Source organism: Lasiosphaeria miniovina (genome assembly GCF_030549165.1).
Source record: "Lasiosphaeria miniovina strain SMH2392-1A chromosome Unknown B0T26scaffold_7, whole genome shotgun sequence".
NCBI classification, from domain to species: domain Eukaryota; kingdom Fungi; phylum Ascomycota; class Sordariomycetes; order Sordariales; family Lasiosphaeriaceae; genus Lasiosphaeria; species Lasiosphaeria miniovina.
The window spans coordinates 2,914,222-3,411,699 of NW_026848226.1; the positions used below are offsets into that span (position 1 = coordinate 2,914,222).

The 497,478-nt window shown below is 55.4% G+C and overlaps 145 protein-coding genes and 4 non-coding genes across 149 annotated transcripts; 64 read left to right on the forward strand and 85 right to left on the reverse strand.

Moving 5' to 3' along the window:
• Positions 1–6,964: 6,964 nt before the first annotated feature.
• Positions 6,965–9,126, reverse strand: B0T26DRAFT_654716 (uncharacterized protein; the record flags this gene model as incomplete). The annotated part of the gene is made up of 2 exons (XM_060438569.1): positions 6,965–7,602; positions 7,659–9,126. 2 exons carry the CDS (start codon positions 9,124–9,126, stop codon positions 6,965–6,967), a joined length of 2,106 nt encoding a protein of 701 aa, XP_060291833.1.
• Positions 9,127–13,263: 4,137 nt separating this feature from the next.
• B0T26DRAFT_790068 (endoribonuclease YSH1) lies at positions 13,264–16,825 on the forward strand (the record flags this gene model as incomplete). The annotated part of the gene is made up of 5 exons (XM_060446841.1): positions 13,264–13,410; positions 13,529–13,626; positions 14,064–15,195; positions 15,262–15,916; positions 16,000–16,825. 5 exons carry the CDS (start codon positions 13,264–13,266, stop codon positions 16,545–16,547), a joined length of 2,580 nt encoding a protein of 859 aa, XP_060291834.1. The 3' UTR covers positions 16,548–16,825.
• An 853-nt stretch (positions 16,826–17,678) lies between these two features.
• On the reverse strand, positions 17,679–18,579 carry B0T26DRAFT_756204 (uncharacterized protein; the record flags this gene model as incomplete). The annotated part of the gene is made up of 5 exons (XM_060446060.1): positions 17,679–17,792; positions 17,996–18,109; positions 18,187–18,309; positions 18,383–18,433; positions 18,493–18,579. 5 exons carry the CDS (start codon positions 18,577–18,579, stop codon positions 17,679–17,681), a joined length of 489 nt encoding a protein of 162 aa, XP_060291835.1.
• Positions 18,580–23,598: 5,019 nt separating this feature from the next.
• On the forward strand, positions 23,599–25,410 carry B0T26DRAFT_655608 (trehalose-6-phosphate hydrolase; the record flags this gene model as incomplete). Its single annotated transcript, XM_060438639.1, has 1 exon — positions 23,599–25,410. The coding sequence occupies one exon, from the start codon at positions 23,599–23,601 to the stop codon at positions 25,408–25,410; it is 1,812 nt and encodes a 603-aa protein (XP_060291836.1).
• Positions 25,411–26,675: 1,265 nt separating this feature from the next.
• On the forward strand, positions 26,676–29,005 carry B0T26DRAFT_470367 (nucleoside phosphorylase domain-containing protein). The gene is made up of 2 exons (XM_060435212.1): positions 26,676–27,784; positions 27,859–29,005. The coding sequence occupies exons 1-2, from the start codon at positions 26,815–26,817 to the stop codon at positions 28,734–28,736; spliced, it is 1,848 nt and encodes a 615-aa protein (XP_060291837.1). The 5' UTR covers positions 26,676–26,814; the 3' UTR covers positions 28,737–29,005.
• Positions 29,006–29,390: 385 nt separating this feature from the next.
• Positions 29,391–30,023, forward strand: B0T26DRAFT_655690 (ankyrin repeat-containing domain protein; the record flags this gene model as incomplete). The annotated part of the gene is made up of 1 exon (XM_060438644.1): positions 29,391–30,023. A coding segment is annotated over one exon (633 nt), but the record flags the coding sequence as incomplete, so codon positions are not given.
• A 1,055-nt stretch (positions 30,024–31,078) lies between these two features.
• Positions 31,079–31,647, reverse strand: B0T26DRAFT_470415 (uncharacterized protein). The gene has a single exon (XM_060435214.1). It carries the CDS (start codon positions 31,483–31,485, stop codon positions 31,171–31,173), a length of 315 nt encoding a protein of 104 aa, XP_060291839.1. The 5' UTR covers positions 31,486–31,647; the 3' UTR covers positions 31,079–31,170.
• On the reverse strand, positions 31,648–34,948 carry B0T26DRAFT_470414 (Up-regulated during septation-domain-containing protein). Its single transcript, XM_060435213.1, has 3 exons — positions 34,644–34,948; positions 32,003–34,564; positions 31,648–31,923 (listed from the first exon to the last, which is right to left on the reverse strand). The coding sequence occupies exons 1-3, from the start codon at positions 34,815–34,817 to the stop codon at positions 31,810–31,812; spliced, it is 2,850 nt and encodes a 949-aa protein (XP_060291840.1). The 5' UTR covers positions 34,818–34,948; the 3' UTR covers positions 31,648–31,809.
• A 1,144-nt stretch (positions 34,949–36,092) lies between these two features.
• B0T26DRAFT_727897 (uncharacterized protein) lies at positions 36,093–37,713 on the reverse strand. The gene is made up of 2 exons (XM_060442876.1): positions 37,158–37,713; positions 36,093–37,065 (listed from the first exon to the last, which is right to left on the reverse strand). The coding sequence occupies exons 1-2, from the start codon at positions 37,410–37,412 to the stop codon at positions 36,490–36,492; spliced, it is 831 nt and encodes a 276-aa protein (XP_060291841.1). The 5' UTR covers positions 37,413–37,713; the 3' UTR covers positions 36,093–36,489.
• Positions 37,708–38,742, reverse strand: B0T26DRAFT_470437 (uncharacterized protein). The gene has a single exon (XM_060435215.1). It carries the CDS (start codon positions 38,645–38,647, stop codon positions 38,099–38,101), a length of 549 nt encoding a protein of 182 aa, XP_060291842.1. The 5' UTR covers positions 38,648–38,742; the 3' UTR covers positions 37,708–38,098.
• A 3-nt stretch (positions 38,743–38,745) lies between these two features.
• On the reverse strand, positions 38,746–41,705 carry B0T26DRAFT_680389 (ribonucleotide reductase; the record flags this gene model as incomplete). The annotated part of the gene is made up of 4 exons (XM_060440485.1): positions 38,746–38,789; positions 38,846–41,375; positions 41,455–41,612; positions 41,687–41,705. 4 exons carry the CDS (start codon positions 41,703–41,705, stop codon positions 38,746–38,748), a joined length of 2,751 nt encoding a protein of 916 aa, XP_060291843.1.
• A 515-nt stretch (positions 41,706–42,220) lies between these two features.
• B0T26DRAFT_727900 (uncharacterized protein) lies at positions 42,221–42,525 on the reverse strand. The gene has a single exon (XM_060442877.1). It carries the CDS (start codon positions 42,495–42,497, stop codon positions 42,336–42,338), a length of 162 nt encoding a protein of 53 aa, XP_060291844.1. The 5' UTR covers positions 42,498–42,525; the 3' UTR covers positions 42,221–42,335.
• Positions 42,438–44,373, forward strand: B0T26DRAFT_727901 (uncharacterized protein). The gene is made up of 3 exons (XM_060442878.1): positions 42,438–42,869; positions 42,950–43,127; positions 43,249–44,373. Exons 1-3 carry the CDS (start codon positions 42,660–42,662, stop codon positions 44,277–44,279), a joined length of 1,419 nt encoding a protein of 472 aa, XP_060291845.1. The 5' UTR covers positions 42,438–42,659; the 3' UTR covers positions 44,280–44,373.
• Positions 44,374–44,642: 269 nt separating this feature from the next.
• Positions 44,643–46,268, reverse strand: B0T26DRAFT_656207 (trfA protein; the record flags this gene model as incomplete). The annotated part of the gene is made up of 2 exons (XM_060438692.1): positions 44,643–44,830; positions 44,972–46,268. 2 exons carry the CDS (start codon positions 46,266–46,268, stop codon positions 44,643–44,645), a joined length of 1,485 nt encoding a protein of 494 aa, XP_060291846.1.
• A 1,993-nt stretch (positions 46,269–48,261) lies between these two features.
• B0T26DRAFT_743910 (uncharacterized protein) lies at positions 48,262–49,819 on the forward strand (the record flags this gene model as incomplete). Its single annotated transcript, XM_060444323.1, has 2 exons — positions 48,262–48,556; positions 49,218–49,819. 2 exons carry the CDS (start codon positions 48,262–48,264, stop codon positions 49,817–49,819), a joined length of 897 nt encoding a protein of 298 aa, XP_060291847.1.
• A 640-nt stretch (positions 49,820–50,459) lies between these two features.
• B0T26DRAFT_629123 (uncharacterized protein) lies at positions 50,460–50,633 on the reverse strand (the record flags this gene model as incomplete). Its single annotated transcript, XM_060436242.1, has 1 exon — positions 50,460–50,633. A coding segment is annotated over one exon (174 nt), but the record flags the coding sequence as incomplete, so codon positions are not given.
• Positions 50,634–54,421: 3,788 nt separating this feature from the next.
• On the reverse strand, positions 54,422–55,549 carry B0T26DRAFT_680393 (uncharacterized protein; the record flags this gene model as incomplete). The annotated part of the gene is made up of 1 exon (XM_060440486.1): positions 54,422–55,549. One exon carries the CDS (start codon positions 55,547–55,549, stop codon positions 54,422–54,424), a length of 1,128 nt encoding a protein of 375 aa, XP_060291849.1.
• A 2,558-nt stretch (positions 55,550–58,107) lies between these two features.
• Positions 58,108–60,053, forward strand: B0T26DRAFT_654700 (pyridoxal phosphate-dependent transferase; the record flags this gene model as incomplete). Its single annotated transcript, XM_060438567.1, has 9 exons — positions 58,108–58,219; positions 58,287–58,332; positions 58,392–58,510; positions 58,562–58,575; positions 58,640–58,908; positions 58,954–58,993; positions 59,061–59,318; positions 59,410–59,528; positions 59,606–60,053. 9 exons carry the CDS (start codon positions 58,108–58,110, stop codon positions 60,051–60,053), a joined length of 1,425 nt encoding a protein of 474 aa, XP_060291850.1.
• A 2,603-nt stretch (positions 60,054–62,656) lies between these two features.
• B0T26DRAFT_756217 (uncharacterized protein) lies at positions 62,657–64,254 on the forward strand (the record flags this gene model as incomplete). The annotated part of the gene is made up of 3 exons (XM_060446061.1): positions 62,657–62,899; positions 63,046–63,723; positions 64,141–64,254. 3 exons carry the CDS (start codon positions 62,657–62,659, stop codon positions 64,252–64,254), a joined length of 1,035 nt encoding a protein of 344 aa, XP_060291851.1.
• Positions 64,255–65,013: 759 nt separating this feature from the next.
• B0T26DRAFT_790111 (uncharacterized protein) lies at positions 65,014–67,939 on the reverse strand (the record flags this gene model as incomplete). The annotated part of the gene is made up of 4 exons (XM_060446842.1): positions 67,872–67,939; positions 66,948–67,557; positions 66,489–66,845; positions 65,014–66,411 (listed from the first exon to the last, which is right to left on the reverse strand). The coding sequence occupies exons 1-4, from the start codon at positions 67,922–67,924 to the stop codon at positions 65,014–65,016; spliced, it is 2,418 nt and encodes an 805-aa protein (XP_060291852.1). The 5' UTR covers positions 67,925–67,939.
• Positions 67,940–71,164: 3,225 nt separating this feature from the next.
• B0T26DRAFT_656300 (CC1-like family splicing factor) lies at positions 71,165–72,954 on the reverse strand (the record flags this gene model as incomplete). The annotated part of the gene is made up of 4 exons (XM_060438701.1): positions 71,165–71,426; positions 71,494–71,961; positions 72,018–72,326; positions 72,395–72,954. The coding sequence occupies 4 exons, from the start codon at positions 72,952–72,954 to the stop codon at positions 71,165–71,167; spliced, it is 1,599 nt and encodes a 532-aa protein (XP_060291853.1).
• A 1,119-nt stretch (positions 72,955–74,073) lies between these two features.
• Positions 74,074–74,189, forward strand: B0T26DRAFT_t225. Its single transcript has one exon. It is a non-coding gene; the product is annotated as a tRNA-Leu (tRNA).
• Positions 74,190–75,107: 918 nt separating this feature from the next.
• B0T26DRAFT_727941 (uncharacterized protein) lies at positions 75,108–75,508 on the forward strand. Its single transcript, XM_060442879.1, has one exon. The coding sequence runs from the start codon at positions 75,224–75,226 to the stop codon at positions 75,413–75,415; it is 192 nt and encodes a 63-aa protein (XP_060291854.1). The 5' UTR covers positions 75,108–75,223; the 3' UTR covers positions 75,416–75,508.
• Positions 75,509–76,207: 699 nt separating this feature from the next.
• B0T26DRAFT_790119 (uncharacterized protein) lies at positions 76,208–79,219 on the reverse strand (the record flags this gene model as incomplete). The annotated part of the gene is made up of 2 exons (XM_060446843.1): positions 76,208–78,948; positions 79,029–79,219. 2 exons carry the CDS (start codon positions 79,217–79,219, stop codon positions 76,590–76,592), a joined length of 2,550 nt encoding a protein of 849 aa, XP_060291855.1. The 3' UTR covers positions 76,208–76,589.
• Positions 79,220–81,683: 2,464 nt separating this feature from the next.
• On the reverse strand, positions 81,684–82,818 carry B0T26DRAFT_655907 (uncharacterized protein; the record flags this gene model as incomplete). Its single annotated transcript, XM_060438668.1, has 2 exons — positions 81,684–81,900; positions 81,959–82,818. 2 exons carry the CDS (start codon positions 82,816–82,818, stop codon positions 81,684–81,686), a joined length of 1,077 nt encoding a protein of 358 aa, XP_060291856.1.
• Positions 82,819–87,772: 4,954 nt separating this feature from the next.
• Positions 87,773–89,555, reverse strand: B0T26DRAFT_743937 (nucleotide-diphospho-sugar transferase; the record flags this gene model as incomplete). Its single annotated transcript, XM_060444327.1, has 3 exons — positions 87,773–87,882; positions 87,963–89,297; positions 89,375–89,555. 3 exons carry the CDS (start codon positions 89,553–89,555, stop codon positions 87,773–87,775), a joined length of 1,626 nt encoding a protein of 541 aa, XP_060291857.1.
• Positions 89,556–90,189: 634 nt separating this feature from the next.
• B0T26DRAFT_471769 (peroxin 22-like protein) lies at positions 90,190–91,913 on the forward strand. The gene is made up of 3 exons (XM_060435217.1): positions 90,190–91,011; positions 91,071–91,267; positions 91,356–91,913. The coding sequence occupies exons 1-3, from the start codon at positions 90,349–90,351 to the stop codon at positions 91,765–91,767; spliced, it is 1,272 nt and encodes a 423-aa protein (XP_060291858.1). The 5' UTR covers positions 90,190–90,348; the 3' UTR covers positions 91,768–91,913.
• Positions 91,914–92,996: 1,083 nt separating this feature from the next.
• On the forward strand, positions 92,997–96,254 carry B0T26DRAFT_656144 (Spt20 family-domain-containing protein; the record flags this gene model as incomplete). Its single annotated transcript, XM_060438689.1, has 2 exons — positions 92,997–93,330; positions 93,385–96,254. The coding sequence occupies 2 exons, from the start codon at positions 92,997–92,999 to the stop codon at positions 96,252–96,254; spliced, it is 3,204 nt and encodes a 1,067-aa protein (XP_060291859.1).
• A 980-nt stretch (positions 96,255–97,234) lies between these two features.
• Positions 97,235–98,608, forward strand: B0T26DRAFT_727957 (autophagy-related protein 27). Its single transcript, XM_060442880.1, has 2 exons — positions 97,235–97,904; positions 97,986–98,608. The coding sequence occupies exons 1-2, from the start codon at positions 97,589–97,591 to the stop codon at positions 98,525–98,527; spliced, it is 858 nt and encodes a 285-aa protein (XP_060291860.1). The 5' UTR covers positions 97,235–97,588; the 3' UTR covers positions 98,528–98,608.
• Positions 98,609–100,023: 1,415 nt separating this feature from the next.
• On the forward strand, positions 100,024–101,536 carry B0T26DRAFT_727961 (ClpP/crotonase-like domain-containing protein). Its single transcript, XM_060442881.1, has 2 exons — positions 100,024–100,780; positions 100,834–101,536. The coding sequence occupies exons 1-2, from the start codon at positions 100,434–100,436 to the stop codon at positions 101,351–101,353; spliced, it is 867 nt and encodes a 288-aa protein (XP_060291861.1). The 5' UTR covers positions 100,024–100,433; the 3' UTR covers positions 101,354–101,536.
• Positions 101,537–102,258: 722 nt separating this feature from the next.
• B0T26DRAFT_727964 (uncharacterized protein) lies at positions 102,259–107,113 on the reverse strand. Its single transcript, XM_060442882.1, has 2 exons — positions 104,528–107,113; positions 102,259–104,445 (listed from the first exon to the last, which is right to left on the reverse strand). The coding sequence occupies exons 1-2, from the start codon at positions 106,684–106,686 to the stop codon at positions 102,504–102,506; spliced, it is 4,101 nt and encodes a 1,366-aa protein (XP_060291862.1). The 5' UTR covers positions 106,687–107,113; the 3' UTR covers positions 102,259–102,503.
• A 3,736-nt stretch (positions 107,114–110,849) lies between these two features.
• On the reverse strand, positions 110,850–114,020 carry B0T26DRAFT_756228 (uncharacterized protein; the record flags this gene model as incomplete). The annotated part of the gene is made up of 2 exons (XM_060446062.1): positions 110,850–111,897; positions 113,452–114,020. The coding sequence occupies 2 exons, from the start codon at positions 114,018–114,020 to the stop codon at positions 110,850–110,852; spliced, it is 1,617 nt and encodes a 538-aa protein (XP_060291863.1).
• A 2,566-nt stretch (positions 114,021–116,586) lies between these two features.
• Positions 116,587–120,828, forward strand: B0T26DRAFT_727974 (uncharacterized protein; the record flags this gene model as incomplete). Its single annotated transcript, XM_060442883.1, has 1 exon — positions 116,587–120,828. A coding segment is annotated over one exon (4,242 nt), but the record flags the coding sequence as incomplete, so codon positions are not given.
• Positions 120,829–129,017: 8,189 nt separating this feature from the next.
• B0T26DRAFT_472168 (uncharacterized protein) lies at positions 129,018–130,081 on the reverse strand. The gene has a single exon (XM_060435218.1). It carries the CDS (start codon positions 129,860–129,862, stop codon positions 129,107–129,109), a length of 756 nt encoding a protein of 251 aa, XP_060291865.1. The 5' UTR covers positions 129,863–130,081; the 3' UTR covers positions 129,018–129,106.
• Positions 130,082–133,634: 3,553 nt separating this feature from the next.
• On the forward strand, positions 133,635–137,654 carry B0T26DRAFT_790139 (uncharacterized protein; the record flags this gene model as incomplete). Its single annotated transcript, XM_060446844.1, has 3 exons — positions 133,635–133,891; positions 134,076–136,791; positions 136,828–137,654. 3 exons carry the CDS (start codon positions 133,635–133,637, stop codon positions 137,542–137,544), a joined length of 3,690 nt encoding a protein of 1,229 aa, XP_060291866.1. The 3' UTR covers positions 137,545–137,654.
• On the forward strand, positions 137,652–138,340 carry B0T26DRAFT_472230 (uncharacterized protein). Its single transcript, XM_060435219.1, has one exon. It carries the CDS (start codon positions 137,759–137,761, stop codon positions 138,278–138,280), a length of 522 nt encoding a protein of 173 aa, XP_060291867.1. The 5' UTR covers positions 137,652–137,758; the 3' UTR covers positions 138,281–138,340.
• A 690-nt stretch (positions 138,341–139,030) lies between these two features.
• Positions 139,031–140,680, forward strand: B0T26DRAFT_680409 (uncharacterized protein; the record flags this gene model as incomplete). The annotated part of the gene is made up of 2 exons (XM_060440487.1): positions 139,031–139,072; positions 139,124–140,680. 2 exons carry the CDS (start codon positions 139,031–139,033, stop codon positions 140,678–140,680), a joined length of 1,599 nt encoding a protein of 532 aa, XP_060291868.1.
• Positions 140,681–142,086: 1,406 nt separating this feature from the next.
• On the reverse strand, positions 142,087–143,207 carry B0T26DRAFT_756233 (uncharacterized protein; the record flags this gene model as incomplete). The annotated part of the gene is made up of 4 exons (XM_060446063.1): positions 142,087–142,158; positions 142,218–142,763; positions 142,828–143,049; positions 143,118–143,207. 4 exons carry the CDS (start codon positions 143,205–143,207, stop codon positions 142,087–142,089), a joined length of 930 nt encoding a protein of 309 aa, XP_060291869.1.
• Positions 143,208–148,276: 5,069 nt separating this feature from the next.
• Positions 148,277–149,415, reverse strand: B0T26DRAFT_655511 (Allantoicase; the record flags this gene model as incomplete). The annotated part of the gene is made up of 2 exons (XM_060438633.1): positions 148,277–149,250; positions 149,319–149,415. 2 exons carry the CDS (start codon positions 149,413–149,415, stop codon positions 148,277–148,279), a joined length of 1,071 nt encoding a protein of 356 aa, XP_060291870.1.
• A 1,386-nt stretch (positions 149,416–150,801) lies between these two features.
• Positions 150,802–151,638, forward strand: B0T26DRAFT_743927 (eukaryotic cytochrome b561-domain-containing protein; the record flags this gene model as incomplete). The annotated part of the gene is made up of 2 exons (XM_060444325.1): positions 150,802–150,946; positions 151,022–151,638. The coding sequence occupies 2 exons, from the start codon at positions 150,802–150,804 to the stop codon at positions 151,636–151,638; spliced, it is 762 nt and encodes a 253-aa protein (XP_060291871.1).
• Positions 151,639–152,835: 1,197 nt separating this feature from the next.
• On the reverse strand, positions 152,836–154,076 carry B0T26DRAFT_756236 (chitin synthase export chaperone; the record flags this gene model as incomplete). The annotated part of the gene is made up of 6 exons (XM_060446064.1): positions 152,836–153,381; positions 153,440–153,533; positions 153,589–153,676; positions 153,746–153,839; positions 153,922–153,957; positions 154,047–154,076. The coding sequence occupies 6 exons, from the start codon at positions 154,074–154,076 to the stop codon at positions 152,836–152,838; spliced, it is 888 nt and encodes a 295-aa protein (XP_060291872.1).
• Positions 154,077–157,853: 3,777 nt separating this feature from the next.
• B0T26DRAFT_756237 (uncharacterized protein) lies at positions 157,854–160,494 on the forward strand (the record flags this gene model as incomplete). The annotated part of the gene is made up of 6 exons (XM_060446065.1): positions 157,854–158,014; positions 158,064–158,531; positions 158,593–158,670; positions 158,763–159,245; positions 159,310–160,022; positions 160,088–160,494. 6 exons carry the CDS (start codon positions 157,854–157,856, stop codon positions 160,492–160,494), a joined length of 2,310 nt encoding a protein of 769 aa, XP_060291873.1.
• Positions 160,495–160,778: 284 nt separating this feature from the next.
• Positions 160,779–161,906, forward strand: B0T26DRAFT_472481 (uncharacterized protein). Its single transcript, XM_060435220.1, has 2 exons — positions 160,779–161,353; positions 161,664–161,906. The coding sequence occupies exons 1-2, from the start codon at positions 161,046–161,048 to the stop codon at positions 161,761–161,763; spliced, it is 408 nt and encodes a 135-aa protein (XP_060291874.1). The 5' UTR covers positions 160,779–161,045; the 3' UTR covers positions 161,764–161,906.
• A 1,577-nt stretch (positions 161,907–163,483) lies between these two features.
• Positions 163,484–164,951, forward strand: B0T26DRAFT_756239 (mitochondrial carrier domain-containing protein; the record flags this gene model as incomplete). Its single annotated transcript, XM_060446066.1, has 5 exons — positions 163,484–163,850; positions 163,976–164,194; positions 164,265–164,453; positions 164,518–164,640; positions 164,743–164,951. 5 exons carry the CDS (start codon positions 163,484–163,486, stop codon positions 164,949–164,951), a joined length of 1,107 nt encoding a protein of 368 aa, XP_060291875.1.
• A 1,304-nt stretch (positions 164,952–166,255) lies between these two features.
• Positions 166,256–167,140, reverse strand: B0T26DRAFT_609693 (uncharacterized protein; the record flags this gene model as incomplete). Its single annotated transcript, XM_060435881.1, has 2 exons — positions 166,256–166,357; positions 166,427–167,140. Coding segments are annotated over 2 exons (816 nt in total), but the record flags the coding sequence as incomplete, so codon positions are not given.
• An 860-nt stretch (positions 167,141–168,000) lies between these two features.
• On the forward strand, positions 168,001–169,357 carry B0T26DRAFT_472627 (putative proteasome component Pre8). The gene is made up of 5 exons (XM_060435221.1): positions 168,001–168,137; positions 168,236–168,255; positions 168,355–168,405; positions 168,491–169,105; positions 169,171–169,357. The coding sequence occupies exons 1-5, from the start codon at positions 168,094–168,096 to the stop codon at positions 169,287–169,289; spliced, it is 849 nt and encodes a 282-aa protein (XP_060291877.1). The 5' UTR covers positions 168,001–168,093; the 3' UTR covers positions 169,290–169,357.
• A 68-nt stretch (positions 169,358–169,425) lies between these two features.
• On the reverse strand, positions 169,426–170,418 carry B0T26DRAFT_743933 (regulator of chromosome condensation 1/beta-lactamase-inhibitor protein II; the record flags this gene model as incomplete). The annotated part of the gene is made up of 2 exons (XM_060444326.1): positions 169,426–170,017; positions 170,327–170,418. The coding sequence occupies 2 exons, from the start codon at positions 170,416–170,418 to the stop codon at positions 169,426–169,428; spliced, it is 684 nt and encodes a 227-aa protein (XP_060291878.1).
• A 279-nt stretch (positions 170,419–170,697) lies between these two features.
• On the reverse strand, positions 170,698–171,456 carry B0T26DRAFT_472630 (uncharacterized protein). The gene has a single exon (XM_060435222.1). The coding sequence runs from the start codon at positions 171,252–171,254 to the stop codon at positions 170,832–170,834; it is 423 nt and encodes a 140-aa protein (XP_060291879.1). The 5' UTR covers positions 171,255–171,456; the 3' UTR covers positions 170,698–170,831.
• An 883-nt stretch (positions 171,457–172,339) lies between these two features.
• B0T26DRAFT_472686 (uncharacterized protein) lies at positions 172,340–177,029 on the forward strand. Its single transcript, XM_060435223.1, has 5 exons — positions 172,340–172,419; positions 172,487–172,529; positions 172,603–172,855; positions 172,911–175,406; positions 175,471–177,029. Exons 1-5 carry the CDS (start codon positions 172,391–172,393, stop codon positions 176,793–176,795), a joined length of 4,146 nt encoding a protein of 1,381 aa, XP_060291880.1. The 5' UTR covers positions 172,340–172,390; the 3' UTR covers positions 176,796–177,029.
• A 62-nt stretch (positions 177,030–177,091) lies between these two features.
• B0T26DRAFT_863190 (uncharacterized protein) lies at positions 177,092–177,471 on the forward strand (the record flags this gene model as incomplete). The annotated part of the gene is made up of 2 exons (XM_060447773.1): positions 177,092–177,159; positions 177,238–177,471. Exons 1-2 carry the CDS (start codon positions 177,097–177,099, stop codon positions 177,469–177,471), a joined length of 297 nt encoding a protein of 98 aa, XP_060291881.1. The 5' UTR covers positions 177,092–177,096.
• A 722-nt stretch (positions 177,472–178,193) lies between these two features.
• B0T26DRAFT_680421 (uncharacterized protein) lies at positions 178,194–179,476 on the reverse strand (the record flags this gene model as incomplete). The annotated part of the gene is made up of 2 exons (XM_060440488.1): positions 178,194–178,931; positions 179,021–179,476. The coding sequence occupies 2 exons, from the start codon at positions 179,474–179,476 to the stop codon at positions 178,194–178,196; spliced, it is 1,194 nt and encodes a 397-aa protein (XP_060291882.1).
• Positions 179,477–182,710: 3,234 nt separating this feature from the next.
• B0T26DRAFT_654999 (GTP-binding protein RHO-1 protein) lies at positions 182,711–183,823 on the forward strand (the record flags this gene model as incomplete). The annotated part of the gene is made up of 5 exons (XM_060438598.1): positions 182,711–182,781; positions 182,904–182,931; positions 183,157–183,354; positions 183,449–183,583; positions 183,674–183,823. 5 exons carry the CDS (start codon positions 182,711–182,713, stop codon positions 183,821–183,823), a joined length of 582 nt encoding a protein of 193 aa, XP_060291883.1.
• Positions 183,824–188,349: 4,526 nt separating this feature from the next.
• On the forward strand, positions 188,350–190,263 carry B0T26DRAFT_756246 (uncharacterized protein; the record flags this gene model as incomplete). The annotated part of the gene is made up of 2 exons (XM_060446067.1): positions 188,350–188,913; positions 188,941–190,263. 2 exons carry the CDS (start codon positions 188,350–188,352, stop codon positions 190,261–190,263), a joined length of 1,887 nt encoding a protein of 628 aa, XP_060291884.1.
• Positions 190,264–190,813: 550 nt separating this feature from the next.
• B0T26DRAFT_728067 (uncharacterized protein) lies at positions 190,814–191,399 on the reverse strand. The gene is made up of 2 exons (XM_060442884.1): positions 190,985–191,399; positions 190,814–190,904 (listed from the first exon to the last, which is right to left on the reverse strand). Exon 1 carries the CDS (start codon positions 191,343–191,345, stop codon positions 190,998–191,000), a length of 348 nt encoding a protein of 115 aa, XP_060291885.1. The 5' UTR covers positions 191,346–191,399; the 3' UTR covers positions 190,814–190,904; positions 190,985–190,997.
• A 774-nt stretch (positions 191,400–192,173) lies between these two features.
• B0T26DRAFT_473175 (uncharacterized protein) lies at positions 192,174–192,916 on the forward strand. Its single transcript, XM_060435224.1, has one exon. The coding sequence runs from the start codon at positions 192,283–192,285 to the stop codon at positions 192,682–192,684; it is 402 nt and encodes a 133-aa protein (XP_060291886.1). The 5' UTR covers positions 192,174–192,282; the 3' UTR covers positions 192,685–192,916.
• B0T26DRAFT_473217 (uncharacterized protein) lies at positions 192,891–194,079 on the forward strand. The gene has a single exon (XM_060435225.1). The coding sequence runs from the start codon at positions 193,097–193,099 to the stop codon at positions 193,988–193,990; it is 894 nt and encodes a 297-aa protein (XP_060291887.1). The 5' UTR covers positions 192,891–193,096; the 3' UTR covers positions 193,991–194,079.
• An 89-nt stretch (positions 194,080–194,168) lies between these two features.
• B0T26DRAFT_756247 (aspartic peptidase domain-containing protein) lies at positions 194,169–195,908 on the forward strand (the record flags this gene model as incomplete). Its single annotated transcript, XM_060446068.1, has 2 exons — positions 194,169–194,375; positions 194,472–195,908. The coding sequence occupies 2 exons, from the start codon at positions 194,169–194,171 to the stop codon at positions 195,906–195,908; spliced, it is 1,644 nt and encodes a 547-aa protein (XP_060291888.1).
• A 1,332-nt stretch (positions 195,909–197,240) lies between these two features.
• On the forward strand, positions 197,241–199,069 carry B0T26DRAFT_596533 (transmembrane amino acid transporter; the record flags this gene model as incomplete). Its single annotated transcript, XM_060435614.1, has 4 exons — positions 197,241–198,065; positions 198,182–198,347; positions 198,402–198,974; positions 199,041–199,069. Coding segments are annotated over 4 exons (1,593 nt in total), but the record flags the coding sequence as incomplete, so codon positions are not given.
• Positions 199,070–199,988: 919 nt separating this feature from the next.
• On the forward strand, positions 199,989–200,435 carry B0T26DRAFT_599036 (uncharacterized protein; the record flags this gene model as incomplete). The annotated part of the gene is made up of 1 exon (XM_060435681.1): positions 199,989–200,435. A coding segment is annotated over one exon (447 nt), but the record flags the coding sequence as incomplete, so codon positions are not given.
• A 744-nt stretch (positions 200,436–201,179) lies between these two features.
• Positions 201,180–201,979, reverse strand: B0T26DRAFT_655685 (uncharacterized protein; the record flags this gene model as incomplete). The annotated part of the gene is made up of 2 exons (XM_060438643.1): positions 201,180–201,580; positions 201,853–201,979. The coding sequence occupies 2 exons, from the start codon at positions 201,977–201,979 to the stop codon at positions 201,180–201,182; spliced, it is 528 nt and encodes a 175-aa protein (XP_060291891.1).
• A 1,072-nt stretch (positions 201,980–203,051) lies between these two features.
• On the reverse strand, positions 203,052–203,524 carry B0T26DRAFT_756251 (uncharacterized protein; the record flags this gene model as incomplete). The annotated part of the gene is made up of 3 exons (XM_060446069.1): positions 203,052–203,136; positions 203,196–203,379; positions 203,413–203,524. 3 exons carry the CDS (start codon positions 203,522–203,524, stop codon positions 203,052–203,054), a joined length of 381 nt encoding a protein of 126 aa, XP_060291892.1.
• On the reverse strand, positions 203,511–204,659 carry B0T26DRAFT_473238 (uncharacterized protein). The gene is made up of 4 exons (XM_060435226.1): positions 204,217–204,659; positions 204,020–204,130; positions 203,740–203,930; positions 203,511–203,660 (listed from the first exon to the last, which is right to left on the reverse strand). Exons 1-3 carry the CDS (start codon positions 204,507–204,509, stop codon positions 203,789–203,791), a joined length of 546 nt encoding a protein of 181 aa, XP_060291893.1. The 5' UTR covers positions 204,510–204,659; the 3' UTR covers positions 203,511–203,660; positions 203,740–203,788.
• Positions 204,660–205,132: 473 nt separating this feature from the next.
• Positions 205,133–206,128, reverse strand: B0T26DRAFT_654770 (uncharacterized protein; the record flags this gene model as incomplete). Its single annotated transcript, XM_060438574.1, has 1 exon — positions 205,133–206,128. One exon carries the CDS (start codon positions 206,126–206,128, stop codon positions 205,133–205,135), a length of 996 nt encoding a protein of 331 aa, XP_060291894.1.
• A 235-nt stretch (positions 206,129–206,363) lies between these two features.
• On the forward strand, positions 206,364–210,561 carry B0T26DRAFT_815086 (CHD5-like protein-domain-containing protein; the record flags this gene model as incomplete). Its single annotated transcript, XM_060447359.1, has 6 exons — positions 206,364–206,661; positions 206,758–206,944; positions 207,029–207,369; positions 207,459–207,463; positions 208,733–209,754; positions 210,494–210,561. Exons 1-6 carry the CDS (start codon positions 206,575–206,577, stop codon positions 210,559–210,561), a joined length of 1,710 nt encoding a protein of 569 aa, XP_060291895.1. The 5' UTR covers positions 206,364–206,574.
• Positions 210,562–211,009: 448 nt separating this feature from the next.
• On the reverse strand, positions 211,010–212,446 carry B0T26DRAFT_655586 (uncharacterized protein; the record flags this gene model as incomplete). The annotated part of the gene is made up of 2 exons (XM_060438636.1): positions 211,010–211,415; positions 211,470–212,446. The coding sequence occupies 2 exons, from the start codon at positions 212,444–212,446 to the stop codon at positions 211,010–211,012; spliced, it is 1,383 nt and encodes a 460-aa protein (XP_060291896.1).
• Positions 212,447–215,182: 2,736 nt separating this feature from the next.
• B0T26DRAFT_595466 (uncharacterized protein) lies at positions 215,183–215,827 on the reverse strand (the record flags this gene model as incomplete). The annotated part of the gene is made up of 1 exon (XM_060435598.1): positions 215,183–215,827. A coding segment is annotated over one exon (645 nt), but the record flags the coding sequence as incomplete, so codon positions are not given.
• A 1,156-nt stretch (positions 215,828–216,983) lies between these two features.
• Positions 216,984–217,056, forward strand: B0T26DRAFT_t226. The gene has a single exon. It is a non-coding gene; the product is annotated as a tRNA-Lys (tRNA).
• Positions 217,057–217,698: 642 nt separating this feature from the next.
• B0T26DRAFT_473905 (uncharacterized protein) lies at positions 217,699–220,530 on the reverse strand. The gene is made up of 3 exons (XM_060435227.1): positions 220,340–220,530; positions 217,904–220,254; positions 217,699–217,821 (listed from the first exon to the last, which is right to left on the reverse strand). The coding sequence occupies exons 1-3, from the start codon at positions 220,418–220,420 to the stop codon at positions 217,731–217,733; spliced, it is 2,523 nt and encodes an 840-aa protein (XP_060291898.1). The 5' UTR covers positions 220,421–220,530; the 3' UTR covers positions 217,699–217,730.
• Positions 220,531–221,782: 1,252 nt separating this feature from the next.
• Positions 221,783–224,235, reverse strand: B0T26DRAFT_743951 (VTC domain-containing protein; the record flags this gene model as incomplete). The annotated part of the gene is made up of 2 exons (XM_060444328.1): positions 221,783–221,884; positions 221,968–224,235. 2 exons carry the CDS (start codon positions 224,233–224,235, stop codon positions 221,783–221,785), a joined length of 2,370 nt encoding a protein of 789 aa, XP_060291899.1.
• A 1,377-nt stretch (positions 224,236–225,612) lies between these two features.
• On the reverse strand, positions 225,613–232,302 carry B0T26DRAFT_743952 (uncharacterized protein; the record flags this gene model as incomplete). Its single annotated transcript, XM_060444329.1, has 8 exons — positions 225,613–225,751; positions 225,807–228,272; positions 228,337–230,309; positions 230,342–231,183; positions 231,242–231,913; positions 231,972–232,012; positions 232,065–232,118; positions 232,178–232,302. 8 exons carry the CDS (start codon positions 232,300–232,302, stop codon positions 225,613–225,615), a joined length of 6,312 nt encoding a protein of 2,103 aa, XP_060291900.1.
• A 1,279-nt stretch (positions 232,303–233,581) lies between these two features.
• On the reverse strand, positions 233,582–235,092 carry B0T26DRAFT_680436 (uncharacterized protein; the record flags this gene model as incomplete). The annotated part of the gene is made up of 7 exons (XM_060440489.1): positions 233,582–233,837; positions 233,899–233,938; positions 234,441–234,459; positions 234,500–234,520; positions 234,550–234,652; positions 234,819–234,843; positions 235,035–235,092. The coding sequence occupies 7 exons, from the start codon at positions 235,090–235,092 to the stop codon at positions 233,582–233,584; spliced, it is 522 nt and encodes a 173-aa protein (XP_060291901.1).
• A 3,576-nt stretch (positions 235,093–238,668) lies between these two features.
• On the forward strand, positions 238,669–239,987 carry B0T26DRAFT_474014 (uncharacterized protein). The gene has a single exon (XM_060435228.1). The coding sequence runs from the start codon at positions 238,894–238,896 to the stop codon at positions 239,866–239,868; it is 975 nt and encodes a 324-aa protein (XP_060291902.1). The 5' UTR covers positions 238,669–238,893; the 3' UTR covers positions 239,869–239,987.
• A 471-nt stretch (positions 239,988–240,458) lies between these two features.
• B0T26DRAFT_743955 (uncharacterized protein) lies at positions 240,459–241,336 on the reverse strand (the record flags this gene model as incomplete). Its single annotated transcript, XM_060444330.1, has 4 exons — positions 240,459–240,665; positions 240,760–240,853; positions 240,965–241,258; positions 241,305–241,336. 4 exons carry the CDS (start codon positions 241,334–241,336, stop codon positions 240,459–240,461), a joined length of 627 nt encoding a protein of 208 aa, XP_060291903.1.
• Positions 241,337–242,905: 1,569 nt separating this feature from the next.
• On the reverse strand, positions 242,906–243,961 carry B0T26DRAFT_474121 (histone chaperone domain CHZ-domain-containing protein). The gene is made up of 5 exons (XM_060435229.1): positions 243,672–243,961; positions 243,512–243,524; positions 243,283–243,386; positions 243,053–243,173; positions 242,906–242,983 (listed from the first exon to the last, which is right to left on the reverse strand). Exons 1-4 carry the CDS (start codon positions 243,837–243,839, stop codon positions 243,114–243,116), a joined length of 345 nt encoding a protein of 114 aa, XP_060291904.1. The 5' UTR covers positions 243,840–243,961; the 3' UTR covers positions 242,906–242,983; positions 243,053–243,113.
• Positions 243,962–244,564: 603 nt separating this feature from the next.
• On the reverse strand, positions 244,565–245,240 carry B0T26DRAFT_728140 (uncharacterized protein). The gene has a single exon (XM_060442885.1). It carries the CDS (start codon positions 245,207–245,209, stop codon positions 244,571–244,573), a length of 639 nt encoding a protein of 212 aa, XP_060291905.1. The 5' UTR covers positions 245,210–245,240; the 3' UTR covers positions 244,565–244,570.
• Positions 245,241–245,968: 728 nt separating this feature from the next.
• B0T26DRAFT_655375 (cyclin-domain-containing protein) lies at positions 245,969–247,373 on the reverse strand (the record flags this gene model as incomplete). The annotated part of the gene is made up of 2 exons (XM_060438621.1): positions 245,969–246,485; positions 246,565–247,373. 2 exons carry the CDS (start codon positions 247,371–247,373, stop codon positions 245,969–245,971), a joined length of 1,326 nt encoding a protein of 441 aa, XP_060291906.1.
• Positions 247,374–249,124: 1,751 nt separating this feature from the next.
• On the reverse strand, positions 249,125–250,936 carry B0T26DRAFT_806505 (kinase-like domain-containing protein; the record flags this gene model as incomplete). Its single annotated transcript, XM_060447190.1, has 5 exons — positions 250,325–250,936; positions 250,081–250,248; positions 249,887–250,028; positions 249,700–249,844; positions 249,125–249,616 (listed from the first exon to the last, which is right to left on the reverse strand). Exons 1-5 carry the CDS (start codon positions 250,515–250,517, stop codon positions 249,125–249,127), a joined length of 1,140 nt encoding a protein of 379 aa, XP_060291907.1. The 5' UTR covers positions 250,518–250,936.
• A 1,837-nt stretch (positions 250,937–252,773) lies between these two features.
• On the forward strand, positions 252,774–256,688 carry B0T26DRAFT_474980 (armadillo repeat protein). The gene is made up of 3 exons (XM_060435230.1): positions 252,774–253,441; positions 253,524–255,313; positions 255,369–256,688. The coding sequence occupies exons 1-3, from the start codon at positions 253,138–253,140 to the stop codon at positions 256,395–256,397; spliced, it is 3,123 nt and encodes a 1,040-aa protein (XP_060291908.1). The 5' UTR covers positions 252,774–253,137; the 3' UTR covers positions 256,398–256,688.
• A 2,983-nt stretch (positions 256,689–259,671) lies between these two features.
• On the forward strand, positions 259,672–260,621 carry B0T26DRAFT_756267 (uncharacterized protein; the record flags this gene model as incomplete). The annotated part of the gene is made up of 2 exons (XM_060446070.1): positions 259,672–259,803; positions 259,863–260,621. The coding sequence occupies 2 exons, from the start codon at positions 259,672–259,674 to the stop codon at positions 260,619–260,621; spliced, it is 891 nt and encodes a 296-aa protein (XP_060291909.1).
• A 1,806-nt stretch (positions 260,622–262,427) lies between these two features.
• On the reverse strand, positions 262,428–264,767 carry B0T26DRAFT_790271 (uncharacterized protein). Its single transcript, XM_060446845.1, has one exon. The coding sequence runs from the start codon at positions 264,411–264,413 to the stop codon at positions 262,587–262,589; it is 1,827 nt and encodes a 608-aa protein (XP_060291910.1). The 5' UTR covers positions 264,414–264,767; the 3' UTR covers positions 262,428–262,586.
• A 655-nt stretch (positions 264,768–265,422) lies between these two features.
• B0T26DRAFT_656996 (velvet factor-domain-containing protein) lies at positions 265,423–267,080 on the reverse strand (the record flags this gene model as incomplete). The annotated part of the gene is made up of 2 exons (XM_060438748.1): positions 265,423–266,846; positions 266,897–267,080. The coding sequence occupies 2 exons, from the start codon at positions 267,078–267,080 to the stop codon at positions 265,423–265,425; spliced, it is 1,608 nt and encodes a 535-aa protein (XP_060291911.1).
• Positions 267,081–267,182: 102 nt separating this feature from the next.
• On the reverse strand, positions 267,183–268,194 carry B0T26DRAFT_475064 (uncharacterized protein). The gene has a single exon (XM_060435231.1). The coding sequence runs from the start codon at positions 268,091–268,093 to the stop codon at positions 267,494–267,496; it is 600 nt and encodes a 199-aa protein (XP_060291912.1). The 5' UTR covers positions 268,094–268,194; the 3' UTR covers positions 267,183–267,493.
• Positions 268,195–272,744: 4,550 nt separating this feature from the next.
• On the reverse strand, positions 272,745–274,910 carry B0T26DRAFT_728165 (uncharacterized protein). The gene has a single exon (XM_060442886.1). It carries the CDS (start codon positions 273,617–273,619, stop codon positions 272,939–272,941), a length of 681 nt encoding a protein of 226 aa, XP_060291913.1. The 5' UTR covers positions 273,620–274,910; the 3' UTR covers positions 272,745–272,938.
• A 252-nt stretch (positions 274,911–275,162) lies between these two features.
• Positions 275,163–275,508, reverse strand: B0T26DRAFT_728166 (uncharacterized protein). Its single transcript, XM_060442887.1, has one exon. The coding sequence runs from the start codon at positions 275,435–275,437 to the stop codon at positions 275,183–275,185; it is 255 nt and encodes an 84-aa protein (XP_060291914.1). The 5' UTR covers positions 275,438–275,508; the 3' UTR covers positions 275,163–275,182.
• A 527-nt stretch (positions 275,509–276,035) lies between these two features.
• On the reverse strand, positions 276,036–280,510 carry B0T26DRAFT_875911 (uncharacterized protein; the record flags this gene model as incomplete). Its single annotated transcript, XM_060448075.1, has 5 exons — positions 276,036–276,053; positions 276,138–276,203; positions 276,272–279,787; positions 279,954–280,215; positions 280,272–280,510. 5 exons carry the CDS (start codon positions 280,508–280,510, stop codon positions 276,036–276,038), a joined length of 4,101 nt encoding a protein of 1,366 aa, XP_060291915.1.
• A 3,407-nt stretch (positions 280,511–283,917) lies between these two features.
• Positions 283,918–285,883, reverse strand: B0T26DRAFT_475096 (Na/H antiporter). The gene is made up of 2 exons (XM_060435232.1): positions 285,463–285,883; positions 283,918–285,396 (listed from the first exon to the last, which is right to left on the reverse strand). The coding sequence occupies exons 1-2, from the start codon at positions 285,578–285,580 to the stop codon at positions 284,201–284,203; spliced, it is 1,314 nt and encodes a 437-aa protein (XP_060291916.1). The 5' UTR covers positions 285,581–285,883; the 3' UTR covers positions 283,918–284,200.
• A 5,947-nt stretch (positions 285,884–291,830) lies between these two features.
• Positions 291,831–292,424, reverse strand: B0T26DRAFT_756272 (uncharacterized protein; the record flags this gene model as incomplete). The annotated part of the gene is made up of 2 exons (XM_060446071.1): positions 291,831–292,202; positions 292,395–292,424. 2 exons carry the CDS (start codon positions 292,422–292,424, stop codon positions 291,831–291,833), a joined length of 402 nt encoding a protein of 133 aa, XP_060291917.1.
• Positions 292,425–294,734: 2,310 nt separating this feature from the next.
• Positions 294,735–296,672, reverse strand: B0T26DRAFT_743962 (cytidine deaminase-like protein; the record flags this gene model as incomplete). Its single annotated transcript, XM_060444331.1, has 3 exons — positions 294,735–295,797; positions 295,857–296,022; positions 296,639–296,672. 3 exons carry the CDS (start codon positions 296,670–296,672, stop codon positions 294,735–294,737), a joined length of 1,263 nt encoding a protein of 420 aa, XP_060291918.1.
• Positions 296,673–299,338: 2,666 nt separating this feature from the next.
• On the forward strand, positions 299,339–301,562 carry B0T26DRAFT_743963 (6-phosphofructo-2-kinase-domain-containing protein; the record flags this gene model as incomplete). Its single annotated transcript, XM_060444332.1, has 4 exons — positions 299,339–299,586; positions 299,733–300,423; positions 300,480–300,641; positions 300,705–301,562. 4 exons carry the CDS (start codon positions 299,339–299,341, stop codon positions 301,560–301,562), a joined length of 1,959 nt encoding a protein of 652 aa, XP_060291919.1.
• Positions 301,563–302,844: 1,282 nt separating this feature from the next.
• On the forward strand, positions 302,845–303,843 carry B0T26DRAFT_475322 (uncharacterized protein). The gene is made up of 2 exons (XM_060435233.1): positions 302,845–303,334; positions 303,431–303,843. Exons 1-2 carry the CDS (start codon positions 303,038–303,040, stop codon positions 303,674–303,676), a joined length of 543 nt encoding a protein of 180 aa, XP_060291920.1. The 5' UTR covers positions 302,845–303,037; the 3' UTR covers positions 303,677–303,843.
• B0T26DRAFT_728225 (uncharacterized protein) lies at positions 303,702–305,730 on the forward strand. The gene is made up of 3 exons (XM_060442888.1): positions 303,702–303,866; positions 303,927–304,826; positions 304,899–305,730. The coding sequence occupies exons 1-3, from the start codon at positions 303,833–303,835 to the stop codon at positions 305,471–305,473; spliced, it is 1,509 nt and encodes a 502-aa protein (XP_060291921.1). The 5' UTR covers positions 303,702–303,832; the 3' UTR covers positions 305,474–305,730.
• On the reverse strand, positions 305,582–307,358 carry B0T26DRAFT_475338 (uncharacterized protein). The gene is made up of 3 exons (XM_060435234.1): positions 306,790–307,358; positions 305,801–306,585; positions 305,582–305,620 (listed from the first exon to the last, which is right to left on the reverse strand). The coding sequence occupies exons 1-2, from the start codon at positions 307,083–307,085 to the stop codon at positions 305,871–305,873; spliced, it is 1,011 nt and encodes a 336-aa protein (XP_060291922.1). The 5' UTR covers positions 307,086–307,358; the 3' UTR covers positions 305,582–305,620; positions 305,801–305,870.
• An 836-nt stretch (positions 307,359–308,194) lies between these two features.
• B0T26DRAFT_655867 (uncharacterized protein) lies at positions 308,195–309,973 on the reverse strand (the record flags this gene model as incomplete). The annotated part of the gene is made up of 5 exons (XM_060438662.1): positions 308,195–308,523; positions 308,606–308,973; positions 309,046–309,386; positions 309,590–309,676; positions 309,887–309,973. The coding sequence occupies 5 exons, from the start codon at positions 309,971–309,973 to the stop codon at positions 308,195–308,197; spliced, it is 1,212 nt and encodes a 403-aa protein (XP_060291923.1).
• A 1,691-nt stretch (positions 309,974–311,664) lies between these two features.
• B0T26DRAFT_475521 (uncharacterized protein) lies at positions 311,665–312,747 on the reverse strand. The gene has a single exon (XM_060435235.1). The coding sequence runs from the start codon at positions 312,662–312,664 to the stop codon at positions 311,960–311,962; it is 705 nt and encodes a 234-aa protein (XP_060291924.1). The 5' UTR covers positions 312,665–312,747; the 3' UTR covers positions 311,665–311,959.
• Positions 312,748–315,911: 3,164 nt separating this feature from the next.
• On the forward strand, positions 315,912–318,070 carry B0T26DRAFT_728239 (glycosyl hydrolase catalytic core-domain-containing protein). Its single transcript, XM_060442889.1, has one exon. The coding sequence runs from the start codon at positions 316,397–316,399 to the stop codon at positions 317,600–317,602; it is 1,206 nt and encodes a 401-aa protein (XP_060291925.1). The 5' UTR covers positions 315,912–316,396; the 3' UTR covers positions 317,603–318,070.
• Positions 318,071–320,612: 2,542 nt separating this feature from the next.
• On the reverse strand, positions 320,613–321,391 carry B0T26DRAFT_680457 (uncharacterized protein; the record flags this gene model as incomplete). The annotated part of the gene is made up of 5 exons (XM_060440490.1): positions 320,613–320,630; positions 320,702–320,754; positions 320,955–321,100; positions 321,131–321,190; positions 321,300–321,391. 5 exons carry the CDS (start codon positions 321,389–321,391, stop codon positions 320,613–320,615), a joined length of 369 nt encoding a protein of 122 aa, XP_060291926.1.
• Positions 321,392–321,625: 234 nt separating this feature from the next.
• Positions 321,626–324,894, reverse strand: B0T26DRAFT_680458 (uncharacterized protein; the record flags this gene model as incomplete). The annotated part of the gene is made up of 4 exons (XM_060440491.1): positions 321,626–321,945; positions 322,273–323,913; positions 324,405–324,482; positions 324,846–324,894. 4 exons carry the CDS (start codon positions 324,892–324,894, stop codon positions 321,626–321,628), a joined length of 2,088 nt encoding a protein of 695 aa, XP_060291927.1.
• Positions 324,895–327,243: 2,349 nt separating this feature from the next.
• B0T26DRAFT_t227 lies at positions 327,244–327,314 on the forward strand. The gene has a single exon. It is a non-coding gene; the product is annotated as a tRNA-Glu (tRNA).
• Positions 327,315–330,602: 3,288 nt separating this feature from the next.
• Positions 330,603–331,838, forward strand: B0T26DRAFT_655310 (S-adenosyl-L-methionine-dependent methyltransferase; the record flags this gene model as incomplete). The annotated part of the gene is made up of 3 exons (XM_060438615.1): positions 330,603–331,005; positions 331,171–331,540; positions 331,601–331,838. 3 exons carry the CDS (start codon positions 330,603–330,605, stop codon positions 331,836–331,838), a joined length of 1,011 nt encoding a protein of 336 aa, XP_060291928.1.
• A 345-nt stretch (positions 331,839–332,183) lies between these two features.
• On the reverse strand, positions 332,184–333,398 carry B0T26DRAFT_475813 (uncharacterized protein). Its single transcript, XM_060435236.1, has one exon. The coding sequence runs from the start codon at positions 333,138–333,140 to the stop codon at positions 332,529–332,531; it is 612 nt and encodes a 203-aa protein (XP_060291929.1). The 5' UTR covers positions 333,141–333,398; the 3' UTR covers positions 332,184–332,528.
• Positions 333,399–333,655: 257 nt separating this feature from the next.
• B0T26DRAFT_680460 (uncharacterized protein) lies at positions 333,656–334,794 on the reverse strand (the record flags this gene model as incomplete). The annotated part of the gene is made up of 2 exons (XM_060440492.1): positions 333,656–334,400; positions 334,565–334,794. 2 exons carry the CDS (start codon positions 334,792–334,794, stop codon positions 333,656–333,658), a joined length of 975 nt encoding a protein of 324 aa, XP_060291930.1.
• Positions 334,795–343,059: 8,265 nt separating this feature from the next.
• Positions 343,060–344,236, forward strand: B0T26DRAFT_680461 (CAP Gly-rich domain-containing protein; the record flags this gene model as incomplete). The annotated part of the gene is made up of 2 exons (XM_060440493.1): positions 343,060–343,296; positions 343,748–344,236. 2 exons carry the CDS (start codon positions 343,060–343,062, stop codon positions 344,234–344,236), a joined length of 726 nt encoding a protein of 241 aa, XP_060291931.1.
• Positions 344,237–347,298: 3,062 nt separating this feature from the next.
• Positions 347,299–350,445, forward strand: B0T26DRAFT_743973 (uncharacterized protein; the record flags this gene model as incomplete). Its single annotated transcript, XM_060444333.1, has 4 exons — positions 347,299–347,552; positions 347,662–348,573; positions 348,637–349,011; positions 350,388–350,445. 4 exons carry the CDS (start codon positions 347,299–347,301, stop codon positions 350,443–350,445), a joined length of 1,599 nt encoding a protein of 532 aa, XP_060291932.1.
• Positions 350,446–353,005: 2,560 nt separating this feature from the next.
• B0T26DRAFT_655751 (uncharacterized protein) lies at positions 353,006–354,725 on the forward strand (the record flags this gene model as incomplete). Its single annotated transcript, XM_060438647.1, has 11 exons — positions 353,006–353,102; positions 353,249–353,302; positions 353,396–353,535; positions 353,703–353,732; positions 353,806–353,881; positions 353,952–353,988; positions 354,069–354,159; positions 354,217–354,253; positions 354,329–354,437; positions 354,501–354,571; positions 354,652–354,725. Coding segments are annotated over 11 exons (816 nt in total), but the record flags the coding sequence as incomplete, so codon positions are not given.
• A 1,356-nt stretch (positions 354,726–356,081) lies between these two features.
• On the reverse strand, positions 356,082–357,398 carry B0T26DRAFT_743974 (uncharacterized protein; the record flags this gene model as incomplete). Its single annotated transcript, XM_060444334.1, has 3 exons — positions 356,082–356,761; positions 356,823–357,260; positions 357,326–357,398. The coding sequence occupies 3 exons, from the start codon at positions 357,396–357,398 to the stop codon at positions 356,082–356,084; spliced, it is 1,191 nt and encodes a 396-aa protein (XP_060291934.1).
• Positions 357,399–358,342: 944 nt separating this feature from the next.
• B0T26DRAFT_743975 (NADP-dependent oxidoreductase domain-containing protein) lies at positions 358,343–359,275 on the forward strand (the record flags this gene model as incomplete). Its single annotated transcript, XM_060444335.1, has 2 exons — positions 358,343–358,531; positions 358,595–359,275. 2 exons carry the CDS (start codon positions 358,343–358,345, stop codon positions 359,273–359,275), a joined length of 870 nt encoding a protein of 289 aa, XP_060291935.1.
• Positions 359,276–360,338: 1,063 nt separating this feature from the next.
• On the reverse strand, positions 360,339–363,151 carry B0T26DRAFT_680467 (uncharacterized protein; the record flags this gene model as incomplete). Its single annotated transcript, XM_060440494.1, has 7 exons — positions 360,339–360,389; positions 360,535–361,005; positions 361,074–361,269; positions 361,343–361,602; positions 361,701–362,246; positions 362,314–362,811; positions 362,990–363,151. The coding sequence occupies 7 exons, from the start codon at positions 363,149–363,151 to the stop codon at positions 360,339–360,341; spliced, it is 2,184 nt and encodes a 727-aa protein (XP_060291936.1).
• A 1,240-nt stretch (positions 363,152–364,391) lies between these two features.
• On the reverse strand, positions 364,392–365,807 carry B0T26DRAFT_476330 (uncharacterized protein). Its single transcript, XM_060435239.1, has 2 exons — positions 365,505–365,807; positions 364,392–365,445 (listed from the first exon to the last, which is right to left on the reverse strand). The coding sequence occupies exon 2, from the start codon at positions 365,396–365,398 to the stop codon at positions 364,553–364,555; it is 846 nt and encodes a 281-aa protein (XP_060291937.1). The 5' UTR covers positions 365,399–365,445; positions 365,505–365,807; the 3' UTR covers positions 364,392–364,552.
• A 1,053-nt stretch (positions 365,808–366,860) lies between these two features.
• Positions 366,861–367,097, reverse strand: B0T26DRAFT_596607 (uncharacterized protein; the record flags this gene model as incomplete). The annotated part of the gene is made up of 1 exon (XM_060435617.1): positions 366,861–367,097. A coding segment is annotated over one exon (237 nt), but the record flags the coding sequence as incomplete, so codon positions are not given.
• Positions 367,098–369,072: 1,975 nt separating this feature from the next.
• B0T26DRAFT_756291 (uncharacterized protein) lies at positions 369,073–369,630 on the forward strand (the record flags this gene model as incomplete). Its single annotated transcript, XM_060446072.1, has 3 exons — positions 369,073–369,135; positions 369,368–369,452; positions 369,557–369,630. The coding sequence occupies 3 exons, from the start codon at positions 369,073–369,075 to the stop codon at positions 369,628–369,630; spliced, it is 222 nt and encodes a 73-aa protein (XP_060291939.1).
• Positions 369,631–371,254: 1,624 nt separating this feature from the next.
• Positions 371,255–372,482, reverse strand: B0T26DRAFT_743978 (uncharacterized protein; the record flags this gene model as incomplete). Its single annotated transcript, XM_060444336.1, has 3 exons — positions 371,255–371,289; positions 371,353–371,745; positions 371,810–372,482. The coding sequence occupies 3 exons, from the start codon at positions 372,480–372,482 to the stop codon at positions 371,255–371,257; spliced, it is 1,101 nt and encodes a 366-aa protein (XP_060291940.1).
• A 2,521-nt stretch (positions 372,483–375,003) lies between these two features.
• Positions 375,004–376,604, reverse strand: B0T26DRAFT_476368 (uncharacterized protein). The gene is made up of 6 exons (XM_060435240.1): positions 376,303–376,604; positions 376,151–376,218; positions 375,844–376,030; positions 375,505–375,613; positions 375,363–375,410; positions 375,004–375,276 (listed from the first exon to the last, which is right to left on the reverse strand). Exons 1-6 carry the CDS (start codon positions 376,393–376,395, stop codon positions 375,227–375,229), a joined length of 555 nt encoding a protein of 184 aa, XP_060291941.1. The 5' UTR covers positions 376,396–376,604; the 3' UTR covers positions 375,004–375,226.
• Positions 376,605–377,904: 1,300 nt separating this feature from the next.
• On the forward strand, positions 377,905–379,831 carry B0T26DRAFT_756293 (FGGY family of carbohydrate kinase; the record flags this gene model as incomplete). Its single annotated transcript, XM_060446073.1, has 3 exons — positions 377,905–378,027; positions 378,120–378,689; positions 378,755–379,831. The coding sequence occupies 3 exons, from the start codon at positions 377,905–377,907 to the stop codon at positions 379,829–379,831; spliced, it is 1,770 nt and encodes a 589-aa protein (XP_060291942.1).
• A 1,530-nt stretch (positions 379,832–381,361) lies between these two features.
• B0T26DRAFT_656812 (Nup93/Nic96-domain-containing protein) lies at positions 381,362–384,406 on the forward strand (the record flags this gene model as incomplete). The annotated part of the gene is made up of 2 exons (XM_060438735.1): positions 381,362–384,004; positions 384,086–384,406. 2 exons carry the CDS (start codon positions 381,362–381,364, stop codon positions 384,404–384,406), a joined length of 2,964 nt encoding a protein of 987 aa, XP_060291943.1.
• A 971-nt stretch (positions 384,407–385,377) lies between these two features.
• On the forward strand, positions 385,378–388,842 carry B0T26DRAFT_728325 (uncharacterized protein; the record flags this gene model as incomplete). The annotated part of the gene is made up of 3 exons (XM_060442890.1): positions 385,378–386,291; positions 386,462–386,680; positions 386,922–388,842. Coding segments are annotated over 3 exons (2,593 nt in total), but the record flags the coding sequence as incomplete, so codon positions are not given.
• A 391-nt stretch (positions 388,843–389,233) lies between these two features.
• Positions 389,234–392,111, reverse strand: B0T26DRAFT_728331 (uncharacterized protein). Its single transcript, XM_060442891.1, has 5 exons — positions 391,688–392,111; positions 391,246–391,617; positions 391,117–391,183; positions 390,825–391,045; positions 389,234–390,762 (listed from the first exon to the last, which is right to left on the reverse strand). Exons 1-5 carry the CDS (start codon positions 391,716–391,718, stop codon positions 389,648–389,650), a joined length of 1,806 nt encoding a protein of 601 aa, XP_060291945.1. The 5' UTR covers positions 391,719–392,111; the 3' UTR covers positions 389,234–389,647.
• Positions 392,112–392,713: 602 nt separating this feature from the next.
• On the reverse strand, positions 392,714–394,053 carry B0T26DRAFT_476699 (uncharacterized protein). The gene is made up of 2 exons (XM_060435241.1): positions 393,402–394,053; positions 392,714–393,303 (listed from the first exon to the last, which is right to left on the reverse strand). Exons 1-2 carry the CDS (start codon positions 393,786–393,788, stop codon positions 392,770–392,772), a joined length of 921 nt encoding a protein of 306 aa, XP_060291946.1. The 5' UTR covers positions 393,789–394,053; the 3' UTR covers positions 392,714–392,769.
• Positions 394,054–395,157, reverse strand: B0T26DRAFT_476844 (uncharacterized protein). The gene is made up of 2 exons (XM_060435242.1): positions 395,110–395,157; positions 394,054–394,957 (listed from the first exon to the last, which is right to left on the reverse strand). The coding sequence occupies exon 2, from the start codon at positions 394,809–394,811 to the stop codon at positions 394,320–394,322; it is 492 nt and encodes a 163-aa protein (XP_060291947.1). The 5' UTR covers positions 394,812–394,957; positions 395,110–395,157; the 3' UTR covers positions 394,054–394,319.
• A 424-nt stretch (positions 395,158–395,581) lies between these two features.
• B0T26DRAFT_657010 (uncharacterized protein) lies at positions 395,582–398,943 on the reverse strand (the record flags this gene model as incomplete). The annotated part of the gene is made up of 8 exons (XM_060438751.1): positions 395,582–395,628; positions 395,688–395,965; positions 396,022–398,062; positions 398,185–398,197; positions 398,309–398,378; positions 398,460–398,538; positions 398,604–398,661; positions 398,755–398,943. 8 exons carry the CDS (start codon positions 398,941–398,943, stop codon positions 395,582–395,584), a joined length of 2,775 nt encoding a protein of 924 aa, XP_060291948.1.
• A 5,522-nt stretch (positions 398,944–404,465) lies between these two features.
• B0T26DRAFT_728341 (uncharacterized protein) lies at positions 404,466–405,168 on the forward strand. Its single transcript, XM_060442892.1, has one exon. The coding sequence runs from the start codon at positions 404,528–404,530 to the stop codon at positions 404,714–404,716; it is 189 nt and encodes a 62-aa protein (XP_060291949.1). The 5' UTR covers positions 404,466–404,527; the 3' UTR covers positions 404,717–405,168.
• A 386-nt stretch (positions 405,169–405,554) lies between these two features.
• B0T26DRAFT_t228 lies at positions 405,555–405,639 on the forward strand. The gene has a single exon. It is a non-coding gene; the product is annotated as a tRNA-Gly (tRNA).
• Positions 405,640–408,552: 2,913 nt separating this feature from the next.
• Positions 408,553–410,094, reverse strand: B0T26DRAFT_477004 (mitochondrial carrier domain-containing protein). Its single transcript, XM_060435243.1, has 3 exons — positions 409,483–410,094; positions 408,748–409,420; positions 408,553–408,660 (listed from the first exon to the last, which is right to left on the reverse strand). Exons 1-3 carry the CDS (start codon positions 409,712–409,714, stop codon positions 408,606–408,608), a joined length of 960 nt encoding a protein of 319 aa, XP_060291950.1. The 5' UTR covers positions 409,715–410,094; the 3' UTR covers positions 408,553–408,605.
• Positions 410,095–411,654: 1,560 nt separating this feature from the next.
• B0T26DRAFT_743984 (citrate synthase-like protein) lies at positions 411,655–413,403 on the reverse strand (the record flags this gene model as incomplete). Its single annotated transcript, XM_060444337.1, has 6 exons — positions 411,655–411,706; positions 411,774–412,020; positions 412,082–412,825; positions 412,885–413,078; positions 413,158–413,222; positions 413,287–413,403. The coding sequence occupies 6 exons, from the start codon at positions 413,401–413,403 to the stop codon at positions 411,655–411,657; spliced, it is 1,419 nt and encodes a 472-aa protein (XP_060291951.1).
• A 1,732-nt stretch (positions 413,404–415,135) lies between these two features.
• B0T26DRAFT_655373 (uncharacterized protein) lies at positions 415,136–418,101 on the forward strand (the record flags this gene model as incomplete). Its single annotated transcript, XM_060438620.1, has 6 exons — positions 415,136–415,255; positions 415,338–415,583; positions 415,980–416,082; positions 416,212–417,244; positions 417,305–417,473; positions 417,535–418,101. 6 exons carry the CDS (start codon positions 415,136–415,138, stop codon positions 418,099–418,101), a joined length of 2,238 nt encoding a protein of 745 aa, XP_060291952.1.
• Positions 418,102–419,525: 1,424 nt separating this feature from the next.
• B0T26DRAFT_655413 (WD40-repeat-containing domain protein) lies at positions 419,526–422,545 on the reverse strand (the record flags this gene model as incomplete). Its single annotated transcript, XM_060438624.1, has 2 exons — positions 419,526–420,474; positions 420,534–422,545. 2 exons carry the CDS (start codon positions 422,543–422,545, stop codon positions 419,526–419,528), a joined length of 2,961 nt encoding a protein of 986 aa, XP_060291953.1.
• Positions 422,546–427,391: 4,846 nt separating this feature from the next.
• Positions 427,392–429,644, reverse strand: B0T26DRAFT_680480 (uncharacterized protein; the record flags this gene model as incomplete). The annotated part of the gene is made up of 3 exons (XM_060440495.1): positions 427,392–427,494; positions 427,561–429,148; positions 429,215–429,644. The coding sequence occupies 3 exons, from the start codon at positions 429,642–429,644 to the stop codon at positions 427,392–427,394; spliced, it is 2,121 nt and encodes a 706-aa protein (XP_060291954.1).
• Positions 429,645–432,826: 3,182 nt separating this feature from the next.
• B0T26DRAFT_654748 (membrane-associating domain-containing protein) lies at positions 432,827–433,448 on the forward strand (the record flags this gene model as incomplete). The annotated part of the gene is made up of 3 exons (XM_060438571.1): positions 432,827–432,908; positions 432,982–433,110; positions 433,174–433,448. The coding sequence occupies 3 exons, from the start codon at positions 432,827–432,829 to the stop codon at positions 433,446–433,448; spliced, it is 486 nt and encodes a 161-aa protein (XP_060291955.1).
• Positions 433,449–436,076: 2,628 nt separating this feature from the next.
• B0T26DRAFT_743989 (Cys/Met metabolism PLP-dependent enzyme-domain-containing protein) lies at positions 436,077–439,434 on the forward strand (the record flags this gene model as incomplete). Its single annotated transcript, XM_060444338.1, has 10 exons — positions 436,077–436,123; positions 436,209–436,263; positions 436,353–436,435; positions 436,515–436,875; positions 436,925–437,587; positions 437,666–437,749; positions 438,289–438,334; positions 438,495–438,938; positions 439,011–439,103; positions 439,184–439,434. 10 exons carry the CDS (start codon positions 436,077–436,079, stop codon positions 439,432–439,434), a joined length of 2,127 nt encoding a protein of 708 aa, XP_060291956.1.
• An 834-nt stretch (positions 439,435–440,268) lies between these two features.
• On the reverse strand, positions 440,269–441,591 carry B0T26DRAFT_743990 (uncharacterized protein; the record flags this gene model as incomplete). The annotated part of the gene is made up of 3 exons (XM_060444339.1): positions 440,269–441,157; positions 441,306–441,338; positions 441,536–441,591. 3 exons carry the CDS (start codon positions 441,589–441,591, stop codon positions 440,269–440,271), a joined length of 978 nt encoding a protein of 325 aa, XP_060291957.1.
• Positions 441,592–443,061: 1,470 nt separating this feature from the next.
• Positions 443,062–445,363, reverse strand: B0T26DRAFT_756307 (uncharacterized protein; the record flags this gene model as incomplete). Its single annotated transcript, XM_060446074.1, has 2 exons — positions 443,062–445,277; positions 445,351–445,363. The coding sequence occupies 2 exons, from the start codon at positions 445,361–445,363 to the stop codon at positions 443,062–443,064; spliced, it is 2,229 nt and encodes a 742-aa protein (XP_060291958.1).
• Positions 445,364–446,923: 1,560 nt separating this feature from the next.
• B0T26DRAFT_756308 (P-loop containing nucleoside triphosphate hydrolase protein) lies at positions 446,924–447,808 on the forward strand (the record flags this gene model as incomplete). Its single annotated transcript, XM_060446075.1, has 1 exon — positions 446,924–447,808. The coding sequence occupies one exon, from the start codon at positions 446,924–446,926 to the stop codon at positions 447,806–447,808; it is 885 nt and encodes a 294-aa protein (XP_060291959.1).
• Positions 447,809–448,915: 1,107 nt separating this feature from the next.
• Positions 448,916–451,576, reverse strand: B0T26DRAFT_655902 (glycosyltransferase family 39 protein; the record flags this gene model as incomplete). Its single annotated transcript, XM_060438665.1, has 7 exons — positions 448,916–449,503; positions 449,566–449,624; positions 449,676–450,435; positions 450,491–451,018; positions 451,051–451,099; positions 451,180–451,310; positions 451,445–451,576. 7 exons carry the CDS (start codon positions 451,574–451,576, stop codon positions 448,916–448,918), a joined length of 2,247 nt encoding a protein of 748 aa, XP_060291960.1.
• Positions 451,577–452,818: 1,242 nt separating this feature from the next.
• On the reverse strand, positions 452,819–453,485 carry B0T26DRAFT_743994 (CI-B8 domain-containing protein; the record flags this gene model as incomplete). Its single annotated transcript, XM_060444340.1, has 2 exons — positions 452,819–453,299; positions 453,361–453,485. 2 exons carry the CDS (start codon positions 453,483–453,485, stop codon positions 452,819–452,821), a joined length of 606 nt encoding a protein of 201 aa, XP_060291961.1.
• A 482-nt stretch (positions 453,486–453,967) lies between these two features.
• B0T26DRAFT_728411 (uncharacterized protein) lies at positions 453,968–456,523 on the forward strand. Its single transcript, XM_060442893.1, has one exon. The coding sequence runs from the start codon at positions 454,110–454,112 to the stop codon at positions 456,318–456,320; it is 2,211 nt and encodes a 736-aa protein (XP_060291962.1). The 5' UTR covers positions 453,968–454,109; the 3' UTR covers positions 456,321–456,523.
• Positions 456,524–456,556: 33 nt separating this feature from the next.
• B0T26DRAFT_728413 (uncharacterized protein) lies at positions 456,557–460,144 on the reverse strand. The gene is made up of 3 exons (XM_060442894.1): positions 459,015–460,144; positions 457,923–458,885; positions 456,557–457,802 (listed from the first exon to the last, which is right to left on the reverse strand). Exons 1-3 carry the CDS (start codon positions 459,805–459,807, stop codon positions 456,922–456,924), a joined length of 2,637 nt encoding a protein of 878 aa, XP_060291963.1. The 5' UTR covers positions 459,808–460,144; the 3' UTR covers positions 456,557–456,921.
• Positions 460,145–461,037: 893 nt separating this feature from the next.
• On the reverse strand, positions 461,038–463,489 carry B0T26DRAFT_863348 (Ima1 N-terminal domain-containing protein). The gene is made up of 3 exons (XM_060447774.1): positions 463,160–463,489; positions 462,276–463,097; positions 461,038–462,213 (listed from the first exon to the last, which is right to left on the reverse strand). Exons 1-3 carry the CDS (start codon positions 463,286–463,288, stop codon positions 461,290–461,292), a joined length of 1,875 nt encoding a protein of 624 aa, XP_060291964.1. The 5' UTR covers positions 463,289–463,489; the 3' UTR covers positions 461,038–461,289.
• A 795-nt stretch (positions 463,490–464,284) lies between these two features.
• B0T26DRAFT_744005 (oligosaccharide biosynthesis protein Alg14 like-domain-containing protein) lies at positions 464,285–465,447 on the forward strand (the record flags this gene model as incomplete). Its single annotated transcript, XM_060444341.1, has 3 exons — positions 464,285–464,435; positions 464,493–464,629; positions 464,719–465,447. The coding sequence occupies 3 exons, from the start codon at positions 464,285–464,287 to the stop codon at positions 465,445–465,447; spliced, it is 1,017 nt and encodes a 338-aa protein (XP_060291965.1).
• A 70-nt stretch (positions 465,448–465,517) lies between these two features.
• Positions 465,518–465,890, reverse strand: B0T26DRAFT_478111 (uncharacterized protein). The gene has a single exon (XM_060435244.1). It carries the CDS (start codon positions 465,789–465,791, stop codon positions 465,588–465,590), a length of 204 nt encoding a protein of 67 aa, XP_060291966.1. The 5' UTR covers positions 465,792–465,890; the 3' UTR covers positions 465,518–465,587.
• A 21-nt stretch (positions 465,891–465,911) lies between these two features.
• Positions 465,912–467,126, reverse strand: B0T26DRAFT_728423 (mitochondrial ribosomal protein S25). The gene is made up of 2 exons (XM_060442895.1): positions 466,503–467,126; positions 465,912–466,432 (listed from the first exon to the last, which is right to left on the reverse strand). The coding sequence occupies exons 1-2, from the start codon at positions 466,889–466,891 to the stop codon at positions 466,063–466,065; spliced, it is 759 nt and encodes a 252-aa protein (XP_060291967.1). The 5' UTR covers positions 466,892–467,126; the 3' UTR covers positions 465,912–466,062.
• On the forward strand, positions 467,127–469,701 carry B0T26DRAFT_728425 (uncharacterized protein). Its single transcript, XM_060442896.1, has one exon. The coding sequence runs from the start codon at positions 467,457–467,459 to the stop codon at positions 469,323–469,325; it is 1,869 nt and encodes a 622-aa protein (XP_060291968.1). The 5' UTR covers positions 467,127–467,456; the 3' UTR covers positions 469,326–469,701.
• A 942-nt stretch (positions 469,702–470,643) lies between these two features.
• On the reverse strand, positions 470,644–472,134 carry B0T26DRAFT_756317 (uncharacterized protein; the record flags this gene model as incomplete). The annotated part of the gene is made up of 5 exons (XM_060446076.1): positions 470,644–471,169; positions 471,225–471,323; positions 471,380–471,497; positions 471,548–471,887; positions 471,973–472,134. The coding sequence occupies 5 exons, from the start codon at positions 472,132–472,134 to the stop codon at positions 470,644–470,646; spliced, it is 1,245 nt and encodes a 414-aa protein (XP_060291969.1).
• Positions 472,135–474,451: 2,317 nt separating this feature from the next.
• Positions 474,452–475,882, reverse strand: B0T26DRAFT_655348 (thiolase-like protein; the record flags this gene model as incomplete). The annotated part of the gene is made up of 2 exons (XM_060438618.1): positions 474,452–475,334; positions 475,389–475,882. 2 exons carry the CDS (start codon positions 475,880–475,882, stop codon positions 474,452–474,454), a joined length of 1,377 nt encoding a protein of 458 aa, XP_060291970.1.
• Positions 475,883–477,268: 1,386 nt separating this feature from the next.
• On the forward strand, positions 477,269–479,810 carry B0T26DRAFT_875960 (uncharacterized protein; the record flags this gene model as incomplete). The annotated part of the gene is made up of 6 exons (XM_060448076.1): positions 477,269–477,539; positions 477,775–477,830; positions 477,950–478,138; positions 478,196–479,082; positions 479,167–479,241; positions 479,314–479,810. Coding segments are annotated over 6 exons (1,974 nt in total), but the record flags the coding sequence as incomplete, so codon positions are not given.
• A 771-nt stretch (positions 479,811–480,581) lies between these two features.
• B0T26DRAFT_654785 (WD40-repeat-containing domain protein) lies at positions 480,582–481,124 on the forward strand (the record flags this gene model as incomplete). The annotated part of the gene is made up of 1 exon (XM_060438575.1): positions 480,582–481,124. A coding segment is annotated over one exon (543 nt), but the record flags the coding sequence as incomplete, so codon positions are not given.
• Positions 481,125–486,384: 5,260 nt separating this feature from the next.
• Positions 486,385–487,953, forward strand: B0T26DRAFT_744006 (argininosuccinate synthase; the record flags this gene model as incomplete). The annotated part of the gene is made up of 3 exons (XM_060444342.1): positions 486,385–487,336; positions 487,367–487,568; positions 487,902–487,953. The coding sequence occupies 3 exons, from the start codon at positions 486,385–486,387 to the stop codon at positions 487,951–487,953; spliced, it is 1,206 nt and encodes a 401-aa protein (XP_060291973.1).
• A 3,398-nt stretch (positions 487,954–491,351) lies between these two features.
• B0T26DRAFT_744007 (nucleoside phosphorylase domain-containing protein) lies at positions 491,352–492,680 on the reverse strand (the record flags this gene model as incomplete). Its single annotated transcript, XM_060444343.1, has 4 exons — positions 491,352–491,441; positions 491,572–491,835; positions 491,869–492,561; positions 492,657–492,680. 4 exons carry the CDS (start codon positions 492,678–492,680, stop codon positions 491,352–491,354), a joined length of 1,071 nt encoding a protein of 356 aa, XP_060291974.1.
• Positions 492,681–493,781: 1,101 nt separating this feature from the next.
• B0T26DRAFT_728449 (uncharacterized protein) lies at positions 493,782–494,004 on the reverse strand (the record flags this gene model as incomplete). Its single annotated transcript, XM_060442897.1, has 1 exon — positions 493,782–494,004. A coding segment is annotated over one exon (223 nt), but the record flags the coding sequence as incomplete, so codon positions are not given.
• Positions 494,005–494,766: 762 nt separating this feature from the next.
• On the forward strand, positions 494,767–496,151 carry B0T26DRAFT_478525 (uncharacterized protein). The gene is made up of 5 exons (XM_060435245.1): positions 494,767–494,941; positions 495,033–495,116; positions 495,354–495,396; positions 495,629–495,999; positions 496,120–496,151. Exons 2-4 carry the CDS (start codon positions 495,034–495,036, stop codon positions 495,881–495,883), a joined length of 381 nt encoding a protein of 126 aa, XP_060291976.1. The 5' UTR covers positions 494,767–494,941; position 495,033; the 3' UTR covers positions 495,884–495,999; positions 496,120–496,151.
• Positions 496,085–497,230, reverse strand: B0T26DRAFT_744008 (ketopantoate reductase; the record flags this gene model as incomplete). Its single annotated transcript, XM_060444344.1, has 4 exons — positions 496,085–496,405; positions 496,486–496,812; positions 496,916–496,917; positions 496,996–497,230. The coding sequence occupies 4 exons, from the start codon at positions 497,228–497,230 to the stop codon at positions 496,085–496,087; spliced, it is 885 nt and encodes a 294-aa protein (XP_060291977.1).
• Positions 497,231–497,478: the final 248 nt, after the last annotated feature.

Genomic DNA, 497,478 nt, shown 5'->3' on the forward strand with positions numbered 1-497,478 from the left:
TCCACCGCCAAGGCTGAGAAAAATATTAACAATCCAAGAATAGGTAAGTAGGCAGCTTACCGGTCAACTTGCATTGCATGAATCCGTGGAACAGTGAGGTTTGTACGACCCGAAGGGACCGTTTCCAGCCCCGACTTGTGTGAATGCGTGGGCCTTTTTCGTCCTCCCACAATCGCCTTATTGCTTACCGTCGTCGATAGGCATCATGAGAACCGGCACAGGACTCGCAGCGGGCTGTCGCGGGAGTTTGACGGTCAGCTATGGCATTGTCGCACCAATCCCTCGGCAGAACGGAGCAGCACCACCCACCCGGCGATGGATTTTCATTCACAACGAGACCTTCTTTTTCGGGGTTTGGTTTGATATTGATGGATCCCGGCCTATTAAGGGCGATCCAGCCTGAGAGGAAAACGGTTGTTCTTGGAGCAACGACCGCAGAGCCGTCCATCCGCCCGCACACCTCAGCAAGGTGACAGCAATACTAAGAGACAGCCTGAAGGTACCTTAAGCACCTCACAGCACGTGTAGGTGAACGTATTGTATGGAGTACCATACTTGGCATACAGTGCTGACGGCCCGTCTCGCACACTCGTGAGATGACCCCTTTTGGGTTCTGCCCCCCCATTTTTGGGACTGGCTGGCTGGGCAGATGTATGTACTCGGTACTTGATGCCTAGCCCAGGTCTCGGATACCTCCGCCCGTCGTACCTTACCTGATGGGGCGAGGACTCAGCTTCACTTTCTGTTCCTTGCAGGTCCCACACGCCCAAACGGGACGCTAACCTTTTTTCTCTCTTTCAAGGGTTGGTGGTTCCTGCATTTAGCCCCCAGCAAACCACCACGCAGGCGACAGGGGTCCCACAAGAGGGAAAACGGACAAGAGACCAGCGATGGGGGCTCGTTGACAAACGTGGAAGAAAAAATAAAAGAGCTATCTGCGGGATCAGCTTCCTTCATTGATCATCCCGCCCGCCCTTGTTTTACACGAGAAGATATCGTCATTGTGTGGATGTCGCCGTGGCAATTCCGGGAGACCTTATCTTGAAACAGGAGAAGCTTTGCAAATCCCACTTTTTTCCCTCCCCCATTCGTTGCGCTCAAGTCCAAGAAAAGCTGAGAGGGCAGCAATTCGCAACCATTGGGTCCCGAGGTTTACCAGACACGAGGCCTGTATCCCCTCTTCCTCCTGCACTGTGAGGCTGTCGCGTGATTTCTCAGGCAGCGGTTCAGGAGAGGTTCCCATTCATCCGCGGCACAGCCAGTCAGAGTCCGGCATTTGGGTCTAGGACCAGCGGAGCTGAAGATCTCCCATGGAACGCGATGCATTCGTGCCTCATCATGTGATGGGTACCTTGCACACCTAACTTGAGAGCCTGGCGTGGGAGGCTTTTCTCCCTCTGCAGCCCCGGATTTGAGAATCGCAGTCGCAACGCAAACGCAAGCATGTGAGACGAAGGCACGAATACATACCTTATCAAGATGCCCAAGGGCCAAATGTATTGCACAGTATCCGTACCTACCAAGGTACTCGGTAAGGCAGAGAATGGGCTTTTTGGTATCGGGGAAATGTGCCTCGGTCGCCAGTCACGTCACGCCTGGGCAGTTGTAAGGCAAGGTAGCTGCCCAACCTTTCTCTTGCCTGGCCTCGCCTCGCCTCATCGCGTCGTCGTCATCTCCGTCTAGTCGCGCTGTTCCTGAGTTGTCATTCCGGCCGCAATCACGCGTCAGTCAAGACTCGGGCGCCCTGCTGAGTACCTGCCTACCTTGCACAATTCAGGTTCGCGCAACACACCAACGGGGAGAACAACAGGCTGCTCGGTTAAGCTGTCTCACTCTTGACAAAGCCATGTCTTGAGCATGATATGTATGTCTCTCTCGTCTCTCTCCCATGTTCATGTCCGCGTCCATGTCCGTGTCCATGTCCATGTCCATGTCCATGTCCATGTCCATGTCCATGTCCATGTCTTCCAGCAACGTCGGCACAGATTTATATTTCATTCCGGCTTGAACATGCTGGTGCGGCATATCACTTTTGACCAGACAAGTCATTAATCCTCATTGCGATTTTTCAAGATTCGCGGACAGCCATAAGAACCGCGCCAGTCATCCGGCCGGCCCCCCTCGTCGTCCCCAGCAAACGAAACGCACCTGGGACTGTTCTCTGGACACAGTGCAGTACCAACAACCCAAGCCGCCCACCGAGGATGTCACCGGTCACCCAGTAAGCCAGGCCTACCCCCGGCCCGCGAGTTTAAAGGTATGTGCAGTTACGGATACCTTGTCTTGCCTGCACTGTCAACGGCCGTTTGAAAGCCCAAATCCCCGGGGACGAGCCCTGGGAAACGGTGTTGGGAAGGAAGGTGGGGCGTTTATTCCTAACAAGGTGCACAGTCAGGCCCACAACTCTGCTTGATCTGGCGGGAGGTCAGATCCAAATTTCCAGCAGGGCCCAACAGAACGATTGGGATTTCGCTTTCTCGGGTCTCCTTCCATGACCCATGGCGAATCTCCCTGGGGCCCTAGAGGCTAGGAGGGATTCGAGAGCGAGCGAGCGCGATACTAGGCGTGGATGGTGCCCGGCCGCCCGCACGCGTCTAGGCTCGATTTAGAGAAGCGCGGCACGAAAGTTGCCAGGTTCAACTTTTTCAGGCCCTTTGAGGTTTGAAGGAGTTTGCGATTGCTCGCTAAACAACACCACCCTTGCCATTGAGATTGAGATGCTTTTTTTTCTTCTTTCTCATTCAAGTAGCTCTAGGTGTTCCTCGGGCTCTTCAGCTCAACCCCAAATGTGTACTGACTGTTTTCTACGCCGCGATGCGCATGACAAGCATGTTACGACGCCTCGTGAGAACGAGAGAGGTTGGCAAACAGGCCAAGATCTTCTTACTGGGGCTTCCTCAGAAGTTCAGGCTTCGAAATAGCCACTTGGTGGCGCGCGCGCGCGACTACTAGTTCCAAGCAAGGCGTTTTGGGGGCTGGTTGGCTTCTTTTCCTCCCACGGAACGGAATTCTTCCAGAAGCTTTTTCGAAGCTTACGTGGAAGAAGATCCTCTTCTTCGCCGGGTCCCGTCTCCCCGGCCAGGCTCCACCTGTGGCTTCTGTAACACAAGCGCGGGCGCGGATGTTGGGACGCCTGGGCGGGTAAGCGAGCCCACAAATCAGCGCCATGCATCGCGCCCCAGGCTAGGCCAACCTAGGGAGAAAGAGGACAGAAGAAAATGCAAGATAAAAACGTAAGAAGCTGAAAGATAGAAAAAGCAGGCCAGGCCAGAGCGGGCAGACAGAGTTTCGAAAGAAATGGGTTTAAACCCCTTCCCCCCCCAAAAAAAATATCCACCTACCTTAGTTAGGTAGTTACAACCTAGGTAGTAGTTTGCCGGTTTCCAGAAGCCGGTTCCCGCCCTAGTGTAGTAGACCCAGTCAAGTTTGGACGACGCCCATGCACCTGGACGGAGCAATCTCATGGATTGCTCCTCGGGTCAAGCAAGCCCCTACCTGGGCAACTGCCTGCAAAAATCAGGTGTGCAGGTCAAGGCCCCTGTTGCGGCTTGTTCACGGCTTGCTTGCACGCCCCATTTTTGTAGGCAGTTGCTAGGTGTATGTACATGGGGCATGGCATAGAACCGTCAACCGTCGCTCTCCAAAACGGGGCCCGCAGTGGAAAGGTCTCTATATCCCCCTCCTGGTTTTGCTGCAAGGCGGAAAGCTTCCCCGAGGATGCCCTGTGCGCCCGTCTTGGCCATGCGCTCCTTCCTCTGCCAATTAAAATAAAACAAAGAAAAGAAAAGAGAAGATAAAAACGGAACCTCTTGTGACTCTTTTTTTCTTCTTTTCTTTGGGGTTTTCTTCAATCCTATGATGGCCCCTGGGGGATGGGAATGGGGATACCGTACCGGGGGCATGGTTGAGGATGTGCGTGCGTGCTTGCGCCGTGCATTTGGGCGCTCGCTCTCTTCTATCGTGGTGGAGCTTTCCCTCCTCTCTCTCTCTCGGCCACTGAGGTTTGGATGCGGAGTGTACTCCGTCCTCGGTGCAATTGGGCGACGACGGCTTTTCTTTTTTTCTTTTTCTGTCTATTCCCCCGCGGCGCAACTCGATACAGATTACAGACAGACAGAGAAAAGAAAGATCGTCTGTGTCCCATTTTACTAGCCGGTAGCGCTATGGAGCAGACGGACACTACGGCATTATTACTCGGGACCCGGCCAGACTACGTATATACAAGAGAAACTTGAATCGAAGCGAAAAAGAGGATTTATTTTCTATTTGCTTGATGTTGTGGGGTTCGGCTCATTGTCGATGTTCGACCCGTGGTTCCGCATTCCGCATTCCGCATTCTGCCTCCTCCTATTTCGTGCTCCCCAGCTTTTCCCGCTATTGTGTGTTGTGGTATTAAATGATAGTTGGGAAGGCGGGATGGAAAAGCCGCATTGGGAACTACGGAGGCGGGTTGAAGAAAAGCTGGGGAAAGGAAACCTGAAGGTGAGTGAGTTGGATTGGAGAAAAATTGAAAGGGAGGGAAGAGAGAAAGAAAAACACGGGTCGCAAATTTGGCCGGACCGTTTGGGGAGGGAGAAGGGACCCGCTAGCCCGATCTGACCGTTACATTACCTTCGCGGTTGTAATGTCGCAGTCAAGCTTGCAGCCGTTATATGTGCAGCGCAGTGCAGTGCAGTGCAGTGGACGTTTACGAAGTTGGTCTAGTGTATGGTACATCACTACGCAGTTGCTGGATTAAGGCTCTTAGAGATCTCTCTTCCCTGCCTATCTATATCTTAGACGCGGCAGCTGGGCCGTCTCTCGCGTCGTGCGTGTGACTCTGCGAGTGAGTGAGAATCTGGAAGAAGAAAAAGAAGAAGAATGGAAGGAGGCAGGCAAGAACTGCGGGAAAAAAAGGCGCTGCTGCTGTTCCTGGTCGTTGTCAAAGCCATGATCTGATTTCCGAAATCTCGCCCCGGCTTCCTTGTCCGGCACTGGCCCAGACTCGGACAACTAACACACAGACACACACCGGTTTTGTCCTGTCTTGTCTCTTTTTTCTCTCTCCATCTGCCCAATCTTCTCTTCCCTGTATGCGCGTATTGTGTGAGTGAGGAGAGCGTGTACTATGTATTGCGTAAGCTTCATGTACCTGCACGTCAACACCAATTATTCTTTCTGCCTTTTTTGACCCCAACGACAGGCCAGACGGCACGAAGGGGAAGGGAAGGCAAACGAGGGAAAAAAAAAGCCAAGGCGCAAATGGCGCTCGGACTGGTTTCTGACGTTCTCTGCCATATCTGCCGGAGATACGGGTAACCAAGGTGTCTAATAACGAGAGAGAAAAACCGCGCATTCTCTAGGTACGTTCGTATTTTTACCTGAATAAGTAATCCCCGTACATGGACACGGACAAAATGGTTTCTTATCGACAGCAGCTCCTTGCTATAGAACTTTTTTCCCTCCGCGATGGCACTAAGAACGGAAAGAAGGAAAAAAGCCCGTTTGGTGGTGGTGGCTCGTGGGGTCACATCGAGAGAATCCGCCCGTGAGAATCCAACATGAGCCCATTTTTCCTCGTTTTTTTTCTGTGCCGGTGAGCGCGAGGGTGGTGGTCGCGGTCGGGGTCGCTGGGGGTTTGGAGGGATGGATGGTCGGTGAGCAAGGTCAAGGTCTGACCGACACCATCCCATACCCATCCCGATCGAATGCCCATCGAATGAATGAATGAATGAATGCCCACCCCCGGAATATCAGAGCCCTCGGACCCAACCAGAACCAGCCAACCCGTCTGACTTTTAACGGAACCTCCCCCCTGCTGTTGCGTTGCCCGACGCCCTGGTGCCGGCGGCATGAAACTGGTCTGACATCGATTGTCGAGGAGCACCTAACCTGGACAACGAACTGCCCTCGCCCAACCGGAGCTTGCTCCGGTCTGAGCCTGGCCACTTCGGGCCGCGCCTAGTACTTACTGTACCTGCATGCTATGTACCGTCATACTGGTCGTTAGGTGGCTGAAGGAATGGACGGCGATGGAAAGCACGGGAGGAACGAGTTGGACACAAAAAAAAACAAGATTTCTTAATTTTTCCCCCCCTCCATGCTTGCTGAGCTGCAGATAGAAGAACATGCTTTGGTGGTTGGTGTTTGACGGCATCGCCGTCGTTTCTCTCTCTAAGCAACGATCGAACCATGTTGACGGGAATCGGTCCGTCTGGGTGCATCGCAGGTGCCTAGAGAGGGAGTAGCTATACAGCTAGAGGACCTAATGTCTAGATTAGGTAGGTCACCGTTTATCGACGGCGACGGCGACGGCGACGGCGACGGCGATGACGGCCTATGTCGCCGCCGTCCAGGGCCTCTGTTTCAAACTCCCTTGTTCCTTGCCTTGATCACTGCCTGCCTGAGTAAAGGACACACATACACACATGCACGAGCGCGCAAGTCAGAGGCAGTCAGCTATTCGGGTGCTTCATCATCTCCAGAGACGTAAAATCAAATCACTCTAATTCAAAATTTTTTTATTTAAAAAAATATTTCGTGCCGACGTTATCGTGCGTGTTCAACTCTTAGCCACCTGCCGTGTTCGACCACATGTTTCCGTGGTTGCTTCGTCATCGCCTCACATCTCATCAAAAGTGTCGACGAGAGGGGAGGGAGGAGTCGAGAGGTCCATGGAATTGTCTGTTGCTTTATCATCGCTAGCGGTGGGTTGAAACAGGGAGGCATGCCGCTGCTTCTGTCTCCCTGGTTTAATAATATTTATTCCAAATCCCCGAACTACCCAAATTGCCGAACGGTGAGGGGTGAAGAGGTTAATAAGCACAGAAAAGACAGCTGCGCCGGTTTGATGACTAGTACATGTTGAAGGCTAGCAGTTTTAGCGTGCTTACATGCTCCCGTCGCTCCAGGCGTGAGGGTACGACGACGGCATCACAGCGGAGGCATTGCCGTACGTACGGCATCTTTCTGTGGTCTCCCAGATTCACTTAGGCGTTGAGTCATCCAGCTTCAGATAAGCACTCTGAATCGCCCGCGTGTCCATGCCGTCCTGTTCCAGGACCGTGACCCAATCTCGGAGCTGTATGTTTTTGCCTTTTTGTTTGTCTTCTCGCCAGACGCCAAGCCGCGTTCTCCCATCTATCGTGAGGGCTGTACTCTCGGGCGCTTTCAAGCCAGGTGTCGTGGCCGCCGATGTCCCGTCTAGCGCACTGGATCTAGGAGTGGCTGGGCCGCTATTCCCGGCCTTCATCCAGGAATACTGCTTGATCTTCTTTTTACCTCCGAAGCCGCCCATGAGGGTGCTGAGGGTCTGATTGGCGCTTGCGGTGCTGGAGGCCTCCGACATCCTTGCCGCCGCGGCTCCCTTTTTGAGCTCCTTCTTGGAAGGTGCTTTTTCGGTTTCGAGAGCAGTCGAGCCAGGAGTTCCAGGAACCGTGGAGCCTGGTCGCGAGCCGCCGGGCGCCGCTTCTGGGTTCAAGCGCTTCTGACGCTTCTTCATCCTTGCCTCCTCGATATCACGGTCGAGCTTGGCCGCGGCGTTGACGGCTTCCTTCAGGTTCTTGGGCAATGCTTTATCGCCTGTGGGTGGTGGGTTATCAGCATTAGCGGCATCAAAGGAGCCTGCGAGAACGAGTTAGCACGAGCAAAACAAAAACACAGGACCAACATCGGCGTACGCTTGAGGGGGTTTGTTTGCGGGGCCACACCGCCCACTAAATCGTCCGGGAGTGACTCGAGTCCGGTCTTCAGAGGCTGCGATACATCCGCCCACTCCTCAGGCACTTCTCCATGTGACGTTGTCTGGCGAATAATGGCCACGCTGTTGGCCTCCTCAAGCATTTCCCTAATACGATGTCGTGTTGCAATCGACAAAAGCGCCAGCTGGTCTGCCAAGTAGGAGTCATGGGGTATCCACGAGCCCGAAGTCATTACCATGGCGCCATCCGGGCCGACTTTGGTGCTCACCGTGACTTTGGGTTGTGGAAAGTCTTGGGGAAGCCTCATCTTGCCCATTTGATTTTGAGTCTTGAAGTCTACATTGAGACCGATGCCATGTTCCTTGGCAATCTTGTCGGCCCTGTAGTGTGCAATGCTGACTTGTAGGAAGGGGTTTTTAATCTCGACGATGCGTTGGGTAGCCAGCCTGTTGGCCGCGTCTTCCCAAGACTTCTTGGCTGCCTCGGCAGCGAATTCTTCCTGGGAGGCGTCGGTCGCCTGGGCGGGCTGATTGGCCCAGCCTGCGCCATAGAACGACCCCTTGCCTCCAGGCGCATTGGACGGTGCGCCGGTCTTTGCCTCCTGAGCAAAAGAGCCGGCGTAGTAGTCGGCCAGAGCCTGTTCTTCGGCGCGCAGATCGATGCCGGTACCAGCCAAGGAGTCGCTCACATCGTACTCGTATTCCCTAGTCGGACGCTCTGCGGGTTTCGAAGGAGGACCCATGGTGCCTGGCGTGGGGGGTGGCAGGTTCAGCTGCTGGTGAATAGGCGCCATGGTCGCCGTGGTGTACTGTTGTTGGCTTGGTAAGGGAGCCGGAGGAGCTGAAGTCGGCGTGTAAACTGGGCGCGACTCGGGCAAAGTGAGAGTGGGTGTTGCCACAGGGCTCGATGCCGAGTTGCCATTGCCATTAGCATTGCCGTTAGTGTTGCCATTCGCGCTACCGTTTCCGTTGGCGTACGACGGAGGGAGGTAAAGTTGCTGGTGAGGCTGAGGCTGAATCGGCGCTGGTATATTCGGGGAGCCGAGGGCTGGTGAGGGCGCTGGCGCCGGTGCGGGTGCTGGCAAGGGGCGCGCTGCCGCTTGGGGATGTGCCGGCGCCTGGGGATGTGCCGGCGCCTGGGGGTGTGCTGGCGCCTGGGGGCTCATAGCATATGGTGAAGCTGTGTAAGGAGACGGAGGTTGAGCGAGAGGCCCAGGCGAATTGCGCGGACGTTTGTTAGGGGGCATCGCGAATCCTGGCTGAGGCGTCGGCGCGGGTGATGGCGGGTTCTGGGGTGGTGAGTAGGAAGGCCGCGGGGCCATCTGAGGCAGCTGCCCCATCTGAGGAGACATCTGGGGGAGCTGGCCCATCTGGATTTGAGGCGACATTTGTGGCAGAGGCGACATCTGGGGAGACATCTGTGGCAGCTGCGGCGACATTTGGGGCATCTGCGACACCTGCATGTGCGGCGGAATCTGGGGTTGTGGTTGCGCCATGGTGGACGATGTGCAGTCGTCGCGCCAAAGGAGCGGCGAGTTGTTGGTCGGTCGCGCGCAGATCAGGAAGAATCTAAGGCGAGGTCGAGTTGCGGTGAATGCGAGAGGTGGAGGTCGGGAGGGGCAAAAAGCCGGGCGAGCAGAAGGTGAGGACTAGGCCCAAACAGCGCGATGGGTTGATAAACGCCAGTGGCCTTGCCGACCCCGTTGAAGATGCCTCAGTAGTGCCTTCTTCCTTCGTCCTAGGAGGAAGACAAGGCAGGCGAACCTGCGTTGCCGGTCAAACCGCCCTTCACGGTGCCCATCCGACGCCGAGGGTTTTGACGGCGCAAAGTCGAGTCCGAGGTTCTCGAGGTGCTGAAAAAGCTGCGATTCATGCGGGTTCCGTAGCAGGCAGGCGCGGGCGATGACGCTGGCGATAGTCGAATGGAGCTCGAAATGCGGTTTGGTATTTGAAATGAGAAAAGGCACCTGCCATTGAGTCTGTCGCGTCCTGGGCCGGTCACGTGCGAGGCTTAGTATAGTTGCAGCGTGAGACAGGCGGTTTTGGCGCTCAGATCCTTCAGAGGCTCGTGCCCGTTCATGTACCCGATTTCAAGGTGCCAGTGTTTCCTGCCTGGCACCTGCCTGCGCCTGCGGGACGCTTGCCTTGCCTGGGTACTGTAATCCATGTGTTGCCGTCGAGGCTTCCGTTGGTCGACCGCGCTCCGCCTGGCCGCGGCATCCGCCAATCACAGTTCAGCGTACGGACCTAGATTTTGTCCTCATTCCTAGTGCCCCTTGCTGGATCGCGAGGTTAACTTTGACGATAATATGCCCTCGTCCCTCGCCCCTTGCTACGATTCTACCTTTCCTCGTACTCTTTTCGTTTCCTCTGGCTTCGTGTCCTAACTAATGGTAAAAATGCCGCACTCAAGCTCAGACGCCCAACCTAATGTAACGTAATATACGACCCGCTACCTCGATACCGGTATTGAAGGGATGGATTAAACTCGTCGGTACGAGTCTCGTAAGTCTTTCGAATTTGATCCCTAACTCTCCCCGATCGCCTACGTCAAGTGTACGCTTGACTTAGTTTGAGATTCGCGGATTGAGAGTAGAATGCTGGCGTCTTAGCGAGTAGCAAGTACCTCCCATGACGCTCGCGATCGAGGTCGGGTCTGGCGAACCACCGCCCAGTAGAGCTGCGTAGTTAGTGAATGCCTGAGCATGACGCATGCCAATTGCATAGCAGGAGCGCTGATGCCTGGCCTCGAGGCCATGCCGGCTAGTCTAGGATAAGGGGCAGAACCTAAGCTGCCAATGCCACGTTGGGAAGTTTGAGGCCCTATCGGAAACTAAGGACAAAGGTATCCATGCAAAGCATGACATTGAGCGGAGCGTGACAAATTGAATACCCCCTTTCCGAGGATCTCCGCTGCCCAAATTAACCAGATTATAGATATATACTTCTTGGAGCCGGAGCCGGGGCCGGAGCCGGCACAACCGCCGTGGTGCCCTCAACTTTAACTGTTATCAACCAGTTGGCAGATAACTTAGATATTTATCTATTGAACATACGGGTTAGATTGGGGAACGAGACAGAATAGGTTACGTGAGCAAGGCTACGGAGTGTGGCTCTGTTCCTCGGCGTTGATGTGGTGGTTGATAAGCGGCCGGTCTCTAATTGGAAACAGACAAGGATCAACAACTGATAGGGTGGCCGGTTGGTTCCTTCCCGATGACAAAAACATGACTCTTGCAGATCACCATCGGTACGAGGGCGCGGCACCGGTCAGTAGAATACTATCTCTAGGACGGAACGGCGTGCCTTAGCCGTGCCAGGTTTAGGCACCGAGGAGTTACCGTGGGGAGAGTCTTAGCAGGTTGCCGACCTTGAGCGACGATGTGTCTGTTGGCGCCTTTGGTTACCTGCTTCCGGCTGGGTAGATGTGGGTGTTAGGTAACGGGCTTTTAGCGGGCATAGGGGAGATGATCAGGAGCCTGAGGTCAGCGGCTGGACGAACGATAAATCAGCGGGTATCTCCTTAAGTTCAAAAGGCTGCTCGCTCGCGTCCTATAGTCACTCCCAACTTGACGCCTTACCCCTTACCTATATACCTATATCTTTATAACTATCTTACCAAAATACTCTCTTCGTATTTATCGTTTTCTTAGGGGATATTTGCTTCGCCAGAGGTACCTGGATTCATTATTAAAGCGGCGGAGACGATTCTAGTATGTTTCAGACTACTAGCCCCGCCGACACTAAACCACACCCCCCTGATACCCTTAGTGACGTTGAGGACGAGTTATCGGTAGAGATAGCTAGTGGAATGTCTCTTAGCAATCTCTACCTAAGCGACTTATTGAAGTTGGCGGAGATGCTCCGTGGAAGAGCCATCCTCGCCCTCACCATCGACTCAAGACAGTGTCCTGCAAACTGAGGTACCTACCTGATTTACCTCCTGACTGCCTGCCTGTAACATACGCAATGTGGTTGGGCTCAGTGGAAACGGCTGACAAGTGACTCAGCAGAAGAACGACGAGGCTCCCCTCCGTAAACGGCCACTTCCCTCTACCATGGGGTGGGTTCGACATTCCAAAAGAATTTGCCTCCCAAAGTCATTTAGTAAGAGCCTGGAGGTAAAGGAACGAGCTCCCCGACTAGTTGCACCCTTGGGTTTGTTTCCTCTAAGTTGACGTACGAATTTAAGAACCATGACCGCTCGGAACTCAGTCTCTTCTAGGTATTTACAGAATGATACCACAAAATAACCTCTGAGGGCCTAACGAGTCCGCTTTAGAATATATATCCTCTGTCCCACATGCGACAAGACCTGTCAGAACCGTTTGATAGTGGCGGATATCCTACGAGGGAGGGATTCGCAAAGTCTTCCAACTGTACCAAATTGCTTCCTCGCCCTCCAGATACCTTAATGAAACTCAGTTTGTAACTCGGCATCTTGTCATCCGTAACTTGGCTGCCCGTTCAGGGGCATCATCAACCGGAGTTAGGAAGAGTGACGAGACGGTCAATATGACAAACTGGAGTGAAGAAACAGTATTCTGTATGGCAGTGTCATTCGGCGTCCGGCCATATAGTGACTTTTTGGTGCGGGGTGTTGCCTGAGTTGCCGTCTTGGTATATCCCCGTACGGTTCTGATTTTTACTTTGCCCCTGCTTCGACGACTAAAGGTATGTATAACCATAATCATAATGAGTGCCTCTCCTACTACAGTTAAAACGTCCCCATGTACTGTAATCCACCACATATAACCCTAACCCTGATTACATACCACGCCCACCAGAACATCCAAGATTCTGCCGCGATAATTTACCACTTTTCACCACAACGTAACCTGGCCTATACCTTTCCACTACAACTAACCTTCAACACTAAAAGACATCGTTGGCGCCATTGATAGGGCCGTTGACGACTTCGTCAACGACGTGGAATACAGTCTGTTGCCCGCGAAGCCTTTGCTCAAAGGTCCTCGCGGTTGCGTACTATGGTGTGAACTGTAAATCGAGTGCACCTTTGGAGTTCCTAAGCTGTGAAGTGACTTTGGTAGGTACTCGGTGGCTCGAGGTCTGGGTACCTCTAGAGGGGTGGTTGAGGGTGCCGAAAAGGGCGGGCCGGGGCTAGCCAGAATTGGCACCCAGGACGGTAAAACATAACTTTTCCCTGTAATGCACTACAGTCCATACATCAACCCACCTTCACCCATTTTAGGGATCCGGCCGTTCTTTGAAGCCCGCCTTGTTTCTTCCTGTCCTCATTATTGCCCTGCGTCCCTTTGCCAGCGTATCCCCGCATCCGACGACGTTAATTCGCGTTAATCTCTTCGCTCCACTCCTTCTACACGTCGCGCAGGCAAGCATGCCTTAGGTTGATCAGAAGCACGCGGCATCTGGAAAGAGCAAGATCTGAGCTGAGCTGAGCAGACTGACAGACAATTGAGGTGGTCATTGGAGAGAAAGCGACTGGGCGAAAGACGAGAGCGACCAGCTGCCTTCCGACAAGGTAGGTGCACGAGTCGCACCCCGCCGATCGACTGCACCGAACGACTTGTCATCACAAGAAAGAGAGAGACACCGCGCCCGCCATGGCATCCAAGCGCAAAGCCTCAGCCATGGCATCCGCCGTGCCCGACGAGCCTGTCGACCCGGCTGACGAGCTCATGTTTCTTTGCTTGGGCGGTGGCAACGAGGTTGGCCGATCATGCCATATTATTCAGTACAAGGGGAAGACAGTCATGGCAAGTCTCCCTGCCCTCCCCCAATCCTGCATCTGCCCTGTGTCGCGTGCTTGCCTGTCCCAGCTACGCCACTTTGGTTATACCCCGCTAAAATGTCTCTGAGGGGAAATAGCTTGACGCCGGCCAGCATCCTGCCTACGACGGGCTTGCTGCCCTCCCCTTCTTTGACGACTTCGACCTGAGCACGGTAGATGTGCTACTCATCAGCCAGTAAGTTCCCCCTTCCCATCGTTTGCGTCCTTCTGTACCGGGCGCGAGTCGCGCTGTGTTTGGCTTGGGGCAGGCAACATTGGTAGAGGCGGCTGGCTCTGGCCCAGTCGCCGTGGCATCGTCATGGTCCTCTGACTGTGGTACATGCTCGCATGCTGCTTCGTTACCACGGCCTCGCGTAGCGACGCGACGGCCGCCTTGCCATGTCATGTACCATCCGTCCACACCATATATGTACTCAGATATCAAATATAATATCTCGTCACCATGTCCAAAGCTGCCCCAAGCTTGACCGGCCTCTGCCGCTGCCTCTGCCTCTGCCTTTGCCTCTGCCTTCCCATGCGCTCTGTAAAGCATCTCAGCCATTTTGCTTCTGCTTTTCTTCTTTCCCATCTCCCTCTCCCTCAGCCGCCCGCATAGTACTAACTCGGTTGCAGTTTCCACATAGACCATGCCGCCTCGCTGCCATATGTTCTGGCAAAGACCAACTTCCGCGGCCGCGTCTTCATGACGCATCCCACCAAGGCCATCTACAAGTGGCTTATCCAGGACAGTGTGCGCGTCGGCAACACGTCTTCAAACCCAACCACGTCGCTTGTCTACACAGAGCAGGACCACCTGAACACGTTCCCCCAGATTGAGGCTATCGACTACCATACCACCCATACCATCTCGTCGATCCGCATTACCCCTTATCCTGCAGGACACGTCCTGGGCGCGGCCATGTTTCTGATCGAGATTGCGGGCCTCAACATCTTCTTCACCGGCGACTACTCGAGGGAGCAAGACCGTCATCTGGTGTCTGCCGAAGTACCCAAAGGCGTCAAGATCGACGTGCTCATCACGGAATCGACCTACGGCATTGCCTCGCACGTGCCGCGCGTTGAGAGGGAGCAGGCTCTGATGAAGTCTATCACCGGGGTCCTCAATAAGGGCGGCCGAGTTCTCATGCCTGTCTTCGCCCTAGGCCGAGCGCAGGAGCTCCTTCTGATCCTCGACGAGTACTGGGGCAAGCATGCAGAGTTCCAAAAGTACCCCATCTACTATGCCAGCAATCTCGCCAGGAAGTGCATGCTGGTCTATCAGACTTATGTCGGCGCCATGAATGATAATATCAAACGTCTCTTCCGGGAGCGCATGGCTGATGCCGAGGCGTCTGGAGACTCGGCTGGGAAAGGCGGGCCCTGGGACTTCAAGTTCATCCGGTCGCTGAAGAATATCGACCGCTTCGACGACGTGGGCGGCTGCGTCATGCTAGCCAGCCCGGGTATGCTCCAGAACGGTGTCAGCCGTGAACTGCTAGAACGCTGGGCGCCGAGTGAAAAGAACGGCGTCATTATCACCGGTTACAGCGTTGAAGGGACTATGGCCAAGCAGATCATGCAGGAGCCCGAGCAGATTCAGGCCGTCATGTCTAGAAATGTTGGCGGCGGGCGCCGGAACCCAGGCGGCGATACTGATAAGGTCATGATCCCTCGCCGTTGCACGGTCCAAGAGTACTCGTTTGCGGCCCATGTCGACGGAACAGAGAACCGGGAGTTCATTGAGGAGGTTAGCGCCCCCGTTGTGGTAAGTAAATCCGATCTCCTTGTGTACCTGCTAGCCACGGCCCAGCTGACAGCTTGGATTTAACAGATTCTCGTGCACGGCGAAGTGCACAACATGATGCGGCTCAAGTCCAAGCTGCTATCTCTCAATGCGTCCAAGACCAACAAGGTGAAAGTCTACAGCCCCCGCAACTGCGAAGAGCTGCGCATTCCGTTCAAAGCGGACAAGACGGCCAAGGTTGTGGGCAAGCTTGCGTCAATCCCGCCGCCCAGGGGTGGCAGCGGGGCCCAGGAGCCAAAGGTGTTCACGGGCGTGCTAGTACAGAATGACTTTAAGATGTCGCTTATGGCGCCCGAGGACCTGCGCGAGTACGCCGGACTGACCACGACGACGATTGCCTGCAAGCAGCGCCTCCGGCTCAGCGCCGCCAGCATTGATTTGATCAAATGGGGCCTTGAGGGCACCTTTGGCGGCGTCGAGGAGCTCCCTCAGCCTAAGCCCCAGCATTCTTCTGCCAACGCTAATGGCAACGGCCACGCAAGCGAGGCTGGGGCTCAAGCGGAGGCCGACGAGGACAGCGATGTTGTCGCTACTTACCTAGTGATGGGCTGTGTTACGGTCCGCTACCACAGCACCGGCGAGATCGAACTGGAATGGGAGGGCAATGTCCTCAACGATGGTATTGCCGACGCCGTTATGGCCGTGCTTGTCAGCATTGAGAGCAGCCCTGCGGCAGTAAAGCGTAAGCGCCTCCCCCTTTTCCCCCTCAACTTCAGAGATGGGACTTGGAGCTGAGCCCTATTCACTAACATGACTCTGTTCTAGGCTCTGCAAGCAAGAACCCGCACTCACACTCTCACGACGAGGCGCTGTCATTCGAGCTACCCACGCGGAACCTCCATGCCAACCTCTCTCCCGATGAGCGCCTTGAGCGCTTGATGATGTTCCTCGAGGCGCAGTTCGGCGCCGAAAACGTGAATCCCGTCACGGAGCCCAAGCTGCCGCCCTCGCCACCGGCATCGGCCGCATCAGCAAAGAAGAAGCTCCTGCCCCCCAAAGGCGAGAGCGTGGACCCAGACGCCGGCGCAGACTCGGAGGGTGGTGCCTCGATGGATGTGTCGGAAGACGACGACAACATAAAGGAGGAACAAGAGACGCAGCTCAAGGCGCGCCAGCAAGCCGAGCTCGCACGCTTGCACCGCCTCGGCATCCCGGTCCCGGGCGTTGAGATCAGGGTCGACAAGATGGTCGCCACCGTCTGGCTCGAGGACCTCGAGGTCGAGTGCAAGACCAAGGTGTTTGCCGACCGCGTGCGCGCCGTCGTCGAGCGTGCCGTCGAGGTCACGGCGCCCATGGCCGGCGGCCAGTTCTAGTCTGTGCTAACTTGTTTTTTGTATCAACCAAAAGGAAAGAACTGTATGAAAAGAATCCTAATCTGGGGGACACGGGATGGATAAGGAGTTGTTTGTTTGCTAACCTCTCAAGCCAGTTCAGTTCGGCTTCAATGTGGAAATGGGACGTGGAAAGGGGAGAGCGGCGGAACAAATCTTCTATATCACTTGTATGTCAAGCTACCTAGGCTAGTGGGTGTTTTTATATCAGTGAAAATTTGGCTGTTCGGTAACCTACTATGTAAAGCGAACATGGTGACCTTCTACTATCCCCGCGACTCTGCGTCCTTGCGTCTGAACATGGATAAGAAACCCTTCATCCTCAAGTTCTCGGTGTCCCCAAATACTTATCGAGGTGAGCGAGCGCCTACCTATTGGTTCGTAGACCCCATAAAGCTTAACTCTGGGTTGAGGTCCCCCCCCCCCCCGAGCCTCCTACATAGTACATCTTGGGCTAGGATCGTGACAATTACCTAACTTTATAGGTAAGTAGGTAAGGTACCTAGGTATCGCTAACTGTTTTTGTGGTGTGTAAACGCTATATACCTACCATGAAGCTGTTAGTAGACCGAAAATCCTACACGCTAGTCCGCAAGTTCATCTAATTAACTAGTACACTGACTGAAAACTCGGCCGAGCGCTCGCTCGTCTGATATGATGAGGTATTAGAGAACGAAAGAGAGAATCAACGACCCATTTCACTAGCTTGCTCCATTAAGAGCAGTTCAAAGAATATCCGAGCAGCGCTCAAACAGGTTCGGTAATTAATTAATCACCGACACGCGGAACAGATGCTTGAAAGACGAACAACTCAGTAATTTGATGATTTAGTCATACACAATAATAAATTACCCAGGTAATTGCTTGGCAGAGTCGTTATCATTTCAAACTAACCTAACCTAGGTGCTAATCAAAAACCTTTCAGAGATAATAAAGTCAAGTCACGACTGACTGACATTTAGTTCGCAGCTGCCTAATATCTCGGGCTATATATGAATGATATGGGAGAAAAAGTTTCCAACAATGTTGAGAAAGCGAGGTGAGATCCAACCAGCCCCCCCCCCGTCTTTTCCCATGCCCAAAGTGCGTCAGCACCCATTGCACTACATTTAATCAAGCAGAGAAGTTGCGCGCATGATCGCGCTTAACAATGGGGCCGGTAAGGCCGCTGTAGGCCATGATGGCCGTCTGGATCGACGACGACAGCGAGTCGTGGTCGTCGGTGATCTGCGTCGCTCAGACTGGACCGTGTTAATGAGGCTGAATGCGATAGTCTGAATGGAGATATAATGGCGAGTCAGTCAGTCAGTCAGTCAGTCAGTCAGGTAGGTAGGTAGGCAGGCAGGCAGGCAGGCAGGCAGGCAGGCAGGTTTCTTGGGGAGTGTGATGGATGGGTGGGCAGGGGGAGGGGGTTTGGTTCCATCGATGACGCCCTCGATCCTGCGGAGCGCGGCAGCAACCGGCGAGCCAATGAGGGGCACTGTCGGGAACGAGCCAGCCTTGCCGATCAAGATGTTGAGCAGCTGCTGGTGGATGCGGACAAACTGGCAGAGGGGGAGGAACCGGTTAGGTTAGCTCGCTGTACAGAACGGCAAAAGGGATGGGGGGGGGGTTCGCTTACGTCTCTGAAAGCATCCGCAATGGCCGTGGCGTCAGCTCCGGCCGGGACCGGGAGATCACCCTGCACCTGGGCAATGGCGGTAGTTGCTGTCGTAACAATGTCAGCGAGCCCCTTGATAATGGTCTAATTATGAGCGCGGCGCGGCGCTACAGGTTAAGAGTTTATGGGGGGTGCGCCACCACCCGTAAACACTCACCGGGAATGGTCCCACGCCGATGATAGTCAGGGGCCCGTTGATGAGGTGATGCTGTTGGCAGGAGCGTGGAGGACTTGCGACTTCCGTGTCACCGTTTTAATGTTGTTCACCACGTCTGCTGGCAGGATGGCCGCGAGAGCTGGCACGGCGAAGAGGGCAACGACGGCCGAGGCCAAGATTCCGCGGATGGAAACCATGACAACATGATTGGCGCAAGACGAGGGATCCGTGATTGAATATTATGATAGTGAAAAGGGGAATGTAGACGAAGGAAGGGATGGTAAGCGGGTGGATTTTCTTTTTTCTTTTTTTGCTTTGGTAAAACGTCTTATTTTCCTCTTCAAGTTTTTAAATCTGATGCGTTGCGTTAATTACTACTCTAACGAAAATCTAGCTGGAATTTAATGATCAACTCCTTCCTTGCTCGATGCCAACCAACTAATAATAACACGAAAGGGTGATTGTTTCTTTCAGTTCGGCGAGATCGGGCAGCAGACTCACCGTACCAGGCTAATGCACTAAATATGGTATTCGAGCCCTCGCTGAGCTCTCGCTGAGCTGGCTGACTATGGCCCGTGCCCCCCCCCCCCCCTGTGCTCGCCGGCCTATCGTATTTTCACACCGGGCCGCCACACAAATGCGGCCTAGATCCCGGTCTCTTCATCCACTCGCTGATTGCGCAGCTGAGTTGGGTCTAGTACGCTAGCGCTACAGCGCTTCCCAGTTAGACAGGCCGCTGTAACTAGCCTAGCTTGGCTGATCGAGCCGCTGTGGCCCCCTATTGACCGGCCTGCTCGCGGGGCGTGCCAGCGAGTTAGCTGCTCAAATGCGTGTAAGGCCTCTCGCTCCCTCCCGCTTTACGTCCGGCCGGCCAGCCGTAGAGCTAGCCAGTCTCCCGCGCATCCTATCGATCAATTGACCTGTTTTTAACTATGGCCCGCAAGCGAAAGAGGGCGCCGGCGGCGCAGCCGGCTCCGGCTCCGGCTCCGGCTCCGGCTACGGCTACGGCTACGGCTACGGCTCCGGCTGGCGGCCAGAGTGGGATGTGATTACGGTTAGCGGCCTACCCCCTGTCCTGGGCTTGGGACGCGTGCAACGCGACGCACTCAACAACGCAGAACTACGCGCCAAGGCGCAGAGCATCCTCTCCGTAATTCACACCATGCGGCCAAAGAATACGACCTCTACGTACGAGCCAAAGCAGCGGGAATTCCAGGAGTTCTGTAGGCTGCAGCAGTATTACGATGGGGACACCGTCACAGAAGACAAGCTCCTTTACTTCCTCACTAAGAGCGTCACCAGCCGGCCGTTACGAGCCAAAAGCCGGAAGGCGGCCGCGGATACTCCACAAGAAGAGACACGGCTAGCCTGGCGATCGGTCCGCAGCTATATCACGGCAATTACGGACCTCTACCGCACGCAAAAGGCACGCGGTATGAACATCCACCCATCTCCACGCGAAGACAATGTCCGGGATTACCTCAAGTCCTTACAGCGGCGCGATGCCGAGCAGGCCAAGACCAGCTGTGCGGATAAAGGCTCTGATACTCTGCTGGATGGCTATACAGAGCTGGAGTTTGAGACGATATGCTACGAGCTGTGGGCGCATACAGCTACCGGCTCAGCTGAGAGCCACCTGCGGACCCTTGTCGACCTGCTTCTTGGCCACTATATGCTCACACGTGGAGGCGACCGGAGGGCTTTAGAGCTATCCGATCTATTTACCTTTGAGTTCCCGGACGAAGGCCCTACTCCTTGTATGCCGTTGATCATGACGACGCGGGCCGGGAAGACCAACCAGCACGGCCGGCTCGAGACAGCCGGGGCTCTACGGAACCGTAAGCCACTAATTTGTATGTTGAGCGGCCTCGCATTTTATCTCCTTTTCCGCTAGGACCTCACAGAAGAGCCGTTCCCAGACTTCAGCCGGCGTCCGGCGTGGTACGACATCCGCCTGATCACGAGTAGTAGTACGGGGCGAACGGCAGGTCTATCCTACAACTCGCAACGGGAGTGGGCGGCCAGGGCCCTCTCGTATGCCGGGATCAGCTCCCAAAAGAAGACACATATCGGCCGCAGCTCGGGAGCGAAGGTAGCCGAATTGAAGGGTGTTAGCGAGGATCAAATCCGCCGGGCCGGCCGTTGGAACCAAGAGCAGATAATCGGCTGTTACCTCAACTCCCTACCCCGTACGTTTATGCGTACTATGGCCGGCCACCCTCCGCAGATGGGATGCTTTGAGGTCCGGAGGGCCGGCGTGGCGCCGCCAGCCGACGTCCTTTCGATGATCTGGCCGCAGTTAGACCAGTGGCAAGACCGGTTTGGTCCAGGGCCTGGCCAAATTAACAATCTAGCCGCCATGGGCTTTACCAACCTCCTTTTCTACCTACGTGGGGTAGTTCTGCAAGACTCGGCTATCCTGATGGATAGGTTCCCGAATAGCCCAGTTTGGAGCCACCCAGTATTCCAACACCCAGCATATCAGCTATTCGCCAAGCAGGTGGCTGCTTTCGTACAGGAAGAAGAGCGGCCCAGCCAGCTAGCTATATTAACCCAAGCGCTTCCAGTCTTATGAGACTACTTGAAGTCGATCGATGCTCGCAATGAGGCCCTGGTCCGAGAGCTCACAGCAAATCTCCAAGCCACCGAGATGCGGCTTATCGAGGCCCAGTCGCAGCAGACATTTAAGCTCCACAATATCCTTTCTGCCGGCCTTACAGTCCATATACAAGCAACCGCTCCACAGCCGGTCCTGGCCGAAGCGGGCCGACGAACTAGCCCTATAACTAGGCCGGCAGCTGGCCCTGTGGCTGGGCCGGGAGCTGGCCCCGACGAACAAAGCCAGTATGGTTCTGCTGCTAGCCGCCTTTGTAGCCCGGCTCCCACAATCAGCTGGCTACCAGCCGAAGAAAATGAGGAACAGCCGCCACAGTACCGCATGAGCCGTACTGTCAGAACGGTGACAGACCTTTGGCGTGAGTGGACTGTTGGCCTCCAGGGCGGGCCGGCCGTAGCTACTCTTGATCGGAGATGGGGGAACCGGTGGCGGGCCGGCCGGCAGACTGAACTGCAGTGGTATTCTTTACGGTCCGAAGTTGTTAAGGGGTCCAGCGGATCGTACGAGCCCTGCGTACGAGCGAGGAAGCCGCCGTCCGCATAGTTCATCTCCAACAGCAGCAAATAGGCTGCTCCATTGACAAGTTCTGTAAGCAGCTGCGGGCCAGCCGGAAGGCAAGACTTGCGGGCCATAAGCCAAAATAGCTCGCAAATAAAACCACCTTTTGACTTGCTTTTCGAGCTATTTTTAGGGCCTCGATTAAAACCTTTGATATGCACGTGTTCAACTGACAGACGAAATCAACCTAGCTTAGTCGAAACGTTGATCACTGCCGTTCCTTTGCCGCTGCGGCTAAAGCCTAGACCGGCCGTCGGCTCCCGGGGCCGGCATTGCAGGGGCGCCGGACTTATCATGACCGGAAAACACGATTGCCGCGCCTTTTTCCGTCTGGGGAAGGGGTTTTAGCTGCCAGTCGCCGCTTCCTGCGGGAACCCCGCAATGGCATCCAAAGAACCGAGTGCTGCAAGCAAGCTGTCAAGTGTCAACAACCCGAAACAGGGGACTTAACCGGCACAACCCATTTTTGGAGGTACGTACCTTAGTTGCCTCGTTAGTTGTTGGTACGGTACTGCACTAGCCTCTAAACACTGGCGTTGTAAGTGTCTCGGATGAGGACAAGAGGAAACAGAAGAAAGAAAGAATGAAAGGGCGGGTTCGCGGGAAATGACACGCTAGGCATGGAAAGGACGAATCAACGGAACGGTGAGCATGTTCCCTTTGACATGACACAGCTATCAAGGTAGTTGGAGGGATACTTGTAAGACTTGTGCGCTCCGTGTTGAAGCCGCCGAAAATGGTACCTATAGGGGTGAGCATCCGCCAGCCAAAATTCGGCGGCCGAAACACTCCCCCCAAAGCGGGACCAGATGCACATGCACGCCATGATGCCGTAACATGGACAACGTTTTCAGCCGCCTTTTCTAGAACTACCTATCTTACCTTACATGCTTTCGGTCCAAGAGAGCGTGCCTTCAGGCAAATCTGTGGCGCACATACGGACAGACAAGACAGACAGACAGACAGGCAGACGTCTATAAATATCATGGCCGGATTCAGCTGCAGCCAGATGGTGGCAATTTGGCCCATCTTTGCCAATTCTCGTTGAAGCGGTGTAAAGGCAAAGGCACCAATGGTAAAAAAAGACGTGATTTCTAAAGAAAGACTAGGAAAAAGGACATCCTTGAAGGAGCGATGCCGACGACCTCTCATCAGGGGGAGGGCCCACCTTATATGATGAGGTGGGTGGGCCAAGAAAAAAAGGAAAATAATTGGATCCGTACTACGAAGTAGATTTTTAGTGGGTAAGGGTGATGTAAATAAACCCCTTGTTGCCCGGCCCCTGAACCCCCTGATTAGCGTTGCCGTCGTTGGACTTATATAACCATATGGGAGGAGGAACCTTGCCTACCGACCAATTCTTTGGAGCCAAGTAGAATACTCAATTGCTAGAATCGACGAAGGAAAACGCCAACTACCTAGGCAGGCGTACCCGTACGGCCTGCACCTAAACTAACCTAGATGGTGTCGTGGTATGGGGCCGCGCTGCACTTCCTCACCTTTACCCATGAATAGGTGATATTATCTACACGTACAATCAAGTCCCCTTTTTAAGCAACTTCCATTTATTGCAACTTGCATAGTATGAGCAACCGGTTTGGCCTGTCTGAATTCCCTGTTCTCACCAAAAGACCGCACCCTAGTATGTGCAGCCTATTTGGTCTGTCTGAATTGGTTGCTTAAGCAGGGGGCCTGAATGTAGGTTGCACATATTATGCAAGTTGCAGAAAAGGATGCGGTCCTTTGGTGAGAACAGGGAATTTAGACAGGCCAAACTGGTTGCTCATGCTATGCAAGTTGCAATAAATGGGGGTGGCTTAAACAGGGGACCTGACTGAGCCTGGCCATTTGACAGCCTCTACTATGTTCTAACTCACAATTCTCGGAGACCTGCGCGGAGACAAACGCGGGGTAACTCAGGTCCTCACTCTCCAAAAGGCACCCTTCATACATACTCTGTCTCTTTGGTCACACAGACACACAGACACACAGATACACACACACACACACACGCACCGTCGGGATAAACCGAACCAGGACCATGGCATCCCCAGACTCGACCTACGCCTCCCCAAAATGGTGGAAGGAAGCCATCGTATACCAAGTGTACCCGTCGTCCTTCCAGTCCCACCCCGGCAACGCGACAGGCTGGGGATCGGTCAAGGGCATCACGTCGAGGCTCGACTACCTCAAAGAGCTCGGCATCGACGTGCTGTGGACATCGCCAATCTACAAGTCGCCCCAGGCCGACATGGGCTACGACATCGCCGACTACAAGGACATTGACCCCTGCTACGGGACGCTGGCCGACGTGGACGACCTCATCCGCGAGCTGAAGCGGCGAGACATGCGCCTGGTGATGGATCTGGTTGTGAACCACACCAGCAACCAGCATGCTTGGTTTCTCGAGAGCAAGAGCAGCAAGACGAACCCCAAACGCGACTGGTACATCTGGAAGGCGCCCAAGAGCATCAACCCCGACGGCAGCCCCGAGCCGCCAAACAACTGGGCTCAGATTCTCGGCGAAGCGAACTCGGCTTGGAACTATGACCAAGTCACGGGCGAGTATTACCTTGGCCTGTTCACTCCCGAACAGCCCGACCTGAACTGGGAGAATCCCGAGGTGCGAGAGGCCGTCTGGGACGTCATGCACTTCTGGCTGAAGCGCGGCGTCTCCGGGTTCCGCATGGACGTCATCAACCTGATCTCCAAAGTGCCCTCGTACCCCGACGCACCGCTCATCCTAGGCCCCGAGCACAAGTACCAGCCTGGCCAGAAGTTTTTCGTCAACGGGCCCAAGCTGCACGACTACCTCACCGAGATGAACCGACGGGTACTGAGCAAGTACGAAGCCCTTGCGCTGGGCGAAATGCCCTTTGTGTATGACGAGGACGAGATCCTAAAGGCCGTCGGCGCCCGGTCCGGAGAGCTCAACATGATCTTCATCTTTGGCCTCGTCGACATCGACAATCCGAACGTGCGCATGGCGCTCAAGCCGTGGACGGTGCGCGAGATGAAGGCCATCATCACGCGCTGGCAGCGCACCATGATTGAGAAAGACGGCTGGAACACCGTCTTCATCGAGAACCACGACCAACCGCGCTCCGTGTCGCGGTATGCCGACGACAGCGATGAATGGAGAGACAAAGGGGCAAAGCTGCTCGCGCTGATGCAGACCACGCTGGGCGGCACCCTGTTTGTGTATCAGGGAGAGGAGATTGGGATGCGTAATGCGAGGTCGGGCGAGTGGCCACCGGAGGCCTTTCGAGACGTTGAGACCATCAACTACTGGAAGAAGGTCCAGACACTGTATGCCAACGACCCCGACATGCTGTCGCTGGGCCGGAAGGTGATGGACATGAAGGCGCGGGACCACTCGAGAACCCCGATGCAGTGGAGTGCAGCGCCGAATGCGGGATTCTGCGACCCGGAGGTCACGCCATGGATGAGAGTCATGAGCGACTACAAGACGGTCAACGTCGAATCGCAAATGCAGCAGCAGTCGGGCGAAGGCAGTGGTGGTGAGCTGACCACCTGGCAGTTCTGGCAGCGTTGCTTGAAGAACCGCGCAGAGCACAAGGAGGTGTTTGTCTATGGCGATTTCCACGACCAGAATCCTGCCGACCCGAATGTTTACGCCTATATTCGGACGAGCAGCGTGGACAGTGGAGACCGGTGGTTGGTGGTGCTGAACTTTTCCGGGCAGAAGCAGAGCTTTGTGCTTCCTAAGGCGCTGAAATTGGAGTCCTGGGCGTGGGGCAATTACGCCCCCGAGAAGACGCAACGGAAACCACCTGGGAGGGCTGTGGATCTGCAAGAGTGGGAAGGTCTGATTGGAAAAATCAGGAGTTAGGCTCTAGACAACTTTTGAATCGACTTGGCCTGTAATGCGGTCGGCTCGGAGTTCGCAATCTTTTCCGCCCGCCCTTGCAGCCGCAGTCAAATGGCAGGCATCATAGACGAGGGGCAGAATCTGCCTTGGCGAGCTGGCGGACGTTGTAGCGCGCGAATGTGCATCCTATACAGTATGTATTCTTATACACACACAGTGAGCGAGGTGGCCCGAATTGGGCGGGCCGCGCCTTCCTTGCGGGAAAGCCCCTACTGAAGAAATTGCGATCGAGATATGTCGCACGTCTGGTCATCGGATCATGGGCCTATGACGACGACAAAAGTTTCTAGCAACTTTACGTAGGCGCGATGGAGTGGAAGCTCAAGTTCGGCTTGCAGATTCTGTAGTGTCAATTATTATGTCGGTAGACTTGGCCATAAGCCATCCCAATCGCCGAGTCTCATGCCTTCGATCGTTCAGACTTCCTTCCACACAGTGCAAACAGCCACTGCGCCTTCAATTTCAGAGCCGCCTATCGACAACTCCAGTAACGCCGATATGATTTGTGACGGGGTTGCACTACCGCACCCGTCAGTTACCCCATTAACACGCCGGAGACCTGACGACAGTACGAAGTACTCCGTAACTAGGAGCACATAGATCATGATCTTGTTGACATGTAGCCGTCGCCATCGGATAATAACAGCACAAAGTCAACCTTGGACACCACCACAAGCTGAAATCTCTTTCAGATGTACTCCTACCACTAGACTTTGACTGGCCTCTCCTACTTCTTAAACTCCCTGTTCTTAGCCGGGTGCGACAGATCACAGAGGCCATCTCGCTCGCATGGGTATGTCTTGGCCTGCCCGTCGCCATTGCGCTTCTCACCTTCAGTAAACTAATCACCATCGTCCTCCACAATATCACCAAAAAAGTCCTGGCCTAGAAGAGCTCCAGCCTAGCGCCGCTGTTTAACGAGCTGGACAGCTGGAGCAGTGGCACTGGTAACACCCAAATGTCCGGGCTGCATCGGAAACAGCTGGGCCAGGGGTGGGGGCCGGGGCTGGGCGCAGATGGTGTGAACCGATGCACATTGTGCCGCCTCAACGTAGCCACCTATCTCGGTGACTACATTCTGACCAGTCAATTATTGGCAGCCTAGAATTCTGCACGCCAAATGCGACGAGATGCGGCGGCTCAAAAGGACTGGAAATCCCGAAGCAGGGCCTCACATACATGTACGGCGTTTCGCATTTTCCTTAAGTCGAGAGCTGGCGAGTTGAGTCCTGTCAGTTGTCAGTCCTCCTATTGTTAACAAGTTGTAGCCATCGAGCTTTCACCGAAACCTGCCAAACGACCTAGACCTACGTGTATCGGCGGTGTTGGACGACCGAGTCCTTTGATACAACAGCTGTTCCTACCATGTCGGAACCGTCCATCGAAGACTACGGAATCAGTTGGATATGTGCCCTGCAAGAGGAATACGAAGCCGCATGCCGGATGCTCGATGATGAATTCGACTGCCATGATATGGACGAAGTTAACGACAACAACACGTACGCCTTTGGCCGTATTAATGGGCACAATGTGGTCATTGGATGCCTGCCAGATGGTCGATACGGGACCACCTCGGCTGCCTGCGTCGCTAGAGACATGGTCCGCTCGTTCCCAAACTTGAAGTTTGCCTTGATGGTGGGCATTGGCGGAGGCGCGCCGATAGGGGAAAGAGATATTCGACTCGGCGACGTCGTGGTTAGCGTACCAGAGGGAGTTCTCGGTGGCGTGGTGCAATACGATTTCGGGAAACGCTTGTCAAACGGCCAGTTCCAGCGGACAGGCCAGCTGAACGCTCCTCCCGAGGCGCTTCTAGGAGCTCTGCCCGAGATCAGACGGCGCCACAACGACCCCAAGAAGCCGGACACCATCGCCGAAAACTTGAAGCTCATGGAGGATATGCCCGACTACCGACGGCCAGCCAAAGATCAGCTGTTTCGCACCGACTATGGCCACAAGGACGGAAAGAACTGTGACGCCTGCAAGGCTGACGGCTTGGAGAAGCGTCCGCCGCGTTCTACCCACCGTGAAGTATCTGTCCACTATGGCATCATTGCATCTGCCAACTCGGTTATGAAAGACGCCGTCGAGAGAGACCGAATTGCCAAAGATCCAGAGCTGAAAGTGCTGTGCTTCGAGATGGAAGCCGGGGGCTTGATGAACAACTTCCCGTGTCTGGTAATTCGAGGCATCTGCGATTATTCCGACTCCCACAAGAACGACGAGTGGCACAACTACGCAGCGCTCACAGCTGCAGCGTATGCGAGAGAGCTTCTCCATGTGCTCAAACCTAAAAGGGTGTCTGCGTTGCCGTCATGGGCTGGCAAGATAGAAAGCTGTGAGTTGAAGTTATATGAAATGGGGCTACATTGGATGTCTCTGGCTGGCTAACTAATCATTCTACATATGTAGTGCTGTCAAACGTTCAAACTGGACTCTCGGACATAGGAAGGAGGACAGACGACATTCTACGTCATCGTCATAATGAGGAAGAGCAGAAGATTTTGGATTGGCTCACGCCAATTGACTACGGTCTGCAACAGAGTGACTACTTCAAGCTACAGCAGCCGGGAACTGGCCAGTGGCTTCTAGATTCGAACGAGTACCAGACTTGGCTAGTCACACGCAAGCAGACGCTCTTCTGCCCAGGCATCCCGGGAGCCGGGAAGACGATACTCACATCCATTGTGGTTGACGATCTCTGCAAAAGATTCCAAGGCGACCCAACAATATGTCTCGCATATATATACTGCAATTTCAGGCGAAAAGAGGAGCAAAAGGTTGACGACCTGCTGGCAAGTCTCCTCAAACAGCTAAGCCAGAAGAGGGCTTCTCTGCCGAACGAAGTGAAAACCCTCCATGACAAGCACAAGTCTACCCGCACTCGGCCGTCGGTAGAGGAAATCTTGAAAACACTAAACCATGTCGTTACTGATTACTCTCGAGTTTTCATCATCATTGATGCGCTTGACGAGTGCGAAGCTTTCGATGGCTGTCGAGCGAGACTTTTGACAGAGATCTTCAACCTCCAGGCTGGGTCGGATGCCAACGTCTTTGCAACTTCAAGGTTTATTCCGGAGGTCAATGAAAAGTTCAAAGGGAGTAGTATTTCACTAGAAATCCGCGCTAGCGACGAAGACGTGGGCGCATATCTCCATAGCCATATGTCCCGACTTCCAGCCTTCGTTGGCCGCAGCCCCGAACTCCAGGAGGAGGTCAGGAGCGGGATCATCCAGTCAGTCCAAGGAATGTATGTAGCCGCTTTTTCCAAAGACGATGTACGGCGTTAATATATCCTCAGGTTCCTCCTTGCAAAGCTGCACCTTGATTCCTTGATTGGAAAGAGATCCCCCCTGGCCGTGCGAGAGGCTCTTGCAAAACTGCCGACCGGGTCGGACGCATACGACCGTGCATATCAGGACGCGATGGAACGCATTGAAGGTCAGGCAAAAGACCAAGAGGGCCTCGCCAAGCAGACCTTGTCATGGATCACATGCGCAAATCGACCTCTCACCACGTTAGAGCTTCAGCATGCTCTCGCTGTAGAATTAGGCAGGCGAGAGCTCAGGCGAGACAATATATCGGATGCTGAAGATATTATTTCGGCATGCGCTGGGCTGGTCACGGTCGACGATCAAAGCAGCGTCATACGGTTAGTCCACTATACAACACAGGAATATTTTGAACGAACCCAAGGTGATTGGTTTCGGGAACCAGAGTCTGATATCACGGCAGCCTGCCTTACCTACCTTCTATTCGACGCCTTTGAGGATGGCATCTGTCACACGAACTCCGAATTTGACAAAAGACTGCAGCTAAATCCGCTTTATGAATATGCGGCACGCAGCTGGGGTCACCATGCTCGGAAGTCTTCGAAATTATGTCACTTGTTTGAAGAATTCGCGGGGTCCCAAGCCAAGGTGGAGGCGGCGAGCCAAGCGCTCATGGTCGTCAAGGACTACCCCGAAGGATCATACAATAGCGAGGTGTTTCCAAAGCAGATTACGGTCCTCCATTTAGCAGCATTCTTTGGAGCTAAAGAAGCAGCAAACTTCCTTATTCAACATTACGAATCTTTTGATTTGCGCGATAGTGAGGGCCGGACACCGCTGAGCTGGGCCGCTGAAAAAGGGCACGAGGCCGTCGTCAAGCTATTGCTTGCCACAGGCCAGGTCGACGCCAACCTAGAGGATACTTTTTATCACAGAACACCGCTAACATGGGCCGCTGAAAAGGGGCACGATGCCGTCGTCCAGCTACTACTTTCCACAGGCCAGGTCGAAGCCAACTTGTGGGATACGTTTCTTGGCATAACGCCACTATGCTACGCTGCTCAGCACGGGCACGAGGCTGTCGTCCGGGTGTTGCTCGCCTCAGGACAGGTAGACGCTGATATGAAGGATAATGCCTATGGCCAAACACCGCTGAGCCATGCCGCCCAAAACGGGCACGTAGCTGTTGTCAAGTTATTACTCGCCACAGGCCAGGTCGAAATCAACTCGAGGGATAAAAAGGGCCGAACTCCGCTAAGCCAGGCCGCTGGGACAGGGCACGAGGCCGTCGTCCAGCTATTGATCGCCACAGGCCAGGCTGATATCGACTCCAAGGATAGTTATGGTGAAACACCGCTGAGCTGGGCCGCTGGGGACGGGAGCGAGAGCGTCGTCCGGGTATTGCTCGCCACGGGTCAGGCCGAGGCCGATTCCAAAGATAGATTTAACAAGACACCGCTAAGCAACGCTGCTCAGCACGGGAGCGAAGCTGTCGTCCGGCTATTGCTCTCCACAGGCCAGGTTGAAGCCGACGCGAAGGATTCAATCGGCCGGACACCACTGATACACGCCGCCACGGGCGGGTCTGTGGCCGTCGTCCGACTATTACTTGGTATAAGCCATGTTAAGGCTAACTCGAAGGATAAAAAGGGCCGGACACCAATGAGCCATGCCGCTGGGAAAGGGCGCGAGGCCGTCGTCCGGGTATTACTCGCCACAGCTCAGGTCGAGGCCGACTCGAAGGATAACGAAGGCCAAACACCCCTGAGCTGGGCCGCTTGGAACGGGCACAAGACCGTCGTCCGGGTATTACTCGCCTCAGGCCAGGTCCAGGCCAACTCGAAGGATATACGGGGCCGGACACCGCGAGGATACGCCGCCCTGAAAAGCTACAAGGACATTGTTTGGCTGCTATATAATTTTGAAAAAACTAATACGCTTATCGATTTTCCTTAGTTTGCTGATCGTCGCTTGCCAGAGCAGCTCAGGGGGCCCGAACGTCAATGGTTTCCACATTTGTACTTTGTAGTACCTATCTATCTTGCGTTGTTTGTTTCCTAACCCAATCGCATAGCAAAGTTCCACAACAGACCATAATATATATATGTCTTCTTAATTGCGTTCATTTTAGTTTGTGTACGGTGGTGGGTATAAGCCATTTCACTTTGTTGGCCCCTAGATCTAACCGTGGAAGTCGCTCCTAGAGTAGACGAAAGAAGACGAAGCGTCAGTAAAAACGCTATAAAGGACTGCATAGACGAGCACTAGTAAATAAATAAGAAGCCCAGAAGAAAGCGAAAGGAGTTAAGCATGTATTGTTTCGTCTGCTTCAATGAGGCTTTCCTCAAGGAGCAATTAGATTTATCACAAAAATGAAATAGCTCATACCCATCCATCACCGCGTACACATTAAAAGGTTAACACGGGCATTTGCCGCGGAACAGCAAAAAAGTCAAACAATTGAACAAAATAAAAGTAAGTATTTTGCTTCAGCGCCAACCAGACCCCTTCCCCTATCAATCCAATGCAGGAGACGTGCGAGGGTCGGTATGAGTGTGTATATATTATATTTATGTGTGAAGAAAGCTTTCCAATTAAAAGAAAGAAAAAAGAATCCATCCAATCCACAAACCGACGATGATGATGATTCTAGCAAACCCCGAACCTTTCTTCGGCTTTCCCCATAATGCAGAGACCACACGGAGCCCAGGATGATAAAAAAGGTAGTCAAAAAAGAACACAAGGAAGAAAAGGTATACAAGTACATCCGTCAAGTTTGCCAATCCAAGGTGCAATACAACCCAATGCTTCCTCCCCTCGTTATCCCCTCCCAAAAAGATCATTCAAGCAGTAAGGAGAGATACTGTTACAGAGCATGCTCCTGGAAAATTTTCCCGCCTCCATTCTGTAGACCGATTGAGTCTAAAGAAGAGGGAATGAAAACAAAAAGCCAAAAGCGGAAGCATTAGTTACTACGTTCGGGTCTTTTCTCGGGCACGCCACGTGCTCTCAATAGTACAAGGGCCCTTTCGTCAGTTTCATCAAATCATCCGGCATGGCGCATTGGTTATGTCTTGCGTGTGTGCTGGTGTCACCTCGGGCTGAGCGAGCTCCCCAGGTTCGTGGTACTGCGACTGCTGAGGCCCTGGCTCTTGCGCAGGGCGCGGAGTTCGTCTTCGATCTTGCGGCGTCTGGCTTGCTCCTCCTGGACATAGTTTAGTTAGGTTAGCTTTATGTCTCGTATGTGCGGATAGCACAGAAAGGGGTTTAGGTGTAAAACCAACCCTGAGCTCTTCCTGGAATTTCTTCCTTTCCTCTTTCATCGTCGCCCTGAACTGCTCACTGAGCATGGAGGCTCCGGCTCTGGAAGAGCCGGCACCGCCGGCACTACCACCCGCGGAACTAGTGGGAGCCTTAAGACGCTCAGCATCAAGCTGCTCCTGGAGCCTGGAGACTTCGGCGTCGAGCTTGTCGCGCAGCGTCTTGATCTCCGACTCGAGCGACGCCTTTGAGCTGAGGGCGTCGTCCAGCTTGGACTCGAGGTCGAGTTTCTCCTTCTCGGCGGCAATGGACTCCTTGGTGATGTCTTCGAGGTCTTTGAGCGTGTTCTCGAGCTCGGAGCGGAGGTTCTGCACCTGCGTGTTGAGCTCTGATGTCTCGGACGTCTTGGAGAGTGCCGCCACCTCGGCTGCGCGCTGTTTGCGGGACCCATAGGCGCCATCAAGCTCGGCTTTAGCAAAGGCCACCTCCGTCTTAAGTTCAATGACCATCATGTTTAGCCGGTCGAGCTCTTCGTCCTTGTCCTTGACCGCCTTAGCGAGCTTGCCTGCCTCTGCTTGGGTTGCCGTCTGCGATTCGCTAGCCTGGCTGAGCTGCGCCTTGACGCTGGCCAGATTCGTCTCGGCGTCGGCGAGCTTGGCCTGCACATTCTGGTTGCTCGACTCGAGGGCCGCAATTTTAGTGTTGCGATCCTTGAGCTGGTCCTGGATGGTCTTGGACGACGAGAATGATGCTGATTCGTTTGCCGCATTTGTCTTTTGGAGCGTCTCCATGTTGCGGAGTGTCAGTCCAAGCCTATCCATTGCGTCTTGCGCAGTTCTCTCGCTCTCGTCGAGCATTGCTCGGGTCGTTTCTAGCTCGTCTTCCATAGCCCTCATGTCCTCATCTTTTTCGGATCCGCTCTTATTATTCAGCTCTCGCTGTTGTTTGATCTGCCTCTTGAGCACAGATTTCTGTTCTCTCAGACTTGTCGCTTGCGCATAAAGCCATTGGACTTTGGTCGAGAATGCCTGCAGGGAATACTTCTCGTTCATGTCTCCAATCTCGTCGCCCGACACATCGTCGTCGTCGTCATCCACCACACCCTTTTCTGACCGCAGCTTCTTGCGCTCTATCCTTTGCTGCTGAATTTCGGAGTAGCCGGTCTGGATAATATCCCACAGGCCCATAAGGACTGCGTCCACCTGTGCGATGTTCTTCTTGCCGGAAGATGCAAGTTCTGTCTGGAATACGCTAAGAGCATTTTCAATGTAGTTGAGCTGTCCAACTAGGGTTGCCTCTGACTCAGCTGGCGGTTGGGTAATCTTGGCCTTCTGAAGCACGTCCTGGGTCTGTCGGGAAAGGGCTTTGATCCGTGACTCGGCCTTTGCGAGGGATGCTGTTGCTGCGGCTGCGGCGGCGCTGACCTCCTCAGACTCCCTCGATGTCTTTGTCGCATGTAACCTCTGCTCCTCCATGGCAGTGGCGATTCCTCTTTCTAAATACTCTAGCTGGCTTTTGAGCGTCGAGCCCGAGCCCACTGCCACTTCAGGGTAACCAAAGTCATTGTTCTTCGCTGGACTAAACGTGACGACCACTTCCCTTAACTTGTTGTTCATGGCCTCCAATTTCTGCTCGGCGTTAGATATCGAACTCCTCTGATCCCCAGTTTGTGCTCGCAGTTCGTCGGCTTCTGATTTAAGTTGCTGCTGGGCTTCTTTGAGGCGTGTGTTTTCGTCCTTGAGCTTCTTTTCCAGAGCCCCAGACTGAATTTTCTCAGTAGTAGATTCCTCCTCAGCCTTTTTGAGCTTCCAATTCTCCTCCTTCAGTTGCCGCTCCACAGCCTGAAGTCGCGAGATCTCGTCTTTTGCGCGGTCCATCTCCTCCCTGAGCTGATTCTGCTGTTCTCGTACAGGCGACTTAGTGGGTATTTCGATCGTATTTTTGCGCGGGCGACCAGGTTGCCCATCCATCTGGTCTAGTGGAAGGTAGAGACTCCTATCGTCAAAGTCGGCATCTTCGCTAGTAGCTTCCAGGCTGTTGCGAGCGTTGGAGTATGTGTACAGGCTCTCCGGGCTGCCGGGGATTCCATTCATCATCGGCTGTCCAGCGGCCGGCTGGCCAAATTTCCTCGCGGCGGCTCGGTGCGTCATCTGTAGGATTCCCGCCGTGTGCTGAAGCAGACGCCTCTGGGGTTCGACCAAGCGCTTTTCTAGCGTGAACAGCTCGGTGGCAAGTTCCTCGCAGCGGCGCTCACTTGCTTGCTTTTCCATCTCGGCTTCCTTGACAGAGTCGCTCATGCGATTGCCGAGAAGACTTCGCCTTTTACCCTCGGACTTGGCCGGCGAGTAGAGGCGGGCCATGGAGATGGCGGCGTCGCGATATTTAGACTGTATGGCCAAGTTTGTCCGGGCCTGCTCGACGCGCATCGTAAGCGATTGGATCTGCTTCTTGAGACCGTCCACTTCCTCCTGCGACAAGATCTCGAACTTCTTGCTGTCTAAAAGGGCTGTCTCGGTCAGTAGGTGGACCTGTATCGGATCCTTGAGATCGACGAGAGCGGAGCTTTGTGGCCGTTCAGGGTTCAACTAGAGAGTCGCAAGGGTTAGCTAAGGGGTCCCTAACCAGGGAGCGCATGGCACAAGGCCTGGATGTCCTATCTCGTACCGGATTGTAGCGCGGCTTTTCTTGGTCGAATCCGATGAGGATATCTTTTCTGTAGCCCTCGACGAGCGCCTTCGCGCTGGGCCCAGTTGAAGGGGGCGGCTGGACGGCCGGGGGAGGTAGCCTCGACCCTTGGGTGAAGCCATCTCCCCCTCTTCGGGTGTTGGCCCCGTTCATTATGTGAGGGGTCGGAATAGAACGATGGTGTTGCTAATAATCGTCCAAGACATTATACCAAGAAGGAGCGAAAATCCAAGATGTGGCCTCACACAATCTCCCTCTTGCTCTCCCAGTCACTATGGGCAGACCGGAACACCGTCTCCCAATTATCGAATTTCGTGCGCAGTCGTGAGCCTATCGGGACATGCAACCTAGCTGGGGTCGGGGTAGACTTTGCGCGCGTGTCCCACAATCGCGGGAAAGGAGGCAAACGGGGAGGCCTATCGGTTGCTGGGTTCGAATTCGGCGAATCGATCGTCGTCGGCAGCCCTCCAAAAAACAGGAGAGGAAGAAACCAGTCGAGGAATGACGGATCCAGGGGGCGAGCGGATGCAGGGAGCAAATCCAAAAAGGCGGTAGTATAGAGACGGCGCGAGTTGGTGCCGTTTGATTAGGACGTCAAGGTTTGGGTTATGGACGGGGACTCGGGACGGTTGAAGGAAAGAAACCCTTCCAGTGCAGAGCAGCCTGCGCGCTTTGGCAGCTGGCGGCTGGCGGGCTGCTACGTTGGGCAGGCAAGGCAGGGCAGGAGCCGTGCCAAGGCCAGAGGCCCCAGGGTTGGCCGCTGCATGACGGCTTCGTTCTTCAGCGCAATCAAGCTGGATACCAGCCCCCAAAAACAGGGGGCGGTGCTTTGGCGAAATCGGTTCCGCACTACATTGGCGTCCCCTCCCGCACATCCTTGAGCGTTGGAGCACCCACGCTTCCATCTTCCCCCTTTGGGTAGGCGGTTGCCCGGTTTAAGGCCAAGCCGATCTGGGGGCGCTGCGCTGCCCCGTGCTGCACGCCTTGGGGAGCAGCAGCGGGTCGCCACGCTGGGTTTTAGTGGCAGCCTCGTCCCCCTGTTCGCCCTTGGCGACTAACGATGCGGGCGGCGCGTATTTTTGGAGTGAAGCACACTCAACCTAATAAGACGACGATGCCTGAGCTGTTGCCAGCTCTGTTCAGCCGTCCGACATGCCGCATGATACGAGATAATGAGCTGAGTTTGAAAGCAACGTGGGATGCAACTGTACTACCGTAGTCTGCTACGCCGAATACCTGCCCTAAGTATTTAGTAGCATGCAAAGAGACACTGGGTAACTTCAATTCGTAGACATCCTAGTCTAGGAAGCGCACCGTCATCGTGCCCGGACTTGATGGCGGACCTCGAGTCAGCGGGCCGGCGTCTCATGAAGTTTGACTGTTAAACTCTCGGCGTGTTTCGTGTCTATACTAAACATCGTGTTTTGTGATTGAACGACCTCGGATTGAATTTACGATTTCCTAGCCGGGCTGTGCACGCGACACATGTCCGAATATTCCGTACTGTATGTACGTATTCATGCTCGCCATTCAATACGGGCTTGGTCCTTGTTCGTATCTATCTACTAAAGGTGGCTCTGCTTTCCTCTCCATGTTCCTTCTCCTTCTTCTCACTCCCTTTCGGACTTTGGGCTGAAATTCAATAAAACCGAATAGGATGAGTACACGTGTAGGAACAAAGCGTGTGTGGATACTCGAGTCCAGAGCGCTTCAAAGGCGGCCGCTATACAGGAAACACGTGCTGCCGAATAAAACGCAAACAAGGTAATTTGTACCATAAAAATGCAAACCAGTTTGCCTCCTGCCATCCAATGGAGGCTCACATCTAGAACGCCCCCCGGACCTCGTCCATGAGCTGCTGCCCCATGGTCCTTCTCCTATTGTCACTATCGGCAGGCTGCTGGAGTCCGGAGGCTGCGCCCGTAGACGAGCCCGAGCCCGACCCTTCTCCCTCGAGCCTGCGCCGCATCTCTTCAAAGCCCCTGTTCCTCTTCTGGCTCCGGAGCCCCACCACCCACCCGGGGACTCGCCACCGTGTCAACCTCGCTGGTATGAGCTCGTTACGCCACGAATATCCCACGACCCAGCCAACCGCTGCGCCCAGGAGAGATCCGGGCAGCTGGAAGAGTGCCAACTGCAGCGCAATGAGATAGCGCGTAGACTTGTCCGAAAAGGTCAGCCCCATCGAGTCGTCGTTGCCGGGCGCCGCCGTGGACAGCGCGATCCTGTACTTGTAGACGTGGGGGATCATGGCGTGGTACTGGGCCAGTATGGCGAAGATGATGGGCGTCGGGCCGGCCGGTAGGTATTCGAACCTCCCCAGGGACAACGGTCGGAGAACTGCTGTCAGAAGGAACGGCGGGATGATCGCCGTGAATAGGGCTGTCACTGCGATGAATGACTAGATCGAGGTTAGAGAGCGCAAGCCAGCCAACCCAGACCAGGCCGAATGCCACAGGATAATGCTCGTGGGAGGAGAGAACATCAACTCACGGCGTATTTCCTCGAGCCCCACAGCTGTTCGATAGCCCTCATGTTATATAGAGACATGGCGGCAAAGAGTACCTCAGACGAGTTGGTGTAGCACAGCTGGTATATCAGGAAGCGCCACACTTGGTGGTATCGCAGGATGTGGGTGCCGACGGATATGTAAAAGTAGTGTTTGACGTCAAACAGACTGGCCGCAACAGAGGATGCGACCAACCCCAGCACCAAGGTGCGCGTCACCGGCGTGCTTGCGAAAGACATCGTTGAGGCGAGAGGGTTCGTCCTGGCGTGCTCTCCAGCTGCTGCTACCTTGACATCTTCCTCCCCTTTTCCTTGTCGCTGTTCGTCGGGCCGCCCTATACTTGCCTGCCCGGTCGTCTGGCCTGGGCCCTGCAAAACGCAGCAGTAGTGGGAACAGCAATGAGGAGTTCGAAATATTGCTGGACTGTGGCGTTATTGCTGCTTGGTGATGATGACTTGAAGGCCGCGTTGTTCGAAACCCACGCTGAAGATCCAGAGCTACTTAGCTATCATGCAGTGGGGGCTTGAGCTTGGCGCAGATCTGCTGCCGATGACATGTGTTATCAAATTGCTTGGGGAGAATAAAAGCGGGGCGCTGCACGCCTTGACTCCACCAATTACATGCACAACTCGAGAGCTTCCTTTGCGGGAAATACCCTAGACTATCTGTACCTCAGTACGGAGAAACACCGTCTTACTTTCCAACATTACTCGCCCGAACGGGGGTGGTTAGAGGAGTCAGCTCTCAGGTCCCCGTTTCAGCCTCCCCGCGGTCTTCCACGGCGATATAGGGGTACTCTTCTTCAGTTTTCATGTTATGTGGTTGTACATGTACATGTACATCCAAATAAAAACTCACAAGGCTATTTCAGGTTCCTTGCATAACAACAGCCGCCCCAAACAATACACTGAGCAACACCGTCAGCCTACATCGCAAGTATCTGTAACCACTGCACACCAAACACTCCAAGAGCAACGCAAACAGCCAGTGCAAAGGGATAGGAACAGACAATAATATATGGGCTAGTAGGACAACCCAATAACAAGATAAACAATATATAAATGCAGCAGCTACAGCAGCGAGCAAGCGCTCCGGGTAGTAGTAAAAGTACATCTAGTTTATGAGAGAGAGATGAGAAGGCGGCGGGCAAGGTAGTCGATGGACACAGCGACTTGAGCTGTTCCGGTTGACCTATAGACACATATGAGGAAAAGTAAAAAGAAAATCCGTATTCCGTATCCAAGGCTGATTCAGAAGAAGAGAAGCAGACAAGAAAAACAAAACTAAATAGGGTATCAGGTGGCAGTGTGACAGGTAGCACGACACCCCTTGCTTTCCGTTTCTCTTGCGTCCCTTCCTTTACTGTCTCCCCGCTCCATGCAATGCCATGCAATGAACGAGCCTGCACAAAACGTGATCCTTCAGATGATATACATGTCGTCCGCCCACGAAAACAAAAGAAATGCCACGCCATGAATAGAAAGTAGATATTAGTCCCATCGTAATTAAGAAACAGTATGTCCCTCGTCGTCGCACTACGGGGCAACCAGACTCGTGAGAGAGCTCGATTGCTTAGCCGCTGCACATAACGCAGGACTCGGGGTTCTCAATGCTGCCTGTAAGGGTATACAGTTAGCACCGCCGGGGGATCAGGGCGAACAGGATCACTTACAAGCAAGAACCGCCTCGGAGTAAATATCAAGCTCCCGGACTTTGCTCTCGTCCTCTTTGTCCTCTGTCTGGCCATCTTTCTTCGCGCCGAGCGCCGGCGAGCCAATCTCCTCGAGCTTAATCTTCTCAGCAGGCTCAGTTGGCAGCGTCTTGGGGCTGTCGCCCTCTTCGACGTCCGCCTTGAAAACGGGCGGCTTCGCTGGCGAAGGCAGAGGACGAGACTTGATCTCGCCATTGGTAGGTACCTTGATCGGCGGGGGTGTGGTGCTGGGAGTCGGGATCCCGTTGTGAGTGAGGCTGTTGGGTGTGCTCTCTTTGTAGGCGTACATGGGCCGGGGCATCGCGCTGGGCGACGACATGTAAGAACCAGGGGGAGGGCTGCGCTTCTTGAGGCCTGACGACGCCTTGTTGACAATGTTGGTGTCTCGTACCAGAAGCGCCTCCTGGTCGACGGTAAACTGAATGGGCTGCGCAGCGGCCTGGGTGCGGAGGTAGTACATGCCCGTCTTGAGACCGAGCTTCCAGCCGGCGAAGTGCATGCTGGTGATCTTGCCCATGGTTGGTTCACGCATGTGGATGTTCAGAGACTGGGACTGATCGATGAAGGCGCCACGGTCGGCAGCCATCTGTACAATAGTGCGCTGAGAGATCTCCCAGACGGTCTTGTACAAGGCCTTGACATCATTCGGGATGTTGGGAATGTTCTGAATCGAACCGCCCTCGGCAATGATGCGGTTCTTCATGTTGTCCGACCAAAGACCCATGTCGACGAGGTCCTTCAGCAGCCAAGGGTTGACGACCTGGAACTCGCCAGCAAGCACACGGCGCTGGTAGATGTTGGACGTGTAGGGCTCGAAGCACTCATTGTTGCCCAAAATCTGCGAGGTCGACGCAGTAGGCATTGGGGCAAGGAGCAAGCTGTTCCGCACGCCATGCTCCTTGATCTTGGCCTTCAGTGAATCCCAGTCCCACAGGCTGCTGGGCTTTACATTCCACATATCGTACTGGAGGATACCCTGGGACACGGGGGAGCCTTCATAGGTTGAGTATGGGCCCTCTTCCTTGGCAATATCGCACGAGGCAGTCAAGGCCGCATGATAAATCGTCTCGAAAACCTGCTTGTTGAGCTCACGGGCCTCGGGGGACTCGAAGGGCATGCGCAGTGCCAGGAAGGCATCTGCCAGACCCTGAACGCCGACGCCGATGGGGCGGTGACGCATGTTGCTGTTGTATGCCTCCTTAACTGGGTAGTGGTTGACGTCAATGATCTTGTTCAGATTGCGGACGACAACCTGAGTCACATCGTGCAGCTTCTGGAAGTCATAGGTGCTCTGATTGTAGTTGATGAACTGAGGCAGCGCCAAAGATGCCAAGTTGCAGACAGCAACCTCATCGGGAGCAGAGTACTCAATGATCTCGGTGCACAGGTTGGAGCTGCGAATTGTGCCGAGATTCTTCTGGTTGCTCTTGCGGTTGCACGCATCCTTGTAGAGCATGAAGGGATTGCCGGTCTCGGTCTGGGCCTCGAGAACGGCATACCACAGCTTCTGAGCCTTGATGGTCTTGCGACCACGGCCCTCCCTCTCGTACTTCTCGTACAGAGCCTCGAACTCGTCGCCATAGCAATCGGCAAGACCAGGGCACTCGTTGGGGCACATAAGCGTCCAGTCGCCGTTCTTCTCGACACGCTTCATGAAAAGGTCGGGGATCCACAAGGCGAGGAATAGATCGCGAGCACGGATCTCTTCCTTTCCGTGATTCTTGCGGAGGTCGAGGAACTCGAAAACATCCGCGTGCCAAGGCTCAAGGTAGATGGCAAACGCACCAGGGCGCTTGTTGCCGCCCTGGTCGACATAGCGGGCCGTGTTGTTAAAAACACGAAGCATGGGAATAATGCCGTTGGAGGTGCCGTTGGTGCCGGCAATGTATGAGCCAGTGGCGCGGATGCGGTGGATGTTGAGACCGATGCCACCCGCCATCTTGGAGATCATAGCGCAAGTCTTGAGTGTGTCGTAGATACCCTCAATGCTATCATCCTTCATATCAACCAGGAAACAGGATGACAATTGGGCCTGCGGGGTGCCGGCGTTGAAAAGAGTGGGCGAGGCATGTGTAAAGAACTTGCTCGACATGAGGTTGTATGTCTCAAGGACCTTCTCGATGTTGTCTCCCCAGATACCGACAGCGACACGCATAATCATGTGCTGGGGGCGTTCGACAATCTTGCCATTGAGCTTCAAGAGGTAGGACCGCTCCAGTGTTTTGAAGCCAAAGTACTGGTAGTTGAAGTCACGGTCGTAGACAATTGCTGAGTCGAAGTCCTCCTTGTGGCGCATGACGCAGTCGTACGTCTCCTGAGCAATCATGGGGGAGGGGGTGCGGTTCTTGGGGTTCACATAGTGGTACAGATCACTGACAACTTGCGACCATTGCTTCTTGGTCTGCTTGTGGAGGTTGGAGACAGCGATGCGAGCAGCTAGGATGGCGTAGTCGGGATGCGTGACAGTCATGTACGCGGCAGTTTCGGCGGCCTAGACGGGTGGAGCGATTAGAAACAGCAAAACCGAGCTTTACTTTTTTACAGCCTAAGCGACTTGGAAGGCCACTCACCAGATCGTCGAGCTGGGCCGTTGTGACACCACCATAAACACCCGAGATAACTTTCTGGGTGATGGCGACGGGGTCGACATGATCCATGTCGAGGCCATAACAAAGTCGCGACACACGGGCCGTGATCTTGTCGAACTGGACGCGTTCCTGGCGCCCATCTGCAGCGGAATCAGTATCAGGTCTCGCACTGCTCGCCGCCGTGCTTGTTCTCGGGGATCAGAGGTATACGTACCGCGCTTCTTGACGTACATGGCGCCTAGAATGTGTGGGGAAGATGAAGCGGGAAGGCGGTAAGGTGGGAGGGCGGGCAGACAAAGACAGGTCTCGAGGCGAGGCGAGTTGCAACAGGCCGGCAAAGGAAGACGGAGAGAGGATCCCTCAGTAGACCAATGCTGTTAGCATGCGCGTCAATGTCTGTCTGTGAGGCAGCGGGGAGAGAGTGCTGAGTGCTGTAGCCAGACAGTTCTTGGTGCAGAAGCGTGGTGTTTGTGTGTGTTGTGGAGGATGGAGGAAAGAGGATGAGCGTCGAGGGGCCTTTTCGCGTGCCACTCTTTTAAGAAGCTGCGGACCGTGTCGAGACGCGTCCCACCGTTTTTTGGCGCGTCTGCCCCACTCCATTAAACAAACAGCGAGGTGGCACGGTAAATGGAAGGCTGTAACATCAGGAAGGCACGCCCCACTGTAGATCCCTGCGTCAGGCACTCACTGGTGTTGGTGAGACAAGAGCCAGCGCCAGGAAATATGACTTCTTCAACATCGTTTGCCGGGCAAAGGGCTAATCAGAGAACCCGAGACATGATCACTGTTATCGTAGCTTAATTGGATTTTTTTTCTTTAATATTGCAATCGTTCGAAGCCTATTTCTTCGTGCTTTCCTTGAGTTAGGTTGCATTGTTCCTGGTCCAATGCTCAGGTCCACAGGTGGCAGCCTCGGTGAGGTAAGCAGGGCAGTTCCCTAATGGGCAGGCACGCCAATACGTACAAAGTACTCTGTATTCCGTACATACATACATTACAATTACAGTGGTAAACGGATACCGCATTCCCGCTATGGTTACAGGTGCCTTGCAGCGAGCGAGCCAACGGCGCGCCGGAATGACTCAGGCTGAGGGACTGGTGCCTGGAGTTTCAAGGTCTCTGTTGTTGTCATTTCAGGGGAGGAAGAAAAGGATCAGATCAGAACAGCCGGCAAAGACGGGCGAATAATGATACCAAGAGCCCCTCAGTGGATTCCGCGTCTTCTTACAAATCAATTGATTATTCAGAGAAGAATTTCCGTGCTTAGCGGCTCGTCAGCGGCAGCTATCAAGACCGATTCGAAGATGGCGACGGCAACCCCAAACTCAACGAGTAACCCGACTCAGACAGAAGCAACCCTGTCACCAGCAGCAGACTACAAGCCTAGATATATCGATGTAAGCCGCCCTGGTGCGTTCACCAGCAACTTCAAACTTTTTAAAAGACTAATGGTTTTTTACCCTTTCAATGCGATAAGATTGGTATCAACTTGGCAGATCCCATCTTCCGAGGCCGTTACCATGGCAAGTCCAGGCATCCCGATGACTTGAAGGGCGTCATCAAGAGAGCCGACGAGGTCGGATGCACAAAACTCATCGTAACGGGCTCCAGCTTCAAAAGCTCGAGGGACGCCCTGAAACTCGCCCGTGCATTCCGTATGTCTTGTCTTATCAGTCACACCACCACCTAACAGAGGATGCGGATGCTCTGGAGAAATATTCCGATGCGCAAGCCCCAAGTAATCAGCTAACCACATGCCTTCATCACAAACCCTAGCCGGTACTGTCTACACAACCGCTGGCATCCATCCCTGCAGCAGCTCCATCTTCAGCTCCTCCCACCACAGGCACCACGATGAGAGCCAGAGTGAGGGCGAAGGGGCAGAGGACGAGCACACGCCTGCCTGCGACCCGGACCCGTCCAAGCCGATCGCCGACGGCGGTGGCATCGACCATATTCGAACCAAGGTTATCATTTCCGACCTAAAGACTCTAGTCGAGCAGGCCCAGCTACCATCACCATCGGCAGCGCCAGCAGCCCTCGTCGCCTTTGGCGAGTTCGGGCTCGACTACGACCGGCTGCACTACTGCTCCAAGGAGGTGCAGCTGCACTCGTTCGCGGCGCAGCTAGAGCTAGCAGCATCACTGCAGCCCCAGTTACCGCTGTTCCTGCACTCACGGGCAGCGCACAGCGATTTCGTGTGGCTACTGCAGGGCGCCTTCGGCAGCCGGCTGGAGCGGCTGGAGCGCGGCGGGGTGGTGCACAGCTTCACGGGTACTATCGACGAGCTGCGCGAGCTTATGGGCCTGGGGCTGTACATTGGCATCAACGGGTGCAGCTTCAAGACGGCCGAAAATTGCGACGTCGTTGCCGAGATTGAGCTCGACCGCCTCATGCTCGAGACGGACGGGCCCTGGTGCGAGGTCCGCCCCAGCCACTACGGCTGGAAGTACCTCGTTGAGAAGCCCGCCGAGTCAGCTCCGAGTCCTGCTACCCTCGAGGTCGGTAACGGGGAGGCGGACGAGGCTGCTGCTGGCACCTCACAGCAACAACCGAAGAATAAGCAGCAACAACAGCAGCAGGGGAAGAAAAACAAAAAGAACCAGAAAAAGGAGCCCGAGGTCCCCGAGCGGTTCAAGGTGGTGAAGAAGGAGAAATGGGAGGAGGGCGCCATGGTCAAAGGGCGCAACGAGCCGTGCACCGTTGAGCGCGTTGCCAAGATTGTGGCTGGGATAAAAGGCGTCTCGGTCGAGGAGGTGTGCGAGGCGGCGTGGGCCAACACTGTCAAGGTATTTGGCGTAGAGTAGTAGAGTAAGGTTGGTTTCTTGATGGTAGCTACCGTTACTTTGACTCTACCTCCGACTAGAACCAATCCCCTGGCTCGAGGTAAGGAAAGGGGGAATGAAAATAAATCATGAAGATTTCCCATGCTCTATATAAAAAGAAGCTGCCTAGGTATATGTATACACAGTGATCTCCACTCCCTCGCGCCTAGAACTGCACCGCTCAGACCTGAACCGACCGACTAGCCACATCCCAATTATCAAAACGCCGCATAGGATCACGTTCCAAGCGTGGGTATTGCTGCCCTGCTGCCCCCATAATTTGTACAAATCCAATATTTTCTCCCCAAAGCCACAGAGCTAGCTAGTAATCTTTTTGTCCTTCCTTCATACCCCTGACCCTTTGTGACCTCGTATTCTTCCATGCTTCACGGCGCCAACAGTGACACCCTCCTCACCCGTCATCCAGCCGGGCATACGCTCGCCATCAATAATGCCGCACTCGACGAGCTGGCGCACTCCCGCGAATACGTGCGGGCCGTGGAACGTCAGCCGCACATTCGGCCGCCATCCACCTGTCGTGTCGGCGTCGGTTATGGTGGCCACGCCGTGCTCGTCCTCTCCAGCTTTCTCCTCTCCGCCGTCCTGGATTGCTGGTTCCTGGGCGTTCTTGGTTGATCGCTTCCGCTGCGCCGGAGGTGAGGGCCTATCGCCACTTGCCGCTCCGTGTGGTGATTGTTCGTGAGTTCCCGAGGGAGAAAATGGATCCTCAATAACAATATCAACCCTCTCGACACCCTTGCCGTCATCCGGACGCGCCGTGTCAGCGAACCGGGCCTGCGCCACAACCTTGGCGCGCTTGACGGCCCGCTCCTCGCCCCGTGACGCAGGGGAGAGATCCCGCTTCTTGTGCGGCCGCTGCTGTGTCTTGGGCAGGTTGCTGTTCTCCTCGTCGCTGCCCCTGTCGGATAGCGGAGGTGTCGGCAGAGCCACTATGTCCAGAGGCGTATCCTTGGCCTTTTCGTCGGCGTAAATGCTCCACCCCCCGCCGGCGCAGTTAGTCCGCGCCGCGCCGCGCCGGTCGAGAATCTCGGTAAGGTTGCGCGTTGACAGGTTGGTCGACTTGAGCGTGACACGCTGCCGTGGCCGAGAAAGCGCTTTGGGGATGCCCTCAAAAATCAAATTTCGAAGGCTCTTGGACTCGCCGCCTCCGCCTCCGCCAACACCGAAGCCAGCCGTCCCGAATGTTTGCGGTTTGGAGATATAAATGTGTGGTGAGGCGTCCGGAAAGGCGATGTAGATGGTTCGTGACGTGTCGAAACTGGCGCCAGCGGTGCTTTGGCCGCTGCCATTCGCCAGCCCGAGACTGGTGCTGTAGGGAGAATCAAGGACGAAGATGCGCAGTAGTAGCAACGGCAGGTCTTTGTGCCTGTCGAAGTTGTAGTGTGCTTTGACATCGGGCAGAACTTGTGCTTGGAGAGCCTTAAGAAAGGTGGATGGGTGGAAGCGCGGGATAGTTAGGGACTCCTTGTCGACGGCGGTCTGCGCGCCGTCCTGGTCCAGATCCGCCGACTGAGTCTTCAGTGGGACGATGCGATATGCCGACCATTTCTGTGATGTTGGATGGTCATGGAGGTACTGGAGATCGGCCATGGCCAGCTGGTACAAGCTCAGCCCCTCTCGCCAGTCACCTTCGATGATGCGGTCCATTACGTCTCTCTTGGAGCCCTTCCGCGCCTGAAGCCGGGAATATAACCGCTGCAGCTCTGCGGGCGAGCGGGCTGGAGGGTTGAGATCGTCGTCTTCGTCATCATCGGCGCCGTCTTGGTCGCTGCTACGACGCAGATAAGGAGCGGCTAGAGGCAGGTTCTTCTCGTCGAGCCAGTCGAGAGCAACAGAAAGGAGAGACGCCCTAGAGAGGTGACCGAGGATCTTGGCGACAGCCGGGTGGGAGGCGTCGACGCGAAGCGACGAGGGCAGACGTGCAGACGTCGGGATAGAAATGCGCGCCATGTTCAAGACAGAGCCATATATGTAGTACGAGGCAATATCACGACGAGATGGCTGAGGTAGGCACGGTTAGGAAGGCACTGCAGCTATCGCACCCTTCAGGACCCCATTGCCGTCGTCAGTCGGATGATTTGCTGCTTGGAAATAAATGGAATAAAAATTCCGGGATATCGGCCCACTACCGACGCGGCCCGACTATTTGTATATACTATGCTGCTCCTTACTCGGCTGTCTTGTCGTTGAATTCCGCCGGATCAGGCTTTCAGTCACGCTTGAGGCCGTCACGTCACGTTCCGGGATTCAAGACAACAGCATCCTTCACCCAAATCTACCACCCCGCTTTGGCAAGTGGTTGCACCTATGGGCAGAAACACGTGCGTCCGTCGCGTCAGGTTTTCGCGTCGCCGAGTGGCCCGTGCCCTTCTAAGGCGGCGCTTGCCGGGGTTGTGAAGGTCCCCCGCGCCCAGACTGAGGGAGTACGAACGTGCTCGCTCCTGCACGAAAGCACCCCGCATTTTGTAGCACCCTGTCCGGCTTGTGGGAGGGATTTGGAACCGAGTCTTATCGTATGGAAGTCATGGCATCACACCTGGGGGTATTCGCCAAAGCTCAGACCGACATTCTTTTACTTCCTCTCGTACGGGACGAAAAGCAATGAACATGTTTCTTCGGGACGGGCGAGGGGCGTCCTTTATCGGAAATCACTGTGCCTATACGACCGGTCCGATGGAACCCGACAAGAGCCGAGCTGCCGAAAGCCAAAATGACCCAGCCGAGCTCGGAGAGGTTCGTCGCAGCCGTCTTACCCAAACGGGCAGTTCCGGACCACGCAGTACTTTTAAAAGTCAGGGTTTTCACGAGTCAGGTGTTCCCACTCGTCAATCCACCTACCTGCAGGCGAGAGCGGCGATTTCTTGGGCCAGAACAGCTCCAAGAATTTCCTAGGTGCGGGCTCATCGTTCTATCTCCTCTCCTATTGTAGTGAGAGATATCTTGAGATGGGGCCGCGATGAGCTTCCTGGTAACTTGTTGGTGTTCAATCCTATTCACAGGTGAAATACGATGTGAATGCGGTACGAGGCACTATAACCCCCTTGGGATACCAATTGTTGGACGCCAAAGACATATATAATAAGAGCATCATCTGAACGGCTGGAGAAACAAAGCTCCTGCAGCGGTGGCGTAATTCTTCGGAACGGCGAAAGCGTGAGGGAGAACTCGCCAATTGCTAACGCGGCTTGGTGATGGAAATCTGTTAGCGGTTCGTTCTTTGATTCCATTGGAGCCTTCGACCAGATTGGCGGGGGTCGAGAAGAGAAGGAGGGGCAATTTTTTTAGATTCTACCGAGGGCGTGGGATTGAAGACGCTCTGACTAATTGGAGGGCTCAGAAGTGGACCTGAGGTATCCGATGCTCGCCCCGGCCCACTCCACAAGCCTCGACTTCCACCGATCGGCTATTACCTTCTCAAACTCTTTGTTCAAAGAGCCGTCCAGATTCTGACTCTACCAACTTCACATCCTGACGTCTGTCTACCTCATTGAACTCGGTCAATCGTACCTACTCAGCATAATCGAGACCTCGTCACCGCGGGATTCCGCTCTTTGTGTCGCTTCTTCTGCCGCGAGTCGCACGGTATACGCACACTTTCCCCACTGCAGCCAGGCCCTGGGGGCGCTATCCGACAGCACATGCCGTCTTGATCGCGGTCCCTGAAAAAGACACCCCGCCCCCCAGCCCAGCTCTTTGTCAACACTTGGATCGTTGCCAACCTGCGCCAAACACTATACAACACCGGCAAGAGAAAGGAACCGCGAAACATATATCGTGTGTGTCTGGCGTCAAGCAGCACAGTCAAACCCAAACCTCGATCAGCATTAGTTCGGGCCGCCGGCGCGCGTCACACAGACCTTCCGGGCCCTTGCCCTTACTCATCGACTCGCGCGCCAACTTTGGCATCAAGAGACTCTAGGTCTAAAAAAGGCATCCAGACAGCATGTCGTTCAACGGCGGCCGACGGGACGTCAATGTCTCTCGGTATCTACGCAATCTCAATGTGCAGGAGCCAGCCGTGGAAGAGACATTCATCACTGATGACGACCTCGCAAAGGACCTTGCGCTCTTCACCAACACCCAGTTTTACGACTTTGAAACGGGCCAGAATACCGACTACCAGGCCCCGCCCCTCAAGCCAAAGTCCGTTGCTCAGACACAGTCATCCCCTACCGAGGATGTGACGCCAACCGATTCCATCATGAGCGACTTTTCGACCGGGCTTGATTTTATATCAGGTGAGTCTTGTGATGTTGTTTATTTCCCAGTTATTTATATTTCATTTTCTTCACCTTTATACTTGTTACTGCCCATTGCCCTCGCCATAATCATCCATGGTTCTCTTTCACGTCATTGTTCCTTGGATGTTCAAGCACCAGTCAAAGGTCACCCTCCGGACCCCAAACCAAACGTTACAGACGAGGCAAGTTGCCTCAAAGGGAACACAAGAACTGGGATCGACACCGTGGACATCATCGCTTGAGGGGTTGGCCGCCAAGTCCACCAAAGAGATCCTGTTTCCTTATCATCGAATCGGGGATGCTATTGCTACCCCACTCTTCTCTGCTGCCCCCATGTTCTGGGCTGTCACTTGATTGGAAGCAAGCCGCTGAGGTGCATGCACCTAGAAGCACGAGTCCCAGAGACGTGGCTAAATGGAGCTGACAAATGATCGTCGGCGCCGGCGATGGTGCCATTCCCCGTGACTTTTGAGCTATTGCACCATCGAGGATGCTGCATCAACAGTGGCTATTCCGGGCTGCCTTACCTCTGCCTCAATACTCCCCTAGTCTCCGCCCTCTTCTCGTCGGCGGCGCCACACCGTCCAAATCGTCTACGCTATGGTTCAAACAAGCTCGCTGTAATTCTCGTCCGCTGACCATGGCACAATGTCTTCAGGCGACTTCAGTTTTGGGGACTTTAGCAGCTCTTACACCTCTCCCACAGTCCCAGCCTTCCCAGACAGTCTAGGGAACCTGCAGCCCATCCAGCCAAACCCTCAATCGGCCTACTCCGCGTCCGTCCCTACGCACCAGTCAGGGTATGTACCAACTCCCCCCCGTGTGGGGGGTGGAAAACGTAAAGCTGAGACAATTAGCACCAACCGGATGCTAAGCTTCGAGGACGCGTCCCGCCTGGCCGCCGAGGAGGACAAGCGGAAACGCAACACGGCAGCCAGCGCGCGGTTCCGCATCAAGAAGAAGCAACGAGAACAGGCCCTCGAGAAGTCAGCCAAGGAGATGACGGACAAGGTGACGATGCTAGAGAGTCGCATTTCAGCTCTCGAAACAGAAAACAAGTGGCTGAAGAGCTTGGTGACGGAAAAGCACGGCGGGAAAGACGACATCCTGAAAAAGCTCCTGAAGGAGTTCTCGTCCCAGGAGATATCAAAGTCGGACGGTAGTGACGCCCAAGGCAGCAGCGGCAGCAGTAGAGGCTCGGTCTCTTCGACAGCCACCGACGAGTCGGAACCCCGAAAGCCCAACAAGAAAAAGGATTAAGGGTTTCAAAGGGTCTGGATTTGGGTTGCGCATATACCATCATTGATTGGGCGTTTTCGCGTGCTTTTTTTGTAGCGGTGAATCTGATTTTATCTTCCTTTTTCATGGCGAACGGTGTCGTTCCCGGCCGAGGAAAGATATATTCACCGTGGGTTTGGTGGAACTGGAGAGGGGGGACCCGAGGGACTAGGACAGGGACGGCGTGCTGCCCACAATCCGGCATCACTTATGAACATGACGGGAAAATGTGGACATGGGGAGCCTTTGGCAATCCTCCACCTCATGGACTTCACGTCTTCAAATTTTCTATCTATTTACTGTCTATATTATGTCAACAGGGAAATATGGGAGCTTTAGGGGGTCAACTCCTGAGGGCTCTCTCAATGACAAAGCCAAATTTATTCATCTCAGGGAGTGCATGGATGTCAGGTCCCATGAGGCGCAATTAGGGGAAGCAGGCGGTCCCAGGAAGGGAAAGAGAGCCGTCTTTTTTTGAGCATTCAGGGGCGTTCTAAGACGTGAATATCTTGGGCAACTGTGGTAGAGATATCCTAAGGTAAGGTAACTATGTGCGCAGAACAGGCTCCTAGGCCTTGTCTTCCATATCCTGTTCTCTCTCCTCTGCCTCTTGCTGTCGTCCTTGGCGGAGCGTGGCCATCCTCAGCTGGTTCCGCTTCCCCAGAACACGAACGGTGTTCTCCCGCTCTCGATCACTCATGTCCAGCCAGTTTGCGATGCGTGACACCGTCCCGTCCCGCCCGATCACCATGGGCCCCAGGCGGTCTAGCACGACGGCGCCACCGTTGACCTCCACAACCGTCGTGGCGCCATCAGGACCTTCTTTGTCTCCTTCTCCTTGTGGGGCGGGCAGAGCGGGCAGGGCAGGTAGGGCAGGCAGGGCAGGGAACGGGTGCGGTTGCGGTGCTGCCTGTTGCTGCTGGCTTCCGCTGCTTTCTGTGGTGCAACTACTACTTTTAGTATTGCTGCTGCTGTCGTTGCTAGTATTGGCCGTGCTGGCAACTGCAGGTGCAAGGGCAGGTGCAGATCGAAGAGCCGCGGCTGGTGGTGGTGATGATGCTTTCCCGGGGACCGGTGACGTGCTCGCCTCAACTTGCGACACGGCCGGTGAGGGGGAGGAAGAAGACGACATGCCGGCGGACGGACCTATAAAAATTTTGGAGATTGTTTGCGAGAGAGATGGATCCGGATTGCGTGCTGTCGATATTAAAAAAGGAATCGGGAACAATGGAACGTCGCTTGCCGTCCGCTGTCTTCTACGGCACGAACAAGATATCCAATGCCCTCCTCCCGCCGGGGAATAGAGCTCTGTAGTTGGTTTGGTTGGTCGGTTGGCTGAGGCGGTGGGATTTGCGTGGTGGGGGTCAGGTCCAAAACTCCCGTCTGTCTGTGCGACTGACTATACACGCGGAGGTCACTGTTGTGTGCTGTTTGCGTGTATAGCTAGGTCCGGAGTAGAGTAGAGAGCCCTGTTCTGCTCAAGATTTGCTTTGCCACTTTGGGGATATATGGTGTCATGCGCTGGTGCAGTGATTCGTGCGGAACCCTCCCGGCTGCTGCTTTGGGTCTCGCTAGGCTGCTGGGGGCTATCTGTGTCTTGATGTCTTCTTCCCCAGGTTGGTTCAGGTCCGTCAGAGTCTGGATGCGCTTTCGACGTCTTTTCCCCAGGTTTACGTACACGTCTCCACGGTGGGGAAAGACAGGTTTGAAGATCGATCGGCTGTGCCGCCCACCGTTCCCACACGTGTTTCTTGACAATCAAGAGTCAGGTCTTGGAGCTAAAGCGGTGATCCTTTATTGGCAGCAGTGGATTCCGAAGAAGCGAAATGGGAGATCTTGGCTAAATTTCCACTTCCTCTGCTTCGGTGGTCGAGGTGTCAGTCACAGTTAATGTTTTTCGGGTTCTGCCATGTCGTTGTTGGGAAGCATCTAGAACCCTCCAAGCTGTGTTGTTTCTGTGGGGTATTCGGTGAGCAGAGGCCTCGGTGAGGAGAGGCGCTTGGCTCCAAGTCAACAAGGAAGCCCCCTACTTGGAGCCATCTGCAAACGCCGTACTAGATGAAATAAAACTGAAAAGGGACCTGCAAACAACCATAGCTAGACAATATACACGATGTGCACTTGAGTCTAATACGGTAGATGTGGAGAATTACTCACCTGGAGACCTCAGGAGTTGGCTGCGTAGAGGGTGCGTGTCTGACGAGGTATTGATGGACCCCAGCCCCCGTTAAGATTATCACGTCAAAATTATGGCCCCGGCTGACAGCCGAAGGCGTGATCGAGGTCCTGTAGGCAACATGGCGCCATTAGTCCTACCCAACCTCTCGTGTCGGACTCTCCTTCCTCCCTCGTCTCGACAAGAAAACCCAGGCGTTCCTTCACTTGTATTGACACACTGGCACCGATACTCAACATCCGTGGTTAGGCTCCTCTTTCCGAAGACATGAACATGAAATCATGCATACAAGGTAGCACCTTCCTAATTCTCTTCAACCCCAGGTAAGATACTCTCCGTCTTTCCATCACCCGGCCAGACGCGGCGCGGCGATCTCCTCGGCCTTCCATATTTGCAGTCCATTCAGGCAAAGGATACCGCCTTCTTAACACCAACCCCCCCCCCCCACCCACGGAGTCTCCGTGACCAGTCTCGCCACTCTATGCAGGTTTGAAGCTATCCCAGTCCGCATCATGCAACCATTGCTCCTCTGAGCTCTCTGCAGCAAGCCGAAATTGTTCGCCCGATCGAGGCTTCCCTTTCAGCTGTCAGCACGCACATTACAGAAGAGAGTGGGGGACGCGGAAAAGGGACCACTGAGCGGATATCCCGTCACCTACGGTATGCCCGCGTGGTCTTGGCCGGCTACCAGTGACCTGCACCTTGTCTTGTCGGGATGGGTGAGACGCTATTTTCCCACGAGCCTTCGAGGCCATACCCGACCCCCACCCCCAAATTTTCTCTTACATAACCTAACCGCCACTATAGCGAGGCCAAGGGGGTTGTTGCTCTTGCCCCTTGGTGGGTATATCAGAGGTTTTCATTAGGTGGACTGTAGGTACTCAGCATGCAAGTGGACAACACGCGAGTTCTCGTGACCTCCCAGCTGCTCAGCTGCCTTTGTTGACGAAGCCAATCCAACAAACCCCCTTCTTGTATCATTGCTATCGATGCTAACACAGACAACAACCCATTGATTTCTTAGCTTCTCCTGCCTCAACCCGACTCGACGATTCTACGATCCGCGTATCTTTTCTTAAAGCCAAAAACGAGGGCTCTTCGAGATCAAAATACCGTTACCATCCATAACAGCGCTGCAAATCTTGCCCCAATTAGCTCGTGAACTTTCTCCGATGCGTTTTACAACTACACAAGTATCCTCCAGTGAGATAGAGGCGGATCTTTTTCGAGATACGGTACGGGAGATAACAAAATACATGCTTGCAGAGTCGTGATACCCGGCCCGGTTGTCAGTGCAACAAGTAAAGGGGGGACTCTCGAAACATGGTGATCATATTCCAATATAAGGTCGGCGGAGTTGGGGGAGCCGAGCGAATATCGACATCGTCAACATAACCCAACAACGTTTCCCCTTGACCCGTTCTTCGCCGTCCTCCAAGATAGAATACCAACGTTTCTATCCTGCTGAAATTCGGTTCATAAGTGCCCCATGGATATATCTCCGTCCTTGACGGCGAGCAACTCTTCTCCTTTCTTCCCGTCATCGAGTTCATGTAACGAACGGAGCCTTGGCTTATTCATCTTGCGCTCCCGCCTCCTTTCGTCTTCAGGGCGTGAACCAAGCTGTAATGGTGTGACGTCACGCCAGTAGACAAAATAGATACCTGTTGCCTGGCACTTTGGGCAACAGCAGTTATATGGTCACAACCCCCACAACGCAAGTCATGTCCCTGATCGTTCGTTCTGGTCTCATGGTTTCAAGTTAGTGCTTTAGCGAAAGTGTTTCCAAACATCTACAGCCGAACGGCGGACTAGAGTCTACGAAAATATCCAACAAATTCCATGAAATTTAACGTCTAACCATCCTGGCGAAGCAGTTACGCGGGTCAAAGACTCTTGTGGAAGAGTGCACGGGACGAAGGCAGGCTGTCCTGGCTTGGGAACATGGCCCTTCAAAAAGCATCCATTCGTGGGGCCTTTGAGCCGGATACGATACACGTGAACCGTCTGGGGCAGGAAGCATATAAAGTATGTATGCAGGCAACGATGCCAGAGCCAACTGTATCATTTCCTACCCCGGCCTGATAAGCTGAGGATTAATCTCGCTTTCCCTTTGTCTACGCGATTGATGGATCAGATCCATATCCCCTTCTGAGGCGAAAACGAGGATGCCATGAGACATACTGTACAAGAAATAAACCCTCCCGACCCATCATGATAATGATGTCCATCCCTAACATCGCCGTATGCCGGCGAAGAAAAAAAAACCAAGGCCAGGCTCCTCTGCCCCCAAAACTCCTTGCTAAAACTTGAAAACTAATGCAAAGTGGGGAATCAAGAAAATGGCAAATCAAAGAAATGTCGAAGAAAGCCAGTGTATCCTGCTTCCGACTGTTGTGCTGCCTATTTTATCGCCGTCGCGGGGAGAGCATCTCTGGACGGCTAGACTCGCCGCGCGTTGGTCTGTCGTCATAGCGCTTGTTGACTGCACCCAGGACTACTTTGAGAATGCTTTCGGCCGTCAGAACGTGAGGGCCGGAGTCATGGTCCCAGGTGACGGTGTCGACGATGTCGCGGACATCGTACTTCTTTCCCAGGTTGTCGTCGAGCTCCTTGAGAGCCGTGGCGGCAGTTTCCTCGTTGCCGACCTGGAAGAATTGGATGCCGACCTGGTAGGGTGGGGCTTCGAGGACGTCGAGCTTCTTGGCAACGCTAACGATGACGCTCCGGGGATCGTCTTGCGGCGCGCCATCCGTGATGACGATCATGTTGACGGGCTTGACGGGCTTGACGGGCTTGATATTATTGCTGTTGCGAGTGTCGCCGTTGCGCTGGTCACGCTCCTTGACCAATGATTCTGCGTATTCCCGCATCCACGGCTTAAGGATGTCGTTGATGCGCGTGCCTGTTAGCGTGTGTCCGCCGGGGTGGACCCTACGGAACAGCTCCTCGACTTCCTCGGGCCGCTTGATGTTTTTGAAGCCGCCGGTGCCGTCATCGCATCGACGGTTGCGCGCGTTGAGGAAGTACACGTCGATGCCGTCTGAGTCACGCTCCGTGCAGATAGATGTGATGGTCCGGAGCACTTCCTTGACCTCGCGCCACGGGGCCCCCGCCATCGACCCGCTATCGTCGATCAGGAATTTGGTGTCGAATATGCTCAGGAACCCGTACTTGTCATCGGGCGACGAGATACTCGCCATCGAGATGCCCGAGCCGGCCGACGGCGCTGGCGATACTCCGCGCTGCGATCGCGGGCTACTCAGGACGATGGCCGGCGTGTTCGGGGCAGTGCGCCGCGTGCTCTCTGTGTACGGGGGAGGCGGGACTTCATTTTCGCCCTGCAGTTCAGCTGGAGGGGGGAATACGGGGCTGGCGTGGGACTGATACGGCGACACGGGTGACGGGGGCTGTATCTGCTCTGGGCTGGCAAAAGGATTCGGGCTGGGCGATCTCGATTTCTTGCCACTGCCTAGGAACTTGTCCTTGACAGAGCCGAAGATGGAGCGCCGCACATTGGTGACTGGGCTCGTCATGTTGTGCGATGGTGGAGTTTGTGGGGTGAGGTTTTTTCTTGTCTGAATAGGTATTCACTGATCGAGACAAAGTCGGGCACCACTGCTTTGCTTTTCGTGGAGATTGTGAACTTGTAAAGCTGTGAACGCGAAGTGGGAAGGGGTGAGGGGGTGTTTTTGGGTCGATGTTGCCAAGCAACAGCTGCCTCAGGTAGCACTGCTTGCGCTTTCCTCTGAAATGTGTCGCTCTGCAGTTGGTAGTTCAGGTAGATCAAGTAGGTAGTCTGTGGCTTGCCAGTCTGACCAGTCGTGGTAGAGTGCTTTGGACAAGACACTTGAAATGTATGGTATTTTGATATCGATCTGAGAGTACTGTCTAGACCGTTGTAGGGGGTTGAGTTTAGTGCACGAACTAAAAGCAACTTTGCTTTTTAGATAGAAGTCTTATATGAAATCCACTAGATCCACTCTCTGGTAATCTTGGGCCGTGGATGAGCATGTACAGCCTTGCTGTACGCCTCAACGCCTAGGTCACGGCCTTGCGGGCGGCTTGCCACCACCTCCTCACCTGTGGAAAGCCGCAGTTGCGTGTTTAGTTGCCATCACCAAATGACGAAAAGCGGGTTGCCAGGGGGCGAAGCGTCCCAGCCACTGCACTGGTCAGTGCGTCCTTGGGGGTTCCAGGTTAGGCACAGCCGCACTGGGGGCGCCTTGCCCAACGAGGTAAGCCTGGGTCTGTTAAGCTTTTGTGCACGTGAGAGCAGCGTGTGCTAACAGATACTAGGCGCAGCTCATTCTGCCTTGAGGTTAGTAGTGGTCGCCCCGCCACCATCTTCGTCTCAGGAGAATAGGCGGCATTCGTGACAAGATAGAACCGGCCGAATGGGCCGGCTTATATCTGGTATTCGATGAGGCTCAAGAATTCCATGGTTTCCATTTCATGCAAGTCATCCGCGAACGGGCGCCCAACATCGGAAGTCTCCCGCTATGCGATGGATGGGGAGACAAGGTCGACATGTGTGGGATTCAGTCTCAATGTGCCTCTTGATAAGCCACCAAGCGTAGGTGGCTGGCGTTGGTGAGGCGATTCGGCCAACTTGGATTTTTTTAATTCCCTTTCTAGTTCGTTTGATGGGCTTTGGATTGTGCCAACGTCCGTCCGCACGGGGTGCTGTTTAAATTTCTGACCGTTAGGTTCCTTTCCTTTGACCACCTCACCGGCCCTTGCCAAGCGGTGAGGCCTGATACCTACGGCCGCTCTCACTGCCTCGCAAGACGATTGGGCCAACTGATCATGTCACGTCGTTTCATGCGCCTCTTATTGCTCGGAGACATCTGACATTGAAGTCTTGGATTTGGAAATCCGATGGGCAGGCGGCTCGTTGTAGAACCAGAGACTCGGGAGCGAGCTGTTGAAGATGGTGTATGTCCGTGGCTTTTCTCGCAACAACCCCTAGTACTTAAAGGTAACAACTTAACAAGGGTGCGTGATAGTGGGGACTTTGCTCCTTCCATCGCTTCAGTTGTACTAAACTGCACAATTACTGCAATAAATCATGCCATTACGAAGCAGAGTAGCTAAGGTATGGACATAGTGCTTGCTACCAAGGCAAGAGCCATCCATGGATGCCGTCTTTGGTGTTGTAGCTGTGCTGTGCTCGTATCGTTTCCTGTATTCTGTTGGTCTTGCGGGGTTCAATCTGTTTTACGCACCCCGCGGTGGCAGTTCTTGGCAGGGGGCTGTCTTGGCGCCATGATGGTGGGGTAGCTGATCAACTTAGGTCGAAAATCGCGAGCTGAGAAGGAACGAGGCAATAAATGCCCTCATCACAGCATCAAAATACACGCCAAGAAAGAATATACGCATATATGTTATCAAGTCCCTCACGCATTATTGATTCCTCAAGTGGCGCGCCGCGGCAACGAGAGATAAGGTTCGAGTGGCAAGAAGAAGGCGTCGAATCAGGCCAAACGAAAGGCGCCTCGTTGATTTGTGCGGTGCGCGATGCGCGCATTCCTATACCAGCTGCTGGCCAGTCAGAGAGCCACGTTTTTGGAGGTGCATACAGAGCTTGTCGTCTCTGCTGTAATCCCAGCTCCAAGACGCAGAAAACTACTGTACAGTACCAGGCGCGGCGGGGTGCGCGATGGGCAAGCCATCGAATCGTTTTCTGGCAGACAGTTGCGGTGAGGCAGCCGTCCCACCAAAAGACTGGAAATAACTTCGGCGCAAGGTGCCTTGTTGTTATATAACTCCGACAGATGATTAAGATGTGCCGCCCGGTTTCTTTGCTCTGCCATTCGATCTGAGGAGCCAAATTCTGGCTGCTGCTGTTGCTCGTGTTACCTTCCTCACCGTCCTGCCGATGATGTCGTCGCTGTCATCGTCGCAGTCGGAATAAAAGAAGCAAAAAACCCCCCCCCGTCACCCGCTGCCCTTCTGTTACGTTCTTTCATCACCTAGGCCTGGTCTCTTGCTCCTATTAGACAATTCTTCCCCGCGTCCTCTTTTTTTTGACACTGCAATTAATTGCTACGTCTCCCTAGGAAATCGGTATTGTGTCGCCATCATGTCCTCCATGGCATCGGCCATCTCTGGCGCATTCGCGGCCCGCAAGTTCAGTATTAATCGTAACACTGGCGTCCCTCGACCTGCGCGTCGTTTCTCGAGTGTCGAGCCTGGTTTGAACGGTGGGAGCCAATCCTTCCACGCCTCGGCAGTGCTTGCTTGGCTGACCCGTGTCTTGTTGGCAACTAGAGGCTAGCAGCAAGATACATAGGCAGTTCCGAGCTGCCCATGAAGGGTACGCACACTGCGATTAATTGACTTGGTGGTCGACAGCACTGACAGGCCGTGTCTCAGACATCTTCCCCATGCCGGCCTAGACGCCACCCGCTCCTCAACCGGTGTAGTGTGGTGTACCGAGCGTGCTGGAGAGCATGGCTTCTTTGAGGAGCCCGAAAAGTGGGCAAACCTTGGCCGTACGTATCAAATAGCTTCTGCTGCGTATAATAGCTAACCGAGTGAACCAGAGGGCGCCCCTGAGGTACTCCCAACCAAACCACACCACTTCAGCCCGCCAAGCTGTGCTCTAACAAACCACGTGCCAGGTCGAAGATGACATCGAGGGCTGCTTCGCCCGGCCAAAGACCATCGATGTCAGCATGAGCGGTCGCGAGTACGGCCCGACTGCCGGAATCAAGCCCCTGAGAGAGGCCGTTGCCCATCTATACAACGAAATGCATCGCCAGGGCAAGTCCAGCAAGTACACGTGGGAGAATGTCGCGATTGTGCCGGGAGGCCGCGCCGGCCTGATCCGCATCGCCGCTGTCCTGAACAACGCCTATGTGGGCTTCTTTATCCCCGACTATACAGGCATGTTTTTCTTCCTTCGTCGTCATAATACCCGAATATAGGTTAACAGCCGGCTAGCGTACAATGAAATGCTCTCGCTGTTCAAAAACGTAAACCCACATCCGACCAAGCTCGCGTCTGAGCACATGCGCTAACGAGACGGCGAATCACATCTAGTTTGCAGCCATTCCCGTCCCCCTGTCTGAAGAAGACGGATACCACATTCACCCGGAAAAGATTGCCGAGGAGATCGCCCGAGGCACCGGCGTCATCATCACGTCGAACCCGCGCAACCCTACCGGCCGCGTCGTCGCCAACCCGGAACTGGCCGAGATTCAGGACATATGCCGCGAGCGAGCCACCCTCGTGAGCGACGAGTTCTACTCGGGCTACAACTACACCAGCAATTGCAACGGTTCGACCATTAGCGCCGCCGTGAGTACTTGTTGCCTTTGTTGCCTAGTGTTACAACCCGGGGCTTTACACAGAGATGGAGGGACTAGGGCTGATTCTTCTCTATATCTAGGAGAACATCATTGATGTCGACGAGGACGACGTCCTCATCATCGACGGCTTGACCAAGCGCTTTAGATTGCCCGGCTGGCGTGTGGCTTGGATTATTGGACCAAAGGAGTTTATCAAGGCGTATGTATTCGTTTCCGTTATTCCTTTCTCCATTCCTGTGTCTGTTGCGCATGAGTACTAACCGCCGGCTAATACAGCATCGGATCTTGCGGCTCCTACCTCGACGGCGGCACCAACGTGCCCTTCCAGGAGGCTGCTGTTCCGATGCTCGAGCCCTCGCTCGTCCAGAAGGAGATGGTGGCGCTGCAGACGCATTTCCGCGAAAAGCGCGACTACGTGGTCGAGCGCCTGCGCAAGATGGGCTTCGTCATCCGCTTCGTGCCCGACTCGACCTTCTACCTGTGGCTCAACCTCGAGGGCCTGCCGGGTCCCATTTCCGACGGCCTCAACTTCTTCCAGGCCTGCCTCGAGGAGAAGGTCATTGTCGTCCCCGGCATCTTCTTCGACCTCAACCCCGCCCGCCGCCGCGACCTCTTCGACAGCCCCTGCCACCACTTTGTCCGCTTCTCGTACGGCCCGCGCATGGACACGCTCAAGATGGGCTGCGACGGCATTGAGCGCGTCCTCAACAAGTGGGTCCTCTAGGCGGGCAAACTACGTACACTAGACTGACTTTGCGTGCTTTCAGGTTCAAAACTCTGGCTTAGGGGGCCAGCCTTGAGGTGGAAGCTGGCGGCGATGGGGATCATACGGGGTGAAGTGTGCTGGCAAGCTTTTCTTCGGCGGTGACGGGGTTGCTCTTGGCGATGGCGAGCAGAGCGCTGGCATGGCTGTCGGATTCGCTCATCACCTCGTCTCTTGCACGCAGGAACGACTCGGCGTATCTTTTGACCAATACATGCATTTCTAAAGGGAACAAGGGGGACTACTCCGACGCGGCAAGCAATTGGCTTTGTGCTTTTGGAGAACAGCACCCTGGATTTGGGAGCGGTGGGAAGCAACAAGCGGTATTTGAGGAAGCCTTAGCGTTAGGAAGAATCTAGTTTTCAAACACTTGGCTTTCCTGTCTAATCCAGACATCTCACTTCTGGGGACTGGCGGCTGGCATTGAAATGTGGCCACTAGCTTTGATAATTGGTTGCATGATGCGAAACCTAGCCGAGGAACAGAACAGAGATTCCAACCCCGCCGCCGTAGATGGGCCGAACGTCATATAAAATCCAGAAAGGCACACGGAACGAAGTCTAAAACGCAGTAAAAATTGTAGGTTTGCCAACCTCGAGATGAGCTTCTTGGGTACTTCAATATGTCAAGGCTGCAGGCTGCTCACTCGACAAACCCGATTGAGCGCTTTACTGAAGATTCAAATAAAAAGACATCACAAAACACAACGATACACACACAATATGCAGAGAAGGTGGCCTTAGTGAGCCAAGCAAGTAATGGGTCCACTGCAACTGTCAATTGCAATTACTATAATAATACCCGTACAAATCCTCACAGAATGAGCTGAGGAGAAAGAAAGCATCCACCCAGCCATCCATGGTAAATCCCGCCTTAAATATATTTATGTACGTCCGTCTCGTCCACCTGCCTGTCTGCCCGCGTGCCTGTCTCTGGAAATGGAAAACCCTCTCGTCCTACTTACATAGCCTATCTAGGCGATACTGAGAGACCAAGCTTGTCGTGTCGTGTCGTGTGATTGATTGATATCGCATGGGCCATATCAATAGGCCTGCCCTCGTCAAACATGACCTTGGGCAAACATCTCGTATTTCAGGCATGACCGAACATCGACATAACGACCTACCCTACAGACCTCGCTATGGCTTCTTTTTCAGGCCGCTTAACCTCATTCCAAGGCTGGATTCATAGCTATAAGTAGGACCAACAGGACCTTCATTTTTCGTCCTACTTCTGCAGACTTTTTCAGACAATTTAAGCTTTACCTTCCTGCATCAAATGCTGTTGGATTACTGCACTTCAGGATTTTTTACTGGCTTCAATTGATTGTCTTCTCTATCTTCCTGGCTTTCTGGCAGTGCCAGAAAGCCTCCTTCTTATACTACTATTGTGGTGGCAAAATAGGTGGCAAAATGAGTGGCGAAGTAGGCCGCGAATCCTTTGCCTAGCTCCTTCACAGCCCACATTCCAGCATGTTCCATCTGACAAATGCCCTATTTTCCATTGCCCTGTGAATGCGCGTGAAAATTGACTATGTCAGTGCAAATGCAAAAGCCCTGCTATGCGACGTCGACTCGGCTCTCGGCAGAAGAGCTTGCGATAGATCGTGACGATACCATGAGACGTGAGCCAGAAACTAACTAACTGATCCGCCGACCGTGAACTCGCCAACTCCGAAACGCCCGAATCCCGAAACCGCAAACGATGGGAAACCCGAATAAGAAATGGGTATCAACCGGCCGGGAAAATGGACAAGGGAAAGGACTCCGCGATGACTCCAAGCGATGAATGACTGAATGAATGAACGACCGAATAAAGCCAAGCCAACCAAGACTAGCCTCCGAAAAGAGAGAAAGAAAGAGGAAAAAAAAGAAGAGAAACAAGAACAACAGAAAAAAGTCCGTTCCAAGCTTCTAAAATTTTAAATTCCAACCGTGAAAACACGCGCGCGCGCACGTACACACAACTGTCCGCTATGTCGTGTCGTGTCGTGTCGTTCGTTCATTCATTCATTCGTAGTTATTCATCTGTCGCCTAGATCTAAGCCACTATTGAAGCCACTTTGAGCCACATCCGAGTTGAACCTTAAGAAGGCCCTCTATGACGCTCACTTCCTACAGGCAATTTGTCGCCCAGATTTGAGCCACTTTGAGCCACCCTTCAAGCCATAGTCGGCTTATTCCGTCGTCGGCTTATTCCGTCGTCGGCTTATTCCGTCGTCGGCTTATACCGTTATCTTACGTTTTTGACCTTTGAAGATGTGTGTTGGTTGAACCAACAAGACAATAAGCGGCGGAGGCGGCGGTAGGAGGCATAGGGCTACAGGGTCTATATAAGGAAGCTTACAGCTTCGTCCTTGGAACCTTTCTTCTAGCCTAGACAGACAATTCAATGCGTTGTCAACTTCGATCACGTGCAATAGTTATGAGCCCGGCCTAATCAAAAATCGCTTCCGCAACAGCATTTCGGCACCTCATTTCCAAGCTCGTGTTCTTAGCCAACAGACCACTCTCAATGCCTTTAAATCCTTCCTTCTTTCCTTCTTTTGATCAGTCAAACCGACAATGGCTTCGTCAGCTGCAGCAACTACCGCTACTACTCTCTACAAGCCCGTTCTGACGCGCCTGTCAGAATGGCTCGCATGGTACGCTGCCCTGAAAAAGGTCGATGGCGACAGGAAGCTCGGTGAAGCCGTTGACATCAACAACACCACCTGGCTCCCGCTCCCCGAACTCATCTTCTACGACTTGAACACTTCCTCGATCATCGCTAACCTCAAGCCACACCTCGCATCGCTGAAGAAAAGCGTGACCTAGCCGATAACGCTACCGCTCAGCAAATGCAGTCCTGGTAGAAGCAGGAAGCCCTGATTCGAGAGATCAAGGAATGGATTCACTCCAGCACAGCCACTACGTACGCTGACCTCACTGAGCCTGAAAATACGACCCTGAAGGACATCGTCAGGAAGCTACATACCCTGGTTTCAATGTCTAAAGGAGAAGAGGTTGAAAGAGCCCGGGAGGCATATACATGCCCTTACCGGCCTGATGCCGCCTTCCACAAGCCTGAGAAGTGCTGGGCCCTACAGGAGGTCATTACGGGCAAGAAAGGCCGGCATAACGTCCCGAAGAAAAGGCTGGACTACGCCCGTGAGGAACTAAAGAAGCCTAAGTGGAAAGAACTGGCCCAGAAGATTAGAAAGGTTTCTACGACCGAAGAAGGAGAAGGCTGGCCGAAGAACTTCGTAGCTGCGATCTTTACGGTCAACGCAGTCAACTACGGCCCTCACCCTCTCTCACAATCTATCATCTTCGATATAGGCGCTTCAATCTACGTCGTCAACTCCAAGGCTCTACTGAAGCCCGGCACGTTCACGCCCTCTACAGACGAAGACTTTATACAAGTCGGCGATAGCTACCTAGCTATTGAAGGCAGAGGCACCTGGTTCATTAAGAACGCCCTCAACGGTCCGAACGGAATGAACACGGTTGATCTAACCCTCGAAGATATGGCCGTTATTGCAGGCTTCCACGTCAACATCGTCTCAGACACTGTTCTCTATAACAAGGCCAAATTCTGGCTTGCAGGCTTCGATAATACGATTAGGTTCGGGACTCTGAAGAAGAATAAGGTTATTATTACACTCATGACTATATATAATCTCCCTATTATCCAATATAACGCTATTTCCTCGTGCTTTTCAGTGCTCAATAAAGTGCCTAGAAGTGATATAGATATATTCGTGCTTCTAGTAAGACGGAGTTATTAACAACACCGGCCTTCCAGGGACCCTCCGCCCCTAAGGGAGGATCCGGGGCATCTCTGGCACCTACGGTCGGGGCATCTATGGGAGGAAGCCATTAATAGGCTGGTTGATAACATAGGAGGACAAATAGCGGCAAGGGACTTCAAGGACTGTGAGGCCTGCAGGCTAGGCAAAGCGTACGAAATTATCTCCCGACGAGTATCGGAAAATCGCTCAAAACAACCGTTTTGGAGGGTCTCGATGGATCTCTTTGAGTATGAGGAGGGCTTCAACGGCCGCTAGCACCTCATAGCTATTAAGGACGAATATAGCGGCGGTATCTGTGTCTTCTCGATGGCCAAGAAGAACCACTCGGTAGAAATAATCATTGACTTTGAAGCCTGGGTCAAAAGGTAGTACGGTCTAGCGATCTGTAAGATTAGGATTGATAATGAGAGGTCGCTAGTTAACCTAGATAACCAGAAGCTATCCCGCTTCGAGAACTGGGCCAAAGACGAAGGCATCGATATCGAAAGGACCCCAGCAAGCACACCAGAGCCGAATGGAGGCGCTGAGAGGGCAGGGAGAACGATCAAGACGAAAATTAGGACCATGATTATAGCCTTACGGCTACACGGAACTCTCTGGCCTGAGGCCTCGAAAACGGCTGCCCGCCTACATAATATATCGCCCTCACGAACCCACGGTTAGAAAACGCCGTACGAAACAGCAGAGCAAAAGGAAGCCAAAGGACTTGATCAACGCCCTGAGCCTACCTCTCAACTTCAACGAAGAGGAAGAAATACAGGGCCTACATCGTCAGCCATTATCCAACCCTAGACCTGGTTGGTATTCCTGAACGCCCCAAGAGATGCTAAAGACCTAAGGAATGAAGAGCAAAAACGGAAGCGGGATATGATAGAGTCGACTTCTTTTTTTTTTGGTGTCTAGCCCTCTGTCGAGACATTTTCTTTTTGGTTTTCTGTGTGTGGTTATATGAATATGTTCGAAGCCGACCTGCGAAAAGCAGAAGGGCGCCCATACCGAGAGAGAGAGAGAGAGAGAGAGCCCATCGCGACGTGAATGCCCGAGAAGAAGAGAAGAGAGATGATGATTCGAAACTTCAATCAACCCCTCCTCCTCCCCAGTCCCCAGTCCCCAGTCCCCAGTCCCCAATCACGACATGATCAGGACCTCGGACTTGCTCAGGCACTTGGGCATAACCGCCAGCCCGCGGTCGTCGCGCATGGTGATGATGGGCGTCACGGCGAGCTTGATGCGCGCCTGCTTGATCTGCAGGATCACGGGATCCTCCCTGTGCTCGATGGCGACGTGGCTCTCGTCAGAATACTTGGCGCCCGTGTCGTTCCACACATAGCTGAAGGTCAGGCGTGACAGCACGAGCTTGGCCGACAGGTCCCAGGCGGACGTGGTGACGTTGTGCAGATCATAGAAGGCCTCCTGGTGCATGTTGTGGCCGGGGCGCGCGCAGACGAGCGGGCCCATCATCTTCTTGAGCTTCTGGAAGTGGTCGTTGACCTTGTACTGGCGGAACGACGCCCACTTGTCGTGCACCGTCATGCTCTGCACGAGCTCGGCCTGGCGGTCGACAAGGGCTTGCCGCTCGTGCGGCTTGACAACGGCCTTGCTGCTTAGCTGTGAGGTGAGCTGCTTCATGACGGCGTCGTGCTCCGTGTCGAACTCGAGCCAGCCGTCGGCCGAGAACATGAACAGCACCATGTGCTGCGCGATCAGCCGCTGCACGAGGTGCGGCCGCGTCTTGGCGTCCTTGAGGAGGGCCGTCGCCTGCGCTTCGCCGGCGGCCTCGTCGGCCGGGCTGATGACGCGGCACATGTACTTCCACAGCGGAGGCGAGCTCGCCTTGATGTGCTGCACTATGTCGCGCGCCGCGGGGGTCTGCATGTACGAGTTGCAGAAGCCGAGGACCAGGTTGAACATCCTGGAGAACTCCTTCGCCCACTGCACTGCCTCGGCGTCGGGGGCTTCGGACACGGGCTCGTCCGGGATGGTCGTCAAGGCTAGCTGCTTCATCCGCGGCACGGGGCTGCCAAGCTCGTCCGCGCCAGAGTGTCCAGATCGGCGGTCTGCGCTAGTCCACGTGTCGTCGAATCTGGCTAGGCTTGGCTGGCGGCGAATGTACATGGCTGAGACGGCGCGGTGCAGGCTGGCCTTGGACGCTCGCTGTCCGGAGTCTTGTGTCTCAGCAGCCGCGACCGAGGGAGGCACCCTGCTCTCGTATCCCTGAAGGATGCTGTTTGGGATTTGCTGGTAGACAATTCTAGTTGCAGGGTTGTAGATGCTGGCCGGAGCTGCTTGGTAGACACTGGCGGGCACTGCCTGGCTTGTGACACGCGAAGGTTTCCGCCACGACTCTTGAAGGTAGCGGGGAACCTCCGGTGCCCCCATGGCCGGTCCGTACGTCAAGTTGAGGGTCGGTTCAGCGGGCGGCGGCGAGCTCCGCTTGATGGCCCCCAGTGCGTGTGCCTTCTCGGCAGGGTCGGCGTGGTGCTCCAGCCACAGGTTTCTCTTGCCGGCGAGCTGCTCTCGGAGGTGCTGTGAGAAGCGTTAGCGGGATAGTTTGCAAGATTCAGATGAGATGTGTGGTGATTTGAATGTCAATGTAAGCTTACCTGGATGGTCTTCTCGTCTTCAAGCCGGAGCGTCCGCATGCTCTCCAATATGGCGTCCAGGTTCTCCAGGCGCTCTTTCTCGTTCTGCAGCTGGGCCTGCAGCTCGTGGATGGCCGACTCGTGCTCGGCCCGCATCCTCTCGTCCCTCATCACCATGTTGGCGATGGTGATCTTGGTTCGATCGACGACATTGCCGCGTCGATTCGCATCCTCGTCGAGAGCGTCCACGAGGTTTATAACCTGGTAGAGATCCTGCTGCAGCAGATCCTTCAGCTCGGCTGGCCACTGCTGGGCCGCCACCACGTTGTGGACTCTCACTGTCCGAGCCTTGAGATCTGCTGTCAGTTTGTGGGCGTCCTGTAATGCGGGGTGGGACTAGTTAGCATTTGATTTTTGCTCCTCGGTGTTGGTGTTAGTGTTGGGGGCGGTGATGAGAAGGGAGAGGGCGTAGAAACATACCGCCGGCTCCAGGAGGCCCTGCTCCATCTGCTCGTTCTCCTTCTCCTCCCTCTCCTGGTGGAGCTCCTTGACAACTTTCTTTACGACGTCCATGCTTAGCTTCTGGTACTTCATGAGGATTCTGATAGCTGGCACGCTGTAGAAGCTTACATCGGCACCAATCATGTCGATCCTCTCGGCAAACCGCCGGACCTGTTCTGCGAGGCTCTGCCCGGCACTCGCTGTGTCTGCCGCCGTCAGGAAGAAAGGCGGAGGAGGGGCCGGCGGCTGGCCTCTGGGCCCGCGCAGCTTCGAGTTTGGCGGTAGCAGGTCACTGCCCGTGCTCGGCTTGGCCGTGCGGCGATGACGCTGCCCTAGGCCCTCTGGCGTCTTGGGGTCGACAAAGGGGTCTGAAACTGGCACGTTACGAACCTCCGACTTTGCTGGCTTGGCGGCCTCTCTCGCGAGAGGCGCGCCAGCCTTCTCCGACTTCTTCGCCGTAGAAGGCACCGGCGAGTGCCCGTAGAGGAGCACTCCGCCTGCTCCCGGCGGCGACATGAACAGGCGGACGCCGCCTTCTTGCGAGCCGTCGCTGCTCGCCGACGACGGACTCTTCTCCATTTTCTTTTCCCTAATTATCGCGAGAAACACGACGTCAAGGTTAGTGGGGCACGAGGCGAGAATGAAAATCAAATGAGATGGATGATGCTGCTCGCAGCGGATTAATGAAGGAAGATGAAGAGAGTTGCGCCCGGGAGAGCTTGATGAGGAGGATTTATTGAGGAAGCGTGTTTGTGCTCGAGGCGGTGACGCTCGAGGTTTGATGGCGGGAGAGGGTTGTGTGCTCGGGCGAGGGCGAGCTAGGGAAGAAGAGGAGGCAACAAGGTCGGGATTTGAGGAGGGGAAGAGCTTCACGATGGAGAGAGGGTAAGTGTAGCAACGAACCTTTTGGAAAAAAATCTAGGCCGGATTGAGGTTATCGTTAGTTTTGTGTGCATAAGAGCAAAACCGAGAATAAGGCGGGAGATGATAAAGGTCGGTCGTTGAAAGAAGGAGGAAGAGAGGTAAGCCGGCAGAGGGCAGGCGAGTTTATGCAGGTCCGGTGTGGCAACTACAAGCCGGGTCAAGAGGGCGGGGGCTGGCAGGTAGGGTGCTTTCCGCCCAAGCTGTAGTGTATGGAACCAAGGAAATGAGAGGAATATGAAAGGGACGGGGATGTTGCCCGGTGAGCAAGACGTGTGCCTAGGACCGATCATTGACAGCGGCATGGGGTGAAGGCCAGAGAGAGGGGAGGACGAAGAAAGAGCCGAGTCTTAAGGTTGGAGGCAATGTCAGCTTTTGATTTTGAAAACGCGATATTCATCAGAAATCTGCCCGACGCGAATCTTCCAGGGCCGAGCGGCCAAAGTGTAATCCGCTGGATTGCTATGCGACGAAGGTGCTCCCACAAAACTAGACCTAGTAGAAATAGATGGAGCAGAATAAGCAGCCCGACTATGCATACCTAAAAACCACCAGCGCTCAAAATCACCCTAAAGGGGGTTCCTAGAGGGGATAAAGAATCTCTTTCGCAAAAAAAGTCGCCGGCGCGTGCCCGTTGTCGATTTGTCTTGAACATCAACGGCCTAAATAGCCAGGGAGGCAAAAAAAAAAATTCAGTCTCGAGACCGCCCCGCCCCGCCCCCATCGGTCTGATCCGAAAGCTGTGATGGAAACATGTCAACGCGTCGGTCAGGAGAGTCGAGGGCCAACAGAAGCGAGCAACACGACACCCCTTTTCAACTTATCCGTTAAATATGCGTAGAGCTTAGCCCCGAGGGCGGCGCGGATGAAAGAGGTGAGGTTGTTGTTTGGCTGAAGCCGGGAAAAAGAGACTGGAGGTGGTGAGGAAAGGAAAAGGAATATGTACCTGAGGCGGGCAAGGCCAGAGAAGGACGAGGAAGCCGGCTGACCAGAGGCCCGGAGAGGGAGACTGTGCACGCGACTGAGGACCCTGACGGCCGCGAGGGGGCGTGACGCGAAGGCGAGAGTGAGTTGCTTCGGTAACTACCTACCTACCTCACCTACGTCCCTCAGTAACCGTGCCCCTTTAAGAACCACACCCCCTCCCCTGAAGAGCCGCCCGCCCACCTTGGCGCTCAGGGGCGGGTGAGGTCATGAAGGGCGAGACGAGCCGCGTGACCGCCTACCTTGTCGAGAGATAGGAAGCTTGTGAGAAAAACAGTCGCGTCGTTGGGACTTTGTCACGCGTTGGCCTCTTTCTAGTCACGTCTGGGTCTGGCAGCAGAGGGTCTACATGAAAAAAAACCAAACTACGTAGCGAGACTAGCAAACCCAACAAAACAGTAGGACCAGTTAGACAGAAAGAGCAGTGAGTGATATACGTACGTAGCAAGATGGCAAGGCCAGCAAGACCCTTTCAGCCAAAACATTCCTCCTTAGTCCTTGATTCTCACGTGGGCTTCCTCCTGATCACTTACACCATTTCACAGCATGGGACTGCTCCTCTATCTCACTAGGGGACTTCTGTAGATGCGACGAGAGTGACGCTCTATCCTATCCGTAACTGGCACATCATCCCACAGCCACCACGCACTTGCTTGCGCCTGAAGACTGAGGGGCGCCACAGCCTGCCGCACCATATGCCAGTCTCCGGAGCAACCCAGCGCCAGTCAAAGGCAGGCAACCAGGCGGCAGCGCGAAAGGATATGCGGCTTCCTACCTATTGGCTGGCATTGTCCATCATGGGAAGGAGGTGTTCAAATGTCTTCGGAAAGTCTTTATTTTGTGGGCTGTTCATATCCCATTTATGCACGGCGTGCCATCTGTAAAGGGATTGCCTTGCTGTACACGAGATGGGATAAGGGCAAGGTGCCTGGGGGATCACTGTCACATTCAAAGCCAACCATATACTACTTGTCTGGACAAGGTTTCATAGCAGATAGCGACGAGGGCAAACGCAGGGGGGGATCTTCCAACAGTCTTGTGCACGTCAAACAGCTGTCTATGCCCACAACGTAACCAACAACAATCACCACGCCGGCATCATTGCTCACATCATCATTATTGACCACACCACCATAAATTTTGCCCAACAACAGCAGTCCACATCGATAGCCCCATGCAAGTATCAACGGTATCACCTACATCAAGACATCCGTTTAGCGCGGCGACGGAAACAGATTCGGGCGTTTACCCTGACAGCACATGGAAAGTAAGCGCTCTAAAGGTCAAGTCTGGGAAAGGGAAATCCAAGACATCACGATCACGTCCCTTGGCAGGCATTAGGGTGCATAGAGTTGTACCCGTCTCCCCCTAGGGCTTTTCTGCTGGCGCAGACGGTCACTTTCTGTCTATCCCGAAGATATGAGGAAAGACATGGCTTCTGGTTGATCTGATTGGACCATCTTGGTACCCACCTTATAGTATTAGACGAGAGGAAAGCAAGATATTGGCCAGAAAACAATGGATCACCAATGGCATTGAAGGCCAAAGGGATTTCCGGAGAAAAGGCTGATAGGACTATACCCGGAGCAAAAGGAAAACCGAGACTAGAACACGTCAACTAGGAGGTAGCCAGGTCTCGAGGTAGATCTGCTGAGCATCAGTGCACCATCGACAATGACAAGGAAAAGAAAAGGAAAACCACAGCGTTGACCAGGTCCGCCACATTGACCAGTTTCGTAACATCTCACTCGCCGCATCATTCAGGAGCCTATGAGACACTGTGGTAGTTTGTATTCAGACAAGGGCAGTTAAGTAGTTAGGGGAAGAACCAGGAACCAGGTTATTGAGGTTGCCCGATACTGTGGGAGCGTTCTCTGCAAAGGCGAATGGTCTGCCTAAGTACAAAGATCAGCAACGCCTAACGCCGAAAATGTAGGCAGTGACTGCCTCCGTCCATGCCGAAACGAACAAGAGAAAATGGTTGGCAGTTTCTGTTTGAGAAGATCAGTGATATCGAAAAGAAACTCGAGACTTCGTGATCTTAAGGGAATTAGGGGAGACCAGGAAGTATGTCGAAACCGCCGGGAATTTTCCGTGACTCGGATAGAGAGTGAGAGTAATCTGTACAGGTGAGAGTTACGACCACGATCGATCTGCAGTCGAAGGTACTGTCACTAGTGTCAGCAAGCGCATCGAGTGAGGGGACAGGAAGGCCAGGTAGGGACCGGGGAGACCAACGGTTGAGAGTCCTAGATGTAGTAGTCAAGCAGGCGATAGCCGCAATTAGCGTCCTAAATCGCTTTGGTGCGAGAGAACAAACTGCTGTAAACAGCGTCGACAACAGGCGCCGCTGTGATCATTCGGCCGTCGAAGTAGCGGCCATTCAGGCCTTTGATGGCGTTCTCACCCCCGGCCAGCTTCTCAAACTTGAGGTAGATATCACCATCCGAGTTGGGATCGATGGCAATGTGAAGTACGTGGCCGTATTTCTCCTCCGCCTCCTCGCGGACTTCGCCCTCGAGGGTCTTGATCCACTCATCACCCTCGGGCACACTACAAGAGAAGCAAAGTTAGTAACTTAACCCACAGCTCGACGAAAGGAAGGTAGAGGATAACATACGTCGAGGGGTCAAACATGTTGTGAAGTACAACACAGCGGCTGGCCATGTTGACATTCAAAGGCAGGGGGGCTTTAACTTCCGCTTTCGGCTTGATCACCTGCCGCTCGGTTGGAGCAGCTGGCTCATCAGTCCGCGCGAGCTTTCGCATGAGCGCATCGCGGCTGTAATTATTGAAATTTACGCCGGCGACATCCGTATCGTCGAGGGCACTGGCACCAGTCCCTTTCTCGCTCTCACGTGCACCGGCGCGATCAAAGTTTGCGGACTGGCCGCCGCGTCCTCCAGCACCCGAAAAAGCTGAGCCCTGGAACTGAGAGTGGTTCTGGCCTTGGAACTTTTGCAGGAGGTTTGCAGTTGACTCGGGCGTGAATTTGTCATTGCCGAGTCCCACGCGGATCGGGCGGCCGGCAAGATCGAATCCGTTCATCTTTTCAAGAGCATCGCGAGCCTGGGCGGCATCACGGAACCTGCACCATGTTAGCACGCATTCAACGATGATGACTCGTGAGCCGAAAGAACTTACTGAACAAAGCCATAACCGCGGCTGCGGGCGTTGTCATCCTTCTGGAGTTGCACGAACTCAAGCTCACCAAACGGCTCGAAGACAGTTTGCAAATCCTGCTCAGTGATACTAAAATGGATATTACCCACATAGAGGCGGTGAAATGGGATTGAATTTGGATGGTTATTGGTCGGCTCCGTGGTGCGGACTTGGCGGTTCTTCTCCGCCTCGGTCATCTGGACGATGACTGGGATGCCGAGGAGCTTTTGACCGGTAAGCTGCAGAGCAGCAACCACGGACTCCTCGCTCTTGAATTCCACGTAACCAACACTAGAATTTTATGAGCTAAATGTAACGCCAAAAGAATGCAAGAGGGAGTAAACAGAATAGAAACATACCCTTTAGACCGGTTGCTCACACGGTCTTTAACGATTTGGGCCTCAGCGACCGGGCCGGCTTTCTCGAAGAACTCCTTGAGTTCCTTAGTTCGCAGACGCGCTGCAAGCTGCTGGACAAAAACAGTACGACGATCACGCTCGTCCTCAGTCGGTTGAGGCGGGGACGGGTCGCGGTCGCGGGGCACACTATGACGGCCGCTTCCACGATAAGCACGATCGTCGTCACGACGACGGTAGTCGCGGTCGCGTCGGTCGCCTCGATAGTCGCGGCGATCATTGCGGTCTCCGCGGGGACGGTAGTGGCGGTTGGGAGAACGCGAACGCGAGCGGTCTGAGCGACGATAGGAATCACCTCCACGATAGCGGCGGACGCTGCGGCCGGAATCCCTGCTACGGCTTCTACGACGGCTCATAGCGCTGCCCGTCTCGCTACGAGGGCTACTTCCATGGCGATTGCTGTGATGACCATTGGGCGACTCGCCTCCTCCGTTGGTGGTCTTTGGCTGCTCCTTCGACGAAGCCGTCGAGTCTAGCAAAGCCTCGACGTCCAAACCCGACATTTTGGGAGATGGTACGACGTAGGCCCGCGCGGTCGGTCAAATGAAAGATTGGGGTAAGACTCGTTTGATTCGTGCGAAATGCAGGTGATTTGAAGATGGATGCCTCTGTTCGCGAAGTTTGGAGATGCGGGAGTGGGAAAGGTGGGAATCGTGACGCGGTGTGCAAGGAAGAAATGCGTGGCGAGTGATGGTGTTGAGTGAGGAAGGAAGGTGCTTAAAGTCAAGTTGACAGGTAAATTGTGGAGGCCTGTAAAGTCCCGCCTGCGGGGTTTTTTGCTGCACGTGGTAAGACTTGATAAGGAGATTTTGAAGGTGAGAGAAGGTTACGCACGGACCATCGCCGACCCGCTGAAGGTTGGTTGCTGGCAGAACCTGAAGCGCCGGAAGCTGGGCGTGACCACTGACCACCCAACTGACGAGAACCTTTTGTTGGCAATGCAAAAAACAGGCAAGTCTGTCGACACGGTCAAGCTCTGGCGGGAGGACACAGGAGTGTATGTACATACCATGCCGGCGGACTGCCTCGGCCTAGGTCATCACCCCAGCGCAGTGACAGTCAGAAAATCCCCGAGACGTCAAGAATTGTGGTGCCTTGTAATTATAAGCCTGGAATGGATATGTAAACCGAAGCTATCAGGCTGGCTGCTGCCGCTTGCAACACTGCTGCAAGTAGCCTGCAAGCTGCGTCAAGCCAAACACAACTCAGTTCTAGGTATCCGTAGCTTGAAGTTAACGCCCAACCTCTTCGAGAGAAGACAACCTTTATCATGCCCCTCTCTGTCCTGTATTTCTGCCTCTCTCACTTGGATTCGCCCTTCAGCAGGCAGAAGGATCTCACCCGCCTAAATCACATCACGCACACTTGATAGAGCTCATCCCCAGCAATACTCCACCGTCGTCACTTCCCACGACAGTGGAGAGCCGCCTGGAAGCACAGCGTCAAATCGCGCCAAAGCCCCACCTCATAAACCTTCTCCCCGCTCCACTAAGAGTCCACTCCCACAATCAGCGGCGCCCCCAGAACAGTCAGCCAGCCAGTCAGCGGGGAGGCCAGGCGGGCGGGCCAACTAAGGAACATAGCCCACAACAGTGGACCAAAGTAGCACCCCCTAAAGTAAGGGCAAAGTGGCCGAGTGGTTAAGGCGTTGTGTTTAGGAGATCTGCCTTCTCTAGAGAAAGCAGACGCCCACATTCCGCAATGGGAAACCGCGCGAGTTCGAATCTCGTCTTTGTCATTAATTTTTTGTTCCATCATCCCCATCTAAGTTGATGGCTCTTCATGTTTTTGTCCTCTTCCTCTTTTTTTCCTTTTTTTTCCTCCGCTCTTTTATTGAGTTCCTTGAGGAGGCCAACCAACTAATATTTAGATCTCCATATCTACTTAAAGAAAGTCTCGCGCGCGCACATTCTTTGTTCGTGGTATTCCGGAATGGTTCGTAGTAGTACTACTGTGGGAGGGGGGGTAATGATTTGTTCATTGATTGTCTACAGAAGTAACTAAGGTTTCTGGGTGGGCTTGGTTTTGGTGGATCGGCACGCAGGCTCCTGTGCGCTCACGTACCACGTGAGCCGGCACGTGCCTGGCGCTACCTCCCTCCTGCACCCAAAAGTACGGTCATGAATGCCGCTGTTCCAACATTCTTAATCGTGAATACTTATTATATTATTTAAAAAAACGTATCCACTTTCTTTTCTTTTCTTCTTTTCTTTTTTAAAAAAAAAACATTAATTCGATATGCTACATTTTGGATTTCCACTTTCTACTGCTATCCCCGTCTCTCAACTTGAATATTCTCCTGTTCTTATTTGTCTCTGTGGATTGGTTCGGGAGGGCGCAGGAACTGGTTGGGCCCTTTATCGTAGGCGTTCATAACAGGGGCGACGGGCGGTGACGAGGATACCTGCAATTCCCTCCGCTACGGGCGACTTGGTGCCCAGCTTGCTTCCCAGTTTTGGGATAACATCAGTGGTGCTCTACGTGCGTAATTGTGTTCCGTTGCACGCGATCGAAGTTGACAGCGCATTGAATTGTCTGCTCAGTAGGTCTAAAAGTACAGAAAAGAACGCTTCCTTATACTCATGGAGAGAGGGCAAGGGAGGCGCAGCCCGAAAGAGGGCATTCCGAATGAAATGAGGACATTCCGAGTCAAGAATGAAGGAAATAACAAAGAGTGAAGGAAGCTCAGAGGCATGTCAACCAGGGCCTGTCCAATTCCATGAAAAGTGGGTCAATTCCAGACGACATGTTCCTTGAGCTTGAAGCGGTGAAATGGCACCATACGACAACGACAACAACAATGCCATAAGACGAGCCTTACAGGGTACTGTTGCAGGGGACTGGCCAGGAATTCAAATGCAACAAAGAAAGAAACACTACCACGTGCAATGGTCTGGTGACCTTGATTCAAGGAAAAAGAACGTGATTTCTAAAGAGTGGTTAGGAAAAGGTGGGAGAGAGTAGTGCCGGTCCTCTGATCATGAGCAGAGCAGGCCAGCTAACATATATGAGGTGGATTGGCCAAAAGAAACCAAGAAAAGATCGCACTGGGCTAAGTCACCAAGGGCGCAAATGCACTTTTTGTTGCTCTGGGCCCCTTAATACGTACATTGATGGTAATGATGGTTTATTTCATCTGTTCAAGGAGCGACTTCCACAGTTAGATCTATCACCAAGTGAAACAGCTTATACCCATCACCACGCAGACACTTAAAAGTACTACGGTGGTGATGAGTCCAAAGTTATGGAAGCCACTCCTCAATAGACACGACGGAAAGATAAACCTTATACACATACAAACATACGTAAATCCCAGCATATCATAGCACAGCACGTTCCTGCTGCCCTGTGTTCTTCACAAATAGATAGGTCAAGACTTCGAACCACCAGAACTCCAGATGGAACAACCACAATCCGCTCCAACCGCACTTAGACGTGGAAACACAAGAATATACATTATTGCTCGAACTCATATAGTAAGCAAGCAAGCAAGCAAGGAAGGAAGGAAGGAAGGAAGGGAGTAAGCAAGCAAGGACGTAAGAAAATAGTTGCTCGTATCAAGCCCGACTCAGCTTCAGCGAATGATGAAAGACGAGCCCGTACGACAGTCACCAAACTGTCTCGATCCGGTCTCAGGGATTATATTTATACATCAGGGCAGTCAAACACTGTGCTTAGAAAACAGTTTGACAAATAAGGGTGACCCAGGACCTCGTAAACAACAGGACCGCTGTCAACGACTGTATTACTGGACGTCAGGAAGTCAGATGCTGGGGAGACATTCTACTTGTAGGCGAAGACACAAGTGATAACTAGACCAAAGCAAATTCTGGAAGAATGTTTGTCTGCGAGCCGTAGAACCTAGATTGAACACTATAGCGCAAATTAGTACAATAAACGAAACACATCCGGTGGTTAATAAATATGAACCACCCGTAGACAAACACCCCGCACCAGCCATCACTAGAACCCATCGTGGATTGGAGACTATGCCGCAGCATACGACACCAACCGCCTCACATTACCTATATATCTACATTATTGCCACATTTCTCATCTACGAACCATCCACCATGGTTGGAGTTCACAGTACGTCGCCATAACATTATAACCCCTACAATAGACAGAGAAGCAGCCATCATCGCCAGTACTTGGATGAATGGTAGTGCGCCGCTGGGTCCTTCATAGACACCTCGAGCTTGCCGCCCCAGTGGAAATGCGGATCGCCCAGTAGCGGCCGCAGTGGAATGCCGTCCCGCGATGCCCGTTGGCGCGCCGCGTCGTACGCTCTGCGGGTCTGGACGCGATAGGCCTTGATGGCGGCAACAACGTCTCGCATTCCTTTGAGTTCTCGCTGCGTTGGTTTGCGCATGCTCTCGCCGTTGCTGTGGCTGCGAGCTTTTGCGCTGTTGGACGCCGAAGGCGGGGCCAACATAGCATCCCAGGCCGCCAAGAAGATGTAGGAACCAGGTGGAACGCCGGCGGCGACGTGACAGGGAGAGGCCGGTACGGGGTTGGCGCGCAAGGCGGGATGATTCGCCAGGAGCCGCATATACTCGCCAACGGCGTCAAGCTTCTCCATTTGGTGGCCGTAGACATTCGGGCCAGTGCCTACCCAGACGGGCACGGTAAAGGCAGCTCCATTCCATATGCCCGCGCCGGTGGCGTCGAGGTATTCCAGCCCAGACAGATATGTCTCGGGTTGCGGGTATCGTTCTAGCCGGGCCGATTCTTGGTTCTTAGGCTCAGATGCACTGCGAGGACTGCTAGCACTAGCGACAGACTGTCTCTCTACATACATCAGTGACTTGGTGCCAGCGTCGGTAGCGTCTGCTGTGCTTGGCGAAGATTCCCAACCGCCAGAATCTCCAAAGAAGCTAAATTCCTCCGTGGTCATTCTCATCAGAGCCTCGGAATCGAGGCCCTCGATATCAGAAAGCTCGGGCCCGAGCTCTTCGCTAAGGTCAGGCTCGAATTCAAGGCGGATATGCCTGAGGCCTAACAAAACGGTTGGTGCGTGCCTGGCTGATGTAGGCTGTGCATCCTGGATCGCCCGCTCTTGCAGGGAGACAAGTTCTAAGAACCTAACCAACTTGTCAATAAGAGGCCCCGTAGAATATCTAGGAATCCGTGTTAGGGTGAGCGATCGGAGTCTGGGGTTCATATCTGGGAGAAAGGCTTCAGGATAGGCCAGCTCTGCTCTCGGTAGGAGAAAGGTCTCAGCGAGCCATAAACTTGACATAGTGGGTAAGTCGTCCGTCTCCAGAGATGGAAGTTGCGTTACGAGAGAGTGGTGGATTCGTAATACCTGTAGATTCGACGAGAACACAGGGCGGAACAGGTGCGCAACTCCAAGGATACCTGACAACCTCGCTGTTGGCGAGATCCACTTGGGAAGACAGCCGTCGGGGAAGCTGAGAGACATGGAATCACACTCGAAACGATGCAAATTCCCGGGAGAAGACCGGATCAGCTTCGCAATGCCCTGAGCGGAGATATTGTTCTCATTCAGGTACAGGTGCGTGATGCCCCCGTGGCCGCAACATACGTCCAGATCCTGAACTGGGTCATCTAGCGAGTGAAAGGGTGATCCCGGACTGTCGCCACAGAGTAAATTCTTGACGGAAGTTGCCGAGTCGTCCCTGATTCCCCGTCGGCCGTCTAATCTAGCACCGGCTATCCCTTGCGGTACCGGTCCGTGGGCGTCTCTAGTGTAGACGGGAGCATCGGCCAGGTATCTCTGTGGGTGGGTGAAAGAGGCACTCGATTGCGACTCTTGAACAAAGCAAAAGGGGCCATAAAAATCGCTGCCCTGTCCTTGGGGTAAGAGCAACGTGCCTTCAACGTCGGAGCAGGAGCTTCCACGGCCTCTCAACGTCACGGCCGGGAAGGTGAATTGATACATGTCATAGAGTACATTGTCTGAGAGCTTGTTCCGGCTCAAGTCCAGACTCCAGAGCTGGTCCTTAAAAGTTTGGAAGAGAAGTGACGCCTCTGAGTCGTCCACCTCGCGCCCTTGCGCTTTCAATATCCGGAGACGCGGCAGATTGTCAGGGCTCATCATGCGCTGCATCAAGGGCGTTTTGAGTGAACCAGGCACATCAGACACATCAAGGTACACAAGGCTTTTCAGAAAACTACACCCAAAGAAAGCTGTCGGCAGAGGAGTGCGGCAATGCGCCATGCTCAGGAGTAAAGGGGGTTGGAAGTGTGGCGGCGCAGCGAGGGTGCCAGAAGCCCACGCCGTTACCAGGACGTCCGTGTCGACATCCGAGTGTCCATCGAGCAGGATACAGCGGAGCCGGGGCAAGGTGAACGGCAGGTGGCGGAGAGTGCCGGTGAGGGTAGGGCCGCTGGAGTCTAGCGAGAAGACAGAGCCCGGACGCGTCAAGCGGCGCAGATCAAGACAGGTGACGAGCGAGCGAGTAACAGGCCGGACATCCTTGAGGTGCCTCAGCATGAAGTGTTGATAGCGCTCGAAATCTGCCCAGTGTCGGCTGGTTAGCGGGCAAGACAAGCAGCGGGGCGAAGATCAGAGCCAGGTCCGGCTGGGTACTTACCGCTGTCTCGGTCCAACGAGAGCCGGGTGGCGACGGCGAGGGGGTCATTCCAAAGGCGAGGAGCGAAGTGGTGATAGAAGCGGCGCGACACAAGGCACAGTCGCGCGTACTCTCGAGCGGGAATGAAGGGCGCGGCGAGCTCCAGCCAATCCAGGAGCCGGGTGGCATCTTGGTAGGATGGCGGGTTTGGGTTATGGCTGTCGGCCATACCTGCCACCTCCCATGTGCTCAAGTGTTTAGGAGACGTGGTGGTGCATGGCAGCAGGCAACCCGAGCGTTGTGATCTGCTGCATCTTATGCCCGAAGCGTAGAAAGGTAGACAACGACGGCCGAATCAGACATTCTGCATGTTTTGCGTGCTGTGTGTTGCAAGCCAGCAATAAATTGCCGTGAAAACCGGTGGCATTGGAAGATGGGAGCTCCACGAGTTTGAGGTTGCTAGTGCTAGATCCGGATTGTTGCCTTGGCTTGAAGAGGGGGAGTTGAACACCAAGGTGCTTAAAGCACCCAGCCAATCACAGCACCAAGTATTAAAGTTGACCGGGCTTATCTAAGGTAATTCCTGGGACATTTTCGCAAATCTCCAACTTGACCTGCGCCTTCCGAATTGGACTGGACAAGGAAATACGCCATTCCACAGAAACTGTATTATTCCGGTGGGTGGGTTGAATCGGGAATTTGCCGCCTTGTTGCCACCAGGTAGGCGGCCCGGCATTCAGGGTTATCTCAAGCGCCCCAACCCCTTTACCAGTTGTGTTTTAAGAGACCTCAAAAGTTGCCGACAAGACTTGCGGGGGTTCTATTAAATTGGAAGAAATTGGGTATCATCGCCAGTCATTTTTCTTCTCCAATTTCGCACACGCTTTCCTTCTTTTTCTTTCACTTCCATTTTGCGCGTGTTCTTTCTCTGTCAGACATGGAGAACCGAAAGAGGGTTCAAGAATCGAGACATTGCAACGATCTTTGCCGTCTCAAGTAGGTCTAGGTGGGAACAAGTAATAAGAAAGGACGAGAGGGGACAGGAAAAACTAACCAACCAAGCCGCGAGTTTCCATCTAACAGAGGAAGGAAATAAAGGAAAAAGAAAAGGAAAACGGCGGTCTCGAACCAGCTTGCCACATGGCGGACACGGGGGGGTGAAACGAGGATCTCACAAATTGTCATAGATCAAAAAATGTAACAGAAAAAGCAAAGAGGCGCCTCGAGCACATAAATGCGTATTTGACAAGCAAGCGGGGAGGGGAGATCTACAGATGCCCACGCCCCTCTCCGGCTTCTCACTCGCACGCGGAGGCCGGGGGCCGAGGGGTTGGGGCTGAGGATAGGTGGCTGTTTTGTTTTCGTGTGTCTCTTCCCCGCCTGCCTACCTGAGCGGAGAGGGGAATTGGCGGCCTGCATCCCAGGACCCTCGGATCCTCGTCCATAGGTTAAGTTGTGCTTTGCAAGCAACGTCGCCGCCAGCCTTCGAGGACCCTCGTTTGCTCGGCTCGTGTCGAGGATGGAGTAGCCTGAGGAGCAGCCTGAGGAGGTGCCCAATCTCGTTTCACAACATTCCCCTCCCCCTAACACAAGGACCTAGTCTAACGCGATGATCTGCGGAGCTCGCACATATTCTGTCTCTCTGTATGCATTCTCGTCTTGGGCTTCTCGAGACTATCTCTAGCAAGGATGGCTAGCAAGGTGTCGTGCGGAGCCGGAGTCCTGTCCGGCTCGGTCTCTTTCCGACAGGCGAGGCATTCATTTTGTAAAGGCAAAGTGGACTGGAATTTTTTTTTTGGGGGGGGGGGGGGGGGCTGAGACGGATTCGCCATCTCTCTCCCGGAGGCGTAACAATTTACTGGTTACCGAGAAAGGCCCATTAGCGTGTCTCTGTCTGGATCGGCATTTCGGGTAGTTATTTGTTGGCGTGCCGTCGGAGGATAGCGAACAGAAGTCTTGGCTTCGCAAGTCGGTGTGTTTGCATCTTGCGAAGCCAAGGTTCCTTTTGGTCACGTCTTGTTCTGGAGACAAGTCCACTGTTTCCTGGCAGGCCTGCATTCTGGATGTTCAACCAAGTCTCGGAAAGAAAAGGCTCTGAGAGAGTCTCACTGGAGAACGACGTGTTCTGATCTGAGTCAAGGGGATTCAGATCATTTACGGCCCACAAATGTGAAAGGGAGGACATAGTGTACTCGGATGCACGAGGAACCGTACGCACGCCACGATTCCCAGGCTTTCTGCTCCTCGGCAAGGTGGCCAAAGTGCTCGCAAAGATTGTCAAAAGATGTTTCGTAATATCCAATGTCATCGCCGCAGTAGTAGCTAATGATAATAAGTTTTACTTTTATTTTTTATCCTATTTTGCAAACGTGTTTTGACCTTGATACAGAGATTACCACACCTGATCCTAAAATCCGAGCCACCATAATCGTATGTTGCCCAATAATATTCTCTGCCTTATGAAGAGCAGACTCTCTTGTTCATGTCCAGTGACATGGTATCCTGATTGTCCAATGACGTGATATCTTGATCGAGCCATCCTCAAGGCTTGCCCTAAGCGCCTGTAAGCAACATTGCTACACATGTAAATTAATTGTTGCAATGTGGTTCGGGGAATTAGATTAGTCGTTGACTTCATGTCGCGAAAACCTCCCGAAAAGATTCCGCTCCGCCTCCTCCAACCCGAACCATGTTCAGATCGTGGTGCGCTTCTTGTTGGTCGTCACTCGTCGACGAGTCTTGATCCGCTTGAGCTCCTCCTCCAATGCTTGCTCAGCCCCGTCAGCCCATTTCACCCTTGGGGCTCTTCGGTCCTTCAATGTGTGGAGGTGTTGGTGCTGTCTTCTGTTGTCGTTGCGGTTGAACGTCTTGAGACAGAACTCGCACCTGTATTCTTCCTCGCCATGTTTCCTGCCAGGAATTAGTTCACTGGGCTTCCGTTAGATATATGAAGTAGACAGGTACTCACGATTTCATGTGTCGCTTCAGGTGCTCCATTCTCTTGTATTGCTTGGACGAGCATTGGGGATGGTCACACCTGAACCTTCCCGAGGGAATCTTCTGGATAGCGAAACCTTCCTCACTGACAAAGCTATCAATGACCTTTGCGGGTTTTGGTCGCGTTCGGATACCTTGTACTCTCTGTAACGCCGTCGACTTTTGCCTGGCATCGTCTATGAAGAGTCGGCGTCTTGGAACCCCCAAAGTGAAAGGCGGTGTCATATCCTCCTCTTGGTTTTGGATTGTTGCTGCCATGGACTGGTGAGCACTGTTCTCCGGGGAAGGCTGAGGCTTGAAGGTGATGGGGCTGTCTGATTGTGCCCAGGCGGTCCAGGACTCCTCCCAGGTCTCACCAACTTGGCCTGTCTGTGTAGGTGTGGGCACGAATGGCGAGGGTCCAATGTCATTGGGGAAAGAGTAGAGACCCGGGGCTTGGGAGGAAGGCAGCTGGCATACGAAATCATGGTAGGGGAGGCCGGAAAAGTCTAACTGGTTCCGCGACGGTGTGACGGGAAGGCTGGGTGGAAAGAAGTTGGAAGCATCGTCTGTTTTCAAGCCCATGGGGAAGTAAGTCGACACGGCTGATGATGGCGGAGTGGGCTCAAAGGAATACGAGTCGCCGAACGAATGAGCAAAGTCCATTGAGCCCGGGCCAGGGGGCGTTGACCGTCCAGAAGTTGGCGTGTACGGTCCTAAGCTCGAGGCATACGAGGAGCTCTTGGTCCTGGACGGAAGGCAGGTAACCGTTTGGCTGTTGCCAAAGTTGAAGCCATCGCCATCATCGAAGCCTAGTCCTAGGTCACACATGAGGTATCCACCGAGCTCCATGTTGCTCCAACCCGACAATGGGCATATGCTGTCTACAGAGGGGAATGGAGAATAAAGGGTTGAGGACAGGATCGGAACTTCACCTGAAGAGGGGGGAGGAGGCTCGCCGATAGATATACAGGAGCCGGTGGGAGGATCGTTAACAGCAACGCTTGACCCTTAGATAAGGTGGACTAAATCGGGCATCAGAATGGGAATAGCGTTGCCAAGATAAGAAGGCTGACCAGAAGTCAGAGATGGAATATATGTACCTGACAGCGGTCAAGCGCTCGGACCGGGGTGGACACTAGGGAAATGACCGATGTTTAAGGAGTTGTCCATTTGGGATCGACCTTCCCCCCTCCGCCCCTCCGCCCCACCGCCCACATTATATACGGCTCCAAGTGTCTGTCTCAAAACCCCGGTGGTGCAGATGAAGCCATGACAGTCAACGCAGCAACCTCTGCCCGATTACAGATAGCCCGTGCAAGAAACGCCAATATGGAAAAGCACAGGCCAAATGAGGCCGCTGCAGTGATAGAATCACTGGCTCTGAAGCGGTCTCTTCACTTAGGAATCCCGTCATGCATGGGGTACGGTGCCTTGGCTGCTACTTGTTACCCAAGGTCAGCAACGCAGGGTATCTTTGACGTACTCACCGTTCGACGGATGCCGTCTAAGATGGCGCCTGACGTTAGTCTAACGGAACAAAGCGGAATTGCCCAACCAAACTAAGCTGGGGCCTGCATGAACCGTCGGGCAAAAGCAGTTGTGTAGATCAGCCGAGAATCTGGGGATTCTTGCCACAGACCAGACTAAAACTATAGTCTAGCACGGCAGCTTGGAATGGTGATAGCACACAGAGGAATGGGCAAGGGCCCGCATTTTGCCCCGGGCCAAGACAAATGAGACACGCCGGCGACGGAGACGTGCTGGATCGACGAGCAAGCCGCGAGGGAGCGAGAGTCTGGTTAGAAACCCTCATATGGCGGACGCTGGTCGCCTAGGAAGGAGCAGATGCGATGATCTGCCTGTAGACGGAGCAAATTGAGCCAAGACCTTCAGGGCTCATCCGGCAGGGCAGAGAGGGGTGGCCAGTCAGAGGCCGAGATGCCCCAAACTTTGCGGCGCCAACCCGTAGGTGGCACCTACATGGGGACCCTGCAACCCTCCCTATACGGCTAGCTGTCCCTGTATGCAGCCTGCGGCCCACTGATCCACTTCATGCGGGAATCCGGTAGTCATTGTAGGTCCAGAGCAACAATAACAGGACGAGGGAGGAGGATGGAGTATTTTGGAAGAGAAGAAGGAGGGGAGACAATCACGGCAGTGCAGGTCGGTCGGGAAGTCCAACCAGGCATTGGAGAAACAGGCGACGGATGGAAAGCCAAAACGAGACGGCGGCGATCGGCTTGGCATTTCCAGCTGCCGGGGCAGCTCGGTAATAGTCACCGGTCCACGCTAAGAAAAACAAAGCGTCGCCGCCGTGCAGTGACGGTCGATGCAATCGCAGCACGACATGAGAGAAAACTCCGACGATGGCGGTCAAGCACCCAAGCTGCTTGTCATCGACCAAACAAAACCTACAGGGAAGTCACAGGCTCGCGACAGGGTATCAGCTAGCCTGTCACGCTTGTCCAACGGCAGGGGAGGGGGGTAGAGGGGGGCCTGCCAAGCAATTAAACCTTATTTCAACCTTATTTGCACTGTCCGCGCTGTGCCTCGTGAGCAAGGATCCTTGTTGGGATGGATGGGATGGCACCACACCTCCATCTCACTTGGCCAAAGTTAGTACGTAGTCGTACTTGCCCGGGTTAGAAATGGGTGGCTACATGCACTAGCGTTATGTGGGCCGCTAGTTATGTGAGCTGCTAGTGCCTAATAGTAGAAGTAGGAGGAGGGCAAGAGCCTAGGGCGGGAAGAGCTGCCCACCCCAACTTGGAGCAAACATGGCTCTTTCCGCCCATTGTTCTGCGAGTTCGAGTAGTTGGCTCTCTGATAGCCCGCCGCCCGCCCATGCATGCTGTTTGACTGTACGACTTGAGCTGTCTTGAATTCTCACATGTAATATTTCCGACACGCCAACGGTTCCTTTACGTCAGTAACGGTCAGGCCAGCCACAAGTTGTTTTTCCCTTTTTCTTTTATTTTCTTGCCCGGAGTTTAAGATCTTTTGCCTTGGATTGATGGGTCCTCGGACTGTTGCGGCTATCGCGATTATGTCTGTTTTAGAAAGAGGCTCCCTAGACGAGCACTCGGCCCTTTAAGGTCGCGGACTCTGGAGATGTACTGCCACAGGATAACCCGGAAGCCGGTAAGGTAAGGTATCGGCGTAAGTGCCACGACTGTACTCTGAACGTGTACTAGACCTTGACTAGACCTAGTACTGCTCATGTTTGAGCACACACACACACCAGGAAAGCCATTTTCCCGCACTCCAGAGCGACGCGTAGCCAGCTTTCGCCCAGACTTGGAGATGGCGTTTTGTCGCAGGCGATGGACATGTTGGCCCTGGCTATCTGACACACACACACGCCAACCCAGAAGGCGGCTGAACCACTTTCGAAGTGTGATTCGGCTACGGCAGTCGTCAATACTACCCAACTCCTGTCGGACATACCCCTCCTCGGTCGCCGTAACCCTGAAATGGTGTTTCCCTACACAGACATGGGAGATGCCCCGGGCGTCTGCAAGGCGTCGATCGCACTCGCAGGCCCTCGACCACACTCAACCGCCCTCGCCGACTGACAAAAATCGACCCTGGTTGCAAGTGCATTCTCTCCAAGCTTCTTCGAAATAGCTTGGTGACCGAGAAGTACAGAGCCTAGATGATCTCACCGCATCTCGTTGATGATGGTTCCCACTTTGGAAGGAAATATTATTTCCAACCATCTTTCTGAGTGTTGAGGTTGACACAAACAGAACAGGAGGTGATGGGATGGAGGGAGATACCTTTGCGCCATCTAGAGGCTCCCTTTCGCATTGACCATCTTGGCTTCCCTGAATCGACAAAGAGATTTCACTACACTTTCTCTCGCTAAGACAATAGCGATATCCATCTTGAATTGGAGTACTCGTCAAGGAACGATCTTTCATTGCATTATCGGCCACTCAGCTGTGTAGAACCCGAGTTCTCCGGACAGGGAAAAAATAACAGATGTCGATTGACACAATCGGGCGAGGCTGTCTCGAAGTAACCCTCCCTGAAAAACAGCGAATCATCGAACAACATGTGCAAACTTTGTCCCGTCGAGCCACCGCAGCTTTCTTATCAACCAGCCTCAGCTCAACTCATGCTGTGCGAGGCCCAAGAGGTTACCTAATAGAAAAAGAGGATTCATGATTGCTTCACTTACATAAAAACCGCATCGCCCGATTCGTCAACTACACGACGACCGCACCACTCGCAGTAGCGTGTGCATTCGAGAGGAGGCCGTAAAGGGAAGGGAGAGCTACCGGCAAACTACTCGTCTATTTCCTCTGCCGTGTTGGTACCTTACATGCCGCTCTACCAGATAATGGTACCCCATCCTTCCGCTTGCCTTTGCATGGGACGCACATGTGGTAACGCGGAGAAGAAGATTTGTTCCGTCTTCCATCCGCTCTGCAGGTCCATAGAAATATCTCCATGCATACACATCTACGCACACATACATGTACAGAATCCTGCAATATCGTATAGCATTCATTGCACCAGGCCAACTAAAAAGGAAACAATCTGCCAGCCATCTACGTACCCTCAACGGCGTGGCTTGCTTGGTAAGCCTGTCTGTCTGCTTTTCGAGGCCGCTTACACCCGGCTTTGATGATGCTGCTATCACACACTTCTCTGTGTGTCTGTTTGTTTGTCTGTCTGTCTGTGCCTTCCAGCCCTCCGTGCATCATCCCAGCCCAGCCCATCTCATCACATCATCGATCCTTACCACCTCCCCGCATCTGAAGCACCTGCTGCTGGGGAAAGCTGAATACGTATCCCTTCCACACCATGCATTTTGTGTGTGTGTGTGTGTGTGTGTGTGTGTGTGTGTGTGTGTGCCAAGAGTTGAAGGGAAGGAGGAGAACCACATGGCCAGCCAGGGATTACCCCGATTAATAGTACGTATTGCAGTTCAAGTTCAATCAAACTATTTTGGCGCGAAGCCAACTTCCTCTCTTTTTCTTCGTGGCCCTCTCTTACTCTCTGCAGACTATCGATTCATCTCCTGCGTTTGATTCTGGATGCCCCTGGCATGGCCATGGTTGTAGAAAAGGACGAATATGTGATATTGGGAAAAAAGCAATTTCCTCATCCTCTTCGTCAGCTGCTGTCGACCCGCCCTGGGGACGGCTTTGACATGTTGACTGGCTACCCCATACGCCACTTTCGTCGACAGCTCCTTGCGTCGGTAGTGTGTCTATATACCTTACGATATATATGTGTGTTTGCTGGAAAAATGTCGAGTTGCATGGCATATATCGCATACGCATGCTCAGGATGAGGGGACAATAAGAAAACAACAATGCAAAGTCAATTAGTCAGGCACACATGGAAGGCAAAGAAGGCGGCAAGATTTTGGTCTACAGAATCGACGCAGCAAGCAGCCCCGGAGAAGGATACGATTTTATCTGTCTGTCTGTCTGCAAGCTACCTACCTACCTTACTCTCCTACAACGTGCTTGTCATTGAAGGCCGCAGCAGCCACCCACCTCGTGGCCAGGGCGAACAGACGCTAGGGAGGAGGGTAAAGCAGCCAAGTTGCTTCCAGGCGCTCAGCTCCAGGTAGACCCTACAGCCAACAAGAGGCAACGCTTCGCGAGGAAGGAGAAAAGTGATGTGTGACAAATACAGGGCAAATGGTTTTATTCTTACAGCCCTTCGCTCGGGCCTGCTCTATCTCTGAGAAAGCCATTGTCGCTGATGGAAGGGGCACGGCCTCCTGCAAAAGCCTTCCTGGACCGGGACCCCCCAGATAATCTGGACGACCGTGGTCGAGACTTCAGGACGAATCGTCGCTGTCTGTTCCGTCTTCGTCTGCAAAGTTGTCCAGCTCTTGCTCGGTTGCCTCGAGGCCGGACGATGACATGAACTTTTCCTCCTTGGCCTCGGCTGAAGAGGGGCAAAAAAGAACAACTCGTGTTAGTCCCTCCCTGTCTAGGGATATTGGTGTGAGAGAGGGGAGGACTTACTTTTTGGCTCGACGAGCATGTTCTCCTGGATCTCGCAGTCGGTCAGGACACAGCCCTCGCCGATCTCGCTGCGCTTGCCGAGGATGCACTTGGTGAGTCTGCAGTTCTTGCCCACGACAACGCCGTCCATCAGCAGGCACTGTGAGATCCGCGCGCCCTCGTTAATCTGGCAGTTGGCTCCCACGACGCACTCCTTGATGGACGTCTTCTCCTGCACCGTCACATTGTCCGCCACTAAGCTGTCGGCCTTTGTGATTGTGGTGCGAGGTTTGACGCCTTCAGGGTAGGCCACCTTGCGAGAGTGCGCAAAGGGCGAGGCCGCGTCGGCGCCGACCTCCTCCACCGACGGCAGCTTGGCGAGCTGCAGCGAGATCTGAAGCAGCAGCTGAGAGGTGTCGACGCGGCGAATCAGCTGCGACGACGCCTCCGAGGGATGGATGTAGGCCAGCATGGGGGGGATTGTGGGCTCTTCCTGACCCTGCGCGCCGTTGTCGCCCTCGTCTTTGACAGATGACGAGGTAGTCTGGCTCTGGCCGCTCTTGGGGCTTAGAATCCCGCTGTCCTTAAGGTCGGGTTTCTGTTTCTCCCCTGTGCTAGGTCCGTTTTTTGCGAGAATCTGGTCAAGGTGCAACTTGTGTAGAAGTCCCTTCTGCCAGCCCGCTTTCACCCACCACCCAATGATATCCTCACCGATAGTTTCGAGGAGCTCGTTGTCCCTGACGAGCTCCATGACCCAGCGCGGGAATATGTAGATGTGGGCATCACGGTGTGTGGTCAGCACTCGAGCGCGCGGGTGGCTTCGGAAGAGGCCATGGCGAACTGGGAACCCTTTTTTCTCTTCTATCAGATCCTTGAGGGAGTCTGTGGGTATCGAGTATACGACTTTTGAGAGATGGGGAAACAGCGAGCCCTTGGGGGGCAACACGGTAGAGGATGGCAGTGGGACCGTCGCCACGAAGTCTGTCTCCTCACCCTTGATGGGGGTGGCAGTCTTGGTCTGGTACCAGACACCGAGACCGCCGCTGCGCTGGGTGTTGGGCGAGCGAGTGTCCCCAACGAGATCACCCAGGCTGGCCGACTTGACCATCCATGCCTGCAGCAGCTTGTCTGGACCCAACTCGCAGACCAGGTCGCAGGGGAGCACCACGAAATCCGTCTTCACAACGGCTTGCAGCTCGGGAAGCCGGAGGATCTCAGCGGTGCCTGTGTTTTGGTCCAGATCCTTTGGCGACAGCAGATCGGGCCTAGGATAGGGCAAGCTGGTTAAGAAGGGGTTTGTGTTGAGCGCAGTGCTGATAGCATTGGCAGCTGAAGGGGGACAGACAAGCGTGATATCTACAAAGCGTCAGTCGCGTCACATCACATCAGGTCGTCTCGCATCAGATATCATAGTGAAGTATCACAATACGTGCCTATGATGCCGGCTCGGTAACAGAACTCGAGGGGGTACCAGACCATAGGCCGGTTGGCAATTGGGAGGAGCGCCTTTGGGTTTTCGTCAGGGTTGGCCGTGAAAGTGGGAAAAGAGCTGCCGGGGCCACACAAGATCAGGGCTTGCAGGCCGGGCGACGCAATTGTGACAGCGTGGGGCATCGTGAGAAAGAGCAAGCGGGAGCCTGAGCCCCGCGATTGGCAATTTGGTTGGGTGCCGACTCGGGCTCTCTATCCTTGACGATGTCTAGATTGTGTTTTACTCTTAGATAGGTAAGAAGAGTGCTGTTGAGTTGGCTAAATGCTGATTAATGGGCTTTCGGCATTTGTTTTTCATTGAATTTTTCCTCGACAGGACTGACTCACATTGACAACCAAACTTACTTCCCTTTGGACTTTAAGCTCTTAGCACTCAAGGTGGGACATACATGTCCCCGCACCAAGAACTTGGCTGGCTCGTGCGCCGTCTTCAGGTTGAACGGAAAGCGTTGGGCTAACGGAATTGGGTTTAGTCTGATTTGGCCAGTCGAGCATTTGCGCTGCAGGGTCCCAATTCTTGGCATCAGCTCTGGCTCCTGTCCGGCCAACCACCTACCTCGGCCAAGGCCTGTTCTTTTGGCCTGGAAATGGAGCTGAGCTTGTGAGAGCTTGGGGCATCAACAATCGATCGATCATTCATTCAATCCCAACCCCCTCCTACCACCACCGCTGCCACCACCAACACCACCTCCTCCTCGCGGTAAACAATAGGACGCGATCAATATCCTCGTAAATCTGGACGAGACCTGAGCCGGCCGCTAACTTCCATCGAGGCGCGCGCATGCGCCAAGCAGTAACCTGGAAGCCGCTCCTATTTTTGCCGCCCCCTGAGCCGAGGCACTCCCGAGACTCGCGTCGTTGCTACGTCTAGCGCTGCCCGCAACCGACGGCGAAAGCGATGATCGTCCTGCCGTAAATGTCGTCGCCGTATGATCGCTATGACCGCGGGTCGTCCCGCCGCCGCGGCGTGTGGGGTCACTGGGTGCCGCTGGTGTTGACCGTGACGGTCGCCACCGTCGGCGTAGCCGCCTGGATCTGGAGCCAGCGCAAGGACGAGAACCTCGAGGACCCGGAAGCCGATACTGCCTATCAGGACCTGGATTATGATAATGCCGACTATGGAGACAACCCTGCTTATGGAGCATCGGACGGGCCCAGTGCCGGCCAGAAGCCCCCCTCATTTGCTGGCACCGACCCTCTCGTGCGCGACGTGAGCCACGGCGTGACACCGGCGCAAGGAGAGCATGCGGGGTCGGGCTGGGGGGCACAGGTGTCGGGTGCATTGCGCCGAACCCCAAGTCCCCAGCAGTTTCTGGACAGCGCGCGCAAGACGGTTGCCGCCGGAGTGACGGCCGCAGGCGCAGTCGTGGGCGGCGCCTTGGCGGCCATCCGAGAGGAGGACAAGATCGCGTACGCCGACCATGAGACGTGGTCAGAAGAGGCTGATGCCAAAAAGGACAGGGTCCCTGCGCCGTCCCATGCCAAAGACGCCGGCAAGCGCCGCAAGAAGATCGTCATCGTCGTGTCGGCCGAAAACTTCTCGGAGGACGCCGACGGAGACGGATTCCACGAACATGCCGTAAGTGGCCCGGCCCACCCGTTCACGTCCATGCGCGCGCTTGCTAACCTGAAACTAAGTCCCTCCTCTCCCACATCCCGCGCCAAACCGACTTCTCTAAAAATAAGATATATGTTCTTATCTACGCCCCTAACTTGAAGGACAACACCGTAGATACAACGGCCACCACCCTCCCGCCCGCGTCGCTGAGCTCGTCCTTTTCTAATATCGATCACGCCCAGGCGCAGACGCCAGGCGACGAGACGAAGAGCCCCCTGTAAGCCCTTCCTCTGATTCTGCTCTGCTTCTGGCGCAGAACAGCGCACCTTGCGTTTAGTCTTGGAGACTTACTGACCGTATTATAGACTTACGGGCACGAATGTGGACCCTGCATACGCCGCAGTCTACGCGCAGGCGCAGGCGCTCGTTGAGAAGGACAGCATGGTGCTGACATTCACGACGCCCAACGGCCACGCGCACATCCTACGTCACATCCAGCCCGACGTGATCTACCTGCAGGAATCGCTTGCCGGCGACAACGGCAGCGTGATCACGAACCTCCAGACGTGGCTGCGGCACGACGTGATCCTCGTGGTCGGGGCAGAGGGCGGGCACGGCGGGCTCGCAGACAGCGATTCCGAGGCCGAAAAGCCCGGCGCCAAGGCCGAAGTGTGGTGGCAGAAGGAGGAACGCGTCGGGCGGGGCCGGGGTGTTGTCGTGGTCGACGGCATGAGGGTCCACGACGACTGGCAGCGCCGCGTCTTGGGCAAGGACTAGCCTAGGAGGAAGAGGAGGATTGCGCGTATTTGCGGCTTGTTTGCAATGCTTTACTTTGCGATGCGACGCGACAGCGCTATGCCATGTTATGTTATTTGTCCCCTTTTTCCTCATGTTTCTTCCAAACTACTAGTATAGTTGCCGCGGTTAGGGTCCTGTCATTGTTCTGTTGTAGGGCAAGTCTAGATAGGTTCATAGGGTAAACACTCTGGGTGGTTTTGGATGAAGGAATGCTTATGCAGTTCAAATATCTAAATATTCAAACAATGAAGTGATGCTTGAGTGTCTTTGATGCACGATATCCGTACGCAAGGTACCATACCGACCTGTATGTACCGTAATTTTCAATACCACTCAATGCAGGCCTCTTCAGTGATGGAAGAAAAGGGGCTAACTCGCCTTCACTTTGCTGTTTTCTCAATCTGCCGAAATATTGTAGAGTTCCCAGTGGCTCGACGTGCCCATAGTTAGGTGGCTATTTTTATGTAAACTTGAGGGCTACCAACCTAAGGTTATAGTATGTAGGGCAATTACCGACTGAGATACAGCGGTGCATTGTTTCGCTGACGTATTCAAAGCGCCATGTCACGTGATGCGGCTCCTTGATTCCGTGCAGCAGCCACAGACGCCCACCGGCCTTGTCGCTTCGCCAAGCAGGGATCTGACGGTCAGTCAAAGAAACCCCCACAAAGAGCTGTCCATCATCAGCATCGGCTCCGCGACGGCCTTCATCATCTCGTTGGTGGATTTTATCGCCATAATTGCGCGCATCCCACGTAACACGCGCGCCAAAGCATTGGACCCGTCACGTCGCCGTGTCCGAGCACATTGCCGATTGCAATCGACCGCTGGCCGACGCCGTTCTTCGGTTGGTTGGGCGCGCGAACTGTCGCCTGCTATCACGACTTCGAGGCACGCACGCACTGCCGCTAACCGCCGCAGACTCAGCTGTTGCTTGTGACACCCAACCCATCAATTTCAGACCCGCCCTTCTCCATCTGCATCCCCTCCCGCGGCTCTGTCTTATTTCGACGGCCCGCCAGTACGCGTCCGCCGTCCCGTCCTATGTTATTCGACCGCATCTCTTCGAATCCCCCCTGAGGTCGGAGGTAGACAGAGAGAGAAGGGGGATAGTCACCTTAGGTACGGAGAGGGAGAGGGAAGAGGGACGTGCGAGGGGAGCATACCGCTGAGCACCCGGCTGCCGTCGGGCGGCACCACACCCGAGCATGGCGCCCACCGTCACCGCAGTGCCGGTCCCGTCTGTCGCGTCCAAGATCAAGCGCCCTATTCCGCCGGGCATCCAAACCAATGGCGTCTCGTCGTCCCGCTCGTCGCCGTCCCCATCCATGTCCGCAAAGCGCGCCCCTTCGGCCGTCCGCCAGCCCTCCAACCCCCCCACTACCAACGGAACGGCTGCTACGCCTGTCCGACCTCCCCCTAGCCGTGCGCGTAGGGAATCGTCACAGGTGCTGGGCCGCGGTCAGAGAAGTGCCGGTCTTAGGTCGACCAGCATTGTTCCTGACTTTGCCGTCTCGCCGGTGATCGAGCCACCCCCCTATGGTTCGTCTCCGTCTTCACAGGCTGCATCGCGGCATCTGCTAACAGACACCACAGTTATTACCGATGATTACATCTTGAAGAAGTACGCGGGCAACCCGCCGTCGCTAATTGTTCACATGCACCCAACACATTTCCGCTTCGACCAGCAGGAGGGCATGTTCCAGTACAAATCACCCATGAGGATATTTCTGGAACACTTGAAGGCCCGAACTGTCCCGCACGACATGGTCGAGTACTTTACGCAGTGGGGCGTGCCCTTCTACGAGGGCTGCCTGATCGTCCAGGTGCACGACCATAAGTCTGTTGCACAGTCCAAGGATGTTGCGAAGCCAGCATCTTCGGCGACCAAAACGACCCCATTTTCCATCCATAATTATAATCCCTACCTAACGCCTTCGCCTTATGTTCCGTACCCAAAGGAGAACCAGACCTCCAACGGAGAGACACCCCACGCCGCTGATACCGACGCGACGGAGAAGACGGCCGAGGAGAAAGATAAAGAAAACATGCCGGCCCCCAGCGCTCTCACGGACGGTCAGAAGAGCAAGGGCGCGTCCAAGGCTAAGGTGTATACTGTTGTACTACACCCTACCCAGCAGAGTTTGCATATGGATTTGGCCATCAAAGCAAGCACGCCGCGCGGAGCATCAGACGGCCGCGATGGAAATGCCCCCCCTCCAACCCCCCATGGTGTACCGCCAACACCTACTGCCGCGAGCATGCCACCACCGGCCAAGAAGCAGAAGCGAGAACGAATGGAGCTGGATGCTAGCAACATATATGCGGCGGAAGCGCAGATATTGCTAGCAACAACTGCGCCGCTGGATCTAGAGCCCACCAAGAACGCTGAAGAGACCATCACGAAACTTGAGAAGCTCTCACACCCTGACTATTCACACAAGCCGCCTCAGCCCAAAATCCGGAAGAGAACTGTTGCAGAGGTTGCGGCCGACGAGGCACTGGCTGCCGAGCAAGAGCGGTACATGCTGGCACTTGACGAGCGCCTATCCTCCAAGTTCGTCCGGTCCCAGGCAGGGGGCAATGGCGCTGACGGGGATGGCCAGTCTGGAGGATCCACTTGGGAGCCCCGGTTTGAGCGATTCAAGCTCATTGCAGACATCAAGAGAGAACATGCAGAGAAGAAGGAGCAAGAGAAGATTAAACAGCAAGAAAACGAACGGCGGGTGGCGCTACAGAAGCAGCAGTCCGAACAGCAAGCAGCAGCTCAAGCAGCAGCGCAGGCAGCAGCGCAGCAGCAGAGACAGGCGGAGCAAGAGCGCCAGAGACGAGAGATGGCCCTCCGCGAGCAGCAGCGCTTGGCGGCTAGTGCGCGAGCAGCACAAGCTCAGCAAGCTCAGCAGGCTCAAGTTCAGGCCCAAGCACAACAGCAGGCTCAGGCTCAGGCTCAGGCACAAGCACAGCAGCAGGCTCAGGCCCAGGCCCAGCAACACGCTCAGGCTCAAGCTCAAATCCACCAAGCACAGGCACAGGCACAACAGCAGGCCCAGGCCCAGCAAGCCCACCAGGCTCAGGTACAGGCACAGGCTCAGGCCCAGGCTCAGGCACACCAAAATGCGAATGGATCGAATATGGGCCAGACTCACCATGTCAATGGTGCGCAAAACAGCCCGCTGGCCAACGGAATGCCCAATGGATTGCCCACAAGCATGGCGCCTCAAGCACAGGGGCGATTCTCTCAAGTTTCCCAGGCGCAGGTCTCATCGCCAATCGTACGGCAGAACACGCCTCAGACGGCGTCGTCTCCCATGGTGCACGGCGTTCCCATGCAGCATTCGAATTCAAACATGGGTGGAAGCCCTCCGAGACCTTCATCCGTCGTCCAAGCCCACGGCATGTCTGTGCCTATGGCTGCTAGCATGTCGGCTCGAGGAAGCCAGCAGAGCCATCCGGGCGGGACCCCCAGGGTCCGCAACGCGACCCCTAACACGGCAGTCGGAGCGCAAGTTGGAACCCCAATTACACGTCCGCAGCTGGTGGCTACACCGCGCATGACGCAGGCAAGCCCACCACCTGGCGCCATGACACAAGCCCAACAAGTAGGACAGGCCATGTTGTTGCACAACCAAGGCATGCCTCAGATCGCCAGCCAGAACTTCTCAAACGCGCAGTTGATCGCGCATCAGCAGCGTATGATGCAGCAGCGGATACAGTTGCAATCCATGCAAGCAAACGGGCTTATGAACAACCCGGCTGGTAATATGGCTCTCCAACAGCAGCAATTGATGCAGCAACGGCTCCTGCAGCAGCAGATGCAGCATCACCAGCAACAACAGCAGGCGCAGCAGCAGCAGCACCACCAGGCGCAACAGCAACAGCAGCAGCAGCAGCAGCAGCAGCAGCAGCAGCGCGGCCAAATGATGAACGCTCAGCTGGCACAGCAGTATTCGCAACAGCTCAGCACCATGCAGAATAACATGCAGCAACAGGCGCACGTAGGTCAGCTGCAGAATCTCCAGCGACAGCTTGCTGCTCAGGGGCAGACCATGATAGGCGGCGCTATGAGCCCGTCGCAAATGGCGGCCATGCAGCTGCAGCTGCAGCAAGTTCAGCAGCAGCAGCAGGCGCAGCAGCACCAAGTGCAACAGCAAGCACAGCAGCAACACCAACAGCAGCAGATGCAGCAGCAGATGCTGATGAACCCTGTCATACAACAGCAAATCCGGAACCAGTTTAGCGCCATCTACACCAAGAGCCTTCCCAACTTTGCTGAACGGTATAACGGAGCCCACAATATCCCGCCGGACATGCTGGAGACTTTTAGAAAAAGTTGCCAGGTGCAAGCGAGAACTGTGGTGCTGAACGCGATCTCAGCTAGAAATAATCAGGCCCTTCAGATGCAGCAGCAGCAGCAGGCGCAGCAGCAGCAAGCAGCGATGCAAGGGATGATGCCCCAGGGCATGTAAAGGGTGCCCTGCTGGAAGGGGAGTGCGTGTCTTGCCAAGCCGCCTGGTGTTTTGGGTGTGGCATTGTCGGGAGTTGAATGCTCGTGGCAAACCATCGAGTACATTCAGAGTGTCAGATTATGTTCATCCTTTCTTCCTTTCCCCCCCCTTTCTTTTCCTGTGTTTTCATCTTTATCTTTCATCATTCATCTTTTCTTGGAAAGGCGTTGATTTGGGGAGGCATCATTCGGCTTATTATGGGACTGTTCTGTCATCAAACGGGCCGTGGGTTCTTGAAGCTTTTTTTATATACCCCGGGCAAATTGGTGTCCAAAACACTGGGAGGGAGTCGGCCACTTTATTTGCTTAGGAATCGGTAATGACGCTACGGGATGGTTGGGGCTTTTGCGTCGTGAGTTTAACTGAACCCGCAGTCGAGCTGTTTGGCGAGGTGGGGAGGGGGGCATGCATATGGATGATAGGAGCGCGGAAGGTATGTCTATCATGGGGTGTAGAGAGCTACGTAGGGCCAGGGCAGCACTCCGTACTTCATGTATCAAATGATAATAATGTTATTTATATTTCCCCCCTCTGGTAAATATGAGTCGCCTCCTGTAGGCCATGGGGGGCTGGTGTTGTATTGTTGTGGCCTGTTGTGAAAAGGGGGGGAAGTGGCCGAGGTCACATGACTCTTCACGTGGATGACGCTATTCCCGCCAAGACTGCCAGGGGGCGGCAGGTTGAGTCAAATGACGGAATAGCCTGATCCTGTGGTTCACTTGTTAAGCAGCAACGCCAGCGAAGCCACACCTTGGTCCCGGAGCTTCAGAGCAGATCCATCACGTCTAACACGGTGCACGTGTGTCGCCAGTAGCTCACCAAATTCTTTCTTGCGTATCCAGCTATCTATCATATTCTGCAGTCCTCCTTTTATTTTTGGGGCCTTCTTTTCTCCCGGTCGGACGAAGTACCGGCTGCTTGTTTCAGCCACGTCAGTTAGCTGCTGCTGCTGCTGCTGCTGCTGCGGACCTTTGGCCGCCACGAGCCAACCAACATTCGGCCATTTTATTTCGTCCACCCCATCCAGCCGTCGCCCTCGCCGTCGCAGTCACCCTCCACGTCCTAGCTCGAGCTTCTCTTCTTCGCCGCCGCATCCAGCTGTTGCGCAAGCGTGAAGACGGTTTGGGGGCATCCTATACACGCCAGCCATCCGCACTTGCAGTTAGCCTAGCTGTCTGGGGCGAATCCCTTCTTCCTCGTCTCTTGGGACCTTGCTGCCCGTCAGCTTTCGTCGGCCTCGCCCGTCCCATCCCTACATCTAAATACCTAACACATACACACGCAGGCACAGCACAATGTCGGCACCGACAAGGAGAAGAGAGCAGCTGCGCCGGCAGCCTGGCTCGCGCACGTCGCTGCGTAACCTGCTGTGGGCTGTTGCGGCAGCTGCCACAGCGCCCGTCGCCTCGGCCACGGCGCTCGACTGCAAAAAGGTCGTTGTCGACGGCCAAACATTCGACTTTGGCAAGTTAGCGGGGCCGCACACAGTCGTTACCACGGAATCAAAGCCGCCGAGCTATTATAATACAACGTACACGCTCGACATTTGCGCGCCGCTAAAGCGCAAGGACAAGGCCGAGAAGGACTTTGAGTGCCCCGAGGGGTCGCGGGGTGGGTGTTTCCCATTTATGCTGTGCTGTGCCGAATTATAGACAGAAAGTGTCTGTTGGCTAATCGGCAATGATTTCCTAGTCTGCGCCATCATACATCACTGGAACGCGGACAAGAAGGCAGACGAGATCGAGCAGGTGATACCCATAGCCGGCGGTAGCGCGGGCGGCGACTACGAGAGCTGGGAGGCGAAGCGGCTGCAGCCGACAGGGGGTGAGGGAGGGAGCAGCGACAGCCAGGACAAGGACAAGGGCGTGCAGATCACGCTCAAGGGCGCCGCCCTGTACCAGCAGCGCGAGCAGCTGGCCGTCGTCGATTTCCGGTGCAACCCCAAGCTCGACGGCACCGAGGGCGAGTGGGAGTCGGAGGACGAGTACGTCAAGCCCAGCGCAGACGAGGGCGGCGACGACAAGAAGCCCCCCGCTGGCGGCGGCGAGCCCGAGAAGCAGCGCAAAAAGGACGGCGCCGCCCTCATCTGGGATGGCTACAAGCGCTCGGCCGACGACAAGACGGACACGCTGTACCTGACGTGGTACTCCAAATACGCGTGCGAAGCCAAGGTGGAGGGGCCGGGCCAGGAGAGCAGCCACTGGGGCCTGTTTACGTGGCTGGTCGTGCTGTGAGTTTTTTCTCGTCCCTCCCGAGAGTGAATACCTGCTGACCGTGTTTTCAATGCCCTAGTGTCTTTCTCGCTATTGCGACATACCTCATCTTCGGCTCGTGGCTCAACTACAACCGCTACGGCGCGCGCGGGTGGGATCTGCTCCCGCACGGCGACGCCATCCGCGACATTCCCTGGCTGCTCAAGGACTGGACGCGCCGCGTGCTCAACACGGTGCAGAGCAGCGGGAGCAGGGGCGGCTACTCGGCCGTCTAGGAAGAGGTCTACGCCCCCGCCGCGGCCGGCAGCGAGCTGAGCCACCGCCCTTGGGGGCTGGACGGGGAGGCGGCCGGACGGTCTGACCCTGGTCGTGACTCCCTGCTCGAGTTTTGGGCTGTGAGGGGCTAGGGAAAGACAGGCAGGCAGGCAGGCAGAAATAAAGAGGAAGGAAAAGAAGAGAAGAGCATTGCATGCGTGCGTTCATTATCATCCATACCATAGACAGTTTCAATTTGTTTTTTTTTCCTTATTTCTCAAAGGGGGTGCGTGTGGGTGTGTGAGAGCAGAGAGTGGGTAGGATGGGGTGGATGGTTGTGAAGCAAGGCGCTTTTAATTCCCTTATTGTCGCTAAACTTGCTGTCTTGCGCATGTGTGTTTCCTTGTATTGTTGCCCTTGGTTGAGCGGTTGAGTGGTTGAGTGGTGTCTCTTGCGTGGTGTTCTCATTAATCAGGATGGGACGGCCGGGGTGGGATGGGATGGGATGGATGGATGGATGGCGTGCTGCAGAATGGCGTTTTCAGGTTATTTTTTTGTTGTCTCAATAATTGTTTTGCTTTTGGCTGTTTTGGCTCTTGCTTTGTCGTTGTTACCACTGCTATTGCTGGTACTGTTGTGGTTAGTACCCTCCTTTTTCGTCGCATTGAAAAACACACTCCGTGACCCAGTGTTTTTGATTGGCTTGTAATCCGTATGTTCTTTTGTAGTTGTTCAGTTACGTTGCGTCGCATTGTACCATGGTAGCCTACTTGTTTACCTAATACTACAAATAAGTGACCAAGGTACCTAGGTAGGTATCTTGAGATGTTGTACTGTACTATTGCGTCTTTGACTACGTCGACTACAGACCTTGTTATTGCCGCCTTGGCCTGGCCTGGCTATTGAGTTGTCTATTGAGTAGCCCTTCCTGATAGTTGGGGTTTGTTTTGGGAGGGTTACTGCTTCGAGATGCGCTAGTCGCTGAACCTCATCCCTACGTGGGTTCATGTGAGTTTGAGCTCTTGACGGATTAGATGGGGAATAAATAGCAAGGGTTGTTTCCTATTTTCTCGTTCTCTTGTATTTCAAGAGTGATCAGTTCTTGGATATTGTTTTGTGTTTCAATTGATTCTCCGGATCTGTTGATTCTCTAACCTGGCCCTGACTCTGTTGCGGCTCGGACTGTGTCTGGTGCCGACGCTATCACATGTCAAGCCAGCCCGGAGGGACAGGGGAATGCTTGGCAAGGTTCTCTCACTCACCACCTACTTCAGTATTCAATTTCTGAATGCGAGGTCCATTAGCATATGCTGAAATGTATGCGCATAGCCGCGTTTCAGCATTTCAGCATCTCTAATTGCGATTAAAGTAAACATAACCCAAAATCCGTTCGCTGAAAGTGCCCCCAAGGTGGGCCGAGGTAGTCCGTCCCCGGCTCGGCCAAGGCTGCCTCCCTTGCCACTACTGCCGCCGCACTTATACATCGACCGCTGACCTGAGACCTGGCCTCGCCTCACCCCCAACACAACACAACACATCGCATTCATTCTCACTGCAAAACGGCTGCAGAATTAACTTGAATAATTACCAACACCGACACAGGCCAGCAGCCGAGGTCTGTCTGTCTGAGGTGCGCAGAGTGAAAGAGACAAGACACACACAAACACACAACATGTCGCAACAACCACCCCCCTCCTCGCCTCCGGCGCTCTTCACCATCCCCATCGAGCCGCTGGGCGACCGCTACCCGGCGGGGACGGTCGTGTGCACGGAGCCGGCGCCGGCTGTGTACGTGCTGACCATCACAGTCGGCGCCGACAACCGGCTAACAACGCCAACGTGCCGTGCGCTGCTGGCGGCCCTCGACACGCTCGAGTTCGGCGGCTTCGCCCCGGGCGTCGTCGTTACGACCAGCGGGATCGCAAAGTTCTACTCCAACGGCCTCGACCTGGAGCACGCCCTGTCCACCGAGGGCTTTACTCCTGACGTGCTCTACCGCCTGTTTGCCCGGTTTCTGACGTGAGTTTTTTCTTGTCTATTAATACCTAGTCAAATTTACCTAACATGAACAGCTACCCCATGCCAACGGTCGCGCTGCTCAACGGCCACGCCTTCGCGGGCGGGCTGATGCTGGCCATGCACCACGACTACCGCGTGATGAACCCGACGCGGGGGTACTGCTGCATCAACGAGCTCGAGTTCGGGGTGCCGCTGAAAGCCGGCATGAGCGCCATCTTCCGGCTCAAGACGAGCGCGGCGACCTACCGGACGCTGGTGCTCGAGGCGCGGCGCTTCGGCGGGCCGGCGGCGCTCGACGCCGGGCTCGTCGACGCGCTGGGCGGGCTCGACGCCGTGCTGGCGTTTGTCGCCGCGAGGGGGTTGACCACTAAGGCTAAGACGGGCGTCTACGGCCTGCTTAAGGCCGAAATGTACCGCGAGAGCGTCGACCTGCTCGGCGCCGCGGCCCACGCCCGCGACGAGCTGCGCGAGAAGGAAGCTGCCAAGGCCTACGACGCCCGCCGCGACCAAGGCGAGCGCACCGCCCGCGACGTCTTGAGGAAGGGCGGCAGGGCGTCGGCGGCTAAGCTGTGATGGGATGCTGTTTTACTGCTGCTGTAGGATAGTTTTCTCTTTTTGTAGCATTCTTACATAAATTTTGTTTACGCAAGCACCCTGCTGCGTAGGTAGCATTGATGCCGTGTTTTTCGTTTATTTTTGTTACAGAACCGGAGTGAGAATGATATACATCACGCAAGGCCATTCCTTGAATAATAAATAAAAAACATATCACCGTTTACTTGCTCGTTTTGTCTACTTGCCTACCTACCTGCTCACCCTACACCCCTTCCGTCTCCATCTCGCAAACACTCCAGTTCTCATCCATGAGAGAATACCCATACATGCGTAACCTGGGATTTAGTAGCAGAATGAATGAAATACCCCGTAGCTACAGTCTTGGGCTCGTCTCACCAAGCATCCTGACGACGCCCTCCTCTCCCCACCTCATTCTCACCTCATTCAATTTTGAAAAAAAGGCCTGGTTGGTGAATCGTCATGAATTTCATCAAGCCTAGATAGGTAGGCGCACTCCTCTTCCTCTCCTATCCCGTCCGTCCTTATTTCCGCCATTCTTCAAGGACACCTATCTCCCCTCCCGCACACACATGACTGCCTCTGCCTCCGCCTGCCTCTGCTTCACAAGCTGGGAAATAAACAAGTCCCGTCGACACCACCCCACCCCCGAATTCGCATCACAGCACATAACGAAACACGGCCAAGTCCCAACACCAAAGAAGAAAAACATCACCAAAAACAAAGAAAACAACACCCGAAGAAAGAAAAAAGAAATGGAAGAAGAAATTGGCTGGGTATGTCACTAAATAGCTATAACCGAGTTCCTGCAAAACACTGCCTGCTTTCCGCAAAAGCCCCCAATTCCTTCCAGAATGGCAGGAGTTCCATAACGTCATAACGCCCCTTAAACCCAAACCGCCCCCACCCCGACCCCCTGGCATACTCTGACAAAAACAAACATGGTGAATTTAACCAGAAGCGCAAAAGAGTTCCGCATGACTTTTCGCCCCTACAGGTGGGTAACGTGGACAAGCAGAGCAAGGGAAATTTCGTGAAAAATAAAATCATCGCCGAAGCACAAACAGTTGCCTAGACCCAAACTTTGGTCCATAACCGTGACCGCACATCACGCAGTTCCGCCTATATTCATCATCGTCGAGCAAGTCCGTCAGTCGCTCACAGAATCGTCATCCTCCGGCTCGTCCACGCTGGCGCCATCAAACGCTCCAGCTCCGCTGCGCGACTGGGCGCCGACCATGCCCATCTCGGCCCTCGTGTCGCGCTGGATCTTGAGAAAGTACTTGCGCAGGCTGCGGAGGCCGCGCAGGAAGCCGCGGTCGGGCTCGTTAGGGTGCTTGGGCGGGCACGAGCGGTGGTCGCCGAGGTCGCCGGCCGTGACGCAGTTTGCAAAGTCGGCTATTTTGAAGTCGATCTCGCGGGGGTTGTTGCGCGTGCGGCGCGGCGTCTCCTCCGTGTCCGTCGCAAAGTCGGTCGTCGAGTCGTCCACGGCCGTGTCGTAGTCCTCGGACGTGTCGCCGTTATAGAACATCAGCAGGCTCGCCGCGTAGAAGCGGTAGCCGCGCAGGCGGCCGATGATAACCTCGAGGAGATCGAGCTTGTGCAGTACGGTAGGGATATGACGGAGGATGCTGGACCAGTCGGCGCCATCGTACAGGAACCTCGTGAGCGCCTCCTGGAATTCCCGACCCTTCTTGAGATCTCGCCCGTAGTACTTGTCTCTGAACTCGTAGCTTTGCGTCTTCACGTCCCAAACCTGGAGACCGCAGACGCGAACACCTAATTCGCGCGATGTCGTCTTGGCACACTTGCCTTGCTGCGATTTCTGCTTCTTCGGGCTCGCATCCACACCGTACTGTCTGGTGCCCATCTTCAGGTCCATGATGCACGGCCGCTTCATGCCGGCGGTAAGATCCTCGAGAAGTAGGAAATACTCGACGCGCGAGTCTCGCTGTGTCTGAGCCTCTTTGGGGTTGACAGGGCGTGGAATCCTCTTGAACTCTGACGTCGGGCTCGGAAGGCCCGAAGTGGCGGCCGAAGACATCACCGACAAGTTTGCATCGGGGAGCAAATTGCCATTTCCCTCGTTCTGTGCCGGCTCGAGCTCAGGCTCGGAGCCAACCGGGAGTGCGTCCTGTAGAGCCTTGAGTTTGTTCTCTTCCCTCTTTCCCTTGTAGCCAGCATCGTCTGCTTCAGCGTAGTATCTAAGGTCGCCACGGGCGTCTCTGACGTCCTTTGGCTTCCTGCGGAGGCCAGTCCCGGAATACCGACGCTTCTTCTTCTGCGCGGGAGATGCGTCTCCGAGGATCTCGGGTTCGGGCGCGCTAGTCCCCGTCACATCCGCAGGTGTCGGTTCATCATCATCCTCGCAAAAAACGCTTACTTGGCCAAGATCGCTCGCGCTTTGCGCCATGGAGCTGACTTTGAGGGAGCTGGGCGGCTCACCCACGGTGCCAAAGGCTCGAGCTTGCTTGTCGTGCGAGTCCATCAAGCTCGGATCCGATCCAGTCGACCGGAGTGCCTGCTGAAGAGTTCGAGGCAAGGGACGCTGGTGCCCCCTTTTATGCCGATGGATCGCGATAGGCTGCTTTAGGAACGCATCGTTGAAGACTTCGTTCCGGAGTCTCTTGTTCACCGTGGTTGCTCCCCAGCTGTTGGCATGGCGGTCCTGGAGGGCAGGGCGTGCTAAGTCGGCTCGTCCACTAGCGCTAGAGCCGTTATGCCCTCCCGTGCCAAGCTCTTGGGCAAATGCAGACGGGCTTCTGAAGCGACCGGACGGGCTGGATCCGCCCGGCGACGGCTGCAGGAGGTTCCGGGGCAGGATGTGCTGGTTATCCACAAAGGTAACCGTCGGGATCTGGCCTGGAGACGGCTGGAGCGACTGGCTTACGACTCTTTGATGAGTGCTTGAGGCCTGGGCGCCCTGCGATTTCTGCGCGGCTTCATCCCGCGCAGTCTCGTTGCGCTTTGCATCGACGCCGGACTCGGGCTGGCCGACCTGGTGCCGCTCCAACGCCGCGACATCGTTTTGCTTTAGGGTAGACTTGCGCCGCGGCTGCTTCTGGAAGGTGACATTCAAAACCCCAATATATCTGGCGGAGGGCGGGGCCTTGTTAGCAATGTTCGCGCTGGCCGAAAGAAAGGCGAAGAGAGGCCAGGCTAGCATGAACATACCTTGGCAAAAAAGCCAACAGGTCGCGATGGTATTTTTCCACCTTTTCATAGAACTCATTTTCTCGATTGTTCAGTTGTTTACAGACAGCGCGCCGAGAAAATCGCCACAGGGTCGTATGTCCCCCCACTTGATGCTTGTAGGGGATCAGCTCGATCGCCTCCAGCGGCTGCTTCGGCGCCCACTGATGCTCGTGGACGTTATCCTCATGATATTGAGGAAGCGGACGCGTGGGCTTGGGAGGATAAGCGGTAGGGTCACTTTCATCGGCAATTGCAGAACCATCGACTTGGCTGGAGTCTACTTTTGGAGATACATGGGAGCTGTCGGCGGGCTCCGGCCGAGGCAGCCTCTCATAGTCGGCATTCTGGACTTGATCAACCTCAGGCTCACCAGCTTTAACAAGCCAATCATCCGCTCGCGAAACCGTCCTCGGTGCGGGGGTTGATCTCGGGGGCACGCCAGGGATTGCGGCATGGTCTTGCGATTGCTCGAGGCCCTGATGCGGCAAGAAAACCGCAGACGAGATCTTCTCCTCGCCAGATTCATCGCCTTCCTCAGCACACTCTCCAAGCCCAACGCTGTCATCCGAATTCCGCCGTGCCTCCAACCCCAAGTCCGCATCATCCTCACCAAACTCGGTCGCTTGACGATCTAGACAAGGGGGCTCGGCATCCGGCGCAGCGTGGTGAGCAGTGACGTCTCGGGCCGGAGCTGGGCCGCGATTGGAAGAAATATAATCTTGCTGCGAGTCACTGGCGGAACACGCCTCGGGGCTACGCACAGTGAATGCGCGCACTTGGCTATGACTATTAGCGGCCAAAGACCTGTCTTCGTGAGCCGCCAAGGTGCGCGTATTGGCTCCTTCGCCGCCCCCGGGTTGCCGTTGGGCATCAGTAGTAGTAGTAGTAGTAGTAGTCTCAACAATCGGTAGCGGTTTATCTCGGACATGTGGCCCAGGACGCGATTCCTTTCTCTTGCCCTTTTCTTCGGGAAGCCCTTCTTTGAAGAAGCCAAGTCTGTGACTTGCTTTCCGGCTGCGCACGTTTGCCTCGCCGCCAGAGATGACCTCGGCGATTGACTTCTCAACCCGGCCATCCTCCTGACCCGTGGCGAGATCTCCAGTGCTAATTGACCAAGCCTTCTCGGGACCCATAGACACGCGATGCTCCGGCTTCCACGTCACAGCGCGGGCGAGGCCATCCGACGACAAGGCGCCCTCGTCGGCGCTGACGTCCTGCGCGCCAAGAGGTGAGTCTGTCAAGAGCGGCGAAGTGTGGGAGCTGCCGGTGGCAGAGTCGTGGGGGAAGGTGCTTGATCGACTTAGGCGGTCCTGGAGCCTCCATTCCCGGTCTGTACGTTCCAGCGGAGAACTTCGTCCCTTGGTCTTGGAGAGAAAATCGCGGTGGCCGTTAAGCATCGAATTCACCTCGCCAAGGTTCAGCATGCTGCAGGCAGTAGGCGCGGGAGTCTCGCTCGCGCCGGCGCTGGCGCTGCGAGATTCGACAGTTGCAGAGACAGCAGCGGTCGACGGTGGGTGCATCGCAGTCGGCGGGGAAGAAGCTCGTGGCGTCAGAACACCGCCAGAGACCTGAAGGAGGGAGTCATGGCGAGCATCTTGACCACCACCGACTTCTTCGGTCGAGGGCTGGGGAGAATCAAGTGACGCCAGGCGGGCAGCTTGGTCTGGTGGTGATCGTGTAGATTGGGGCTTGGTGTGCGACGGCTCTGCCTGGCTGTGGATAGGGATGCCACGAGCTGTTGCGAGAGCCTGTGTCAGCAGCGAGGGGCCATGGCTATGGGGCCTCTGCGGGAGGACAGGGCCACGAGGATATTTAATCTGATCTGCATAAGGTGCGGCAACAGAGGCGGTGGCCGTGGCCGCGGGCAACGGGGGCTGGGGTGTGACGGGAGGAGGGATGGGGAGAGGCCCAAGGTGGTGCGGCGCGGCTCCAGCCTGGTCTAGCTGCTGGGCGTGGGCATGGGCGTGGGCGTGGGCGGGTGGCGCATCGTCAGGTTGGGGGGTCGCTGTGACGGCAGCACCAGCACCAGCTATGGTGGTGGTGGTTGTGGCAGCAGCAGCAACAGCAGCAGCAGCACGGTCAGGGCTCACCGGTGCAGCGGTTGCGGCATTTCCGGGCTCAGAAGGCGGGCTGGACATGAGGTGGACATCTGGCGGCGACTGCGAGAATGCGTGGATCGGTATCGTTTGCCGCTGTGCGTTGAGGTTGGGTTTCTGCAGAACCTTGGCCTTGCTCTTTTTCGGGGATATTTTCTTGTGTCCGCTCAGTTTGCCTTTTTCCCCCTCTGTTGTGCCTTTTCTAGTTTAGGTGGATAGTGTGAGAACGTGCTGGCAACGAGCCGGAGGCATGCATAGTACACTGGCAACTTGGTGCAGGTCGGTCTGCAATCTATGGCATCGGAACTGCACTCTTTACCTTACCTTGGTACTTAGGGTATGACACAAGCCTGGTGCGGCGGTTGCCAAACAAAGACGCGGGCACTGTACCTGACTAAAGTATCGAGATAAGAAAAAGGTGGGAATGACGGGGTGTTGAAAATGCAATAGAAATGCAAACGCGGGAAGGGTGGCTATTTTGTTAGGCCAGTAGCGGGTCTTTTAGGGAAAATTCGAGCTTGGGGAAGGGACGTCCTAGCACACCGTGCACCTGAGCAAGCATTTCTCCACTGAATAACGAACCCCACTTGGACAGCAAACCCCAGGGCTAGAAGCTAAATTCTAGGGTAGTAACTCAGTTCTAAACCAATTCGAGGCCAATCACGATGACGTCGCCAGCGCCGCCGACAGATATCTTCTCTCGTCTGGCTGAATTTTATTTAGCTCCCAGCAACATGCGACCGCCAGGCTGGCAACGACGCAATTCTTATCAGCACGGTACCACTCCTGTCGCCATCTCACCTTCCCATTGGGCTGGCCTCCGTGGTCGGCCTGAAACGCAGATTCGGACTGATCGTAGGAGGCCGGGGTCGGAAGCCCGTCGACGATGGGATGTGGGGCCCACTTGATCACTGCAGCTCGAACCACGGATTCTCCCTACACACGTATCAGCTGTAGATCCAAACCCCCAAGGATGCAGCTTGGAAGTGTATGTACAGACATATTAATCTGCAGCACTGTTGCTTTGCGTATCTTGACCTCCAGATTCAAGGTTCGGAGCCAGCGTCGCCAGCCGAGAGATGCCGTTTGAATCCGGAGGGTCCTCGTGTCATTACGCAATAGAATTCGCGGCCAGGCTAAGTCAGCTCCTCGAGCTTGCTCCGGCCCCGAGTGTCGAATCCCTTCTATGCATGTAAGTAATGTATGTACAGACATTCGGTATAGCAGAGTTTACTGGAAGCGTCCCTATTGGAGGACGACGCGAATTGACATGTCAAATACCATCAATATTTCTTTCACACGCAGTCCAAACCAAGTTTTGTCGGCGTTCGACGGCATCGGACGGCATTCCTATCCGGAACCTTGAATGATCGCGGTCTATTCGTACTTTACATTGCGCCGTCGTATGCCTCCCGCCTCCTACCTCCTACTCCTTGTTCCCCTCCTTTACGGCCGGAACTCGGAAACATGTCGCGCAATCAGGCAACAAGCTGCCATCAGCCCCCTACTGCTGATACCACGCTCGACCAGCCGGGCTCACGACCAAGCGAGCCTTGAAGGGTGCAGACACGCGATACTCGCGCCGATGGACGAATCCCTCCCAGTCGTGGCCCCTCCCCCTCCCCTCCTCCTCGGCTTCGTCTTGGACAGTCCCAACCGCTCCTTAGTTTGGCTTCGACGCGACGAGCAAGTGCCGCCTGCCCTGAACCAAGGGTGGTGGTGCCCGACCGAGTTTCTGCACGAGTTTGCGCAGCCCGAGTAGCCCACCACCAATCAAGCAGAAACGTGCTCCTCACAGACCACCCGTCAACTTCTTGGATCCCAGCACGCACCGCTCCCCCAGGTCTCTCTTCTCGACCGACATTACCGCATCAAGCGAGTGCTTGGTTCCCTGCGAGGGCATAGTCAGCCTGCCATTTTGACTACTGCTAATGATCAGGTCTCGAAGTGGCTATGCCGCGTGTTGCTTTGGCTTGAGGTGGGTAGATTTGGGCTTAGTGCCTATCTGACTCTGTTCCGAGTTGAGCCACCAAAGGACAACGGAAGAACCGATGAAGACCGGGATAGGGCATTATTATGGCATTATGAAGCCTGATAAGGAGTTCAATATCTCAATCGGCACCCCTTCTGCTTTCTTTCATGCCTACTATAGGACTGCCTAGTTAGTTCCACGGAGTGGACTGAGCACGACCAAAAATCTCGGGAACATTCTGACCTGATGCAGAAAAAAGGATGAAAATGGACTGAGCCGCTTCTCCCATCCTGTATTTCCACGGGGCTACTAATAATCTGGCTTTTCTCTCCAAAATATCGAAGCCGCCGTCTCAACACCCCAGCTTGCTGAAAGGTCAGTGAACAGAGACTTCCCGAGGTTCATGCTCGACAGGTTGGCCTGGACTACATCTCCCGCCCGCCACGACCTATTTTTGAGTTAGGATCCTCGCTGCTTTCCTCACTAGGTTGCGTCTCCGACATGCATTGGGAGTACTGAAAGCTTTCCGTTTTTTTCGATCCAGATATTTGAGAGTTCCAATTGCCCTTGACGTTTGAAACCCTGCAGCATATTTGACAGGGGTTGTGGCAGTTGATGAGGCTCTTTGCTTGATACCTACCCAGGTACTCACGCCACCTGCTCATATTTAGCCTGTCTGGGCTGACAGAGGATCAGCTTCCATACCACTTGACATGTAGGGGTTTTTGTTATCAGAAGTCGTTCTTTTTCACAAACAATCATCCCAGTGCCTCCTCCTACTCCACAGTCCCGGCACGTTTCCGCTGCTCCCCTGTTGCACAGCAGCTCAGATTTGCAGAGTTTGTCAGACCGCCCCAATCTCCCTCCTTCTCCCTGGGTCAAAGGATATCCAATGGTTCAACCCATGTGGGTAGCACGCTCCTAGAAGCTCAAGGGCTGAACGCTAAGGGGAATATTGTCCTCCTCTAGCCAGTCTACTCCGCCCGGTTGCTCGTGCGGCTGCGTCGTATCTTGCGCAACGCGAAAAGTGAACTGCCGGATTGTCGCGGCGCTCACTCGTCGACCGTCCCGATGAGTATTGACCAATATATCGCTGGTGGTGGTGGTGGACGGGTAGGTGGTGCGACACGGGCTTGGCCGCTGGCCGTATATTGTGCCCGCAGTTCGTAGCACCGAGATGCTGAGACTTGGTGTAAAGGAAACAGAACTATAGCGAGAGATCGAGGGGTCACAACTATAACGTCAGCTGGAGTAGGATGTGACTAGTAAACCGGCTGTTGCAATCTGGCTATCTGACTTTCACAAAGCAAACCGGAACTCTCTTCTCATGTTGTCCAATACACCCTCCTGCGTAAAGGAATCACATTGTATCGCGCCACCGTATCACCACTCTCATGTCACCTAAACAAAGTAAGAAACTTAAGTGTCTAAGTACAAACCCCTCTCCCTTTCCGAACAAGAAACCTTGCCAGAACCTCGGCCCGTGTCGTGAGCCAAGGAGAGCTGCTTGTCTAGGTAGATAGGTAAAGTAGTTTCGCAAGTAAACAAAATCCAGATGTCATTGAATATATCTTCAATGTACGCTGCCCGTAACAGGGCGTGTACATGCACAAACACGGTGACAGCGCCGAGAAGTGAAACAGAACCACCATCCATCATCACCTCCTTGCCAAACTCACCAGGTACTTCGTAGATAGGTAGGTATTACCGGGACAACAATAACAACAAGAGCAACAAGACCAATAACGACACATGTAAAAGACCACTGTAGTGCGCCAAAGGACAGGACAAACAAATCCGCCTTTCAGCCCCTTTACTCCCTAGGGACCCTGCCTTGTCTGCCAGTCTTCCCCAAACACGAGTGCCCGTCCCCACGCCCCACAAAATGTAAACACATACACATATAACGCACCACCCAGTGCCTAGGTTTGCCATTCCATACTTAAGTAAGTACAGCGACATACCTCGTCGTCAATTGAAGCTAAATAAAGCACCTATCTAAACCACAACTCCACTACGCCAGCCGCCACAGACCAAAAGAAAACGAGGAAGAAAAAAAACCGATAGAGAGAAAAGACCCCCCCCACCCCCTCTTTTGGGTATACGTTTAGAATAGAATGGTCCCGTATACTCCCCTTGAAAGAAACACTCACTCGCTCCGAATCCCACCCAAAATAAGAAACCAGCAAATACACGCCGATATGTGACCTCTGCTCGTCACATATATTGCACCTTAGTCCCAGACACCGTCGTCCATCAGGCCCGGAAGATCCACAGCAATAGAAGACCCCACTAGTACAGACCGGGGCATCCTCGTCGGGGTATCATTGTCGCGGCCGCTACGGCTGTTGTCCGCCCTAGCTGCCTTGGCGAGCTCAGCGTCGATATCCCAGCTCTCGAGGAAGTCACTAATGTTTTCCAGGACAGCGTTGACATCATCGGTGGCGTCAGACTCTTCCCCGTCCTGCACTAGCCGGTCGCCTCCCTGTGCCCCGTCTTCCTCCATACGCGTGTTGCCGCGCAGGTCCAAGGGCAGCAGTGGGCTATCTCCCTGCACCGCTGCGGTGCCATCCGTCGCCTGCTCGTCAGCCTGGATGAAGGCATTGGCCATGGCGTCAACGGCGGGGCTGGCACAAAACTGCTGCGAGGCGCTTGGGAGGAGACTTGTTCGGGGGATCGGGGTTCGAAGGCGGCGGCCTGCCATGGCAGCAAAGTGTTTTGCGAACTTCTCATCACGGGCGGGGATTTCAGCTGCGACAATGAGAGGAGGCGGCGAGGCGGCGCGAGGCAGTCTCGGTGCCGGGTTGCCCAGAGTGGTGATATATGGCGGCTCGGCGCCGTGCAGGGAGTTCTGGCTGACTTCGTCGCCATCCCTGGGGCTGGCACCTTCTTCCCCAGGAAGTGGCGCCCATGTTACATGTTTCTTTATCCTGTTGTGACTCCTCTTTTTCGTCGACGGCATGGCCCAAGGGTTAGAGATCGCAGCGTCCACGAGGATTTGTGTGCTTGGCAAATACCCGCCATCTGCCGTGGAGATGCGACGTATCTTTGTAGGGCGTTGAGGGGACGGAGTCATAAACTCTCTAAAGGATTTGATCGACAAGGTGAAGTCAGGGGTCGGCAGACTAGAGCGTTTGGTCTCGGGTGTAGATGGCTGGTTGGTATGCGGCAGAGAATTGGCCATGTCAACATCTTCGTCACGGTAGGATGCTTGTCGGAGCGTGGGGTAGGAATCTGTGGCGTTTGGCAGATCGTATTCAACGGGAGGTAGCGATATAGGACTGAAAGGTCCGGTGTCAGAAACCGGGATTTGCGAGCCACCAGGTCTCCGTGGGCTTTGGTAGCCAGTCCCCCTGAGTGCTTCAGTGGCAATGACTAGTAAACTCTCAACATTTGCAGTTGGGATTTGAGGTGCCACATGTGCATTTGCGGCCCATGGACTCTGGGATTGGGATAGATTTTGGCTGATACGTCTATGCAACCCCTGGGATTGGCGGGGCTCGAGCTTACTGGCCTCGGTAGCTTCCCCAAGCGCCTTGGAGCGGACTTCATCTGTATACCAGGGACTCTGATTAATGGGCATGGGAGAGATTGAGCTGGGTTCGGCAATTTCGTCCTTCTCCGTACTGGTTTCGGGCTCTGGCTCCGTTTTCAAGTTTTTGTCGCTAGCGTTGGGCTGACTATTCTGCTCAACTATTTCCACGAGCGTTTCCTCTCCCCGAGCTGTTAACGTGACCATAGGCTGCGTACTAACTTGGGGCGAATGCCCTTTCACCAGTCTGGCACTCGCTGGCAGGAGGTCTGGTAGGGTTGCGTTTTTAGATACGTTATATCTTATCTCTGGAAGAGGTTGTGACGAGGCCGCGGCTGGAAGGGACGACAACGACAAACTGCTTTTGACGGGCTGTTGTGAACTGGGCCAAAGAAGCTTTCTAGACATTTTTGGCTTCTCGCCAACAAATGGTTTGAGAAACTTCTCAGTTGACAAAAACACGCTCGGGTCGGTACGTAGCGGTGACTTTAGCAATGATGCTGAGGACTCAGGGGGGACCAGCGTCGGCCCGTCGATTAGCGGAGTTGTCTCTCCAGTACCGTCCTCTCTAATGGGATCTAAATCATCAGTGTGCCTCTCCGATTCTGAAGTACTCTCGGAGGAGTCCGTAGAGCTATCAGAGGATTCCGACCCGCCCTCGTCCTCGAATTCCACAGGCAAGTTTCCGGCAATAATAATTGACTCCCCAACGAGATCGGGTTTATGGGTTTCGGGGATATCCATAACTATGACCCCCTCGCAGTCTTCTCTGGAGAGCTGGGATGCGTGTTTGCCCGTAGATTCCGGCCTTTGTGAAGCTACAGTCTTCTTAGAGTTCTTTCTGTTACTAGTTTGCGATGATGCCTGCTGAGTCACGAGCTTGGTAGATGATTTGGTGGTTGGAATGGCAGTCGTGACTTTGTCTCGAGAACCCCAGCGCCGGAAGCAAAAACTGCGGTCCGAAGCACTCTGGAAGCCGCTTTTGGCCTCCTTTGCGCGAGGAGTAAGTATCGTCTCCATTGCTGCCCGGGCAATATTGACTGGCTTTTTCGTCGGCAACAGCACTTTTGCTTGTGGTACAATGTGCCCCATCTTTGCCGGCTGAACGGCCTGTCCATTAAGAGAGACGGAAGAAGGCTCAGGTTTTTTCGTCGGTAGTGAGCTCAAGCTACTCGATACTGAGGGCCTTCTCCGAAACTGAAACGAGCCATGTCTTTCTGATGGAGGCCTCACAGAGGCGCCTTTCTTAACGACAACTGGGGGTTGTGATAAATTCTTCAGAGGCGTAGTATCTTCAACAAACACCTCTAGTGTTCTCGAAGTGCCATTGCCTCTAGCCGATTGGGTGCCTGGTAAAATGGAGTCTTCAGATTCAGTAATGGAAGCGCCCTGAGATGACGACGCTTGGTTGGTGCAGATGTCCGTCGTGATGCCCTGCCGCCAACTGTCGACGCGGCACAGCGATTCATTGTTGAGGAATCGATGTGCGCGTGCGGGAGACTTGGGTCGGACGGTCTCGGGGGGAGGCATGGAGGAAGTGGCGGTGCCCAGGATCTGGCTGGATTCGACGTGGTGGTGATGCAGAGCCGATGCCGAAGTAGAGCGCCAGGGATTGGTCCAGCCATGCTTCCCCCCGAAAGGGCCGCGCAGTGATGCCGAGAGCAGGACGGGCTCGTGGCCATTCAGGAAGCGCTGGGCTTGGGTTTCGTAGCGAGCACGGCGGTCGTCGGAATTGTCATAGGCCTCGTCTTCGGATCCCGAGTAGAGCACGTCGTCGGCCGACTTGGGCACGGCCTCGCAATAGACAAGCTCGTCGGCAAAGTTGTCTGGTAGAAGCCATGTGCGGCTGGGGCTTAGGCAGTGACGTTTCATCGTGGGTATGTCGTCCTTTGCAAGGGAAAGTGTAATTGTTACATGAAGGTCGGCGCTGTTTGCATTTGTGGCAGTTGCTGTCGTTGTTGCTGTCCCTGGACGCAGCTGCGATGCCGACGCAGATGCAGTGGGTCGGTGTCGACAATTAGACTTACTGGAACATTACGTAACTGACAAGTCGAGTAGAGGGCTGAGTGAGATACGCCGTCAAGTCAGAGGCCATTTTACGCCGCGTTGGCCCAGTGCCTAGAAATTGTTAGCGCGCGGCGCGCGCGTCAAGACGCGTTCCAACGTCAATTAAAGAGGCCCGCGTGGTCACCTGCTGCTGCACGCACTTGAACAAAAGGTACGTACCTTCTGTCTCTTTGCGGTTGAAACGGATGCAACGCCGTTGCTACGGCAAAGGCACAGGGCTGCCATCCAATGGGCTTGGCGCTGTTTACCAAAAACGCGAAAATCAATTAACCCCAACCCAACTGAGCCCCTGCAGTTGATACCGGATTGGGAGCTGTATACGTGCAATCAGGATCCATATGCTCAATTACCCATAGCACCTAAGCATTATTTCCATTAGGTATTCCGGATCGATTTACGCACAGGTACAGCAATACTGTCCACCACTGCGCGACACGGCAGCTTTGGTCGATTGCCAGAGCCGAAGCGCGTCGGGCCGCCTCCAAAACAGCACTGGACTGAACTGCCTGTACTGTACATAGTACATACACGATACCATAACAGTAGCAAAAATCACAGCACGACCTACCTTACTTTACACATCATAGCGCAGCATAGCCAAAGCATCGCACAACCCTTTCAATACCACTACCACCACCAGCTACCCGCTACCCCAACCTAGAACCATCGCCGGACCCCACCAAACCGACGGCATCTAACTGTCCCTGTCACGGAAACCGACGGACTCAAACTGGGAGGCGGCATGCCTGATGGCAGCTACTAGCTGACAGATTCATCGCGCCCCCGTGTCGACGACATCGAGCGACGCCACCCACGACCATCACGGCCCACCACGTCCTCCACAACACACATCACAATTGCGCCGTGGCCACGGCTCGACCGGACCACGATGGGCGGCAATGCCTGGCTTGACTCCCTGTCCGAGGACTGGGTGTCGCAGCACGGCTCCGATACGTCGTTCCAAGACCCGAATCCAAACCCGACATCGAAAGCAAACGCAAAGACCGGCCACGACGCGACAACACAATCTCCCCCAAAGACGGCTGTCAGTCGGATCCCGCGTCTGAACAATGGCGCTAAGAAACCACAGGCTGCTGGCGCCATCGACGACTTCAACAGCAGCAACGTCTTGAGCGAGCGGAGCGTGAACGAGCTCGTTGGCGCTGGTTCTCGCCGCACGCCCTCCAAGCTCTCACAAGAGATCAAGTTCCACGACCGCCGCTATTCGAGCCGCTCCGTCTCGGCTGCCTCGACATCAGGCTCGGTCGTCCATAACATAGTCCACCACAAGTCGCTGAGCACGTCGCCCACAAAGGGGCAACGGGACACGCCCGAGTGGAAGAGGCGCTTAGTCGACGGCGACCTATCGTTCGGGGAACAGCGCGACCTGTTCACCTCGGCAGGCGCAGTGCTTGAAAACATATTCAAGCCCCCACCGCCACAGCCGTCAGCTGCCCACCGGGGCCATGGCTCAGCTCAGGAAGAGTCATACGAGCACCACGAGGCGGCCAGGCCTTCTCAATACGACGTTACCTTACCCTCCAGCCCGCCGCCCTATCTCCGGGATCCTTCGACGGTAGAGATACACGTTGACGAGTCGGGGCACGAGCTGCCTCAGCAGGCCGAGAGGAGGGCCCCGACATCAATGCGATACAGACGGACAGACGAGTCCTTTGAGGCCAGCGGTGATTCGGATCTGAGCGCGCCGCCCCCCGAAAGCTACTCCCAGGATGTCTCACCGACGGAACAGACTGCTCCGTCGCCTCCGCGCCACGACGCACTCGAGACGGAGTCGCGCAAGGCCAGTGGCCGCAGCGTCGTTCGCAACGAGGACTTCAGTCCAATCCTGATTGAGAGACGCCAGGCCAGCAACGGCAAGGAGATGTTTGGTGCTGCGGACCTGCGCCCCGACGAGCTGCGCAAGCGCCTCGAGAAGCTCCGTCGGAACCAGATGCTCCTCACAACAGACCCCGACGCCCTAGACGGTCCGTCTGGGGCTGGGAATAATGTCGAGACTACAGAAGACTTTGAGAGGTTGGGGGGGTTCATCAACTTTCGGAGAGGCGGGCGGTCGGCTGACGGGTCCTTTCGCAACCATGGCCTTAGTTCAGCCATGAACGACACGTCAGAACTGCTCCCAGAAGAGTCGCTCCAGGCCAGCACGCCAAAGCAGTTTCCCTCTGTTAGGACGCAGCGTTGGGAAGAGACCGAGGCGCTGCCAGCCGACAGTCCAGACATCCCCCGCGTGCCGAATCCAAGCCCGGAAAAGAAGACTGTTACTCAGACCCAGGGCACCTCTGGAAGCCCCTTGAAGCTTTTTCAGCCCTATGACACATTCACCAACCAGACCCTCCTAAGGCGACTGAGCCAATTTCAGGAGGGCGCCGAGGACGACACGCCTTCGTTTCCCAAACAGGAAGAGCTCGAGCGACCGCTAAGCTTGGGTCAAGGCCAAGCATCACGACGAGCAGCTGACCAAACATGGATAGATGGGCAAGGGGACGAGGTGCGCACGTCCTCTGCATCCCTAAACCAGTTTGGTGCTGGAAGACTCGATGGCTATGAATTCAGCGACGAGTTTTCGTACGTGTCCAACGGTGTCTCGGCCCTGGACGGGGACAAGGAGAATCGCCACCCCGATGGAGACTCGGAGCAAATGGCGGCGCATGCCCCTATTTTCGACGTCAGTCACGACTCTTCGCCGTCCGAGATAGACGACTTGGTAGTGCGCAAACTGCGTCAGAAATCAACATCTGTCTCGTCGCGGTATTCCATGCGAGGCATTTCCGTCGACGAGGCGAGGAGGTCCGTCAAGGACTCGTGTTCAAACGGCGCCGAGGTCCAGTCGACGCCCAAGCAGAGAGACTCGGGGTCGGATATCAAGCGGCCTCGCACATCACCTTCCAAAGATCCAACACCAAAGCGCCGTAGGACACTGCACAAATCAGACGTTGCGTACGAGGCCATGGTTGATGCCCGGGCGGTAGATTCTGTCCAGCTCTCGCACCAGCAGATGCAGTCTATCATTGGGAGAAAGCGCAAAGACGCACGCCACGGCGACCAGCTGGAGTTTGCGGATGCTGACGTTCTTGCGGTGCGACAGCTGCTCAGGCCACGAACTCCCACGCCCGGCCAGAGGCCTTCTCTCCAGTGGGATCGGCCGCCTCTCGCCGACATAGAGAAGTCTCCGGGCCGCTCTGCCAGACATGCCCAGCCTTCTGCTCCAATGCCGCTCGGTTCCGTCCTAGATGCGGACCGGAAGCCGTCGATCAAGACCGAAGACTTTATCAACGAGGCGAACAAGATCATGGCCATGATCCGCAGCAAGGCTGGCCTGGCGAGTGGTCTGGCCAGCGTGGAGGAGTCGGACGCAGAGAATGGGCAGCCGCAGCTGTCGCCCGACTCGGACACGTCTTATCAAGAATCAACACAGGAGCCCTTCTCGCGCCCGCCCAGCCGCGAAGGGCGTGCTCCGGTCGCGCGCATGTCTGCGAGGCAGGAAGATCCAGAACTCGCCGAGCGCTTGAAGAAGTACGAGGAAGCCAGCGACATGGGAGACATAATCAGCTCGTCGATGCGCTCTGTGGCACTTGGCCAGGGCACACTGGACAGCATTTCCACCCGGCCATCCATCTTTGACGACGACGTGATCAGCGACCCCCCCAACATCCGCATCTCCCAGAACCCCGATTTGCAGGAGCGCCAGTTCGCGAACGACGGCAATGGCTTGCCCTCGCACGTCTCGAGCGGTTCGTCAAGCCAGTCTACCGGGCGGTCCATCCCAACCGGATCGTCACGGGGATCCGACACGAGAAAGACAATTGCGCCGGAAACTGTACAGCACTTGATTCCAGACCAGGTCGGGAATATGGTTCTGGACAAGCAGCGTAACATATGGATCAAGCGGAAGCCGCCAAAGCCAGCGGTTTCAACAGCTTCAAGCGGGAACAGGAGGACTAACTTTCTTCCATCCGAGGCCAGCGAGGACGACCCGTTTGCCGACATACCCGATTTGACCGTCGACATGACAATCGAGATGCAGAACCTGAGGCTCGCGACGGCGAAGAAGCAACAAGCTTCCCACGATGATCCGGCAGAGGCCGCCAGTCCGACCAGCCCCTCGAGGCCATCCAACTCGGCCCCCATGTCAAAGTCGGCGCTGCTAGAAGCGTATGCCAGCTCACCGCCGAGCCCGCCTCGCCCAGGCCCGAGCAGGGTCGCCAACCAACCTGTCACTAATGCGAATGCGAAGATAGACGACGACTCTGTCGAGCACGAGATCAAGATCGACGAAGGGCGGGCGAGCATTCCCAAGCGACGGAACATGACCATAAGCTTCTCGTCTCCAGTCGCTTCCTTTATTCAAGATGCTCAAGAAGAGGGCGAGGCGGCTGCCGACGAGCCAAGCGTACTGGAGCAGGCCGATGATGCCTCAAAGGATTTTACGTGGGACTCGATGAAACGGGGCCGGCGGGTCGTGTCGGTTCACACTTCGGCCAGAAATAGCTCTTCGCGGTCGCGCAGCACTTCGCGGGGTCCTGCACGACATCTCTCAGTTAGGGGTCACACCTTTGTGCCCCGCCCCATCTCCAGGATCGACGAGCTAGAAGAGGAGTCGGTCCTCGATCGGGTATGGAACCGGACCCCGGCTCCCAATATGGAGCTTAGCATCGTCGCCGACAGTAGTGTCGTCAGCCACGACGCCGATGGCGGACATCAGGCGAGTCTCAGCTTCGTCGTCACAACCCCGGCACGCCGCCGGGATTGCTCTCTTGCCGGGGTCGACGCAGCCCCCATCATCAGCCAATACGTCGGCACGCTGTCCCTGAGCCCCATTTCGGAGTTTACGATGCACCAAGGTGAGGAGACAATGCCGCTCGAAGCCAGCTACATTGTTGGCAACCATCACCTCGTAACGGGCGACCAGTCGAGGCGCGTCATGTCGATGAACACGCGAGACCTGGTGGACAAGCTGGCCGAGGTGGAGCCCTTTGAGCCGTATTGGGACGACATGCGCGAGCTGGATCTTCGAGATAAACGGCTGGGGAGCCTGCATGCCCTCGACGAATTCTGCGACCATCTAGAGAGCCTCGACGTCTCTAATAACGACATCCGGAATCTCGTCGGCGTCCCGTCGACAGTGCGACACCTGAAGATGGTCCACAATCAGCTGTCGAGCCTGACGTCCTGGGGCCACCTGATGAACCTCCAGTATGTCGACATTTCGAACAATGGACTCACCAGCCTCTCGGCTTTCCGGGATCTCGTTCATCTACGAAGCCTAAAGGTGGACAACAACCTCATCACCAGCCTCGAGGGCATCAAGTTCCACAGCGGCCTCCAGACGCTCCGGGCCAGGGGAAATGCTATTGAGGAGCTGGATCTGGATGGCAACAAGCTGCATCAGCTGATGGAACTCGATTTGAAAAACAATGCCATCAAGCGCATCGCCAACCTCGAGCAGCTGCCCGGGCTCAGCTCGCTCAACCTTGAGGGGAACCTGCTTGAGAGCTTTGCAATCGAGTCGGAGAAGCCACTCGTCTCGCTCAGGCACCTGCGGCTGGACGACAACAGGATCTCGGTGCTAGACATCAAGCTGCTTCCCCATCTACGGCTCCTGCACGCTGATCGCAATTTTATCAGCCGCATTGCGGGCTTCTCGCGCGCCCGTCGCATCGACAGCCTGTCGCTACGCGAGCAGCAGGGCGGTGCAGACGAGTCGACGCCCGCTCTCGACGTTGCGTACCTACTCTCGCGAGCTTATGAAGTCCGCAAGCTTTACCTGTCGGGGAATTTCCTCGGAGCCGAAGACGGGCCGTCATCGTTTGCGCCTGCCGTCGACTTCCTCAATCTGCAGCTCCTCGAGCTCGCCAACTGCGGCCTACAAACGCTGCCCGCCGACTTAGGCCTCATGATGCCCAACCTGCGCGTGCTCAACCTCAACCTCAACGCCCTCGCCGACCTCGCCCCGCTGCGTTGCATCCCCCGTCTCAAGCGCCTCTTTACCTCAGGCAACCGCCTTGCCGACGCCGCCGCCCTCGTCGACACGCTGGCCGCGTTCCCGCACCTGGTCGCCGTCGACGTCCGCGACAATCCTGTCACGCAGGGCTTCTATGTCCCCGCGCAGATGATGGCCGTGGCTCGCCGTGCCGCCGAGGAGTCTGGCAGCAGCGACGGTGCTGCGTCTGCGTCTGCTTCTGCTTCTGCTTCTACTACTTCTGCAGTTGCCGCCGAAGACGACCCCAGCGGCGGCCGCTTCGCGCTGCCCGACCAGGATCCCGCGCGCGACCGCGCCTATGCCAGCCGTCTCGACCTCGCAACGCGCATACGCCGCCGTCTCTACGAGCACCTGTTCTGCGCTGCGTGCCGCCGCGTCAAGCGCCTTGACGGCCTCGACCTGCGCAGGGGCGATGTGGCCGGCTGTAGGGACGCCGTGTGGGCTGCCCTCGCCGAACAGGGGCTGGTACGTGCTGGCGCACAGGAGGGTGAGGCTGAGGCCGAGGGCAAGGACGGAGCTGTGCTGTGCGGTGAACATCGAGGGAGCATCAAGAAGAATGATGCCGTCTTGCCTGACGAGAGCGCGAGGTGGCAGGCCGAGGACAGCTTTGCTTGATTCTCTTCTTTTCTCTGTTATGGTTGTTTTGTTTCACGAGTGGCTGAGAGAGTTAAAAGTACAAAGTCTGGGAAACCCGGCTTGACATGAGCACGCCATGTCATGCCATCCGGCCGGGATGGAATGGGAATGGGAAAATGAGAACGGGGATAGGGTATGAAGGGGTTACATGACGAATCAATGCGTGCAACATGTGTGTGTGTGTTCAGGGATGGGGCGGATATCCCCGAAGGATTATTACTGACGGACGTACGGACGGATGGATGAATGGGTGGGAGTGCGGGCGTGTGTGCGTGTGTGTGGCGGTATAGCATATTTTTTTTCATTGATTTCTTTGTTTTCTTCTTTTCTTTTCTCTTCTTGTTAATACTTGGGTTCTGTTCCAGGAGCGGAAGCAGGTAGGTGGGTAGGCAGGGAGGGGTTAATGTGTGTGTTTGGTTGTAGTTGAGTTGGGCCGGGCGTTTTTACTTCTCTTTTTTTTTGCTTTCTGGTATCGGCATGCATGCAGATGATAGTTATGGGATCAATTAATGACGACTGTCACGGGTGTGGCCTACTTGGTATTGCTTGTTGTTATGATTGCCCTGTTTCTTGGACCCAGAAATTACTGAACGGTTGTAGACGTACCTATATTTGTTTGCTCTAGTTTCTACTCTTGTCCCTTTCCTTTTTCTCTGTTGTTGTGGGTGAAGTGAGTGACGCTCAGGAGAGTGCTGCCATACTCTCTACGGGATGTATGAATGACAGTATAAGCAAATATACCCAACGTGCTGGCCTCTAATGAAAAGGAAATATAGGTTGAGTGATGGATTTTGTGAAAAAAACATGTCCTATGATATCTCTCTTCTTTTGTATTACTCGTCCCGGTGTTTCTCCATGTCGCACTCCTGATCGATAGCCGTCTACTTTCCAACCGTCACTGTCTTCTCTTGTCCCTAGCTCCCTCGGGAGAGCGTATAAATATAAAGGACTTTTGCCTCCCAAGTCGGGTTTGGCATATTCTAACTAGCTCGTATTCGCGAGAATATACAAAGAACACAGGAAGAACTCGGCGCCAGTTGTGTACCTATTCACTGCGAAAGATAGGATGGAGTGCCGTTTGTTCTTCTTCTCTTCGCCGGTCTCCATGGTGTCTTGTTGCTGTGGCGACAGGAAAGGGTTGTCATGGCATGCTTCATCGCGGACGAGTAAGTGACTTACATGGTCGCTGACTGACGGCAACATAGTCGGGGCTCGTTTGGAGACTCTGGCAAGTGTCAATAGATTAAGGTGCAGTCCCCCCTGTCATCTGCTGGCCACTTTCGTCTTTCCCCCTCCCTAACTCTCTCCTCTTTTCACCCCCTATCATGGTAGTTAAAGATGTGCCTTCCTCGAACACAGCCCAAGAGTATACTTCCCAGCGCGGATAACAGCGAAGGCTTCAATACACACACTATAATTACCATATAGATTCTGGTCCAGTACACGAGATGTCTTGTCAGAAATCTTGACCAGTCGCGACTCACCTCATCAAGTTGCCGCAGTACCTACCTAGGCCACGCCCGCCCGAGACGAGATCCGAAGCCGTAGGCTGTGGTTGTCGTTACTACCAGGGGTATAAAGGGCCATGTCACGGGCGTCAGAACTGCGAGAACCAACCCACCCGTGATTTGCCCCCAATATCGCGGCTCGCTCTTCAGGGGCGGCATCAACAAATCGACGGCACTAGAGTGTGCAACGCACCTCCTTCCACCCACCACATTTCATCAAGTTACTGCGGCAAGTTGGCAGCTGTGAACCCACAGAAGCCGCATGCTTCACACATCTATGTCTATCTCTCTCTCTCAATATTAGCTAATTCATCAGCACTGCTCTGATAGCTGCTCTCCGCTCAGCTCACAGCAACATAACACAACAGCCAAACAGTCCACAAGCCCCTGCAAAATAAAGGGGGGTGGTCTACACGGGGCACGCACTAGTAGAATCGAAAAAGGGGGGGACGGGAGCTACGGGACCAACGGCGCCGGGGCTAGCTTGACATGGGAGAACAGGCAGACGCAGAGAGAGGGAGAGAAGAGGCTCGTGCGTGGGGACGGGCCGGGCAGCGAGCGAGAAACCCGCTGCTGCGGAGGTGGGAAGCCGACGTCAAAGGACCCCGAGCGCCGGATTAGGGGATTAGGAAGGGGGGAGCGTCAGTCCACTCAGCCCATCTTTGGAGAACAAAGGATGGCGGATTAATCGGCAGAGAGCGGGGGGGAGAGGGACGCACAGAAGCTTGGAAAACGTCTGTTTCTCGTTTCTTGCTTTTCATTGCTATTTTCCATTACTCGCTGCTAACTATCTATTCTAGTTGCAACGGACGGGGGGGTGGTGTAGAGGGCACATGGACAAAACAAGACACGACTTGAGTGAGAGCTTGGTAGTGTAGCACTGGAGTAGACGGCAGCAACCTTGACTACCTTACCTACGTAGGCTGCGTGTTCATTCCTTTCCCGTCCACCTACGTACATATCGACGCACAGACAGCATGCTCGTTGCGTTCCGTTGCGTCCGCGCAGTAGTACCTACGTAGCAGTGTACACGCAGCATATAGCGTAGTTTCTGTCCGGGAGGAGGGTAGGTAGGGTAGCGGGGAGGCAAGATATGCATCACGCTATTCTTCCTACCTGCATACCTGTGTATGGATCTCCTTGTCCAGGGTCTTGTCCCCTCCGAGTTTTGCTTCGGGGGTTGAGAGAAACAGCAGACGAGAGAGACGCGAGACGCGAGAGCCCGAAGCCCGAAGCAGCCGGTGAGACTGGAGAGACAGCTGCAGGCAATGAGACGAGACAAAAGATTGACTTTTTTTTTTTTGCCCTGTCGTGCGATGGTGGATGGCTCGAACAAAAGGAAAAGTGGGAAGACGGGAACATGGGTTGGGGAGCAGGAGGAGGAGAAGGTGACGGGAGAGAGGGAAAGGGAAGGGAGATCGACGCTGTCGCTCTGGTTGGGTGGACCGACCGGAACAAGCTCCCCGCACAGCCTTGTGGTGTGAGTCCTTGGCCGGGATTGGAGGGACATTGCAGCACTTGCATCATCATCAGGAGAGCGTCGGTGGCGACTCGTTGGGAGGGGGGCAATATCTTGGTAGGCAATAAGCAAGCAGGCGGGTATGCAATGTGCGCCTTTTTTTTTTGGTTTTTGGTCTTTTTGGTTACGTATGTACGTGCTAGCTAGCCGTCGGTAGGCTTCGAGTCTAGTCTGTTCTCAATACAGTTTGTGTGTCGAGGTGTGACTGGGTGTCTTGGGTGTGGTGGTGGTTTGGTTTTCCCCTATTTTTTGGGGAAGAGAGAGGAGGGCCGCTAGGTCGACGCAGCGTTGCCAAGAATATTGAGACAGGGTTCCTTCCCAGCGCCAAGGCCGCGTCCTGCACGTCTGCTTGGCTGGTTCAGGCTGGGGAAGGGCCCTGTCGCTGAAACCAAAACCGTCCATCTGTCTGCACGACCATTTTGTTTCCTTTAGCCTTGACCATCAAAACTACATGTAGACTACTGCACTTGGCGATGTCGAGTGTAAGATTCCCTTATCACTGCCAATGTCTTGGTTACCCATGTCCGTGCTATGTTGGTTAACGGCATATACTTCAGGAAGACATCGCGGGTCGCCTGCTAGCTCGAAGCCGGTATAGTGAACTTGTACTGTAGTGTACAAACATCATGGGGGGCTTCATATGTATGCACAGTACAATGCAATATTGATGGGCTGACACCAGGACCGCGACCCCCTATTTGTTATCTCTAATAGCTCGATGCAAATTGCAAAGGCGAGGCTCGCTTCAGCATTCATCATTTGGGACAATGAAGGTGCTTCTCCAAAAAAAAGGAGGCTCCGAGGGGAACGAACAACCAAACCTTATCTGCACGATATTATCACACCACCCCCTTCCAACAAAAAAACCACAGGGCACAGACTGGAAATAGAATAAGAAACCAGATACGTCGATAGTGCGGCCGAGTTCCGAGACCAAATCTGGCCTATCTCTTGGCGTGCCGAGATATGCACCGGACAAACCACCAACACAAAGTCCCAGCAAAGCGGGCGCGAGACAGAGAGCCGGATCCCCAAAAACGCCAAACGTACCCCCATACCTCAGATAGTTCAGAGTGATCGGCGCGGCAGCTGAAAGGGGCTGGGGGGGCTAGGCCTTGGAAGAGCCGTCTGTGTGTTCCGCCGTTGTGGGATCTTGCCCGGGCAAGGGGAAAAAAACGAACTAAAAAAGAAACATGCATATAGAGAAGGCTGACGCGGTGGCAAAGAGACCAATAGTCCAGAGCACACCCAATCGAGTCGCTGCACTTGCCATGGGCGGGGGTGGTTATTTTTCAGCTCTCAAACTGTTTCTCTTTCTTGAGAAAGAGAGAGAGGAGGCTTGGGATGGACATCGCGTTATCGGCGTTTCACTATCGCCCAATCATCCATCCATCCATCAACCTCTTCCAGCTAACTCACTGACTCGGCCGGATGGGTGATCAGACGCGCAGTTGGGGTTTTGCTTCTTGTCTTGGTCTGAGAGAGAGAGAGAGAGAGACCATACCATCCATCACACACATGTGCGAACGCACGCACGCATAGATAGGTAGATGTGCACACCCACGCCATGTCTCGCTTTTTTTCTTTTTTTCGTTTCTATTTAGCGGGCGGGCGGGCGTAATAAGTCCGAGATACGGAGTAAGTTGACAGGACAGAAAACAAGGCTGGCATGTTGCAGGTCGGGTGATCTCCGCTCTCCTGTCACCCCTTTTAACAGTATACGAGCAAGACAGGATATTGAGACATCCGCGGGAGAAGAGGTTGTAGCTGATACGAACACGACGTTCGAGATGATGATCCCCGGCGAGGAAAGGGGGGGGAGGGGAAAGGAGGTTGTTGAAAGGGGTTGAGTTTATCTTGCGTAATGTAGCTAGCTAGCTTGAGCTTGCAAGAGGGTGAGGAGGGCCTGTGGGGAGATGTGACCGAGACTCCCGTGATAGAAGGTGTGGGTGTGGCTGGCTCACTTTGTTGGTGTCCTCCTTTCTCTCTTTCTCTCGTGTGTAGACATGCATTCTATACAACTAGTCCACGAATATCCAATGACCTGACCTTCAAACGTGCTGTTAGTCTCGTACCCAGACCTGGCTAGCTAGCTAGCAGCTCTTTACAGCCTAGAGCAAACTGGTTCAAGGCCATTTATGTACCGAGTCCCCTTCTAACCGAGAATGACTTCCAAGGCCAAGCCAAGGGACAGGACCAGGGAAGCTTCCCCTCTTTTTTTTTTTTTTTTTTTTTTTTTTATTAAAAAAAAAGATGGCGTGAGAGCAAGGATGATGGAAACCATCCGAGGATATATTAACACAATAAGCTTTCCAACTACGTAGGTAGCAAGCCGTACAGAAATAACGACGTCAAAAGATAGCGAGCGCACACAACCACCCCCTCACGTCTTATCGCCACAAACACAACCGCGGAGAGCTTATCGACGAACACTCTACTGTACACCGGAAGGTGTGGGTTTCGTTTCGCGACGAGTGTGAGGATTGCGTGTATGTGTGTGTGTGTGTTTCAATGTATCCCGTGGTGTGTGATTGGTGTGGGTGGTATTTTGGCCAGGTGGGAAATAGAAGTTGGTTGCTATCTCAGCAACAAACAGAAAAGTTGGCGATCACATGTTGAAACATGTGGTCAGAGGGGTGATCTCGAACGACGAGGGTTGGGTGGGTGGGTGTGGGACTCGATAAGGGGGGGACGGGGGGCTGTGTCCGAAGGATAGCCGGACAGACAGGCACACACACTTTTTTCGGTCAAAAACACTCGATATGCTTGGGACAGCCTCGCATGAGGCCAGCCGGGCCAGCTGCCCACTAGGCGTCGGGTATTGTGAGATGACGTGCATGTGGCACTGGAGCCCGAGCAAATGAGCGAGCACCCCGTCCCCTTGGTGCTGGGCATTTCACTCTTGCCCATTATCCGTCCACTTACTTGGTGTTCCTTGCCAGCAGTCCTCGGCTCTGATTGGCAGCTACAGGACGGAACAGAGGGAGCCCGGATTTTTAAGCACCCAAAAGACGGAAGAAGGCCTTGGAAAAAAAGCCACTTTTCCCAAGTTCGACGGGGAACGAGGTTGCATCGTGTCGAGTGATTCCGTCTGTGTGAACGAAAGGAGAGAGGGTACGGTGCGCGGGAGGCACCAAGGCCAATCAGTTGAGGGCTGGCCGTGATGGTTTGGCTCCTTTGGGCAAGCTGGAAGGCCGCGAAAGCCCAGCTGCATGGACATGGCACCACCAAATCGGTGTGATTCCCTTGGACAGAGGTGCCCACACATCCTTCTCGCCTTGCCGCCTTGACTTTGTCGATTGTTGATCTTACTATTATTCTTATTGCGAACGAGTGTCTGCGAAGTAAGTAGACTCTACCTTGGAGCCTTGGCCTTTCCCTGAGCTTAGATGTCCAACTACCCGAAGTAAGTCAAGTACGTACTGGGTGAGCAGGTGAGTGAGGTGGCCAGGTGGCTTAGGCCGGCCGACCTGACCGAGGAAGAAAAGAACAAGGCGCTGCCGTTCCGGCTCGCGCACTTCGGAGTCCGTGAAAGGACTCGCGAGACATGATGGCTGCTGTGGCCCCATGCTCCCGGCTCCCGAGCGAGTTTCGGCGGCTAATAGAATCATGGCAGCAGAAGCAACAGCCATCCCATTCCATCCTTCCTCGGACAGTGAAGGCAAGACACGGCTCAAGATTACTGAAGGGATTGGTGTAACGACATGGAAAGAACCGGAACGCTGGACGACGCAGGACCCCTGAGTCGTCACAGGCCGCTTCTCTGGGCCTTCCATTCTCTGTATTCCGCTAGGTAGGCCGTGTATATATATACCTTACTGCGGGTAACCTTTCTCCCCGGGGACTGTCTCTTGCTCGGTAGTGTAGATATCGCTTTACTAAGGTGGAGGAGAGGACAAGTCTTTGAAGGCCCCTGGTCAAAGTCGTCGCATTTGGCTTGGCTGGGTTATTGTCGACGTGCATGACAAGGGCACAAGGTGTTTAAACTTTCCTAACACCACCATACCCGTCCCACCGAGGGAAAAAAAACAAAAAAAACAACAACAGACGTTCGCGTATGCACGTATGCCCCAAGGGGAAAGGCGGGCATCCGAGTCGCGATATCAAACCGAGATGAGAAAAGCGGGAGAAGAACATTGTTGCCCCACGTGCCCCAATAATCGGATGCCAATGTGGCGCCGAGTGGTTCGCACCTCCTCGAGCTGGAGTTGGATTCGGAGTTGACAGAGTGTCTTCTGTCGTTTCTTACTCCGTACGCTACTTACCGCAACATGACCTGTCACTTTTCTCATTGCATCCGTCCATGTGGGCCAAGGAGACGAGACCTGAGACCCCGCGGGCGCAAGAGCCACCTCCAATAAGACCGCCCTAGCTGTGGTGCTGGGTCGCCGGTCTGATTGGACGCGGCGCTGCTCGAGCTTGGCATTTGAGCTGGGGCGGGGTCTGAGCGCGCTCTTGCGTCCCACACTCGCCGTCGTCTCCAAGGCCAAGGAGGGGTAGCCATGGTGGATTCCACCCGCTCGAGAGTCGGACAATAGTAATTTCATGATCTCGTTGGTTGGTTCCGGCTTTGCTGATCCTCGCGCTGCACTGCGCTGCGAATACTGTACCCATCTCTTTTAGATAAATAAATAACTGCACTGTACCGAGTACGTACTGCGCAAAGCACTGCGCTGATGCATCGTGTAACCTCGATGCATGTTGGATATTGCATCGCCGAGAGCGAATCACCTGTCGAGGAGGTTGGCGACGACATGCACGGAGACGAAGCAGACCGGTCAAGGCACAGGTCCGCCGACTTCACAGTCGCGAGGCCGGTGTCAGACCAGAACCTCGAGGGTCCAGTCGGAAGGGGCGCGGCCAATCTGGTAAAGATCCCACTAAACCATGATAGGGCGGCCAGCTGTCGATCCTGGGGTAGCGATATCCGTAGGTAGGTAGGAGAAAACATCCCGTCAGCCAGTTCGCCGTCCGTGGGAGCACCACTGGACGGTTTGATCCACGAGGGCCACAAGGATTGGGTTGGGTGCACTGGGGACCGGCCACGCTGCATTCCCGCTGCGATTCTAGTCGCCTTGCCCGTCAGCTGATCACCAGACAGGCTAGGAGTCAAAACGATGTCGGCGGGAGATCGGGGGACGAAACAGGCGCGCAGTCAGTCACCCAGCCCCAGTGACCACACCACAACCACAACCACAGGCAGCGAGGGGCGGGCGACAGGGGGACAAGATTATCCTGCACCTTCTTTTCTCATCTTCTCTCTGGCTTGCGCCCGGCTCTCGACCCGTGACGCACCGCCATCTCGGGTTGTCGCGGCTTCCATGACCTCATAAACTTCCCGGCCCAAAATTCGGACTGACATGGGCTTCATGTGGGTGCGTGTGTGCCTGTGCCTGTGCCCGTGTGACCCATGGACAGGCAAGCTAGGACAGCCAATCTCCACAGCGCTCGAGTGCGAGTGTGCTAAAAGTCCAACGTCTGACCAACGGGAATGGACATTCCCGAAATCTTCCCCCTGGGCGAGCAAGTAAAGATGACGATGGCGGCAACAACAGTGAGAGAAAGCGGCGACAACGCGACGGCGTCGGCGCGACGACGACGACGGCGGCGAGGGTGGTGGGTATCCGCCCGCTCTCTGTAGTTCGCTTGCTCCACAGGAAACGATCCACTGAGCAGATCTCGATTCTCTCCACAAATGCTTAAGTAAACTAATGCACCTAGGACGGATAGTGTACAGACTATTATTCCGTATGGAACTAACCAGCTTCGGAGTGCTGGCCCACGCTAGGAGGTGCCTTACGTGTTGTGGTTGGGTCTTGGCTCGTATCGGATAGTTGCATGAATGCGGAGTTGGGGAGCTGGTGTCCAGACTCTGAGTAGTATGCGCATTACGGGATTCCTTGGGCAGCAATGCCTGGTGCGCAACTTGGAGCCGACTCCGACGGCCACTCGCATCCAACTGCAGGTGCCATGTCCAGTGTCGCATGCCTTAGTCACCCTTACCGACCATTCTGGACCTCGCATTTTGGCTCGAGCAAGACAGAACTATCACCGGTGGCTTCTCTGGGCCTGGCCATCCGAGAAAGCTGTCAAGGCAGGTCTCAGGTAGTAGACCCGGAGGTCTCTGTCTCTGCTCAGCCGAAGGCAGGCGTCCAGTACATCCAATACCTTCCTTGGCCCGACAGCCTGCAGCCCGCCCAGATCTTTTGTCGCCGCAAACCGTGCCGTCAAAAAGACCCTCTAAGAGACAATAAAGCGAAAGTGCAGGCACATGCAGCCCACCTCAACAGCGATAGAAGCGATCAGCGAAGCGTTGGTGAAGTCTCTTACCTGGCTGCATAGTTTTCCGTTCGTGCATGGTAATCTCAGCCAGCGAATGGTAGCCCACCGGGTTAATTAATTCGCTTCTGTCGCACACGTTCGACTACGTATCGAGTGGAGAACCAAAGGGCCTTTTTTGTTTGGCAGGGCCTGCCGTCCATGGCCTGCCATGTCTTGGGCGAGTCGTGATGGGGAGCCGTCCTGCATCCTCGTCTCGGCAAGCCGAGATAGGCAAATCGAGAGAAGCCGAGGCGGCCTTGCAGCGACGCCAGATGGACCGGCCAGCGTCCAGCCCGAACATGAACGGACCCGCGGACGTACTCCGTGCCTGCCTTCTTGCGTCTTCTTCTGAATGCCTAACCTTGGGAACATGGTGCCTCGGAACCCTGAACTCGCGTTTCCGTTCCCCGTTCCCCGTTCCCCGTTCCCCGTTCCCCGCCTCCACTCCCCGCCCCCCGTCAACGGGATGATGCCTAACTGGATCTTGGTTTCTCAAGAGCAGCCTGTTGGCCTGCCTTAACACTACCAAGCGTGCAGACGCGGCCGGACGAGCCAGCACGGCCGGCACTGCAGGTACTTGGGGCTCTGGTGGGAGAAAACGACAAACGGGCCTACCCTTAGTCTCGTCTCGCTGAACAACACGCGATGGACACCAGCCGGCCGGTGTCCGCCTAGAGGACATTCCCGTATACTACACCGGGTAACACAGCAGCCCAGCTAAGCATGTCCAAAGTCAAACCTGGCGGAGATATTCCCCTAGTATTTGCATTAGCATGCCTAATAAGGCAGATGGCGGGACGCCAGACTCCTCAGCTAGATGGAGCCGGGCACCTCCTACCACCCCTGCCAGTATCACCTCCGGTTTACGCCACGTCTGATGATGTACTGTATATACAGACACAGACAAAGGAGACTGTGACGTGTGGCCTGTGCTCGGCGCTCACAACGGTCCCGGTGAGGGATGGGAGGAGAAATCCAATTCTCCAAACAAACAAAAAAAGGACGCTCGATCCCCGTGGTCACGGCACTATAATGATTGTTCTGACAACCTCGGTCGCCATTAGCTGAGGTGGTCCAAAGCATAAGCGGTGCATACATACATTGGAGTGCATCTCGCCTACACGAATAAATCGTTCTTTGTGTGTTGTTAATGGGCGGCTGCATGCAGTCCCGGATACTCATTGGCACTGAAAGGAGCGGCGGGGTCAAAGCCAGAGGGTTTACTCCGTAGTGTCCAGAGGCAGTCTTATTAGGGTAGCCCCTCCGTGGTGGTGCTAAGCCAAGTGCACGCCAGCACGCCGCCGTGGGCCGCCTCTACCAGCTGAGACTGGCTGCCGTTAATGAAATGTCTTCTGTGTCGACAAGGCAGACGCTTCTACCACGCCTGGGCCAAGCCAGCTCTCGGGATGGACCGGCTCGCGAAGATGCCATAGTGTTGCAGTGCACTGCATATACAGTACACACATGCCCTGAGGTGGAATAAATGACGAACTGGTAGTTCCCTGAAAAGGTTATACAGCATGCAGGTGGAACAAAAGCCGACAAAGTCGGCACCCTGGCCAAAGTCCTCGATACATGGCGTACCGAGTCCCGCCCGTGGAATGCAATTGGAGGCAGAATCAAACTCAAAAAGAGCAAGAAGTGGGAGACGTGGCGGGGACAGTGAGTGGCTTTGCGCCCGCAATCGACATCTCCGTATCTTCGAGCGTACGTGTACATACGTACTATGCCCAACAGCAAAGCCGCTCGCTGGACTGACTGACTTCATTGTCTTGGGCTACCCTGGCTCGATTCGTTCGCTGTTGGAGCCAAAGTGGTTTCTTTCTCTCTCACTCGACATCCCCAGGACTGCGGGGCACACACACGACAGATGTGCAGGGGTCGGTCGCTCTGCTTTGCCCCGCCAATCACTGCCGCCATCGATGAGATCCCTGTCCTCGTAAACCCACTGTTCTGCCACTCGCTCAGGCAACCTTTTTTTTCTTTTCTTTTTTTTCCCTCGCCAGACCCCACTTGGTTCTTGGCGATTTGGCTGCTGCGCTAGCTGCACTACGTCAAGCCGCCTGGCCTGTGCGTCTCCAACCAGGCCCCCCTGTGCTCCAAGTGTCTTGTGAACCACACACACACAAACGACGACGGCTCCTTGCTCAAAGGCTGCCGCGCCGATATGGAGGTCCTGCTCGCCCCGTCCATCGCCCGGGCTCGTCGACGAGCCGTGTGCGACTTTCCTAGTCCGTCCGTATGAGAGCGGGCTGGGACGGGCAAGAGCCTCGACATACAAAGCGTGTCGTGTGGCCCCAGCCTTGCCCTCGCCGTAGTCTAGAGTGATACCTTGGGTTGTTCTAAGGTTATTAGTAGGGGCCAGTTTAACCTTCTACAGCTTCACTCGTCCCATCTTCCTGTTGTATATCCAGTACCTTATCCATGCTCTGCGCCCCAGCAACCCCCGGCCATCCAACAGCGAGATGATGTCGGTGCGGGCACCCGTCACCAAGCAGCAGCAGCCTGTGCTTTGAGGCCCCGGCCTTGCCTCGATTGACTGGTAAAAACTGGCGAGGGGTGCAGCAACAGCAACACACTGCAGTGCAGCAGCAGAAACAACGCAGAATAGCGTTGGGCCGAGACCTGACCTGGGCAAGCGACTGTTGTCCTCTTGACCAATTCTAGTGCTGCCCGCCCGCCACCGTCCATACAAGTCGAATTGCGCTGGGATCTTGGTATCATTTAAACTTTTTTTTCTTTGGCCTTTTTTGTCATCCTTGGAAGGCCGCCCGGTCTGCAAAGGGGAAGGGTGTGTGCATGAGGGAGCTGCTCCTCTCCTTGCCTTCTTCCGCACTGGGACCGTCAGGCCGTTTTGGGAGCCCGCCACAGACACGCAGCCGGTAACCCTCCTGGCGTGTCGCTAGGTTGTTCGACCCCCCGACGCCGCCGCACAAAAGCGCAACAGGCCACCAATCTCAGCCACTCCGGTGCTGGAGTTGCGGTCCACCCCAGTCAGCAAAAAAGCTAGCCCAGCCAGCCAGCAGCCAGCAGCCAGCCCGCCAGCCCAAAAAGCACCTGCGCGCTGTAGTGCTTTTTACCTACCTTACCTCTCTCTCTGTGCCTCTTTTCTCCACCTTAGGCGCACACTACCCACCTTTTTCTTCAAACACACCACACACCACTCCCCATTATCGCCCTCAACCTGGCTGGCAGTTCCGACACCTCAGTCGACTAGCCGTTGGACAATTCAAAATCCGTGGCCTCGTCTTGTTTGCCTGCGTTTCCCTGCCGCCGCCATGGCAGTCTAATTAATTGCGAAGTCTATCTGGCCCGACGCCCCTCCCCGCAACCTTGCACGCCGCCCGCAACTCAATTCTCGCCCGCCCGCAATCGCGATACGACATCGCCATCCAGCATGAAGGCGACCCCAAGCGACACCCGATCAATTCCTCATCATGGAGCCGCAACACCCCCAGCCACGCTCGCGACCCTCGTTTCCGCATCTCCAAAACATCACCCTGCCGCCGGCGCCGTCCCAGCCCGGCCAGCGCACCGCCAATAGCACGCCCATGTCGTCGCCGGGCCTCTTCAGCCCGAGCCTCTCACGCTCCAACATGTCCTTCCCCGCTTCGCAGCCCGCCTCGGAGAGTACGACGCCCGCCGTGCTCAACAGCCCGTTTCTGCACCCGCTGCAGACTCACAAGGTCCGAGAGTAGGTCCCCTCCCGTCCCTGTCGTTAGATTGAATTTCTGTATATCTCCTTGTGTTCCCGTCGTCGTGCAAAATAAATCCGAGTCGTGTGTGTGCACCCTCGGCTATTGGGGCGGCTCCTTAGTGGGGCCCGCACGCATGTACGGCCCATCTACGCCTCTCAGGTAGCTGATATGCGGCTGCAGGACACACAAAGCCAACGTCGAGCACGACTACACAACCGGGCGGAAGCTCATCAACCACTATGAGATCATTGAGGAGCTTGGCCGAGGCATGCATGGCAAGGTCAAGCTCGCCCGAAACCTCGAGACAGGGGAAAATGTCGCCATCAAGATCATCCCGCGCTTCTCAAAGAGGCGGCGGCTCGGGAAAGTCACGGCCATGGACACACAGGACAAAAGCAAGAGGGAGATTGCCATCCTCAAGAAGATCCGGCACCCCAACGTTGTCGCGCTGCTAGAAATCATCGACGATCCCGAGTTGAAGAAGATATACATCGCCCTGGAGCACGTCGAACTCGGCGAGATCATATGGAGGAAGAAAGGCCTCCCCCATATCTGCTCGTACGAGCGACGCCGTGTCGAGCGGGAGATGCGTGGAGAAAAGGCCACTCCTGAAGAAGAACGATATGATCGCATCCTCGAGCAACGGCAGCAAGTAAAGGAAGCCAAGCGGGCAAAAATTTCCCAGGGTCAAGTTGGCTCAACCAACGATTATTGGAGCCTCGAATACGGCGGAACCGACGACGACGATTACGAATCTCAGTCCCGGTCGCTAGGAAGGGACGAGGCCGATGCACTGTCCGCGTCGATGGAGCCGACTACCGACACCGCAACGGGCCCTAAGGTCGCTTCGCGAGCACCCTCACGTACGCACTCGACTAGGTCAATCTCGAGAGCCGCATTTTCGCACACACCTGACTCCGATTTCGGGTTCGTGCCCAATGAAGATGACTTGGAGACGCCGAGCGCTCTCCGCTCCAATCCTAACTCGTCGAGCGCGCTGGATGGGACCATGTATGGCGCCTACGTTGACGATCCCACGCTCCGGGGCAGGTCGCCGAGCATGGCCGACTCGATCATCTCCCACATGTCTTCGCTCGACTTTAGCAGAGTCCACGACCCATATGTCGATGACTTTTCCTACGTTCCATGCTTTACGCTTGAAAAGGCAAGGCAAACCTTCCGCGATACAGTGTCGGGCCTGGAGTACCTTCACTACGAGGGAGTTGTGCACCGAGATATCAAGCCAGCGAACCTTCTTTGGACTAAGGACCACCGCGTTAAGATCTCCGACTTCGGAGTGTCTTATTTCGGACGCCCTGTCCGCGACGGAGAACCCGACGACACCGTCTCCGAGTCTGAGGCAAAGGACTTTGATAATGATCTCGAACTTGCCAAGACGGTCGGCACACCGGCCTTTTTTGCCCCCGAACTCTGCTACACCGACGCGTACGACGACCAGCCGGGCCAGCAGCCTAAGATCACCGAGCAGATTGATGTTTGGTCGCTGGGAGTTACCCTTTATTGCCTCATCTTTGCCCGCATACCCTTCCTGGCGGAAGATGAGTGGCAGATGTTCAGAAAGATCGCTACTGAGGACGTTTACATCCCGACCAAAAGGCTGCGGCCTGTCGACCCCTCTACGAAGCCAGACGAGAAGTCGCTGTACCAGCGTGTGAACAGCGCACCATACCGGGATGACGATGAGCTGGCATACGAGGACATCGACAAAGACCTCCGGGATCTTCTTTTCAAGATGCTCACCAAGAATCCGGAGAAAAGGATACGGCTACGCGATGTCAAACGCCACGCGTGGGTTACCAAGGGAATTAGTAATGTCGTTGCGTGGCTCGATGAGACAGATCCCTCGCGGCGAACATCCGGCAGGAAAATCCAGGTCGATGAACGCGAGGTTGCTCGTGCTGTTGTGCCCCTCACCCTTCTCGAGCGGGCCAGGTCCGCTGTCAAGAAGGTTGTGGGCAAGGTGATACACCCGCGTGGCGATCGGGCTGAGAGCGTCTCTTCGCGGAGGCGCGCTGGAAGCAGTGCCGCCAGTTCCGCGGGAGACAGCCCAATCCACGGCCCGTCCACACCACACCCACGAGACGCAAGACGCAGAAGCATTCGGCCCGATGATATTTTTTCTGGCTTATCACAGGCGTCCAGCGAGCACCCGCTGACGCAGAGCGTGGTGGCAAGCCCGCTTGACTCGTCCTTTGAAGAGGTTTCGGCTTCGTCATCTACCCAGCCTCTATCGACATCGTCGACAGGGGGCCCATCCTCTCGCCAGCTTCTCGACCTAGTCACTAGCCTTAATACGAAAGAAGAGTCGCCGAATCGGTCGCCACATGGATTCCAAAGGAGGTCTCCTCGCCACGGTCATACTCGCTCCGTCACAAATGCCTTCCTAAGCCTCACTCCCAACCCGAGCGAACCCCAGACGATGCCGGTAACCCCTTTGTTCGATGGCCCGGCAGATGATCCGAGCACGGCATTGAGAAAGGGCCGCGACATGAGGCCGCCTAGTGCATATGATTCGACACGATCACGGTCCGTTGATCGCGGCTTGTTCGCTAGCAACGACAAGCGCGCCGAGCCCAAAGTCTCGTTGAGCACGGCTGTCGCCCCGGGCAATGTCCACTTCTCGCCACGGCCCCGCCCTCTACGATCGAGCGAAATCATGAAAGAGTTTGAGAATTCTGCCCTCGCCATGTCTTCCAAGTCGTTACCTGGATATCAGTACGAGCAACGCGCTGCTACCGATCGGGAAGAGAGGCCCGTGACGGCCCACCGTGTCAAGGAGCAGGAGCAGGCTCGTCCTCCGACTCCGCAACAGTCTTGGCCCAACCCGTCAAGGCCGTCGTCGTTCCTGCGGAGACAAGCCCCAGAGGGCCTTTCCGTTGAAGTAGAGAAGAAAGAATCGGCCATGCACCAGCAGCGTGCCGATACACCGTCTGATGTTGACCCGGCGCAGATACCGTGTCCGCCATCGCCTAGCGATGATGTGTTTGTGGCGCGGCCGTCGCTTCCGTCCCGAGAGGAGACAATGGTCACGGCTGTGTCTTCGAGCTCGACGTCGATGGGCGGGCTCACGACGCCCTTGACTAGCTCAAGCGAGTCTACCAGTCCTATATACGTCATTAACCCAATTACCTCGAAAGACGCCGACCATATTCTAGCTTTTCAGTCTGATCCCTCCCTGCCGGCTCTTCTTAGTAGTACTAGCTCGGTCTCTGCAGATCTTGAGGGAGAGTTTCTCGGCAACCCAGGAATCGTGGGACGGTCTTCGGTCATCGACACAACGGACTCGCTCACCCCGCCAGCCTTTGCAAAGGAGCCCGTCGCCGGGTTTCCGCTCGAGGATGAACCGGGGCTAGATGACGTGGTTACCGTGGAGCTGGACCACCGTGCTGGAGCGAAGAGCGCGCCATCTCTGGCAACGTCACACTCGGCTGCCCCACGGAGCCAAGCGGACGGCGATGACGAGAGCGACAGCGACGAGGGGCTTCTCATGGCGAAATCGAAGAAGCACGCATTGTCCAGAGAACGCCACTCGATGGGGAGACTAGCCGGCAGCACAAGGCGGAGAGACACGAATGCAAGTGTCGGCAGCACCGAGACAGCCAAGAAGCTCGTCGTAGATAGCGACTGAGTCATTTTTGGGCATCGTTTCCAATCAGATATATCGACGGGCGGGTGCAAATAGACAGACGCATTGCCTTTATTTCTTGTCGCCTTGCATTTCGCTCCCGCCCCTCGTGGCTGGAATCTGTTTATATTCTTCTTTTACTACAGCGACTGGACTGTTCAGCCCGCCTCGAAATTATGCACGCGGAGGCAACTCCCATGTGGCGGCTTTTGGCGTTATGTTGGGACAAGACGACGATTGGATGAAAGACACGAGGGAAATGAGAGAGATTGGACGAGTCTGCGAAAAGAAGAGAAGCCTTCCGATGACGACCGGAGGCAGGAGCGAGCTGGGCGGCGGGTCCACGAGAGGCCTTTTGCAACAAAACTTGAATATGCTCAGGCGCGACACGGCAGCACGGCAACGGCACGGCACTCAAGGGCAGGCAGGCAGGCACTGTGACTCTCGCGCAAAAATCATCTCGGTACGCAGGAAAACGAGTACGGGACGGCTCTTATTTTCTTCTTTCGACACGATGGTTCAACATGATGGGCTTTGGGAGTTTTCCTTTTTTTCATTTGTCTATTTTTTGATTGGCAGGATGTCGTCACATGGACTGGGGCGTTTCCATTTTTCTTCACTTCACTTCTTAACTTCTTTTTCTCTTGTTTTTCTTTTGGGCGTATGTCCTTTTTTATTTTTACACTTCACTTCTGAACTATTTCTTGATATCCGCACTCGATCGAGCGTGCGGATATGATCTTTTTATTTCAATTTCTCGTTATTTTATTTTATCTATTTTTGTTTATTTCACCTGTTACTCTATTGACTCACAATATCTATTTTTCTTCGTCTACTATTCTCTTGGGCTGGGTACTGTTATCGAAATATTTTTTTGGGCCGAGAGAGGGCGCTTGGTGTTTTCGGCTCTTTTCGATCTCGTTTTCCCCAAGACTTTAGAAGGACGGAAGACGGAAGCACAGAGACGAAAAGAAATGGGTGCGCAGACCAGACGCACATGGCAGGCAGGTATACTTGCATCGCATTGGGAGGTTGCTTCAGGGAAACACTAGGCTCGCCTCCTTCCTGAGAATGGGAAGTGGCGGACGGGAGGGATTGGATGACTTGAAACCCGTGGGACGCACACATAATGGTTTGGCTATTTGCCGGGTTGGGGGGTGTGTGAATGACATGATGAGCGGCGGTGGGGGTTTGGCTGTGGTTGTGGGTGTGGGGGAGTGTTCGTGTACACAGAGAGAGACTGGACCAACTTTACCTTAGGTAGAAAGCCTTGGGGAGGAAGACATTGGTTTTGGATCATGCGTACCATACCTATTTACCTTCACTCTTGTTTTTCTGTGAAGGCGACTGTTGCGTCCGCAGTGTAGATGTGTAGAAACGAGTATTCAAGGCAGTCAATCAACATCAATCGCCGAAATCGGACAGGAGGGGAACTTTGAATCGGACTCAATGCTGCGCCGGGTCCCTGCCTGAGTGGGCCAATGAATGGATGGATGCCGAGCAGGGGTATTTTAGCGTGTGCTATCTGCGGGTAGGTAGGTTGTGACGTTGTTAGTATGCATGCACTGTAACTGAAGTCTAGGCCACGTTGAGCCGAGACACGAGACGCCTCAGTTCCAGAACAGAACAGCATCACTTCGCCCACGCCGACGCCGTCGAGATGGCGCCCGCTCTGAGGCGAAAGAGGACGATAGTGTTTCTGCACCCGGACCTGGGGATCGGCGGGGCAGAGCGGCTGGTGGTGGACGCGGCGGTGGGGCTGCAGAAGCGCGGGCACCGCGTCGTCGTGTTCACGAGCCACTGCGACCCGCGCCACTGCTTCGACGAGGCCCGCGACGGCACCCTCGACGTGCGCGTGCGCGGCCACTGGCTCGTCCCGCCCTCGCTGCTTGGCCGCTTCGCCATCCTATGCGCCATCGCCCGCCAGCTGCACCTGATCCTGTCCATCGCCCTGCTGACGCGCGAGCTGCGCGAGCTCGGCCCCGACGTCGCCTTCTTCGCCGACCAGCTCAGCGCCGGCCTGCCCCTGCTCAAGACCCTGCCCGCCGCCCACTGCGCCCCCGTCTTCTTCTACTGCCACTTCCCCGACCTGCTGCTGGCCACCGGCCGCGCCCGCTGGTGGAAGCGCGCCTACCGCCTGCCCTTTGACTGCCTCGAGCAGTGGAGCATGGCCTGGGCCGACGCCATCGCCGTCAACTCGGCCTTTACCCGAGGAGTCGTCGCCCGCACCTGGCCCGCTCTCGCCCGCCGGCGCGACCTCAAGGTCGTCTACCCGTGTATTGACATCACGACCGCTACCAAGAGCGACGACGACGACGACGAGTCTCCAGACGTCCTCCCCTGGGAAGAGTCGGGCGTTATTCTTAGTATCAACCGCTTCGAGCGCAAGAAGAACATTGCCCTGGCCATCCGGGCCTTTGCAGGACTATCGCCCGAGCAGCGGCGCGGGCGCGGCCGCGAGGGGGGGCAGCAGAAGAAGACGGCGGGCGGGGTCGACGGGGCGCGGCTGCTGATCGCGGGGGGGTACGACCCGCGGGTCGGGGAGAACGTGGCGTACCACGCGGAGCTGTGCGCGCTGGCGGGTTCGCTAGGGCTGTCGCACGCGACGGCGACGACGGTGGTCGGGGCGCTCGGGGTGCCGGACGACGTGCAGGTGGTGTTCCTGCTGTCGGTGCCCAACGCGCTTAAGGAGATGCTGCTGCGGTCGGCGCGGCTGCTCGTCTACACGCCGGCCAACGAGCACTTTGGCATCGTACCACTCGAGGCCATGCTGCGCGGCGTGCCCGTGCTCGCCGCCGACTCGGGCGGCCCCGTCGAGACCGTCGTCGACGGCCGCACCGGCTGGCTGCGCGACCCCGCCGACGTCTCCGCCTGGACAGAGGTCATGGACCGCGCCCTCAACCGCCTGTCCCCCGCCGAGCTCGCCGACATGGGCCGCGCCGGCGAAAGCCGCGTCAGGGACAACTTTGCCGACGTCCAGATGGCTGAGCGCCTCGACGCCATCTTCGACGGCATGGCCGCTGCCAAGACGGACGGGCCGGCCGCTCTGTCTCATGCTGTCGTGGCCCTGTGTCTGGCGGCGCTCGCGGCGCTGGTGGTGTTTGTGGCTTCGCGGCTGGGTCCTCGCATATGGCCGTAGCTGTTCTGTGGCCGGGAGTTCTATGTACAGTATTATATTCACTGTTCTTTTATGTGACTACCTGAGTTTACGTGGTAAAATACCCAACTATATATATTGTCTTGAAGCAATGCCCTGGCGTCTTTCTAGGGTAGGACTACGCGCTGGTGATAGATTGAGTGCCAGTCTCTCTCTGTAGGGTTCGGTCATATTAGGAGGGGCGTCCACTCCCCCAGTTTAGTCTAAAGGGCGTTCCGGTGTTCGCCGTGTTAAGCGGCGATGCGGTCTTACTAATTACATACAAACATACCCACGCCATACATACATATTCTTGCTATACGGGGGCTGAACTCTTTGCGTAAACCACGACTGAACCAAGATTAAGCCAAGGCTAAACCAGGGACTATACAGTGAGTGACCATACTCGCGTTATACTCATACCATGCTCATACCATACTCGTGCCATACCCCTGCCACACGGAGAGGGACTAAACGACGAAACGAATACTACGAGTAGTCGAACGACCATGCCATTCTGCCGGGTTTCAGTTCTCGTTATCAACAATATGACAACAAGATAAAGCCAACCAGTTACTTGGTTACTAGGTACCTACCTAGCCAAGCAGCGAATCAAGACAGATGATTAAAAAGCGAATACGTTTTTTTGTTTTCTTTTTTGTTTTTATAGCAAGGCGTCCCGTTTTGGATAGGTAGGGGTGACCGATCGAGAGCGGCGAGACAGCGCGACGGTCGAAACACAAGGAAGACGGCTGCCGTCCTTTCTCTGCCGAGATTGTGGTTTGTTTCAGCCCGTCAGGAAGCAAGCTCTCTCGTCTGTGTAGAGCCCTCAAGAATGATTTATAATGTTGGTGCGAATAGCAACTCGTACGCTGGCGTCCGGACCATGTTCGCCGTAGCGTTGGCGTTGGCGTTGGTGTTGGCGTTGGCGTTGGCGTTGGCATTGGCGTGTCCGTTAAATGTCAACCGTTTGGTATTTAGTGACAAAACTCAAACAGAGTGTGGCGCTTGGACATCGACCGGCGAGAAAGAGACGGATGTTATCAGTGCTTTTCTTCATTGTCTCTAGACTGAAAAGATAGATACGGGCTTTTCTCTAGAGCCTAGTATTAAGCAGCCCCATTCGCCCAACAAGAGGTAAGCTCATCGCGGGTATCTCATATCCGCCAATGTCCCAATCATAAGTTACATATGTACAAGAATCAATGTCCAGGATCGAAACACCAGGACATTATCCACAGGATATGGGAGAACACCTTCCATTAAATTAGGTCTTGCACCCCTCGCCACCGCGGTCATTAAGATTCGGAATACCGTGCCATTGCTTTTCCCATGTTGTTGTGCATTCATTAAGCATCGTTCAAAGCCAAACCATCAAATATCTCACCAAGAATCATGAGATATCGTCATTATAGAAGAAACGCGGCAAGGCCAGCGGCGGCGAACAAGCCAGCAACAGGAGCAGCCGTCTTCTGGGAGCCCTATTGTTCAGTGTTAGTCGGGTCTCGGTTATGAATGTGGCTCGGACTAGAGTGCGTACCTGTCCACCACTGGATCTGCTGGTGGTGACAGCAGTCGTAGTGCTCGAACCACCGCTCGAGCCGGAGCCGGAGCCGGAGCCGCTACCGCCGCTGCTGATAGCACTGGTGGTGAATGTCGTAGCTCCCGTGGTAATCTCTGTCGTGAGGGTGCCGCTAGTACTAGTAGTGACAAGAGCCGACGTGACGGTGGTAGGGGTGGCATAGATGGTCGTCTCGCCCGTGACGGTGGATGTCTCCGTGCCGCTCGTGATGACCGAGGTGAAGCCGCTCGTGGTGATGGCACTAAGGCTGGAGCTGCCCTCGTGGCCGACACCGGTGATGGTAGTCGAGCCCGTGGTCGTGTAGGTCGTGGAGCCGCTGGTGATGGTTGCGACGACATCGGCCGTAGTAATCGCTGAGTTGGTCACGGTTGACTCTCCGGAGCCACCTGCCGCGGTGGTGGTAGTCGCTCCAGCGCTGCCTGATGCACCGGAACCACTGCCGGAGCCACCAGTGGTGGAAGAAGCCGAAGTACCCGTGGAGCCACCCGATCCAGAGCCCGATCCCTAAGACAACTGTTAGCGACCTAGTCATTGCCCTATAGAAATGCCGAGCTAGAAAAATACTTACAGCACCGCCGGCAAGAGGAAGACCGATGGGGACACCGGCATTCGCACACAGAGTGTTGCCCCAGCTGATGGTGATATCGGCCGCAGTGGCGTTCTGGCATGCCTGGATGGAGCAGTCATGGATACCGTATCCGAACTCCCGGACCTTGCATAGACAGGCGATGTCGTCGGCTCCGCACTTGAACTCGCCCGCCTTAGCGAGCATGTTGTCACCACAGGTTTTCTGCAGGGCACAACGTCAGTATCTCCGAGGGAGCAGAAGACGGCAAGAAGGGTCAGAGTGCTACTTACGCCACAAGCGGGAATGTCGGCGGGATAGTTAGCCTGAGCCGACACAGCAACAGTGCCGACAAGGGCGCAGATCAGAGTAGTCGTCTTCATGATGTCGAGGCTAGTGATATATCGGGTCCAAGAGGAGTAAGGGTGGTTTGCGTCGGGTTGACGTGAAGGTCCAAGACTCCAAAGTGGCTGTCAAGAAAGGTGAGGATGTCTGAGAAGGAGAGACGGGCGCGGATTAGCCAAGGTGTCTTAGGTAGGTATGTGGGCGGTAGATAAGGTTGACGAGGACAGAGTTAGAGGAGTAAAGAGGTCGGGGATGTAGGGAGGGTAGGTGCGGCAGGCGGGTGGGTGCTTGCGAGGTGGTGGGGATTTAAATGGATGCGGGTGGCGGACGGAGACGGGTAGTTACCTTACCACAGGCCTGGGTAACGAGGGAGGCAGGTAGCTGTGACCGTTACGGGATAGAGGGAAAGGACGATTGATTGGGCTGGTATTATCCCCTACGGTACTGGCAGGTGATGGACAATTAGAGGTACGGTACTTGGTAGGGCAGGTGAGGTAGGGAGAAGAGAGGCCGTACAGTACTGGCGAGGAAGGTGCGTGCCTTATATTACGAGGAAGGAGGAAGGAGCACGGCAGCAAAGCAGGAACACCTGTGTTAGGTAGCAGGCTTTCCACTTCAGTTCTCGGGTGTAATTCAGATCGTGGAGACGGAATACAAGTCAAGTGGAGTGGGTCCCTCACCTTGATCAGGTATAATTTGTTTCATCAGACGGAAGTGCAAAGGACTCGGGCAGCGCAGAAGGACGACTAGACAGGGACTTCCCTTGGAGCCCATCTGCCACCAAATTTCCCAGTCACCGGAGCGTGGTGTTGCTGTAGGTACTAACTAGCATCCTAGCTCTCGGTAGGGAGTGCCCGGCTCGGCCATCGTGGACGTGAGCGGCTCCCGTGGACCCTGCTCGATAATCGATTGCATATTGCCTAGCGTAGTCATGGTTGCCGCGGCAGGGTCCTGTGCGGTCCAGCTTCTTGATACCCTGCCTTGGCCACGGGCACCCCACGACCACTGCGATGGAGGCCGTCCTTCTGCACGAGGGGGAGAGAAAGAGAGAAGAGGCGTCGCCACCAAAGGCAAAGCCACATGCTAGTGACGGGGAAACGCAACACTTGCACTTGCTCTCACCGCATGCATGGACTGTGGCAAGAAATCCATCCGGTTTCCCAGCTCGTCGTGTGGTCTTGACGTTGCCATCCGACATGCCTCCCCACGAGGCGCCTGCAGCCACACGGGCCCGAACAGCGTGGAGAGGAGGTTGGGCCGCCTCAACTTCCCAATGCACTTCTGTAATTTGTGCAATGCGCTGGCGCTCTTCTGGGCATTGAATGTACAGAGCAAAGCCCATTGGGATCGGTCACGGTGGTAGCTGGCGAGTGATGGCTTGCGAAATCACGGACCATTTCTGCCGGGACGAAACCAGGGATCAACGCCAGAAGCTCCCTCTTTGTCAATCTACGCCGTTCGCAGAAATACACGCCAGTTGTCCGAGTTTCCAGGGCGGGGAGCCTCCCGTGTTTCGAAGACCAGTCAGTCCCGGCGGCACACAGTTTACATTTCGTTTTGCGTTTTGGTGTTGGACAAAGCAACCATGATGCCTACATGCCATGTTTGCTTGACCCCGCAGGATTGCAACTCTTGTCTGTGGCCATGGAACGATGACGGAACTGAGTACAGCAGAACCTGGAACCTGGAAGGGCATGGACGTGGGCTGATGGGGCTGCCAGGGCAACCGAAAGGAAACTACCGAACCCGGAAGATCCAAGATCGGGGCCAAGACCCAGCAAGCTGCAAGCATGGCACAGAGCGAGATCTGGAGCGGGCACCTCGCTTCCACCACACCAGAGCAGGGCACCTTTGATGAACTTTTTCAGGGCTCCCTGATTCCGAGCTACTGCAGGTTTTCGTAAGCCTTTTGTTTTCTTTCGGCGACAGTAGGCACCCTGCCCTGCATTCCCTGCTTGACGAGCTTCCAGCGCCCTGGATGGTTGAAGTCAAAAGTGGTCTGGGGGTGGGTGCTGGCAGCCTCCTATTGGCCAATTAGCTGATTTCCTGCACACATCATCTTGGCACGGCAGGGGTACGCCTGCAAGCCACAACCCCGGAACAGCTGGATGACCGCGCCGGACTAGCAGACGCAGCTGAAGGGTCATCCTACTCGAACCCTTCCAAGGCTAGAGACCACAGCAGCGAGCCTGACCTGCTGGTTAGTGTCACGCTTGATCTCTTTGCGAAATAGCCCAGCAATGACCCACAGTCCGAGGCTCGACGGTGACGTAGACTAATGTTAGGCATTTGAACGTGGGAAGGTCAAGGTGAGGTGGTCTTCCGAACGTGCCCTGCAGCGCCCATCAGGTCCCGGACCAGGCCTTTTCTGAGCCTCCTCATTGCAGGCAGCATGGGGCGGGGGGTGCCGAAAGCTCGCCCCGTCATCACTTTAAACGTGACCCCTGTCGCTTTTCCCCAACCACACTTGCCTTGCCCTCCGCTTGCCTTGCCTGATGGAAGGAAGCACTTCTTGCACAGGTGAGCATTGATGTCACTGCGTGTGCGTCATTCCCGTCGCTTGTTGGGAAGAAAACTGGCGACCCGACAATCAAGATTTCTCCACACTTTACGGAATTCGCATATTACGGATGGTATAATTTCGTTTCAGGCCCCATCCTGTTCACCGCATTGGGTGCGAAGAAGATGAGATTGCTAAATTTGACCCCGAAGGAGGATCTTCTGTGATCACGATGGGGATTGGGGGGAAAAACAAGAAAACGAGGCTAGTAGCGCAAAGGGAAGACGATTGACATCGTTAGCGCCAGCCGCCCTCTTTTTTATTTTATTTACTCACTCATTGTGAGACATTGTTCGCGTCCATTGCTCAATTGCATGCGCTAGACCACAGATCCCTGCCGACAGAAGCCCCGAGCTGCTAGCAATCAGTCCGAGTCCCACCAGCCACAGGTGGCCGTCAAGGTGGCCGGCAATGCATTTGGGCTCTCCACGTCACTCGCTACTGCCAATTTCTTCCCGCCCACCGCTGCCCTGCTGCTGCTGTTGACGGCTTGATGCCCAGCAACGACGGCCCAGAGAGGGAAAGATAACGAAGATACTAAGAAACGGAGCTCTACGCTAGACAGTTTGCAGTTTTGGGCTGCGATCTGGATGGTTTTTAGTCCTGATCCCCCAATGCTGGTCGTGAGATTTGCATCGTGAACTTCTCCCAACCCCCGACTTCCGCCCTCACGATCGCCCATCACGCTGCGTTGGGAGACGGTGAAATGAGAAAGGCACCGAGTGTGTATGGGAAGCATCGCACAAGGGCAACCCCATTTTCGTGTTCACCATCGTGTTACGCTAGGCTAATGCTCTTTTCCCCTTCCCATTTCCCACTTCCCAGTTCTCGAGTCCTATAGGCAGTCCTGGCGGTGCCAATTCCCCCAGTGCTCCCTCACCGCTGATTACTGCATTGACGGAGTCGTCTGTACTGTATTCTGCAGGCAGGAAAACCGGCTTGAGGAGAAACACCAAACCTGCCATGTTTGCTCCCATTGCAGTGCCCTGAGCTCTTTCAGCCATCACCGCCTAGTAATATGCTCGAGGTCTACGAGTCGTTGGACAGGGTGTGCAGACGGGTGTAGGCTCGGCTCGTGGTTATGGGTTGCGAAGCGACGATCTTGACGATGCTTTAGAGTCCAGCCTTCGCTAGACTCTTTAGCAAGGACCGAAAAGGAGCAATTCGTCATACGGGTAGTTGCTTGTTTCTACCCCTAAACTATATCGGCACCCAATATCCCTCTGTCGACAGCAAACCTACACAGGGTGGGGGGATATTCAGTGAGGTGCCCTGGCATTCGTAACAGCTCGCCACCGACGAGAGCTCCCTCAATTTCGTCCAACCAATGCAAACGAACGACTGACAAGATTGCCGAAGGCCAAAAGGTCTATGACAGCGTTGTTCTTGGTGATGTCCGTTTCTATGTTATGCCTAACGGCGTAAACAGCGCCATGGTCGTGCTATGTGTTCAAATAAATAGCCGCCGACCAGACCTCCATCTCACCCCCTGATCATACATACACCAAGCACACAGAACGATAGCTCCTCTTCGCATCCTACTCTGTCCCGGCCTTTGCCAGTATTCGTGTGCGTGGGCTTGTTTGCCAACCTACGGAGTATCTCGTCCCAACCACCGCTGTGTCAAGGAGCAGCAAGGAGCAGCAAACCCCGAGTCAATCCATCCTCGGGCCCTGCCAGCATGAAGCAACCGCTTTGTTCGTTTATGCTGGTGCTACTCATGGGCCCAGAGAGGCACGCCGTCTGCTTTACGATACTGACGTCGAGAAATAAAAAGTGGCTTGCTTGAATATCTACCTGTCGCCATTCTCCCTGTTCCCGTGGTGCACGGCAGCAGAGTCGACGATATGTCGTGACATAGATAGGGGGTTCGAGGTTCCTCCCGCTTAAATGCCCAAGCCGTGTTTCTCGGCGTGAGGAGGTCAATCCATGAAGAAAGTAGGTACACAGCCTAACTAAATACGTATCGTATTCCTTGCTTGGAGAACTTGATAACCCCCTCAAAAATCCACTCTAGTACCATCATCACAGAACGCAGATCGGAGAGGGAGGGTTTTCCTCTCTGCACGTACGTATTGTAATTGTATGCAGCACGTCTCCGCGCTGGGACAGACGGACGGACAGACAGACAGACATACAACAGCTTTAGAACTCGGCCACGCTACCTACCTACCTCCACCCGCATCGAACAACCGAACCGAACCGAACCGAACCGCAGCATCTCTCGCTTCGAGGCTGTTTACTCTACCACGTCTCGAGGTTAAGCGTAGTCGGCAGCCGCATCTTGACAGCTGCTGCATGTTGCGCGGCAAGGCACGTATCTATAACATACGAGGATATTTCCAACGCGCAGCAAGTCATGGCCACCACATATTCACCAGCCACGGGGAACGGGGAATATCGCCATCGTGGGGATCATGCATCGTCTTGTTGCTTGCCAATACACTGCTACACTACACTGACTACACATCAAATAGCACGGTATGCCCCACATCCTTTTTTCTTTCTTTAGTCGGTCTTCCTAGACATGCACCCGTCCGTCCGTTTTCAGACGGCCCTCTTGGCAAAGACGCGCAGCCGCTTGACGCCGCCGTCGGGCACGATGGTGAGCTTGACGTGGGTAAACTGCCTGTCGCTCACCAAGCTGTCGGCCGGGTGCTCGTGGTCGGGCTTGCACTTGATGGGCTCGGCGACGGCGGTCCAGCCGGGGGCGTCTGGCCCGGGCCCGCCGCCGCCCCTCCACTCGACGGCCTCGAGCCTGACCTGCTGCGGGAAGTTGCCGCGGAAGTGGGCCGTGTCGACGACGAAGTTCTGCAGGTAGCCCGGGGCGCCCAGGCGCACGATGGCCCAGTCGACGTGGGCTTTGCCGCGCGACCGCGCCGTCTCCCAGCCGTCGCCCATGTCCTTGCCGCGGCCCGGCAGCAGCAGGTTGTCCTTGGTGCCAAAGTGCTGGTCGCTGCACGAGACGGCGACGCCGCCGTTCTGCGCAGCGGCTAGGTCGAACACGGCGCCGGCGTCGTCGGGGAACACGGGCACGGCGTGGCCGAAGAGGCGGAACCGCGCGATGCCGCCGTCGGGGTACATGTTGAGGCGGACGTGCGTGTAATGCTTCTTCTCAGTAGCAGCGAGCTTCCAGGCGAAGCGCTGCGAGGGCCCGCACTCCCTGATGTCCAGCACGGGCTCCCAGCCACCGCGGCCGCCCTGCCACGAGAGCACCTCGCCGTCGTTCTGGCTGAAGCAGCCCTCGACCGAGATGGCGGGCGCGTGGTTGCCCGAGAAGAAGGCCGTGTCGACCTCGACGCCATCGACGGTGCCCGAGGCCACGCCGAGCCGCACCACGACCCAGTCGAACGGGGCCGTGTTGTGCCGCCGCGTCTCCCAGCCATCGTACCACGCGCCCGTGTAGACCATCTTGCCGGGCTGCCGGATGGGCGCGGCAGGGTTGAGGAGGTTTGCGGCCTCGGCGAACCACTCGTCCGAGAAGCCGAGAATCTTGCCACCAAGCGCCGCAGAGACCAAGTCTGTGCTCGGAGAGATGCCGTAAGTATAGTTTCATGCCTGTGGGCATGCTACCGAGGGAACAACGTACCGATGCAGCTCGAGCGGAAGGTCTTGTCAATGTCCGCCGAGGCGACTGGAGTTGCCTCGACGGCCTCCAGAGCGTAGCCGTAGTCGATTTCAGCCATGATGGTTGAGCAAGTTGAGTCACTAGGCCTAAGGGTGGAATGTATATCCCGGGATGATCACTGGCACTTGATGGGTTGCAGGTGTGGGATGAGAAGCCGAAAGAGAAGCCGTCACGAACTTAAATTTTTCTTTTCAAGCGACGAGGGAATGATGACATGGGAGGCACAGCAAACGGGCTGGGAGAGTGTCTCTTAACATGCACAGCATTAGCATTCCATCATCCGCGACACCCTCACTCGCCAGACGTCGGGCAGGTCCGACGTCGCTCGTCTTGCTCCATGGGTGGAGGTAGGCCAATCATGCACGCCAATGGGCAAGAGAGCATGTTTGCATCTGGGGGCTCGACGGGGTGTCCACTGCCAACGTGCAAGATGCCACTAAGTGTGAGATGAGAGCGCCGCATTGGCAGGCAGCTGTTGGTTGGTGGGGCGAAGTTGTGCTCTTCCATCTGACTGAATGTGGGCAACCAACTAAGATAGAGGGGCTGCTCAAACTGATAAGATGGGGGGATGATGGCCTGTGAGTGGCTGCCTCGGCTGCTATAAGTTAAGGATTGGTAGCATGCCTTAGCTAAGCAAGCCTCCTGTCCTTGGCGGGCTGGTGATTCGGGACGAGCTGGCCCGCAAAACCGGGGAATGGTAATTCGAGAGACTCTATTCGCTGGAGCGGGGCTTCAGTTCAGACGAAGAAGCTTTCTTGGCGCGGCCGTTCTAGCTTCCGTCATCGACTGGCTGGGCTACGCAATTCCCGAATCGCCTGGGGCTGGCGAGGACGCGTGCATGCATACGAGTTCGGGCTTGTCTGGCATCATGATGTACAGTACGGATATGACCGCAGCGAACTCTGTAGGTGTTTAATGCAGTGCAGTGCAGCGCAAGAGGAGTTGCGTTGCACCGTGCCTAGAAAGCGAAACCTCCACGCAAGCGAGACGGGTACCTACCGGACTTAGCCCGAATGAACATTCGATAGTGTTGCGTTCAAGTTGCCTTCTTTACATACTACTATAGCAACGACCTTAACTACATCCCGACCGATTTAGTCGTGTTCGGCCATCCTGCCGATAGTTCGAATACCCCGTGACGCTGTTCGGCACCCGAAACCCGGCAGCTGCCCGCATCCCGATCGACCTTGGCTCTCAGATCCTGGAGTTGACATCAACACCCGGCCTTCCGCTCTCTTTCCCCCCACCTCCTCACCTCCAGAGTAGGCTCATTCCAGACCTTATTTCTAACTTCATACTTTAAATAGTTAGGGTTCTCTTCGAGAATCTAAAAGAGCGAAGAACCAGCCTCCCCTTAATTGAACTATCGAGGCCTAAGGAAACCGTTAACCTTGACAACAGCCCCAAAAAGCTTGACCCGAGAGGCTTGAGACTAAAAAAAACTATGGCTTCCGTGGCAGCAGTAGAACCGGCGCCTACGTCAGATGGCCTCGATGCTATTCCTCCCACCGAGAGTGAACCGCTACTTGGAGGCCCAGGCGACGCTATTCAGAAGCCCAACGCACCAATGATTAACAATCTCTGGCTCGGTAAGAGTCTTTCTCTATCATCATCCCAAACCCGTGTGTGTGTGTATGTGTAACTAACCGCTTCCCCATCGAAAGGAACCGGCTGGATTGCCCAGATCGGCAACGTGCTGCTGCTGGTGGTGATCTGGGCGGGCGTGTTCACGCACCCGACCATGAAGCTGGTGTCGCCGCACCCGCTGCTGCAGTCGCTGGGCGTGTTCACGCTTTCGCAGGCGATCCTGCTCCTCCAACCAACGGACCAGCCCGAAACAAAACTTCTGGGCCAGCGCGGCCACGCCGTGCTGCAGCTGCTGTCGTTCCTGCTGTTCGCGGCCGGCATCAGCGTCATCGAGACCAACAAGGTCGTCAGCCACGGCGCGCACCTGCACAGCGCGCACGGCTGGCTGGGCGCCGTCACGGCCGCGCTGCTGCTGGCCCAGTACGTCTTCGGCCTGCTCATGTGGGCGTTCCCGGCGGTCCTCGGCGGCGTCGACGCCGCCAAGGCCCTGTGGAAATACCACCGCTACACGGGCTACACGCTCTTCCTGCTCGTGCTCGCCACCGTCGCCGCCGCCGCCGCCACCCCCTACAACGAGGGCATCCTCAAGATCAAGCTGTGGTCCATCCTCCTAGCTGTCGCCCTCATCCTCGTCGGCACCTTCCCGAGGATCCAGCTCAAGAAGCTCGGCATCCAGCGCCATCATACCCAATAGGCAGCAGCCTAAGAGGGGACAGTCTAGACTGGGCTGGTTACTCCCCTCCAACGTTACCACTGCTGTATCTGTCTGGTCATCTATCTCCTGTCATTTCGTGTCTACAATCTGTTGCTGGCCTCGTCGGGGCAACCGATTGCTCTTGGTCTTTTTGGGAGGGCCATGCGGGAGAGTTTGGTCTATTGGCTATATCTCCGTCGTTGTTGTTGCAGTACGGAAGCAAGAACGGGGAGAGAAACGGGGATATGTAATGAAAATGAAGTGCATGGCACCGGTAGTGCCGGCTGGAAAGGAAAGCACAGGGGAAAAAATACTAGCGAAAACGAGGCTTGGAGGAAAAACAGGAAACCCCTTTTCTTATCCGTGAATGCTTTGGTTTAGTTAGCTGTTGGGTCGCTTTCAGCCAAGCCTAGCACTCCCTTCTTGAAAACCGAGTGCTGGCATGTATACATAGGTAAACGGGAACCAATGATAATTCGTGTTGCTTGCGCTCTCAGTCATGTTGTGCTGTCTCTCCATTCAACGAAACAGGAAAGATCATCACTTCAGAATCACAGTTGCCCTAGTGATATATAGACCTAGTCGAGGGCCTATAAGCCTGACAATTATTTCTCTCATTACTGTCGCACATCCACTGCCTGTCGATGGGTATACTCGAAGCCATATTCTCTAAAACAAATCACACACGGTACCGCCCAACATGCGCAGCCGCCATGGCCCGCATAGTAGGGGGGCCGGCCGCAATTCCAAAGGCTGTGGTATTTGTCACATCCACTCGCCTCCCCTCTTGCGCAAACGCGTAATCGCTTTGCTCTCCATCACCCCTTCTCCATACATTCCCCATGTCAAAACCCAATTCCGTTTCGTTTCGATCAGAATTGTCCAAAAAAAAGCTCCTCCAAAGATCTGAGTCTCTCTCCGGGCTTGTACAAGTTGGATTGATGTATCTCAGACAACCCAACCGTGCTCGTTGCAACCGCGAATTAGAAAGACTAATTCCGTATATCGTGTTTCGTTATCAATGTTGATTCCATTGTTTTTTTGTTTGTTTCTGTCGCTTAGGTTCTGGAGCTGAGTGTGTGTGGCTCTGCGCCACGAACTAAATTTGAATGTCGTTTGTGTGAATATGATGGTATAAAGCAAGCACCTGAACTCCGGTTTTTATTGACAACGTGTTAAATGAGGGTATCATAAGGTTCATGGGAACGTGTTGCCGACTGGCATCGGCCAATCGTCCTCGGTAATGCTGGACCAAAAGAACCAGATTGTCACGACTGACAATAGCGTGAATAGCGTCTCAAATAGCGAACCGTCAATCTTTCCCACCGTGCCGGTGCAGATGTGGGGGCTGACGACGTAGGTGAAGATCTGGCCTAGCGCGAAAAGGACGGCAGCTCCAGCCAGGTAAACCATGGGCATCGTCTCTCTGAGGACCCTGAGAACCAGAATCGTCTCAAGCACGAAGAAGCCGACGATGAATACCAGTGGCGCAAGCTGGTACAGCACATAGAGCGCTATGTTCCGGTTCGGCAGCTGGTAGCTGGAATTCCAGTATCCTGTCCATTGAAACCCCGTGTCCAGAGCGATGTAGCCAGTTCCGATGAGTAGCGCAGCTGCCGTGGCGAGCAAGATCCCCATAGAGAGTGGCGTTCCGTCGTCGACTAGTTGATATCCTATCACTGCGTTGAGCAACAGGATCCATGTTGTCGCAATGATGAATCCAATATGGATGCCGGAGAAAGCCTGCCAACCAGGTCAGCACATATCCGATTTTCTGCGCCACGTCCTGCCATATACTCACAATTCGCACCCGGTTGCTCAAGGGGAATTCTCCGATGGTAAAGATTTCACATATCGAGATTACGATGTAGCCAGCGAGAAATGCTTGCATCTCCCTTTTGCGCTTGTTAGCCCGCCAATCATCAGACGAGGATTTTAGAGTTTGCTCACCTCCGTCCGACAGCTGCCCTTTTTCTCTCGGACCGCAAAAGCAGGAAGATGCTAGCAGCAATTGCAATGCCCGACAACAAGATGGAGCCTGCAGCTGGTCAGTAAACCCTTGCCTAGGGCGTGCGGGCATGCCGCCAGCGTTGAGGTGGTCACCCACCTAGATTTCCCAGGAACCTTCCGTCTGATAGTGGGATTCCAGTCAACTCGCAGCCCCCCCATGGCCCCGTCTGGTTATGGAAGTCCGATAGCACCTGCAGAAGAGTCAGTAACTGCAAGGTACCAAAAATACGGTGCGACAGAGGCTTGCTCCGCTTAGGGACGTGGTGCACGTACATTGCAGACTGGAAGCGTCGAATCTCGACAGAAGTTCTGTTGTAGCGCGACTGGTTAGCGTCCAAACCCCCCAATTCGCGCAAAACCTAATTGCCAAACTTCGGATCGAGGCGCGCTTTGCTCACATCGAAATTCCCAAACTGTGTTGACCCCATTGTGATTTTGTGACGTGGCGCCTGAGCGCTGTGGGTCGATTTTGTCGATCGAGGGATAGCCCGAGGCGACGAGACGGCGTGGTCTTGTGTAAAACTCTCTCCAATCGGCGTCGCCTAACACCTCGAATTTCCAATTTTCGCCCCCCTGCCTTCTCTCGTCGGCTACAACCTCTTTCTTTTAATTCTCCTGTGACTTGTGCGCGACATCCGCGTTGCGCGGCGTATGCAGAGGATGGATTGTGTTGCGACTCGGCCGGAAACTTTTTACGCGTGACGGCCGAAATAGCCCCCCTAAGCTCCCTTTTGCGGATTCGATCAATTGATTTCGTTTCCTTCGCACCAATTTCCTCCAGTGTTGCTCAATTGGTGCTTTCGGATGTAGCGAGGCACATGCGATCGAGTTTTGCGTTGGCGAGAGACGAGGCTGGTGCCTTTTTGCGGTGGGGAGTGTGCTGCTTAGGTATTGCTATGGTGACCGAGAGATGGGAAGACAGAATGGGTCGGCTGGGACTCTGTAATATAAAACTCGATGCTTGGGATTGCAGGCTGGGGTGAACTGCCACACTAGCGCAAGTCTACACCAAGCAAGGAACAGGAAACCGCCCCAGCGAGAGGGCCCCGTTTTGCTGGCAGGCTGCGGGACCCACACACCCCTCCCAGCCTCGCGATTGGCCGATGCTGTGGACAAGTCCAGCCCTTTCCGAAATGACGAGAATGGGGTTCTGATGAGACTGGACTCTCGCGATCGATTTCGGCCCGGAGATGCTCGTCGGTTCACTCAAGTTGTGTTGTATTCGCGCCAGAAACAGTGAAGGCGGCGCATGGACTTCGGCAATCATACAGAACCACAGGCCGGATAACGTATGTGCCAGTGGTGTCCTAGTGTCTAATTCCAAAGGTGTTGGGCGACGGGCACAGCGCGGCGTGATGGGTGTCAGACGTGGCTTCGAATTCCACGCCCTCTGGGGTGCGACGTTGGTTGCCGGCAACTATAAAGTCAAATCGAAGCAGAAAGCACAACAATCGGCAACATGCTCGCGGGGTAGCCAGACCGATCCTCTGAAAAACACTGGATGGGAAGCTCGGGGTATCTTGGTACCTAATTAAGAAGGCAATCTGCGACGTTCATGCATGATGAGCTGGACGCCCAGAGCTCACTCTCTCCTCTCACACCTCCATTGATTGCCTCTGGCCCCAAATAAAGAGTGCAGCACTGGTGCTTCTCCAACCCGACCCCGGACACCGACCGCACAGTACATTCAAGCCACCTGTAGTCGACCGTTCCCCTTCCAAGCCGCAGCTCAGGTGTGGCCGGAGCTAAAGCTGTGACTTGCATGCAAGGCGAAGAATCCTGCATCGCATCACTGCATCAGGCCGTCAGAAGCGGGAGACAGACAGAACGCCGCCCGCCCGCTCGTCCCCGCCTAGCTAGCCCGCCTAGCCCCCGCAGAACGTGCCAAGCGAGATCTGAATCCCAAACACTCTTCCATTTGATCTCCTCGTCTTGGTCCGCGCTTAGAATACAGCGATCGGTCCAAAAGACAATAATGACTTTTTTAGACCTGTAACGTGGCGTAACCATGGATTCGCTTCGTCTACCTTTGCAAGTTATGGAGTGAGATTAATAGCTTTACCGTGGTGGCCCCTTGATTGGCCTCCATGGATTGTTGGTCCTGAGGCACCAGCTTCTGCGGCCACTACAACCTCCTTCAATTCTACCCAGTCCATAGCACAATGTACTGTACGTGATAGGCAAGTCAGTTCGCGGGCGAATCAAGCGTGCTACCTAGGCCGAAGGTAAGGTGAATACGATACTTCGCACTTGTCGTGCTTTGGCAAGGAATAAATAAACACTGTCGAGAGTCGGAGTGATTATTCCGGTCCGGGTCCGCGCATGCAATCCGTCCCCATTTCAACCTGGTTGCCGTTCGTGAAGCGGTCGAGAAATGTAACCAACGCCCGACCCAAGCCTGGGATCCTGCGGCCAGTGTCAAGGCCTTTCTAGCACGCGTGTCTTGCTGCTCCGCGTATAGAAAGTAGCTGATTCACAGCGGCACGCGGCCGAAAGCCTCTCGGCCCTCTAGGGATTGATTCATGCTTAGTATTGTTCCGCCGGGATGTTCCACGTTACCCAGCGCAGAGCGGCACTTGTGCATGAATCTACCATAGTGGGCGGGTTGATGGCTGATGCAAGGGAGAGCGGCACAACGGACACGGTTGCTCAACCCATGGTATTGAGTTGAAACAAATTGTTTGCGAATGATGAGAGAAAGAGCCGTTTCAATGCTCGGAAAGCTAACGAGCCAAGACAGCCTGTGGCAGTGCGTGGGAAGATGGTGTGCGTCCAGATTGTGGCGGCTCCCGGACAGCAACGGTTCCGCTTTGATCAATGGCGCATCTGCTTTGTTATTTATACGCATGCACACGTGTACTGAGTAAACCTAGAGACTGAGCCATGCGAGTGCTGGTTTGATGGATGTTAACGACAGTGCCCGGCGTTGGCTCAGAAGCTGATGGCGGCGCAGTCGGAGCTATCCGTATCTTCCGTCTGCCGTAAGATTTCAGGTTTGGCAAGCCATCCAACGGTTCACAGTTGCGGAAACAATGGGTAGTTAAGTACTAAGGGAGTTAGTGCGTTTTAGATGCTACCTGAAGTATTCCGCAATGAGATGCCCAGATACTTCCCTTCTGAAAACTCCGTATGTAATCGGTTGGGGGATGGGGTGGGATGACGTGAGACGACCTCGACCTCGACCTCGACCCAACATTGATAATTGAAACATGCGAAGAAAGACGCAGAAAAGATGCCTTCGCTATTTCGGGTTTTGTAAACATGTCTTGGCTACCGAGATGATGGTCGAGGAGTGCTCTCGCATCCTAAAGCCGCTCTCGAGCAATACACCAAGACGCCACGTGAGCGGGGTTTCGTGGGGGAGGCAATCGGAGCACCGAATCGATCGGGACTTGACATGTCGGCCGTGCCACAGCCGAATTTTATGCACCCCGATGCATGTCCCTGACAGCCTCGCGCCGCATTCATCGTGAACGCCACAGACCCCAAAGACCATCCCGTTGTCGGTTATAGTAGATATTTTTACTCGCAAGACTCAAAGAACAGAACTTGTTGTGGTCGCCGTTCTCACCCCTTGAAAGGAGGGACTCTTTCGCATCTATACCTTGCAGTGTACGGTGTTGATTTCGACATGTTTATGATAGTAGTATCTGTATTCTGTGGAGGTCTGGTAGCCGTCAACTCGGCTGTCGACTCAGTCATGATGGATCCGAGGCTGAAAAGAACCCGCTTTCCCAGCCTTGTGATGGCTGGTAGCAGTACCCTCAACAACACAAGCAGCCAACCGATACAAGCCCTGAAAGAAAGCGAACCCCTATTTTCGTGCGTGTGATATCAGTGCCGTCTTGCCAAGTTCAGTAGTGATTTGCAGTGATTTTCATAGTTTAGCAGCGAGCTAGGAAACAAGCAGCTAGCTTGGTAGGCTGTTGTGGCTTGTGCTGGCTGAATAAAATGGGGCTCCAGTTTGAAACGTCAGCGCGCAGGGCGGGGTGGCACCTTTTCGGGACAGGGGCCCCCTAGCCGTGACTGCCAGTTGGCGCGGCTTGGGGGTCGTTAAGGTGCCGCCGCTACTACGTTCGCATCCTTGATGTGAATGGAAGCTGCCAACTGAGCCTTCTTTGACCGACGCCGCAAACTCAAGTGGACACGCGAAGCTTGACTGCGCTGAGAGTTTACAAACCATCCGAGCTGTTCCCACCTGACCAATGTTCTTCGCCGTGGCACCAGTCGAATCGGGCCAGACTCGCCCAACTCCCGCTATTATTACCCCAGACTCGGACTCGGCGCATTCGCCGCTGCAGAACGGGGTCGCTGCTCAACAGCCCCGATTCTTTCAAGATTTCTTCTCCAACACCACCCCCGGCCCGTTTTCCTTCCAACATCCCTCTCCGCACCCTACGAGACCACCGGCACAGTCACGGCCACGATTACGACCCCGACCACGGGCAGTCAGCCTCGTTGCTTGCCTCGCATCAGCCTAGTCATCTGAACGAAGACCTGCGCTTCTCCCTATCCGACGACGGCCGTTCATCCGACTCATCGTGGACCGACACGGGCGATATTTCCGAGCAGCTCGCCAGCGAGGATCCACTGCGCCAAAGGCTCACCGAAACTCTCGACGACGAGCTTCTTGCTGGCGTCGTCAAGCGCCATCCGAGGCATCGCAATCACCACCAAACCAGTACAAAGCGGGTTCGCTACCGCCAGCTGCTCTCCCCCTCACGCAGCAGGTCCGCGTCTCGCCACATTGGCGTCGTTACTAAAGAGGGCATTCATATTCCTGACGTACCCCCTCGAAACGTCCCTGCAGCTGAGCGCCTCCTCGCCGCCATCATGACGGGCGGCACGAGCTCCATCCACGGCTTGACCGGGAAACCGTTAATGTTAGACACCCTTCAGCTGCGTCCCGCCTGCTGACCTTGTATATACTAACAGGAATTACAGTTATTTCACATCTATATTCGTGTCCCTCGGCGTCTTCCTCTTCGGCTATGACCAAGGCGTCATGTCGGGCATCATTACGTGCGTCCTACCCCCGCTTTTGCTGCCTCCATTGTTGCAGATACCTGCTCCAGTATCTAGTTATGGATATAGCTGACCTGGCACTTGTGCAGTGGTGGCTATTTCAAAGAATACTTCCACGAGCCATCAAACTTCCAGATTGGGACCATGGTCGCCATCCTTGAAGTCGGGGCTTTCGTCTCATCTTTGATGGTTGGCCATATAGGTGACATTATCGGACGAAGAAAAACCATTCTCTACGGGTCCTGTATCTTCTTCGTAGGCGGCGCTCTACAAACATTTGCCCTCAGTATGCCCATGATGATGCTGGGCAGAATCACGGCCGGTCTAGGAGTCGGCATGCTCTCGACCATCGTTCCCGTCTATCAATCCGAGATCTCCCCGCCGCACAACAGGGGCAAACTCGCGTGTATCGAATTCTCGGGGAACATCATTGGGTATACAACCTCGGTGTGGGTGGACTACTTCTGCGGTTATATCGAGAGCAATCTCTCCTGGCGTCTCCCTCTGCTCATGCAGTGCGTGATGGGCGCTTTGCTGGGCCTGGGGAGCCTAATCATTGTCGAATCACCCAGGTATGTACAGCCCACACCTTGCTAGTTTTTGCTCTGTGGCAAAAGCTAACACGCAATTCCACAGGTGGCTGCTTGACAACGATCATGACGAAGAGGGCATTGTCGTCATTGCTAACCTTTACGGTGGCGGCGATATTCATGATCCGCGCGCCCGCGACGAGTTCCGCGACATTAAAATGAACGTACTTATGCATCGACAAGAAGGTGAGAGGACTTATACCGACATGTTTCAACGCTACGGCAGGCGCGTCTTCATTGCCATGTCGGCCCAGGCCCTTGCCCAGTTGAATGGCATCAACGTCATCTCGTACTATGCACCACTGGTATTCGAGGCAGCCGGATGGAAGGGTCATGCGGCCGTCTTGATGGCGGGCATCAACGGCATCACGTATTTCCTATCCACCATCCCGCCTTGGTACATTGTCGACCGCTGGGGCCGGCGGCCGATCCTCCTGTCGGGCGCCGTGGCCATGGCCATATCCTTGTCTCTAATCTCATACTTCTTGTACTTGAACATTAAGGCCACACCGACTCTGGTTGTCATCATGGTTATGACTTACAACGCCGCGTTTGGCTACTCGTGGGGCCCTATCCCGTGGCTCTACCCGCCCGAGATCCTGCCGCTCAAAATTCGCTCCAAGGGCGCTAGTCTTTCCACAGCGACGAACTGGGCCTTCAACTGGCTAGTGGGCGAAATGACACCGGTTTTGCAAGAGCTGATCACATGGCGCCTCTACCTTATACACGCATTCTTTTGCGCTGTTAGCTTTGTAGTTGGTGAGTTTCATTTCTCCCCCTTTCTTCTCGCCCCGCCTTTCCGCGACGAAAGCTGACCCGTGTAGTGTATTTTCTATACCCCGAAACCTGCGGAGTGCGCCTTGAGGACATGGATGCTCTCTTTGGCGACTCGACCAAAGCTCTGGGAACACCAGCTGGTGCAGGAACGCCATCGGTGGCCGCAGAATCTGACGCGCTGGTACGGTCTGGTTCCCCTGTGCCGCCGCTCGATCTCAGAGCCCGTCGGTTCGGTGCCGGTAGTGCCATCCCTGGCCTAAATATTGACCCCCCCGATGACGTCGATGCTGATGCCGATGACGACCGCAAGTCGCGGTCTGCGGCCGGAGCAACCTATCGTACAGGCGGCGGGATCGGCGGCTGGCTCTCTAGAATTATGGGCCGTGGTAGTTCAGCAGGTGCGTCGAGCGGCGGTTCTGGGGAGTATGCGCCTCTAGACCAGCGAGAGGAGTAAGGTTTGTTTTTGTTGGATATTGTTCCACTGGTAGGTGTATGATTGTGCCTGTCAGGGCAAAGTATATGGTCATTTCCTGCTTTCTTTTGCATATAGAACCCCACGAGACGACTGCTTCTCATGTTTATGTTTGTGTTAACAAGGACCCGGTTGAGGGTTTGTTCATAAGATGTCCGGTGTCGGTAGAAGGGCTGGTAGATATTCATGTAGCCGATGGGCTAGACTGGGTTACGTAGATAGATGAAAATAGAGCATTCCGCAGCCAAGCAGAGGCAAAGAAACTGCCTGTGATCCAGTTTCACTTTGTCTCTTCTATCTAAATCTGGCCATATTTTAATTATCGCAATGCAAGGTTGAGGCTGGCTAATATTAATATGGCCCGTGCGCCGGTTTCCGGGGTAGTGAGACCGAAAGAAAACGAGAAGCCCAAAAGTGTAATTACCGAATCACATCAACAGTCCAACACACTCACTCTCAATAAAATCTGGACTCATCGCCCAATACCCACACAACCAGAGCTTGCCTGCTACTCGTAAGCGCACGCGCGCATAATGGCCGACCTAGAACTCATCCACGCGTACCGGCACCTGCTGCGGGCGGGGCTGCGGGCGGTGCAGTTCTCCAAACCTGGGCGGTTCGTAATCCGCGACAAGCTGCGCGCGGGATTCCGCGACCCGGACGGCATCCTCGACGCCGACCGCGTCCGCCGCACCACCTGGTTCCTCAACGGCGCCGCCCAGGCCAGGCAGATCGAGCACCGGATCGTCAAGAATATTGTGATGGTCAGCTTCGCGCGCAAGAGGGAGGCGAATCGCATGGCCTGGGGCCTGCAGGTTAAGATGGATGCTCAGGGTCAGAGGTGAGTTTTTTTATTACTCTTTTTTCGTTTATTTTGTTCATTTTTTCTCTCTGGGAATCTCCACTTGCCCTTTGAACTCTAAGAGAGAAACGCTGAGATGCAGCGTTGGGCAGCTGTCCTCAGTTTTTATGACGAGTGTGATCAGTCATGAGCAACAGGAACATTAGAGACGATTTTGCTCTGCTTTAGCTCTTATCGTCTCTGCCTTGCTCAGAGGCAGCCAAAACTAGCAGTATCAAAACGCCAATATTCTTTTCAATACCTCCAAAATCAAAGCTGCGAACAGCCTGTTAAATGAGATTCTGATTAGGAAACCCTACCCACCTGAGTCCGTCACGGGACACGAGTTTGAGGCGTACGAGCGGACGATCGCCTTGTTGAACGACTCCATGGGCCTGTGTCTGAGATAAAGTCAAGCGGGTGGCAGTCCTGAGGTCCCGGTAGCTGCCCGGACCAGCTGCTGCGAGGCCCGAGAAGCTTTCCAAAGCGTGCAACAGCGGTCCGGAGAAGCCACTGCACCCCAGAACGCCTCCCCCCCGAAAGCCCACCCCCGCAATTCGAGTTGCCTCAAGCCTGGCTACGACTGAAAAAGGCCTGTTGGCGGTTTCAAAAAGCCAACGCGTCGACGGCAACGCGCCACGTCGTCTACCAATGTCAAGTGAAATCTCATGTTGAATACGCCGTCGCGTATCACAAATGGCCACCCGACTCCTTCACCAAGCAAGATGCGGCAACTCATCAACTATTTCGGAAACTCTAAACATCCACGAAACCCACCGATTCCGATTGATCCCTTACCAACACCTGACAGCCTCTCTCCGGTCCTCGGCACATGTCCGCTATGAGATCTGGGATCTTCGGCCGTATGTACTTCCAGGGTTTTAAAGTTCATGCCGACGTTAGCCAGCGGGACGACAGATGAGGGGGTGTGGAGGCTTTCCGTTCTCAGTGGCGTTGTGAAATATTTGTAAATGGCGTTTAGGGCAAATCAACAAGCATTGGCAACGTAAAACCCGGAAATATCGCTGGTAGTTTGTAAATTGGGCCGTATATGTCGTATATAGCATTCATTCCCGTCTTTTGTAGGCTGAGCCGAGAGCCGAGCAGCTTGTGAGCTGGGTGAGGTGGTCTTAGATGCAGACGACCGCCGTCGCAGCCAGCTCACGACAAGGCCCGGTACTAGTGTCTTGAGAGCTTACTCAGTGAAGGTCGTCGGTAACCGGCCGAAAGAAAGCGACCGTGCAGCTTGTAAAACAACCGTGTCTAAGCTCAACTAGGGATTAAACATGTGCACGATCAACCCGCTATCTACCTATCTTTGCACATCAAGAAGCCATCCACGTGCCTTCTCTATCCTTGTCTCTAGCTTCTATTTTTATGACATGTTTCTTAGTTGAGACGGCAGTATTCCAGGTCGTTTTTGTTTCAGCCTCATACTTGTATACGGGTTCCTCTTTCACGTTCATTCAGAGGTGTCCCAGGAGCATTCAAAAGTTGAGATTTGAGCGCCTGGGAGCTACACTATATAGGTAGGTAGCCCGATTAAGTTTAGACGCGGTTGGTTTGCACGCTGCACAGTCCAGTCGATGACGTTTGGTTCATCTACCCCAAGCCCCCCAATAACAGCCCGTCAAACGACCATGCATCGGGCGTGAGCTTGAGATGCGCCTTCCCCATCACACCCAAAGCTAGACATGATCATTGTGCCTTTCCTCACAGCACTCGCTTTGCATGTTGGCAAAGTACAATTACTGGTGCCGACCTGGCCCACAGTCGCCTGAGGTAGTGGAGACAACTGAGTGGCAGTGGAGAACAGAGGTCCTTAGACGTGGGAGGGGAACCCCGCCCCCGCCTTTGAGTGAAGCTACCCTCAACCTACCTTACTTTACCTTACACCTACCTGCCTCACTGAGGGCCCGGTCACGGTCACTCGATCCCCAAAATACCACCACCCTCACCTAAATTCCAGCGGCGACAGCACAGCGACACGGAAAAAGAGAGACGACGCGAGGGCCTCCCCTGGGTAGTCAGCCAGGGCAGAGAGCTATGCCTGCTGCGCTCCTGACCAACCATCACCTGTATTTTTTGCTACTACAAGATGATCCGGCCTTTCGACTGCCGCTTTCCATCATGCCTCAGAACGGCAGCCCGCGGACCGAAGGCGGCCGCGACAGCATCACCTCCTCCTCCCCCACCCCCACTAAACTCACACCTACCACCATTACCACGAAGCAAGACCAGGGTCCTAACGGCAACAGAGGACAAGGCGGCGGCGGCGGCGGCGGAAATGGCGGCGGCACCAATTGGCCCGTCACTCAGTACTGGATCAAGCGCTATCGCATCGAAGTGGCCGCGTCCGCCTCGAGCGTCCTTTCTACCCTGACCACCTTCCCTCTCGACAGCGTCAAGACCCGCATGCAGACGTACCGCTATGATGGGTTCCGGGACTGCGTGCGCCACACGTACCAAGCGGAGAAGCTTAGAGGGTTTTTTCGGGGTACGGGCTCAAATGTTTTCGTTATATCCCTTTCGTCTCGCCTGCTGCTTCTCATATCCTTCTCATATTCTTCTCAGCCCTGCTCCCTCAGATCCGCGGATGTCTTGTTGACTGTTTCTCTCTAGGCGTGACGGCCCCGATGGCTAGTATCACTCTCGTGCGAACCGTGTCCTTCTCCCTCTACCAGCGCTCTAAATACATCTACAGCGACTGGGTCAAGACGAATTTTGGCTTCGATGTCATGGGCCATGTGAGCGCTAAGGGCTCTTACCCCAACCTATGGTCCGTTGCCACGTTTGGAGCTGCCGGCGCAACAGCAGGCTCATGCATAACAGTTATAGCCTGTAAGTCTACGTCTACCATACCTATGACAATTTGAGGTACTCGAGTCTTGGACGCTAACTGTAATTATAGGCCCGTTTGAGTTGACGAAGCTGAGCGCTCAGGTTTCGGTGCTAATGGCAGATAAGAAGAATTGCCCCAGACCCGAGAGCCACGCGATTGCTGCAAGCTACCAGAATAAGGGAACCCTGAAAACACTGGGAAACATCGTCAAGCACCGCGGCTTTGGAGGCCTGTACACAGGCTTCAGACTGCACTTAAGTAAGTTGCCCCGCCAACATACAGCACACCGGCATGTTGCGCAACTAACTGAACCTCGCTACAGTGCGTGACACCCTGGGAACCGGCACCTACTTCATGACGTACGAAAGCAGCAAGCAACTCCTGACGACCATTGGCGGCGATAACGCCAACTCTAACAACCCGTTGGCGGTCGTTGTTGCCGGAGGTCTGTGTGGAATCGTTTCCTGGGCCTTGATATGTGAGTCTCGTCCGACCCCCTATTCCAGGCATAAAAGTTGTGAAACTGACCAGGAACCTGCTGCTCTAGATCCTGTCGACTCGGCAAAGAGCATTTACCAGCGTAACTCGCTGATGTACTCGAAGGGCGAAAAGGTAAAGCCTGTGAAGATTGAGTTCTTCAAGCGGAACATGTACCGCGGCCTCGGCGTGTCCATGGGCCGGTCTTGCGCCGTCAACGCCGTCTTTTTCTCCTCGTTCGAGTTTCTGAAGAAGCGCATCAAGGCCATGGACGACTAGTGAGCGTCTGTCGTCTAGTCTCATAGAAAGAGACACACAGTCAGACAAACCCCGTTACTGGGGTGGTCATTGTTGTTAAGATTAATTCGCCTTTCCCCTCGTCCGAAACTTCCCATGCAAACAAAGCAAGGTTGTTAAGTTTGGCAGCGGCGGCGAGGAAGGCCGGGAACAAGGGTACCGCATCAAATCAAAGGCGGCAAAAATCATGCATATTTTCCGGGACCTTGTCTTGGGTGACAGGGAGCGACGGCGTTCTATCTCATCAAGTCTGGCGGGAGAGCGCGAGACGGAGCATCACATGGTTAAGCATCGAGTTTTTGTTTTTATATGGGACTGCTCGGCTTTCTAGCCGCTTCTTTGTGGCAAGGAGGGAAGGGAAAGGAAACGAGGGCAGCGCAGACGGAGGGGACAAGCTTTCGCGCTGTCTCCATTGCGCGCCCTCTTGGGGTTGTTTTAAACCAATCACTGTAGGTAGCATATCTTATTATTTTTGTAATTATACAACAGCCGCTTGGGATATCTGTTATTCCCAAGGCTAATGGATGTTTTATTATTGAGCTACGGTTAGTGTGGTTTGCTATTAAAGATTTAGCTGGTTAGATGGTGACGGTGAAGTTGCCATGGGACTGAGGAGTAAACCAAATGGGACGGAAAGAAACAACCAAAGCCACGTGTGATGTGGAGAATCAGAGCGTCGTCCTTTACATTCGTCGGAAAACTTAATTCTCAACGGTTAAACGGGACCAGTAGTTTTTGTATTGTTGGGCACTATATCAACATCAAGATCAAGTAGGTACCTAGGTATATATCAGTCCAAGCCCTTCAGCAACCCCCGCCTCGAAAGTCGAGACTACCCAAAAAGGGGTTGGTCTCGGGGGAAACAGTCGTGGCCACGCCGGATTCCCCTCCAAAAAAAGGAAGGAACCCGACATGACCAAGAGGGCTCGGGACTGACGCGTTCACGCCGGCCTTGTACGAGAACGGGACAAGACGCCCCATTCCCAAGGTAGCGATGAAGCTTGATCTCTGCACGCAGACTAGTTGCCAAGGCATAGTAGCAAAGCTATAGCAACTTAAGAGTGTGCAATTGGGGGGTTTAGTTTTGGGCATTGGGGTTCAGGGCTCAGGGGTGGCAGAAACAGGACGGAGAAAGAAGAATGGGTTCATAAAAATCTGGATGGGGGGGCCGGGCCAGAGTGGTATAGTTAGAAGAAGCTGTTAATATCCAATTTCGAAATATACAAAGTCTAGTGACGCTAATAATCGGTATCTCTCTGCTCGGCTTCTTTGTCGCTCCTTTATTCGTCATCGTCTTCGTCCGGCTCATCGCCTTGGACATCGATGACGCGGTCGCCCGCTCTTTCTAGAGCTTGCGCACTAAAGTGGCTAACTAATTTCCAAGTTGCCTGGACGGTTGAAAGTTGGTCAGACTAGCTCAAGCTCGGAAGGATGTATACGGTAGGTTTTGTACTCACTCCCAAAAATGTAATGACTCCGACAATAACAAGAGCCCAGTTGATGGACTCGATCCTGTCCCGTCCCGTGCCTCGCCGGCGACCACCTACCCCGGCCCGAAGGTTGAACCAATGCCAAGGAGACATGGCCAAGAACGTCTTCAAGAACCCGAGCAGGCCAAGCGAGAGGAACCCCTTGAGGAAGTGGAACGACCACGTGGCCGGCTCGTCGTTATCCAAGGGGCGCATAGCCTCCACATCGGCAACGACTTCGGCAAAGGTGTCGGCAATGCTGCCCAGCGGGTCGACCCAGAGACTGATGATGGGGTCGGCGACGAAGCCGAGGAAGAAGACGGTCACCACCATGATGGACAAGGTCAAGCCTGCCCGGGCCAGCTTGCTCGTCATCCAGCGGCCCCAGCGAAGCCTCTGCATGCGGTACTGGAAGTGACACGTCGGGCACCGCCAGAAGTTCCTGTCCGACATGGGCGCGGCCCGTCGCCATTGCTGCAGGCAGCCTTCGTGGACGTATTTCTGGGAGCCTTTGCATTTGCAGGGGCTGATCAGACGGCCAAGCTCCGGGTCATCCGACACGTAGCGCACCCGAGTCCTCGACGGGAAGAGACCGCCGGCGACGGACTCGTCGATGTCGGCGCTAGGCTGAACGACATCCAAGCAGATGCGACATGTGCGGGGCTTGTAGTGCCGTTGCTTCTGCTGCTGCTGCGTCTGCGGCGGCGGCGGTCCCGGGGTGGTGGGCGGCGAGCCTTGCGGAAAGACACCATCGGGGCGAGACTGATGAGCATGGGCATGGGCATCCGCATGAGCCGACGACGCGTCTGCTCTCCTCTGACGGGGCCCAGCTAGGTCGTCCGGCCATGACCACTGCGAACCCGAAGCACTGAAAGCCATGACTGAGACAAAAAATACAAAACTCCCGGACCTGCGGGTATTGGGTTTGTAACTGGTTCGAGCTGATGTATATCGAGACTATGGGGGGTACTCTGTTCGGAGTGCCACGGAGTAGCTCAAAGGGAATTGGGTGACGAGGCGCGGTAAAAGTGCCAGGTGGTCAAAGACAGCTGAGCAGCTTTGCCCAGGCAGCTACTGCCAGCAGGGTTCGAGACTCCCCATGTGTATGGGTAACCAGGCGTTTTCACATCTCAGCCTGCCCGCATTGGCCCCAAGAACGGAGTTGCCGTCTTTGGCGCTCCTTGAACTCGGGGGAAAAGAGTAGAGAGCAAGAGGCAGGTCAAGAGAATTAGGTTTAGCAGAAAATGCAGCACAGCAAAAGAAAACAGCCAGGTCAGCCCGATATTTAAGGGCCAGGCCAGCTTTAAATCGTGCCCAGCTCAACCCTGAAGACCATGATTAATAATGGGGCGGCCAAGCTTTAGAGCTCCGCTCTAGCCTGGAAGGAAGCATGGACCACCTCACAAGGCAAGGCAAGGCTTCTAAGTTCTCGGCGAATCATCGGCTCCGCCCACCGTTGTTGGTCTGAGCTCGCTCAGGCTGAGAGCTCAGGCTGTCGACGCGCAACTTCCCCGTGCCTGGACAGGACGGAGCTCGTGAACAACCGACCAGAAACACCAGAAACAGCTCCCTTCGCACCACCACCCCCCAGACCAAAACTCCAAACACACTCGTACCTGCAACGCCATCTCTGGAGATTATCGCACATCACCATCATGGCTGACAGATACTCATTCTCCCTCACAACCTTCTCGCCCAGGTAAGTCCCGACCACCGATGCTTACTAGAGCTATCAATCCATTAATACATCTTGTACTATCCATCCCACCTTAAACCTCGCTAACACTATTTGCGCAGCGGCAAGCTGGTCCAGATCGGTCAGTCGCTCCATCCAAGCCCATATCCTCTCTGCAGCTCGACTAAATACCGGTTCACATGCAACCGTCGTCGGTGATTCCGTGCTGACCGCCTCGCAGAATATGCCCTGAATGCCGTCAACCAAGGTGTAACAGCCCTTGGCATTAAAGGCAAGCAAGCGTTCCAAACCCACCGTTTTTGCAGCATACCCCTCACTGCAGCCCTGAGCACCCCATCTAACAGAAGTAATTGCAGCTACCAATGGCATCGTTCTTGCGACCGAGAAGAAGTCGTCGTCGCCACTCGCCGACCCGTCGTCGCTGTCCAAGATCAGCCTGATCACGCCCAACATCGGCATGGTGTATTCGGGCATGGGGCCTGACTACAGAGTGCTGGTGGACAAGGCGCGCAAGGTGTCGCACACTGGCTACAAGCGCATCTACAATGAATACCCGCCGACGAGAATATTAGTGCAGGACGTAGCGCGCGTGATGCAGGAGGCGACGCAATCGGGAGGTGTGCGCCCGTACGGCGTCAGCCTGCTAATCGCCGGCTGGGACGAGGGCATCCTGCCCGAGGGAGACGAGGAGAAGGAGGCGGAGGAGGCGGCCGGCGGCGACGAGAAGAAGAAGCCCAGCGGCAAGACGGGCGGCATCCTCAAGGGCGGCCCTATGCTCTACCAGGTCGACCCCTCGGGGAGCTACTTCCCGTGGAAGGCCACTGCCATCGGCAAGAGCGCCACGACGGCCAAGACTTTCCTGGAGAAGAGATATACCGAGGGACTGGAGCTCGAGGACGCCGTGCACATTGCCCTGTTGACCCTCAAAGAGACAATCGAGGGCGAGATGAATGGGGAGACGATCGAGATCGGTGAGTTTGCTTCACTTTTTCTTGATTATATTTTTGAATTCTCTGTTCGCTAACATCCTGACTAGGCATTGTTGGGCCCCCAGCGGACCATCTGCTGGGTGTTGAGGGCGTGGAAGGGGCAAGAGGCCCGCGCTTCCGCAAGCTCACTCCGCAGGAAATTGAGGACTACCTTACGAATCTATGATGAGGATGGCATTTTTTCTGCGATTGATAGCAACTGTACACAATACCGGATAGAGAGACAGATGGTCGGCGAATAAGCGGGAATCGTTGTCTACCTACTTCCGTGTCGTGCCATTTCCCCCTCATGGTTAATCTGCTTAACTACGGACCATCAAGAAGGAGTTTTGCGGACCAGCTGCGACTCCAACCACGGACTGCCCTGTGCCCCCCCCCGGCACACTACTGACCGCCCTCCAGCTATCTACAGCCTTGACCGGCAGCCCCAGCTGCCCGTTGCTGTTGTCGCCAATCACAAAGACCTGCCCCTCGGTCGTCAGAGCGACAAGATGCGCGTCCCCTACGGCGACGTCGACAATGTCGTTGTCCTGAATATCCACCGGCGCAGGCCGATCCGTGAGCCCCTCGAGGACAGGCAACGGCCGGCCCCCCGGATGGCCCTGGCCCCACACGTATAGGTCGTTCCCGGCCGTCAGCGCCGCAACCACGTACCCGCCGGCCGCGAGCCGGACGATGCGGCCCGTCGGCAGGTCCAAGACGTCCTCGACTGCCCCCGGCATCTCTGCCGGGCTGTGGTGAGGGGAAGTGCTGGTCTCGCGCCCAAGGCACGCACCGAACCGCGCGTCACCCCACGTCCACACGCGCCCGCTTGCGGAGAGTGCGGCGAAGCCCGTCGCGAAGGATACGAGTTGGGTTATGTTGTGGAAGCCGGAGAAGGTGGTTGTTGTTGTGCTAGTGGTGTTGTTAGTGGTGAGGAGATCGTGGAGGGATGCGTACTGTCGGAAGGTGTCTACGCCGTCGTGCACTAGTGTTGTTGTTGAACGAAGCTGTCAGGCTAGGGGAAGATCAGGTGTAGTATGGCATCGCATGGCATGACTTGGGGTGTGGTTCATGGTGTATGGTGTGATATGCTAACGGTACGTATATGTGAGGATGAGACGTGTGGATATGAGACGTGCGTGTGCGTGTGCGTGTGTGTGTGTGTATGTGTCGGTGCGTCATCAAACCACCCTTTGAACCCTCGTAGTTGTGTGTATGTACATACCTACGACAACGCCGTTGCAGGCCTCAGCCAGGTGGGGCCAGTTATTTGCCCAACACAGCGACACGGCTTGCGCGCGCTCTTGGGGCATCAGGCCTGCGCATAGCTGCCCGGCAGACTTCGTGTGGACTTTTTTATATAAATTTTTTTTACATCTCAGTTACTGCTTAGTCTCAAGACGTGCTTGTGCTCCACTCAGGCCGGCGAAGGGAGGAAAGGGGGGCAGATGTGGATGAAGCTTCAATCTGTTTGTTGCTAGGGCAGTGGAGCTATGAGGGGCTGTTTCGTTGGCTGGCTCGGTCTCGCTGAATACATGGATGTCGGATTTACCCCCTACCTTGGCCCTCGACCAGAGCAGCTAGAGGTAGAGCAAAGCAAGGCAGTAGAAGTGACAGAGCAAGGCAGATGGAGCAGAGCCGCGACCACCCCTGCGTGCAGCGATAGTGTGCCGACCGAGGCAGTTGTTGAGGTGTGGTTGTTACACTGAGAATACACCAGCATGACTCACTCACCGAGCGTGTAGGAGAGAAAGGGCTCGACGTCGTCGATCCCGTCCTTGTCGCGCAGTACGCAAGTGAAGGAAGACAAGTCGTCAGGCTCGTCGTCCACTTCTTCTTTTTCTTTTTCTTGTTGACCGGCGTGGCTCTGAGGGGGGAAGCGCAATTGGTTCCAGGCGTTGAAGCCGGCTGCGTATAGCTCCATGGCCGGTGACGTTTGCCATGTGTCGCCGGGGAGCTTGCGAGATTGGTTATAGAGGTGGGTGCTTTGTAATTCTAGACTCGGGGCGTCACCTTGCTTCTGCTGACCGACTTTGGGGGTTTGAGATGGAACCCTGATCTGGGAGGAAGGAGCAAGAGAGGTTACGAAGCCAGTTGCTATTGTGTAGGTGCATGACGAGGAACCTGGGGGCCCCGCATCTGCTTGCATTTAGGTTCTAATTCGCTGTGCACAACATGGAGAACCAAAGCTAATAGTAAAGCTTTTTCTAATTGACTGAGAAATTGAAAGACAGACACCGACTGCAGTGCGCGGCACCCTCCATGCGTTCCACTCCAATGACAGCCGCTGCAGCCCAATTCGGACGGGACGTCTCCCACAAGTACTGTATGTGCAGTAAGGTGCAGTAGGTTGTCGAAGAGCAAAGTGGTTGTCGAACACTCGAGTCACTCGAGTACGTCAGCCAGCCCCTCGGCAAGCAAGCTGTTGGTTTCAATCCCATTACAGAGTAATTTTATTTGATTTACGGGGTATTGCAGGCCATCGCGGGCAGTTTCTTCAAACTTTTCAGAGACCTTTAGTGTCATCTCTGTTCTCATGCTCTGCTATCCGCATGTGCCCACGTTTTATCCATCATGACTCTTTACGTGCACCCATATTCTGCAACGCATGGCCAACATGGCTCGAATTAACTTTAGGCCTCTCAATTGTTCCCAGGCCAGGCATTGTTTCGTCTCCCCGCTGTGTCTACCCACCGAATTGGCAATCCCTGCTCTTGAACATAACACCCAAAGCAGCAAGAGGGTCTCAGTTCTGCATGCGGCTCCTGGCCACTACACCACACCGCCGCGTAACACGCCATCGCTACCTGTCGGCACCTTTAGAGGTTGCCCTCTGGACCAGGAATTGCATCGTGCAGCAGCCGCGCCATCCTCGGACTGCTGGCCGGCTGACTGTTGACTGGGCCGCGGACCGTGGACTGGCAACTACTAGCGGCAAGATGGACTACTACCCCGACCAAGACGACGACGATGACGGCTGGGTCTTGTCCGACTCGTGCAGCGAGACCTTCGTGTCATGTCTTAATGAAGACCTCTCCCCCCTCTCCGTCTCTACCGCCGACCAAGATGAAGACGACGACGTCTTCGCCACCCCTGGAGCCGGCTCCGGCACAAGCACTCCCCACGAGACACCCCCCAGCTATGTCACCATGGCCGCCAGGGCATACCAGTTTGAGATGCTCGAGAAGAGCCTCCGAGAGAACATCATTGTTGCGGTATGGCCACAGCCAATTCTCACCACCGCCAACTTAACCACCGACTAACCCACCCACCTCTGCCATACAGATGGACACGGGTAGCGGCAAGACTCGGGTGTAAGCTCTGTCCGGCAAACGCCTGCTCTACCGTCTTCTCTGTGGTCTGTGCTAAAGTCTGCTCCAGTGCCGTGCTTCGAATCATGGTCGAACTCGAACGGAGTGAAAAGGTTCGTCAGAACTCTCGCGCCAAAGGCCTTGTCCTTGTTTGTCCCGGGCTAGCTGACAGTCTGCCTGATCAAGAGAGTCTGGTTCTTGACCCCAACAGTGCCGCTAGCCTTACAGCAGTTCGAGGTTCTCCAGGCCGAGATCCCCGCTGTCCAGTGTAGGCTCATCTGCGGCCTTGACAATGTCGAAGCATGGTCTGAGCAGCGCGTGTGGGATGCTGTTCTCTACAACGTCCGCGTCGTCGTCTCCACCTTCAAGATCCTGTTCGACGCGGTGAGCCATGCCTTTGTCAGGCTCAGTTCTCTCAGTCTCATCGTGATCGACGAAGGTAGGTGCATGTATCCAGGGACCTTATCTTGTGCTCGCTGGCTTACGGTGTGAAGCACACAACTGTATCAAGAAGAACCCCGTTGCCAGGCTCATGAATGAGTTCTACTGGCCAGCAAAGCAAATCGGCCATGAGGTACCCCATATCCTGGGGCTAACGGCCAGCCCCTTGGTGACATCTAAAGCTGAAGAACTCGAAGTTCTTGAGACGACATTGGACGCCATCTGCCGGAGGCCCAACAAGCATCGGGACGAGCTGATTGCCCAGGTGAATCGGCCTGATATGATCGCCACGCCGTACGGAAGCCTCTTAGATGTGGCCGCCTACGGCGGCCCAACTTCGAGCATGTCCAGTCTGAAGAAGGCCTACCTCGAGTTGGACATCAAAAAGGACCCGTATATTGTACCCCTGCTTGCAACCAACACGCTGCAAAGTCGAGCAAAACTCCGAGAAGCTCTCATCAAGCGCAATACTTACGCACAGAGACAGATGAAAGCGTTTTGTGCTAGGGCCTGGGAGATGTGCGTCCACCTTGGCCCCTGGGCCGCCGACTATTATATACACCGGACCATCTCGGGATTTCTTACAGGCTCCGGCACGTCGGACAAGCCTCTCGAAGGATGGACGGATGAGGAGAAGAAGTATCTGGCCACAGCTTTTCGGAGTGTAGACGCCCCGCAGTCTTCTGAGGAGCCCACCAGATTATCCGCAAAGGTGGATGCTCTGCTCGACATACTCGATTCGCATTCGGGAAGCCCGGTAGGTATTGTGTTTGTCAAGGAAAGGGCGACCGCTGCCGTCTTGTCTCATATTCTCTCCGTCCACCCTCGAACCAAAGACCGCTACCGAGTCGGCTCCATGGTGGGAACCTCCAACTCCCCGGGCCAGAAACAAGACTTTCTAGACCCGAGCCAGAAGGATTACTCGCTTTCTCTCCAGCGCTTCCGCAAAGGCAAGACCAATCTTTTGGTAGCGACAAGCGTGATCGAGGAAGGCATTGACATCCCCGCCTGCAACCTCGTCATCTGCTTTGACAAGCCCGAAAACCTGAAGGCCTTCATCCAGCGCCGTGGACGAGCCAGGATGTCGACCTCGCAGCTGTACCTCATGCTCCAAGACACGACAGACCAGTCGGCGACAGAATGGCAACGCCTCGAGGAGGAAATGAAGCGCATGTACGAGGACGAGATGCGTCAGAAGAAGATGCTCGAAGAGCTCGAGTCGTCGGAAATACCAGAATACCCCGTCTTGGAAGACGAAGTTACCGGGGCGCGTCTCACGATAGACGACGCCAAACAACATCTCGAGCACTTCTGCGCCACCATATCCACGCGCGAGTTTGTCAACTGGAGCCCCTTCTACGTTGTCCACAGTCTGGACGGGTCGCCCATCGACAACTCAAGGCCGTCTCTCCTGAAAGCAACCGTCCACTTGCCAGTATCCCTAGCCCCCGAAGTGCGCCGCGCCGAGAGCCTTCGTGCCTGGAACTCCGAGGCCAATGCCTGCAAGGATGCCGCATTTCAAGCTTATGTTAACCTCTACCGTGCCAGCCTGGTGAATCATAACCTCCTGCCCCTCACCCATTCCAAGCTGCTAAAGGGGGCTGAGGCGCGCCTCGGCTTGGCTATTGTCAAGGCCCAAATGAATCCCTGGCCCGAGGTCGCGAATGCCTGGCGCAACAACGGAGAGCTCTTTAAGCGTCGGCTGACCGTCTCGAGCCTGGAGAGCTCAGCTCGTGTTGAGTTTGAGATGGCGCTCCCTATCCCGATTCCCCATGTGCCTGATTTCACGCTGCACTGGGACTACCGTTCCTCGTGGCTTATTTCAATGGTACCGGGTGGCGTGGCCAGCAGCCCAGCGGTGGGCGGCGGTAGAGCAGGGCAATCAACCGCTCTGCTTGAAATGGCATTTGGCCATCGCTGGCTAGTCGAAAACAAGCAGTATCCCATCCAGCTCGTCTCGTTGGAACGCGACTTGAGCGTCGAGGACGTCGGAGCGAAGGACTTCGACGTCGGGCTGGCCGAGAACCTCCTTGCAACCAACCTGCTCCGGGGCCGTCACCGCCCGTTCTTCTTCCTCGGCCACTTACCTGCCAAACCTCCGGCGGCTCTAGTAAAACGGCTGCAGACGGACTTCGACTCATTGCCAGAGGACGTGCCCTATGTCGTTGTCAAGGACTGGCCCAAGAAAGCCGGTTTGTTCCACCTCAACAACAACCCCGTTCTTCATCCAAACCCAAACCCCCAGCCGCCCAGCACCAAGCCCTATCACCAGGTGCTTCCTGCGGACCGAGTCAAGGTGGATGATGTCCCGGCTGTGTACTCGCAGGTAGGGATGATGATTCCCGCAATCACTCATGCGCTCGAGGTCTACTTGGTCGCGGCAGATCTGCTCGAGTCACGTCTAGAAAAGACGGGTATCACAGACTTGTCTCTCGTGGCAACAGCCATCACCGCCAGCGCTTCTCGGGGTCTAGGCGACTACGAGCGCATAGAATTCCTCGGAGACTCGATCCTTAAGCTCTGTGCCACGATCGACTGCACTGCTGAGAGTAAGACCCACCCCATTTCCTAGAGTTCTGGCTCGGGTTTTGCTGAACATTCGGTGGGTTCTAGATTTGCACTTCCCAGAAGGCTACCTCTCGCTCTTGAAGGAGAAGATTGTCTCCAACTCAAGACTCTTTCGGGCCGCCACCCAATTTGGCCTCGACAAGTACATTATCTTGAAGTGTTTCACGCATCAGAAGTGGCGGCCGACATACGTCGAGGACCTTCTCGAACAACCCCCATCCATCACTGGAACGAGGAAAATTTCTACCAAGACAGTCGCAGACGTCGTCGAAGCCCTCATCGGCGCCTCCTTCATCAGCGGAGGAATTTCGAAGGCGCTGGCGTGCATGTCTCTCTTCCTGCCCGAGCGGAAGTGGCAAAGCATCGAAGCCGGGCGCGAAGCCCTATACAAAAATGCCCCTGCAAATGACCCCCTGCCCATCACGATACAGCCAGTCGAGCAGCTCATAGGCTACACATTTTCCAAAAAGTCGCTGCTCACCGAGGCTCTCACCCATCCCTCGTACAAGCCCCCCGTCCTCCAGCGCCAAGACCTCTCCGGCGCCATCATCTCCCTCGACCGCGCCGAGTTTCTCGGCGACGCCATCCTCGACCACATCGTGGTGACGAAGATCTTTGCCGTCAACGACCCAAGGCCCCTGACGCAGTCCGAGATGCACCTGCTGCGCACGGCGCTCGTCAACGCCGACATCCTCGCCTTCCTAGCCATGGAGTGGAGCATCACCCAGAACCGCTTCGACATCACAGCCGGCCCTGGGCCCAGCGGCAGCGAGGCTGAGGGTGGGTCAGAGCCGCCGCTGTCTCTCATGCCCTTCACGGTCGAGCTACCGTTGTGGAGCTTCATGCGTCACGGCTCGAGCGAAATAGCGCTCATCCAGCGCGCGACCAAGCAGCGCTACGCTGAGCTGCGCGGCGACATCCGCGCTGCTATGCGCACGGGCTCCCACTACCCCTGGGCGCTGCTCGCGCGCCTGCAGGCGCAGAAGTTCTTCTCGAACATGTTCGAGGCCGTCCTCGGCGCCGTGTGGGTCGACTCAGGCTCGCTCGCCGAGTGCGAGAAGCTCGTCGAGCGCGCCGGCATCCTGCCGTACCTGCGCCGCATGCTCGCCGACAAGGTCCACGTCCTCCACCCCAAGGAGGAGCTCGGCCACCTCGCCATCAGCGAAAAGGTCGACTACGTCATCGCCACCTCGCCCTCGCCCTCGCCCTCCGACAGCGGCGACGTGGTCTTCTCGTGCAGGGTCCTCGTCGGCGGCCGCTGCGTCGCCGACGTCGCCGGCGGCATGAGCAGGGAGGAGGTCCGCGTGCGTGCGGCCGAGGAGGCGTGTCGGTTTTTGAAGAGTCGGGGAGCCGCTGCTGGTGGTGTCTAACTGATATGGTTGTTTTCTGGGGGAGCACGTCTAAATTCGTGCGTTAAACTTTTGAGATTTAAGGGGTCTTGTTTCGCAGAGCGTTCTTTGCCGATCTGGCCAATATATCCATTTTCAGTAGTTACAAAGCCGTATGTCAGTGGTATATGTAGACATTTTGCCAGCCACCGACATTCATTCCAGTGTCCAAAGTCAATAATACTGTGTTAATTTCTGAAATGACTTACAACTAGCTTTCTGCAAATTTTCGAGACCGCAGATGTCTTTTAAGGGGTTGCTGTATGTAGGTAGGTATTCTGAGATGAAAAACAAGGGCCAAAATGGGGGAGGAGAACCGACTCTCCTCCTTTGCCGGCCCCAAAAGGTAAAATAAAGAAATAAAACACAACTCAATACAACCAACTACCCTGCCTAGCTAACAAACATAACCTTACCATGGTAGCAGATAACCACGACACGCAGAATCGACATGCAGAACACAGGAAGCCACACAGCAGCAACACTGGCCATCCTAGGAACAAGGACAAGGGCAACGACGGGGAAGGAGAGGAAAGCAGAAAGGAGCAAAAAAACATACAACACCAGGGATTCGCTGGTCGTCACCGACCCAACTACTAGTCTGGCCCTCGGCTGTTTATCGAACGGAGAGCGAACGGGATCCCGAGTTTTCAGCTAGGTATGGCCGTATGTAACAATAGGAGTCGTAGGGGAGGGTTATCAGGGGGGTTGCGGTTTAGGGAAGGGGGTGGGGAGTTTGGATGTTGTGTTGTATTTCTAGGTGGGTAGATAATTCCAAGCCGTTGCGAAGTAAAGAGGTGGGTAGATTTGGCGTTTGTTGTTGTAGGCTTTGAATAATAACAAAACTTGGGGGTAATGACTAGAAGGCGGTTTTTATGTTTGTTTACTTCTCGATTCCGTGTTGGGGAGCGAACTTTGAGTGTGATTTACGGCGGTAAAAATATGGCTTATACCGGCCACCAGATATATAGCATATACACACTAACACAAACACAGTTAAGGAGGGTGTCATATACAGTTATAGATACATAGTCACGTATAAACCAAACACCACGCATACTTAGTCGTGTACTCAGCTAGCCCCTTTTCGTCTTCTAGACAGACCCAAAGATAGGAGTGATGACTTCTAGCCGCTAGCTACAGAGACCACCAGCGAGACAGATGCTTGTTTTTTCCCGCCCATGCTATAGATAGATATCCACACTAATCGTTACAACCGAGTAGGGCACACACATACAAAATGTTACAAAGCCCTCCCGCTTCCCGCCACCCAGCGGACCCTACGGGTGTCTCGACATGAGAAAAGGGCTACGACCGAAGCCATAGAACCCGAACGTTATACTTCCACGTAGTAGTTATATTTGTAATGTACAGAGAGCCTTATGAGGGCGGGGGGTGGTCCGTAGCAGTCGGCCCCTGTGCTGGTTCCAGCGATATTTGCTCCACGGCAGCCTGAAGCGCGCTTAACCGCTTGTCGCTGCGGACAACGCCCGCCGCCCGCGCTGCGGCAAATGTTGTTGGCCTCTCTAAGTTCCTGGCCATAACCTGGCCAATCTTCTCGAGCATCTCGTCCGTCAGCTGGGGCTGGCCGCGCTCGCGCCGCTGGGCACGCAGCTGTCGGTTGAGCTCCTGCACGGGCGTCAGCATCGAGTCGGGGCTCTTCTTGCGGGCCTTCTTCTCGGCCTCCTCGGCCTCCTTCTTTGCGATGTACTCGGGGGTATGGCGGGTGCGGAAGATGCTGTAGCGGTTGCGGAGCTCGTCGATGACTGTCTCGGGAATGGGCGGCCGCAGCAGGGTAGGCACAAACGTGCGCTCCTCGACGTCGATGCGCAGGGTATCGACCGGGTGGTCCTCGAATGTCGGGCGCACCACTTTCGGCCACGGTATGCGCACGTTCAGGCCGGGCACAAGCCGGGCAAACGATGTGCTGCGCGTCGGCCTGTCATGTTTGATGCTAACGGGCTTGAGCTCCCGTATCACCACGTCGCGCCACTTGCCCGTCGCCGGGTCTTTGAGCGGGTGTACGAGCCGCACCGCCGAGATGGGTATCACGCCCTGCATGACCTGGACCGGCGTCTCGCCTTTGCTGACCATGAAGTCGGGGATTTGGGTGTTGACCTGGTCGGGAGGCAGGAGGGATAAGTAAGTGCGGCGTCTGTGTATGAGGATATGGACAACAAGCACGGCGTTTAGAGGACTGGGCCTACCTGGAGGGCATTGACGAGCTCGAGGGCCATAATGTCCCGCTTAATCTTGTCGATATCAGCAATCTTGCCCTTGTAGGGACCCTCAATGACGACGACACGGTCGCCGGGTGCCAGACATAGGTTCGTGGCGCCGCCGGCCCAGGCAGCGCGGGCCTCGCGCTGCTCGTCGGTGATGTCGAGCTGCAGGAGGGCCTGCTGGGCACTGATGGTGCCCCAGTAGTTGCCAAATTTGTCGACCTTGCCCACGTCGCGGTTGGGGCGGAGGGACCCCATCTCCCAGTCCTCGTGGCGGGTCTTGATGGCGGCTCCGAGCTGTTCGCTGGCATTCCTGCGCGCCACGACCTTCTCCTTGCGGTTCTTTGCCAGTTCGATGCGGTGCGAGATGTGCTCCTCGCGCTTTTTCCGGCGCGCGACCTGGCCCTCGGCCATGCGCACCCGCCGCAGAAGCTTATCCATCGCGCTTCGCTTCTCTTCTCTTCTCACGTACCTTGCCCTCCTGAGCTCGGTCGGCTAGGTGGACGGTCGGGGAGGTGGTCAGGTGGTGTTTTCTCGGCTCGACTATCACTCAATCGTCCATTTCGAGCTTCAATGGATGATGGCCTCGAGATTTGAGGTCGAAAGCTACCATGACCAATTGGATCTTCAGACTGCCCAAAATTTTTGCGGCTGTCCGGTTGCGGTCGGCAGCTGGCAAGCTGGTCGGGGCCCGAGCTGCTGTGCTGGTGCTACGTACCTGGGGTTGGGGTTAGCCCCACCATTTTTGAGCTGCAGCTGACGTGCCGCCCGAGCTCGCTCTGGCCTGGCTCTCTGGGAGACTCGGAGCTCGGCTGGTCGGCCTGCCTGGTCCTTCAACCCGTTCCGAATATGTGACATGACAGATGCAAGACGGAAGCCATGCGATGGATTTGTTTTGTGCGCAAACAACATCCGGTAGCCATTAGCACACAGTCATGCGCTCACCTGAATGCTGGTTGCATGCAAACGAGAACAACAACAGCATCATGTCACTCTGCGTCGTCCATCATCTCCACCTGCAGCAGCAGTCTCCAGCGAGTTGATAACAGACACGCCGTGCTGCAAAGGGGTGGGTCTGGACTCTGAACACCTGCAGGTCTTGGGTCCGCGAAACGCAATAATGAAAGCCACATCTCGTTCGTGCATCCAATGATGCCAATCGCCTGACTGCATCCATCTGTATGAGGCTGACAACCAGCAGACGAGCCAGGCTCTGGTCCCATCGTTTGCTCGCTGCGGCTGCGGCTCTTCCTTTGCGCAAGGCAAGCCCTAAAAGTCCTAGAAATCGTAGGACTTCCTCTGCGGCCCACTCCGGCTTTACAACACGAGCGAGGCCCAGCCGGTTTGGCATGTGGGGGTTGCCATCTGTCAGCCAGCTGCGACCACAGTGCAACAGCCTGACTCTTTCGAGCAGATGCCACTGCCAGAGTGGGACGTGAACAAGCCCCGCCAGGGAGGTCTCAAATGCAGCTGACGCCACCTGGACGGTCTCTTGTCCTCGCCTGCTTGTGGTCGGCCACCTGCACAGACATCCAGCACCGCGATTTAACATCCTTTCTACTATAGTAATAACCTATGGACAAGTATGATACAAGTCCTGACCGCCTTCACAATCCGTACGGTGCACTGTACTCGCTATGTAAGCGACCCAGTCAACGGGGTACAGTATGTAAGTACTGGTAGGTAATGTATCTGCAGTTACGGATACAGTTCAATTGTGTTTAATTGTTAGTGCTATACCTTATTGTTTTCAACCTCTTCATCTTTACACCACAACATCGTATGGTCTCCTCTGATTGAAAAGGCATGGACAAGGTTATTGCAGGATTCTCTAGGAATTCCTCTCCTGTCCCACCGTTCAAGACCACTCTTCTGGCTATAAAACCGTGGAGTTCCACAACTTTGGACAAGAACCCCTATTCGCAGAGCCAATCTAGCTAGCAAACAACCCGGCCGGATTGTAACGTGTGTACGTAGGCCGGCAGCACCCCGGACCCGCCCATTTCGATTGCCCACCAGGTGACCGCGTCGTCTTCGTCTCCGTCTCCAGGAGGACCCCGCCACGAGGCAGGAACGGTCCCTTGGGTTGATGTGGCATGCATGTCAGCACTTAACTTTAGGGTACTGTACGAGACGCCCAAGGGCAAGGACTGCGACGCGAGTTAGAGTCAGGACGTTTCGGAGTGGCAGGTATTTGCCTGTTTCCGTCCAGGAACGACACAGGCAAACTCGCCCCCGCGTCTCGCTTTCAATGTCATTCACTCAAATGCAGCAACTCGCCTTGGCAACTACGCAGGAGACGGAAGGGAACGACTCCCTCTCACATGCAGCCGCCGCTACGTAGGTATGTAGATTACAGATCAGCAAATGTCTTGATCTGCTGCGTGGGTGTCCGTATCTCGGCACCACCTCAGGCCTTGCGTGGCGGGGACCCGACCGCAGCTCATCAAGAGATCGCTGAAGACACCACTTTCCAGGGGTGGCAGTCGCCTGCAGATTCGGGCCTAGACTGCCAGTCTACCCAGCCTCTTGAGTCCAACCGCCGATCGACAGCGAGCCAGCAGCCTCTGCAACCATCACCGTGCTTGGTGGCCAGCACGCACGGGAACGTCCTATAATGCTAGCAGCCTCACTACTGCGTAGAGAAAGCCACAAGCCGTAACATACATAACTTGCCTTATCAATTCCTGCGCAGCTCTCCGCCTGGTTGCTCGAGGTACGGAGTACCTAACCCTGCACAAAACTGTCCACGAGTTATCCGTACATCCAATTAGTAATTGTGTCTATCATCCCACTGTCCTAGACAGGTAACTGCCTATCAGGTAGCCTGAGTGAGTGTCTGAAGTACCAAAGGTCTGGGGATTTTCATTGTGGGAAAGCCTTGTCGGAAGGACGGATACGGTGCAGCCGGCAGAGAGCCGCTAGACTAGGCGTAGGACGATTCAAATCAAGAAGTCGTGAAAAGCTACCTTGGGTACTCCGTCAAGGCACGCGACAGTGTGTCCATTCCCTGTGCAAGGCCACCAGAAACAGAAGCTGGGTTGGCTAGGCGCAGTGTAGGTGAGGTAGTTCCAGGTCCCATTCCGTGTTGGCACTGCACTGACGCTCGAATGGATGCTGCGAACTGGAAGGTCCCGTCAGGAAGGCGAGCAGGGCAGGTCTAGGTTCATTGTTGATGCTTGACGCTGGACGGGCACTGAGACTGAGGTGGACCTTGACGCTTGACGGGACGCCTGGGGCGACCTGCCCTGCCTGGCCCAGCAGCAGCAGGCCCCTCCCCCAATCTTTTGGCCACTCAGAAGGCCCCGACCGCAACGCGCCATCTGTCTTCCATCTTCTTTCCCGACCTCCCCCCAAACGCACAGTTGCCCTGTCTCTGTCGTCAATTGCTTCGGCTTGCCTTCTTCTCCTCTCCCATTTCCTGCACGCTCACCCTGCACCTCGCACCCGTCCATCTCTCTCCATTTCCGTTTCTGCCTCCGCCAGCCTCCCAGGACTTAAGCAGGCGATTAGACCACGCAGTAACGCCTTCCGCCTTTTCCTGCGTCGCCTGCGACCTTCCGACAGCCGCGTCCTCAAAATTCTGCTGCCCGGCTCGTCAACTCGATCCTCCGCCGACCACCACCACCACCAGCTCTCCTAGCTAGCTCCCCATTCCGGGTCTAGCCAGCAACCATGTCGGCCGAACTTCGTCGGAAGCTAGTCATCGTCGGCGATGGCGCCTGCGGAAAGACGTGTCTTTTGATGTACGTGATTCCCTCCTTTTTTCCCCCACTCCGCGTCTTAAATCTCCCGTGCCGCTCGCTCACTTGGTGCCGCTTTACCCCGTATCGTCATCGCCGCCCTGCTAACTCTGCTCTCACTACAGTGTGTTCTCCAAGGGAACTTTCCCCGAGGTTAGTTCTAGCTGTCCCGTCGATTGCCCTTCGTGATATTTTTTTCGCGGCTATGTGTAGACAATTTCCCTCGCTTCAGCCTCGGCCTCGGAGCCTATCGCTTTCGTTACATCCCCAATGTTCGACAAAGACAGCAGCACCTCGGATCTGTCCGGCCGCATCAGCCCTCGCTCGGTCGGGTTTCCTGTCAGCCAGAATAAATAATACTAACGCCTCTGCGTGCAGGTTTATGTCCCTACTGTCTTTGAGAACTACGTTGCCGATGTCGAGGTGGACGGCAGACAGGTCGAGCTTGCGCTATGGGATACGGCCGGTCAGGAGGATTACGACCGTCTTCGGCCTCTGTCCTACCCGGACTCCCACGTTGTCCTGATTTGCTTTGCCATCGATTCCCCCGACTCGCTCGACAATGTGGAAGAGAAGGTCAGCGCTTGCCCCCCTTTGCTGCAGCGGCCGATGGCATATCCTACTTTCCCGCGCTGGTTCGAAATATGCTAACTTATCTGATAAAATACAGTGGTACGCTGAAGTGCAGCACTTCTGCCGTGACGTGCCGATAATCCTTGTCGGATGCAAGATGGATCTGCGTTACGACCCCAAGACTGTCGAGGAGCTCCGCAAAATCAACCAGGCCCCCGTTACGCCCGAAAGGGTAAGTGAGGCGTTGGGTTCCCCGTGTTGTGTGTTGTGTGAATTTCTAGGCGTCCAAGCGCAGTCTGCTGACAAAATGACACGACTACAGGGACAGAAGATCTCGGACAAGATTGGCGCCCACAAGTATCTCGAGTGCTCGGCCAAGACCAACACCAACGTCCGTGATGTCTTTGAGCATGCCACACGGGCCGCGCTTTGCAAGAAGACCAAGTCCAAAAAGGGTTGCAAGGTCTTCTAAATCCAGCATGGATCAACTCCCTCTATCGTCCCTCCCTTTGAGAAACCGCCTTGTCGTCAATTCCGCCACTGTCAGCACTGTCGCCGTGGGGAGTGATGTGGTGGGAGGGGAGGGTTGGAATGAAACCGCTCGGGACCGCAATATCTCTCCATGGATGAAGGCAGGTAATGCGGAAGGATCTGGGCCACATTTGTCAACAGCCCTGGTTGGGATTTTGACCACTATCGTCTTCGGGTCCATGTGTCTGCCTGCCGATGCCTCTCCCCGTCGCGGTGCACTACATTCGGATCTCTATTTCCACCCCCATTATTTCCCCCCTTTCCTCAATTTTCTCCCACTGTACGGACGGTGTGTCTCCTTGGCAGGTTTGGGTTTGTGGTTTGGGCTTCTCATGGTGGGCAAATCAGTCAACTTTTTTCTCTTTCCCCTCCACCTCCCCGTCTGGGGTCCTTTGGGGGGCCAGGAATTCCGACTTGGGGGGTTCTTATCTATGTGTGTTGGTCGTCGGCTCGACTGGTATTGGCGGTTGATTTTCCTCTCGTTTTCTTGATCGCAAACCTCAGGTACTGATAAGACGAGAAACACGCGAATTATTTATCTGTGTTTTTTTCCTTTCTACTATTTTCTTGCCATCCTTTTTTATCCTCTCTCATATGGACCCAGATATATTAGTGAAGCGTGTGTGCGGGGGGTGTAGCTGTAGCAGTAGTGAGTGGAATTGGACTATTTTGAGGGAGTTGTCGGTAGCGTTACTTGGAAGAATTGAAGAGAGACACTTAGGAGAGAATGGAAGTTGCTGGTGCTCTTGATTCTTGGGTGGGAAGCGAGTTGTGTGTGATATGTCTGCCCTATTTGTGCGTGTCTCGGCTTGTGTTTGGTCCTTGTTGATGTTGGTCCTAGTTGCCAAGGTCGCCCTTTTATACATGTCCTCTTATTCTCCTATATATTGTTTTGCAGAGGTCTGCTGGTCCGCACGCTGCGGTTATTGGGATGACGGGCGAGATGGACTTGGCTTTGCAGTGGTTTAGGCTCGGCCAAATCCCTCTCGCTGTGTCGAGAACAGGGGGGATCCTAGCTGCTCTGCTACCTGTTTGTCTATCTTTAGATACTCACTGTGCCCTTGCGTGGCCGAGAGGGGTTCAATACGAGGGAATAGTCACGGCGATTCTCTGGGAATAGGATACCCATATAGGTGGCTCCCTACTACGCAAACCCGGACCACGCGTGGAATGCATACCAGCCGTTGTTATTGTATTCGTTTAACTTCCTAGAGGCTCTAGACCTGTGAGGACGTGCTATGCAATGATTTACGTACAATAGGCCCGAGGCCATTCTCAACCCAGAAAGCAAACTAAGGCAATAACTTAGCCAGTCAGTAGAGTAGGACTACCTTCAAACCATGACCCCTAGAGCGCATACCAGCGGTGCAACAACAAGCACAACAACATGCTGGTTATATCGTACCTTACGAACACAAGCCGTGCAGAAAGACAGGGGGAAGCAGACGAGAGCAAATGATAATCATGGCTCGCACAGTTCTCACCGACCTCACCCCATAATCGGGGAAGACGACTAGCTAGCTGCCTGGCTTAAATAGATAGGTAAGTACCTGGACCAAAAAAAGATGCAATTCCCCCATGGTAAGACTTGATGAAAAACCGCCGCACTAATTATCCCATCCACGCCGAGCGACGTTGGCCCGTCCTTCCTACCGCTCCCTCCCGCGAACTTGCAGCTCTACATCCCGCCCCCGCCGCCTACAGATGGACACGACGGCGGAGAGAGAACGAGTGAGTGAGTGGGTAGAGGGAAGGAGAGAGAGGGAGACGGCGGTGGCTTGCTGGGCTCTCAGTTGGGGCACGACTGTTTCCAGGGGTTGTTAGTCTTGATTTTCTCGCCTCTGGGAGGTGGGTAGTAGATGGTTGGGGAGGGGGGAATAAAATAAAATAAAGAGGGGAAAGAGGAAAGGGAGGGCGATCGCTAGGGAGAAGAAAGCGAGGCAGGGTAGGGTAATCAACAAGGCAGATAGGTGGTGATTATCCTTGTTATTTCAACACTCTCCGATCCTGGCTAAGCAGCAAGCAGCCATATGCCGAGACTACGAGAGTTTGGAGGAAGGAACCGGGGACTGAGGAGGTTGTGGTGGTGATGATTGACTTACAGCTCCGCAAGAACCGCACGTCTTGCTAGACGCACCGTCGGCTCCGCACTTGGGGCAGGCGCTTCCGTGCATGATGACGATGATGGCTCCTTGTTCTTACTGGAGAGTTCCGCAGGGATGTATGATGGATGGACAATCCGAAGCTTTTTTTTTCTTTCTGGATACGAAGTGCTTTGGTGGGAAGTGTAGATCTCGGGGCGTTGAGCTGAGAACGAGGTAGACGAAGAAGAGGGGTAGCCGATCGAGGAAGCGGGGAAGCGACGAAGAGGAGGAGGCTCTCACATATATACACCTATACACCCACCCACCTGTCTACATACCTTACTTGTAGTAGCATATAATATCCCGATTTATATATATATATATACGTGTATACCAGGTAGGTAGTAGGGAACCGGACCCCACGCACCTGTTCCCTCAGAGGCAGAGCGAGAGGTGTCCCGTCTGCGGAGCGTATCCCTAGCTCTCTACTACCTTACCTTGCTTTGCTAGATCACGCGAGGGGCCATTCATTACCTATCCACCACCACCTATCTTCTACGTCCACTGTTGGCATTAGCAGTTATTTCCAGCTGCACATTCGTCTGAAACATGCATGCATGAATGCACCGCACCTATTCAGACGCGCGCAGATATCCCGCAGGACTAACGAAGGGAAGGGGCGAGAAGCCGCCATAGCCATGGAAAGCGCGTGTTCCCTCCCACTTCCACCGCTCATCCACTCACTTACACCCGCACCCTACCGGCCTACCACACGGGCAACCACAAAGCACCCACACACTCACACTCACACAACCCACCCCGCCTGCCCGCCCGCCTCCACACACCACCCGACAAGGCAAGTGACCACCAGGCGGGCAGTGATAAGACGAAGCCAAGCGCACTCGCCGTGCGTGCTCCACAGCAAGCAAGCGAGCACGAGTTGCCTTGTTCATCTGCATTGCACGGCAGCCGCTCGGCAGATGTGCGAGAGGCCTAGCCTCTCGTATGTGTGTACTCATCCCGTTTCTGTAGGTTAAGGTAGGTAGTGTACTTGTCGAACTTGTTGTCGGGTTGGTTGTGTGGTTTGCTCTCAAAATCCCCTACGCGGAAAATGACAGCATGCGACTCGGAAGTGGGACTGGTGAACTCGTATTATCATAGAGAAACATCAATACCTAGGTGTATGTTGCCTACCCAACGAGCTATTCTATCTGATTACATGGGAAGTTCCATCTCCCTGGTTCAAAACATATGACTACCTGTTGCTATAGATGCTACAAATCCCCACATTTATCCGGATACCAGGTATATTTCACTAACAAGCGTCCAAGAACACAACTCGGCCCAGACAAAGAAATGGTCGTGCTGCCCACACACCACAAAAAGATGGAAGAAAAAAAATCAACATGCCGCCACAAGCGCGCTTTGTCGATCAGTCGGGGCATATTTGAGGCAGGCGTGATTTGGAGGGAGAAGTTGACGATACATTCTGAATATATTTCAGCCGAGGTAGGCGGGTCGAGTGATGGAGTGATGGAGATAGTTGGGCTATACCTCGAGATGAATGATCCTCGGGGCGACTTTTGCATCTTTTCTAGAACACTGCCACCTTCATAGAGTCCCAATAACTCCGCCATGAGGAAGCGGTACCGGGGTACCAGTCAAAGGCGAGACTTGTTGGCCTACAACCGGAGCCTAAGTTGCCATGGGGATATGGCGGCTATCCGAAACAGGGAAGACCTCCCTCAAGTTGGTTCGTTGAATTATAGGGATATAATTTGGGTCTCCTCTGCTCAAGTGCCTTTGGAATCTCAAGGCAACACCCCGTGCCAGCCCACCAGCAACTTCCTTGCCCAGGCAGGCGTTCTACACTGGATATATCTTGTCCATGTGGCGCGGCGAGCGACCTTTGGCTGGCCAAGCAGGCTGGAACCCTATCAGGTTCGAACGCTGTCAAACTAGACTCTACCTCGAGACAGTCACTCAAGCGCTTCACGGCTAGCTATCTGGCTAGGTTCTGAAGAGAAGGGACACGCTTGAAAGGTAAGGTACGGTAGGAAGTGCCGACTGACGTCTTCCAGCATCCAGGCCGCCCTGGTCTGCCAGCTCCGTGTCTGACCCAATCAAAACATGGCGTCAAATCCCGACAGACTGGTACCCGTCCATGTTCCTCGAAACAGTATTGGCTCAAACCGGCATCGCCTAGTCGAGCTCTACATCGAGACGAGGCGGTCAACAAACACAACAACTCTCCCCAAAAGGAATAACTACCAACTTCATAGAATTCGAGTGGTGCGACCAAGTTGCTCTGCCCATAACCACTTTGTTTATCCTTGCCTCTGCGTAACGCTGTCAAACTTACTCTGCAACCCCCCTTCGTAAAATGGGAGAAACGGTAGAGGCAGGCAGTCATTTACTCCCACACTATTTCGAGACCGACGTCGACGACATTCTCGACGACGTTTTCAACGACATCGGCGGCTACATCCACAGTCCCGTCGACAGATTTATGGTCAAATACTTTGCTAGGTTCGACTCGATCCTCCAGGACACCGTGACTGGAATAATAGCTCGTGACCGCTACCCGTTTTCACTATCACCCCGTCCATCTGTCCAGGACATTCTTGCCTGGTTTTCTGCCCTGTCGCTGGAGGGAGTAAACGGCGCCCGGGGCACCTGGCATGCATGCTGCCACGCACCGGCAGCAGCAGCAGCATCCGAGCCCGAAGGTTCTAGCGGCGGCGGTGCTCACCTGCTCCTGACGCGCTCGGCAGCATTCGACCCAAACATCGAGGCCTCGTGGCGTGACGTCGAGGTCATCGGGCAGTTCTGCCAAGACGATAACAGCAGTGGAGGTACCTATCTAGACGGGCTGCTGGCTCTCGGCGGGCACGCCCGGGCCGTCTTCGCCGCCCAGCCGACCCGCCTCTTCCTCCACGGCTTCTACGTGCGCGGGCCGCTAGCCGAGCTCTAGGTCTTCGACAGGTCCGGGCTCTACAGCAGCGGCGCGCTCGACCTCCGCCGCGACAGCCGCCTCACGCCGTTCCTCTCCGCCGTGCTCGGCTACCGTCTGATGCGGGACGGCGAGCTCGGGAGGAGCGGTATCATCCGAACCGACGAGGTTGGCAGTTTTATTACATTCGAGCTAGAGCCTGAGCCCGGGCACGCCGCGGCGCTGGGCGAGAAGCTCTACCTCGAAGACCAGCCGATCGCGCTCTCCCGGACCCTCGTCGGGCAGGGCACCGCGTGCTACCGGGGCAGGCGGCCGACCTCGAGCAGGTGGCACTGCGTGGTCAAGTTCACGTGGCGCTGGGCCCGCACGCGCCCGGAGGAAGAGCTGCTGAGGCTGGCCGGGGAGAAGGGCGTACGCGGCTTGGTGTCGCTCGACTACGACAAGCGGTATACCAGCACGGCAGACCTGCGCTCAGGTCTCCGCTGGGGCCCGCACAGGCGGCTTGTCTCGCAGCAGCAGCAGCAGCAGCAGCAGCAGCACCAGGCCGACAACCTCATACCCCGCGGAACAGCAGCAGCAGCAGCCGGCGCCGGCGCCGGCATACTCGACGTGACGGAGGCCACCAGCCGCTTCCTGCAGAACCGCATCCTGACGTGCCTGGTCGTGTCGCCGGCTGGGCGGCCGCTGTGGACGTTCCAGACGGCGCTGGAGCTGCTGCGCGTGCTCTGCGACGCCGTCAGCGCCCACTGGTCGCTGCTGCAGCGCGCTGGCATCCTGCACCGCGACGTGTCGCCGCAGAATATTGTCATTGCCGACGGGGACTCTGGCTCGGTAGGCATCCTGATCGACCTCGACGTGGCCCTGGACGTAGCCAGCGGCGGCCCCGCGTCGCCTCCGGGCGAGGTCGTCGGCACGCGCATGTTCATGGCCGTCGAGCTGCTGCTGCTGGGAAAAGAGGGAGGGAGGCACACTCACCGGCACGACCTCGAGTCGTTCCTCTACGTTCTGCTGTGGGCCGCCATCGCCAACGGCTCCGACAGCTTGCTGGGCGGGAGCCGGCTGCGGCTGTGGGGGATAGAGAAGACCTGGGACGACTCGGCGGCGCACAAGGCGCGGGATATGTCTGCGGACAGCTTCTCAGTCGTGTTGGCAGAGATACCGCCCAGGCTCGCCGCTGTGAGACCGCTCGCCAAGAACCTGCGGAGGGTCCTGTTCCCTGAGGTAGTTGGGACGGGGACGGGGACGGGGACGGGGACTGATGATGTCGACGCCGTGTACGACGCCGTGCTGGGCGCGTTTGAGGAGGCTGTTGCTCTCGAGGCTGGAAGTGGAAGGGGGTTGTAGACAGACATGTTCACAACTACTCTGTTAATGCTCAGGAGGACCATTGCAACCTTCCCCCCCTCCGTTTTTCGGAGTCCGAATGGACGACCAACAGTCCGAGCAGACATCTTCCTTGTAAAGCATAACACCATCATGTCACACCATATAACCTAGACCGGCGGAGAGAGAGATTGGCCCGTAGTCCCAAGACATGAGAGTGAACGTTCGCACGTCGTTTTCCCGCCAACACATAATATCCCTAATGTGCCAAGGGCTGTCCCCGGAAGGGTGTTTGGTGCCGTTGGTAGGAAGTCCTAATTCCGTTGGACGAACAAGAGAGGAAAAAGAAAAAAACGACCAAGAGCCGCTTGCATATGATGAGGACCTAAAAACCCCTGCATATCATCCGATGCTCTCTCTCTCTCCCTCTCTCCCTCCCTCCCTCCCTCCCTCTCTCTTCTTCCGTCTTTCTCACAAAAGCCGGCCGGCGCGGACTTTGTCAGGCGAGGCGGGACGGGAGGAGGGAGACCTGTCACCTACACCCCCCGTACCTGCGTGCCTGCGTGCGTGCCTGCGTGCCTGCGTGCCTGCGTGCCTGCGTGCCTGCGTGCCTGCGTGCCTGCGGTAATCCGAATAGGGCATATCTGTCTACCTTACCTCGCCTACAAGTTGTAAGCTTCCTTCGCTCCGTATGTATGTATTAGGGCTAGAAATAAAACTAAAAAGAAAAAAAAATACAAACCTCTTTCCCGTCGTCATGCGTGTGTTTCTTTGACGCCCGGGAAACACAGGTCCTGCATCTGATAAAATCCCCGGGTAGGCATGTTGGATGCAGATCCACGCCGCGCATTCAGCCGGGAAAAAGGAAACCAAACCAAACCAAACAAACCTCCACGGGGGAAGAAACAGGAACAAGAACCAAAAAAAAACGCTCCTGCATATTCCAAACCACAGACCGATCCGTAAGCTAGCCGAGCATAGCATAGCACGTATAATATGCATCTCACGACACACACACACAAACGCCGGGCTATTGTCAAGCTACCCGGTGCGTGTATGCGCGGATGTGTAGGTAGTGCTGACGTGGGTTCTCCTTTCTCCATCCCTTCCCTTCAGCCTTGGCCAAGATCTGGCGCAGCATTGGGCGTGCCGGCAAGCTACATATCTTTCGTCAGCCCAACATCGTCATCTGCTTGTTCGTAGTCAGACATTCTCGTTCTCTTAGCTCTCTGATAGGGAGAGGGTAAGTATTTTTGTTGCTGGTAGTGATAGTGATGGTGATGGCGGGGGATGATGGCGGGCGCAGGATCACGGCGACAAAAAAAGAAACATGTCGTCAGTCTCTCATCAGACGACAAGCAGGCAGGCACTTGGCGAAGGGTTGATTGCAAAAGACACAAACTGGCCGATTGGAGCCGCAGCTCGTGGTGTTGAGAGGTTGTTTCGTATTCATTCGAGAGAATGAAATAGAGAACCACTCGAGCCCTCTCTTTCCAAATAAATATGCAAGTAAGTAGTGTCGATATATCCGAATCCCCGGCCGGCCCAGCCCCTTTTTTTCTCCGGCGTTGGATGTCGAAGACTCGAGAGCATGAACTTGGACCAACTCTAAGATATATGTATATAACACACCGTGAAGATATAAAGAGCCATCTTCGTCAATAGACGAGGCAAGAATGCACAAAGTATACCGTAATAGCCACTTTCGTATCCGTACTCGAGAGAAGCGAAAACAAGTGATTAAAAGACAGGAAAGGCAGTAGTGGTTTCCTATTCCGTATAGAATAAGCAGCCTGAGGCCGAGCCTTCGCTCTTGGCAGGCGGTCGAGAACAAGAAGACCACAGGTGCAGGCTGGCCTGGCTCGGACCAGGCTAATCAATCTGGGCGCTGGCCTTCCTTCCCCCGGGGGTGCCCCATGCCCATGTCGCGCCGTTCTGGTACCCACCTTTACCAAATCCCTGCGCCCTCAATTTTGGCCGCTCAGGAGACCCCGGGAAACGACGCCGCAAAAGACGATGGCCCGGCAAGGACCATGAAGGATGCTCATTATTGCTTTTAGAGAGAAACGAAGCTCATTTCGCATTTTGCGCCGCAGCGGAACCCCATTGTGCTACTTGCTCGCACCTCTGTTCTTGACTGAGGTCTGGCCCCCGACCACCATCCCCATTTATGTCTCGACATGTTTTGGATCGAATGAGAAACGGGCCCGGCAAAAACGACAACTCGAAGAGCGAGCTCGTGGGAAGAAGAAAGGTGGCCCGCACCTGCACAGACGCTGGCCGCCTGCAGAGAGCTTGTTCGGGACACTGGTCCAATCAGGGAAGGGGGGGGCGCTGATTGCCCGGACAGGGGGGCGTCGACATGGCTGCAGCCAAAATGAGCAGATCGCCAAATGCTGGGTATCCTTCTTTCTATCTGGCGAGGCAAGCAAAACTTCCTGATGTTTGAACTCTGAAGCAGTTTCCTGATGGTTGTGCTGCTTGCGAGTTACTGGGAGTTTGCCGTCAGTCAATAGGTCAATGAATTGATTCATCTGTTCTCGAAGGATTAAACGTTTCGAGGTCATCTGAACTTTGCTCCACAAGGCAGTGACGGCCGGGACCAGCGGGAATTGGGGTCGAGGGCAGTTGAAGAGCTGGCATTGGACGAAAAGAAACAATTGAGCTACTCGCTCGACAATGTTACCGTGGCTCCGCGGTTACTCGTCCCCAGCTCTCTCCACATCGCGCGCCTCGCATCCCACACACCACCTGAGCTGCGAGCATCGTGACCCTGGAGAGAGGGAGAGTCAATTCCTCAGTTGCCTGGTTCTCCTGGCCTTTGCCTTGCCCTCATGCGGCAAAACTTCCACAGATGCAGACATCGTGCCTACCCGCCGATATTACGGTAGCACTCACCCTACGCCATGTCTGTCAGAGGGTGGTTACCTACCTTGTCAACTGCTTCTCGTCAACCGCAGCCAGCTGCCTGGCCCCCTGGGGCATCTTGGGGCCTGGGGCCTGGGGGGTGGCCCCCTCGAGTCCACATTGCCGCACTGGGCAAGGCTTGCATGCACATCGTATCCACGCATCTTTTTTTCTTTCCTGCTTGGTCGCTTTGCTTTGCTTGCATCGGGATCCATATCTCTTGTCCTTCCCCTTCTCTACCGCCGTTCCCCCCCCCTTCTCCGCCCGACGCCGACCTCTCCGACCTCCTCCTCCGCCTCCACCACCTCCTCTTGGCCACCTGCACCTGCAGTGTTTCGAGCGGTGCATACTGTCGTTTTTTCCCATCTGGCACCAGGGCCCTTTCGTTTTTTTGCCTGTGTCGATCCCTTACCATACTAGTAGTACTTTGTGTCTTGTTTCTCGCCTCTGCGGCTCCTCGGCTCCTCGTTTTGCCTTGCTTCGTCTTTCCTCGGTCCTCCGGATTTTTCTTACTCTCGCTCTCCGCCTTTGTGTCGTCCGTCTTAGGAGTCTTTTCCAGCAAAACACCATTCTTATTCGGCCGATCAGCTCTCGCCCCCCCGGGTTATCGCCAACGGGTCCCGCCGTATATAGTATCAGCATCGCCCAACTTTCCCGTTTTATCTCGTGTTTGCTATTGTTTGTTGTTTCTCAATCGTCTTCGTCCGGCTCGCGGTCTCTGTCGTTTACTGCGACAGTTTCCACCAATGCGGCCTATTTAATCATTAATCGTCTTAATATCCCCTCGGTGCCAGAGTCCGGTACTCTTGGTCGGTCAATTGGCAGTGCAGCCGGGACTTAATTCGCCCCAAAGGACTCCGTGGCTCTCATGCTCGTGTCTTGCTACAAGACGCCAATTTCCGACCCGAAGCTGCCGTAACTCGAACCGTATACGGAGCACCTGGGATTTGTTGCTGCCTCCTCAGCTCCTACCGCGGTCGGTGCTGGAGCGGTGAGGCTGCTGTTGTGGTTGTTTCAATATGCAGAGAGTCGCTCTCCTGCTGCTGACGCTATGGGCTACCGCCGTCCATGGCTTCTTCCCGTGGCTCGCCTGCGAAGCCGACAATACTTGTATCGAGCCGAAGAGCCCAAAACCGAGGCGGGATGGGCAAGGCGAGAAGGCAGAGCGTGCGGCTCTGCCAGAAGGCGGGAGCGTCAGCTTTGAGCTTTTCCAGCGAGCTCCCAATGTACGTGTAACCGCCGAGAGAGTCGTTTCCCGTCTGCAGTTGAAATTTCTTTCTGTTTGGCATCTTTCAGATTGTTGCTGACAAGGTATTCCTCAGTCGCCCGAAGATCCAGTAGCGAAGGCAGCTCGTGCGGCTCGAACTGCAACTCGGCTTGCACACAAATACGCGCCCGTAACGGCTCCGCGGGGGTCCCGACGACAAGCCGACTTGGCTGCGCGAGAAAACAAGTATTCGGTGGTGAAGCCTGCTGACCCCACGGCAACACGCAGCGAGGGTGTCTACCAGGACGGGACAGACTTTTCTTACTTCATCCAGGCCCAGTTCGGCTCTTCACAGACGGCTCTATACATGCTGTTAGATTCGGGGGCGTCGACGACATGGGTGTACGGTTCGGCATGCAAATCCACGGCGTGCGCCATGCATGATGCTTTTGACCCCACAGGTTCGACAACGTTCAAGGCGGATACCAAGACGATCAATATCCAGTACGGCACGGGGTTTGTCAAGGGGTCGCTTGGCCACGACAGCATTTCGGTTGCTGGCCTGACGGTTGACATGGCATTTGGGGTAGCCAACGAGACATCGGACGATTTCACGCATTTCCCCTTTGATGGCATTCTGGGCCTTTCGATGAGTACAGGTGCCTCGGACAATTTCATGCAGGTCCTCGAAGACAAAAAGCTTCTCGACTCTCACATGTTTAGCGTTTCGCTCAGCCGGAACTCAGACGGGCCGAACACGGGCGAGGTCTCGTTTGGCGCCATCGACAAGGCTAAATACACGGGGGACATTACGTACACGTCGACTTCGACCAATGCGAAAGGGGACTGGGCTATTCCATTGGACGATATCGAGTACGACGGCAAGTCGATTGGTGATGGGATCAAGGGGAGGTTGGCCTATATTGACACGGGCACGTCTTTCGTGTTTGGGCCGCCGGCTGACGTGGCTGCCTTGCACAAGCTTATTCCCGGAGCTTCGTCGGACGACGGAGTCAACTACAAGGTGCCATGCGACACGAACCTCTCCATCCCCGTCACCTTCTCTGGTGTCACGTACGGCATCTCCTCCAAAGACTGGATATCAAGCAGCGGTGGCGCTTGCACCAGCAATATCTATGGCCATGAGGTGGTCAGGAACACCTGGCTGCTGGGCGACGTGTTTCTCAAAAACGTGTTTGCGGTTTTCGACGCGGACCAAAGCCGGATTGGCTTCGCCACCAAGCCCGAGCCTCCCAAACAAACCAGCACATCAACTGTGTCTTCGTCGTCGTCGACGACGACCACAAGCTCAGGACAGTCGACTCTTTCTACCGGCGCCATTACACCGTCTCCATCCAGCTCCTCGCCTGGTCATCCCGTCGCTGGTCTTAGTGGGCAAGAGACGGGAGCGACCGCGGCAGGGTCGCTGGTGGCCGAGACAGCGTCGAGCCCGTCGGCCACGCCAACGCTAGCGTCGCCTGGCGAGCAGCTCGAGAGCAGGACCTACGTGTCCATTCTGTGTATTGTCGCAGTCATGGCCATGGTGGCCTAGAGCGACGGCATCTTATTTATACCCTTTTTTCCCACGTACATAGTGTGCTCGGCAGCTTGTCGGTTGGCAGGCGGCGGGCATTCGGGAAGCAAACCTACGGTTCCCTTCGGCTTGGGATATAGCCGCAACGGGGTTCTTCTAGTCACGAGAACGATTGCATCTGTCCTTTCTTTAATTCGCATTTGCATCTAAAGAGCCAGCGTAGTCGAGTTGGAAACAAAAATACATGATACCCCTAGGGAGGGAGTGGGAATGAAAGCAAAAACACGTCGGAGCTCAGGGAGCAAATTGTGGGGGGATGTTGGCTGTCGGCCACGCTCCCCACGCTTTTGGAAATGTAGAATTATGTAATTCAGGATTCGATAGCGATGACTTCATCTGAATGGAATGAAGCCAAGTATATATTAGCTTTGGTTGAGTTTGTTTGTACTATGTGTTCTATGGGCGTATGTCTTCCGTCTTTGTGCTGGTGTTTGGGGAAGACGAGACGAGATGTTGGGATCGGAAATAGGAGGCGTGCTGAGCATTAACGCCATTGGCTAAAAATCTCCGATGCGATAATCCACACGAGGATGCTAACCCCAAAAGGGCCGGGTACCGTCGGATTCGGCTTTGTTGGTGAGACAAGGCGCCAAGCGAAAGCCAGCCGCATCAGCTCGCCTCCAGCTGGCGCCCCGGTTTCCCCAATCTTTAGCAGCTCTCTCTGCCTCTTGGCAGTGCCCTGGCAGCGCCGCAGCGGACACACCCCCTGTATCACATGATGGGGAGCTTGCCAGCCCGTTATTGCTGGGCTCTTCCTGGGCCTGTCTTCAGGGCCGATTTGATGCAACATGCGCCAAGACGACATCGACCTAGGCATTCTTTTTGGGCCTTACCTACGCAATAGATTTCGACATTCAGCCAATCCGTTTAAACAGCATCTACCGCTTTCCGCCACCTACATACTTACTTGTATAACCGTTGAGAAGGCAGGGGCAACCAGGGCAGAAACAAAGAGTGAATGCCTAGGTGGCTGGCATAGTAGACAGCACCAAGTGGGCGAGGGAGAGAGACAGAGTTTGCGGGACTGGGCGGTTGGTCTCCAGCTAAAAGATGCCCCGGGGTGCCCTTTAAAGCCGACGGGAGAGCATGGCAAGGGCCAGATCGAATGGCGCCGCCGCTGCAGCTGCCGCCGCTGCTGCCCGTCAGGGCCGCACCGCCGACCGCCGCGAACCCTCGCTGCCCGCCGACGAGGAAGACATTGGCCTGCTGTCGGCGGCGCTGGGCCCAGACGACGACGGCGACGGTGGCGACCACAATGGCGACCAGGAGCGGCCGCCCGTCCACACTCCACGCACCCCGCGCACCCCGCGGACGCCAAATCGAGTGCGCTTCGACCTGACCCCAACCATTGTCATCGATGGCGTCGCTCGGAACAGCAGCAGCAATCACAATAATGGCAGTTACAGGGAGCGGGGGCCAGGAGGAGGGGGAGTGGGCCAGGAAGGCGAGGACTACGCCGCGCGCGAGAGCTTCGACGTCGACGACGAAGACCCCCTCAACCCCGGCAGCACGACGGCCTCGGGGCGACGGCGCAACCAGCGGCAGCAGCGCGTGCCGCTGCTCACCGACATCGAGGCGCCGTCGGTATCGGTGGCCAACAGCCCGTGGAGCGGCGACGGCGACGGCGAGCTGCACGCGTGGGCGGCGGCGGAGCGGGCGCGGCCCAAGAGCGGGCTGCGCATGGCGTTCATGAACATGGCCAACAGCATCATCGGCGCGGGTATCATCGGGCAGCCGTACGCGTTCCGGCAGGCGGGCCTGCTGGCGGGCGTGGTGCTGCTGGTGGCGCTGACGGTGGTGGTCGACTGGACCATCCGCCTCATCGTCGTCAACAGCAAGCTCAGCGGCGCCACCAGCTTCCAGGGCACCGTCGAGAAGTGCTTCGGCCGCACCGGCCTCATCGCCATCTCGGTCGCCCAGTGGGCGTTTGCCTTTGGCGGCATGGTCGCCTTCGGCGTCATCGTCGGCGACTCCATCCCCCACGTCCTCATGGCCATCTGGCCCGGCCTGCGGAGCATGCCCGTCCTGGGCCTGCTAGCCGATAGGAGGGCCGTTATTGTGCTGTTTACGCTAAGCATCAGCTACCCTCTAGCCCTGTACAGGGATATTGCCAAGGTGGGTTTACTTGTCTCTAACCGTCTTTCTGGTGTTCGTGGGGGCGTGGAATATAGCACTGCCTAGACTTTTTGTGTCTTGTATTAACGAGATGCTTTTGCGAGGTGTTGTTGTAGTTGGCCAAGGCGAGTACCCTCGCCCTCGTCAGCATGGGCATCATCGTTGTCACCGTCGTTGTCCAGGGCATCCTGACGCCCAGCGAAGCAAGAGGGTCGCTCAATACGTTCAACCTTCTGGTGATCAACGGCGGCATCTTCCAGGCCATTGGTGTGATTTCATTTGGTATGAGCCCCCTCCCGAAGTAACCAGGCCGTCGCTGACACGACGGCAAAAAAGCGTTTGTGTGCCACCACAACTCGCTCCTTATCTACGGGTCCCTCGAGACGCCGACCATCAACCGCTTCTCCAAGGTGACGCACTACTCGACGGCCATCTCCATGGTGGCGTGCCTGCTGATGGCGCTGGCGGGGTTCCTGACGTTTGGCGACAAGACGCTGGGCAACGTGCTCAACAACTTTCCGGCCGACAACACCATGGTCAACGTGGCGCGGCTCTGCTTTGGGCTCAACATGCTGACGACGCTGCCGCTCGAGGCGTTTGTGTGCCGCGAGGTCATGCTCAACTACTACTTCCCCGGCGAGCCCTTCAACATGAACCTGCACCTCATCTTCACCACCAGCCTGGTCGTCAGCGCCATGACGCTCAGCCTCTTCACCTGCGACCTCGGCACCGTCTTCGAGCTCGTCGGCGCCACTAGCGCTGCCGCCATGGCCTACATCCTGCCCCCGCTCTGCTACATCAAGCTGACGACGCGCTCGTGGAAGACGTACGTCGCCTGGGCCGTCGCCGCGTTTGGCACCGCCGTCATGACCATCAGCATTCTGCAGGCGGTGGGCAAGATGATCCGAGGTGAGCTTTTCTCTCAGTTGTGCAGTTGTCACGCTGTTCCAAAAGGCTAACCACTCTTCGTCATAGGTGAGGGAGGTATGGCACAGTGCATGTAATAGACCTTGTATTTCTTTCTCTTCCCCCTCTGTGTCAATACCAGGTTACAAGCAGTGAAGCCAAAATAAGGATCCTATCTGCCATCAAGGGAGCGTGGGCGTGTGGCGTACCGGGGCCCCTTGTTATCCATTGCTGCGTGGGAATCGGAAACTCTGTATATATCTAGATTAAAAAAGGGAGGGAACTGGGAGGAGTTTTCACTGCTACAGAGAGAAAGAAGCCGGTGGCTTGCCCCGGCCGTGTTTGCCTGCCTGGTTTGCCCCTTATGTTTCGGCGAGGGGTTTCGCTGTCATGACCTTGCAAACGCCTGAGCCTCTTTGGTGTAAGTAGGAGGGATCATGAAGTCCTGAAACATGAATATTTGCTCGATCTAATGTTGCTAACCTGGACATATATTGGCGACAGCGACCTCGACTATTCTATCTTCCGAGGTATATATATATATACGCTTGTATGTAATATACTGCTGGCGCCGCCGGAGTTCTGGACGCGCATGGAAAACAGCATCTAGACCTTGACTAAAGGGTTCACCCATTTAGTCAACTGGCGTTTTGGGCCTTGACGAGTAGAACATGGTTAGTATTCCTAGGATGGCAAACAACGGTGCCAACTTGTCACAGTGTCATTCATCTGTAACTCGCACATGACTTGCTGTCGGCCAGGCAGGGAGACAGACCACCAAGGGATGTGATGTTATGTTTTGGTGCAGTTAGGGCATGTCTCAAGATGTTTTTGCTTCGTCTGCTCAAGGAGGCTCTGATCAAGGAGGGAAATCAACCCGCAATTCCATCAGAAACTCCTGCCTCCTCAATTCCCGCCGCCACCACCACCATGGACTCGGACTCGGAATCTAGCCTGTGGAAGTACCTGCCCTTCGAGCTCGGCGAGAGCGAGAACCTCGAGAACTATGAGCCGAGCGGCTTCTACGCAGTGCACCTCAGCGACGTGTACGACGACGACGAGGGGGGGGGGCGGTACCGCGTCGCGCACAAGCTCGGCTTCGGCGGCTTCTCCACTGTGCGACTCGCCCGCGACGCGCTCGCGAGCTGCTGGGTCGCCTTGAAGATTGTCGCTGCGCGAGAGTCGCCTACGTACAATTACGGAGGGGATGCCCGCGCTGCTGCGGCGATCGCCGACTCGCGTCTGTTCGCCACGGTCGAAAGGGAGTTCTGGTTCGACGGGCCAAACGGAAGGCATCTTTGTCTAGTGTCCCCGGTCCTGGGCCCCGACCTGGCCAGGCTGTCGAACGGCATCTACGCGAGAATCACCCCGCAGTTTTCTAGAGAGGTGACTCTGCTGTCCGCGCGAGCTCTGGCGCACATGCATGCAAACGGGTGTCACGGCGGTAAGTCGAGTTGCCTCTCTCCCCCCGGCAATCCAGGACTGACTGGGCATGGGTGCTGGTCTGGTCTCTCTCTGACACAGACTTCACCGTGAACAGCATGGCGGTGCGCCTCGCCGACGACGCGCTGTTCGATTCGTGCGACGAGGACCAGCTGCTGCTCAGCCTCGTCGGCGGAGGACGGCCCCAGACGGCGCCGCTGCGCACCTACTCCGGCAAGCCCCCGGGACCACACGGCCCGAGCTACATTGTCGCCCCGCTGGACTTTTGCTGGTCCTCCAACACCGCCACGGCCGGCGTGCTGAGCTGAGAGATCTGCGTCATGGACTTTGACCACTCGTTTCCTGCTATGTGCTCGCCAACGACGAGATCTGGCATCCCGGCCAGGTACCGGGCACGAAAAGCACGGCGTGGAACTGCCTCAGCTGGCGCGTCAGGAAAGCGAGGTAGTCGTCCCTGTGCGCTGCGACGTTGCCGATGTCGCCGAGCAGAGCGAGACAGGGCGCTTTTGGCTCAAGCTCGAACGCGTCGTAAGCTTTGGGGAACTCCAAGTGCAGTTCGGAAACGATTTGGACGGCTGTAGTGGGCAATTTCAAAATGAAGTAGCTCGCGCCGTCTATGTGTTTTGGTGTTTCCAGCCTCTCAGGTATGCATGGGACTGGGAATCATTGGCGTTCCCCCGCCCCGTGCTGTTTGTGTGTCATAACGTTTCGGGGAGCTCAGTGTGGGCGTTCAAGGCACCTGCTGGCTGCGCATTTCAACACTTTTCAATTTGAAAAACGGTTCAGCTCGGGAAGTGCCAGCGCGTCTCTCAGCTCGATGGTCCACTGACGACCCGGTTTCCGGCCATCGCGTAGCTCCACATACAAAGTCTTGAGCGGCGCGGGGAGCTGTTGGATGTCCAACAGCCCGTCCGAGTCAACGTACCCTTCCAGGCAACAGATCATGGCCATGCCGAAATTGCCCACAGGCTTCCCAAAATCCCGGGCATACAGCCGCATGTAGGCTTCCAACAATATGTGGGATTTTGGGACCACGATCAAGTCTCTGCTAGATTTGAACAAGCCTGTTCCCCGGCCGGGTCTCCAAGGCGGCAGCACCGCTTGGTCCGAAGCAAGAATGAAATGCGGCGGAAGTTCAAGTTTCGTCGGGTGCAGAAGCGAGTGGTCTAAGTGTGGTAGAAACATCAGAGTATCCGACTGAAGGTACAGGCCTGCTTCAAGCTCCGAGTCCTCGCAATGAACATGGAACGGGGGAGGCGGCGTCGGCCGGGTTGGTGAACTGGAAGGGCAAGTGGCCGGGTCGGGGCAAGGCGCAACGCCCTTGACATGCCCAATAGCCTCTGCGCCGGCATTTAGACGATCATCCCGAACGACAAAGTCAACCGACTGGCAAAAAAAATGTTATTGCTGTGGTCTCTTTCTTGCCAAGAATCTAGACTCGCCATGATGACAGATAGAACGCCATAGACATTGAAGAGGCAGTAGCCCCAAAGCACATTGAGAACCTGCGTCGTGCGGAGAGCTTGCGCAATACATGCCACAAAGGCTTCTGGAAATTCCGGCATGATGTGTGTGTGTGTGTGTGTGTCACATTCTCTGTTGGCCAAAATGGAACGAGTGAAATAAATGGGCAGCGTGAGTGAAGAGTCGATGATGCTCACTCGGGCAGGTACGAATACTAAAGGTACCTGGTAAATACATGTTTCTGGCGGCGCAAGACCGTGCGTCAGGTGGATACCGATACCAACGATGAAACCCCTAGCAGTTAACTTCCTTTGGGTGTACGGAGTATAGTATCCGTACTCTAGCTCAATACGGATACTACTAGTAGATAGCCCAGTTTAGTCATCAGGCGGCAACCATCTGGAGGCCCTCACTGTACGAAATACTGAGTTGATACCTAGTACTGTACTAGCTGCGGTTCCGTCGCATAGCGGTTACTCAGCACTGGACTGAACAGCCGCCGCAGCATTCATGTCATGTCATGTCATTGTCGAGAGCCTCGCGTCCTCTAGTCTAGAGCCTCCACATTCACCTCTATGCTCTGACGGTTCGCCAACAGAACTAACCTAGCTCTAAGGCTTCAGATCTGGGACTAAGCGCCCTCCACGTCACGCGTGCTGTCTACCTCACCTATTAGGTAGGTAGGTAAAGTGGCCAATCACTCAAGACATGAGGATGGCCATCTCAACCCCACACCTTCTCCCATTCCGGAGGCGGGCTTTGTCGCCGGAGCGCCTTCCCCGGCGGGTCTGTCCTGCACAGAGGCCTGATTCTAGCAGCCTGTTAGCCCCATTCAGACAACGGATCGAGCTTAAGCACGTCGCGGTAACATGGGACCGCTTTCCCGGGCTGGCGAGAGCTTGCTAGCAGCATCAATGGGCAAGGCAGTGTGGCCTTGATACCACTCACTCACCCATTCTCTCCTACGCCGTCCCCGACCCGAGCTAACATGTGTCCCGGGGAGAGGCACTCGCCGATGTAGTATCCCTGCTCGCCTTCGAAGAGAGATCCGACTGTGGGAAGGCGTAGATGGAAGAGCTGGCGAGCGTGGCATCCAAGCTGTTGCATGATTTTCTTCTTCTCTTCGTCGGTTCAGGGTGGCGCCTTCACAGAAGTACGTTCATGGCCATGGGTTCACCAGCTGTATTCGGCAAGGGAATGGCTGGCAGCCTTGCTCATCAGGATGTACGGGATCCCGATGTCATTTTCGTACGTGGGGCTCGTACTTGTCAGCTCAAGGCACTGACTGGCTGGCATTGGACTGGAAGCAGTACCTACCTATAGTGAAAGACCTCCGGTACGGGAATTCCAGTGTGCTGTCGAACGTATTTGAGGGTAGCGGCCTCGCTAGATACGAGGCGGCTGGTGACGACTTTATCGACACTACGGTCTGAGCAGGTAGCGCGAAACACCCACTCGACGCCATCGTCGAACTCGAGGAATATAGCCCAGTTGAAGGCGCCTGATTTAGGCGTTTAAGACTCGTTGCAAGTACACGAGCAGCCCCGGAGACGTTCGGCTAGCTCGAGGATTTGCCCGAGATCGAAGTCGGCGTAGAAGATGCCCCTCGTTCCCAGCCGGCGCGTAGAGGGCACCTCACCTTGCATTTTTGGATCTGGAATAAGTTAAGCAGCCAATCACATTCTAAGCTAACAGAATTTATGTACAGTGTATATACTGCATTACATAACTTTTCTGCCTTCCTCAGTCCACAACCTGCCAGGTTGCTTCACAACCAATGGCCTACAGGTAGACGGATTAGACGCCAAGTGAGACATGGAAATGGAAAGAAAGCAAAGGCGGCAATCGGCTTGGTGCTCACAAAAAAAACCGAACAGAGCGAGTAAACAATTGAGTGAGGGCATCGCGACTCAAGCCCCAAGCAGAGGCGTCTGCTCGTTGGATCCCTCCCCTCGTTCACTGCCGCCATCCGCCACCCGAGCACTCCCAGGGAGCTCGCCTGCCTTCCTAGCAAGGTAGGTGGTGTAGATAGCAGTAGGGTAGAAAATGACACTGGGCATGCGTGTCAGCTTTCTTGTTTCCATCCTGTCAAGCGGCGACCAAGACTTGAGAGAAACCAGAAGGGGAGGGGTTTCTCTTACATGGGGATAACCAACGCAATGACACTAAAGACAATCTTGCGCTTCTGGTACTCCTTTTCGACGTCGGGAGGGTAGTAGGAATAATGGCGCGGGTGGTAAACGGCATCGCATCTGTTTGTCGGTTGGGAACGGATAATTCAGCGGCAGCTCATACCCTGACGATCACGAGGAACACATTAGGGGGGAAAGGTGCATACAGTAGCCAGATCCACATGGCCGTCGCTAGCACCGACTTGCCAATCTCAAAGTACGACGTCAACGACTTGCTGGCGCCGGGAAGCTGGCGCTGGACGAGGATGATGAAGACGATCCCGCCCGCAAACAGGCAGTTGAATAGGGCTGAACAAAGCGTGTAGATGCTGCTCCACGACCAGAAGAAGCTGTCAAACACCCACCATCCCAGAGCGAGGAAGATTGGCACGGCGGCGACAAGCTGGAACAGCCATGCTCGCGTGAGGAGTACCTGGCCCGTGAGGTCCCCGTCTGGCATTTTGGCGGATGAGCTGCCTGGGTGGATGATTGGGTTGTGTGATGAGAAGGTCCAAGTAGTTGACAATGCAGCGCGGCCTTGTTTTGTTTTCCTGCTCTTTTCTTTAATGGTATTCAGGAAAATGTCAACATATGGCCGGAGCTCCCACGGTAAGCCAGCCTCGTTTCGTGTCTCATTACCCCTCCATTTTTAGGGGAAGGAGGGGCTGAATTCCCTGTCCCAACGCCTCCCAACTGCTGCCTAGCGCGCTGGACGGTAGGATTGGAGTCATACAGGACGCGTCAGTGTACACCTCCTTGATATGCATTGCTTGCGTATGTTTTGCTCAAATGTGGTCAAAGGAGATGTGTTTTTTCTCCAAGTTCTTTCAAACTGTATGGGCACGGGATATTTTCAGCATGTAGCCCCAAAAGCCATACGGTTCTGGCGGCTCTTGAAACAAAGTATTCGCAATGGGGCTGTCGTAGAGACACCGGCGGACACCAGCGGACACCGTCTCAGAGGTTTGAAGAGCGGCACTCTGGCAGAGACAGACCGTCTCCATCTTCTCCCATTACGGGCGACGATCCAGCACAGTTAAATACGTACAGCCCGTGAAGCTGAAACTTTGGAGTGTTGCTCGCCTACCGGCCGAGCCGATATGTGTCGCACCATTCCATGGCCGAGCGTAGCACGCGCTGGTCCGTAGGTGCCGCCGCGGCGCCCGAGAGGCCGTGGCCGACAGTGACTAACTCGGCGTACTCCTTCTCGCCCACGAGGCCCGAGGCGGCTAGGGTGCGCAAGAACACCCAGACCGACTCGTTGGCCAGTCGCAGAGAGCGGACGCGCTCCAGGACCTGTGAGAATGTCGCGGAGCTGGCGGCCGAGCCGGGGGATCCTCTGGCGCTGAGCAGGTAGTAGAGGAACGACCACCCGGATATGTCGGTGTGGTGTTTCCAGCACCAGTCCTTGACGGCGGCGAGCAGCTTCCCGCCCTGGTCTTCCGGGTCCAGGTCGCTGAGGAAGCGTGCGTGGCACCAGGCGTAGTAATTTCGGGGGTGTCTCTCTCCAGCGACAGAGACGACATGGACGACGTCTGACGCCACGTCCACGGACACGTCGAGCGACCTGCAGAGGCGGACCAGCCAGCGGCGGTGGCTCCACAGCGTTGGGGATTTTGTGTGCCTGTGCAGCCTGCTGGTCAGGAGGCTGTCGACGAAGTGCTTCTCGTTCTCGAGCACGGCGGCACAGGTGCTGTCGCGGCGGGACGTGAGCTTTTGTAACAGGCGCTTGCGGGTGTTGGCAGCAGTGAGGTACTCTGGGTCCATCAGCAGGATGACGGCGGTGGTGGAGAAGAGCTCGCCGTCGTCCAGGGCGGCCGTCTTGTGCAGGTGGGCGGCGAGCTTCTGGCGGGCAACGAGGAAGGCCTGGACGAGCCCGACCTTGGAAACGCCAGCGGCACGCCCGTCTTGCAGCACGTAGAGTCCGTCGGGCATGGGGAAGCTCTTGCCCAGTATCTCGAGTTCCAGCAGCCCGCCGCCCGGCCGAGACAGCAGCAGCGCAGATATGGCCTCGTAAGCATCCAGCCGGTTGCCCTCCTCGAGCGATTCCGCGACATCTTGGTCCAGTGCCCGGGACATGGCTGAGGCTCTGTGGTCAGGGGGCCAATGTCATGGATATACGAATATTATGCCCGTGTGTACAGCAAGCTGCACGTGTTTAAACCTCGATTTAGAGTTGGCTACACGATGAACCATCAAATTGCTCAAGCTGAAGCGTTGAACCGGCTCCACGCTTCAACCCTAACCCTCCTCTGCATGCAAAAAGAAAAAACGGCCGCCAATAACGAGAGCGCTGAGATGTGGTGTGGGGGGGAGTCTGCTTCGGGCCACCTGGTACTCTGAGCTGGCAGCTCCGTCATCGTTTGCGCTCTGGATTCTCTCCTCAAACTAAATAAGCTGCTTTGAGTATTTTGTCGAGACCAAGGTCGCGCAAAGCCGTTTCTGACTTTACCGCCGACGGGCGCATTCTCCAACGCGGGCCCCCAACCAAAACGAGACACACGAGACACGAAACACGAGCAACCATGGCCAGCCTGCTAGTCGTCATATTCTGCGTCGAGCTGGCCGTCCAGCTCGTCAACACCATCGGCGCAGCGACCATCAACGGCCTGGTGCGTATTTTCTTCTTCTCCCGCTGCAACGAACCGATACACACTTCGGCGGCGCTGTTTTTTTAAACTGACACTCTTGAGTTGCGAATGAAATAGATATGGGATCTGGTCGTTCGCCTCCCGATACCGCTGTCCAGGGAATTCGCCGTGCAGCGCCAGAAGCAGAAGGAATACCTCGAGGTGCGGCGCGAATTGACGGGCACGAGCAGCCAGGACGAGTTTGCCAAGTGGGCCAAGCTGCGCCGGAAGCACGACAAGCTGCTCGAGGATCTCGAGAAGAAGAGTATGGTTTACCTCTATAGCACTTCCGTCTGCCTCTCCGAGAGAGCGAACCGCTGACTATTCTTGCGTTACCCCTCGCCCACAGAAGCCGCTCTCGACGGCTCGCGCACAAAGTTCGACCGCTACCTCACGACGGCGCGCTTCATCTCCACGCGCGGCCTGCAGTGGTTCCTGCCGTTCTGGTACGGCCGAACGCCCATGTTCTGGCTGCCCTACGGGTCGTTCCCGTACTACGTGGAATGGTTTGCGTCGTTCCCGCGCGCGCCGCTGGGCAGCGTCAGCATCGTCGTCTGGCAGGGCGCGTGCACAGGCATGCTGACGCTGCTCGTGGAGACGGTGACGGCGATTTTGGGACTGGCGGTCGCTGCCAGACAGCAGCCCGCCCAGAAAGAAAAGCCCAATAAGCAAGCCGCTCCTGCTGGCGGAGTAGAGACGAGAGCAGATGGTGCCCAGGGCACAGGGCGGCAGCAGACCGGAGCTGCTTCTACTGCTACGAAGAGGAGAGCATGATGCAGGGCAAGTAGGTTGTCGGCCGGAGAATAGACAAAAAATTATCACAAAAAGTGACACACAAATTATAAAAATCGCACACGCAATTATGCTTCTCGAACATGGAAAAAATGTCTCTCACAGTTTGACGCAGGATTCTTCATGGCCTCGATCTCGGAAAAGAGAGGCTGGAAAGCTGCAACACTAGTGAGATGACTCTTGGCAGAGTACTTGGGCTTGCTCTAGGCAGCTTTTTGACTCTGGCAACCACTGAGATATGTCCCGAGGGACACGGTTGCCAAAGCTTCGAAAGTGCCAACATCAAAAATGGAAATAAATAATTCTTGCGGCGGCGGTGTGGTGGGTGCGCAACATGTTGGCTTGTTCACTCGGCAGAAAACCCAAGAATTGGCTGTATGGCGACAAGAGAGAAGCAGGCAAGCAAGGAGAATACAAACCTCGTCTTCTGCTCGCGGTAATGAATTTGAGCCCCATCGTTAGTGACGGCGGCAGAGACAGAAGATTGAGACGGTGTTGTTGCCATTGCTTGGGCCTTGCTGGACTGCGAGAGAGACCAAGCTGTGGTTGGGTGTGGTGCAAACGAGAGAAAGTGAAAAGGGAACCAGATTTATACTGTCTGCTGAGGCTGCTTTTTTCTTTCCGTTCCTTAGTGGGCAGCTGGCGCCTGCAGGTTGCCCACTTCTGGCGGCCCGGCCAGCTCAGGGCTTCCATTCCCAGTGGGGTGGCAGGCTGGGTTAGCCACAGCCTGGCTTTGCCGCCCTGGATCGAGGCTTGATTGAACGTACCCATGTCCCTGAGGCTTGGCCTGGCCTGGCGTGCCCAATGAATGCCCGCAGTCAATCAAAGCGCTTTGTATCAGCCTCGTTGTCCGAACGGCCAGCGGCGTGTGTGACGACACCTGTGCATTTTATGAGTGACATTGACCTCGCTTTGTTTTTGACAAGTGTTTTTTTTTCTTTTTATTCTTTTCTTTTCACTGTTTTTATGCTGGCTGGTGACTCTTACCGGCTCGATAGCGCAAATGACAAGTACCTAATCAACGTTGACACGTTTTAGGCAATCATCTCTTTGGAACGGCACGACACGACACAGGCGATCTGGGAAGCCTGGATCCCAAACCCCCTTAACCGGGGCTATCAGCAACTATTAAGGAGGTTGCCTAACCAAGACCTAGGACCAAGACCAAGGCCAAAGCCAAGATGGAGGCTTTATCTTGGGCAAAGTAGGCACCGCTCACGCAACCGTGATTCGAAACACTGTGGCTGACCTGACTCGACAGCGTCAAGTCGCTGCTCGTCTTCTTCGGGCCCATCCTCGTGCCCAAGGCCCTCGGCTGGTACCGGTCGCTGCAGGCCTCGCGCGCGCAGCAGCAGCACATCCCCATCCGGCCGCTCCCGCCGGGCGTGGCCGTGGCCTTGACGCTGCTCCTGTCGGTGGCCGCGTGCTTCCTGCTGCGCACGCTGCCCGTGCTGTCGCCCGAGAACGTCTTCGCCGTCACGCAGTCGCGCCTACAGATCCCCGTCGACGTGCTGTTTACGCGCCTATCCACGCTACGGCCGCTCTCCGCCGCCGACGACGCCCTACGCCATAAGTTCGTCAACCTCGAGAGCCGCCTGCTGTACCTGCAGTTCGGCCCCGACGTGCTCGCCGCCTGCCCCTTCTGCGCCGCCGACGACCCCCGCTCCTACCTGTGGTACGCCCTGCCGGCCCTGGCCGCCCCGCACCTGCTGAACCTGGTCGCCATCGCCCTCGCCACCGCCCCGGCCATGACCGGCCACGCCTCGCGCGCCGCCACCTGGCGCACCCCCGCCACCCTGGCCGCCGTCGCCCTGGCCGCCGCCGACGTCTACCTCTTCAGCGCCTACAACTACCAGCGCAACGCGCGCGCCACGCGCCTGCAGGACCTCGACTTCTTCTTCTGGACGGCGCGCGTGTGGCGCGCGGCAGCCCTCGCGGGCCTCGACGCGCTGCTCGGCTGGGCCGTCTACGCGACGGCGACGAACCGCGCGTTCACGGCGCCGCCGGCGCCGGCCGAGCGCGTCGAGGCGGCCGCGCGCGTGCTCGCGTCCGCAAAGGCCAAGCTCAACGCCGCCGGGGTCGTCAAGAACACGGCCATCCGCGACGACGACCTGCGCCGCCGCAGCACCGACTACTGGGGCCACGAGGTGCGCCTGATGCGCGACGTCATGGAGGACCGCGACGTCATCGAGGGCGTCAACGACGCCCTGCTGAACCGCATCGACATTGCGTCCATCACGCGCGACGCGGAGGTCTATGCCAGGAACGTGCTCCAGCCGGGGAGTTAGCGGGGTTTGTTGTCGGGTGTATGGGATCGGGATTTGCATGTCTGTCTGCCAATCTAGCGCCGGAGCTTTCTTTTAGGTCTGGCATAGACGGGGGTGTTTTGATGATAAGGAAATAGAAAATAGACACGCAATGTGGACTGCCTTGTATCATTTGCTTCGCTTGTGAAACAGGGATCTGTGTAGAGTCCCTCGGTGATCCAGCCTTTATCCGTATCTCGGTTTGTTTATACGTGCCTGTCTCTCAAACTTGAAAGTTCCCTACCTCGCAATTTGCAGCCATCAAAAAAACAAGCTAGTATAGGTAGCCACTCCTACGGTTTATGCGCCTGCCTTACCTACCTTTCAGGAACGTGTGTCTGTCTGTCTGTATTCCATCTGCCTTCCCCCCCCATTTTTTTTTTTTGCACAGCACAGCACCACCCACTTATGCTATGATTTTATCCCACTTCCATGCTATGATAGGTAGGTAAGGTAGGTATCCTTAGGTAGGTAGCCTCTTCCATACATAGGTACTCCATACATACCCACCAGTCTACGCATCTCTCCAAAAAGCCCTTCCAATTCCAAGGCGCGACCCAAAAAATAGACACACACACACAAGAAAGAAAATGACATAAGACACCAACACCCCAGCGGGAATAGAATTTACCTATGCATGTAAATACGTACAGTACATAACATACCTCCCATACTCTGCACCATACGACACGGCAACAGTGAAATAACGACGACAGCATGGAATGGCCATGCCCCGCTGACCTACGACGACCGTGACAAGCAGCAGTACACGCAAGTAAAGTAGGTAGACCAACCAACCGCATAGCATAGCATCTAGACCATGGTTTTATTTTTTCTTCCTCTCCCCCCCTTTTCCCTCCATGTCAAGATACCTAGGTACGTGCCTACTTACCTAGCCATGAGTACTCTTTTGAGCTGCACAGCACAGCACAGCCCAAACAAGACTGACCAAGCCCAGCCGGTTTCCTTTCTTTCTTTTGTCTTCTTTCTTTTCCCCCTCCTTTACTCTTTCCCTCCCTCTAGTCAAAATATCCTGATTTCCGAATTTGTAAGAAAGAGAAAGAACAAAAAAGATATTAAATTTATTCCACAGCACTCTCCTCTAACCCTGCTGCAGCTATCGCTAACAAACCTCCGCTCGGCTCTTGAATCTTTTTGTCCCCCTCTAGTTCTGACTCCGCGTCTGCCTCCGCCACCGACGACGTCGCCCTCCACGAGAAGCCACGAAGGCCCTAGATGTGGCCCCTGGTCTCGGGCCGAGTCGCCGTGGTAGTGGTGGTGGCCACGCTGGACACGCTGTCCTTTCGCGAGGGAGGGGCCCCTGCGGCGCCCGCCTCCTCGACGCTGCGTTCGAGGAACCCGGCCCAGAGGTCGGCGAGCGACTCCTTGCCGCCGGGCGCGGCTGACGCGTCGCTGAAGAAGTCGTTGTTGAGCGCGGGCGAGCTGGGCGTGCGGTGGAAGGGCGACGACGGCAGCCGCAGCATGTTGCCCGCGGCGCCGGGCCGGGCCAGCCCGGCCTGCTCCCGCTGCTCGTCCGTCCAGTTGAGCAGCCCGGCGATGACCTGCAGGATCTGGAACTTCCGGGGGTCCGAGCGGTCGAGCGCGAGGAAGTGTAGAAAGTGGTTGGTGACGATTTGTCTAGACACGAATATTAGCGTCTGGGCCTAGTGACAAGAATAGAAATAAGCTCACCTGTCGATTGTCTCCTCGGGCTTCGTCTTTTTGATGTACTTGAGGGCTTTCGTGAGGTGGTCGTTGAGGACGATTGCCTCGTGCCGGAGCTTGCCGATCAAGAGGTTCTTTTCCTTGACCTCCTTCTCGAACGGCGCCGTCCGTTCGAGCTCTTTGGAGAGCGACCCCCTAGCGGCTTCGGCGTCGGCGGCTCGCGCGTCGGCGTCTTGGGCGCGCTTCTTCATGGCCTGCAGCTGCTCCTCCGAGGACTCGACCATCTCGCGCAGCTCCCGCTTGCGCGCTTCCTGGATCTCTTGCAGCGCCCGCTGCAGGCCGTCGACGGCCTGCGACTGCGTGTCGCGCTCGAGGGCGGCCCGCTCGTACGCCTCGCGCGTGCCGGCCAGCTGTTCCTCCAGGTCGGCTACCTTCTCGCCCAGGCTCTCGCGCATCGACCGCTCCTCCATGGCGATGACCTCCCACTCGCCCATGGCGCCGCTGGTCGACTCGAGCTCACCCCGGAGCTGCTGCACCTGCCGCGCCAGGTCTTCCTTCTCCTTGAGCCAGTTTTGCTGCGACAGGTTGTTCCGGCTGCGCAGGCTGGCTAGCTCGCGCCCCTGCTCCTGCATCTCGTCGCGCAGGCGGGCCGCCTCGTCCTCGCCGGCGCGCGCTGCCCGCGTCAGGTCTTCGTTCTGCGTCTCGAGCTCCTCCACGCGGTCCTTGGCCTCCTCCAGCTCGGCCTTGTCCCGCTTTAACCGGTCGCCCAGCGTCTCCTTGATCCTCTCGAGGCGCCCCATCAAGGCCTGGTACTGTGCCTCGGCATGTTCCTTGGCTTGCTCGCTCTCGCCGAGGTCTGTCTTGAGCTGTGCCACTTCCTGGTCGTGCGTCTCCTGTATGCTCTCGAGCTGCCGCCGCAGTTGCTCGACCTCGGCCCGCAGGGCCTCGCGGTCTTGCGACATGGCTTCTAGCTTGGCACTTGTGTCTGATATTTCGGGCCCCATGCTTGCCCCTATTTCGGCCGTCTGGCTGCGAGGTCTGGCTGTAGTGGTTGTTGTCGTCGTCGGATAACCGTTGGCATGTCCGTTTGTCGTCGAGTCTGTAGAACCGGGCTTTTCTCGCCGTTGAGCCCTGCCCACTGCCAACCCCCCTTCCTCGGCTTCCTTCTCCTGCTCTTGCTGTTGCCCTCCTTGGTGCTGTGTTTGTCGCTGGCGGTCGAGTTGTTCTTCTGGCGGCTGCTCCCTTGGCGCACTCTGCAGAGAGACGTGTTAGTCAAATACGTGCGTTACGCGGATAGAGACAGGTAGGACGACGACGGGGTGAGAGAATCTGCGTTTAAAAAAGACAGAGCAGCATGTGGGGTCGCATCGTACTAGGCTGGGGATGTCTTGCTCGGCTGCGGGCACGTCGTCGCCGTCGGCGCCGTCTGCGCCATCCTTTGCGGCGGCGTCGAGCGCTGGCTGCGGTTTTGGTTTGTTGGCGCCGGCTTGGGCGTTCTTCTTCTTCTTGCTGTTTTTCTTCTTGGTGCTGTTATTACTAGATGCTGGAGCTGTTTCGCCAGCGTCGGGCCCCATTAGCGCATGCACAGCAGACTAGACTCAGGGCAGCTGCAGAGCGGCGCCAGACGAGAAAAAAAAGACTGGACGGCGAGGGGATAGGTGGCTCGATTAGCCTCGTTGCGTCGGTTGGCCCTCCACTCTGCAATGGGGGATGGACCAGTGATGCACAGTACAGCACATACCGTGTGCAGCTGATTGGATAGAAGCTGTTGCTTGCGCGGCAGATGCAGGAACGTTAACAACGGGCGACGGAGACGACATGGCTGGCTCCTGGACTCAATGGCTTGCCAAAGACATGAAAACAACGAAGCGACGACGGGGCGGGCGACAGAGTGCCGACGGAAGGCAAGCGCGGCCGCAAAACGCTCTACGGTGTCCCTCGGTAGGGTAGCTCCTTGGTCGGTGTCTTACTCTCGACGGTGCTAGTCAGCCATCAATAGGGCGGTAGGCGGGTGTGTGTCGTGGCCAATACCTGTTATGGATGGCGATTCGGATTTTGGGCCCAGGTCCGGGACGGGGACGTGGGAGCACCTTGTTAAGCTACTGCACTTTGCCATGCGTTTCAACAACGGCAGAGCAGAGCACCTTGATTATTTTTACCAACAACCAAGCGACACTTGCTCGTATTCGACAGCGCCCCACGTTCGTCCAAAGTTGGCATTGGTAATTAATAGTTTGAACAAGTATTATCTACATTCGTGAATTTGTTTGTCCCTCGAATGTCTGTCATCGTTGAAACCACAATACGGGGTATGTATTCGTACAAACGTATAAGAACTAGAAGCCTCTAGAGTCCAATGGGCCTCACTCCCGTCGTTTGACATGCACAAGATGCCAATGCCGCTCCATTCCTCTGCCAGAGCCAATCTACCCAACACAGCAAAGCAAGAACCCGGTTTCGAGTTCTAAACCCACGTGGCCAAAACGGCGCTCTGCTCTGCTCTGTTCCGTACCTTACCAGGTAGCCCGGAACCTGCAGGAGAGCCGGGAAACTCAAGGTATCCTGGGGTTACCTATCTCTGCAAGGTCAGACCTCCTGTCATTTTTTGCATCGTGATTCAATGGAAACCTTTGGGCGCATATTTCTCTTTTCCACAACGACAACAACAACAATGACAACAACGACAACGACAAATCACACCAATTGGTATAAACCTTACAGGCCTACCTTGAATGGATTCCCTCCCCCAACTCCCAAGCGAAGGTTCGCATGTGTTTTGCGGTAACCAGTCACCAATCCTTGCTAGTAATTCCGGCTTTTCTTCCCCTCAAACCTCCGGGCCCTAGCGCGTAGCGCCACCCCGGAATAGAGGCTGTGCTTGCAGAGATACGTAATCTTCGGGGCCCTCCCCTCCAGTGGCTGGTTCACTGCAGTGCTTGGTTGCAGTGGTGGGCACCTCAGTAGTACACAGTAGTGTAAAAACGGACACCCACCCAGTGAACCATCCACCCATAGAACGCACGAGCCAACCAGCCCGCCGACTATTTAGCGGCACCGATGTCCTCTCAGCCCAGATTTTAAATCTTTCTTCTTCTCTCGCTACATATTAACTCTTCACCTCACTAATCATGCTGAATCCGCCCGTTTTAAAGCCTCCGGCCCACCAAGCGTACAATGGCCTATTCGCAATCAGGGTGAAGTAGAGAGATGACGACGCGCTTTATAATCCTGTCAGTTCGTTGGGGCTTCGCAAGGAGCTCTCGTCCATGGTCCTGTCGGGTTCGCTTGGTGCGCACATACCCCAACACTCTGTTCATAAGAATATTCATTCATTCGCCGTTTTGCACACAAACTAGATATGACGAACAATCACATGTATGAATCTAAAAGAGCGGGATTTCGAGATATTTTGCACGCATTACTCTGATGGGAAACTGGAAAGACAGAATCCATAGTAGAGGATATCCATGCTCGTTTCGTCCTATACTAGTTTCCTTGAATTTTGGGGTATCAAGTGACCATTTACAAAGATATGTTTCTCGCACTCAAGCCTTCACCTTCTTCGCCTTGGTGCCCTTCTTCTTCTTTTGTATGCTCGTCTCCTCCACCGCCGCCTCGGGCTCTGTGACCGCCAGGGCCTCGACCTTCTCGACCGCCTTGGACTCCGCCTCGGCTTCCGCGGCCGGGGCAGCCTCAACCGGCTTTGCGGGCTCCTCGGCCTCCACAACCGCCACCTCCTTGGCCTCGGCGGCCTTGAGCTTGGGGCTCTCAAACTCGTAGCCAATCGCCTTCAGCTTCTCTGCCCTCGCCGCCCGCCTCTTCTCCTCCTTGGTGACCTTGGCCGCCCACTTGGACTCGGGGAGTGCCCGCTCCAGCTGCTTGCCCGCCATCTTGTTCCACGGAATCACCTTGAAGCGGCGATTGCTGCCCTTGAACAGGTTGGGGTGGACCTGCGCGGGCGCTACGAACTTGGCCGCGAGGATGTGGCCGAACAGGAGGTACTTGTCCATGGTCCGGGCCGCGATGTCAGCAACTTCGGCGTCGTCGAACTCGATGAAGGCACGGTGACGGCTGGCGCCCGTCTTCTTGTTCCGGACGACTCTGAGCTTCGAAATGGCGCCAAACTGGCTGAAGTACTCGCGGAGCTCATGCTCGTAGAAGCCGTGCGGAAGGCGGCCCAGATACATGACGCCGGGCTTTCCGCTCTTGGACTTTGACTCTGCTGACTTTTTGGACTTGGGGATCTTGCCGACAGACTGGCCCGTTTTGAAGGCATCGCTTGATGCTGGCTCCTCACTGTCTGAATCGTCGTCGCCATCGAGGGTGTCGACAAGGGCCTGGGTCTCGTCGTCCATCTCCTCGTCCTCGTCCTTTTCTGCGTCTAAAGGAGCTACTTGGTCTTGCTGTTCTTCCTCAGGCTCTGCGGTGACAACCTCCTTCTCCTTCTTCTCTTTCTTGTCGGAGGTTCCCTTCGACTTCTTTGCCTTCTTGGCGGCGGGCTTGTCGCCAGCAGCCGCGGCCTCTCCAGTGGCAGCCCTCTTGGACTTCTTCTCAGCGACAGGCGCCTCCTCCTCGGCGATAGCCTTGACCTTCTTAGCCTTGGCCGACTTCTCGGCTACAGGTGCCTCCTCCTCGGCAGCAACAGCCTTTGTCCTCTTTAGACCCGACTTGGGAAGGGGAGCGACATCCTTGCTGGGCTTCTGCTTCTTGACTGGGATGGGGGAAGCTTCCTGTTCAGGCGCTGCACAATGTGGAAACGAGCCGTTAGCTGCCGAGAGCAATCACGTTGTGAGGGTGCACGCCCGCTCACCCTTTCGCTTCTCCATCTTGGACTTGGCCAGGGGCTTCTTCGCAGCTGCCGGGGCAGGCTCTTCGACAGCAGCAACAGCTTTAAAAAAAAAACCAATTAGCGCCCGGCTTTGTTGCGCGTCGATTGGAGAGACAAACCCTGTTTGGACTTCTTCTTGCGGAGTTCGGGCGCCATGTTTTCTGTAGTTTTTTTGAGGAGGCGCGTGGTCAACGAGATTGGCGGCGGCCCAGTGTATTTTTTCGAGGGGGTGCGGTGGACAGCGGCGGGCATTTGTGGTGGTGGCCCGCACGCAATTCGGTCCTTAAGAAAATTTCTAGATTCTGCCAGCGCCGGAAAGCTCAAGGCTGGGGCGGTGAGGCGGGCCCCACCATGAAGTTGAAGACTGTATGTACATACATAGCAGGGTTAGGGTCCTCCTAACAGCCCCTGAACACCACCCCGGGCATCAACACCGCGGACTTGCTCCTCAATATTCCGTTCACAACATTATCGCAGCAAAACTAATATCATAAAAAATCTTGTTCTCATAAACTTCAAACCATGATTTCTCAACTGAATTTCACAATTATGCCTAAACTCAAAAGTTGAATCAAAATACCCACCTCGAGCCCCAAAACACACTTTTACACTTCGAGAGAAACCAAGCAAGGGACACCCCTCCCCCCTTGTTGGATATATATACCTCAACACACACAACCTAAAACAACAAGAACCTCGGATCTCCAAGTCTCGCCCGGCTAGCTCAATCGGTAGAGCGTGAGACTCTTAATCTCAAGGTTGTGGGTTCGACCCCCACGTCGGGCTCAATTCCCGTCCTCTGACGACCGTATTCTTTTTTTAGTTTTTCTTTCCATTTCCGTTGTTTCTCCTTCAGTTTCTTGTTCTTCTACTTTTTGGGAGCCACGGGGGTCTTGATGAGTAGGGGATGAACATTTATTTACGTACATGTAGAGTTTGTTGACCTGAAGTTATATCTAGTTTGACTCCGAAGAAACCCAGCTAAATGCAGGCAGATACATGGAAGAAGACTAACACGTAAATCAAAAACCCCGAAACAAATAATGTATACAACTTTCAAAAACTAGATACGACAAATCAATTGCAATTGTGAAAAGGAAAAAAAAGAATAATGTCTGGGTATTTGAATATCTTTCCGTCCTTGTCCACAAAATATCACCTCGCAAACGCCGTCCGTTTCCCACCCACCCATACGAAACCCCAACCCCCGAGGACTCCCGCTATCCTTTCATGTCCATCCCAATTCAGCCCAGCCCAGCCAGTCCCGCCCATTTCTCATCTTCGCCATCATCTCTCATACAATACCATACCATGCCATAGCACAAACACCATCATGCCGCCCAGTCGACAGACTGTCGTATCTCATCTCATCCGTAGTCACCAAGCCTGTCCGTAGTCCATAGCCCATAGCACATAGCCCATAACCCCGTACCATACCCATCCGACCAGATCTGCACCGTTCAGTTATCGCGTTCCCCGTTCTGGTCGTCGTCGACCAAGATGACAACGTTCAGGGTCGCGGCAAAGGTCTCGCGAATGGCGCACGCCATGCTACGTCGCCGCCAACGTTAGCAATTTGCGTTTCCAATGTACCAAGGGAAGAAAGAGAAAAAAAGAGAGAGAACAAACTAACCAAGTCTTGCCGATATCCGCAACGACGGCGCTGAGGCCCCAGTGCGAGCACCACGCGCGGGCGAGGACCTCGTTGTCGGCGACGCCAAACGCCTCGACGACCAAGACCTTTTCCTCGTCTTCGGACGCGAGCGAGTCGCGGTCACGGCCGTCTTTCTGCTGCTGCTGTTGGTTCTTAGAGTGCGAATGCGAGTGCGCCGTGGTGTTTATCGACGACGCCGCCGTCAGGCTGCTGCTCTTGCTGGTAGCGGTCGAAGATCCCAGTTTTGCCGCGGCGCCTCCTACAGCAGCGTCCGCAGAAGCCGTCTTCTTTGCCGTCGAGAGAGAAGTCCCCCCGGCAGCGGCAGCAGCAGCAGCAGCAGCAGGCGATAGCGATCGGGCGCTGCGGTCGTGCGGGTGCCCGCCGTACTGGCCGTTCCAGTCGCGGATGGAGACGAGCTCGTCGGCCTTGACGCACGTGTAGACGTAGTCGAAGAAGAGCGGGTGGGGCCCGTCGGTGCAGGGCCACGCGTTGACGAAGTTGACGTCAAAAGTCAGGCGCAGAGGCCACGAGACGCCGTCGATGGCGAACTGGAGGCTCGCGTCGAACAGGCGCGGGCCGGCGCCGCTGGCAGGAGTGGCGGCGGCAGCAGCAGCAGCAGCAGCAACAGGAGATGCGGTAGCAGCCACAGGGGCAGCGGGCACGGGGCGCAGGCTCAGCACCTCGATGCGAACAAGGTTGGCGAGGTAGCCGTCGTCGTCGCGGTCGGGGCTGACTAGGACGTACTCGTTGACGGGGAAGACCTGGGCCATGGGGCCGAGGGGGTCTGAGCGCTCCGTCGCGGTGTTGATGTCGCCGTCGGTAACGCGCTGGAGGGGCCGGCGGGAGCGGATGCGGGCGATCTGCGAGCGGCCGAGGTCGGCGGTCGGTCGGGCGGGGCCGACCCAGCCGGCGATGGCATGGCACGTGGGCGCGAGCACCTTGCCGACGACCGAGGTGGCGGTCCAGTACGTATAGCTACTGCGGTACTGGAAGCCGCAGCTCGGGAACGTGTGCATCAGCATGGCCAGCTCGTCCGTGGCCGGGTCCGGGTCCATGTCGATGAGCGTGTTCATCATGAGGAAGGGAAAGGTCGGGCCCGGCAGCACGAGCCCGCTGAAGAAGGCCATGGTGTGCGAGCTGACCACGTCGAGCGTCGACCGCGCGTCGCGGTCCCGCAGGCTTTCGAGCGTCTCGCCCAGGTTGGGCCACTTCATGATCTGGGCGAAGCGCTTGAGCACCTTGACCTGGCGTTTCTTGAGCTTGAAGCGCAGCCGCACCTCGGCGGGCGTGGAGCCGTAGTCGTCGACGCGCACGTTGTCGCGCCACCGCCTGGCCAGGGCGAGGTTCCACTGTATCGTGGGGGGTATTTGGTGCAGCAGCTTCTCCTTAGCCTCTGTGAGGTGGAGGCGCGAGTTGATGCGGGCGTCGAGCTCGACGCTGAGCAGCAGCTGGTGGAAGAAGCTGCGGTACGTCTGGCTCTTGGACATGTCTGTGTCGAAGATGAAGGTGGTGGGGATCTGATTTTTGGGGTTCGTAAAGTCGATCCAGTCGGCGCGCGACAGCACCATGATCAGGTCCGTGATCTGCTTGTCGAGCGTCTTGTGCGGGCTGCGGTACTTGTCCGGGTCCCGGAGCAGCTTGCGGTAGAGGTTCCTGTACATGAGGTCGTCGTCGTCATCCTCCAGCCCCCTCCTCTCCAGATCCTGCAGTCGCTCGAAGATGAGGTCGAGCCCGATGTCGCGGGGGACGATGCCGGGGTCACGGAGGGCAATAACGGGCGGGAGCTGGCTCGCGATCGAGGCCCAGTGGTTGAGGGTGATGGTGCCAGGGCGCCTGCCGTAGCAGAAGGAGAAGCTAGGCTGTTCGAGCGTCTCCCAGGGGTCGAGGGCGGGGCCCGAGCCCAGGAGGCGCAGGGTCATGAGCTGCGTCATTGCGTCGTGGGGGTTCGCGGCGTCGGTCTCGTCGCCTCCGTTGCCGGCAGCGGTGGCAAAGAGGGCGTAGTAGTGGTCCGAGGCGTGGGGGATGAACCTCTTGTGGCCCTTGAAGCGGGGGACGCCTGTCGCGATGAGCTGCATGGCGGCGCCGAGGGTCAGCTCCTTGGTGCTCGACATGCCGGCCGGGGGCCACTCAGTCAGGGGGCCGACATGGTAGGCGGAGCCGTTGGGCTCCTCGCGGCCCTTGCCCTTGCCCTTGGCGGCGCCCGTGTCGGGCCGTCTGGGGCGGCGGCGGTCCGAGGAAGACGCAGACGCCTTGGCGCTGGAGAGGTTCTCCGACTTCCTATGGCGGGCGAGTACGTCTCCCTCGCTGGCGCGTCTCGGGTATGTTTTTTCCTGTTATTGTGCGCATTAGGCCATCTGAGTCTCTCTCTCCTCGTTCTGCGCATCAGGGTGTAAGGGCAGGGCAGGGTAGGCGAACCAGCTTCCCGCTCCCGGTGGCCGAGCTCTTGGTGCGGAACAGGCCCCCCCAGAAGCCCTTCTTTCTAGAGTCGTCGCTCATGCTGGGCGCCGTCGACTGCGAGTCGCAGGCGAGTCTCGTTTGGTCGTGGGGTTGCGAATGCGGGTTGCGACAAGCATTCTCCAGATGGCCGTCTCCACCTACAACCAGACCTACTAGTCCTCCAGGGCCGAGTCACCAATATTCTCGAGAATTCTTGTTTCGTCTTGTCTAGAAGAGAAATCCCAGGCACGAAAAGGGCGGGCGCTTTTTGTCGTCGAAAATGCGGAGAGGGAGAGCTCGTGGGCGGGCGGCCCCCCGCGATGTGAGGCTGAGCGACGGGTGCGTGGTGCCTTGCAAGTACTTGAGGGTGCAGGACAACTCGAGCTTCAACGTGGGCGCGCGTGCGTCATGGAGGTGTGGCTATGCCAGGGCCAGGGACGGGCGTCTCGAACCCAAGCCAAGCCAAAGCTTCCGTAACACAACACTGTCAAGGCAAACTAGGTAGATTCCTTTTCAACAAAAACCGGGGAGCAGTCGGAAGAAGGCACGAAGTGATGGACAAGGGCGAAAAAGTCAAGAAGATGATCCCTGTTTCGTTTCGTCTGAACTTGGGTGTTCAAGACTGGACGGCGAGACGCGGAATGGAAACCTAAGGCTAAAAAAATATTTCGGACCAAAAAGAGAGGGAAAATCGAGCGGCCGGCGGCAGGGCTCGATGAAACAAGCATCAGTTGGCATGGCATATGCCAGGCCGAGCTTCGCATCGTCGGTGCAGCTGCAGCAGAAGCAGTAGCAGTCGCGAATGCAAGGTGGTGGGTTGGGTGGTGTGCAGCAGCGCATCGCTACATTGCTGCACCTGGGCTGCCCTGGGCTGTCTCTTGACACAATCCCGAGGCCCAATCGCTTGGTGTGACGATGGGGTTTGTGTGTCGTGTCCAGCTCCAGTTCCAGCTCCATTAACAGCTGTCCTGTCCTCTTGGCGGGGGAGGGGTAGGTTGGGCTTTCGTTCTCCCAAGTAACAGATTAGAGGCAGTTGCATCGATTACCTTATTAACCGGCCATCGTCTTTGATTCCAATCCTCACAGCGTCTTTCTTATCGTAAGCCAAGTTGTCAATTTACTGTTGGCCACCTAGAATAAGCACCTAAGTAGACTCGAGGCTCCCAAAACTCAGACCGATGCTCAAGGAGACAAGCCTTACGGAATACCCAAAATCATCCTATCCTATCCTATCCAATTAATCACTATGCCATATCAATCTGGACGGTACGGTAGCATGCCCCATGCCACCAATTAAAACCCCCATCGCATCTTTGAGCTGGTCCCCTGTATGTACACGGTATCCTATATACCACACTTTCCTCCCATGTTGGGACCAAAGCATGAAATCAATGAATGTCGATGCCAGTCGAATCAAGCAGGTCACCACAAGTCGCCGTGTGCCATGATCGGGAGAGTGTTGTTGCCGCCCTGCTGCTGGACAAGCTGCTCGCCGAATCCCTCCCGAGCAAATGCCGCGCGGTACTACATCGTTTGTTAGCATACCTCAGAGTAGCGAGCACCTCTCCTGCCGCAGGAATAAGAGAAAAGGGAGAGGACAAACTCACGGCAAACACAAAGTTCAAAACCAACGAGACCATCAGCGCGGCACTAATTACGAGCGGGCCGATAATATTATCAAAGTCCCTGCCGCTGCGCTGGACAATCATGGTGCGGCGCGTGTGGAGGATGTAGTAGCTCCAGCAGCCGGCGAAGACGGCCACCAGGATGTACCCGATGCCCATAAACTCGGCGAGCGAGTTCTTGCCCGCCGCCGTGTATAGGCTGATGGCGAGGGTGCCCAGAAGCACGCAGATGTGCTGCCACTTAAGGAACGTGCGCTCGTTGGCGAGCCACACCTTAGGCTCAATGCGCAGCGGGCCCGAGTTCTTAATCCACTCCGTCGGCTCGACTACGCCCTCGGGCAGCACTACCTCGCGAGCCGCCCGCTTGGCCCGGGCGTACTTGCTCAGCGAGAAGCCAGGAAAGATGCCCGACAGCGTCCCGTAGTCTCTGTCCGCATCCGCTGCTCCTCCTGCGCCTGTGGCAGCCCCCTGGCGGCCGCTGCTGCCGCCCTCCTCGTCTGCAGCTGCCGCCGGCAACGTGAAGCCCCCAGACCGGGGCGTCGCCGCCGCCGCCGCCGCATCGGCCGCCGCCCGCTCCGCCAGGTACGATTTGCTCATTGGCGAGCTCTTCGACGGCTTGTACGAGCTGAGCTTGGTGCCGAGGGTACCGAGGAAGCTGCCCACGGCCAGCTCGTTCTCGGCCCGCTCGGCCCGCCGCCCCTCCTCCTCCTCGAATGCTTCCTGTGGGTCTTTGCGGATGTCGGTGCCCAGGTCGCTGAGCCAAAACGGCAGCTGGTTCACGTAGTCCTCAAAGAGCGAGGCCACGCCGTGCAGGAACTTGGAGAAGCGCGGAGCCGGGTACACCAGGTGCGACCCAATCAGCTCCTGGATCCACGTCGGCCGCTTCCTGTTGCTGTCCCCCTTGAGCTTGATCTCGAGGACGGCGTAGGGGAAGCGCGACACCTCGCTCTGGTTGATGTTCTTGAAGGGGTACGTCATGTTGCTTTCGTCGATGTCGTGTCGGTGCCACTCGCGGGGGTCGCGGCACGGCCTGTCCCGGTCCAGGGTGTCCTCGCGAATAAAGGCAATGTCCGTGTCGATGGAGATGCGGACGCGGTCGTCGACGGGATTCTGGAACGCCGTCCGCACGTAGTTGGCCCGCACGACGGGCGCGAGCTTGTTGTCTCGCACAAACTCCTGGATGGCGTCGGCCGTCGACCGGAACTCGTCCACGTCCTCGGCGCCCCGACCCTGGCGCTCCATCTTCTGCACCGACTTCTCCATCTTGTACTCGCCGTCAAGGAAGGGCTTCACGTACTTCTCCTTTACCGAGAACTTGCGCTCCTCACTACTCCCGTTGGGGTGCACAATCTTTTGCTCGAGGAAAATGTCGGGCTTGTCGCCCAGCTGGCCGTACCAGCGGATGCGCAGCGACGGGGCGTCCGACTCGCGTTCCACCTTCTTCGAGTAGAGCTCAAACTTTGGGTTGTCGAAGTAGAGCGACGTGATGGTCGGGTCTGGGTTGCCGTCGACTTCCTTCGCCGACTGCTCGCTGTATACCAGCGTGGGGAGGCGTCGCAGGATGTACGTCTTGACCTCGAGAAGATTGTCGGGATGGACCCAGAACTTGTGGGCCGTGTACTTTTCGCCGTTGTGCGTCTCGGGCTGGCTGTCGGGGTCGAGGAGGTACTGCTCTGCGTGGCCGTCGTCGCCCTCGAGTTGTTGGCGGATGGCAAAGTACATCAGAGAGAGCTTGTTGAGCAAGGGGGCGTATCCCTTTTCCGAGTTGAAGGGCCTCTTGGACAGGCTGACCTGCATGATGGGCCGGATCTTGTATCTGTCACCACGCTTGCGGTCGTGCTTCTTGACAATCTTGAGGAAGCCCGTGTAGTTGAGATTGCTGAACTTGCGGAGCTCCTTGACTTCGTTGGTGATGCCGTCGAGGTCGGCCTCGAGCTCCCTGAGCCGCTCGGCCGTGGAGTCGGGAAGGGGTTTGCCCTCCTCGGCGGGGGGGAGCTCCTTGAGCTTGTCGAAGACGGCGTCGACACGCTGGCGCAGGTCGGCCATCTTCTCTTCCTGGAACTGAGCGACCTTCTCGAGCTGCGTGTTGAAGATCTCATCGCAGAATCGGTTCTCGTCGTCCTCGGTCCATGGCTCATCTTCGTCCTCGGGCTTATCCTCGCGCAGGATGCTCTTGAGCCTCCCATAGTCGATGTACTTGTCCTTCCATGGCGCGTAGAAGGCCTGCCGCAGCGTCTTGCCGAACCGCATGGCCGAGCTCGACGATGGGGCCGTGCGCTATGGTTTATCCGGGAGCGCCTCGGTAAGATGGAGAGTAGCTTGCACGCGGCGAGGTAATCCCCTGCAAAATAAAATACAATACTTTGACACTTGAAAGAGCCAACGCTCATGGGTTGCGCAATTGAAGGGCGATTCAATTACTGGGCACGCAAGGGGGAGAGGGGGCCTTCCTCATGGGCAAAGGCGTCAGAGGCGCAGAAGAGGAAGAAAAACGGACGCAATTCAAGCTCCCGCACCAGCAGGCGAGGGAGGGCCTCAGCTGCAGTAATTCCCCGCTATGTAGCTGTCGCCCCGCCAAAACAGCCCCAGTGCTACGGGATAGCTGCTAGTATTAAACTTCGAGCCCCAGCTCAACCCAAATATATAATAGGACAATTTGCCCTCAAAATCGTGTATTTCTACACAAAATGCATAGTTATTAGTAATTTTCGCTACTTCAGTCCTAGATTAGAATTATCCATGCTCGCGGGGCCCTCCAGGCCGAGACTTTCTACATGAAAGCATTTGAACAGACGTTTTAAGCGAAGTCACTCGATAACATGTAATCGAAGTTATCTAGACTAACAAACCTTGAAGCTTAGGATGGAAACACTTTAGCGTGAAGTCCAGACTCTTTCGCCCGTTGATCAATTACCATTGTCCAATCGTTATCCCACGTGCGCGCCTGACCGTTTCCACCTTCAAAGGAGAGTTGGAGAATCCACCGCTTGGAATTAGACTGTTTGGAGTTATTCCCAAAATGCCTCCATGTTTGCGGGACAAACATCCGGCGACGGTTTGAAAGCTTAACACCCTACCCTTTCGCCTTAGTGTTGTATATATGTATGTTTTGTACCCCGTACTTCATTGGGTAGACGCTCATAACAGCCCAAACAGACTTGTCTTGCTGGTTTTCGTAGCATGTACCAATCACGGCGACCAGGCTTATTTAAAGGTAATATATATAATATATATATATATAAAAGTGAGAAAACCACCTTGTTGAAAGCAGTCGTAGCTCACCTAATGTGTCTAGGTTCGTCCTATGTACAAGTTCATATTGCTAGGGGTGCTCGTGCCCTATGCAGAGACGCTAGACAACAACAGAGATGCAAAGACGAGATCTGTTGGAGAGGAGAACAACCCCCAGCCTGCACCTCGATTCGCCCATCCATGCCGCCAAATCCCAAGAGCAAAATGTAAAATTCCGTCCGCAGATGTCAACCCACAACGATTGCTGATGCTTTTGCTTTCATGGTATCAAATTAGGAAAAAAAAATAGACTGAGACCTTGGCGCTAGAAACGGACCCGACTCCCAAATACTGCCCATCTGATTCACCTGCCAAGCTTCCCATCGCCCCCCGGCTTCAAGCAGCGGCGCTGGCTGCTGCCGCAAACACCTCTTGGGCGGTGCGCTTGACAATGCCACCAGTCACGGGCAGGCCGGTACTGCTCTCTAGGTACAGATCAACCTCGCGCGCAGCCTGGCGACCCTCGTTGATTCCCCTGCGAGTTCATTAGTATCTTGTTCATGCAGGTTTAGACTCAGAAGTCAACTTACCAAACGATTAGAGACTGTCCACGACGGCAGTCACCAGCAGCGAAGATTCCTGGAACATTCGTGCTGTAGGTTCCCGGTGCCGTCTTCACGTTCTTGCGTGCGTCCTTCTCAATCTCGTCGCCGAGGACGCGGGCCTCTGGCCCAAGGAATCCCATCGACAGGAGGACGAGATCAGCCGGGAAGAACTGTTGAGAGCCGTCGACCTTCTTCATGTCCCAGCCCCCGCTGGGAGACTTGGTCCACTCGACGCGCATCGTGTTGATGCCCTTCACCTTTCCGTTGCCATCGTCGACAAACTCCTCAGACATGATGCAGAACTCACGAGGGTCCTTACCCATGTGCTGCCGTACTTCGGTATGGCCGTAGTCGACGCGATAGATACGAGGCCACTGGGGCCACGGGTTGTCTCGCGCCCGCTCCGGCGGCGGCTGGGGCAGCAGCTCAAAGTTGATCACCGACTTGGCACCGTGGCGGACCGAAGTGCCAATGCAGTCGTTTCCGGTATCGCCACCACCAATGACAACCACATGCTTATCCTTGGCCGAAATGTAAGAGCCATCGGCGAGTTCGGAATCGAGGAGCGACTTGGTGTTCTTGTGAAGGAACTCCATAGCGAAGTGGATGCCCTGGAGGTTGCGGCCCTTGATGGGAAGGTCACGAGCGACGGTCGCGCCAGTGGCGATAACCACGGCGTCATTCTGCGCCTTGAGATCCAGCAGCTGGACATCCTCGCCCACGGCGACGCCCGTCTTGAACTGGATTCCCTCAGCAGCCATGAAATCGGTGCGGCGCTTCACGATGCGCTTGTCAAGCTTCATATTGGGGATGCCATACATAAGCAGACCTCCGAGACGGTCGGCCCGCTCGTAGATGGTGACAAGGTGGCCGGCCTTGTTCAACTGGTCGGCACAGGCAAGGCCGGCAGGTCCAGACCCAATAACCGCAATCGTCTTGCCGGTGCGCACCTTCGGGGGCTCTGGGATCATCCAGCCCTTCTCGAATCCTCGATCAATGATGGCGCATTCGATGGACTTGATACCGACTGGGTCCTCGTTAATTCCCAGAACGCAGGCACCTTCACAAGGGGCGGGGCAAACACGACCAGTGAATTCGGGGAAGTTGTTTGTCATGAGGAGGCGATTCAAGGCGTCGCGCCATTGGTCCTGGAACACCAATTCGTTCCACTTCGGGATGATGTTGGAGATGGGGCATCCAGTATCCGACTGGCAGAACGGAACACCGCAGTCCATGCAGCGAGCGGACTGGTATTTGAGCTCATCCTCGTCGAGTCTCTGGGAGAGCTCGGCCCAATCCTTGGTTCTGGTCTTTGCGTTGCGGTACTTTTCTGATCGCCGCTGGTACTTCATGAAGCCCTTCGTCTTGTCCAGGACAAGAGCCTTCTTCTTCTCGGCAGCGTTGTCGCCCACGCTCTCCTCGATATCCTGAAGCTTGGCGCCCTTTTCGTGGCTCTTTGTCTTGACGCCCGAGACGATGGGAAGGTTATATTCGGCACGCTTGGCCTCGGCGGCCTTGGCCGCTTCCTCTAGCAGAACACGCTTGTAGTCGACAGGCAACACCTTGACGAACCGGGGCAGCGCACGATTAAAGTCAACCAGGATGCGGGCCGCGAGTTCCGAGCCCGTGTAATGGTGGTGGTCCTCGATGAGACCACGCAGGAAGGCAATCTCTTCAGGATCATCAACGGTACTGGCCTCAACCATCTCCATGTTCAGCTTCTGCATGAAGTCCCGGTGGAGGTCCAGGACGTATGCAATACCGCCAGACATGCCAGCCGCAAAGTTGCGTCCGGTGCTGCCGAGAATGACGATGCGGCCGCCAGTCATATACTCGCATCCGTGGTCACCAACGCCCTCGACAACAGCGGTGGCACCCGAGTTGCGTACCGCAAATCTCTCTGCGGCAACACCGCGGAAGAAGCAAGTGCCGCTGGTGGCACCGTACAAGCAAACATTGCCAATCAGAACGTTCTCCTCCGCCTTGAAGACGGCGGAGCGAGGCGGGTAGATGATAAGTCGGCCACCAGACAAGCCCTTGCCGACATAATCGTTGGAATCGCCCTCTAGCTCCAGTGTCACGCCAGGGGCAAGGAAAGCGCCAAAGGACTGGCCAGCAGACCCCTTGATGTTGACGTGGACAGTGTCCATGGGCAATCCGGCTTCGCCATAACGCTTTGAAATGTGGTATGACAGCGAAGTGCCCATGGCGCGATCAGTGTTGACAATGTCGCATTCGATGCGAGACGGGAGGCCTTTGTCGAGGGTCAACTCGGCCTCTGAAATCAGCTTGTTGTCAAGGCGGACATATAGGCGGTGGTCCTGCTTGCGGACGTTGAAGGTAGCGACGCCAGGTCGCAGCTTGTGAGCTGGGGTAAGAATGAGGGACAAGTCGATGTTAGCCGTCTTGCCGGTCCTCAGATCATCACGAACCCGGAGGACATCAACATGCCTGTTAACGCATCTGGTTAGCAAATTCCACAGGAATCATAGTTTGGGAGTCTAGGTGGCATTACCCTATCATCTCATTGACCGTTCGGAATCCGAGCTTGGCCATGATTGCGCGGAGTTCATTGGCAACATAGTAGAAGAAGTTGATGACCTGCTCGGGCGTTCCCTTAAACTTCTTCCGGAGTTCCGGATCCTGGGTAGCGATACCAACCGGGCAACTATTGAGATGGCACTTCCGCATAAAGATGCAGCCCATGGCAATCAAGGGCGTAGTTGCGAAGCCCCACTCCTCTGCGCCAAGGAGGCAGGCAATGGCGACATCGCGACCTGTTCGCAGCTGACCATCGGTCTGGACGACAACACGGCCTCTGAGGTCGTTGAGGACTAGAGTCTGGTGAGTCTCCGCGAGACCAAGCTCCCACGGGAGACCGGCGTACTTGATGCCAGTCCACCGCGAGGCGCCAGTGCCGCCGTCGTGTCCGGAAATCAGAATGTGGTCCGCCTTAGCTTTGGCAACCCCTGACGCAACGATACCCACACCCGTCTCGGACACCAACTTTACAGATACGCGGGATCGAGGGCTCGAACACTTGAGGTCGTAAATGAGCTGCTTCAAGTCCTCAATGGAGTAAATGTCGTGGTGGGGAGGGGGGGAAATAAGGCCGACGCCGGGCGTCGAGTGACGAGTGCGAGCAATCGACTTGGAAACCTTGTGGCCGGGCAGCTCGCCGCCCTCGCCTGGCTTGGCACCCTGGGCCATCTTGATCTGGAGCTCGTCCGAATCTGCCAAGTAGGCAGAAGTGACACCAAAACGGCCAGAGGCAACCTGCTTGATGGCGGATCGCATCGTGTCCCCGTTGGGCAGCCTCTCGGATCGCTCAGGGTCCTCGCCACCTTCGCCGGTGTTGGATTTACCGCCCAGACGGTTCATGGCAACAGCCAGAGTAGAGTGGGCTTCCATGGAAATCGAGCCGTACGACATGGCGCCGGTGCAGAAGCGACGCACAATCTCGGTCCATGGCTCGACCTGGTCAATAGGGACAGGTGTGCACTCCTCAAACTTGAAGTCGAGCATACCACGGAGCGTACAGGCCTTGATCTGCTCATACTCGGAACGCGAGTACGCCTCGTACGACTTGTCATTTTTGGTACGAACAGCATCCTGGATGTTGGCGATCGACGTGGGGTCGTTGATGTGTGCCTCGCCGCCGTCGCGCCAGTGGTATTCGCCAGATTCTGGCAGTCCAGGGATCCCAGCGGTATACCGAGACGGGAAACCCCGCTCGTGGAAACGGAAGGCGTCCTCTGCAATGAGCTCAAAAGTGACGCCCTTAATGCGAGTAGCGGTGCCCTTGAAGCAGCGGTCAACAACGGCGTCATCTACACCAAGAGCCTCGAAGATCTGTGCGCCCTTGTAACTAGCCAGAGTTGAGATTCCCATCTTGCTCATGACCTTCAAGATGCCACCATCGCACGAGTGCTTGTAGTTTTGGATCAAGGCCTCGTCCGACAGCTTCTTCTTGATCAGCTTCTCCTTGTTGAGCTTCAGGATGCACTCCATCGCAAGATAAGGATTGACAGCATCAGCGCCATAGCCAAGGAGAACACACATGTGGTGAACCTCGCGAGCCTCGGCCGTCTCGACAACAATAGCGGCCATTGCGCGCCACTTGTTGCTGACGAGGTGGTGGTGAACCATGGATGAGGCGAGAAGAGCCGACACGGCAACGCGATCCTTGGACGTGTTCCGATCGGAGAGAACGATGATTCGGTCCCGGGCCTCAACGGCGGCTGTGGCCTCGTTGCAGATATAGTCAAGGTGTTTGACATAGCCCTCGACGCCGTCCTTCTTGGGAAACGTGATGTCAATGGTCTTGACTGTCCAGTTGGGGTGAAGAGTAGACATCTTCTGGAGCACATTGAACTCTGGAATAGAGAGGATGGGGCTGGGCAAGTGAAGCCTTCCGCACTGTGAAGGATCCATCTCTAGAAGGTTTCCCTGAGGTCCAACGTAGCACTCCAAGGACATGACAATTGACTCTCTGATGGGGTCAATGGGGGGTTGGTAACCTGCGCAAAAAGTTGGCGGAAGTACTCGTAGAGCAGCTTTGGGGCCTGTGAAAGACAGGCCAGGGGAGCATCATTGCCCATGGAGCCAAGGGCCTCCTTCTCGTCGGAAGCCATAGGAGCAAGAAGCAAGCTGATCTGCTCGAAAGTGTAACCATACGCCAGAAGGAGGGGGTCTTCTTGTAGTTTCGTGGCGTCTGGCTTCGCAGAGAGATCGAACTTCTTTTCTTGAGTGAGTTGGTCCAGAACCTGAGGCATTGAAATCAACTCCTGGTCGAGCCACGCCCTGAAGTCGTGCCGGCTAGAAACGGCGGCCTTGAGCTCGCTGTCATCGATGATGCGACCGGCATGCGTGTCAACAAGAAGCATGCGCCCGGGCTGCAGACGGCCCTTCAGGATAACCTTCTCGGGCTCAACAGCGATAGTCCCAACCTCGGAGGCGCAAATGATACGGTCATCGTCCATAACGTAGTACCGGCAGGGTCTGAGACCGTTACGGTCAAGGTTGGCGCCACAGTACCGCCCATCGGCGAAGGTGAACAAGGCAGGACCGTCCCATGGTTCCATCTGGCAGGCGGCCCATTCGTAGAATGCAGCTTTCTTGGGGTCCATCAACGCGTTACCTTGCCAGGCCTCGGGGACCATAAGCATGACGGCCTCGGGGAGAGAGAGAACTCCATTGATGGTGAGAAGCTCTAGAACGTTGTCGAAAGCAGCCGAATCAGAACCGCCATCCTCGACAATGGGGTAAAGCCCTTCAAGCTCGTCACCGAAAATGTCAGACTGCATGACACCCTCGCGGGCGCGCATCCAGTTCTTGTTGCCACGGAGAGTGTTGATCTCGCCTATACAGTGTCGAATTAGCAATCTCGCTTCAGCAGGAGCAGATATTCTACCGCTTACCGTTGTGTGCTGCCCACCGAAGAGGCTGGGCACGATCCCAGGAAGGGAAAGTGTTGGTCGAGAAGCGCGAGTGCACAAGGGCAAAGTGCGCTTCATAATCGGCATTCACCAAATCATGGTAGTATTGGTATACCTGAACTGGAGCCAACTGTCCCTTGTAGATAATGTTTCTGTTGGAAAGGGAGCAGAGGTAGAACCAGTTCTGGAGCCCAATAGTATGGGTGGCCCGCTTCCGAAGGATATAAAGCTGTCTCTCAAACAGCCTATCGTCAAATTTCTCTGCATCTGTCATCTCTGGAGCATTGCCGGGACCATAGGTAGACTGCAAGACGACGAAGGGCTGCAAGATAGTGGGCTCCCGGGAGGCAGCAGCAGGACCCAGCAAAGACGAGTCCGTAGGGGGCTCTCGCCACCCCAGAACTCTCAAGCCCAAGGACTCGGCAATATCTTCCAACTGCCGCTTAGACTCGTGTATGGTCTCTGGATCAGGCTTGAAAAAAAGATTCCCCACAGCATACTGGCCCGGAGGAGGGAGCTTGATCCCCTCCTCCCGCTCAAAGTTCTTGACAAAAAACTTGTGCGGGATTGAGGTCATGACGCCAGCACCGTCACCATCCCGCGCGTCGGATCCCACAGCACCACGGTGGGTCATGTTGCAGAGGAGATTGCGTGCTATAAAAGTTAGTGTCCCGCAGTGTCCAACATCTCGACGGCCAAAGCTAGAACTCACCATCGCTAACGATTTTGTGGCTTGCTTTGCCCTTGATATGGCTGGAAGTTGTCAGCACAAGGCTTCTAGCACCCGTCCGGCCGTCTAACTTACCAAGCGAAGCCTACACCGCAGGCATCTTTCTCGAGGCTCGGGTCATAGAGCCCTCTAAACATCGATCAATCAGCGGTTGCGCAACTTGGAACATAAAGGCATGTGGTACATACTGTTTCACCGGAAGGGCTCCCGCCCATGAGGTGTTGTTTTCTGTTTGGTATTCATAGGGATAGTATTTCTCTGATTCAGCCTCGGTCTGTGTTTGTCGATCATCGAACTCCTCGTTCAAGCCCATGCTAGGCAAGCTTTGCTTATCAGATGCCTTTGCTGAGGGATATCGCCGGGGAAGAATATCGGGGAGCAGCAGGGGCCGCTCAGACGACACACCAGTCTGAGGTAACGGAGAGTCAAATTAGCAACTAGCAGGCTCTACTTGAAAGGCAGAGCGAGGGGAAAGCGAGGAATGGCAGCAGATGGCGTTAGACAAGACAAATGCGGTATTCCAAAGGCCGACTCGCGAGTCAAGTCTCGAACAATGCTCCGTCCTAGTTGGACTGTCGGAAGCGGGATGGAGGGCGCGCTGGCGTGGGCGAGCAGCGATAGATAGCGTGGTTACGTCGAATGCAAGGGCATGCGAAGCGGCCGTAGGGAAGAGGAGGAGGATGGTGTGCAGATAGTTACCGAGCCCGAACTCTGGCAAAAGGGCAACCAAACACCAAAAGCCAAAAAGAGCCACCCAAGGTGTAGTAGGCGACTGGGTCCATATCCGACTCCGGAACGATGGTGCGGAGGTAGACAAGCACGGCGCCGCTGGGAATTGAAGAGAATAGGCAGACATGCTATCGCCAGTTCCGGCACCGCATGCAGAGAGAGCGACGGAGATGCAGCCACAGATAAACAGGCCTCGACGGTTTCTGTATTCCGTCTGGGGGTATTGGCTCGGCGTGGGTGCATGACCATGTAAGTCGCAGTGGTTTTGGCTAGCGCAATGCACAGAGGGCGAGGACAAGCTTCGCAGCTGCATGAGTTGCTCTCGCGATAGAAGCTCCTGATAACCTTGCGGGCCACCCCAAAAGCTTTTGACTGCAATCGAAGCGGTCCAGCCAGCCAATTCTGGGCTTGCCCACTTACAACCTCTCCAACTGCCCCGCGGGATGCGATATGACGACAGGCCAATTGCACTGTCCCTTATCGACCCCATGCGGCTGTATTTCCCGCCATCTGATAGGATGGAGGACGGCAGATCAAAGGCGGGCCTGGGAGACATGCGAAACCGTAAGGACTAGCATGATTTTCTTGTCGGTACGTCGAAATCGGTGCTTGCCGTCATCGCCTGACAGCGCAATCCTCGCAGCGTCGCTAATGGCTAATGGATGGATGGTGAAGCGGGGACCAAATCCGCAATTGCAGAACGATTGATCCCAGCTTTGTCCAAAATGGCGGGGTCGGGGGGCACCAGCAAAGCGAACCACCACCGCGGCCTTCACACACGGCTAACAATTCATCTTTGTTGACTTTGGAGGGCTCGAGGGAAGATGGGCTCGCCTTTTCGACGCTATTGCTGCTCGCACCACCTATCTTTCGCGGAGGTTGAAACCCCGAGAGCGTATCGCTACCCGCACTTGTCCCTCGGCGCCTTTTTTCTTCGCCGTCATCGGCGTGCCATACTCGTGGTGATCATGGACAAGGATTGGGCAATCTCCCGTTTTGTCCTTGCCCTGGGCGACGGATGGCAATGTGTTTGACGAGTCTTTGGTCGGGAGGTCTTTCCAGATCGGACGCCCGGCCATTGGGATACGGAGCACGTGTCTTGTCTTCTGCGGGGCACAGCTGGGGAAGGAGGGAAGACGAGAGAGGGCAGTAATAGGTGAATAGGTATCGCAAGACTTACCAATTGGCTTGGTTGGACCTCCGACGGAGGATGTGACACTCTGTTCGCTTTTAAGATCCCAGGGGGGAGCTCGAGGCGGGCAGCAGGATCGGGAATTCGTGAAAGAAAGAGAGGAAGAGGGGAACCGGGCCTGGAAAGGGGTGGCGAGCCTGCTTTTATGATAGAGTTGGCTGTGGACGGAGAACAGCGAGGGGTCAGCTGCGGGTGGGTTCATACGTTGGATCTAGGATTTCCGTAGCTTGACTGAGACTGAGCGGTCGGAGCGGAGCAAGCCAGGCCAAGGTAAACCGGAGTGACAAGTGCAAGCACAAGGGTATGGAAGAGGAACGACGACAAGAAGCTCGGTCCCAAGCGGCATGCATGTGCGCAGCCAGTGTTGAAGGTGGCCGCACCTGGAGTGGGTGGGGGGAGGGTGGGGAGCTGGCTAGGCTGGAGCTGGTTTTCGGTCCACGGGCCAGCACCATCCCTGTGGGTTATTGCTACCTGGGCTGGTATTCATTCAGTACTCCGATGTATTCAGGTCGGCTCCATTCCGCGCCTACCTTCCATACCGTCCACCGCCTACTAACGTGGTCCGGTAGTCGCATCTTTTCGTGCTTACAAACACAGAGGCCAGGACAAACTGTCGAAGGCAACGCTTAATTCCATTACCTTCAATCGCTGCTCTGGGCTGACCTGGACGAGTGCCGGTTTGCCGTGCTTCTCGTGGCGCTTGCCTTTCGGTGCCAGAGCATTGAGGCAGACATAAGTATTACTAGAAGTAGAAAGTGGCATAGAAAGTGTGGGCCAGGTCAGGGTTAGCATCACTTTTTCTCTACTTCCCCAAAGCTCGCATCATCCAAGGCTTGCAGAACGGGGTTTCAAATTACTACCTCTTTGCTAATTACATGGCAATCAACATTTGCTGTCAGCCGACTAACCACACGATGCAGTTCGCGAATATAGCTCAATAGGTATATTAGTAACATATTCGTGTGCATTTAGGTTCGGTCTTTACTCTTCTGCGAACGCACCGAACGCACCGAATAACGTAGCACTCCTCCGTCCTCGCACCAGACTTGTAACCTCCTACGAGTAACCTGTTTCTAATCCCAACCAAGACAGCCGACAATGAAAGGTACAGAGAGAACACTAACAGGGCTGAGATGGGCCAAATTGGAGTCTTTGTCGTATGGCGCCAGCTAGCGGAACCATCTTGAGGCTTTGGAGCCCATCCCACCTCTCCAAAGTCTTAGTGTGGCTGCACACAGTCAAAAGCTGGGCGATGGGGACAATGTTGGAGAAGACGTTGGCCGCTGTGCATGGCCATTTGGCGCCAATCCCATCCCGCACGTTTAATCTCAATCGTCAAGAATAGCATCTTCGCCCATGGTCACCCGGGGCGGCCTTCCAACAGAGCACAAAGAACGCGAGCCAGCCCGTTGAGGATAAGCTGGATCTTAACTCATCTGGGCTGACGAGGGGGCTTGCAAGCCAGATTTACCCGGCGGCTCTGCTTGCGAGTGCCAAGGGCCTTCCCTGAGGCTGTTGCAAAAATGCGGACGTACAGCAAGATCCCTAGTCAGCAGCACGCTGTTGCTGTTGCTTGTAAAATCGCTTGTGTAAGAGAAATTCGCCATCGAAACTGAATGAGAGCAACGGGCCTTGATGGACGCACCCCACACCGGGCTGCATCGTGCAGAGCCAATCCAGGTTAGCCCGAGATCCACAAGCATAGCCTGCATGAAATCCGTGCTGAAGCATCCTTGTTCGGTGCTGGGGGGTCACGTCAAGTTCCGCCACTGCGCGCCAATCAACGGCTGCGTTTTTCAAAGACGGCTTGCCGATGTCGCCAGCAACGCGGCACCTTAGGAACTGGAACTTGGATGAGAGCCGGGACCGTTTACCATATGGTTTAGGTAGATATGTAGTATCCGGGCAGGCCAGGCTCAGATATCCTACCAATCGATAAGTATCATACATACGTAGATATCCATGCCCGGCCGTCAGTTGCCAACTGACACATAGTTTAAGAAGGTTTTGGGCCTGTTTCTGCTTTTGTCCGTTCCGAGCTCAAAAAATCCCGCTTCCCCTCTCCCAAGATTCGGGCCTCGGGGAAAAGGGCAGAAAGTGGAGGGACGGCTAGATGGTGAGAAGGCTGACCAATCGCATGTCATGGGTAACCAACAAACAGGCTTAGAGGGCACGCACAGAAAAGCAAAAGAGAGCTGTACTATAAACCAAATAGAGAGGGGAACAAGTTGCAATGGGCATTTGCCTGCCGACAGGGAGGGGGAAACAGAGTTTTCAGCACAAATTGCAGCTGCATCCAAGGTCGGCCCCGTGATGGACGGAACTGGGCGAGTTGCAGAGTAGGGTGCTGTAAAAGAATTATCAGCAGAAAACAGCCGCGTCCGGCCAATCACAGCACGCGCTTCCGGCAGCCTCGCATCCGATGTGCTGCTTCCCTTATCTTCCATGCAGCCCATCTTGAACCGAACCAGTCATGAGGGAAGACGAAAACCAACATAAGTCCCTCCCCGTCCCCAGAGATTGAGCTAATACATGAGATGAGGACTTGGCTCACGTTCGGGCAGGACCGACGACGAATCTCCGCTTGGCATCTCATCCCAGCATGAGCCACATTCCAGAATCCATAGAAACCCCCAAAGATTGACCCGGCGTCTCATCGTGATCCAATGTCTTACCAAGGTGAGTTTAGCAAGAGAGTTGAAGCAGCCCCCAGCGAGCCAGTCTTTGTGAAGGCGGGGTAGCAGCCTGGAAATGAATGTGTTGCAGTGACACCTGTCTGATAGGCACTAAACGTGATGCAGAATACCTACTACACTCCACCACCAGATGTGTGGGGGCAGGGAGGGTAGAGGTAGACGAGACGATGTCGTTGTCGGGGGTGCATGAATACCACGTTGTTTTAGCTTTCTTTCGACATCTGATCTGGCATCCGCAACTCGGCGTTAAACATCCCGCCCCACTCGGGTTTGGGAAAAGTTAAAAGGGGTCATTAAGTTGGCAGCGGTCCAGGAACCCACCGATGTCGGCGCCTTGTCGCTCTCCACTGGCCGTTCGACTGCCTGGGAAAAGTCGCGCCACGCCGACAGCCAGCCCAGGCTCAGGCCCGCTGACCCTGAGTTGAAGTACGGACGGAGAGGTACGGATAGTACGTAAAGAAAATTTGGCCCTGCCGTGGCATCCCATAAAACCATCACCCTAGGCGCTGAGCATCACCACGCGACTGACAGATGAGGTTCCTCTCAATGGACTCCTCACTCACCACGCGTCCACCCAGCCGGACCCAGGCTTCACTCTCTGCTTCCGTATAATCCCGACCTGGCGGGTATTAGCATGGAAGGCGAGAACCGTCGCTAGTCGCCAGGTACCTGCTCTAGCTCAAGATAGTCTGAGTTGGAGAACCAAATAAAAAAAAACGCTTTTCTCACCAGGCGGTGCGCAAGAATAGAGACTCGCACTACTATCCCGTATTCCGCCCGTACTACATATTGCGTAAAGCCTGCCTACATATCCGCGCCTAGGAACGAAGTACTGGTAATGTAGGGAGCCAGCTAAGCTACGCGAGCTAGCCTCCGATGCAGGCAAGGGACGAGGCAGAATTTCTCGACACCGCATCCAGGCACTCTGCGTTCAGCGTTGCAGATGAGGTTACCTGATTACCTCACAGAAACTCTCAGACAGCAAAAAAAGGAGGAAAGTGCTAAGGTAGGCTGCCCTCTCCTGCCGAGCAGTCTGGATTCGGAAGGGCGACGCGGAGAGGCGGACGGGGATATCGTGCCTCTTGAGAAAAAGATGGGACTTCTCTACGGAGTAAGGCCCAAAGACAAACCTTGCCTGGGACCCTCGCCTGAGGACGATGGCTTTAGACCTGCATGACTAAGGTCTATTGGCCACCCTCTTCCGTTCAATTGGGAATATTTGTATGTCCGCCGATGCGGAGGAGAGTCGGGACACTTGGAGTCGGAGATGTTCGAGTCGGTCTGGAGGCGGGGTTCCTCCAGCGAGACTCATGGCCGACGGGGGGCTCTGCCTTTCCCTCGGCCGGGAATCTTGAAACGGGTGATCTCATCGAGTAGCCACTAAACAGCGCGCTATTGCAATTGAGATGTGGCAAATGCTACGGCGGGGTTGGGCGGTCTCCATCGGCCACCGTGGTCTTTCTCAGGTTTTGGAGAAAGAAAAAAACTAGACGAGGCTAGGAAATCCCGGCTCCCTTGATAATTTTCAGGTGGGCGGACGGATCTAGGATTAGGAAGTTGAACCTGGTGTCCATCCTTGTCCCCGCTTTGCTAGTGTGAAGCCCCCAAAGCGCACAGACCCGTGGTCGGTAGCCGCATCGTGGGGTAGACAACCGGAACCCCTGTAAGTAGGCCGTACGAAGTGCGCTCGCACGCGGTGTCCGCACTGGCAGATTGTTTACTCAATCGAACCTACCCAGCGCTCTGCGCGATGACATCGGAATCAGAATAATCGCTGAATAGATTCAGTAAAACCACTCACCTCGCTGACGCCCGTAGCTGTATCATCGTTCTCGGGATAACAGCGATGGTAGAATTCTGATATAGCAAGGCCGCGAACCAGGGCCTGTTTGGCAGATCCGGAGTTCAGCATCGTCTGCTCGTCGAAAATCTGCAATCACCAACCACATAACATCGCACCCTCCCAATGTCGCCATGTTTTCCATTCTTCCAGATCTGACGCCAAGAGATGTACGTTGTTTCTCGATTGCCCGTAGAACAAGTGGCGTACTGTGCTAAACTCGTGCCTTCATTGTTTTTCTAGTCGCATTCTCTGTGGTACACATCTTCGCGCAACCCCAACGCATCACCGTCGTACCTCGACACCGCCGGCGCCCTCGGCTTCGGCGATAATAGAGGCCATAGTGCGAGCGACGGAAACAACAACAACAATAGCAACGGCGGCGGCCAACATCACCACAGCCAGCACCACAGCCAGCACCACAGCCAGGCCATCATTGAACGCTCCATGCTTGGCCGCCTGCGCGCCGACGAGATCTACATGGAGCGGTGCCGGGCCAACGTCAGTAACCTAGGTAGTACGTGGCTGAAGCCGCCCGGAGTGACCAAGACGCTGTTCCAGCTGCGCGAGGAGCGGCGCGAGGCCGAGGAGCACGCCGAGGCGGTGCGCCGGGAGATGCTGGCGGCCGAGCTAGCCGAGGCGGCGGAGGCTGAGGCTGGCGGTGGGGCTGGCGGCCTTCCAGGTGACGAAGCCATGGATGGCGGCGAGCCGGGAATGGACGACGACGACGAGGATGGCGGGAGGGATCTCGACGAAGACATACCGGACGCGGACGAAGGCGGGTTCGGCTTTGATGGAGCTAGCGACGACGAGGATGAAGATGACGATCTGGATGCAGAGGACGACGAAAACGACGACGCTGACAATGACCATGCGATGCAGGTGGAAGGGTCTAGCGCAGGCGATGCTCTCCGGCAACAGCGGCGCATCCAGCAGCGCGAGTTTGCCAGCCGGATGGCGACCATGCGCGCAACCGAGGACCGCATGCGGGAGCGGATGGCCCGCGGCGGGCCGGGTGACGGCGCCGGGGACCTCTACGGCGCCGACGAGGAGATTGACGAGGAGGACCTGGCGCACATGCTCGAGGAGGAGGATCTCGTGGGTGCCGTGTACCGGGACGAGGTAGAGCCTGGACCAGACATGGACATGGAGGCAGATCTGGACGACGAGATCCCCGAGGCAGAGAGCGGCGGCGGCTATGAACACACCGACTCCGAGGCCTCGCTCAGCAGCAGCGAGGACGGCGACCACAACGTCAGCTACCTCGCCCCTCGCGCTCGCCTGCCGCCAGCCCATCCCCAGAGGAGCAGCATCGGGCGCGGCGACGGCGGGCCGAGATCAAGCCTAGACATCAGCAGTATCCTTTCCAGGGACGGGAGCAGCATTACGGGCAGCAGCCCGCAGATGCAGAGGAGGACCTAGAGTTGGAGGTGATAGAGAAGAGAGTGCAAAGAGAAGAGAAGAGAAGGTCATTTGGGCCCAAACAGCAGGAGATACCCAAAGTCAAAACTTCAGTTACCTGCCGTCCATGGTTTCGGTATGGCAAGAGTTCGGGCACCACCACACAGTACTATTATTATTGTTATTGTTATTATCATTATTATCAAGAGTGTAAAAGTAGACACATGCGGCATGAAGCATTAAGCCGTTTCTTTAATAATCAAAATAGGCCTTCTGCATGCATGCGAGTTGGTTTGTACAGTACAGTATAAGGTATGTTGCATGATCCCAGTTGGAGAAAAGAAAAAGAGAGAAACAAAATCCGCCAAGTAGCAGACAGGCAGACAGACAGACATGCACACTTCTTCCCATGAAAACTCCATATGCGCCGCGTGCCCTGAGAAGCCCAGTCCCTCCAAGGAATGGCGGGACCGAGCCGGGGGAGGGAGGTTGGGAACTCGTTTTTGTGTTTATTTCCATAGATTGATTCCATCCCCCCCCCTCCACCCCACCTATCGGGCTATTGATCAATCCATTCTTTTCCCCTCTGACCACAGCCAGTAGCCGAAATATCAAAAGAGCCAGACGTAAGAAAACAGAAAGATGACGGCCAGGAAGAAGCCCAGCCACACCTTCCAGCCGACGCCGGTGCGCTCTGCCATCAGCAGCATGCGGTTCATGGTGCCGCGCAGCCGCAGCCGCGTCTTGTCGAAGCTGTCGTTCATCTTCTCCGCCAGCGCCGACGACTCGCGGATCTCGTCGCCGATCGCTATCGTCATCTGTTGCCCGGGGGGGAAGGGTTAGCTGGGTGGCGTGGCAGAGAGAGAGAGAGAGAGAGAGAGAGAGAGAGAGAGAGGTTGGGGGTGAACTCACGTCCTTGAGCACCTTGACCTTGCCTAGGATCCCCTCGACCTGATGGTCGTTCTGGCTCTCGAGCTCGTTGAGCACCGCATCGCTGTATTGGCCCCTGCGACAGCGACAAAAACTGTCAGCCTTTGCGATCGATGGATCGATCCCCTAGCATCTCAGGGGGAGCCGTATATGTATGCCAGGGGAGGCTCGAATTATCAACACGCACCTCGAGTTCGGCGTCGCCGGCCGAAACCCAGCTCTGTTCTCCACGCCGAGATGTTGCCCGCCGCCGCCTATCCCTATCCCTCCTCCTATCGCCGAGCCGTTGCCACTACTGCTCCCGCTTCCGCCGGAATATTGCTGCTGCTGCTGCTGGTATCCTCCGTAGCCGTAACCGCCGCCGACCCGGTTCGGGCTCGCGCTCACCGGCCGCCGCGCCCCCGACTCAGCCCCCGAGCCTGTATAGCCCTTGAACAGGTCGCTGCGCGAGTCGCGTTGGTGCAGAGACGATGCACCAAATCTAAAAGGTTACCCCAGACAAAACTATCGTCAGCCGTCTGTCACACTGTGAAGTTTTTGCAGTGAAATGATTCCCCATGTCGTTTGGTCCTCGGCTGCGAAAAGGCTGTAGGCTTGCGATGAAAAGAGAAAGGGAGTCGGCCGTTGTAGCCGGAAATCGGATCTGCTGAAGGCGGAGCGGACATGGCGCGTGGTTCGTCGTGTGCTCGGCTGCGTTCTGGATTGCCGGGGTGGAATCATCGAGTATTCGACAGTCTCCGTCGCCGTCGCCATCGTCATGTAATGTAGTATAGCAGCGCCGCGATTGCCGACCGCCCTAACTCCCCCGATCGCGACGACAATCGCGTGAGCATCGTGGCCTTGGCCGCAGACTTGCTTCGGGTAGCGTTCGTAGGCGTGTGCGCAACGCCTGTGTCCGGTTTCGTTTGCAGAGGCGCATAGAAGGGGAACAAGAAAGAGAAAAGTAGGGGATAGCTCACCGCGACGCCATCTTTTATTTTGTTTTATTCTTTTGCTCCTCCCTGGTGCCTTTTTTTTGTTCGTTGCGGTTGGTTGCGTTTATTGCACGGGCGATCTGCCTTCCATGACGATGACGACGCCAAAGGAGACCTGGTCAGACAGGTAGGGACGGGAGGTTGTGTTTGGAGCGAACGGCGCCCCAAAAAATTAGGGGATCTGATCTAGAAAGAAACCCGCGGGATAATTTAAAAAGGGGGGTCAAACCGACGAATGTGACTCTCTTGTAGCTTTTCAATATTTGGTTGTTTGTTGGGCCAGGATTTCTCTTCCGCCCTTTCTTACTCTAGGCCTCCTCAAAGGAGGCTTCTGTCCAGCCTGGCCTCTACGGATACGTCTTCTAGTTTTTGATAGGTTGTTCTATTACAGGCCTTTGAACTAAGTAAAATGCGAGTCCCATGTCACCTCAGCTTAAATTTTTGGCGTTCATTGGCCAATTGCCGGCCGGCACTTGCCCTAGTAGCCTCCCGGTTTCTGGCAGCAAGGTCACAGCACCTGTCAGAGCCGTGATTGATGCATTCCAAATCTCAAAGCAAATGTCACAGGTAGACTCAAATTATATTGTCGCCCAGGACTGGCGCAGCTAGGGATCCTTTCTCGGAGGGCGATGCGGCTAGGTAGCAGCTTACGGCCAAGCCTTCGCCTGCGTATACAGTCCGGGCTATTCCGACTCATGCAACAACTTACAATAGACAGCTGTTGTTGTGTAAAGAAGCGCTTTACCAGCAGCTTATAGCATTACAGCCGTACAGCTTTCTTTGTAGTAGTATATATCTTTACTTACTTTACCGTAAACCGGCCAAAGCAGCAAGTCAGCCAAGGTTCAAAACATAGAATAGCACATATCACGCGCCCCAGGAAGACGAGGTGGAATGGAATCTATCGTCCAACAGATAAAGCCACCCCCAACACCTAATCCTAGTTCCTCCACACAAATGTCTCTCGCTACTTTCATAATGCACTCAGCGGGGAGAAGTGCGCGAAGACGATACATGCTCTCCCCATCCAATGGCCATACGGTGACTTGAGATAGCGGACACTACCGCTGTCTTCCCGCCGCCTTAAAAGACAATTGCCATCCGTGTCATCAAAACCCTTCATAACAAGACAAAAAGGTCGCCCGCCCAGAAGAAGAGTAAGGTCGCATCCGATCCAGAAAGAGGCTGAAGGAGAATTTAAGAGCTGGGGAGAGGGTTTTGGGGAGATTATGGTTTCTCTGTTTTGTTTATTCCCATTCCTACCTAGTGCCAAACCATGAAAAACCATAGATTCTTTTTATCGTAACCGTCCCGTCGTCATGATCATCATCATCCCTTCAACAGCCACCCCGACCCGTACAGTTATGCAGGGACGAGAGGGCAATCGACGGAAAATGCTGTTGTTGCGGTCGTGCTGTTGGGCCGAACAAAGACGAGAACGTTTGAAGAAGGGAGAGGGAATCTAGTCTTCCATCTTCTCGTCCTCGGCCTCAAAGTCTTCATCGTCCTCCTCATCTTCGTCGGCATCGGCCGGGTTCTCCTCGGCCGCCTTGGCGAAGTCGATGACCTTTCCGCGGGTGCGGCGGCCAATCACGTTGTCGAGATCAATCTCCTCCAGGCCATCCTCCTCGTCGGCTACATGCGCGCACAATGGTTAGAAGCTGGTATTAAGAAAGGGTGACACGCAGTCGCATTTTCCTGCATTTGTTCTCCGAAGAGAGCGGGAGGGGGCAAGGGAAGTTGGGATTCCAATGACATACCAGCTTCAGTCTCCTATTAGCATCATGTTAGCGCTGGACGTTTGACAACAATGAATCAAAAAGAGTAAAAGTAATGCGACGCGAGTGCAGCATGCGTATTCACGGCGCGCACACCAAGGCGCGTGCGCGCAAGACTAATTCAAAGTTGGGCGGCATATACCTCATCAGCGTCTTCCTCTTCGTCCTCGTCATCTTCATCCTCGCCCATGGAGACGTCCTTCATGGTGTCGTCCTCGGTCGCCGCGGCAGCCTTGCCCTTTCCCTTGGAGTCGCCAAAGGTGGCGGGGTCCTGGACCCCAGAGGTGGTGGTGCCGTTCTCGGTAGCCATGGCTGTGGTTTATGGAGAGGTTTGGATGTTTGGGTTCAAGTAAACAGAGGAGAGCTCTAGATACGTGTAGAGAGCCTGCGGTTTGATTGCGGAGGCGGTGGACAGAGAAGCAGAGGGAGTAGAGTGTAGCCTTGCGTCGCGAGAAAGAGGGAAAAGACTGGGTCTTGGGGGGGTGTGGTGTGCGAAGGTCTAAGATCTGGAGGTTGTCCGAATTTCAGAGCCGGCGCACCTTGCCTCCCGCCATTATGGGGCATTTTTGTGGGGCGCTGTTGCGCAGCGAGGCCCGCCCTAAACTCTGTTCGTCGCACACCACTTGGCGCCAGCTGACGGGGCAACAGCGTGGGTTGCGCGGCACACTGTGCAAGTTAGGCAAGAGCCGGGGATTTGCGACCAGAGAAACATGTCAAGGCCCACTGGGGGATGGGGAACTCCGCCAAATTTACCAGAGCATGATAAGGAACTTTAGAAACAGCGATAAAAATGCTGCAGAAAGGCTGGAGCCAACCAGGCTAGAGATTCATGAAAGACGGGTCGGGAGTAAAAGACAATAAAAAGAGCGTCCCTACCTAGTCTAGTGACCACTCCAGGTCTTTGAGCCCCTAGACTGCAAAGACATATAAGAACATGATGGAAGGACCTAGAGCATAGAACACGGCGCTGGAAGTAATTTTTAGATGTATTAATTCACTTTGAGTCTCCCCCGCCCGACACCAGGACGAAGACGCCAATAGCTAACACCCACCAATACCTATCATTGTTAAAACGTCAGCAGTTGCGCGTACTACACCAAACACATAACCATAACAGATGGAAAGGGGGAGGGGGGGCTGGCTCTGCACATACTTCTGCAACAGCGTCTTCTCCTCGGGGACGACATTCTTGCCCTCGGGCGAGAGCACGACGGGCCTGTTGAGGTCGGGCTGCTTGCCGCGCGCCGTCGGGACCACGACGACCTGCGGGCCAAAGTCGCGCGTCTGTCCGGCGTCGATCCGCACCCCCTTGCACAGTACGCCCAGGATCTGGCCTTTGCTATTGTCGACCGAGAGCACCAGGTGCGGCGACAGCCCCTTGCCAAAGTTGTCGGCCGACGCCACCGAGGTCGACGACACCCAGCGCGCCGCGGCCGCGTCGTAGACGCCGACGCGCAACAGCGCCGCCGCACCGCCCTCGGGGAGATCTGGCGCTTCGTACGACAGGACCTCGCCTGTTGCTGTTGTCTCCGGCTGGGCTTCGTAGCTGACGTCGGCGAGGAGGCTAGGCGGTGTTTCGGGCGTCGTGATGGGTTGGATGAAGATGGAGGCGACGACACTTTCTGCGCTCGCGACGGCCGCGACTGCTAGAAGCGTCGAGAAAAGCGCGGAATACCTCATCGTTCCGTCTTGGGGTCGCAATTGATATCGCTTGTTTGTCTGTCTGTTTGTCTGTCTGTCCTCTTCAGCTCCGAGCTTTTGATAAGGCGGGTTGTTGGCGAGCTTGAATGTCGGCGGCGGCAATCCAATGGGAGGGGGTGGATCGACAGACCCAGCAGTTGGGGCGTGTCTTGGCGAGCCGGAAATTTAGAGCCTCCCCAGCCTCGCTGCCAGCTGGCACTGTGCTGCTGCTTGCCGACGAGGGTCTGAATCCCATCCACAATTTTTTGTCACACGCTCCCAGTTCATCTCACTGTCTCACAACACAAGGAGCGAGCACGCTTGGAACAACTCTCAGAGGGTGTTTGATATCCGTGTTTGTGAGGGAACGGTTTCCTCTACGACGTGAGAGACTGTTCCGTGCACGCCCAAGAACAGTTAGGTTAGCATAAAAAACATTCCAACGGAAATCCCGCACGCGGTACCTAGTTGAAAGACCTATTTACAGACACAAGCCTGAATGCATACATCGCTCCGCATCAATCCATGACTCAGCCTATTCACACTTGAAGGTGTGTCGAGTTTAGATACGCCGGCTACCCAAAACGAAACCGCCGAAGACACTGCGAGCCGAGATTCAAACTCGGCTTCCCCCATCTCCTGATCCTAATGCCTGCATATACAAAATGGAACGACGCCGCCCTAATCGCAGGCCCCAGAACCCAGAACCCAAAAGGGGGAGGATTCAAAGCGCAGGTTTCGCGGGGTGAGCAGCGACTATTAGCTGCTGCTTGCCGTTTGCCCGTGGTTCGTGATCGCGGCTTTGCCCTTGCTCGTCCCCCCTTCTATTTCCTCTTCGTCGTCAAGTTCGTCGTCATCCTCGTCGTCAATGACCTCGCTATCGTCGTCTTCATTATCGTCTTCCTCTAGCTGAAATCCAGGGCACCGTTCAACCAGGCCTCGGTAGTAGGCAACCAAGACCTCGGGGTTGGGCACGATTTTCCAATCAACCCTGTAGAGAAATTCGAGCTCCAGCAGTTTCAGCTCAGCGACCCTGACCCCGCCGACTCTCGCGTAGGTCGAATTGTTCCAAAAGGCGTCGGAAAGACCCTTGGCCGCGACTGTAGCTGCTGTGATTAAGAAACGGTGCACGGTAAGCGTGTTGATGGTGAATTCGGGATAAAGCGCGCATAGTCGGTCGATGTAGTAGACCATGGATAAGAGCAGAGGGGGGCTAAGTGTGGCGTGCTTTGCCAGCCTGTGAAGATAGTCTAGAACTGAGATCCCCGGTGCGGTCCTGGGGGGGCAAAGAAGAAATGTCAGTTCGGCGGTAACCACAAAAGCCAGTCGGCGATTGCATAGCTGGGAGCTCTCACCGAGAGTGAAATCTGGTCAAATGGCCAGACTTCAGGGCCAGCGCATCGTTGGTCTCAATGAGCTCTCCCAGCATGTGGGCGATAAGCACCACGACGTCTTCGACCGCGCATAACTCGTATCGCTCGGGCAAAATTTTGGGGAGGGCCGTCTCGGGCTTCGGGCGCTTAGCGAGCGCTGAAGGATTTTGCACGGCATCGGCCGGCGTCGCAACGCTGGAGCTGCCCGGCCCCTGCGAATTTCTTCTCTTAGCCGTGGGAGAAGATGCCGGCGCGGGCACTGCGGCTGCGGGAACGGCGACGGCAGCGGCAAGTTGCGATTGGGACCCCGACGGCTGCTGCTGCTGCTTAGGCGCGGCTGGCGGTATAGACTTTGCGGGCTTCGCCGGAATGGGATGAGAGGCCACTGTCGCAGGCGGGTCGTCGGGGAGAGCCATGGGCTTCGGTCCTGGCATTGGCGGGGGCTCGAGCCGATCAATGTCGGCTGGCGACGGCGCGGGTGCAGGGCGACAGAGAGGGGCGCCGGTAGCGTAGTCCACTAGCTCCATAGGCGAGTACTGGGTGGCAGCGTCGACGCCTACATATCGCTTGGGGCGTGCGAAAGAAGGCGAGGCGATTGTAGTTGTGGTGGTGGTAGTTGAGATGAGAGGCGACGAGGCGGCGGATTGCCGGCGGGACAGGGCAGCCGGGAGCCGGGCTGGAGACTGTCGCGGCGAAGGCGCGACTGCGGATGTGGATGCAGGTGCATAGTGGAAGCTATGGAGGCCACTTCTGGGAGAGGCATTGACTGGGGTCGAGACAGCCTCCAACATCATCCCAAACTCATTCTTCTGCTAGGCGCAGACACAGCGCGGGCGGGCGACGAGGTTAAAGAGGCCGCGGATCAGTTATCGACGGCGGGGGAGGGGTGGGGCAGGGTTGTCTTGGTAAAGTTATGGATTAGGTAGGTTAGCCTGAGACTTTGCAACCCCACAGTCAGGGAGTTGGAGGCGACGAGGTCGACGGCACGTCCTGGCCAGTCACTAAGACACGGGACTTTGCGCTGTCAGACTGCGGAGCAAATCGCCCAAAACCCACAACCCGAAGTCCACAGTGGAATGCCTAAGATGGCCACAAAACTGTCGCCTCTCGCTTGGACGCTAGTGCTGGCGCCGATGCTGGATGATGGCGCTGGGATCCTGGGGCAGGTGCGGGTGCTTTGCGCGGTTTGTGCAATTCGGGTTTAGACTCTGGATCTAGATACGGAGTAGTTTGTTATCACACGACGTGGAAGGGCGGGCGTCCAGGTGACTGTTAAGAAGAATGGGCGCAAGGTATGGCGGTCAGATAGGTAACAGGTAACCTGGAATATAAGATTGCCGTTGTAGGTGAAGAAGAGTAGTAAGTTGGGTGCTTTGTCAATGGCGGGATGTGAATTGGAACCCAAGACCCGACAAGCGACGGCGGAGTGAGGACCCACGATGGATCTCTACGCTGTACTTATTTTATTGCCGCCTCGCCACGCCCAAACAGACCGTATTTTCTCCCTCCATAGCATCGAGGTGGGTAAAAGTGTAGGTGGCACGTTGTCAACTGGACGTCTCGGGCTGTCCAGGTCGGGTTGCTTTTAGTGTAACCCGTGGGCCCTAACGTTCTCTTCGCTTCACCGAGCAGCGGGCTAGCGCACTAGAATGGCAGCGACGGGCCAAAGGGGTGCGCCGCCTTTCCAATGCATGTCTTTATCGCCAAACCCACAAAAGCGCCACTGCCGTACCAGTCACGTATGCTCGCTTGGATGGCCTGGCCTCGCCTGGCCCCGCGACGTGATTGGAGAGAGGCGAAAATTGTACTGGCGGCTGCTTGGATCCGATCAGGTTTGGCACCGAGACCAACTGACAACAGGGCAGAGACGCCTGCATCAAGGCCATGTGGCCCGGTTCGTGCATCCAATGCAATGACCTCAATGTCTTGTCTTGGGGCCAGAGCCGAGCTCCGTACGACCTCAGGAACGTCTGGCCTGGGATGGGCCGTGGTCGGATCCATGGCGTCGGAAGAGACACATGGGAGCTGCCCCTCCCTGCGGATACGGTAAAGAAACTGTGCTGGTATTCAGTAGCTCGACCCGCATCACAGCTGTCTCGAGCGAATTCTTAGTGATGCTTAGGATGAGCACAATGCTATAGGGCTACACGACCTGGGACACGTAGTAATGGCATTCACATTTTCGGGTTTTTTCGATTTTTAGAAAGCGAATCCCCACAATAAGATGCAGCCCTTAATTTTCCGGATGGCGCTGTTTAGGGTATGAGAATTAGAAAGTCTCTCCTCCCTCTATTATTCTAGGATTACTTCCCATCACAACGGAGTACGCAGCCTGGTACTCAGGAGATGCAACACGCCTCCACTGCCAACTGGAAAGAGTCTGCTGGGGTTGGTGTTTTTACAACTTGCAAATACAAAAGTGCAACTCACGAGTTTCTAGAGATTTTAGCAGCTACCTAGCTTAGTACAAGGGGCTATCGGCCCTCGTCCAATGGCCAAAAAACCTTTGGCCCAACGCTGATGCCCTGTTTAAATATATGTATCAACGCCCGTCAATATGGAACCACGGGTGACTGAGCACCTCCTGTGCAGTGGGCCGTTTTTCCGGATCGTAGACAAAGATCTTTGACAAGAGGTCGAAGAGCAGGTCGGCTTCATGCTCTGGGATCTTGGGCATTGCCTCCAACAACGGCTTCCATTCCCTATTAAAGCCCTTTAGGTAGACATTATTCACCTGCACAGCCGTAGGCTTCCACACCATGTCCGAGAAACAAGGGGGAAACGGTTTCCTTCTTTCCTCCTCGTACTTGTCGCAGTCCCCGTTCTTCCCCCTAGGCGTGCCAGTCTGGACGACACGGCCATCGGGCTCATCCCATATCTGATAAACCAGATTCTTCAGAGGTCGCTTGCCCTCCAACTTCTCAAGCGACTCTCCTTTACTAGAATCCTTTGTCGGCTGTCCATCGTCGTCCCAAAGGATTTCCTCCCAGTCTTGGGGCATGTCCCCCAGGGTCTGAACGATATACTTCATTAGCTCCGACACGTGGCTTGGTAAGGGTTATCGAAAGGGCCTTGCCCCGACCTGAGCCGAAAGAAGCAGTAGCCGAGAGCCCATACATCGCTTGCTGGACTAGCCGGTAAGCCAGCTGCAAACTCGGGTGCCAGAAACTCAAGTGGCGTGCCCAGCATTTTCTGGGGCGGCGAAGAAGCCAGGAAACACTGGTCGAAGTCGACGAGTTTGATCTGGTCGGTAATAGAATTTCTGGTCGTCGAGGAGAGGAAATTGAAGGTTTTCACAACATACCGCGGCGCTTCTGGGCCAGGTATATCGCCGGCCTCGGTCTCAAGCTCTCCCGTCACAGGCGGCTCGAACAAGTTGTAGATGTCGGCTTCATCCAAACTGTCGAAACCCGACAAGCCAAAGAAAATGTTGCTAGTTGTCACGTCTAATATTCGATTAGCAAGTTTTCGTAGAGATGTTGACATGGGATCACTAACCTCCATGGCACAGGCCTTGGGAGTGGAGATCAGCGACGGCTTTCGTGGCTTCATGGCCAGCCTTCCGGGTGAGCCAAGGTCTAAGTCGAATAGTGAACCCATAACATAGGTCAGACGCGGACGGGCCAAGAACGGGTAGAACTAGACATAGATGGTGACCATTTGGTCCTTCAAAGGTGAAGCGTTAAAGGGATTTCTCGCCAACTAAGGGTTGAGTGTGGCAACAATTTTCAGCGCCACCTACTTCTTCTCATGTCCGTCTCGCGTAAGCCAAACCGTGGAGAACCCGCCAGCACCGAGTCTGTGCAAAATCTTTTACTGTCCGCCGTCGTACATGTCGTCCAAGTGAACAGGTTAGTACCACCCCAGCCGGTATTTTTCGACATCTTCCGTTTAAACGCCAACGCCCTGGAGAGAGAGGAAACGCAGGTCTTCATAGTCGGGACTCTTGAGACTATGTCATTTTGGTACGCGCGTATACTAAAGAGAACAGCGGCGGTGCGCAGGCAGAGGCAGCGCGAGACGTGAACCAAAGGACTGATGAATAGCAGCCAGACGACTGATGCCGTTGTCGCAACTGGCAGCGTTTTGGGTGGCTGCGCGTCCACAGGCAATTATGGGCCTGGGACACCGTTAATACCTTCTAGCCCTGGCGACTAGGTGCTAAATCTTTCCGAAAAATTCACGAATTGTTGAGTGACGAATGGTCCAAGACGAGTCTTTGTGTGCATCGATGGGCATCCGATACAGTGTGGCGGGCCTTGCGCGCGCAGCGCTTTTACTGTGAGCGGTCAAGCCTAGCCGACCCGCACCGTCTCACAAAAGCCAACTATTGTTAGCCGCCCCCCCCCCCCCCGTTTCTGGCGCCTGTGGTGAGCGCCCCGAGTCCGGGTAGTAGAAGCTAGTATTACAGGTTTTCGATATTTTTATTTTCAATGAAAGTGACGAAACAAATAAGGATGGGATTATATGTAGGTACGGATAATGTAATCATGAATTGATGCTACAGTACATAGTAACGCGCTCGATGCGGTACCCCACATTCTTTATGGCAAACGCTATTATCGAATATAGAGAAGGAACTTGAACCGCTTTGGTTTATTACTTAAGGCACGAGCTAGAATCTCAAGTACGGTCCTGCTACCTTAGGTATCCGTACCTACCTTGGGTGACTTTGACGACAGAATGACACTTTTCCCAACTTCGCACCGGAAGTCCAAACCCGGAAACTGCCAAGGCGACGACGGTACCTGAGTGTAAACTAATATTTTTATTATTACAGTTCCCTTGTTGAGGAAACCAATTCTCATCCTCATTTCAAGATCCTACTGACTGGAAATGACAACGGCCATCTCGTTTATCACGAGCATAATATCAAGCTTGTGCACCGAGAACTCGCATAGGAATGAACGGCGCTTTCTGCTGGTCAAAAAGGATAAAACCTACAAATTTCCAAGACTGGTTCGAAAGAACAAGGGAGCAAGTGCGAGTCCCAGAAATCGCCATGTTCAGAGAGAGGCTGCTGCCGGCCTATGCCCCTCCCCCAAATACAATTACACCACAGCAACCGCGGTGTCTAGCAGCTCAAGCTATGACGGGGGAGCGTTGCCGACAGGGGATGCCCAGTCATGGCCGGACGGCTGGTACCCTGATCCGTGGGCTACGCAGACGGAGCCTCAACGAGGTGGTTTGAGAATGGAGAATAGACAAGCCATGTCCAGTGAACAAAACGACTTGGTACGCCAACCGCCTGGCGAGTACAGTCTGGTTCCTCCATTTTTCATTTGTGCTATCTGTTGGAATGAGCTAGGCCTTGGCACTAGGGAGCAGATTGAACACGAATTGATATCAAATACTGTTCATTCTTTACTATCGGCATTAGTTTACGATATAATCCCCCATTGTTTATTGGTGTGAAACCTTCCAAAACATGAAGAACCTAATAACCTTGAGGCTCGCCTTAATTTTTTCCCTCTGAGGGATATGACAGTTCCTAATATATGATCTCAGAGCCCTAGACCTCTTCTCCCCCTACAAACCCATGGCCTCCGGTCTACGCTATCAAAGTACGGATATCAAACTAAAATTTATAGGATTGGATTATAGCTGTTTATTTCCCTTGAAGAGTGAGCTTTCACTATATTAAATCATAGCAGGAATGTCGGTCATGGTGCGGAGGGCGTTTACACTGCAGAACCATGAGCAGATTTGGGACAAAGAGCGTTTGTTTACTTTCGACGTTTCAGGGGCTGTAACGCTCTTCCCCATTTGTAGCCTAGGTCTGTTGAATAAGGGGGGCATGTACTGTGCAGACAGTGGAGGCTGGTAATAAAACCTTCAAGGTTCTGTCTTAAGTATACGCATGGTTTTTAGGCGGCGTCCGGGGCCCTCGCTGACCTGACAGCTGATCCTATCCTTCTCGTGCTGTCTGATTGGCTGCATGTCTACTCTAGGGACCCGGTGGGGCTCGGCGGGTTCACGAATCGACAAGGCCAAGCCTTCCTAGCCCGCTGGTGCTGGGGACTGCAATCCCATGCCTGCCACCAAGCTTCACGGCTAGAATGACGATGCGACAAAGTGTCGAAGCCACCTCGCATCAATCATCCATCGGCGAATAATTGCAACGTAATCTTCTACCTCTGCCCAGCGTGCGATCTCTTTTTTATCGCTGCTCTATCGACTGCTGCTAGCACGCTAGCACACCAACTAGTACAGCCCCGAGTGCCCCTTCCCGCTCTCCTTCCACCCCGGGAACCTAGTCGCGTATCAATTGCTCCCGAGGTCCCTTCGGCATCTGCATCCATTTCAGGGCCTGTAGGCGACGTCGTCCGTTTTCTTTCCACATCTCGACACAGCGCCCGCGCAACCTGCAACAGAGTGAACCGCACGCGGCCAGCCGGGGGAAGCGTTGGGTACCACCGTTCTCCAAACTAGGCGACAGCGGCAGCGACGCTCGTTCGGTGTCGTCGAGCGACTGCAAGACAAGACCGGGCCCTCCCGACTACTGGGCCCGTGTGCCTGTGTGCCGGTGTGCCGGTGTGCCGGTGCATCGTTGCCATGGCCCGCATACAGACGCCGCCTGGTTTCGCGCAGATCAGAGGAGCGAGAAGCTATTCGGATCAGGCTGCCGCCCTTCGCGGCCTGAAAGACGACACAGTCGGCCACGCCCAGCGCAAGGAGAAGTGGGTGGAATATGGCATTTTAGAACCCCTCGTCAAAATACTGCAGGCCAGCCACTCCCCGGTGAGCCTGAACGGCAAGGAGTCGCCCACTCACCCCGGGCCCGGGCTGCCGAGGGGCTTAGCAGATAATGAACTCGTCCGGCTGCTGTGCCTACAGCTCATTGCCAGCTTCGCAAGTGGTAAGTTCGCTGACAGACATTTCCATCCAAAGTGAGATTGAAGCCCTCGCAGGGTGGAGCTCAATATTGACATTACTCCCAGGCGGCCCTGCATTTCTGGGACCTATCTATGCTGCCAACGCCGTGCCTGTAATCCTACAGAACCTCTCCCCCCTCGAGAACCCGCCGCTGGTCACCCTGAACGCTCTGCGCGCCCTGACCAACATCGCCGATGCGACCCGCCTTGCCTCGCCGGGTTTGGATGATTCAGGCGCGCTGTCGGAAGCCTTGTTCGTGTCTCGTTACCTCGACGTCTTGTGCGCCATCTTGGACTCGGAGTCGACCGACGTGGTAGTGCAAGAGCAGAAATGTCTGGTCGCAAGCCTGATCAGCCGGTTGTGCAGGGACACGCGTCACCAGAACCTGTTGGCCAATGCCGGCATTCTGGACGCTCTTGCCACCGTGCTGGCCAGCTTCGTTGTGGCACGTGGGGAAGTCATCCCGGGGGCCGAGATCATAGGCCAGGCCGATGGCCTCGCCGACATGATACCGGCTGCTGCACCTCGAGGGGCGAGCTTGGCTCTGGTTCTAGAAGCCATATCGTGCATCATAGAAGGCTCCCGCTTCCGGGCCTGCATGCTTATCTCTTCACCGGCCATCATGGCGGTGTTCCCCGCCGCCGAGTTCTCGCCGTCGGCGAAGGAGACTAAGGCTGCGTGGAACAGTCTCGAGATGAGCGGACTCAGCAGCCCTCGTGCCCGAAGCCCCGGCGCTGCCGACTACCTGCTGCCGATTGTGCCTATTATGCAATCCAGGTCTTTGTCGTCACAGTTCGCCCACTTTCCCCCGTTGGGCTTCAGCCTATCTCGGGAGAACCTAGCTTCTAATGGCCGGTCGACTGGTAGCAAATTCTCGGCTTGGGACTCTGGTCGGTTCGACCCTTCTAACCCCGGCAGCGACCCCGAGGCTGAGGATCCGGAGAGTCCTCTCATACCGTGGCTCATAAACTTCGCCAGGTGGTCTAGCGGGCTCGACAGAGTCATGGCGGCCTCTGTGCTTACGTCGTTATACAAATCCGGGCTTGCCAGCCCCGAAAGGGAGGCCGTGCTTGGTCATCTCATCGTTCCAATCCTCTGCCAGCTAATGAAGGACTACGACAAAGATAGCGTGGCTGCTGCACAGCTTTCCACCTTCCTCGAGCCCGACGTGGCTGCGGATTGGGTCGTCTCGGAGCGGACTCCAGGCGTCCTAGCGCGACTCATTGGGGACAGCAATGTGCTTCAGGAGGCCGCCTATAGCTGCGGCGCTGTTAAGATGGCCTGCCAGCTACTCAAAGACTCGTATGAGCCTCTACCAGCTCAGACCGCTCCGAGGCCTTGGTCGCCGAATCCGGATCGTGGTGTCGAGAGCGGCGAGGGCTTGTCAACTAACCGGGTTGGGCTCCCAGGCAAGCTCCCAATAAACGCCCACAAGATCAGGATAAGAGAGGGCAGCCTGAAGCTCCTCACTGCTCTGGGCACGTCGAAAGAGGAATATCGGAAAGCTATTGTCGAGCAAGACGTGGTGCCGTTCATAGTCGAGTCACTTTCCCAGTCGCCTGGCAAGCCCAATATCGCGAAAGAAAAGACAAAGTCCGGTAGCGCAGACGAAGGCATGGACATTTCGTCAGGTGGAAGCTCGCCCTATGGGACAAATCTCAACTCGGTCATCATCGCGGCGTGCCATGCGATCCGGACGCTGAGCCGATCGGTCAGCAACCTTCGGACAGCGCTCGACGACCATGATGTCGCAATGCCAATCTTTAGGCTTCTGAGGCATCCCGATGCGGAGGTCCAAACCGCAGCTGGCAGCGTCGTCTGCAACCTGGTGACGAACAGCAGCCCTATGCGGACAGTACGTATTCGTTCTCATTTCGACTTCTCTCGTTGATAGACGCTGACTCTCGCAGCCACTCTTTGAAGCGGGTATCCTCAAGGTGCTCTGTGAGCAGGCCCACTCGTTGAATCCCGGAATAAGACTGAACGCAGTGTGGGCTTTGAAGCACCTGGTGGACGGAGCCGACGAGGATCTGAGGAAGCTAGCGCTGGAAGAACTTGAAGCCGGCTGGCTTGTCCAGCTGATACGCGACGATACGGAAGACGAGGCTCTACACGCGCGTCTAAGGCTCGAGCGAGGGAGCGGGAGTCTAGATATTGACGATGACGACGACGAGGACATGGATACCGATGCGTCGTACGGGCATGACAGTCGGTCTTGTGTTTGGCCAGGAATCTACAGAGACAGCATTTCTGGTCGATTCCCGGCACTTCGGAATCCATCGCCACGATTACGGCGAGTGGAAATGAAGCTGGCAATGCTTCGCGAGACGGAATTGAATCCCACGCGCAAGGCGCGGAACGATGACCTTCTTATTCAAGAGCAAGGGCTGAACTTTATCCGGAATCTCATGGGGCTGCCGAGTTTGAGATTGCCCGAGATGGTGGACTACGTACTGAGCGAGCTCGGCGTCCGGCTCTTTGATATCCTGGCGTCGAAACTGAAGACGAGGAGGGTGCTCCACCCGCTCACACGGCGGGCGGCGGCTGCTGCGGGGGGCGGCAGCCGCATTGGCGAGTCTCGGGTGCTCTATCCGCAATCCAAGATCATGGAAGCGGCCATCTACATCCTCGTACACATCAGCTCGAGCCACCCACGACACCGGCAGCTAGTAATAGCGCAGACGGAGCTCCTCAATTTGCTGGGCACCCATATCGACCACAAGGATATCGGCGTGCGGAAAGCGCTCTGCCACTTATTTGGGAATCTTAGCTGTCAGGACGACAAGACGGACATGGAGGCGTGCGGTCAGCGGGCCCTGGAGATAAAAAATCTCGGCTTCCTGAGCAAGCTCGAGAGGCTAGAGCGGACGGACAGCGACCTCGACGTCCGTGAGCGTGCCAAGACGGCCATCTGGCAAATCAAGAACCATAGCAGCTGAGTCTAGAAGTTTGACTAATCTAGGGTCTGCAGCGTTGACGGCGTATAAACCTGGGGTTCTTAGCTGGGCTAGCTGACACATGCGCGTGCCCTGCTGGACGGAGTGCCGAGAGCTTGGCAAGAGGAAGGCGATGGTGATTTTCTGTTTTTTTTTTTTGGCTAGGACATTCTTTTAACATAGCACGTTTTTCATGTCAGAGCAAGCACGTGTCGAGGGGGCACACATAACGTAATCGTCGCATTTACGAGCATAAGCAGCGGAGCGAGCAAAGAAAGGGCTTGGAAGTGGCAGTTTGGAGCCGTAACTGGCACGGGTTAATATGTACGCATGCTACATACATACATACGCATAGCTATTACGAAGGATGTGCTGTACAGTAGTAGGAGGCAATTGGCCATCCTCGCCCTGCCCAGAGGGACGGCAGGGAAAAGGGAACAAACAAGCCAGGGCCGAGTCGGATATCCGCGGCTGAGTCATGGACTGGCGGGTTTTTTCGGCGTTGAGAAAGGCGTGGTATCTAATAAATGGACATGGCATAGCATTGCCGTCTACACACTACTAAGGTACCAAAAAAGCCCCCCATGTGGCAAATGCATCCGGGGGGAAGAGGAGGTTGGGAGGGGAGGATGGGAGGGTGTCTCCCGTGTCTCGGGGGCCCGGCCGGTCGACCCAGACCCGCGCCGCGGAAGGCGCGGAGTCTGGGAGTCTGGGGAAGAGATGATGAGGTGAGAGCGCGTGTGTGGGTGAGCGAGCACGTCGCTTACTGCACCTTTTTTGAAGGAAAGTGACGGACAGGTGCGGTCTGGAATGGCAGCTAATTGGCGAATGGCATAACCCTACCTTACCTACCCAAGTGCATGGGTAGGTAGGTAAGGTAAGGTAGTTGTCTTCTGGCCTTGCTACACAGACCTACTCGGGAATCGGGTCATTCCTCAGAAGGTTTTGGAAATATGTATAGGTGAAATCATGACTTAGGTTACCTAGTTTATGCCTATAATTAATTACATGCACGCCTGTCAAAAGGGCGCAAGGGGTTTGTTTCTTACACTAGAGCGTGCTATGACTTTAACCCTATACCTAATGATGCTCCAACTGGAGAGTAAAGAAGGTGTCGTTGAGGCGGCGAGGCGTCGTTAATTCCATTTGCATTTCCTCTTTCCACCCCCTTGTCGGTTCCATTGTCAGCTGTTTCACGGCTGCCGGCTTGCGGGGGGGAGGGCGGAGCTGCTGCGGGACTGGCTAGCGGGAGAGCGACAGAGCCGCTGGGGTTGCTGGCCGCCTTTTTTCTGTGGAGAGTGACCAGCCAATTGGCACCAAAAGCTCTGGCGGGGTGGGTGGCATGACCTCTCAAAGTCAATGGCGTCACATAGCAGCTCCCCCGAACCGTCCGACGACATGCTTACACAGTACAGCGTCCTGCACAGTTAGTTGTAAGCCAGCCAAAAAAGTGCCAAGTGAAACAGACCACGGCTGCTGGCGCTTGTTACTACTCGTCTACTCGGTTTTTATACCACTACTGTATTGAAGATGCATGTATGCAATGCGCAAAGCCGCAGCCTCGAGCAGGCGTTCCTACCCGATTTGGACCCCAGAGGGGACACTCTCGAGCAAGTGCCGGCATCAAGCAAGTGCTACCTCTATGTAAGGTAACCTCGGTGAGGTGAGTGAGGTACTGTAGGGTAGCTGTTACGAGACAGAAGACGAAGACAGACACACCTGAGGGAAGCGGCGCGAAAGGGATACGCCATCATTCCCAAATCCATTCTGAGGTACTACTGTGTATCATTCGCTTGCTCGCTCACTCGCTCTCCCGCCCGCGAAGGAAAAAGCCAATGGTGGTCGCCTTTCGGCGCACGGTGTGGCCCCATCCCATCCATCAATTTGTGTGGTTCTATCCCGATTGCAGAAAACCGCGAATAGTGAGAGTGAGTCTGTGAGGTTGACTGGGGCCCGGCCATCATGTGACGGCCGGTTTTCGATCTGTCTGCCTGTCTGCTTGCTTGCTTACTTGTTCTCTGTTGGCAGAGTGTTTCTCTTCGCCGTCTCGGAGTTCCCAACGCCCAGCGCCCATCGCGTAAGCAAATCATGTGCCCTTTTTATTTTTGAGGGGTCAGAGGGTTTTTTATTGTTCCTGACTCTCTCCCCACCATGCGATATGCCATCTGTCCATGGATGCATTACCCCATACCTACCTACCGCATGCACAATAGCTTTCCATCCGAAGATTCCGGGGGTGCTTGTGTGTGTGTGTGTGTGTTTGTTCAACCTTTTTAGGGTTGTGTCTGGATGTATATGTTTTCTGCGATCAATCACCGATCCCATTCGCCATCCACATCACATCATATCAAATCAGATCAGACAACAGCTGCCATGTTTGGCGTTGCTGAGAAATAACCCATCCGAGGAATTATCGCCATCTGCCCACACCCCTTGCCTCTTGCCTCCTGCTCGGTAGTTTTCCTTGTTTTTTTTCTTTTGGTCTTCTCACTCATCATGCATTTATTCCTTTGTGGCACCTATTAGGTGAGAAGTGTGGAGGTGAGGTCCGGATACGGCCCCGGGCGGCGAGGGACAGAAATGACATAACCCATCCATTCCTCCCACGAGGCTGGCAAGGCTAGCCGAGGGTGGCTAGATACAATGCATGGGCTCGTTCGGCTTTGTGCGGGCATGGTTCCGGCATGGCAGATAATACAGATACGTCGTGTTGACCAACAGCAGGCCGGCCATGATGAGGAAGCAGAACCATAGCTCGATATAGGTCTCGAAAAGAGGAGCAGAAGGTCGTGTGACGGTTGAAGAGGGACATGGCCAAGAGAGGCTTTCACGGGAGCCGAGCTGAGTGGCCAGCTTCTCCCTCAGACTGCGGGTTGACCAATGATAGCAGAGGCTGTTAGTGACCAGCGTCTCCTTGTTCCGGCGTCTTGCATGCCCTCGGAGTGAGTCCTTGTTACCCGATCTGCGATGGCATGGCATGCTTTGGATACCAACGCCCCCTCGGAGGACTCGGCGTTCGAGAAGTTTCCCCTCCCCAGAACCGACTGTGCCCTTACTACGCCGTCCGATAGGTACGCGACCGTCCCCATATGGCAATGGCATCCATGACGCGACGAGTCCCTGTCGGTCGGGATATAAGACGCCTCTGCTCGTCAGTCTCTGGCCCGAACTCTCTCACCAGCATCAACACAGTCGTCCCGTACTACGCCTGCCTTTCTACCAGCCACGCACGGAACAACCCCCTACCTACCCCTAGGTCTAGCCAAAGCTACCCGCAATGGCCGTCATCTCCATCTCCACCCGGGAGAACGATGCGTTGGACATCAACCCTCCCGCCGGAGACCAGTTCCTCAACGTCAACGGCTCCGACTGGCTATGGACCGTCACTGCCCTGTTCATCGTCTCCTTTGTGAGTTTGCCCGCCCCGGCACCCGTCCATCCGGACCCGCATGCTAACACGAGAGGCAGCTCACTCTGTACGGCTTGACTCTGAAGGCTAGAGCCGGCGAGCGCTTCTTCCACTTCATCTTCATCATCACCACCTTTGTCGGCTCCATCGCCTATTTCGCCATGGCGTCGGACCTGGGCTGGTCGCTCATCCCGCAGGCCAACAGCGTCGCCAGCCACGGCCTGCTCCGCCAGATCTTCTTCGCCAAGTACATCTACTGGGTCGTCAGCTTCCCGGCCGCCGTCATCGCCCTCGGCGTGCTGTCGGGCGTCTCCTGGGCCAGCATCGTCTTCAACGTCTTCCTGTCGTGGATCTGGGTGCTGTCGTACCTCGTCGGCGCCTACACCACCACCAACTACAAGTGGGGCTTCTTCGCCTTCGGCACCGTAGCCTATTTGTTTCTAGCCGTCAACACGCTGCTCCTAGGCCGCCGCTCGGCCGCCCGCGTCGGCGTCGCCGGTCACTACACGGGGCTGACCGCCTGGCTCAACCTGCTGTGGCTGCTGTACCCAATCGCGTACGGGCTCAGCGACGGCGGCAACCGCATCGGCGTCGTGGGCGGCTTCGTCTTTTTCGGCGTGCTCGACCTGCTCATGATTCCCGTCCTCGCCTTCTCCGTCGTCTTCCTGTCGGCCAAGTGGGACTACAGCAGCCTCAACATCGCCTTCACCCAGTACGGGCGTGTCCACGCCACCCCCGGCACCTTCCCCGAGAAGCACCCCGTCGCCGCCGCTCCCGCCGCCGCGCCTGCTGCTCCCGCGCCTGTCGCCGCTGTCTAGGCCTCCTTTCCGCCGAACCGCGTGAGAGCCCACGAGTATGCCTGAGCTTAGCTGGCATGCTTAATATATTATATATACCCACAGCGGTAACGGAATAATCAACGAACGAAGACGAAGCTGGGATAATGAATAAATAATTAAGATACGGCACCTTCCAGACGCGCATCATCTCGACTATACCCGCTGTTCCGTTTTGGCTTTTTGTGTTGTCGGAGATACCCCCCACGTTCGCTTTTAGGTGTTTGATATTTGGTCTACGGTCTATAGTCTATGGTGTTTGAATCCGAGTGAGTGGTGGAATTAATTGGTAAAGAAAGGGAGGGGGGATTTACTGTAGTGTGTGTGTGTGGTGTGTGAGAGGGACCCCTAAGAATGTTTATGTGTGGAGTTGCTACCTAATACTACAGACTAGGTACTAATCAATCTACGAGACTAATGAAGAAATCTTTTGATGTGTACTCGTGTTCTGTTGTGGTTACCATTGTGTATGTTGCTTGGTGTAGTCTACTCCTCTCTGGTCAGGGCAGTTGATTGCTGCCAAGAGCTGTCAGCCGATTAGGAAACTAATCGGGACAAGTCGATTCCTATCGGGAGAGTCGATTAAATAAGAATCGGGACTGCCGATTACGATTAGTACTCGATTTATATCGTGAACCGCGGTCAATTCATAAAAGAACCGGGATCGCTGAAGTTATCCTGTGGTTGCTGAGAGCTAGTGTCGTGGTGATGATGAGCTAGGGGGTGGCACATACAATACGTGACCCGGTCCTCGCAAACCGTGTGCCGGCCATGCCAAGTGGTGTGGCGCATGCCAACATTCTGGGTCCGTCGTCTGACAGTATGGGCGGTTCTGCTTCCGTTTCACCTCGTAGCGAAACTGTACCTACGCCAAAGAAGAGATTTGCTTATCCAGACAAAACGACCCGACGGTCAAACACACGTATACAATTCCCAGCGTTGTCCTGTATGTACCTTCCTGCCACACGCTTCGTCAAAATCTCTGCCATATACACTGCAAGCCGTCAGGGGGGCGTTGTGCACTTTCCACGGCAGCATCGCCCGCCCCTTTCCTGGGATCCCTGCAGCCGGAGAGAGAGCAAAAAGAAGAAGAAGAAGAGGAGAAGAAGAGCAATAGCCGTTCGAAATATTCGTTTGATACATCCATACACAACCACACTCATACCTGTCTCCAATGCCGACTCTAGTCCATCCATGTCTGACAGTGACACGAAGAAAACCGAGCTCAATACACACACACATTGAGATCTGAATCTTCATGACCGGCCTGGCCAGAAATACCCAACACCAAGCCTAGATTGTGGCCTTCGTTTTCGTGTCCGCCACACCTAGCACCCGCCACTCATAAATCAAATGAAATAGGGTGAATAGAAAAGACACTAAGCCGTATGTATGTCTATATAGCCATGTCACCTCGTCAGAGATGGCTGGCCATCATCGAAACCCCGGACATGAAAAGGCCTCCTAGCCCAGCGGCTATCTCATACCATATATACAAAACACATACACATGTAAATATATACTCGGACACCAAGCAGGGCAGGTTGGGATGGCACCCCCAGCCCCAAGCCCAAAGCCTCATAAATACGTAGACATGAGAGGACCACACAAGATAATACATCCCTATCATAGATTCCTCGCCCTCGTGCTCATGCTCATTATGCTCATCTCACCCACATGCTCCTTTTCGTCGCCAGTCAGTCATATAACCCATAGCAGCAGCCATAACCGTACGTAACCATAGCCATAGCCATAACCATAACCATAGCCGTGGCCGTGGCCGTAACCATAACCGTAACAACATATCATATCATATCATCATCTCGGTCCGCCAGTTCGTCCGTCTCCTTCCCGAGAAAAAGGGAAAAAAACACCGAACCGAAACAAGCCCAAACCGAAAACCAGCCCATAGCCAACCAACCACCCAGGAGAAGAAAAAAGAACCAGCTACCAACACGGCCTCGGATAACCATTCCCATTCTCAACATCCTCGCCAAGCCCCGAGTCACGATTCCCACTCCCACCACGATTCCCATGCCCATTCCCGCCAACCATGACCATCTTCGCCTTACCCGGCGCGACCGCAATAGTCGCCACAGCCTGCTGATGCACGCGGGCACCACCGCCACTGGGACGGCGGCGAGGACGAGAATAGAACCCGGCGGGGATCTGCGGCACGGCGGGGATGCCGCGGTTGGGGTCCGGGACGACGGACAGCGGCTCGGGCGGCGGGGCGTCGTGGCGCGTGCGCAGGCGCTGCGGGTAGTGGAAGCTTGCTGCTGGCGGGATTGGGAGTACTGGTGGGGGGCGCTCGGGTGAGTCGATGACCATGGCGTCGATGTCGAGCTCGTCATCAGTCGCGATCTCGTAAGTCTGTTGCGAAGGCGGAATGGGTGGAGGTGGCCGGGTCGGCGAGCGGCTTATGCTAGCCTGTCGACTCCGGCTGCCGAGGCCTAGAATATGCCGCCGGGCGGGCTTAGGCTTGGTCAGCTTGGTCGGGGTGCGCACTAGCCTGATGCCCTCGATGTTGGTGTTGTCGAGGGCGTAGAAGGACGACGCCGTGGCCAGCGCTGGCGCTGGCGCGGAAGGGGCAGTAGGGGCGACGCCGCGGAACACAGACGACGAGGGCGCGGGCGCGTCGGACGACGTCGACGGGCGCGACGACGACGACGGGCGCGACGACGATGACGGGCGTGACGACGATGACGATACCGCATTGCTGCCGCTGTATGCGGTCGACAGGTCGGCCGACACGCGCGACGCGGACCGGCGCAGCTTCTTGACGAGCTTGCGGGCCGTCGTGTCGGCGGGCTCGTCCTCGCCGGTGGCGGCGTCGACGGGCACGCCGCGCTTGGTGCCGCGCTGCGGGGACGGCATCTCGGCGGCGGCGGCGGGTGCGCGCGCGCGCGCGTACGGGATCGGCGGCGGCGGCATCAGTGTCGTCGACGGCGCGTCGCCCGGGCCGGGCTGCTTGGTCGAGCCGTACGGGACCGACGAGAAGGCGAGTGGCGTAGAGTTGTGCTGGTTTGTCGCCACGTGCTGCGCGAACGATCGCGAAGCGGCGCCCCGAGGAGGAAGCGCTGTTGCGGCGGCGCCCGGGGGACCGCCACTGCCGCCGTTGCTGTTGCCCGTCCTGAGAGGGTGGCGCGTGCCGACGGTGACGTGGTCCTTAAAGAAGCCCGAGGCCACCAGGCTCTTGTAGCTCTCCATGACTTCCTCTCGGCTCGGATATATAGGAGCCGCGCCCGGAGCGGCGGGTGCTGGGGGTTCGTCCCTGCCGTGCGCTTGTTGGAGGGGCAGTGGCGCGGGAGCTTGGGCGGCCTTGTTTTCCTTGCCCGACACGCGGCGGATGCTGCTGGACGACTTGGATCTTGTGAGGTGCAGCTTCTCCCGCACGCCGTCCCACAGCGGCGTGAGGAAGTTGCCTTTGCGCGGCGGCACGGACTGGCCGATGGTGCTTAGCGGCCGGCGCAACGGCGGGCGCGCGTCGCTGGTATGTTGGTAAAACTGTCGCTCAAACGCGGCGGCGTCGCCGAGGAAGTCTGGCGGAGGCACCGCCGACACGCGGTCGTTCATGGAGCCCTCGACGAAGCGGCTGTGGGCTGCGCGCGCAGCCGCCGCCGCCGCCGCCTGCTGCTGCTGGGACTGCTGGTGGTATTGGTATTGGTGTTGGTACTGGTATTGGTCATGCCGGTTCTGCGCGACGACGCCGCCGCCGCCCGGCCATGGCACCGGCACTGTTGCTTTCATGGTGCTGGCTTTGCTTAGTGGCATGCGCTAGGAGCTGAGCCGGCACATGTAGTGTTGGGTCTGACGAAACTGCCCAAGTCCAAGGTGGACCGAGATCGTCGCCGTCGATGCGCCACTCGTCTTGTCGGGAAAAGGTGCAGCGTCGCGCCCTTGGCTGCTTCGTGGACGATTACTGTTTACCAATTGCCAGGTAATCTTGTGCTCCGAAATATCGAAAACCGTGAGCCGTAAATCCCAAATAGTAATACGCAATGCAGTTAGGTCTTCCAAAGGAAGTAAAATGGGGTATGGACTGAGTTGAGCGCGTGCCAAAATTCCCGTCTTGTTTGGATTGCGAACAGGAACGCTGTGCTGTACGCGTGTGGGGGGCTGCCCACGACGCGACCCAGCAACCAGATGCAACGGTTGTGCCCCGCTTTTATTACCTGGACACTGAGAGACGCCCATTTACCCGTCAACTCCAGAGCCGGGAAAGGTCGCCATTACAGGTCCTCGGGCGAAACCCAATGAGCTTGCAATACAATATTCGTAACTCAATCCATCATCATTCCACAAGCTATATGAACATGATGGCTATTTAAATCAAGGCTTGTGAAGCCAGGGCATTGGTACAGCATCGCGTGTCTTAAAATCGTTCCTTCCACCAACTCGCGTTTGCTCCCATAGTCCTCCCGAGCTCTTTCGTCTGTCCTAATATGTCCAGCCAGAATTGTATTTTCGGTAAGTATTGCCTCCAACAAAATGAAACGCGTCGTGCAGTAGCGGTAATAGTAGTAAACTCGCCAAGGAAATATCGAGAATGAAATGATGTCGTCCAAAAGAAGGTTCGGCGGCACCCGCCTCAAACCATGAGCGCGAGGCCGAGTGAGTCTGAGAGTGTGACCGGGTTCGAGGTTGAGCGGCCCTCTCCGTATATACAACAGATTCGAAAATAAATAGCACAGAGTCGAAACTGAATCCCCTGTCGATTCAATGCAGACCACAACTCCCCAACACCCAGCAATACAAGCACCAAGACTCAGCCACCTCGCAATTACACGTCGCCCACCCGCTCGGCCCGTCGTCCATCGGCACGCTTGTACACCAACGGCGCTCCGTCAATGTCTTCAGATAAGCCACGGTCGCGAGCACCGTCGTAACGCGGTTCGGCGTCTTGTCTGAAAGATTGATCGTGAGCCCGCTTGGTTCCTGCGTAATGCGCAGGCGAAGGACGCGAAAAGCTGGCACTTGACGACCCGCTGAGTGACCCAGGACGATGCCCACTTAGCGTTGGGCTCGGCATTGGCAGCCGGCTCAAAAGGGCTCCATCGATTTGCAACGGAGGCAGAGGTATGGCTTGGGGTTTCTGTGGAAGCATATGTTGTGGATTTGCGGAATAAGGAGGGAGACTCAGGGGCGGGAGTGTTGCGCTTCCTACCGAGCTTCGGTACTCGTGCTGGACGCTGTCACGACGCGGAGACGGTGTAATCGGCGTGATCGGGGCATACGACTGTGATGGCGTCCGCTCGGCAGTGTACGACAGCGGCGGCGGTGGAGGGTACGACGAAGCCGACGGATACGACGCTCCTTGACTCGGGGGGTACACGGGCGAGGCGGGGACTGAGGGGGGCTGAGCAAAGTTTTGCGGCTGAGACGGATATTGCGAGCTGGAATTTCCACCGAGGAATTGGAGATGACCGCCCTGCGGTGGGTTTTGCGCTACGAACTGAGGCGGATAGTCGGCAATCGACGGCCTCCGCTGCGAATCGGCCGAGTACGGGGTCCGTTCCACGCTACCACTCAACGACCGGGCTCTATACGGGTCGGGTCGCGTATCCGGTGTAGCGGTCCTCCGAGCTCTCCGAGCATATTCGTCTTCTCCATTGTCGAAATCTCCACCACCCTTTACGTCGCGGCGTCTCATCCGGACATCACGACGAATCCGGACACGGCAGCCCTGTTCTGCCACCACGCGGCTCAGTGCTGTGCTTTCCGTCAACCCGGGGAACTTCTTGGCGCTGTAGACGACAAAGTCCTGCGACTTCACTTCCATACGGAAATCAAAAGATCCACCTGTCGCCGGGTTCAGTGCATGCGAGGCCTGCTTTGGCTCCGACGACTCGGCATCCTTGTCCTTGTCCTCCTTGGTCTCCTCGTAAAGGTTAAAGGTCAGGCGATAGCGACCCTCGTGTCTCACAGAGAGATCCGGGAACAGGAAATATCCTGCCTCCTGCGGTCGGTCCAGATATGCCATACCAGATACGGGCATACCGGTCAAGACGGGTGGCGTATTGGCAGCGGGCGTCTGCACCCGGCCGTGTGCCATAACACGTGCATGCTCGAGGGTGGCATAGAGAAAGAAGTTGGCGTTGTACAGGAACGTGACGTCCTTCTCCTGGGCTAGTTCCCAGCTTTGGCCCTCGTAGATGCGCAACTCCACAACCGGGGGCGGATCAACGGGACGTCGATCGGCCGACGCTGCGATATCGTTAGACAGCATCATCCCAGATAGACTCGACTCCACTTACACTTTGGGCCCGAGCCACATGCTCTGGCGCGCTCTGGCTGCTGGATGACCTTCAAACAGTACCAGAGCCTGCGTCCGCTCTTGGTGATTCGGTCGACGATATGAGGCCCCTTCGAAGACCCCTTGGCATCGCTCTCGTGAGCCGACATGCCATGGGCAGAGGCCGCAACAACCGGCGCTCCCATGATGCTCGACTATCTCTCCGGGGTGCACGTGCAAGGAGCTGCAAGCGTGCGCGGGTTTCCTGATTAAAAATCTCTTTTGCAACCGCGGCTACCTGGGAGGAGAGCCTTCGTCTGAAGCGCTAGAACAACACAAATTTGCGATTTTAACAAGATGAAAGGGCACCAGAGATGGAAGCTAGAAACTCTGGGCATCAGCGTCATTCTGCGTCAGCGAGGCATGACTGCAAACTTAAACGCCGTGCCAGTTGCGTCGCCGGCGCGAGACCCGCGGATGACAGCGTGCAGGTGAAGAATAAAAAAGGGTGCGTAGCTTTTACTCACCCTGTGACCCGATTGAACAAAACACGACTTATTCACACAATAACACAAGCTGCGGGCCGATTTCGAGACACGCAGCAAACGAACAATAAAAATCACGCGCAACGATTGAACGAGCACAGTCGAGGCGAAACCGAATGCCGAGTCCTCCCAACGTCGTTCCTGTCGTCGAGATTGCGGTGCGACGGAAGAGAGGGTGGTTTTTTTTTTGCGCGGCGGGTGCGGGTTAAAGGTGGCAAGGAGAGGAGAGGGATTGGAGGATGGTGGATGGAATGGATGGGGGTGGCCCAGAGGTCCCAGAACCAAAGCGACGGGTAGCTGAAAAAAGGTCGGTCGGGACCGATGTTATTGGGCAGCCCACAATTAGGACTCCCCCAGTTCGTCGGAGGGAAGGAACTGTGCTGCACTAAATGTCTTGTCGCTCCCTTTTTTTTCTTTTCCTGGGAACCGGAAATGATATTGGCCGCGATCTGGAGAGTTTCCGCAACGAGCTCCTGGCCTTCGCTCACGATGACGAAAAGGATGGGAAACTCGTGCTCTTGATGGCAGAGATGAGAGTTGAGAAACAACCCACCGGTCCAGGGCAGGCAGGCAAGGAAACGGGGGGGGGATGTGGAAGAGAAGAGGCTTCGGCTGCGGTTTGGACGACGCGCGAGGGTGGAAATGAGGTGGGACCAATGTGACAGCGCCTGCATGGGAAGTAGCGTCGGAAAAGTGGAGGCCACCCCCAGAGTTGGTCTGGTCAGTCGCTCTGGTCAGAGGTCATCCCGCCCCCCCTTAGTAGTACGCGTTTCTTTCTTCGCACTGCGTACAGTCTGCGAGTCTGAGACATTGCACCGTGCTACGCCGCGCCCACCCACTCGGGCCGGGGGCCTGTGGGCCTCGTCCCAGCGAGTTTACACTAGCTGCGAAGTCCAGTGGCGGAGACTCACTCCCTCCCAATAAGGCCCCCCCCCTTGGTAAGGGGTACCAATGGACTTATTCTGCACTGTGGGGGCCTCGGAAAGGGTGGGTGCCGGCTTCCCACTTGGGCTTAATGCCGTTTCTCCGCCACACACGAGCCCTCTGGGAGTCCTGGCTGGACCGCTCCCTGTTGGTCAGATGGCCCTGGGATTGGATGGACGGCCCCATTTGCTTAATCCAGATTCCAGAGCTCAGGTTCTGCCGTGGGCGGTTTTTTGGGCACCGCCAATTGAACGTCGACCCGTCCCGTTCGCGACCGGTTCGCAAACCTCTTGGGTGCATCATCCGGCTCGCCTTCTCGTTGGCCAGTCGTCACGAGTGCCCATGCGAGGCAACTTGATCGTCAACGGTCCATGGCCCCCGGGACTTTGGAGGGCGATCCGCCTTCGCTCTCGCGGCTGCACGGCGACAAAAAGGCATCGTGGGATGCACCATGCCAGATCTTCCCGCCGCCTTCGTTCAACAATATCCTGTACCCATGTGTCCCGTAGGAGAGTGCACAGCGAGAGTCCTGCTTGGCGTGCTTGGCACTTGCGTCTTGCACGGTTAGCGTAACGTCGTTTCCGTTCCAAGAAATGGGTCTAAGCTTGTTGGGCTGTGATGGGCGCCGCCATCCCGAACGCTAATAAATAAATGATATCCCGCGACGCAGTAGGTAGTACGAATACAAGACCTGAGAGGGACGGATGCAAGGGGTTGCTTTCGCGGATGGGAACTAGTAGATTCGTACTGCACGCGTGTAGGTATTGGAAGTTGATTTATTTCACTTGTTCGCCTCGAAGACGAAGGACCTCCTTCAGGCGGATTTAGACGACCGACATTATTCAGCCTGTATTTTGTTAGACTACTGCGAGCCTAAGTAGGTACCTACCCAGCCGTTGGCGAGAGTTTAGGTTACGGTTTGTGGATTCCATGTGGATTTTAGTATTATCAGTAAACTTTTGGGAACCGGGGAACGCACGCGTAGGCCCCATTGCTCCGAGGGTACGTGCGCTCTTGCGTGCGGAAGCACTGTGCGACGCTTCGGAAGCTCCCACTTGGCGCCGCACCAATCATTGGCCCGCCTGCCAGCATATACTCCGTAGGAGGGACGCTTATCATGGAACGAAGCCGCAGAACGGAATACCACAGAACCAGGTGATGTGCATGCGTTCACTAGAAACAACCGTCTTTTTTGCACTGCGTGCCATGTCGCACACGCCAGGCATGTCATGTCAGGCTGAAACTGGATTTTCCAAAAGGCGAAAATAGCAGAATCGTCCGCGTCGGGGGTGCTGCCGCAACCGGAGTTGTCATGAGCCGGGGGTGAGACTCAGACTCGGGCAAGGCTTGTTGGGCTTATCGAGATTTGACTCATCAGCCCGCAAGCCATTTCTTGCTGGGAATTTCCATTGCTGTGCCGTCAGCATGCCCACCCTGGGTGCGTCGGGCCTTCCTTGCCTGCGGAGAGCGGGATGCCGCTTCTGCGCCGCACACCGGCCGCGCAGCTCTCCGTAGGGGATTGCTAAAAATGCCGGAGACTCGACAAGCTCGCAGCTAACGAAAGTATTCTTGGACCATCCCACGATGGGGGGCAGTTTGGGCCCGCAGATTCAATACTCGGTACTCTGCATCGGAATACCGAATTTTTTCTCTAGAGGTTCAGGTTCAGACCACTCACTCGGGCCGCAGAAAGTCAGGAGGCGTCGGCCTTTTGCCCAGTCTTTCCAGGGGCTGTGACTTGTGGGAGACGTGCGTCGACCAAGAAATTCGAAATACCTCACCTCCGCTGCCTCAGGTCTACCTGGCTAGGGAGGCCACTCCACTGAAACCTTCCTCTTCTTGTTCGCCCGCCGTTCTATATTAACCCCGCCGCCTGGACAGGACAGGACCGACGTCACGGCGTCAACCCATTTTATTAGGTTCCGCGGTTTCTGGCCCGCTGTCTGTCATGGCGACGTACTCGGTCATACATTAGCGCTATGTATTTACTGCGCCCAGTTCCCAAAGAAGGGCGCTTGGGTTGAGTTCAGCTGGCTGTCAAGACAGCTCCATGCAGCGGACAGCTAAGCTTCAACTCAAACCTTGGTAGGCATCTCAGGTGGTCGGCCCATGACGGCTCGAGCTGGATGGATTGCCTTTGGTACGGGGTACTCCACTATAACGTTTGCCCGGCCGCCGTCTTGGGGTGGCCCTTGGGCTAAACTCTCAGCGGGTGCAAGTGCAGCCAACCTCAGTTCCAAGTGATAACTTGATAACTGGAACCTCACTGCTAAAACCTACGGGACACGCACGCACGCACGCACGCACGTTTGTCCGCACAGAACTTGACCTACATCAAACTCAGTCGGGGAGACAGCCATCTAGGCATGGAGGGCAACGTGTGTGACGGACGAGTGGCTGCAGGTACCACAAGTTTCCCATGCCAGTGCCTGCAGCCAAGGTACCTACCTACCTTACCTCAGGCTCAGGTTCAGTTAGCACACTGTATGTGTGTACTGTACTCTGTTGAAGTGCAAATTGCATCGCATCGCATCGCATATCCGCATCGCATCATGATCTCCCCCCTCTCCCAATTCCATCCATTCAATTCTCCCAAGGCCGCGGACTGGCTCCCGTCTGATATGACTGACTGGCCCTGACACGAGATGATTGCCGGGTCCAGCCCGCAGCCCAGCCCCAGGGCAAGAGAGAGAGGCGTCAATTCAGCCTGAAATGGGCCACGGGTCTGTCTCGACGCCTCGGTCCCGAGGGCTTTGCAGACAGACGTGTCCCGAGCGATCGCGGACAGCACGCGCGAGTCTAGCGTTTTAGGTATTCTAGAATTCTAGAATTTCTGATGTTTCTAGGGAAAAATATCCCGTGGTGATCTACGCTTTAGAAACTAGAAAGAGGGGAGGGAAAGAAAAGGGGGCCTTGGCTGGCCGGCCGGTCGGTCGGGCGGCCGGGTCCCAAGAACCGTTCCCCAGGCGCTCGTTCACGTTTCTTCTACGTATATGTGTACGTATGTACACAGGCCGGTGCTTGCTTGACTGCTTGCTTGCTTGCTTGCTTGCCTCCTTCCTGGTCGAGGTTGACCGGAGAAAACACGGCATTGTGCGAGTCTGCGATTCCGTCGGCAGTCACGTCACCACGGTTCACGTTCACACCGTCGCCCAGAATCAATCCTCCAGTCGCCCTGCGCAGAGAGATGGATAGGATAGGGCCAGAGCTGGGTTGAAGCTTCGTCGCACACAAGTGACGGGACGCCTCTTTCTTGTTCTCCCAGCGCCTCGATGGGATGGGTCGTTCCATTGGGGGGGAAACCAGAACTCGGGCGAAACCGCTGGCGGCGGCAGCTTGCAGGGCGGGAACCCCCAGGGAGCGGTACTTTCGAAACCTGGGCCCAGCGGCGTGGGAAAGAGGAGCTCTCGCCTTTGTGTATGTGTGCGGCGTGCCCCCTTCATTGCCTTGATCCGGCCCAGCGACCCGTCGGGATTCCGCCTCTCTGTGGCACGGCAGGCCTCTCTCTCTCCCCCATTGTGTAGGTATACCTGGACGGCTCCGTGCTCCCGCGAGACGTGGCTGGAATTACTCTCCTCCCGACTCCGACGACCCCTTCCCTTTGATATCTACCTAGACCGAGACCCAGGTAGGTAGCCAATGGACCCTTGCGTGCTTGCTCTGTTGTCTAAGATGCCACTAGCTAGCGCGAATCCGGCTCGGCGTGGCAGGTTTGACAGTGTCGATCAAAAAAACACACATGCACAAGATAGCTGCCGGAGAAGATGGCATGCCTGTTAGGGTTCTCACGTGCTTCCCCCTATGGGAGGATATCAAAACAACACACACACACACACACGCACACACAGGACTCTCATCTGACCCTACCTGTCCGTGTTCACTTGGGGTGCCGAGTGGCCCAGAACCGTCGTCTGAGACAGACCAGGAATCGAAATGCCTCGAGCCACGGCTCCAGACCGCCCCATCATATTTCCCCCTCCCCCTTTTTTCCTGCTGCAGGTAGCCGGCCGAGAACAAAAAACACCTGCATCTACCCGCTGCTGCTGTTGGATTTTTTCCCATCTCGAACCGACCGACGCCCCGCCAGCCCCTGCGTCTACATGATTTCATTGTATTCAAGGGGGGGACTTACCGAGGGCTTGCCTCAGGAGGCGAATGTCTCTCTCTCATGTCTCTACCGGGGTCAGGAGGTAAAGGCATACAGGCGTCTGCACTCTCGGGACAAGTCATATATCACACCCCCCATGTTTTTGATTATTTTTTACATTTATTCGGTAAGGTCACTCGGGCACTCAAGAATGCATATGCTCTCTCTGTCTTCCCGCATTTTGTCTCGGGCATCACTTATGGTCGCCCGTCACTTTCTCACACACCTGTCTCTCTCCCTGCCCGCCCGCCCCCGGGGCCATGGGGCTTCTCGGGATGATGTGCATGTTATTTTTCTTTGGCGCCCGGGGGGTGCAATGTGTCTCGGAGAAGGGAAAAAGAAGATTTTCCACAGCAGAAAAAGCTCCGGCTCGGCGCTCAGCCAGGAGAGAGAAAACCTGAGAGGGTGAATTTGTCTTGTGGTTCCGAGATCCCCTCCCCCCTCCCATCTAACCCAAGCCGTCAAACGTCGTCGGGCAACCCGTCTGCCCTCCTTTACCTCGAAGAACCTGTGACGCCTGCGTAACGTCGTGCACGCAGCGAGTAGAAACAGTGGAAGAGTTAGCTCCTCGCCGTGGTGCGCGGCCTATCCATCGATCTATCCATTCGCGGATACCCGAACGTGGCAGCTGCAAAAGTACCATTTTGTCGTTTGTTTCTTTTCTTTTTTTGTTTTTTTTGGGTGGGAGGCCGAAGCCGCGATCATCATCACGCCCTTCATCGTCTTCATCTTTCCCCCCTGCCGCTGGTCTTGGTCCCCCGGACGTGAGACACACGCTCTTACCCGCCAGGACTCGAGGTGGCAAAGCAGCAGAAAAGAAGTACATGCATGCATGCAATGCACGCATGCGTCTGTACGCCATGTTGAGACGTTTTCGCTTTTTTGCTCGAACGAGCCCGTTATCAGGCTGTTCTCGGGCGTCCCACACATACACACATATCCACACATCCCCTGCCTGGTGTACATGTAATATGTACATGCACGTATAGGCCAGGCATATATATACCTGGGTGTAAAGGACAAGGAGGACTCCACCTATATCAACCCCGGCAGGGCGGGATCGCTCTACTTCTGCTCCTGCTTCTGCTTGATAGAATACCCAGCGGGCTGTTCCCCCCCCCAATTCCATAGTGTCTGTCCCGGATCTGCCTGCTACTGCATTTGCTAGCCTCGACGCCACACCTTGTTTTTTCCGTGCCGGCTGCCGACGCTCTCCTCATCCTTTTCTTTTTTCTTCGTCTGTGGTGGTTCTGGTGTGCAGATAGATACATAGGTATCTAGATTGGTGTTTGGCTGCCTCCATTGGTTTGTCTCTTCCCTACGAGACTTCCCGAGGGGGTGATGTATCAGGTGGTTTGTGTGCCCTTTTCTTTTCCAATGAAAGGTCACACAGCACTTCAGTTTCCGTCCGTCGGAACGAATGAAGAGAAAAAAAGTGTAATGTCTTATGCCTCTGGTTCTAGTTTGTGTATGGGAGATGGATAGGTAACGGGGGAAGAGGGAACGCCGCACATGCGGCACCAGAACAACTCCCGACCCACGGGGCAGGTGATGTTTTGGTCATATCTCGGCGGCGATCACGGGTCAGAAAACGGGTGTTTTGCTGTTGTTGTGTGTATGTATAGCAGGGCGATTGATATCTGGCAGCCCGGCAGACGTGAAGGGAAGACTTGCTTCACCGTCCTACTGACCGTGCATAATAGCCCGATTCTAGCCTACCCGGGCAGCCGTTTCCCTGTCTAGTCTCTCCTTTACGACACGCACATGGCGGGAGTAGAGGTGGTACGTCTAGCCAGCCTACAGCTCGGGTGTTCCTGCAGCAGCAAAATTCGGTTTGTCGTTGGGCCTCGTTATTCGGTGGCTTCTCGTGCCCATCTCCTTCACATGTTTTTCTTCCTCCGCTTGTTTTGTGCCCGGGAAAGGAATCTGGCGTCCGTATACTGTTGTATCGAAGCGCATGTAGCCAAAGCTTTTCTACGGGAATGACAAAGTCTACAACTTTGTGGAAATTCATTCCCTTTAAGTTAAGTGCAACGAAATCTATATGTGACTATCTATATCCTAGGGACTGGGGATGGTTGTTATCGAGCATCTGAGGACAATGCTTGCATGCTCCTGTCACCAAGTGCTGGCAAACATCTTAGCGGCCTTTGTAACGGTATCTCGCAGCCCACTGGGAGAAAATGGAGGCTAGAGATGCACAACTTACCTCTGCGAAAGGCTATGGGAGTAAGGAGGGCCGTGTTCTCCGTGACACTTCTTACAGCTCAGAAAGTGAATCACTACCGAGCCCGGTTGGCGGTTCGTGCTGGTCTCCTGCTGCAATTTGGTCGCGGGCTTGGAATAATCTCGCACCGTTCGCCCTCCTCGATATTCCTCGATGCTGAAATTTGCGTGAAGGCTTAGTTACCTAATTCGCACTACCTATTGTCTGCTGCCTTGTCCCCTTTGCTAGATCTAGTGCTCCCAATCAGCCTTTTTCTCGTGCCAAGATATCTCCTAAGCACTAGCAGCAATATATCGCGTCTAAATTTCTCGGCATCGTGACTGATATTACCTCGTCTTCAGCACCCTCAAGTCTTATTCGCAGCAAGACACTTACGCCTCTCGAGCACATATAATTAGTATTTTATAATATATCACTACTGTGCAAGGCTTAACTATCAACAACTACCAAGGGGGGGCGAGGTCATTATCTCTGACCCGGTTCCAGTGGTTCGCATCTGTCCATGAGCGGCATCAATTCCTCTGGACAAACAAACCCCAGTGCCAGCAACTTCTCCTTTCGAACTTTAGGTTTATATACTGGGCATAACCTGTCTCTTTTACTATTATCGTAGCAAGAAAAACCAAAATATGGGAACCGGAAGTTAAGGAAAAGGGGATAAGAACGCCCAGACAGGACAGCAACTGCAAACACAGAACCCCAGCAGACAGGCATATACATAAACTCTAATACATGCAACACTAGCCGTAACTTATACTAGTAAACAATAAGTCATGCAAAACTCACAAAGATCCAGACAGACAGATGGACACATAGATAGGTAGAAATATAAATAGATAGGCAGCCCTCAGCCCGTTCACGTCCTACGAATCGAACGCATATATACATGCACAGCGGAAGGTCACCGGCGGGCGCCGCGCCTCGCTGCCTGCTGTCCCGTGCCTGATCCGCCCCCGTCCGTCCCTCAAGCTTTCAAGTTTACTGAGCGAGTGTCCACCCAGTCCGGTCCGGCCCAGCCCCCCTGCCCTGCGTCGTTCCTCTCGTGCAATACACGGGCTTGCAAAATTCCACCGCTACCATACATATAACCTGCTCGATACTGATAAAATATAAATTCCAAAAAAGGATCATTCCTCTCTCTCCGCCGAATACAATTCCAATAGTAATAAAGGACAAAACCGGTCCATCGTCGCTGATCGCCAGTCGCCTTGCGGTGACTCTTTTGTCTTCATCGGCGAAGCCCACTCTCCATCTATGAGCGAAAACCCTGCTATGTACGTCTCGCTAAATAAGATGTCGTCAAAAAAAAAGAAGACAATTAAATTTCAACTAGCCGCTATAGATTTTGATTTTGTTGTTGTTGTTTAGGTATTTGATAAGAGTCGCTGTTTGTTGGCGAAGAGGGGAAAATCTCACGAACGGCCGCAAAGAAGCCTGGGAATCTGCTGTACGACATGGCGCACAGTACAAACAGGAGCAGTGGAATCTATCACATGGTTAGAATCGCCGGCCAGAGTAGGAAAGAGAAGCGAAGGAGCAGAAATAAAGACATACCCAGATGAAGAAAAGATTGCGGTCGCGGCTCAATCTCTTCAGCTTTTTCGCATGCTCCCGTCGGAGATTCTCCTGCTGCTCTTTGGTGATTGCGTTCTTGCGTCCAATCTGGAGCAGAGCCGGTCTTTCAAAGTCGGCCTCTTTAGATTTAATCTCCACTGCCGCCAAAGCCGAAGCCGCAGACGAGGTGCTGCTGGCGATCTGGTCCTCCGTTGCAGTGTCGTAAAGAGCAGCACATTTTAGATCCGCCTCAGCCTCGGCTGCCGCCTGCGCGGCAGATGCCTGTTTCGTGTGCAGGCCGTCATCGCGCCGTGGATATATATCTTCGTAAGATGGCGGAGGGGTTGAAGCAGTAGCACCGGCGACAGCAGCACCGGCCATCAGCGATGATAGATCCCACCACTTGCCATACAGCTCCTTGGTAACAGGTGCCTGGTCTCCAGCCGACCCCGGCCTGGGCCCGCCAAGAGTAGGCACCATGGATTGCAGACGTTGCATCACGGCGGCTTGGTATTCCGGTAGAAGCGGCATGTTTAGTTGTGGTCGATAAGGGAATTGGGGGAATTGCGGAAATTGGGGGAACTGTGGAAACTGAGGCAGCTGTGGCAACTGCGCAAGGTTCTGGAGATGCAAAGCCATCGACTGCTGGAACTGCTGGAGCTGTGCAGCGAAGTGATCCTTGAGCCCTGTAACGGTAGAGGGCGATTCTGGCCTCCCGGCTCCATCGTCGCCAGATTTGGGTTGACGGAGACGATGCGGACTGCTTTCTCGTGTTCGAGACTCGTGAACGCTGCTTCGTCGCATTTGAAGCCAAGGTTCATCAGCTTCCTCCGAACCCGAAGTCTCCGAAATGTCCGTGGACGAATATTCTGGCGACTCTGGTGCGGGCCCGAGGCTATCGCTAGACATACCTCCCGCCGCTAGTCTCGAGGGTCGGAGGGATGTGAGGCTGGCAGCACTGCTTGCACGAGTAAAGAGTGACGTGCCGCTCTGGGATCTCGTATGTCGCTCGGGACCGTTCACGGCTCGACGGGCTTCCCGTGACCGAGCAACGTCTGCGGCCGTAAAGCCTGACAGAGTCCGGATCGTAGGGTCAGCTCCACACGATATTAAGCGCCTGACAATATCGGGGTGATTATTGAGGCACGCCATGTGAAGGGCCGTGTAGCCTCCCCTGTCGCGCATATCCGGGTTTGCACCTCGCGCAAGAAGACCAGCAACGAAGCGATGCAGGCCCATGGCAGAGGCAAGATGCAACATCGTCTGTCCCGTCCTCCTCCTGAGGTTCAGCCTGGGTTTATGGGGGCTGTCGTCCATGTCGATCATTTCTAGTACTTGGAGCACCTGGCTCTCGAATTTCGTGTTCATCGTGAAGTTGTTGAACGCTGAGCCATCGCCACCGGAAGAGTGGCTCCACGGTTCTGGACGGCCAATGATTCGCCGCGCGATGCTAGACACATCGTCGTATGTGCCAGACATTTTGTGTCCCAGCACGGCGAGGGCAGTGCGCAGGAGCTGTTGCTCATCGTCCTCGACGTACCTGAACGTCTTGGGATTTTGAGGCGGCTGGACAGCCTGGTGTTTGAGAAGCACATGCACAGGACCCGCCTTGGCAGACGGCGGAAGCAGACACACCAAGGAAGTGGCCCCCCAGAACGTCGTTGTAGTGGCCTGCGTGTCGCCAAACATAACTTCCATGCCCTGTTGAAACCCGCAGCCGAGCACTGTAACTTCTATACCACCAGATTTGGGCCCTTCAGAAGGAATGATCTTATGAATGGTCGAAATGGAGGATGTAGCCGGGGTCGCCAAGGCGATTGTATTGTACAAGCCAGCTGAAATTGCGTGGGCCATCTGGTTGTTGGCTTGTGCCTCGGAAGCATTTGCCGCTGCCCTCACTCCGTTCGGACTCGGCGCACGGCTCGGATGGACCGACGACGGTTGGGTAAACATGGCCAGTCCAGCGGCCTCTAAGCTAGAGGCACTGTTGCCATTTGAAAATATCGATGGCTGATCGTTGGTGGGTGGCGTCGGGACGCCGTTTGCGAACCGAAGAGGTATTGCGGGCGCAGAGGCGACGGCACCCGCACCGTACAACGACTGCTCGGGGGTGGCTAGGAATGGCGGGGGGGTAGGGGAAAATGGTGATGCCCCTAATGTTTCTCTCGCGCTGAAGGGCGGGGGGTTTGCGAGCTGGGACTCGGACGGATAGGCCGTCTCCAGCTTTGTCATCGTTAGCCCCCTCGGGACCTTCTTGGAGCCGCTAGGCTTGCGCCTCTTGGAAGATGGCTCAAGTAGCGGAGGCGAGGCAGGTCGAGATAGATTCCGCGGAGGAGAGACTATGGCGGCCGTTTGAGACTGGGCAGCCAAGGTCCCATCGGCTGGCGCCATTGACATTGACATGGCGTGCTCGTGAACTGAGAAGTCCGGGAAGGAAAGTGGCTGGCTAGGACCTATGCCTGCTGTTAGACTCTGGTCAGGGCCCACTCCGGCGTTGGGCCCCTGAGGCGTTGTATCTGCACTAGGCGATGGCGGCACCGGGGTCTTGTGGTCGTCGGTAATCATGATGGAGCGCGACATGACTTGGTCGACGAGGTTGCCGCGGTAGTCGGTGATGGTGAATATGACCCTGAATCCATCTTTCTCGGAATGGTGTCGGCAATAGCATGCGATCCGCATGGGCACGTCCACGAACCACACTGGAGGTTGTGGCTGTGGCTTGGGCGATGCGGGCTCCTCGAGCATATACGGCTGCCATTCTCTGACCTCGATGCAGTTGAAGACAATGACTCTTTTGTCTTCGTCCTTGGCCCAGGCCTGTTCCTCGTCGGGCTTCTTAACCTTCTTACGTGCCGCCCGCTTCTGTTCGCGCGTCATGCAGCCCTTGCAGATCTGCACAACACCACCATCCTGAGGGTTTGTTATTGTTTGGTCTTCTTCCGTGTTCGCTTGCCCACTGGCCGCTTTGCGAGCACGCTCCATTGCCGCCTCGCACAGGTCGGCATCTTTCATCGCACTGGAGCAGACGAGGGTAGTGTGCAACTCCAGCGTATCCGGCGAGGGCTCCGGTGTGGGTTTTTGTAAGAACTTGGGCTTGCTAATTGTATGCGGCGGGAGGTGGAGGTTCTTGACGCCATTGGGCAAGCCAGTGAAGACCAGCTTGACGGGGATCTGCGTCTCGACCCTCGACTTGAGAGGTATCGGCATAACGTCTAGTCTCCTGTAAGGTTGCAGGTCCGATTGCGATTGTCGTAGACCGCCGACATTCGCCATAGCACTGCCGACCCACTGAGCTGGGATGGGATCTTGGGCCCTTTTTGGTAGGTCGAACTGTAAAGAAGGGATGCCCACATTGAACGACTTGCCCCACTGACTTCCAGTGACGGGTAGACCACATGTGTCGAAGGTGTTGCTAGGTGACAGGGCAGAGGGTGAAGAGCTCTGACTCGCGATCATGCCCGAGAAAGGCGACGTTCTCGGCGACACATCTATGTTCATAGTAGAAGGAGCATAGGTCTGTGAATAGCATTAGAACCCCACACTGACGAGACTCTTGTGGTAAGTGTAAACGTACTGGATAATCCTTGCCAAAATAAACCATTCCTGGTGGCAAAACTTTGTTCGACCCTGCATTCTGCGAATACGGTGGTGAGTCGTCTCCATCTGGGCTCGGACAGCTTACGGGGCTGTCGAAATCCGAATTAAAGGTTCCGGCACCAGTGCCGAACTGAACCATATTGGCAGACTTCTCGATGGCAGAAAGGTTCACGGTCCCGTCGAGCCGGCCGATTTGAATTGTCCCATCCGCCATGCAGAATTCAAAATTTGCCTTGACATCTGCGTCGTTTCCCTTGGAAAGGTCTCCGCTGGTCAGGTTGGTCTTGGCCGACCCGATGCTGTCCGTCCTCCTCGACCACAGCGTGCCGGACATGGAATTGTCGGAGCTGCTCGTCGATTGTAAAAGCGCACCATTGGGGGGGGGACTGAGAAGGTGACGGACGGAGAGGGAAGCCCCTTGTCGTGGTCAATCAGATCCACGAAGGGTTGGAGTGTCTCGACATCGGGGGTCTCGTGGCGGTTTGGCAGAGGGCTTGCCTCGTCCGAATCGAAGATGAACTCGCTGCTGAAGTCGGCGTTGACGTCTGGGTTGAAGTCGGTGTTGAAGTGGGTGCCGAAGTCGTGTTCGAGGTCCGGGTCGGACCCGAACCCTGCGGTCCCGGGCACAATGCCGTCGTCCATGCAGCCGGTCCTGCCGTCGCCAGTGGCCGTGGGTGGCCAGTAAATGCGATAAGAAGCGGCGATGGCGTGATCGAGCGGCGATGGAGCACGCCAGGCACTGGCAATTGGCCCTGCTCGGTGTCAAGACGTCTCAGCGCCCTCCGTGTCGGGCTGACCTCGTGCTCGTCGGCAAGGCTCCCGGAGCAGGGGGTACCTGGGCAGGCGATTCACGTGCGACAACGTTCGTGGCTTGTCTGCTTCGTCTCCTTGGCGCGCGAACTAAACACCCGTCTCGAGAGAATATCGATGTTTGCAAACCAAGCAGCCGCGAATGGATGTGGCACGGGCAGGGATAAGAGGGGCCGCGTGGACAGACGGCTGGCACGGGAGGAAAAGTTGGTCGGCCGGTTGGTTCGGTCGGCCGGTCAATCGGTCAATCGGTCAATCGGTCAATCGATCGATCGCGGTGGTGTGTGGGTGTGCGACGGCGGATGGGGGACGAGCGACGACGAGAGACTAGACAGGCAGTTTCCCTTTCGAAAGGCGGTAAACGAATTGGGAGGCGGTTGGCTGGCGTGGCCAATTGGCGATGCAGGTTGCAGGCGACGATGGATTAGTCTGGTGCATTAACCCTAGACAGATGATCAACGTCGAAAACCCAAGCGTCGCGTCGGTGCCGGCCGTTGCTACGTTTTCCAGCTTTTCCGCGAGCTTTGGTCGCAGGATATGGAAGCGCAGGCAGACGACGGGACTTGAGGAGGGCGGCGGCGGCCAGACACGAACGCTGACGACAAGCAGCCAAGTTGGGCTGGGAATTGAGGATGGGCTCGATAGGACTAGGTGCGATAGAAAGTGGAGGCGACGTCGGACGAGAACAAAAGTGGGTGTGTGCCTTGAGATGGGCCAATGAGGCGCCGCCAAGCCGAGCCAAGGCCCTTCAAGTTCTGTCCCCTTCGTTCTTTGCGCGTAGGTCGGTCCCACACACCTGGCCCAGGCCCCGTTGCAGCTGTCTGTTATCAAGTCTATTGTATTGCGCGCGCAGTGCAGAACCAGGTAACCTAAGGCAGTTTATTGTTAGGGCATCCCGCGCAAATCACTTGTCCCACTTCTTCGTTGGGGAATTCAAGACAGGAAGACCGCTGGAGAAGCGCGACGGACCAGTCTGGCTCTGGCTGGGATAGCTCCCTTGCTGGATGTTGTTTATTGACTCTGGGTTATAAGCATCTGCCCGGGTCTTAAAGGTGTCATGAAATGGGACAGGACCACGGGCAGCTGCCGAGGACTAGAATTGCGTGTCCCTGAACCTTGGGTGCCGAGAAACTTTCATGGATGGCTCCAAACCTTGTTCTGCTGTCACCTCCCCTCAACTCGTGAGCTCTTTAAGACGTCTTCCTAGCGGCAGACAGGCCCTGAAGACTCACCGAGGCTGCAGATATTTGTCTACCGTCACTAGGCATTTATCCGCAGCTGTCTGATTTGGACAATTTCCAAAATTCTCCGTTTTTATGTCTTCCTTGTCGGCTTAAAGGGACAATACTACTGGAATAAACTTTGCCCCTCGCCCTTGCCTCAGATACCGACCTTATTTAGGGCCGCTGTCCAACCTGCTGCCACCCCATCTTTGCTGAAGCATAAGAACCAAAAAAGGCAAACTCAATTCGCACAAGAACATGGACAGAGACGCGTTGGTCCCCCGGCAAGCGTTGGATCGAAACGGCGTGTCCTCGAGCCAAAAAGTCAGGTACCTCACCAACCAGGAGGTTGTATATGTATGCACACCCTATTTCCGAGCTTATTTGACTCTCGAAGCAACCCCATCCATCCATCCATCTACCGCGCCCTCTGTCCTGTTCCCTCTTTGCTGCGCGGCCTCGCACGCGAGCCGTTTTTGGGGAATTAAGGGACCATGGAACGAAAGGATCTAAGGGAGTTTACGGATATTTTAGGTGTCTTTCTACACGTGCGTTGTCGAGATAACTATAACTAGTTTACAGATTACCAGCATACACAGCTCGAAGTCCCATCTCCCAAAGTCGCGTCAATAAATCAGTCAATTAAACAATAGTAGTTCACATCCCACATATGACTTCTCCTTTAATGTCGATCAATCAATGGGCTGTGAACCCACCCCAGCAGTTATTTGACAGCAGCCGGCACCCACACACACGTCTATACAGGCACGGTATGTATATATGCACGTCTGTAGGCTTTGCGAAAACCACTACCAAACCTTACCTACCTACCCAGCCATACCATACCATACCATCCCCCCCCTTCTCATCGATGTTTGTGTTGCATTTATCATTGTCGTGTATCACAAACAAAGACGCCTCCCTCCTCCCTCCCCCCTTCCACCTTCCACCTTCCACCTTCCACCTTCTCATCCCTTCTCGCCTCGTTTCCCGCCTCGTTTCTCACCTCGTTGCCAAATGTCTTTCGTTTTCCTTTTCTGGTATCCCGAGAGCTGATTCCGAAGAAGAAAGCAACAACACTTGCCGAAAAAGAAAAAAAAAAAAAAACCTGGCAATGAGTGGCTTGTGGCTTGGTGGCTTGCATTCGCCCCGTCATCGCTTTGGCGAACCTGACGAGTCAGATGCAGCATGTCAAAAGGATCCCGTATAACGAAGCACAGGGCAGCCGCGCAGGTCGGCTTGCTGCCGTGTAACCCATCCCTTCTCTAAGGGGGGTCGACATCGACCCGAAGCCCGGGTATGGCCTGCCACTGCCACTGCCACTACCACTGCCAGGGTGCCTTGTGTGTGTGGATATGAACGACGCTCGTGTTGCGGGACATGATATCTGAAGTAGGTGGGTGCTAGCTTCTTTACCACTTCGGCCTTGTGCATAGGTAGGTAGGCGCTCGACGAGTTTGCCGCGCATTATTGCGGAGTCGGCTACGCTCGGGATACGAGACTCAAGATTCCAGAAAATAAATTTAGTTAGTCGCCGTTATCCAGAGTAGTTTGCCGGATACCGAGCCACCAAATAAAGAGCAACTCTCTCATTGCAGAGTGAAGAAAATCCATTGGCCAATCAAGTTCAATAAGTCTAAAGAGAACGCTCTCGCAAGATAACGTCAAAGACGAACAATTGGCGATGAGGCCTCCTCCTTGTCGACCCCCTCCGATGTCGCCGCTCTCTTCCATTCCGGCTGAATAGCGTCCGCTAATCAGACGCCAAAGTCTATAAATCCCACACCCAACGGCCCGCTCTGCGCATCTGTCACAAGTTGCATCTCATTGCTCAGCGGCGGTTGAAGGTTTTAGAGGGAGTGGGTCGTCAGGGAACCGTATCGTTCGGCCCGCCGCCACTGGCCCCGCGTCGCGCTCCAGGTCGGGAGTGGCCGCGCCGTCTCCGCCACCCACGGGCGGGCTCCGGCTCTCGAACCGTGACGCGATCGCGGTACCCGACGTAGCCTCTTCTCTCCGCACTGGAATAACAGTCCCGCCAATCTTAAAGACGGGCCGACCTAGTGCCGATGGCGCAACGGCTCCCGGCAGCTCGTCTGACGTAGTTCTAGATCTCGAGCGCGTGGAAATGGCAGTGACTAGTTCACCGACGCGAAAAGGTGGTGTCTCGCCCGCTCGGCCCTCACTAGAAGCCGAGGTGATGACTCTCGAAGATATAGTCCGAGGCAGGTAGAAGCCCAGCTTCCCAAGGGGAATACTGAGACCGTGGACAACCTAGGGAGTTGTTAGTTGGGATGCCTGCCTAAAACACAACCACCAATATAAAACCGCCTACAATGCTACAAATGGCAAGAAACCACACCACCACATTGACAGTCTCGCCCAGGTTAGCAATATCCGCCCGGGGTTCGCCATCGACCTCCATTGTCGCCAGAAACTCGAGCGTAATGTAGAGATAAAAGATGGCCGACACGCCCACGGGCCCAAAGAAGCCTACGAATATGGCCTGGCGCACGTGCTCAATCTGCGGTACGAATTTATGGATGGCAAACACCCACGGCAGACGGCGGAACAAGAGGACCAGGATGCCGAGCGTGATGAGGCGGTAGATGGGAATGACGTCATTGTGCAAGAAGCTGTCCCAGGGGCAGACGGCGCCATACCACATGAATATGCTGACGTTGAGCAGCATGTCAATGGTGGGCTGCAGCGAGTCGTCTATCGTCTCCAAGCGGAACCAGTCGTCCCAGGTGAAGACATTGCCGGCGATGAAGCATGCGAGCACATCGTCGCTGCCAATCATGCCACAGGTCCCCACGATAAAGAGAGCCAGGGAGATGGCGAAGACGAGGAAGCTCTCGCGATCGACGTACTTGCGCTCCTCGGCCCAGTGCAGTAGCTCCTTGGCGATCCAGCCGATGACGGCGCCGTAGACAATGCTGAGGAGGATGACATAGCCCCACGTCTCGCCGAACCACATGCCCATAGCGACGCGTGCGCCTCCATCTTCTGCTACTCCGCCGTCGCCAGTATACTTGATCAGATAGAGGGCAAAGAAGAGGAAGGGGTACCCCAGGCCGTCATTGGCGCCAGACTCGGCAATGATGATTTGCTGGAGATCCTTGGGTACGTTGTGGTCTGCGAACTTGCCTTTAACAATAACGTTAGACAGGACGGGGTCGGTCGGGGTGACGCAAGACCCGACAACAAGAGCATGGAGGAAGCTCATGTTGGGGACGAGCGCCCATATGAGGAGGCTCGTGGCCAGCCACATGGCGGCCATGATGGGGCCAAGGAGGAGGGAAAGCGGTCTCCATTGCTTCTTGAGGTAGCGGCTGGGCAGCTGCACGCCGGCCAAGACCAGCTGCACTCCAAGAACAAGGCGCGAGAAATACAAAGTCACAGTGTTGACGTTCTCCACCGAGCCCGCATATTCGAGGGGCCTTACCAAGTCTGCCGCCGACGGCGAGACTACCACGCCCGCCAAGAGAGATATGACTAAGAAGATGGAGGGTCAGTCCCGGCGGAGGAATCGATCTGGAAGATTATCACTTGGCAACTTACGGGCCTCGGAGAGGTAGAAGTTCTCTTTGCACAAATACGAGACGAGGCCGAAAAGGGATATCCATCCGCCCAGCACACTCACCACAATGTTAAAATTGGTGATTGCTAGGGTCGGCATCTTGACGGTTGGGTCGAGCAGGAGTACGGAGTATGAATTTTTTTTCCTTTCGCGGCCGCAGCGCAGGCCGGAGAAGAATCTTGGCCGACTCCGGAGTGGCCGTCCTCGCAAGTGTTGCTATGGACGAATAGGGTGTAGTAGGCCGGAGCGGGGAGGTTAAGTGTTATTGAATCATGGGTGCGTCCTCTGGGAGCCGGAGCGACGAGGCGGCGAGGAGCGGAACGGCGCTTCAACCGGTCCAGCATGCCCTTTCGGGAGAGGTCCGTTTTCTTGTCTTTTTTTTGTGTTTGCTATATCGCAATAGCCAAGGCTTGGTAATTTCTTGGATAACCAGCAAATGACAAGCGACGGACGAACCAAGCAAAGACGTGAGTCCTGTGTACCGCACCTGTGCACTGTATACTCGTATACGGCACACTAGCAGTGATACAGGTGCAGGTTCGAGTACGGCCGTTAAGGAGAAGGTACGAAACGAAACAAGCAACCTGGGGTGGGTTGTCCAGGAGCGAGTACCTTACGGATAGCAGAAATTGCCCTGCAACCTGAACGTCCAGGCTAGAAGTTGGTCCGCCGTCGATTTCCGGATTGTGTGGCCCACACCAAGAGTCAGGAAGTGGGGACGTGAAGCGAGGCGAAGGCTGACAGACTAGGCGGCGGCTCACATCGAATCAAGCGGGTTCGGGATGGGGTGGCGCCGTCGGTTGGATTCTTGAGGGCTTTTGGGACTGCAACATTGATTCCGGAATGACCCTGCACTTGATCATCCGCTAACATGTTGCCAAGAAAGGCGAGCAGAGATCGGCTTTCCCCTGTCGACCCGGAATCAGGATGGAGCTCGGCACTAGGAGGGCTTCAATTACGACAAATCCGAATCGCTAGCTTCAGTTTAGTTTAAGACGAGGAATTGTGCGAGTTTGAGTTGACAAATTGTGAAAGAGGAGGACGGGAAGGCGCTCTCTTAAGGTAGGTACGTACTACTACTATCACGCTTTAGCCTATCCCGTGTCTAGATTCTTATCAATGGAGCTGTGAACAACGAGCGCAACTGCTACACGTGGAATTCTTATGTAAGGTAATTGGCCAAACCAGAGAACCTTGACGGACGACCCACGCGACACAGTGCACAGCGGCTCAAGCGGGTTCTTGGCACTGTCTAAATAGTGGTTTTTAAAGTTACTGTCCTGCATTTCCTCAAAGATCATGACATATCATGGCATTATCGTCGGACAAGTCTCGATTTATGCCGCTGGGACAATACTGGTTTATTTCTAATGCAAGTATAAAGTAAAGACCTCTTTCAGGAGTGTCGGCGTAGGCTAGCCACTAGGGCCTCGGTAACACAAAACCAAAACACAATAAACAAGACAAGACAAAAGACGATATCCCCTCTTCATCACCAAATGGAACTGCTCGACTTTGTTGGATCCCCCGCTCCAATCTTACGGTATTGTGTCTCCCATCTGCCCCTCAAACTTTCGGCAATCCTGATTGTCTTGCGGCTGACAGCGCGGTCCCAGTCTTTCTTCAGATTAGGGTGTTTGGGTAACTTAATGACTCTTTTGCCTAGGTTTGTGAAGCTCTCGGGCGTCTTGCGATTTGTACTGGCGATATACTCGGCGTCGACGGGGATGTTCAGGCTCAGGTTCTTGTGGTCCCAGTCCGCCGAGAGGCTCAGGCCGTCGATCAGCTCCGCCAAATGGACCAGCCTACATTTGGATAGATGATCTGATGTTAGTTCCTATATGCTGGGAGAGGAATAACTGGAGCTCTCAAGTGAAGTCCCAAATAACTGAGCTCAGTGGTGGTTTTGGGGGCTGGCGTATGGCAAGTGAAAACTCTACCAGGACGAGGCCAGCTACCCGGGTTCTTATACCACAAAAAGCTCCCAACCTGGAGCTAACAATGCCTAGACACGCCTCCCGAGAGATATAAACCTGGCTAGGTAGTAGGTACTAATTGCCTCCCTACACTCTACCCCCGCGCCGGGTGTGTTTCCAGTCGGGGTGGCATCACCGGCAAGTACACAAACGGCACTGCCAAATCCGGGAACATGAACGTTTCCATTGTCATTTCAAGAACCATGGGGAATGCAGCCGAGCCCATCCAACGTTGTTCGGAAACCATCAGCCATGAAGTTGGCGTTTCACTGACTTCGGCGTTTTTGACATTTGTGGCTGTTAGATTTATCCTAATGCGGTTCTGTGCCGTTCTATACTTGGGCACTCTCATCATCAGGACGGCGAAGTGAGTCCCTAGAGCGAGTTACGAGCGAAGGGGGCGAGCGTGAATTGGGTCTTCCAAATCTGTTATCAGAGACTACCCGCTTATTCTTATTCGTTTGGTATCTGAACTAGCTTGGGCCTCTGGTTCGCAGTCCATATCCCCACTTTGTTTTTCTTCTTTTAACTGGCCTGAAAGATTTCTAGTAATTACCGAGAAAAGTCAGGCCAAATGATAATAGCGAACAAGAAGGAAAAGATGGATCAAAGGCCGGTGGCCCAAGCTAGTTCAGACACCAAACGAACGAGAATAAGCGGGTAGTCTCTGATAACAGATTTATAAGCCCATTCTGTGTCCCGCGTACCAGAAATCATCACGACCACCCCCCTTTACCTTCAGTCTTACCAAAACTTGTCAAGAACTCTAAATAAGATGAGATTGAGTGAAATATAGCCAACTCTTGGATGCCTGTCTTCAAGGATCGTCGGATCTCGCAGGGTTTAGACACCACCACAGGCGGCGTGGTATCACCACATTCACCAACCCAACTTCAGTAACGAGCTTTGTTCTCCTCGAATGTGGAAATTCCCAGCAGACTGCTATCGAGACGCTATTTTCCGAGCTGACAGGAATGACACGCCGTGCTCGGGTTGCTCGGGTCAAGCTCGTCAAAACACTTCCGCCAACGCGTGTCGCTCTATCATAGCCGTCATCATCACCATCATCATCACCACCACCCACCACCACCACCACCATGCCGCGCCTCCCTCAAGCCAGGCAAGGAGGGTAGTTTCTACCGAGTGAGCCGCTTCGCAAACGTCGTAACCCTGCTGTGCCATGCTCAGAGCCATGCTCGGGCAGGACGAAACAGCCCGCCGGTGCCTGTTTTGTTTCACCAGAACCATCACCCGTTGTTTTGGTCAGCTCATGACACTCAGCAGAACTGAGGGATGGGGGTGGGTGGTTCGTCAACTCCTGCTAGGACGCAGGATGCTCGCAACAATGCCCCGGGACGCAGCCTTGAAACGCTTGGTGAATCTGTATAAAGCCTCGAGAGCTCCCTCGCTTTCAGAGGCGATGGAGATATCCATCAGACAACCCAAAGACACCACTGCATTGAGGCCACCCACACACCCACATCACTCTCACCAGTCCACCTATCTCTACAGAGCAAGTAATAGTTAGATATATTCTCTCGCCACACGTCCATCGGCCGATATCGCACCCCCATCACCCGATATGAAGGCTATAGGCAGTACTCCGAAGAAGATCACCAGCGGTGGAAAGAAAGATAAAGGCTCCGACGCAGGCGGTAGTGGCAGCGGCAGTGGCAGCGGCAGCGGCAGCAACAACGATCTAACATAGTGTCTAATTCCCACTGATGACAAACTTGATGAATTGATATGACTGCAGCAACGGCTGACCTCGACCAAATCAAGGCGGCAATGAAATATATCGTACGTCTCATGAGTAATAACAGCATCCCATATGCACTAATGGGTGGAATGGAGCTTAAGATGATAGGGCGGAAGGACCGCACCACCTCCGATATTGACTTTCAAATCAACACCACTGTCCGTTCAGTGAAGGAGGTAATAGAAACCAGTGACTGGTACGGGCCTTTTCCATACACCCCCCTCCATCAATTCTGAGGTTTCTCCCCAGGTCCATGTTTTTAACAGACATGGGGCTGGTACAGGCCTTGGCGGCTTTTAGCTTGCGTTGCTAACTTGAGCCTGTCAGGATGTGGCGGCCGAGTCCTCTGTCCTGGAGTTCTGGTAACGCCTGATGCTTCATCATCGTCGGGCCCCAGGTCGGAGACTCGTCCTGAAATAGTGGCCTCGTTGAGTTTACCTGAGGATACCCGGTAAGAAAGATGAGCGGAATAAACGAAGACCGAATAAGGAAAAAAAAAGAGTACTGTTACTCGAGGTAGCTGCCGGTAACTTGGCTAACTCATTGTGCTGCACCAGCATATGGAGCGACTAATGCCACAGTTCAACGACTGCATCACCGTCATCAAAAAGGGAACGTATTCAAGGCAGAGGTCCTCTTCGTCACCGAAATACAGGCGGCCGTGGTGTCTCAGATGGAAGAAAAAGACCTGGACGACTTGGAGTGGCTGTGTTTTAACCGCCAGAAAGAGCTGACAAGACATGCTGACAAGACATGCTGGCAAGACATGCGGACAAGACATCGCGAGCACATCAACACCCAGCTCAGAGACGGGTTCATCGAGGATTACCGGGCCTATGTGACCGAGAATGACGGCGATGTTGAAAGGAACGAAACGTTTTCTCTTATTTACTGGACGCTGTTCGGCGTGGATGAGAAGAGCTTATCGGGGGGCGAGTCTCGCTTTAGCGCCGAAAAGGAAGCGTCTTGAAAAGCCCCAGCTACAACTTCCACTGCCGCCGACTCCAGCTCGGCTGCCGAATCCTCTTCGGCTGCGGCGACTTTGGCTTTGGGACACAAGAGGAAGTGATCAGGTTCGAAACAGATACCTGACTCAAGTCAGCATTGAGAGGCGGGCTCTGTGCGGTGTTTGGGGCGGGGAGGGTTGATCCCTGGCTTCGTTTTTTCCTTGCGCCTCCAGCTGGTCTGAGGAGCAGAGCAAAGCCGTCTTTACCGGGATCGAGGTCTAAAAACGAGCAGCTGGCTGCGTCTTGGAGACCCTGGGTCATTTGTAACAGGCAAGCGGGTATGGGTCTGATGCGGAACATCCTACTACCTTATGTAGGAACAGGGTATTTCGGGATGCAGGAACCGTCCTAGGGAGGCGCCCTGGTGGCAGTATAACAAGTCAATGGAAGTTGAACTGTATCCACTCCCGCGTCGCGCCTTACCCCTTTTTATTCAAGTGCTGTACGCCGTACTAGTAGTGACTATCTTACGTGTGTACTGTACATACACACCCTAGCTAGCCCCTGAACGGTTGCCAGTTTTCTTATTCGAGGCCCCCATAACAAATTTTAGAGCTAATCAATTTTGGGTCAAGTCGAGCAGAGAAATATTAAGGGATAAATTACCAAGTCTTCGGTACTACCGAGCCCTGAAGAACCAGGAAACCGCTAATTTATTTAGTTTGTCTTGTTTTGGTCTTGGTTTGTGTTGGAATAGCGACACTTTGGACGGTACGACAAAGGATGTAGAGGGTCGGGTGCGTAGGCACGTGACGGAGGAACGTGCTGCACGGACATCGGCCCGCACCTACTTAATTGGGCCCCCTCAGCTAGAACCGTAGGTAGCACTAGACATGAATCAACGTACTATTCATCACCCCCCCTGAGGTTGCATCGCGACACAACGCCTAGGCACAATCGTAGCTAGAGCGCCACGAACAGTTTGTTTTCTTCTACCGGGTTTCAGGGGCTAGGCATATTAAAAGTCGCCCGCCTTGATTCTTTATTATACTTTATACCTGCTCTCCAGTAGGTTTACTCTTCTCTTGAGCTATTAAATGGTGATATTTCGGTTAACAGAGATATCTTGCCCATTTTACCATAATTGATGGCGAGGAGAGGAAGGGTAGTTAAGGAGCCCCTATTTAGACAGTGCTTGGAGCCGGAGCGACCCACTTGCACTGTGCTGGTGGGTCGCCCGTTAACGGTCATCAACACCCCAGCCGGTCCAGTTTCTCGATCAAATTAGCGTATCTAGAGAATTAGCCTCTACAGAATCTCCGAAATTATAATATCCATCAACCTGCACCACACAACTCCCCTCTCCATCCCACCCATAGCAACCAGAACACTACCACAGACAATCCTCCCTATCCCTCGGACCCCCCGCACCCTTGGCACGGTACTGCGTCTCAAACACGCCCTTCAAACTAGGATCAACCCTCTGCTCCTTACCACGCACAATACACAGTATCCTCCCAAACCCCCCTCCACCTCGGCATCTCAACCAGCATCGCAAGCGCGGGCCTCAGCCCCAGCTCTACAAGACTCGACGCAATCCGCTCATTCGTCTTACGGATGTAATCCGTCTGCACAGGGCCGTCGAGGTTAAGACACGCACCGTCGGCCTACGCTTCGCTAAGCCCCATGCTGTTGACTAGGTCCTCGGCGTCGTGGTACCGCTGCGCGTGCAGCAGGCCGCGCGCCAGCGCGTCGAGTTTCGGGAAGAGGACGCCGCGCCGCTGGCTGCGCTCGAAGTCGCGCGCGAAGTCGAAGGAAATGACGAAGTACTCGGTTGCGGGCACCACGCGGAAGCAGAAGCCGGTTTCGTTCTCACCGGCGTCGGTGTGGAAGTCTAGGGCTGCAAATCGCTGGTACGTGTGTGTGAGTGACTTGAGCCCCGGGTTTAAGGAGGGCCGCGGCTCGTAGTGCGCTGTGTCGGGGGCGAATTCTGCTGTTGCCTGGTCTAGCATGGTGTCTGGGTCGCATATCTCCCAGTTCTAGTAGTAGAGGAGTGCGGAGACGTGTTAGCGGTCTTGACTAGATGGAGAGGGGTGGGATGGCGTGGCAGGCAGACAGACCTCGGTGAGCCGCGGCGCGCCGTAGTATTACAGGGCGGCCGCCCCCGCGACGCAGCTGGGAATCCCGCGCTCCTCGAGCCTCTGGACGACGCTAAACACTCAGTCGATCACCGTGGCATCGTCGTTGGCTGGTTGGGCCATTTCGTCCAGGACAGGAATACGGTTTTCAGAGACAAGCATGGGGAAGTCGTGCGTCAAGCAACTGGCTGTGAGGACTGTGAAAGTGGGGAGTAGATTGGGATAACCGTTGCTTCTCCTGTGTGTACAGATATTGCTGGGAAATTGAGATAGCAGCGAAACATGGCCCAGCCATGCAGGGGCCAAATACCAATATGGGCGCGGCATTGGCAGCCTGTTGTTCAGAGCGGCTCGGCGAGGAGGAACCGGGAACCCCTCCCCCCAAACATCATGAAACCTCGCGGCAGGCAGGCTGCAAGCTACGTATAGGTGCGTATAGAGACGAATTACTCTTCTTGGGGACAGAGTCTGACCAACAAGCCCCTCTAGGCAGGCGGTGAAATAGACGGACGCGGGAAGATATACGGGACAGACACCACTATTATCAGTATCTCAGCTAACACCATCCCTTTTGTTTTTCGTGCTGTACAGACAAAGTCCTGAGCGGGTTCAGCAGCAGCTTCGACACGGTCAAGGGCATTAAAGTGATGACGCCCGAGAGTCTCTTTGCGGGCAAGCTGCAGTCGGCCGTAGAGCGCGGCTTGCCGTAGAAAGACGTCGGCGACGTCGAGTGGCTGTGCGTGACGTACCAGCGCCGCATGCGTAGGCACCGCGCCAACACCGCCGACGGCCTCGTCGAAGACTTCATGCACAAGTACGAGACATGTGCGAACAAGCACTACGGCGCACCCGGCAGCCGGGCACCGAGAGCGAGCAGTATAGCGAAGTTTACTACACGCTTTGTAAGTCAGACGACACCACCGGCTCGGGATCGTCGTCACGCTCAGAGTCTCGCGCCGGACAATTAGCTGCACCTGCGGCTGCGCCTGTAGCTTCCGCTGCCTCTACTAGGAAAACCGGCCCTAAATAGCCAAATCACCGCAGGTGGCCGTCGATGTTGAGCGTCGAGTTCTTGGGAGGTAGGTACGTATCTAGGTGGGCAGGCTCTCAGCTGGTTCGAGTGCCGGAGCAAAACCGTCCCTGGGGACGAACCCGAGCAGCCGGGCTGCGTTTTGGAGGCTTCTCTGGTAATTTTGAATCCGGTACATATAGCACTGGGTGCAGGACATCCAAGAAACAAAAGGAAAGGATAATTGGGATACTTGGGATGGGCAGGACCTGCCCTAAGGGAGGGGACTAGATTACTCAAAGAAAATAGTTCTACTCCTCAAAGGAAACGTCGACCTTTTCGAGCCATCTCGCTCCAACTGCATCGTGCATTACCCCTATCTTATTAACTTCACAGCGTTGCCCGGCCATTTGCGACCCAGTGAGAGGCAACCTAGGTAGCTAAGGTACCAAGCTACATACATACATGCCTACATCAATCATAGAAACCATCGCAAGGGTCTCCTTAATCTCACCGTGCAAAAAGCTGCCCCCTGTCCTGACAAGTGACGTGAGTAATCGGGACTCCGCGACGTTGGGTGCGGTACCCGAAACAGCGCTGCACCGGGGGTGAGGTAACAAATGAGGCATGGATGCACTTTTCCCCAGGTGTGTACTTCATGTATGTATAGGTACATACACATCTTGCATACCGACCTAACCCAGATCGCCCATCTCCATTGAGACACCAGCACACACAATACTAATACGTACTTACTAAGATGTTTCTCGGACACCCAGGACAAGTGCCCAAACATGTCTTGTGCTATTTGACGTTCTAGTTCTCTTTCTCGGGCCGGCAATAATAGGGACCTAGAGATCGCCGTTATCTGAGTTGCCACACAAGTTTCAAAACCTGTGAATTACAAAGTAGGTGTTTGCTAAATGAGCGCTTGTTTGCTCAACCAAAAGTCTGGTGGCACGAAACAGCCATACCCCCATCTCTGCCGATCTCTCAACTCGGCGGCAGCTGGAACATACCTACCGCCCAGCAAAGCTTCTTCAGGACTTTGCCGACACCAGACCGGCAACCACAGACACAATCACCTTCACGCGCAGATCGGGGGGATAGAATTCGATTCGGGGATATACCATCCAACGCCACTAACCCATGCCGGAACTAACACCCGCCATCCATGTTGTTGTATAAACCCCGCAGAGAATTACCCGCCAATGGCAGCGTCAAGCTTTTCTCGAAAGGCTGCATACCTAACGCCGTCCTTACCATGCCACTTGCCTCAAAATGCTGCCTCAATAATGCCAACCCGACGAGGGGACTACCTAATTCCCCCAGCTTCTGTCATTGCAACCCAAAAGGAACGTAGCGCAAGATCCCTAAAAAAACGTGTTGCGTCTCCCCTCCCGGCGCCGACCTGCTCCTCCATACTAAATGTGGATGGCCGCGTCCACATCCAACATCTTGAAGGTGATGGGCGATTCCCACTCCCAGGCTATCAGGCTCCAGTTGAGCTCCCTGCGCCAGAACAGTCCAAGCCCCTGGCCGCCGTCTGCTCCCGCTAGAGCCGGATGACCGTCGCCGCGGTGCTCGGCGCACAGTCCGCCGGTGAGCGGCTGGCGGTAGCGAAAGACGACCTTGCCCATGCGAGAATGAAGGATGGCCATGCAGCACATGACGCAAGGCTCGTGCGTCACGTACAGCTCGAGGCCGTGCGACAAATATCCATTGGGGCATGGGTGGTCTAGCTGGAAGATCTTCTGTTCCGCCTCGAGAATCGGGGCGTCCTGAAACGCATCAAACAAGAGCTCCTCGGGGGCCTCGGGCACGGTGCCATTCTCTTTATTTTCGACTCGTTTAAGCTTCTGAGCAACCATGCTGACGAGACGCATTACGGCATGCGCCATCACGTTACCGGTTTCTCCAGCTCCACGGTCGTGGCCAATCCAGCGAGCATCCGCAGCAAGGGCAACGACAACGGGATGTCCTTCATCGTCGCGCTTGATGATGCAGGCGCCAACGGGCTCGCCGTATCCAGCGTCATGCGACTCAATGGCGACTTGCTGCGCCATCATCATCCAGACCGAAGTATCGCCGTCAATCTCCTCTGTGCTCCGAGCTAGCATGGCCGGGTGCGGCCCGATTGGATTGTTCTTCCGGTAGACGGTGGGCCAGAAGTGCTGGGACCACATGGCCGCCTGCATCTGAGAATTTGGGGCGACCAGGGGCACGACGATGCTGGCAATGAACACCCCGACCTCAAACTCCTCGAGCTCGCGGAGCTTCGCTTCAAGGGCGCCGCGGTCCAGCTCCGACTCGGGGCCGCATATGATGTAGATCCACGTCGACTTGCCCGTGTGGATGTGGCGGCCCTCTGGCGTGTCGTTCATGTATTTGCATTTGAGGTGCGCCGGAAGGTCGCAAGGCTTGGCACATCTGCGAAGATGAGGGTAGCCTTTAACGACGTCATCGTGGAGCAGTTCGCGAAGCTTGCTAACAACGTTATTTTCACATTGGCGTGCATCCGATACTGGGAGGCTAGATTCACATACCTGATGGCCAAGTTTGCAGCCTTGACAGGCGCACGAGTGATCAAGAAATTGTCCGTCGTAAAGTTGTCCCCCAGCTCAGACGCCGTCTTCAGCGGGATTAAGATGCCTTGGTCAACTTCGCCTTGCACGAACTCCTTGACTATTGAGGCGTGAAGAGAAATCAACTCTGGCGAGAAAAGGACAGGCTTAGCGTCGGGGGCGGAGGTGGTGGCGGTGGTAGGAGCAGCAGCAGCAGCAGGGGCAGAGGCCGCGGCAGACGAAGAAGCCGAGGCAGAGGCGGAGATATCGTTGTCAGACATCTTGACCGTCTGCACTTGGAAGCCCGAAATTAGCACCGGAAACAACAGTGTATGAAGCAAAAAGGCGATCCAAAGCTAACGGACTGAGAGTGACCCCGATTTGAGGCGGGCGGTGAAGATGGAGGAGAGGAGGATGGAAGAGGCAGCGAACCTCTGTCGGGCGGCGGAGTGGGCTGACCTGGGCAACGCGATTTCGCGAGCTTGAAAGAGAGCGAGCGAGGACGAAACGCGCGACGAGGGAGAAAGTTAAGAAATGTCGAGTGTAGGATAGAAGGGTCGAAGGATAGAAACCATTGCGAGTACCCTTTCCAACCCAAGAAGCGCCCAGGAAAGAACAAGTTTGATGTTGTTCATCCAGGAGGAAAGAAATTCAGGTGCCCAATTCCGTTCGAAGAGGTAGGCAGCGATGCGACAAAAAAACCGAGCCCCACCCGACAACAATTAAGACCCCTGGAGTGGGTCCCACGCCGTGTCCATTCTGACGCGGGCAGGCACAGGCCTGCGCGTTGCGGGGCATGGCTAGGCGTTGAGGGGGCTTTCAGGTGTCTAGGGTCTCCCCTGGTCTCCACGCCGAACCGAGCGTCGCCGCCAGGACAATCACGCCAATCGCTGCAAGATCTGACGGTGCTGTGAACTTGATCTGATGGGGAGATGCACTGTGGCTACGAATAGGGCTGGCTGGCTGGCTGGTGGGACGAAGCTCGGGGCAAGGTGAAGACAGCTTCACTTCAGCTTCACCTCTTTTACACTAAGGCAATGGAAGTTACCTTGCCTTAGTTTTTGCAGTAGTTTCCTGCGTCCGTACTCGGTACCTTTGGGGCGCATGGCTAGCCCCATCCAGCTTAGGTAACTGTATGGGTCTGAGTCTGCGTGTGCAGACATCCATGGCAGGCGGCTTCCTGCCGAGACATGGTTTCGGAAAATCCTCTATCCACATCCACTTCCACATCCACTTCCACATCCACTTGCTCTGGATGATCTGACCCAAACAAGCAAGGCCTTTGCTCTCGCCCAGCGCTCTTGAGTCTTGATGCCATGTTGGAAGTTGGAACCAAATCAAGTGCCGAAGGAGCATCCAGCGGCCTTGGCAAAGCTGGGCGCGGAATCACAATTTGGGGCAGATTGAATTGATGGGGGGCTTCGTCTTCGTCTTCGACTTGTTTGTTTTGTCAATGGCTACGGCGACGTTGGCAGTCTTAGACTGGGTGATCTGCACTCGGGAGGCTGTCAGATTCCCGAAACGTCTCTGTCCGGATTACGCATATCCCTGGCCTAGGTTTGAACGCAGCAAATTGTGCCACACAGCAGCAGCCGGCCCTCCGAACACGGAGAGCGGGGTATGTACTTGTCTTCAAAGCTCAGGGAGGTCGAGATAAGAAACTTGGACTGACGGAGACGATTGCTTGGTCCCCGTTCCCGTCTTTGCTCCCAACAGACAGCTTGAGACGTGCGTGACTGCGTGCGTACTGTCTGACCGGCAGTAGGAAGGAGCACGGGGATGCGTGAAGGCAGGGCGGGTGTTACTTGGTTACTTGGCTGGTGATAAGAAAAGGGGGGTGAGGTGCCAGGCTGGGCGGTGCGATGCAATATGCCTTGTCCGAGAATCCCGTCTCCCTTTCTGATTACATTTCCATCTTGACTCTTCCGCACCAGGCAAGCATGGCCGTGGACACCTATGCACATGCAATTTGCTGCTCCGGTTTTTGAGAACACCTAAGACCTTGGGACCCCGAGCCGCTCTTAGGCGACGTGCTTTCCTCACTTACATACAACCTCTCGCCAGCTTGAACTTGTACAATACGTACGGCGTACACAGCTTGCACCGCCAAGGCGCCGGGTAGACTTTCTTCAACAGTTCCAAAAGCCACCCGCATCACTCCCTCAACATCGGCCGTTTGGTTTGCGCTTGTCGCATCACTGGTCCGTTTGACGGCAAGAAAGAAATATAAATTATTCTCAAGGGCCACTTACAAGCGGGTCCCCTTCTGCCACCAGTCAGCCACTCTTTCCACTCTATTGAACTCTCCTGGCCCGAGAAGTGAAGCCAGCGCGGGCCGTCGTCGACCGACCAGTGTCTCGGAGTGGCACGTAAAAAGAACCGAGTCGGACATTGAGCCAATCCATTTCAACCACCATCTCCTACACCACGGACCGCATTCAGATGATCCCGTCTTGGCGCCGATCGGGCAGTACCTATTTCAAAATGACAGGCACACGCCCGGCTGGCAAGAAACCTTAGGCCTTTTGGCTTTGTGGCTACCGCGGTTCAGGTCCCAGGTTACCTATTTATTATCCTTCCCGCACGTCGAACTGGCCCAAACATCAACGGCAGGATCCAAGTACGTCATCTGCCGTTCAACAACCGAGAACTGGACGAAGCGATCCGACACCAGAACCAACAAAGTGGAACCTCTACCGGCGCGCCAGGAACTTAGAGCCGCCCCTCTGTGGAACGGTTAGGTACCAGACCCGTGCGGCGCAAACTACAAGGTCTTGCGATTGCTAGCACTTGCCTCCTAGGCCCACCCACAGAATAAACTGTGCAGAGCAAAACTCTTAAAGTGGATAGTCCTTCATATTCTTTCCAAAGTTCTCCACGGTAAGTTAGTTGTCTGTCGGCCATGGAGCGGGTGGCGACCCCATCCAATTCTTTTACGTACCTTAACCTTTGTTCATTTTTCTTCGGACGAGAATCCTCGCGACAAGGTTGCTGCTTTCTTCCATTCACTAAAGCTGCTGCAATCAACTCGCATTCGTTTTGTGTTCCGTCTCCAACTTCCATTTGGGATATTTCGGATAAAACTGACCCCCAAAAAGCTGCTTGTTGGGCGCCTTAGTTTCCAGGCTTAAGCCACGCGATTGGGGGCCACTAGACTGCCCTGGGCTCTGGCACACTGAACTAGCCCTGCGATTACCAAACCTGATGTCGTCCATGTCACCACCACCTTTGGTTGTGCTCCCTGACAGAACGGGTCTGCAGAACAAAGGTAAAGGTTGACCTCCACCTCCCCCTTCTTTTTTTTTGTTCCTCAATCTGCTGCTACAGATACTACCTCCCCATCCCGCGCAGCCTTGACGCATTCGAGCAACACCACGGCTAACCCTGCATTTCGCCGAGAAGGAAATCGTGGCAGCACGACGCCGCTGCTACAATCGCAAACACAGTCGCTACGAAAGCTGGCAATGATCGCCTCGTCGGCCACAGCTCCTTCGTCGCCCAACATCTCTGCCAATGGACCGCAACCCCACGGGTCGGGGCGCTCCCACGATGACCTCCTACCTCCCCCCGCAACCCCGGCGCTGGCGCACGCCCTCCGGTCGCTGCACGAGCTCGATGTGAACGGGCAGGCCCTCGACAGGCCTGCGACGACCGCGTACGATTCACCCTACAGCCGCAGCATAGCGTCCACTGCCCCAGGATCACCACGGATGTAAGTGCGGCGAATGTGCAGAGCTGTCCCCGCATGCTGCTTTGTCGACCTTTGCACCTGTCGCTTGTTTGTTCTCGCCCCGTGGCGCGCTGCATCTTGCAATTTTATTGGTATGCGCCCACGTTTAGAGGCTGACGCTTTGGCAGTCCTCCGCTCCGCCAGAATTCGGGCAACCACACTCCCCGAGTCCGGCCTCATGCCACAACGCTCAACATTCCAGGGATGACGCGATCAAAAGCCTCTCCTGACGGCCGGATTCCCGAGAGAGATGTCGCGGCCAAGCTCGTCATTATCATGGTAGGCCTCCCAGCGCGGGGAAAGTCGTACATCACCAAGAAGATACAGCGATATCTGTCCTGGCAACAACATAATTCAAGGATTTTCAATGTCGGCAACCGCAGGCGTATCGCGGCGGGCGTCGCCAAGCCCCAAAACGAAGCTGCTCCGGTTTCGGCCACCGAGCCCGATGGACCGACCCAGGCGGCCACGATCCTGCTGAATGGCGCCCAGAACATGCCAAACATTACTGTAGAGGACGAGCCTACGAGGCTGGACCTCAACGGGTCGGCGGCCCGCTTGAAGCGTCAGCAACAGATTGACCAGTCGGCCAAGTTCTTCGACCCCAAAAACGAATCGGCGGCCAAGCTTCGGGAACAGGTCGCGCTTGACACGCTGGACGAGCTGCTCGACTACCTCCTCCACCGAGGCGGCGCCGTCGGTATCCTCGACGCCACCAACAGCACGATCCACAGGCGGCAGCTGCTCGTCAACCGCATCAGGGAGAGAGAGCCGAAACTCGGCATACTGTTCATTGAGAGCATATGTCATGATGAGAATGTGAGTCCTTTCTTCAGAGAGCGCGTGTCTTGGGGCCGCAACTGACGACGGTCAAGCTCTTGGAAGCAAACATGCGCCTGAAGTTGTCTGGACCGGATTACAAGGACAAGGACCCGTGGAAGTCCCTCGAAGACTTCAAGCAGCGGGTCAAGGCGTACGAGAGCGCCTATGAACCCCTGGGCGAGTACGAAGAGGAGCATGATTTGCAGTACATCCAGGTACTCCAAAAAAGCCGCCGCCCGCAGCAAGTGAGAACAGTTAACGCGCTAACGACCCGGCAGATGATCGATGTTGGGAGGAAGGTAGTCCATCATAGGCTGAAGGGCTTCCTAAGCGGCGGCATCGCGTCGTATCTAACAACGTTCAACCTGTCGCCGAGGCAGATCTGGATCACACGCCACGGGCAGAGCGTGGACAACCAGCTGCAGAAGCTTGGCGGCGACTCGGAGCTGACGGAGCGGGGCCACTATTACGGCCAGGCCCTGTACCACTTCATCACGCAGAAGCGCAAGGAGTGGCTGATCGATCAGAAGAACAAGATTGCGAAATCGACGTTCCCGCCGCAGCCGGGCGATCACACGCCTCCCTACCCCGAGCTCAACCAGGAACTGGACGACAAGAACTTTTGCGTGTGGACTTCGATGCTCAAGCGCAGCATCGAGACGGCCGAGTATTTCGACGCGGACGACGACTACGACGTCAAGGCATGGGAGATGCTCAACGAGCTCAACGCGGGCACGTTTGAGGGCATGACGTACGACGAGATTGCGCAAAAGTATCCCGAAGAATACCAGAAGCGCTCGCGCGACAAGCTCCAGTACATCTACCCGGGCGTCGGCGGCGAGGGCTATCTGCAGGTCATCAGCCGGCTGCGCGACATGGTGCGCGAGATCGAGCGCATCACGGACCACCTCCTCATCATCAGCCACCGCTCGGTGTGCCGCGTGCTCATGGCCTACTTCATGGACCTGACGCGCGACGACATTGCCGACCTCGACGTGCCCCTCGGGATCCTATACGCCATCGAGCCTAAGCCGTACGGCATCGAGTTCCACGCGTACAAGTACAACGAGGAGCAGTCGTGGTTCGACGAGCTGCCCAACTACAAGCCGCAAAGAACGGTCGACCGAAACTCTTGACGAACAGCATTCTTGACCCTGTCTTTTTTGGGTGTCTTTGTAATAGCATAGGGCGGTACGAGCTGACATAACATGGCGTGATGCATTGGCTAATGGGTCGGTTTATTTTCTGGGCTGGGCTGTTTAATGAAGTCGGTCGGCGAATGGACTGGGGGATATATCGCATGTTTTTGGGTGGTTCGTTTTGGGGTCAGCCATGGCGCGGAACACGGGACGGCGCGGCATCGACGCCGAGGCTACGACCTGAGACATGTGAATGATAAAGAAGACTGGAGGGCCAACTGGCTGGCGGACTGGGTGGTTTTTTTCTCTTTTTGTTACTTAATTTCTTTTTTGCATTTGTCGGTTTCGGGAACTTGCCGTCTCTTGGGCTGGAGTTGGGTTCCATTTTTAGGTATGACGGCGAAGCAGCGACATGGGCATCCATCATAGAGAGGGAATGAGATAGAGAGACCCCATGAAGGATAAACTAGCGGCTACGCACGCAGGTACACAGCGGAGGCACTCAGCAACAACGTATACTTCTCTGTACACGTTTCAGACACGGGCGGGTGCTTGAGCTGTGGTGTAGCAGTAAGCCGATTCGTTCAGCGTATTTGTCGCCTGTCGTCGAATGCTGTGGTTCCGTTCACGTCTGGGGTTAGTCTAGCACAGCGAGTATATATATATATATATATATGACTATATCTTATCAATACACATACACACCTCTGTGTATGCACAAGGCTGGAGTAATCTTGATGTTGTGCTTCTTTTTGTTCACGTACTGATGGCCGTTCTGGGGTTTCGAGATAGAGAGGCAGCGAGGTAAAATGAGAAACGCCTCTGCCAAGGGAAGATGCCAAGCAATTGAGGGCGGTTCTTATTCAGCGCCCCTCGCCAACTGTTGTTGCGGTGAATGTCGTGAGCGGGAGGCTAAGGATAACGAGCTACGGGCGCGCTCGTGTTCTAGCCTGCTACCTTTCAAAAGTTCTTGTTATCTCCCTACTTTGTTTCCGACACCCGTCTTTGCATGCTTTACAGATATCCATCGATTCTTTGGCGCAACTTCACCTCCTCCCTCCCTGCTACAGCACCCACGGGATTAAATTCCAGCCCTTCCCCCCCTGTTCAGTCCCCCGTGGGATTCGGATTCCCGCCGTCCCACTGGTTTCACAGCACACGACGCGACGGTCCGTCCCGGCCGTCAATCTCTACAGCCCTGTTAGGCAGTTTGCGGACTCAGTCTCGTCCTTCAGCAGAGACCGTTTTGTTTTATCTGACCTGATCTGATCTGATCTGATCTGTTATCTCAAATCCTTCTTTTTTAAACTTATACTATAAAGTTTCTAAAGGTTGGAACGCGGCGCGGTTGCGGCGTACGCACATACCTACCGGTACAACGTCAGACGATAGAGAGACAAATAAAAGGTTAGAAAAGAAAAGTATAAAATAAAGATTACGGATTAAAGGGGGAAAAGACCCCAAAAAAAATCATGCGCCGCAACAACAACGCGGGAGGAGCCCCGCGCCGCCGGCCCACAGAGTTCCGCCTCCCCGATGGGCGCAAGGTCGTCGTCGCGCGCCTACCCGAGGACGCCGAGACGCTGCGCCGGCGCTACTCCACCACCCCTAACAATAACAACAACAAGGAATCCACCTCTGCAGCAGCAGCAGCCGACGAGGAAGCCGCCGCCGCCGCCGACAACAACGAAGAACAGATCGACGTCGAGGTCGTCGTCCACGGCTCCGACGAGCACCGGCGGCTGCTGCGCGAGGCGCAGGCGCACCATGCGGCGCGGCGCGCCGAGCTGCGCGCGCGGTTCGGGGCCGCCGCCGTCGACGAGCTCGACTCTGCGCGCGCCGAGCTCGACGCGCTCGAGCGCCAGCTTGATCGCCTGCAAGTCGATGTCAGCGTGCGCGTGGGCAATGCGAGTTTCTCGCGGTTCGGGTTCGATGCGAAGTTGAGGATGTATGATGATGATGATGATCGTGATGGTGGGGATGATGAGGTTGGAGGTGGGGGCAGTGATGGGTATTCGGTGCCTGTTAGCCGGAGTCCCAGCTTCGCGGCGGGGGATTCGGATGGGTGTGTTGTCCCCTTTTCTTTTTGGGGGAGGGTTTGTCGTGGGTGAACGAGACTGACGTGCAGCAGCAGCAGCGGCGGCGGCGGCGGCGGCGGCGGCGGCGGCGGCGGCGGCAGCGACACCATCAAGTTGTTCAAGCGGCCCGTTGTCAAGCAGTACTTCCACGGCGGGCTCCTCTGGCGTGCGGCCAACCAGACCGAGGTCATGAGCTTTGAGCTGTTCTTCGACCTGCTCTACGGTGCGCGGCATGCCCTCCTCCCCCCTTACTGAGTGAGTACCACACTAACCCCGGGGGCAGTCGGCATCATCGCCATCAACGGCGACCACGCAGCCGAAGAAGCCAACGGGCACGAGCTGCTGCGGTTCGCGGTGACGTTCGCCATGAGCTGGAAGATCTGGAGCGACGTGCAGCAGCTGGTCAGCTGGTTCGAGACCAACGACGTGGCGCAGCGCGTCGAGATGCTGGTGCTGATCGCCTGCCTGCTGGGCCAGACCACCAACATGCTGCAGGCGTTCGCGCCCGACCCGGCCGAGGACACCTTCACCCAGCTCGTCGGCTTCTACCTCGCCGCCCGCCTCTTCAGTGCTGCCTACTGCGCCCTCACCGCCTACCTCGTCCCGCTCGTCCGCGGCATGATGGCCGCCCAGGTCGCCGGCGTGCTGGTCGGCGCCGCGCTGTGGATCGCCAGCGTGCACGCATACACGCAGGGGCAGGCGCAGACGGAACAGCAGCCGCCCGACGGCGAATCCCACGGAGACGAATCCCAACACGGCAGCGACGCAGAGTTCCCGCGGCAGCGCGTAGGTCTGGTGTTTGCCGCGCTGGCCGTCGACCTGTTCCTGTCGAGCGCGGCGCCGGTGTGGTTCTTCACGTGGGCGCGCAAGCGCACGGCGACGCGCGAGGAGGACACGCCGCCGCTGGCGCGCCGCATCAACCGCTTCTTCGAGTTCTTCCCGGCCATCAACATCGAGCACCGCGTCGAGCGCACCAACGCCTTCGTCACGCTCGTGCTGGGGTACTCGGTGGTCGGGGTCGTGTTCCAGAACGCTGCCGGCGGGAACTCGTCGGCCGTGCTGAATGCGTTTCTTGGAAAGGCCGTCTTGGGCCTCGTGCAGGCGTATGTGTTTAACTGGCTGTATTTCGAGGTCGATGGTGGCGGTCTGCGCACGCACGCGATTCGGCGGAGCGTGGTTTCTGGTATGTTTTTTTTCTTTCGTCTGTCTTCTACACTAGACGAGCACTCCCTCTCTCTAACTACCGGCAATTCAGCGTCCCTCTGGCAGTACTCGCACCTGGCCTTCATCATGGCGTATATCCTCGCAGCAGCAGCACTGTCCAAGCTCGTCGTCGTCGCCGACTGCGCCAACGCGCCGCTCGACGCGCTGACCGAGTTCTACCAGGAGCGGTCCGCGCCGTCCGTCTCGCTCGGCCTGCGGCTGTACTACTGCGTGGGGCTCGGCACGGCGCTGCTCGCCATGGGCGCCATCTCGCTGTCGCACGAGCACCGCGGGCCGGCCAGCGGCGGCGCGCGCTGCCGGCTGCCCAAGTGGGCGCGCCTGGCGAACCGCGGCGCCGTGTGCGTTGTCTTTTTCTGCCTGTCGGCCGCCACGGGGCTCGACAGCCTGGGCCTCGTTGCGACCACCACCGGCCTCAGCGTCTGGACGCTGCTGTTCGAGCTGTGGGGCAAGTCGTGCCCGTCCGACTCGCTGTTTGTGGGTGGGTGCACGGAGTACACTGCGCTGTGTGGACGCCGCACGCTGCACGAGGCCACGCGCAGCGACGGCAAGGTTGACATTGCCGGGCTTGGTAGGGCCGAGAAAACTGCCGTGCTGGATCATGTGTAGCCGCGTGCTGGACGATTGTAAAGGAGAAAAATAGAGGGAAAGTAAATACAACAGATTAAAAAAATAGAAATCAAAATGACACCACCTTCCCCTTTCCCTTCCCACTTCCACTTCCCCCTTTCCCTTCCACTTCCACTTCCACTGCCCCTTTCCCTTCCACTTCCACTTCCACTGCCCCTTTCCCTTCCACTTCCACTTCCACTGCCCCTTTCCCTTCCACTTCCACTTCCACTGCCCCTTTCCCTTCCACTTCCACTTCCACTGCCCCTTTCCCTTCCACTTCCATTTCCACTGCCCCTTTCCCTTCCACTTCCACTTCCACTGCACCTTTCCCTTCCACTTCCACTCTCCCTTTCCCTTCCACTTCCACTTCCACTCCCCCTTCCCTACCCAATCCCTAACTAGCCACGCCCGCCATGACAGCAATCTGCTGCGCCCGCCGGCGGTCAACCTCGCGCTTGAGCATAGCAAGACCCGTCGCCATGACAAGCACGACGGCCATGTCCCTGTCCGTCTTCTCGCCCGCCTCGTCCCACGACGCCAGGTCGACCAGCAGCCGCCCGCCGTTGCCGGCGCTGCCGGCGCTGCTGCCGGGGGTGCGCAGGGCGGCGTTGCGCGCGAGGTACGCCACGGGCGTGCGCAGTTCTTCGTCATCTACCTTTGCTCCGTTGTGGTGGTTCTGTGCCCGCGCGACCCTGACGACCCGTTCGAGCACTAGCAGGCTGCCACTTCCACTGCTACTCCAAAACGAGGATGGTGGCGACGGTGATTGCGACGATGTGCTGGACTGGAAGTGGGAGTGGAAAAAGTGCCTGCGCTCGCGACGCCCGGCATAGCGCCACGCGAACGTGCCCAGGCGGGTGCGGAATACGACGGCGCGCGTGAGCAGGCCGGCCGACGTGAGCTCGAAGTCGTCCCAGCAGGGTTGCTGCTGCGGCAGTGCGTCGTCGGCAGCGAAGCTGCACGTGTTGTTGTTGTCATCATCATTGTCATAGGGCAGTGAAGACGTGTCTGCTGTGTTTGAACTCGCACTCGCACTCGCACTCGCACTCGCACTCGCATGGGCATGCGACGCCGCCGCCGCCGAGGGCAGAAACAGGCGCACGCGCGGGCTGCGGCCGGGCCCGAAGCGGTACGTCGTCGTGCTCAGCGGGATTTGGGAGTTGTCGCCGTCGCCACCGTCGCCGGCTACCAGCGTGCACGACCCCGAGTGCCGCGACTGGCGCAGCGACGTGTACAGACAACAAAACGGAGACGAGGACGAGGCCGAGGCCGGGTCCACGGCGTAGATGTGGATCGGGTCCGGGCGCGGCGGCAGCGGCAGCGACAGCACGGGCCGGCCGACCGCCTCGATCTGCAGCTGCACGGTGGGGATGAATGCCGCGGCGGCAGCTGTGGGATTGCTGGTGCTGGGGCCGGTGTTGATGCTGCTGTAGTAGGGCGGTGGCGGCGGCGACGACGTCTCGCTGGTGGCGACGCTGCTGTTGCTGCTGGCGCGGCGGGAGCTGTTGAAGGGCGCCATCTCGATGCCTGCGAGCCGATCCTCACTGCCGCCGTTGCTGTGTCGGCGGAAGGGGCCGTGTCGCGGCTGTTTTCGCAGTCGGGCTGTCATGGCTTTTTTCTTCTTTTTTCTTTCTTTCTTTCTTTCCTTTTACTTTGGGAATCTCGGTGTTCTCGCCGGCGTCACCACGGCACAGTGTACGAAAGCTATGGATAAGATCATTGTGGAAAGACGGATACACACACACACATATATATATATATATGTATATGTATATACAAATGAAGAGGCTAGGTGTTGCATCAATGACCTAACCACATCCATGCTCGGTATTTGCCCGCAACGATGTTCAGAGGGAGGTACCTGCCGTGGGTGGGTAAGGTATGCATGAATTCCCTCCGCGTAGCCAATCACAGTACGATGCGAGGCATACGAAACCCACGTCAGTCGTGTGGCGGGACATTACACAGCCAGCCAGCCAGCCGCTGATGCTTGATGCTGCCGGCCACAAAGAAGTTGAAGCCACTGACTGACTACGAGGTGGACAAGAAGGGGAAACTGGCCAACGACGCCGAGGCTTGCCTGGCTTGGCCAGGTTAGCTTGGCTTGGCGTCGCCGCCAGTCAGCCTTCCAGAAGACGTCCACCCACCTCTGTGCATGGCTGCTCCACTCTTTCCAAAATGTCGGAATGCGAAATACGAAATGTGGGGCGCACCCGGTGGATGCACTTGCCCGCCCGCTGTGGGGGGAGGGCGGTGCCAGCGAAACCGAGGTGAATTTATAGGGGCTCAGGGGAAGGGGGCGCACTGTCCAGTACGCACCCCCCCAGGCATGATGACCCTTTCCATTTTATTTTATTTTTGTTTCTATTCGCTTTGCGCCTCGATTTATGACGAGCCAGCAGTTTTGTAACAGCGTTTTTCGTTCACTAGGGATACATGAAAAAATTCCAGCTTGAGAATTGGTGTCTTATCTGGAAGGGGAAAAGGGGAAGAAACAAAGATAGGGGGCAAGGTATCATATCACATCAAAACGCTGTGTGACGATATTATACATGGGTATAGTAAAGGGACCATATCCCGACGAATACGATTCCCTGAAAACGAAACACGACAAGCTCTAAGATGCTGCACTCAACACGACAGGCTCTGAAATGCTGCACACAACACGACACAGGCCAAGGTATACCGGTATATATAGAGGACGGTATCCCCCCAAAATCAGTCCGCCCTTCCGAAAAACCCGCGGTCCCCGGCCAGCTGCTGCTCGACCCACACGGGCCAGTCGTTGTAGGCACGGTACTCAGCCCCGACAAGGCGGTTAAGGTACTTGAGCCAGCGGATCATGCCGAGGCTATCGCTGGTGCCGCCGCCGCCGTCGGCCCACGCGCGCTTCTGCGCGTCCGTCACGGGCTCCATGATCTGCTTGAGCGCGATCCAGTGCGCGGCCAGCAGCACGGCCGGCTGGTTGGCCGGGTCGACCAGCCGCTGGAACTGCTCGTGCGGCAGCATCATCCACCACGCGTAGTGCTGTGTTAGTGCCTTGTATGCTGTTCGAGGCAGTCAGGACGTTGTCACTCAAGTGTGTTTTTTTTTCTGTCGAGGATAAAAGAAAGGAAAGAGACGACTCACCCCCCCACGACGACACGTACAGCTGCCGCGCCATGTTTTCAATCATCTCGTGATAGCGGCGCTCGACGGGGTGGCGGGCGGCCAGCGGCTCGAGGGCCGCGATGGCCGCCACGGCGCCGTCGACCCACGCGCGCTCGATCAGCGGCACGCCGGCCATGTGCGGCGCCAGCTTGGACTCCTCGGCCTGCTCGCCCATCAGGTCGCCAAAGATGAGCCGCGCCCGCCGCACGTACATCTGGATGCCCACCAGGATGATCCCTCTTATAAAGGTCATGTACTCGGCCATGCCGTCGTCCAGCAGCACCGACTGGAACGTCAGCGCGTAGCACGTCGCCATGAGCGCGTTGCCTTCCTCGAACGAGCCGTCGCTGGCTGTTGTGTGGGTGTTGTTCGGTGGTGTTGTTGCCCCTTTTCCGCTTTTGTCTTTCTTGGTTGGGCACGGCGGTGCCGAGGCAGCCGTCTCGGCGATGGCCTTCTTGATGGCGCGGATCGCCTTGAGCCGGTGCGTCATGGCCGCCTCGGCCAGGCTGGCATCCTCGCACAGCAGTTCCGACGCCGCGAGCCCCAGGATGGCGTGCATCAGGTAGTCGTACTGCCGAGAGTCAGTTCGGTCAAAATTGCAGAAGAGACGACTGGAAAGACGTGCCTTTTGCGAGAGACACGGAATCTCGTGCGTCCAGATGCTCTCGGACCCGATGGGGTGGTGCGGATAGCACTGCAGCAGGAAGTGTTGGAAGAAGCGCATGTCCTGCATGCTGAACACGGGGATCTGGTGCTGTGGCTGCATGTGTATAAATATATCCCTGTCAGTTCTCTGTTCTTTGACATGCAGGCACGTGTCCTGGGAGCCATCTGTCGGCCGGTGGGATGTCCTGTGTTTGTACGTATGTGGCAGGCATCCTAGGGGGGAAAAGCCACCTGCTTGCCTACCTCCCCCCCACACACACACAAACACCGCAGACACGCATATATGTATGTACGTACCTGGTGCACAACCAGTGGAACGGCGGGATACTCGCAGTTGAGCCCCGTCTTGACGCAGTGGCCACAGGCTGGCCTCGTTTCCTGGCACTGCCCGGACAGGCACGCACAGTGGCAACGTATTAACACTTCTCTCTTCGTTTCTTATCCGTATATATATCCCGCTGGGTAAGATAAATAGGGAGAGTCATGCATGCAAGATAATGATATTTGTATTCTTTTGGTAAGACGCCCGCCCCCCTCGCAGGTGCCTAGTAATAAAAGAAGAACCAGGGACGGGGGGGAGAGGTAAAAACCCACCTTGATACGTCTTCGCTTGCAGTTGAAGCAGCCCCTGCGGCTCTTAGTGTGTCCGCGCCGCTCAAGCCGCTGCCGCGCGAGGAGCATGGCATTGCCCGGCCTGGCAGCCGACGTAGGTCCTGCCGGCGGCGGCGCAGGCTTCAGCGGCACGAACCCCCCCGTCTGGTGGCGCTGCTGCGGCCGCGGCTGCGGCTGCGGGGCGATGGCCTGGTCCGGGATGGAGATAGTGTTGGTCGACGTCGACGCCGAGCTCTCTTCGGCCAGGTAGTCGATGTCGAGGTCGTGCTGCTGCTGCTCGCACAAAAAGGCGCCGTAGTCAAAGTCGTCGTCGCCAGCCATGTTGCTTGGAGACGCCTCCGCGCCGTCCAGCGGCAGCAGCAGGTCCAGGCCCGGGTCGGAAAAGTCCAGCATGGGCGTCAGATGGGGCCGCAGATGATCTGCCATGTCTACCTACGTGCACGTTGGCGAGGCGCTAGAGTTGGGTCCGGGTCAATTGGGTGGGTTGTTTGTTTGTTTGTTTTTTTGTTTCGTCGGGGTGGGTTTTGGTGATGGATATTCTAGCCGTGTTGATCAGGTTTAAATCCCGTCTTCTCACGGCATTTCTTAATGGGGTCCTCCTGGAGATGGAGATAACAGGAGATGATATGAAGGGTGACGACGACGGCGACGACAGTTGGGCCAGTTGGTGCAATGGGCGAATCACGGTGTGGTTTGCAGGCATGGCATCTCTTGGCTATGCCTTTGCTCGGACAAGAGCGAATTACACCTTGCCCATGGGTGGTAGGGCAGTGGTGGTGTACATGTACACTAGGAGTGGTAGTATTGTGGCAGTGCGCAGATCATAGGCGGGACCTAAGTAGTGTGTACTACGTACAGTAAATCAAACGACCCAGAGACTCGGCTCCGTCAGTGACTGAGGCTGATGCGGCCCTCCAACAAGTCAATAAACCCCCTTCATTTCTTTGCCTAATACCCGCGTATCGGACGAGCCTTGACTTGTTTAATCGACGATGACGTTTGTCTGCCCATTTCGCGTGCAAGCCACGTCCTCTGGCCAATATTGCTGCCGCGCATGACGACGGTCGCCCATCAGAGCTTAGCGCCTTCTTGCCGTCGGTCCCATGCCCGTTGGGCGGTTGGGCGGTTCGGTGAGCCGGCCGACACGGGTCATATTTTCCTCCGCGTGTGGCTTGTGGCTTGTGGCCCCCCCGCAAAATCCTCCCACACTGGGAATAAGGCTGTCAGGACAGTACTGTAAAACACCGCCACCGGAAATGTTTAGCCTTTTCGGGGACGCCCGCAGATCAACCACCCACGGCTTCAACAGCAGCAGCAAGGCTTCGCCAACAGATCGTCGTCACCTAAACCTAAACCTCACGCCGAAGGAGCTGCGAGGGCAGGATCGCCGCGCCCCGAATTTTTTGTCTGGTGCAGGTCGTGTCGTGATAGGTCCCGTGTACGGAGTTCGGCCCGGAAGAGGCTGACGGGCGTTCCGGCAGCTGGTTGACCTGTTGGCTCACATATCTCGGCCAGCCACTGGCTCTGTCTCTGTCTTTCTTTACTGTCGTGATAATAACATGTGAGCTATCAGAACATCCCATCGAGTTCCATTGTTAGCCACAATATTTGACGCTATCCACTCACTCACTTACTCAGGTACTGAGTAGGTAGCTGCTGCTGAGCCACGCACAACTTACTTAGTGAGAGTGTAGCCATTAAAATCGTCCTACCACTGTCGGTTTGTAGCGACTCCATTCCGTGCGATAACACGAAATGTTCACGGGCGGCCCAAGATAACTTGCTGCCCGCACGTTCCAGACCGAGTCGCAAACGCTGCTCGATATGAAGCGGCTATGTTGGTGGGAGGCGAGCAACCCGCCTGTATCCGTCGTTGGCTGTCGTGACGACAGAAGCCATCTACCTGCGAGGATTCAAGTTTGCACCGCATCGGCGCAATAGCCGAGAGAGAACAGCCGGCCTAGGGCTGCAGATCCTCCCCTTTGGTCCGCGTCCGCCGTCTGGATTTCTTCTGCTCAGCCTAGCTTCTGCCGCAACCTGCGGCTGGCGAGTTGGTCAATATTTCCAACCACAACCTACAGGCCAGCAGCCAACGGCAAAATATAAAGGCCCGCTAGAACGGCAAACTAAAAGCCCGCTGGAAAGAATAACCCAGCCCCAAGCGAACACATACGCCCAAAGACAAACCGCGGCCGTGTACGGATGGTCGGGACGATCAGTGTGCGCAATTGGAGTGTGTGGAGGCACACACACAGGCCACGGACGAACAGACAGGAAGAGCAGGCGCCCGCCCTTTATATATGCAACAAACCTGAGCCCGACGAAAACGCGGTTCCAACTTTCCCCACGCCCATGGGAACACCAGAGGGCGCCTGCTTGAGCGGAAGAACGGTGACAACGGACGAATGCATACATATTACATATCCTTTTGTGGAGCTCGCTGTTTGTTTTCCCACGCTCGCACATACCCAGGTAAGTACATACGCACCCCCAAGGTTGAAGGTTGAAGGTACACGGCTTCTCAAACCCGTGCTTCCCGTCCAAGAACCCGTGGGCCCTCGTGGCACCCGTCTTGGACGCAGGCACGCAGGCACGGCACGGCAGAAGAGAGTGGGAAACGAGCAGAACAACAACAACCGGGCTTCTGGCCTGCCCTGTTTGGCGATATAGGGGCGCCGGGCTTAACAGCAATAACGGCAATAAACAAATAAATAACACACGAAGGACAATTAAAAGAAGGAAAAAAGAAGGAAATAACATAATAAACAAGGAAAGCGATACGTATCAAAAGAGGGTTTTAAATTATCCCCGCCCCTGGCACAACGCACAACGCACAACGCACAATCTCGCAACTTCGGAACTTTTGTCCGTGACTGTGAGCGGACGGCTCGGGTACTGAGAACAATCTAATCTTTTTTGTTTCCACTCTATTTAATATTCGAGCGCACCTGGCTCGCCACACAGACTACAGTAAAGTGACACCCCGGGAAATTCTTCACAGTGCACACACACGCACAAGGAAGCGGGACTGACTTGGGGCGGGCGGCACACGCGCGAGCAAGGACAGGTAATATAAATTTCGAAAAAAGGTAAATCGAGAAGGAACATGTCACGCAAGGTAGAGAGAAATGGGATTGCTCACTGCCGTTTTCCACTGCAAGGATGTGGTACATACACAAATTAATGAACAGCAGTCAGTCACGGTTATCGTCCGACAAGTCAGAAAACACCGTCTGATTCCAACTGTCAACAGACAACTTAAAAGATGGCTGTTGAAGCTAGCCCCTCGACTGCATGCCTAGTCTCCGTGCGGCGATCACTGGCCTGTACCTTGAGTCGAGGAGGGAGGGCGTAATGTAATGCCCAGGTCCCAGGTACATAATCTTGAACTTGAAAGGTGCCCGCTACCTTGACACGCAATCAACGAAGTCTACTCGCCCACGGGAGATCAGACAGGCTAGCAAGCACAAACAAGCAACCCAGCGACCCCGCCAAACAGTCTTGGCGGAAAGATAGCGAAGTCTAGTGCTCCTACGGCACCTGATTGAGTGCTTACCTATTTTACCTTTCCTTCGGGGCTTCTTCATCTTATCGCTGCGCTGACGCGGATCATGTCGTGCGACACCACGTGGCGCTTGGCAGAGACGTACGTAGCCCGTAGCCCGTAGTCCGTTTTCTTGTTAGTGTCGAAGCTGAGTCACACTCTCGCTCTCACTCTCACTCTCACTCTGTCGTAACAATTAAAAGCCGCGGCGTGACGGTTCTCCGGGTGGCTTGCTTGCTCGCTCGTTGCGCTCCAGACCTGAGCAAGATGTCTGAATGATAATAAAACGCTCGCGCCACCGAGTCGAGTCGCTGTTGCCCATCCGTCCGCCCTACCCCCGTGGCCCGCATAGCGGCCGCCGGCGCGAACCATGATCAATTGTTCTTCTGCATTCCCCCCGCCCCAGTGCAATTGCCCATCTAATAATCCGATGACTTTTCAACAAGACTAGATCATTTGCGCTCGGGTTTGCAAATTTGTCCTTCAGCACTTCAATACTGAAATGAGGATCACTGGCGCGGCCTCATCGCCGGGTCGCCGGCCGCGTAGGACCCATTCCGCATTGGGCATCGTCCGTGGCTGGGCGAAGAGGGAAAAAAGACAAGCATTTTTTTCTCTTGTTCTCTGACAGGGGGACACGCGCCATTTCGGCCTGTGGCGCCGGCCTGCTCATTTCGCTTCCCTGTTTCACGGGCCAGATGCGCTGTCCGTCACCCACCATGGGGCGGCGGGAGCGCCCCGTAGCAGGGAGGCTCCATAACGCTGGTTGGCAGTTTTCCATGGATTGGGAGGGGCACAGAAGAATAACCCTATTTCTTGCCTTACGCAGCAGCGAGGAGCTGAGCAATTATTGCCGTTTGCATTTAACGCAACGCTCAAACGTAAAGCGCCTTTGCCGTGCGGCTTCTGCAGAGGAAGAGACCCACGTTAAAGCGCCGGCGGTTTGCTCAAGCCACGCAGTAAGCAACCGCCCTCTGCGGGGCCGCCCTTTGTTCGACGGCAAGGGGTTTCCCTCGATTGCTAGCCACTGTGTGTCAGGATGCGCAGAAAGAGCGCCCAGCGCACTGCATGCAAAGGGAGGCGCTAGCCAAGTCGCTCCCTTTAGGGTAGGGTCAGGTTTCAACATCTATGGATTCTCCGATCGGAATACCACGGCAGTCTAGCCAACCCTAGAAACGGTCAGCCTGTGGCGTCGGGCGCGTTGGCGGTGCGTATTCCTTAATAATCAGCAGCCAACGACAGCGACAGGCTATCTTTCCGCAGAGCAAGCCGGTCGGTGCCACCTAGTTTTTTTTCTCCAGGATTTTCTTCTCGTCCGGTTTCCGCCGCGTGTGCCTTGTTCCTGCAGGACGGCAGGTTTTTTGTGCGACACGCAGTGGACGGTTCCGTACCTGCATGGGCAGGCCGCTGTCGATTGGCGGAAACCCGGCCGTGGTGGGGGACTGATTGCCCAATCCGCCGAGCCAAGAGCTTGCGTGGCTCCTGGGGGGGGGGGGGGCGTGGACACGTTTAGCTAAGCGGATCGAAGCCCCGCCAAACGGCCCAGCGGCAACTGATTCAGAACCCGTCGGTTCGGATCCCAAGTGATTCGTTCCTGCCATCGCGCCTCAAGACGGCCCTGTTTTGCTCCGGGCCGGCGCTGAGCGATTCGCCTCAATAGGCTCCAATAAGCTATCTTGTCGAGGCCAACGACCTGGGCGAACGTAGGCGTCGTCTCAAGCGTCGGCGTCTGTTTTGAAATAAGACGACTTCACACAAGCAGGCCGTGGGTTGTGGCCGAATGCATCGTCACCCTGCCCAGGCCAGTTTGAGCCTTGGCACGGCCATCATAGGATGAACCGGCCATGGAAACAAGGTTTATCCACGGGTTCGCACGATAAGTCAGCTGTCGTCTGAACTCTCTGCCTCTGTGTCTGCCCAGCAGTCTGTAGCCCGTGCCACATGAGGTCTGACTAGCCTAGGCTCTGGCATGATTCCTTCTCCAGTCCAATTAATCCGAATTTTTCTTAGGCCGCTCAGGGCGGTTGGGCTTGGGCTTAGCCTGCTGTGCAGCGCATCTCAGAGGCCCGGTTGCCCGACTAAGTCCACCGGCTTTTGCCCAGGCTTGGTGTTTGTAGCTCCGCATGAGGCAATCAGTTGCGCGCAATGTGATTAGCACCCGACAAGGTCTTGACAGCACCTGTCATTGTCAGTATTTGACCCTAGACGACGCAGCAATAGGTGCATCCGGGATTGTTGTGCATTTTTCGCCAGGTACGGAATACGAAGGAGTATTTAAATAATTTGGCAGGGAGAAGGAACCTGGACGTTGCAACCAACCTCTAAGGTAATCCCAACCGTGCGGCTTGCCAAGCTCCTTTTCGCCAGGCCCGACTCCTGGTGGGTCCATCAGTAATCCCTGTCATCACACCCCCCCTGCTTGCGCGCTGCTGTGCCTGGATCTCCCCCTCGCGCCAAGCAATACCGTCGGGGACGATCTGAGCAACCCTTCCTTCCCCCCCCGGTCACGTCTATTTTCTGGCACCTTTAAATCCCGTCCCTCCCTCCACCCTCCCTGCTCCTTCTGCAACTCTTCCAGCCTCACTCACTGGTGGTCCGCGGCCTTTCGTTTATTTTCAAATTCGCATCACTCCTTCTGCGTCTTTGATAGACGGCGAACTGTCCCGGTCCCTACTTGATCCTTCTGTACTCTTCATTTTCCGTTGGTTGAGTCTGCCGGTTCTTCCTTCCGTTCCTTTCACGCCTGATCGTGCGGGCAAATTTCCCGCAATTTTGCATCGATTCCCAGCCAGCTGCGCCTGGACACATCAAACCACCGACCTGCTGACAAACTCGTTGCGACTACCACCGACACACCGCACTGCTAGTGCTTATCTACGCCACACGCATAACACAACTGGAAGAGAAACCACCACATACTGCCGCACGAAGACGTGCGCATCGGCGTCATGTTTTCCAACGCAATTCTCGCTCTGGCCGCCGCCAGTCTCGCTGGACACGCAGTCGCTCTCGGCCCTCGCCAGCATGTTCACCAACATCTCCACAACAACAAGAGGGCCTTGGTTACTGAGTTGGTCACGGTGACGGACTGGGTCACGGTCACGGTCGGCGACAAGTCTACTACCTCGAGCGCTCGCGAATTTCTTGCTCAGACCCGCCAAGTCCGCTCTAGCTCGTCGAGTTCCAGTTCCAGCGTTGTCGCACCTCCTTCCCCGCCCGTCGTCGCTCCTACCCCGACTACTATCATTACCCAGGTAAAGAGCTCGGCTGCTAGCAGCGTCGCCCCCGTCGCCAAACAGCCCGAGGCCGCTGCTGCCGCTCCATCTCCGTCCACCCCGGCCCCGGCTGCTAGCCGCGCGGCCCAGGCTCCTCCGGCTGTGGTTAAACCTGCCGCGACTTCTGCCGCTGCGGCAACCCCCGCCGCGACACCCGCTGCCGCCCCCGCTTCTGGCGGTCTGCAGCGCGGTCTTGTTTACAACGACCATACCTTACTCCCGCGCTTCCTCACATCCGGCACCAAGGCCACATGGACCTACAACTGGGGTCAAGGTGACGACTCCGGCGTCGGGCTCGAATTCGTGCCCATGCTTTGGTCTACGAGCAAGGGCTTCCCCGCAACCTGGCCCGCAAACGCCGCAAAGGCTATCAGTGCTGGCAGCAAGTGCGTCCTCAGCTTCAATGAGCCCGACCTGCCCAGTCAGGCCGACCTGTCGCCAGCAGACGCTGCTGCTGCTCACATCCAGTTGATGAACCCCCTGTCTGGGAAGGTCCGGATCGGTTCTCCGGCCATCACCAACAGCCAAGAAGCAGGCCAGGGTATTAAGTGGCTTACGGCTTTCCTTACCGCTTGCAATGGCCAATGCAAGATCGATTTCACTGCCATCCACATCTATGGCGTACCGCCCGACGTCTTCCTTGCTCACATCTTGGAGGCTCACGCCGCGGCCAAGACGAACATCTGGATCACCGAGTTCGGCTTCCCCGGCTCGCCGGATGATGTTAACAAGTCCCTCCAGACGGTCCTGAAGCAATTGGAGACCAACGCGACCTTTTCCTTTGTTGAGCGGGCCTCGTTCTTCATGGTGAGCGACGGCCTGCTCGCGCAGGGTGGCGGTGTTAGCACATTAGGCCAAACGTTTGCCTTTGGTGCTTAGGCGATTTCGCGTTTACCAGTGTGGATATCTGGCGGGACATTTAGCGTCGCTTATTTTTCGATGGGATTGTTGGAACACTTTGCACCACTCTATGGTTGGCTTGGTCTGGGGTACTTTCTGCCTTCTGGGTATATCCTGTTTCTGAAGGAGGAGGAGCACGTGGATGGCAACGATTTTGCTATATCTTCACTTCACTTGTACATGTGTTTTTCTGTCTTGTTCCATTCGGCATGCACACGCACAGCACGAAACCCGTGTACCGACAAGCCAAAAATGATGGGTTGGTTGGAGCGTTTCTCTTCGTTTCCCGTCGCTGCCGCGCCCGCCCTGAGGTGTCTTTGGATTTCTCACGGGCGCTGCTGGGCTTGGGACCTTGTATTGGTAACCTTTGATGATTATGATTGCGCGGGCAAAAGGTGTCGGTACAGACACATACAGGAAATGGAAATCACGGATAGATTTTCACGAGCTACGAACCAGGAATCAAAATGGGCTTTGCGACTTGCAAAAGAAATTTGTTTGCCTCTGTCCCTGCGTGTGGTGGTGTCACTGTTCGCTTGGGATAGCTCCATGCGGTATGATTAAGCATTGCTTTTGTGTTGCACAACGCTCATGTTCGGCCCATGTTTGCTCCCTTGGCGACCTGAAACTTTGCAGGTAAATTGCTAGGCCTGGGGGCGGGTCTAGGGCGAGCGAGGTGCGGTGAGGCAACGAACGACCTAAAGTTGAGTTGACAGGTCGTGTGGCCGCCACCCCCTGACCCGCCAGTCGTCAATCCGGCCGAGCACTTATACTTGGCAACGGCACGGGAATGGAATGGGGGCGGAGGCCCAGGCAGGCAGGCAGGCAGGCAGGCAGGCAGGCAGGCAGGCAGGCAGGCAGGCAGGCATCGCGATCGAACCGCTTCCCACGTGCGTGTGCCGTGAGTCTCTTTATTGTCGTCTTGGTTCGGAACTTCAGAATTTCAAGTCTCATTCTTGCTTCCAGGCACGCGGGGCCGCATCCGCATTGCTCACTTCACATGCCAGCCACACGGCGACGGACGACGGCTGACCCAAGACAATAGAATGGAAGACCTGTTTGCACCTCCCCGCATATATATACACACGCACGTGTGTATGTGCATTCCTCGGCTGGCAAAGGTCGACGCCTTGGAGCATTCTTCGTTTTCTTCTTGGTACGTACCTGGGCAAGTACTTGGCGCTGTTATCGGTGCTGCTTCTGTGAGGAAGGATTTTTCGCCCAGCCCGCCGGATCACGTCAGACAGACAAGACAATAGAGAAAGAACAAGAAAAAAGGGGGTGGATTATTATGTCATATTGTCTGTCATGTTCTGTGCCGCGTGCGCTAACGGATGGATGGATGGATGTGCGTATAGAGAGAGGCATGGACCAACGCACGCCGGGCACAGCACTTTGAGTTTTTCGCTCTGAGCGCGTGTGCTTAAGAGCGGCACATGATAGCTTGAAGATTATGGAAAAGGTTAAGATGACGTTCCCGTGCGACCGTTTAAACAGTTTGTGCGACGACGAACAGAAACAAAACACGCATGCGGCGCAGCACGCATTTTTACTTTCTAAACCACCACTCGCTCGCTTGCACGCACGCACGCACGGGGAAAACAGATAAGGTGGGATGGAATAAGGTTGATATGTAGGTATGATCATGAATCGCCGGGGGCGCGCCAACTTTATTTCCCCATACACATATATGGTGCATGGCATATGGCGCGACGCCGCGGCCGGATTGGTTGGTCGCCTCGCATGGGCGGGCTATCCGTAGCCTACCCCTCGCCCCCCCTCCCGGGGATTTATACAACCTCGGCGCTCAAGAATACGGAGTTGAGGAATCATAAGAGTCCTGGGCCGAGGGGAACATTGATGCAGAACGGGCCGTTGCTGACGAGGACCGATAGGCATGATCTGGACGGCTTTTTCGATCTCTTCAACTCTGCTGTCTCTGTCAGTGATCCTGCTCGTGAGGTAGGGTCTATATCTATAGCCAGACCCTCGTCTGACCCCGGTTGTCTCGCCGATGGAAGGTGCCTACCTTGGAACTTTGTTGATAATATAAAAGGAGATGTTTGCTCCGTATTAGCTAGCTCTTAGACAGGATAAGAGTGGCAGCCCTTGTCTGGGGCTCCCATTTCTACTGTCTTCGCCGTCTTATGAACTCTACGTGATTTTGTCTTGAGGGTTAAGAGTTAACTGCAGAGTAAAAAGTAACTCAATTTAAACTAAGACGCGCCACCCTAAACACCGATATTCAAAGGGCCAGATCCACTCTTAATACACAAGTCCCAGCTAGGAGCCAAAGCCCCTCATAAGTATCCTCCAGGGCCTTGTCTGGTAACAACGTGGCCCGGACTAGTCCTTGCTTCGTTCTAGCCGGCTATGCCCTCCTGCAGGTAGTTCGTAGCAGTTTAAGTTGTCTGTGGCGATGTGGTATGTGGCGAGTTAGGCTGGCAGCTGAAATCGAATAGTATAGAGTAATCGCGTTTCCCAGAACCTTCAACTGAACAAAGATATTAGAAATAATATGATAGAGAGTAAGGGAGAAATTGATGCTGATTCCATATAAAGACATCATTGGAAAATGTAGTTTCTCCCTGGCACAAGATCTACAAATACGACCAGGCTATCGACGTGACCGTATGACTACTGTGGCCTTCGAGGGTTGAAATGCATGCGCCTGTCGCCGGGTCCTAGATCTTCACTGTGCCGTCGCCCGGGCCTGATGCGAACCCGTGCGCCTGTCGGCAGGCCCCAGATATTCGCTGTGGAGCCTGATGCGAGTCGGGCCGCATTCTTGATTCTTCTCGTTGGCTTGGGTCGCTCGACCTGGACAGTTGTTGGCTCGTTGCTGCTATTAGAGATCGCCTCGGGGGTAGGAACACCTGGATTTTGATCTTGCCTAAGGGTTAAAGCTGAAGCAACTGATGATATTGTTGCCTAGGAATTAGGAGCTGGGTTGGTGACGAGGCCGGGTATGGTAATGTTGGATCGCATGCTACTCGTGAGAAGTTAGCTAAGCAAACATACGGGTCAGGTGGGAAGAGGAGGGGGAGATAAAAATAAAATAAAATAAATAGCCCCTACCTTGGTGTAGACGCCCTTGATGGGGCAAGTTTCACTCCAGAAGGCTTGCAGGGCTGGATCCACCCATGCTCCAGGGCTTTACCCGAGGGCAGGCGATGTTCGGGCGTCGGCCTCATCTGAGCACAGATAAAAGATTCAGCGCTGTCGCTGACACTATGCTGGCCAAGCTCTTGGAATCACTACGAGTCCGGCCCTATCATACAGTAGATTAAGGCCTCTAAGGAAGGGAAGGCAGCCGTCGCAGCCAACATACGGTGCGCCATCTCGCCGAGGGACCACATATCACAAGCTTGATTGTTGACCTCGACCACGCTTTTGGGGTAGACAAGCTCGGGCGCCATATACTCTCGAGTGCCCTTGACTGTCGATAGCATCTCGGTTGGTGCTCTGATGCGATTGCTGATGCCGAAGTCGCTGAGCTTAACCTACCAATATTTCTGGGGCGGCTGCGACTTGATCAATACGTTCTGCGGGGTTTTCTCAGTATGTCTGCAAGGACGCCATAAGGAGGGACGGCAGAGGGGGGGAGGCGCATGCCCCTGGTTTAACATCACGGTAAGCAAAGCCCTCGCAGTGCATGTAGTGCAGTCCTTCTAACACCTGGTATATGACTGTGCGGACATGGGCCTCGAGCATTGGCCCACTTTTGGACATGTGCTTTTGGAGGTCGCCTAGGGGGAAGTACTCCATGGCGATAAATAGATAGTTATCGGTATCTTACCATCCTAGGAGCTCAACGAAGCACTTGGAGTACTGTTGTGAAGGCGAGGTGTTAGCGTCTCTCTTAGCCCCCTTTTAACAAGGCCTCTCTGCCAGTTATCTACTTACTCGCCTGTGGGAGAACTTGGCGATAACCTTAAGCTCGGTCACGTAGTCGAAGTGCTTGGTTTATAGCCGGGCAATCTTCTTGACGACGCGCAACGTCTAACCACAGTTCCCGTCGACGCAGCGCTGAAGCAAGACCTCGCCGAAGCCGCCGCTCGCCAGCGGCCCAGCCTCTTCCCAGTGTACAGAGCGCTGGTTGGGCCGCCTGTGCTCCTCGCCATCCGAATCGTCGTAATAATGGACCGTGAACTTGTCGTCAAAGCTCGTCTCGAGCTTGTTATCACGGACGAGGTCCGGGATGTGTGCCATAGCGGCGGGGCGGATATTTACGCTATACTCGCAAGGTCGAACGGGATCAGAAACGAAAGACTTGGGGGCCAAACTAGAGGCGGCATCGTATTGGGTGCTTGATGCGGGGGCTGTTGTTCAGCCTTGATGCGCAGACCACCCGGCGCTTCGCTGGCCGTACGCAGAGGTGGGAGGTAGGGAAAAGATTAGGAACGTGATGGACGGGTGCAGCAACAATGTGGTTGATTAGGCTAGTATGATGGCTACTGCTATGGAAGAGGAGAGGAAAAGGCAGGCAGAGCTCTGGCTGGAAGAGGTGTGGTCATGAGGTATAGTGGCCAGCCTCACAGCACCACAGAACGGGTTAGTAAACAAGAGAGGCAGTTGCGCGTTTTCTTGCGTGGCACGTGGCAAAGCCTCATGGGATGAAGGAGAAACATCTTAGACAGCGATCTCACCAAGCCTCATAACCACTTTCTCAATGTAGCGAACTCCTACCACCACGCTATCCTTGCCTTGGGATTCTTTCTCGTCCCCAAAGTCGATATTGCCTATATCGAGACATGTCAGGCACGTCTCGACGACCTTGGCGTACATGGTGCCCATGGTACGCCGGAGCGGGCCCCTAGCCAACCGCACAAGGCCGTCTTTGATACGCTCTGGGTTCTTAAGCAACTCCGGACCGCTCATATTACCGTCGGATATAGACAGCTCCGGCCCGGGAAAAGGCGCGCCCGAGCTGGCTCCGTAACCGACAAGGCTTTCCCATAGGCCGATCTCGAGCAGGCAGACGCCCAGGCTGTAGATGTCGTGGCGCATCTCGTAATCGACCTGGAGCGATCGGCCTTGCCGCTGCGGATGCCGGTATAGGTTCTTCTCCCAATCATCGTCGCCCGTGCGGCATGTCTTGCCCCCAGCTTCGCGGAGCACGTCGAAGCCGACGAGGGCAACCATCTCGCTCGCTACGAGCCCGGTATTCCCGCCTCCTTCGCCTAGTCCGCTCCGGGGCGGTGCGGGGTGGCAGAGGAGGAGGATCGTCTCTGGCCGGATGTTTTTGTGTACGTAACCGTAGAGGTGGACGTAGCTGACGGCCGCCGCCATCTGCCTCGCCAGGATGAAGCGCTCTGACAGCGAGTCGTGGGCGCGATTCCTCCCACCGAGAAGGCGGCCCCGCAGACTCTCCACGTGTGGGTGGGTTACGGGGAGGCGGAAGACGAAGCAAAGACCGGCGGGAAGTACGGGTCGAGACCCCGCCTTCCCCCCGGCCGCCCCGTCTCCCTCCTCGTCCTTCAAGATGCCCTTGCACCCGAGGAGGCCCAGGGTAGAGGGGTCCGCGTGGCGTAGGCTCCAGGCGAAGTTACGGATGTCTTGGGCCATGGCGTCTGCCGAGGTTCGCGACACGCAGGTAACAGGGTCCAGCAGCACGCTTTGCTGGTTGTCGGCGCGCTGGGCGGTGCTGGCCGTGCTGAAAGGAATTGGACGGATGCTCCCAGCTACCAGGCCCTTCCATGAGAGGTCAATGTCGGAGCGGCCGTTATTCGCCGTGCCCGGGTTGATGGCGCGGCGTATAGACTGTGCGGCGGAGAGAGGCGCCGGGGGCCCTCCGCGTACGGAGCCGGCCCGCGGCTGGTTAGCCTCGAGTAGGCTGTCGACCTGCGGGTCGGCAATCAGCAGTAAGAGGAACCAGCTCGGGTCGAAGATTTGCTGCCATCTTTCGAGCTCGGAAATGGCTTCTGCGAGGGCCTCCTTGACAATCGAGTACTTCCACCGCTTGATTCTTGGTTGGGCCAAAGGTCCCTGGGCAGGGTCTGGTATCTCGATGAAACTCTCTAGCCTGGAGACGGCCGCCGTGAGTTTAGCGAGCACCATCTCCAGGGACCGTTGCTGGACTGCCTGGTGGCGGCTGCTGAGTAGTGGTCCTATTTTGCGGACTACCTGAATCTGGTCCTCAATGCGCAGCCAGCGGGCATCGAGACGAAAGATGTACTCGTCAAGTTGCGTGTCGGCGTGCCTGAAAGCTTCGCATATCTCAACAAGTTTCTTACCCCATTTCCAGCACACGTCAACGACACCAACGAGGCCGAGAGTGCCAATGGCCTCTGCCATATTTGCATCAGGTAAAGGTGATCAAAGGAAATAAATCTGGATTCGGCCGACGCCTGCAGGAAAAATAGACGTGTTTATCGCAGCTCTGCCTCCCATCTTTGAGCACCGGATTGGGCATCTTGTCTTGGATGGGGCTGCAGTGGCGAGGCTCGTTGGCCGTCGACAACCAAAAGCCATCTGTAACTGAAGCCTCGTGCCAGCTGTGCCTTGCAAACAGGCAAGCAGGTACATACAGACCTACCCCGCAGTGAGGGCTCGTGGATGGGCACTTCTGAAAGAGGCTGAGGGTGCGAAAAAGGGCGGGCCGGGGCTAGCCGCCGTCGAGACTTCCGTTTTCTGAGTAGTCGGCCGCGACTTCCCCTAGCCGCAGTTTCCCTCGAAAGTATTTTACGAATCGCCTACGGATCTTATCCCACCTAAACCCCCGGTTCCTTAAATCGATGAGAAGAGTGTCCTCTTTACGAATCTAGGTATATTTTCTTACCTTGGAACGTCGCCTTTTGACCGGTGAATCGGATAATACCAGTCTCGTGGAACGTCGCCTTTTGGCCGGCGAATGGATCTATTGGCTTCGAGTCATATAATCTTGGCGTTAGTAATTCGCGTAAGGCGTCCAAGAGAACTATAGCTGGAAAGTTACTAGGCCGTCTACTATCACGCGTTTGAGAACTGCATCCTTAAGCGGCTATTCCTCGAACGTTGCCGCGGAGCTTTGGGAGCTTGGCGGGCTGGAAATTTACGCCGGCCGTTCGTCTCTGAGATAGGTATTTGGATATTTTATAATCTAGCGGCGCCGTTATCTACTAGAATAATCCGTGGGTTGATGGATCGCTAAGGTTATTGTCGACGGTATTAGCAGACAGGCTCGGGCTTCCCAATGAGAATTAGCGACGAAAACGTCCGGTTAAGAGATCGAAGAACTGACCCAAATCGCTGGTATTATCAACGCCCGCCTGCAAAGGAATATCGCACATATCGTCGCCAGGGATGGCCTGCCCGGCCACCGCTAGGGCGGGTGATGGCCGCGGCCGTGTTTAGGAACGCGATAGAGAGCGCTGCAGTATACACGGCCGCAACTGTTCGGTCTAAACGACCTCATCGCCTGGGCAGGCCCCCTGTCTCTCGACGTCGTTCTCACCAACTTCGTAGTAAGTTTCGACGCTAGAATTCTCAATTAGTAGGAAGTTAGATTGGCTACTACAAAATTCGCTATAATCAAATTCATCATTGCTGATCGGGCCGTGGCCGTCTGTCATTGTGTTGCAAGCGTGTAGGATATGGCAAAGTTGGATAAATATTGGCATGCGAGCTATTATCCTGCCGGGACAAGAGGTAACCAGAGACCGCATCCTATAGTACACTAACTTATTTCAACCTCCCCCTTCGGATATCTTCTCTTTTCCTCGCGGCCATACCATAGCCAGTAAGGATGAGGAAGGGTTCCGTGACGACGTGGCCTCTTCCCATCTCGCTCGCGACTTACGAAGTAAGTTATAGAGTTGAGCTGCTGGTCGGTGTCGGTATGCTTACCCCCTGCATATCCGGGGGGAGGGAAGGGGGGTGATAGGCTGAGATCACCGCTTTGAGGGTGCTCGGTAAGCTCTCGCTGCATTAACGTTGAAGATGAGAGGGAGGAGGCGAGTTTATACAGGAGGCGGTGGACAAGGAGATGGTCGGCTAAAGTGGCCTAGGCCCTTTCTGAAGACGGCCAAAGGGTTATCTGTCGTTAGTTCAGGAAACCTGATTCACAGAGCCGATTGAATCCTCAACTAGACGTTCCAATCTCCCGGTAAGAAGGCCTCCTCCTATTATAATAACGCAATCGATATATACGGCATTTTTGGCGACTGGCTAGCGAGGCTGCGCCCAGGGTTCCCCCAGGCAAACGTAGCGGCGGCCCCGGGAGACGATATATATACGAGCTCGGGGGCGCAAGGCTCAACACGGTAAGCCTCGCCGCTTAGCGGAGGTTAGCGAAGGTCAGAGTCGAGCGAGTATCGAAATAAAATAGCAGGTATCGCGAGATTCCGAAAAACGACAAGTAACGCGCTGAGGTACGCTGGACAGAGGGGCGGGTGGGTTTCGGGTATTGAGGATAGACGACAACGACGGCGCGATCGATGTGGCGAGGGCATATAAGAGAGAACGAGGATGGATAGCGACGTAGCCGAAATGAAGGATCAAGTGCGGCCGCCGCGTTATTGCATGCTGGTATAATTGCGAAGAACATGAGAAGGACAAAAGTCAAGAATATAAGAAAGAGACGCCGGGGGGAGAGATTCTTATTTATCTCTGGGCGGAAGGACATGAAGTCGTGGGTTAATGAAAGGGCCGCGCTAAACTAAACAAGTAGAGGCGGGGGAGGGCACCGTGTTCTCAATTACTATATAAAAAGCCATCAATATTTGGCAGTATGTGAGTAAGTAAGTGGTTTCGTTCAGGTGTGAGATATGCCGCCGCCACCAAGGCTAAGCAATGTAGTTCCGCACCCTAGCTAGCTATTTGGTGGTGGGATACCTACCTATGGCAAGAAACAGTCCCAACACCTGCGAGGCGGCCCGCGTCACCCCTTGGGATGTATGCAGGTAGAGCATGACAGTCGTTGTGCTGTGATGTCGTTGACATGTTTTGGTCATTCTAAATTCGAGATTGAACCAACAATAGCACTGGCAATCAGTATATATGCAGCCTCTGTTGGAATTCCACATTAGTTGCTCGTTTCGTGGATATATAGAATAGTGTTGATACGGGCACAACTTGAACCTCGGCCGTGACGGTTTATTTCCTTTTCTTTTGCCATCCTTGTAAGCTGAGTAGAGCACGTATGTGTGGAATCGCTGTATCCCACGTATCGTCGTTTGTTTGCCGTGTCGGGAAACCCAAGGGAGAAAGGAGGTGCAGACTCGAGACTGAATATCCGCCGTCACTGTACTTTAAAACTTGTTGGGCATGCTCGGAACACGGCGCAGCAGTTCGTCACTCACTCCACATAAGAGTCGTCAATGTCGGCAGAAAGAGTTCCGAGTCGTTCACTACAGCAAGGACGACGTAACAATCAGCAGGCCCCACGTCCCAAATGAAGGCGGGCCCGACGTCCTGCCAGGAAACCAAGGTCATCAACAGCGCCCAATATCGTTTGAGAAATGCCTAGGGGCGTGTTTCTCTCTTTGATCCCAGGCGTATCCACCAGAAAGAGCCCCGGAGTCGGTCACATTGGCTAGTTGCAAAAATGTTGAATCGTTAGGTATCCACATGATACCTGCTCTTACTGCGATCGACTGACAATCATCCCCAGTCTCCATCTCTTTTTGTCTAGAGCACAATCGGGTATGGTGTAACGGTAATACTAGTGACTCTCACTCACTAGCCCCGGGTTCAATTCCCGGTATCCGAATGACGATTTCTTTTTGCCGTTGTCGATGGTGGTGATGGGTGATTACGAACAAGACATGATTCTATTGTGGTTTGCAAAGCTGTGGTAGCTCGCTCTTAGACGTGTGGCAAGTGTTGTTTTTTGCATCTTTTTCCTGTGAAGGTCCAGGAGCATCTCCTCATGCACTCAATGAAGTAGTTCTTGGAAGACCTCCAAAGCGAGTAAAAGATATCTTATCTAGGTAGGTGGGTAGGTAATTTGTAGGTGTGCCAAGCATTTTCTTTTCATCCTTTTATTTTCGTCTACTCGAGGAGGGAGATGTGTTACATATGGTAAGGACGAACCAGAAGAGATAGAATGGGCTCGTATCAGTTCCAGCAAGTCTAGTCAGTGTACTCCGGGTTTACCATGTCCTATCAGTCAGACGCATCTGGTTTCCAGGAGCTAGCAGGTACTCCAAGACAAGATCCGATTTAGCTGGCGATAATGAATTGGTTTAAAGGCACGTTTTGTTCACTACAATTATTTTATCTATCGAATCTGGCGAGGAGTAAACTCCTAGTGTCGATTTACTAACCCATCATCTATTCACCACCGTAGACCTTCAGCCAGAGCTTTGATAGCCTTCCCGTTGATGCGATGAGTGAAGGATTATTATAGAGATACATCTCCAGGCTCGCAGACAGCAGGATACTTGTGGCATCTTGCAGTCACTATACCGGGAAACAAAACAGAACAGCGGGCGAGAACCGGCTATTAGTTGAATCCAGGCGAGAAAATCGTCAGCTCTGCATACCATCTGCCCAAAAGGACGTGGTAACAAGATCTCGTGGATGAGATATTGGAGTATATCCTCAAATGAGCAAATATTCCGAGCGAAGAGCTGTGTTGAGGTTTGTGAGTTCCGGAAATATGACTCTCTATTTTTTCCGTCCACCTCTTGCCACTCTGTTACTGAGGGTTTGCGTTTAGTCCAAGAGAAGCCAGCTTCTCTGACCAGGACCAAGGGCAGCCGGTACTTGTGACTCTTTTCCTGTTTTTTAAGCCGGTCCTTGGAAAATGCTGCCGTGAAGAGGTTGTGCTCTTGGCTCGGAAATTATAAGTCAGAAACCCAGGACCTTATTAACTCTCGAAGAGCAAGGATATTATTGATGGGAACTGCAGAGGTATAAATCTTTGGGGCCTGAAACCCTGAGTTAAACTGCTGTGTCTGGGCAACAATAGTAGAGAGTACCGCGGACTAGAAAGCCACAAACATGAAGGCTATAGCTGAATTGCTCAGCATTGGCTGCTGGGGAGCTTTAAACTGTTTCAGCACACTACCGATATTTACGTCATTGTAGAGCCGTTACAGAAATAACTGCGGAACACGCAAGACTTGTTGATCCGCTAAACATCCACGACTGCCAGTTTGTGGCAGTTCCGCGGCGGCAAGACATTGCAGAATGCCATCGAGATGGTGCGGAATTATCTTCAATATATCCAAGGCAATACAAGACCAACTAGTAACAGCCTGGGTTTCTGCACGGCTTAGCAGACCAGCTGAGGGTTAGCATTGACGGACCGAGAGATGGCGGCTCCACCCAAGTCTGAGCCGCGGTAATAGAGCCTCTACCCTTCGGGTTGTGGAATTCACCGAGGTAGATGCACCCATTGAGTCGTGACTGAGATCACCACTGCGATTATTTGTTCGGCACATATTCTATCGTCATGAAAGGGGTTATATTATTTTGGCTGTCTTCATATCCGGATTATTGCTAAAATCATGGCGTGGCAAGATGCCATGTGAAGACGACAGTCGTGGAGAAGGAAGGAGAGTCAAAACAAACTTCCTAATCGGGAAGAGTGCGGTGCCTGTGCGATTAGGCACTGTACGATGACGGACAGTGAGCGGCTTGGTGCCTGAGGTGCGCGATTTTGATCTCGGAGAATTCTTTGCAAGCCAAGGCCATTCATTCCGGAACCCAAAACCTAAACCAAACGGCCCTAGCGCACAGTACATACCCCTAACCCTGGCTGCACGAGGCCGAAGACGTCACACCGATTCGAACTTCATGATGATGGCGGGGCAGCCGAGCATTTCAACCTTTCCCATTTTACCCCGCCAAAGTGAGCTTCCCAAGACCACCTCAGGTCGGCAGCTCCAGACCGCCTTCTTCAATTCTTCTTTCTGCAGTTGTCTTTTATTTTCCATCGCCCGCCTGCATTGCATGTCGGTGCGAGAGCGAGGCAGACAGAAAGAGGAAAGGACTGATTGCTACCCTAAGCGGGCAGTGCGGCGTGGGTTAATCTAGACTTCGAACTCAGTACTGGCAGTTCTGCGGTCTGCGTTCTGCATTCTGCATTCTGCATTGATCGTCTCTCTCTGCATGCGCTGTGCATTCTAATCGGAGTTTCTATTGTCTATTTCTTGTCGACCCCACCGTTCGTGGCTCTCAGCCCTGTTGCGTCGGGCCCTGTCGTGCGGTGTCGAGTCGAGTCGAGTCGAGTCGAAGTCGATCGACCTGTCTTGGGCCTCCTGTCTCGGTATCACATACAAAGTCGGTCTACCAGAGTTGCAGACAGCCTTGCTCTGTGCGCCAAGTGCGGTCAGAGTGCATCTATCTGCACCAGTCTGCATCTGCATCTGCAACCAAGAGACCCGGCCTAGTTTCCCGGCCGCCACCCTGCGCTGCGCTGCGCTGCGATCTCGTCGTTTGTTGCTCCGCTCCTACAGAACCAGCGGTCAAGGGAGCCAGGGACACAAGAGCTGAACAAGGCAAAAAAAGAAAAAAAAAGAGCCGCGACAAGAGGGAAGCGAACGCCCGACATAGTTTCTCGTCTGCTATCACCACCACACCACCGATACACCTCCTTGTCACCTCGCCCTGGCCCCAGGGTGTGAGGGTGCGGTGTGTCTTTGCTTCTGCAGCCCAACGGAGCCCAGCCAATCACTCCGGCCCAGCCACATCTCCCATCCCATACCGCCTCCCTGACCTGACGGGCCTCTATCTCTGTGCGTGGACAACAATAACGTGCGTGGTCCACCCCACAGCACCGCACCGCACCGCACCGGCCTTCGCCTAGTTGGGCCTTGGGCCAAGACAAGGCCCTCGCTGTCCGACGCCTTTGTCCATCTTCACCTTACCCGACCGCCGCATGTTTGGCATCTAGTCTAGCGCCCCATCTTCACCACCTCCCTACCCAGCCACAGCCCCGGCCAGCAGATGTGCCCAGGCTAGCCCTACCTACCTTCCTGCCCTGTCGTGCTTGCCCGACCCCCATCTCCCGCCTCCCGTCCCCCATCTCCCACGACCCCTGTCCTGCGTCATGGCATCACCGACTCTCTCTTCCCTGCCCTCTTCGTCAGCGGCCCATGCCGTGGCAAGCCTGGCAGCTGCCGCCGCCGCCGCCGCTACCGCTGCAGGAGAGGCAGAAAAGGCCGACCAGGTCGCGGAAGCCTACGAAAACGCCCACGTCCATGGCGTGTACGAAGCCATCGCCCCGCACTTCTCGGCCACGCGCTACAAGCCGTGGCCCGCCGTCGCCGAATTCCTGCGCGCCCAGCCCCCGGGCGCCGTAGGGCTCGATGTGGGCTGTGGCAACGGCAAGTACCTGGGTGTCAACCCGAGCCTGGTGATGCTGGGCTCTGACCGCAGCCCCGCGCTCGTCGCGCTTGCGAGGGACCGTGTCCAGTCTCTCGAGCGACCTCTGCCAGTGCTGCCAGGACCACGTGATTCTGGGGCCACAGTAGCCGTCGGCCCTGCTGTCTCGGGCGGGAAGACGAGAAACAAAAGGGTGCCACTCCCAGGCGAGCCAGGTATTGGTGAGGCGACAGCAGATGCCGCCGCCGCCCCTGACTCACCCGCTGCCATTAGCAACGCACCAGGTGAAACAGAGCCCGTGGCAGTCGCGCCCACACCCACAGCCCCAGTAGCAGTGGGTACAGACGTTCTCGTGGCTGACGGCCTTTCACTGCCCTTCCGCGACGGCGCTGTCGACTTTGTCATATGTGTGGCTGTCGTACACCACTTGTCAACGCGCCCAAGGCGGCAAGACTCTATACGCCGGCTTTTGGCATGTGTCAAGGGCAACGGCCAGGCGGCCGGAACAGGCGGCAAAGTCCTCGTGTATGTCTGGGCTCTGGAGCAAGGGAATAGCCGGCGCGGGTGGGAAGAAGGCGGAGAGCAGGACTTGCTAGTGCCCTGGGTTCTCAAGAGCCCAAAACCGCAGCAGAAAAAGCAGAAGCAGCCGAAGCAGCGACAAAAGTACCAGGGGCACGAAGATCATCTCCGAGGAGACAACAGCCTTAGTGAGGCCAATAAAAGCGGTGAGCCCCCGCTAACTGAATCACTACCATCACCGCCGCCGCCGCCGCCGCCGCCTACTGGGGAGGATGGTAACGATGGCAGCAGTGGCGCGAGCCACACCGACCCCGTCTTCCGGCGCTTCTACCACCTCTACCGCCAAGGTGAGCTGGAAGAGGATGTGCTGGCAGCTGGGGGCGCAGTGGTCGCCAGCGGCTACGAGAAAGACAACTGGTGGACCGTGGCTACCAATCAATGAGTCCTTCATCTTACCTTTTCGTGCTGCTGCTCGGGCCCTCAGGAGGACCTTACCTAGTTTCCTAGTCGAGCCGATCTTGATACCTAGCTCCAACTGGCCGCAGCTGGCCGAGCCCAGGGGGTGGGGGGAAGTCATTTAGGACAAAAGTTCCTCCCCCGTGGTCAGTGTCACGTTCCACTAGCGTGAACAACAGCCAAGCCTCGAGTCACACTGCCGCTTTGTTTTGTTCCTCTTTGCTTTTTTCTCAAACGGTCCAATTCGCGCTTGTCTAAATGTCTCTTTTCTTTTCTTCTTCCCCTCGGCCCTTTTCCACAGGGAAAGCGTCTATCGGCTTGTGATAATGATATGACATGTCGTTTCGCTTTGCGTCGGATATCCCGTGTCCATCCGTCCCCTAGATCGCCGACACGAGAAGGGAAAAAAAGAAAACAGTTTGTCAGTTGATGGGCTGTTGGCCTCGTAGTAATCACCGTCCCGCCCCCTTTTTCCCTCTGATCGCCTGCACGAGCAAGTCAGCCGATTGTATTCCGGGAAGAGTTGACAAGAGCGAAATGGACCGTGAAAGGAATTTAACAAGGGGAAAAAAACAAATCAGCTTCTTTAAATGATACTACTACTATTACTACCAATACCAAATAATAATAATCGTGACACAGACACACACACAGTCTCTCTCTGTCAAAACAAACACTACAAACAACACGACATGAACCAGAAAAAAAAATTCTGTGAAATATGATTCTTCCAACTTTTGACAGATCCCCGTCTCGCACCTTGAATGTCTTGTCCCTGTTCTCTACCCTTTCTTTGGAAGCAAATGTCCACCAGATGAAGCGGAAAAAGGACAAGGATGAAAAGAAAAGAAACATGATTGTATGACCTCGAAGCAAGTAGGCAAAAACAAACAGCGGACGTAAAAATAGCGTGTGTATCGTATCGTAGATCGTTGACGTGGGAATTCGTTCGTTCGTTCGTTCGTTCGTTCGTTTTTTTTTTTTTTTGGGGGGGGGGGGGGGGGGGGGGTACAACAGGAAAACAGACCAAGAAAACACGTAGATAGGTAGGTAAATATGTAAACCGCCGCTCCATGGAAAAGGAAGATGGATACAAAAGAGAATTCATGCTGCTGCTGCTGCTGCTGATCGAAGAAGGAGAAAGTGGAATAGGGAAAGCCGTTCGCTGTGATGTGTGGATGCGAAAAACCTCCTCCTTCCCAAGCCCTCCGTCCCTCTCTCCGTCTCTCACTGTACCGCCTTTCTTTTTTGTAAACTCCTTGAATCCCCACCTAGCAATGCTATCCATGCCCGCCCACGCGCCTCTCTGTCTCTCCTTATTGTTATTCCTCCCAAGAAAATGGTGAAAAAGAAAACGGCTCCCTTGGCTTTTTTAATGCATGCACGCTCTTGCGTTTAGACTAATGACTCGTCATAAAAAATGTGTTCCTCTTCTTTCCTTGTTTCTCCTGCTTCTCCTCTTCTTGTGGACGCGCCAACATCCCAGATACAAAAGAAAAAACATGATGATAAACAATGATGATGATAAAATGCCGACATGAATTTCCCACAGAAACATGAGGAAAAAAAAGGACATGGGAGAAGGTGTTGAAGGTTGTATGGAATAAAGTGTATTGGACGGGTGTAAACCCCATCAAGCCGCCTTGATAAGAAGAGAAAGCAGAAACCCCCCCAACCCCGACCTCCCCCCTCCTCATAATTAGATCCATACAAACATCACAGCTTTGACAGTTCCATCTCCGAAGGTTGGCGCCATGTCTTCCTCCCAGCTCTTTCCATCAACCGACACACAAAATATTCGATCTAATATGGAAGTTCACGTCGGTGGCCGCGCCGTGACGGCCCCGGCGGCTGGCCGTCGTTTTCGTCTTGGCGCGGGTACAAATGTCGCCGTCGGCTCGTCTCGCGAGCTCCCATGTCGGGGCTCGCTCGTCGTTTGGCACCGCCCGGCTCGAGAGGCGAATACGAGGAGAGAGAAGGCAGGAGGGGGCCCGGGCTGGCTGTCGCGCTGTGGACCGGGCTTGCGCTAGGAACTCCCATGGAGTAGGCCGGGGTGCTGTAGGGGCTGACCCCCGTTGTCAGCTCGGCCACACTGGGCAGCATGCCGCCGCGTCCCTGCCCGATGTTGCCTGTCTGGATGGGCGCAAGACCGAAGGCGGGTCCCGGCGCGCCATAACCGTAGTCGGAGGGATCGGGTGGCCCGTACGAAGGTCGAGGGGGCATGCTCTCGCGTCGTGCCGCCAGCGGACGTCCACTGGATAAAGGGGGAGGTATCAGTGGCGTGGTGGGGCCGCGGCTATATCGAGGAGAAGGCATGCCCGACATGTCTCGAGGGAGGCTCCCCTGGGACTGCGAGTGTGCATGTCCCCGAGAAGGCGACGAGCGTTGCGAGCCTTGTGGGTCGGCCGGGGTCATGTTGAGCGAGAACGGGACTACTCCTGCGCGCCTCGCCATGTCGGCCTCGCCCAACTGCCAGTGCATCGCCTCGGCGGCTCTCCAGGGAACCTGCATCTCTTCGGCTACCTTAGCCCACATTTCGGGCTTGAATCTACCAAGATGTTAGCAACCAATGTCTAGCTCTGGCTCCCGCGCTCTGGGCGCCTCTGCCTGTTGGCAGGCCGGGCGCCAGGCAGCGCACCAAGGAGGCTAGCTGTATCGCATGGCTTTCCAAGGCGGGCGCTCAAAGCGGCAGATTCTGGTAGGGCGGCTCACCTCTCGTACAGCCGCGCAAGCTTGTTTTTGCGCTCCTCGTCCCACTCGCTGCGTCTCTCGAGGTAGTTCTGGTAGTGGAGGCGACAGCTGATAGAACTCCGGCCCGGGAGACGCTTGGAAATGTCGTCCCACTTCATCCCGCTGCCCCGGAGCTCAATGATCAGAGCATCCTCCTCAGGCGACCATTTGCTTTGCTTCTTTGCTGGCGACTCAGTCGTGTGTGGTGGCATGCTGCGCCTGCTGCTTCCGCTCCCTGGACGAGATGCCGACTCTGCCCCTAGCGAGTGCCCAAAGCCAGCTACGGCCTGAGTGCTCAACCCCCCGATTCCAACTCCTCCAGCAGGGCCGGCGACGCTCGGGGACGGTGCGCCAGACGCTACAGACGACGATGTCGGTGGGGGGCCACCGGAGGGTGCCGCTGTCGCCAGGAATAGAGGGACCGAGGCGGACGGGTTCTGCTGGGTAGGAGACACGGAGGACTCATTTGAGTCGGAGCCCTTGAGGAGTGAGGCGATATCCACGATGGCGGTGTCTCGCCGGGCTTTGCCTAGAGGGGCAACGTGTTCATGGGCGCTGGATCTGCGCGCCCTGGATGCGACTCGCCGTCTGCCGAACGAGGATGCGGGCGGTGACCTCGGGGACCACAGGCCTGAGCCCTTGTCGATCCAAATAGAAGCTGATGGTGCAACCTCGCCGTCCGCCCTCGCCGTCTCCCAGGCCCCCTTCGTCAAGATGCTGCTCGCCAGGGCGGCAGCTGTGCGTGTGAGTACTCGTTAGAGAAGAAAACCCGCGTGTAGACGAGCGAGACGAGCGGCTTTTCCCGTGTGCAAAGCCTAGGCCGGTTGTGAGAATGTGCGAGGTGGTGGAGACGCTGGTCTGGTCTAGTCTGGTTGATAAGAAGGGTTTGAGACTGGAGACAGGCAGCCCGAGGAGCTCGGTCCTGATAGTCACGGAAGTCGTGGCGTGGTGGCGCGAGAAGGGTAAAAAGGGGGAGGGGGAGGGGGGGAGCTTTCTAGTGAGCGAGAGATGGAGGCTTTCAGACGGGCCGCCGAGGTAGTAGTAGCTTTCAAGAAGGCGTGGCTCGCGTTTGTGAGGGCAGAGACATCAACATGATTGGTGCCTCCCAAGCACCCGCCCACCAATGAACGGGGATGAGCCGAGCTGATGAGGCAGATGAGGAGGAGAAAGGGGGAGGGTAGCCGGCGGATGGATACGTCGGTCAAACTAGTTTGCTAAAGTGCCTGGGAAGAGGAGAGAGCGACTTTTCCATAGTCATTGTCTCCCTTCCAACAGCAGGACGGAGACAACGGACAGGGAAGGGGCTAGATAGGGCCGGGAGGGCGCGCTGCAGCAGCAAGCAGATTGGCAATGGGATGGGGAGAGAAAACAGAAAAATTATCGATGACGGTGTGCCTCAAGGCAGTGAGGTCGGTGGGGGACAGAACCAGGGTCCGGGTCATAGGATAGCGGGTACAGCCAGGACGAGGAGGGCTTTAAAGATGGGATGCTAAGAACAGAACGACAGCCCTCCGGAACTGTACAGACTGGCTGCAGTCGTGTTGATGGACACGACCAAGAGTCGGGGACCAGGGAGGGGTGCAGCCCAAGGGTCAGGGGGCGTGTGTTGGAGAGCAAAAATGTGGAGTGGAGTGGGAGGAAACAGAACAAGAGACATGTACATTCAATACATACTGTATGTACATACGAAGTCAGGGCTCCCGGATGGGGGGAAGGTCAGTGGCTTGCCTTGCCTTCTGGCCGTGCATAGGGATGGATAGGGCAGGGTAGGGCAGGGCACTTCACTGGCAGGGCCCGTCAGGTCAGGTCAGGTCAGTCAGGGTCTCTACCCCGTGTCTGCCAAACGCAAGCGCTGCGCGGTACGATGGGCCTGTCAAATATCGGCGGCGGCTTGCGTGTGTGCGAGTGCGAGTGTGCGTGGGCGTGGGCGTGTGTGGGCGTGTGTGGGCGTGTGTGCGTGCGAGGTGCGAGGTACCACCCTACCCTCCAGGACGGGGCTGAGTGACTTCGGTTGGGTTCGAGAGATCTAAGGCGGTTGTGATATCAAGAGCCGGCACTAGCACCAGTTCGGCTGTTGGGCTGGCTTCGCAGCCAGAGAGACATCAAGGTGAAGTGTTTCCCAATCCGCCGCCCGTGACTCCCACCAGTCTGTCTCCTTACCTCTGCTGACGATGATGCTGCTGGTCTTTCCAGAAAAGCAAGAGCCGGAGCACACGCCCCTCGCTCGGGTGCAAGACCAGAGAGAGGAGAAGAGAGCAACCTTACCCCAATCCGATTGTACAGTACCCAATTGGCCCTCCTGGTGAGGTGTCTGCGTCGTAGACGGCCGATTGAGAGAGACAGAGACACATGTACAGAGTTGGAGAGCCCGGAAATCCAACATCGAACGAAACACAGGTGGTGGTGAGACGGAAGTTGGCTGGTAGATGTCGACTAGACCAGGGCCTCTTGGAATTGCCACGAATTCATGCATGAGCTTCGCAGTCAGGGCCACACCATCTCTAGCTATCGTAACCTGTTTGGATAGCAGCGCTAAATCCGATAAAACGCCCTATTAATGGCGCAGATATCCTAGTGTGTGCGGCGAATATAGGAGGAGCGAGCCCTGCAGACAACAGAAGTAAAAGCTTACGAGGGGGCGGTCACCTTGACTGGTTGGGTTGAAACTCGGTAAGGAATCTTTTGCTAGTTGGGCTCGACCGGCCTGTGCCTTTAGCTTCCTTTTTTTCTTTTTTTCTTTTTTTCTGTTCTTTTTTTCCAAAAAAAAACATTTATTTTGTTTTCGTTTTTCTTTTTTTTTCTCCCAGTCCCCTCTCCGCCCGATGTTGTTTCTCCCAAGCAAGCAGACAAGCAAGCAGGCTTCTCTTGTTACTTGCTAGCAGCCACCGGTGCATCGCCGCTCCATCTGGCGGCGGGCCGGGATTTGCGGGAGAGAACTGGAGGTATGTGCAACTAGCCAGCTGGCCAGCTAGGGACAAGGCGGGCGTCAGCCAAGTCGTTGCATCTGCATCAAAACCCCCAAGCATCAACAACCAGTTCCGGCAAGGCAGAAACGGGCAGGCCAAACAGCCCTGTATTCTGTAGTTTACAGAGCCGAGAGAATACAGAGAAAGGAAGGCGTGGAGGAGGGAGCAATGAGACTAAGGAGGACCAAGATAGGTGGCTGCAAGTCGTCAGATTTGCATGGGCGTGGAGAGTTTGAAACTGGCTTGCCAAATGCCATGGAGCTTGATCCGAGGCAGAGGGTCGCCTTGCGCAGCGGTGGATTCACGAATGGCCAACGAGACCAACCCAGTGGGCCCGTCACATTGTCCGATTTGAGATATGGTCTCCTCGATGTTTGCGGGTCTGCGGGCTTGCGGGCTTGCTTGGTGGTTTGGTTTGGATGCGCCCGCTAACATCGTGCCCGCTTGCTTTATAGCCGGGCATTCCAAAGTTTGGTCGTCCGCAAAAGTGCGGAGCCCCAGAAATGGACCATTGACTATGGACCATGGACCGTGAACCACGGACCACGGATCTCATGGACCAGCCCATCCCATCCTGCCATCGTGCATCACGTCGAGCTCAGATCTCTGCGGCGACAATGCTACAGCGAAGGGCACACCACACCCGTCTGCGTCTGCCGTCTAGTCTAGGACCCCGTACCGTCCCCGCCCCGCGCCAGGAGCAGGAGCAGGAGCAGGAGGGCAAGCTCGCTAGGCGCACGGAGAGGAGTCGCAAACAAAAGGGAGCGGGCGGGACGCAAGGCTCGCTTCGATCCGCTCTCAACCCAAAGACGACCACCGTCCGGCTCGCCTCTGTGGCCCGGGTAGCACATGGGCTTTGCTGAGACCCAAGAACCTGTGCGGTCAATGTGATATCAGCCGCTTTGGGAAGCACCGCCTGTCGCTGGGGCCTGGCGCTCCGATGATCCTTCTTCTGGGGATTCTGGCTTTATCCCCATCCTCCGTGCGCGAAATGGGCACCGCGAGACGGCGTCTGTTCTCTGCCCGGATCCAGACCGACCCCGGGCCTGATGCAACGTGGATGTGAGATTTGGAAGCCTGAAGCATTGCTTGCGATTGCTTGCATGGATGGATGGCTTGTGCCAGCATTGCGATTAAGCCCCCCTAACGACATCTCGTTGACCGAACTAGGCCAAACTGTCGCAACAGGCCCAATCGAGACAAGGGGGGGGCCCTCTGTAACTGTCATTAACGCTCGCCGTTGCGAGCCCCCAGCAAGCCCTGTCCCGCCGCCGAAACCTAGCGGGTACAGTACGGAGAGAAAAAGACATGGAAAATACTAAGTAATGGGATCCGTAAAGCCTAAACCTCGTCCAGAACTTTAGCGTCCGCAGTAGTGTACGTACTCCGTAAAAGACTTGCAGTTGACTGTTGACCCGGCGGCGTCTGTGCGTTTCGGAACTTGTCCTCGCCAGTCTACATCACACAATCTTTGTCAGATGCGGCTTTGTCTGGACGTCGTTTGGCGGGGCACCCCGACCAAACAATGCCCGACAATGGATTGTCAAGTCCAAGGGCCGTTAATGGGCTCCTGCGCTGGAAACGATCGCACCAGAGTCCCATCCCCATTACTCTCCCCCTTCCCATTGCCATTGCCGTCGTCAATGCCTGCCAGCAGCAACATGCCAACATCCCAACCCAAGGCTGGCTGACCTAGGAGAGGTACAGTACGGATGTCGCTTTGCAAACGCGAAAAGCCCGACGAACTGGCGGTCAGCTCTGCATTGTCCCTTCCCCACACCGGGATCAGGGTTGCTGCGGGACAGCAGCGCCGGCAAGGCGATCATGAATCGTGCTCCCTCCTTGGGCTCGTTCCAACAATAGGGCCGTGAATTCTCGGTGTAGAATCGCCATCCCGGCGACTGTATCTTCTCTGCTGGCCGCGCGATTCATCGCCCCAGCCCGTGCGAACCGTGATCGACCCCTCGCCATGGGTACATGCTGCTTCCAGATGCCACTTGCCCCGTCACCACCACTCTTTCCATTTTCACGTCGCCTCGTCTCTCCGTTCACGGCCTGGCCTGGCCACACGTCTGAGCCCACTTCCGTGGCTTGTTTGTCAATCGGGAAGAACATGTCTAGAAGCCCAACCCACAACGCTAGCATGGCAGACAGAGCTGAGTTGTTGCAGCTCCGCCACAACGGTGTGTGCTACCTGCTAAAGAGCTGGCCTCTCGTACCGTTCCGCTGCGGACGAGCTGTCATTATCATTCTGGAGCTTGATCTAGACTTGAGTCTATCGTCGTCAACAGCTAGAATCTGCACACCCACACCCCCCTTCCAGCAGTTCAAGGTGGCAGATTGGTGGATCCAGAAGACCGCAGGGACGATCCCTTGAGATGATGGAAACGTAGAGAAGCTCTAAGCAGGGCCAAAGGTCACGAATTGTCAAGCGCGTGACTACCTGGGGGCGAGGCAGCAAAAGGGTCAGGTAATTGAGGGAAGAAAGAAAACCAGACGTGGGATGGCGGCAGATCACCGCGGGCCTGTTTCGCTATTGCTGCCCGAACAAAGCAATTGGGGCTCTCCCAATTTGCTCCGTTTGTTGGCACTCTATCAATCATCATTCTTTTGTTCATGCCCTTGATGATGTTAATACCTCTCACAGTTACATATGGGGCGTTTGCGTTGCCGCGACTGTAGCCGGCCGATCTTGAAGCATGGTTTTTGTCGACACGCATCTGTTTCGTCAGTTGGGTATATCAAACCGTCGCTAAGTCAAGTGAGATGAACTGCATGTGTGTCGTCGTTTTCCCCGATTTTGCTGCCAGGCCAGGGCCTCCATTCGAGCCTATGAGAGCGCCTTGAAAGCAGCCGGTCATTCCTAGCTCCTTCAGTATTCGCTCTCTCCAAACCAATTGGACAGCATTCGGAGCCCATGGCACAGGGCAAGGGGGACCATTCAGAGCCAAGCGAGAATCCTCTCAGCTGTTGTGGGCGACCTCGTTGGCCTTGCATACATGCATCCGTGATCGTTTTGATATGCCTGTCTGCGCTGGCGGCCGGAACGACGATCAGAGAGCATGCAGGCACTTTTCTCTTGCCCCTCGCTCCCTCGATCGAACGGCCGGTGCCCAAGGCGACGGTGACCCGCCGGCGACGTCATGGGCGCCCTCTCCTGCTGAACTGTAAGGCGAGCTACGCAGTACTGTACGCACTTTGAGCAATACGGGAACACATCGTCGGGGCTTTCCAAGCAGCAGCAGATGCTGGCGCGGAGGCTTTCCAGCCATTGGCGATATCAGACGACCGAGTCCCGATGTTAGCCCAAAAAGCGCCTCATCTGCGCGCCATGAATGTACCCCAGGTGATAGAGACACTCCCCGGCGGCCCTGGTCATGAACCCGGTCAGGATGACGACTTCCCGTCTTCTAGCCCCCGTAGAAACGGATTTCGACAGACAAGAGATTGTCGGGCAACCCAACGTGGCGGTGAACGGCACAGGCACAGATCTTGGGTAGCAAGCATGCATATCATCTGTCGCCCGACATTGTCGAAGCCATGTCCTTGTCGCCTCTGACCTGACAGCACAGAGCGGCGGCGGCTGTTTGGATGATGCGACGGCGAGAGACAAAAGAGACTACCGGGCGGGGCCCCGTTCTACCTCCGCTCTGGTACGAGTCTGCAACGCTCGCCCACGAGAGTGTTTGAGACGAACTGCCGCGGCAGGCCAAGGTAACCAACAGTACGACCCACTCACGCCTAGGGCTAGACAGAGACCTAGATCTAGTTGAAGTGCATAGCGAGGCTCGGCAATCGGACAATTGCCACCGACAGCCATTGAGGCTGCGAATTGGTCCCCAGGCCAGCGACGCAGGGGTCCAGGAGAGAAACCGTTACTGAGTCAATGGGAAGAGAGGAGAGAACAATACGCAGAGAACGGAGACGTTGGCGTGTTTTTCGGGTCGCGGGTAGAAACAACGGGTGCGCGCGCGGCAGCCTCGCTCGCGACTCGCCCGTGTGATTGATTGAATGTCTCAAATCTCAAAAGGGTGGCGCCGCCCAATAAGGAAGTTGGCGAAAAAAAGGAAGCAAAGAAATAAAAAAGAAGCAGCAGGTGAGGAATGACTTGTCAGTTTCTGCAGGCAACCTTTCAAAGTGTTTCATCTATTGTCCATCCGTTTGCGCAGAGACAGACAGACTGGCGCCGCACCTGCATCGAATTGCGGATGTAGATTCGGGCATCGACCTTCAATCAATGGCTCCAGAGCTGCCGGTACCAGACACGAGGCGACAATTCCAATTGTTTTTGCGACAGGGCAGCTGGCCGAGAAGCAGCCCAGCCAATGGTTTCTCGTGGGGGCGTTTGACCTTCAGCTTCCCGCGGAATCTCATGTTTGACGGCGTCGATGCCATGGTGCCTGTGTCCTTGCTTTTGCGCGTGCGCGTGTGCGTGCCCGTGCCCATGCTGATGTCGCCGCTAGCGGGCATGGTTCCTTTGTGGGTGGTGGGAGGGGAGGGGAGGGTTGCAAACGGGCGGTCCCAGGTAGAAGTTTGCGACTCCAGGCTGACGAGTTACCGGCTGGCCAGGGGCAATATTCCGTACCTCTTCCGTACCTCAGGTGCGCAGCTAAGGTAGGTCCAGGCCCCGAAAACAGGCCCAAGTCGTGACCCGCGATCTCCAATTCCCCATGTGCTCGGTTTTTTGTTCCGAACACACGACATTTCTAATATTGGCTCCGCCTAGAGCCAGCCGACTTTGCTCCGGTTCAGCTCTGCTAGGGCCCGGACTCCTCGCCGGTCTGGTTTGCCGTCCGTCGTTAATCTGAGCTGAGTGCGAGGCTGCAGGCATTGCAGATTGACGCGCCTTGTTTGGTTCAGGAAATACTTGCTGGACCTGTGTGAGATCTGCCGTTCTTGGCGGTGCCGAAGCAGAATCCTGAGTAACAAAGCTGTCCACGTACTACTCTGCACCTGCCTGACCTGCCTGTCTCCTGCCTGTGGAGCCGATGCAACAAGGAACCTTATTGTTAGGCATCATGCAAGTTAATTTGCTCTTGGAGGTTTGTTGGAAGTGCGGATCACACATTCACAGCCGCCTGGGGAAGGTGGGGAAACTTGAAGGGGGGGCTGGAAGCGCAGCCTGTGCCACCGTGCTGTGGCTAAACCTGTGGCGGCCGGGAATGGCTTCAATTTCCTGCCTAATCAGGCTCGTCCAGTAGTTTGGACCCACTATCATCAACGACACTCCAAATCACAAGAACACAAACAGGTATCCGCAGGTGCCGCCGACTGTCTGTGTCTTCACGCGTATCGAAGCAAGTTGGGAATCCCGATTGAGAAATCATTCCTGGAAGTGCAAGTGCAAGTGGAGGCGGACCGGACCGAATGCCCGCGCAGTCTCAATCTGTTTAGTTTTACCGGCAGATCCTTCCTCGAGACTTTGAAAGCTGCCTTGGCCTCTCTCTGTCCATTGTCGCCACTTCCTTTCCAAACCAAAATCACCCCACCGCTCAGGAAAGTCGACCCATCATGGCCGACGTTCCTCTCTACGTCGTTTCCGAATACTCTTCGTCCGAGCGCCGCATCACTCCGTCATGGTCCATCGCGCACTTGAAGACTAAGATGGAGCCCATCACGGGTATCCCTCCATCGTGTCAGCGGGTCTTCCTGAAGACGTCGTCCAGCGAGAGGATCCCCGTTGAGGCTAATGATGAAGAGGCTGTCTATCTGCAGAGCTTCCCTCTCATCCCGTATGCTGAGCTGCATGTGAGTGGAATATTTCCTTCCTGGTTTTCTGGAAGTCTTTCTAGACCCGGAGAGTGAAACTCCCTGCTTTGGCAGGCGCCACATAAGCGCAAGCGCGCATGACTTGATACATGGTACTTTTGGTCGAACTTTTGATGAAATTCTCCGTTGCCTACATGGAAGTCTTATTATGGCCACATGCTAGCGAAGCTTGGGTGCAGTCAAAAAGGATCAGGCCAGGACACAAGGCGTTTGCTGGAACTGTCTTGCTTGTCTTTCGGCTGCTCTGTTGGCAGTTGCTAGTTCTCTTCCATCTCCTGCTAGTTGCCCTGGGAGACTAAATCCACATTCCGCAAGGAAACTAGACATTGTGATGCACATTGATCCATTTTCTTCTCGGGGTCTGGGGCTGGCGAAGGCACTAGAAGTGACCTGCTCTAGAATAGAGGCAACTGGCTAATAAACCTGGCAGATCGTGGATACTCGCCCAGCTTCAGCGAAGCCAAACTTCTCAAGTGCCGTTGGGGTTGAGAAATACGTCATGCCCGAGGAAGAGTATGAGAAGAAGTCTGACTCGGTCCTCTCGTGGAAGAAGGAGCAGAAGTTGGGACGTTTTGACCCCAACGCCCCAAGCCATGAACAGGCCAAGATCGAGGCGATTTCCCAGGAGATCAAAGCCCGCGGTATTGCGGTGGGCAAGCGATGCAGGGTTGGCGCGAACGACACTAGAAGAGGAGAAATCAAGTATGTGGGCGAAGTCAAGGAGATCCCGGGCAGCCTTGGCTCGTGGGTTGGCGTCGACCTGGACGAACCTGTGGGCAAAAATGACGGAAGCATAGGAGGCACTCGTTACTGGGGAGAAGCCTCCGAACTCAAGCGGGGAGTCTTTGTCAGGCCAGAACGAGTAGAGGTTGGCGACTGGCCAGTCATGGATGATTTAGAGGACATGGAGGAGATCTAGCATCAAATCTCGATCCACCACCAATGAAAACCCAAAAGCTGCTGGGATATTTTCCACCGTCGCCTTGCCATGACCGTTGCCACACGGCCAAGTGTCGAACCGGTTTGTTGGATTGCAGTTTGATACTGGAGGCTATCCCGATCCCGAACAGATAACAGGCGACAGGATAGCGCAAACGCTATGCGAACTACCACACTACTTGTCATGGTCAGTTCTACAAGATGACGGGGATCGAACACGTCCTAGCTATGGTCAGGCCTGTCCGGACATACCCGCCGAACGGATGCTGACTCCTTGATTTGCAATTACAGTCTGAGCTAGCCTTTGGTCGCCTGCCTAGGCATGAGAAGAAGAGTTCGGCTCGTGAGATAGTCCTGGATCAGATATGTACAAACTGCTTCAGACTGCGAAGTACAGGGGCTGAGCTTGTTGGCCGTCTCCAGATTCTTTCCCAGCGGTTTATCGGTCCATGCAATTACTTGACGGAATATACAATACAATCCCCGAATGTTTGTTAGCGAGGGACTTTCCAAGATCTAAAGGGCCTCGGAATCAATCTTACGGCTCGCCGTAAAGGGTTTTCCCTGTAATATCTACTTGCGTCCCTATTCTGTAATCCTTGAGGCCTCATCCCTCTACTAGCTAGTTTATTTGCAGCTTTCTCATCTTTACCAAGTACCCGCCAACAAACAAACACCAAAAAGAGAAGAAAAGCAACCCCTACTATTTTTATTTCGCTTTGTCAGTATCTCTATGGGCTATTCTTAGCTTAGAAGAGGGAGGTCGGTGAACCAGGCTTCATGTTTCTATCACAACCTACGTAGTGATAGATAACCTTTGCATGCTGTTGTTTCCAACATTCATCCCCACTGTACGGAGCAAACAAGCCATGAAAACATGACAGCCGGAGAGTTAGGACGCACGTGTTGGAGTAATACCTGCCAGAACACGCAGGGTGACATTTAGCCGCAGCGTTGACTGCAAGGATTCGGATGGACTTGTGATACTCTTCTTGTGCGAAATCCGTCCGTGGGCACCGCAACCCCCTGACATTTGCATGCGGGCTACCCAAAACTTAGGGCAGTTGTTCCGCAGTGGAAAGATAACTGCACAGCTACCTCCCTGCCTTAGGCAGGATGCGTGCCCAACAGCAGACGAACAAGCGGATCCAAGATCCAATGCTGACGTCAACAAAAACCTTGTTGGCCGAAGGTGTTGCAGACGCTACCTAAGGTGCATTGAGCGCAGACGCCTATCCCATCGCTCATGGGATGGAACGTTCATTCTGCAAAGAGCGGCTGAACAGGAATCGCCATGGCGGCGGTCTGTCCAGCCGGTATGGAGGGCTTCTCGAGACTGTCTGAGCATTTCTATTTCATGGTCGTGCCGTAAGCAAAACGACGACGGGTGTTTGGAATCTGAGACTCAGCCCAGTTGATCGTCAGGGACTAGAGACCTAGCACTTCGTAACAAGGCCTAGCCGCAAAATATCCCGAACAACCCAACCAAGCCACATCAATGCAATCATCGCTGATATGCGTGTCGTGGACGCCAAACAATGTTTCCTGGGTTCGAAAATTAGTCGGCAATCGCTTCAAGAGGCCGGATAGCTTGCCGTCGCCGACATGCACGATGCCGTGAATGCAGGCGTCTAGCGAAGGGGCCTAGACTCTAGCCAAGCATTGCGGTGATGGCGAACCTGGAAAACGGCACGGAAGCAGAGAGAGATGGACCACACCACCAGTCTTTCTTGCCTTTTGGCCAATATCCGGATTCCCTGAAAAATAACTCGTCCCTGATCCATTCCTACCTGCTAGAGGCCTGCCGCGGTGCTGGTTGCATTGTAATATCGGTCCTCGTATGGCTTGCCTCTAGAGCTGCTAGCATACAATAGTTCTCGTAGTCTAGGCACCGAATGGTTTGAGGCTGCGTTCTGTGTGATTCGCGCGCTGCTAACGAAACGCCTCAAAGTTCTCCATCAAGCCCCCTGCCCAATGCCCCATACAACCTGACGCTGCACTCTGACTGCGGGCTTCCGAGGTGCCGGTGTTTTTTCTTTCTCTTTGACAGGGCTTAGGGTTTGACAATTGACGCTCCAGGCCCAAAATGCAAGTGCGATGATCGCTGGGAAACCCCCGGCGCATGAGATGCACTCCACAGAGCGATGCTGCTCTGGGAAGCCGCGAGTGCTTGGGGTGCTGGGTGCTTTAAGCAGACAGTGGCGCTAAAACAGTTCCAAAACGTCTCTCACAGATCCACCGACGCCCTCCATGCTACTACTGTGCGTACGAATATACCTGCTCAGGAGCTCAACGGTTGGTTCCATTGCCCTCCGACTCCCTCGTTGGGATTACCTTACCTTGACAGGCCAGCCTTTGTTACACCTCTCGATGCCCGCTGCATCGCCGTACACGTATTCGCTCTGCGCTGCCCCGTACAGCCCTATCTGACCTATTCGTCCCTATACGCATTGCGGCGGCGGCATCGTCTTAAATCCCGGTCTTCCGAAGCCTAGCCAATCCCATCAATCAGAAATCATCAGATTGCTTGGTCGAGGGTCCGCCCACGATCTAGGGTAATACGCCTGTAGATAACAGAATACCTGAGCGCAGCAGGCCTCTCTCGCCGCGTCGCTTGGTAGCTGGCTACTGAGCCCCCTCGCCTTGGCCGCCAAGTCCGTTTCCGACTGACCCGGGCCCAAGCCTCTTTGGGAGCGTCGAGACTGGGAGGCGTCAAGCACTAGACCACTGACAGCGCTTCCTGCCATTGCTCCACCCCCCGTCTTAGCATGCCCGTCTTGACGATCAAGGGCCTAGGAAACCAAGGTAGAGAAGCCCGAGTCATGTTCTGCCGGCCGGCGTGAGGTGCGAGGCCCTTGTCAGCCAAACATCCACGCCTTCCGGGCTATTTTCCTTTTCCCTCCTTCTTCCTTTACAACCGCCGACCCTCTCCTCCTCGGACCGACTGGATTCGAATCCAACCCAATCGCAGTTTGAGGCCGCTCAAACATACCACTTCCAATCTAGCACGCCGCGACGTCGACCGCCGCCGGTGCTGGGAAGATGGCCTCGCTGCTGTGGATTTTGGCCGCCGCCGCCCTCTCCGTCCTGCCTCCCGTCCATGCCGGCCCTGCGAGGATTTTCCCCATGGACGAAGCCCCCGCGTGGCAGGCCGACTTCCAAATGACCCTCGAACTATCGGCCCAGGAGGGCGGAGCCCAGGCCCTCACTTACACGATATATCCGATGACCAAGAGCGTGGGGCTGAATGGGAGCGACGTCACCTTAAACGTGAGACACTATGGCTGGCTTGTGCCGTTGAGGCGCTCTCAACGCCAAAAGGTTTGCCTTGCTGACATATCGGTAGGCGATTGCGATACACGGAAACATGATCTCGGCCGATTGGGGCAACTACGACAGCCTGAGGAGCTCCGACAACATCGCCTATCTATCGTGCGATCCGCCGAACGCGACCAATGTCCTCAACCTTTTCATGGACCCCAATCTACCAGCCGCCAAACAGCCAGCCGCAATTGTGCTGCACAGCGAGGAGGGGAATTGCTGCGGTCTCGAGGGCTCAGATCTGCCGTACACGTCCATTTTCACCATGGCATTCTCCGAGGAGGCTTCTGAAACCATGAACTATACGGACACGGCCAGCGGCACTGTCCTGGCCGTCATCTCGGCCAACACCACGAGCGCAGCGCAGCCTGAAGCACAGAGCGGAAGCAACTCTGCTGTCGCCATGAGTATACTCTACAGCATTACGGGCCTCATCACGCTGTTGTTTCTTATCATCATTGCGACGGGCGCTCTCAGGGCGCATCGGTACCCGGAGCGATACGGTCCGCGGTCTGGCTACGGAGGGCGGCCGAGGCAGAGTCGGGCCAAGGGTATTGCGCGGGCCGTGCTAGAGACGCTGCCCATTGTCAAGTTTGGAGACACGACCCCAGCCAAGGCGGATCCGGCTCTTGAGCTCGAACATCAGCCGTCTAGGTCGTCCCATGACCCAGAAACTGGGACGAGGTTATCGGCTATACCGGAAGAGACTCAACCGCCGCAGAAGCGCCAAAACGAGGCTGCTCTGGCTGCAGTTACGGAATCACACTTGAATGTTACAGCAGCCTCAAGCCCCAGCGCCGACTTGAGCGCAACGAAAATTGACGAGCATATACAAAACGAGAATCACAGCCAAGATGATGAGCATCTCGGCTGCTCCATCTGCACCGAGGACTTCACCGTGGGCGAGGACGTCAGGGTCCTGCCGTGCGATCACAAGTTCCACCCGCCGTGCATTGATCCATGGTTGATCAATGTGTCTGGGACTTGCCCCCTGTGGTAAGTTGTGATTGCTTTGGTGTCTACTTTGCCGGCCACTTAACTAACCCAGCCCCCTAAAAGCCGACTCGACCTCCGACCACAAGGTCAGGATGCGTCAGACACTATGGAGGACTCGGGCCAGTTGGCACCCCCTCTTGCGGGAGATCTGGCCGAGCCCGAGGCTGGTAGCAATGGGGGAAGCACTACCCCACCGAGGAGAAGATCACGACTGCTCGATCTACACTCGTCACGCTTGCTCGATCTGCACCGATTACGGCATGCATCGGTGGAGGAGCGCATCGAGATTCTCAGACGACACCGGTCACAACAGCAACAAGCATCGGCTGTCTCAGAGCAGCAACAATCACCGGGGGACGGCGATGCCGATGAACGAAGCCGCAGAGCAAGGCTAGCAGATCGGCTACGAGACAAATTCCGCATCCGCACCCGGACACAGTCTCCGAACGCAACGCGTTCAGGCGAGGCCCCGCAGCCTAGGGAAACGTCATCATAACGACTGAGTGCGCGATTTTTGTTCGTCTCGCCTCGCCGATTCTAATTTGCTAGGATAATGATGTTGTAATGCTACGGTGAATATAGGCCGGGTAATCTTTTTGGGGCGGGGCTCGAGACATTTTTGCAACTGGACTTGAATTTTTGCGGCTCTTGAGGGAACTGGATAGGATTGTTTGGGACCACAGCGCGGAAAAACGGGCAACTAACCATGCAGGAAGAAATGGGATGGGTAGACTGGCGTTTTAGAGAAGAAAACGGGAGGGCAACGGGCTTTGCACCTCGGTTGAGCATTTACACGGTGTTGAATTTTGGTATTATTGTTTGCAAGTCGACTGGCTGGACTAAGACTCAGACCTCGAACTGGCAATATCGGATTGGGTCTGGAGTATCACGCCCAAAGAAGGCGGCTCTGGGAGGTGGTTCTTTTTTGAGAACAGGGTTTCGAGCACTCGCTCACTTGCTGAGATGTGACGGAAGGACTTGACTGAAGTGGAATGATACGAAACGATGCCTGACTCGGGAACAAACTTTTATGACAAGGGCAGCTTCGCCTTTATATAACGTACCTACTTTAGCGGACTAGCATAACTAGTATTTTAGACGATAGCTGTGCATATGAAAATTAGCATATAATAAGTCTGGCGGTCCGAGTGGGTCTGTTTGTTGGCTGTGTTTGGTCTTGGTTACGGAGTATCATCACTGACTATTTGTTGGCGTGGCATCCGTGCTTGGGCAGAATGAAGATTATTGCAGATAATAAACCAGCCAGGAAAAGCCTTTGATAGGTACCAGGGGAGAGATGGTAAGCTTCTAGGGTTCAATAAAAGGGATTCTAATAGCTACCTATTCCCCCCTTCCGCAAAAAAAAAAAAAGAGAACTCCTCCTTTACGGCGAGGAGTAACATAGCCCTCTGAGATGGATGATTCTATACCTGACACGAATGGGATGGGCCCCAAGACGAGATATCGTGGACCTTCCCTTGGAGGAATGTTTTGGGGGAGGCGAAACCCCCAATCAGGGGCTGTCAGGTCATTATATCTCTGAAGACGGATGCTTTGGCGGTGGTTGAATAGGTGTAAAAGAGAAAAAAAGGAGGAAGACTCCTGTGCCGCCTGATAGCCCGCCACGGCTCCGGGTTCCTGGATTCGACTCCGACTCGAACGAGCCGTTGTTCTGTTCCGTTCTGTTCTCGAGCGGGCTTTCGCTTTGTGACATTCTGTTAGTGCGTGGGTGGGGCACCCTCCCCTGAAAGCCGTTCATCCTTGCCGTCGATCACACGGAAGGACCCCCCGGGGCGGGCTCGTGCACACCCCAGCTTATTTTGGGGGGAGGGGTTGAGGGGGAGGGGCGGGAGACGGGAGAGCCCTGTGTAGGGACGAGAACCTGGTCCAGTCCAAGCAGAAAGGGGAATGATGCCAAAAATGAAAAAAGTTTCGGTTAGTCCTCTTTCACTCCCCACCACCACCCCACACATAGAAAGTGCAATTGCACAAGATCTTTTGATTTGACTTTTTTCCTCTCGTTGGAAACACAAGCGTGAATTTTTTTTTTTTTTTTTTAAAAAAAAAAAAAAAAAAAAAAAGTTCCATTGTTTTTCTTTCGTTTGTCTTGGTGTTACTTCCACTCTTGATACGAGATACCCAAGGTATGGTAGGTATCGGGCCCCCTGCGCCAATCGATCTTAGTCTGCATGGGCCTCAAGTATTGTATTGTCCCGGAGTAATAATCTGTGGGCGTACAAAGACGAATGCTAATGCCAATGCTAATGCTAATGCCTCTCGCAAAGCAAGAACCGTGGGCTACAGCAGCAGTTCTTCCGAAGGCCAAGGCCGGGCTGGGTGGCACCCTCGCTATGGAGGCGCTTCTCTGGTGACCGGCTTGGCAAACACAAGCCATACACCTGTTTGCATGTCCCTTGCATCCGAACATGGTGGAGGGTGTCAGAACGCAAGGTAATTGGGCGAGCTGGGCTGTACGTGTCTAATACTATCTACATTCATAACGGAACTTCTGCCCGAGGTTTTTTAGCCTTTCGAGTCGCCCTGGAGGCCGGGACCTACTAGTGTCTGGTGAGTTGTGACAGGCGGCCCAGCTCACATCCATTACGGCATGCGGCTCAAACACACACACACACACACACACACGCACACGCACACGGATCGGATCGGCTCTGTGCCCCCCTGCGAACGTCCCGACCTTCCCTCTCCCGGCGCAACGGGTGAGCTTCGTTCGCTCTTGAACCAGTCTCCACTCCAGCCAGGCGCCCGTGACGGCTCCGTCGTGAGAAATCAAGATAAAACGGCAGCTCATCTCAACGGCCTCGGCGGCACCTCTTGGACGTCGGATTTGGCTATTGCGGTATCCAGAATGGCGTGCCCCAGTGGGGAAGTTGGGCTGGCCGCATCATGCCTGGTAGCACATCCAGATCCAAGCTGGATCCGGAAATAGGCAGGGCAGGGGGAACCCGGTAGGGCGTTTATTAGACCAGTCCAGTCCAGACGTGGTACAGCCTTCCGACCTTGCTCTCGTGTCGGTTGCACGACGGCTCTGGCTAGTCGACTAGTCCCAACAAGGGCATGAGCGGATCCGGCAAGATCGAGCTCCATTCGACGGGCTGCCAGCAGCTGAGATCGCTGTCCTACCCTTTCCCAGCCCCGGATCGGATCGGTCTTGATATCATTCATACAGCCTCACCAACCTACGGCCGGTATTAGTCCGCACCCTTTCGCAACCCCCTGGCCTGGCCTTCTGGGCCAAGGAGAGACTACGTATTCATGTTGCTGCGTATTGTCCGGGTTCGCAGCTCGGGCCTGTCCCTGGGCACCGTGTTCTTGGCCTTCAGCTCCCCGAGTATCGAGAGGGGGTTTCCTGCTTCTCGTGAGAGGCGCTTTTGCGAGCCCTGCGACTGGCTCGGCACATTGAGTATGTACGCCAAAAAGCTGGTGCGTCCAACCTCGAGCCTGCCCTCCTCCGTGGCCCGCACTAGCTCGCCTCTTGCAGCCGTAGACGAGGGTAGAGTGGTCTCGAAATCCGCTCCCCTGATTCGACCGCGCGCCGTTTTAGCCAAACGCCACCGTCTCTCTTTTTGTTTTTGCCATCGCTCGCCGGTCTTAGTCCTCTAGTTGTGCAGTCTCGCCCCGGCTGAACTGGACTATAAGGCGCCGTTCGTCGAATAATGGGCCGTCGAGAAAACTACTGACCGCCGCCTGGAGCTGCGTGTGGTCGTACGGCAGCGACAAGTGGCGCGCCGGCATGCCGAGAAATCCACTCGCCTTCGCTCGCTGCTTTCCCTTGACTCGTTCAAGACTTGCTAGCAGGTCGAGCGTCGACGGAAATGGAAGCCGTTGGTGCTGTGCTGCTCCTTCATGGATGTGTGGCTGCCCGAAGCAGGGACGACCCTTACAGTAGTCTGGAAGCAGTCCGTCTCGTGTTCTCTTCCAATGTTTTATTTCTCCTCTCTTTCCTGCCCCTCGGGCGAGAGACTACCTTAACTACCTACCGTATCTATGGCGATCGACTCGGGGCCGTTCTTGTGCCCCATTTGCCCATCTCCCGCTGTCTCTGCCACGCGGGCCTTCTTGGCTAGTCTGGTGCTGTTCCCACCTACCTACCTCCCCGCCAGCCGGCACTCTTTCAACGACCAAACCCACCTCTCCTACCTGCCTGCATGCAACCCTCCCTAAGTATATAGAAAATATCTTAGTCCACCTGGGCTACCCTGCGCCTCTATGGTCGACTTCTATCCTCTCTATCGTCTTGACCTTGTTTGAATGACAGCAGCATCTGGCCGCTCTCCTGAACCCTTCCCCAGCTATACCTCGGCGTCGACCATCCAAGCACCCCCCCACCCCCCCTTCTGCCTCTGCTTCTTGATGGGCGCCCGCAGAGACCATGGATCTATTGCCTGTCCGCCGCCAGCTAACCGCCGAGGCCATGGACGGAGAGGTTCGGTACCAAGAGCCGCTGTCTGGCATGGTCGTTAGCGTCGTCCTGGTTATGATCTCGCTCGTCATCATCTCTTCCTTCCTGAGTGAGAACCCGTCCCCTTCCCCTTTGCCATCTTGCCTTCCGAGTGAGGCGTGAGCGTGTTTTAGCTGGCTTCAACACCTTTCTGTCTACACGATTTGGCGGAAAAAAACTAACTCGGCGGGCTCGTGTGCGGCGCGGCGACGACAGCACAGAGGTTTCTGGCCGTTAAGGCCTGGACCAGACTCCCCTTTGTGCAGTGGCGTATGTTATACTCCCTCTTCCGTCTTGTGATTTTCGAGATGTGTTTGTAGGGAGAGAATTTGTTTACGAAATCTCGGCATTCTTTATACACAGTGGTCTTCGCCATCTACTCAGACTCGTTCCTCTTCGTCTTCGCCACGGCCATCCTCCAGTTCGCCTTTGGCGTCGACCACTCCATCTCCGTCTGCGAGTCGGCCATCCTGCTCTGTCTCGCGTGCTATGTGACGACCAAGGTGCGTGTCTGTTGCCACATGTCATTCCGGAATAGGGGGGAGTCATGCTGACGAAGCCGGGCCTGCAGATCGTGCGTGTCATATTTTGCTCTGTTGTTCCCCGCCGACTGGATCACCCGGGGACCGAGGAGTGGTGATAGCTAACCGGCGCATCTTCTAACGCGCAGCTGATCTACCTCTTCCTGGTTGAGAAAGTTGTAAGGCCTCCTTACAGTCCAAGGCGGGGAGATGTGCGGCGAGGTATGCAACTGACGCCGTGGGGACCGCCAGCACATCATCCGCTCGAGCAGCCAGAGGCCGCGGCTACACTCGAAACTCTACATCTTCAACGCGTTTGGCATGATCGGTCAGTCCCGTACTGTCTGTCGGGCTTTAGCTGGCTGCCCGCCGCGCACTACAGGCTGACTCTAGACTAGGTGTATACTGCATCGTGGTCGTCATCAACTTCATATAGTATGTCAGGGTGTTTCGTATTCCTGTTGCCACTTCTTGCTTGGCCCAGGAGAGTAACCAACACACTGACACTTAACCAGCCGTATCACGAGGGTGGAAAACGGCCAGTGCATTATCGGCATGAAGAAGCTAGCCATGATACCCCTGATCGCGTTCGATCTCCTGGTCAACGTGAGCCTAATGTCGTTGTAGCTTGCACATCCGGCATGCTGATACCTGGCTCGGCAGGTCTACCTCACCATCTTGTTCCTCATCCCACTCTCCAGTAAGCTGCCTATCTAACCCCCATCGTCCTTCCTTCCGTCTGCCAGCGAGGACGTCGCGCTGACAGCCCGTGCAGAACTGTACTCGTTCAGGAACTTCCAGCAGACGCGCGGCAGCCGACGACTGAAGACGGTGGCCATGAGGACCTTTGTCGGATCCATCTGCACCCTTACTAGTAGCATCGCGTGCGTGTTCTCCGTTCTCCCTCTTGTGCGCCTCTCGGCTGACCACCACTGTGAGGCGCACAGCAACTTGTCTGTTCTGATGGCCCTCGATGGCGAGCCGGGGTGGGTGTGTCTGATGTGTTGCAATAGCGACAGTGAGTTGCACCCCCTTCGACCGTTAAACACACACGTAGGGGGGCGCGCGCGTTATACTTACAAGCCTTGCCCCCTCCAGTTCTCTTCAGCGCCGTAGTCATCCAATGGGTCACGTCGCGGGACGGGGCGTCGTCGACATCCAACGACTCAACGTCACTGTCGCAGCCGCGGAGCCACACCGGCGAGGAACTAGCGCTGGCAGGCGGCGCCAGCAGGCGAAGCAGCGTCGGCGGCGGGGGCCTGCGCAGTAGCAAGACGAGGCAGGCCAAGCAGCAGGAACTCGCTGGCGATGGGGGCACGCTGTCGTCTCGGTGGCACAGCGTCGTCTTCAACAACAACCCTCAAAGGATTAACACTACTACCAGCAACGGCAGGAGCAGGAGCACCACCACCACCACCACTACCACAGCAGCAGGGACCTCCATGACCGCCCCTCCCAAGCAGGCCCTGGCCATGACCACGCTCGCCTCGGCCCGCAGCACCGAGGCCATCATCGGCGACCCGGGCGACATGTCGGTCGACGACGACGACGACGACGAGTCGGGCAGAATCGCCGCCGCCGCCGGGCCGTCGCCGTCCAGCTCACGGACGCTGCCGTTTTCTTCGCAGACAGCAGCAGCAGCAGCAGCAGCAGTAATGCACACAGGGGGCACCCAACACCAGTACCGCGACAAAGACAAAAGCGAAAGCAGCGACAGTGATGACAATGACGACACCGAAACACACCTCCCGCGCGCACCGCCGCCAGTGGCGTTGCCGCTGGTGTCCGAGGTGCTAGTGCACGTGGACTACGGTTCGAGCCTGAGCCGCGGCGACGGTGCGGGCGGGGCGGGTGGCATGCGTCTTGGGAACAGCATCGTGATCGGCGCCGGGTCGGGACCTGGGCCTGGACCTGGACCTGGGCCTGGACCTGGACCTGGACCTGGACCTGGACCTGGACCTGGACCTGGACCTGGGATTGGGATTGCGAGCAGTGGCGGGGATGGAGGAGGGTTACAGCAGCAGCTGCAGACGCAGCAGCTGCTGCATGACCAACATCAGCAGCACCAGCGGCGGACGCGGTCTTCGCCGTGGAAATATAGTGTCGGCGGTGGTGGTGGCGGTGCTGACGATGGTGGGCTCTAGGCTAGGTCAAGGTCCTGGAGGGAAGAGAGAGAACCTGGTGTTTAGGCCAGAAATGTGGCAGATGGGTACCTAGGCAGGTTCTCTCTCCACCTCGGACGGGCTAGCTGAACTCGTTCTCCTATTTCCAGTCCTGCTTATCTGCGCGCGTGCATGCATTACAGGAGGTTCATCTGGGGACCTATTTACTTACCTTGGTCAATCGTCGAGGTATGAACATTCCAATAGCGGGAGGGCGTGTTTAAATTAAAATAAAGGGGTTAGCTGGTTACTGTGATTAAAATGGGCGAAGCCACTGAATAGTTTCCATTAGACATTTCTATCATATATTTCCATCAAATGTAATCGACACTCAACGACACAGCCAAGATTAGCCCCGTTCCCTGTTCACCGCTTACCGGTATTTAAGGGGCTCTGCGGGTCGTAGATGTCGGTCGTGATCAGGTCTGAGTACGTCACGCCGCCTTGCTTCAGCGCCTCGTCCATGACCTCCATGATGGCGATGCTCTCGCTCCAGGGCAGCGAGGCGCTCTCGCGCTTGCCGTCGTGCAGGCAGCGGGCGGCCTCGTCGGCCTCCCAGAACATGCCGTGGCCCCAGTCGCGGGCGTCGTCGCGCGGGATGGGGCAGTCGACGACGTCGACCTTACCGCCGCCGCTCTTCGTCACGACCCTGTACTGCAGTGGGCGGTAGGCGGGGCCCATGACCTGGATCTCGCCGGCCGAGCCCTGGATGCGGATGGCCGGGCCGGCCGTGTTGTGGCCGTCGACGTCGGTGGCGATGCGCAGCGACGTCAGCGCGATGCCCGTGGTCTTGTGCTTGGGGAACTGCAGGATGATGCTCGTCGACTCGTCGGCGCCCGTGTGGTACTTGGTCACGGCCGCCAGCACGTCCGGCGCCTCCTTCTCCTCCTCGGGCTGCACGTGGTACAGCGCCTGGAAGACCCACGTGAGCGAGTAGATGCCGAGATCCAGGAGGGCGCCACCGGCCAGGTCGGGGTTGACCATGCGGTGGGAGTCGGCAAAGCTCAAGTTACCGTCCCCGATGTCATTGCCGAGGGACAAGTCGGCTCGAGTAGATGACAAATTTCAGCAAAAATACCCAGAATCAAGGGGTGTGGGTGCACTCACCAATGGCTCGGTAGACTGTGCCGATGGCGCCGTCCTGGATCAGCTTGCGGACCTGGATGCTCAGGGGGAAGTAGCGGGTCCAGACGGCCTCCATGAAGAAGAGGTTCTTAGCGCGGGCGGTGGCGACGAGCTTGTGGGTCTGGGCGGCGGTGACGGTCAGCGACTTCTCGCAGAGCACGTTCTTGCCGGCGTCGAGGGCGAGCATGGCGTTCTGGAAGTGGTGGCTGTGGGGGGTGGCGACGTAGACGATGTCGATGTCGGGGTCGGCGACCAGCTCGTGGTACGAGCCGTAGGCCTTGGCCGAGCTCGGAGCCTTGACCTTTGCCAGAAAGCCGTCGGCCGTCTGCTTGGAGCTGGACGACGCGGCCGCGATGAGCTCGTGCCGCACGTCGTCAACGCCGCGCGAGGCGGGGTTGGTGAGGAGGTCCTTGGTGAAGGCTGGGGGTGTGAGCGAGACCTGCTAAGTCTAGTCGAAACGAAAAAAAAGAAAGGCAGTGGCTCACTCTCGGCAATCCACCCCGTGGCCATGATGCCCCATCTCACCGTAAAAAGGGGTGTCGAGGATGAGGACGCCATGGTTGTGCCGACGTGTGCTTTTTGCTTGGATCAGTTTAGATGCCGTATTGAAAGAATCGAGGCTGTTGCAATTGGCAGTATGAACGTATGAGAGAGTGTGTGTGTCTGGTCTAAATGGGCTTGCGCCGACCTCGTTGGCTCCAATTCCCCTCTCCCCCCTTTCTTTCCCCTCTCGATGGAAATCGTGGGGTTATCGCGGATTAGTTATGCTAGTAGTCGTGAATGGCGGGGCACAAGGGCCGGTCTTGCGGGTAAATCGCCGAAACAGGCCCAAAACGGCGGCAGCTCAAAGCCGTTGACGCTCCACAAAGATTTAAACTAACAGATGGCAGGCCCTGCTGTACGTTGATTTGCCTTGGCTTGACATGCGTGCTATGCTAGTGGCCGAGCGTGGTGGACAGCTTCTTCCATCTTGGGATATTGGGAGGGGAGCTCTGTCCATTGCGTCATCGGATCTCGAGCCGCCCCTGCCGATAGCAGTTCGACTCCATACGTAGGTAAGTACCTAGGGGGCCTTATCGTGCTTGCCTTTACGCAGCACAAGACTGAGCAGGACAGAGCTGTACCGCAACGATTGGTGGAGTTTCTTCCGTCCCTGCCACCAGACACCTCAGTCCATTGGATACAGTCACACGCCTTCTATCAGTGGAGGTTCCTGCTGTGCAACCATCGACGGGACTAACTGACGGGCCATCCCCACTCTGTTCAGCCCCATGAACTGCTGCTGCATGCCGCTGCTCAAGCTATCCCGAGCTCAAGCACTGCTCGGCTCTGCAAGGCTGCCGCTGGCTCTGGTCAACCCGAGCTGCCGTCGAGCCATAATCACATCAGTAACACGCCAAGTCCGCCCGCTCTCATTCACATCGTCCACCCCACCACCGCCTGTTCGCAGACGGACTAAAATGACCAGCGGCGGTACCGCTTCTGCTGCTGCCGGCGCCGACATGCCGGCCATGATGTACGGGACGGCGTGGAAAAAGGAGCAGACGGCCGACCTGGTCCACGAGGCTATCCGCGCCGGCTTCCGCGGCATCGACACGGCTGCCATGAAGCGCCACTACGACGAGGCCCTGACGGGCGACGGCATCCGGCGCGCCATCGCCGACGGCCTCGTGACGCGCGCCGACTTATACGTAATCTATATCTATTTAAATATATATATATTTGTTCGTCTGCCTGCTAATGCCGTCTCCTAGATCCAAACAAAATTCACCCCCGGCGACGATGCCTACGCCGACCGCGAGCAGTATCCCACAATTGCCTCGCAGGTGCGCGCCTCGGTAGCCTCCTCGCTCCGGAACCTGTCCACCGCCGGCGACGGCGACAGCAGCAGCGACTACCTAGATTGTCTGGTCATGCACTCGCCGTACGCGGACGACGAGGACACGCTGGCGGCCTGGGCGGCGCTGGCGGAGCTGGTGCCCGCGGGCGGGATCCGCGCTGTGGGCATCAGCAACGTGACGCTGCCGGTGCTCGAGGTCCTCGCCAGCAGCAGCTCCCCCTATCCACCATCGGTCGTGCAGAACCGGTTCCGGCGGGCCGAGCGCGCGTGGGACGCCGACGTGCGGCAGTGGTGCGCGGCGCGCGGCGTCGCGTACCAGGGGTTCTGGACGCTGACGGGCAATCGCGCCGAGTGGAAGACGGCGCCGTTCGTGCGCCACGTCGCCGACGCCGCCGCCGTGCCGCTGGCCACCGCCTGGTACGCCCTGCTGCAGGCTGTCGGCATCGTCGTGCTCAACGGCACCACCAACCCCGACCACATGCGCGACGACCTCGCCGGCCTGCGCGCCGTCGCCGAGTGGCGCGCCGAGCCTGCTGGTGCTGATGTGTGGGCCCGCAGCTTCGCCATCTTCAAGCAGCTTATCGGCATGGAGTGAGTAGGCTAGTTAGGCGGTGGGGGTGTTGATGTTGACAGTCGTAGGAGGGAAGGGGGTTGAAAAGAAGGCAGTTCGTTTTTTTCCTTCTCTATTTCGAGATTCGCGTACTTCCTTGCTTCGTCACGCAACTCGGCACACTGGCTGGTTCGTTTTTTCTTCTTTTTTTTCTCTCCTTTTCTTGGGCGTTGGATTTGGGCTGAAAAGGGACCACCGTAGGCCCTCGCCCTACGGACGGAGTACGGGTATGGGTATGGTATGGTGGGATTTGCTAATGAATACGGAATACGGAATACGACGCAGGATCAACAACACATAACTACTAGGCACTTCGTAATCAACGTATATACACGGTTCGAGTTAGATTATTTGTCTTATATTTTACTTCTAGCTGAGTTTTCTTATAGAACAGAGGTAGAACTCGCTAAGTGAACCAAGGTAAGCTACCTAAGTTATCTAGGTAAGTAAGGCTTCTAGTAATATGTATGTGCACAGCTACCGCTCTTCTCTCTTTTCCTTTTCTTTTGCCCTTGCCCTGCCTGCTCTCTAGCAGCACCATATGATTTGATTTGCAGAAGCAGGAATAGGAATAGGAACAAGTGCCGTCAACCCCCACCCAGCAGGAAGAAGAACTCGCAAGGGGAACCGCCGCCGCCGCCGCCGCCGCCGCCAGTCCAGCCAGTCACCACCACCACATAACCCCTCCCTCCCTTCCTCCCAGCTGACCGACTGACCGACTGAATGACCGGCTGGGTACCGTAGCCATGATGCGCCGCAACAATGCAAGATGAGCCGCAACAATACAAGATGAGCCGTAACAATGCAAGATGAGCCGTAACAATGCAAGATGAGATGTGTGCCGTTGACGTGCCGTTGCCGTGCCCCCAGTCCAAGCAATGAATGAATCTTAAAAAGCCACCGACCCCCGCCCTACCCCCCATTTTCCTCATCAGAGACAGAAGAAGAGCATCAAGTTACTTTTGTCTCTTTGTTGCAAAAGAAAAACTTTTGTTTTAGTTGTTGTGTCGTTCGTTTTTTGATATATTGCCCCGCATTACGGGAGAATTCAGTATCCCTCCATCTTGAGCTTGCCGCCGCGGAGAGAGTTGAACTCGTCCTGTAGTTCAAGAAATTAGCCAAATACTCAGCCACACATATATATGAAAGGGATGTTTGGAACCGCCGGCTTGGCTTTTGCAGAGGGGAAGGAAGAAAGGGGAAAGAGAGAAAAAACATGCCTCGGCCTTGCGCTTGCCCAGCACGAGCTCGGGCGTGGCCCTGGCAAAGTGGTGCGCCTGCTGCGGCGCGCTGCCGCCGCCGACCTCGCGGTGGCAGGTGGCGTGGTAGACGCGGCGCTGCTCGGGGTGGGCACCAGCCGAGGAAGCACCAGAAGAGGCGGGCACCCACACGGCGTCCATCCACACCCACTCCTGGGCCTCGTCGAGCCACTTCATCTCGAAGCGCTCCTGGCAGATGGGGCACGTCGTGTTGACGCCCGGGTCGTCGGGCACCGCGATGTAATGGATCTTCTTGCTGTTCTTGTTGCTGGTCTTGGCGCCGACCGGCTGCCGCGCCGACGACGAGTCCGCTCGCCCGCCGCTGCCGCCAACGGCGTAGTAGTAGTCACCGCCCGCCTGGTTGCCGTCGTCGCCGTCGCCGCTGTTGCTGCTGCTGCCCCCGAGGTCTGGCGCCACGTAGTCCACGTCGATGGCCTCGCGGGATTTGATCCAGTCCTGGGACGTTTCGTTAGATACCCAAGGTAGGAAAGGGGGCAGGGGAAAAAAAAGGGGGGGTGACTTACCATCTCGTCGACGTACCAGCTGCGGTGCTGGCCGCGCTTCTCGGCCTCGGCGATGCGCTGGTGTACGCGGAAGTGCCAGTCCATGTGCGCCGTCTTCTTGCGACGCCCCTGCTCGTCGGCGCAGAAGCGGCGGCCGCACTGCGTGCACGGGGGGCCGAGATCGTCGTGGAACTGCGCAATGAGTTGCGGGCGGAATCTAGCAGACGGTTGGTCAGCCACTGTAACTGTACTGAAAACTGGTTATTGTATGTTGCTGCTTGCGAACTCACTGTTTGAGGGAGGCGGCCTGGAGCTGCTCGCTGCCGTGGCCGGAGGGGGCCGGTGCCGCTGCAAAAGGCCTCGCCTGCGAGAGCAAGCTGGATATGTTGCCGACTGCCGCGGAAGACGCAGGCTGCGGCGGTGCCGGAGCAGCGCCGGCGGCCGGGGCTCCGGCTGCAAGAAGGCCCGACTGTCTCAGCATCGCCAGCAAGGCAGACGGATTTGCCGAGAGCGACGAGACAGCAGGCTGTGCGGCTGGATCGACAGATCTCTGCGGAGGGGGGGCGTGGCCCGGACAGCAGCAGACGTCAGGGTGGCCAGGGCAGGGGAAGCAGCAGCAACAGCAAGAGGAGGCGGACGGTGCAGTACTGGTGTTTGAGGAGTGGCCGGCTTCTGTAACCCGCCGAGCAACGTAGCTAGAGCTCCCTGCCCGAACAGACCGTCAAACGACACAGCGCTCGGGGGTGCAGCCGCGGGCGGAGGAGGACGTGCTACTGCTACTGGAGGCACAGGGGTCGGCTGCTGCGATACAACAACCGGAGGCGTTGCAGCGTATGCATAAGGCATCGGCATCGACAGGGGCGCAGCGCTGGGCGCCCGCATGTTTACAGCAAGTTCAGCAACTTTGTCTTTAACAACCATCAACTGATCCTGAGGCATGTCTTGTCTCTGGATTAACGTCTGCAAGTCCAGCAACGCCTTCAGCCTTGTCTGTTTACTAGTATCAAGTGGGTCTTGCGCAAACTCCGCCTTCGCCGCAACGATCAGATGCTGGATATCATCTTTCAACTTGTCTATGCTTATCCCCGGCTGCGGAGCGCCATAGACGTCTCGCCCGGCTGGCTGCTGGTGGCCGTAGAAGGGCCCAGCTGGTGGAGGCGCCTGTGGTGGCGCGCGAGTCGGTATCACATTGGCCTAGATGGCGGTCACGATGTTAGCAGCAGGAAGGACACAGAGGGCGGGCGGCAAGGGCACAACGTACGCTGAGGGGTAACACGGGATAAGGCTGTTGGGCCATGGCGAGGTCGTTGTGGTATTGTGGTTGCCCGTTCGGCCCGGGGAAGGGCTGATGGCCGTGCGGTCCAGCTTGGTGGTGCGAGGGCGCCCTAGCCATGGGCGGCGTCGGCGTGTCACGGTTCGGGGCAGAAGGCCGCGCTGAGCGGAGCAACTGCTGCGTCCCCTGGTAGTTGTTCTGCTGGGCCGCCAATGCCGCGTTGTGGGCAGCGACGAGGGCGTTTTCGATGGGCTGGACATGCTCGGGCGGGAACACGGGTCTTGACGAGATAGACCCGGGAACGGGCTCCTTCCACGTCCTGAGCATCTCTTCCATCTTCCGCCGCGTCATGTTGTCGACTTTGGTGTAGGCGCCCATAAAGACGCTGTATAGCTTGGGGCCGAAGTAGAGCGCGTACGGCGTCGGCGCATTCTTCACGACCGAGTCAAGGACGTAGAGTGCCGGTAATGTCCGCCCGGGAGGCACCTTGTGACTGGTTAGCACTTGTCTTGAGGGCTCGAGAAGGGGACACAATCCAGGATGCTGTGAGGAGTAACCGCGCCCTCAGCTCAGCTTCCACGCTGGCCCCGAAGCCGTCTATATTATCACGAGTTCGCGTCTTTGAGCCTCCGGTCTTGCAAAACCAAGGCACAGTGTGGCATACCTTCTTTATGTGGTTCTGCAACACCTCTGTGATTGCCAGGCCGTGATTAGCGTTTTCCCGGGCAATGTTGGCCAGAGTTGAGATCTCGATGCGCGAGTTTATGGTCAAGTCCTCCAGGGCCTGCCGGTAGTCTTCTGCCACGTCGGCAGCGTTATCCGCCATTTTCAAGCTATGGCTGTCGCCTGGGTCTGGCCGGTGATAGTAACGGCGGGTGATGCTTTTATTAGGGAGCTTGGCGAGATGAGATCAATCCAGAGACATCCAGGGCCTCGGCTGTTTGTTTGCATAAAGCGCTGCTAGAGAGCGAGCGAGCGAGGCAGTGGCAGAGAGAGAAGGGTCTGTTCTAAAATATCCCAATGCTGGGAGGGAGATGTTTCCTCTCCTAGCCACGCGCCTCTTCTATTCCGTCACAGGAGCAGTCAAAAGCGCGCTCTCGGTTCTCGCTCAACACCAGCCGCCGTGGCACGTTTGCAGTCTGCAACGCCCTCCAATCTCCCCACAGCCAGCCCCTGCCTGGCCTCTCTGGACGCAGCACAACAGTCCAAGAAGTTCACGACGTGCGCACCATACACAGCGAAGCGATGTGTTAATTCACGCGCAGTCTCAATTGGCACAGATGGCGGCCCAACAGGAAATGGCGGGACAGACTCTCAAGCAGGCGAGAAAGAAGACGTGGCAGCTTTGGCCTGTGTTAGGTTGGATGTGGCCGTGATTGATTGCGAATGCGATTGCGATTTCGGGAGAGAAAGAAAGCAACGAGCGGGGAATGGAATGCGAGCGACGGTCCAGAAAGGCGCTGTGCTGTTGGACACACCAAGATGGCCAGCTGCAAAATTCACTATGTACGGGAGCAGGAAAGCTTTGTCGAGGTGGCCGTCGTGCTGGCCGGTCGTCGTTTGTGCGGATTACAGGTTAGAAAAAAGTAGTTCTGGGTCAGGTCAGGATTTGGGTTGAGGAGCAGTTTGCTTTGTGAGACCAAGTGGGTGCCGACCAGCTTGAAGAATAAAGAACCCAATCCTTAGTAAGCGACGCACGGACTATTGGGTGACTTGAGTCTATGCACGTTAGCGCCGTAATCCGTACACACAGTAATGCAACTCGACCGCTTCAGTTACACCTGACTTCGCATTATTACCAGCATTATTTGACTCATTCCCAAACTCTACAGCGGTCGAATCACAAGACTTGAAACGAAATATTTATAAATATATTGATACTCGCGGTGAGGTTTTCTTTTATTGAAAAAGTTCGTCACGTCATTTACTGCTAGTGCGGTAGACCAGTTGTTATGATAATTAATTATTTATACACACGATGGCAGACTATAGCAACCGCATACCATACCCAACCTCAGGTAGCCAAGGCACCAAGCAGCGCTCTGCTGAGCAGTAGACCCAAAGTAAAGTAATACCAGGGTATTATGAAAATGCAAATTCCCGCCAAACAAACGCCTGGAATGCCCCCCGCCGCCATTTGTAACCAGCCTGCCTAGGTATTTTACAACACCGTAAATGTAAGTGATCCGGGGCTTGTCTATGAAGAATAAATAGAATTGTTCTGGACTCAGAATCGGTCCATGTGCGCCGTGCTGTAGTGGCTGCCCCCGGTGAAAGCCGGATGCAATGCGGTTGGAGGCCGCTGGACTGCCGGGACGATGGGGCTCGTGCGGCTCGCGAGTGGACTGTTGTTGCGCTCAATGTCGGCCGCCTGGGCCTCCGAGATAAAGGGCTTGCTGATGGCAATCTTGGATTTGCGGAAATTCTTGACATTGAACACCTGGGTCATGCGCCTCATGGCCGAGGGTTGCTCCTCCGCCTGGCGGTACGAGTGGCTGTTGCTGCGCTGAGAGTAGCTGTCTTGGTGCGACATGTTGTCGTAGTACTCCTTGCTGTTTGCCTCAAGGCCTGCAAGGTTGCCGTGGCTCCGGATCTGGCGGGCAGTGATGTCGCGTGTTCCATCGCGGAAGATGATGGAGACGAGAATGTTGGAGATGCCGAAGATGAGGCAGAGGATGCCCGAAGCGAGCACGAGGCGGTACATGGACAGGCCGAGGTTGCCTAGAGTGTAGGCGGGCTTGGTGAGATCGGCTAGCAGCTGGCAGCCGATGATCAAGATGGCCAGGCCAAGCCACATCAGAGAGTGGGATGGGCTGAGCACCGGCCAGTTCTTCTCAAAGAAGCGCTTGAAGAGACCCAGCTCTGAGATGACAAGAAAGATGCAGATGACGAAGATGAAGAAATGAGATATCATGTCGAAGAAATCGAAGTGTGCTGTGATGCCCGAGAGCACAATCATAGCCCAGCTGGCCACCATGACAGTGCCCAGCGTGACAATGGTCAAGGCTCGGATGGCGTTGAGGATCAGGTGGCCGGAGCCCCGGACCTTGGAGTTCTCGCCGAGGTTGAACATTTTGGTGTTGCTCCTGTCGAGATACCTAAAAGAATGAGAATAGGAGACTGTTTGGTGGTTAGCGATGGCAAAAGCGATGGGATGAATGAATGGGGTGACGACGTACAAGTAGAGGTGGATGTCTATACGGTTAGTGTACTGCCTGCAGGTACTGAGTTTTGACTGTCGCAGTCTACGAATCTGGCTCGCAGATGTTTTAATGAAAAAGAGAAGGTTTGATGCAAGGAGATGGAAAGAGAGGTAATTAGGCGTGAGGAGGAAGTTCACGGAGAGGATGTGGGTCAGGCCGGCTGTGAAATAGAACAATAGGAACAATAGAGAAGGAAACAGCACGTTTTTGTCTAGTCGCACAATAGAGACCCGATGGATAAAGAAACGACAACCAGAACGGGGTGGCGACGGTGACATTTAAACAATGCGAGGCGAGGACTGTTCACTTCAAGCTCACTATGGAGGAACAATACCGGAGCCGCAAGCACAGCACACCACGAGTATGGACGGTCTGGACAGTCCAGTCTGGGGCAGGGGCTAGGGGACAGGACTGGTTCGCAGGTCTTTCTCTTGAGTGTTTCGCATTGGGCAAAATGTTTCTATGCTCCTCTGGCCAATGAAGCCGTAGGCGCTGAGGGTGGTCTCACGCCGACGAAGATAGATTCAGAGCATGCCTGTTTCACCACAGGCACCTGCACCTCACCATCGACTTGAGCCGGGCGAGGGGACGCGCAGCGCAGCGGGCGTGTCAAGGCGGCCAAACTCAAAATGGAAGTCCAGCGGAAGCGCTTCTCCAGGTGCAGTTTGTGGCCCAACTTTCATGCTCCGTACAAACCTCACGGAGCAAGGCCGTGGTTTGGTGGCCGAGAGACGAGAACCTGGGCTAGGGTCAGAGTTAGGGTCAGGGTGGAGCTCCACAGGCGATCCAGATTCCAGAACCCCACGATCCGAGGCGTGCCCCAGAGGGAAAGAGGAAAGGGCTGCCAGCGCATAACGGGCAGTTGTAGATCGCTATCGTCCAATGGCTCCGGGGCCGCCGCATCGAGCCCAGAACAGCGTGTGGACTGCGGGCGACCGCGCCAGTCGACGCGGGAATGGCCCATGGATGCTTGGGACCAAGTTGGGGTTGAGGCGCACGGGACATAGCCGTCTTCATGTCCGGGACTGCTGCACGTGTCGATTGGCTTGCAGCGAGCCAAGCCTGTTTCAGATGCATTTTAGCCTCGCGAACTCGCAAGCTCCAATCTCTGGCTGTGCAACCCATGGATCGTCCGTCTCCACCATACCTTCGACAGCAGTGCCTCCAAAAATCGGATGTGCAACACAAGCAAGCTGCCAACAAGCCGCAACAAAGGGGTCAACCGGCACATCCCATTTTTAGAGGCAGTTAACTAGTGGGAGGAAGTTGCCTCAGCAGCGGGGAGTGGCGGCGGGTGTTCCGCTTTTGCAGGTGGCAATGGAGCGCGGGTGATGCTTTAAATGTCAGCAGCCAATATGGAAGGACAGAAGCATCCAACTGGCGTTCCGCATCTCTGACTGCAAGCATCAGTAGAGCTCGGAGTACGAAATTAACATCGTTCACGGCGGCTTGGAGGTTTCTAAACGAAATATCGAGCCTTTCGAGTAGGCTCTCCAGACTACATCTGTAAGATAGTTGGAGTGGATGTTGTGCAGCCTTGGCCGTATCTATTATGTAGCGCGGATGAAGATCGAGACGGCGTCGTTGAAGGACCGTAAGCTCCCGGGCACTCCCATGACAAATAAGAATAACATCTCGGTGTAAAGTCATCGCCTCTAATTTTACTCGGAGAGTCGCTAGAGAAATTGTTTCAATTCCAAAAATAAAAATTTATTAGACTTTCTCCGAGCAAATTTCGAGCTTCCAACAACAAAATGATGAGACTCAATTACCCGAGTTTCCTGCTTTGCGCCCCTCGGTTTAGGGGGCAAGGATTGTAAAGTTCGAGTATCGAGAAGGGATATTCCAATGTGAAATTGCTAGATAACTTATCCTTGTTCTTAGAGAGCGTCGATATCGATACTAAAGAGTCTTACGTCTCTCATTTTTGTCTTTCGAATTTTTTTGCCCATGAATTCGGATATCGGAGTATTGTCGCAATATCCGAATAAATGTCGGAGAGCAATAGTCTCGTCTCCAAGGAGCCCTGTATGAGGTGGCATGTTTGACGGTGCTGTCATTGGCGGTGCTGTCGGTGGTTCCATAGCGGTCGGGTATCAAGTGCTAGGCTCCTCGAAAACTAGAAGAGTACTTGAGAAGATGTAGAAAATGGTGGCCGAGGATTTATCTAGGGTTCCTGAGGGAACCCTTAATTGAACACGGTTGTCAGCTCTTGTGTAGGAAATAAGACCGCCCGAGGTGTGTTGGGCGGTGGGCGTCTGATTAAAAATTACCTTAGCTCTTGAAAGCTTACGGTGAACAATCCCCGAATGTTTATTAGCGGGGAACTTTCTAAGATTTGAAAGGCCATAATATCTTACGGCTCGCCGTCAAGGTCTTTCGCCGAGGGACGTAAAAGCTATTGGAATCCCTTTTTGGAACCTTAGAGTTCTATCTCGACTCCATACCACGCCAACAAACATTTAGGGTCTGGACTGTAGTGGCGAATTCCGCCCAAACTGCCCATCCCAGCTGGACGCCCTGTTCCTTTTACCGAATTAGACGTCAACGTTGAGTCCCTGGTCGTGGGGCAACGGGCGCTAGTGTTGACGCTTCCGATTTCCAGTCCCTTGAAAATCAAAGGTTGAAGGGCGATCCACCTCATGCCTGATGCTTCCCGTCATGTAACCGAAGGGGATGTGCAAGTGCGTGGGACTTCATGCGGCTAAAACAGCATGAGTCTCTAGAACATTTCCAAACCCGGACATTGGTCTGTGGCGACTGGAATTGTCTGGGACTTTCTGGGTGCATTGCCATGTTTGTGACAAGTCCCAGCCAGGGAAAGACTAAGAACAAAAGGGCATCAAAGACGGTCTTGGGCCTCTACACTGTATAACTACAACCGGGCAACAAGCCACGCCAACTTTGCGAGGCGGGCCAGTAGTGATGATGCTTCTATTTCAAGGAGCGCTTCTCTACTGTGCCTACTTTCACTGATAGAGTAGTGAGCCCACTCAATTTCCTGGAAATATTAACGCAAACGCGCGGATAGGGCGTCCCTTCTAAATCAAGTCCAGGTGGTTCCGGATTAGACGCTGGAACCCCGACTTCGTCCCAACCAGAGTCTGTCTCAGCTGAACAGGTTGATTGGCCGAGGGGCCACGCCTCGGAATGGTCTTCTTCCCCGCAATCAAGAAGCGCCAGCAGCAAAAAAAAGGAAGTCCCCGTTGGCCCCGCCCCACCCTCCCTGGAATGGCTGGCTCTGTTTGTGTGGGTGGCACAGCCTCAATTGAGGCAGCCCTCTCTCTGGTGCGGAAACTTCCACTTCGGCTGACAAGCAGCACGAACCGTCGCCAAATCCCCCTCTTTCTTTCTCTTTCGCTTCGCTTATGCCCAAAGCAATCCTACCGACAAAGTCCTGCCAAGGGGTGAACCACAACACTGCGTCGCAAAACAACCTACGCTTGCGTCTTCTGCGTCTCTGGCTTTTTCCCCTCTTCCCAACCAATCACGCGATCGAACATTCTCCCTCAACGACGAAAATCAAAATTAAAATCTCACCAAAATGGCGCGCGGCAATCAACGCGACAAGGCCCGCGAGGCGAACCTCAAGAAGCTTGCTACTATGGTAAGTCATTACCGCGCCGAAGTCGCCCATCTCCCGGCCGGATTCCCTCGATCATCTCTCTACATCGCCTTTGGCCGAGGAAGAGCGCGCGTGCCCGAGGATGGTGTTAGATTGGGAGAGGGGGAGTTGGCGGTGAAGCTGAGCGGCGCAGAGTGTTTCCAACCACAGACACCGAGACACAACTGCAGTAAGCCAGCCAAAAAAGGGCACCCAACTGACACGCGCAAAACAGAAAAAGGGCAACAGCCTCAGCGGATCTGCGCTGGCCAAGTCCAAGGAGGAGGCCGCAGAAAAGATGCGCCAAAAACAGGCTGCCGGTAAGCCTCTCTCTCTCTGCCCTGTCTCTTTTCCCATCTTCTCAGGAACGAGACCCGACAAGAATCTATGAGCAAAAAAGCTAACCCGCGCCGCCCCGATCTAGCCGACGCGAAGAAGGCAGCCGGAGGTTCGAGCGCCTCGGCGCCGGCCGGGAAAGGCTCCCAGGGGCGCGCCTAAGCCAGGCCCTGGCTGGCCGACTTCACACACTAACGTCGCTCTCTCCGCGCTCCTCGCCATGTCGGCTACGGGCCTGTGACATGCACACGTAGCGATGCGTGGAGGGAGGGAAAACAGAGGAGGGGGGGAACAATGAACAAAAACGAAGGCAAATGGGCGGTCCTATCTGAGCGAACCCTATCGTCACTCTCAAGATAACCACACACCCGGCATGGGGCACCCCCCTTCGGTAATGGAAAGATCTACCACTGCCACCCACTTCTTCTCTCCCCTTTTTTTGGACTTTGATTCCTACCACAGTGGTTCTTCCCACTCGTGGTAGGAGAGGGCTGGCGTCGCGGGATTGCTTTTTTGGTACTACCTTATTTATTGGGCCAGGTAGAAGTAGGCGGGGAAAGGGGGGTTGCAAAGTTACGTATCTTTGACGGGGCCGTTTTTGGGGGGCGGAAAAGGGGGAAGAAACTGTGGTTGAGACACGCTCTTGTCTTCCGCCCGCCGGTTCCCCATTTCTTTTTTTTGCAAACACCCTTTTTTCGTTACTTTATTTTGCCCAAGGTAGATTCCTCCTTTTTGGTGTTTTGTTTTAGACGGGAAATAGAAAGCTCAGAACTTGACTAGATTTTTTTCGTCAAGGCCTTCGCTCTGTTCCTGGCGTGCATGTGTGTGAGTCTCGCCTTGCCACGCCATTATCTCTCGACCTCGTCGACTCATCCATGTGGCTGCTGACTCCTTACTGTGACGACGACGGTGTACAATCGGTATTGCCACCCACCACTTGCGCCTCACAGCAACACGGTAGACTCCGCCGGCTGGATGGTCAAGCACGTGCAAGATATAGTCCAATCCATCAATGTTTATGTGAAAGGCTTTATTACCTTGCAGTGCGCCCTTGACGTTTTTCTCAAAGAGAAGCGGTATGTAGCTCTCAAGAGCCCCTGCTATGTGATATTCTACGTCTCACCACCCCACAGGCACACCAACAAAGGAGGGGTTTCTCGATCTAATTTTTAAATATATTTTCCCACGCGTTATTCGCAATTCCATAAAAGACCACAAAACACACAGAGAAATACACACACACACACACCAAAAAAACACATGTAACAAAAGGGCCACGCAAAAAAATGTATATATATATAAACAAGATTGATATCATGTCCTATTAAGAGTGCATCCAAGAATACGAACCAGTCATATGAGCAAGCCCAGCCCAGCCCTGCGAGCCGGCTCCACCAGCCACCCAGCCCCCTGTTTTTGATTCTAGCTGCTATTCTGCCCCGAGCTGGAGAGATGAGAGACCGCAAGGAGGGAAAGAGTCTAGTCTCCCCCCCCCCCAAGAAGTGAAAAGGGGGGAGATATATAAACCAAAAAAAGAGGAAAAAGAAAAAAGAAAGGAAAGAGGTAGGGCAGGTAAGCGACTCAAATCTCCACGAGGGTGAGTGAGAGGGGGGGCAGGCGCGGCGCGTTGGCGGATGAGTAAAATCTACAAAAAAATAAATGGTATTTTCTTTCCTCCATCTTCCCCCTCAACGAATCCCGAAACAAGAAAAAAAACTTCTCCCCGAGAAAGACCGTCCCCCTTTAAAAACATATTTTTAATGGGTTTTTGTACAACTGATTCCGTCTAACTCGCCTGCGCCATGTTCATGGGTAGGGCACCTGAGAGATGGCATGTTAGCGGTTTGAAGGCCTTCATGTGTCGTCGCTTGGGATGCTACTGACCAGGAACGCCGCCAAAGGCGTCAACCCCTTGTGCTTGGGCAGCGGGGAACATCTGGAAGGCGCAAGATACGGCGCAGAGGCACGACCCGTCGGAAGCGAGAGTGCCGGCGCCAGTAACAATGCCCGAGTTGGAAGCCGTGCCGCCAGCAACGGAAGTAGGGGCAGCGACAGCGGCTCCTCCGCCGACGGTGTTGGTGACGTTCTGGGCGGCGCCGGCATCGGCAGGGGGAGCGGCCGCGGGAGCAGCAGCGCCGCCCGTGATGGCGCTACCAGTGCCCTTGCCGGCCTGGGCGATGGCCATAGCCTGGAACATGGCCTGCGTCTTGGCAGCGGTGGGGTTGATGGAGAAAGCCATACCCTTTCCGCAGTGGCCGTTCTGGCGGCAGTAGAACCCTATTTTGCCAGACTAGTCAGTGAACCGGCCGTCGTCGCCCTGAAAGATGGGAAATCAACTTACAGAGAGGCGTGGAGACCATGATTTGCATGGCGACCTGGGGAGGCGGGTTGACGGTGTTGTTGGGGTTGGACTGGAAGCCAGAGTCCATGCCACCAGCAAGAGGCTCGCAGGGCTTGTCGAAAGCGGATTGCGTGGCCGTGTGGTTCTGGCTCAAGAAGGTGAATCTGACCGTGTCGCCAACGGCCGCCTTGATCTCGGGGGGGTTGTATGACAAGCCCTGGGGACCGCCGACCGTCACGTCGTGGGTTTGTCCGCCGGCGACGGCGCTCGCAGCACCCGAGGCAGCTGCTGGTGGGGTCGCCGAGCCTGCCTCGGCGCCGCCAGTGGCCACAGCGGGCGGTGGGGTGCCCGCGGCGGCACCGCCAATGGTCTGGGTTACCGTCACGGTAGAGGCGGCGTTGAGGACAGTGGTGGCGGCGCCACCACCGAGGTTGACCCAGAGGAAGTTGATCTCAATACCCGAGCCCTTATTCAAGCCGAGCTGGCGTGTGAGCTCCTCGATCTGGGAGGAAGATGCCGCGACGCCGGCCTGGCCGTTGATCGTCACGCTAGCACCGCCGTTGTTGCGAGCCTCGAGCTCCCCACCATCCCGCCGCACGGGGTAGACCTTGTGGACCGACTTTCCAAGCGCCGCCGGGACCATGCCCAGGGCCAATGCTGCCGTGTACTTCATGATGTCGAAGAGACTGTGAATATTATCGAACCGTGAGCGATACCTGTCGACCGGGAAGGACTTGAGATGAAAGTATGACCGGTTGGAGAAATTGAAATTCTTGGAGGCGTCCGAGTCCCTGCTCGTTAAGAAGCGAATTCAGAGGATGAAATAGAAAAGAAGGACGACAGAGAATCAAAATGAGCGAACAGCACACAGGAGAACGACAACAATTGGAAGAGAGATGGATGGGAGGTTAAAAAAGGGAAACAAGGCCTTCTTGTGGGAGTGGCCCCGGGGACGGGCAGTGCTTAAATCGCAGCATGATCCATTGATGTTCGAGTGCATCCGTGTCATTGCATCCCGTGCTGGCTGGGCCAGGGTAGAGGGGGGGGGGGGGGGGGGGGGGGGGGGTCATCTCGAAACAGTCTGGAGGGCATCACCGTGACAGCGACTCCTGTTCGGCGTCCTGGGTGTCCGATTAAGCGGCATCCATAGCGGAGCCCTAGACCCCAGCAGCAGTCGAAAACCCTTGACTCCCAACCCGTCCATACCAGGAACGAGGCCCTTGCCTGCTGAGGCACTGGGGATTCTGGGCGGGTGTGGCTGGCTGGGCAGCATCTTGGCCTGTGGCAGCGCAGTGTACTGGAAGGTAACAGGCCCGGCAGGGACGGGTTTGACTTGAAAGGTGCAGGAGGGTGAAGTTGTGAGACAGTCAACCGTCTCAGATTTGTGTTTGGCATTTCGCCAAGGGCCCAAGGTACCTTCCCGACCGTCGCTCAGGCCCCGCAAGATGGGACGGAAAGTGGGGCTCAAATGTACCCCGTCCCCATATCAGCCGCAACAGTGACACCTCCAAGCCCTGGGCGGTGGCCAATTGCCCCAAGGCGGGCAATTCAGCGAGCGCAACATCGCTTGCAGAGCTTTGAGGCGATGCACCGACAATTTCGCGCATCTCTGCTGTGAATAGAGGCATTCGCAGCGTCCCTTTCCCTTTCCCTCTCATATCCGAGCCTCAACCACGAACGACTAGGCCGGGACTTGCCCGGCCAAGATCTGCCTTTGTAATCGGCATCTCTAGTAGGTACCTTGACCTTGGCCCTGTGGTCGGCCAGCCAAGGCTTGCCTGTAGGTTGTCCATACCTGAATTCAAGACAGCCACCTGACCTATTATTGTAAACAAGGCGTGCGTTTCTGGCCAGCGATTCAGGCCGGGCGCGCTTATCACGAACAAGCTTCGCCTCGCTGTGTGCACTCCCGTCGCTCGGGAACGCAGAGCCCGTGGTGGCAAGCGCCCGGCTGGCTCTTCCGGATGAAGGATTGCTAAGTTAAAAAAGAGTGACAGCCCAGGTATGTGTGTACTCCGTACCAAGATCGCTCATGTGGCCCGCGATGGTTTCGACCCTGTCATGTACCTCGAGAAACACTGGGCATCCGGCTGGCGATTCATGAGCACTGCCATCGTCCCCCCTGGAACGGAAGACGGATGCAAGCAACGTCATGCTCAGTCAGTGATGTGTGTCTGGCGGCCCAGATGGCCTGATCTTCGTTTTCTAAGCCCTGCAGTCCTCTCTTGTTCGTTCCCTTCTAGAATTAGAGCTCTTTCGTGATGCAGCATTCCCTACACCGAACATGAGTGACAACAGTGTGAGGCTTGAGCGGGCCAATAAAAATAACTCTAAAAGCCATTCTATTCTCATCATAGAGCAAAAAGACGCTGTCTCGTCGAACAAGAGCCGCTCGAAGATCTCTCTTTCTCTACCTCTCATGCCTGCCATGGCAGCTGGCATTTCAGAGCGTTCACACATCCGATCCATGCTTCGTATGTGGTGTACGGACGGGGGGGATCCCAGGGCCGGATAGCGGAAATCGATTTCCCTATCTCTCTTTCGCCCCGTCGCCCAGATATGAAAGTGGCAAAGTCAATTCCGTAAGATAACTCGGTATGCTAACGAGTAAAAGAAGAAAAAAGAGTACTTCACGTGTGTGTGTGTTGCCCATGACGGGGTTCAGACAAGGAACCAGACGGAGCCGTGGGAAAATGGACATGCTGGAACAAAGGCCGTTACAGAAGGTTGCCTTTTGGCCGTCGATCACGTAGCGAGCTGTTAGCCTTGCATGGGTGGTCGCTGGGGACTGATCTCCCAGGGCAGGTCTTTTCTGGTCTCCACACTTCCTCCCCCACCTGAAATTACTTCCGTATGCCCTGACCTGACGCTTCCACCCGCGACATGGGAATGGCGTCCACGTTCTGAGGTTTTGCCCAGCCCACTACGTTTCTCCCTCCTTTCAATGGGGGATGGATGGGCTGCTAACTGATAGAGCGGGAAGCCAGTACCGCGATTTGTTAAGGTCTACCTCTGTACCTAGGTAATTTCCTTTTATTGGGGGGGGGGGGGGGGGGGGGGGGATGCACCTCAACACCACACCCCTGGGTCGTGCCCCTCATCCCTCCTCCATCCATCCGCTCGGGCCCAAAATTGCACGTCTTCCTCGAACAACCTACTACGGCGGCCCTGGTCTAGAGATGGTAATATGTACTGAGTAGCGTGCAAACACTTCCTACTGTAGGTTGGCCGCAGACCCAGCCAATTCGCCGAAAGCGACGCTGAAGTTGTTTCCACTGCGGGGGTTGTTGCTAGCTCGTAAAGAACCCTAGTTGAGTTGTGTTTTGCTGTGCTCACACAGAGACACTCCCAAGGTTTCTTTGTCATTGGAGGATAAGTCTTGTGTGTTTCCATTTTTGCTTCCTTCACAACAGCATCTTACCTATTGAGTCCCTGCTGTTGGCCTTGGTGCAAGCCCGTGTAATAGCCTGAGACACATGATTAATAAGAAAGGGATCGACTGAACCGCCCTCAGTCGTACCCGGGGGACGGATTACTGAGGTGAGAAACTTACCTGCGTAGTACCACGACATCAATAGTCTCCTGAGTCCCTCGCCTTGAACTACATCGCGCATGTGATAATTAGAGGTTAGTTTCTCGATGCGGGCATGTTGACAGAAAGAAGAAAAAACATTGTTTTCGTGGGGGATGCTTACCGGAGCCAAGCAAGGTCTCGGGCCCAAACGCCGCGGGCCTGCCGTCCCCATCTTGGCCTGTCTGAGAAGCCTGCCTTCCGTCGGGACCCGATCTTGGCCCATCGACCTGCTTTGAGAAGGGGGTTCGCCCCGTTAGCAGCCGGCCCGGACAATAGGTGAGGTGAGGTAAAGCTATGGGAATTTGGTGTGGGGGTGGGGTCTGAAGGGGTCTGGAACAAGAAAGCAGGGAAAGAGATATAGGGGTCGGGCAAACCCCCAGACGTTTCATGCCAAGCTTTCTGTGATCGGCCGGGATTTGCTCTGAAGGCAATAAGCTTGAGGGCGAACTGTGTGATCTACCTTCTGCGCATCTGCGGTCGAGCCCTGGGCGGGATCTAAGGTGATTTCCGTGCGTGTTTCGACGCTCACGGACGCCGAGGAGGCCTCGAGCTGGGCTGCCACCTCAGAGTCGACATCGCCCTCGTCCCAGTCGCCCTCGACAGGCTCGCAGGCGCCGGCCGTTTCAGGCTTGGCATCCCAATTTTTCCTGAGACAGATCGATCGTTTAGTCAGGGTTGGATAATGATCGCCAGGTGGCCATGGGCGCCTCAATCACACTCGCTCTGCGTTTCTGGGTGCGTTGTGGGGATTGGTGAGCGAGGCTTACTGGTCTTCTTCACCGCGTTGGATCATGTCCTCGACAGTGCCCCCCGCGAGGTGCAGGCTGTGATACTTCTGCGAATTGGTTTTAGTGTCTGGGAGTTGACCAAGGGGGGTATGCGATATGTGGAACGGAGTGAGGACAGGAGAGAGACAGACCTTGTACTCATTCACAGTCCTGTCCCAGTTGTCGACGATTGACGCGTCGTCCCAGTCGTTCTGGCCAGCCAGATCTGCATCGCCGGGCTCCATCGTCGCAGAAATCGCACGTCAGATTTACCGCCAGGTGTGGCTGCGCAAACTTTTGCGATTCGATATGGTGGTTAGAATTGTTGGTGTTGGTGGCAGACGAGAAATTCGGCCAGTTACAGTGAAAGTCTGGAAATGTCATTGTCTGCAGTCAAGGAAACCTCAGGCAATCGGCTCAAGCAAATCGCTTTTTCGTCCGCTCAACGTCGCTTCACCCACATAATCTAGGTGCTCGTACCCAAGCCAGCTAATTGAGTTTACGTATACCTTAGCTATCCCGATAATTTTTTTAATTTTCTCTTTACCTCTATTTCTTTTTCTTTTTTTTTGTCAGGAAAGATATGAAAACAGCAGGCTAAGCACGGACCTGAGCAATTGCTCAGTCAGGTACTGAAACTGGAGCTGGACACCAAATAATGCCTTACAAAGCTCGCCGGCTCACCGAGGGGTCAAAGAACTTCAGCATGAATGGATATCCGTTGAGGGGTGGATTTACCTATGAACAGGCAATCATTCCACGCCATCGACAGGAATCTCTTTTTTCTCCTCGCTGGCTCATCTCTTTCTACTTGTTTTTCTTCTCGGGCCACGGTCAATTCGCTTTGGGTATGGAGCAGGACCGTGCGCACGTTCGGAAACCCCGCCAGGGTCGAACAGCCTGCAAGCCGCGCCGCTTCAACCGGCACAGGACGCGCAATGTCCGTAAGTCCCCGCACCACCGGTCAGGACTCGGCGCGGCCTGCGCTTGGGTGACGGCGCTTCGGACCGAGCTATATTGCCCAACGAAGCAAGCCGTGGAACCAGCCTGCAATGGCTTCAAACCTAGAGAGACGCGTCCCAAGCTGCTAAGGATTGCTATTTTTAGTGCCTCCCCGAAGCGGCGAGCGCTGAGACCTGTGGAAACTCAATAATACCGGCCCTCAGCGCTGAGATCGAAGGCAATCAAGCTAGGTCGTCTTCTACGGAATGGTCCTCACCTTAAACATACGCCCAACGATCCATAGAGCTTCCACCGTTCGCGCCGGCCACGAGACCACCGTGTCTACCCACCCCGAGGCGTCAGCTTGCCAGCTTAAATATGTTTGGAAGACGATCATGCTGATCCAGGAGTATCGAGCTTGATTTCTCTGCCCGCTAAAGTTCCTTCTCGATGCTTGCACCTGCCCTATCGGGCAGCTACGACTACCCGTTCTTTCTAGATTGAAGTTTGCCTCCAAAAATATACCACCTACCTGAGGGGCAGGCGTAGTGGGCCCAGAAGCTCCTTGTCCCCTACCCCTCGGCGCCCCCTCCACACGTCACCTACGCCGCGTTCGGACGAGCTGTTGGAGATCCAGATCCTCTTTGGCTTAAGCACGGGAGTTTCGTGACCGTCAATTCTAGCACAATTCAAATATTTTCTGCTTCATTCCTTTTTTTTTATCCTGAGAGTACATGGGAAGTTTGAAACAAAAGAAAATCTTCAGACTTTACGCAATTCACCCAGTTAGCCGCCTTCGTGTCTCCGTCGCCATGGCGCAGAACCACTACATTGGCGTAGATGTTGGGACAGGCTCTGCCCGGGCATGTATCATCGACGCGACGGGCGAGATCAAAGCCCAGGCGGCCAAAGTCATTCAGCTCTGGAAACCGACTGTCAATGGCGACACACACTATGCATGTTGGCCAAACAAAAGCCTGACGGGCTCGCTGGGGAGTGTGCGAGGGTTGCTAATAGCCCGCTGCAGGAACAATCAACGACAGATATTTGGAATAGCATATCTATTTGCGTGAAGAAGGTGGTCTCCGAGTCCAAGGTCGACCCAGGTACCATTCAGGGTATCGGCTTCGATGCGACATGCTCTCTGGCCGTCTTCGACCACAACACGGACCACCCGGTTCCGGTCACGGGCCCAGACTTCAAAAACGATGGTAACGACCGGAACGTCATCCTGTGGCTCGACCACCGGCCCCTTGCCGAGACAGAGAAGATAAACGAGACAAACCACAAACTTCTCCGCTACGTCGGGGGCAAAATGAATGTCGAAATGGAAATCCCAAAGGTGCTGTGGCTGAAGAACCACATGCCTACCGAACAGTTCGATCGGTGCAAGTTCTATGATCTAGCTGATGCCTTGACGCACATGGCGACCGGCCACGAGACGCGAAGCTTTTGCAGCGCCGTCTGCAAACAGGGCTTTGTTCCAGTGGGAGTCGACGGCAGCGTTAAGGGTTGGCAAGAAGACTTTTACCAGAGCATCGGCCTTGGCGATCTGGTCAAGGATGAATACAAGAGAATCGGAGGAGTGAACGGGGTGGTGAGCCCATTCCCTGGCGAGGTAGCCTCGCCGTGCTCAAGAGTCAAATAGCTAACTAATCGCAGAGTGGTTCGTTCCTTAGCGCCGGGGAGCGGGTCGGGGGCCTGTCCGAGACGGCAGCACATGACCTCGGGCTCCCGGCGGGCATCGCCATCGGCAGCGGTGTCATCGATGCATACGCGGGTTGGATCGGGACGGTTGGGGCCAAAGTCAAGTTGAGCCAGGACCACCTAGACCAGACGGTTGCGCCAAACGACGTTTCGCAGGCTTTCACCCGGCTTGCTGCTGTTGCTGGAACCTCGACCTGCCATCTAGCCATGTCCAAAGACGCGATTTTCGTGCCAGGGGTCTGGGGCCCTTACCGGGATGTTCTGATCCCAGGCTACTGGATGGCCGAGGGAGGCCAGTCGGCAACCGGCGAGCTCCTGCACCACATGCTGGAGACACATCCCGCATATAAGGACACGGTTAAGGAGGCTCAGGATGCGTGGCAGAACATCTTTGACTTCTTGAATGACCATCTTCGACTGCTCGCTATCTCGAGGAAGGCGCCCGGCATATCGTTCCTCGGCCGGCATTTCTTCTTTTACGGCGATCTCTGGGGCAACAGATCGCCGATCGCCGACCCCAGCATGCGCGGTGCGGTTATTGGCCTGAATGACGACAAGAGCAAGGACGGCATGGCGCTCCTATACTATTCGACAATGGAGTTTATTGCTTTGCAGACGAGGCAAATTGTCGAAACGATGAACGGAGCCGGGCACTCCATTTCGAGCATCTTCATGTCGGGGAGCCAATGCAAGAACGAAATCCTCATGGAGCTCATTGCCACAGCTTGCGGCATGCCCGTCGTGATCCCGCGCTACGTCGACGCGGCAGTGGTGCACGGCGCAGCGATGCTCGGCGTCAAGGCCGCGAGTTCCGGGGAGGATGGAACGACGGAGCCGCTGTGGGATATCATGGACCGCATGAGCAAGCCGGGCAAGATCGTCTGGTCTCGGGGCGACGCTGTTGAGAAGAGGCTTCTGGATGCCAAATACGGGGTGTTCCTTGAACAGTGCCGAACGCAGCAGGAGTACAGGAAAAAGGTTGACGACGCGCTCAAGGATCTTTCTCTGGATGTTCCTCCGGATGCTTTGTAGGATACTCTTCTGGATCCTCCTCTGGATCCTCCTCTGGATGCTTCTCCGGATACTTCTCCTGATATTCCTCTGGCCCCTCCTCCTTTAGTTCCTCCTCTGGATACTTGTCCAGAATTTCCTATGTTCCCTCCTCAGGTCCCTCCTCTGGATACTTCTCCAGATACTTCTCCGGATACTCCCCTGGATGCTTCTCTGGATGCTTCTCTGGATGCTTCTCTGGATGCTTCTTCTGATGCTTCTTCAGATGCTGCTTCTCCAGATGCTTCTCCAGACGCTTCTCCGGATGCTTCTCTGGATGTTGAGACAGCTGAGCAGCCCTCCGGCTAGGAATTGTGGGTTCCTCGCCTTGCTTGGATTTTCATTATCGCTACGTATGGTGTTGCAGCGTACCTAGCCTTGCTGTTGATGTGAAGCGAGCGGTGCTTGTGATGCCTGGGAATTCAGCAAGTTTTCTCTAGATAGAATTTGGGGGAACAGCGTAATCACTCAAATATTTAGGCTTCACACCGACAAGTTGCTTTGTTGACTTTTGAGGGTTGGAAGCAAATCCCTGACCAGCATGCGTCATCATTGACTGATGATGAACGCTGAGTATTCCCGAAGTCTTTATGTCTCACTCTTGCACAGTCTATTCAACCCCTGTTTAAATGTTACACCGCTTCATTAAATAGTGGGGCCTTTGGGTCTGCATCTCACCAGATTGTGCCAAATGTAAAAGCTACCTCACCTACGGTCTATCGCGTGTTGAAGCTGGTTTCGTTAACCTCAGTCCTCATCGCTAAGTGCCACGCGAATAATTAAACAGCTGCTGGAATGCGCAGGCATTTTTGAAAGGTTTCTGGCACCTTATCAATGCGTGTGAAAACAAGGCACTGCACGGTGCGACAAGTATCGCTACAGTACACTCTCCCCACGTCTCTGCGAGCCCCACAATTTCAGCTCCAGCTCCAGCTGGCCAGCCTTTGAGCCTTGCTCTTCCGCTCCTTGAACCCAAAATTGTTACAAACCCCCAAAAAATCGCGGTTCGAGAAAGCATTTAAACAGCGAAAACGCGCCCGCGGAACGCGATCCAGCTCCACGTTCCACCCTGGCGACGCGACATTCGGACGCAGTCACACAGATATGTCACTTTTCGGGAACCCCCCAGGAGGCGCATCCAAAACAACGCCGTCGCTGGGCTTGGGCCTGAGCGGCTTCGGACTGGGACAAAACAATGCTGCGCAGGGAGGAGCTGGGAGTAGCCTCTTTGGCCAAACGCAGGCCGCCCAGCAACAGACGACGTCGGGCGGTCTCTTTTCGAACCTTGGGCAGCAGCAGCCACAGCAACAGCAGCAACAGCAAGCTAGGCCGACGCTATTTGGCCCCGGCGGTGTTTACAGCGGCGGCTTGGAAACTATTCCTTCGGTATCGCGTCCCTCGCCCTTCGGACCTACCACGACAACCGCACCAGCTCAACCAACTCTAGGCGGCAGCTTGTTTAGTGGTCTTGGAGGAGGATTAAACACGGCACCTCCGGCCATGAGCCAATTCATGCTGCAGAAACCGCCACAACAGCAGCAGCAGCCACAACAACAACAACAACAACAGCAGCAGCAGCAGCAACAGCAGCAGCAGCAGCAGGCAGCACCAACCGGGGCGTATTTCGACAGCCTGCTTGTCAAGAACAAGAAACAGGCAGAGGGAGAGACGGCGCTAGGCGAGCTGCCCAGTCTCCAGCTAGGCCTCGGCGACCTTCGGCAGAGACTAAAGCAAGTCGGGCCGCGTACCCAAGACCGCACACTTGATGGCAAGGCGCACTACTTTCTCGCTGCGTCTGGCGTCGATCCTGGCGCTGCTGTGCGTGACCTGGGCTCTTTGGGCCTTCAGGCAAGGTCCGAGAAGCCGCAGGGATGGGCGAGCAGCGAGTTGGATGTCGAGACGTACCTTTCTAACCTGCAGACAAAGACTACGCTGAGCATGATTGCCGATGGCCTGGAGCGGTCGGTTCGCGACTTTGACAGCTTCCTGGAGGACAATGTCACGATGGAGTGGGAGGCACAGCGGAAGCGCATCTACGAGCACTTTGGGATCAAGCCCAGAGACGAGGCAGCGCGTGCCTCGTCGGCTACCCCTGCCCGTGACTCTCAGGCTGGAGGTTTCGGCCGCTCGCGGCGCAAGGTGAGCCAACCCCCTGGCGAGCGGTCTACCCAGCCCAAGGCCGGCACGCTCGGGAGGTCTGGGCTGCAACGATCGGTCATCGGCGCGCCGAGCCGGATCGGCGCACACGCCGCGGGCTTTTCAGACGTCGATGCCGGCAAGGAAGTGACTAGTCCGCCGACCGGCGTGTCCTCAATCGACGACCGTTTCCAGCGCGAGAAGCAGGGCAAGTTGGCCGACAAGGTGCACGAGCTGAACGACGCTCGCCAGTCGGGGCAGGGCATCTTCATATGCAGCGACCTGGCAGAACTTGAGAGCAAGTCGGGCGACCGACACGCAGGACACATGGTCGAGGCATATCGAGCTCTAATGGAGATTGTAGGGGAGCACCCCGATACGGGCGAACTCCCCAAGGAGCGGCAGTTTGCGAGACTGTACGCCGAGAACGACGCCAACCCACAATCCCCCGGCGCCGTGGAACTACGGAAGCAGATTCTTAAAGGCGCCAACCAGTTTCTGGAGAAGCAATTCTACAACGAGGTCAACATGCTCATCGCCAAGTACCCGCAGGATGCAAATCTTGGCGGTCGGCCTGACGTTGTTAGCAAGATGATGGCGTACATCCGACTGCGCATGGTGCGTAAGACGCTTGTGCCCGACAACACGCAGCTGCAGATGATTGAAGAGTCTCCTGCCTGGGCTGTCATCTTCTTTCTCTTGCGTGCGGGCTTCGTCAACGAGGCGGCGCAATTTGTTAACAGCAAAGCGAGCGCGTTCCGCAGTATTGACCGCACATTCCCCGGCTATCTCAACAGCTACGCCTCGACCGAAGACCGCCGGCTCAAGAGACAGATGCAGGAGCGGTGCGCCAGCGAATACAGCCAGCGGATGCGCAACTCGCCCGACAACTCGATCGACCCCTTCCGGATGGCCTGCTACAAGATTGTTGGCCGTTGTGAGGTTAACAACCGGAGTCTGGACCGCATCAATACCGACGTCAACGACTGGGTCTGGCTCCAGTTCAACCTGGCGCGGGAGTCGGACCGGTCCATGGAGCTGGCGGGCGAGTCGTACGGCTTGACCGAGCTGCAGGCGAGCATCCGCGAGATTGGCCAGAAGCACTTCTCCAAGGCGCCCACCGAGGATTCCAACGGCAGCTTCGGCATGTTCTTTTACCTCCAGATTCTGTCGGGCATGTTTGAGCAGGCCATCGCCTACCTCTACCCATTCTCGTATATCGACGCCGTCCACTTCGCCATTACGTTGACGTACTACGGCCTTCTCCGTCCGGCGGTTACGCAGTCGTCGGGCAACGAGCTCCTCACATACAACACGCGGGAGCAGCCTCAGATAAACTTTGGGCGCATGCTGGGGTACTACACACGGGACTTCCGGGCGGCCAACGCACGCGCTGCGGTCGACTATCTCGTGCTCATCTGCCTCAACGCGGACAACCCGTCGGGATCGCAGCAAGCGGCGCTCTGTCACGAGGCGCTACGTGAGCTGGTGCTCGAGACGAGGGAGTTTAGCAGGCTCATTGGCGACATCAAGCCCGACGGACACCGCATCAAGGGCCTCATCGAGGAACGCGGCCCGCTGATCGCGCTGGGGCAGGAGCAGGAGTTCATCCGGGCCATCACGCTGCAGGCGGCCAGCTTCGCCGACGACAACGGGCGCACAACGGATGCGGTCCTCTTGTACCACCTGGCTGGCGACTACGACACGGTAGTGGCGATTGTCAGCCGAGCGCTGAGCGAGGCCATCTCGCTCGAGATGGGCGAGGACCCGATGCGCCTCGTGCCGGTCAAGCCGCGCGTCGACGGGGCCGAGGCACAGGCGCAGCCGGGCAGCAGCCTGAGCCTGGCGGCCATCGACGACCCCGTGGAGCTGGCCAAGACCATGATGACCATGTACGAGCGCGACGCCATGTTCTGGCAGAAGATCCGAGAGCCGAACCGCGTCGCGTGCGCCGTGCTGCTACAGATGAGCGACATCAAGGGCCTGGTTGAGGCGGGTAGATGGCCGCAGTGCCTGGATGTGAGTACTTTTTCTACCATGCCAGAAATCTCTCGGCCTTTCTTTGAGCTATACTAACGATCTCTTTTTTCAACTCTACAGAGGATCCGGGCTCTGGAGATTCTGCCGCTGGGTGCGCGTGGCGACCCCAGCGTGATCCGCAGCTATGCATCCAAGTTCTCGAATCTGGCGCAGCCCGTGGCCATCAACTTGCCGAACCTGCTGATGTGGACCATCATCTGTTGCACCAAGCAACGGGAGCGACTCATGAACGGCCAATTCAGCGGCAACGAGTCGACAGCGCGCATGATGATGGACGAGCTGAAGCAGATGAGCATCGACCTGACGACATACACGAGCCAGCTGCGCTACCGGCTACCGCCTCACCTGCACGAGGCGCTAGCCAGGGCGTCAGCCAATTGAAGAGGGTTTACTGGGGCTAAGGCTGGGAGAGGAGGGAGAAGAAGCCGAATTGGGCAGTCCCGGCGAAGGCTGATGCTGATGCTGGCGGCAATACATATAGACATGGAGTTTATAATTAGCGGGCGGTTACCTTACCTCAGGTGCCTGGGTAGACTTGCGAGACTTGGTCTCATAAGTGGGCGGGTTTTTATTTCCCCTATTGTTAGAGTACACTGCGTAATAAAAGCATTGGTACTACTGTACTTACTGCTGTTATTCGGCATGGCTGTCCAAGACTACCTGAATGGATATTTTGTATGATACCGATAGGGGACTTTGGTCGATAATTACAAATAGCGGAATACGAGTACGACCAATACCAAGGATCGAGTCTTCCGCATAAGTTCCAGTAGGCTAGCCCCGCCCAAAGGACGGCGCGGCAAGTCCCGACTTGGAAGTCGTCAAATACTAATTACTAAGGCATTCACTCCCTTGTCCTTCGCTGCTTCTTCAACCTCTTCTCTGCCTTCTTTACCTCCATCGCTTACCTAGGTAGCCACACACAAAACTGCGTACCAGATATACACGCGTATGTATGTACATGTACATGGTATATACACGGCAACACCACCCAATGACTTGGACCGCGCCAGTTCGAGGCTGCGTTGCCGTTCTCGCTTAAGTGCTACCCTATATTTTTAGTTTGGCTCGTCAGGCCGGCACGCCCGCCCCATACTGAATCCACACCTACACAGCGGCTCATAGCGACTCGGCTTCGGAGGAAAACTCCTGTATAGGTTCGCCCGCCTGCAGGGTGTCAGTCGCACTTTGCTCGGGGCTCGGAACCAGGCTCACTGCAGCTAGCGGGCGAGCGAGCTTTAATTTACCTTTTTGGTAGCTAGCTTGCGGGTTTGGGACTGGGACTGGGACTGGGCTAGCTAGCCTACAGCGACGCATCGCATCGCATCGCATCGCATCGTGGCCCCAATCCCCATGGCGTCGTCGCCGTCTTGGCCTGTTCCAGAAGCCCGCGGCCACGGAAATAGACGCGGCGGGCACATGGCCAGGGGTAAAGGAACTACTTCCCAGCCACTGCCACCGCCGCCGCAGCAGCAGCAGCAGCAGCAGCAATCCGTACCCGAAATTGGCGGCGGCAATGGTTCCGGTTCTGACGTTGGCGTGAATACCGGCACCGGCACCGGCACCGGCAGGCATCGGCACCAGCGCCCTCTTCCTTGGGCAGATGCAGCTGCACCCGTCACTATCGCCCGCGTTGTCGAGCGCGGCGACAGTAATAATAGTCTTGATAGAAATGACGTGCGGTCAAGCAGCGGCACCATTGTCGTCGCCGATGCCGGCAACAGCAACAGCACCAGCACCAGCGGCTTGGGGGTGCATGGTCGACAGGCGCGCCTACGGGGACGCCGACACCGAGACGACCACCGAGACGACCACCGAGACGATGATTATGATGACGACGACGGCGGCCAAGGTAATGGTGGTGACGAAAATGAGAATGGCGAATACAGCGACGACGACGATGAGGACGATGAGGATGACGATGACTACGATGAACGCCGCGCAAAACGGCGAAGTAGGCTCGGCCCGCTGCCGCCCGGCGCCTCTTCTTCCTTCCGCAGCGGCAGTGGCGGCAGCAGCTGGCTGCACCCGAGCGGCGTGAGTGCCGGTGCGACGGCGAGTGCGAGTCCGAGCAGCACGAGTCCAAGCACGGCGGCTGCCGCCCCGACGCCGCCCCCTCCGCCGCCGCCGCCACCGCCCCACGACATCAGCGCAGGTGCCGACGCCGGCTCGGTCGGCAGCGGCAGCAGGAAGCGCAAGACGGGCCCGGTGTCGCGCGGCGTCGCCAAGCTGACGCCCGAGCAGCTGGCTAAGAAGCGGGCGAACGGTGCGTTTGGCCGCCTTCCTTCCTTCCCATTCCTGCTCAATATCAAATGTCATATGTATTCCTTGCTTCCTGTCCGCTAGTCCTTGTGATGAACATGACGATGAACATGAATATGAAAATGAATAATACGTGAGCGATCCCGTGGCTAACTGCCGGCCAACACACAAAAGACCGCGAGGCCCAGCGCGCCATCCGCGAGCGCCAGCGGCTGCGCAACGAACAGTACGAGCGCGAGATCCACGAGCTCAAGTCGCAGCAGCCCTACCAGGAGCTGCAGAAGGCGCTCGGCCAAAAAGCCACCGCCGAGGCCGACCTGGCCAACATCAAGCGCGTGCTGGCCTCGGTCGTCGCTATGGTCCAGCCCCTGCTCGCCGACCGTCCTCTGGGAGGTGGGTGGTCCGTCTCGTCTCTGTTCACTGTTTCTTTTCTGAACTTTGTTCCCGTCCAGACCTCTCCGTACGTGTGTTTTTGTGTGACGTTTTGTCTGGGTTTCGCGGTCTGCCGTGGCTGGTCAAGTGCCAACCCAAAGACCATTGGTACTCGATCGATCCGTGAGATGGTAGTTAGTTGTGCGTGTATCGTGTATGCTTGGAGGCTAAAACGACGTGTCGTGTTTTGTTGTGTGCGTAGGCGACCAGCCCCTGGACCTCCCTACGTTTCCCAACCCGCCCTACTTCTCTGGGCAGCACCAGCAACAGCAGCAGCAGCAAGCACCGCCACTCCCACTGCCACTTCCTTTACCGCCGCCGCCGTCTCTGACTGTCAGGTCCGTCCCTACCAGTGCCGCCTCTCCGGACTCGGTAGGATGGCAACATATCAGCCTCTCGCCCGTGGGGCCGCCCCTGACGACGGCAGAATCCCACCCACCCCCGCAGGCCCTCGGGCTGGGCCCGCAGCGGCAAGACGTTGCTTATGGCGCAGACATGGGCCAGAACCGGCTCGGCCTCGACTTCCTTCTAAGCCCCTCGCAAAAGATTGTCCGCATCGACAGCTACAGCAACGGTGCCCAGGACTCGCCTGGACAGTACTGCCACGTCCCCATGAAGCACGACTGGATGGACGCCAGGTCGACCATGGCCCAGCTGTTTGGGGCAAGTGGCAGCAGCAGCGGTGGAGGCAGTACTGGCGGCGCCAACTACCCACCCAACGTATCCGGCGCGCCGCCGCCTCCGAACGAACCCCGGTTTCCAGGGGAGCCGCCGCTGCCAACGTGCCTCGTACCGCACGTTGCCGTCCACCCCAGCAACACGGCCAGCAGCTGCGACGGCGAAGACGGCGACGTCGACCACGAGACCTTCTCGTGCGCCACGCGGCTCGCAAACTGCAGCCCGACGTGCCCGCTCGACAGCCTGCTGCTCGACTTCGTGGCGGAGCGGCGGCAGCGCACGGCCGAGGGCCTGCCCGAGCACGAGATCGCCGGGCCGCGGTACCCGTCCGTGTCATCGCTGCTCAACCCGGCGCACAGCGTGCACTCGCACCCCATGTCCAAGGTGTACACGGACATCCTGGCGCTGTTCCCGCACATCCTGGGCCTGCCCGAGCGCGTCGCCATGCTGTACTCGCAGTTCCTGCTGATGCGGTGGCGCGTCAGCCCCACGCGCGCAAACTACCTGCGCCTGCCCGAGTGGCTGCGCCCTTTACCCGCCCAGCTGAGTCCCGCCCACCCCCACCCCATCTGGGTCGACAACATCCCGTGGCCGGGCATGCGCCACCGCGTCGTCGTCGCCTACAAGCCCGGCGAGTTCTCATTCGACGACTTCTTCATCCCCTACGACACCACGCTGAGCCTTAACTGGCCGTACGAGGACGCCGACGTGCTGTTCGTCTACTCGCCCGGCAGTAACCCGAACCCAAAGTCCGACAGTGGCAACAGCCCCGCCGCCGCCGCCACTGGCGACAGCGACTCCGGCAGCGCCCTCGGCCCCCGAGACGAGCTGATGATCAACCCCGTCTTCGAGCGGCACCTGCGCCGCATCGAGAACTGGACCCTCGGCGACATGTTCGCGCGGGCTTTTCCTGACCTCGGGGGCACGTACAACCTCAAGAGCGAGAGCCGCGGCGGCCAGCTGGTCATGGCGGCGCCCATGTGAGAACTTTGTCGTTGCCCGGGGTACGGATAAGGAAGGGGTAGATGGAGTTTGTATGTGTGGCTTATAGATAGATAGATAAAAGCGGTGTGTGTGTAGAATATTAAGGGTGAACAAACAAGGTCTAGTTGGGTGTTGGGTTGCGAAATTCTGGTGAAGGGTTAAATACCCATCTTATACCCCTTAAAAAAAATACTTGGCGTATCCTGTTCAGTGGGACAGGGAAAACCGAAACTGAAACTGAACTGCCCACCAAAGGAACAAAATCCACTTTCGAGTCTGTCATTTCTTTCCCGTTTTGGAAACATAATTATTTCAGCTAAACGAAGCCACCATCAGCTCTCGAGCTCGCCATAAGGTATCGTACAGTACGTAGGTAGCGGAGAGCTTGTAGTTAACATGTAAGGAAACGAGACGACTTTCGAGCGTAGCGAGGAGCCCGCCGCAGGCGCCCCCGGAGGGCCGCCGGAGGTGAAAAGGAAAGAAGGAAAGAAGGAAGGAAGGAAGAAAGAAAGAAAGAAAGAAAGAAAGAAAGAAAGAAAGAAAGAAAGAAAGAAAGAAAGAAAGAAAGAAAGAAGGAAAGAAGGAAAAAAGGGGCGTTCAGCTCAGCTTGCCTTCGTGACTTGATTTTAGTATCACTCAAGAATACAGATACCAACAAAGTACCAAGATTTCCGCAAATCCATCGCTGGTTGGTATTTGGTTTATTTACTCGTCGAGTGTGGTGTGGTCACTGTTTGTGTATGTACGTGTATTGCCCTGCTATATATGATGCCTGACAGACACTATTTCTCAACCAGCGCTATTTGGCTGTTGGCAGTGATGACTTGCTCCCCCTCCCCATCTATCTATCTATCTATCTCTCTCTCTCTCTCTCTCCGCGTAGGTCTAGTCTAGTCTGCAAGCATCACTTACAATAATCATACCTAGCAAGCGCACTGCAAGTACCGAGACGTGGCTCGACACGGCTTTACTCGTCCGTCGCACATACCACTGGCGCAGCCGTGGGCAAAGCCTGTGCGTAGGTATATATACACACATACCGAGCTCAGCCAACCTCAGTTCGGGAGTCCGAGAGGTTGCGTGTCAGGCAAGCATTCTCTCAGTGCATGCACGGAGGGAGGGCTCAAATCGGCATGGAGAAGACGGGGGTCAAATGCCCGTCCGTCCGTCTGTCCGGCCCGTCTGTCGGCTCAGCCAGCACCGGCCTGTTTGTTTTGTCATAAAAAACAACAACAACAACAACAAGACGCTGCTTTTATTTCAGGTTCACTCCCACTCGTCGACCCCCAACGCAGACCCCGAGCCGGTAGCAAACGAGTACTTCTTGATGGCCGAGCCCTCGCCGACGAACAGGCTGGGGTGCACGTCGCCCGGCAGCGTCTGGAACTGCAGCGCCTTGATGACGACGGGCGCCGCCGACGCGGCGCCGGCTCCGTGCACGTATCCCATGCGGTACGGCTCGGCGTCGGGCACCGCGGGCGCCGACTTGCCGATGGCGTCGACGGCGGCGCAGCGCAGTCGCTCGCCCGAGGACAGCGAGTACAGGGCGACGGACCCATCGTCCTGCGCAGCCGCTACGATGCCGTGCCCGAAGCCGCCGCTGTCGGCAGCCAGAAGGTCGAGCCCGGCGCCCAGGTCGCCAGCGTTGCGGTAGTCGGGAAACTCGAGGACAGGACAGGCGCTGTGCTTGTTCGACAGCCCGCCGCCTGCTTGTGGATCGTGGTGCTGCGGCCTGCTGCGGATCCAGCGCACGTCGTACAGCGCCATGGCGTTGGCGATGCCCGCGGCCAGCACGCTGTGCGCGCCCACAGAGCGGACGTGGATGACGGGGCTGCGGTGCTTGAAGGCCGTCCACTCTTGAACGGGCGCGCGCGTGTCCACCACGTTGACAAAGCTCGGCCGGCTGCTGGCCAGCACCACGTCGGCGGGGTTCTGCGCGAGGAAGTCGAGGCTGAGGATGTACCCCTTGGCGGGACATGGTTCGGGCTCGTCGGGGCTGCTGTCGTTGAGAGGGTTGCCGCGGACATCATTGTCTCTCCCCCGTACTCTGTCTCTGCCTCTGCCTCTGCCTCTGCCTCTGCCTCTGCCTCCACCTATGCCTATGCCTATGCCTCTACCTCTCTCTCTGGCCCTGGCTCTTCCCATAATATCGTTTCTACTGTTGTTCTGCGTCGTGGTGACAGTGTCAGAAGGCGGCGTGAGCCACTGAAGCTGGTCGCCGATGAGCCGGAGGATGCCGGTGTTGGTACCGACTACACAGGTCATGCGTGACGAGGCTGGTGCGGGCGCGCAAGTGGTGGCGCTCTTCCAGACACTGCTTGAATGGCTGGCAAGCCGACCGTTCCGGTTGAGGCTGGGAGTGCTAATCTCGGTGAATGTCCCTGGCAAAATTGACTATCAGCTAGGGCCACGGCTACCGCTGGGCGGGAGGACAGCTGCCTACCTTGTCCAAGCAGCCAAGCTGGCCGCGGGTCATCATGTTCAGTTAGCGTGGGCGAGAAGCATATGAGGCTGCCATCGAGCGCTGCTTCACTCGAGGTGAGGAGGAGCCTGTGCGAGGGCGCGTGGTATTTGAGAGAACTCGGTTGGTAAAGGCTGGTGACCTCAACCCTCGGCATGAAATCGGTGTGGCGGTGACTAACAACGGCTTCGCCAAAATCGATCCTATATCGGGACAGTCAGTCCGTCAGGCACAGGCCGAGAAGGGTTCATGAGAAAGGAGAGGTAGTCTTAACTCGTCGTTGTCGTTCCTTGGGATGTACGAACTAACGAGATTGGCGAGATAGGGGCTGGTAAAATTTACTGCCTCGGCGTTAGCAAACTTGCTCCATTCTCACCAAGAGAGCGAGCGACAAATGCCTTACTCGCATACACGACCCCCAGTCCGGTCTTGGTGTCCTGGTTGCCCACATGCATGATCCACGGGTTCATCGTGTCTCCCAGTCCTGACGACCACAACTTGATGCTACCCTTGGGCCTGATGCCCTGGAGCCAGCAGGCGAGAGGCGTGTCGCGGGAAGGCTCGCCATGCTCGCGACGCAAGAAGCCGCTGGCCGTGTCATTTGCAAGGATAGGGGCACGCTTGACGCCGCGGGCCTTGATGATAAGCCGCTGCTGGCGGGCCTCAGCCTCTGCATCCTCGAGCTGGCGGCGCTTCACGTTATTGCCGGCCCAGGGCGCGTTGACGGGCGCCGTGCGGCGGTCTTCAATCTTGAAGTACTTGCGCTTTTCCTCATCTACAATCTCATTCACGATTTATTAGCTCTCTCTGTGTCCAAGAAGCGAAGCCCAATCGACGCGACTTGCCGTAATAGTAGCCCGGAATACTGCGATTCATCACGCCTCGTCCGCCTTCGCCTCAAAGGCCCGAAGGTCTTCTTGAATGCGAAAAGGTTGGTGATGCCAGCGGGCGTAATGTGATTGGCCTGTTAGGTGGCGAGCCGCTCGTTTGGGGGTTGAACTAGCGGGCTCAGGGATTAAGAGCCACTAAATTTCGTGCTTAGGGTCGTGGGGGACAAGAGGAAAAGTGGGCAAATAGCGTAGTGGGCGAATGAACGGCGAGATATTCCCTAGTAGTTCAATTCTCTAAATGAACGAAAAGAAGCAGGAGGCCTATGCGGTGTAGAACGAAATGCTGCATGTGATGCTCCAGGCAATGCAAGTTGCACGCAGCTGCCAAGCTTCACTTGCCAACTCAAATTCCAGAAAAACAGCTTTGGTTTGGAGAACAGGCAATGGCGAAAAGCGTGTCCAAGAGTAAATGCACACACACTGTTATGCAAATTTTTTGAGAACCTTGATTGGCTAGTGTCATCCGAATTCGGCAACTGCCCAGTCGATACACAATTCATGTACTGGTCTGAGCATCTGAGACCATCCTTCATCCTCCACGAGAGTTTAACCCAACACCTCTCAGTGGATTATATAATTCGAAACCTATGACCGACGTCAGGACCAAGGAATTCCTCGCACTGCGCGTCCGGCGCAGAAATAACCCTGGTCCAGGTCTCGGGGGCTGGATAGGTATAGTCAACTTTAGCCCTATGAGTACGCCCTATCCCGCAACGCGTGTAACGGTTCGGTTGTTTTTCCGATGGGGTCAAGATCAAGGGGACAAAAACGCCGTAGTCGTCGTCTCCGTATTCCCATGGGTCGAATACCGGGTACCAATAGAGCGGTAGTATGCATCTCAGCATCATACTTTCTTGTCCTGCAGCCTTATCATCCCAAAATATCTCCATTGCTTTCGTTTCACTGCCTGCCCCCAACTCGTTAAGGGGGCCTTCGACGAGGAGAACCCCCGATGAGACGGTGCCTGTGAGGTCCGAGGTTGCCGGAACGACTTGTGCACCCAGTATGCGCGCTCCGGCTTCTATGCTGACCAGACTTCACTCTCCGTAATCTCTGCCCTCAAATGGGTTTTCTGATGGGCGAAGATTAACGTGATGCTCTGTTGAAGCCCAGCTCCAGGTCGGTGTTCGGTATTCAGCCGAATGGCTCCGAGTACAATTTGGCCTGAAGGCTGTGCATTTCCAACCCAGGTGAACTGAGAACTCGGCGTCTGCTCCTGGCTTCTTCCAGATTTTCGCAAGGTACTTTGCACCGTAGAGACCTTCGAGATATTTTGCCACTCCGGAAAGAGCCGGTAGGAGGTCTGAGCGATAAGTCAAATACATGGCAGTGTAGCGTTCCACGATATCACCCCAAATTTCCAAGAAGATTTCATCTTTGCCCCTGCGCCATCGGTGGTTTCCACGGCTGATGTCTAGACGCCTCGCGGTCCGCTGCGACTTCCAGGTTTGAGGAACGCCGAGAGAGAAGCTTTCCGATGCCACCAGTGCGTTGCACTCCCAGACGAGCTGTCTAGAGGAAAAATGAAGAATGCGCCTCGAGAGGAGCCGCTCTTGCAGGGCCCAACCCCTCTAGTAGTAATAGGGTGCATCTTATTAGCGATCGATGCCTACGCGCTGCGATATTGCGGGGAATGAATGAATATGGGCTAGTAATGGTGACTACTAACCTTCTGCGGCGGGGCTTCGTCCCCTTCATGTTCCGTGACGTCGTCGCTTTTAATGAGTAGCAATGGATGCCCATTCGAGCTCTTGACGGGTATTCCTGATAATGTCACCTCGATCGCGGAACAGGCCTTGTTGGGGACCCTTGGACGCAGTGGCCGTGATATTGCAGAGGCCGTTCCTGTACACCTCTGCCATGGCGCTCGACTCCCTCTCCTAATCCGAGATGTCATCCTGAAGAATGCACAGGCAATCGATCCATATGTACTGAGCTCCAAGCCGTCGAGTAACCAGGATCGTGTCCTGAAATGTCGCCGGAAGAGAAGGAATTTGATCTTGGAAAATCGCGAGGTTCGTTGTCGTGAGTTTGACAATGGCCGCAGCCGCAGCATCTCCCCAGCAATGACTTAACGTAACGTAAGAGCCGTCAAGAGCCGTCAAGAACCGCTTGCGCCGTTTCGATAAGTCGAACGCTAGCCCTCTCTCCAGTGCCAACGTTTATGAGTCGCGTAGGGTATCGTTTCGAGGATACCTACGGGTTGGTGCCCCTGAAACCGCATTGCTCATGGTTCTTGCAGCAATCCGCCAGATGCTCGCGGGCGAAGTCCCATGATGCTTCCGAGTTTGTAGAACCCGCACCGACGTGTTTGATATAGACACGTGATTCCGAATCCGAGACCAATTAGCTATGATCTCTCAAATCATGTCAGGAAGATGAAGTCGAGGCGGGCATAATAACCTTCCGCCTGCAGGATGAATTCCTCCCAAATATGGGTGCTCGTGGAATCGGACGGCAATTGTAGAGCAAACTTGAGAGAGCAAGAGAATTTCTTAGTGTCTTCAAGAAACTCATAATGGAATGTGTTGATGTTAGAGGCCTGGCACGTATTATGCCTGCGGCTGGATGCTTCCTGCGGCCGATCCTAGTCTGATTTGGGAATGGCAAGCGGCATCCCTCTTTTATTATTCCGAAGCAACGTGTTACAAACGAAGCATCTATCTCGGAGGGCTTTAGAGAAGCTGCTGTAAGAATAACGAGTAGCAGGAGTGAACGGGCTCCCCATCATAGCGCTGGCATAGCTTCTGCTGTGCAAACCGGCAGGTGTTTCAATGCCGCAGCTCCGCACACAATCTTTGCAGGAACGGCAGAGACGATCCGGCTGGAGGGAAGTCGTATTGACGGGAACAAGTTGACCATCGTCCCATGGGACGGGCGGGCTGTCCAAGGCATCATCCGACTGGGAAATGATGCCCAAAGCATCAGTTGATGGGGAAATGCTTGGATCTGACCGACTCTGATCTCGACGGACCAGACTAAGCCGTTGCAGCATCTGAAGCAGCCATCCGGCCACCTCCGCTATGTGGCGTACAATTTTGCCCAGGAGGAGTAGCCACGGTTGTTGAGGCCATGGCATGTCGTCTTGGCTGTTATTGCTGCGCCTTTTCGGACAGAAACGTTGAGTGAGGCAGTAACGGCTACGCCGAGAGGGAGGGCTCAACTGTGAACGGAGAAACTACCATTTACCTAGACCAGAACAGTGAGGTCCAAACTTGGCAATATCTAGAGACGTGCTCGCATAGCCGATGCGTTAGAATGGTTGACGGTAATAGGTAGTAACTCTGAAGCGTCGTTTGGATGTAGATGCGCTATCACACGGCCACGTCGGGCCTGGCAAGGAAGGACGTACATGAGGTATGCTGGAATATACTTACACCAAAATAGGTATTCCGTGTTGGAGAACGCCTGTTCGGCAATATGACCAATTACGACCGATCGGCCCAGTAGGCTTGACAACCAAACCAACTGTTCCTTCCGTTGGGGTTGTTCCGAGCTGGGTAAGTGTCATCTAAATTCGGCAATTGCCTAATGCTACAGCGAGACAACTTCACCGATCACTTATTGCAAAGCTTCACATTTGCAACTCGACTAAGATTATTTGTGTTTATGATTAGAAGTCTAAGAAAAAAATTGGTAGGGCAAGGATAACCCCATCGTAAAGTCGATACACATCTTTAACAATAAGAAAAAGCCCCAGTTGGCAAGCGCTCGGCCACTTCCTGGTCTATGCATCTAAAGAAGCCGAGATGCCGAGGGCATCATGTATGTAGTCCATGGTCTAAATCTCTACCACGCGACTCCATGATTTCCACAAAGGCAATATCCCTCTCCCAGCACCGAGTCCGCTTATTGCGACTTCTCGTGCTGTGTCGATACACGCTGGAGCGAAACGACTGCACACAAAGGGTTAGCACCGAGTTGGCATAACGGGGAGTTGCATGGTGCGACTTACCAAAGTCCTCGAGCGAACGCTGCTTCTGGTTGCCCTTGGGCGACTTGCCGTGCATCAGATTGTCGAATCCGACGCTGTCTTGCAGAATGTAGTAAACACCACCCATGATGCAGAAGACACCAAAAGAGAAGATCCAGATTCTCACAACAGCGACGATGCTGGTGTTGGAATGCTCGAGCCATCCCCAAATGGTGAAGAAGGTGGCAATAAGATCGACAACCAGAATGGCACCGCTGAGCTGCCACGAGGGAATGGAGGACCAGAAGGGGCCATTGGCACTAGACATATATGTTAGCACTAGAAAGTTCAAGATTCGGATAGGGGTGAGCCTTACCGAGTGATGAAGATGAGCCAGTTCTCAGTCAGGGAGATCTCAAGGAAGAGAACCTCGTCCAGGTTACCGAAGTTCTGCACGATACCACCGTTGGGGCCACCAGCGGCATACATGGTCGTGAGAGCAATCCAGGTACCGACAGCGAGAACAACTCCGAGAAGAACAGACATGCCCCAAAGCTTGGGAAGGTTCCACTTAACGGGAGTCTTGCTGAACGGGGCGTTATCGTAGGCAATGGCGAGGGTGGCGACATCGGCAAAGATAGCAATGAAGACGACAAGCTCGATGTTCAAGCTCTGGTTGAGAATGGCGATCCACAGGCCGAGGAAAATCTCCAGATGGATCGAAAGCGCAATACGGTAGACAACGTACGCGTACATGCGGTGGAAAATCTGGCGAGACGTCTTGAGAGCATCGATGATGGCACCGAGACCAGGGGCAAGGAAAACAATGTCGGCAGCGGAGCGGGCAGCGTCGGACGCACCCTCGACAGCAATACCAGTATCAGCCTTCTTGAGCGAGGGAGCGTCGTTGACACCGTCACCAGTCATGGCAACGAGGTAGCCACGCTGCTGCAGAATCTCGACGACATTGTACTTGTGCTGGGGGAACACCTCAGCGAAACCATCGGCAGCCTCGACGAAATCATAAACCTCAGAGCCGGGCATGTCGCCGCCGCCGCCAAGACCAAGACGCTCAGCATTGTACACGTTAGTGCCCAATCCAAGTTGGCGAGAAGTTTCCCTGGCGATACCGACGGCGTCACCGGTAAGCATCTTGATGGAGAGACCGAGACCTTTGGCTTCGTTGATGGTGCGGGCGGTATCGTGACGGGGAGGATCGCTGCAAGGCATGATTCCGAGAATCTCCCAAGAGCCCTCACCACGCTTGCGGGCAACACCGAGCGAACGGAAACCACGGGTAGCGAACTCGGCAACCTTGTTCTTGTAGGCCTGGTCGACCTCATCGGGGATGGGGTGGTCTTCCTCGACAGTCTTGAGAACGAAAAGAGGAGCTCCCTTGACACAGGTGATGCGCTCGCCCTGGGGGGACTGAACAATGGCGGTAACCTTCTTGGAGACAGGGTCGAAGGGGAAGAACTCGATGACCTTGTACTTGCTGAGAACACTCTTGGCGCGGGGGTAGAGCTTCAAGCTCTTGAGGAAAGCCTTGTCGATGGCGTCCATACCCTTCTTCTTGCGCGAGGCGGCCAAGCAGGCAGTGAGCATGAGATCCTCGGGATCAACGCCGGCAACCGTGTAGGGCTCAGCGAGCGAGAGCTTGTTCTTGGTGAGGGTACCGGTCTTGTCGGAGCAGAGAATCTCGACACCAGCAAGGGATTCGATAGCAGACAGCTTCTGGACGATGGCCTTCTTGCGAGCGAGGTAGGCAGCACCGACGGCCATGGTAGTCGTGACGACAGCGGGGAGACCGACGGGCACACCAATGATGGTGATGGCAAGGGTGAACTCGAGAATCTTGACGATCGGGTTGGAGCGATAGAAAGAGGAGACCCAGACGACCAAGTTGGTGAAAACGACGAGAATGAGGAGAATAGTACCGATGCCGTTCAGAACCTCAGTGAAGTGACCGCTTCCGGCGCTAGCGGCGTTGACAAGAGCAGCAGCGCGACCGACGAACGTGTTATCACCAGTGGCAGTGACAACGACGAAAGCCTCACCACGCTTGACGGCAGAAGAAGCGTAGCATTGGTCACCCTTGTGCCTGTCGACGGCAAGAGATTCACCGGTGATGGCAGACTGGTCGACCTGAAGGTAGGCATCCTCGGTTACGATGCGGCCATCGGCGGGAATGATGGTTCCCTCTTCGACCTGGAGGATATCGCCGGGAACGACTTCGGGGGCCTCAACTTCCTTGAGTGTACCGTCACGGAGAACAACAGCCTTGAGAGCGAGAGTCTTCTTGAGTTCTTCGACGATGGATCCAGCCTGGAACTCTTGAATGAAACCGACAGCTGCGTTGAGCAGCAACAGAGCGATAATAACACCGAAATCAATCCAATCCTCGAGACCGGCCGCCACTAGAAACCGAAAAGTCAGCAAACAATGTCCCGTGCAGTGATGCAAGGCAGCGCAGAGGTGCGATTTGTGTGCTCGCCGAGCGTCGCCAGCGATGGCAGCTGTTTCAAGGGGAGATACATACAGACAGCAGCAGCCTAATGGGTCACATGTGTTAGCATGAATTCTTGGACGGGAAGTGGGTCGCGTTTCGTTTCAACACCACCGTGTCGGGTCGCGCTTTGAACCATGGATGGGGGAATTCTTACCTCCATGACAAACTGAATAGGACCAACGAAGTAGCCGAAGAACTTGAGAATGAGATTCTCCTTCTCCTCCCTACATTGCGTATTAGCACATGGTTGACCAGCTTTGGAATTGGGCAAGCCCGGATGTCAATGGAGGAGCGGCAGTACGTACTTCATTTGGTTGAGACCATACTTCTTGCGTCTCACGATGACCTCGTCGGAAGTCAGACCGGCGCGGGTATCTGTCTGGACTGTAGAGCGAACAAGTTAGGCGGTTGACTCTGGCGTGGACGCGATCAATTGGGCGGAGACTTACGCATGTCCTCAGGGACAACGCGCCCAGAGCCGGGTTGGACGACCTCTTCCTCGTCATCCTACGCGTTGGTGGTAAGCATGTGGAAGGCAGAGAGAAAGAAAGCGCGTCGCGTCAATCGAGTCGACGCGACTGGCAATGGCGGGCAACTCACTTCGCCGTGTCCATCGACACTCTCCAGGTCCTCGATGAGGGCGTCGATGTCCTCATCCTCCTCCTCCTCTTCTACCGCCTTCGGCTTGGTAGGGGCAGGGTGGCCAGGATGAGTCTCCTTCTCATTAAAGTTGCCGCTCTCGATGTTAGTCGACAGCGCCGGGGCGCCGGTTGCAGAGTGTTCGGCCATTGGCGCGATGCTGCTAGGGCAGATGAGCTATGCTCAGGGGGGCCGGATTGGCGAGCGCTCAGGTGTGGCGTGTCAGGACAAAAAAGGTGATCAATCTAGAATTGGCGATCCAGGAGGAAACAATTAGGATGCTGCGGGTGTAGGGAAGACTACCAAAGCTAGGTGTGTCGGGCGCGGCTAGGTAATTGTTTTGATGACCTAATAGGTGAGAGATGAGGTATGTGGCGTGCTGGAGGATAGCGAAATCGTCCACACTAGACGGAGAGAGAGAAATGACTTGGGAGACCGGACTCGAGCGAGACCTCACGTCGAAGGGAGGGTTAAAAAAGACCTTCGTGCGTGAAGCAAGAAGAGGAATGAACGAGGGGAGGGGAGTGGGCGGCAGGTGTATTTCAACCTTTCCGTGGTGGGTGAGCTCTTTCCGGCCAAAACGAAAGTCAATCCTTTCCCGTACCGCACACACACACTCTCTCTTGCTAGCTACGATGGCACAGTGTGCTGCTGGATGCCGTACGCCTAGGCAACGGACCTTCCTTTGCTCTCCAGGGCCTGGAAATAGTGGGGCAACCGCACTTAGACAGAGTGAAGGCGAGGGCGAGTCGAGCACGGCTCCACGCGGTGGACAGTGCGCTCCTCCACCTGGACTGTCCTGGAATCAAACAGTTTGCCAACGTCGGCGCCAGGTCGGTGTCTTTGCCATCCCAATTGGCACTGTCCCTGTTCAGTAAGGTTGAATGTGATTGCCATCCTCCGCGACCAAGCGACTGGCAGGCCACCCCGGCCCACGAAAAGCGGGTTCGCCCAGGCGCAGGTCACAATCATCAGGAAGCTACCTAATCCACGCAATGAGAGCAAGTACCGGCGCCCCACGTTCCGCGACGCCCTCGCACTGAGAAGGTTGCAATCTCGGCCGACGAGGTACCTAGCAAGGGCTCCCCGCCATAGTACCATGCTGCTTCTTCGCAGAAGGTACCTGCGGGATTTTTGAGCGGCCCATCCGCGATTCCGCGTGGATTGCTCACCCTGCTCTTGCTTAATTTTTTTGGGCTCCTCTGCCAAATGGCGACAGAGGCATTGAAAATTTATGACTGCCCGGTAAGATCTTCACCATTACTAGACGCGCTTCTATCCGACGCTAGAAAGTCACCTCGCACGAAGCTCTAACTGCCTCGCGCGAACCCAATTGGTGCAACCGCGTCCTCCGGAATGTTGCTCTTCACCCACGTAAAGTGATAAAAGTAGAAGATCCTACCCCGACCCTGGGTCGTCGAAGCTCTCTTCGCGGCTTCCTTGGCAAAGCGGCGGGCCACAAGCTTTGGAGGTTTGGCCAGTTCGTCATGGGCCAGAAAGCTGGGGTACGCCCGTCGCCCATGCATACCGTCCGAGTGCTCTGACTGGCCAGTCAACCCCCCAAAATTTACTGTTATCTGGTTGGAGGCCATAGCTCCACCCCTGCTCTTTTCTGGGAAACAACAATGGACCGGACTGCCAGAGCGGGACTCGCCAAACAGATTTGGCCCATCCCCCACGGGACTTGACGGTGTGTCGAGGTCAGAGTCAACGGCGCACGCGATTCCGTCGCTTTTGCCATTCGCCTCCGTCTCTACGGCGGTGGCACGGTATGTGCGGTACGGTGCGGTGCGGTGCGGTCAAAGGGCCTCGAGGTGGCTATTAATTGGTGTGGGCCCGAAACTTGTTCATTCACCGGATGATGGATCCACGAGCCATTTGTTTCTCGCCTGCCTTTGGACGACGTGAAATTCTATAGTGCCGCCCGCCAACTGCAGTTGGCGTGCGTCTTACTACTCTCATCCTGCCAGCCGTGCAGCCCTATCTAGCTTGATGCAAATGTTTTCCTCTCGCCCATTGATGCCGCAAAGTCTGATCTATCTCGAGGCATATTTGCCGCCCTGGGATTTTTTTTTCGGAGCCTGAGCGCCGTCCGAGTCTCTTCGCTAGTCCCAGGATAAGACAATGGGGAAAAGTATGATGGGCATACCGAATGACCTAGGTCGGCCAAGACGGTCACGGCACTGCAGTGTCGCGCGTGATTCCTCCTACGTCATTTACACGCCCCCCAGGAACGATTCAAGTCAGCGCCTTACAGCTTCCCTGCAGCACAGGCCACGCCGAAAGTCGTTGTAAGCCCGACCTTCCCGAAGCCCTATCAAAAAAAAAATCATTCGGGGCGCTTCTCTAATCGTCGTCGCCTCGCGGGTCGGTATCGCCGTGGATGTAGACGGCATTTCCCTGCGACACTATTCCCGCCAAAGACGGCCTTAAATGTAAATGCCTATTAATCCATAGGGGTGAACCCTAGAGGAGCGTTTTTGCCTCACACCACGACTCCCAGTCCCCTATACTGTATAGTCTAGAAGCCGCCGAGAGCCAGTGCCGACTATGGCTGATTCCCCGACTCGCGGCAACCCGCGCAGGCCCAGGCCAAGCAGAATCGGAATGGTTATACAATTTGAGCCTCAATGGCAAGCCACCGTGCGTGATGATCTCCGATGGTCCCGTGTCCTGCGAGATGTCCTCTTTGGCGACCGTTTCAGCATACCAAGACGGGCGCATCGTCTTGGTGCGACCGTGCCTAGACTTATAGATTTGGCCAGTGCTCGTCCAAGGCTACTTGGCACCTTGGATAAGATTGTGATCGGAGGACAAGTCGGGCAAACGGGCAATTACTATTTCGGACCTGGGAATATTATCGCCAGCCGCCGTATAACATCAGCATCCGCAAGAGCGGCGTTACGACGTTTAGTTTGTCGGGGCAAGTCAGCACACGACCTCTGTCCTCCTCCATACAGACGCGGTGTGGGAACGGGCGGAATGCAACGGCACACTGCTGCCGAGTCTGTCTGACAGCTCAGGGTTCTCGTCTGCGGGTGGTTCCGGAACAGTGCATCTAAAATCTGAATCGCGGGACGCCCGTAATGGAGGACGCTGTAGTATGAGGGATTCTCTCCTCCCCTCTCCCCATCAAAAAAACCACAAGTCCCACGCGATATTATGCCGCAAATGGCGGTCTGCATACTGGGGCGAAAGATTCTAGAATCTCTATGATTCTTCAGCGCAATTATCGTTGTTGCAAAGTTTCCACCACAGAGCTTGTTTGTAGCGGGGCACCCACTCCCAAACTATGTGCACATCTCCATAGAGCCCGTTCTCGCTGCGGGGACTGACATCAAGCTGGAACCGCATTGATCAATCCGCATTTAAGTAGTGTAAACAATATTCCGTAAATAGGAAAACAAACCGTAACTGGGTTGGTCTAGATGGAGTACGATACGGTGCGAGGTCAGGGCCGTAAGCCGTTGCGACGAAGGATGGAGGCATGGTACCTTGCCGAGCCAGCCAGCGCGCCGCTATCGCCCTGCACGATGCGATGGCGGGAGCGTGTTCCAGCGGGGCCTACCGTTTGACCCTCTGGCCCAGGGGAGGCAAGGCACTGAGTCTCGGCTGCTCCTTGCGCTCGCCGCTGACCTCGGCTCTTGACCGAGCAAAGGCCGTGCTATGGTAGACAACCCCGGCTAGGAGACGGGACCTTTGCCATGGCGGCCGATGGATGCGGGCCGCGCGACTCGCGCTCGTCGTCGAGAGGCGATCGTCGCCGTCGCCGGCTGCTGTCCGTGTGTCTATGACCCTCACGCGGTGGCGGCGAGGGTGAGGGAGGCGGGCGAGAGCGGGACCGGCTAAGAACAGCCAATGCCAAGGTCGGAAATCGATGAATCGGAGAATCCCAGAGGCTCAAGCGTGGAATCGATCAGAAAAGTCGCCTACCTATTGCGTGACTAGCGCACGAGCCACCCGCGAGTTGATTCCTATGGGCCCAAGCTTTTGGGCAAAGAGCCTAGAGCCGCCCGCCTGCAGGCAGCAAGTGGCATGCATGTTGCGGCAAAAGAAATCGCTCTCCCACGCGCACCCCTGCGTTTCTCCACCGTGGGGTCGCTGCAAGCCTGCAATGCATCGGCGAAGGCTCATCATCCGGCTCTTTTTTTTTCTTTTTTTTTTTTTGGTGCAGCCAGTGAGTGCCAATTTCCCAGAATGGAGTCTCTTTTTAAGTTCAGCTTCATGCCGGGCATCCTCGGATATTCAATACTAACAAAGCCGGCTCCGTTGTATCCTCCATCGTCTCCTCCCAACTCCTGAAGATCGCATCGATAATTTGGGGGTACGACAACAAGGAGAGAGCAGATGGTAAATTTACAGCGCAAGCAGCATAAACATTGCCTATCTCGCTTCTATGATCCCCAGCGACCCCCACCTCTCATTTCGCCCCTTCGAGCTGAGCCGCGAGACGCACGATCGAAATCGAAATCGAATCGCGAACGGCCAGTTCTGTGGGGTGCACTCTTTGTCACCTACCGAACGCCAAAAAAAGCCAAATCCAGCAGCTTATTAGCCTGCATTCCCCCAATGTCCATCCAAAGAGTTTTGAAACACGCCGACCCGGGAGAATGAACGAAACGAAACAAACTATACCTATTTTTTTTTTAATTCCATCATGTCCGGTTCTCTACGGCGAATTGCTCATACTCTATCTCATCTTCTCGCTCGACACGCCGTTGCTCGTCCGTCTCGTCCGTCCCCTAAAACTCCCCTCTCTATTGGTTCGGCCTACACGGAGCAGTGGTCGAGCCAAGCCCCGGGAGTAACACTATGATCGCTCATGTCTCTGTCGATCCTGTCTTGGCTAGGTCGTCAGGCTCTAATTGCTTAGACAACACTCTCGTTATTCTGGCACTCGATGCATGCAAGAAAGGGAAGGTGAGTACACATACACGTAACCTTCAGGCCCAGCAGCCGCTGCACCCAGGGCCCAGCCCAGCCCAGCCCGTCAGATCACTTGGCCCAGAACCTTATGCTCGCCCTAATGTCCTCATCGCGATCCCTTTTTTTCCACCTTGGCCCGGACCCTCGAATTATCCTTCCGTTAGGATTGGGAAAAGGAGGATGCCCAGCATGGGCCCCGAGTTTATTTTAGCTGGACCCCGAGTTTAGGTGAAACAGCCGCGGACAGAAACCTTGGCTGTGCCTCCTTCGTGTTCTTTTTGATCATGATCTGAGCTTTCTTGCACAAATCCCTCTCTTGGTGTCTGTCTTCGTTTGCTGTATATCTTGGCAATGTTTTGGGATGGGATGACAAGACGGGAAGTGGTTCCTTTCGGTTCCCTGTGCCACGTCGTTGCAGAGAGATGATAGAGGCAGAGAGAGAGGCGTAGAGAGGCACAGCCGTACCCAAATTTGAGAGCGGTAGCTGCGGTAAAATAGCCACCGTCAGAGAGCTCGTTGCCGGTCCGTGGCTCAGAATGAAAGTTGAACTGATGCGTGGTCATTGGATGGATTGGAGTGGTAAGCCGGGCTAGCTCGCTGACCTTACCTCATTAACTGCATGTTTTGTTGTCTGTCTACTTGACTGTATTGAGACTTGGCAGGGGGTTTTGCTCTTTTTTTTACATTCATTCTAATCCGATTGCTTTCTCAAACCTCTCTCGGTTTATCTCCCGTTTGAGGCAGTGGGTACCTCTCTATAAGGTTACGCGGGGCCCAGACTTTGGGTTTCGTCCCTTGTCCCATTTTCATGCCGCACGGCGCTGGATCCCCCTCGCCGCCCATGGAACTTGCTAGAGTGCCAAGATGTGTCTCGGCAACTCCTGTGTTGCCTGGCTCCCTTTCATCGTCTGATGTTGCTGGCCTAGCCTGGCCGCGGAGCCGGGCACCAGGCACATCCCTCTTTCGCTGTAAGCCAAGTAAGGGCCAGGCTTTGTAGATGCGGCGGCCAGATCACTCTCCGCATGCCAATCATGTGTAATAAACACCTTGTCTATGAACCATTATGCACACTTGTCGGGGTTTATCCTGCACGGAGATTTTCCTTGGCTGTTGGTTCCCGGCTACTTGGCTCGGCTCGGCTCCTCGCGGCTGGTTAGTTGGCTGGCTTGGCCTTGGCTTTTATATTGAGAAAGTTTGTTCGGGTTGTCAAAAGCGTCTTCCCACATCGAACATAAGTAAGCTTGGGGCCTGACATGGCTTTGACGAGTATTGCCAGTGAATAATTAGGAAGTAGGGCTTTGACATTCTTATGAGGCATTTAGAGAAGACTTCTCTATCAGGCCTGAACGCAAATGCCAAAAGCCTCGGCCTGGAGTATCATGAACTATGTCGATGACTGGCATCTCCACATTAGGTGTTTTGGCAGCTAGGGTGCATTAAATCTGCCCGCGACCTGTCTCTTCCGTGGTGGGAACTGCATTAGAGAAATTACATTCTGTATTCCCACCTTAGTCAGGGGCCGATGGAACCCCTAGGGGAACCCAGAGATGGCGTGATGCACGCCGCACATAGCTTATATTCTTATCTCCTCTGTCATTGAGGGCTAACCAGAGCTAGGACTGCTGATATCCACATCATGGAGACAGAAAAGAACGACAGTTCGATCAAGAAGCCGAGATCCGGAAGATGTGGAGTCTCGCTAGTACCCATGGAACCCACGAGCTACGGTCCCTGCCAGCCGCAGTTTATGGTCCGCGGGATCCTCTCTGGCAGGCATTTGCTCTTCTACAACTTCGCCCAGCCCCGTCAACATCAAGATCCAGGCATCAAACACAGCGTGAGTGGTTTAGTGGTAAAATCCATCGTTGCCATCCGCATGATTACCTCGATGGGCCCCGTGTTCGATTCACGGCTCACGCATTGCTTCCCACTTTTTTGCCCTTCAAGCCTTCTTTCCGCCGCAGGACGTGACTGACCATGTGAGTCTTTGGTGTGGTGATGGGCGGTGAGCTGCGAGGGCAGTTCATGGCCTACATACAGGGAGCGTTTTTAACTGTCAGGGCGCCACCGTTTTTGGGACTGTTGTCTTTGCCCTAGCGTAAAACACTAACTCGAGGACATCAGTCTTATGGTACCTAATTTGAGTTCCTAAATACCATGTAAGCTACGTTTCCGTCTTAGGCTGAGCTCAATTCAGGTTTGGCGTGTTGCTGTTGCGGGAAGAGTCTGCTTCTCATGCCAGGTTGGGAGGTTGGCACAAATCCTATTTACAGGCCCCGAGTCTAGCTCAGGGGCAGATGATAGCAGTCTAGGCGCGGAGAAAAGTTTATAAAACTATACCCAGCACATGAAGTTGGCAGAGCAAGAGAGATATCGACGCAACCTCGCGTTCAACTGTATTAAAACTTGCCCCTGTAGTCTCGAGACCTCGTGTTTGCCGGTCTAAGCAGAGAGTTGACTGCCAACTTGAACACCGAGGTTGTTGAGGCCATAGCACTAAACTCTTAGCTCGATATATCCGATGTTGTGGATTAAAAAGAAACGCCAGCTGAGGAAGGCTGCTGCCGGTGGTTCCAGAATCAAGCCTTAGAGTAATAGCCAAGGTAAAGTTAAATTGACATGCTGATATTACCTACCCTAGGGTATCCGAGTACATACTATACACAGCAAGATTTGGACAATCCAACAGATACATTTTCGGTCTGGAACCCAGATCCGCAGTTCGGCACGGCGAGGCCGAGTCGTCAAAACCCGTCTAAAACATAAGCGGCTTTGATCTGCGGTCAGCTGGCTTCTTTTGTAGTAACCTTCTTTTTAGGTTGCCTCGTATGAGCTATATTCCAAGGCTCCAAAGCCTATAGAACGGAGTGGCTATGGAGAACCTGGAAGGAAACTGGTGACTATCTCTTATAGTCAGCTCTCATCGAGGGACATTTACCAGTCAAAAGTCTACTTAAAGGTTGCCAATGCATGAATTCGTTGGGTTTTGCCATCTGACCCTTTCTAGAGTACGCTTTCTTTTCAAACCCTTGCTCCCTCCACCCACTGGGAACGTTCTTGGTAGATGATATCCCCAGGGTACTTCCTAGTGTTGCCAAAGGTGCAATGCGGAAAGTGGCTTTCGGGGTTTTGACTAGAAATATCCGTTAAGGGCAAATTAGGATACGAACGCACGAAAGTGAAGAAGGTCGCAAATTAACTGTATCTGGGTCAAATTGAACTTACCTACTTCCTAGGTCCTTCACTAGGGCAGGAGGCAAGAAAAAAGACGCCGCCAGTTTGATCACGAGCAGGAGGCAAAGCCTCGAATAAAGCGAAGCTCTTAGCTGGGTTGTTTACATTTCTATCTTTTTGACACCCCTGGCGAGGTATCCGGGCACTGTATTCCAAAAAAAAAACAAGAAAAAAGGAAAATAATTAGGGCAAAGAGCAAAGAAAGCGAACACCTGAGTTGAAACAGAGGCAAATACTGTGAGGATAGAACCAAAATGACATTACTAGAATGTGTTACTCCAACCAACCAACTACCGCGTTATCGACACACACATGCAACAATAACATAACGCCAAAAAGCCAGCCTCTACATGGGGGGAAGCAGTTCCAAGGAGGTAGAGCCAACGAAAGAAAACCGCGATAGAAAAGAAAGACAAAGCAACAGTGTAGCGATAACCGCTACTAGTCAAGAGGGTTCACCCCTTCAGTCAACCGGAGTTCTGAGCCTTGACGAGTATATGAACGTGCATGTCAAGCAAGCAGTAGTACATTCACCCCGCAAAAAGCAACGATACCAACCAGTTGCTCGTGGACTTCGCTCCCCTTCTAAGTATGAGCATAACTCCTCCTGCGCGGCAGAAACTCCGCGATCTCATGCGTATGAGTCGGGACTCCGACGAACCGCCCGACTAAACAGGATGGACAGTCAATTGGTCAGGTCAAGGCAGACGGACAACAGCTCGACAGACAACAGCGTGATAGACAATAGCATGGTAGACAGCTTGACAGACAGCAACTTGACAGATAATAGCCTAATAGACTATAGCGTGGCAGACAGGCATACGGACGGGCACACATACAATAGTCAAGTGAAGGTAGCTACCTAGGTAGGTAGCTAGAGAGAAACATAGCTAGGTAACTAAACGGCGTCGCACCTTGCAGACTCAAAGCCCCCGAGTGTGGGATCATATCCAGTCTGCTACAAAACCCGTAATCGAGAAACCACCCTACCCCTATCAAGAGTAGGAGAGCTGGACCGGACAATAACAACAACAACAACAACAACAACAACAACAACAGCAACAACAACAGCAACAACAACAGCAACAACAACAGCAACAACAACAGCAACAACAACAGCAACAACAACAGCAACAACAACACAAACACGAAGACTCGAAACGGCTTCGACGCAATATCAAACAGTACACAACAACAAACACGAACAAGACAGGCACACAAGCATGGACAGAATCTCAGCACCAGCAACAGAAGCAGTCTCTATTTCCTAGGCAGTACGGCAAAGTAGGGTAAGGTAGGTAGATACCTGTCTGGCCTTTATAAACCTAAGGTAGATGGCATCTCTCTCTCTCTCTCACTCACAGAGACAATCACACCCCCAAATTCAACACGGGCCCACGTGTTGGTGTAATTCTCTATCAAAGGGTACACACAACGAGCTAGACAGAGAAAAACACAAGAAGGAAAGAAACAAGAAGTTACATAAAAATCTGTTTAAAACTGGAGATCGGCTGGCACAGTATAGCATAGGTAGTAGACACAAATAGATAAAAAAGCAACTTGACCAAACCAAGCCAAGCCGAGATGAGAAAACAAGTAGTCCTGCCCTACATAGTTATCCCTCTCCCCTGAAAAACAAAAAACGCCGTCGCTTAATGCTTCGCAGTGACCTTGTCACCGGTAAGTTTCTCAACATACGTCTTTGCCCTATAGCCAGAGGAAAAAGAGTACGAGTCAGTATGGATAGATATATGTGCGAACACTGTCGGTGGACGAGACGGAAAAAAAACTCACATGTCTCCCATGGCCACCATGCACACCGTCTGCCAGACGCCCAGGCCGATGCGGGGGGTGACGCCGCGGTACAGGCCCTTGACGCCGTTGGTCTGGTAGATGTACTTGAACGTGTTGCCGACCGTCATCTTCTTGGGGCGGTTGGGGTCGTCCTTCTTGCTCTGCATCTCGACGCGGATGACCTCGATGGGCTGGTTCCAGGCCGAGAGGCCGCCGCCGAGGGCCGAGGCCGTGATCTTCTCGACGGCGCTCAGCTTTTCGCCGTCCTTCTTGCCCGTCAGGTCGCGGATTCCTTGCTCGGCTAGGCGGCTGAGGCCGAAGCGCGAGCCCCAGTTGGTCATCTGGCGGATGGCCACGGCGTTGACGCCCTTGTTGATGCCGCGGATGCCCTCACGGCGGTAGATGCCCATGAAGGTGGCCCAGGTGCCCGGCACCTTCTGGCCCGCCGCCGCCACTTTGTGCTTGGTGATCTCAACCGTCTTCATGCATGTGCAGAAGCCCATGGTGGCGTACGCCTGCGCAACACCGCCCGTCACGCCGCCCAGGATGCCGCTGCCGAAGTCGTTGGCGCCCGCCGCGCGCGCATAGTACTCGGCCTCGGACGCGACAAAGAGCAGCACGGCGCCCTTGGTCGACGCCTCGATCCAGGCCCAGGGAATCAAGCCCTGGTAGACTGCAGCGGCGCCAAATGTGTTAGAGACAGGTGGGTGATGGATGTTTATCGCAACTACTCACATCCAAAAATGCCGCCGCGGCTCCAGATGCGGCCCAGGGCCGTGCTGAAGCCGTCGCCACGGTTGGCAGCCATGGTGGTCTTGATGACCTCCAGGGGCTGGCCGAGGGTGGTGACCTCGAACATGTTGAGGCCGGCGCCGAGCAGCAAGTTGGAGAACTTGATGGGCTTCTTCTCCAGCTTGGCGGGCGGCTCGGGCGCGGGCGCCGAGACGGGGGCGATAATGGCGGACATGACGCGGCTGGTGCTGCTAGTATGGGGGCCCTGACCAAGGGAAGATGGTGCTTCGTCGCGATGTGTGCGTTGCGGGGGAAAGGGAGAAGAGAGAGGGACCGGCGGTACGAGGCTGGCTGGCTTGGGGTAGCTATGAACTGCGTAGACCAAGGAAGGCAGCGCGAACGGAGAGTACTGTGTACGGATGCGGCACAATGGAACCAATCCAATCGGCAGACGAGCGAATCAAGGGAGAGATGGAGGGAGGGACGGGATTTGGGTCGGAAGCGAGCCAGAAGTCGGAGTGCGTGCGACAGTCGAGTATAGTCGAGTATCCGTAGACGAGTAAGTCAACAAGGGGCTCCGGCTATCGTTGAAGGCGAGAGAGGCTGATGCTGATGAGATTGAGATCGGGGTTCGGGAAAGAGGTTCGGGAATCCTTTCTGCGGCCTACTGCGATGCACGTGTTAGTGTTAGCGAAGCCGAAGCTCTGTCACAGGTAGGATTTAACTGCCCAAAATGGCGAGGCCCGAAGGACAAGCCCGTCTTAGCTAAGAAGCTAGGAACCTTAGGCGGTATTGGGGGCCGCGGCCTGCGCCAGCCACCCACGCCGCCTTCGGGCGACGAGTGGAATTTGAACTTACATGCAATGCGGTGTGTTGCGCCGGTCAATGGTCAATATTCGGGTGGTTATGGGAAGTATGCGAATGTTTGAGTGTTTTTGGTTTGGTTTTGGTTGTTGCCGTTGTCTGCCTACCCAAGGTACTTGAGGTGTAGGAGGTCAGAGCTTCCTTACCAAGATTCAATCTATAGGCTGATACCAACCGATGGAGATAACCCCAGAGGTCCTCGGCGATGGGCGTTTGTAGGGACGGGCGGGACGGGAATGGGACCTCCCAAACCAGCCTCACCTCAAAAAACATCTGCCCAAAGAGGTTCTACCTCCAAGCCACTGCCTTTCGCTTCAGGCCACTAAACCCTAGCTACTTCACTGTTGGAGGGCGGGTCCGTGGACGCGCCACCGCCGCTTCTGTTCTGTTCTTTCGTTTTTTTTCCGTGCAGATTTCGTTCGTTCCCGGGCAATCCCCAACACACTACTAAAAAAAAAAGCCAGCTTCGACCTCCCCTGCTCGGTACCTCAACCACCCACTCTCGGCGCCTCAACGCAAATCGCTTGGGGAAGATCCATCTGGACAGGCGGACCGAATTTGGGGTAAATGTTGGAGAGCCGATGCCGGCACACGCCCGTCCTCCTACCCCATCTTTACCAGCCAAAAGATACATGCATTTGGTGAGAGCTTTCTGTGCAATCGACTGTCGCCATGGCATGTTTGAACTCCAAATAAGCAATTGATTACACTCACCTGGCTGAAACCATCGGCAAGTGGTCGGACTACAAGCTAGGTAGGCGTATTTGGGAGCATTGGGCCTGCATACGGAGTACGTGGCTTGCCTCCTTTAGTCTGCTGGTAGCTGTGTCGCAGGGTGGCCCCAGATGGTCCCTATGCACATCTGGGCTGACGCCGCTGACAGTGGGCCAGAGGCGAAACGATGACTCCCCGTAAAGTGCCCGAGTCACACCGAGGTTGGCAGTCTTAGGTTGGGAGCCGTCTTCGGAGTCCGACACTTGAACAATAACCCATACTCGAATACTATACCTACATCACCTGCAGACATAAAATCTGATTCTTCTGTGGTACAACCCATCTTGTCGCGCGCTAATGAAGTCGCATCTTGTTGAAAACCCCCCACTCCCACCGACTCCCAGAGACTCAGTTACGGACTCAGTAGTGTATCGTACAAAGGCAGACGGCTATTACTCCATCTATGCACACCCGCATTGTCACAATACAACCTCTTGCTGATATCCCATCCATTCTATACCGTAAATAACTGTAGCAGCCCATCCCATCGCGCCCAACCCCCTAAACTAAAACCCCCCAAGTGCAGGCCCTGGTATCTTACAGCTTCTTGCAAATCTCGATCCACTTCTGGGTAGAGAAGCTCTTGGGTCTGCATATTTGGTTAGTAAAAAGTTGCTGTGCGGCATTCTGGTTGGAAGAGCCGGGGTTAATCATACCTCTCAATGGGGGCACCAACGGCACGGTCAATGATCAACTGCGGGAGGACACCAATGGCACGCGACACGCCGAAGAGGACAGTGTAGTAGTTGGCCTCAGTCAGGCCATAGTACTGGAGAAGCACACCGGAGTGGGCATCGACGTTGGGGTAGGGGTTCTTGGTCTTGCCGTGCTCGGTGAGAACACCGGGCGCAATCTTGTAGACCTGGCTGACGAGGTTGAACATGGGGTCCTGGGGCATTTTCTCTGTGAAGTGACTGGTTAGCATTGCCGATGGTCCAAAGTAGAAATATATATAGCAACTTACCCTGCGCGAACTTGCGCTGGGCCATGTAGCGGGGGTCAGTCTTGCGGAGCACAGCGTGTCCGTAGCCGGGCACGACGCGGCCAGCATTGAGAGTAGACCAGAGGTACTTGGTGATGGCCCCGTCGCTGAGGTCGTCGCCAATGGCCTTCTTCATCTCGGTAAGCCAGTTGAGCACCTCCTGGTTGGCCAAGCCGTGCAGAGGGCCGGCAAGACCGTTGAGGCCAGCAGCCAGCGAGAGGAAGGGAGAGCTCAAGGCGCTGCCGACTAGATGTGTCGTGTGGGCGCTGACGTTGCCACCCTCGTGATCGGTGTGGATGGTGAGGTAGAGACGGAGAAGCTCAATGAAGTCGGTGTTCTCGCCAAAGCCAAGCTGGTTGGCGAAGTTGAACGAGTAGTCCTTGTCCTTCTGGACGGCGGGGACCTTGCCACCCTTGAAGACATTCTGGTAGATGCGGGCGGCGATGGTGGGGAGCTTGGCAATGAGGTCCATCGAGTCCTCGAAAGTGTAACCCCAGTACTCCTTCTTGTTGATACCCTTGGCGTAGGCGCGGGCGAACGACGACGTCTGCTCGAGAGCAGTGACGGCGATCGAGAACTGGGCCATGGGGTGGAGGTCGGACGGGCAGCGGTCGATCAGCTCCTCGACGAACTTGGGCACGTCGGACCGGGCAGCCCAGTCGGCCGACAGGTCGCGAACCTGCTGCTCAGACGGGACCTCGCCGGTCAGGAGAAGCCAGAAGAGACCTGCAAGACACGGTCAGCGGGAGCACCTAGATTGGAGTGCAGAGAGAGAAAAAACATACCTTCGGGCAGGGGCTCCTTGCCGCCGGGGGCCTTGGGGAGGAGTTCCTGGCATTCCGGAATCGTCTTGCCACGGAAGCGGATGCCTTCCTCGGCGTCGAGAACGGAGCCCTCCCATACCAGGGACTTGATACCGCGAGCACCGCCATATACCTGGTCCAGGGTGACTTTGTCGACGACCTTGGAGCCGTGCTCTCTGCGGACAGGGAGTCAGCGACGGACCAACAACAATGCCTGCAGGCGCCGCAAAGGAATGCGAGGAATTCATTTTTTACTTTCTCAGGGACTTGATCTCTTCAACCTTCTCTGGCAGGAGCTCGGCGAAGCGCTCCTTCAATGTCTGGCAGAAAGATGCACGGTCAATGGATCATGTCAGGCTACAGATGCGGAAGGACAGGTAGTACCTGAGTCTTGGAGGAGTAGCATCTCGCCGCAGTGAAAGCTGTGTTTCTGGCGGCGAAAGAAGGGGCCTTGAGGGAAACTCGCAGGGTGGAAGAGCTGAGGCGCATAGCAGTAGCCATGATTGGTATCTTGATGTGAGGTACGGGAGGGAGTGAAGATGCAGGAGTGAAGACGGGGAAGAATTAAAAGGTTGGAGCGATGTTAAAGATGGTAGCCGGAGCTAGAAAAAAAAAAGCGCAGCGACGGGGAAAATCAATTCAATGAGCATTGGCTCCGGAGAGCCGTGAGCATGGGGGGTTGCAGCGGATGGGACCGGGGTCTCGGGCATGCTCGTTCAATTTTTTTTTTCAGGGCGTTAACGGTCAGCGATGCATCTAAAAGGCTATTCCAGAGGTAAGGTATTTCCTCTCAAAAACTGCCGATAATATCCGGGTCTTGCCACATCCCATGAGATGACCGCGTCCTGGGTGATCTGAGGAGCTATTATTTTGTATTCCCGTTCCGTATGTACAGCACAGCACACTGAACGCGTTCCATTTCCGAAGAGGCGTTGTGGTGGGAGCATGCGCCAAACTGGAATTCAATGCGTTGACGTCACGACGCTAGTAACTTTTGTAATCCCAGCGCAGGCAAGATACCCGACCTTTTTCCTAAATGCATCCGTAAAACCCCAGTGACATCAAAAGAATGAAGAGGTTCCCTTCTTCGTCTCGGGCCATTGAGAATTGATACTGGGAGTAAGAATGCGTTAATTGGGGCGAGTATATCACTCAAAGAAGGGTCTTGCTCCGGACCATGCCGGCTATAGTCTGAGCAAGGGACTTGTTTTCAAATTGCTCTGCGCCAAATTCAATGGATGGAACTGTCTCGCTTGTTCGTAAGGGTACCTGTCCTTTAGGGTGCGGGTGGACTTGAGAGTGAAGAGGGAGACCCGCTTGTTGGAAAGACCCACCTGGTGGTCGTCTCAAATGGTGCCTTTCTGCCTTGTTGCCTGACAGCTGTCCATGTTGGTGCCTTGCTGCCTAGGTCTCGGTTTGTCAGGCCAGGTTAAAACCCCAAACTGGGCTGGGGCCGCCGCCCGCCCAAACCATTATAAACTCACGCAGAAGTCCTGGCTTCCCCGCCTCCTCTTTCCCACCACTTCCACTCCGCCAAACGGAATCGTTCTCGTATTCCAGCATCCTAATCTCGCCCAATCCATCGAGGTTCCCCATACCAAAATCAGTACACGACCTCATCAATTCCAGTCTCCCAGTAGCCTCAGTATATTTTTTGCTGCTCCTTGAAAAGGCCGATTCGGTGCGGGTGCAAGAGGGGAAAAATAAGAGGAGACGGGAACCTAGGAAAGCGAAGAGGCAGAATCTTCTCAGCCTCAGATCAATCACAGGATTCATTCAGTCGTGGGCGCGCAGCCGAGGTCAAGAGCAACATCGTATTCAACGTATTCCCGCGCGCAACCGTCTCGCGCGCTGTCAGCACCTTCTTTACCTGGTTTGCAAACAAAGGCGCGAAGTCGTCTCCCTACAGGTTGCGCTCTCGGTGCATTTGCGCGCGCGCAGACATTGAGGCTTCGTAACCAGTTGGTCGTGGGTCTTCGTGGGGTGGTGCAGAAAGAGGATTGACGAAGGGCTTTCCTGGGCCCGAAGCAAAGCAAAGCAAACCGGACTCTGTGCTTGATCTGTGACCTAGGAGCATAGCATGGCATAGGTGACACATCGGCCTGCCACTGCCACTTGCCACTCTGCCGCGTATCGTATTGCACGCGCGTGCACAGAACAGAAACTAGGCTCTTACCCGGTCGCCATATCTTCACTTCCTCAGCTGGTGGTCACCTCCGAAGGCGCACCCATCATGTCGTCTGCCGTAGCAGAACTAGAAGCCGGGCTGCAGGGCATGCTCGCACTGAAGCCCCCCGGAGTATCGGGATCGCGAATCACAAATATTACTGCACTATGCGTCGCCAACGTCCAGGTAAGCCTGCAGACGCACGCCGTCCGCCCCGCCTTCGCCGGCGAGGCCGCCTAGGGCCGAGCTAACCGCGTGTCTCTTCTAGTCCGAGTCGGTTCTTATACAGAAGATCTTCACCCATTTTAAGAGAACCCCTGGTACGCACAAACTGGGAGTGCTCTACGTCGTAGACTCTGTAACACGAAAGTGGATGGACCAGGCCAAGGCCCAAGGGCAGCCCATAGGCATGTCCGCACAGGACGGGACATTTGCAGCCGGCGTGTATCGAGTGACTGAACTGATGCCCATGTTGATGAACGACATCATCGTGACGGCACCAGAGGATCAAAAGGTACGCAAAGAACAAGGCTCTGGACGCCATCTATCATATATGTCCGACCACCAGCCAGCCCGTCAGCCAGCCAGCTCAGCCAGCCCGCTCAGCACGGCTAGCAATTGCCTCGCGAGGTGAGAGCTGCCGGCAAGAGTGTCGCTGTTGCCGGGCGCCGTAGCTTGCCTCTTGAAGTGCGGTCGGTCGTCAGCAACACTTCTAGGCAGGCTAGACATGCTGCTGTTGCGGTGCTGCTGCTGCTGCTGCTGCTGCTGCTGCTGCTGCTGCTGCTGCTGCTGCTGCTGAGCAAGCGGCCCATCTGTTGACCTTTTCTTTTTGTCATATTTTCTCTGCAAACACACGCGGACATTCACTGTCTAGATGGGCACAAACACTCACATGAACGTCTGCTTGTAGGAGAAGATTAAGAAACTCGTCGATATATGGGATAAGGGCCAGACATTCCCTCCTTCCATGGTTAACTCGTTCAAGGAGAAACTCAGTGCTCCGCGACCACAAAGTAGGTTCATCCCCAATATGGCAGGCAGAGAGATCTGCGGCTTTGTTTGCAAAACGTTGCGGTCCGGTCTGGTCTAAAAAGACGGACAATGAAATGCTCAATTGCTCTAACTGTGCCGCCTACCCATAGATGACTCGACAACACCGCCGGGCAGCCCGCCGCCCAACTTACTAGGAACCCTAGCCTCGGGTTCAGCAAGGCTAGCTGCGCCGCCACCGCCGCCGCCGGCAATGCCCAACATCATGGAGACGCTTGCAAACATTGCGCGGCAGAACGCGACAACAGCGCAGAGTAATCCCTCCCTAAGTGCTCCGGCCCCGGTTTCCGCTCACCATAACCCCATGTTCAGTCCTGTTGGTGGTCTGCCCAGTAATGGCGCGTTGCAGCGCGCCCAACAAGTGCCCGTACAAACGCTGCCTCAGCCTGGCATGCCGTTCCTGCCCACGTCTCAACCAGCTGTCCAGCCTGTAAACGTGCCCTCAGCCTTGAATTATGCGTTTCCGCCGCCCCCACAGGCTCCAGCCGCGCCGGCTCCGGCTCTGCTCAATGGTGGTGCAAGTAATCCGGCGGCCGCATTTAATCCGACCAATCCGACGGTCCAGCTCGTCGCCGCACTCGTGGCCCAGGGTATGCCTATTGACAAGATCACATCCGTAATCCAGATGATGGGTCAGGGCGGCGCAGCACCCGCGGCTCCGCTGCAGCAGGTAGCCCAGCCCGCACAAGCTCCCTACGGAGGACCATCATCTGCATCAGGCCAGGCTCCTTGGGAGACTCCGAGAGCAGATGACCCGCGTGACCGCAATGGCTTCCATGACGGCCTGAGATCGCCGAACCGCCCCCGTGGCCGTTCCCGGTCCCGGTCCCCCCGAGGCTGGGATGTTCATGCATCGCCTCGCGGACGTGGGAATGATCGTGGCTTTGAATATGGACGTGTGCCTTCGCCAACTGGCCGACCACGGCCCGACGAGAGAGAGCGGGACCGCGGCAGAGGCGGACGCATGCCCGAGTACCGGCAGCGATCTCCTCCCGGCCGCCGTGCCCAGAGCCCCCCTGCCCGGGGAGAGGCGGTCCCCGAGGAAAAGTGGGTCGACTATGACACCAGCATCCCCAGTGGCTGCATCAAGGTTTATAGCCGCACGCTCTTTGTCGGCGGTGTAACGTGAGTGGCAGCGTTCTGGCTCTCCTTGCTCGATTCTTGTGGCTAACGTGCGCGTCTTAGTTGCTCGGACAATGAACTCCGCCAGATCTTCGACCGCTTCGGACAGGTCCAGACGTGCATCGTGAACAAGGATAAGCGCCACGCCTTTGTCAAGATGTTCTACCGCAAGGACGCCGAGGCCGCCAAAAACGCCATGGAGGGCCAGCGGAACCAAGACCTCCAGCTTCGGGTACGTGTTTCGTCCCTTCATGTGTTTGTGTTTGTGTACAATGTAGCTAACTGGATAGAAGACGAGATGGGGCGTCGGCTTTGGCCCACGCGACTGCAGCGACTACCAAAGCGGCATAAGCATCATTCCCATCACGAAGCTCACAGACGCCGACCGGAAATGGATGCTCACCGCCCCATACGGCGGCAGCGGTGGCCGTCCCATACAAACAGGCCTTTCAGTCGAAGAGCCCGACATCGAAATCGGCGCCGGCGTCTCCTCCAAAGCCATCAGCAGGCGCATGCAGACCGACAAGGGCGGTAACCACGGGCCCAAGTCAAGCCGGCGAGACGACGACGCAGGGCCTAGCCCTGACGGCCAAGGCAACGATCTCGCTAACTCCCACGACCGCGGTGAGCGTGTCGAGCGCGGAGGCGGTAGTGGAGGCGGCGGCGGCCGTTGGCGTCACGGCCGCGACAGGCATCGGAACCACAGCGGCCACAACGGAGACGGCAGACGGGATGATCGAAACGACAGGATGGGTGGCAATGACGACCCGATCGTCATGGATCTTCCCGCCGGCATCACTATGGGGCCAAATGGGATCAACTATCCGCCCAACTTTGCCTTTGGCACAGCCAGCCATTAGTGTCGGTCAATCTCTCCAGGATATTGCTACTATTAGCGCCCAGCACCTTGAAGGAAGTCTAACCAAGAAAACTAACAACGCACATCTGGGCTGCTCTCGGGATAAAAAGTGCCCGAGCCGCCTAAAATTTACGACCCATCCCTTGCTGAAAACTCAGCTTCTCGCTAAAAACTCTCGAGGGGGCAACACAGGATAAATTATATGTATTCTGCCCCTTTATACACCCTAGCAATGAGCCATTATCGGTATATTTATACAGCTGCCGAGTGGGGCTATGGGCCCGGCTCTGAGGTATGTAGCGGAAACAGATTAGTTGCTGTCGCTGCCCAGCAGAGGCGGACGTACTGGCATTTGTGTGAGAGGAGAGTCATGGGTCAAGTCCAAATGTAGGCCATGATAGCAAGGGCGGCAACGGAGGGTGCATGGAATGAATGCATGGGATGCAGCGACGGGGTCAGGCATTTTTTTTTGGCATGGGCAGGCGTTTTATGGAATGGACATTGACCAGGGAACCGGTTGGGAGGGAGGGCGGTCATCCCCTTTGCTAACTAACCTACCCACGATACGTATCTTTCACTTCCTTGTCCCTCCCCTTTTTTTCGTCTCTTCTTCTGTATTCTTCCAGTACTTATTTTATTTGTTCTTTTGCCGCCCGGCCTGGCTGTGTATACGAGGAGAGGAGGTTACTGCACTGTTCCCTTGGCTAGGGGTCGATGGATGGCATGGTATGGTGGTAAATTACCTAGGCGGGTGGGTGGGTGGTGGGTGAGGAAGCGTACATACATGACTTACTTTACTTGACTTGGCGCCTCATCAAACGAGCAAAATGACTGCTTGCATGCATGCATACGCAGGCAAAGAAGCAATTACACTTCTATTTACAACCGTTTCGTTCTCTCTTACCTTTGCGTCTCGTGTGTTGTGATTTGTGGCGTGGCTGAAGGGGTACCTAGTTAGTGTCTTTTTTCTCAAATAAGTAACTTGTTTTCAATGGGCGTTTCAATCCTTAGATAGTTAGTTCCTATCAGTTTGAATGGGATTTGAAAAACTTTACGTGAAAGAGTCTATTATCTATATCATCTACCTTACCTAAGTATGTAGTAGAACTCTGAGGGATGAGGTCCTAGTTCAACGAGCCTTGGTCTTGGGATTTAATCCTTACTCCTTTCCGTGACCTCCAGATGACAAAATATCCCCCGATATACCTTACAAAAAAAAGCGAACAGAACATGCACGCATGCGCCTGCTGCAGCGCTGGAACATAGACAGCCAGCCAATGGATTACAGCATCGAAAGATCATATATCCCCAACTCGCTCCACTCTAAACTATTACAGAATCCTCATCGCCCGCCTGCTAATACACCATGGAGTAAATCTATAACACCCCCCCACCCCCCCCAAATAAATACGAACAGAAAAACTCCTAGAACTCGTCCTCGCTAAGCGGAGCATCATCATCATAGTCAAAGACATAGTCCGGGTTCATTAGCTCGTCAAGATCGACCCCCGCGCTTTCGAGATCGCGCCGCGTCGGCTCGTCCAAGCCGTCGACGTCGAGATCCAGCATAGTATTGTCGAGGTGTAAGCGGGCGAGATCTGGCTTCTCTGGCACGGGCCGTAGCGCCAAAAGAACACCTTTGTGTCGACTCTCACAGGGCGCCCTGAGATCCTCCTGTTGACGGACTCCCCAGCCAGCCAGCAGCGGCTGAGTGGGGTCTCCCTCGAGATGTGCCTCGGCCCTGAACATACCGGTCTCGGCATAGCGGGGGCCTTGCACAACGCCAATCGTGGGATCTGAGTGGCGCTCTAGCTGCTGGCTCTCAAGGTAGACTTTCGCCCTCGACCAGCCGGTTTCTAGATGTATAGGGTTACCGGCGGCGTCAAAAGCGGGCGGCGCAGGGTCTGGGTGCAAAATTACCGGCGTAAGCCGTCTGACTGTCCTTGCTCTGTTGTTGGGCGACTGGACTTTCATAAAGGGCGCCGGGGTCTGCTCCTCATCGTCAAGCGATAGCATAAACACACGGCCAGTAGCGTCGCCGACCACCAGCCTCTTCCGGTCAGGTGAGAACATGCCGCAAGAAATGGGGCCTGAGGCCTCGAGAAGGTCACGGACTAGTGGTTTCTTGAGAGACCGTATATTCCACACTTTGACAACGCCATCTGACGAGCCCGTATAGAATCGATCCGGGGTAGTGCCCCAGGCAGTGAACTTGACACCAACGTCTTCTTGCTCCCTCTCTCCTGTATAGCTGTCGATAGGGTGGCCATGGCGTAGGGTGTGGGTGGGCTTATCACCCAAGGCTGTATCCCATACGTACGTGTTCCCATCGGTGCAACCAGCAGTAACGTAGCAAGACTGCGGACCATTCGGCCTGCAATGAGATTGTTAGCAATGGGAAAACTCGTGGGAAGCGGGAATGGGCTTGCTTACATGATTGTCAGCTCATTGATATCGATGGCTGTGCAGTCAAGCGTCTTGACAGAGCTGAATGCCTTCCCCTGAAGCTCGGCAACCTCTGATTTGCAAAAGACACGGATCTGAGTGCGAATGCGCGGGTCAACTTCCAAGCCTAGCGGCGAGGTAGCCGCAATGAAGCAATCCTGGGTAGGGTGCCACAAAACCTCGAAAATGTTCGACGTAGTGGCCGACATCACTCGCCACCGCTCGCCCGTCAAGCCATTCCATAAACAGAGTTCGCCAGTATTCAGGCGATCCTCCGGGATATCACTATCGTCCATCGTCCGGCTTCGGGGCGAGTACCCGACGAGCAGGAGGTGCCTGGTATCTGGGGACAGGCCCCACTGCATGGTGGCCGGAAAATATGCCCACTTCTCAGTTGACACGGCAGTGCCTTCCGCGTCTGTAACTCTCGAGCATGAGTACGACCGGAAAGCGCTCGTGGATATATCGTCGTCATTGATCCAGTAGATACGGACCGCGTCGGCCGCCACATCGGCAGCTGTTGCCACTAGGCCAGACTCGTGCTTGGAAGCGGCGACGAAATTCACGTTGCCGTTGTGCGCCCATTCGCCAGTCAAGCCCATAGAGGACCCTGATTTGTCCACGCTCCAGATCTTAACCGTACGGTCAAAGCCTGAGGTGAAGGCTCGATCATGAATAGCGTCGTAGTCCGAAGATACAACTGACGAGTAGAGCCAGGGATCCTGGCTTTCCCTCATCGCAGCGGTCGAGTTCTCGCCCTCGGGGACGACAGGACGAACGACACGGTGGTGGGGGAAGGCTCGTAAAGTGCCTTTGCTACAAGCGCCAAGGGCGAGGTTGCCCGGCTTGTTGTATTGCTGATTGTGTGCGTCCGAGTGCTCCGTTGTGCCGCAAACGAAATTATCGTTTGAAACCCACGTTATTGTCGCGATGTCTCCAGCACAATCTGTCCATTCGAGCCGGAGCTCTAGGGAATCCTCAAGACACTTCATAAATTCATTCTTCAAATCGAGAAGGCGGCCCCGTTGGCCTGAGATCTCCCTCGCAAAGAGCAGAGAATGTGTACGGGTAGAGCGCACAAAGGACCCGGCTTGATCGTAATCGTCTCTTTGCAAAGATAGGATCGCCGGCTCCTTGGCGGTCTTAGAGTTGATGGCATCCCGTATAAACCTTGCAATATCCCTCTTATCCCGATGAGGCAGTTTGTTCGACCTGGCAACTGCACTCGCAATCTTTTGGGCATGGGTGAAATTTTTACCTAACACCTTTGCCAAGTCCTTCTTGACCTCTTTCTTGTTAGCAGGGAGCTTGAGGATTTGACGAGCTACGGTTCGTAGGTTTTCGACCTCATCGGGGCTGAAATCGACGTGGATTACCACAGGTCGGGACAACTTCTCGAGCTCCCCAAGCTCATTGACCTCCTCCTGGTTCAGACGTAGCAAGCTTTGAGTGCCGGCTAACAAGGTTTCCCTAATCTCCGCCTGAAGATATGGCCTACGAGCACTCGAAAACCACTGGAAGGCTGTCTGGCCTTTGCCGCGACAATCGTCCCTTGGGCCGCTGCTACCTCGCCACAGTGAAGCGTGAGCCCGGCTGCGGAAATTCTGCGGTAACGTGGCAAGCGTTGCCCAATTCTTAACCGAAGCTCGCGGAGTTCTAGGCCCAAGATTCCTAATCACGGCAGGAGCGGGTTTGATAGTGCTGTAAGGCTGCTTTTCAGAAGATGGCGCCGCAGTCGCCAGGACAAGCGCCGGTGGAGGTACCGGAGCACACGCCAGGGGCGCGGGACTGCTCGCGGCAAGCCCCCGAGGCACTTCGTCATCGTCGTCATCACTGATGACTATGACCGTGAGGTTAGATTTGTTCACGGTGGTGTGTCCTGACGGACGGAGCCCCGAGGTTTCCTTGCTTTTAAAGGCTGAAACTCTAGCTGGGCCGGGAGGGACTGCTGGTGGAGGGATTGGTGAGTGCGAGTATCGTAGAGCCGGCAATGGCGACATACCATTTGCCACAGGGAAGGGCCGGTTGTTTGCAACGAAGGGCGGAGCAGCCGGCCGGTGAGGGACTTGCGGAGTTGGGACTGGAGCCTTAAAAGATCGCTGATAAAAAGTAGGCGAAACTCGGTGAGGAGGCGGCTCGGGGTACGCTTTATGTTCCTAATATGCTGCCACGTTAGTGATGAGACCACGAGATATCTATAACATACACAGGCAGGGCTGGAAAATCATCAGCGTACGGGGAGTTTTGCCAAATTTTGAACATCCCACTCTATTCGATCGGATACGTATTTTTCAAATTGTTTACTGATTTTCCCACGTCCGAGTTTGAACATGGCATTAAATGTAGGGTCGAGTATCGTGTCGATGACCTGTGGGGGAAGTAAGGCAAGTGGTAAGCATGGTAAAGGAAAGAAGCCACGAAGGAGCGGAGGACAACGGAACAGGGCGCGACAAGTTGAAGCAGAACGACATGATTTCGGAGGGGGAGGAGTACGAAAAGAGGGTGCTCTTACCTTTCTGCCAATCGCCTGCGTGTTGAGCACGCCCGGCGGCAGCTTGGCCAGCTCTCGGTCGACATGGGTGAAGACCTGCGTCCTCAGACAATGCATCAATTCGTCGTACTCCATATTCTCGGTACGAACTTGCTCTTTGGTGAGTACGAAAGCCGCGTCGAATTGTGGTTGCTCGCTGAGCCGAGGCCGTTTGGCGGGCGGTTCTTGGCTGTCATCGGTGCCAGGCCTAGAAAATCCATTGATCAGTAACCGCCTCGATGTGGGGCTGGTGTACTTGTGATTGTGGTGCAGGCGCGAATAGGCAGAGGAAGGAGATCGGAGAGGTTGGATATGGGAAGTAGGGGTATAGATGTCGTCGTCGTGGCCGTAGCCATTGCTCGGCGTCCTAGCTGTAGCTATAGCCGTAGCTATAGCTGTCGCTGTCGCTGTCGTGGGCAGAGTTACGCGTAGGGACCCGGACCCGGACTGGGACAAGGGATCATGGGTAGGGCGAACAGCACGAAGCTGAGGCGGCACGCGAGGAAAGGCCAGGCAGGTATCGACGGTGGTGGGGGTGGGCTACCGCGACACGCATCACGGTAGGATAGCCAGGTAAGGTATCCAACCAAAACGCGCTTAGGGATTATACCTTACGTACCTTGGTTCCATCGTGGTCGCGTTAGAAGGTGGCCATGCACCGTGTAATTAGAAGGTTAAGTAAGGGAAGAAGGCTAAATCTAGGCCTACAAAGAGGCGGACCCATTGCAAGCTATGCATTTAAACGTAGTTTAGGTAAGCTTGGTCATTTTGGAATTAAAATACTTTAAGCTTCAAGAAAGTTAATAATATTAATAAAAATAATTTCTTTCTATTTTATTATAGTCAATTTTTAATTCTTTTAGTATTACCCAACGCTAGTATTTTTTTATATAAATTTAGCCTATTTTAAACGGCCTTCTTACGTAGTAGTAGAAAGTAGCTCTTTTGTATCATTCTTGATCTTCACAAACGTCTATTCTCTAACGCTCTCTAAAGAAGTATAGAGCTCATAGGAGTACTTCGTACTGCCTTTTACAACTTGCCTTTTACAACCTGGCCCAAAGTATGGAGCGCTGGCTCACAGTACGGTGTTGGGGTTATGCTTCTCGTATCAATAGTGGCCACAGAAGCTGACCAATCACATTAATGCATGCACGCGATCGATTAGATCTGCTTGCTCGCCACATCTCAGAAAGCTCAGACGGCATTTGACGTCGCATAAGTGCACATTAGACGCTACAAGCCTCCTGATGCCTGATTGTGCTATGGAGAGTGCAATGCAGGGTCACATGACCAAGCACGTGTAATTTAGTACAGACTAGCAGGGCTTAGCCCTGGGCGCTCGGGCCACGCTCACCAGTGTGCGGCCCCACTGATGGATCTTTTACAAATCCTTGGCGGGGCAGGGCTTCCGAGCTTCTTTCTTTCATCATCTTTTCACCTACCTTTTACGTATTGCACACGCATTCTGTGATCTAGGTAACGATCACCCTTCACCTCCGTAACACGTTGAACTATGTCCCATCAACGTTCAAAGAGACATCCTCAGTGACTTAGCTATATAGTAAAAAAGAAAGTAAAGCGTATTCTAATTTAGCTCAAGTTTAAAGGCTTGCCGCATTCTTCATCTCAACTTAAAGCACGCTCATTGGTCATGGTCTCACCGTTTAGAAGCATATTCGCAAACGAGCAACGAGTATGCGGCTCCGCTCCATCGGTTCATAACAATGAAATTAGCAAATAAGTACTACTATACGAAGGACTCGACTCTGTTGGAATGACAAGGTCATTCGTGCTAGTCACTATAGTAACCGCTGCGAAAGGTGGGGTGGTGGTTGTGTTGATCATATTCTTCCATGTCTACCAAATGGATCACGAACTGTAGGGACACGAAGGCGCTCAGTCAGGGTGCCCCGCGGTCACGTGTTGCGCAACGTGTTAGGCGGGTGTGGACCGTGCGCTGACCTGATTCCCCCACTGTTTTGCCTGTTAGACCAATCACAGCCTTGCATTTCATAAGCTTGATTAACCCTAATTAACCCTGATGTTACGAATCCTTGTTGAAATGCGCAATAGTGGGGCACGCTCAGTTTGGTGTGGACCAATCAGGAGCGTCCCATGGAAGGAACCAATTAGGAGTGTCCCTGGGTCCCGAGGTTCGGGACCACTTAAGGTCGGGGACGCGGGACAGTGTCCCGCGCGCCCGGCGTCCCGAGACCGCAAGGTCTCGGGACCACGGGCCAGTGGGACCATTGTTATTGGTTACACAGTTAGATATATACGATGACCGTACCCACGGTCTTAGATAGTTCTTGCTTGGTTCTTCAAGCAAGCAATACACATTCACTGCTGTCACGGCGCGCAACGGCCGTAGCACACTATAATGTCACGAATCCCTGTGGATTCCCTGTGGTTATGCACAAAGGTGGGGCATGCACTTTTGGCGCGAGCCAATCAGGAGCGTTCCAGGATTCCGAGCTCTGGAGCTCGGGGACGCGGGACAGGTCCGGCCGGGCGGTGACCCGGACGCGGGACCGCGGGACTACGGAACCACTGTCATTGGTTACGTAGATAGATATATACGACGATCGTGTCCACGGTCTTAGATAGCTCTTGCTTGGTTCTTCAAGCAAGCAATACACATTCACTGCACTCGTACACTTTGAGTGGCATTCCGATTTGACTGTATTACCCGTGCGATAGGAGCTTGCCCTTTGTTCTATCTTCATAATTACCAACCCCAGCATTCTGTGGAGCCCGTGCTCCCTTACAGACAGACGACCCTGACAGTCGAGTGGTTTGTAATATATAACCCACTACAGGTTGCAAGTCGTCGACTTGCAATTCTGGCATCCTTTTGGGGGTTCTAGCGCAGTGGTAGTGGGTGCTGTGAGCTGGCGCCGTCACAACTGCACTCATACACTTTGAGTGGCATTCCAATTTGACTGTATTACCCGTGGGATAGGAGTATTACAAACCACTCGACTGTTAGGGTCGTCTGTCTGTAAGGGAGCACGGGCTCCACAGAATGCTGGGGTTGGTAATTATGAAGATAGAACAAAGGGCAAGCTCCTATCGCACGGGTAATACAGTCAAATCAGAATGCCACTCAAAGTGTATGAGTGCAGCGAATGTGTATTGCTTGCTTGAAGAGCCAAGCAAGAACTATCTAAGACCGTGGACACGGTCATCGTATTTATTTAATTATGGCGGGCCAGTAAGAGCTGCGCTCTTACTTGCCCGGCAGGAAGGAGCTGCCTGGCGCCGGGCACTGCTAGCGTGCCGGGCCATTTGCCTGGTGCCAAGACCCTTCTTGGCACCGGGCCACCCCTGATTGGCCGCCCTTCCGTTTGCCTTGTGCAAAGAGCCCTCTTGGCACCGGGCACCGTCTGATTGGTCCTCGACAAGCGGGGCCCCCTGTCTTGCCTGAGGCGCCTGCCTTCTGCAGCTGGTCCAGTACGAACCAGGTTCGTCACAGTTTGTAATACCTGATTGATTAGTAATTCCTACAGACTCTTCGAGATATATAGAGAGGCATTTCCGTTTAGCAGTACTCTTACCGAATTTAATGACCTATGTTATAAAAGACTCTAATTATTAAAATATATATTACTAATAAGCATGTCCCTTATTTATAACGACTCCTTTAGCCTCTGTGACGGCCCGCCTTACTGAAGGGTGATCGTCACCTAGATCACGGAATGCGGTAGGCTATTCGTGAAAAGGTAGGTAAATTGATGATCGAGGGAGGAAGCTCGGGAGCACTGCCCTGCCGAGGACCTTAATGTGGTCCTTTGGTGGGGCAGACGCGGTCTAACCGCGTCAGGGTAAGCCCCGCTTCCCTATGTACCTATGTACTTAAATTACACGTGCCGGTCATATGACCTTGTCTTGGCGCTCCCTCGCTCAATCAGGCATCACTTACGCAGTAGGGATGTCAATGGTTGAAGGCAGTAACGAATGTGGATTTAATGCTAAAGAAGAGAAAGGAATCTATCGCCAGGTCCGCGCAGGGCGCGGAGAAATAGGTAGTGGTGCTCAGTGCGCACAGGCCACACCCTAAGCACAATGCAGCCAATAGAATCAATTCTGTCACATGAGCCCTGTGGCGACCGTGACAGCCTCTATACCTGCCGATAGAAGATGAATATAATATAATATTAAAATTAAACTCCAAACCAAACATGCTAGCTAGCTACCTAGATACGGGGAATATCTACAAGTTGATATTACCCATGTGCTGCAAAAACAGAGAGACACGGAAATGACTTTTTTTTTTTGCCCATGATAAATCGGGCCAATGAACCCCTCTTCTTTTACAGCTTCGGCTTCTCGGTGCGTCCGGCAGCGAGCTCTTCGTACATGCGAGCAATCTCATTCTTGAACGCCTTAGCCGTCTGGGGCCGCTTGAGCTTGAGTCTGCATTCCTGGTATCAGTAAAAGCACGTGATGATAGCAATGGGGGAGAGATTAAAAAAAACTCACGTGGGTGTTAGGAGCTCGTTTTCCATAGAGAAGGGCTCAATGTCAAAGTAGACATTCTTGACCTTCTCAAAGCTGTTGAACTTGTGGCTCTTGCCAATGTCCTCAAGCAGCTTGAGGAAGTTTGTCTTGACACGGGAGTCGTTGGCGGCAACCTTGAGGGCAGCATGGTCCTCGGCCGCGATGGTCTTCTTGAGTATCCTGCTGGCGTAGGGCGCAAAGTGGAGCGGGTCGAGGCCCAAGACGGCCACGAGGCTCGATTCCTTGGGGTCGCCGTGTACGTAGGCCATGGCGATCAGATTCGTGCTGCCCATGTACACGTTCTCAATGCGCTCGGGCGAAATGTACTCGCCCTGGGCGAGCTTGAGCACGTTCTTCTTGCGATCGATGATCTTGAAGCGTCCCATGCTGTCGACCTCGACAATGTCTCCCGTGTGGAACCAGCCGTCGGCTTCGACCGTCTTCTTGGTCTCCTCGGGGTTCTTGTAGTACTCGCTGAAGACGATGGGGCCGCGCATCAGCAGCTCGCCACGCGGGTTGGGCTTGTCCTGCACCGTGTATTCGAATTCGGGCACCGACTCGATGCACAGCTCGACCGAAGGGCACGGCGGCCCGATGTTGCCCGTTGTGAAGTCGCCCTTCATCTGTACCGTACCCGTGGCGTACGACTCTGTCATACCGAAGCCCTGGACAAAGTTATTGCCAAATGCCGCGCGCAGGAACTCGTGCACGTCGGGATCGAGCTGGGCGCTGCCGCTAACCATGGTGCGCGCGCGCCCCAGGCCCACTGCCTTGACCACCTTGGGCGTCCATATGCGGTCGAACAATAGGTGCGAGTTGTAGGCCTTGCCGTGGGGAAGCTTCATGTTGGCTTTCTTGGTCTCGACGACGTGGCGCGAAAGCGCGCCCTTGAAGCCGTCAGCCTCAATAGTCGCAGCCTGGATGGCGGAGCTGATGCGGTTATATAACCGAGGCACCGACATCAGCGCCGTTGGCTGCAGAATCTTCAAGTCCTCGACTAGGGTTGTGATGTCGCCGTGGAAGTAGCCAATGCTCGCGGCCGAGGATAGCGCGGACTGGTCGCACATGCGGCCGTAGATGTGAGCCAGGGGGAGATAGGATAAGTGCACGTCGTTTGACCTCATGCTCTCGTTGGAGCGCGCAGCAGTGATGCCAGCAACGCCAACGGCGTGGGTAAGTACAACGCCCTTTGGGTCTCCCGTGGTGCCCGAAGTATAGTTGATGGTCAAGATGTCTTCGCGCCTAGGGGGTCTCATGGGCCGGCCGGACCTGGCGCCAAGGGCTTCGACATCGCCCATCGAGTGGATCTGGATGCCGACCTGGGCGGCGGCGGCATTGAGCAGGGACAGCTTGGAATGCCCAGCCGGCTCGCCAGCGTCCAAGGGGTCGAGCGAGATGATGAGCTTCAGGGAAGGCACGCGGGGCGCTAGCTTGAGCAACGTGGGGATATGGGGCAGCGAGCAAACAATGCACGTCAGGCCGGCGTGGTTTATGATGTACTCGGAGGTCTCGGGCCCAAGGGTCTCGTAAAGGGACACGGGAAAGAGGGCCTGGGAGACGAGGGCAAGCTCTACAAAGGTTGTTAGGTTACCGCTGAGTATCTCGTGGCGAACATGGGCGCAAAGTATAGACATACCTGTAATCTGCCATTCCGCGCGGTTCTGTGCCCACAAACCGACACCGTACTTGTCCTGGGTGAAGCCAATCTGGTTGTGTAGCTCGACGATGCCAGCGCCAAAGTTCTTCCTGCGCTCAGCAACCTCGCCGTACGAGATCCAGACATACTTGGGCTCGAATGTCTTGGTCACGGGATTCCAGGGCCTCGTTCCCAAGCACCGGCGGTTGGGGTAGGTGGAAGCGGAATGCTCGAAGAGATCATGGAAGGTCTGGTGGGCCGGGTTAAAAGTGTCGAGCAGTGGGCCGTTGACGAAGCGCCAGTGGCGGTAGGCGGCGGTCCGGTTGGGGCGCTCAGTGCCGGGTACGGGGAGGGCGTAGGGTGAGCCTGGCGGCGGAGGCTGCGCAATGGTCTGGATGTAGACCGCCGGGTCCTGGATAGCAGGAGCCATGGTTGCAGGCCGTGTATCGGTGTTACCCGACAAGTATCGAGGGATGCGGACGCGGACGCGACGAGGACGAGGACGAGGACGAGGACGCAGCAGAGATCAACTGGGCGACGAAAACCATTAGTTCAGAGTCCGAGGACGTGGGGAGGTCTCGGAAACAAAGAGAGACGAGAGCCAGTAAAAAGCGGCTGTGGCTGCAATTGCGGCTGCATACATGGGCCACAGCAGGAAGCTCTATAGCGTAGTGTACCTGACTTACTTCACGTGAAGATGAAAATAGTCGTTTCTTTCCAAAAGCTCTGCTGGGTGGTAGTTGGGTGTCTGTCGCGTTGCGGCCCGTTCCCTATTCTCGAGTGAGGGGAGAAGGTTTTGAAAAAATGGAGGCCGGAATTCCGCTGATGGCCCATCTCCGAGCGCCTATTAAGATGCGCACATCGGTACTCGGCAGCATGTGGTTCGCCCCTCCAAGACAACTGACTTGCGCGCCGAGTGCAACAAGGAACGCAAGGGTGGCTAGCGCACCACGTTCACGAATTTGGCTAGCTTCTGTGGAAAAGCTTGCAACTGCGTATTAGCACACACAGCATCGTACCTCCCCCCAATGGAAACCTTCTGTCATCTCAACCTTAAAACCTGCGTCCCTTTTGTTCAAGCGAGAATCAGATTAGAGCAGAGAACCCCAAATACAAACCCTGCAGTTGCTCACCTTCAACTTTGCATGCAATGCCTCCTCCACTGCCATTCTAAAGCTTGCTTGCTGTCTCGAGCGCTAGAGTGAAGCTGCTGCTGCCAAGGCCTGAGGTCGGTCAGCCTCGGCTCTTTCTTGGTGCCCTGGTTGGACTGAGTGGGCCGCCGGTGGCAGGCGGCGAGCCCGTTCTCCACGGCTTGCAGTCGAACCCGAATGCCCAATGCCTATCGACGTCAGTAGCGTACATGTATGGACTGCAGGCGATTTTCCGAATGCGGGCGAATGTCCGCCTCCAAAGCTGATTCCCTGTCACATGCGCCCTGTTCCGGCGGGATCTCGTGGAGACTCCCCCAGGGCAGGTGGGGTTGCATGCTAGACTTTGTGCGGGGAGTGCGGAGAAGTGTATAAATTAGGGTTGCTATATCCGTACATGTACTACGTAAGGTTCTGACGTTAACGGAGACGGGGAGCAGGAATGCCCACTGCGGTGGTAACGCTGCTTCGTGTGAGGTCTATAGAGTTCTTATCAAGCTGACAGGAACTGACGGGAGCTGGCCAGAGCCCACTTGCTTAATTCAACTCGCTTCAATTGATGCTGACCAGCGTACGGTTGGCGCATGAAATCCGTATCACCATGCAAATATTCTTCACAATTAGTCGTGCCGTTACGGAGTAAGTCCAAACAAACACCGCAGAGGCAACGCACATAGTACCTCAAGGCTTGACCGAGGGCTCGGTGGCTAGGACGGCAGCGTCATTCTATTACAGCTCTCCCAGAATGATTGTTAGCGCAGGATAAAGTGAAAATACGCGAGAGATTTTGGTATTTGAAATTGGCCTGGAAAAGCCTCGGCCAAGGCATTTGCAGGAGGGAGATAGGTCTCTGGTGGTATAATACCTGAGCCACTACTGACCTCCGCCGGTGGAGAAAAGACTCCGGCTCAGGGGGAGCCTTGCCCTAATGCAGTGAGGCCTTTGACATCCTTCCCCTCGAGCAAACATCGAAGATTGAGTTGGAGATGAAGATTTTGAGCACAATAGGGGCCATACTGGCATATGTCCCTTATTTGTAGAGGCAGCAAGAGGGTAGGGGCTTTGGGTCCGGGCCGGGTGCTACGGCGTCGATGTACCTCGGCGTTCCACACAGCAGATACCACTGTGGGGAACTTTCGGTGTTTCACCCGTTGCGATTCATGCCTTCCCGAGCCTCCAACTCCACAGAGCCGTCAGTGGCCGTCGGTGGCCGCTAGGTGGCTCCCACATGTCGTAAATCGGCAGGTCTAGGCGGGCACAGCACAGCGGCCACAGGAGGCCATGCACAGACCTCCATTACTCAACTCTGCGCCCCCACCAGAGATTCAAACCCCAAACAGCCAAGACTCCCAGAGCTCTGAGCCCTTCCTTCAATGACGAGATCTGGTTTCTACTCTTGCACACGCCGTGGAGCTTGGCATCGAGTCAAACAGTCGGGCAGCACGCCAAGACGTGCTCAGCAAGCCTCGAGAACATTCCTGTTGCAATCCCCTGGCAAAGTGTCCGACTCCCATGGCTTCTTCCTGGAAGAGGTGCAAGAGGTGCCACCTTGGCAGCCCCTTTCCGCCTTGCAAAGTGCCCAAGTTTGTCTCTTGGAACAACCCAAGAGGAGACACAACGCAGCATTGGCTGAGCCCGGTGCCTTGACGGGATTCAGCAGGAAATGCACAGTCACTCCTAACCTGGCACAGTTTGCCATTCTACGCCTTGGTGGCTTCCCTGTCTCTTCTCTTGTTTTATCTGCTTTGCGTTTGTCAAATTGTTCTCCACTCGGGAAGTCCAGGGTCGGGAACATGATGCGTTGCTCTGCTTGAAACTTTGGGCGGTGGGGCGCTAAATCATCGCGAGTTACAGATATACGCCCCCCCAAAAAAGTCGAGATTATACACGCAATCGCAAAGCCCAGCTTCCACCCAGCGACCAACAGCCGGCTGCAATGCCGGATTCGGCTGCACAGGAGGGCGGAATTGAGTGAGCCGCAACAAGGTTGTCCCCGCGGCTAGACGCCACTGTGGCATCGCATTGGCCCGGGTGCTTCAATGATCGCCTTGTGCACAGCATTGCCATTCCCCTGCGAGCCCCGTTTCAGGATGGCTTCACACTTGCACATCTACACAAGACAGTCCCCTCCACCTCCAAGGGGGAGGCAAGTACTCGGGCTGCTCAGCCGGCGGCCGGACGTCCTTGCCGCCCTCGGGTAACGAAATCAAGACCCCCCATCGTAACGAGAAAGTACGGATATACTTCTTCGCCCTCCCTTTTCTGTCCTGTCTGGCCGCCCTCTCTTTTCTCCTTTTCTTCTCTCGTCCGCCCCCGATCTGCAAGCCTGTTTCTTTCTTTTATTTCCCTTTTTAACTCCTCTTCTTGGTTGAGCGCGCCAGTTGCAGCTCATTTACAGTAACTTTATATTTCTTTCTTTGTACTATTCTGCTTGCCGTCCACGGGTTGGGAAACAGCAGTCAAGATGAATTTCAAGATCATCGTCCTCATCCTTCGAGTCTTCCAGGCCGCCTTTGCGGTGGTGGTCCTGGGCCTTTCGGCCTTCGGTAGGCACTTAGCGCAACCTCTGATGGACGATTAACGGACGGCTTGGCCCGACTAACAATAGCAAACGTCTAGTCTCCAACTGGTATAATACCGACACCAAGACGGCGTCTCCGGCTCAGATCAACTTCTTGATCTTTGCTCCTCTTTGGTCACTGCTCTCCATCGCATGCCTAGAAGTGGTACCCAAGTTCTTGCCGCGGTGTGAGTAGACCCATTGGAACTCCGGTTTGGAAGTCGGGAGGGGGTGCTGACGATAACCCACAGTGTCGAATCCGTATGCCGCCCTTGGACTCGAGGCCACTAATGTGCTCTTCTGGTTTGCCGGGAGCGTGGGTCTGGGCGTCTTCATGAACGGCCTGCTCTTCTGCCGCGGCGCCGTATGCAGCGCGGCCCAGGCCGACGTCGCCTTCTCGGCCTTTTTGATCTTTCAATGGGCCGCGACGGCCATTATCCTGGCCCTCGATGTGCTAAAGATGGGGTTTCGCAAGCCCCGGGCCGCGGCATCCGCTGGCCCTATGATGAAAGAGCCCCTGCCTTAATTCACGGACTGGATGCAAAGAGGCCGCTGCCGCCGTACCAGGACCATGACTGGTACTCAACAACCGACGGGGCGTTTCCGTTACAACCCCGCACCTACTCGAGCAGGTTATGGGTGGCTTGGGGCCGCCGCGGCAGATCTTCAGTGCCGTCGTCGTTCCCTCCCGGATCCTGGGGTGCGGTTGGTGTTGCTGCCGGCCACCGCGGGCTTGGCAATGGCGAAGATTGGGTTTTTATTGATTTGAGAGACGAGGTCGCCCCCTTGGCCGCCACGGCACATCGTACACAGAGCATGGGCTCGCGCTGGTGAGAAGGGGAGGAAGAGGAGAAGAAGCCAACCCTTTCTGCTTGGTCTTAAATGGCCAGCTGGACTGTGTCTGTTTTGATTCCAAGGTTGTTTTTATTATTAAAGGGACGAAATGGCGTCATAATTCGAGCGGTTGGAACAGTTGACTTCAGGGCGCAAAAGTGTATTCAGGGTTGTTGAGCATTGTCATAAAAACATATATACATATACATACACACACATACGCATATACACGATAATCCGGCTCAAAGGGGCGAGCCCCTGTTGCAAGTACCACATGCCCGCAGATCTCGCAACGGGGGAGGCGAGGAGGCGGCGGGATAGGCGGCGCAACAGGCAGCGCGGGAGGAGGCATTGGGTGCTAAGGAGGACAACCACCATCTCTAGTACGAGGCAGCATTGACTGCTTAGGTGTGTAGTCGTGTCTTTGCCGAAGAGAGCCCGAGGCCTCGGATCTGGCCGACATCTCGGATTGCGGTCCATGCTAACGCCTCAAAGATCGTCCAGCGACCGACCGGGCTGGTCTCCCGCAGTTAACAGGCCGTGCGGCCGCCAGTCACCCCGGCCACTTGTGTTTTTATTTTATTTTATTTCTTGAATGTAAAAGAATACGGTCGAGATATGCACATGGCGGAACACTGCGTTGAAGCATTGGGGGGGTTCCCACGACGTGAAATGTCTGCCAAGCGGCTAATTTAGTGAGTGTAGTGCTGTAGATCCGACACTTGGTCTTTGGCAAAGAAAACGTCCGTAACAGGAGCTGCAAAGCTTCTCTCTCAACTTTGCCCACCTCTTCTCATCCGGGGTTCGTTTTATTTCCTTTTTTCTTTTCATCCTATGGCGTTGTAGATAATTCTCTAATAATAATAAGCACTACCGTCAAAGTCGTCCCGAACCCCGAGGCTGAAGGCAGGTCGACGATAAAACGAGCTAGACTCTTCCCCCAATCGCGCAATACAGGCCGTTTATGACACGACGTTTGTTGGCCACTGGAAAAGAGATTCCAGAACAGGGACCTCGAAGTCGGGTGCTGGGCGTGGCGGCGGCGCAGGCGTGTATTTCGTGCCGGGATTTTTGTTTATTCTCCGGTCTGATGAGATAGAAACGTGAGAGAAGGACCTGATACGTACCTACATTCATCTTCAAATGAGTGAACCACAGGATGGAAGAAAGCTGAAGAGAGAAAACGACCCCTACAATGCCCCAAGACCGGGAAGAAAGCTACCCCGCGCCACCACCACCCACCTACTTTCTGTTCTCGGTGTGTCTTGTAAGCAAGCATGGATTGGTGTAATAGCTGCTACATTGGCACTGCCTGCTTGATTCCATCCATTCTTTTTCCGGAAACAGGTAGGGAATCCACACGGCGACCACCTCACCTCACCTCACCCCAAGCTTTCCGCGGTTCATGGGCTGGGTAATGTAACTCGTTCGTAGGCCGAGAAGCTGACTCCTAGCCGCACTGTCTCGCGCCTCGCTCCCGCCAGCTCGCGTAGCATTCCCCGAGTGCGTGCATGTAAGGCTGCTTACCTGCTTGACTTATAGAATAGAGAGCTACCCAGGTAAGGAAGGTAAGGTAGGTACATAAGGTGAGCAAAGGTAAAAGACAACCTGATGCGGATATAAAATGCACAATGACGGAACACCAGCTCCCAGAAATAGGAACGCAGGGCGTTGCGCCACAGAAGCGCCAGATGACAGAGACGATGAAAATCGGTAATCGTTGCGACGCTTCCATCTCTTATTATTTACTTTTTTATTTTTTTATTTTTGTCTTCCAACAACTCTCGGTCTTTAGGGGGCGAAGACAAGTTAGTGCTAAGAAACCTAAGGCCTCTCTTACTCCATTGTACCCCCCTCTCTCTGTCGATGATCGTCCCTGGGCACGCGATTGCCCCGCGCCCGTGAGTCGATGGCGCGATTGCGTGCTTGGGGTTTCACCCCACTTCCCATTCCCAAACGAGCACCCTTATGGCCCCCTTTTGACAAGTGAAGAGGGAATTAAGGTAAAAAAAGGTAATAAAAATTGGGGGAGAGCTGGGAAGAGTTGGGAATGGAAGAAAGAGAGAGATTTTGGTCTAGACAGAATTAGGAGACGGACCACAAGGGGTGACAGCAACAGTGACATACTTCAGCACGTATATAGAACACGGCCCTCCTCGTCCTCTTTGTGCACCTTGCCTTGCCCACTGCTCTCCCCCTCAATACCTGCCATACCTACATGTAACAAGCTCGCTCTTGCTGCTTTATCTGCCGTGCCACCTTCTGCCTCTGCATCTCTATTTCTCTCTACGCTACCTCATATCCCCAAAGCCGCGCAACCATGGCCGAACTCAGCAAGAACTTCGAGACGCTGCAGCTCCATGCCGGGTGCGTACAACCCTAAACCCATTCGCTGCTGCTCTATGCTAGTTTGTATGCGTACACGGAACTGACGTCTGGACGAGCAATACAGGCAGGAACCCGATCCGACGACAAACTCGCGAGCAGTGCCCATCTACGCCACTACGGTTAGTATCCGCGCCCCTGCCCCCTGCCCCCTGTCCTGGCGACGCGCGAGAGGACCGGCAGCTCATATACACGGGCTGCTTTGATATAGAGTTTCGTCTTCAACGACAGTGCCCATGGCGCCCGCCTCTTTGGGCTCAAGGAGTTTGGCAACATCTACTCCCGGATAATGAAGTACGTGGCTGAAGCAAACCCCCACCCCCTCTTGGGACAGCGGCATGCATGCTTACCCGTTTTTCGCTTCTCTCCGCAGCCCTACGACAGACGTATTTGAGAAGCGGATCGCGGCTCTAGAGGGTGGCGTTGCCGCCGTTGCGGCGTCGTCGGGCCAGGCAGCGCAGTTCATGGCCATTGCTACGCTGGCGGGCAGCGGCGACAACATTGTGTCGACGTCGAACCTGTACGGCGGCACGTACAACCAGTTCAAGGTCCTGTTCGCCCGCTTTGGCATCACGACAAAGTTCATCGACGGGGACAAGCCCGAGGACATTGTCGCCGCCATCGACGACAAGACCAAGGCCGTCTACATTGAGAGCATCGGTAACCCGCGCTACAACGTGCCCGACTTTGAGGGCATCGTCAAGGTTGCCCACGAGCACGGCGTGCCCGTTGTGGTACGTGACCCCGCTCTGCGCTTGAAATTTGATGTTCTGACCCGTTTAGGTTGACAACACGTTTGCCGCCGGAGGCTTCTTCGTGCGGCCCATCGACCATGGCGCCGACATTGTCGTGCACTCGGCGACCAAGTGGATAGGGGGCCACGGCACGACCATCGGCGGCGTCATTGTCGACAGCGGCAAGTTCGACTGGGGCAAGAATGCGGCGCGGTTCCCGCAGATGGTGGAGCCGTCGGCGGGCTACCACGGGCTCAAATTCTGGGACACGTTCGGGCCCATCACCTTCATCATCCGGCTGCGCGTCGAGATTCTGCGCGACCTCGGGGCGTGCCTCAACCCCTTCGCCGCGCAGCAGCTCATCCTCGGCATCGAAACGCTGAGCCTGCGGGCGGAGCGGCACGCGCAGAACGCGGCCGCACTGGCGGCGTACCTCGAGAAGAGCCCCTACGTGACGTGGGTGTCGTACCCGGGCCTGGCCAGCCACCCGTCGCACGAGAACGCCAAGAAGTACCTCAAGCGCGGCTTCGGCGGCATGCTGAGCTTCGGCGTCAAGGGAGGCGGTGCCGCCGGCAGCCAGATCGTCGACGGTTTCAAGCTCGTCTCCAACCTGGCTAACGTCGGCGACTCCAAGACGCTCGCCATCCACCCCTGGAGCACTACGCACGAGCAGCTGTCGGACGAGGAGAAGATCAGCTCGGGCGCCACCGAGGTAAGATGGCCCCACTCCAAAGTTTTCTGATAGACGAGCTCTTGGAGAATGATTTGCGGCTAACCACTGGCCGAACAGGATCTCATCCGCATTTCTGTCGGCACCGAGCATATTGACGACATCATTGCCGACTTCGACCAGGCGTTCAAGGCCGCTGAGGCCGTCAAGACCAATGCCGAGGAAGCACCAGCGGCCGAGGCGCCCAAGAGCGACGAGGCCCCGACTGTGGTGTAAGGCTGTTTAAAGGGGGAAAGAGTAGGTAACAAGGTTTCCGCGGATATATCGAGTTATTACCTATTAGACGACAGGTTTCGAGGATGCTTGGAGGAGGAAATTCCCCTTTCGTGTTCTTCGTAGCTCTGCGCCTTATGATGAATGTATGTTCTGTTTATGAAGCAAATAAATGTTATCCTTTGCAGCCACCTACACGACGGTAGCTTTTTATTGCAATGAGAAAGTCAAAATCATGTTTACGAGGACAACAGCTTGTAGGAAAGAGAAAGTATTGGTAAGGAACTCAGGCGTAGGTTGGGTAGCTGAGGCGCTCAGGGGCTGACGGGCACGCGCCAATCAGAGAGCACTTACCTAACGGTTAACTAACCCCTGTCTGCCGCCTTTAGCGCATGCACGCCGCATTTCGTCACCTGGGATCTTCCACCGCACGACCGTTGTGCTCTGGACTGTGGGCCTCGACTGTCCAGCAACCACCGACAACGACGACGACAACGACGACGGCGATGCTCCGGTGTGCAACTCGGCGATCACAGAGACAACATACGAAGAAGAGAATTCAACTCTACATATACACGACCAATTTTTAGAACCAATCCAACGCCCGCAAAACAGAAAACCATGCACCTCAACCTGGCATCTCTCCTCGGAGGAGGACGAGGACTAGGACAGACAGCCGCCCTTCTCATAGCCCTAGCCGTCACCGCCGCCGCATCTACCTCCCCCCAGCAGCATCTCCAGCGGCAGACCTCCGTGACCCTACGGATCCCCGCTTCGCACTTGCTGCCGAACCCGGGCGTGCTGCCGCCTTCGACGCACGGCACGCTGTCGGCGCTCGGCGCAGGCCGCGCGTCGGCGCCGCTGACGGCGGCCAACACGCTCGTGTTCGGCAACGTCAGCGCCGGCTCGTACCTGGTCGACGTGCACTGCGCGACGCACGCGTTTGCGCCGCTGCGGGTGGATGTGGTTGAGAGGGGTGAGGGTGATGGGCTGCTGGTCAGGGCGTGGGAGACGTTCCGCGGCAATGACTGGGATAACAAGGGCGAGGCCGTGCCAGCGGATGGTGGGATTGAGGTGCGCGTGCTCGGGGAGAAGAACTACTTCATGGAGCGGAGCAAGTGTACGTGCAGCCAACCTATCCCCTCCCATAACACGTTCTATGCCGCGCATCACTGACTTCACACAAAACCAGTCAACGCCTTCAGCATCCTCAAGAACCCCATGATCCTCCTCGGGCTGGTCAGCATGTGCATCTTCATCGGGATGCCGTACCTTGTCGACAACAGTAAGTCCCCCCCCCCCCCCCCCCATTTTCCACCCATCCCCCTCCACAGCTTCAAAACTAACCGGTCCCCCCTTTTCCAGTGGACCCCGAGATGCGCGCCGAGTGGGAGGAGCGCCAAAAGACGAACCCGATGAACGGGATCATGGGCGCGGCGACGGGGCAGCCGGGCGCCAGCGGCGGCGTGGGCAACTTCGACATGGCGGCGTTTCTGGCAGGGACGTCGGCCAAGAAGGGCGGGTCCGATGATGGAGCAGCAGCAGCATCCTCAGTAGCAGACTCTGGCAAGACGACATCGGGTAAAGGCGGAGAGAACAGCAGGAAGAAGAGGTGAGAAGGCCGTTGAGACTGTTTCTCGCAGGTAGTCAGTTAGTTAGCAGCTGACTGTGTTGCTAGTTAGGAGCTTGACGGACTAATCCACTCTCCGTCTCCTTGAGCGGTTGGAGGATTGCGGCGTGTTCATGTTGTATAGGTTTAGATAAATGCTTGAAAATAGATGTAGGTCAGGTTTAGCAAACTGCATTCTCGCATAATCTTCTCTATACAACATAGCAAGTTGAGGCAGCTTATCGTAATCTTCAACAAACGCAGGAGAGAAATCACCTTGGAATTAAGTCAACATTCTAGAGCAATCTGATATTACATCGACACAAATACAAACACGGGGTAAAGCTTCGCTATTCAGTCATGCTATGTACGGGTGTAACAAGTAATCATCGTCTTAGTGTCATTCTAGGAGAGTACAGGTTGTGCAAGGTACCGTAGCTTAGCTTGCTTGCAGTAAGTAGGTAGCTCCGGAGCAATGCCGTCCATGCCATGCCATGCAACGCATCTGGAGTATCCTCCCCTTTCCCCTTCGCCAGCAAAGCCTTGGCTGATTGCGGGAACCTCATTCTCTCCGTGAAGGGGGGATTTAGGAAAAAAGCTAGAAAAAAGCAAGGCAGTATAAAAACAGCGCCAGGAATAATTTCCAAAAAAAAAAAAAACCAAGCTCTCCTGCTCCTAGGCGACTGATGAGAGCCCTCGAGTCATCATCCCCGAGTCTGCTGCAATAGGCTGCGGCACTGGTAGGCAAGCAAGAATCTGTTTTCTCCACTCCTTAGAAATCGCCGCCGCCGTCATCGCCGCCGCCGTAGTCGTCATTGTTGCCATCCTCTGTAATGGAATATTAGTCAAAACCACCCATGCTACGCTTCTGGGAGTTAGGAAGGTTGCACTCACGATAGCCCTCTTGGTAGGCCTCTTGCTGGTTATCATTGATAGCGTCTGCAATGAGCACGCCGCCGAGCACGCCGGCTCCGAGACCGAGCGCGGCACCGCCCGCCATGCCCATGCCACCGCCCGACTTACGGGGGGCCTGCTGCTGTTGGGGGTATCCGCCTCCGCCATAGTATCCGCCTTGCTGCTGTGGGTAGTAGCCGCCCTGGGGCGGGTAGTTACCGTACCCTTGGGGTTGGCCATATCCTCCCGGCGCACCGTAGCCCGGCTGGGACTGGCCGTACATGGGCTGCTGTCCGTATGCGGGCTGCTGTCCATAACCGCCCGGCTGCTGTCCGTAACCGCCGTGGCCGCTGTGCCCGCCGCCGCCGAAGCTGCCGAGGGCGCCGCCGAGACCGCCGCCGCCGCCGCCGCCGCCGCCCGTCTTCTTGCCAAAGAACTTCCCGAAAAGGCCCTTGGCCTTGTCAACTTCGCTGCCGCCGGAGCGTGGAGGCAGCTGGCTGGGATACGGGGAGACCGAGGCCGGAGGGGGCGTGTTGGCGTACGAGGCTGCTGCGCCGCCGGGACCGCCGGAGCTGTGGCCGCGCGCCCTAGCGTCTTCCTCGGCCTGCAGCTGGCGCGCCAGCTTCTCGTCTTCAGACTCGTCCGACTTGAACGGGTTGGTGCTTGCGCCGCGGCTGTGATCGTCGTACGGGTTCACCTTGGTGTCGGTTGGCGCGGCCGTGTTGCCTGGCGCATACGACGGAGGCGGTCCGCCCGGCGCATCGTCAATAGGGGGCCGCGCTGCCTCGGTGGGCTTGTCCCATTGCGACTTCTTGGTGTACGTGTTGACGTAGAACCTGGTGGGAGGTGTGCGTGTTAGCTGGCTTACCTAGCTTTGCTTCTGTCCCGGCACATTGCAGGGCCGGTCTGTCTCTCGTCCATATCCCGCACCCCATCGCAAGCCTCCGCCCCTCGTTCCGGTATACTCGGGCTAGGTGCACTTACCATTCCTTGTATTGGTCGTTCCATCGCGCAACCCTGGTTCTTATTGTTAGCTTTTGATGTTTTCTCAGTTCCCTCAGCGGGGATGTGGGCTGGCTGGCTGCCGAGAGCCAAGAGCAGAGACGCCGCACAGCTAGCCGCAGCCAGGCGGGGTCGTTTGGGAGTTGACAGTGACAGGGAAATAAGAGCATGAGCGTCATGAATGGCTTATCGCCAGCAAAGCAAGCACGTACCATCCCTCGGGAACCCTAGGCGGGGGAGGTCCTGAAGGAGCCTCGAAATCGGCCATGATACGTATGCAGGTGCTTGTCGACCTTTAGGGTGTTGTCGAATCGAGATTATTTCGGGTGTTTTCTTCTTTGGGGTTTGCCTAGGTAGATTCGTAAGTGAAACAAGAACAAAAGAGAAAGGGAGCTGCTGACAGGCCGTTGGACGAACGTACCCGTGCCACTTAAAGATGCGGTTGTGGTCAGGGAAGGAGGGGTACGGATACTTGGCAGTCACTGTGCTGAGTGAGTTATGGGTAGTGTAGTGGGGTTCAGATGGTGTGATGTGCCAGTGTGATAGCTTTAGGCTTGTTCGAGACAACCTGGAAGGGCTTGGCAGAACAAAGAAAGCAGAGATGAGGTCGGTTGGGGTTTTTTACACCAACACTGGGGCGCGGGTTGTTTCAAATATCAGTCTGTTAGCAGTCGCGAAGTAAAAAAAACACCCGAGGCGCCTCAGTTATACGCAGGAGCCCCCGGCCCAAGTATACACATATTTTATTTACAGTGGAGGGGCGAGTTTCCGCCACGGGCCCGTCGATTATAGCAAGCACAGCCTCCCTGCCAAGTGCAACTACCAGGTAGCAATGGTGGTCTCACCAGCTGGCCCTTTGGGCAACGCAATCGCCAATTCACGAGCCGCGAGGTTCAGGTGGAAGCGGATAGAAATGGAAGCTGCCCAGGGCTCCGAGGTACCGTATTCGTACGGATACCTTCGTTACAGTGCGTGACAATACCTGCCCGCTAGTGATGGGGTGGGCTCCCTCCCGGACTCGATTGCGTCCCGTCGTACCGTAGGCAGCCCCTCTGAGAGGGCCCCCAAGATGATCGATCGGGCCCCATTCTAAGACCGCCACCCGCTGCCGGTACTGAAGTTGCCGGAACTGAGAGCCCCCAAAAGCAACGCGTGGCATGGTGGCTGTGCTCCCTTGCTCAACTTTTTGCCGCACATGCTGTTCCATTTCCAAGCGACTTTCAGTGCTCTCAGGATCACGCTCAGCGCACTGCGTCACGTTCGCCTAGGCTGCCAAGCCACATCCAGGTCGCGTATTCGTGCGTTGACCTGAGTAGTCACGTTTGAAGCTCTCTAAGCCCCTAAGCATTTGTATTAATTTGTGTCACGAGTTTTAGCTGTCTTCGGTACCAACGTATTACGACACCTATTTGATAGTAGGCGGCCTACGGCGTACTGAAGATTGAAATTAAACATGACTCGCAAACCAGGTATAAGACAGCCTGGCTCAACCTAACCGTATGCTCTTGTCATGAGCCTGATACATAAACATGAACCGCTTCGATAGTGTTAATAATGATGATATAGCGTCGGCTTTTCGGTACGGCGCCCTGGTGTTTCCTGTCTACTGGTCTATGCAGGACATCCGTTCGCCCTCTAATCCAAACCAATGCAACAAACTCCTTACCGTCAGTCTCCCCAAATGCCTCCTCAGCCTAAAACATGAATCCACAGATAACGCCGCGCTCCACGTGGAGCTTCAGTAAGGCTCGTCTCTGTCTCTATCAGCAGCACTCCTGTCACCAAAGAGGGAGGCGGCTTCCATGCAATACCCGCCGCCACCCGTCACCATGCGCTTCTCGCTGCCGTAGCAGATGACAACCCCATCCACGATGCCGCTCATTATCCCCTCCATTGCTCCCAGAATGCCCCAGCCGATGAAGCTCGCAACCAAGCCCACCACGTATGCGTAAGCACTTCCCCTGAGACCCAACCCACCATCTGGCCGCTCGAGTTTCAACTGCTGTGCTGTCATGACCCAGCCGGCAAAGCCCAGCGCGGTGGCCATGATGAAACGAGTCGCGTGCAGTATGAGTTTGGCGAGCCGGTACGGAAGTAAGGGCGAGTATCGATTATGGCCCGAAGACAGGGCCGCTGGCGTGAGTGTGGTTGTGGGCCGCTGCGGTGAAAGAAAGTCCATTTGGCTAAGTCCTCTCGCTGCTACAGCCAGGGGCTGTGAGTGTATAGCGGCGTACGTGAGCGTCAAGGGGTTAGTCAAGGCTGCAATGGGAGTCGGGATGAACGAGTACGCGAACATGCTGATAATGTTCGCGGCACGTTGAGGCAATACTAGCAACGGAAGCCGGATACAAAGAGCTAGCAACGTTGACAAGCTGATCGTGCCGAAAATGGCCGTGACCGAGTGTCCCAGAGCAGCAGAGACAATATCTCTGGATGACGGAGACGGGACGGCATTGCGATGGAAATACCACTGAGACACCGTGGCAGCAGTCGTGGCTCGCTGAACTCCCGCAATGATCGAGAGCGTCCAGATATACATGAGCACAAAGTACACACCGAGCCACCAGCTCGATGCGCTGATGATAAATCTCGATAGCTTGCTCGAGAAGTAGCCCCCCATAAAGACCCTGGTGAACATGAGGAGCCATGCCCAAGTCCAGAGAACAATAACACCCAGGCATGCCATGCCGATCAGGACTAGGGCGGAATTTGCTGTCAGAATGCGACTCGAAAACTCGAGAATTTCGATTGCCGACTTGAGCGCATGGCGCCCCTTGAACACCAGATAAAGCCAAAGCACTGCCGAAATGGCAGGGATTGCAGCTGCCCATCTCATGAGAACATCCTGCATGCGCGAGCTGCCACCGCCCGACTTATAGCTGGATATGAAAGGGTACAGCGAGAACGATGTCAGCACGATTGGCACGGCAATGAGAACTAAGGCCACTAGAGGCCTGACGAACGACCGGAGCGCCGCCAGCCAGACCACCGAGACAATAATCGATACGAGGGTGTCAACTGCCAACAGGTGAAAGGACGCCCTTAGAGTTGTATAGATGGTGTCTCCAAGTGGCTTCTTAGAGTTGGTGTGCAGGTAGACCAGAACGAAGGTGGCGAACAGAGAGGCCACGGCAATCAGGTATATCCAGGCGAAAAAGGCATCGTGCTTAAACATCTCTCCATCAGAAGTTGGAGGCTGCGCCAAGATCGCGTTCACATTTGTGTCGGCAGAGCTGGGGGGCGGGTGCATCCCCAGCTCCGAATCGTTGGTCGAGTCCCTCCTTATCGGATGTCGTGTCGGAGCGGCAGGGGATCTAAATTTCTGAAAGGCTGGCGGCGTGCTGTCGTCCATCGGCGTCTCCATGGTCAAATCAATAGGCGGCTCGCTGTCCATGATGGACTCAAGGCCAACGTCCACCATGCGTCCCTTAGCCTCATCGCTCTCGCTCGAACCCTGCCGCCCCTGGCCTAGGGCATCTCTCCCCTCTTGGCCGCGACGCGAGAAACTCCTGGTGCCGTTCCAGCTGCTCTTGATGCCCCGAAGGCGATCTCCCATTGCGCCCTCATCGTATTCCTGGCTGTGTTCTAGCGAGATGCGGCTGTCGTCGTTCTCGGTGTCGGTGCTCTCTTCTAGGCGACCGGCAGCAAAGACGCGCCGGGACCGCTGCAAGGCGAACAGGTCTGCTGCCTCGCGGTCTCGCTCCTCCTCATCGTCCTCCTCATGCTCGAGGGCGGCCTGGAAGAGGGGGGCGTCTTGGGAGGCATATCGTGAGCCAAAGAAACGGGAGCCGCTGGGTTGGTACGGGTTGCCGGCGCCCCTGCCTAGGTACGATCTGCCTCCTAATCGCGTGCCCCTAGATTGCCATTCTGGCTGGCGGGAAGTGCGGTCACTACTGTCTGGTTGGCCAAAGTTGGACAGCCGTGACTGCGACTGCGCGAGAAACCTGGAAGCATCTGGAGATGGATTAGCCGGGCGCCAGAGTCATGGCGCCGTCACGGGCCAAGGAGACGCTCCGACCCGACTCACATTCTGAGAACATGGCGACCGACCCAAACCCCCCCTCAGAGGTCTGTCACTATTCTACACACAGCCAAGATAGCGGTGGATTGCGCGCGTAATAATATAACTAAAGAGGAGTGGGAGTGTGGGGTGGGAAGTGGATGACAATGGCGAGAATCTGATGATGCGGGGCAGTTAAGTTGCAGCACGCTGTTGGCCCGGGAAGCCGGGCAGGTCTAAGGGTTATGGGTAATAATCTGTTTCAGGCCCGGAAAAATGCAGCGTTAGTATTGAGGATTCGGTTGCGCCGCCGATGTCAGCAGTGAGCTTGAAGAGGCCTGCAAAATCGTGGGAGGGAAAGAGGTGCCAGCGGGATGATTGAAGAGGTCGGTCGGATGAAGAGTCAGTTTAGTCAGTTTGAGGCGGACAGGCAGCCAGCGGATTGCCCAGCATCCAGACAGCGGAAGCAACCGAACGCGGTAGGCGTGACTACCGATGGCCAATCCAGGCTCCAAGCCCCATCCATTTGCCCCACGGAGCACGACCGCCCCACCCGACCGCCCTAACAAACAAGCATTTTCCGCTTGTGTTAAGGCCGAAACCCCGTTAAAGACATGCGCCTGGGGTAAGCTAAGTGCCTCTACCTAAGTTAACCTCAGGTCGGCTCTGTCCTCTGCCGAATCAGTCGTGGTAAGAATGAATAGCAAACCAAGAACAAGACCAAAACCCACGAACCCAACTTTTCATTTGCAGTGTTTACGCAGAATCTACCTTAGCTATCTGGGTCTCGTGTTATTGTCTCTGGCAAGTCCTGACTGACTGCGACGGCCGACGGAAGTGACGAATGACAGCTGCAGGTGCCCCATGACCTGGGGGTTTGTCGGCCGCTGGCGAAGGGAGGTGCCCTGCCTTATTACTGCACTCTTACGCAGGATGCTAGTTGCGTCACTGATAACAGCTCCAATTTGCAGCCCGCTGCGATCTGCTGATCCACACTCGGCTCCATCCTCCAAGGCCTACATACCTAAGGTAACCTAAGGTAAGTATCTTAGCTTCCAGGTTCCCTCATGCAGCTCCATGCCCATCAGCCATCAGCTGTCAAACCAAACACCAGACCGAACCCGACATTGAACTTCTAGAACACTGCCATCGCCCTACCTGCCCGCCAACCCAACCCGTATTTTCTTGACGCTGCGATCTGCATGACCGGGCCACCAGTCCATCTCAGCCAGCTCACTCGCGCGCACGCTTCGTCGCACATTGCCCACGAGACTACCAAGGCCCTCTTTTTTGTTTTTGTATTTTCTGCCCCATTTTCTATCGCTTGTGCAGCCCGGCCCGCCACTAAGCAGACCGTTTCCCACTGGCCTCGCCTCGGTCCAACAAAGGCCCACGATAGTCGGAGAGGACGGCTAGGCAAGGGCGACGATAGCTTACAACATCGGCCAAAGTCAGAACTGGCACATATCCGAAGGCGGTAGCACCAGGAGCAGAGTACAGCGAGGAAGAAAAAGGCGCTCGTGCTTCGTTCCCTCCCCCTTTCCAACACCCCCACCAACCTACCGGCTCCCCCCCTTGTCTCAGCCTCCGTCCGCTCTTCATGTCCTCCGGACCGCCCTGGGATTACATAGCGAAGCTAGTATGCATAGGAGACTCGGGCTGCGGTAAATCGTCGCTGACGATCCGGTTGTGCGAAGGCCGGTTCGTGACGCACCACGATGTGACAATTGGGGTCGAATTCGGGTCCCGCATCGTACCTGTCGGGCCGCCGCACTCCGACAAGAGCGAGTTCCTGGCCGCAAACTCGACGTCAGCCCTCTCTTCTCCAGACCTCTCATTAGACGACGACGATGCGGCCAAGACAGCGCCGGCGATACCGGAACCAAATGGTCTCCCTCCACCGCCCAAGAAGCCTGTTGCAGCAGCAGTAGAACAGCTGCCTCCTCAAAAGCACATGAAGCTCAGCCTGTGGGACACGGCTGGCCAGGAAACATACAAGAGCGTGACGCGCTCCTATTTCCGCGGCGCATCAGGGGCCCTGCTTGTTTTTGATCTGAGCCGGAAGCAGACGTTTCAGCATGTCACGGACTGGCTTGCCGACCTGCGGCAGATCGCCGAGCCCGACATTGTCGTAGTGCTAGTAGGCAATAAGGCGGATCTGGCGTCGCCGAACAGCGCCGAGGAAGACGGCAGCGCCGGAGGCAACAAGCGCGAGGTAACTCGCGAGGAGGCCGAGGAGTGGGCGCGCCGGAACGGCGTGCTTGAGTACGTCGAGACGAGCGCCAAGAGCGGCGAGAACGTCGAGAAGGCCTTTATGCGCGTCGCCGAGCGCATCTACCAAAACATTCAGGCCGGCAAGTACGACCTTAACGACCGCCGGTCCGGCGTCAAGGGGCCGAGCGCTGGCGGCGTCGGCGGCGTCGGCGGTAACCGGCCCGTCCGGCTGTCCAACGACCCCAAGAATGTATCGGGCGGCTGTTGTTGATTCTTCATTTTCCTGTCTTGTTTATGTTTTGTGTTTGTTCTATTATTTGAAGGAAGACCAGATAGAAATCTTTCTCAACGCCATGTTACATCCCATCCCATCCCCCCTCTTCTTCCGAATGGCAGCAGCAATGCAGAGAGAGCACAGCGAAGTAGAAACAAGCACCTGGGACGCTGTAGTCAATAAGAGAACAAGCGAGCAGAGAAGGAAAGAAGCCAAGAGAAGGAAAAAGATGGTACCAATGCAAACAAACAAACGGGCACGGAAGGATGCGCAAAACTTGCCACACACACAAACACAAACAACACAAAACATGACTACATCGACGTACGATACCCCTTGTTGGAGGATAGGAGGTTGGAAACCTCGCCCTTTATTTGTTGCCAGTCTCATTTGTCTGTTGCATGAGAGAGCGGGAGGCGCGAGAGTGAGAAAATAAGCAGAGCATACTTAATAAATGCATACATAATTTAGTAACACATTCCAGTAGCACACACAGATGAAGTCTATCCAGAAGACTGTCACACCGTCTGTTTAGACTGTAGAGGTAATGGCGTTACGGCCTAATAGGTGAAGAAGTAGTTCAAAGGTATAATATAGAAGAAAACCTAAACGCCTATTATAGAATACTAAAGCCTTTTTGTACACCGGTTTATTATCGAAAGCCGTGTTGGACCCCAGTGTTGTCTTTACCATGGTGTGGATAGACGTTCTTGATAGTCCAAACCGACTTCCAAAAAGAGGCAGAGACAGGACACAATAATAATTGATGCAAAGTTGAGATGAGATCTAGTTTCCCCCTCCCATCCCGGCCCTAAATGACATGAGAGAACTTTCGTCTTTCTGAATTGTATTAGATCAGGCGCGACGAAGGCCTGTTATACCTCACTGCCGCCGCAGCAAAAGAATTTGCCTACCTGCCGTAGCTAGCCTCCAAGATGGCACAATCCCCTGTAAACTCCACATCCATTTTCATGCTGCTCTCCGACCTAGCCCTAGATGAAAAACATGTGAGGCGAAGGTTCCCCGAGCAACCATCACACACATACACTCCCACAAGACACGCACGCACGCATTCCTTTGACGACACCGGAAACGCGTACAACTTTATGCGTCGGACATCCTCCACGTGTCAAACCACTTCATATAGCTGTACTGCTTGTTGGGGCCCGTCATACCCCAGCATATGGGCATGAAGTAGACATAGAGGCCAATGACGGTCACGTCAAGGACGCCGTAGATGGCGTACTGAACAACCTTCGTCCGGTTGCGAAGGAACCAGTCGATGAGGAATCCAAACTCGAGGATAGCGAAGTATAGAGCTGGGTAGTAGTGGTGGACATACGTGACACGGGCCATGACCACAAACGGTAGGTAGTGGAGGAACCACCCAATGACGGGGTAAAGCCCGGCGTAATGAATCTGGTCGACGTCCCACTGGGACAACTCGTTATAACCTCGTTGCCAGCGAAGGGTATACCAGACAACAAGGAAGGCGAAGAGGCCGAGCCCGGCCGTTGTGCCCCAATAGACAAGAGGGTTGCCGAGGAGGAAGTACTTGACGATATTGTCGTCCCAGCTGCACATCCTCAGGCCGACATGGAGGATAGGCCACTGCCACCACTGCGATGCGAGATCATCCTGCTTGTCAGGATCCGGAACAAGAGCATTGTTAGAGGTCATCATGGCGACGTTCTAAAAATAATTAGCGTTTGCATATAGCGGTAAATAGGTACGCCATTGGGGTATGGACGTACCAGGTGGATAAAATCCTTCCAGAACGGTGAGCGGTAAGAACCAGGGTCTCCGGGAGGAACTAGCCAAAGTTAGCAGTGAGAACCGACGAAAGCCAGGCCTAACAACTTACGCTTCTCGTTCGTGTGCGCTTCGATGTTCCAGTGGGTGTAGGTGTCACGAGGCTTGTTCTCCTTTGTGCAAGTAACCTCGATTTGCTTGAAGCCCCACTGGGGCAAGTTGGTGTTACCGGCGCGCAGATAGCATCCCAAGGTCTCGTGTTTCAGGCGGAATCCGGTGGTGAGGGTGCGGATTTTGCTACGGTCCCTGGAGGCTGCGTCACTGATGACCTCGATCTTCCAGTGGTCCTTCTCATCACCAATAGTCAGGTTACCATAGCAAGACACTTCCTTGTCGGCCTTGGTAACAGGAGCGGAGATCTCATGCGAATGCAAATTGCGGCCAGTTTGGGCGTGAATCAGACGGATGGTGGTGCCATCGGCAATAAAACGGGGCTCCTCCTCGGGGCTGAAGTCGGGCTCCCTCCGGTTCGGGTAGAAAAACCAGTCGTTGTTGGCATCTTTGTGGTGGTAGCATGTCACCTGTTGCTGGCCCGAGCCTTCGGGGTAGGTTTGAACGTGACTGTGAAGTAGACCGCCGCCATATCCCATGTTCTTGATTGTCGCTCTCGATCCATAGGCGATTTCCAATGGGCTGTCCCTACCGACTTCGGTGCCTCTCAAGTTGGCCTGGAAGAGCGAAGACATCTGGGCGTCACCTGGGCCGCTGTTGGTCAAGACAGCGAAATGGATGGCAAAGCTGAGCAGGTAGACCAGGAAAGGCAACACAATGAGCCCGATGACGCGAGCCGTAAGGTGTGCAGCCAGGACAGTCTGCACGCGTGTCAGAACAAACAAATGGATTTAAGGAGCCCGAGATCAAGCTTACCACCGGCATTTTGGTGTTGCCAAACTTTGACCATAAATCCTCAATAGTGTAGATACCGACGAGAGCAGTAACGAAGAGCCCAACCAGCTTGATGCTCGTCACAAACCCAATGCTAAGGCCAGTCATGAGCAGCCAGAGGCACCATTCGGGCTCGAAGGCGTTGTGGCGCTGGGCGTGGAATTTTGCCCAGCACAGCGTGGTAAGCACAGTGCCAAACAAAAGCATCGAGTCGAGGAGGATGAAGCGGCTGATGGTGGTGTAGGAGTTTTCGCAAAGAACCATGAGGGTGACGAGCCAGACGGCAGGGCGCTTGAGATTCAGCGTCTTTGCCGTCCAGTAGGCCATCGGCACGCAGGCCGCACCCCAGAAGGCGTTAAACTGGCGCATGAATGTGTAGTTGAGCTCCTCCGGGTACTTCTCGCCTGACTTGAACTCGAACGAGCCATTGTAGCCGGCGAGGTATCCACTCAACCCAACCAGAAGCTTTCCGGCAGGCGGCTGTTGTGTGTTAGTCAAGATCCGAGATGACTCGCCGCTGGGGACGGGGTACTTGCGTGCACATCGAAGTAGAATTCTCGCTTGAGATAGTGGCTGCCGAATTTTCCAAAGCTGGTAGTTGCATCGTGTTAGCGGTGTACATGGCGGGCTAGAAAGGGCGAAAGGGACGACAGTCGCGGGGATCAACTAACTGAGCTTCGTCCCATGTCACGATGGGCGAGAGACCAATCTTGTAGAAGCGGGTGAAGAAGGCCAAAACCGTGAAGATTAGGGGGGCGTAGATCCATTCCCACTCGTCGATGATGTCAAGGATGGAGGGGCTCTGCAGGAGACAGCGTGTTAGTTTGATTCCAGGCGCAAGTTGTCGCAAGCACGCGGTGTAGAGACGCATTGCAATGCATTGGCAATGGCATGGGCTTATGGTTTGCTCGTAAGCCAGGATGGGGCAGCGCGAACCTTCTTGGCAGTCTTCTTCTTGTCATCGGCCTCGGGCTTTTCGACGACGGCAGTCTGGGGGACAGCAGTTCTCCTCCGCGCGTCACCAACATCGACGCCAGAGACAGCGACGGCCCTGTCGGAAGCGGCCATGGTGGAGTGTGTTTGAACCCGAGCTCAAGCGGAAGGAAGTGGCCGCAGTCTACAAGACACGGTCCAAGGGTGGTCGGAGGTCAGGCCTCGGAGAGTGGTGTTATGGCAAGGCGAATCATAAAACGGGTAAAAAGAGCGTGTGGGAAAGAAACAGTCCGGGCAATTGACGAGACTGTTCGGAGAGGAAGGGAAGCACTCGGAAAGGCTCCACAGCGACGTGAACGACGACAAGAAAAAGTCTAGTGCCCCAGCATCAATGTCCCCGAGCAAACGGGACACGATATCTGATGGACAGAGAAAGAAGAAAGGGGTGGCCGGCTCTCGCTGTCGTGGAGGGCGAAGTCGACGGGAGCTTGTTACAGCTGAGCTGAAAAAAGAAAAGGGATGATGGCACCGTCTTCGTGGCCTCTTTCCCCAGTGGATGGCCGCAGCAAGCATTCGGCTTGGCGCGACGCCCCTTGCTAGTGCAAGTACTCCGTACCTCCACAGGGCTATTGGCTCCCCGCCAATCCCAGAACGTCCCACTAATAAACCCCCCACTTCAGCAGCTTTCAGCAGCCTGGGACACGGGCTGCGCGTCCTCCAGGTTGTTGGAGAGCCGCATCCATATGCATCACCTCAGCAAAACGGTTGAATCCCGACTAATCTGATTGAAATATATTGCGTGTTAATTAAGTGAGAGGATCTTGCGTTCCTGTGCCTGGAGGGCATGGTCACATCTACGTGGTCCCCAAAACATCTGTGGAGCAATGTCCGTCCTGGTCTAATACTGTGCATGTACGGAAGACGTTGTAAACTTTGATTCAGCTTTACTTTGTCACCGGCAATCCAGCCTTCCATCTGCTGCAGTGGATAGAGTTGAAATAGATTTGCAGCTGCCTACCTCAGGTAGTAAGCATATGCGTTTGATAGATTCTTCTATTGGGATTTGGTGATGAATGGCCGGCTCCGGCACAATTGACGGGAGCTATGCTTCATATCTATTTATCATAATTAGCTGGCCCACTCAGAAAGTAAGCACAGTGTGTAGTCGAGCTATAGAGTGAAATAGTACATGTGGTTGGTCTCACCTTAGGCACGTACCTAAGATATTTTACTCCCTCTCTGTGATTATGGACAGGTGCTCTCAAGGGCCATCGCCCTTGAAGTAATGGTATACGTATCACATACACGAGAAACACCATTTCCCAATAAATAGTCTACAGATGAATTTACATGCGCCAAAGACCGCAGGCCTCTCGATTACATGGCAGCCTTGAGAGATGCAGCTTCATCCCTTGCTGCGGCCATCATTGCCGCTTCTTTCTTCGCTGCCTCGACCCTTTTCCAGACCCGTGCGCGGTCAACATCTGCTTGCTGGCGCAGATTTTCCAGTTCTTCCATCTGTATTTGCTCTTGGGGCGTCGGAAGCACCGGCACTGCCTTTGTCTTGGAGATAAGGCTGGCGAGAATAGTGTCCGAGTGCATGTCCTTCATCGAGATGACCTCAACGCGCTCACCCTTGGCGGGCGGCGGCGCTGTAGAGTGACCCGTCGTCGACGAGTTCGGCGTGGGAGTAGAGAGAGGCACGTCGGTGTTGGCGTCGGCGTCGGCGTCGGCGTCGGCATCGCGAATATATATGCTCATCGTGGCCGGCCCGGACTGGTCCTTTACCCGATTGACAATCATGGGCACAGCTGGGTTCCAAAACTTCAATCGTGGGAGGTTATCCCGCCAGAACTTCCTGCCGAACAGGTTAGAAACAGAGGCGCGAAGACGTAGCAGTGGCGCAGGTTCCCGCATACCTCGGCCCCATGTGTCCGTCGTTCATCCTCATAGCAAACTCCATGTGTATCCTTGTCACATCCGGCGGGAGAATTGCCGCTCCTGGCCCATTTCGTATCGTTAAGAGCTTTTGGAGTGTTAGCATCTTGAAGAAGACGTCGAGTCCTGGCTCGGGGCCAACAATGGCTGACAAGGTACGAGTGGCTAGTTGGCATTACCCTCTGGTTTGGCTTGTTAGCAGGAGCTTCGTTTGGGGATCTTTCGGAGCCTGAAGAGCTTACTGAGTTCAATCTGTGCAATCGCGTTCCTACGGCCACCATCTTGAGATCTGTCGAGCTTCTAGGTTCGGCGCGGACGGCGTGGGCGGCGTGAAATTATAAGGCGGGTGGTTTGTCGCGTCTTGGTCGGTTTTACGTTTTACTGCCCCCTAAATTTTTAGTTTGGCGAGGCTTGCCAGTTCACCCATCCGGTCTTGGACAGACAAATAGCGGGCCGAGACTGCGCTTCAGCTCACCGCCCTGGTAATTGCCTGCCGAGAAAAACGGGCCCAAACACGACCTGGAAATGCCTGCCGGGGCCCTTGCACGCGGCCGCCTAGACGCTAAATTTCATCCAGCCCATTGCACCCCTGTACGTGTCATGAAATTTTTAGGCACTTGCACCTAGATGATGTCGAGGCTTTTGACGACATCCAACCCAGCTTGACTTTTCTGGTCACTTGAAGTCTTGGACAACAACAGCACTAACAAGCGGCACGCAACACGCCGCCATGCATATACAGCGAGGCCGTACGCTCAGCTCGAGATGGCTGGGAAGGGTGTTCAGCGTCGAGCACGGTAGCCTTCCATCAGAACTACCGCTGTACCTCTGTCCAGCATTCTTCCGGCCTCTGGCAGTTCCCAGCGTTGGTGGCCGACGGTTTCGTCAGGGCGCGCCCTCGTTCCAAATCCGCAATCGTACTCAAACCCGCGGACTGCATGCACATGCTGCTGCCGCCCCAGCTGCGACGCAGCCCATTCTAGTTCACAGGCCCTCGAAGTCGCTGCCGATACAATGCTCAGGCTGCGGCGGCTTGTCTCAGATAATTGTGCCCGACCAGGCAGGCTACTTCGACCTGTCGCGCAGGGCCGTCAAGCAGTATCTGGGTCTCGAGGAAGACGAACATGGACAAGGGCGAATCGGTGCCCACAAGTACGGCGATGTGGTTGAGGAGGCGCTTAAGAGAGTAAACCTAAACAAAATGGAAAAGCAAGGCGTCGACCTCAAGTCGCTGCTGCCGGATCCCAAACCTCGCCGTCCCGAGGCGGCAGCCGCGCCCGTCAAGCCTCCCATTTGCGATCGCTGTCACAACTTGATTCATCACCATGCTGGCAATTCCATATTCCACCCCAGTATCGAGTCGCTACGCGACACGATTGACGAGTCACCGTACAAGTACAACCACGTCTACCATGTGTTAGATGCCGCCGACTTCCCCATGTCTATACTTCCGAAACTGAGGGAGATCATGGACTTGTCGGCGATGCGGTCGCAGAATCGGCGCGCAGGCGAACCCACATTCCGTAATGGGCGCAAAACGGACATCAGCTTCATTATCAGCCGGTCCGATCTCTTCGCGCCCCAGAAAGAACAGGTGGATCGACTAATGCCGTACCTGAGGGATACACTCCGGGGGGCGCTGGGCCGTGTTGCCCGGAATCTTCGACTCGGCAATATCCACTGCGTCAGCGCCAAGAGGGGGTGGTGGACCAAGAAGCTCAAGGAAGAGATATGGGAACGCGGTGGCGCGGGGTGGATGGTTGGCAAGGTCAATGTGGGCAAGAGCCAGCTGTTCCAGAGTGTGTTCCCCAAGGGGCGGATGGACTGGAAGCCTCCCAAGCACGATATTTCTATCGTTGTGCATCCCAACGAGCAAGCCACCCCATCCTCTGGGGTAGCAGGAAGCGACCCCTTCAGCGCTCTTTTTGCCAAACCCAAGAGGCGAGTGACCGAGGACCTCGCTTTGCTGCCGCCAGCCCTACCAGAAGCTGAATACCCCGATATGCCCGTCGTCTCGTCACTCCCAGGGACGACTGCGTCCCCCATCCGCATGCCTTTCGGTGGCGGAAAGGGCGAGCTGATTGATCTCCCTGGACTGTCCCGGGGCGAGCTGGAAAACTTTGTCAAAGAGGATAAGCGCTCCTCACTGATAATGAAGAACCGCGTGACCCCCGAGCAGTTGTCCCTCAGGCCCGGTCAGTCGCTGCTCATCGGCGGCTTGATTCGGATCACCCCGCAGACACCCGACCTTGTCTTCTTGTCGTACGCCTTCACTCCGATCGAACCTCACGTGTCATCTACGGCCAAGGCCATTGCCATCCAGGAGCAGTCCGAGGAGGCGCCCAACGTCGAGACCATCGCCCTCCCCGGCACCGGCGACAAGATCAAGCATGCCGGTTCCTTCAAGCTGCGGTACGACGTCACCAAGCCCCGCGCGGGCCCTATCACGCGCCGCAATGCCGCCAACATCTCCGTTGACAGGCTCCCCTATCGTGTCTTCTCTATCGACATCCTGATCGAGGGCTGCGGCTGGGTCGAGCTCGTGGCCCAGGTCCGTACCAAGAACCTCGTGCCCTCATTCTCGCCAACGGAGAAGACCGTCGCAAAAGCAGCCGACAACTGGTCCTCCGACCGGATAACGACGCTAGACCTGTCGGGGCCCGACCCGAACGACTGGCGAGCCGGAGCCGGAGAGGCAGACGCAGACGCAGACGATGAAGGCCGCCCTGACAAGCGCGACCCGCTCGAGGACCGCTACCCCGTCGTCGACGTCTACAGCCCCGAGGGCCGCTTCATCGGCTCCCGCCCGCCCATGAACGCCTGGCTCCTCAACAAGCCCAGGACAGAGCACATCATGAAGCGCCCGAGGAAGAGCATGCGCGGCGTCAAGAAGGAGGTCAAGAGGAGGCGGCACCTCTTGCAGGCTGTCGGTCTGGAGTAGGGAGGTCAGGTAGTTCTTTTCTTCGACTTGTTAGTTTCCAGTCCAACAGGACTTGTATATGTACTCATAATAAATTGTACGAGACTGAAATACTCATATTTAATCTCCGTTGTTCATCTTAACAGCTATATTTCATAGAGAGTTGACAAAATAGGAAGTTCGGATAATGTTCACACACTGCGAAACATACATATTTAGTTCCTACGACGGTGATCTGTTGCAAGGGTTCTAAATACCTTCCCTACGTTGTTAGAACAAGGATGGTGAGGTATAGACTACGTTAGCGTGCGCTTGTCTGCATATGTATGATATTGCAGACTAGGATCTATTGTCTGATCGCTATGTTCAAGTGTACCCGTATCCAAATCGGGTAATATTTAAGTCCCAACCCAATCAAACAATATGTGATATAATATCGAATAGACATCATTCGTAAACAAAAACCCTCGGCCTAACCTCCCCAAACGCCAGGCGCGAATCGCGCTCTACCTGACTCACAAGACTCCATCCTTTACAGAGAGCCGTGCCACCCCTTCAAAAGTTTGAATGAAAAAGAAAAAGAAAACGTATCCAAGCCAAATATGTTACCCCACTATTCGTGTCATATCCTCACACTTGCACCAATGCCCTTGCCGATATACCAAAGCTCTTCGGTCCATTCGCCGAGGCGCACGTCGACCATGGCACGGGCGTCGAGCTTGAGCTTGCCGCCGAGAGCCTGGCGGAGGCGCTCGTAGCCGACAGAGTCGAGGGACCACTCGACGGGGAGTTTCGGAGTTAGCGAGGAGCCGGGGGGCGCGGCGAAGGGCAGGTCGTATTCGATGCGGCCGATGGGCTCGGTGTGGTTGTACAGGGCCGTGGCGTTGACGCGGTCAATGTACAAGGTGTTGTGCTGGAGGGGGGAAACGAGTGTGAAGGTGGCCGTCGAGGAAAAGACGTGAAATGTGGCGTCGCGGATGAAGTGTGCCTGCTCGTCGTCGTCATCGTCGTCGTCGCCATCGTCGTTGTCTCCGTCTCCGTCCCCGTCATCGCCGCCGCCGCCGCCCCGCGGTAGCTTGATACGCGGCGCCGCCACTGTCACATTCAGCCGTGACAGCGCCTCGCCAAGTAGCGGCTGAGAAGGCATGCTGCCTCTGTGTGTCCGCAGCGTGACGGTCGTGTTGAAGCCAGATATGTACTGCGACAGAAGGTCGCGTCCCTGCTTCACGCCATGCTTCCCGCCCATGGAAGGGTTCCATATTGCAGATACTACGAGGTTCGTGTTGTTGCCGGTCTTGACGTCGAGGTTCTTTGCTATGGCCTCGCCCACCGTAGTGCCGTTGCTGAGAACGTGTATACTGAGCCAAGGAATGTGAGCTGAGTACGGCGACGGATTGGTGACGTTGAGTGTTGCTTCAAGAGTGATGGAGTCCGCCGTGGTGCTGATAATATCGATGTTCCCGACTTTGGGCACAACGGAGCCGATCAGATCTTTCGGAAAGGCTACAAATGACGAGTTAGTTTGACGATCCGAAGGGTGGAGGGCTGGTGACAGCGTCGGGCGGACGGCAATGAAAGCCATCAAACAAGGCGACTGACAGTACTACCAGAATGAAGACGGACGTTTTACTGGGATTTTGCCCTCCGCAGGAACCCCTTTCAACTCCAGCTGACCGAGAATCGTCTGGACCCTGACCTCAACCAGTGCCGAGATGCCCAAAATGACCTCCTCGCCTCCAAAGAGGAGTGCTTGCATGACATCGGTCAGCACGTTTCCGTCTGTCACGTTCAATGGCGCGTCTTTGATAAAAGACTGAATGTGAAGCATTGCCTCGCGGTCTTTTGCCGCTGGGTATTGGGTCGAGTTTGCCTTTTGCCACTGCTCCAAATTGAGCTCGCCCAGCTTTTTGGTACGGTAAAAGACGTCGGCGTCAGCCCGAACATGAGATACGTTCAGGGTGAAGTTCATCTCGGAAGGGAGCGCAGCGAAGACCTGGATCGTCCCTGACACCTTCAAATCCGCATCCGGGTCACCCGGCTCGGCAAAGGGATCCGGCAGCGTAAAGTCCACATCGCTCAAGGAAAAGTTGCGAATCAGATTACCGAAAGACTTTCCCGGAAATGGCACAGGAACTGTGATGCTAGACAGGATGTCTGTAAGCCACTCGGGCGTATCTGTGCTTGGTTGTTCCTGGCCCCGCACAAATACGGTTGCCGGTTCACCGCCGAGATACTTCTTGAAGAAGTTGTCGAGCGGTGAGGAATCCGAATTAGGACAGAGTCGGGTCAGAAGCTTTGGGATCTCCTTGACCAAGCCATGAGCATCGACGACCACGTCTGACTGCGGCCGTACAGCTACAGTGCTGGTCACGGCGGATGCGACGAGGATGAAGGGGTCATTCGCATCGCAACCAGGTATGAGCACTTCAAACCCGAGCTCTGGCACATTGACAGATAGCGGATACTTGTTGAATGCCTGAATGGAGACTTCGGCCGCAATGGCTTTGTCGTCGTGTCCCGGGACGGGTTCCTCTTCGAAGTTGAGTTTTGTTATGTTGTACTCGGGCACTTGGGGCAATTCCTTGGCTACACAGCTCATCAGCAAAAAGGCTCAAAAATCAAGGTACAATGTTCGAGTTATCTGCTGTCAGGCCCCCTAAACGAAGGCCTTCTCGCCAAAGTACAGGGAAGCAAACGAGCGGTAGAGATATTGACCTTCAAAGGTGAAAACCTCGGCGATGGAGTGCGTCCCGAGCGGAATGATGCCGGCCTTCAGTTGGACGTCGGCCTTCCCCAGCAGCTGAAGCGCATCCAGCTTGCCGCCCAGCCATAGATTGGCAATGATCCGAACACTCTCAGCATTGCCTGGGATGAGCTCGGCGACAAAGTCGACTTCCGTGGTCTGACCCTCGACTATGCTGCCCACCAAGGGGGGCACAGAGGCGCTGCCAAGCAAGACGTCTTCGTGCTCGGGGAGATACACATTGATCTTGGTTTCTTGACTCCCCAGATTCCGCACTAGCCACCCCGTAGCTACTCCCACGCGCCTCACATGCTCGTTCCGTACGCGCTGGCTGTCTAGTCGGAACTTGAGCTGGATGCGGGCGCGGACGCCATCGGCCGTGATGGACTCGAGGGAGAGGTTCGTTGGCTCAATAACAGCTGCTTGCTTGGCGTATTCCTCGACGGCAGCCGGGGCGAAGAAGGCAACGACAATGATGGAAAGCGTAATGAGCGACAGAACAATGACAGCAATGACGGACGGCCATCTTATTGATTTCGCCTTGGTTGATTTGGTAGACGAGGCGTGAGAAGCGCGGGAGGTGATGGAGGCGACATCGGCATTGGCGTCGGCGTCAGCAATGTCATCCTGCTCCCCGTCGTAGCGCGGCGTCGTATCCGACCCCGAGAGCAGTGGGGTTGACTCGAGGGACTCGTCGGACGGGGGCGTCGGCGCCTTGGACTTGCCGGCAGCGGCGAGCAGCGGCGACCTTTCGGAATTGGACATGATGGGAAGCTATCAGACGGTCGACGTCGGGTGATGATGACGAATGATGAACGGGGACCGAGGTAGCCCTGGAGCGCAGGCAGCTTCCAGGTTTCCACGAACGATGGATGCACTTGCGCGCCCTCGCTATAACATGGCAGTGCGTGCTAAGCCCAGTACAGAGGAAAGGGAAAAGGAAGGAGAAAGAGAGATGAGGTGGAATACGGTTTGATGGCGTGGGTTAGACTCGGTGGAAGAGCCGCCCTGGCTGGTTCCAAGTTTGGCTGAGGCTGACGTTGAGGTCACCTGGGCTGGAACAACAAGGCGGGCCGCGGGACAGGGCGGCAGGCAGGCGTCCATCCCACTGAATGGCCACCAGGGCCCAGGCGCGGTAGGCCAACTTCCCCGCCACGCCACTGCTAGGTTTCCAGATGGAGATGAGATGTGCACCGTGGAGGGGTGCGCGGTCGTGATTGGCCGTTCAAAGGCGTGCCGCGTGGCGAAACTCTAATTGAACAGTGCCAACTTCAGTTCCTGGGCTCCATTGCTGGGCAAAGAAGCAAACCAGATTTCAGACACAACCCAGTCGCCTAGATACCCCAAATGTGGGACGTGTTCCGCTGAGGTAGGCGCTGGCGAAAGTCGATTTGCAGGCCGGCCCAGTTGAACACGGCCGGCTATTACGAGTAGAATTGAAGCCGAACGCGTACCTCAGTGGGATTCCCCTGCAGGAGCGCATCTTCATGGAGCAGTTCGCCATGTTAGCTGGGTTTTTTGAGTACCGCGAGCAGGTAAAGAAACATAACTACGCCCCTGAAAAGGCCATTGAGTTGTTACTTCCTCTGTACGGCTTCTAGCAGAGCGGCTACAACTGGTAGGATGTAGTGAGGCAGGAAGTGAAGAAACCGAACTTATTACCTGCCAAATTGTACAGTGCCAATATGACAATAGGTAGTTCAAAAATCATGAGACAAGTCGCTTGATTAACGGTGCAGTGCCCACAACCCAGAAGTATACCTACGCAATACGTACTATACAGTCTCGACCAATCTCACTTCCATTACCATGAGCGCCGTTCATGAAATACCTGGAGAAACATCCATCGTCAACACAGTATCTAAGGTAGGTTTCGGTAGGTAACCAGCCCGACAGGCGAGACAGGTTTCGACACCTATTACCCCCTTAGAGGCATGAAAGAGCTGACGAAGCAACTGCATTCCACTTGCGTTGGTTGCCACGGCGAACAGCACAGCGGCCAGAGAATGCGATAAATAAATATAACTATAAAAATAGCAAATGCACGCATTTTATTCCGTACTAGCCAACCGTAACCCAATGCCCAGTCATGCCACGTTGATCGCAATGCCGGAATAGACAGGGCTTGACACTAAGAAATAAACAAAAAAGAAAGTCGCTAGGCACATGATCCCGTCCACCCATCTAGGTACACATGAACCCATCCGTCCAGAAAACAGGACAGGCAGAACCTCTACCCCTTTCTCTCTATTTCCTCTTCTTCTCCGAGCTTCCCGTACCAAGCAGCCCCAGCCACGGCCGGCTGATCCACGAACCACCCTCGCGCTCGGCCTGGGCGCGGCGGTCCTCCTGTTGGCTCGGCGTGAGCGCCAAGCTCTCGCCAAACAGTTCAGAGAGGGAGTTACGCGGGTCGTTCTGAGGCGCGGGAGGGAAGAAGGACGGCTCGGCAAAGGCGACGCGATGCTGTGAAGCGTTCCCGTCATCTTGCTTGTTGTGGAAGGTTGCATCTCTGGCAAGGAGTGTGCGGTCCTTTCCCCTGAAAAGGACGTTCTGCTGCTGCTGCCGCTGCCGCTCCTGCTCCCTAGTGAGAGGGCTTTTACGCAGCAGCGGCTGGTTTGGCGGGTTGTAGACGAGCTGCGCCGGCGTCGTGGGGGCGGGAGGCACGCGGTACCAAAAAGCGCCCTTATGCTCTTCTGTCGGTGCCTCGCCGAACCCTTGAGTCTGCCGCTGGCCATACGTGTTGAAGGCGCGGTACTTGGACTGCGTCGGAGACCAGTCCATCTCCTGCTCGTATTGCGGCGCTGCTGACGGCACGCGGCTGGATGATAAGTTTAGTAGGTCTATTGGCAGCTCCTCAGTTTGCCGCGGAATGTGAGAGAATCCCATCTGGGGTTTCTTTCGCGAAAATGACGGCAAAGACATGTCTTCGTCTAGGGTGACGGGGCTTGGTGGTCTGTTGAAGGAGACCAGTTGGTTTGCTGCAGGGGTATACGATATCTCATCGAGTAATTCCGCCATGCTCTTGGTTTCGTCTTTTTGGGAAGGGCTTGGCGACAGAGGCTCGATGGTGTTATGTTGGAGGCGATCGAATCGCAGAGAGGCTGCCGCAGAAGAGGACTGAAACAGAGGCGCCATGTCAATCCGAATCGAACGCGGCCCAAGTTTGTAAATCTATAAAACCAGGTCAGTAACAAGGCCATACACAGCGTTGGAGAACTTAAACTTGTACATACCAGTAGCGCGAAGCCTGCGCCAAGGACGTGGCCGGCTGTCTGGAGGTAAATGAGCGAGAGGTCTGGCTTCGTGATGCCCGGCACCTTTGGCAACAAAAGCCGAAGGACGATGGCTATGGCTTGGAACGTGTACCACGCAGAGACGCCTTTGATGTGCTTGGAAAAGCCCCGGAATATCTGGACAAATCGTGGGCACCACCACACGCTCATCACGCTAGCAGTCGTACTTAGTGATATGAGCCGGTCCGTTGACGGCAGACGTGCTAGAACGGCGCCGCAGCTCTTGAGCAAAATGACGGGTAGAAAAGCTTGGGGGTCGCCATCTGATTCCTGGAAATGCTGTAGATAGACTTCCTGCAAAATAGAGGCATGCCAAGCAAGCTGGAAAAATAGCCCGCCGAGCCATAGCCACCGGCCCAACCAGTCCAGCCGATTCAACCAGCTCGTCTGTGTCGAGCTACGCCGGATCGTCGTGCTCCTGTCGACCATGCGCCGCAGGACATCTGCCTTTGCAGTATAGGCGGCCTGCTCCATACGCTGTCGTACTCTTGGCTCGCACTCGGCGCATATCTGGGGGTACAGTTTCTCTTGGCGATTGCGGAACTTGTAGAGGTTTTTCTCGCGAGCAGCGTACTCTGGGTCATCTGGGTCTGGGAGGTATTGAGCTAAGGAGGCGCGCAGAAGATGCTGGTTCTTCAGGCATGTCGCACAGAAGACAGCATTGGTAGGACTCGTGGGCGGCGACGGGGCGTGTGACGCCGCATACCTAGCGGGCGTCGCTATCCGCTCAGTCGCCACAGGCGGGTCGGTGATTTCTCCATTCTGAGAGCGGTCAGCTGTCTGCGGTTACTGGAAATAGAGAATAGAGGAGAGGGGGGAATCACCTCATCTAAGTAGTTGGTGGCTTCGCACTTGAGGCATTCGAAGCGGCGGATCTTGCCGTCGAAGGCCGTCGAGGTCCTGAACCCGCAGTAGAAGCATTTTAGGTAGCGGCTCCGATTGAGGAGCGGCATCTTCTTGCTTGCACCCAGGACGGAGAAGCACGAGCACCATTGCAGAGCCACAGAGAATGCGGCACGTCTACAGGCAACGACGTCTCGCAGCTCCGTGTTTCGGGTACTCGTTGACGTCTCTTGCGCTGGTCACTTCGGAGACCGAAAGTTGGGTGGATCCTGTCGGGCGGTCGACTGATTTCAAGAGCCCGACAGCTTCCGTGCCAAAGACGCGCTAACGCGACAGGGGGGCGCCGGACACTTGTGCTCTACACACGATGTCATGCTTTTCAGCCGCCTCACAGGGGGGTTGGAAGCTTAGCGCACAGACCAACTCGCCCTTCTGTGGTGAGCGGCCCGCTGCAGAATTGTCCCTTTTCACGGGTTATAGCGTTAAAATCGATGCACAGTGCGCGTCACCAGCTAAGGTACCGTACCGAATGAGAGGTTCCTTGATGAAGATGGCCAGATTGCTGGCGCTTTATTGCGTACCATAATGATATGATCATATGCAGACCCTCGTTTTGGCTAGTTCATTAGTTATTCACCTCGTCTTCGGCGAATCCAACCCATTCAGCAATCGACCACCTGTCCTTGGCAGTTTGCTCTTATTAATTTAGGGATTTGGAAGCCAGACTGCCTTTCAGAGAGAGGGACTAGGTGCACGCATCATCGCATGCCACAATCATCAAAGCCCAGTCGCCTCTTTCTCTTGACATTGCGTGCTTTCCAAGACACATATCTGTCCGCCCAGGCCTAACATGCTGCCGCCCTCGCCTGTCGCCATCAAAGCACCAGACGGCCGCAGATGACACAGCGTAGGCCGTTTTATTTCCCCATCTTCTTGCGAGCGTGAAAGTCTAACGCCCTATCAGTTAGCCGATCCATTCTTGCAGAACCCGTCCAACTGGGTTGTGGAAGACTGCCAACATAGTTGGCCTATGTTGGCAGATAAAGCTTATATCACAACTCATAACCGATTGCCCTGTCCTGGCATCTGGAATTCCAAATCTCAATATGGCGCGCACACTTAAAGTGCCCGTCAAAGGCGAGCCGCCTGTTCCCCAGATTCACATTACCGATGCCGGCGAAACCGACTCTCATGAACCCCAGCTGGGACACGACATACAACCCCCATCTACCAAGATACACAGAGGTTCCGCTCACAGTAACTCAAGCGAATCACCCGCCGATACCAATGTCAATACGCTTGAGAATTTCGAAGTCTCCGGAGTTGACGACTTCGCTGTGACTCTTTTCTTCTGGTCCTTGTTTGCCTCTGCGACTGCTCTGATTGCCTTCTTCGTCCTGTCTTGGTCCTGGATCACTGCTCTTTTGGCCGTTCTGGTTGGGTTTGTCGTCGTAAGTGCCAGCCTGCTGTTGGGATGAAAAAAAGGGGGAGGATATTTCCCAACACCCGAACCAATTCTGGCAGCTAACATCCATTCCAGTTCCGCCATGTCACCTTAAAGTGGGAGCAGCCCAAGATAGGGAATCACTGGGTTAGTCGTGGTCGTAGCGACAAACCCCAAGGCGGCCCAGCTGTTCCAGACACTAGCCATCTACCGGCCGTGTATTTCCTCTACGTGCTCGGCTCTGGAGGGCACACGACTGAAATGCTCGAGATTATTCGGCAGCAAACCCGGGGGCAGGTCAACCAGCACCGGCGCTACGTCATCAGCTCGGGCGACAGGAGCTCGCAGGACCGGGTCCAGCAGCTAGAGGCGCAGATCAGCGAGGCATTCCCGGACGAGCGCGCGGGGACGCGAGACGCCTTCCTCATTCGGCGGGCGCGCGAGGTGCACCAGTCGGCGCTGACGGCCCCGCTGACGTGCCTCGTGAGCGCGGGGCACGCCATCAACGCGCTGACGCGGGAGCCGAGAGCCCGGGCCGCCACCCGGTACGGGTACCAGTTCAAGTACCCGCACGTGGTGGTGACCAACGGCCCGGCCACGGGCTTCATCGTGTGCGTCGTGGCGCGCCTGCTCAAGATCTTCTACCTGGTGCCACAGAACCGGCTCAAGATGATCTACATCGAGTCCTGGGCCCGCATCAAGACCATGAGCCTCACAGGCCGCCTGTTCCTCCTGACCGGCATCGCCGACTCGGTGGGCGTCCAGCACCAGGCGCTAGCCCGCCTCACGGGGGCCGAGTACGTCGGCCCAATCGCCGCCGGGTAGCGCGTCCAGCCCTCATCGCGATCGAGGAGAATAACCGAGGTATAATATCTCGCACAATACGAAGAAACCCAACATATACGCGTGATGGCCTCCTAGGGTTTTATTTGGTTATGGGACGCGGATGGCTACGTCTGTAATGATCAAAGAACTGGAACGATACGTAAAGCGAAACACGAATTAGGTAACATGGATCCGGCGCTGCGAGGACAGGAATCCGAGACATGCTTTGGGCGGAGAGACTTGGTAGAAGTGTGTGTTTGTTCAGCGGGAGTAAATGGGGCGTTTTTCTGCGGTTCCATTGTCGTATTTTCTCTCCAAAAAGCCTCGAGCAATAATATCCGCATCTAAAGCAAATCTTTATCAGCTCACTCTACCACTTTCAGTTTCTATTTGCGTATTTGATCCCATCTGTTCATTTGCGAACTTAATTAAGGGGTCCAGCGTGGACGGGAAACTAGCGAGAATGTTGGGTTCAACATATTTCTTAGATTTTTACAACATGTAGCTTTGTCTGTTCAAAACACATGTCTATATATACTACATGATTGTTGATGACAAGATAGGAGAGACAAGAGGGATGGCGACGAAAAAACCTCCGCAGAAACAAGTCTCCTACTATTGCGGGATTGCGGGAGCTTCCGACGCCGCCGCCGCCGCCCCCTCGTCGTCCACGTCGACATCGAGCACGTCGGGCGTGCCGATCACCTGCGCGCTGCCCTGCTCCTGTAGGGCCGCCGCCTTCTGGATGTGGCCGTACGCCCACACCCGCCACTCGTCGTACGCCTTGTCCTCGTTGATCATGCTGACCTGTATGGGGCCCTTGCCGAAGTAGGCGCCCACGTACCGCGCCTCCTCGACCGCGATGCGCCGCGTAATGTCCTCTTGCTGCCGCAGCTTGTAGAACTCGTGCCGCGCCGCGTCGTACGCCTCCGCCACGCTCATCCCCGGCGTGTTCTCTAGCAGCCAGAGCTGCCGCTGCACGACGCTGTGGTGCGGGAGAGAGAGAGAGATTAGCTGCTTCGTGCAGGGAAAAAAATGAAGCTGGGACTTCTTACCTCTCGCCGCTCAGGGCCATGCCGGGCTGGCGCAGACCCTTGCTCCAGTCGCGATGCCGACCGTCCTTGCCGTCGTGCTCCAGCAGCAGCTTGGGGCGGGCTAGCTCCCACGGGTGGTCCTTGTAGAACTGGTAGCGCATTTGGTCTTCGGGGTAGACAATCTTGGTCGGGCGGTAGATGTTGTGCGGGCGGCGGGCGTTGGCGTCGGGCGGCGAGTGCTGGATGGAGTGCGGCCGTGTCAGGAGCTCTGTCGGCGGTATCATCTGGACGGCCGAGAACCACGCCGGCGGCTTCCTTGGCCGCTGGCCCGCGGCCCTCTTGACGACATCGGTTTCGAGGAAGTCGCGCACTGTCTCGTAGACCCGCGCGGCCCGGAAATTTCGCCCCATTTTCTTTGCCTTTCCTCTGTGCTGCGAGACTCGACTCGACTCGACTCCCCAAGGCGGTGCTACCTCAGCTCGCGTGGGTCTATGACTCCAATTGAGCAGGTGTGAAGTGTCGCAACTTGTTCAGGATGGGACCATCGAGTCAGTTCTGCCGCTTCGTGCTTGGCCTCGTTCGTCCTTTTGGGCGCTTGTCGTTTCGAGGTCGATAGCTGCTGTTGAAAAGTAGAGCCCTTGTACGGAGCGCAAGGGTCCTGGAAAGCTGCCCAGGGCCCTATAAGCTGCTAGCCAAAAAAATTGACCCGGGCCCTCCCCGAAAGGGACCCACAGTACCCGCGCACAGTGGACGCGCGAACGGAAGCTAGTGGGCGCGATAAGCTCTGATGGGCCAGTCAACTTTTTTTCCCACAGCGTATCGCGGTCCCAGGCCGTGCTTGATCGACGGCCCAGCACCACCTCGCTCGCTCTTGCTCGCCTCGGTCAATTGCATTCTACTCCAACACAAGCCAAGTCTCCTGGGAGCAAGACGAGGCTGGGCTGAGCGGTAGGCAACCATGTTGGACGACGGCCCATGAAAGTCACCAGCCGAATTGACGGGCCGATATGCGGCGCATTCCTCGTCTTGCGTCGGCCATCGTCGACCTGGACGATATCGACGACGACGATACTTCTTTCCGCCGCCCCGTCCACGTCGGCCGTCACCGCCGCCCGCTCCGCCCTCACCCCCGCCGGCAGAGCGCTGCACCCCCGCAGCTATTATGCCACCCACACAGGCAAGCGCCCGTCTGGGGACGACATCAGCTCTGCCCAGTGGTCGCCCTCGTCGCGCCGTCGCCAGCTGACCGCAGACCCCCTCCTCCGCACCGCCGGCCTGCACAACGGCAGCTTTTTTCTTTCCCCCACATCTCGGAGATGTGAGACGCACTCTGCCGCAGCAGCCGCCGTCAAGTCTACGAACACCTCTACGCCCGAACAGACTCCTTCGCCCATACCACGCCCTGCGCTCACCAAGGAAGAGCTCCTTGCCCTTGTCGACCCCCTTGGCGAAGACACTGGCGAGGTTGACGAACACCTCAGCTTCCACCGAGACCCCTATATGCGTCGATACAGCCCCCCTAACGATCCTATCGTTGCTCATGACAAGCATGACTACGAATTCCCCTCCATTGACGACGTGACCTATGCTAGCGAAGTGGAGCAGGCCATATTATCGGATCTCCGTTTCGCCGTGCTCTCCCGCCTCCGGAGCCGTAGCAAGGCTGATCTCGACACTATATATGAGATATACCAGCGCTTGCCCGAGCCTCGCATGCCGTATATCACCGGCCGTCTTCGCCACCAGCTTCTCACTGCGCTCGGCCAGCCTGAAAAGAAAAACTCAAAGTCCATGTTGCGCTATTTTGCCGTCATGGCCGACGTCCAGGAAGCTGGGTTTCCCCTAACGGCTGCCGAGTGGAATGGCGCCGCCTCCTACGCGGCTAGATATGTTGGTGCTACCACCGAGGTCGAGACCGAATCAGCTCTGAAACTATGGCGAGAGATGGAGTTTGACGGGAGTGTCAAGGCCACCAACGTGACATTCAACATCCTCTTTGACGCGGCGTCAAAGTCAGGTAACTTCACCCTAGCCGAGATGATCTATAAGGAGATGGAGGCCCGCGGCCACCACTACAACCGATACCACCACGTCAGCCTGATACACTTCTTCGGTCTTAAACTTGACACCACCGGCATACGGGCCGCCTTCAGGGAGATGGTTAACGCCGGGGAAATCATCGACACGGTAGTCCTCAACGCCGTTCTCTCGGGACTACTCCGGGCCGGCGAAGAAGATGCGGCCGATCGCGTATACGACGGTATGAAGGCCTCTGCTGCTTCAACACTGGGCAAGGGACGCGAGTTACCCGTCCGAACGTATATGAACGACAAGTCTATCACTTCTGCGCTGCAGATGTTCGCCAAGATGGGTCGGCGGTTCCCGCAGATGCAGCCGCGGTTCCAGGACATGGCGCTTATACACCCAAACCTGCAGACGTATCGTATACTGCTAAATTTCTACTGCAAACAGGGCAACCTAGCCAAGGTGGCCCAGTGCGTGGACGAGATGCGCTGGTTTCAGATTCCGGTGCACGGCGCTATCTTCCTGGCACTTTTCAAGGGCTATGCCACCCACGGCGGCGGATTCCGTAGCGCCACCTGGGGCGAGCAGCGCCTCACCAGCGTTTGGGACGCCCTCCTTCGCTGCCTCGACAGCGGCACCCCGGACCTGGAAATCACCACGTGGCTGGCGCTGTGGGCCCTGCGCGCGTTTGCAAGGTGCTCGTCGCGCGAGCGTGTCATGGACGTCTACGACGCCCTCAAGGAGCGCTGGCGTCTCAGCCACGACGACGAGTACTTTATGAGTGACTTTCTGGGCAGGCTCCTCGAGAAGTACTGCTGAAGGAGCGAGTGCTTCGGGACGCTGCAGACGCAGCGGCGGAGAATAAAGGTTGTGAACCTCAGGATTTCCGTGGTTCGTGTTTGCGTGTATTTCATGTTGTACAAAAAATAATGAGGAAAAAAGCATCTGAAGCGCTACATCAGATTTGGGATCACAATGGGATGGTAGAGACAGAGCTTGGGTAGGCAGGAGTTATCAAGGTCCTCGCACAATACAAGAGAAGCGGGAGATGCATGCTTGTGGATATATACAAGGAGCGAGACGGTTTTGCGGTTCGAGGGCCATATATGTACATACTAAGGGGGAGCCTCGGTGCAATGGTTGGTCGACGTCAGTATGGAACCACAGTAGCAATGGACAAAGCAGTTCAAAGCAAACTCGCATACTCTGCTTATTTTCCTTAGATATAAGATAATAGGGAGGCCCTGCCAGCCTCGTTACTTTAGAACTCAAAGGTATTGGTCAGAGCGGTTATCGCGTATATCATCTTGTCCCTGTATCTCATGCCTCAACGTCTAAAAGGAAACTTCTAGAGAGAGATAAAAAAAGAAGCCACCAGCTCCTGCCCCAATTCCATGTGTGTCCGGTCCCCAAGTTTTGCTAGATACCGTATTTCCCACAAGAGCCAACAGGCCCAGCGCAGCCCATCCCGTCCGTTCACGCCGCAGCTCGCCTGGCCGCTTACCGCCGTCTAAGGCGAAATAAGAAAAGAAAAAAAGTCCGCCCGACACCCCGCCAGGTAATGATAGTACTGTACACACCGCACATCGTGGGGAGGGGGTATCTCCCTCATCTATTCCGTTCCGTACGTAGCGTATTGTTTCCCAGAATTAGGTACTGCCCCGAGAGAGACAGATCAAAAACGCCGCCGCCGCCGCCGCCCAACACCGTTCGTCCGTTCGTCCGTTCGTCCGTTCGTCCGTTCGTTCTTTCGTTGACACAGACAAGGAGAGCCGCCCAGTGAAAGTAGTAGTAAACCGGGTCTGCTCCCTACATCCCATCCTAGTTTCTGGATCCTTCTCCCTAGCGCCGTAAATTGGGGGTTTTCCCCCCTTGCGTTTCCCCCATATCCCTAACATGAGAAAACATAAAGGCTTGCTTGTTATATAATGTGGTGATGGTGGAAGTGGTGGGAGGATGTGTATAAGTAGGCCGTAGAGACGGATGTATAACGAACGCATGGTTATGAGTTCTTCGCAATGCAATGCGGTAAAAAAAAGCCAGAAAAATGCACGTCTTTCCCATGATGATTGCTGACACGCAACGGGGCAGACGAAAAAAAAAAAAAAAAAAGTAGGAAAGATGTCTGACACCAGTATCACCGCCCCGGCGGGCCGTTACGGAGCATGGCCTCCCAGTCCTGCTCGATGCCGCTCGCGTCGCTAACGCGGTCGGCGCTGGCGACGCCTGACCGGGCAGCAGCTGTGGGTGGACGTTGCGGGCCGGGGCCGGCGGGCACGTGGTCGGGGTTGGGCTCCTCAAAGACCTCAACGCTGACCGTCTTGATGATGCCGCGCGGCCAGGCCTCGACGTCGAGCTCGTCGATGCTGCCACGGCGGCCGTCGCCGAGGTCGTACTCGTCGTCGCTGCTGGCCCCCTTGTCGAGCCGCGGGCCCTCGATGATCAGGTGCGTCGTGCGCTTGAGGTCGATGATGGACGAGCGCTTCGAGCCGGTGCCGCGCGACGCCGTGCGGTACGAGCTGGCCCGCGAGAGGGACCGTGTGCTCCCGGCGCGGCTGGGGTCGTTGCTGCTGCTGCTCCCGGGGAGGTGGCGTGCGTGCGCGGAGAAGAGCGGTCCGAGAGTTAGGACGTTGGCGGCCATGAGGCCGAGGTTTTGCTCGAGGCTGGGATTGGGTCAGTTTTGCCGTTGCCGTGCGGTCTTGAGGGAGGAGGACTTACTTAGCCATTAGGCTGGCGATAAAGTTGTGGGACGTGTAAACGGTCACGCCGCTGAGCTGAGCGCTCTCGGCGGTCTTGACAGTGGCGAAAATGCCAGACCTTTGGCAAATGTTAGTCGATGCACGGTGGTTTTGCTTCGCTCGCGAGGCACTCACATGAGGCTGAGAGTGAAGGATACGTAGAACGGCCACTTCATGTCGCCGTCGATCCTGAGATCCCGCACAATAAGGACGGGGAACAGGGCGAGGAAGAACCAAGTAAAGACGGAAAATGCTGTGCTTGTTAGTGAATACGTCTCCAAGACAAAAGCGAGGGCGGCATACCTCCTTGGAAGAACCCAAAGTTGAGTTGCACGCTGGGGTTCCAGCATTCGCCGAGCGCAGACGGGTTCCACAGCTTCTCCAGCGGACGGCACTGGAGGTTGACCGTCAGGGAGAAGCTGAGGTTGACGGCGGCGAGGAGAAAGATGAGGACGCCCAGCAATATCCTCCACTGGCGGGCCTTTCCGAGGAGACTGATGAAGAGCAGGCAGATAGAGATCTTGCTTAACGTGACGCTCATGAGGTACCACGGCTGCCCCAGGACATCGAACTCGACGGCGCGCGCTCCATCCTGTGTGGTACCTTCGATTATGCCGAATATCGTCCCTATCAATGCCACCACCTGTTTACGTCCCGAAAGCTATCGTCAGAAAACGTCTCCTCTCCCGTTTGGAAGACAGCCCAAGGCAAAACAGGAGACAACATACCGTGGCAGCGGCGCTCACGTAATCGTCATAGCCGATGTGCTTGTTGATGCCCGAGCGGACGCAGAAACGGACAAACGTGGTGGAGAAGGCGAAGCTGGACGTGGCCAGGGAGAAGGAGAGAAGGACCGGCCCTCCAGAGAGATCGGTTGCGGGGGCGGCCATGGTGATGGACTCGGAGTCGAAGTCGAAGTCGAAGTCGAAGTCGAAGTTAGGAAATCGACGCCAGGCTCCAGGTCATGATACCGGGTTGAGGACGAAGAGAAAATACTATAAGACAGGGACTTGGTGTCGAGAAGGCTCGTCGAGGAGTTTTGAGGATCCGAGCAGTGAGAAACTGACGTACGCGCGAGGATCGAAGGCTGTTGATGGCCCCAGAAAGAAGCTCGCGGCTAATAAAGGAGGGTGATTGTGTGCGTGCGTGTGCGTGTGTGTGTGGTAGCCAGTTTGGGGGCAGATCAAGAGGGTCCGAAACCAGCGGAAGCGTTCTTACCAGAAAGCCAGGGTCTCTGGTTCCGGGGGCGGGCAGAGAGTGAAGTGAGTGTGGACTGAGACGGAAGTGAATGTGGACTGAGCTAGACCCCGGACCCAAGAGACGGAAGCGAGCTGCGCGAGCGGGAAGTGAATGAAAGCACGCACGCAGAGAGCGTGGGGGAAAGGGAGGGGGGGCGGCCAGAGGCTCGGCACGATCGATCGATTATGCGAGGGAAGCGACTCGGTTCATATCAAACATCATATAGCATATGCAAAGGAAGGGCAGCCGCCGCGAAGCATACTCGCAGGACAGGAGAGAACAATAATAGATTGGGCCCAAACAAGGTGGGAAGGAATGGGGAACGAACTCAGGTGTCTACCTGACCTCACCTCACCTTATTTTCTTTACCTAGGTATCTACCTCCCTTAGTCGCCCGGGGCGGCTTCTAGACTGCCTGGATTAGGTTCAATCCACAAAGCCTCGCCCTCAAAGCATGTCATCTGCCCGTCCACTAGCTAGTCTGTCAGCGAGGTAGGTAGTCTGTCTCGTGAGCAGTACAACCTATGTCAAAATAAGAGACAGCACACGAACAGGCTAAAAACCAAGGAGATGGACGCAACAGCGAGCGATGGCGATCATGGACCTTCATCGCCAGTGCAGTACACACACAGGCGAGGTGCCAGAGACGCTCGTCTACCGGTCGACCATGGGCAGAAGTGCCGTGTAAATGCGCAGGTCATTCATGCACCCACCCACCAGCACCACCTGTGCAGTACATACTGTACATAGGCCTTTGCCGGCCCAGCAAAGCCAAGCCGAAGGAGAAAAAAACAAATCACGACGGCGTCTGGGACCGCCACGCTCCCATTGGGGGCAGCCGTAGGGTAGTAGGGGTCTTTGAAACGGGGGCCTCCACAAGCTGATCGGCCAGCGTGCGGGTGTTTGCAAGGCGGTCCGCAAATAGGAGGCGGCGAGGCGGGATGATTGGAGGACGGTCGTCCGTCACCTCTGTTCGACAGATCGAGGTCGATTGGCTGGCAGACAGCCGCACTCGCTGTCGCCGAATGGAACGGCTCCACGCGCTGGGCTGATTGATGATTGAGGGGCAACAACCTACCTAAAGATTTAAAAAAGTTAAAATGAGAGGAGTGCCCCGACGCCGACTCTGCGTTCAAAGTTCAGTCACGGCCTGGCCTCGGCTGCAGAATGGAACTTCTAGAAGGCTGGCCGTAGGCAACAGTGCACAGCGGACACAGTGGACGTCTCATAGGGTGCAGTGCGTCGTCTGTAGAATGCAATCCTACTTTCCTCCGTGCCTGTCTGTCCTCCAGATTGGAACGCGCGGGGGAGTTGGGAAGCCATTGGATGGTGCTGCTGCATGATTTGGATTCTGCACTCTCTCAGGTCAAAGCTGAGGTGATGTGTCGACGCGACGATTGGCGAGTATGTGTAAATGGATTTGTGGCAGTCGACGGGCTGTGTGATCGCCACCCCAATCGAAGCCGTATGGAACCACCTCTAACAAACGCACGGGCCGCTAGAGCTGCAGGGGTCTCTCACCTCCATACCACAGATCCAATGCCAAGCCGGGCTTCCAGCTTCCTCAGCTTTTGGAACGCCTCAGCGCGGCGTGTTTTAGCGTCCGACTGTTCAACCATGGTGCGACTTGAGAGTTTAGGTGAGATGTTATTCCATTTCCAGCCCGGGCTGAGGTGAATTAGCGACGAGCCGCATGATCGACTGTGGGTTCAGGCAAAACACCTTTTTTTTTTCCACTTCCCAAATAACTGGAAACCTCGCAGATGCAAATGCAGACACGATATCCGTATGGAGATATGGAATGATGGGCCTGACTACCTAATTAACATACCTTTCCATGCTGCTGCTGGTGCTGCTGGCGCTGCTGCCATGTTCTGTTCCCCTGGGCATGCCGCCGACCAAAACCTGGCTTCCGAGGTTCTAGATACCTACTGATACACACAAACTCGCTCTCTTCCAATGCCTTTGCTAAAACCGAGCCTGGACCTTCTCTAGCGTGTCTTGCAGCGCCCAGTCGCTCGACTTGTCCTTGCTGCGCACCGCCCTGGCCTGCTCGGCCGTGAAGCCCTTGGCCTCGACGGCCGGGTTGTAGCCCAGCTTGTTGACGCGCCCGACCGTGGCCGAGTCGACGACGGGTGCCTCCTTGCCGTCGGCGCGCCGGTACACGGTCACGACGACGGCACCGCCGAGGCCGAGGTTGTGCTGCAGCGTCCACTTGGTGTGCGGCGCCGCGCGGTTGTTGGCCCACCCGCGCAGGTGCCAGACCAGCTCGGCGCACTGCGCGATGCCCGTGGCCCCGAGCGGGTGCCCCTTGGAGATGAGCCCGCCGCTGGGGTTGATGACGACCTTGCCGCCGTACGTGATGTCGCCGCGCCGCACCATCTCGTGCGCCTTGCCCGGCTCCGACAGCCCTAGCGCGTCGATGACGATCATCTCGTTGGCGCTGAAGCAGTCGTGCAGCTCGCACACGGTCACGTCGGCCGGCGTGATGCCCGCCTCCGCCATGGCCGTGCGCGCCGCCGTCTGGTTCATCTCGCGCCCCATCAGGTCGATGGCGCTGCGCGAGAACAGGCTCGGCGCGTCCGTCGCCATGCACTGGCCCGCAACCAGCACCGCCTGGCCCAGCAGGTGCGGCCGCGCGTCCAGGAAGGCCTGCGACACCAGCACCGCTGCCGCGCCGCCGTCCGACGTCGGGCAGCACTGCAGCTTGGTCAGCGGCTCGTGGATCTTGGTCGACTCTACCACCTGCTCTAGCGTGTACACGTCCTGGAACTGCGAATACGGGTTGTTGACCGAGTGCGCGTGGTTGATGCGCGCTATCTCGGCAAAGTCCTCGGCCTTGGCGCCGTATCTATTGGCGTGTGAGTAGTTCTCTAGGAATGTCAGGCAGGCAACGAAGACTCACTTCTCCATGTACTCGCGGCCGGCATTGCCAAACATCTGGGCGGCGCCGGGGGCCTTGGCGACGCCGCGGGTGGCGGCCATCATCTTGCCCGAGGTGCCGATGGGGTTCTCGCGGTCGTTGAAGAAGCTCTGCAGGCTGCCGGGCATCATCTTCTCGAAGCCGACGACGAGCACGCAGTCGGCGCCGCCGTACGAGATGAGGTCGCGGCCCATGGCCAGGCCCGTCGAGCCCGTTGAGCAGTTGTTGTTGACGTTGTATATGGGGATCCCCGTCATGCCGAACTGGTAGAAGACGCGCTGCCCGCACGTCGAGTCGCCGTAGCAGTAGCACGCCACCCCCTGCTCCACGTCGTCGTACGAGATCTGCGCGTCCAGCATCGCCTTGGCCCCCGCCTCGAACCCCAGCTCCGTGTAGTCGACCTTGCCCCGCGGCTTGATGAACTTGGTCATGCCCACCCCGAGCACGTAGACGGGCTGCCGCTGTTTGCGCGCCATTTTGGTGGAGCGTGTGTGTGTGTATTATGTATTGAGTTGAGTTAAGTTGAGTTATGTCACCGAGAAGTTATCGACAACGAAGACTGGTTCGCTTCAACAACCTGCTTTTCAGGGGCAATACAGAAAAGCATTTGGCAAAGATTCCAACTCTTAAACCCACAAACAAAACGATGAAGGGGAGAGAGTGAGAGCTACCCACCTAGGTAAACCCCTTCAGACTGACCTCGAGTTGGACAACGGCCCCGGGGAACGGGTGCGGTGGGGAGTGGCAACGAACTATTTCCCCGGATCCCCACGTTTTTTCGCTACCCACCCCAGGCTCGGCGCCAGAAAAGTGCGGGGAATATCCCAGACATGCCGAGGCACACACAGGCCCTCGGCCCTTGAATGCGAATGCGGCCGGCTCGGGTTCGGTTCAAGGTCCGCGCTTCTCTGCTCTCCTTTTTTCTTGCGGATATAACAACTCGGGTTGCCAAGGTACGTAAATCAGGCCTGCGGATACTGGAATGGTTTACCAGGAGCTTGCGACTTGGTCAGGGCGTTTTGTAGCCCTGACAAGCAGACGGTGGGACAGTGTTTCCAAGATCTGCCGCCTCCCTCTTAGGCACCCATTCAGACCGAACCCCAGGGTAGTGGAAGGTAATATAGATATAGGTGGAATGAGAGGCCTTTTACATTTTTGAAAGGTCTCACGCTAACAAATATTTAGGGATTGGACTGTCGTGTGGAAACTGTCAATTGCAGGCACCGATGCGATCGGGAACCCGCCAAAACGCGGCCTGCTCCGCAACGAACACTGTCGCGCAGCCGGCTAGCATTCAGTCCTAGACAACCGCTAGGGGCCACGCCTACATAAAATCCAATCGCTGAATATTTGTTGGCCTGGTACCTGGGAACAAGGAGAAGATTATCGCAAATAAACCGACAGAAAAGGCCCTTAATAGGCACTTTTAGAGAAGAGATAGGTCTCTAGGATTCTAGAATAGAGGTTCTAATACTTATTACCTCCCTCAGCGAAAAACCTATAGGGCGAGCCATAAGGAATTGAGGTCTTTCAAATCTTGGAGAGTCCCCCGCTAATAAAAATTTAGGGATTGGATTATATCGTGAACTTACGGGTATCAACGTCCCGATTGTTTCCGTTTATTCCTCAGAAAGCGCCTACAAAGGCGCCACCATGCACTGCGCCGGCAGGCGACTGCAACCCAGCCGGCTCCCTTCGCCGATTGTCTTCTCAGCCAGCCTCGCCGACAGCTAAATCCCAAACCTCGCAGGCCTCCATGACCTCAGCGAGCCCAAGCACATCAAATCGCGCTCTATCTTCAGGCTGCAGTGCCCTTCTATCGTTTCATCTTCTCGTTCAACGTGCTTGTCGAAGCTGTGAAGATGCTATTCAAGCGGTTCAAGCAACGATTCAGAAGACCAAAAAGCGGAGGTACGCGAACGGAACTTCATGCAGCCGACGATCCCCTTCATGGCTCGCCATCTCCGGTAGAAGCCCACGACCCGCCTCCCGAGCCTGTTGCGTCTTTTGCTATCGATCCTACATCCTACCCACTGTCACTCTGGGACCGTGCCTACGATTTCCTTCGAAAACAAGACCCAGACCTAGTAAAAGAGTACGAGCAGCTACTTTTGCGTGAGCTACCCGTGACAGGTACGTGCCTTGCCGACACTTACAGCTCTATAATCTAATCGCTGAATTTTTATTATCGGGGGACTTTCCAAGATTTGAAAGACGTCGAGGTTTTTCGGCAAGGGAGGTAACAACTATTAGAACGCCTATTCTAGAATTCTAGAGGCCTCTCTCTTCTCTGAAAGTACCTATTAAAGGCCTTTTCTGTCGGTTTATTTGCGATAATCTTCTCCTTTTCACGACTAATCACCCATAGCTGCCACCCCAACCGCATCCGATAATGGCCTCGCCAACACGACGGGCAAGATCTCAGTGAAAACCCCGAGAGCCGTCAAGCCCAACTGAAGATCATCGACTGCGGCCTGCGACGAATGGAAGAAAGAAAAACCACCTTCACCACTACCGGCCACAAATTCGTCCTGGAGGACTAGATCGCGAAAGTCGCCGACTTTGCTCTCTGGACGAAGGGCTTTGTCGCCACGGCCGTCAGTGCGTCCCCCGAGGCGTCCCTCGCCTGGGCCGGCGTCTGCATCATTCTCCCCATCCTCACGAACTCGAGGGCGGCAGAACAGACTAACAGCGATGGCTTCGCATACGTCACCTCTCGCCTGCGCTACTACGTCGAGCTCGAACGTCTCTTATGGCCTAGGAACTTAGAATCTAACGGTGGGTTGCAGAAGGAGTTCGAGGATCACATTGTCGACCTCTACCAGCACATTCTCGACTTCCAGCTCAAGAGCGTCCTCCGTTTCTACCGGGGCTGGTCAGGGAAACTCTTGCGCGATGTCTCCAAGAGCGACGACTGGAAAGAGAAGCTGTCCCGGATTAAGAACCTCGAGGACATCGTGAACGACGAATCCCAGGCTATCAATACTCTAGCCTCAAGGCAAGCCCTGGAGAGCGTTAGTGGCAATACAGACGAATTTCTCAGAATGATGCAGAAATTTCTTTTTGTTGCTAAAGAGCAGGCCAGTGCCATCAAAGACCAGACGGGCCAGCAGGAAAATATGCACCGAGATGCGGAAGACAAGAAGTGCCTCGCGGACTTGTGCGTCACCAATCCCGAATTCGACAAGATTCGTATCGGGGAGGCTAAAGGCAATATATTGCCGGACTCGTGCTGGATCCTCGACCACCCCGATTTTCACCACTGGCGCCAGTGGCGTGAGGACCCAGCCTGCCCACTGCTGTGGATCAAGGGCAATCCCGGCAAGGGCAAGACCATGCTGATTTCTGGCATTATCGACAAATTACACGCCACGACACAACTGGCGGACTCGGGGGCCGACGAGCTGCTCTCATACTTCTTCTGCCAGGCCGCCATCAAGGAAATCAACAACGCGAACTCCGTGCTACGCGGTCTGATCTGGCTGCTTGTCGGCCAGCAGCCGTCCCTCATCCGACACGTGCGGAAGGAGTACGACCGCCTGCGGAAGGACGACCGCGCCGGCAGGGACTTCTTCGAGGGCACCAATTCCTGGGCCGCACTGACTGTGATCTTCCGAAATATCCTAAGTGATGCAAGCCTGGTGCGCACCTACCTCGTCGTCGATGCTCTCGATGAGTGCGTAGTTGAACTACCTAAGCTTCTTGACTTGATTTCTCAAAGCCTGTTGTTTCCAACACGCGTAAAATGGCTTTTTTCGAGCCAGAATGAGCCCGGGATCGAGCAGAAGCTCGGCAAACACCCTCAGATAAATCTTGAGCTCAAAGAGAATGCCAAGTACGTTTCTCGCACAGTCGACTGATATATCGAGTATAGTCTCTCCAAGATACCATCACTTGACAACGACAGCCAGTCTCGGGACCAATTTCGAGACATCCTGCACCAAAAGGCGAATGGCACATTCCTCTGGGTCGCCCTCGTCGTTCAGGAGCTAGCAAAGTCCCAAGCTTGGGAGGTTCTAGACGTAGCTAAAGAGCTGCCTTCCGACTTGTACAAGCTCTACGATCGCATGATAGACCAGATCCAGGGGCTTCAAAGAAACTCGGAATTTCGTTGCCTCGTACTCGCCACTGCTGTCGCTACATATCGCCCAATTCACCTAGAGGAGATTGGGGTATTATCCGGACTGCCATCTAAAATCCACAAGTCTCTAGAGCATGTCCGTCAGGTCGTGAGACTGTGCGGGTCGGTTCTTACAATTCAGGACAACCATGTCTACTTTGTCCATCAGTCGGCCAAGGACTATTTGGTCGAAAAAGCCGAAAAAGCCGATGCCATGCTCTTCCCCTCTGGCATCGCAGATATCCACCGCGCCATCTTCACCCGGTCGCTGGAGCGCATTTCGTGTACGTTGAAGCGCGACATGTACAACTTGGATCGCCCGGATATTCCATCGACGATGCCCGCTCTGGCGACCCTGATCCGTTAGCTGCAGTGCGGTACTCATGCGTGTATTGGGTAGACCACCTTTGCGATTCGAAGGAGGTTGGTCAGGATCCGAATCTGGAAGACGGCGGCGCTGTCTATACATTTCTCTCGAAGAAGTATCTCTACTGGCTGGAAGCTCTCAGTTTGCTCCGAAGCATGTCCGAAGGGGTCGTTGCAACAAGAAAGCTCAATGAGTTCTTTGTGAGTCTGAGATAATCCCGGGTAATCGGAAACGTACTAACATAACTTAAGACGCACAGCAGTGACCAGAAATTGACGGGACTGGTTCGAGACATGCTCCGGTTTATCCTCTCCCACAGAATACCTATAGAGAACGCTCCACTGCAAACATACGCGTCAGCCCTCGTGTTTAGTCCAGTCAATAGTGTAGTGCGGAAATTGTTCGAAGTCGAGGAGCTGAGCTGGATAACCGTGAAACCCAAGGTGGAAGATCACTGGAGCGCATGCCTACAGACGCTCGAGGGCCATTTCGGCTGTGTTAATTCGGTAGCCTTCTCGCCCGACGGTAGGCAGCTAGCCTCGGGATCTGACGACGGTACGGTCCGGCTCTGGGATACGGCTTCAGGCATATATCTACAGACGCTCGAGGGCCATACCCTAGACGTTAAGTCAGTGCCTTCTCGCCCGACGGCAAGCAGCTAGCCTCGGGTTCTGACGACAAGACGGTCCGGCTCTGGGATACGGCTTCAGGCATATGCCTACAGACGCTCGAAGGCCATGACGACACGGTTAAGTCGGTAGCCTTCTCGCCCGACGGCAAGCGGCTGGCCTCGGGTTCTGACGACGAGACGGTCCGGCTCTGGGATACGGCTTCGGGCACCTGCCTACAGATAACTCCTGTCAGCGGGCTGCTTGTCAGCTTATCGTTTGATGCGGACTTTCGTTTATCAAGCAAACTGGGGCGCATAGATTTAGACCTCTCGCTATTGTCCGTAAAAGCAGATAAGCAGGGGTCTACTGACTTGGACCTCGACGACGCTCAAGGTCAAGCGCAAGGAACCCAGCTGCTCCCAGAGCCCTGTTGGCCCGTTTGCGATGTTGAGGGTCATTGGATTATGCGCGGCGGGGAGAGATTGCTTTGGCTGCAGCCGAACTGGCGACCGGATTCATATCCGTGGCACAAGCCGGCCGTGAGCGTGAGGGAACAGACTCTGGGCATCGGCTGTCAGTCTGGCCGTGTGTTAATCATCGGCTTTGCGCACGATGCATGAAACATCAGCCTCGCGGGGATTCATGGGGCATTCACCATGTTGCTTTCTCTTTTGTTTTTTTCATAGCGTGCTATCAGAAGGGCTAGGGAGGATGATGAATTATGAAAGCATGCTGTCCTTATTGTTTTAGTCTGGAGGGGCTGCGGGTTCGAGCATGCATCTCCTTGGTGCGTGCTAGAGGTGACTTCCATGTGACTAGTGGTGGTCGCCTATGCTTTTCGCGCGAGCTCTTCGAGGTTTGGCCCGTTAGTTCGGCAGGGCAGGGCAGAACAGGGCAGGGAAAGACGAGATGGATCGAAAGAGCTTCGTTGTGGCGACTGCCAAATATATACGGGCTGCAGAAACAACACAGTCCCTCTTATGCACTAGACGAGCTTGATCAGCGTGGCAAAGCCTCTTAGGTCGCCTATGGTTCTTCTGACTTACTTCTGCTGCATAGCTGCACGTGGAAGCAATGTGCTGTACTGTACCTATTAACACTGAGCTGATGTACTTATGGATCTAATCTGTCCTTCAGCCGTTGACATTGACGCCTCGAGTTGTGAACTGAGCTCAGAGACCCGCTTGTTGAGCTCTGACACTTGCGATGAGAGACTCGCTCGGCTCGAAGATGCGCGACTTTGCCAGTCAGACCAACAACAGCCTCAATCTGCTGCTTTTTATCTGACATCGACTGCGTCAACTGTCGCACCAATCTCCCCGACACATGAGGTACGAGCTGAAGGCACGGCTGTGCGGTGGTGGCGCTCTTCACGATCTCATGTCGTTTAGCGATCCTTCGCACAATCTTCCAGATTCTATTGGACCTGTACCTTCCAAATCGGCTCCGAGATCCAATTCGCTGGTTGTTCAGAGACGTAATATTCCTGCCAAAACTTCGTTGGGCGACAGATGGACACACCCGAGTTCAGTGTAGGCAATGGACGACCTCAGATTATCTGGTGGGGAAAGATCAAGTCCCGGGTGTTGCCCGTCCCTTGACCTACCTGGCTGGATCTGAGATCGAAGAACAGGCCTAGGCTAAGGAGGTGCGGGATTTCAAAGCCCAGTGGGTCAAAGAGCAAGATCCTGTGAAGAAACGACCATGCAGCTCCTTGGTCAGGGGCTGGTCTACCTAAATTGCACTGGTCATGCTTGCTTGCTCACCGGCGAGGATAGACCTGTGTCTGTCTGTTCCAAGCGGAGCAATAGGTCTGGGCGTCTCTCTCCACCCCTTATTTGTTAATATGCTCAGGAGAGGTATGTTTTGGCTGGCCCTAACAAAGCCAGAATAGTGCATCAAATGCCCAAGCCGTTTCGCTGCTCATGACTACTTGCCTGATAATCACCCCGCACATATGTGTATGGATGTACAAGCATAGCAAAAATGAACTCCTGGTTCGATAGGTATGCATGTCTCTTATACTCGTACTGCATCTGCTTGTATTCTGTCCATGCCCGCAGCGGCCAGTAAGCAGCGGTGCGGCGTCACCCTGAGATTCTTTCTTGGCTGCTTTCTTGACGCTCAAAACATCTCGCAGAGTCTTGCTCGAGTTGCTTTACACTTTGTATGGATGGTGTTCTCAAGGCTTGTCCACAGAGTCGACAAGAGAGCAGGAGAGCAGAAACCGTCGTTAAGCACATGAGATAGATGCACCCGCTACTTGTTTCTCAGATAGCCGTGTGAGCGCCGAGTAGTCAAGGTACCTACCTACCTAGTTAAAAGACGCTCTCTCGAGTGGGCTTGCCTACCGTAAGGAGTGTGCATTTCTATTCTGTTCGTCAAAATACTACTTCGTGCCTCGGGAATATCACACACCGGTACGACAACGCCCGGCTTTCTCGGCCATCTTACGGAATACCAGAAGGGTGAAATTTTATTAATTTATCTTCGTTTTCTTTATTTTCTCTTGTGAGAGTCGGCTCGGGCTCGGTTCGAGGTCCGCGCCTCACTTCTCAGGTTTACTTCCATCCCGCCCAACAACAAATTGGGCAGGAAGCCGTCGTCAATGAGACACTCCTGGTGGTCTTGGTAGACGCGCAAGCCGACACGAGGCGTGTCCCAAGCCGGAAACATATGTTGAGGCCATCATTCGAGACATTTTCGGGGCAGCAGAGTCGGAAGCGTGTATGCGATCCCAATTCAGGACGGAGGGGACCTGGCTTCTGCGGATGCCTGGGGGCAGCATGTTGCGGACGCCGGGGCAGAGGTTGAAGCGGTCGGAGCTCGCGCCGGCGGCGGCCTGGAAGCCAGGGGGGTGGGCCCGGACCCGCGGGCAGGCCGGGCGGGGAGAGGCTTGAAGAAAAGTTAAGGTTTTGCGGAGTAATTTGCAGGAAACAGCCCGCCGTGGAACGGTACTAGAGTAGAAATAAATCTACCCCACCACCCCACACTTGTCATAAACCACATGGGTACGCTGCTGCATCGTCCATTCCCCTACCGAGACTCTTTCCCTACAGATACCTGGGAAAGGAATATACCGTTATATCGGTAGGTAAATTCGATCGTACGTAAGAAAACGACAAAAAAAACATGCGGCACCAGGGATTCGCTGGTCGTCACCGACCCAACTACTAGTCTAGCGATCAGAAGCTTGTTATTATATATACGAGGTGAGGGGGTCAGAAACAGAGTTCTTGGGATCTAAAAACGGGGCCCTCTTTCCTTCTGTTAGTGTCCCGTTTTAGTTTAGTTTTTTTTTTTTTTTTTTTTTTTTTTTTTAAAACGGTTGTGCTCACAAACGGAGGAGAATCCCCACTTCTTCTTGGCATTAGTTGCGAACACGCCACGCGCAGGCGATTTGAAGCGCCCACTGACGCCACGGAACGGCTTTGGTTTTGTCTCTCCTTCTTACTCCCTGGAGCTGGCCTGGCACAGGACTCCCAGATTGGCTTCATCACGTAATATGATTTGCCCCATTACACGGAGGGCTGTTAGTGCGTGCCACAACCATCTCTGTATCGGTATTACCTACATATAGGAATCTAGAGTCGCTCACCCTTTCGTAATCTATCTACAGCTTTTTTATAACTTCATCGACGTTCGCCATTCTGCAACACCAAATCCTAGTCGAGCGCGTAAAAACAGACCCTTCTAGCGACGATTTTCCGACTGGATGAATCTTCCTGCAATCGCTTTGGTACCCGTGCGGGTCGAAACCGCCAACTCTGTGAGCTATCACGACTTGTGTCGCGCCTAGGGTCTTCCAATTGCCGCCAAGATATTCCCCTGTGAAACGCAAACCAGAAAGAAAGAACAGTTCTGAACGTAGAATGGGTCGCGGAGCGCCGAACTGCGTTCGGGTCGCAAACGACGCCAATGCGCAAGCTGACCAACCGCAGGAGCTTTCCCAGCGCCGGGAGCTGCATGAGATACCCATGTTTACGTGATATCGATAGTGGGCCGTGGGGTGGACAAGGGTGTCTGCATGAGGCTCCCGCATTGGTAGCGCAAAGTGTACGGCGGATTTCCCCAGCTGGTATGGGGGTCCAGCAACTGAGTCATACCCATTGTGGTCCCGCCCGGTAAGTTCCGTACCCAGCCGGGTATTTGAATTCTAGTACCCGTTTTTGTGGGTCTAGCTATACAAGTGTTGGTCCAGCCGGGCAGCCTGGTTTCTTTTTGTAGGGTAAGGTTCTGTAAGTGTCTTGTAGTTTTTAAATCAAGTTTAAATATACGAATAATTTTAACGACCTCATCATCATTCATTTCTTCGATAGGATTTTCGGTCACTGGTAGATTTGGTGTAATGGATTTCGTAGCAAATTTTCGTTTCGATGGATCAGGCGTTGTGAGTTGCTTTTGCCCATGTGTGGCACCTAGTTGTTGTATTGGGTGACTCATCACTGCGTTGGATACGACCTGCCTTTGCGCAGCTTGCTTTGCGGGGGAGGCTCCGGGAGATTGCTTTTGCCCATGTGCCGGATTTGAGGCGAGTGCTGTATTAGGTCGGCTCGTTAGGGTCACGTTGGTTGCGGCTTGCCTTTGCCTGGCTTGCTTTGGAATATAGAGGGGGGGTCCGTGTGCTGCTTGGATTTTATTTGCGCTGGCTCGTTGATATCGTCTTTTCAGTGACTTTATTCATTGGCTTTACTTGGTGGTGTAAGTAGTGTAATAAACCTTGACATTTCTCCATGCCGCTCTGATGTACTATGAAGGACCCTTTCGTATCCTAGGCCTACCAGACAAGATAATCAGTGACAGAGGCCCCTAGTTTATCGCCGACTTATCGATAGCTGCTCGCTCGGCCAGGCTACGGCATTGGTGTGAGCGCAGGCCCTGCCCACCTTCCTTATTCTCCACTCCGAGGTATCTTCTTGCTTCACGCTTTTGTGGCGCTCGATATTTGACGCGGTAAGAAGGTGTGAGGCCATCATGCCTGCGCTCCTCGTGCTCGTGGAGGGCGCCTGCTCATGAGGTTCTGCATAACCCCCACAGTCACTGTGGTCAGGCTGAGCTTCCTCGGCGAACCTTTGCATCCTGATGTGCCATCCACTGCGGGTGACGCTAATGCAGCACCTCATCTTTGGATACACAACAAGGCTGAACACGGCTTGTGCTGTGTAAAATGCGATGGAATCGCAACCTCGCTCAAGTGATTTCTACTGTCCATATTCTGTTTCATGCAACGATATAGAACCATGGTAAGTGCATTTTCCCCTAATCAAGTCACTGTGTTGACCAGCATAGGGTGAACGATTCAAATTCGGCCTCCTGGGCTTTGGCAACGCCAACGCGAGCATAGGCGCCTACCTGGCAAGTCGCGGGGTAGCTGCCACTGCTTGGGCACTGCCGCACCACCAGGCCTCCTTCTCGGTGCGCCGTGAAGATGGCAACCATCATGCCAATCATAGCCACATTCTCAGCAACGCACCCCCGTTCAAAGAAGCAGCCAGCCTGCAAGAGCTTGTCGGATTGCATGAATGCCTCATTCTTGCTGCCCCTGCCGATGCACAAGAACTCTATATCGCTGCGCTTGAAGAGCTCAATCATCTTCTTCAGGACACCATCCTCGTCGTCATTGACGGCCACGACTCTACGCCGCTCTCCAGTAGTCGCCTCAAGGTCAAACACGTCATCGAAAGCGACCTCTTCCGTCCAGCACCCAAGCTTGCTCACGACGAGTCTGCCCTGAATGCTGAGGGCACCAAGAAAGAGCTCGAGCCGTCTCGTTCTCAGTTCTGCCTCGGAAATCCAAACAACCTAGGCACTCTCCCTGAGGATATCCGATCCTTGCTGTATGATCTGACTCGCTTCGGCGCCGAGGTTCCGCGGCAGGAGATGGGCTTGGAACATGTGCTGGGGGGCCTCCTCCGGCAGAATGATAGGCCTATTGAAAGTTTTGGGCATATTGCGGAATATGACAGCAGAGATACTCCTGTTGTCACCATGTTTAGCGGCGGCTTGGACAGCACCTACTTGCTCCTAAAGCTTCAGCAGCTGGGCTTTACCAATGTCCACGCGGTCGTGGTAGATGTCGGGGGACCCGTTGACGAGGACCAGCTGACCAAATCCGCCGCCCATTTTGGTGCTACACTCAAACACCTCGACGGGCGGGAACTCTTTGTCCAGAAATGTGTCATACCGGCAATCCGCGCTCACGCGAAGTATCTGGGCATGTATCCAGTCAGCAGTTCACTCTCCCGTCCCGTCATTGCCCGGCTGACCGCAGACTACGCCAAAACCTTGAATGCCGGTCTATTGCTCCATACCGCAAACCTGTCCCAGAACAGTCTGCCCCGACTCAACAATAGCATTCGGCGCTATGGCTTCCCTGGAAAATTCGGAAGCCCATATGTCCGTTCGGTCGTCTCGCGGGAGCAGAAAGCACGGGAGCTGTCTGCAGTCGGACTGACCTTCATGTCTGACCGCAAGCTGAGTGGCGACGAGAATTTGTGGTGCCGAGAGTTCGAAGCTGGTCCGCTGGACGATCCGGAGAGTTTCGATATTCCAGAAGATGCCTATCAGTGGACGGCGCACTGCGGACGTCACGCGCCTAAAAAGCTTACGCTTACCTTCGAGAAGGGTAGTCTCGCCTCTGTCAATGGTGATAGACTGCCCCTTATGGAAGCCATCGCGCTGCTGAACAAGGAGGTGGGCAAGTTTGGTCATGGCCGTTTTGTTGGCCTTGAGCCTATTGGAACCGACGAGAAGGTCCTAGAAGTTCGTGAAGCTCCGGCCGCCACCATCATCATGGATGCACTCCGCCATCTGGAGGTCGCCACGTTGGAGAGTAACGCGCTGAGCTTGAAGCAATCCCTAGAACAAAAATGGGTCGCGGAAGCCATTTCCGGTCGCTGGGAAAGCACGTGCCATACTATGTGTGACACGGCGATCGCTTCCGCTCTGGAGGGAGTGGGTGGCAGCGTGACCTATCGCATCGACCACATGCGTTACCTCCCGTGTTCCATCGTGGCAGACACTCCTCGCTATATCAGGGATCGAGACCAGTGGGAATGCGAAGAGTCACTTCGCACAGTCAGCCCAAAAGTCCGATTCTGACCACGTCGATCATTAGGACGAGTCTGCGGTGCCATATAGACTTGCTTCCTCAACTCCCGAACCATCGTCCTCTCAGATGGGAGGAACCCAAGAGATCCCTGTGTGCTCACGACCCGGTGGAGACAACCGCTTATACTGCTTGAATGAGATTCTCAGACGATGTTGCAAAGATTGAAACGAATTTTCTCCCGATCAGGGATTTCATCAACTTTCTTCCTTTTCATACACATGTACACGTATTCAAATAGTCTAGTCAATCACTGTCACTGTCACTGACGCGTGATCATTGGGAAGAGAGGCCCCTTCACGCGGTCGCAGTCGCTGAATGAGGCTCGATCAGTAACGTAGTCGCTTCTTAAATGATGATACATCTCCCATTTCACTGCCTAACCTAGATATCTGTTACCAAACAACAGGAAGGGGAATGGAAGGGTCTCGCCCCGTTAAAGACTTAAACGCTGCTGCCACCACGGCGCTGTGATGGCGTCCATATGATGTTCGTAGCGTAAACGATGTAGTTCCATCGAATGGAGTTCATGACTTCCAATGAGCGAATCATGTGACTCTTGAGGTTCCGCCTTCACACACACGCACACGCGGGGAGAGAGAGAGAGAGAGAGAGCAAACAGTCATGATGCTGAAGTTCGATGGAGGATGACCGTGGATGCTCGAGCCTCTGCATCAGCTTGGAACTGTGACGTTCGAGAACAATGTCAGATGAAATCGGCCAGATCAAACCAGACCAAAACTTTTCATGTCTCTTCCAGTATACCTTTACTCTATCCATATAGTATAGCACTGTGTCTTACCTTGATCCGCTGACCATGTCCCTTACATTATCTGTGAAACCTCTCTTTCACTTCCCGACAAACGCCAACATTGTTGCTGGATGTCCACGGATTCACTGGCCACTGCTTTTTCTGTTCGTTGTGCTGTTGTATAGTGAGTTGATGAAGATGTCAATGTCAACGTCAACGTCAACGTCAACATTAACATCATGCTCTTGTTAATGTTCTGGTTGTGTTGGCTGACGGTAGCTTCGGCGGTGAGAAGAAGTGTATCTGAAGACCATCAGAGCGATGTGTCGGTGTAAGGGCGGAAGTACAGCTCGCTCTCGGAGACAGTTATGACTGAGTTATCTTGAATCCAACGAGGCAAGATTTGGAGGTCATCTTGCCTATTCTCACCTTCGGCTGGCCCTGCTTGACGAAATTCCTCAGCTACTTCTTGCACAGCCGAGATATCTCCTGTGCGCGACCGAAATGCGGTTAATCTTTTCGGTACTGGTAGTTGAGGGAAATCTTCGAAAAATTTTTTATCATTCCTCATGCTGAATTCGTCACAAGACTTTCTTGTCGTTTGCCGTCTAGTTATTTTAGTAGTCACTGCACTTTGTGCCACTAGTATCTATTGCTACAATGCGCATGTGTTGCTGCTCATCTTCATCCTTGACTACGTGGAACATGTGTCTCGCTAAGAAGTATTCTGCCCCCTGAGCCTACTTTTCAGCCGTCGGAATAACCCTTGACTAATGAGTGCTGGCTGTCCTTGTCAGAATATGCCGATGCTATGCCAAATCTCATTACAGCAGTAATGTGCTGACGCCTGGAATTTGCAAACAAAAGAAATTTGTCAACCGTCTGGCGGAAGTCTTGAAAAATCCAGAACCCTTGTTTCCACTCTTGCTCGTACGCCTTGAGAGACCGCTCATGCAACACACGTGCTTCTTTAAGCATAGAGTCAAACGAAGTCTCATCAAACCTCGCGCACTGTTCCCGGCCTTCCTCGAATTTGCTGCACATACTTTCGATCATCGTGATCTGAAGAGATAGTTCTCCAAGCGACCTCTGCAGTAGTGGTTGGTGCCCCAGGGTCTTTTGGAGGACTGATTGGATGAGATTCTCAGTTTGGTCGAAGCGTTTTTGCGCACGCAAGCACTGAGCGTAGCTTCGAGTAATTCGTAGTCGCAGAAAGCAAAGGACTGTCGATTCGCGTTTAAGTTGCGTATCTTGTTTTGAAGTAGCGACCAGATCAGAACCTCACTTTCGTGTACTCGTCCCTGCTGCAGTAAACAGAAGCCCATACGTTGATACCACACCGCCAATAGGAAGTAGTCTTGTCCCACATGACGATGTAGACCTTGTTTACATGACTGTAATAAGGATTCAGCTTCGTCCAGATTGCCATCATCTAGTTCGATAGATCCGAGAACTAGATTTTTCCTTGCGAGCAAAAAATTTGTCCGATCATTTTTTGTGATGCAGTGTGTCTGTAAAATGCCGCGTGCTTGGTCATACAGCAGGCGCCTGTAGAAGAAAGGAGCGTATGTCAGTACTATGCAACCGCGAATCATACTCTGATATCTAGAGGCGTTAGGAGCTCTACGGAAGAGCTGCTCACAAAGTTGAGCGGCATATTCCTGGCGACCTTGAGCGCGGCAACGGCATATAGCTCGGAGGAGCCACACCTCTTCAGAGATCTGCCAGTCTCCTACACTCTCGACTCGCTGCAACATTGCGAAAAATTCATCGGCACTCGTCAAAGTCGCCCAATCGACCGACAAGGTTGCCCATGCGTCGACAGCAATCAAACAGCCAGCTAGTCGTGTGACGTCTGTCGTTTCCCGCAATTTAGGGGATGATTCCAGTAGTCTGTTGATATTGAACACATGAGGGTAAAGCGACTGAGTGTGTTTGAGGTTGCCTGTATTGCACGACTAAAAGATTGCTCGATTTATCAAACTAACGGTCGAATATATGATATCATCACGTCTACCAGAAGTGTCGATGACGTTGTTGAGCCAGGAGTGCACCAAAGGGTGAACGGAGAAGGAATTCGTTGCTGTCCGGGACATAAGAGAAAAGGATATCAGCGTGCCGATGGCTGCGGCAACACCCTGTCTAGTCCGAGAAAATTGCTAAGGTAACGGCCCGAGAATAGCATCGTAATTCCCATCCGTGGGTCAAATTCAAAGAAGCTGCTAAGAAAACACTCATCAGGGTACGCCATTCGCTGTCCACCTTGACACATCAATTCCAGCGGAATGTCGTTAGCGGGGAACAGAGCAGCAGTTTGCATTATCTCTGCAGCGAGTGGGTCTTGACGAGTTATCTGCGACATCGACATTTGCCAGGTCCTGTATACGGTATGCTCGTACGGCCAGACTGCCCTCGGCAGCTTTTGCGACAGTAGCTCAGCTTGGCCGCCGCGCAGTAAATCTTGGTAGTATTCATAGCTCGAGTCTTGTGCGACGATATAAGCTGCGGCTTGATCTAGAGCAAGTGGTAGATTTCCCAAGGCCTGTGTGAGTTGCATCGCTGCTTCGTTTTGTGCCGGATCTTTCGTTCCGGAGCATCTGTGTAGCATTTCCACGGCCTCCAGATCACTCATAACGCCAATTTTGATCGATTGACCTAGCCTTCCTGCGCTCTTTCGGCGACTTGTGAAGATGATGTGTCCGAAAGAAGCCTTTGGCAAGAAATCTTGTATATAAAAGGACTCTAAATCGTCGAGGTTGTCAATGACCAGCAGCCAGTCTCGGTTGTCCTCTTCGGTCATCCAGTCCAGAACAGCATGAACTTCTCTAGGTATCTCCGTGGTGTCTGTCAGGTCTGCCGGAGCGGAATCGGTCGTGTTGGAAGAAGCAAGAGGTTGAGCAAGGGCAAGTGCAGCTGCCAGCTTGGAGAATGACTTGATGGTCTGGGTCCGCGACTGAGAAAAAACCCATAGGACGCTAGAGAAAGCTGTCATAGCCATCGGGGAGTGGACGAATGCCCGTACGATTTCACTTTTACCGACACCACCCATGCCGATGAGTGCAACACGTGTCTGCTCTCCTGTAGAGACAGACAGCGCCGTACCAATTGTTTCGAGAATAGCACCGCGTCCAGTAAAGCGCGAGTTTTGAATCACTGGCACAATCACGCGCCGCCGGACGCGTTGCACAGAGCTACGTCTTTGGCTCACATCCTGGCCGGGAAGATCGAACGAAGCGAGCTCTTGTTCAGAAGCGACGGATGGCAGGGTCAATAGTAGTCGGTGTGCATATGTCGCGGCTGTCATTGCGGCATAGCCTTGCCACCTTTTGTTCTTGTGGCTGTCGGCATAGTCGCATATACCTCGTATTATGAACGAAGGAATTTGATCCATCAAGCCTGCGGCCTCCATGTCGAAGCACATGATGTCTGCCTCGTTGGCAATCTTGGTCCGCATAGTCGAGTCCTTTATGACCTAGTTTGCAGATGCAATCAAGCCGTAGTGCACGACTAGCTTCAGATGTCCCGCGCGGCGAACGTTCCTTGGTACTATGGCGGTTTCGTGGGCCAAGCATGCCTCGGAGCAGTCTGTATCCGGATTAGGGTGCGCATACGTGTCGCTATACAACACGTCTGAGCTTTGGTCGGGCCGTGCGTAATTTTGCTTGAGGTTTGGCCGACGAGAGAGCAAGATATCCACATCGGCATCGAGGTCCAAATCATCTTCTTCTAAGCGAGCGGCCAGCTCAGCGACCGTAGTCAGAACAAACGTGGGGGGCCTATTCAGGCTCCCAGTGGACTGGAAGCCTCGACCTTGCATTGCTTTCCCAAAGTCGTATTGATACACGCCTCCTCTTCCCGAGCTCGGCGCGCTGATCACCACATCCCCGAGACAGATGTCGTGCATAGCTGTCGGGGCACCGCCTCCAATACCCACCATGAGAACGACTCGTAGGTGAAGGAAGGAGCGGAATATGTCTCGCGCAACAACCGCGGCCGAGGTCAGCCCATACTTGCCGCTGGGCAGGACGGCAATGACGACATTGTGAGAAGCGATAGATCCAAAAGTGTAACTGTTGCTGTCACCTGGCTGCGAAACGTATCCGCTTCGATCGTGTTCGACATCGAGGACCTGACGCGCTGCGACGTATTCAATCGCCAGCGCGCAGATCCATCCAATCGTGTCCGCGCATGAGATGGACTTCAGTAGACGGACAAAATAAATGCGCCTTTACCGGCACGATTACGGAGAATATAGTCCTATATGCACTTAGATATCTTTATGCTGGACACTACCAGTGTCGCTAGGCTGTGGGGCATAGTAAGAGAGAACCGTCCCCTCCCCCCCTGGATGCCTATTCAAAAGTAGGGCTCCGCAATCTCACGTTTCGTGTTCAATAGGGGCGTAATTATAAATTTCACTAATTTCACGCCTTGACAACAGACCTACTTATCTCCCCACGTGGGAGACAAGCTGATTTCGAGGGCTGGGGTTAGGTTTGGGGGCTGTTTCAAATAGCCAATTAAAGCTCAATTTTGGGACCCTTTATGAGGCAATTTCGGCCTTGAAATCTCACCTCGAGGAGTGAACGTAAAGATTTCGGGCTAGGGCGTGAAATTCGAAAAATGTAATAATGAAAATCGAGCCCTACCTAAAAGTCCTACCGTATCACCCTCCCGTCTCTTTGATCCCTGCTAGCGTATACCAATCATGATCCGCATCGTAGATCCGGCTGGCGCCAACCGTTCCCATTGCTGCTCTTACTGCTTCTACCACCTTTAAAAGTGTTGGTCATAATTACTCAGGCACCTCCGGCCCCTCGCCTTCCTGTTGGGAAGGTATTACAAACCACTCGACTGTTAGGGTCGTCTGTCTGTAAGGGAGCACGGGCTCCACAGAATGCTGGGGTTGGTAATTATGAAGATAGAACAAAGGGCAAGCTCCTATCGCACGGGTAATACAGTCAAATCGGAATGCTACTCAAAGTGCATGAGTGCAGTGAATGTGTATTGCTTGCTTGAAGAACCAAGCAAGAACTATCTAAGACCGTGGCTACGGTCGTCGTATGTATCTATCTAAGGCGGACCAATCAGAGCGTTGGTCCTAGGTGATCAGTGCGGTCAGTGTGCTCAGTGCGATCAGTTCCCACTGATCGCCCTGATTGTGAGGGCCTGGTCCTCCAGGCCTCCCAGACGCTCTGACTAATCAGACGCCAGTTGGGTGGATCCACCCGACCAGCCAGAGCCCCACCTTGAGACGCCCTGGAAGAATCTCGCGAGGGGAGGCTTTTGAGCTTCTTTTCCCTTTTCCCGTTAGTTTAGAATCTTCGTCTATAGCGCCCAATAGAGGAGTTCCGCCCTCATTCCAAGCCGGCCGTGACACTGATCATACTGATCGCGCTGACCGCCTCGCTATTGGCTTGTAAGGAAAAGGACACCCCAAACACCAACTGCGCGCACAGGGTGCGCGCCCACCACTTGTCACCAACTGGCTAGAACACTGCCAGCTGGCATACGCTACGCCGTGGCGCCACGACCGCAGACTGATGCCCGGGCCGAACCCCTGAGCAGGTATATAAACAATGGCCCTCGCCCATCTTCCTTTGCGAGGGCCAGGTTGAAGTCTTACACCAATACAAGTCATTGCTCCCCTACCTTCTTGCCTGCATTGTGACCACCTTGATCAGGCGTACCTACCTTCTCTTACATTGGTCGTCGCCTCAGTGTTACGATCCTGGTCCAAGACTGCAGGAGGCGCTGGAAGCCAATTGCCAATTGGGCCGCACAGGTGGGCGGGGTCGGGCCCCGCAAGTGTTCGACACAGCCAATCAGGAGGCGCTAGGTGCGACTGGTCTGCCAAGACTAGGCGAGCGCACCGAGCAGGGCGCTCGGTAGTCTCTGAGACGCTCGGTGTACCAAGCGTTAGGAGGAGCACTGAGCACGCAAAGGAAAAGTCCTGATTGGTTACCTGAATTAGATATATACGATGACCGTAGCCACGGTCTTAGACAGTTCTTGCTTGGTTCTTCAAGCAAGCAATACACATTCGCTGCACTCATACATTTTGAGTGGCATTCCGATTTGACTGTATTACCCGTGCGATAGGAGCTTGCCCTTTGTTCTATCTTCATAATTACCAACCCCAGCATTCTGTGGAGCCCGTGCTCCCTTACAGACAGACGACCCTAACAGTCGAGTGGTTTGTAATACTCAGGTTGGAGGGGCACTAGCAGCTTTAGTTGGAGCCCCTCAGCGGAACAGGCCGACCACTAGCAGACTCCACTGACAGCGGTTCAGGGCATCTCCACAGAAGCGCAACGGCACGATTTAGTCAGTGGAGACATTTTTCGCAGTAAATAGAATTCCTCCGGGAAACGCAACATCGGCTTCTTCGAAATTACATCACCGGCTCCGCTCTCGTTCTCCACCTAGGGTTTAATTGATAAGCTTGTCGTTAAGATGCAAAACATCATTCCGTCCTTGTCCTATCGCTCCACAGCCGCGATCCGACTTTTCCACGGCTGACATAACCTTCGGGCTTGGAGTCTTGCAATTCTGTCGTCCCGCGTTAAGCATCCAAGGTCCTTTCGATCCTCCAGCAGCATCGTAAAAACTCAATACAGCTTTGGAAATGACTACGGGGTGGCGCGCACGCTGCTGACGGCTACACAGGATGCTTCAATTCACGATCTCTTTACTCGGTCAAGGCTGCTGTTTCCAGAGAGATGGAGACAGGAGTGTTGGTATCTCACGACGGTTTGTCTTCCCACAGGTCCAAAGGCTTGCGCTGATCAGACATCCTCTAGGCCGCTGCCCTGATCGGGAGTGGACACCAATCACACATTGGCGCGCTGTACCAACACCTCCTACAGGCCGAGCATCTCGAAACGCCGGAGTCACGGAAGCACTTAGTTAGAAGATTGAGAGAGGCTATGATCAAGTGCATCATCCTCAATGGCATTCTAAAAGTCATGCTAACGTTTCATTCACTAGCGGCTGTGGAGCAAGAGCAGGACTAGGATCACTCCTTCACAAGGTACGAGAGGCCCCGCTGATAGCTCTCGCATGCCAAGCGATAATAGGAGGCTTTCATGCAGAGCGGGATGGACACCTGACAAGGAGAACAACGCGAGGGCGGTTCAACATCTCAACGCCATATACCGTGGAGCTCAGGACACAAATCACGCGGCGTGCGGTGCCTATGCGGACCTTGGCAAGGATCCAGATAGTGCTTCCGGGTGTCGCTAACACGATCAGAATGGATCTAGACCGACACCTCGTATGGACTGTTCCTCTCTGACCACTCGGTCTTGGACATCACTGAATCGGAACTTGTCATCCTACCAGCTATCCTGTGCCAGGATTTAAAAGGACCGACTGACTGGCATCTGAAAAGATGCTTGAGACTCGGCTTCACGCGCGAAGACGTTGATGCGGTGCAGAAGGTCATCGAGAGAATAGTGACACACGGCGGCGGCAAGCTATCTCAAATCGGCTCGGTCTGGGACATACAGGACGAATAGGAGGACACAAGACACAAGGAAGAAGCCCTAGCTGCTTGCACAATGTTAAACGTGTAGAGGCACGGGTTCTGTGGTGTTACGTATCGGAAGCCGCCTTCAGGCTCGCGGCAAAAAAAGTACTACTTGACTACCTTTGATGGTTGATGATAAGTCTCTAGTTTATTTAATGTCAAGAAATTCATTACCCAGCCAGACTCCGGACTATTTTCCCACTTCTTGTGTTAACTTCCACTGAGCCTGATTCAAGAGCTCATAGACCTGAGTTAAAATCGGCGTACAGACACCCTTCTCCTTGGCCGCCCTCAACGGCGCCCCAAGAATGACCTCCAACTCCAGCGGCCGTTCATTCTCCAGATTGACCAACATGCTGGGCCGAAACGTGCTAGTGGGAGCCGAGTCATGAAGCATGTTCTGTATCATGTCTTCCGACACCGCGTCCCCGTAGCTCGCGGCCGTGGCGACCGCCGCGACCTCCCGCATCGCCGGCTCCAAAAGCGTGTTCCGACCCGGGCCTGAGAGCAACTCGCCCACGGGGATGGCAGCACCGTGCACAGGGTGTTGAACGAGGCGTTCCACAGCAACTTCGCCCAGCGCGCGCCGACGATGTCCTCGACCAGCAGGCAGCGCGCGTTGGTCTTGGGTTTCGCGCCCGCGAGCCCGGCGTTGTACACGTCGACGTAGAGCGCGGCGACGTCGTGCTGCGTCGCGCGCGTAAACGTATCGTCGACGTGGTGGAAATGTGCGCCAATCTTCGATACGTCCGGGTATTGGTGGAAAATCGAGGTCGAGTTCGTGAGGCGTGAGCCGATCATGCTGACGCTCGAGAAGGTCGGTGTGTTGGGAAAGGCGGCGGCGAAGGGAGCTTCGATGGCCAGTCCATTTTGGACCAGGGCGAGGCTAGTTTTCCCCGGCGTGACCAGTGGTTTCAGCTCCGCAATTATAAGAGGACGTCAGATCTGGTAGAGCTTTGGTCGTGATGACAATGAAGTCGTAGCTTTTTTAGTCGGCGGCCGCGGAGGCGAAGGAGGAGACAACTATCAGAAGATGAATTCAGCCTAAGCTGAGAGAGAGAGAGGAAATCCATGAGGCGAGCTTTTTTCCCTGTGACCTACCGTTATGCGGCCTCCAGTTTGTGACCTTTCCATGATCGATCGAGTCAATACCGAAACCACGTTCCTTCACGAGCGCGTAGTTGGACCGCAAGATTGCCGTGACACGGGCGCGCTGCGAGTTCTCCAGGACGTAAGCTGCAATTGTCCCCACGCCGCCGGCGCCAACGACGCAGACACCCAACATGTTCTTGGTCCTTGGGAGGCTGTGGTTCAGGCGTCGGGCGGGTGAAAACATGGTTGTTAGTAATTCTGCAAAAATAAAGTGATAGACCGTCCTTCCTGTCGGAATTCTGGTGCCCAAAGGCTGTTGCGAGGCTGTCGCCCGTTATAATCTTTCTTCCCCGGCCCCTCTAGCCCAGCAATATTAAGCTCGGATCTGTTTTAGCTGCGCCATAGTTAAGAACATACAATCTGCGCTGCGAAATGCCAATTCGGCTGCCTTTGCTAGGCGTTTACAGCCCGTAACAAACTCGCAAGGCGCTT

Excerpts from the sequence above, each read along its gene's own strand:
- B0T26DRAFT_470367 (XM_060435212.1), top strand. The coding sequence starts at position 26,815 with ATGTCGGAACCGTCCATCGAAGACTACGGAATCAGTTGGATATGTGCC. Across the intron at positions 27,785-27,858 it reads GGCTGGCAAGATAGAAAGCT|TGCTGTCAAACGTTCAAACT; the intron begins GTGAGTTGAAGT and ends CTACATATGTAG.
- B0T26DRAFT_470415 (XM_060435214.1), bottom strand. The coding sequence starts at position 31,485 with ATGTACTTGTATACCTTTTCTTCCTTGTGTTCTTTTTTGACTACCTTT.
- B0T26DRAFT_470414 (XM_060435213.1), bottom strand. The coding sequence starts at position 34,817 with ATGAACGGGGCCAACACCCGAAGAGGGGGAGATGGCTTCACCCAAGGG. Across the intron at positions 34,565-34,643 it reads AAAAGCCGCGCTACAATCCG|TTGAACCCTGAACGGCCACA; the intron begins GTACGAGATAGG and ends GCGACTCTCTAG. Across the intron at positions 31,924-32,002 it reads AATTCCAGGAAGAGCTCAGG|GAGGAGCAAGCCAGACGCCG; the intron begins GTTGGTTTTACA and ends AACTATGTCCAG.
- B0T26DRAFT_727897 (XM_060442876.1), bottom strand. The coding sequence starts at position 37,412 with ATGTCTTTCGCAAGCACGCCGGTGACGCGCACCTTGGTGCTGGGGTTG. Across the intron at positions 37,066-37,157 it reads GGGGCTCGAGGAAATACGCC|TCATTCATCGCAGTGACAGC; the intron begins GTGAGTTGATGT and ends ACCTCGATCTAG.
- B0T26DRAFT_470437 (XM_060435215.1), bottom strand. The coding sequence starts at position 38,647 with ATGGCGTGGCATTTCTTTTGTTTTCGTGGGCGGACGACATGTATATCA.
- B0T26DRAFT_727900 (XM_060442877.1), bottom strand. The coding sequence starts at position 42,497 with ATGCGGTATCCGTTTACCACTGTAATTGTAATGTATGTATGTACGGAA.
- B0T26DRAFT_727901 (XM_060442878.1), top strand. The coding sequence starts at position 42,660 with ATGATACCAAGAGCCCCTCAGTGGATTCCGCGTCTTCTTACAAATCAA. Across the intron at positions 42,870-42,949 it reads ACAAGCCTAGATATATCGAT|ATTGGTATCAACTTGGCAGA; the intron begins GTAAGCCGCCCT and ends CAATGCGATAAG. Across the intron at positions 43,128-43,248 it reads GAAACTCGCCCGTGCATTCC|CCGGTACTGTCTACACAACC; the intron begins GTATGTCTTGTC and ends CACAAACCCTAG.
- B0T26DRAFT_727941 (XM_060442879.1), top strand. The coding sequence starts at position 75,224 with ATGGCACCATACGACAACGACAACAACAATGCCATAAGACGAGCCTTA.
- B0T26DRAFT_471769 (XM_060435217.1), top strand. The coding sequence starts at position 90,349 with ATGTCGTCGCCGTATGATCGCTATGACCGCGGGTCGTCCCGCCGCCGC. Across the intron at positions 91,012-91,070 it reads ACGGATTCCACGAACATGCC|TCCCTCCTCTCCCACATCCC; the intron begins GTAAGTGGCCCG and ends CCTGAAACTAAG. Across the intron at positions 91,268-91,355 it reads GACGAGACGAAGAGCCCCCT|ACTTACGGGCACGAATGTGG; the intron begins GTAAGCCCTTCC and ends ACCGTATTATAG.
- B0T26DRAFT_727957 (XM_060442880.1), top strand. The coding sequence starts at position 97,589 with ATGTCGGCACCGACAAGGAGAAGAGAGCAGCTGCGCCGGCAGCCTGGC. Across the intron at positions 97,905-97,985 it reads GTGCCCCGAGGGGTCGCGGG|TCTGCGCCATCATACATCAC; the intron begins GTGGGTGTTTCC and ends ATGATTTCCTAG.
- B0T26DRAFT_727961 (XM_060442881.1), top strand. The coding sequence starts at position 100,434 with ATGTCGCAACAACCACCCCCCTCCTCGCCTCCGGCGCTCTTCACCATC. Across the intron at positions 100,781-100,833 it reads CTGTTTGCCCGGTTTCTGAC|CTACCCCATGCCAACGGTCG; the intron begins GTGAGTTTTTTC and ends TAACATGAACAG.
- B0T26DRAFT_727964 (XM_060442882.1), bottom strand. The coding sequence starts at position 106,686 with ATGTCCAGCCCGCCTTCTGAGCCCGGAAATGCCGCAACCGCTGCACCG. Across the intron at positions 104,446-104,527 it reads CTGTTGGCTTTTTTGCCAAG|ATATATTGGGGTTTTGAATG; the intron begins GTATGTTCATGC and ends GCCCTCCGCCAG.
- B0T26DRAFT_472168 (XM_060435218.1), bottom strand. The coding sequence starts at position 129,862 with ATGCGACACTGGACATGGCACCTGCAGTTGGATGCGAGTGGCCGTCGG.
- B0T26DRAFT_472230 (XM_060435219.1), top strand. The coding sequence starts at position 137,759 with ATGTTGGGACAAGACGACGATTGGATGAAAGACACGAGGGAAATGAGA.
- B0T26DRAFT_472481 (XM_060435220.1), top strand. The coding sequence starts at position 161,046 with ATGGCCGACCTAGAACTCATCCACGCGTACCGGCACCTGCTGCGGGCG. Across the intron at positions 161,354-161,663 it reads ATGGATGCTCAGGGTCAGAG|GAAACCCTACCCACCTGAGT; the intron begins GTGAGTTTTTTT and ends GATTCTGATTAG.
- B0T26DRAFT_472627 (XM_060435221.1), top strand. The coding sequence starts at position 168,094 with ATGGCTGACAGATACTCATTCTCCCTCACAACCTTCTCGCCCAG. Across the intron at positions 168,138-168,235 it reads CTCACAACCTTCTCGCCCAG|CGGCAAGCTGGTCCAGATCG; the intron begins GTAAGTCCCGAC and ends CTATTTGCGCAG. Across the intron at positions 168,256-168,354 it reads CGGCAAGCTGGTCCAGATCG|AATATGCCCTGAATGCCGTC; the intron begins GTCAGTCGCTCC and ends ACCGCCTCGCAG.
- B0T26DRAFT_472630 (XM_060435222.1), bottom strand. The coding sequence starts at position 171,254 with ATGCAAGCAGATGCGGGGCCCCCAGGTTCCTCGTCATGCACCTACACA.
- B0T26DRAFT_472686 (XM_060435223.1), top strand. The coding sequence starts at position 172,391 with ATGGACACGGGTAGCGGCAAGACTCGGGT. Across the intron at positions 172,420-172,486 it reads GGTAGCGGCAAGACTCGGGT|TGCCGTGCTTCGAATCATGG; the intron begins GTAAGCTCTGTC and ends AGTCTGCTCCAG. Across the intron at positions 175,407-175,470 it reads GATCGACTGCACTGCTGAGA|ATTTGCACTTCCCAGAAGGC; the intron begins GTAAGACCCACC and ends GGTGGGTTCTAG.
- B0T26DRAFT_728067 (XM_060442884.1), bottom strand. The coding sequence starts at position 191,345 with ATGGAGAAAGGAGAACCCACGTCAGCACTACCTACACATCCGCGCATA.
- B0T26DRAFT_473175 (XM_060435224.1), top strand. The coding sequence starts at position 192,283 with ATGCTCATTATTGCTTTTAGAGAGAAACGAAGCTCATTTCGCATTTTG.
- B0T26DRAFT_473217 (XM_060435225.1), top strand. The coding sequence starts at position 193,097 with ATGCAGACATCGTGCCTACCCGCCGATATTACGGTAGCACTCACCCTA.
- B0T26DRAFT_473238 (XM_060435226.1), bottom strand. The coding sequence starts at position 204,509 with ATGCCAGACGGGGACCTCACGGGCCAGGTACTCCTCACGCGAGCATGG. Across the intron at positions 204,131-204,216 it reads GCCATGTGGATCTGGCTACT|ATGCGATGCCGTTTACCACC; the intron begins GTATGCACCTTT and ends ACCGACAAACAG. Across the intron at positions 203,931-204,019 it reads ATTGCGTTGGTTATCCCCAT|TGTCATTTTCTACCCTACTG; the intron begins GTAAGAGAAACC and ends ACGCATGCCCAG.
- B0T26DRAFT_473905 (XM_060435227.1), bottom strand. The coding sequence starts at position 220,420 with ATGAGCGACGACTCTAGAAAGAAGGGCTTCTGGGGGGGCCTGTTCCGC. Across the intron at positions 220,255-220,339 it reads CCACCGGGAGCGGGAAGCTG|GAAAAAACATACCCGAGACG; the intron begins GTTCGCCTACCC and ends GCACAATAACAG. Across the intron at positions 217,822-217,903 it reads GCGGATATCGGCAAGACTTG|CATGGCGTGCGCCATTCGCG; the intron begins GTTAGTTTGTTC and ends GCGGCGACGTAG.
- B0T26DRAFT_474014 (XM_060435228.1), top strand. The coding sequence starts at position 238,894 with ATGCTTGGCCGCCTGCGCGCCGACGAGATCTACATGGAGCGGTGCCGG.
- B0T26DRAFT_474121 (XM_060435229.1), bottom strand. The coding sequence starts at position 243,839 with ATGGCTACCGAGAACGGCACCACCACCTCTGGGGTCCAGGACCCCGCC. Across the intron at positions 243,174-243,282 it reads AGGCGGCCGAGGAGAACCCG|CCCAACAGCACGACCGCAAC; the intron begins GCCGATGCCGAC and ends GTCTTTGTTCGG.
- B0T26DRAFT_728140 (XM_060442885.1), bottom strand. The coding sequence starts at position 245,209 with ATGAGGTATTCCGCGCTTTTCTCGACGCTTCTAGCAGTCGCGGCCGTC.
- B0T26DRAFT_474980 (XM_060435230.1), top strand. The coding sequence starts at position 253,138 with ATGGCCCGCATACAGACGCCGCCTGGTTTCGCGCAGATCAGAGGAGCG. Across the intron at positions 253,442-253,523 it reads CATTGCCAGCTTCGCAAGTG|GCGGCCCTGCATTTCTGGGA; the intron begins GTAAGTTCGCTG and ends CATTACTCCCAG. Across the intron at positions 255,314-255,368 it reads ACAGCAGCCCTATGCGGACA|CCACTCTTTGAAGCGGGTAT; the intron begins GTACGTATTCGT and ends TGACTCTCGCAG.
- B0T26DRAFT_790271 (XM_060446845.1), bottom strand. The coding sequence starts at position 264,413 with ATGCCACTAAGCAAAGCCAGCACCATGAAAGCAACAGTGCCGGTGCCA.
- B0T26DRAFT_475064 (XM_060435231.1), bottom strand. The coding sequence starts at position 268,093 with ATGCAGGCGCTGTCACATTGGTCCCACCTCATTTCCACCCTCGCGCGT.
- B0T26DRAFT_728165 (XM_060442886.1), bottom strand. The coding sequence starts at position 273,619 with ATGGAATTGGGGGGGGGAACAGCCCGCTGGGTATTCTATCAAGCAGAA.
- B0T26DRAFT_728166 (XM_060442887.1), bottom strand. The coding sequence starts at position 275,437 with ATGTATATGCCTGTCTGCTGGGGTTCTGTGTTTGCAGTTGCTGTCCTG.
- B0T26DRAFT_475096 (XM_060435232.1), bottom strand. The coding sequence starts at position 285,580 with ATGCCGACCCTAGCAATCACCAATTTTAACATTGTGGTGAGTGTGCTG. Across the intron at positions 285,397-285,462 it reads CTTCTACCTCTCCGAGGCCC|TCATATCTCTCTTGGCGGGC; the intron begins GTAAGTTGCCAA and ends CCATCTTCTTAG.
- B0T26DRAFT_475322 (XM_060435233.1), top strand. The coding sequence starts at position 303,038 with ATGCGCCGCAACAACAACGCGGGAGGAGCCCCGCGCCGCCGGCCCACA. Across the intron at positions 303,335-303,430 it reads GCGAGGCGCAGGCGCACCAT|CTTGATCGCCTGCAAGTCGA; the intron begins GCGGCGCGGCGC and ends CTCGAGCGCCAG.
- B0T26DRAFT_728225 (XM_060442888.1), top strand. The coding sequence starts at position 303,833 with ATGAGCTTTGAGCTGTTCTTCGACCTGCTCTACG. Across the intron at positions 303,867-303,926 it reads GTTCTTCGACCTGCTCTACG|TCGGCATCATCGCCATCAAC; the intron begins GTGCGCGGCATG and ends CCCCGGGGGCAG. Across the intron at positions 304,827-304,898 it reads TCGGCGGAGCGTGGTTTCTG|CGTCCCTCTGGCAGTACTCG; the intron begins GTATGTTTTTTT and ends CCGGCAATTCAG.
- B0T26DRAFT_475338 (XM_060435234.1), bottom strand. The coding sequence starts at position 307,085 with ATGACAGCCCGACTGCGAAAACAGCCGCGACACGGCCCCTTCCGCCGA. Across the intron at positions 306,586-306,789 it reads CCCGTGCTGTCGCTGCCGCT|CCCGCGCGTGCGCCTGTTTC; the intron begins GCCGCCGCGCCC and ends GCCCGGCCGCAG.
- B0T26DRAFT_475521 (XM_060435235.1), bottom strand. The coding sequence starts at position 312,664 with ATGTTATTTCCTTCTTTTTTCCTTCTTTTAATTGTCCTTCGTGTGTTA.
- B0T26DRAFT_728239 (XM_060442889.1), top strand. The coding sequence starts at position 316,397 with ATGTTTTCCAACGCAATTCTCGCTCTGGCCGCCGCCAGTCTCGCTGGA.
- B0T26DRAFT_475813 (XM_060435236.1), bottom strand. The coding sequence starts at position 333,140 with ATGGATAGCATTGCTAGGTGGGGATTCAAGGAGTTTACAAAAAAGAAA.
- B0T26DRAFT_476330 (XM_060435239.1), bottom strand. The coding sequence starts at position 365,398 with ATGTTCAACCTCGGCGAGAACTCCAAGGTCCGGGGCTCCGGCCACCTG.
- B0T26DRAFT_476368 (XM_060435240.1), bottom strand. The coding sequence starts at position 376,395 with ATGGAGCCCGGCGATGCAGATCTGGCTGGCCAGAACGACTGGGACGAC. Across the intron at positions 376,219-376,302 it reads GGACTGTGAATGAGTACAAG|AAGTATCACAGCCTGCACCT; the intron begins GTCTGTCTCTCT and ends ACCAATTCGCAG. Across the intron at positions 375,277-375,362 it reads GATGTCGTGGTACTACGCAG|GCTATTACACGGGCTTGCAC; the intron begins GTAAGTTTCTCA and ends CATGTGTCTCAG.
- B0T26DRAFT_728331 (XM_060442891.1), bottom strand. The coding sequence starts at position 391,718 with ATGAATCGCAGTATTCCGGGCTACTATTACG. Across the intron at positions 391,184-391,245 it reads ACTGGGGGTCGTGTATGCGA|TAAATTTTACCAGCCCCTAT; the intron begins GTAAGGCATTTG and ends ACGCCGAGGCAG. Across the intron at positions 390,763-390,824 it reads AGCTTGGCTGCTTGGACAAG|GGACATTCACCGAGATTAGC; the intron begins GTAGGCAGCTGT and ends CAATTTTGCCAG.
- B0T26DRAFT_476699 (XM_060435241.1), bottom strand. The coding sequence starts at position 393,788 with ATGCTGCGGCTGCGGCCATTGTCAAACTCACGACAACGAACCTCGCGA. Across the intron at positions 393,304-393,401 it reads ACGAAGCCCCGCCGCAGAAG|AGGGGTTGGGCCCTGCAAGA; the intron begins GTTAGTAGTCAC and ends TATTACTACTAG.
- B0T26DRAFT_476844 (XM_060435242.1), bottom strand. The coding sequence starts at position 394,811 with ATGCCATGGCCTCAACAACCGTGGCTACTCCTCCTGGGCAAAATTGTA.
- B0T26DRAFT_728341 (XM_060442892.1), top strand. The coding sequence starts at position 404,528 with ATGCCGCACGGCGCTGGATCCCCCTCGCCGCCCATGGAACTTGCTAGA.
- B0T26DRAFT_477004 (XM_060435243.1), bottom strand. The coding sequence starts at position 409,714 with ATGTCCGCCATTATCGCCCCCGTCTCGGCGCCCGCGCCCGAGCCGCCC. Across the intron at positions 409,421-409,482 it reads CCGCGGCGGCATTTTTGGAT|TCTACCAGGGCTTGATTCCC; the intron begins GTGAGTAGTTGC and ends GCGCCGCTGCAG. Across the intron at positions 408,661-408,747 it reads ATGGTGGCCATGGGAGACAT|GGCAAAGACGTATGTTGAGA; the intron begins GTGAGTTTTTTT and ends CTCTGGCTATAG.
- B0T26DRAFT_728411 (XM_060442893.1), top strand. The coding sequence starts at position 454,110 with ATGCATATACAGCGAGGCCGTACGCTCAGCTCGAGATGGCTGGGAAGG.
- B0T26DRAFT_728413 (XM_060442894.1), bottom strand. The coding sequence starts at position 459,807 with ATGTCCAATTCCGAAAGGTCGCCGCTGCTCGCCGCTGCCGGCAAGTCC. Across the intron at positions 458,886-459,014 it reads CGAGGTTTTCACCTTTGAAG|CCAAGGAATTGCCCCAAGTG; the intron begins GTCAATATCTCT and ends TGAGCTGTGTAG. Across the intron at positions 457,803-457,922 it reads GGGCAAAATCCCAGTAAAAC|CCTTTCCGAAAGATCTGATC; the intron begins GTCCGTCTTCAT and ends CGTCATTTGTAG.
- B0T26DRAFT_863348 (XM_060447774.1), bottom strand. The coding sequence starts at position 463,288 with ATGCCGCTCCTCAATCGGAGCCGCTACCTAAAATGCTTCTACTGCGGG. Across the intron at positions 463,098-463,159 it reads CCACCAACTACTTAGATGAG|AATGGAGAAATCACCGACCC; the intron begins GTGATTCCCCCC and ends GACCGCTCTCAG. Across the intron at positions 462,214-462,275 it reads GCGCAGGCTTCGCGCTACTG|ATTTACAAACTTGGGCCGCG; the intron begins GTATGTACAAGT and ends CTGGTTTTATAG.
- B0T26DRAFT_478111 (XM_060435244.1), bottom strand. The coding sequence starts at position 465,791 with ATGCGGATATTATTGCTCGAGGCTTTTTGGAGAGAAAATACGACAATG.
- B0T26DRAFT_728423 (XM_060442895.1), bottom strand. The coding sequence starts at position 466,891 with ATGGGGCGAAATTTCCGGGCCGCGCGGGTCTACGAGACAGTGCGCGAC. Across the intron at positions 466,433-466,502 it reads ATGGCCCTGAGCGGCGAGAG|CGTCGTGCAGCGGCAGCTCT; the intron begins GTAAGAAGTCCC and ends CCCGCACCACAG.
- B0T26DRAFT_728425 (XM_060442896.1), top strand. The coding sequence starts at position 467,457 with ATGAAAGTCACCAGCCGAATTGACGGGCCGATATGCGGCGCATTCCTC.
- B0T26DRAFT_478525 (XM_060435245.1), top strand. The coding sequence starts at position 495,034 with ATGCTTCAATTCACGATCTCTTTACTCGGTCAAGGCTGCTGTTTCCAG. Across the intron at positions 495,117-495,353 it reads AGTGTTGGTATCTCACGACG|CGGCTGTGGAGCAAGAGCAG; the intron begins GTTTGTCTTCCC and ends TTCATTCACTAG. Across the intron at positions 495,397-495,628 it reads TAGGATCACTCCTTCACAAG|ACCGACACCTCGTATGGACT; the intron begins GTACGAGAGGCC and ends GAATGGATCTAG.